The 567,444-nt window shown below is 45.4% G+C and overlaps 21 protein-coding genes and 3 long non-coding RNA genes across 55 annotated transcripts; 12 read left to right on the top strand and 12 right to left on the bottom strand.

Annotated features, from left to right (window-relative positions):
- Nucleotides 1-17,054: 17,054 nt before the first annotated feature.
- On the bottom strand, nt 17,055-22,124 carry LOC119717625 (uncharacterized). The gene is made up of 3 exons (XR_011810943.1): nt 22,018-22,124; nt 20,474-20,591; nt 17,055-20,360 (listed from the first exon to the last, which is right to left on the bottom strand). It is a non-coding gene; the product is annotated as an uncharacterized lncRNA (long non-coding RNA).
- LOC101794092 (fatty-acid amide hydrolase 1) lies at nt 22,047-30,870 on the top strand. Its single transcript, XM_005027367.6, has 15 exons — nt 22,047-22,381; nt 23,595-23,708; nt 24,252-24,395; nt 24,708-24,841; nt 25,565-25,771; nt 26,173-26,213; nt 26,770-26,894; nt 27,097-27,222; nt 28,066-28,163; nt 28,536-28,635; nt 28,916-28,956; nt 29,483-29,522; nt 29,981-30,089; nt 30,292-30,437; nt 30,530-30,870. The coding sequence occupies exons 1-15, from the start codon at nt 22,202-22,204 to the stop codon at nt 30,656-30,658; spliced, it is 1,734 nt and encodes a 577-aa protein (XP_005027424.1). The 5' UTR covers nt 22,047-22,201; the 3' UTR covers nt 30,659-30,870.
- A 2,417-nt stretch (nt 30,871-33,287) lies between these two features.
- Nucleotides 33,288-46,216, top strand: LOC101793730 (vitamin D3 hydroxylase-associated protein). Its single transcript, XM_005027365.6, has 15 exons — nt 33,288-33,708; nt 34,706-34,819; nt 35,139-35,282; nt 35,662-35,795; nt 36,165-36,371; nt 36,932-36,972; nt 37,611-37,735; nt 38,475-38,600; nt 39,608-39,705; nt 40,570-40,669; nt 41,105-41,148; nt 41,799-41,838; nt 44,560-44,668; nt 45,504-45,649; nt 45,942-46,216. Exons 1-15 carry the CDS (start codon nt 33,499-33,501, stop codon nt 46,065-46,067), a joined length of 1,764 nt encoding a protein of 587 aa, XP_005027422.1. The 5' UTR covers nt 33,288-33,498; the 3' UTR covers nt 46,068-46,216.
- Nucleotides 46,217-54,072: 7,856 nt separating this feature from the next.
- LOC101797859 (vitamin D3 hydroxylase-associated protein) lies at nt 54,073-63,201 on the top strand. 2 transcript variants are annotated; one of them, XM_013106763.5, is made up of 15 exons: nt 54,073-54,409; nt 55,813-55,926; nt 56,246-56,389; nt 56,758-56,891; nt 57,269-57,475; nt 58,258-58,298; nt 58,664-58,788; nt 59,036-59,161; nt 59,550-59,647; nt 59,821-59,920; nt 60,800-60,843; nt 61,317-61,356; nt 61,502-61,610; nt 61,896-62,041; nt 62,202-63,201. In XM_013106763.5, the coding sequence occupies exons 1-15, from the start codon at nt 54,200-54,202 to the stop codon at nt 62,325-62,327; spliced, it is 1,764 nt and encodes a 587-aa protein (XP_012962217.2). In that variant the 5' UTR covers nt 54,073-54,199; the 3' UTR covers nt 62,328-63,201. The 2 variants fall into 2 exon arrangements, with proteins under 2 accessions (XP_012962217.2, XP_071897866.1); XM_072041765.1 differs by lacking the exon at nt 54,073-54,409 and adding an exon at nt 55,512-55,632.
- Nucleotides 63,202-63,728: 527 nt separating this feature from the next.
- NSUN4 (NOP2/Sun RNA methyltransferase 4) lies at nt 63,729-66,663 on the bottom strand. 2 transcript variants are annotated; one of them, XM_027463273.3, is made up of 6 exons: nt 66,528-66,663; nt 65,846-66,252; nt 65,392-65,546; nt 65,073-65,227; nt 64,425-64,549; nt 63,729-64,214 (listed from the first exon to the last, which is right to left on the bottom strand). In XM_027463273.3, exons 1-6 carry the CDS (start codon nt 66,627-66,629, stop codon nt 63,941-63,943), a joined length of 1,218 nt encoding a protein of 405 aa, XP_027319074.3. In that variant the 5' UTR covers nt 66,630-66,663; the 3' UTR covers nt 63,729-63,940. The 2 variants fall into 2 exon arrangements, with proteins under 2 accessions (XP_027319074.3, XP_071897867.1); XM_072041766.1 differs by having other exon boundaries at nt 66,532-66,642.
- A 1,205-nt stretch (nt 66,664-67,868) lies between these two features.
- UQCRH (ubiquinol-cytochrome c reductase hinge protein) lies at nt 67,869-69,096 on the bottom strand. Its single transcript, XM_005027362.6, is given in 6 exon segments — nt 67,869-67,919; nt 67,922-68,111; nt 68,114-68,143; nt 68,565-68,726; nt 68,807-68,830; nt 68,917-69,096. Coding segments are annotated over 6 exon segments (597 nt in total). The 5' UTR covers nt 69,082-69,096; the 3' UTR covers nt 67,869-67,893.
- Nucleotides 69,097-69,189: 93 nt separating this feature from the next.
- LRRC41 (leucine rich repeat containing 41) lies at nt 69,190-79,355 on the top strand. Of its 2 annotated transcripts, XM_027462821.3 has the most exons (10): nt 69,190-69,406; nt 69,508-69,594; nt 70,894-70,964; nt 71,742-72,888; nt 74,221-74,466; nt 75,323-75,487; nt 76,058-76,156; nt 76,608-76,730; nt 77,623-77,698; nt 78,388-79,355. In XM_027462821.3, the coding sequence occupies exons 1-10, from the start codon at nt 69,190-69,192 to the stop codon at nt 78,620-78,622; spliced, it is 2,466 nt and encodes an 821-aa protein (XP_027318622.3). In that variant the 3' UTR covers nt 78,623-79,355. The 2 variants fall into 2 exon arrangements, with proteins under 2 accessions (XP_027318622.3, XP_071897626.1); XM_072041525.1 differs by lacking the exon at nt 69,508-69,594.
- On the bottom strand, nt 79,356-97,031 carry RAD54L (RAD54 like). 2 transcript variants are annotated; one of them, XM_038183040.2, is made up of 18 exons: nt 96,910-97,031; nt 96,719-96,811; nt 96,175-96,294; nt 95,439-95,499; nt 93,553-93,688; nt 92,711-92,780; nt 90,570-90,858; nt 89,969-90,093; nt 87,659-87,809; nt 86,331-86,457; nt 84,222-84,296; nt 83,676-83,806; nt 83,453-83,563; nt 83,191-83,314; nt 82,821-82,899; nt 82,538-82,717; nt 81,381-81,544; nt 79,356-80,226 (listed from the first exon to the last, which is right to left on the bottom strand). In XM_038183040.2, the coding sequence occupies exons 1-18, from the start codon at nt 96,910-96,912 to the stop codon at nt 80,025-80,027; spliced, it is 2,241 nt and encodes a 746-aa protein (XP_038038968.2). In that variant the 5' UTR covers nt 96,913-97,031; the 3' UTR covers nt 79,356-80,024. The 2 variants fall into 2 exon arrangements, with proteins under 2 accessions (XP_038038968.2, XP_071897627.1); XM_072041526.1 differs by lacking the exons at nt 93,553-93,688; nt 95,439-95,499; nt 96,175-96,294; nt 96,719-96,811; nt 96,910-97,031 and adding an exon at nt 93,408-93,470.
- A 29,055-nt stretch (nt 97,032-126,086) lies between these two features.
- On the bottom strand, nt 126,087-133,256 carry LOC106019466 (uncharacterized). The gene is made up of 3 exons (XR_001194316.5): nt 133,137-133,256; nt 131,682-131,917; nt 126,087-129,476 (listed from the first exon to the last, which is right to left on the bottom strand). It is a non-coding gene; the product is annotated as an uncharacterized lncRNA (long non-coding RNA).
- Nucleotides 133,257-149,715: 16,459 nt separating this feature from the next.
- LOC113844294 (uncharacterized) lies at nt 149,716-158,540 on the top strand. Its single transcript, XM_027462721.3, has 2 exons — nt 149,716-151,241; nt 157,735-158,540. The coding sequence occupies exons 1-2, from the start codon at nt 150,764-150,766 to the stop codon at nt 157,908-157,910; spliced, it is 654 nt and encodes a 217-aa protein (XP_027318522.1). The 5' UTR covers nt 149,716-150,763; the 3' UTR covers nt 157,911-158,540.
- Nucleotides 158,541-161,386: 2,846 nt separating this feature from the next.
- LURAP1 (leucine rich adaptor protein 1) lies at nt 161,387-165,809 on the bottom strand. Its single transcript, XM_027462717.3, has 2 exons — nt 165,562-165,809; nt 161,387-163,089 (listed from the first exon to the last, which is right to left on the bottom strand). Exons 1-2 carry the CDS (start codon nt 165,760-165,762, stop codon nt 162,442-162,444), a joined length of 849 nt encoding a protein of 282 aa, XP_027318518.3. The 5' UTR covers nt 165,763-165,809; the 3' UTR covers nt 161,387-162,441.
- POMGNT1 (protein O-linked mannose N-acetylglucosaminyltransferase 1 (beta 1,2-)) lies at nt 161,582-178,488 on the top strand. 2 transcript variants are annotated; one of them, XM_027462715.3, is made up of 22 exons: nt 165,965-166,108; nt 166,452-166,645; nt 167,770-167,878; nt 168,188-168,303; nt 168,476-168,541; nt 169,001-169,114; nt 169,746-169,863; nt 170,156-170,254; nt 170,729-170,856; nt 171,106-171,176; nt 171,423-171,498; nt 172,544-172,627; nt 172,775-172,816; nt 173,031-173,089; nt 173,515-173,587; nt 173,883-174,011; nt 174,341-174,466; nt 174,619-174,683; nt 175,294-175,338; nt 175,510-175,645; nt 175,879-175,988; nt 176,124-178,488. In XM_027462715.3, exons 2-22 carry the CDS (start codon nt 166,532-166,534, stop codon nt 176,224-176,226), a joined length of 1,983 nt encoding a protein of 660 aa, XP_027318516.1. In that variant the 5' UTR covers nt 165,965-166,108; nt 166,452-166,531; the 3' UTR covers nt 176,227-178,488. The 2 variants fall into 2 exon arrangements, with proteins under 2 accessions (XP_027318517.1, XP_027318516.1); XM_027462716.3 differs by lacking the exons at nt 165,965-166,108; nt 166,452-166,645 and adding an exon at nt 161,582-161,647.
- Nucleotides 178,489-182,752: 4,264 nt separating this feature from the next.
- Nucleotides 182,753-186,865, bottom strand: TSPAN1 (tetraspanin 1). Its single transcript, XM_038182864.2, has 8 exons — nt 186,773-186,865; nt 186,531-186,595; nt 185,758-185,964; nt 185,367-185,441; nt 184,576-184,674; nt 184,135-184,272; nt 183,601-183,684; nt 182,753-183,383 (listed from the first exon to the last, which is right to left on the bottom strand). The coding sequence occupies exons 2-8, from the start codon at nt 186,585-186,587 to the stop codon at nt 183,330-183,332; spliced, it is 714 nt and encodes a 237-aa protein (XP_038038792.1). The 5' UTR covers nt 186,588-186,595; nt 186,773-186,865; the 3' UTR covers nt 182,753-183,329.
- A 2,415-nt stretch (nt 186,866-189,280) lies between these two features.
- PIK3R3 (phosphoinositide-3-kinase regulatory subunit 3) lies at nt 189,281-247,859 on the top strand. 3 transcript variants are annotated; one of them, XM_027462786.3, is made up of 16 exons: nt 189,281-189,411; nt 190,064-190,632; nt 192,698-192,793; nt 193,043-193,120; nt 198,138-198,269; nt 199,374-199,575; nt 199,752-199,837; nt 231,109-231,220; nt 233,505-233,603; nt 235,062-235,242; nt 236,038-236,163; nt 236,925-237,067; nt 238,237-238,413; nt 238,759-238,833; nt 239,213-239,383; nt 240,806-247,859. In XM_027462786.3, the coding sequence occupies exons 2-16, from the start codon at nt 190,305-190,307 to the stop codon at nt 241,005-241,007; spliced, it is 2,208 nt and encodes a 735-aa protein (XP_027318587.2). In that variant the 5' UTR covers nt 189,281-189,411; nt 190,064-190,304; the 3' UTR covers nt 241,008-247,859. The 3 variants fall into 3 exon arrangements, with proteins under 3 accessions (XP_027318587.2, XP_071898097.1, XP_071898098.1); XM_072041996.1 differs by having other exon boundaries at nt 189,299-189,411; nt 192,695-192,793; XM_072041997.1 differs by lacking the exons at nt 189,281-189,411; nt 190,064-190,632; nt 192,698-192,793; ... (2 more) ...; nt 199,374-199,575; nt 199,752-199,837 and adding an exon at nt 214,498-215,273.
- Nucleotides 244,765-443,697, bottom strand: MAST2 (microtubule associated serine/threonine kinase 2). Of its 11 annotated transcripts, none has more exons than XM_038183260.2 (31): nt 443,272-443,697; nt 423,723-423,870; nt 419,854-419,996; nt 362,191-362,222; nt 352,362-352,568; nt 321,619-321,710; nt 314,562-314,637; nt 312,073-312,093; nt 309,396-309,474; nt 303,564-303,700; nt 295,707-295,782; nt 294,813-295,022; nt 289,132-289,233; nt 285,816-285,948; nt 283,644-283,705; nt 282,908-282,993; nt 280,765-280,973; nt 279,059-279,197; nt 278,484-278,616; nt 276,875-277,040; nt 275,746-275,847; nt 273,880-274,002; nt 272,272-272,381; nt 269,883-270,037; nt 268,540-268,844; nt 265,703-265,918; nt 263,675-263,901; nt 262,052-262,174; nt 260,837-260,973; nt 260,195-260,382; nt 244,765-259,537 (listed from the first exon to the last, which is right to left on the bottom strand). In XM_038183260.2, exons 1-31 carry the CDS (start codon nt 443,443-443,445, stop codon nt 257,451-257,453), a joined length of 6,198 nt encoding a protein of 2,065 aa, XP_038039188.2. In that variant the 5' UTR covers nt 443,446-443,697; the 3' UTR covers nt 244,765-257,450. The 11 variants fall into 11 exon arrangements, with proteins under 11 accessions (XP_038039188.2, XP_027318576.3, XP_038039190.2 ...); XM_027462775.3 differs by having other exon boundaries at nt 303,564-303,718; nt 443,272-443,696; XM_038183262.2 differs by lacking the exon at nt 265,703-265,918 and having other exon boundaries at nt 303,564-303,718.
- Nucleotides 443,698-452,426: 8,729 nt separating this feature from the next.
- On the top strand, nt 452,427-465,601 carry LOC101794114 (riboflavin-binding protein). Of its 4 annotated transcripts, none has more exons than XM_005012519.5 (6): nt 452,427-452,578; nt 453,360-453,574; nt 454,402-454,501; nt 455,630-455,758; nt 461,116-461,227; nt 465,243-465,601. In XM_005012519.5, the coding sequence occupies exons 2-6, from the start codon at nt 453,436-453,438 to the stop codon at nt 465,477-465,479; spliced, it is 717 nt and encodes a 238-aa protein (XP_005012576.1). In that variant the 5' UTR covers nt 452,427-452,578; nt 453,360-453,435; the 3' UTR covers nt 465,480-465,601. The 4 variants fall into 4 exon arrangements, with proteins under 4 accessions (XP_005012576.1, XP_005012577.1, XP_005012578.1 ...); XM_005012520.5 differs by having other exon boundaries at nt 452,428-452,578; nt 453,363-453,574; XM_005012521.5 differs by having other exon boundaries at nt 452,429-452,578; nt 453,418-453,574.
- On the bottom strand, nt 464,351-475,228 carry LOC106014874 (uncharacterized). Its single transcript, XR_011811165.1, has 4 exons — nt 473,549-475,228; nt 472,511-472,625; nt 471,582-471,722; nt 464,351-464,808 (listed from the first exon to the last, which is right to left on the bottom strand). It is a non-coding gene; the product is annotated as an uncharacterized lncRNA (long non-coding RNA).
- A 426-nt stretch (nt 475,229-475,654) lies between these two features.
- On the top strand, nt 475,655-483,369 carry IPP (intracisternal A particle-promoted polypeptide). 2 transcript variants are annotated; one of them, XM_021267529.4, is made up of 8 exons: nt 475,655-475,972; nt 476,082-476,513; nt 476,827-476,982; nt 477,801-477,968; nt 479,269-479,406; nt 479,695-479,817; nt 480,466-480,686; nt 481,580-483,369. In XM_021267529.4, the coding sequence occupies exons 1-8, from the start codon at nt 475,666-475,668 to the stop codon at nt 481,802-481,804; spliced, it is 1,770 nt and encodes a 589-aa protein (XP_021123204.2). In that variant the 5' UTR covers nt 475,655-475,665; the 3' UTR covers nt 481,805-483,369. The 2 variants fall into 2 exon arrangements, with proteins under 2 accessions (XP_021123204.2, XP_027318589.1); XM_027462788.3 differs by having other exon boundaries at nt 476,061-476,513.
- Nucleotides 483,370-483,928: 559 nt separating this feature from the next.
- TMEM69 (transmembrane protein 69) lies at nt 483,929-487,050 on the bottom strand. The gene is made up of 2 exons (XM_005012517.5): nt 486,742-487,050; nt 483,929-486,160 (listed from the first exon to the last, which is right to left on the bottom strand). The coding sequence occupies exons 1-2, from the start codon at nt 486,784-486,786 to the stop codon at nt 485,429-485,431; spliced, it is 777 nt and encodes a 258-aa protein (XP_005012574.3). The 5' UTR covers nt 486,787-487,050; the 3' UTR covers nt 483,929-485,428.
- A 156-nt stretch (nt 487,051-487,206) lies between these two features.
- On the top strand, nt 487,207-519,322 carry GPBP1L1 (GC-rich promoter binding protein 1 like 1). The gene is made up of 12 exons (XM_038183173.2): nt 487,207-487,351; nt 502,780-503,683; nt 504,465-504,579; nt 505,223-505,352; nt 505,708-505,991; nt 508,817-508,889; nt 510,078-510,271; nt 513,650-513,790; nt 516,148-516,306; nt 517,084-517,208; nt 518,066-518,168; nt 518,403-519,322. The coding sequence occupies exons 3-12, from the start codon at nt 504,520-504,522 to the stop codon at nt 518,547-518,549; spliced, it is 1,416 nt and encodes a 471-aa protein (XP_038039101.1). The 5' UTR covers nt 487,207-487,351; nt 502,780-503,683; nt 504,465-504,519; the 3' UTR covers nt 518,550-519,322.
- Nucleotides 519,323-519,865: 543 nt separating this feature from the next.
- LOC110351500 (uncharacterized) lies at nt 519,866-522,865 on the top strand. The gene is made up of 9 exons (XM_072042005.1): nt 519,866-520,490; nt 520,678-520,893; nt 520,978-521,086; nt 521,158-521,260; nt 521,370-521,597; nt 521,683-521,808; nt 521,924-522,069; nt 522,268-522,407; nt 522,717-522,865. Exons 6-9 carry the CDS (start codon nt 521,721-521,723, stop codon nt 522,736-522,738), a joined length of 396 nt encoding a protein of 131 aa, XP_071898106.1. The 5' UTR covers nt 519,866-520,490; nt 520,678-520,893; nt 520,978-521,086; nt 521,158-521,260; nt 521,370-521,597; nt 521,683-521,720; the 3' UTR covers nt 522,739-522,865.
- Nucleotides 522,866-523,448: 583 nt separating this feature from the next.
- On the bottom strand, nt 523,449-534,710 carry NASP (nuclear autoantigenic sperm protein). 4 transcript variants are annotated; one of them, XM_027463195.3, is made up of 15 exons: nt 534,536-534,709; nt 533,415-533,465; nt 532,768-532,878; nt 532,139-532,219; nt 531,480-531,577; nt 529,887-530,768; nt 528,439-528,521; nt 527,607-527,692; nt 527,412-527,485; nt 526,203-526,391; nt 525,790-525,956; nt 525,329-525,382; nt 525,168-525,239; nt 524,103-524,234; nt 523,449-523,615 (listed from the first exon to the last, which is right to left on the bottom strand). In XM_027463195.3, the coding sequence occupies exons 1-15, from the start codon at nt 534,595-534,597 to the stop codon at nt 523,562-523,564; spliced, it is 2,196 nt and encodes a 731-aa protein (XP_027318996.1). In that variant the 5' UTR covers nt 534,598-534,709; the 3' UTR covers nt 523,449-523,561. The 4 variants fall into 4 exon arrangements, with proteins under 4 accessions (XP_027318996.1, XP_071898100.1, XP_027318997.1 ...); XM_072041999.1 differs by lacking the exon at nt 534,536-534,709 and adding an exon at nt 533,884-534,073; XM_027463196.3 differs by lacking the exon at nt 524,103-524,234 and having other exon boundaries at nt 534,536-534,710.
- Nucleotides 534,711-536,299: 1,589 nt separating this feature from the next.
- Nucleotides 536,300-557,428, bottom strand: AKR1A1 (aldo-keto reductase family 1 member A1). Of its 8 annotated transcripts, none has more exons than XM_027463205.3 (11): nt 557,097-557,428; nt 556,603-556,661; nt 555,795-555,902; nt 553,656-553,751; nt 547,387-547,506; nt 545,631-545,782; nt 542,713-542,908; nt 541,894-542,093; nt 541,662-541,734; nt 540,556-540,642; nt 536,300-536,901 (listed from the first exon to the last, which is right to left on the bottom strand). In XM_027463205.3, the coding sequence occupies exons 4-11, from the start codon at nt 553,743-553,745 to the stop codon at nt 536,836-536,838; spliced, it is 984 nt and encodes a 327-aa protein (XP_027319006.1). In that variant the 5' UTR covers nt 553,746-553,751; nt 555,795-555,902; nt 556,603-556,661; nt 557,097-557,428; the 3' UTR covers nt 536,300-536,835. The 8 variants fall into 8 exon arrangements, with proteins under 8 accessions (XP_027319006.1, XP_071898102.1, XP_027319005.1 ...); XM_072042001.1 differs by having other exon boundaries at nt 555,830-555,902; nt 556,603-556,692; nt 557,097-557,427; XM_027463204.3 differs by having other exon boundaries at nt 555,830-555,902; nt 557,097-557,427.
- Nucleotides 557,429-561,219: 3,791 nt separating this feature from the next.
- Nucleotides 561,220-567,223, top strand: PRDX1 (peroxiredoxin 1). The gene is made up of 6 exons (XM_072042004.1): nt 561,220-561,345; nt 563,847-563,961; nt 564,456-564,609; nt 564,864-564,986; nt 565,789-565,919; nt 566,840-567,223. Exons 2-6 carry the CDS (start codon nt 563,856-563,858, stop codon nt 566,923-566,925), a joined length of 600 nt encoding a protein of 199 aa, XP_071898105.1. The 5' UTR covers nt 561,220-561,345; nt 563,847-563,855; the 3' UTR covers nt 566,926-567,223.
- The last annotated feature ends 221 nt before the right edge of the window (nt 567,224-567,444 follow it).

Here is a 567,444-nt window from a genome sequence, read left to right as displayed (position 1 = left end):
ATATAAACATATCAATGCAAATAAATACATATATATTTTTCAAACACTCATCGAAATGCACTCGTTACAAAGATTTGCATCAAGAGTCTCTCACAAGGTCATTACCCGAAGTAACTCATTTTTTTAATGTTGCATCGTTTTTAAAAATAGTTTATGGACCTACAGGCCACTTCTTTGTATTTCATTAACAACCCCACCTCTATCTATCATGTTTCAGCCTTATCTTACCTGATTAGAAAATCATTTTCCTGTTTGCATTAAGGGCAAAAATCTATGCAAAGTCCCCATAATGTTATTCAAGCCCTGGCATAGCAGTGCAGATCCTATTACACACTGGGGCTGTCTCTGTTTTCAGGAGCTGCAAGTCCAGAAGGGGCCATGCTGCTCTTTTATTCCAGCCTGCTGCAAGGCACATGTCAGAGAAACCCATCTCGCCTTTGACAACGCAAATATTAAAAACGCCTAAGCGACTTAAATACCTGCAACTTTTGTCCATATAGCACTCGAGGCTTTCGCATACATTTTTCTTGGTGGCTTCGGGATTTGTAGCCCCTTTCTGATGAAGGCTGGCTTTCTGTGCAGCCCTGGGAGATCCTCCAGCTCCATTCCTCTGGTCACTGGTGCAGCCAGCCCAGTGTCCCCAGGCCAGCATCACCCTCACTGTGCTGGAGCCCAGCCTCCATGCCATCAGGCACAGATGATCCTTTGCCTCTTAATTCCTTAATTCCTTAATTCTTAATTCCTGTAGTGCCAGGATAGCATCCAAGTGAAGGGTCCAAGGTAGGACTGCATCTTGCCTATGCTAGGCTTGCCAGGGTAGGCCCGGAGCCCCAAAGGTATTTAGCTGTCTGGCTGCCACAGGAATCAGAAAAGTCAGTGAAACACCTTTCTCCAAGCCCTGATTCAGCAAGGACTCGTCTGGTAGGTTCAATCAAGGCCTGCTATCTGTCCCAGTCTCACATCAGCACTGCAGGACTGGGAGAAGGATGTCCTTGCAGCCCTAATATTGCTTGTCTTTCACAAACCTTCACCCCAAATAGTTCTCTGCTGGGTGCCAAGTCCCAGCTCCGCTTTTGGAAGCCACCAGGGCAGTGGCTCTGATTGCAGACCTTCAAACCCCTGCTTCCAGCAGCATCAACTCTGCAGGGTCAGCGATGCTGAATTTGCAACATCTCAAGGAGCCCTCAGCAGGGAATGCAGGGACATAAAGCAGCATTAATTCACCAGCAGCCAGAGGCAGAAAGCATGCACCATCCACCAGCAAGGTACGGATTTCCTTCATTTTGGACTTCTTTCAAACACATTCCCTCTGCATTAGTAAAGCGAAATATCAGAGTTGGATTGCACCGTATCCACAAGAAAACACATGGGGGAACTGATAAACAGGGGTGCAAGGTTGTTTCAATAAACACAGCAAAAGGTCCAATAAAAGATGACGTTGGTAAGATTTTTCATCTCCTTGGAGATCAAACTTCCTCCTTATGTTCTTCAGAGGGACCGTAATGGAAAAACACATCATGGGATGACTGGTTCGCTCTAGGACGTGACCGAGAAATCTGGGTATGTTTATAACAGCCAGCATAAGACAATGTAAATGTAAAAAAAGTCTTGTTTCCTAAAGTGCATTGTTAGCCAGGGAACTCATCTGCACAGAGCACTGGGAGGCTAAAAGTCCACGGGATATTGGAGATGGGGAAGTGCGTGGGGAAGGGATGAGGCTGGAGCTATTCCCTATGACAAGATGCCTCCTTCAGCTCAGGGAGCCCTGCAAAGCAGCAGAACCTGGGGACAATATTTTGGGGAGACTGCAGGAGGTCATGCTGCCCCAGGCCGGGTCAGGTGAGAGGATAACCAGCCCCCAACAGAGGCAGTTTCTGCTCTGCTTGGAAATTAAGATCTCTCTGTACTTCCACCCTGCCTTATGCTCACCTTGTCCATGAAGTCTGAGGACCTCTAGGGCTGAAGGATGCTTCTCTGTGACAACCTCTTGTGTTGCAGAATTAGGAGCAGCTATAGCTTTCTCCATCAGTTTGCGCAATGATGCAGCTCAGATGAAGGAAACAGAAGAAAACAGAAAATATTGGGTCTGAAATAAGGTTGTGAAAGGGTTGGGCACCCATGAGGTCGTTTCACCATCAGGAAGCCCTGGTGAGGCACCTGCTCTTCCCAGAATTACTTTGGAGCCAGGATTTTTGCACAACAAACTTAACTATACGCCACCCCTTATTACAAAGGCAGCTGCGAGCACAATTTAATCAAATCACAAGTGCAATATTTATGCTAATTTACCCATTCTTTCTTTTTTATGGAGTCAGTTAATAGGTCACAAGCACCACAAAGGCAGTGTGAGTTAAGCCAAGTGGCCCACCTCCATGGCTTGGGGCCCACAGTCTGGGTGGCTGTCAGGGACAGGAGACCATGTCTCCAAGGACTTCACAAAAAGGAGCAGAAAAAAAACAAAGCAGGTCTGAAAACAGCTTAAAACCTCCACCCGGGTGTTCATATCTGCCCAGGGAAACATGTGGGAAAAAGTGAAATACACCGTGTTACCCTGTGAAAAACATTGCTGATGGATTTCCGTGTGTACAGACTTGTTCTTTAGTTAAAAAATGAACTTTCTCCTATAACAAGATAAATCACTTGCCTGGTGGAAGTGGCTCGGCTCCCTTCAGCTTGTGGTTGTTAAAGGCAAAAAAACACAACCCAAAAGTTATGCTTCAGCTTCAGTTTTGTTTCCTGTCGCCAAAAAAAAAACTCACTTGACACCCCACCCGCCCTAGCCTTCTCCCTTCCCCGAGTGAAATTGGGAACTTTTAAACTCCTTGTGATTGCCCTGTGGAGACCACCAAAGACGAAACCCTTCCCTCGGAGAGATTACCTGCCACCGACGGACCCACTGAGGAATTAAGGACATAGTTATTGAAGGGAGAAGCGTTACGGTTCCTCAACATCCGCCCTGCTCCACCCCAGCCCTCTCCCCCAGCTAAGCCACCTAGCGTGTTTGCCTAACCTCCCCGTAACAGGCACCTTGAAGGAAAAAAAAAAAAAAAAGAAATCCTTCTGATCCGCTCTGAAACATGAGATATCTCTCAGCCCTCAATAACATCTTAATTTCCTCTCCCCGCTCTCCGTGCTGGAGACGATTGCTCGGGCAGGAATGTTTCTGAAGTAAGACAAAAAAATTACATTGGCAGGGAACAACGGAGGGGAGACCTGATGGAGCAGAAGAAGTGAATTAGTTTTGCCTTTGGAGACACCCACAGAGAAAAGAAAGGTGTCTGAGGTGCCTCAAAGTAATTCCTCCTTGCACAGAGCTCCTCTAACTGGCTTAAACAAAGGGAGATAAGTGACATGCTTTTGATTTTGGCCACGCTTCCCCAGGTCTGTTTGTTTGCTTTGCCCCCACCTGTGTTTTCAGGTCCCTCCACCTCCCAGGGTGATTTCGACCTTGGCTTCCCACCAAGAAGAGGGGAAGTGGCCACATTTTTGGTGCTGCCTACAAGAAGATGCTGTGGGCTGTGGGCAGGGTGCTCAGCACCCCCAGGGGACCCAAACCAGCTCACAGGGCTGCAGGGGTAAGCAAAGGGAAATGGGAAAGCAGGGAACAGAGGGGAGGTTTTGTGTAAGGAATGTGGAAGGGTTAACAAGCAACAGCAAGAGTGTTATCTAAATACTTTATAGGTCCAAACAGATTAGCACATATTTTTTCCCCCATTTCAGATCATTTTTAACTGAAAAAGTGTTTCTATCCAAGTGGTTCATTTTAGCATTAAGCAGAGCATTGCTGGTGGACCATTTTTTCAAACAATATCTGAAAAAAATTGCTGTGCTCCTGCCAAATAATAATAATAATAATAATTCACCCTCTATTTGCCTTCACGAAGCAAAATGTTGAAGCTAAGCCCTTGGAGCTTGCTGCTGAATGAGGACCTCTGCTCGGCTGCTCCAGTTGGCACTCAGAGCACCACTTTTTGGCACATCTCGCAGGGGACAAGGGGCTGCTATCTGGTGAACCTTCAGACTGCCAGGGCCAACAAAAGCGAGCACGGCTCTCTTTTCTTAAGGATGAAGTGGAACACACACCAGCCAGGGCGCCTCGCACATTGAAAAATTCCTGTGCTGTCACGCTTAACTAATAAATCGTCGAGCTATGTAAACAGGGCCAGGGATGCTAGTTATTTATTTATTTGCTTGAAAGGAAAAGCAACTTGTCTGCAGGTTGCTTGCCAAGTGCATGTCAAGCAGTGGGGGGAAGAAAAATCAACAACAAAGGAGTTTAAAGACAAAATATTAAGAACCCCAAATTGGGTGAAAATTGCTTTCTGACAGATATCACCTATTGCAAACGAGACAGAAATACAAGTAATCTTGTAAAATGAAAGCCAAGGACAGACTTGTACCTGCCTTAGATGAATAAGTATCCCATTATCTTGAAGAATGAGGGCCTCGGGCTGTGATTATGCCACTATTGTATTCTAAACAGCATGGTTTGTCAAATGGGATAAATCCTAGCAAAATCAAATAAAAAAAAGGGGGATCCAATTTGAAGCTCAGCACACAATTTATTATTTTGTTTAATGCCACCCTCTCGGTGTTACTGATTATTGGGCAAATAGCGCCGTGTTTAAGCATGTGTTTAGAGCCTCCTGTCCCCCTTGCAGGCTCCCAGCTGTCACCCTGACTGTCACCCTGTGCCAGCTGTTGGCTGCTGCCTGTAGCCACCGCCAAGCTCAGCAAACCCAGCCAGGCTGGCCATGGTACAGGCCAGCAACACATGGAAATAATTCGACATTTGGGTTTTGTTCTATTTGGATGAGTCCTGAGGTGACTTTGAGTGATGCAATGGACAGTGCCTTGTAGCACCTTGGCAGCACCAAACCAAACTGAAGCTAGTGGCAGGCACTTTTGTCATTCATGTATGAGGTGGAGGGAAATTTTCCACTGCTCTTGCTCTGTTTTATGGGTCTGGGGTAACAGCCCATATCCCAGTGATCGCTGAAAAATTTTCTCCTCTTTCAAAGCTACCGTCCCTTATTTTATTATGTCATAACCTTGGTTAAAAAAAGGAAAGGAGATGCAAAGGGCCAAGGAGATTACACACATCATTGAGTGTTATAGAATAAATACTTGATAATGCTTTATCTGCTGGAGTCGCTGGGTGGGACTGGACATGAACACTGGAAGAAGTTGCTTAGAGAAGCTGCGGATGCCCCATCCCTGGAAGTGTTCATGGCCAGGTTGGATGGGGCTTTGGGCAACCTGGTCTAGTGGGTGGCACCCCATGGCCTTTAGGGTCCCTGCCAACCCAAACCATTCTGTGATTCTGCAACATGAGGATTGTGAGGAGTAAGTAGCAAAATCCATTCCTGCTTTGGATTCAGTTGGCTTCCAAAAGCTGTGCTGGTCACCTGGAAAACCCCATGGAGAGCTGCCCACCTGTCTTCCCCATTGCTCTTTGGCAGTGGTGTTCAGGAAAAGATGGTACAACTACAGCCAAGCGTGAAATGGAGAGAAGGAGCAGGCTTGGTCGTGGGCACATCCACAGGGAGCAGCTTGCTGGTACAGGTGCATTGATGTGGCTTCTACCCTGACACACCTGGACAGAGCTACTGCAATTTGTTGGCATGGCTTTGAAGATGCTCTGAGTTCCCCAACTGTGAGAGCAACCTAAGGACTCTGCCTTCAGCCTGCAAAATCTGTACATCATGTTTTCATCTGTATAAACCCTTGGGTTACAAAATCAACAAAAAAAAAAAAAAAAAAAAAAAAAAAAAGCGGAATGGGAGAAGGAATATGCAGTGATACACAGGGACACAGAGCATCTTTTGCCCAAATAGCCCTTGAGCTTCTGCCCCTGCTTCCCCCATGTCTTCCCTTCTGTTCCCATAACGCCAACTCCTCATGCTCACCTTCCACAAGGAGTTGTCTTTCATATTCTAATACTTAAAATGACTGAGGATTACTGGAAGTGTGAGTTTTAGGTGTGGAAATACCACAGTTTGTCAGCTCCTTGGGGCAGGAGCTCTTCCAGCACACAAGCAGATCGCGCACACAACAAGGGCTGACCACAGCAGGGAGCGGCGTGATGAAGCTGAGGAGCAGGAGCAAAGAATGATGGATTTAAAGAGTCAAAATAAGAGCGGGCATATTTTATTTAGGCAAAGTTCCAACTGAAATCAATAAGAACTACAGAATGTAGCCTTGTAGTTGGACTTGAAAGCGCTATTTGTTAAGGACTATGAAAAATGGAGGAATTTTTAAAATCTAATTTATTTCACACTATTTTGTGTGGGCTGTTTAACTTCATTGAACCTCATTGCTTTTGGACATGGCAATGTCATTCATTCTCTGTTTCACTTCAGTTTCACAGTATTGCCAGCCATGAGCAACAAAATAGTTACTCTTGAATCCTTAAAATAATTAAAGAGATTTTGTCATATAAAGAACTCCTTGACTTCAGTGTTCAGCTGTCAAATTTCTGGAAACCAAAAGGGAGAAACTCATTTAAAAGCCAAGATGGCCCCATACTCACTGGGCTCCAGGAATTAGGCTTAAGCACCTTTGATTTTCATCCCTCTCACTCCCAAGAAACTGAATTCTGGGGAAGAAATTGTTCCTGCTGGATTTTTAATGCTTCCACTGAGCACTTTTTGGTCAACATGTCTCCTAACAAAGTTTTCCTGAAACTTTAAAACAAGCAAAGGCTGCAGAAAAGGCTCCGTACCTTGTTATAGAATAGCTAGCTACATGTGGTCACGATCCAGAAAGCTAATTTTCTCCTTTTCCCGGCTATTTTGATCAACCCAGAAATGGCATTACCTGCACGTCTTCCAACACAAACCAGGAGCGATGGCAAAGCTTCTGTTTGCTTTGTGCAGAACAAGTGAAAAACATTCCACACCCACACTGTCTAAATACATTAACCAGACAAAACCCAGATTTCCCTAAATGAATCTGAATATCTTACCAGAATCGCTTCTTTTCTACCAGGCTTCTGCTGGAACAAACATGATAGAGAGGACCGATGTGGCACACCCGGTGTGTCACGGTTTGGGGAAGGTGAGCACCCTGACACCTTCAAAATCTTCCCCATTATCAGGTCCTAACCTTTAAAAAGGGTATGAGCAACTTACAGGTGGCAGCAGGAAAATCCTGTGTGCCCCTGGCTTTCTGCAATGAGACAGGAGCGTTTCCCAGGGGAACTTAATCCCAGTTGATCCCACAGTCCATGCAAGCTCAGTGCGTTTGCATTTTTTTTTTGTTTTATGTGAAAGTGTCTTCAAAAGTTGACAAAATTTCTTCTTTTTCAGAAGTATTTTTGCTTCTATCAGCTTGCAAAATACATTTATTGTTTTTGTTGTTGTTTTCATTTTGTTTTGTTTTGTTTTTCCTTCTTATTTCCACAGTCTTCCACTTTGCTGGAACTTCTGTTTCTTCACATCTGGAACAGTAAGAAGCAAGTCCCAAATATTAATAAAATAAATAAAAATAAAATAATAAAATAAAATAAAATAAAATAAAATAAAATAAAATAAAATAAAATAAAATAAAATAAAATAAAATAAAATAATAAAACAAAATAACCCTCAAATGCCTAGTGAAAGCCACGAAATCACATGCAAAATAACAATAATAATAGAACAATAATAATAATAAATTAAAAAATCAAGAAGTTGTGCTCAGCACTTTCCAAAGGGAATACGCTCTCTTTACACAGAATTTTGCACCTTAAAACCTGCCTGCCACCTCACCACTAATCACCACCACCTTTTTTTCTTTCTCCTTCCCCCTGCCTGCAGGGGGGGAAGCTTGCAGCCCCCGGAGCAGGCAGCAGCCCCCCGAGCCCCCTCCCAGCCCAGCGCCCACCTCCCCACTGCGGGCGGTGATTGTGCTCCCACCGCCGCGCTGAGAGCCCCGTGCGGAGGGGAGGGAGGAGAATCCAAAGGGGCTCTGGCACCCTGGCCCGATAAGAAACTTTAGTCCCATTCAGCGGCTGACAGCCGCTTGTAGAATATGATCTTAATCCTGTTTCCAACATTCTTTCGCCGTTCGCCCCCCCCCCCTATTCCAGGCTGTATTCTTCTGCCTGCCGCTTTAGCAAATCCCCCAAATAGAATTACTGGGGGAGATAAACATCAAAGGGAATCCAAGAAATCTACAGTAGGTTCACACAGTGGGGGAAAGAGGGGCAGGTGGGGGCTGGTGGAAAGGGCTGCCTCTCCCCTCGCCCTCCGTCCCTTGCTGGTTGCATTCCTAAGGGCTGCCTCACTATCGCTCTGCAGAGCGGCCCCACAAACCTGCTTGGCAGCGTGATACTTCTAGGGTTTATTTTTATCCTGCTTCAGTTTTGTTTGTTTGTTTGTTTCCTGGAAAACTGGAGATGTCCTCCAAAGATCCCTTCCCACACAAATTATTGCTCTAAATACTCTGATTCAAGAGGAACCGTCTTACAGAACCACCACTTGCAGCTTGGGAGATTTGGACTTAGCGTTAGGAATTTCTGACGTTGATGGTGGAACAGCCCAAGGGCAGGACACCAGGAGTGGTGGCTGTGGTGGGTGTCTCCATGCTTGGAGGCTTTCAAAACTTGGCCAGGCACAGCCGTGGCCAGCCTGGTGTTGGCAACAGCCTTGCTGCTGACAGGTTCTGCGTTTGGAGAGTCCAGAGGAGCCCCAGCACAACCCAAGGATGTCCCTCAGTTACTCGTGGGCCAAATGTTTAAAAAGCAGTTTTATTCTGAAAAATAAATAAATAAATAATAAATAAAATGGTTTGAAGAAAATGCTTCACATTCTTAGTTCTGGTTTTCCTGTTTGTCAAAGGAGGCTGAAAGCCCTGGTATGCTCATTGATGCTCAATGTTCCCAGCTCACCAGATTTACCCCAAGACTCGGGAGTCCAGCCAGATTGCAATATACCGTCACCTGTTATCAGGGTATCAGCCTTGGCAGAGGCTTTCCAACTCTTCTGTCACGCAATTGTATGTCAAAGCTTGTTTTAGTCAACGTACAAAACCTCTGAATCTAGCACACTGATGAAAAGGGCCACCTTACAACAGTTATTTTGCTTCCTCTTAACACATGTTGTGGTTTTGGCATCTCGCCTCTGCAGAGAAAGATGAGGGGGAGGAAGAGGCATTCCTCAATTTCATCACATCCAGCAAGGGGAAAAAAAAATCACAAAAGCCTGTGCCATTTTCAGCTTACACAACTGCTGCCACGAATTTTCAGTGTAACTGCTTGACTTTAGCTGTATGGTAAGCATGAGGCACTTTTACAACCATGAACAACCCTGACAGAGCACGGAGGATGTGGGGATGCGTCTTCTCTTTACTTGTCTCTGGCTAGACCTGAAATGGGAAAGCGTCTCTGATTGTGAGCACCACTTCAAGGAAGACGTGTATTAGGTGGAGAGAGTCCAGAAAAAAATAATGAGAATAAGTGGAAAATATTATCCATTAAGAAAACTAGGAATATTGATGTTGTGGTACCTGGAGAGAAAAAAGCAAACGGAGTTTCAGACAAGCTACATGAGGAACAGGCTGGTAAAGAGCAGGAACTACTTTCTTCACTCTCATCTCCTCAGAAACCAGAGCAAGTCCCAGGCTAAGGAATTTATTGTTTGAATTTTGCAATCAAAATTTGTTTGTCATTTGTTTTTATGCCCTGTGAGAAGTTCTTAGGTCTCATATCTTGTTGGGATATGCTCTCTCTCCCACGTTATTTGATATGTTGGGAATAGCTATTCACTTCTCACACTTTGTGTGGCCTGGAGACTCAGATATTGCCAGACCGTTCCCAAACCTCTGTTTCCAGATTCATAATCTAGTCTGTCACCCTGCACATCACAAGCCAAAGGACTTCACTGAAATAACTCCCCCTTGAAACTGGGAATCATTTCTCCAGCCTGAATTCTGCCAAGAAGGACAGGCTTCCCCCACTTCACCTTCAGCAAACTGTTACTGTGGTTAATTACCCTCCCATGTTAATCTCTCTATGAGATCCTGTCTCATCCTAAGGCTCACACCTCCTTCTCGAGTTCCTTGAGATTTCACCCCTGATTGCTGATGGCATCCATTGTCCTGCTGATTATAAAAAGCTCAGCTAGATCAGTTGCACGGGGAGGCTTAAGTGTTTCCAAGACCATAATGAAAATTCCTTTCCGTAGAAACTGTGACCCAGACATGAAACCCAACCCTCAGTGGGAGACTTCTAATTTCATAGGAGACAAAAGCCAAGCACACTAAAAAGAAAATAAAAATTGTCACTGGCTTGGAGAATGGGGAATTATCATTCAGGTATGAAGTGCTTCATCGCCCTCCACCCATGGCTTTGTTTGGGGCTGAGGTTTTGTTGTTATTCTTAGGATTTATTTTAAATCAACAGAGTGGGTTTGGGAACACTTTGTGTCTGCCCTGTCTGGACAGTGGGACAACTGAGAAGTTGGGCTGTTTTCAGGATCCAAGGCACTTTTCTTGTTTCATCCTGTAAGTGTTTATTAGGACCAGGGGCTTAATTTGGTGAAGATCTGGGAGATTTAGAGGGCCATGTGGGACAAGAAGCGCATTTGTCTCCAGTGACAAGGTCACAGCAGCCTTTCAGACCATGAATCTTTCCGGCTCACCCCATGCAGCTCTGCCTGATCGCTCACCCTGGCTCTGTCCAGGGATGCTGAGCCCTAACGTGCCCATCCTGGTGGCAAACATCCAAGGCTCCTTTTATCCAGAGACATTCCTCATCAAGCATCACTCCTAGGGACTCCACCAAATGGGGTGGCCACCACACATCACCCACGAGATGGTGCCTCTGGGCAGAGACCTACTGTGGGGAGCACATCTTATCCACAGGGACGAGGTGTTCAGCCACCTCAACTGTTAGTCCCATTTGTCATTTTTCAGCACCACAACCTCCATCACACAGAAAAGAGTGAGAATATCCATGTATAACTCATTGTTTGATTTCATCCATGACAGTGTTAGCTCTGATTTACGTTTAAGTAGAAAAACATTCCCACGGGGGCTGAGCCTAGGGGGTAAAATAGCCCCCAGAAATCCTCAGCCCCATGTTCCTGGTGTGTAAGGAGAAGGTATATGTCCATGTTACATGTACTTGTATCTGATCTATTGAGGTAGGTGTGATATCAGGAAGCCAGGAATGTATTAAGAGGATAAAAATCACCATATGGTCTCCATCTAAGCAATGACCAGGCAGAGACAGGGACCCTCAGGGGACATTCACACCCTTCTACCCACAAGTAACCCTACAGCCCATGGGAGAGAAGCAGGGCGTCTGTAGAAGTGAAACCAGTTTAGGAGCTGCATGGGCAAAGTCAGGATTTGTTGTTAGTGCAATTCAGATCAAAGAGCCATGACCTCTAACATCTCCCACCCCCATGGGTTATGATGAGCTTAATAATGACCAGGAGGAACCAGAGAAGCAGCACGGTGGTACGGTCCCTGTACCAACACCATGGTTTCATTTTTAAGAGTCGTGGTGTAGCTTTTTAACATGAAGTTCCCTAATGACCATCCTATTATATCCATTATCAAGTAGGGCAAACGAAACTGTGCCTGTATCAAAGTGCTGTAGAAGTGGGTTACAAATCTGGTCAACCAGCAGGTCCAACACAAGAGATTCCTTGGTATGGCCAAGGTCAGGACTGATTCTGCAAGCTCAGGCTCTGGCTACACCACATCCATGTCTGGATGAGTCCCAGGGTGCCCCAAAATTCCTGCTCCCCTTTTTCCAGAGCCTGGGTTTCCAAATGGCCCAACGGGATGGTTGGGGAGCAGGACTACATGCCATGCAGTGTGCTGAGAGCTGCAAGGATGTCCTTGTGCCTCGCAGCCTTTCTCCATACCAGCCCATTGCAAAATCAGCTTCTGGGAGGACTGCTTCTCATTTATTTCTCTTGGGCCCATCCATGCTTCCCCCATTAATCCTGCCAAATTTAAGTCGGTTCTTAAAACAGTTTCAATTAAATGGCTTTTCAATCAGTTTGATCAAAAGTGCTCCTGCCAGAAGTGCGGCACACCCGTGTAAGCAGGAATTTCCTGCAGGACAGCTACTTTCTGAAAAAAAAAAAAAGTTTGGATTTTCTCTTGGAAAATGATCAGCTCAAAACAGAACTATGTGGCCTCGTAGCCAACATTTTCCTTTTTATTTCTTCCAGAATTTGGAGTAGACGCTCCCCCTCCCCCTAAAATTTCATTCTCATCAAAATATTTCATGGAGAAAAAGCAAACCAAAAGCACTCTGCCCTGGCTCAGAGTTCAAACGCGTGAGGATTTTCACACAGCCCAGACCTGGGGCTTGAAAACACTCTGCCTTCTGGCAGAGCCCATTCAGCAATGTAGCTCAGAGTGCCCACGTTTGTCCAAGGCACACCTCCAACCATCTTAACACCAGGGAAGCTACCCTCATTCTGATAATTTCCAATACGGATCTGCTGAGGCTTTGTTTTCCACTGATTTTTTTTTTCCTTTTATTTTTTTGTTAGCAGTGACTATCTGAGGGACATACTTTCAGGGTTGGCTCTTTCCCCCTTTCCCAGCCTCCAGACGACCACGTCTTGATTCGATGCTCCTCGTGTTTTCCCCTTGCTCGCCACACACCGGCCCAGAGGATCGCTGTGATTTATTCAAGCTACGATGGAGTGCCCGGCGTTTGTTCACCAGACCAGATGGATGCGAGATAGACAAGCCGGGCTGCGCGCCTCCCTGCTCCTAATGCTGGGAGATTAGATGGGGAAGCCAGATAGCCTGGGTTTGGAAGCAAGCAAATGAGCAACCCTAAATACCTTCCTAGACCCGGTGACCGTAAGTCCTTGGCGGTGGCTGGTCCTTGTGGGATAATGCCAGGAATAGGCATATTAAGCACATGAATGTCAAGTCCTAATTCATCTCTTTAATGTTGTACAGTAGCAGGACTGTACCCCCCTGCTGCGGTGTAATTTCACGCTGAGGAGTCTGATGGGGCTTCCTGCAGACTGATCCTTTATGGATCAGAAAACTCACTTTCCCTTTGTGTTAGAGGGCCTGGAGATTATCTTATTAACCTCCTCCCTGCCAGAGCAAACTAAGCACCGGGCTCTGCCTCTTCTGAGGACTCCTAGTTGTGTGTCTTTCCCCCTCCTATCGGTTCACATTGCGGAGGTGAAGAACATTAAAAAGCCAACTCACTGCCAGCAGGTCTAGCACTGATGTGAGCAGATGGGCTGGTTTGCATTTTCTTGGCTCAGATGCGACACTCGCCTTGCTTGAACTCTGCATCACTTTAAGCAGCATGGGGCATCCACATTAGTGTTCCTGAATCCCCCTTCCTGATTCTTCTTCTCTCCTCTCCCTTCCCCAATACAGGTGATGTTTAAAACTCCTTCAGAGTTTTCAGCCTTGAGGCTGCCAAAACCTGCACCAAGCATTGCCACAGCCAAACCAAGCCAGCCCTTAGGCAATTTGCAGGAACATCAGGCAGCCTGGTGGAGGGCTTGGCTCAGGGGATGCCATGGGCCAGCAAGACACGGCAGGGACCGGCCAGGACATCCCTGTTCCTCCAGAGAAGGTCAGGAAGGGCTGCAGGAAGGAGGCAGAAACCCCAACATGTTCTCAGGGACTCCTGAAATGGGAGATTTTCCAATCAGAGGAGACAAAAGCCTTCTGCTTTCACCTCCCCGAATGATGCCAAAGGGCCACCCTGTAGCCACGTCCCGGCGTGTAACAGGGGATGATAGTTTATAATCTCATTTTCTGGGCTGGCTGCCCTTCTGGTGCCCCTCATGCTCCATGTAAATCATCTGGAGTCTGATTTCTTTGGCTCACAGGGCTGTTTTCCCTCGTCTGCTTCTAACAGGCTCCTGGCTGAGAAGGGAAATTGTCAGCAAAGCCGTCCTGGTCCCAGGACAGTCCCACCAGCACACCTGAGGGTCGGCCTTGTGTGGATGCAGCACTGCAGCTGGGGCAGGATTCCCATCCTCACACAGTTTCGGCACAATGGGAGCTTCCTTCCAGCTGCCCTCGGTGAATTTCAATTTTGTTTTTTTTTTTTCAGATATTGTTCATAACTGCTTGTGTAGTGGCGAGCCACAGACCCCATGGCAAGTTTCGCCACCACCACCGGCCTTCTTGTAGCTCATGAAAAATAACCTACTTTTTATCTGCAGAAAATAGCATCCCCTGGGTCTTATCACAGCAAATTCTTTAACAGCTCTCCAAGCATTGAATAGTCCTTACCTGTCTATAAGCCCCCAACTACAGCCACTGCTGCCCCCGTCCCTCCAGCAGGGACAGAGCTACCCCTCGCCTCGCTGCAGGGCATCCTGCATCCATCCCTGGATGCTGCTATGTCAGGGGCTGGTTTTAAGAATTTTATCAATAATAGGGGTGGTTGGGTTTTCTTTTCTAATGCAGAGAGCAGAGTTAAAATCTATTCGTTTAGTTGTGATGCTATTCTCATTCTTGTTTTATTTTTCCATAGGAAGAAAAAAACCTTTCACTTCTTTCTACCCCAGCTTTGGTTAAGGTACAGCAATATGGAAAAAGGACAGCAGCTGAAACCTTCTTCCCTCCTTCCTTCCTTCCTTCCTTCCTTCCTTCCTTCCTTCCTTCCTTCCTTCCTTCCTTCCTGTCTTTTTTTCCTGCAAAAAAACCTGCTTAAGAAGGACCCTGGGGGAAATGTGCAACTCGAACCCTTTATTTCTGCATTTTCTGTCTGACAACTCTCTCCTACGCCCACGTGAGCTGGGTCAGGTTTGGCTTTGGCTTGGGGCCTTTATGCTCTTTCCAGCCAAGGATTTGAAGGTGACAGGGGAGGCTTTTGAAGATGTGTGGGGTCCCCAGGTCCTGCAGGATGGAAAGCACAACCTGCAGCCGAGAGGCGGCACTCCGAGCTGCAGAAGCAGAGCTGAAGCCATTCAATGGCAGAGGTGGGTGCAGGTTACAGCAAAGTAAATGGGAAGGGAGGTGTAAGGGTGGCCCATGTGTGTGCTGAGCTGCTCATTTGCTGCTGGATGCAGATCCTGCCTTGCTGAGCAGCGGGTGTGGAGCTGCAGGTCCCCTGCCCAGGCAGCAGCGGGCAGGAAGAAGGGGACAAGCGGTGAAGGCAGCATCCCTGCAGCATCCCCAGGGAGCTCCAGTGCAGGCTTCACCCCGCAAAGGGGGAGATTTTCAGTGTGAATAGATGCAAAGCCTCCTGTTCTGCCTGGCACGGTGGGTTTCCCTGAGACTCAGCCCCTGGCTCAGGACCCTTTCCAATCCGCCAGCCGCCAGATCCCCGAGCAGCAGGGAGGGCTGTTTGTTCAGACCTCTGTGGGTTAGGCAGCTCAGGCTTTATTCGTGAGCTTGGATAGGTCCCCGAATGAAAATCCAATCATATTTTAAGCAGAACGAGTTCCCATGAAAGTCATTTCCAAACCGCCTGGCTCATCCTACCTGTCGGCTGGATCCTCCATCCCCGCCGGGCTAAGCCTGGTGTAACAGCACTGCTCCTGGTGGTGTTACTCCCCGGAGCAGAGTCCGGCCCGCGGGACAGCACCCACTCCTCCTGCCTTAATGAACACCGAAAGGGACGGGAGGTTTCCGAGCAGCGACCCTCCGGTCGGGAAGTTCTCCAAAGCAGCTCGGAGAAATAAGACTTTATTCCTGGCGGTGCGAAGAACTGATAGGGACTGGCTAAGAAGGGTTCATGCAAATACTCCCGAATTAAGCTCCGTCTGAAGTGAGAAAGGGAAGATGATAAACACACCAGGCATTAAAACTGCAAAATATGCTTTGCAGGCATGAAACCGGAGGAGTAACAAAACTATCTGACATCACATTAAACAGCGAAGCATTTCTTATTCTCAGGGCTGCAGTTACCTAAAACCAGAGTCCCATTAAAGAGTCCTAACTATTATTTACATTTCTAAATCTTAAAACCATTAACAAAAGCCACTTAATTCAATTACTTTCCCTGGGCGCCGATGTTATTACATTATTGTCACGAAGCCGAGTTCGGCTCTGAGTTTCCCCTTTTTTTTTTTTTTAATTCATTCCGCTTTTCTCCGCTCCGAGAGCCTCCCCCACCTCCTCGCCTCCCTCTCCCCCGATGTCATTGTGTAGAACTAATGGGGTAAACTGAAATGGTATCTGTCCTCATTGACAGGTTTATGAGAATTTAATAAAGCGTGGCGCGGATAAAATGAGATATTACAAGGCCACACAAAGCTGATTGACTTCTCCACGTCAGCATTTTTATTTGGTTATTTATTTATTTCTTCCCAATGCAGGGGTGATCTCGCTAGGCCAGGGGAGAGAAGAAGGGAAGGACAAGGCAGGGGGGTCCGCAGGGCTGATCGAATGATCCACGTGCTCCCTGTGAGCATGGGCCTCAGTGCTTTGGGGTTTTCTGCTCCAGGAAGGGGACAAGTGAGGGCCATCCCCACTCAGCATCGGTGCCATGCGAGCCGTGTGTCCGTACAGGTGTGAGATTGGAGATGGTGATAAAACGGGCCCTCTGCACCCACCCCAGACCCAGAGGACACAGGGAGGTTTATGTCAATCGACACAGGGCAATCACAACCCAAAATGGGACTCCGAGGGTCCCTGAGGGGATGCCACCCACCAGCTCCAGCAAGGTGCCTGCTCTGTGCCTCAGTTTCCCCTCCTGCCCCATGCCCATCCTGTCTGTGTAAATGGGAATTGCAGAACGCCCCCAGGTCTGCACAGACCAAACCTTCCCTCCAGGACTTCTGAGGAAATCAGTGTGTGTATTTAAGTGTGTTTGCTTTCATCCCATGGCACACAGAGCTGGAAATTCGGTCGGTGCGGTAACTGGCTGCCTGGCTCCCTCTCCTGGCCTCTTCAGAAGCAAAGCTCAGTAAAAAATAAAATTAAAATAAAATAAAATAAAATAAAATAAAATAAAACAAAATAAAACAAAACAAAATAAAACAAAACAAAATAAAACAAAATAAAATAAAACAAAATAAAATAAAATAAAATAAAATAAAATAAAATAAAATAAAATAAAATAAAATAAAATAAAATAAAATAAAATAAAATAAAATAAAAATAAACCCCACTTAAATTTTGATCCCAAACAGTGGAATAATTTTTGTTTGGAGGAAGGCTGTCAGGATTGAACTTGGGGCTGCTCCTGTTAGACTCAAAACCTGGCTTCACACACAAATAGGTGCAACCGTGTCTGCAACACTCAGTCAGACTGGGTGGCAGAGACGTCTCTGCTGATCCCAAAGCACAGGCAATGTGCTGGATTTGAGGCACGATCCCGGGCACTAGAATAAATCCTCGTGGCAGTGATGCTGTAGGTCTCTGAGCACTGGCAGGTTTCAGGATCAAGCCCTGCTGAGATATCCTGCTTAGCACAAACAGCCAGGTTCAGACGGACAAACAGCAAATCTTCCATCATTGTATAAGAGCACTTAAAATCGCGTGAAATCAGAGTTCCTCCCCCAAAAAGCTTGAGCTGTCCCATCAACAAATGAGCCAGAAAAGAGCCTTCTGCTCCATTCAGTGCCCCTTGCAAATCGAGGGCACGCTGCAGGTTTTTAGGGCACAAAAGCCCCCGGGCACCAGGTTTCCACCAGGACAGCAGCTCAATCCTGCTCTCTGGTGGCTCACACCCGAAAGGCCAAACGCAACCTGCAGCGGTATCTTTCGAGCACCCCTTCCAGTCTGTGCCCCGATTTTTTTCTTTTTTTTTTTTTTTATTAATTTAGCTCATTATACAGCTCAGAAGGCAGCTTTTCAAAAAAAGGTGGAGATCATCAAAAGTGATGATAGTGGGAAGGTCTCACGGTCTCCATAGGGGGGCTGCAACCTACCCCAACTCATTTAAAAGCCTCCTCCAAAATCCTTTGCACCACGGGAAGCATCCTGCTGCTCTGCACAGACTGCTCACAGCCCCTTCAACAGCCTTCCCAGGGCTGAGCCTGCCTACAAGCATCCTCCCAGTGCCGTGTCTCCTTGCTGAAGGGCCACAAGGTGCAGAGCAAGCACTTCTTGCAAAGTTCCTCACCCCATCCCCACCGAGATGTTTATTTTCTGCCAGCCCCACTGATGTGGCAGCACAACACACTCATTCAGAGGGCAGGGCAGGAGCAGGTGTCCCTTTTGGGGGTACCACCTCTGCTGTCCCCACCACCACCATCTCCCAGAGCTGGGCAACAACCGCTTGAGACCCCAGCTCTGGTTTTATCAATCCAACACACCATGAGGCAGCACCCATGAAGCCTGGGCTCCCCCCTGGCTGTTCTGAGAAGCATTTGATCATCTTCTCCTTGCTGGCTTCAACCTGTAAAGTTCTCAGCACAGAGATGACCCCCTGGTCTTTCTTCTATAATGCACATTAACGAAGGGGCCAAACTTGACCGCCCTTCACCAACTTTTCTGCTCTCAGTCCCAAAGCATGAGAGATGCTCAGCGTGAAAATGTTTGCAAATCTTCGACTATCTGCAACAGCCCCATATCTCCTGCTCTCTTTCTGTCTCCGAGCTGCTGGAGTAATTACAGTGTAGCAGTGCCAGCACGAGGCATTTCTGCTGATGAATGCACTCAATCTAAGCACAGTTTTATGTATCATTAATTCCTTTAGCATTCAAAAAAATAACTTTTTTGATGGCAGATAATACTGTAATCACTCACAATTGCCAATACAATTATCTTCATTCAGCTGTGTAAAACAACTACAGGAGTAATTTTAGCCACTAAAATTTTCTCTCATTTTTTTTTTCTTCCTTATTCTTTAATGTTCACATGAAATGCAAAGCTGTTTGGACTTGGGTTGCTGTAACATAGGCACTACAAGAAATTAATCCCCATCCCCCCATTTTTGTAAAGAGGAAGTTTTCAGAGCCTGAGCCCAGTGCTTGCAAGGTGCACTGTTTGCTTAGGGTGTTTTAAACAATCCTAGGGGGCTCTGAAAAGGTTCTTCCCATCCTGGGGACCCCACTGCTAGGACCTGCTCAACTTTTCCTTACTATCCATCAATCAACCATGCAACAGCTGCTCCATATTCAATACAGCACAGCTGATGAAGTGAGAACCACTTACCAAAATCCTGTGCCCTGTTCTAGCTAGAATAATTTGGCACACAAAATGAATGCCCCTGTGCTCATTTATTATTGTGCTTGCCCACCTGAAAGTCACCTGGGCTGGGATTCAGCCCTGAGACAGCAGCACTCCACAAGGCCAGAGGGAATACCTACCACTAAGGATGCTTCTTCTTCCAGCAGTAATCAGCTGCTCTCCTGTAGGAAATATTTCCTGTATTTCAGTGAGATTTTCAGGAATCTCACAGGAGCCTGGCAAGAACCCCAGAGCCGGTCTGAACCCAGCTGGCTGCAGAGGGAGCAGAGCTGCAGAATTTCTGATCAGGGCAGCAAAATTTGCTATCAGGGAAAACCTCTAGTGGGCAGGAGTCCAATGTGAGCTGAGCCCCAGCTGCTCACAGTGTCCCCGGGACACTGGCCAACGCCACAGAGCAACCCTTTCTTCTGGTTTCTGATTTCCTGGCCACGTTGCAGGTAGCTGACACACAATTCACCTTCTGGTTGACTTCCGAGGTGTTGGCCTGGAGGCAGAGAGCAGAGGACAAATGGCAGTCACCTCTCTGGGCCATGCAGGCCACCTTCCTGAGCTTATTTTTTAAGATCATGTTAGCAAAAAGAGAAAACCCACTCCCATCTTCTGGGAGATTCTCTGCAGTTTCCCATTTGACCCCAAAAGTGCTCCACCTCAGGCGTTCCCTCTGCAGGCCCCTTTGAAGAACATGAGGAGCTGAACACTTCTCCTGGAGTGCTGTGGGTGATTCACCAGCCCGAAGCTGATCACTATTGTTTTTAAAAACCTCCCTGAGCTAAACCAAGCGTGGCCATGGTAAATCTTTTGCAAAACACGCCTGAGGTTACCTGGGCAGAGCTCAGCGAGGAACAGGCTTCCTCGTGCTCAGTCCGGGCAATATTCCTGCAACCAACAGCTGGTGTTTGTTCAGTTTTGGATGAACCTCATCCAAGGCCCACAGCAGGACTTTTTTCCTCCCTGGTTAGTGAGCTAAGTGCTGTAAATGAAGCTTGGACCTGCCTGCAGGGGGGCAGGCCCTGGAGGGAGCTGGCAGCTGGTGGCAGGAGCAGGTTGTTAACCGCTGGGAAGCAGCTGAGGAGCACCGGGGTGAAATGGGAGAGTGGGAAGCGTGTCAGTTCTTGGCTGGAGAGAGCAGAGTTGCTTATTCTGACACGAAGGGCAGCAAACGAAGTCAGCCAAGGACAGCAAACAGGAGGTGTTGCTTCCTGCAGCGCGTGGATAAATTGTGGCTCTCCCCGCTGCAGGACACTGAGTGCCAGAAGGGGATTGCTTCACCCGAGAAGTATCTGCACACGCACAGAGCTATTTATTAGTCACTGAAGCCCAACCTCTGCCTTGAGAAGCCAGAGATCTCCAGGCGCCAGGAGATGGCGTAGGAAAAACATTCCTGGGTGTTTACCATGGCCCTGGTGCCTGCTGTCAGAGGGACCGGGGCTCGCTGCTCCTCCAGCCTGCGCTGGGCCTGCCGAGCTCGTGTGATGTGTGACGGCTGGGAGAACAACACCTTTCTGCCCCTCCTGTGGGAAACACGGGGTGATAACATCGCTGGGACACGGCGATACCGCCCGTCTGCATGCTGGGTGCTGGGGGCAATGGGGACAGAGGCTGTGCTTCTCCACCTGCCTTGCCCAAAGGCTCCAGCCCTGCCAGGCAGCAGGGGAGCTGCAGGGGCAGGAGCATGTTAAAATCCCATATTAAAATATTTCAAGTGCACCTGTTTTTGCAGCCTGCAAACATCCTTATTTCAGCACCGTGCTGCCAAGAGGTGAGGCTGGTGCTGCAGAGGAGGGTGTGCCGGCTGCAGCACGAGCAGCAGGGAGGAGCAGAGAGCTGTCAGGGTGTTCGCCTTCATCCTCCCTGCAAGGGCAACCCCACCATGCCTGCTTCCCTCTGAGCAGTCTGCGTGCATGGGACTGCAGTGCCCTTGGAGCTCCCTTTGCTCTGTGATCCTCCGAGCCCCACGGTCTGAAAGAGGGGCAGGGAAATGAAAGGAAAAGAATGAAAGAAAGCAGGGTGGGGAGACCCAAACAGGCTCTGGGAAATAAAGGTTGTTCTTGCATGTAATTTGCTTGACCCAGATAAACAGAGAGCTGCTTGTCCTCGAAACGAGAGCAAGAGGCTGTGAGCGATGAGTTAAGAGAGCTGAGTACTCCCAAGGCTCCTACACCCGTCAGCAAAGCTGGTGCCAGGACTCTGTACACACAGGGCGGCATTGCTCACCACGAGAGGTCCAAAGGCTGAAGTGTAGCAGGTGGCCTGAGCAACAATAGGAGGAAAAATCAGGTTTGGGGCCACGCAGCCCTCCGTGGTGTTTCCTAGCTCGGCACTGCATCTGCCAGGGGTGGCTCAGGCACAGCAGGATCCTGCTGGGAAGCAGCAGGGAGATCCCAAACCCTTCCCAACAGGTTTTCCACGAGAGCGTGAATATTCGGGCATGAACTTTTTTTTTGCAGACGGTGAGGATTTTTAAGGTCAGACCCCACGGACGGCTAGAGAAAAAGCAATTTTAAGGGAGTTTCCCTGAAAAGTGAGCACAGGGCCCCAGCGAGCACTTGTCTGCGGGTGTTTTCCACTTTGCAGGCTGCGGCAAAGCAGAGCACGGCCACACACCCGTGCTGTGCCCGGGATGAAGTGGGCTGGCCGGGAGGTTTCTTCTCCTTTTTTTCTTTTTTCCCTCGCCCAGCTGCCTGGCTGCGGGGAACACGGAGGAGCCAGGCATCGCTCCTCCGATGTGCCCAGCCAAGTTTATTCCCCGAGAGCCGAAAAAATCCCAGCGCAGCACTTAGCCGCAAATCCCAAGCTCGAAGCCACACCGGGAGAAAGACAAACCCCAGCGAGCCTTATCAGAAAGAGCCCACCCACCAGCAGGGAGCGAGGGACGCCTTCTCAGCTCCTTATCCCTTTCTCTCCCAACCCTCCAACCTTTTTCCCTTTTTGCCAAACCTCCTCCTCCCAGCCCGTGCGGTGCCTCGAAGCGGTTAACACCCTCCCGAGCCCCGTCCAACGCTCGGCTGCCGGCCGCTCCTCCCCGGGGCTCTGCCTCCCCGTTCCCCGCCTCCCCGGTGGCCGGAGGCAGCCCCGGGAGCCGGCGGGGAGGGAGCGCGGTGCCCCCGGGGCCGTGCCCAGCATGCGGCCGGCGCCGCGCTCCCTGCCCGCGCTGCTCTGCTGCTGCTCCGCCGGGCTGCTGCTGCTGCTGCTGCGATGGAGGCGCTGGAAAAGGCTCTGGGAGAAAGTGGAGGCGGCCCGGCAGAGGCAGGAGGAAGGCTTGGACAGGATGGACAAGGCTGTGAGAAGCTTTCGGGAGCAGGTGGGTGCCAGGAGCCGCGCTGGGCGGTCCAACGGGGAGGGTGAAGGTGGGCGCTGGGTCGGTGCGCCCCCGAGCTAAATGGGGTGGGGATGGATCCTGGAGGGTGTAAGGGGGGGCAGGTGGGTTGGTATTTCTTCAGGGTATGGGCAGGTGCTGCTGTGCAGCTCGCTGCAGAGGCTGTGTTTTGCCTGGGAGCAAGGCGGGAGCCTGTTTTCTCATCTGAAGTTATCATTTTCTTTTTGACCACGTGTGCCCACACCCCCCGGAAAGGCAGCGATCCCCTGCAGCAGGAGCCCTGCTGGGGAGCACAGCGAGGACGGGAGGAAGCAAGGCGTTATGGGGTCGTGTGCTGGGGGATAACAGGCAGCGGTGCAGGAGTCAGCAAAAAAGAAACGCAGGCAGTGAGAGGAGGAAAATTCCAGCCTGTCATTGAAAAGTGCTATTTCTGCTTCCACCTCTTCCGCCATGGCAAGACAGTCAGCCCGATTGTTAAGGAGGCTGTAGGAAGTGGCAGAGGTGGCGTTTTGTAGCAGAGGCCAAAGTCCAGCAGCACAGCCAGGAGGAGCGGGGAGCTGCTCGTGCCGAGGCAGGCTGCCATAAATCCAGCTCAAGCGTGCCGTTCCCTCTGCGGTCCCACTGAGCTGCCCGGCTTGTGGTTCAAGAGGGCTCGCTCGGGTTCAGCGCCCAGCTTGAGGGATGCGTATGATGCACTTGTGTGCTGTTTAGTAGATGGCAGGGAGATTTCTGCCAGCCCAAAATGAACTCTCTGCTGTCAGCTGAGGCTCTCGCTGGCGTGCGCCTCCCAGTTTGGTCATTTGGTGGTGCCAGGGGAAGAGCTGCCTGTTTTCCTGCCTCGCTGGAGCAATATCGAATAATATAGCCAATTCCCACTGGAGTTCAGCACTGCACCGAGCAGCTCCTCCAGGCCCCGCCGAGACCTGTCTGAACAAGGCTGGAGAAAGGCTTTCTGCAGGGGCTGAGTAATACCGGTCTGGCCGGGAAGACGAGGCTCTAAAACACTTGGGCTTCTGCTGGCCCCGCAGGTTTCCTTCCATGCTCCCCAGCACTGGGGCAGGAGCAGGACTCCAGTCTTGGGGCAAATATTGCATTTGACCCCTAAACAGCAGACGCTTTTAGGCTGGGATACACTGGGCACTACAGGGGGAGGAAGAGCCAGCAGCAGTGCTCATTCCCTGCTCATCATTTCCCTTAGCATCCCTCGGTGAACATGGTGTCCATCCTCTCTCTGTCTCTGCCGGAGCTCTCCAGGAAACTCCGGGATGGCTCCCTCCCTCCAGAGCACGTCTTCTACGCCTACCTGAGCAAGGTGAGGAGCGAGGGCAGCAGGGCAGGGTCTTGCCCAACGTTAGGGCTGGTTCTCCTGGGAGAAGCCCAGCACAAGGTTCGAGCCTGGTTCAGACACTGCTGAGCTGTCACCGCTTGGGGAGGTTGTAGAGTGCTGCTGTTGTCCCCCCATCTTCTCCAAATGGGTTGGCAAACCTCAAACACTCAGTGTGTGCTTTCATTCTCTAGCCAAAATGCCCTGATCACCTCCTGGGTTTGCACCTTGGGGTTATCACTTTATGCCACCCTACAAGCATGATCACGAAAACAGCCTTTTGTGATCTGCTGTGTTGAGTGCCTCTATCCATCATGCCCCAGCTGGTGCTGTGGCCCTCCTGTGTCCAGACAATGGTTTGGGGTTTGGCACAAAAACTTCTTGGAAAAGACCAAAAAGGCCTGCCCTGGTGCCAGCTGCCCATGGGGAGGTGGAGAAGCAGGGAGAGGCAGGTGTGATTTGCAGAACAGAAAGTGCTTGTGCAGCACTGCAGGCTGTGTCTCACCCATGGCTTTGCCTGCTTCCCCTAAGGCCCTCCAGATCACCAGAGAAACCAACTGCATCACGGAGTACATGCAGGAGAGCGAGACCCAGCTCCAGCAAGCCAGGCCACCGGGGAAGCCGGGTTTGCTTTATGGGGTGCCTGTCAGCATCAAGGACTCCATCAACTGCCAGGTACCAGGAGCACAAGACCACGAGTATCCTGAGATCCCTGGGGTTTAAATCTGGTGGTGGGGGGAGGTTTAACCTCAGCGTCTGGCTGGACTTTGTGAAAGCTGATGGCAAGTGATAGGCTTTGCTGCCCATCTCCCACACAAGCCAACGGAGAAGGCTGGTTAGGTTTTATTACCACCACACCATGTGGTGTGTACGTTCTGGATGTGTTGCTGGAGGTGCATGCACGTGTTTCTAGATTTAGATAAAATTACTGGGGGCAGGGAAAGTTGCAGTCCTTGATCTGTGAACCTGGTTGTACTCTGCTCCCAGGGCCATGACTCCACGTTAGGGTTCGTGAAAAACATCAACCAGCCCATGGCCGAGGACAGCGTGCTGGTGCAGGTGCTCAAGAGACAAGGGGCAATTCCCTTTGTGAAAACCAATGTCCCCCAGTCCCTCATCAGGTACGTGAGCGGCCCAGGTGCCCCCTCCCCATTCCTGCAGGAACAGCAGTTCTCCCTCTCTCCTCTCCAGCGAGGGTTTCTATCAAGTCTAATTCTCACTTCCCACCTCTTTTTCAAGAACAACACCCAATCCACATCCCTAGCGTCTTTAAGTTTTAAGGCTACTCAGAACGACCATTCATTCTGGTTTGAAATAAAGAAAGAGAAGAGGAGAATAATTGCTGCCCTTCTGTCTTGTGCTGGCTGGTTTTGAAGCCACCTTTAAAAAAAAAAATCTAGTTAACCCCTTAGTGGCAGTTCTGTCAGCTATACAGTACCAATATAAACATACCCAAAACTTCCTGCCATGTCTGCCAAGACCACCCTCGACACCACTGGCGTGGGGTGAGGTGAGGTGTGCTCCCCTGGGCAGCCGCTCTGCTCGTGTCCCCCTGCCCTGCCAAACGACCTTTGGTAGAGCAGCTCCAAGGACAGCTATTGCCCAAGCCCTATGAAGTGCCTTGCCTTTCTTAACCGTAACAGGGCAACGACTGGACTGACCGTGTTTTTAAAAAGCCACACAGAGGGGTTGCCCCAGGGATTATCAGATTTTGCAAGTCACTTTTTTTTTCACACAGATTTTGCAAGTCAAAAAAACCTTCTCAGGTTTCTTTTTTTGAAGTGAGGGGTCCACATCAGCAGATGTCCGCATTTCCCTCATTTGCACACTCTCTGTCTCTCTAGCTTTGACTGCAAAAACTTAATCTTCGGTCAGACGTTCAACCCCCTGCTCTACACCAGGACCCCTGGAGGCTCCTCGGGTGGAGAAGGGGCACTTATAGGAGGAGGTGGGTCCATCCTGGGCTTTGGGACAGATGTAGGAGGGAGCCTGCGTTTCCCCGCTGCCTTCTGTGGGATCTGTGCGCTCAAACCCACCGGGAACAGACTCAGGTACTTCGAGTAATGCTGCAGCCTCTCTGGGTGAGACCCCACGGTCTGCTCTGTCGGGATGCTCAGGCTGCTGTGGGCGAGGGGAAAGCTGGGAGGTAGCGGGAAGGGCTCACTTCTCCCTCCTGCCCAGGCGTCTTCTGAGGACTGAAGCACCAGTTCCCCCAGAACAAAAACAGAGGAAATCTCCCCACCTGCATGCTGGGGACAGGGGGGAGCAGTTGTTCCTGACTGACCAGACATAAACCATTCTGGCTTAGTTTGGGTCTCCCTTGGGCTTCCCCTTGACCTCTCCTTCTGCCAGCATCTGCGAAAGGAGGGCAGTGGTTTCATGAGCACTTCCTGCTGCTTGAAGCCTTGTCCTTCTCTGAAAACTCAGCTGCTGTCTTTTTGTCTCTTTGCAGCAAAAAAGGAGTCATTTCTGGTATCCCTGGGCAGAAATCAGGTAGGAATTGACGGTTGCCTTCCAGGGAGGGGAGAAAGGCAGGGCTGGGAACGACCTCGAGCTGGCTATGGGGAGCCTTCTCCAGGACATGCAGAGAGGGAAGCAGGTTCCTTTTCAGGGACTCTTTCAGAGAGCTACCCCAATAGCACAGTTCCTGAGAAACGTGCTGATGTGTGCAAGAGCTGAGAGGAGCAGCTTGTGTAAGACATAAACCCAAATCCACCCTGTAACCCTCAGGGTGCTGTGCTGCCTGCCCCAGCCTGGTGGGAGGTGGGGTTAGTGGTCAGGGGGGGATGTTCTCATGTTGTGATTGATAAAGCTTTTTGCTCACTTTGTAAGGCATGCAATGGAGATGTCAGGGTGCATATCAATGGATAACAACCATGGGCCTGTTGGTGGGAAGGGACTTGTAAGCATCCCAGCCCCAGAAGGGAGTTGTTGCTAACACTAGGCTAAGTCAAAGCGATGCCGAGAGGCCCTGCTTTCATACAGGACACGCTCCGTGTAAACCATAATCAACCCTCAGCCATAATCACACTCTCCTGGTCTCCTCCAGTGGTCGCAGCAGTGGGGCCGATGGCCAAAGACGTGGAGAGCCTGGCGCTGTGCATGCGAGCACTCCTGTGTGAGGACATGTTCAACCTGGACAGCACGGTGCCCCCCCTTCCCTTCAACGAAGAGGTAAAGGACCCAAGAGAGGGACTGAAGGGCTGTGAATAAAGCTGCTGTTCCTTTAGCTTGTAACGCTGGTGGCTCCTGGTGGCCCTGTGGGACATGCCAGCCTGCCACATGGCATGTTGGTGAGGCGAGTGCTGCTTTCCAGGCCTGCAGCATGGGTGTACAGCTGACATCCTTCCAGCTGGAGCTTTTCCTTGCTCCGCAGGTGTATTCCAGCACACAGCCCCTCCGCATAGGCTACTACGAAACCGATTTCTTCACCATGCCCAGCCCTGCCATGAGACGTGCCGTTCGGGAGACGAAGAAGCTTTTGGAGGATGCTGGCCACACGGTAGGATACTGCACGAATCCAACTGTCATGCTGAATCTGTGCTTCCCTGGCACCATGTGCATTTACTCACGGCCAGGCCAAGAAGCACACTGTGTTGGGTGCTGTACAAACCAGGTCCTGAGGCTGTCTCCTCAGGGAGCTTTCAGTCATGGTCTGACAGTGCTGGTCTGAGCCTCAGGGAGCACCTCTGTTGGGTGGCTGTGATCAGCTGGTGTCCAAGTATTTCTGTAGTCTCTTCTCAAGCCCTTTTCGTCTCTTCTGTATGATGGCACTAGGCAAGCAGTGCCACAGGTGCACTGCATGCTGCATAGGAAGCCACCTACTGGTTGTGTATCTGGAAACAAGGACCTAGGGAGAAAAAAGGCAGCTGCAGGTGACAGCTCTCCTGTAGCCCACTGGTCAGACCCATTCCTAGCATCTCAGTTTTCTCCTCTCCCCCATTTCAGCAAGTGAGCTGCTGTTTATGAGGCACTGTGGTGGCTGCACACCCTCCCCTGCCCTCACATAAGGATGAGGAGGGAAGCAAGGAGCACAGACTCCTGCTCTCTGTCCTCCCCTGCTGGTTTTGGAGAGATCTTTGTGCCCTGGGGCTGTTCAGGTGATGATGGTGGCAGAGCCCACCTGTATCTTTTGACTCATCAGTTTCTGCTCAGAGGGAAAACTGCATTTTCAGGGAAGGATGAATGGAGGGGGAGAACGTGGTGGCCACGTGCTGGAGAGGGCTCGTGCCAGGACTCCTCAGCCCTTGCAGGAATCAGGAAGGAGCCCAGATGCCCATGATGGCTTCTCCCACGCAGCTTGGTTGTGCTTGCACCACTGACACCTTTTCCATCGTCCTTCCAGCTGGTTCCCTTTGAAATCACGAACGTGGACTACGTGACTTACAACTTCTGCGTCAGAGGAATGTTTGCAGACGGGTGCACCTCCTTCCTCAAGAAGTTGTAAGTGCAGCCCAGGATTGTTTGTGTGATTGGTGCCTCTCTGGGAAAGCCCTTGCCGGGGGGGCTGGCCAGCATCTGGGTACGGGTAGCAGATCCACTGGATACAGACAGTGGCTGATATGCAGAGGGATTTACTGGGGAGCTTACATTCAGTTGAACCTTGGGGCGATTTGGGACTGTTATCAGCCCTGACAGATCAAAGGAAACTGGGTGCTGATAGCCTATAAATACCACGGAAATCTGGGGAGCTGAGAGGAATGGAGAAATCCTTTTTGTCACTTAGGTATGCTGTTCGAGGGGTTGGTCCTCTGCAAGAGATCCACTGTAATTGCTTCCCAACACTGCTCGGCTAAACATCCTCTTCTCTTTCAGTGAAGGGGAGCTCGAGAGGAGCAGCGTGGGGACATTCTTCTGGTTGGCGAAGTTACCAAACTGCCTGAAAACTCTCGTGTCCTGGATTGCCAAACCCTTTGTAAGGCCCACTTCTTCCTACCATAATTGTAGTCAAGCAATAGGTGTCTCCTGTTGCAGTAAGACTTTACAAGAGGGAATTCTTTAAGCTTTGCTTCCTGGCTGTGTTTTGACACATCTCCAAACGAAAGAGATGCTGTTTCTGTTCCCCCTCTTCCCTCTTTGGGGAAAATCCACACGTCCTGCCTCAGCACCGAGCCAACAGCTTGCATTTGTGATAGAGCTGCCTGAGAGAGCAGAGCTGGGATTAATGTAAGGTATTTTCTTTATTACTTCCTCAGGTGCCTCGATTGTCAAATATCATAAGAAGTATGAGAACAAAGTGAGTAAACCTGAGTCTAACCAAACGTGAAGATTTGGGTTTCTCCTCTGGAGTGTGGCAGTGTGTGCTACATTAGGGATACTTCCCTAGCTGCATACATCTGTGAAAATGCAAGGCAGAAAATACAAGGGTGGGAGCAAACTGAGAGCTGTTTATGTCAGCCTCATAACCCTGAAGGGTTTGGCCAACTGTTCTGGTACTGAGGATGGGAATAAGGGTGGGGACTCACAGCCTGTTGCTTATGAACTGGATGAAGCCTGTGGGAAGGAAATATGCTGGCAGCTTTGGTTAATGCATCTTTCATGCAATGACGTAGGGCCCCAGAGGGTAAATGAGAGGTAAATGCACAGGGAAGGAGGCTTGCTCTTCCTTGCTGCAATGCTGATGTTGGGCAGTTAGGGGTGAGAAAGTACTTAAATCCTGTAGTAGAGAGGGTGTGTTTTGTGCTGTGCCGCTACGACACAGTACGTCTGTCTTCATGGTCAAGGATCAGGCTGTCTTTCATTGGCTTTGCTTCCTTTTTCAGCACAGTGGATGAACTCTGGGGTCTTCACCACGAAATTGAGGTAAAGTACTGCAATTTGGGCTTAGATAGTTCTTTTGTTTTATTTCTGGAAAGAAGTTTCAGTGCTCACCAGCATTAGGAGATGACCAAGTCACTGATGTGAAGTAGGAACACGTGTCACACTCCTGAGCAGATCTCTCTTGGCTGTGCAAGTTTTCAGCACACTTAAAGATTAGGAGAACAGCAATTCATTCATTCACAGTCCTTAATCAGGCCTGAATTTTCTTCTTGTACACCTGAAAATGTAGGCCATCAGCTGCAGCACCATTTCTATTCTGTTTTTCTCAGAAAAAAAGCCCTTATCCCAGCTTGCCCCTGCACTCTCCGCCTCCAGTTTTAGCAGGGGACAAGCTGCTTTTTGCTGGGGAAGGGTCAGGAGCCCAGTGGGGAGCCCAAGAAGAGCCTCAGCCCCGGGGCAGCACGTCCACCCCACTGACCACCGGTGTGTTTGCTCCTCAGGAGTCTTGCCACCAGTTCATCGCCCAGTGGAAGAAGCTGAACCTGGATGTCATGCTTTGCCCCATGCTGGGCCCAGCTCTCGGTATCGGCTACCCCGGGAAGCTCTCAGGTAGGAGAAGGAAGCTCTCAGGCATGGCCAGGGGTGGGAAGAGCTCCAGCCTGTGGGGTGCACCCAGGAAAACCACCCTGGTGTCTGCGGGAGCCAAGGGGCCGCTTTCCATCCTGCAGCCGCTGCCTTCCCAGTGCACACAGCCGTTAGCTGGAGGTGGTGTTGGGTGTTTGCCCTGCACTGAGCTCCTTCTCTCCTGCAGTGGCAGTCAGCTACACCATGCTCTATAACTCCCTGGACTTCCCAGCCGGGGTCGTCCCCGTCACGATGGTGACAGACGAGGACGAGAAGGAGCTGAAGGGCTACCAGGGGTACTTCCGAGACCGGTGGGACCGGACCCTGGCAAAAGTAAGTCATGTCACGTCCCTTTGAGGGCACGAGCATCCCCAACCCACCCCAGGATGCTTCCCTGCCCTCTCCCCGCTGTGTTTTTGCCACAGGCTTTTCATGGCAGCGTGGGGCTGCCCGTGGCCGTGCAGTGCGTGGCCTTGCCGTGGCAGGAGGAGCTGTGCCTGCGCTTCATGAAGGAGGTGGAGACGCTCACCCTGAAGAAAAACCAGATCGTCTGAGTCCCCATGCTCGCTGAGAGCAGGATCTGGGCTAGCAGAGGTGCAGGCTGTCCTCTCGTCCAGCCCACCCGCAGGGCAAGCGTTCCTGCCTGTGAGGTGGCACTGATGGCTGGGGTGGCTGCCAGCCATGGGACACACAGGGAAAGCGAGACGAGCTCTGCTTCAGTGGAGCGCTTCCAACAATTGTCCTAATACAGTATTTTTTTTTGTCAGTGGAAAGTCTGTTATTTCAGGTGTGTGTTTATGTGGACGTTTGGGTGGAATTGAGCAATCCTCTGAACACCACCCAGGGAAGTGCAAGAACGTTTTCCTGTTACAAAACGGGGACACTGAGGCACGGGGACTGGTTTTGTCCAACATGCCCAGACTCCTACTGACAGTGCCATAGGGAAAAGGTTTGTCGCCGTAGTTCTCAGCTCCACAGAAGCTTCCTGAGGAAGAAATTAAGTGTTTTCCCTGCCACACACCAGCAATTGGAGGTCTACAGCCTCTGGAAAGCAGGGAGGGAGCTGGACTGCTTCCCACACGGGGGACTGCTGACACCCTGCCAGCATGGGTGAGCACCAAGGGGAAATCTGGAGTGTGTAGCAACTCCCCCGTCCCGTAGGCACCTATGTTGCTTTCCACAGAGCAGAGGTATAAATTGCTTCATCCCAGTGCATTGCACTTACCAAGCAGCATGCCAGCCTCTGCTGCACAGAGGGAGCCAGGGCAGGTTTCCAGCGAGGTTCCCCAGCCGCTGGCAGGCACCCCCCCAGGATCTGCTGCTGCTCCCCGCAGGTTTCCAAGGGTGCCTGAGAAAGGGACTCCACAATGCAAAAGCGTCTTCCCAGAGCAGCAGTTCCCAAAGAGATCATAGCCAAAGCTTTGACAGGAAAAGGTATGGGTGTTTTTGTTTTGTTTTTAAATGTGTTATTGTTTAAACCGGAGTCATGCAAAAAACAGTTTTGTTTTGTTTTGTTTTGTTTTCAAGGGCTGGGCAAAGAGTTTACCCTGGCCTGTCCAGGACCCTGATTCTCTATCCGAAGGCTTTAAAAGAGAGGAAAGGGGTGGGCGGGGGGGGAACTCCAGGCATCCCAGGACTGAGTGCTATGTAACTGGTAGCTCCAGAGGATACTGGACTGAGTTTTTCACCAGTTGTAGGCAATCACTGCCCACACAGAAAAAGCTGGACGGGGATTTTCTGTTTGCATTTTAAAATCCAAGCCTGGCGGAGATTGTCCCAGGAGAGGCAACACCAGGTGCTGGCCTGAGCTTGCTGCCTGCAGCCCACAGCCCCAAACAGACAGAAGCTGCATTGCCTCATTAGTTTAATCAGTCTCTCCTTGGCACAGAGGTGGGCAGGGTACAGGAGTCCAAGCGATGGAGATGGCAGTGGACCTGAACCAGTAAACACTCCTCTGGAAGCCCCGAGCAAAGACCTCCAGCGAGCTGTGCCCACTGCCAAGGATCAGTGCCAAGGAACAGTGCGCAGTACGGGGCTGAGGCTGCTGTGTGGTTTTAGGGGTGTTTTAGGACTTGAGGTGGCCAAAAAGGGAGGTCGTGGCCACCAGAGTGGTCAGAGGGAGGTTGGGGTGGTTGGCGGCACTAAAGCTTAAGGCTGGGATGTGGGAATGAGAATCTCCTCCCCAGTTATTGGGGACAGGTTGGTGACACCCACATTGAGGTTGTTTGTCTCTGTTTGTTCTCCATCATGGACGGCGATAACATGACAGCAGTACGAGCACTGGCTTTCAGCCCTCAAACAAGACCCCTTCATCAGAGAGCACTAATTACCCAGGACACAGCCTCCTTACGAGCTCTGCTGCCCTGCTGCCTGCAGCAGAGGCACGATCCTACACACATGGCAATGCTGCCTTGCATCTTGGCAATGAACTTTCAGAGTCATCCCCAATTCTTTTCCATGGGCTTACAGCCCCTTGCGGTTTGGGAGACATTTGATATTCCGACCCCCTCTTTCCTCATGCACTCTTTGGGAATGATCCTATGGCTGCAGAGTACCTGTGGCAAGGGGCAGCTCCTGGACTGCATGGTCCAGCTCCTTTGCCTCGTGCTGCCTGGAGGATGGCTTAGAAACTGGGGAGTACATGGGATGCTGGGCCCATCAGGGGGAATTTCTATGATATGGGTTGCCAAAAGGTTTTTTGAAGAGGCTTGACTTGGAAATGACACAGAGCAGTCATACTCCTTGAAGACATCTTCAGATAGCTCCATCCAGACTGCCTTTCCAGAGGCACCATGTCCTGCTTGTGCCTAACCTTCACTCTAGCCCCTTCATTCTCCCGAGCTCCCTGCACTCTGAAAGATGTGATTTCACTCCCTGCCCTCTGATCGATGTGATTTCACTCCCTGCACCAGGTCCCCAGGGCTCTGTTGTCCCAGGCTCAGAGGGCTGCACATGCTGCTGCCAGGGGAAGAGTGATGACAGCTGGGCGCTTCTAGCTAATGTGCTTAACTGCTAATGAATTATTAGATGTGGGGAAAGCCCAGACCTGGCTTTTGCAGACGTTCAGCCCCATTAATCAGCTCTGTCTGCTCCGTGTAGCCAGAACAGCAGCAGCCAGTGGCCTGGGGAGCCACAGCCTTGGGGGATGTCCCTCCAAACCCAGAGTGATCCGAGCACACTGCTTGCAGCCCGACCCACAGTGGGCAGGCAGACCCTTTCAAAGTCCATGGTCTAAAAAGTCCATTGCTGGACTTTGTTAATGCAATGCTGTTTCAGAGCTGATCTTGCGCAGGAGGCAACGGAGAGGTCTGCATACATCAGCTCTCCTTAGGAGAAGGGGGGAGAGCCAGGCGCCTGTAGCTGACCCAGAACAGGAAGGACTGGGGGAGAAATTATGACCCAGGAGCGACTGTGGCAGGTCCTAGACCCATCATGGGCAGACCCTCGCATCCTCTCAGCCTTGCTCTGTGGTTCAGCTGCAGCCATTGTGCTGCTGAAACGGCTGGGGCACAGGAGGATCCAGCAGAAGATGGAAGAGGCACGGAGAGCACGGGATCTGGCCCTGGAACAAATGGAGAAGGCAGCTCGCAGGTTTAAACGAGAGGTAATTTGGGGGAGAGTGTGTGTGGAGGGAAAGGAATGTATCTTGGGTAACTGAAGAAAATGGGGAGTCCTAATCAATTCCTCTTTGAATAATGGTGAGGGCAAGAGCAGGGATGTGCATGTTTTGGATCATCACCAACCTTTTCTGATAGTCACCACCCTGTATTGTCACCAAAAAACCCCAACCAGTAAAGGCAGCATAAAGGAGGTATTTCTTAATACTGGCCTGTTGTGGGAATCCTAAGGGCGAATGCAGGATCCAAGCTGGGGACACTCTGAATCATGTCACCAGCTAAGAAAGTGTTCCCAGACCTCCCCATGCCCTTTTCTCCTCTCCCGTTGCTCCTGCCAAGCCTTTCTGCTCCTATCCTCCTCACTCTGCCACTCGATAGGAACCTGTCCACCCCATCACCCTCCAAGTACAGGTCCCTCCAGCTTCTGCACATCAGTGACCAAAAGCCACTTCACTCTGCCCACCTAGATTTTAGGAGGTTCAGTCTTTGGGTTCAGGATTTGCCTTAAACCCCAAATAAACACTAGCTGCTATTCTTTTCTTGGGAAGGGGCAGGGGGAGGTTGCAAAGAGGCCACACACTTTTTTTTTTTCCCCAAGTTAATGATAAATTTTGTAAAACTTTAGCTGGCTTAGCTGCCATCCAAACCATTGTCTATTAGTTAGGGTGGGGCCCTGCAGGAGAGTAAACAAAGACAGGTCAGACCTCTCAAACCTCTTACAGATTCATGCAATTCTCTGGTCAAGAGGCAGCTTTCTGCCTGTTTTGGATCTATTTTTATTAAACAAATTCCCCATCAGCAAATTCCCCGCCCCAGTAGACAGAGTGCTATGCAGCAGGTCTGCATTTCTATGGGGAGTGTCTTTTAAAAAATCTCTGTTCAAGGTCACTGCTGGGCAGATGTTAGAACCGGGGATTCACAACCTCAACACCAGCCTTTTCGGTCCTGTCCATCCCTCTGTGCCGAATTTCTTACCCTTTGCAGAACCCAGGCACCCAGACTGCACACATCCTCTCGCTGCCCATGGTGGAGCTGGCGGAGAAGCTGAAGGAGGGGTCCCTGTCCCCGGAGAGCGTCCTCTACTCCTACATGGGCAAAGTGAGTGAAATGTACAGCGTTCAGGGCTCTTCTGCTGAGGCAGCAGAAGAGGCTTTCAACCTGAAGAACAGCCCATTTTCTGGGAGAAGCAGCAAGGCCGGAGATCACAATTTGTCAATGCTGAGATGGATGAAGAGTGGCTTGTGGGTGAATGAGTAGAACAGGGATCCAGGGCAGAAAATGATCCCAGAAAGAAATATCTAAAGTTTATGTGTAAGGTCTGAATGCTGGAGGTTTGAGGACATTGAATACTCATCTTGAAAACTCAATTTAAATGCTGTTTCCTTCCTTCCACCTACTCACTTGCTTCTCTGGAGAGGCTTTGGAGGTGACTCAGGAGGTGAACTGTGTGATAGACTTCATTCATGGCTGTGAGGATCAGCTCCAGAAAGTGAAGAAGCAGAAGGAGAAGGGGCTGCTCTATGGCATTCCCGTCAGCATCAAGGACCACATTAACTGCAAGGTACATCCCTAATACCTTTATCCTTGGTCTGGAGCTGGGAACAGAGCAGGATGTCCAGTCCTCTGCCCTCATACAAGGAATCCAGCCTGATCCTTTTAATCTCATTGCTACTAGCCAAAAGTTCCCTCAGGCAAGGATGTTCTGGACTATTTATTTGTGGGGTCAGCAAACCTGTCTTCTGACAAAAAATCAGTTTTCTTGGAAAATTCCTAACTTGCTGTGATCTGGTTTCCCTCAGGTAGGAAAGTTCCATTCTGGCTGTGAGAAAAGTTAGGCGGGAGCTTTGTCACAGGAGGTGTCAGGGCTTATGTCTGTAGTTGTTACAGCTCCAAACAGCATCTGTACTGGTAGCTAAAGAACTGTGCTTCCCGTCCCCAAGGGCCACGTCTCCTCTGGTGGGCTGGTGAAGCTTCTGGGCCAAGTGAAGGAAGAAGACAGTGTCATCGTCCGGGTTCTAAAGAGCCAGGGGGCAATCCCCTTCGTGAAAACCAACATCCCTCAGACAATGATAAAGTAATCTTGTGTTTGCCTTTCCGAAAACACTGTGTCATGCAGCTCTTGTGATCTAAGGGTGGGTGGGGCCCACATGCATACGCTCCCACTCTTGTCCAAACTAATCATGTACTGTGAATTAATTGCCTCCTTACTTTAATCTGAGTCATTCTATCCTCGGTCTTCCTGCAAAATACGACAGGGACATTATTTCTCTTATATTTGATGCCTTTCTTCATAAACTAACTGTCCCAACAAATCTACTTCACACTGATCCTACCCTCCCGGATTAATTCCACACTCATCCCTGTGCAGATGCTCTGTGCCTTGCATTTACGGTTTGCAGAGACAGAAGTACCTCACTCACCTGCTGGTTTTCCCTCTCCCCAGCTATGACTGCAGCAATCTGATTTTCGGCCAGACCCTGAACCCCCTCAACCACCAGAAAACCCCCGGAGGCTCCTCAGGAGGGGAGGGAGCTCTGATCGCAGGGGGAGGCTCCATCCTGGGCATCGGCTCAGATGTGGCTGGCAGCATCCGCCTGCCGTCCAGCTTCTGCGGGCTGTGTGGGCTTAAACCCACAGGCAACAGGATCAGGTACAGCCTAACTTCTGTCCCTTTCTCCACTGTGAAGGCTGAAGTGTCCCCCACCATGCATAACCCTACACAACAGATGTCCGTGTTTTCCCTCAGGTTTAAGTTACCACATTAATCTGCCTGCTCCTTTTCATCAGCTAGGACTAAGGACTCTGTTGATGATCTCCATGACACATGATGACCTCCAACTGTTAACGCAATAAAGACTTAATTTATGAGTCACAGTCGGGAAACTGAAGGGAAATGCTGCAGGAACATCTACTTTTTAGATATTTTCCAGCCCTAGCATTGTTTGTAAGAGTTCTGTCTGTATCAGAGCTGGTTTACTCCCATGTGAGGAATTTCATGCACCAGGGAAAGAAGATAATAGCAACTATCTCTAACCCCTAGCAGCTCACAGCCCCTCAAAGTCTTCATTGTCTAGAAAGTGTCAAGTCTTTGTGGGACCTTTCGTTCTCTTGTATGTTGCCTGGGGAGAATTAGGAAGTCTGCAGCCCAGGATGGTGACTTGCCTCACAGCAAGAGCTGTTCCTAATCTGTTTCTCCCATTACGTTCCTAGCAAACTGGGTGTGGTTTCTCCTATCACAGGAATGTACTCAGGTAAGTCCATCCAGATGATACATTACTACTGTCAAACCTTCCCTTGCATCTCCTTCCGTTGCTGTGATGCCAGCTCAGTGTGCTTGCTCAGTTATATGTTTCGCAATCAATTTAGACAGGTAATCTATTAGACCAGAGCCTGCCTCATGCTATTACGTTTTTGCACCATTTATTCTGTTCTGGATTGTGATCGGGGTTAACCTCATCACAGCAGAACTGAAGCAACAGACGTTCAGTTCAGGCAGTGCAGTGCGTAACAGTGAGAAATGGGAGACGTGCATCTCAAAGGCCTGCAATATTTCACTGGATGGTTTGAAGACTCTGCTGGCCTCAGTTGCTGCCAGGCGGTATTGCTGTTAGCAGTATGGCTGCAGTTCGTGCTCCTCTTGAGTGGGACTTGTGCCTGCAGAAGCCTGGCCCAAAAGGTCATCCTCAGTAGGTGGCACTAGGCCTCTGCTCTGAGACTTAGGGACTGTTGCTGCTGGGCTTTCTTGCTCACTTCTTGCACAGACATTGCCTTCATTCCCCGTTCCTCTTCCCTGACCTGAATTAAACTGCTCTCTGCTGGGTCACTACCAGTTACTAGAAGAGAGCTCCAGGCCCATCTGCCTGCAGTGATGGGATCTTTGTGCTTGCAGTGACAGGGACGCTGGGGCCGATGGCGAGAGATGTGGACAGCCTGGCCCTCTGCATGAAGGCACTGCTCTGTGATGAGATGTTCCGGCTGGATCCCACCTTGCCCCCCATCCCCTTTGATGACGAGGTAAAGCTCAGAGGCACTGTGATGCTTCCATTTGCCCATCATGAAAGTGAGATTTTGGGAGATTCACAACTGGTTTAATGTCTCAAGATAGTGAAAGACCAAGAGAGGCAAGTCTGCTTTGGAACAGAGGGGCCCCACATGAGTAACCACAAGAAGCCACACAGCTGGCTTGCCCTGATGAGACCTGCTTGATACTGACCCCTTACCCAGCAATACCCAGGACAAGTTTGCTGGCTCCATCCTGGCCCAGTTTATAAAGGAGCTGTTTTTGTTCTGATCAGAGAAACACCTCTCACTCTTCTAATGAGGGCCTGGTTTAACAGTCACTGACTTAAGAAATCATTGCCCTTTTCTGTTAGCTCTCTATTTCTACCATCTGATTGCTGCTTTCTGGCTCAGGTCCTAGGATCCTAGTGTCCTTCAATTGTCCCTGATATATGGACAATACAGACCAGTCAATTACCCTCAAGGAACACGCTGTAGCCAAGTGAATTGTTCAGATGTTATCACATCTCCTATCTCAAAGTTGGGACAAGTTCACATGGCAGGACGTAGTGTCTTTCTGACCACACCAAGACCATTGCTGAAGCTCTGTCTTCTGGTCAACAGTGCTTTCCACCAGCCCTATTACTCCTGTCATTCCTCCAACTCAGGACACCTCAGATGCTGCCTTCCTGAGCCCTAGAATGGTCTGATCTGGTACATCTCACATGTCAAGAAATGGCTCCTCTCCTCACAGGTTTACACCAGTTCAAAGCCACTCCGGATTGGGTATTATGAAGGAGATGGCTACTTCCAGCCCTCACCCAGCATGAAACGGGCCATCCAGGAGACCAGAAAGCTCCTCCAGGAAGCAGGGCATACGGTGAGTTTTTATGCCTGTGGCTACCAGCAGCTGCTGTCCTGCTTCTTACAGAATTTGGACAAGTCATTTCCCATCTCCTTTTTCACTGCCCATCAAATAAAGCCATCCCTCCCTGTCAAAATGCAATTGTCTGTTTCCCAAACCAAAGTGATCTCTCTTATGTTTCTGGCCTAGCAGACAGGAAATCTTCACCTTCACCTCCAAGTCTGTCTTTTCTAAAGCAGTGTGGGGCATGTTTTTTTTCCCATCATTTTTGGTGTTCCCATAAATATCAAGTTCACAGCAGCCTCCATAATCCCTCAGCTGCTAACTACTGTTTACAGATTTTTTGGTTGGCAAGGGTTTTGGACCGGTTGACCCCCAAAGAGAACCTTTCTAGCCTAAATTATACTGTTATTCCACTGATGACAATTTCTATATGGGTACTGCTCCAGTAATTAGTATAAATTATAAGTACTTGGTGTTTTGAAGCCTCTAGATATTCTTCTCTAAGGAGTGGAGAAGAGGAGCCCATGCCAAGTCACACCATAAATAAGTGCTAATGCCTTGGAGACAGGAGAGGACAGCTGGCAGATGGCACCAGCCCAGGTCCCTCTCAAAATGCAGAGTGGCACAGCCCCTACTGCAAGATCCCCACCTCCATCCTGCTCTGCAGCCCTAGGCACTGGGAGCAGCTGGTGGGTGGCCCATAGTCACGGTGCCCAGCTGTTTCTGGCAAGTTGCTCCACAAATGTGTGAGCCCCAGGGGAACCTGAGGCAAAAGACAGTGGTGTGAGCTGCCCAGAGGTGACCTACCATGTCCCTTGTACTTGAGAAGGCATCACAGTGGTAGGCTGCAACCCAGCATGACCCAGGCAGGGGTGCAAAACTGCTGGCCACACATTCTTGCTGTGTAACACCTTCCCACCACTTCCCACTCATCTCATTGTTGAGTCAGGAAGGTTTAAAGAGGGCTCTGTGAATCATTTGTCTTTCTTGCATCCTGAGCGGGGATGGTTTTCCTGCAGCTTGTTCCCTTTGCACCGCCCAAGATTGACTACGTGGTAGATGAGCTGTTCACCAGAGGGATTTTCTCGGATGGTGCTGCTCACCTGGTGGACTGCTTGTGAGTAAAACCCACTTGCTTTCAGTTCTGGCCCTGGGACTTGGCACTATATGGCCAGTGGATGCATTCAGAGTGTTTTTATTCCTGTGGGTGTGTACTAAAGAGTGGGCAGTACAGGAACTATTTTTGGAAGGGTAAAATTAACATGGGCAGCAGCTAGTTCAGGAGGGTAGGTCATACATGTATGCGTCAGTAACCCTGTGCAGTAATAACATGCCATGTGTCCACAGTGCTCTGGCACTGCGTTTTTATGCAGTTAGCTTTTGGTGCAGGGGAAACACCACACACTGTAGGACACGATGTAGAGCTTAGGGATATGGTTTAGTGGGGACTGTTAGTGTTAGGTTAGAGGTTGGACTCGATGATCTTGAGGTCTCTTCCAACCTAGAAATTCTGTGATTCTGTGACTTCCCCTGGAGGTGGGTTAGACCTGGAGGGCAGCTCACTCCTCCTAAGCAGGAAGAAAATCGGATGAGAAAGATCATGGGTGAGGATAAAGACAGGGAGATCGCCTACTGATCACCATCATGTACTGTGTTTTTGCCCTTTCTCACGTACACGTTCAGAAAAGCACCACCAGTGTTGCTGAGGGGCCCAGCCATGCCCTGAGGTGGGGCTGGTGGAGCTGGCTGGAGCCGGCCATGACCAGCATGGGGCAGCCCAGGCCTCTCCTCACAGAGCACCAGGCAGCTCTCCCTCCACACACCACAGTGGGTGCTGAGGCCACCCCTCTGCTCCGTTTCAAGGATATCTACCACAAACTTCTACCGCTTGGCTCAGGGGTAGCATTGGCCATCCCCAAATCAGGTACCCTCTGGCACAGGCGGCTGTTCCTGACCACCCCTTCACTCTCTGCCCTTCCAGCAAAGGAGACATCGTGGATCCCAACCTCAAATCCCAGTTCAATACTTACAGGCTTCCTGCTCTGGTGAAAAGGATCTTGGCTATCATTTTGAAACCCATAGTAAGTATGAAGACATTTTGTCTGTGTTACAGGAATTGTGCAAGGTTTCCACATGAAGGGTGGTGAGATGCTCCACTCAGAGCTTTGCTGCTTCGTGTCAAAAGTCTGATGGTTTTCAAAGAAAAATACACTGAAGTAAACTTAGTCCCTAAGCAAGGATATAAACAGCATCTCCACATCCAGGAGATGCTCTCCAGGGCTAGCAGTGTTGTCTAGAGCCTTATTTCCATGGGTTGTTGTGATTGAATGTATAAATTAATGTTGGAGTAAAACCACCTCATTGGAAACTACCTGTTCTTCAGAGCCACTTCTGCTAGGACAAGAAGTGTGCTCAAAATAGTGTCATGGTAGCCTATGTCATGCTGGCATGCCAGCAGCATATTTTAGCTGCATTGTTGTTGACTAATCCCAGATTTTTCCTCTTCCCTCTGAAAGTACCCACGAATTGCTCGGGACCTCAACGCTCTCTGTGGAGTGGGGTAAGTGTCATTAGAATAGCTCTAAAGGAAGGGATGTACATAAATATGTCCACTGGGTTCGTGGCATCTATCTAGATGTTAACTTGCTGGACAAATCCCTGTCATGGGGCTGTGCAGCACAGGCTAAGCCTGCAGGACTACATGCTGCCTCAGCACCACCTGGGCTCAGCATGGTGTTATCCAGGGCTATGCAGCCAGAGATTATTTTAAGAGCTCATCTTGGCAGGGCTAGGAAGTCTCAGCACAGGCAGATACAGGCTGTTTTCCTCAGTGTCAGGGGAATTCTGGTACCCAGAGCAGCATGTACCAACATGATGGAGAGGTATCTGCATGTGGATGCAGTATGGTGTGAAATACAGACATCTCTGAGAGAGGCAAGAGAAAAAAAAAAAAAAAAAAAAAAAAACCTGCTGAGAGCAGCTGAATGTAAAAGACCACCATGATTTTTGTCGAGGTGCCAGAACAAGTGGAAGCATGGTGGTAAGCTCTTGTGGTGTACCGGTAAATACTTGTGAATCTGTGCAATCATCTAGGTGATACTATAGCTTCTTCCAAGAACAGTCTTCCATAAAAGTGGGCTAAAAGTGTATTTTTAAAAATGCTTTCTGTTGCTACAGCCCCATTGCTGATTAATTCTGCCACCTTTCCAGGTCTGCCAAAAACCTCTGGGATCAGCATGCAGCAGTAGCGGTAAGATGATTTCTTTTACCTTACTAAGTATAGTGAGATCCCTAAAATTTCTGAGCAGTTGCTTACAGCTCTGTGATTGATTTGGTGTTAGAAATCAATCATGAGGACATAAAATGACTGGGCTGTTCTTTGAAATTCAGTCTTTACAAAAAGCGGTAAGAGCTCAAGACAATAGATAGCCATGTGGACGTCTCTGCTTCCTGGAATATGGGGAAGAAAAATTATCCAGTGCCCTGCATTTTCTAAGCAGAAAGAGCATAAAAACAACCACTAAAGATGAGGCTTCATTTTTAATGCTTTCCATCTCTTGGTGTAAATCCTTCATTTTAGACATTAGGTGCAATTATCACTAGTTAAAACCATGCTTGAACTATCAAGCAGAGATGCTGGGAGTGTGTTATGGTTTAACAGGTCAGGCCGCTAAGCACCACATAACTGCTCACTCACTCCCTGCTGCAGGATGTGGGAAAGAACTGAAAAAGCTATAAGTGAAACAACTCATGGATTGAAATAAAGTTATTTTAATAAGGAAAAAAAATAAAAGTAAAAGCGATGCAAAACATTATTGCTTGCCACCAGCCAACTGGTGCCCAGTTGTTGAGCAACAACAGCAGCCCCCCTGCCAACTCCCCCCTGTATTTGTTGTTCCATATGGCACACACGCTATGGGACACCCCCCTGGCCAGCTTGGGCCAGCTGTCCCAGCTGTGTCCCCTCCCAGCTCCTTGGGCACCCCCAGCCCCTCGCTGGCAGGGCAGTGTGAGAAGCTGGGAAGGCCTTGGCACTGTGCAAGCACTGTTCTGCAACGACTGAAACATCAGTGTGCTGTCAACATTATTTTCATTCTAAATCTAAAACATGGCACAATACCAGCTGCTATGAAGAAAATTAACTCTGGCCCAGCCAAAACCAGGACAGAGTGAAAAAACGCACTTGTGAACAATTTGGCTCAGGTGTATTTTGTATGAACTCGTTCTAGTTCAGGAATAAAGGACAGGAAGCGTTGTCCTGGACAACTGAGTCCAGCACTGCTCACAAACCAATCATATTCCTCTTCAAAGCTAGTTGGATTTTGCACCTGTATTTATTTTATTTGGCCATCTCCTCTCCTCCCTGCTCTGATAATTGTAAAGCTTTGTACTTCCCTTGTTTATTCACTTGCAGTTTATTCTCATTTTATTCCCGTCCTTGAGATTAAATAACACCTCTCCTCTCTGGTATTTTCCACTGCCTCCCTTGTCCTTGATCTATTTATAGAGAGCAGTTGTATCCCCGTTCAGCTGGCGTTTTGCAAGGCTGAAGAAGCCGAGCTGTTTTAGTGTCTCCCCACAAGCCAGGATCCCTGTTCCCTGTTCCTCACAACCCTTCCTGAGAACAAACACAGCCCCAGAGCACACCATGCAGCTTCCATCAATGTCGGTCACGAGATGGAAGTGCATGCTCACTTGCAGCAGGTCTGACAGACCATAGATCATAAGAAAAACTTCTGTAAACCAGCCTGGGCTGATGGGAGTGTTTGGAAGGAAAAGGTTTGATTGTTCAGTGTTGGATTTTTCTTTTTTTTTTTTTTTTTAAGGTGAAAACAGATCATCCTTCCAGCACTCCTATCCCTTTACTGCTTCCCTTCCCTGCCCCCCCCCAAAAAAAAAAAAAAAAAAAAAAAAAAAAAATCAAAAAGCTTTGTCAACCGCAATGATATTTCAGATTGTTTTGCTTTAGCAAAATCATTATTCATAGTTTCTACTGCAAGCAAGAGCTGATCCAAAAATTTTGGCTAGCTACCAGCTTTCCTCTCAGAAAAAAATGAGATTAGCTGTATTGACTGTATTTCCTGGAAACCCTTTCTTTTGTCAAACTTTCAGCAGGAAGGATCTCAGACTGCTGGTGGAATTTGAGGTCAGATAAAAAATAGCCTGGTGGTTAGGGCTTTCATGAACGATACGAGAGACCCTTGTACAGAAAAGTTGGGGTAAGATTGCACAGAACAGGGTCTGGAACATGGGACATATGTGTCCTATAACCAGAGTAGGCTGCAGAAGTAGCCACGCTCTGGTCTGTCTGTATCTGTTTACTAAGAGAAAGTGGAACAGCTCTTTAGAGGATGGATTCATTCATTGCCTGATGTTCAGCAAAGATGTAGAAAACCAAAATACAAATTTAGTTCTCTCTTGGATGTACAGTACAAACCCAAAGCTGTGACTCCTACATCCTAGAGGAGAAGACTACAGGCTTACCTAACCATCTCTTGCTGCTTCTTTTTCTTACCTATAACCCAGTGCAGAATGAAAGCAGGTTTTGTGAAAATATTTGGAATTCATGTCTTCTATCCAAGTTTCTTCTACCAAAATAACAAAGCTTTTAGGAAATGGATTTTTTAGTGAGATGAACATGATTCTTTGTACTACTGTTGATTTCCATTCAATCAAATCTGAAGATAAAACTGTACATAAGAAGGATTTGGTTAATACTCAAAGGAATCAACTCTGAAATGCCCACCTAGCGCCAATGTCTAGGTCTGAGCAGGAAATGGTATTCTGCCAGAAAACCTAGAGCTGGAAGAACAAAACCCACTGGCTCTTTCAAAGCACAGCTCAAATTTGATTTGATTTTTCACTTTTATCCAAGCAGGGTTTTTTTTGTCCTTTTTCCATGCTGTAGGCATTGATCTGCCACTGCTGTCCAACAAACATTGTTCATCATCCGCTCTATCTTTCCCTCTAGGTTTACCGTACTGAATTCATTGCTAAATGGAGAAAGCAAAGACTGGATGTGATTCTCTGTCCTGCACTGGGTCCAGCCTTTAACCATGGCTATGCTGGGAAGCTGTTTGGTAATCTTCACTGAGATGTCTCTAGATGCATCCACAGTGGTGTTTATGGGCACAGCAGGAGCAAGATATTTTGGTCTCATTAACATTCCCCAAGCCATGTGCAGTGCCTGCTCTTCCCTCCAGGGAAGACAGCAAAGGGACGTCTCCTCTGGGTGGGCCTCCCCATGCCCCCACCCCATCTGAGCTGCAGATGTTTGGATTAGTATGGAACAGCATTAAGTGACTCATCTGTCCCAGCCATTACTGGGTGACTTTCCCTTGTATCATCTGTCCTGCAAAGTGCTTGTGAGGATAGTTGTTAGAGTTCTGGCTGACCTTAGCACCAGAGCAGGCTTTTCTGACTGTGGTTATCTATGTTCTCCAAGACTTTAAAAATAGCAGAAAGATTAAGTTGCCTCTGACTTGCAGAAAGAGGCAATCTAATAGCTTCCTGCAGTCAGGGTCCTCCAGCCCTCTGAGATCCAAAATGCCCAAGATGATGGTGTAGTCCCAGACCTGGACATCTGGATTATCTTGAAAAGATAGCCAGGATTTTTCTCTGGGCTATGGATGACATAGATTCAGACTTTTTCACAGACCTAATCTCCACCATGACTGACAGGTGAAGTCATGGGGCTCGCTCTGATTTCAACAGCCATGCAGCCCTCAAACTTCCCCACCAAAAGTCCCTTTAAAAACAGCACGTTCCCTTTTAAAACAGCACGTTTTCATTGTCTCTTTAGGTCCAGCAACTCCAGTTCAAAATCCCTTTAAACCAAATCATCACCTGAAAGTCCTTGCTGTCCCAGCACCCTTAAATTTTGCCATTTTGCATGCTCTGTGTGATCTTTTCCAGCTGCAACCTCCTATACCAACTTATACAATGTCTTAAACTTCCCTGCTGGAGTGGTGCCTGTCAGCACAGTCACAAAAGCTGATGAAGAAGAACTGAAGCATTACCGAGGGCACTACGGGGACCCTTGGGACAAGAGGCTGAAAGAGGTGAGCAAGGAAAGAGCTTAAGTCTTAGCAGAAGGCTATGACTGGCACAGTGGCACATTGTCCCATATCTTCTCTCCATCTCATAATGAGAGTGGAAACTTCTTTAGTGATGTGGTTGCATATAACAGGTTACCACCCTGAATGTGGTACAGATAAGCTGGTGTGCACCAGCCTGCCAACTGTCCCCTTGCATATCTTTCTTCGGCTTTCTTTCTTTACTGTCAAAAGACAGCATTTTCTTCTTGTGCAACACCTTGGGTGCTCTGACTCAACACCACACATTTTTTTACAGGCTGTGGAAGGAGCTGTGGGGCTGCCTGTGGCTGTCCAATGTGTGGCTTTGCCGTGGCAGGAGGAGCTCTGCCTGCGGTTCATGAAGGAGGTGGAGACACTTTCCCGTGGCAGGAGAAATGTGTGATTTATCAGGATCTGCCTCCATGATAACTTTTCATTCCCTGTCCTCCTCTCCAGTCACCTTCTACCTAATGCACAAAGCAAAGTAGATAGCGAGCTGCAGACTCTGAACCACCATTTTAATAAAATGACAATAAATGCTCTTTAAAAACAGTCAGCAAAATCTCATCTCTGTCCAAACTGTCCTTCTTTGTTAAATTGGGACAAAAGTAAAAGAAAGAAATGAGAGTTCACGTTGGACCAAAGGAGTCCAATAACTGTAGTGAAATTATATTTGTTGTATGACATGAGGCTGAAAAGGTGTTTATGTCATTATTTTGCTTCCAATAGTGGGAGTAGCAGATGTTTGTGGAAGAGTGTAACCTACTATGTGTAGGATTCTTTCTTTAGCTGTGCCACAGCTAAAAGCTATCACAGCTATCTTGGCTTAGATACTTTTTGGCAAAAACTTGTAGTCAGCCCATCAGTGTTAATAGCTGCCAAGAAAGCTGTCCTTCATGAAATTGTTGGCTCCCTTTTTAAAGTTGTTACTTCTGTTGGTCTCCACACCATCCAACGGCAGTGGGCTCTATGGTTTAATTGGTCAGTGTGTAGTGAAAAGCTTCATTTTCCTTGTTAAAGCATATGCAATCTGAAGTGGTTACTAATCTTTCTGTGCCCCTTGTTCCTCATTGTTTCTTCCAGTTAAGCAATAGGAAAATGAGGTTGTTTTTTGTTGTTGTTTATTTGTTTTTTTTTTTTTTTAATTTATTTGTTTTGTTTTTAATTGCTTGTAAGCACATAAGGAAACATGAATTCAATATTTTTTGTGGCTATTTTTAGGCCATTTGCACTTTTGGTACTTCCAGCTTTACTGTGAAAACTGTGTGCTGTTTCTTGTTCGTTGCACTCCAGGTGGATGAAGAGGCTGGGAGGGAAGGTGCAGACAATGGAGGGAAGCAAAAAGCTTTGAATAAGCAAGTGTGACTGGAAACAAGACATCAACCTGAGTGATGATCCATGCTTGCTCCAAGCCTGCATGTCTCTCCAGGTTACAGGGGCTGGAGATGGTATTTGCTAACAGGAAGAGAGGCACAAGGCCAAGGGGCAATACAGCTCCTGTTATTTATCTGCCATCAGCCCTAGAGCCTCCCTGGGGCTACACAGGGATGCTGTGGTCGTCCAGCAGCCTCACATGCTCACAAGTGGGAAGATGGGAGCTCACTGCTGAAATGATAACCTGGCTAGGAAGGGCACTGAGCGATCTGGACAAGCACAGACCTTGTTTTGCAAGGAAGGGACGTTGTCCTGTGCTCCTGTATCCCTCCCTGTCAGTGCAAGGCTGAATGAAGCAAAGGGGTGCTGTTCCTAAAACGACTTTCCGCCAATATTTGCTTTTTGCTTTCCAGCTACTCTCCGTGGGTGGCTCTGAAAAGGCCTTACTGTTCCTCCCACTCTCCCCTCTCCAGCTTCCAGCCAGACAGCAGACCCCAGGATCCAGCAGTGTTAGCAGCCGTTCCCAGGACCCATCACCCAAAGGGCAGGGTCACCACCATGCAGCAGCCCTGCCTGAAGCTGAGACAGCCCCAAGGGTGCTCTCAGACATGGTCTGAGGCTCAGTTGGAGCCCTTCTGGTGCTGAAGCAGATGAGGTGAAGACAAGGTCCAGAAGAAGATGGAAGAGGCATGGGGGAGAGAAAAGCTGGGTTTGGACCAGATGCAGAGGGCTACTCAGGAATTTAAGGGGCATAAGGAAAAGCAGAGAGGGTGATGCTGAGAGAAGGCTGGAGAGTTTAGGCACTGAAACTCAAGGAGGAAAAGGCCTTTCGTAGGGCATAACCTTATGTCTGCAGGAGACTTCTTCCTGGGCTGGAGAGAGGATGTCAGCTCCCTCCTGCTCCCATGGGCACAGTCACTGTGCTTCAAACCCTTCTGCAGGCAGCTCAGGCTGTGCTGCCCTCAGAGAGCTGCACTGCCTGTTTGCACTGTGCTTGCCCAGCCTCCTGGCACCAACTAAAGTCCAGACGCTGGTCTGTCTCGGAGAATTAGGTGGAAATGCTGCTTAGGCCAGGACTTTGTTCCCACTAGTTGCCAGTTCTGCTTATCTCCAGCACTGTATCTTGGCTGTAGTCTTTGCTTTGATCATTTTTCCTCCTCCTGATTTTAATAAGGACTTAAGCCTGCTAAATTTTCTCTTCAGTTTGGAGGGTAGACTTTATCTAGTTGCAACATCATGAGCAAATAAACTCTCCCAAAGAACTGATAGGAGCCGAATATACATTGTTTAGACACGTCACTGGTCTCTTATAATACCCAAAGCAGGCAGAACCATCTGTGGTGTAACATAACAGAAAGTGGCATGGGATATTAGAGACATTGAGGCCCCTGGGATCCTAGGATTACTTAACAAACAGGGTTCAAGGGAGGAGGTAGTTGAAGTAACTAAAAGCAAATGTTTGGAAATAGGTGGCATGAAAGCACTTTAATGTAAGGAGGTTCATCCTTGAAACACAAATGGAAAATGTGAGAATTATGACTGGGCCATCCTTCACTCTGAAACAGCTGTTTCATCTTTCCAAGCATGATTTCAATCTGCTCTTTTTTTTTTTTTCTCCCTCTCTTTTTTTTTTTTCTTTTTTTCCACCTGCTTACCCAGGATGAGACAGACCAGTGGAAAGCCAGACTTCTCTGGCATCTCTGTAGCTGGAGAAGTAAGTAGGATCCATAAAACCCACTTTCCTATGAAAAGGCCCAAGGAGAACAGTGGTTTCACCCATAGAAGTGAGAAACCTGTAGGGATGGTCTGGAGAGAAAGCAGGCAGGCCCTATCAGAGGTGTGAGGGTTGGTATGGGACATTTCTCTCCCCATCCTATTGAAGCTTATTCAGGGAGCGCCAACAGGGTCCTGGCTGAGTAACATGACACAGGGACGACAGAGACACCTCTCAGATGATCTTCTCAGTTGTTGGAAAAGTGCAGATTGAATAATGGGAAGTTTCTGATAGGCTGTCTTGTCTGGAATTAAGTTGTCTGTTTTTATGAAAGTCTTATGATTTCAATAAATATTTCAGGGTGAAATGAGTCAGAAACTGGAGAGTGCCCAGAAAGTACTTATTCAGCCCTGAGTCAGTCGGAACAACTTCTGCAGAGGGGACCAGCCCATTTTCCTGTGACTTCAGCGACTTCTGAAGTACCTTTAAAGTTGTTTCCGAACAACATAGTTAACACACTTCATTTTGTAAATTGTTTGAAAAAGCATATCAGAGCACATCAGAGCATTTGGATCCAAAAAAACACGTATATGGGATATAATTCTTGAGGTTCATTCTTTGTCATTTTCATCCAAATGGAGTCAAAGCTGACCTGACTTTAATACTTTAATAATAATAATAATAATAATAATAATAATAATAATAATAATAATAATAATAATAATAATAATAATAATAATAATAATAATAATAATAATAATAATAATAATAATAATAAATATTATCAATTTTGAGGGAAGACAATTTAATTATAGAAAGATTCTAATGGAAACCAGCCTGCTTGAGAACTGAAGGTGTTGTGTGGAGTGTGATAAAAGTGAGACAGTGCGGTTTTGCCTCTGCAAGTTGAGCTTTGCTGGGGACAGGCGTGGACAGACTGGGTTGGTCCAATTGCCTACTTCTGTGGTGGTCCAAAGTGAAGGAGATGTGGATGTCACAGTGAAATCCCAGATCAGCTGCCTCTTCTTGTTAAAGGGTCTTGGCTTTCATTTTAACTCCACTGGTGAACTTGATTAAACGGGGAAGTTGGTTTGTATCCCATCTTAACCACCAAAATGGATTTATCTACATAGGAAGTTAATCTGGATTTGAGGGGAGTGCAGATCTGGAGCAGAACAGCCACTCTCATTCATATGGGTATCAATCCTCTTCTGAAGTTGTCACACCCAGGAATACCAAACCCACATGCATTTTAAAGATAAACCTCTTTTGACAAAGTATTTCATTGGTGCAAATCAGCCAAACTCCATCTGTGTCCACAGAAATAGAAGTAATAATGGTGCCATCTGCCCTAGGGGTCAGATGAGTGCTGAAGGGATGGGGATTCTTTCCTTTCTGTTTTGCCTCCATTCTAAGACACATTTAACTATAATTTCTATTGCTTTCCCTGCATTGCCCAAGATCTGAAAGCCCCATGTGGAGTCAGGTAAGCATTTTTATCTCTCTATACCGGTACAGCAGCAAAAGGAGGAAACTGTGGAAAGGACAGCAAGGGAAATCAGTTAGGTGATTATCTGAAAACCTCTCTCTTCTGTGTCACCAACACGGAGCTTGAGGCAGCAGGTCAGTGATGCAGTAAAAAAAATATAAATGTATCTGGAGACTGTGTGATGGGACGGGATCAACTTTGCCTCCTTTAAGCTGATGCAGCTGGGACAATATCTAGAACAGCATTCAAAACTGAGAGAGGCAGATGCCATTGGAAAGCCAGGATCTAAGATATTCCCCCATTTGGCATCAGGGTGGTATCTCAGTAGTGCTGAGGAGAGTCCTGGGATTTGGGTGTATTTTCTTCATCCAATTTTGAGAACCTAACAGAGGTACAACGAGAATCTGTGGTTCTGAGTTAAAGCGTAAGGAAAGTGCTTGGCAATAAACGAGGCACGATACTGTGGGACTACCTGTGTCCCATCTGAGCACAGCCACAACCACTTTGATGTTGTGACCTTGGACCTAGATGGAGTCAGGTCATAAAAATATTGCGGAAACATTGCACTTGGCCTTGGTTGTTTATCATCGGTGCAGAGTGGAGGAATGAACACAGCACTGTGAGTCAGGCAGGCTGGCTCCCCTGCTAGGGACCTGAGGTTTGAGTTGCGACATTCTGCAGGACATTACCTGCCTCTGTTTCCCCATGAGAAGAGTGGTCTCTCTCAGCAGACTTCTCTCTGAAGCACCCCTTGCTCCCCTTTGCCTAGTCATAGGTCCACACAAAGCCTCCCTCACCCCAACCCAGCCCATTTGCCTTCACGTAGCTGCTCCCTTCATTGTAAGGGGGAAGTGGGGGGGTGTTTTCCACCAACCCTGCCATTCGGGTACCTTCCATGATGTACAGTTCTGCTACACCCCAGACGGGCTGCTGTTCAGCCTGCAGGGTCTGAGATCTGATCAGGCAGGGCCTGCTCATACTCACCCGTTATGCCTGCTGCCCACTGCCAACAAGGGATTGATGTAACATTAGTTAATCTTAAACCATAGCTGAGCCAGGGAAAAAGCTACTCCACTGCAGAGATCAAAGGTTACGCCCCCCCAGCTCCTCCTGGAAAGCTCAGATAGGCTTTTCTCCAGCTGCTGTATTTATAAGATAAAGTGACTGGCAAGTAGTCAAACTCAGCTTCCTTGCCATGTTCTGATGTGGGGTTGCTGAGGTTGAGGAGCAGCAGGTGCCGATCGCTCCCACAACGGTGTGCCAGCAGCAGCACCGCACCAAGCGACTCCCTGATTCCCATCCATGAGCTGAGGAAGTTTTTGAGAAAGGGAAGAAAATATCCAAATCCTCCTGAATGCTGGTTTTGCCGTAAAACAAAATAAAGTCTAAGGACCTGCACAAGAGATCCAGTTTTTATAAATAAAATGGCAAGAGGGACGTCATCAAATCCCAATGGACGTGATCAACAAAATAACAGCTACGTCTCCAGCAGATAACAAACAGGAAACACAAACTTTCCCAGGTGTTTTTCCTACAGGTTTTTGGAGAATGCACATTCCAAACTACAGTCTGTTTGCAAGCCCTCTCTATCGAGAAGCCTTTGAATAAATTAAACAGGAAATAGTTCATACAGAAGCCCTTGGCCCAGTCCAAGCAGGACAAGATATAAAACTGCTCTTTATGCCATAACTGGGGAGAAAGGTCCCACCTGGAGCCTCTGGCAGAAAGCACCAGGAGAGACTCGAGCTCAGCCCCTAGGGTTTTGGAATAGGGGAAAGAGAGGATCTGAGGCCCGCTACATGCAGAGATTGGCAGCAGATGAAGGGGTTTGAGCTGCTTCAGAAGTGGTTGGTGCTGAAGCACAGCTCCTCCTGGCACCCCGATGCTGGGCTGGGTGTTCAAAGGGAAGGTCCCCTCCACACATCACACAGCTGATGCTGCATGGAGTACGTGGGTCACATTGATCCCACAGGGGTTCAGATAGGAAACCCCGGTCACCCGGGAATCTTGGAAGTGATCAGAGCTGCCTGCCAGGTTAAACCACAATGGGACTCTAATTTCACATGGCTTTTGGAGTGCCTCTGCAGCCCAAACTTTACTCGGAAGGTGCAAACCAGGCTTGGATTTTGAAACCACCCCATCCCTCTGGGTGGATTCAGCCCTCACCCCCCTCCAGTGGCTCTTCACTGCCTGTGTCCCCACTGCAGGCTGTGTCGGCACTGTGGGGCTGCCCGTGGCCAGGCAGTGCATGGCCTTGCCGTGACCAGAGGAGCTGTGCCTCTGGCTCATGACGGAGGCAAAAACACCAGTCCATCGATAAGGAAAGGGGCTTCCTCAGCAGCATCCGGACACCTGGAAGCGCAGCTGCACTTGCTAATAAAACCACCTTCTGAAATCCCGAGCTGGTTCAGACACAGCTGGCTTTGTCTCTGTTAAACATTTACAGACTGTCTAAAGGGCAGGAGCAGAGCACGGGACCCGGTGCGCAAGCGGATGTGGGAAGTCCATGCCCCGATGCCTGCCAGCACGGGGAAAAACTCCCACATCAGCTCAGCCCATCGCAGGGTCGTGTTGCTGTCACATACACAAAGAGCTCACCTCTGACTCAGGAAGCCTTTGCATGGGTCCCAAGAGGCTGGGAGAGGATCTGGGTATTGATGTGTGCTGACCCTGTTCGCATGCACCTTCCTGAGGCACCTGCCCTAGCAAGCACCGTGCAGCAGGAGCTGGGGGCACTGCAGACATGTCCCCGTGCTGCTGCTCTCAGAAAAGGAGCAGCTCACTGAGGAGGCATCCTCTGAGCAAGGATGCCACTAAAAGAAAGCACAAAAAGTGGCCTGCTTAATTTGTTACCGCCTAGCTAATTGCCATCAACTCCAGACTATTCCTTAGAGGATGTCAAAGTCAATTTTCTCCACAGCCCCTCATAAATTTCCCCAGTTAAAAACGAAGAGAACTCTCCCTACTGACATCAATTTGAAGAGGAAACAGTGAACTTGTCTTAGAGCTAATGATGGACATGACAGTGGATGGCAACTTAAGCATTAGAGACTGTCCAGCCCTCGTGGGAGAAGGCTCCACCTTCCTTTCCATACCCAGTTCCACACCTTGTTGGAGCAAGATCAGATTCTGAGCTTCTGGCAATCGAGTGCAACCTTATGAAATTTTGTAATGCACAATCCCCAGCAGCCACCTAACAACCTTTTCCAAGATGAGACCTGTAGGAGGACCCACCAGCCAAAACTGGATGACCATGCCTGTGTGCTTGTAGTGAGAGGCGTCTGTGCTGGAAGGACCTCAGCAGTGGCTGTCTCAATACCTGATGGGAATATTTTGCTTCTGGACTGCAATGTTGTGGGATTTTCTACTCCTAAAGCAATAACCACATGCTCTGTCATGGGGTGGACCCACCTCTCCTTCTGGTTCATGCAGGCCTTGTGGCAGAGCTGAGTCCTATCTCACGGGCCTCCTGAAACAGCCTGTGGCTGCTGTGGTGGATGAGTGGGTACCCCACAGCCACACATCCTCTCGTCATATTGTCCTCATTCCTGTGCAAGCAAACCTTGAGAGTTCAAGCTGTTTTTTCCCCTTCTTCCATTGTCCTCCTAGGCTACACAGGAAACAGGAGTGAAGCTATTTCCTTGCTTCTTTTGACCAGCAGATCCCCCAGCCCTTCCTTCCCAGCAGAGAACTTCCCACAGTCCGGAGAGCCCGTATAAACCCAATGCAGCCCAGGGTTCACTGGCTGTGCAAACTTAACCTTTTGCCTTTCTCCATCAATCATTCCCCACTGCATGCCCCCGTGAAGGCATCTCTTGCAGGGGTCAGCTTTGGATTTATAAATTACTTGCTGAGCTGAGACGCTGGTGCTGGAAGGAGCAGACCTGGGGAGGTGGGGAAGCTCTCTGCCTTGCTTCTCTTTCTCCCTCCATCCTCAGAGATCAGAGGGTCGAGCAAAATGATCCAGCAACAGCTGAGACAGCTCCTGCCAGAGCCAGAAGTGGCTCCTGCTGCTGCCCTCGGCCTTCTCTGTGGCTCAGCGGTGGCCGTGGCAGTCTGGAAGTGGCTGGGTGAAAGGCAGATCCAGCAGAAAATGGAAGAGGCTCAGAGGACCCGTGAGGAAGGTGTGAAGAAAATGGCAGAGGCTGTCCGGCAGTTCAGGGAGCAGGTAACCCATCCCTGCGGGTAGGCTGAGTCCCACCGGTGTGTCTTCAGACGTTGTTCTTCAGCTCCTGCTGCTAGCTTTTGTCACAGAGAGCCCAGGGGAGATGTTCCAGCAGCCTTCTCCAAGGGGAAAGGCTGCCTTGGGAGGAAGGGAGATCACTGCTTTTCTCAAGCTGTAAGATGTGGTGGGAGCCTACAGCCAGGGAGATGTGAATTACACACTGGAAGAGGTTTTGGACAACAAAGGTGATGAAGCACTGGATTTTAATCAATTCAGATCTTCTAGATATTTAGGGACCTAGAAATATCTCTCGCCTCTATGGGTAGAAGCAAAAAAGCTTTTTCTCTTCCTAACTCGTAAGTTTATACATCCATCCACACCCCTCTGTCTTTGGCTCTAAAACCTGCCTTCTAGATAGCTCTTGGAGAGTCTTCAAAGGAAGAATTTTCACCAGGATTCCCAGCAAGTGAGGCCTCCCGGCCCACCAATCTGCCCAGAAGAGACTTGGCCTAACTTAACACTAATGAGGCACAGGGCACTTAATGCCTCCTGTGAGCAACCAGGACACAACACGGGGATGAATGAGGCAGGCACCCAACCAGCATGGATGTGGCCCCAATTCCTGCAGTTCAGCAGCACTCATTTCTAACCCCCCTTTCCCCCCTGCTCCGTTTGCTTCTGCGTTTGTGCTGGTTCAGCCAGATCATGTCTACACAGGTAATGCACTTGGAGACAAATCAAAGCAACCACAGTGATATATATCTTTACAATCTTTTTTCTTAAAACTTTAAAAATACATATTTATATATATATAGGTTAGAAAAATGGTGTCTCTGAGAACTGCCAGTTGTCTTCACCTAAGCAGAGTTCACCCACTTGTGAGTCCTTATTGATCTCTTCAGTTTGCTTGGCCTGAGCTATTAGATGTTTATTGCCACCCCAGGCTGATGCCAGGGCTGTCAGCACGGTGCCTGTACCCATACCAAGGGATGAAGGGCCAGCCTGAGACCTGTGTGCAAGGACTTTGGTACCTTTAAGGCACAAGTTGAACTCAGTGATCCTTGTGGGTCCTTTACAACTCAGGGCATTCGTCTAACCAGGTCGCTTTGCTCAGATGAGATTAACTCTGAGTCAATGGATAAGTCCCACAGTGTGGGAAGGGAGGCTCAGATGTGATTGCGAGTGTCCCTCACTGCAATGGATGCATGAAGGTCTTCTACACTCAGGTGAAGCAATCATCAGTTCAGAGTCTGAGCCCCCACATGCATGATCTGCCTTTCTGGCCAGCTCTGTTGTTATTGCTGGCAAAATACAAGGGACTTATCTCCTGTGAGACATGGCACAGACCCCTGCCATGGGTACCTGGAGATGCTGTCCTGCCATTCCTCCTCCTCATCATCTTTCAGGTCCCCAGTGCGCAGACAGATGCCATCCTGTCCCTACCCCTGCTGGAACTTGCTGGGAGACTACAGGAAGGGTCCTTGTCCCCCAAGACCGTCCTCTACACCTACATAGAGAAGGTGAGTGCTGTGTGCAGCATGAAGGTCTGTTCTGCTTGCTTTGGAGTATGGGCTGGTGACTGAGAAGACTTGTTGGAGCTGCTGATTATAGCAAGTCTTTAATCCAGCAGATATCAGAGGAAAGATATGAAAGGACAGGGATACCTCTGACTCCTGGGTCGTGCTCATAATGAGATAGCCCTCTGAGATGGTCTGAGCTAGGATGCTCTGGGAGGGGTTACCACTACTACTTGCTTCAAAGATCCAGATAGTTATTGAATATAGTTATATCATTAAGATGTTCTTAACTAACACCTCTTCCTCTGTGTGTCTGCCAAAGGCCCTGGAAGTGACCCAGCAGACAAACTGTGTGAGACATTTTATCCCAGAGTGTGAGGAGCAGCTCCAGGAGATACAAGGGCAGAAGGAGAAGGGGCTTCTCTACGGCATCCCTGTCAGCATTAAGGACCACATTGGCCACAAGGTACTTCCCTTTGCTCCCCTGAAGCATCCCATCATGAGCCAGGCTGGGTGGCGATGTGGAGGGACACTTCCAAAAACTCACTGGCAACAGGAACCATTAACCTTGAATCCCTGCAGACCTGTAGCTTGTCTGCTGAGCCCTTTAGCAAAACAAGACCAGAGCTAACTGAAAAAGGACCGCAGGTTCCAAAGCAGCCTTAATCCTGTAAGGGCATAGCAGCCCTCTGCTAAGGATGGAAGGAGAGGGAGTGCTTGGCCCTTCATGAAGAGGAATAGATCAGTACTCCCCAAGGGGGACACCAGATCTTCCTTCCAAAACTGCAGGGGAACCGTGCTGACCCTGTCCACTGTCCCTTCTCCTCTCTGCAGGGGCAACTGTCAACTTGTGGGCTTGTGCAATACCTGGGCACTCCAGAGCAGGAGGACAGCGTCCTAGTCAAGGTTTTGAAGAGACAGGGGGCCATCCCATTCGCTAAGACCAACGTGCCGCAATCCCTCTTCAAGTAACATAAATCATTAGAAATCTCTCCTCTGGCTGTGCTCCTGAAACCAAAACCCATCCTGTAGGTCATGGACAGGCCCCTTCCTGTCTCCTAAGATGTTTTGCAGATGAGTCCCTCTTCCATTAGCTGCCACCCATCTCAGTTCAACTGAAAATGGCTTTTCTATAAGGTTAAGGGGAAAAAAACACCGTGACATAAGAAAAACTAAGTGCACTTGTTCATGGGAAGTGGGGTTCACGGGAATGAGCCTTGTCCCAAAGGGTATATGGGGTGGATGGAGGGGTTGGCTATGCTGCATAAGCCCAGTGCAAGAGAGAGATGACAAAGTCAAGGTGCTAGACTCTTCCAGACAGCTTGTTTGCTGGCTTTCTCCTCAGCTATGACTGCAGCAATACTATCTTCGGCCAGACCCTGAACCCCCTCAACCACCAGAAGACCCCCGGAGGCTCCTCAGGAGGAGAGGGAGCTCTGATCGCAGGGGGAGGCTCCATCCTGGGCATCGGCTCGGATGTTGGTGGCAGCATCCGCCTGCCGTCCAGCTTCTGCGGGCTCTGCGGGCTCAAACCCACAGCCAAAAGGCTCAGGTAGGTGCAGAGATCTGCCCTTCCCACTCTGCAAGGAGCCTGCAAACCCACTCTGCTCCTTCCCAAGGCACAACGTGTCCCTCTGAGCTCACATCTACCTCGTGCCCTACCCACCGTGTTCAGGGAGGGCTCAACACATGGATGGGTCTGCTGTCTGGTCACACAGGACAGTGTGTCCTTGGCGAGGAAATGGGAATTCAGACCTGCCTGAGTGTCAGTCCCTCAGTCTCTGAAAGTAAATAAAGGGAAAACCTAACTTATAAATTAGAGACAGAGAGAAAATTCTTTGGACCATACAGTCAAGTTGCCCTCAAGCTGCAGTTTTGGAGGGACGGATGCTAATTGCCAAATTCAGCAGAAGGATGATGTACACAGCAAGTATTTGAGGGAAAAACAGGACAGTTTCATAAATGCTGGCTTGCTTTGCTCAAAACCTTTCCCAAGAGGCAATATTGCTAGGTTCTGCCTGGAAACAGCAGTTCTTTCACTGTAAAACTGACATGGAATTTAAAAAAAAAGAGGGGCTAAGGTGGTTCAATAACTCCAAGATGGAACATTTTTGGTTAAACTACAACTAAGAGTTGTTGTGGTTTAGATTTTTTATTTATTTTTAATTTGACAAAAATTTTCTGTTTTACTCAGCTCAGATCAAATACTTTTAATACTTTATTTCTGGTTCAGGTCCTGAATGGAAGACCACAATGCTCTATTCAGATGTATTGAGAATATCTCCCTCTTACAGGAATTACAATATACTTTTTTTTTTTTTTCTTTTTCCACAGCCTGTCTGGAGTGAATGGCCCAGTCAGTGGGATCCTGTCTGGTATGTGAATTTCAATTTTTTTATATTTATTTTTTTTTTCTATATGCTGTGACAAGCAGGAAGAGTGGAATGTGGCGGCTTTGTAGGGTAGGATGAGACTCTGACCTGGGTTCAACAAGCCCTGGTGCAGACTGCCATGGCTCCTGGGGGTCACCTCAGAGAAGTTATATCACCTCTAAGGTTTTAAGTCATCCTCTAGACCTGAGAAAGGCCTGAGGCAGCCAAGACCTGTGTGGTGGCCACCTAGAACACCCCACCTCATTGCTTGACGGTTCCTTGCAGTCACTGTGGCCATGTGGAGGGACAGACCAGTGCTTGGCACACTCCTTTGCTTATTATGGACATTTCCTCTCGTCCCATACCAGTTCCCTCTGCGCTGGGGCCGATGGCGAGAGATGTGGACAGCCTGGCCCTCTGCATGAAGGCACTGCTCTGCGAGGAGATGTTCCGGCTGGACCCCACCGTGCCCCCCATCCCCTTCAACGAGGAGGTGAGCCTGGTCCTTAACAGTCCTACATGCCTCAAGGATCCAGTTACCTTCATAGTACTGGTTTCTAGTAGCTGGCTAGATCTCTTTGAGGGCACGATTTGTAATTATCAGGGGAAATAAAATGGTGAGCAAAAGCAAGTAGTTATTATTTCCATTCTCTCAACTGGAGTGTGGTTTATCTGACTGAGAAACCTCAGCAAAGGGTGGGGAGGAAGTCAATGTCAGACTGGTGTCTCCTTTGCTCCAGGTGTACTCAAGCTCTGCTCCTCTGCGGGTCGGGTACTATGACACCGACGGCTTCTTCCCGCTGCCTCCTTGCATGCGCAGGGCGGTGCGTGAGACCAGGGAGGCTCTGCAGGCAGCGGGGCACACGGTGAGCACCACCACCCCACACTCGTCCCCACAGGGAGACCCCAGCTTTGCCCCTTCCTGCTGTAATCAACCTTCAGAAGCTGAACAGAGCCCCCAGGCCCAGCTGTGGGATAAATAACAGAGGCGCTATTTTAAATTACCACAGCACTGAGGGGAGGGTGATCGCCTGGAACAGGGGGGAGGAGGAATGGAGAGGTCTCAGACCTGAGCCAAACAGCTGCCAGGGACAAATAATCATATTGAGAGATGGCTAAAGGGCTGAAATGGGCCCCTCCACCAGTGTGTGGAGCCCCAAGAGGCTTCTGCTCTGCCTGTGAATATATCCCCAGTCAGGCCTTGGAAATTATTCACATCCTCAGGCTGCCACATAATTTTGTGTTTTGGTGTAGCTGGTGCCCTTTTCTCCGCTTCGGATCCAGTATGTCATGAATGAACTGTTTCTGAAGACGTTTTTTGCTGATGGAGGCCGTGCTTGGTTGTATGAGTTGTAAGTAGGAGCCCTCTGGTAGGAGTGCTCTAAAACACCCCTATCCCCATGCCCCTGAGCACAACACACAGGCACAACCAGCTCCTCTCACACCCCAAACAGGAGATATTTGGGTTTCTGAGAAAGGGCAAACAGCTTCTCTGGCATGATCCCCTCCTCTTGTCATCTCTCAGCACAGGAAATATTGTAGATCCAAGCTTAAAACCACAGGTGACTTGCTACAAGATCCCAAGGCTGGTGAAGAAGCTGCTGGCTCTGATTCTTAAACCTCTGGTGAGTTCCTGGCCTCCGGCTCAAAGCAGAGAGGTGTCAGCAAGGCCCTGAGATGCTTAGAAGCGTGATGGTGCTGGGAGCCACCTCTAACTGCAAACACGGGGATTTTAGGCCAAGGCACACGCTGTCACTTTGGAAGGTCTTTTCTAGAGCCCTGCTGGGGTTTATCCAGTGCAAAGGGAAATGAGAAGAGGACCAGCAAAGAGCTGTAAAAAATAATGCAGAACCCACAGCAAGTGGTTCTTCAGATGCTGTATCTAGTGGTGCCCAGTTTCCTACAGATTCATGTGTTGGGATTAGTACAGCAGGGGAACTCGTTTGAAGCTCTATCCCTGCTTTGAGGCCTTCCAAAGAGCACACCTTCACAGGGATTCATGGTGATTAATAAGAGCTGATCTGCACTGTGGCCCCATTTGTACAATAAACATCCTCTCATCCTGCATCCTCCGGTTTTCACTGCCCTTCTCTCCAGTTGGGTTGTTCTCGGCTAACAGGATCAAAAATGTAGCAGTGTGTGGGAGGCAACCAAAGTGCTTGCAGGAATCTTGTTTCTATGAGACACCAAGAAAAAAAAAAAAAATTTGATTTATCAGAAATAAGCATCTTGGTTCAGGTCAATGCATTCCTCTGTGAGTAGGAAATAGTGAGCTGTAAGAAAAAGGGAAAAAAAAAAAAAAAAAAAAAAAAAAAAAGGAGAACCAACAACAAGAAGTTGGAAGCCAAGCAAAATGAGAACCATGTGGAGCATTCTTAAGCAATGTCATCGACCCTTAGTGCAGCAGCTCCATAGAGTCAGGGCACAAGCAGAGGTCTCCTGGGATGGCACAAATTACTGCACCCTCACACCATGCCCCTAACGAGAATAATTTGCCTTTCCAGTTTCCCCGCCTGGCTGACTATCTGAATGCCTTGTGTGGAATGAGGTAAGACAGCACTGTCCCAAGGAATGCCCATGGAAATTAACTATGTTTTCTCCTCTAAGTGTCCACGATGGAGTGGGGGGCACCAGGTTCACAACAGGCTTTCTCCAGGAGGTTTCTCTGTCCTGGACAAAGCTTCAGCCTTAGGAACAGGTCTCCCCACTTCCCTAGTGTTACACTGCCCCTAGTGTTACTCTGAAAGGATTAAGGGACTTGGACAAGGTCGTACAGGAAGCTTGTGGCAGAGATAAGCACTCAATCCAGGCTCACAAGAGAAACCTTCTCTCTTCCATTTCCAGACATTTGTTGCTTAACAGCTTGGCTAAATGCCTAAGGAAACTTCAGAGAAATTGAGGAAGATGTATTGTTTCAAGTAATTGCTAAAATCACTGAGGTTTATCAACCTGGAGGATTATTTAAGCAGTTTCCCCTCTTCTTAAAGCTTAAAAAAATGTTACTATGATTTCCGCTTGCAGGTCAGTGAATGAACTGTGGAATCAACAGCATCAAATAGAGGTATGTTTTGAGGGCTTTTTCTCTCAGGCATCATGCTATGAGTTGAGGCATTGTGGTGTCAGTTTGGCAGAGAGGAGTGGGGTCGGTGCCAAGGTGTTCCAGGCGTGGACATGGCCTCAATGTCATCTCCCCTCTCCTCCCACAGGCGTACCGCTCGCAGTTCATCACCCAGTGGAGGGAACTCCAGCTGGACGTCGTGCTGTGCCCTGTCCTAGGGCCTGCCTTCACCGTGGGATTCCCGGGGAAACTCCTCCGTAAGTGAGCCTGGGACCTTCCTGGGAGGGGAGAGGAGCACCGTGGAGCTTCACCACCAAAGCATTTTATGGGCTTTAGGAAGGAAAAGCAACTACCATAAAGCTTGGCAGACACCTGGGTGAGGTGGATCTGGTGGCAGTTGTTTCTTGCAGTAGGACTGGGACTCAGGGATGACCAGCCCTGGGTAGTTTTGCCTCCCAAAAGCAGCTGGTTCTCAGGGCTTCAAGGAACACGTCTGAAATTGAGTCTGTAGCTGCCTGTGTTGTCTGTTTTGCTTCTCTCAGCTGCTGTCTCCTCCACGATGCTGTACAACGTCTTGAACTTCCCCGCTGGGGTCGTGCCCGTCAGCGTGGTGACAGAAGCTGACGAGGAAGAACTGAAGCTTTACCGGGGATGCTGCGATGACTCCTGGGACAGGACATTGAAACAGGTACGTGACGTGGAAAGTGGTGGAGCAGACTTCTGGTGAATATTCAGGGTAAACGTTGCTGAAATCCATGGTTCCTAAATGTCTGTCAATATGGGCACAGTGCAAAAAAAATCACTTCTTGAGCTCCAGCAGGTAACCCCTCGCTGTGTCCCCTCTGCAGGCTGTGGCAGGAGCCGTGGGGCTGCCCGTGGCCGTGCAGTGCGTGGCCTTGCCGTGGCAGGAGGAGCTGTGCCTGCGCTTCATGAAGGAGGTGGAGACCCTCAGCCGCGGGACGGGAGCAGCGTAGCCTCTCCAGTCCCAGCTCTGCAGGGCCAGAGGCAGCCGAGATGCAAACAGGGCGGCTCTGCATCAGTTTCCCCTTTTGCAATCCGAAGGGCATAGATTCCAGCGAGGAGGGAAGGAGGAAAGAGAGCGCATTTCCTGCCCTTCTTCCTGCTGACAAGCACAGATCCTGTAAAGGACACAGCAGTTTCCTCAGTAGCCATTAAAAGGACTGTAAATCTGCCTCACTGTCCTCTGTCTTGGCTGAGACGCTGCTGGATTCACCTCTATAAACAGCTCAGCAGCTGAGGCAGAGACCAAAACATCAGCATAAATCCTCCAGCACTTCATCATACAAACCCTTCACAACACCAAACTCCTTTGTTGAAAGGAAACCCTGCCTTGCCTGCATCACATTCTTCCTTGGAAGAAAAATGAGAATATCTGAAGACTCCAGATGGACAATGCAGCTTCACAAATTACCCTGCCGTCTGTCCCCCACCTCTCCTGCTGCTCATTCTCCTTTCTCCCCGTTTGCCCCAGTAAACTGGTAGGGCTGGAAACAACTAGTTCCTTTTGCTGCATTAGTGACTGTGCAGTGTTCCCCACCAGCACACTCTGCAGCCACACTGGCACTCGTGATGTGATGCAGAGGGCTAGAATGTCTAATGTTGGGTTCAAATGATCAAAAATCTATGAAGTGCACCTCCCTGAAACAATGGGTATGAGTGGGAGCTACCCTCAGCAGTATTTTCTTGCTGGCACTGGATGTAAGCATGGGCTATTCTGCTGAGGCTAACAGCCCTGCTGGGAATACAGCTGTGTCTCTCTACCCTCTCAATCACTATTTACTTGAAAAACATAATAAAATACAGGTATTAAGCAAATGTTATTGTAAACTTGAGTAACCCTCCGCTGACGGATGAGATCATATGAGTGCACAGTTATTGCCCAAAATCATGCAGCTCCCCACTGGACATTAAGTGGTATCTAGCACACGTGGCAGTGCTCACACCTCTCTGTCTGTGGGAGATGGCAACAGTCACTTGCCTCTCCACAGCACTGAGCTGTTTCCACCAGCAGGTATCAAGCACCACAGGTGTATTTTCAAGCCCAGTGAAACAGCATTCTTAAGAACGTCTTCTTTAAGGACCTCAGGCTGCTTTTTCTAACAGCAGAGAGGTGATAAGCAGAGACAGATTATGCAGATGGTGAGATCTGGGGCAGAAAGCCTGAGATCCCCAGATGGTGTTTATTATCCTGAACCTGCTCACGTAGGACAGAAGCAGTCAGATGCAAGGGAGAAAACAACATCTGCACAGCACCATTTATCCTGTTCTGAGACAGATGAACTGCTCCATCTGATTGAGACCTCTCTTTCCTAGATTAAACTCCTCAAACAGACAAATAGGCATCAGACTCCACAGCAGGTCTTTCTCATTTATTCTCTCTGCAGTAAAAAGACTTCCTTAGAGATACTTTAATACAAAAAATAAATATCAAGTAGTTTTTCTTTCCCTGCAAATCTAGGGTATTTCATTACAGCCAGCAGCGGGGAAGCAAGTTCCAGTTGAGATGGCCCAAAGATGTACAATGAGGAAGCTGGAGCTGCCCGAGAGCCAAAATCTGCCACCCCTTCTATGCTCGGTGTAACTTGCAGAAATAGATAGGTCCAAAGTTGGCTGTGAGGTGAGGAAGAACGAGCTCCCCCAGCCGGCAGTCTGAGGAGAAACAAAATGTGTCCTGGAAGAGCGTGCGGAAGTGGCTCAAGTCCTCAGCATGGGTCGTGATGTTGAACTGGGTTTCTGCAATTTCTATCGCTCTCTCGATCACGTATTCATTCTGCAGCGGGGAGAGGGAGCACGTAGAATACACCACGTCTCCTCCTGGCTTGGTAGCAAGGATCCCAGAACTAGGGGATGAAGAACAAACACAACATCACAGGAGGAACTGGACAGTGCAGGACACTGGCACTGAAATCAGGAAGCCAACACACAGCACAGATGAGGTGGGGAGAGCTTTGTACAGGTACACACAAAGTAAGAAGAGGTTTCAGTGCTGACAGTAACGAGAGCTACTGTTGTAACACAGCTAACAACAAAACAGTGTCAAGCTCACTCACATCAGCAGCTGTAGCTGCAGCATTGGCAACATCTGACGCTCCTTGGTTCTCCTTCTGTGGAAGATGTTGTTGTCTGTCTCCATCACAGAGTGCCTGTCTGTCGTGCAGGGCACGTCCACGAGGACCTGCAGCAGTGGAGATCCTGCATCATTTTTGGCCTCAGATTGAGCTCAGAGGTCACCCAGCACCTCACCCAACACCTCCAACCCTGCCATGCTCCAGGTAATAAAGCAAAACTGAGGGGACACCTCCTGGTGTAACAAATCCTCCTCCCCCAAGCAGAACAAACCACTAAGGAGCCAGCATAGCCCACCAGGCTCCTGCCTGACAGGGGAATGGGTACGGGTTAAGAAACAAAAAGCAACCATCTAAGTTTCATATCTAACCCCTTGCAAGTGAAGAATTAGGATGGGATATTTACGGGCAATCATACAGACAGATAAAGGTACAGCTCAGGATGCCCATACTCACCAGATGCTGCAGAAAGGGTATAGCTAGAGGAAATACTACTCTATATGTGGCTTAGTCTCAGCATTTCAGGCTGTGCAAGACTATACAATTATACTGTTGGATGAGCTGCTGTCTTCCTCTGAAACAGGAGGAAACTGAAATAGTTGGGCTTATCTTCACCAGTTTTCAGTCACTTACCTTATGGAAAGTCCCACCTTCCAGCTCTGCCCAGTCCCTTCCGTCGTACGACGTGACACTCACGGCTTCCCTGACATTTTTGGGAACGTAGCTACTGAGAATCTGGTACAATCTCTTTGTGCGGGAAATGGAGACGTCGTTGGCTGCCAGATGCCCTGGGGCGAGAGGAGAAAACAGCATGCTGAGAAATTCACTCTGGAAAAAAACACACACAATTCCCAACTCTTATAACCACAAAAGATTAACATGCAGACAGGCAGCGCCACGTACCGCAGCACGCTTTCCCATCCCAGTTTTACTCAACAGCCCCTTCGCTTACCACAAGCCCCAGTCTGCAGCAGAGCCAGAGTCTTGCCACCTGGAGCTGCACAGAGATCAAGGACGAAGTCATCTGGCTGCACGTTGAGGGCCAAAACGGGCAGGAGGGATGCTGCGTCCATCAGATAGTAGCTGAGGAGCCCCAGAGAGTCTGGCCTGGAAACCACCATTACAGAAAAGCAAGCGTGTGAGGGAACAAAACAACTGGAGGTTAAGAGGGGCACGTAGAAAAGAAGCTGGTGCTAACACCCCGACAGTGGCAATGGCAACTCTGGTTTGTCCTAGGAACGGTCAATGAAATATTATTAAAGGCCTAGCTGGGGATAGTCTGGCACCTCTCAAAGCCAACTAGAACTGTTTTTTTTTTTTCAAAAATGCAACTTCTTTAGCTAGTTGTATCTCATGTGCTACATCTGGTTGATATCAGTGCAAAGAAAACAGGAAAACCACCTCACCAAGCAGGACGAAAGCGCGTGATGTCCCCCCTGGGGAAGGTGTAGCACTTGATGTTGGAGCCGATGGGGGCAGGCGGTGGCGATGTCCCTGCCGGTGTCACCGTCCTGCCTCCACCATGCCCCTCCGGGGACACGCTCTCCCCCTTCTCCGCTCCCACTTCTGAGCCCTGCAGCAAACTCTGCGCCTTCCTGGCAGCTTCGGAAACGAAATCGGTGGCGTTGTGCAGCTCCAGCTCCTGGGCGACGTGTTCGGCAGAGGCGAAGCTGTTGAGCAGGGCACCATACTTCTGCTCGCACAGCAGCGCGGCGCGCACGGCCGGCCAGCGCTCGCCCAGCTGCAGGCCGTAGCTGGTGTCGAAGTGGTGCAGCGCCAGCCGCGTGGCGGGGATGCGGGGCGCCGTGGCAGCCTGGGGAAGAAAATTTTGGGGTGTGTGTGAAGAGACAAAATCTCCAAGAGACAAAATCCCCAACATCACGGTGACCTCCAGCCACTGCGCTTCACTCGGTGGTCTCTCCGCCGCCATGCAAGGAGGGGATGGGCTGCAGGGAAGAGGGCGAGCATGCAGAAGGGTGGGGAGGAAGGAAGATAAAGGGGTGCAGCAGGGATAAAAGGGGGTGCGGGAGGGCTGAGGGGGGGGGAAAGCCAAACTACACGGTGCCCGGGGAGCGGCGGCGCCCTCACCCACTTCTCCTTGTGGCGGTGCCGCCGGGGCGCCGCGCCCAGCCCCGGGGCCCCCAAACCCCATCGCAGCAGCGGCAGTAGCGGCCGCCCCCCCACAGCCATGGCCCCGAGACCCCCCCCACAACCCACGGGCACCTTCCGGGGCGGGCCCGGTACCGGCAGCGGGCGGGCGGAGCCCCGGGAGGCGGCCGCAGCCGCACGGGGGCGGCAATGGGATGGGGGAGCCCCCCCCGCAGCCGGGGGACGGCCACATGTTAGCAAATCTTGCACCACTGGGAAAATGGAGAGGGAATAAAGTTGTGCTAGGGTTGGGGTGGTGCTGGGGTTAAGCTCTGTTTGGGTGCGTTAGGGGCTGAGCTCGGGATCCGTCAGAAAAGGGGTGATGCATTTTGGAGGTGATGTTGTGAGAGCTGCGGAAGCATTTGCTGCACAGCTAAACATTGCTGTTCTTTCCCTGCTCCTAAATATCCTACCCCGAAGGGAAACAGCGTGATTTTATGAGTTGGACTCAGTGATCTTTGCAGGTACCTTCCAGCTCAGGACATCCTGCAATTTATGAACGCGACCCCACTGCCCCTGGCTGGTGCTTACCGCTGATGCCACATCGCAGTGCAGCAGTGCCCAAGTCACCGATGCACCACTCAGGCATCATTCCCTGCTCCTGCACTCAATAATAGGGGGAACCACCACCCTGCCTGTCTGCAGCCCCATGATCAGTTGTACTGGGACAAGACACAGAGCTGACCACAGCAGAGGCTTCTCCAACCTCTGCTAGCAACCTCTGGGGGACACCTGCCAGATATCCCCAAAGTTTCTCATGAAACAGAAGTGGCTTCACCTCACAGCTTTCTAAGGGTAAGAATCGGGTATCAACTTTGGGATTAAATAGCACTAAAAAAAAAAAAAAATCACAAAAAAAGCTGTCTAAAAAAAAAAAGTAAAAAAAAAAAAAAAAAAAAAAAAAAAAAAAACAAGACTTCAAATTTTTAAGTAATTCTATTTAGCTGTTCAAGAATGTTACAAAAATGATGTTTCTTTCCTATAAAAAGTCAACCTTTCATGCTTTTCCTCTGGAAGGCAGCATTTTTGGAAAAACTGGTTTAGTCACAACTTACCAAGTAAACAACACCGGTCTTGTGGGGCTCAGAAATGTCTTTGTGGCTTCAACAAATTCTTACCGATCACAGCAGCCACCGGTCACTGAGGCTGCACAAGGACATTCCCACAAGTGAGGAAAAGTCTCCCCATGGACACACAGGTGGGCTCTGACCCCCACTCATTTTATCTTAACCCAGTACCAGTACAAGTGAGAACCAGAGACTAAGAAATAAACCAAGAGCATTTCCACAGGAACTTTGAATGTTTATTATGGAAAATTACAGAACATCAGCATGGGTTTTCTGTAGCTGCACATCTTCCATGAGAACAGATGCAGTGACATGCTGGCAATTGGTCACTGCCACAAAGCGGCTCTGCTTTTACTTCACATTGACAATAAACAGGCAGGAAGCAGTCTGTGAATCCATGAACCGACGAGAGCTTTCTGTCAGATTATGGAAGCAGATGGACAATCGCTCCAGTGTTCACTTCAGCTTGGTAAAGAGCTTGTGAGCAACCTGAAAGAGAAGACAAAGCACACAGTGACTGACGGTTCCTCTTCAAAAGGGCTGGAAGTCAGCAGGGTTTTACCGCCCATCTCTTGGTTTTCTGGGCCCTCTTGCAAGAAGTCATTCCAGAAAACTAGTGAGATTTCTTACAAAGCTGCACCTCAGATGAAAAGGGGTTAAATTAGGAAAGGCAAATACAACACTGAGATAGCAAAGTGCCACCTGCATGGCAAAAACATTGTTTGACATTGTTGTTTAGTAATCTACAGAATTTAAGCTGGATCTGCTATAGCAAGTAGAAGAAACATTTAATAAGAAAAAGCACCGACATTCACAGCTTTTTGGAGATTTTGGAGTGACTCGAGAGCTACCCAGCATCACACTTTCACGCTCAGGAGCCTGGCTGAGGGCCGGCCTGCTGTGCACTTACGCAGTGGTCCCTGGCGTGCAGGAAATCGAAGAGCTCCTCGGTGCACTGCTCCTCCGTCTGGGACCTGGAGGACACCCTGGCGTCGCACAGCTCCAGCCGCTCCCTCGCCTTGGCGCACTTCTCCGTCTGCTCGCAGTGCTCCCGCAGGGTGGTCAGGGGGTCCTGGGGGGGGACACACAGGGACTGTGCTGAGCACGGGGAGCCCCGCACCGAGCCCCTCACGGCCCTCAGCCCCGACTTACCACCAGCTCCTCCTCCTCCTCCTCCTGCGGGCAGAGCACAGCACAGCCGTTAGCGACACAAACAGGCACCGAGACGTTTTTTGCCCCATCCCCATCCCGTCCCCGCTCACCTCAGGCTCCCCTCCGCGCCCGGCACCTCCGTGCAGCCCCATGGCGGCCCCAAAGGACTCCCCACGGTCACCGCCGCCCGCCCCGGCAGCGGAAACGTCCCTGCAGCGCCCTGCGTCCTCCCCGCCCCTTCTCAGCGCTTCCCCTCCCAAGATGGCAGCCGCCATATCCCCTCTTCACAACATGCCCCTCGCTTTTCTCCTCGCTGCTCCTCGCAGCCGCCGGGAGCGCTCTGACCGCGGGGCTCCCCTCAGGGACCCGATGCCGGGGCCACCATGGCCGCCGTTCCCCTGCTCCCCCTTTCCCGCCTTGACCTCCCCAAGATGGCCGCCCGCCGCCTCCCCTCTCAAAATGGCGGCGGCGCGGCCCGCCCCCGTCCCAAGATGGCGGCGCGGCGCGGGGCGATGGCGGCGGAGGGGCCGAGCAGCCTCCTGGCGCTCAGTGCCGTGGCCGTGAGCCGCAGCATGGCGGCCCTGGAGCCCGATGTCTGGGGTAAGGAGGCGAGGGGAGGTAGCGGCATCAGGCACGGGAGCGGGGCGGAGGGCTGGGGGCCGGTCCTTCAGCTGCCGCCGTCTCCTTCTCGCTCTCCGCAGCGCTGCCCGGGCACCTCCTGAGGGGGCTCCTGCCGCTGCTCTCCGTCTTTCGTCTGGAGAGAGCCGAGGCCGCCGCGCGGAGAGCAGGTGCGGCCGGTGGGGATGGGGGGGGACCGGGGGACCCCCAAAATTAAGGCGGTGGGGAGAGGGTTCATCGCTCCGGCTCGGACGGGGGGACCCCAAACGGCAGGGATCCCCCTCACGGGACCCCGAAGTGTAGGGATCCCCCCCCCGACTGACCCCAAACTGTAGAGATTTCCCTCAAAGAACCCCAAACTCTAGGGACGCCCCTCATGGACCCCAAAGCGGTAGGGACTCCCCTCACAGACCCCGAACTCTAGGGACTCCTCTCAGAGGATCCCAAAGCTGTAGGGATTCCCCTCACCGACCCCACACATTAGGGACCCCCCCCACACACACTGACCCCAGGCTGTAGGGACTCCCTTCACAGGATCTCTTCTATCAGAAACACTGTGACCAGCAGGGCTAGGGAGGTGATCGTCCCCCTGTACTCGGCTCTGGTGAGGCCGCACCTCGAGTACTGTGTTCAGTTTTGGGCCCCTCGCTACAAGAAGGACATGGAGGTGCTTGAGCGGGTCCAAAGAAGGGCGACGAAGCTGGTGAGGGGCCTGGAGAACAAGTCCTACGAGGAGCAGCTGAAGGAGCTGGGCTTGTTCAGCCTGGAGAAGAGGAGGCTCAGGGGCGACCTTATCGCTCTCAACAGATACCTTAAAGGAGGCTGTAGTGAGGTGGGGGTTGGCCTGTTCTCCCACGTGCCTGGTGACAGGACAAGGGGGAACGGGCTAAAGTTGCACCAGGGGAGTTTTAGGTTAGATGTTAGGAAGAACTTCTTTACTGAAAGGGTTGTGAGGCATTGGAACGGGCTGCCCAGGGAGGTGGTGGAGTCACCATCCCTGGAAGTCTTCAAAAGCCGTTTAGATGTAGAGCTTAGGGATATGGTTTAGTGGGGACTGTTCGTGTTAGGTTAGAGGTTGGACTCGATGATCTTGAGGTCTCTTCCAACCTAGAAATTCTGTGATTCTGTGATCTCAAAGCTTTAGGGACTCCCCTCACAGACCCCAATTTGTAGGGAGCTCCCTCTCATGGAACCCCAAACTGTAGGGACAGCTTCACGCTGCCCAACCAGACAGGGATACCCCTGTCAGGAGGCACGATCCCAAGCTGGAGTACCCATAACTTTTAAATCCCACTGTCTTTACCTCCTCACATTCAACCTAAGGACCATTAAACACCTTCCTTGTCCTTGCCCGAACCCCTTTTCCCTCAGCTTCCCCCTCAGATGAGCACTGAGGGGCTGAGCTCTGCAGCAGGACTTGTAGCTGGTGAGAAAGGGTGATATGTTTGTGTTTGTGGGTTTTTTTTTAGGGCTCTCCACGCAGCCCGTCTGGCGCAAGCTGTGGGATGACGTGATGAAAACCAGGCCCCCCAACTCGGAGGTGAGGGAAGCGGCACGGCGCTGATGTCCCGATTCTGCTGTCCGCTGAAGGGTTTCGCTCTGGAGCGTGCCGCTGCTCCTGGTTGCTGCTGGTGTTTACGTATAGGTGTTTGTAGAGCTCAGAGACATGGCCCTGGTACAGAAATCATTTGGGGAAACAGTTTATAATGGGACACGCAGCGTACGCAGCCTTGATTTCACACCAGTGAGTGTGCTGAAGAAATAAACTCTGTCTTTTCAGATGCAATTCTTAGGGAAACAGAAGATAAAAGCCAGTATCTCCTGTCACACTCACACCTACGCTTGCAAAAATGTGCTGATGTATTAGAAGGTGCTGGAATACCCTGACAGAAGAGAGTGAGTTTGAAAGAATTGTTTTGCGTACAAAAACTAAAGCTCTATCAATTCAGGATCACAAAAGGATGGTCAACAACCAACTTGTGTAGCCTATAAATAGACACTTGGGAAGAAAATTCCCAAGTTTTGGTTTCAAAACACTGAAATATATTTAAATTAAGCCAGAAGCAGAATGAAAAGATAGTGACAAGAGCAATTCAGTTTTCGAACAATTAACACAGGGAAAAAAATGGATGGAAAGAAAAGGATGCTGAAAGCTAGGAATACAATCTGAGTAGTTTTGCTGGACACTGTTTACCAGTGTAGCAGACAGCAACAATTTGATTTAAACAGAATAAAAGAAATTATGGCTGAGTTTTTGTTAGCGTGGCGCTGTTCAGGAGTTTTTATCCTGGTTGACTCTGAGGTAATTTCATTGCAGAGTATAACCTGCTGGAGGAAGAAGTTCCTTGAAACGTTCTTCTCAAACGTCCTTCACGGTGTCTTGGATGTTTCCTCTGACTGGCGTCTCAACGACCATCATTTCTCACCGCTGCTGCACAGTTCACCACACGTCACGCAGCTCACCCTGTGCAACATGCTGCAGGGCGCCGTGGAGCTCACTGCTGAGCACAACCAAAAAGTGCTTGAGAACCTGGCCCACTCCCTGCGGATCCTGAAATTCCAGCACCTCCTCTCCTCAGACCAGTCCGTCAGGCATTCACTGGTTTTACTTCTTCACCGGCTGATTCACCACGGCTCGGTCAGCCAGTTGTCCATATATTCCTGGCCTGTTCCTGACACGGTTCTTCTTGTTCTCATTTTGAGCATGAGCGCTGGCTTTTGGCGGTCAGGAAATGCTCTTGCCTATCGCAGCAGCCCGTGTGGCCTTTGCAGAGAGGAGGGCAATGCCCAAAGCCAGAGGTCAACACGAGAGCAACCAGAGAGGGAGTGGAGCAATGGGGAGAACCTGAAGGGATCCTGCGGGGCTCTGAAGGAGGCTGACGTTCAGGGGGACGTGGATGGACGGGGGGCTGGCCCTGGCCAGAACTCCGGCCTCTCTGGACTGAGCTGTCCTCTGCAAAACCAAGTGTGCGAGGAGGCAAGCAGCAAGGTGTCCTGTGACCACGCCAGTGTGCAAGGAGGGTCTTCTTGCTGCTCCGAGCAGCTGTCCCGTCACCCAGTCCTTCGAAAGTCTCGCAGACGGCTGAAATCTGCAGTAGGGAAGAAACGCCGCTGCCTCAGACGCAGCAGGGGACTGTGTGCTGACCCGGATGACCTGTATGATTTTGTTTTTACTGTTGCTAGAGAAGACAGTTCAGGACTACTTGACAAAAGCAGCATCGCAGAGGGAGAAAACGGTGGGAACTGGACTAGTTCCTCCACTGGATCTCCGTGCTCTGGCAGTGCTGGCTGTAAGAAAAGAGGCGGATCTGCTGGGATCTTTCCTCTGAAAGCTGCTCACCACTTCCGAAGTGTGTCCACGCTTGAATTGTGCTCCATCCCTTTGACTGGGGACACGTGTCGGACTCTGAGTAACCTGCTAAGCTCCTGGGTGTCTTTAGAAAACCTGGTTCTGTCTTACAACGGTTAGTGGTGCAGACAGGACGCTTCCTTCCAGCTGCTGTCTAAGGGTCTGACTTACTGCTCAGGCTTACCCTGATCTTATTTGTACTGGAAGGGGCGGTATTGGTTCCTGATCTGGAGAATGGCATTGGCAGAGAAGTTTAATGAGAGGGAGGACTTGCTTGAGGGCAAGAGGAATAAGAGAGGAACCTTTATTTGTCAGAGGAAGTGGTGCTGGGATGAAAGCATAGAACTGCAAAAACATAGCACGTCAGGGCGGAGAAAGGAGAGGTGCAACGTAAGCCCAGTAGGATCACAAGGGCAGATGGGGTGGCCAGGAAACAAAACAGAAGATGAACCAAAGCCTGGTCAGATACCAGCTCCACCTTCCTGGTGGGGAAGTGAGGTGGGCCCTGAGCCTGCCAGTTTTTCCAGGCTGGTGGATTCCCGTGTTCAGAGGAGTCTGTTAAGTTCATGTGGGTGCAAACCCTCCATGGGGGGGATAGGTGACAGGATGGGGGACCGGTAATGGAAGATGGCAACGTGCAGTTAGTGAAGCACAGGAAGCTCTGAGGGTATCAAACAGGGGAGAGCAGAACTGCGATGATTTTGTGTCCACTGGTGGGGACAGGAACCTGTCATTTACTGGGTTTGCATCTACGAGTGTTGCTCTGTGTAAAAGACCAGTGCCAACTGCTTAAAAGCCAAACGCTAACTGCACAATTCTATAGCTTAGAAGTTATTTGGGTCCATTCCTGCAAATAGATTTTCCTCTTTACTTATGACTTAGTAAGACTCCCGGGTTATTTTTTTTCTACCAGCAAGAGGCAACGTTAAGTTTTGGCCTTGCATCCTGCCTTCCTGGTCTGCTTGGGAGAGACAACGGGATGTCCTGCAGCCAAGTGGGACATACACAGTGACCAGCTCCAGGCAAAACACAGAGCCTGAGATCTGAACAGCCCTGGGTTAGTGCGTTAGGCAGTTGTAAAGGCTTTCATGGGCAGTGCCAGGCCCCAGAACTGGAAGTCTGCTGCTTTGTTCCAGCAAACAGCTGTAAAAAGGCAGCAAGAGAGAACAGCCCATGGCCTTGAGCTGAAAGACCATCCAGAGGGGGAGAAGGAAGGACCCAGGCCTCCATCTCCTGTGTGTATGCAGTCAGTGCTGTAACTTACTGTGTGGATAGGGCATACCTAGGAGGAACCCCCTCTGGCAGTTTGTGAGTTTAGCCTTTGACTGCAGTAGCTTGGCTGGACAAACCAAGCAGACAGCTCTACTGTTGGTGGAGCTCCAGCTGAGCGTGCGTGGTGCTTCTGCGCAGGCACATCTAACTCCTCTCTGTACAAACGCTGTTCCAGGCCTGGGTGTGAACATCTTCTGCATCCTCTCGGGGCTCCGGGCCCTCTCCCGACACTCGGACTGCCGCCTCCACGTGCTGCGCGTGAGCGACGTCTTCTCCCACATGCCCTGCATGGAGCTCGTTCGCTGCATCCTCAGCACCCTTCCCCAGCTCCACACACTCTCCGTCAGCTTCGACCTCAAGAACCAGCTGGAGGGGAATGGGCCAGAGGGGAATCCAAGCTGCAGTGATGCAGAAATCCCAGGTAGGAAACAGATCCTGAGCGATGCACAGGATGTGGCAGGCAGATAAGAGTTGTCTTGACATACAAGAATTGAGCTCTGCATTGTCACCATGGCATGTAATTAAGTGATTATGGCCTCACCTTCCTGATTCAGGTGGTGGTGGTGGTGTGCGCCCCGTCATTTCCAGTCTGTGATGCTCTCTGTGGAGCCAGAGTTTTGGACAAAGCACCTTAATGCCACACCAGCCTGCCACAACATCGGCTTTGTACAAGACCAGACCCAACCTGCCCAGCAGCCCACAGGGAGCATATCCCACCAGATTTTTAAATTGTTCAGGAGCTTCTGCTGTGCCCATGCCACTGACTGTGAGGCTCCAAGTCTTAAAACTTTTAAGAGGGAAAGCTTTTCTTGATGGTCACAGCACCAGAGGAGATGGCAGTGCTGTGCAAGCTTCTGAGTAAGTCAGGGAGCTGCAGCAGGGTGTTCTCAGCTCACAGGTCTCGTCACCCTTATTAGCTCCTGAACAAACAGGGTAAAAACTAGTAACTAACCCCTGAGTCAGTATGGAGTGGGGTCAGTGGACATTGTGGTCTGGGAAGAAACTACAGGTTTGTGCATAAAGGGTGGCCTTTACTCAAGGACTGTTTCACTGCCAGAACACAGCAGGAATTGGTGGTCTCGCAGGATTCCTGAAATGAGGGGTTTATATTACCACAGGCCTGAGTTCCCATGCGGTGCCGTGGGGCCAGCACTTCCCACCAACCTAAATGAGACACATCAGGCATACGGATCCTTGGTTGCCCCGGGACCTAGCTGCGTTGAAGACAGGTACTCCAGACCAAGCTCTTTCACTGTTGTTTGTTTTTATTGCCTTAGAGAGCTGCCTGGAGCAGCTGGAGATCCGATTCCCCAGGGAACCTCTGCACACCATGTTCCTGCTGCCAGTGCTTAAGGCTTCAAAGTCCCTCCAGCAGTTGTCCCTTGACAGCGCCACGCTGCCCTCTTCCCAGGAGCTCGGGCTCCTTTTGCAGGCACTTAAAGGTACTCTGCTATCCCGCAGGTAGCTTAACTGTGACACGGAGCGGTTCCTTGCTGTGCTCTTCCATCCTAGGAGTGGCTGCTTGCTTTTTAGTTGGCTCAGACTCTGCCAGAGCCTGTTACAGCTTCCTCTTGCTGGCAGTTCTGTTGGGTGAAGCTTCAGTCTAGAAGCAGTTTGGCTGCATTTGTGGGACTGCTCACAAACTGCTAGGGAACACCTGGCAGCAGTCCTGAGGCGCTCAGGTACCTGAACCTCCTGTATCTAAACTCTGGGTTTTTGCCACATCCATGTCTTGCCAGTCTTTTTAGCATGGAACCAGTTCAGGTGGGTCCATGGCTTCAGTGTGAACATCCTTGGAGTCATGAGAAAAGGAAATGGGCGTCAGCCAGCCCATTTTCTGTGCTGAGCTCATGAATGCTCTGCACAACAGGATGGTTTATTTTTAATTATCCACAATCCAGCATAGTTTATCCACTGCTGAGTAGTTTGTGGGTGTTAGCTGGTAGTTGGGTCAGATTCTTTTTATCCTAAGGCCGTGCAGTACTTGACCTGAGAACTCGTTTTGGTTTCAGAGTGCAATCCAAGCTTGAAGAAGCTGAGCTTTCACGATGTGAACCTGGCTGACCACCAAAAAGAAGTTCTGCTTTTGCTTCAGGATCCCATCTTGCAAGGTACAGCAAGCTCCTGGGCCTTGGTGCCACAGCTGGCTGTTTTGGCTGGCTGGCTGATGTTTGAAAGTAATCTTCAGAAGGTTTAGCTATATGTCAGTGTCCCAGGGGCAGAGCTGTAGATGCTGGCAGAAGGGGAATGTGTTGGGTTCTATGTGCCAGCAGGGCAGAGAGGATCAGCTGCGAAGTTAGTCTGTGCTGCAAAGAGGTCTTAACTGTAAAAAAAGGTTTTTAACCTGCAGAAGACATCAGCCTTTAACTGGGTCAGCTGGCAAAGCCACCTCCCTGGTGCAGTGACTGCTGTCTTCACGTGACAGAACAGCAGTGACGTCGTGTGGTCTGCTGCCAGGGAAGCTTTGTTCTTGCACATGGAGCTATAAGCAGGATGTAATTAAGGAATAATGAAGCACACAGGGAGTTACTAACGTGTGCTGTCAATCCATTTCTTCTGTAGAAATCTCATTCTCTTTCTGCCGGCTGTTTGAAAGCTGCACTGCTGAGTTTCTGATGGAAATCATCAATACAGTGAAGAAAAATACATCTTTGAAGAGCCTCAGACTGCCTGGGAATCGCCTTGGTGCGTATTGTGGATGTTGGTCATGACCTTGGACCAGCTCTCCTGGAGTTAGCTTCAGGGTTGGAGTTAGAACCATTCCTAGCTGGTGCCAAACTTAACAGATGTGTGAGCAGAGTCAGCTTAGTCACCATTAGCTCATAAAATGAGGGGGCTGAGTTAATTTTTTTTTTTTCAGTAGCACTCAGAAATGCACCAGGAGTCTTGGTGCTACAGGGACATTACAGTTATTTTTCTCTGTAGCTAAAGCAAGTATCAGCAGGAGTTCAGATCTGCTGAATGCTGATCTGCTTCAGCCTCTGACAGGAATGGATACAGCAGCAGATTCACTACTTCTCATCCAGAACCACAGATTTTACCCAACTTTGGGCCTTAAAAGCTTTAAAAACTCATTAGGCACTGGAGGGGTAGGAACTAGTAAAGGTTATTTTAAAGAAGTAGAACCAAACTTACAGCAGTAATTGCCTTTATGGATTACAGACCATGTAGAAATGTCTGAGAAATGAATTTCAAGTCCACCCAGAATATTGTTTTCTGATCTTTTAATGAAATAAAACAGGAAAGCTTGGGAGCACCTGAAATGCACTTAATTGCCAAGGTTTGTGTTTAAGCCTCTGCTTTTGTCTGTTTCAAAACAAAGCTGAATTTTAACTTGCAAAACAAAAAGCAGGATTTTTTTCTAGTAAAACAACCTGTCCCATCAGCAAACATTTCTAGCACCTTGAATGCTGTTTGGGGGCTGAACTCACTTTTGAGGACAGACTGAAGATAAGTCCTTCGTGTTGTCAATGCATCCTCAAAGCCACCTTTCTGCACTGCTCCCACCCCCAAAACCCTTTAAATATTGAAGATAATTCACAGTTTGCATCTAACAGTTGCATTTCTCCCCTCTTAGGGAATCACAGGCTGGTTGCCCTGGCAGACATTTTCTCTGAAGATTCCTCCTCTTCTCTTTGCCAGCTGGATGTCAGGTATTCTGCTGCTTTTAACACACTGTACTTATTGTTTCAGGAAGTCCAGGAAAAGCCCAAGCAGTGTTTTGTTCCTTCCTTAAGGGAATGTGCACAAGAAAAGCTTAGAGAATGCTGCACTGTGGCTAGAGAATGGGCACTTACAACCTCAGAGATCTCCAGTGTCTCTGAGGCTAGGCCCTTCTCCCTGAGGGGCTGCTCTGCACATTTATAAATGAATCAGGCTACATCTTCAAAGCAGCTTTCATTTTTTGCCCCCCTGGGAGACTGCTGCATCCCCTCCTTGCTCTGAAGGTTAGAACTGATGGATCTACATTCACAGGCATCAGCATGAACAGCTCTGTTCCCACCACCCCAGCACAGGGAGTGAGCGCTGTCATTGCCCCTCTCAGATCCTATGAATGCCTCTGCATTCCTTTCATCATCTTTGTTTCCAACCTGAACTGCTCTTTTTTTTTTTTGAGCCTGAATGGCCCTAAACAGAGGCAGTAACCTGCACTACTGTGTTTATTTTTTAAACTGACATTAAGGGATCATTCCTACTTTATACTGTAGAAGGAAGCTGTATTTTACACTGAAACATCCTCCCATCCTTGCATGGGTAATTACTAGAGGGGGCAAGTGATTTAAACTGCTCAAATTGCAGCCTAGACTCCTAATGAGTTTTTTGTCCTCCTTTTCCTGGAAAGCTCAAACTGCATTAAACCTGATGGGCTCCTGGAATTCACCAAGAAGCTAGAAGGCCACATCCAGCAGAGAGGGGGACAGATTCAATTCACCCACCTCCGCCTCTTTCAAAATTGGTTGGATCAGGATGCTGAGACAGCTCAAGAAGCACTTCGGCGTCTCAAAGCAGTGTGCAGCGTGGTCAATGACTCATGGGACTCTTCCCAGGCCTTTGCTGACTACATCAGTGTCATGTGATGGACACAAGAAGAGAAGACAGATCAGCTTGAACTTGATCAGTTCTGTCCATGGCCAGTAAGACTTAACACAGGTAGGGTTTTCTTTCCATGGTTCAACCAGGATGCAGCTGTCTTGTCGCTTTTCTGTTCCTTTGAAGAAGAGGTGCCACAGTGAAGCAATAGAGGTGGCCATTTATGTCAACAGCTGTATTTTCCAGTTTGTGTGTCAGCTCCAGTTTTAGACTTTAAATGGGTTAGATGCATCAAATAAGCTTCTGTGACACCCTGCAGATCTCCGGACAAGCAGTTATTTATTTCACTGGAGTTTTGTACAAATTCCATGTTGATTCAGCCAATATCTCATTAATAAGTATCTCAGTCCTTCAAAACAGCAGAAGCTTTCTGGACATGGACCCTGACAACTTGATCTAGGTTACCCTGCTTTTGAGCAGGGGGGTTGGACAGAATGACAGCCTTAGCCAGTGTGATTCCTGAAATAAGAACTCCTCCCTCCATTTCAAATGAGTGATTAAAAAATGCTAAATAAAGCTCTCACATCTGAGCTTTTGTTTGGAAAATTTTACTTCATAAGAAAAGCAGGCTGCTTTGTATATAATTATTTGCAATCATTTATCAAGGTGTCTGGGAAAAGAATTCTTCTTGCCTGTAACTCCATATCTGCACTCATTTTTCAGGAGTTTTGAATAGTTTGTTTTGTAACATTTTTATAATAAAAACAGAATTAAGACCCATCATGTATCATGTGTGTGAATTTTATTACTGGATAGTAATAAATTAAAACACTCTGCTAGATCTGGGGATCCCACCCATAATAAAGCAAGTGGTTTTAGAAATGGATTGACCTTAATTGAGCCTGATTTTCTACTGCCTGCATGTTCTCTCAGGCAAGATGCTCAACATAAAAGCAGAGGGTTTTTACAGACCTTTTTGTTCCTGAGCAATCACCGGGGTTCACATTTCATGACAGAAATGGATCCCACATGTTTTTCCCCCCTGCAGCTTTGAGTAACAGCTATCAGTGGAAAAAATGTGACTGCACTTGGAGTGCTCTAAACCTTCAGGCTTACCACAAAGCTGAAGGTAGATCTTTGAGCAGAAGGCATATACCATCAGCGTGAGCACCAGCACTGAATCCGTGATCAAGTGCACAAGGTTCAGTTACTCCCAGTGTGCTGTTTCTCAGGCATAAAATACAGCAGCAGAGAAAAAGCCCTGAACTCATTGCTGTTGCAGCAGACACTGACCAGTGCTAAGGGCCTTCCAGCCTCTCAGAAACCACGCTGTTCTGCTATCCCACAGCTGTGTAACAAATGTTTGTGCAACAAACCAGCATGTACTGCTATCCACTGTCCCTTTCCTTGAAAGGGATTATCATGCCCCCACAGGGGGACAGTAACCTGTTAGGGAATCCCTCGCTGCTCCTCATGGGAGTGGTGGTGAAAGGTGAAGGTGACGGCAGCATCCCACGCAGCCTTCAGCACGGAGTCCTGCAGCCCCCGCTTGTCAGCGCAGTGCTTCCACTGCGAGAGGTCAGAGGTGCAGTCAGAGCCCTCCGGAGGGGGCCGGACCTGGTGGCCATTCACGCAGCGGCGACACTTGATCCTGGAAGAGGCAGCGCAAGGTCAGTGCAAGGTTCCTCCACTTGTTTGGCTTATGGGTTGTTTAAAAATGCAGCCCAGTAACATCTGGATTGCCTCTCATCTGCAACCCTCCGACTGGATTATCGGACAGCATCAATTACTGCTGTGCTTCATTTAGACTCACAACCAAGCTCTGGCATGGGTGAAAGAGATGGAAACGTTTTGGAAAACCTCTGGTTTTGTTTCTAACAGTGCTGCCCCCTGCGTTTAGCTGTGTAGAAATGAGCAGGGGCCACAGTTAAGTTCGAGATGTGTTTCCCTTGAAACATGAGGAATGTTTAGAGCCAATCTCAAATGAACATCCCTGCTACTAACACATCTTTAGCATCATGTCAAGCACGATGTCAAGCCTCCTGAGCTCAAGAGAGCACGCCCTGCTCCAGACTGCTCCATCCTAGCTCCTGCCACAGCCACTGGGTTGTGCTCAGGCCATCCAAGAGATGCCAGGTTGAACAGCTGCACAAGGGAAAGGAACAGCAGCAGTCCTGCCAGCAAGGCTTGGTGCCACACAGACAAGACACTTACACAGAGCTAAGCTTCGAGTCAGCTTAAAACTAATCCTCTTCACTTCCTGCTTGAATTAAGTCTTATTAACCTTCCCAGTGAAGCATTTTCCTGCACTGTCATCTTTCTGGTAGATGCACCACCACAGGTCTTGGGGGCTCGGGATACAGAAGGAAGGGCAGACAATGGAGCATAGGATTTTTGCCTGCTCACAGCAGCACTTAGGTTGGCCTCCTGAGCTCTTAGCAGACAGAAAGCGCTGGCAGCAGAATTGGGCAAACCTTAGAGAAGGAATGGCAAGGAAGGACCAAGCTGGGCTCCACCAACTTGGAACAGTTCTGATCAATCCCTCTTTCTCAGTATTTCACAGCCTCCAAACAAAGGCAGCTAACAAGATAGCCTGCTCACTCATCAAGCAAACGCAGCTCTTCTAACAGAAAAGTAGGAAGGCAGCAAGGAACTGCTAATCTCCAGGTGGTTAACAACTTCAGAAACAGACACTTCAGGCCCTCTCTCTTTGAGCTTCTTCCTGCTGCCTGTGGCAGCACTGAATCAGTAGAATAAAGTGAGGAGTTCTTTGCTGACCCATCCGTTACTATCCAGTATACTCACTTGTCGTGGGTGTCACTGGTGGTGGTCTCATTCAACGTGAACAGCTCCTTGAGCTCCCCGAGCGAGAAGTGCCTCTCTACATCCTGCTCTTCATCCACCACACAGCTGCTGAGTGCCTTCTTGTGGGTCTGGCGCTGGAATATCTTCTCCTCTATGGTCCCTGTCTACAGAAGAGAAGGTCAGAGTTGAAGCACAGTCGGGATGCTCAGGTAGGGGACAACATTGGCAAGTGTCACAGAGCAAAAGGCATCAAGACATAAGCTGTTGGGACCACTGAGTGCCTTGTCAGACCAGTACGGATGTGAGGCACGTGTTATCAGCAAAAGTTTGCTCCCCAGTTTCTGCCCAGCCTAAAATTCCTGCAAGCAGCTTTCCTTTCTAGCACTTGCTCAGTTCATCACGAACATCCTTGCCAGAGGAGGCTCAGTAGTATGGGAGCTAACCACAGCACTGTTTGGTAGAATGACTTGGTAAGCTACAGGACAAGACATTGGAGAGCCATAAAATGACTAGCATTGCTTGGCATTGCCTGCTTGGACTGGAGCACTCTCAGTCAGGTGCTCCAGGGGCCAGATGACAAAAAACAAAAAGCAGCAAGAGTGGGCCCTGGGTCAGAAGAGCATCAGCAGTGTTTGCTGATTCACCCACACAAAGATCAATCCCACGCTCTGTCTGGAGGGAGATGACTACTTCTAAAGCAGATGTACATGGAAGTCAGTATGTTACATTTTTAAAGCAAAAAATAAGAGGAAAAACATCTGTTTTGCAAGCAAATGTAATACAGAGGTAGGGAGGGGTTAGGTCAGATTTGCAGACACATTTGGTAGTTCTAAAAGCAAAGGAGCTGCCTGCTTCCAGGTGCAACCAGGTCAGAGAAAAAGTAGAACACCATAAGGAAGAAAAGGGCAAAGAACGTCTATTTTGTCAAAGTAAAATAACTATTCATCAAGGAACACAAGTTCACAGAAGAGGTCATCCTGAACAAGATGAAGCGAAGGTGAATGGAGAGGTAAAGGTGAACGAGGGCATAGAGAGGACTTTTCTGAAGAGTAATCACTACTGACACTCCCACACAAATTGTTACAGTAGTGGCATTAAATATAAGTCTGGGCTGGCACCAAGGACCCCACGGGGAGGAGGTGAGAAGATTAACTCACCGAAAGCAGCCGATAGATGTAGCACATCTTCTTCTGGCCGTCCCGCCACACACGAGCCATGGCCTGTTCATCGTTAGCAGGATTCCAGTCTGGGTCAAACATAACCAGCCTGTTAGCCCCAATCAAATTCAAACCGCAGCCGCCTGCTTTGCTGCTTAGCATGAAGATAAACTCAGGGCTCTGGGGAGAAAGGGAGGCTTGGATTAAACAGAGGCAGCTACACCATACTCACAGCTCTAAGAACCGGCAGGAGAGCTGCCCACATCTGGCAGGTTCTACTTACTGAGGGGCTGTTGAATCGCTCCACGATCTTCGCTCTCTTTTTAATGGACATGGTGCCATCCAGCCGGACGTATAAATACCTAGAATATACAATGTTTGCTACCATCTGACTGCTGTGACCTTTAGAGCATCCCACTTAGACAAAAATCTTCCCCAAACTGCCTTCTAACAAGGGCCTAGGCTTTAGAAGTTTTTGCATCAGGCCAGTAGCAAGAGCACAAGCCACATTAGTTCCAATTCCGGAACATCTGAGGTACGTGACAGGTCAAAAGTTCCTGCTGACAGAAGCTTTAAAAATAGGCAGTTTCTTTTACAGTGTAGGCTGCATGTACAATTTTGCAGGATTAGACAAATGAAACCTGAAGACAAACCTTCTGCTCCTGCAGAGTTTTTCAAATAGGTCCAGTGTCTGAGTGTAGTTAGACACTAAAACCACCTTGTCATTACTGGTGCTTTTTGTAACTGCAAGGATGTAGTCCAAAACCAGCATCTTTCCTGGATAAAAAGAAAGAAGAAAGCAAGCTAGAAAAGAAGTTCTAAAATTCCTGACCTTGGAGGGTCACTTGATAGGACACTGCACTCTTCATAGTCGCCTGTTAGGCAGCACATTTGCACTGCTGAGCTCCACAGTACCTGAAAGCTGGGGCTCCACAGATTTGGTGCTGTAGCCAGCAGGGAACAAATCCAAGGCTCCCATAAATCCTTCTTCTTCTTCCACGCACTTATCATAAATAAGAGCAGGGTCTAGAAGACAAACAGAGCTCAGAGTCTGTGGAATGCACGGAGACCCAAAAAACCACCAGTGTAAAAAACAAAACAAAACAAAAAAGCCCATTACACCAGTGGAAGAACTCACGATTGCAGAGCTTCTTCAGGGAAGTGATAGAAGAGAGAGAGGACACGCTGATCTTGCCCTCCTTCAGCTCCTCCACTGGCTTAGCTTGCTTCAGGAAGTTCTTGTAAAGCTCAGCCTGCAGAGGTGTCAGCCTGAAACAGAGTAAGAGCCCTGCAGTCACCCTGTCCCCAAACCAACACCTCTCCTCCTCCATCTACACAGTGGCTTCATTTTAGCTCTAGCACCCCTTTTTAGCTACAGCCCAGACAGCCTAGAACTGCCTCCGATACTGGTGGTGGATTGCTGCTATCTCTGCCCAGAGCTGAGAAAGCAGCTCACAGATACTCAGCGTAGCCCAGGGCTCTGCTCCACACAGCTGCCCAAAGCAGGCCAGTCACCTGGCAAAACCCCCAGCCGTGGGTTGTCCATCCCTGCTTCAGGAATTGCAAATGGTGTCAATCTTATTCCTAGAGGGTAGCAGTCAGCACAAGCACAGAAGTCACTGCTTTTTGCAGCTTTTTAATCCTTCTTGTTGCTCCCCCACTCAGGGCATAAGCTTTCTGGTACCTGCAGCAGACCACCTGCTCTATCTTCACCGGCAGGTATTTGGAGAGAATGTCCGAAGTCCTTCGGATTAAACACCTGCAAAGAAGAAAACAAAGATTGGATACTTAAGTGACAACAAAACCCTGTTTTATCAGTATTATTCCTCATGAGCTCTACACAAAGCTTTGACATCTTATCTCTAGAAGTCTGTGACAATCCAATGCATGGCAGAAGCTGGACACCCACCACCCGCTAAGCGGCTTCATCAGCTCATACTACAGAAGCCAAGACACCCCACTACCTCTGCCAGGCTCCCAGCCTCATGAGATTTGGAGGAATCAAGCATAATCACACCTAACAAAGCCCACTCCCTTTGCAGTGAAGTTCAGCTCTTCCTCAAACTACCAACAGCATTATCAACTCACATGACACCAGATCAGTGGCATGGACAGCAAACAGGGAAAGGATTTAACCATCACACAACAGATAGAGCCCAAAGCAGTCAGCTCCTCCAGTAACTCAGTAGCCATCCTCAGCCAAGACGGATTCATTGTCTGGCCCACAACATGAGCTCACAGCATATCCTCTAGGGCTCTGGAAATGCCCCATGGAATAGTTCTACCGTACTTCAGAAAAGATGGCATGGACTAAAAGAAGTGCTGAACTGAACAACCAGAATTTAAAAAGTGCAGAAACCCAGTTCTGCCAGGAAATATTAAAAATATGATGTTACAAAATCCACAGAAGAAAAGACAGCAGGGATATATCACAGCTCTGAAATCTGTCAAAGGTTGTTAAAGAAAGGAATAATCTGGTCTCCAAACCCATAATCAGTAGGATGAAAAGTCACAGGCTTAAACTGCAGTTAGGAAGATTTAGGTTACACATTAAGAGCATTTTCTAACCGCAAAGACAGTGATGCCCTGGAAAGTGTTGTGAGCAATTTGTGAGGTCTCTGGTGCGGAGTGGAAATTAAGTTATGGGATGCTTTAGGTCTACCACCCTCTGCCTTGGTACAGCAAGATGGATTAGAAGCCTTCTGCAGGGCATTCCAGCCTATGATTCCACGTATCTTTGGATCACTACCTCGTCTGTAAATCCAACCAATTCACCTTGCAATTCACGCATTTCGTTTTCCTTGTTTGTATATTATGATTGTTACACAATAAAGGAAAGGACACAGACCTCAACATAGCCAGGCACAAGCATTCATGAACACACTTTGACATCCCATTTGGATCAGCTAAAGAAAAAATGCACCTCAAGAAAGAATAAGCTCTTCTCCTAGCCTTTTCTTTCTCTCAAGTTTTCTGCAGGCTGACCCGAGTCAAGGCCATGGCTGTCTCTATAGAGAGGCTATACTGTGTGAAATTCAATTTACCATGACTGTGAGCAGCTAGACTGTATTTGTGATGGGTGCAAAACTAAGATTAAGAAAAGAAAAAATGATGATGATAGTACTGCTAAGAATTCAGAAGAGTATCTAGTAAGAGAACTCTGCCAGCAGATGTGGACACACTGGTTGTATTCATCAACATAAAACAAACCAGATTTAAGTACATACTAAAAATCAGACAAGTAAGATTGCATTTTGCTTGACAAAGGTGCTATCTAGGGATCAAAAGGTACGTCTCTGATGCTAGTATTCTAATCCCATTAGCCCTACAGAGCAAACAGCTATGAAAGTACAAGCTGGACTCTTCTGTGACTTGGGCATCACCAGCAAGCAAAGCAACACTGCACATACTGTCTGCTACTCACAGCTGGGTCAGGTGGATCTGCAGTCTGATCCCATCTACACTGTGGTTATGTTAATGCAAATAAAAGGATGCTACCTGACTGTTCAGGCACCAAGAGAAAACCGAAACATAAGAGCCAAATCACGAGTCAGTATCTGAGTACATTTGCTCGGGTGGGACTGCAGCTAACTGTGCCATTTCAGTGTGCTGCTTTTCAGACTAAAGATACATGTCACGTAGATTCTTAGGCAATAAACACTTGCACAATCACTTACTGAATAGACTTAACTGGCAAGGGAATTTGTTACAGCTACAACTTTAATTTGGGAACATATCCATGCACCAAGGGTTTATGCAAAAGCTCTGCAAAGAGAAGAGGGATGAAGTTCACCTGTTCACGATGCTGATCAGCTCTTTAAGCCTCTCTTCTCCTTTTTGTCGCTCAGCATCACTTGCATCTGCATCTCTGCCTTTCAAGATGGGTAATTCAAAATGTCTTTTAAATTCCTGTGCAGTCCCTGCACGAACAGAGATGAAAAGGTGACAACTCCTACCAAGTAACCTTTGATCAGTACCCCCACAGCCCCAGTTATCATACCATAAAGCATGTGGCCCAGCAGATAAAACAAACTCTTGCCCCATCAGTGCGATTTGGTTTTTGTTCTATCCAGGGAAGATTCAAACAAGGCAGGCAAATCTGTACAACAGCAGATTATTTTCTATTGTAACAACACTGCACTGCCAAAGCTAATACAAGTTTAGTTAAACCCAAGTCCCATCAGGCACATACTGATTTGCTCACATTCCAACTACAGTTTTACTCCCAGAGTTTATCCTTGCAAATAACAGTGCAGACATTACGTGTCTGTTTCAAAATTATTTGTCATCAGTTCCTTGTTACTGCTCACAGGCTGAAAGTGGGAAAGTGACCACTGCACGCATATAGCTCTGACAGCACTACTTAGAGTATTAGCCTCATCTCAGACAAAAAGAAGTGCAAGTACAGGGAGACTAGTTTTGCCCAAAGCACAAAGTCAAGGGGCAAAATATTTTATTAAAAAATAAAAAATGAAGCACATGGAAATAACACATGCCACAACATATACTGTATCACCATGCTCTAGTCAATTCAAACTCCTATGCCAGATGGGTACAGGGACAACAGGAGGAAGCTGTCTTCCAGGCCACCTCTGTACTCAATGCAAAGAGCATGTCACGTCAAACCCTGCTCTGGACAGAGCCTCCCCCACAAAGGCATCATTCCTGGCCTCGATTGCTACTTTGCTATCACCTTTGAGTGTTGTGGGGAGTATCGTTACAAGCTGGCTCTTCCAGCTCAGCAACTCCTGCAGTATCTCCAAACACTTATCAGAAACTCCTAGCCTAAGTGGACACTTTGGCTGACCAGCGTAGCTACATAAGATCAGCCATGTAGTACTCAGGGTCACATATCATCTTACCTTAATCATTAATAATCCCTCTCAAACTGTTTGATTCAAATACTTTAAACTGAAACAGAGCTCTAATCACATACAGCCTCTTGACAAGAGGATCTTGACCTAGACTTTTCTAGACTCAAACTGAAGGAGAATTAAGTCTCCAATCTGCAGGTGACCTTTCCTCTCACCAATGTCTTGCTTGCTGCTCTCAGCAGTAATCAGGGGAGGCCTTGTCGGCAACCTCCCCCTTCCTCATGTCTCACACGTTTGTATTTCTTACCTAGGATGCCAGAATTAACGAAGTGCACCAGGCTGAAATATTCAAGCAAGTCATTCTGAATGGGGGTGCCTGAGATGAGGACTCGCCGAGGTGTGTTTAAGCTGTTGAGAGCCTGGTATGTTTGGTTTTCAGAGTTCTTCAGTCTGTGGCCCTTTGAAAAAGAGAACACAAATGCAACTGATAAATCTAGTGGTCATGACGGGAAGCAGCTTAAAGACCCTTATCAGGACTGACATATCATGATTGTTACAATCTACCTCATAGCTTGTCCCATTCCTGTAACAGATTAAGTGTTTTACATGTATTCAGCCGTTGGGACATACATCGTTTAAAGGCAAGAGCCTGGTGGGAAACCTGAAGTCACTGTGATGAAACACAGCATTTCCATTACAATATTCCCAGACAAGGGACATCTGAGTCACCCCCAAGCAAGAGAGCCTGCCATGACAATGCTGACAATTGTGAGCTCCGAGAATTGTTTCCCAATCAAAGCCAAGGACACTTCCAGTTACCAGCATCAGGCACTGAACTCTTGGCCTTGCATCATCCAAGGTCAAGATCATCAAGTCATTCACACCATCTATACTCAAAACTCCCAGGCCTTTGCACCCTAATAAAAGAGGTTCTGCACCAACAGGCAGTAATCCAAATATGGGTCCCATTTCCCAATCTAAAAAGGGGATGAGGTGGAAGACACATCGCTCTACACCAATGGTACACAACCTGTGTTCCATGGCCTGGAAGAACTGGGAGGTAAAATGAAAAATGACTTTCAGGAAAAAGAAAACAAAAAAGGGATTAAGAAAGAAAACACATCTACAAATACATGAGCAAATAAAAAAAAAAAAATCAAACACACAGGAGTGGAACAAATCAAAGCAAGAGAAGAACATTTGAAATCTGCTTCATTTTCCACAAACTGTTACAGTGACACTGTATGTACACACTTGGGGCTGCTGAGGCCCCAAAAGGATGACAAACAAAGGCCCCTAAAGTGTTGCAAAACCCTACAAGACAGCTAGGAAAAGCAGTTCTATTAGCATCTGAGTGTTTTGATGTAGAACAAAGCCTAAGTGGAGAGATCCTTGTTACAGGAGCCAGCCTACTTCAGAGACAAGTATTTTTTGGGAACACTGGGAAGATGCAGAGCCAGGGACCTGCATTCCCAGCAACCCAGCTGCTGGCCTGCCCTAGGGGCATGGAGAGGTGGAGGCAGTCACGGAGTCAGTGCCTAAAAGGCAGATGCAAGTTGTCTTAGTCCTGAGGACACTCTTTACATTCCTCACAGCAGTTCCAGCACATACAGAACCAAACCACCGGGTGGCACCACTTTGTAACAAATCTCTAACAGGCCACAGAGAGAAGAGAGTTGGCTGAGAGCCCCAGCTTTATCATTTCAGGGAGGCAGAGGGCATTTGCTTTTCTTCAGAATCTCGTTGCCCCTCACTAACTGTACGCATAAATATGTAATGATAGAGGAAAAAACAACTCCATTTCAGCCATATGAAAACACAGCTTGAGAACTCAGGCTTGGCAAAGCTGGAGCCAGCAGCCAGCTAGCAGGGAGTCAGGCGATGTCTGCTTGTTCTTGAACAAGCAGCACCTGAGGTACCTCCCAGATCTCCTCCCTCTGCTGCAGGCAGTAGGCTCCACAGAGGAGAAAAGAGTCCTGCCATGGGGGAACCCTTCAAACTCCCCCACAAGCACAGAAACAAGCCTTCTGAGCTTGTGACTCCAAAGAGCAGGGCACTCCTACTCCCTCTATGCCAAGGGAACCTTGGGAAACAGGACTGCTGGTTAACTGGCTCTCCTCAGGTCCTGACCCTAATTCCATGAGCTGTCTGTTGTCCCTGGAAAAGCACTACAGCACTTTATTATTCCATCCTCATCAGAATTCAAGCCTGGACAAAGAGCTGTAGAATATAGAGATTTGGGATGTTACAGCTAGAGCAGCAAAGTGGCCTAGCAGTCAGGGAGTAAGGAAAAGGGTGAATAAAACCTGGATTCAACAACTGACTTGATGCATGGCCCTCAATCTGAGCAAAAGTGACTGCGACAGATACCTTCCTCCACATCACAACTTGAGACTGCCAGACAAGGGGCTGAGAGCAGCCAATATAACACACAAAAGCATGCTGAAACCATTTACCTCAGGAGTCTCCAGCCCAACTTCTTGCTCAAAACATAGCCAAGTTAAAAAATAGTGGGTAGAACATAAGGCTCAATCACCTCCCACCTTTTCAGAAGCAAGATTTGTCCCAATCTCAAGAAAACATCAGGAATGTGTTCTCCTTATAAACTCCCCCATACCTCATCACATATGACCAGCCCAACACTGCCCTTCTGTAGGGCCTCGGCATGAAGTCGAAAAGTCTCATAGGAGATGATCAGGATGGGTGAAGGCACTCGCATACCACGCTGGTTCATAAAGCCAACTGTGAATGGAAAGGGGGAAAAGGAGAAAGGATGAAAACAGTAATAGTAAAAGGGTCCAAACTCTGCAGTCAAAATCAATCCTTTAGCACTAAAAAACTAGGAAAACCTTTGCATTTGTTTCAATGCTGCCGGTCCCTGACAAAGAGCTGGTTCCTCTATAGGCACCTTTTCCACCCACATATAGCAATGATACTTTCCCCAACCCATTCCCACCTCTGCCCAGTCCTGTCCTAGATTCTGTCTGGAGCAAAGACAACACACAGGAACTGCCCTGTCTTAATCACACGGCTGGACTTGGGTTATTACAAAAGAGCAAACATTATCAAACAGGCAGTGACCCTATCTAAACATGGTACAAGGAAATTTTCATCAGTCTCCAGAGCTCTAATGACAGCTCACAGCTGCTATAGGCTTCTTCCAACACAAGATTTTGACCTAAGCTAGCCAACTGCACCATTTGTAAACATTTCTGTACCTAGTTTGTGGTCAATTTCTTCTTTGGAGCCTCCGTCAATGGCCAGTGGCTGGATCCTTCCCCCCAGCCATTTCTCTACTTCATTGTACCAGTTTCTGACCAGGCTGGAGGGAGACACCACCATAGCTTTCTCAATTTCAGGCTTGCAGTCTGGACTTTGCCGGAGAAGCGTCCACATGAGAGTGATGCACTGCAGGGTTTTGCCCAGCCCCATCTCGTCTGCCATGATACAGCCATGACTCCCGGGGATCCGCCGGCTCGTCACACACTCCCAGAGGAATTTCACTCCCTGCCATGAAATTGTTCTGTTAGAGCAGGATGAGGACAGCCACAGAATGACAACTTCATTACAGCTTTATTACTGCATTGCACAAGACTGATATTACAGCAAACAACATATCCGTGTAGCACATCCCAGGGGACGTACAGCACTCTAATGAGAGAGGGAAATCACCCAAGACACAGTTAAAATTCAGCCCCACCTGGTCTGAGGAAACATTACCAGTGCTGACAATTCGTAACATGCACACAATTTCAGTATGTTTTTACTGTGTAGTTATAACTAGCTCCCTAACTTGAATTCCCCAACATTTCTACCTTTGGCCAGGCTAGCTAGGCCCAGGCCATCAGCTAACCTGCATCAATGAATGCAAATATGTGTTAAGCATCTTAACAGCACCCAACGGAGCACCCAATCTTGTTTCTACTCCCTGATTAATTCTCAGAATACCCTCAGCAACCCTCAAGCCTTCTGCCTAGAAGCACGGAACCACTATGACTCACCTGGGGACTCAAAGTCCAAAGCAGATTTAGCTTCAGAGAAGGAACAGAGCTGAGGTTATAGCTCATGTCACGTGGTGAAAGAGCTCAGCCCGTTTGCTCGGCTTTGACACATAACCAGGACAGATAAAAGGGGAAAAAAAAGACTCTGCAAAGTGTTCTATCATGCGATGATAGAGAATTAAAGAAAACCTGGGGCATTGTCCTGGCAATGAGCAAGCTCCCTGAACTGTCAACTGAGCAGGGAGTGACAGACAACTTCTACACACCGACAAATTCACGCCTGTACTTTCCACTGTATGGGACCAGAAGACAGACCACTTGCACTTGCAAGTCATTTTCTTCCTTTCTCAGGCTCTTAAGAGCATTGAAGCTTATTAAGTAATTGTTCAACTGGTTCAAATATACTGCTGACCAAAAAAATGGAAAAAATTAGCTGGGGAACCAGTTCAGTAACCTCCCAGCAACAAAGCAAATTACATGACAAGGAGCAAAGCTGTACCACAGGCTGGGAGCATCAGCTGAAAAAGCAGCACAGGAATCTCAGCAGGCAACAACTGATCAGTCAGACTAGAACAGAGTCTGCTTTTTGAGCAGCTGTCAAAAAACAGACAATGTGCTTAGGACACCAACGTAACTATCATTACCTGACAAAAAAGCCAGCAGGCAGGATCTTACCCAAAACAGAGTGCCTCCAGCTATATAGCCAAAGGCCAGCATTATGATGGGTCATGGGTTCAGCACCAACTCTGAGATAAAAGAACAATCCAGGAGCAGCCTACAGCGCTCTCAGAGCCATCTGAAGATCTCCCATGCAGGGAGACAACAGGCTTGACCTGCTTAGCCTGAAGATCAGCAATAACAGCTTCCACCAGTGCTGCCTCTAGGCTTAAAGGATATTATACTGCATCCGTGATGAATCTCAAACTCTGCAGATATCTACACTAGATATTTGGGGATTAGCTTTAGCTTCAATATTGTGATGTTCCACATTTTATGGCATAAAATGTTTTTAACTCAGGATATTCTATGATTCTATGATAAGCGCTCTCCACCTGTAAATTCCAAGTCTCCCTAGGTCACTGATGGCTCACAAGCACAAAGGACACACAGGACTGTTGTAACACTCCCAGCACAGCCTCTTGCTTAATGCAGGACACAATATTTACACCACACAGGGCTCTAAGATGACGGTTAAAACAAATATTTCACTTTGTTTTTGTAACAGACTAAAGTCTGTTGTCCCACACTGTTAGTTTGTGAGGGCTGTGCAGACCTCACAGTTGGTGAGCAACAATTACAGCTTTCGGAAATGCACCAAGTCCTCCAGCCATACTCTCACGCCCTGGTAGAAAACTTACTTCTCTCTGATGAGGCCGTAAAACACGGCTGAGGACAGGATCCACCACAACATGGACAGGTACTTTGTCCCTGCAGGAGAAAGTCAAGAAAGATGACAGTATGATTATTGCACTCAGCACAGCATGTGTTTAGGTTTTGTTTTTTCTTTAAATCTCAGTGCTATTCTGAGGACTCTTCAGTGACATAAAGGAAACAACTACCAAAGAAAGTGAAAAAAGGATGAATTCAGTTTTGAGAACAGAGTTGCACAGGCCTGATCTACTATCTAAAGTGTAAGTGCCCTAGAACATGGGCAGAACGTTATTCAGAAAGGCATTTAAAAGTCATTTTTTTCTTTGTCTCAATAAGAATACTGTAATTGCATTATAATTGCATTACTGGAGAGACCAAATCAGGGAACACTCCATTCTGTCTATGACTATCCAGCTGACAACCCTTTTAAAGTTACAACAGCACAGAAGGAACTATGGCAGAATAAAAACCATTAGGCAGCCTAACATCTGACTGTCAGCCATCTCCCTTTTGCTGTCTCCATACACTGATGTTTCCTGAGCCACAAGATTTTCTAAACAGTTTCTACATGTGTGCACCTGCATTCCCTGCAACAGGTTTTAATTTTTCATGAGTGGGAGATCAAACAGGCTGTTGGGAAACAACCTGGCATGGGTGTATGCCTTCCTTTGACTGTTGCCATACCTGAAGCAACTCAGAGGGAGAATACTTGGAACCCAGCTTGCCTCGATGTCCAGATCCCAGCTCAGACAAAAACAGGAAGAAAGCACACAAACCTACATGTACAAAGAGGTCAGAGCTGAAGCATTTGCACCAGGTGATGACTCACTTGTCTATTTTCAGCTGTTCGTGGGCACTCAGCGGTGGGGGCTCATACAGAACCAGAGCTCCTTCCTCAAAAGGGTCATGGAGAGGACTCCTCAGCCCTGCCCGTTTGATGCCCAGCGCCCGCAAGCCCGTTGGCCCTGAAAGCAAACAAAGGCACAACTCAAAGAACAACTTCTTCCAGAAGAAAGCAGAGCCTCGCAGAAGTGTCTGATTAAGTCTGGAAACGGTGGATTAACTGGGTGCAGTGCTAAAGTGGAGAAGACAACTGTTGCAGACTGCAAATCCATAAGGGCACTTGTTTGGCAGCGCTCTGCCTGCACACAGCAGGTATCACTGCAAAAACGCAGAGGCGAAGATGGAGCAGCGGCGCTGCCCACACTGGGTGCACCAAAGTGGGAGCAGCTGCGTGCAGCAGATGCCAGCTATGCTGGCATACAATAGGACAAGGTAACTTGCAAGGTGACTGATGCTGTCAGACCAGATCAGAGCCACAAACAGGCACAATGCTTCCCTCCGGGCATCACAGATGCTCCTAGTACTTAAAAGTAGCTGTTGCACTTTTTTTGAAAGACAAGCAGGATTCAAGCTTCAGCAGCTCAAAAAATACGTTTCTATGTACATCGTATGTACCGGGACAGAGCCTCTTTTTGGATCCTCTAATCCAAGCTCAGCAAGAGCTTTATCTTTTGCACAATGTCAAGAAGAAACTTAGACATTAAGAAGTTCTACAGTGTTACAGTTAGAACCATACTGCTGTTACGTAGGCAAGGATATTATTTTACTCTCTGCTGAGCAATAGCAGATGTTTGGCATTGTAGCCAATCTCTCAGAAAAGTTAAAAAAATAAAATAGGAGGAGTCCATTTTCCTAGTGTTATATTTTGATTGTAGTTTTGGAATTGAGATTAACATAGAAAGAATACAGACAAATCACTTCTCCTGTCAAAATTAGCTCAAAGACATCTGAGTCTTGGTAAACAATTATGCTCCTAGGATTAATTTTGCTTGGGAAAGAATCAAGCGGGGTCAATTCCCCTACTGCTTGCAAAATGGGAGCGTATCACAAGTTGAGACAACGATTCCTCCACATCAAGAAAGAGTAAAGAAGCAATCTCCCCTCCCAGTTAAGAGAGGAAGGTAACAGTCACAGAAATCAGCTTTTACAGTTATAGGTCCACTACAGTCTCCTTAGCTTTTCCTACAAACTAAGAACTATGTCAAACAAACTCTTCCAGGGCTGCTCATTTAATATGCAGCCTGGCTGAACATGCCTCCAGACATATTTTATAACTAATGTGTGAGTTAAACTGACTGACCCATCTTTCAAAATTTCAGCTGGATAGCGAAGGGAAAGAAGGGGTCAAGAAAAGCCCCTTTTGTTTCTGAGATCTTCCGCTCCCTGATTCAAAACCAGCTGAGGCTTTCAAGTTCAAAACTACCCTTGCTTTGAAGATCACCTTGAGACTCAGCACACCAAGCAAAGTTGAAAGAACTCTCTTTTTCACCCTGGCCTTCTGTCTGTTTGTACCATCAGGGTATTATTTAGGTGATAAATTTCCATGGATTAGAATTCATCTTGATTTTGTATTTACAATGTGGCATACAACCTCCTGGCACTACATCAAATACATAACCATAAAAATACAAAATCCAGTTCTGAAATGCAGGATTATCCAAACTAAACACAAGTAAGAAATACAAAGACTTTGTTAATACTGGTGTATTTTTCTTTTGGAGTTAACTCAGAATTTTTGGAACACATGCATCATTCCAAACGAAAAAGAAACACCCACACAGTAATCCCCACAGACATATTTGACAGGCCAGAGCATTACCTATTTTACTGGTGTCAGAGAACACAGACAATCCTTATACCTCCTCATCTTACCTTTATAATTTGGAATGGGGATTCTGAAGGGTTTGGATAAAATGCTGCGGATAAAAGCCTCCTAAGAATTCAAAAAGAAAACATGCTTCAGAAGTTTGAAATCAGAGATAGGTCAAGACAGCAAGCCCAAAATGTTTTTTGAGAACTCAGTTTTGCCAAGTGTTGAGAGTCCCTCTACTCAATCTTCGCAAGCTCCAACCCCAACTATTTTCAAAAATATCCAAAAGGAAGAAAGTAACAGAACAGCACAACTTCTCCACCAGCACCTCCACTTCTCAAAGCTATTTTCCTTTGGGTTTTCCAACACATGAAACTGACTTTCTTGACTCTGTCTTCTTAAATCCACTGGCATTACTCATTTCTTTAAATCCTCCCTAACCTCAGTAATGCAGTCAGGCAATTCACACCTGCAAAGGGGCTGTGTTCCATCAGTGGAAGCCCAGAGAGCACAGAGCAAGCAGACGGCACCTGAGACATGCGTGTGGAAAGCCAGACATGTATCTCAGCACAGTCCTTCACCTAGGCCCTACAGAACTCTTATAAAAGTTTTCCACTGTAGAAAGTATCCCCACCACATCTTCAGCACAACGTGACTGGAACAAGCAGAGGTCCTTCCTAAAAGCCATGCAGGGCTTCTGTAACACCTCTGAATGTTACATATAATTGGGTTTGTATGGGTCCATGGAAGCCCCTGGGCTCCCCGTACACAACCCAGGCCGGCAGCACACCCACTCACATGCTGACTGCTATCCATGCAGCGGGGTCCATTCGTCAGCTGTGCCAGGGGCTTACGGAAGGGCGACCTGTAGCATTCCCAGCTCTCCGTCTCGCCGCCAGCCTTCCTTCTCTTCTGAGCCTGAAAAAAAACAAAAACAAGACAGAACTGAGGGCCGTCTGGCAACACAGATGTGCCACTGTCACGCTCAGTAAGCACCCAACCACACAGAAACCCCACAGCTGACTGAGCGGACCCCATCACCACCACCCACCTCAGCTGCCAACGGACAGCACCAGGGCCACCAGACCCTACAGACAGGCTGTGTCCCCTTCCTCATCACAAAACAGCCCCCAGACCCCACAAAACAGCCCCCAGACCCCCCAAAAAGGCAACTTTGCCCATACCAAGCCCCACCCCACAGCCCCCCAAGGCTCCCCCACGACCAGCAGGCGCCCACCCTGACTGAAACCCGCCCCAAATCCGCCCGGTTCTGCCACCTTCTCCTCACACAGCGGGGGGAAGGCGACTCCTGAGGTGGGGGGGGGGGTCGCCCCTCACTCACCGCCGGCGGGGCCGGCTGCCAGCCTTCCTCCTCCTCCTCATCCTCGCCGCCCGCCTTCCTCTTGGCCAGCTGGCTGGGGGCCAGGCTCCTGCGCTGCAAGAGAGGGGCAGGGGGTGAAGCGTGAGGGGGGGCGCCGGGGCTGTGGTGGCCGCGCTCCCCCCCCCCCCCCCCTCCTTCCCCCCCCCACTCACCATCGCCTCACGGACAGGGGGAAGGGGGGGGGGGGGCGCGGAGCGTTGGGCGCGCGCCGGCCCCGAAGCGGGAAAAGCGCGGGAGCGCTGTGGCACCGCCCCCGCCCCCAGCAGGGCGCTAGGCGCGGCCGAGCGAGCGCCGAGCGGTATCGAGCGGCTCGGTGTGCTATGGGGGGGGGGGGGGGGGGCTGACAGACTGACAGACTGACTGACTGACTGACTGACTGACAGACAGACTGGCCAAGGAGGGCTGGGAAGGGGCGGCTGCCCTCCCTTTATAAGCCTGTTGAGAAATAAAGTGCCGATTCCGCGCCGTTTCGTGTATTAGTTGTCCTTCTAGCCACGCAGGAGAGCCCAGGCTCTGTGAAATGAGCCGAATTTTGTTGTTGTTTTGAAGCATAAAGGCAAAAAGCCAAATTTGCTCTGTAATCCAGTTGGTCAGGTCGCTGCCAGCTGTAGACAGGACCACCGTGGCCTTCAGGGCAGTCTAACAAATAAACATTTAAACAGGCAACACACCCTCAGCATAGCTCTTAGAAGAAGTTTGTCTTCCCTTCCTCCTCCTAGGATGAAAAGGAAAACAGGAGGGAGGGATGATTTCCCATTTATTGATTGTTTCACTGGTAAACTTGAGAACTAAATACAAAAAGTTCAGTCATGGTTGCACAGCTGACCTTAAATATCAAGAAACACAAGAAGCCCCTTTGGCAGTATCCCCACTTCACATTGCCTAATAAACTGAATAGAAAAATAGTAAATATCTACATGAATACATTTATTCACCCTTAAGGCATGGACCATAAAGCAAAGCAGATATAAAACAAAGCTAAATTCTTGCAGCTCCAGGACATCTGAGGTGGAGGAGGGCAAGGACTGCCTGCAGCCATTTACACCAGCTGAGGATCTGGTACCTTGACTTAAAAGAAAAAGAAAAAAAAAAAAAAGTTCAAAACCATTTGTCAGTATTTATTCCAGAAGTGCTTTCAGAGCTCAATGACAAATGTTAGATGTTGCAATTATTGTTTCGCTGGGCAGAGAGTGGTTCTATAGGAAGGTAATTGGCTATTTTTCCTGGCATGAATAATATTCACATTCATCACCTTCCTCACTGTGGCTTAGGGAGCAATTCTGCCTTGTGCTTTTTGCCTGCTATGGGAACAGACACATTTTCTGGCCTAGGTAGTATGGATCAATAATAAGAGGAAGGGGAGGCAAAACGCTCTTGCCTGTTCTGTGTAGAGAACTGCTCCAGCAGCAAGAAAGGTCTCAGCCATCCCACATCCAGCACTGAACAGCTGAGTCCTATGATGGCTTTTCTCTGCTAACCATTCACGGAAAGGCCCAGAGGGAAATCTGGGGAGATGCTAACATCTGAGCACAGTGGTAGGCTTGCTCATAAGGGAGCCACACCACAAGCCTGGAGCAAGGCGGGCAGGTGTGGGGGACAAGCCCTTATGCTGGGTACGAACACTCTTCTCCACTCTTCTCTCCAAACTATCACCTTCAGGCAGAGCTTAAGTCACCCTCTCTTCTCCCTGCCTAATTACACAATTTACTCCTTCTCTGGTTGTAATCAGCTCCCATTTATACAGCCCTGAGAGATCACAGGATAATCACCAGGGGGAATAACCCTGCGATTTCCCCTGCTGCTTCTGCATAAGTCCCTCCAGTGAGAGGGGAGGGTGCCAAACACCTTCCCCAGGGACTCTGCAGGGTTAGCCTGGCGTCCCTCTTCTCCCTCCTGGTCCCTATCCCTCCCAGTCCCAGGTGGATGCAGTGACTCTCCAACGACTCCCCCAGCTTGTGGGATCTTCCTTTTTCAATTCTGCATAAACACTTTTCCTTCTTTCCTTCCTTCTTTCCTTCCTTCTTTCCTTCCTTCTTTCCTTCCTTCTTTCTTTCCCTAAGGCTCTTTCGTTTTGCTCTGGAGTTAAGAAATGCCTAGCAGTAATCAGGGTCTCAGATTTTTTTCTCAGCTCTTTGCAGGCACCAGGCAATGAGGACAGGTCCTCCCCAAGAGAGCTGACACCCTCCTCTCCCCTCAGGAGAGCTTGTGAACCCAGGGACAGGCCAAGAACAGCATGAGGGAGAGGTAATGTGACAAAATGTCTCCTGATGGAAGCAAGCCTCAGACCTCATCTAACAGCTTCAGCCATTCTGCAACAAAAAACAGGCAAAAACCTGTCATCATGCTAAGGAGAGCAGAGCTGTAGCTTTAGCAAAATTAAACAGTGCCATGTGGATCTTCTTAGGTGAAGCTCTGAAGGGATCAGGGCTGCAGGATCAGGACCCCAGCCCACCGGTATAGTTTGGACATACTCAGCTGGGAAAGTAATTAGAAAGTAATTAAATATCCCCAGTTAATTCCTGAACAAACCACAAGAGGGAAACAGTACGGTCATACCAAGTTGCTGTCAGCTGGAGTTGTAATCCCATTTCATCACTGTCAGAGGCAGCTCAAATGCCCTTCCACCAAAGCCACTTACTGGGAGAGAGGAAACATTAAGTGCTTTAAAAATATTCACTTCAGGGAGAGAAAAATCCTGTTCCTTTCCTGAGGTCGGATGCCGCTCACCATGCAGCCGGGCTGCACGCTGAGTGCCGGATGGAGGCAGCGGTTCAGCAGCAAGGACCCAGTGCTGCAGCCGCTTTTGGCACATTTGCATGAATATCACCCAAAAGAAAATTGAATATCAAGCCCAGATTGGTTCAGGCTGGGTGGCTGGCATGGTTCACGCCTCGGCTGTCTGCCTGCTGAGCTGCCCCAGCGATGAGCACTGGGCTGGGGCTACATCTGCAGTGCAGCACCCATTGTACAGGTGGGAACAGCCAAGGCACAGCCCTGGTGCCCCCCAGTTTGGGGGCACAGTTGTGCAGCTGCTGCCTGGTTTGATCTCAAATCCCTTTGCCACCACGTATGAGATTTCATGGTGTCTTTCAATTCATTTATGACTGCTGTCCTTTTAGCCCAAGTGGTACCTAATCCTTATTACTGGTAGAGGAGAAAAAAAATAAATCTCTGCTAATCTCATTTATTTACCAGAAAAAAAAAAAAAAAAAAAAAAAAAAAAAAAAAAAAAAAAGCACAACATCCTATTTTCTTAAAGCAGAAAAGGCAGATGGAGCAGGGAGATCTGGGGCTGAGAAATGTCCACAGGCATTTCTCCAGTGAGCTCTGAGCCCCAGAAATGCTGCACTCCCCACTCCCATGGGTTTGGGGCTTCCCTCTCCAAATCCCTCGTTGTCTCTGTGGTGGAAAGCAAGCCGACCACCCCTCCACCGTGCTGAGCCACATGCCATGGCAGGGGAGCCATGAGGTGGAGAGGGAACCAGGCAGCCTCCAGGAAAAGCAACAACCTCCTCCAGGGAGGAGAGCCCAGGGCAAAGCCCTGGGCTTTCTCCTTGCACTTTATTGCTGCATCCAGCACTGCTCGCAGCTCTGGCCCTAATTTGGCAGGCTTGTGGTGCTGGCTCACAAAGCAAGAGACCCCCTCAGAGCCTCCAGGACACTGCTCCACTCCATGGGACCACTTTCAGGAACCAATCCTCCATTCACAAGGAAGGCTGTCCCTACCAGGGACTTCCCCCCACATCACTTTTGCTTCAAGGTTGTTGTTTTTTTCCCCAAGAAATGTTTTTATGTGCGCACAAATCTGACTCAGGTTTTGAATCAGCTCAAAACATTTCATTTGATGCAAAGCAAAACGTTGTATTTTGTTTACAAGCTAATTAGCCAGTCTTATCTCCCTCACCTTTACAAGCACAGGCAAGCCAACAGCACAACCTGCAAACGTTAAGAAGGCTGGATTTAGGAAGCATCATACGCAAGCTGTGTTGGCACTTCCAAAAACACATCCCTCAATTCTCAAAAGGAAGAGGGGAGGCTGAAATGACTTCCTAAATTCAGCTTGATTTTGCAAATTGGCTTAGCCCTGCTGAAGGCCCCTTTTTGCAAGAAATTTACAATCAGTTGCAATTTTCCTTGCCAAGCTCAGACACTTACAGAGCACTCAGAGAGCTGCAGAACAAATCCAAGGGCAAATCTCAGCCTTACGAACCAGATCCTGGTCCCACTGGGTCCCCTGCAACCCCACATCACCGCCACCAGAGATCTTTGGGGCTGTGTTCAGGATGCTGCCCATGGGTACGAATGCACCTCTACGTGAGTCCCAGTGCAGGACCAGGACTGAAATGAGTAGGGTTGCAACCATCTTAACAGCTTCTACCTCCAAAATATCACAAGTGTGAAAGCTGAAAGATGGAATACTCATGAATGTGTATATATATATATATATATATATATATATATATATATATATATACATGCTTACTTTCTAGGTAGGTAATCTGCTAGGTTTTACAGGACAGGCAGAGCATCGTTTTGCTCAGCCAGGTGCTCTGGGGCTGAGAAGGGAAGTGCCACCCTCAGCCACTTGTCACTGCTTTCCCTAGCTGCTGTGCCTTGCTTTGGAGGAGCCCTTCTTCTGTCAGGAGGCAAAACATTATCCTCCCTGTCCCCCTTATTAAATCTCAACAGAATTACAAATAAAAATAAAAATAAAATCTGGCTTCTATAAGTAATGGTGCAGGACAGAGGAAACATCATTTCACTGGGGCAATTAGCACAGGCTAATTAAACCCTAGTCTTCTGATCAGGCTCTGCTGATTAAGTTGGTTGCAGACACTCTGGATTATATTAACAAAATGAATCAGTTAATTACACGACAATCAATAAGAACCAAAAAGTAGGACAAGCAATTTGCCTTTAAATGACCATCTAAATTCATCACCATGATGCGTGTTTGTAAATGTTAAGGAAAGGGGCAGACACGATGGATCTCTTAGGCGCTAAGATAATAATTTCTGATAGCTGCTATTCACAAAAAGCAGGGAACTTACAGCATCTCCCTGGGGAAAAAAAAAAAAAAAAAAAAAAAAAAAAGTCATTATTTTCTATAATAGTTTACAAAGCAAGGAGGGCACAAACAAACACAGCTACTGGGGAAAAAATACAAACAAACAACTCAGCTACTGGGAAAAAAAAAAAAAAAAAAAAAACAAAAAAAAAACACTACCTTCACAAACTTAGTCCTTTAATAAACTGAAAGTCTTCGTTTGGAGTTGTGACCTAAAATGATCAGCATTGCTTTGAAGCAGAGACATTGTGGTCTTGAATGATTATCTGACTTAGAGCTCCCATCCAAATTGAAAACCTTAGTGAAGTGGAAGCTGGAAAATGACATTGTTAAAGAAGCAATTTTGCCCTGAAAAGCTTAAAGCCTGAATGGAAGGACTTAAAAAGTAAAGAGGAAAAAACTATTCTGTGAAAATAAATATATATATATATATATCTGTTGTTCTCATTTGGCAGGGTTCAAAACAGGCAGACCATGAGGGATTCTGAGCATTTGTAATGAGTGCTTTTAATCATTAAAAAAAAAAAAAGCTTGATCAAGATGGCTATTGAGAATTTCTTCTCTCTGAAAGCTGCTTTTCAGTCAAGCTAAAAAGCAGTAACATTTTCAAGAAAAAAAAAAAAAAAGAAAGAAAGAAAAAAAAAAAAAAAACAGTGAAAATGTCATAAAAAATGAAACATCTGACAAGCATGACAATCTCCCCAACCTTGAAAAAAAGGGAATTGGGTATTTTATTTTTGACTCTTTGCTTTATGCTTTTGGCTGCCAGGATAATGCAGAATTAGGAAGGTGACTTTTCCTTCTTCCTGGAGACCTCAGGAGCAGAAAGATGAGCCTCATCCAAAATCGTGCCTGTAATCACAGTCTCATTTGGGTGAGGGGAGACCTCTGGAGGTCTCTGGTCCAAACTCATGCTCAAAGCAGGGCCAACATCAAAAGTTGCTTGCTTTGGGCTCTGAAGACTCCAAGGTTGGGTGCTCCAGCACCTCCCACCACCCCTGATCTCAGGCAGAAGAATTGCACCCAACTTTTCTGCCTCCAGCATCAGTGCCCTGACAGACGCCCCTCGCTGCCCTGAGATGGCCACGACAGAACAAAAGCAGGGGCTGCACGCTTAGTGGCATCTCCAGTCACAAGGGAAAGAGCCTCAAGAGCTTTTTGAAGGCTCTGGTCTGTGGCCTTCAGTAGGACATGAGAAGTGGAGAGCAGGTGCTCTCCAAACCAGCCCCTTCCAACCAGCCGTGCTGTGGACACTCAGCCCCACCACAAGCCGGCCTCCAAGTCGTTCTCCAAAACTGTCCACCTGTTTTCTCATCCTGCTTTGTTTTCTCCCCTTTCAGTCTGCTAGCAGCTGTGTTTCTGAGGGCACAGCGGTCACTTACCAGTCCCTGCAGCGCTAAAACAAAGAGGCAGAGCTGCAAAGCCACGGCCTGGCCTGCCAAGCAGGGAATCTTCCACATTTGTGGGCAATCCCTTGCCACATGCCATTTGGTCTATCTCGCACGGGGAGCGGATCAAGCTACCAGGGGACCTTCAGCTCTAAAACCTGCTGAAAGACTGAAACTGCCCAGGAGGAGAGCGGATGGCAGCGAGAGGGCTCAGCAGCAGCTCTCCAGGCTCCTGCGATTGCTTTCCCAAAGCCTCTCGAGCTGTCTGCTGAGGTGGAGCCTGCAGAGAGTTGAGGCAAATACCTTTCATCTTTTTTAAGCTCCGTTTCTGAAGGAAGCAGAATGATGCTGCTTTTCTCCTTTTTTCTTCCTAATAACTTTTAAATCCTTTGGCTGCTCGCACCAGGTTTTTCACAGGGGGGACTGGAATAAACAGGCAGACAGGGAGAGGAGGGAGAAGCTCTGCTAGTGCAAAGTGCCTCTCGCTGACAGTCACATGAAACATCTCATCCTCTGAGCAGAGCCAGGCCTCCAGGATAACTCCGTGGGCAATGGGCTGCTCTGGCTCAGCCGGCTGAGTCCCAGGCAAGTTGTTCTGCTTCATGGAAGGGCTTTGCAGCTTAAAGAAGCAGGCAGAAAGAGCTGATTTGTAGCATGGAAGGAGGTCGTGCCCAAGGTTTCTTCGGTAAGGAGCTGCTTCAGCCACCCCACGTGCACCTGCTAAAGAGTTGCAGCCCAAGGAGACAGAGGTTAGAAATGAAGGAAGACCTTGACAAGAGGAAAAATAATCCTATCTGGCAGGGAGGGCGTTCCACCTTTGTTAAGAAAAAGTAATACACCCTTCTTTTAGGGCTATGCTTTGGGTGCAGGTGACCCCTACACCTCTCTCCTGACCTATTTTCTAATGTCCAACCTAATTTCTACCTTTCTGTAAGGAAGCCACTGTCCCTGAGAAGACCACCAGCAGGTTTATGCACTGCCTGAAGTAGATGGGCAACAAACAGACCTGAAAAGAGAGAGTGACAGTGTGACAGATTTTAGGGCGTGCATGGTGCTGCACAAAGCCCAAGGACAACCCCTGTCCCATTGCTCCAGACAATAAGGATGCTGCAAATTCCAGGTGGTAATTCATGCCTACATTAATGCCAAAATTGATGTACGTGCTGGACATCTACCAATGCTCCTCTGAACATTGAGAAGAAGGCTTTTCCTCTTCAAAGGCATCCTTGTTCTCCTTGGAGAGTCTGCTTTGAAGGCACAAGGACCCTGAAGTCAGGTGATTGTGCCACACAGTCACATCAGCAAACCTGGCACGTTTGTGTGCAGAAAAGAGAAAAAAAAAAAAAACTTGATCACTACTTGCATTTTACCTTAACTAAATCCGCCTTGATCTCACAAAACCCAGGGTGCTTGAGTACAAAGGCATGAGTTCAAAGAGACAGCAAGAAGATAATCTGAAAGCAAAAGGAAGCTCTTCAGGAAGTTGGGAAGAAGTAATTAGAAAGCACTGCTATTCCAAAGCTTCAAAATAAATGACATCAAGTCAGCCATTATGTACTCACTAACCTAAGAGCATCCTCTGCTCCTGTCAGTCAAGAAAAAACAAGCCTGTAGACCCATGGGATTGCAAAGGCTGGGGCTCCTCGCCACCCTGCTCAAGCAGGCAATGGCAAACACTGCAGGTGAGGCAGGGACCAGAAACTTTTTGGGTTTAATTGTGTTTCCCCGTCCCTGCCACCACCAGTGTCCACTGTGAACTCCGTGAGCTCCATGAGCTTCAGCATTCAGTAGCAAACGTCCTGTTTTCATGTTATCCATCCAAAATGTGCTGGCTTTTCAGTTCAGTATATTAATTATTATTTCATTTCACCTTCAGAAACCATAGCTTGGCCTAGGAAGCCTGGTGACAAATCAGAGGATACCTCTGTATCTTCCAGCCCAGGTTAAAGGTTAAAACCAGGGTCCTATTCAGGGTTCTATTACTTCAAAACTGCAGCAGGTTCCCTGGACTGGTCACACAATTCTTCCCTCTCTAGCCTCCCAGCTGTACCACGCTGCTAATCATTGCACAATTTCTGTCCTCTCAGACTGAAAGCTCCGGGGGCTATCCAAGGACACCACACAGGAGGAGCCCCTCCATCAGACAACCAGGGGCTGACGTGCTTAAGCTGAATGCAGACAAGGCTGGCAGCGAGGGATGGCATCTTTTATCAGGAAAATTGATCCACAGAAGTGAAGAGGAGCAGTTTTGTCTCCAGCAGGCAACATCAATACACACATATGGGTGCAGAGCTAGCATTTCTCCCGCAGCATTTCACCATCCCCCTTCCACATCCCTCCCTACCCCTCACAACTGGTCGGATCCCTGCTCCTACAGCCCCATGTGCTGGTGGTGCAAACCTCAAACCCCTTTCCCATGTCAGGAGGATTGTGGAGGTGCTGAGCAGGCTCCCAAGGTGCTCAGAAGATGCCCACGTGAGCGTATGGTGCCACTCTCTGCTGTCAGCAAAGCTCCACGAGCCTCCCAGGCTGGGGCTGCCGGCAGCAGTAGGAGCTCAGTCCCCTGCCATAAGCACTGATCCCTCCTAAACCCCGAAGTGATTGCATTAATCAGTTTGCTCCGAAGTAGGCCATGCTGAATGTGTTTGAGCCGGGCTGATAAAATGGGGAGAGGAAGAAGCGCAAGGAGATTAGAAAGGAATCGTGCTTAATTTGGGAACGTCTCTGAAGATTTATTCCAAAGCATGAAAGCCACGGGGAACGCTCCCGCCCGGAGATTAAAGATGCTCTGACTCACGTCTCCAAGGCCTGACAAAAGCCTATTCAGGAGCACTGCCTGCAGCCACAAGACAGGGGATACAGTTTTCCCAAAGCATTTCAATTTGTGACAGAAAGAAAAGAGGAGATTTCATTAGTTTCACCACATAACACGAGACACGATGGTGCCCAGCGCTCCCACAGCTGGCTGCAGATCCCTGACCTTCTGTGGGCCTGAGGGGAACCACAGACAGCAGCTGGGCACAGCTTCTGAATCCCCACTTTCTGGTGTTTCCTATCGCTTGTGGCCTCCGAAGAAAAGCAGAGCAGAGCCAGCAGAAGGCAACCAGAGAGGAACAGCGTGAGCATCACCCCCTGCCTGCTGTGCCCCTTCACATCTCCATATTTCACAGAAAATAAATGCATTGGGTATGTGCGTGGTGCTGTGGCCTCAGCATCTCTTCCCCTGCAAGCACACGATGTCTGTGCCAGCTCCAAGGGAAAGAATGTGGCACCTGCAAGAGTGTGGGTGTAGGAACTCGTCTGGCATTTTCTCCTTCTCTTTGAACTTGGGAGCGATGGGATGGCATCCATAGGGACCTGTGGCATTGCTGCTGACAGACTGCCCATGCTGCAGGTTCCTTTGGGGTGCTGGTGTAACCAAGGATGAGCAGCACAGCTCCAGGGCATTGGCATGAAGGAATCAACACTTGACTGACACAGGGACAACTTGAACATCCCCTATTGCAATCACTGTAAGCACAGCCCTGTGTTTTTGCTCACAAGGGCTTTTTGGTGGACAGAATCACAGAATCACAGAATCACAGAATCTCTAGGTTGGAAGAGACCTCAAGATCATCGAGTCCAACCTCTGACCTAACACTAACAGTCCCCACTAAACCATATCCCTAAGTTCTACATCTAAACGTCTTTTGAAGACTTCCAGGGATGGTGACTCAACCACCTCCCTGGGCAGCCTGTTCCAATGTCTAACAATCCTTTCAGTAAAGAAATTCTTCCTAACATCTAACCTAAAACTCCCCTGGCGCAACTTTAGCCCATTCCCCCTCGTCCTGTCACCAGGCACATGGGAGAACAGGCCAACCCCCATCTCGCTAGAGCCTCCTTTAATATACTTATACAGAGTGATAAGGTCACCCCTGAGCCTCCTTTTCTCTAGGCTGAACAAGCCCAGCTCCTTCAGCCGCTCCTCATAGGACTTGCTCTCCAGGCCCCTCACCAGCTTCGTCGCCCTTCTCTGGACCCGCTCAAGCACCTCGATGTCCTTCTTGTAGCGAGGGGCCCAGAACTGAACACAGTACTCGAGGTGCGGCCTCACCAGAGCCGAGTACAGGGGGACGATCACCTCCCTAGCCCTGCTGGTCACAGTGTTCCTGATACAAGCCAGGATGCCGTTGGCCTTCTTGGCCACCTGAGCACACTGCTGGCTCATATTCAGCCGACTGTCCACCATCACTCCCAGGTCCTTCTCTGCCTGGCAGCTCTCCAGCCATTCCTCTCCCAGCCTGTAGCTCTTCTTGGGGTTATTGCGCCCCAGGTGCAGGACCCGGCACTTGGCCTTGTTAAACTTCATACAGTTGACCTCAGCCCATCGGTGCAGCCTATCCAGATCCTCCTGCAGAGCCTTCCTACCCTCAAGCAGATCGACACACGCACCTAGCTTGGTGTCATCTGCAAACTTACTGAGGGTGCACTCAATGCCCTCATCCAGATCATTGATGAAGATGTTAAAGAGGACCGGCCCCAGCACCGAGCCCTGGGGGACGCCACTAGTGACTGGCCTCCAACTGGACTTGGCTCCATTTACCACAACTCTCTGGGCCCGGCTATCCAGCCAGTTTCTAACCCAACGAAGCGTGCGCCAGTCCAAGCCAAGAGCAGCCAGTTTCTTGAGGAGAATGCTGTGGGAAACGGTGTCAAAAGCCTTGCTGAAGTCAAGGTAGACCACATCCACAGCCTTTCCCTCGTCCACCCAGCGCGTCACTTTGTCGTAGAAGGAGATCAGGTTCGTCAAGCAGGATCTGCCTTCCATAAACCCATGCTGACTGGGCCTGATCGCCTGCTTGCCCTTCAAGTGCCGCATGATGACTCCCAAGAGGATCTGCTCCATGAGCTTCCCTGGTACTGAGGTCAAACTGACCGGCCTGTAGTTCCCCGGGTCTGCCCTCCGGCCCTTCTTGTAGATGGGCGTCACGTTTGCTAGCCGCCAGTCAGCTGGGACCTCCCCCGATAGCCAGGACTGCTGATAAATGATGGATAGGGGCTTGGCCAGCTCCTCTGCCAGTTCTCTCAGTACCCTTGGGTGGATCCCATCCGGCCCCATCGACTTGTGCACATCCAAGTGCCGTAGCAGGTCACCAACCAGTTCTTCGTGGATGGTGAGGGCCACATCCTGCTCCCCGTCCCCTTCCACCAGTTCTGGGTACTGGGTATCCAGAGAGCAACCGGTTTTACCACTAAAGACTGAGGCAAAGAAGGCATTGAGCACCTCCGCCTTTTCCTCATCTCTTGTAACTAAGTTTCCCCCCGCATCCAGTAAAGGATGGAGATTCTCCTTAGTCCTCCTTTTTGTGTTGATGTATTTATAAAAGCGTTTTTTGTTATCTTTAACGGCAGTAGCCAGCTTGAGCTCCAGATGAGCTTTGGCCTTCCTAATTTTGTCCCTGCACAGCCTCGCTACATCCTTATAGTCCTCCCTAGTGGCCTGCCCAATTTTCCAAAGATTATAAACCCTCTTTTTCCTCCTAAGCTCAAGCCACAATTCTCTGTTGAGCCAGGCTGGTCGTCTTCCCCGCTGGCTCATCTTTGGGCACATGGGGATAGACCGCTCCTGTGCCATTAGGATTTGCCTCTTGAATAGCACCCAGCCTTCCTGAACCCCTCTGCCCTTCAGAACCGCCTCCCATGGGACTCCACCAACCAGTGTCCTGAGCAGCCTAAAGTCAGCCCTCCGAAAGTCCAATACAGTGGTTTTACTGGTTCCCTTCCTGGCCCCGCCAAGAATAGAGAACTCCACCATTTCGTGGTCACTCTGCCCAAGACTGTTCCCGACAATCACATCCTCCACCAGTCCTTCTCTGTTTGTGAAGAGAAGGTCTAGCAGGGCACCACCCCTGGTAGGTTCACTAATCAGCTGCGTCAGGAAGCTATCTTCCACTTTCTCCAGAAACCTCCTAGACTGCTTCCTCTGGGCTGTGTTGTGCTTCCAGGATATGTCAGGGAAGTTGAAGTCCCCCACGAGTACAAGCGCTGACGATTTCGCAACTTCTGTCAGCTGCCTGTAGAACTCCTCATCCGTCTCCTCATCCTGGTTCGGCGGTCTATAGCAGACCCCGACCAGGACACTAGCCTTGTTGTCCCTGCCGATCCTAACCCAAAGGGACTCGATCTTGTCATTCCTAGCCTCGAGTTCTACAACATCGAAAGACTCTCTAATATAGAGAGCCACACCGCCACCCCTTCTGTGCTGCCTGTCCCTTCTGAAGAGCCTATAGCCAGGCATCGCAGCACTCCAGTCATGAGACTGGTCCCACCACGTTTCCGTGATGGCAACCAAGTCGTAGCCTGCCCGCTGCACGATGGCTTCCAGCTCCTCCTGTTTGTTACCCATGCTGCGTGCATTGGTGTAGATGCACTTCAGCTGGGCCTTTACCTTATCCTCCGGCCTTGCCACTGCTCCCCCTGGTACAGCCCCAACAGTCCTCGCTCCAGCCCCATCCCCCTTCTTACCTAGTTTAAAGCCCTATCAATGAGCCCCGCCAGCTCCTGGCCCAGGATCCTTTTTCCCCTAAAGGATAGGGACCCGTCTACGGCCACCAGACCAGGTGCTGAGTAAACTGCCCCATGGTCGAAAAACCCAAGATTTCTGCGTAGGCACCAGCCCCGGAGCCACGTGTTTAACAGGTGGGCTTTCGTTGTCCTCTCCGTACCCCTCCCTGTCAACGTAGGGACGGACGAAAAAACTACTTGCACTCCTGCTCCGTCCACTAACCGTCCCAGTCCCCTGAAGTCTCTTTTGATAGCCTTCAGGCTTCTGTTGTCAATGTCATCAGTGCCCGCCTGGATTATCAGGAGCGGATAATAATCAGAGGGGCGCACCAGGTTGGGGAGCTTCCTGGCCACGTCCCTGACCCTGGCCCCAGGGAGGCAGCAGACTTCCCTACGGGTAGGGTCAGGCCGACAAATAGGGCCCTCTGTCCCCCTAAGGATAGAGTCTCCCACGACAATCACCCTTCTTTCTTTCTTGGTGGAGGCAGTTCTGATGCGTGGAGTCGACCTCCTCGCCCTAGGCATCCTCCTGGGAACACTTTCTATCTCTTCCTCAGCTACCGGTCTCTCAATCTCCAGGGCCTCAAACCTGTTTTGTAAGGGCACCTGGGAAGGTGGGGCCGGAGGGGGAGGGCATCGCCTGCCACGTTGCACAGGGACCTGTCTCCACTCCTCCTCAGCTCCCAGATCCCCTCCCTCAGCCCGACGGCGACAGGGCAGGGGGTCCACCCCCGTTTGGGGTGTCTCACCCCGGTACCTCTCCTTGATGCCCTGCAGGGAGTTGCTCCAGAAGTCAATCTCCCGCTCACACTCCCTAATGGCCCTCAGCCTCTCCACCTCCTCCTTGAGCTCCGCCACCATATGACAACCCAGTGTAGAGCTTGTGGCTGATCCTATTAGCACCAACACCATCGGTGTGAAGGCTAAGATGGGCTACAGCAGCTTTAGCTGCATTTGGGAGGTGGCAGCTCATGTTTGGGGCTGTGGCTGCCCATGCCTCCATGCACAGGACCACACACCAGGTACTACAGCTCTGGGCATGGGACACCAGCAAGCAGGAGAGCAGACGTGGCACCGTGCTGCCTCCACGTGAGATGTTCCCCTGCATGGCAGTGCGGCAGGTTGTCCTCAGCACAGCATTACAGACGGTCCTTTCTGAGCAGCTGCGATTGCTGCTCCTTGTTCTGTTCTCCAAGACAGCTGGAGCTGAGACAAGTCCGGCACTGTCTGAGCCTCTGCAGAGTTTGTTTTGATCTTGCTGCTGATGGGGAAGGACAGCCAGAGCCTGCTGAACAGAAAAGGCTGTGTACCAGCTCTCGGCGTCCAGGTAATTGTACTCATCTTCCATCCATCACCCTGGGAATGGCAGGCTCTGTTGCAGGACCTAATGCCCTTTATGCCATTTCTTTCATGGAACGAGCTTGAAATTGATTTTGAAACAGAAGCAAGAGCCTGTATCAATTTTCCCTTGGAGGTGTGACAGTGTGTCTGCCTTCTGCCAGGTTACTTTATTTTTGTTCTCTGCTGTGCGTGTGTTCCCCTCCCTTTATTCACCGAGACAGGTAGAAAGGATCCCATTTTTCTGCAGTCAGGCTGCTGGGGGAGAGGAGATGACTGATAACACAGGACAGCAGAACGACAGCCACCCACACACTTCAAGCCATGTCCATCACCATCACCCTCACCAGCTTTGTTTGCCATGGGAAATGTTCAAGGAGGAGGTCTGAGGCAGATCTGTTCTCTGTAGCTCAGTCAGGCCTTTCCAAATCACAAAATCTAGCTGTCAAATCGTGGAAGGAAATCAAGTTTAAAGGCTAATGCACAAGGGGCTTTAAAAGCTGCAAGGGGACCCCATTAAAAGGCACCCACAGGTTTCTAAGCAGTGCAGGGTCGTAGGACTGCTTTTTGGTGTCATTCTTGAGCCTCTGAGGTTCATGCTTCAAAACTTGTCTCTCTAACAAATGAACCTGTAATGATAACATGCAAAGAAGTGACAGGTATGCTCACAGGACTGCTTTTGTGCAGGCGTGGAGCAAGATTATGAACTCGAGATGAAGCCTGAGGTGGAACTTGACCCTACGAATCCCTAACAGGAGAAAAGTGCATCCTCCGATTGTCAACAGGATTGAAAGTCAGAAGGATTTATTTGTGTTTGTCTGTATGTCTGTTTCTTTGTTTATTTTTCTTCCAGATCTATTTCGGATTAAATACTAACAGAGCAATCAAGATTTCCCCCATGCTTAAGCAGAAACCTTATAACACCATCCGATCTTGAAGACTCCTGTTAGCAGCACACTGTCAATCACCAAACACAGCTTCCAGATCTGGTTCAGTGGCAGCTTGAGATACTGCCAGCTGCTATGGACCTGGTATGGTTTTCATGGTCCTTCACTGGACATGCTCGACTTGGTGCCCACCAGGACTCCCAGGCCCTTTTCTGCCAGGCTTCTTTCCAGCTGGGTAGCCCCTGGTGTGTCCTGCTGCCTGGGGTTGTTCCTCCCCAAGTGCAGGCCCTTCTCCTTCTCCTTGTCGAACTTCATACTGTTCCTGGCAGCACATTTTTACAACCTGTCCTGGTCACTCTGGATGGCAGCATGACTGCTGGTGTATCAGCCACTCCTTCCAGTTCTGCAGCATCAGCAAACTTGCTGAGGGTACATCATCCACATAATTTATAATGATGTTGAACATGATTGGGCCCAATATTGACCCCTGGGATATACTGCTAATTGCTAGCCTCCAACTGGACTCATACCAGTGACCACCACCCTCTGGGCATGGCCATTCACCCGGTTTTCAATGCACCTCACTCCCTGCTCATATACAGCAGCGGAGATTTTTTCTTTTTTTCTGCAAAACCATTGCTGTGCTTCACTGTCCTTTTTTTTTTTTTTTTTTCCTGCCTCGCTGCCTTTTGAAGCTGACTTTCAAACAGTCCATATTGGCACCTGGTGAGACCTTGGTACCATGTACAGAGGGGAGCAGGGAGAGGTGTTGCTTTTCATGATTTGCTCCGTCACCGAAGGAAACAGCAGCCTTGTAGCACAGGCTCCTTCATCACCGTTTCATGTCCGTGCATCTGAACTTCTTGTTTTCAGATTGCTCTGGGGCTGGCTTTAACGGTGGTTGATTGAGAGGTCTCAGCATGGCTCTCGTGGAATACCCACGGAGCAGATGGAAATGTTCTCAGTGAGGCATTCATGCATATGCAATTGGTACAGAGGAAAACATCTCAGATCTCACTGCTGCTGCCAGCAGTGCTGCGTGTCAGCTGCTGGATGGACTCGTAATCGGGTACTTATTGGGCAGTGTCAGACAGCAGCACAGGTAGAAATCTCCCCAAGTCACATAAAAATGCAATTGATGGTTCTGGTAGAAAACTGTCAAATGTTGTAAATATTGAGATGGCTTATTTTGTCACCAGGTGTTGAAATCCTGACAAAGTGCTTGAGAAAAAAATAAGTATATCCTTTGATAATCAATATTTTGATCAGCTTTTACAAAAGAGTGTGATTAATAATTGCAAAGGACATCTTCCTACTTGAGCAGGCCTTTATAATTTCTGGAATCATATGGGTAAACAAGACCACCAGCAGTTTCAGAAAGAGCAGGGGTTATATGGCTGAAAATGGACACAAAGCTATGTTATGATTAGGGGGTCATGCTTTTGGTTCCCTCATGTTAGGAGAAATGAGGGAGCAAAGAAACCAAGCAGCAAGTGCTCCCTCACCAGCTGGAAATGGATGCTGTGCCTGGTGTGCCTGCCCAGCATGAACAGTATGGATTTATACTGGGCTGAGAAAAGGGAGGCCCTAAATATTCCTTCTTGTTTGTAACACAATAGACCAGCTGTCCTCTCTCACCTGCTGTTCTTAATTTATCTTTTTTTATTAATTATATTTTAAAAATCGTGTTTGCCATGTCATGTCAATCCTCTAACTCTCATCCTTGATCCAGACCATCCCTCCGTTGACCACAAACATCATACAGCAAAAAGTCTGGTGTTCTCAACAAGACCCCAAAGCCATAAATGTTTTGTTTTGGTAGAAATTGAGTTTTTCTGGACCTTCCACGTGCAGGCACAAGTTTCTGTAACTGCTGTCCTGCAGCCCGTGAAACGCTGAATGGCCAAGCAGAAAGGCAGCGGGCTCAGGCAGCGCTTGCATTGATTAGCTGGGCCCTGATTGATGTGTGGATGCTTTAGGATTTGTTCTCTAATGTACTTTCAGCAGTGCTAATAAAATTTCCTTTGAACAAGTGGGAACAGGTGATCACACAATTATGTGTGTCTTGTCTGTCTGGATGATTCAGCCTCATGTTGTTGTCATAGCAGCGTGTCCCCGCCGCGGGCTCTCGCGCGGAGGCAGGGCACTGTTGTGTATGTGCTGGTTGGTGATTTGCAAATAATAAACAAAACCCAGTCACCTGCTTTGTTAGGAGAGGGTTTGCTTTGTTGTTGGAATTGTAATTGCATATAAAGGTGGGAGGAAAAATGGAGCGGATTGTTAGCGCCCCTAGGATGCCCCTGGAAGGGTTTCCAAAGATAAAAACATAGCCCAGATTTGACTTCAGTTCTGGGAGCAAAAGGAAAGATCTGTTAAATTTGTTTTCAAATCCTCTGGAGTGGGAACCCGGTTCCCTCTCCTTCCAAAGGAGTCGAAGCATGCTCTTCGGTGGTGCTGTGTCATTTCCCACCCAGCATGGCCCAAGGAGCAGGACTTGTTTATCCAGCCAGCTCTGACACCTGGCTGCCTCCAGCCCCGAGTTGCAGACCCACACCTAGAGCTGAGTCTGCAGGGACACCATCGTCCCGGCACCGTGTGCTGGGAGCCGAGGCTGGGTGCTGTGATGGCATCTCACATCAAGTGCTGTCACCTAATGCTGCCCTGGAATTTGGTGGATACCTGAATTTGCTCCTCGCCATCCTGGAGAGCCTCATAGGTTTGAAGGGCACCACAATGCAAAGGCAGCAGGGGTTTCTAGAGATCTGAAACAGCAGTGTGCCAACTCCCCGTGATAAAACATGATGTAAGAACAGAGCCTGCTGAAAAGGCACAAGGTTTCTGGCCTTAGTTATAGAAGTAGCCAAGTCTGAAAACTTTGGTGCTTCCAAAGCATTGTTCCCCATGTATATGTAGGTGAATAGTCTGTGGGGCATTAATTATCTGGAGACCTGTGGACAATAAAGAAGTCATGTCCATGGCTGGGATCCTTGCAAAACTGACCAAAAGGAAGGTCCCACAGTGACCAAGGGGACATCGAAGCCCCAGCTGGGCACAGCACTGGGCTGTGGCAGTGCATGTGGAGGACTCGAGCATGTACCAGAGGCAGGTCCTCACTCAAGGTGGATCTCAGTCGGTGACTAATTCTGCTTGCTCCATACAAAGAAGACCTGAGCAGCTGCAGGTCCATTTCGGATTGATTACCAGCCAGACATGTTTTGGGAATGTGTTACAAAACAGTAAAAGACAACACACCCATGCACACACAAAGCAGCTAAGGAAGAGAGTGGAGATCCTCGAAGATCCCTGAATCTAGGAGCAATCTGAGTGTCACTAATTTCCTTTCTTTCTTTTTTTTTTTTTCCCTGACAGACAGAACCCAATACAATTCAGGTGTCTAAAGAAATTTTGATCATGTTTTTAAAAAAAAAGAAAAAGAAAGAGATTGAGGAAACCAGAAAATGGGATGGGATTGCACTGTGGTGTTGTGACCTCTGTGTGCCCAGAGCTCCACCATAAATTGAAAGAAAAGTGCCAATTAATCTGACGCTGAGGAAGGCACAGGCAACAAAACCATTTCATGTTCGCTCATTTCCCCCCGTGACACGCGGCGCTCTCCACCTTGCTAATTGGAGAAAGCTCGCTAACAGCTCTCTGATGTGGGTTTAATTAAATACCTTTTGAATGCCTCCGAGCTGTGGGAGAAGCTGGTGGAGCCGTTCCAAGTGTGACAGGCTGAGGGACGGCTTCTTCGGCACTGAAAAAGTGCAGATGCTGTGGGAGCAGTGCAGGAGTCTCCAAAACAACAGTGCTAGGAACTGAAGGCTGATAAGATCTGGCTGTGGAAAGGAGGATCTTCCACATCCCAACAGGTCTTGTAATGCTGCGGAGAAGGTGTTTGGTCATCCTGGGAGAGCTGCAGCAAAGGAAGGGCTCAGAGGGAGGGGGGACTCCTCTACCGGGCATATCTGCAAGGCCAAACCCTCAGCCAAAGCCTTGGCCCTAAGACAAGATTCCCTGCTTCTTTAAACACCCACTTTCCCCTCCATCTCTCCCACATCCCAGGCTGAGCACTGCAGGAAAGAATTCACAAATAATCTAAGAGCAAGGGAAAGAGTCTATTTAGCTTATCAGAAAGGAGGTCAAGAGGTGGTTTGATTACAGTGCATAAGAGCCGTCAGCGGAGGAAAACACCAGTTTCTAAAGAGCTTTTTAATCTATCAGAGAAAGCCGGAACAAGAGCCAATGACTGAGAGATGAAGCCAGACAAATGCAAATAAGACGCACAGCACATATCTTGAGCAGAGGGGGAGATAAAGGAGAAGAGCAAACTCAAGGAGAACAGCGCTCAGCATCTCTGGGTGCCTTCAGCTCGGAGCTGGATGGCAGGCCTGAGGCAGGGAGAAGCTGGTTTGGTGCCAAGGAGGTGTTCAGGAGCCTGTGGTACACATCAAAGATATTCTGGAGATATCCCGTAGATATTTCTTCTTTCTCAATAGCAGTCCCTGAATATTCAAGTTCCTTGTTATTGTGAGGGCAGAAAAATGCTTGATGTTCGTGGTTTCTAAGCCAAAGCCATATACTGGGGGCTTGGTGGTCTGGGAGTTTGACATTGCTCCTGCCAACCAACCAGCCACATCCTGGTGAGAAAGTCCAGCGGAGTGGAAGGAGAAGCTCCACCATGGGTAGGAGTTAAAGGATGGCCAATAAAGCACAAAAAGAGATGTACCAGAAGTCCATCTCGTAATGCACCTGGGTCTGGCAGTCGTGTGGGACTCTAGCAGGGATATAGGGAGGAAAAAACCACAACTCTGGAGTGATCCTTTACTCGAATTTCTTCCTCATTTCCAGCAGTTTGTGGCTGCTGGACTCCCAAATTGGAGGTTGACACACAGCAATCAACAGGCCCTGAAGGATGTGTCTCCCACGAAATTCCCAGGCTGCTTTTGGATCTATTTACACTTTTGCCTGGAGCAACAGCGTTCATAATTTAATAACACGATGTGTGAAAAACTACATCTTTCCTCTCATTTCAAGTCATCTGATCTTTTCACTGAGGCTCCAATTTTTTTGTGTGTGTCAGGAACACAGCATTCTTACTAATTGCCATTTTTTTTTGTAGGAGTCAAGATTGTTCAGGCTTCTCGCCCACCCTCTTGGGCAGAGCACCCTGACGGTGTCAGTCCCCTCCGGTGACAAAATGTCACATTGCTCCATCAGGAGGTGTGTTAGAGCCAGCCCTAATGAACAGCCAGCTGGTCACTGCTGCAGACCAGAGGAGACACATCCTGGAGTCATCCTCCAGAGCTGGATTGCAAAGGGCAAGGGGAGTATGCACAAACAGCATGCCAGAAAATAGGGCTTACCTTGGGCTGGCTGTGAAAATTCTGTATTTCTTTTTTTTTTCTCCTACTTCTAACCTCAATGTCTCTGGACATCTGTAGCAGAAATGACACTAAGCCCAAGCAAAAGAATTTCCCAGAACTATTTTTTGTGTTTCCCATCTGAATTCCTCCCATTCAATGATGAAATAAAAGGGAAAAAAGTAAGGGGTTCTAAGCCTGGATCCTCCAGCAATGTCCAGACACCTACTCTTTATTATTGTTGCCACGTTTTCTTCTTTTTCTCTGTAAAGCTGTGTTGAATAAAGGAAAACTTCTAATGCATAATCCAAGCAGGCCCTTTTTGCCTCAGGGGTTATTTGCTGGTGAAACCAGTATTTAAATATTTATCACTTGAATGTGAAGGAATACCCTGGATTGCACTGTCTGGCAAATAAGGCAGCTTATTCAGCACTGAGTTAAAGTCATCATTAAGCCTTGGAAACAATTTCATATCAGCAATGGATGGTTGCTAGCAACTGGGTAAATTGTAGCAAAAATGAACCCATCTTCATCCTCCTGTGCTGTGTGGGCTGTCAAAATGAGGGTTCACAGGTGGGAGAAGTAGGCTGAACGCGGCTCACCCTGCCAAATGTTTGCCAAAGCCTGCTGAAGGCAGATACCTTGACTCAAACAACAGTAACAACAGCAAAAACACATGGAGAAAACAATTTTGATTCAGCCCACATTCTTTTTTTTTTTTTTTAATATGGTTCTAAGAATAAAATAACCCAGCCTCATACATCAATGCTTTTTCTTAAATTAAATGTTTAATCTTTTTAATTTAATTTATTTAATTTATATAATGCGAGTTCAAATAAAGTTTAACGAGTGAAAAAGAAAATAAAACATCACAGTATCTACAGGAAACATATTGCTTGACCCATGCTGGGAGCTAAATAGTTTGGGCGTGCGACAAAAGTCAATGTTTAGATTTCCAATCCCCTTCATGCTAGGAAAGATTTGTCAGCTCTTGAAAGGTATGTTGGCTGTGGCAGCTGCTTCCTGCATTTGTCTGGGTGGCGTGAACAGTCCTGCCTATCCGAGTCAGGAGGGACATGTGGGAACTTTCCTTACTGCTCATTGTAACACTGTGTGTGCGTAGTTCCCATCTGAAAATTCGACCACCAATTCCCAGCCAGACCAACTAGGAGACAGTCTCGAGATGGAAGAGTTCGCAGGTTGAACACACAGACCAAAGACTGTTAGTCCTGTTTTACTGAGTGGATAATAAAGCCCAGAAACTTAAAAAGCGGGAATTAATAATTTCAGAAAGGGCCAGAGAGCGTGAATAGAAATTAAAATCAGTTTTCTAAATCTGCGTGCACCTTGGAGCAGAGAAGGGACGGACACATCGGTTTGGGCCTCCCTGTGCTTGCTGTCCTTGTTGAAACCTGGAAACCTGCAGGGACTTCATCTCAGCGACACGCTGGGGGTGGCAGACGGTGGGCAAAGCACCTGCAGTGGACGCTCTGGCGTTCAGCACCCCAGGAGGGTTTTATCCCAGTCACGGTGAGGTGATGCTTTTGGGGGGTGAGGAGAGGACTTGCTCCCTGCTGAGCTCTGAGAAAGATTGCAGTCTGCGGGCAGAGACAGGATGATTAAATAAACAACATATGGCACTGACGGCCCCAAAACACAGGCTCCGGGTAAAGGAATAGCCCATCTTGAATTTCCTCCCTTTCCTCAACCCAGAGAGGGTTCAAAAAAACCTGTGTCCAGCTTCAAAAGATAAAAATAATTATTATTATTATTATTCCTCTGACTTTCAGGGGCCAGCCCGGTTGGCTTCCATCTGCTTTTAGTCCTTTCCAGAGTTTTAGGGAGCAGCTGGGATTCCCCTGCCAACCAGGGAGCCGGGTGCAGCCCCCAGCCCTGGGCAGTTAACAGCGAGAGGCTTTTTGGGGCTTTTCAGTGAGCACAACATAAAGGGCTGTTGATTTTTTTTTTTTAAAAAGGATGCTATTAGTGTTCTGGGAAGAGCCTGGGCTTATACTCATTAAGTCTGCAGTCTCCAAAGCTTTTACAGAGAGGAAAAGAGCATAACTGGCTGAAATTCTTATTGTCGTAGCAAATGATCAATGCACTTATTCGCAGAGACATCGTGTCTGCGATTAATTCATAGCCAGAAAAAATAGCAGAGCACCTGCTGTGTTGCTATTACCTTATCTCTGCCTCGCTGGTTGGATCTCAGGTACGAGCAAAACCAACCCTTAATTACTTGGTTAAAGACCCATCAGCTGCCAGGGAACAAATGGAGTGACAGAGCTGCGTTTGCTGCAGCGTTTCGCTGCTCACAGCAATAATTGAATGGAAGGAAACATATCACAAAGTCCCACAAAGGCCAGCACATCAGCACGGGCAGTAGATACCAGGCTGTGTCCCAAGAAATGGCCAGGGACTAAGAAAAGGATGGACAGAGGGACTGCCAGCCCTGGGGAGTGAGCTTCACACACTGGTGGGGAGCTGGATTATTTCTATTCTGCTTTCAGGAGGATCTACTCTGGCCTTCCTCAGCATCCCCTTTGGATACTTCTCATCTCTTGCACTGTCATCATCGCTGTTCCCTGTGTTTTAGAGAGGAGTTGATGTCTGGAGACACTCCTGTTGTGTCTGGTACCTTCTTCAGGCATCTGTCTCTGTAACCCTGTGCACGCCGCTCCCCCTCCAGGCAGCATTTCCTAACGCCCAGGCAGCAGATCAGAGGAGGCCACCCAGCACTCATCACATCTCTGGTACAGGCTAGGGACACCACAAGCACCTCACAGCCTCAGCCAAGCAAATTCAATCACAGCCCCGCCATCTGAAGCCTGGAAGTGCAAGGAGCAGGGAGGAGATACTCCAGGGAGACACAGGAAAGCTCCAATCCTCTCTCTGGTAGGACGCATCCACCAGCAAGGCGCTGGGACAAACACCCCTGGGTGTCCTGTGATTGTGCACAACCCTGGCCGTTGATGCCAGGCCCGTATCCCTCAGCCTTGCTGGTGCCATACCCAGGCGTGACTTGTTCACAGGCTCACAAATTGCACAAACTGCACTCCTCCAGGTGGTGAGAGCATCCCCTCAGAGCCCAAGATCTCAGGGCTGGGCAGTGATGGAGGAGACATTGGGATGTCCTTGGCGGGGCAAGCAGTCGGGCTTGTTCGTGCTGCAGGCGGACACGCTGCGGGATGGAAGCGAGGGCTTCCGAGCCGCTCTCGTTAAGGACACGGGCAAATAAAAATGCAGGAGAAAATCAGCCGTGTTACATGGTGATGCTTTTAATTGCCTCGGCTAAATGGGAATTAAATGCCGGGATCTTCAAGTCCTGTTTGATGTTTAGCATCCGTGCTCTAAAAGGATGGGTTCTCCAGGCACGGCTTTGGTGTGCCCAGGGAGCGTGAAATCACTCCAAAATTGCTCAACGTGTCAGGTAATTGTCCTCCACCACCTGAAACACTCTGGCTGCAGGCTGGGGAAGCAGCCAGCACCTCTGTTGAGATGACGGGGGCTGTTTCCACGTGCCTGGCATCGAGGCAGGTACAGGCGCCGTCTCCCACCGCTGCAGAGGAGCTACAGCAAGACAGAGATTTCCTATCCGCCCTGGGCTACACACTTTCCATTTTCTCCTTGATATGCTCAATCGAGACACATTTGAGTTGAGATTAAGGAGGATGTCGGATAGCTATTTGTTCCCTTGCCAGAAAAAGGGAAAAATCACAGGCACGCATTAAAGCGTGTTCCTGCTCACAGTGCACCACGTGCCACAACGGCTGCCCCAAGCTGCGAGTTTTGTTCCCTCAAACGGGGTCCGTGATAACGTCTCACCTGCCAGTTTGGTCTGACTCGTGGCCATTTCCACCTCCTGCAGTGAAAATCTTCTACTTGCCTCCAATTATATCACCACAGACTCTGCACGGCTATCGAGAACGGTGGTCGAAGGGCAGCCAAGATGCAGCCACCGCATGCAGTGAACACTCCCAGATAAAGCAGCCCCATCCCACATGCTCCTTGCATGAATATGTTGCACACCAGCGGCCGTCCTTGCTGCCTCTCCCAGTTCTGCCATGCCTTTGGAGATGAGCACTTTGGGGCTGGGGATGAGAACATATCATCTTCAAGATTTATGGATTTCTACAGTGGCCCAGAGACAACCCCTGCTCTGCTCTTTCGCCCTTTCCTGATAACTTCTTGCTAACAGGAGTGGGGCTGAGATCCAGTTCCAAGCTCAAATCCCCCCGTTCCACCCCAGGACTGCCTCCCCACAGCCCATGCAATCTCCAGAAGCCCAGACCCCCCTCTGGGGACCATGCAGCAGCTCCCATCCTTCACATCTCTCACAGCTGTCTCGTTAGCAGCATTCCTGGCTGCAATCTGCTCCGAGCTGCAGGAAATCCTGGCAGGGTGATGGGATAGCAAGGCTTGGGAATCAGCACAACCACACACCCGGACCCTTTTCACCTACCCCACCCCTACAGTTTGATGCTGTTGGCCTCTCCTTAGCTTTCACTCTCCAAATATTTGCTTAGAGATTAGGAGCAGCAGATCAGAAGGCAGCCTGCAAGACCCAAACGCGGCTTTGGGCAGCAGAAAGGAGCTGACTGCTTCAGGAGGAGGTGTTCTTCACCCAAAGGAAACAGAAAAAGTCATCTTTGCAAGCTTGGTCATTTTGGCACAGAAGGCCAGATTCTCCTCTGGTGCAAATGGCTAGAGCTGCATTAAAACCAGTTTGGAGCTATCAAAAATATCAATTTATCATTTTTGGGGGGTGTTTGTTTGTTTTATGGTAGGAAAACAGGAGAAGAGAGTCCACCAGGCTGAGCAGAGGGGACACCCTCACCCCTTGTGCTCCAGCTGCCTCCCTGCCAGCCCCAACCTGCTTCTTTTTATCACTCCCATGACAAAACGCCCTGATGCCTTATCCCAGCAGCGACAAAGAGCAGCCCATCATCTCCAACAAAAAACTGTGCAATTACTGAGCACCTCTGAGCTCACGTCCTCCACTAGCTCACTTGTTTATTTTGGAGGGGTTGTAGCACACCCCGAGCCAGGGGAGCTGGTGCTAATCCAGCCCACAGGAGGATCTTGGCCAGGAAAGAGAAGCTGTCACCACCACCACATCCTTCCAGACAGACGTTGTGGAGATCGACGGCTCCAATAGCACGCAGGGAAACTCCCAGCTGCATCTCCTGGCACCGCACCCTGCCTGCTGTCACTCGTCCTGCTCCGAGCTCAGCTCCTGCAACCAAACCCCTGCCCTCCAAGAGCAAAAGGAGGGGACCTGCATGTCCCACACAGACACCTGCCCCAGGCTCTGTGGTCCGGCAGGGACGGGGCTGTTTTTGGAGTCAGAGAAATGCAAATAACGTGAGCAGATGTTTATTTATTTCCCTCGCTGCAGCTCAGCCACTGGAACGAGATGCCCAGCAGAGCAGTGAGGTCTCCAGGTTCTGATGGCTTCAGATCACAGGCAGATACTTCTGTGGGTTTTTTTTTTTTTTGGTTGTTTTTTTTTTTTTTCTGGAAGGGATGTTTTGGCTGGGCACAGCACAGGGTAGGTGGGAGAAACGAAACCTCCAGCTTGGATGACCTTCCCAGCCTCACGGGCTTGGCACCTGCCCTGAGCAGGAGGCCAGCACCGCAGCAGGATGGGACCTTCCTGGCCTGAGCTGCCGTGGGGATGTCTGCACAGAGATCTGCTGCACCACCAGCATACACCAGTGAGCGCTGCAGTGAACTCTGCCCCTTTACTGGGCCATGCTGGGAGCTCCTTGGAAGAGATGTCCCAGAGCTGGCTGGGGACATGTCCATCAGGCCTTTCCAAAAGCCCACGGAGTTTTTCTCCTTGCTTTTTTCCTCCTCTCCCCTTTATTTTTTTGCACTCTCAGGTGAGCGTGGGATATTTCAGAGAGATCTCTGCCAAACTCGGGCGCTTTGAAGGCAGCTGGTGGAGCAACCTCCAGAGACGGGGAGAAGGAGCGGGGCCGGCTGGGTGCCTTCCCAGGAGAACCAAATCAAAGCCAGAGGAGACGGCAGCACAAGCTGATCCGACTCAATCCACCAGGGGTTCCTCCCTCACTTTGTTACCGAGCCCAGCCCCGTGGCCCTTCCCGCTTTGAAATTAGTGAAACCTTTGCTAAGCTTCAGATTTGATCCTGGGTTGCCAGTGGAGATGGCCTGCAGCAAAGCCCTGGGTTTTATCTTTAATTACCAGCGGGAGTTTTACATTCTTGCAGAAACCGAGCTGAGAGAAAAAAGCCAGCATCTGTGGTCCCCGCTGTGGAGCTGAGCACCTGCCCAGGGGAAGGCTGGTAATAGGAAGAGAGGGGTCAGCAGAAGATGATCTTCTCAGCCCTCCTGTACAGACTGCATCGCTGGTGTGTTTGCTTAGCCAGAAGGAAATCCCATCCACAAACCCGTGGCACTGCTGAGTAAAAGAAGGCACGGAAAATTAACAAAGTGGGAGCATCAATTCTTTGTCCATCACCAGTAAGAGTCTCCTGAGGACTACGCGGGAGGAGGAAAACGTTCTCTGTCCAATGCCCTGGGAGACAAAGCTGTGCTTCCAGCACCACTATCCAACTCCTGGCCAAGGGTTTCCATCCCCTGCACGTTGTCCTGTGCTGGAAGCGGTGCACGGGATGCTGTACTGGCACGTGTAGGGGCAGGAAGGCAGAGAGGCACGGGCTGAGATGGTCACAGTACAATGGGCTGGGGCAGGGCAGTGTATCTGGAGCTTGTTTCCTACCCGTTTGTTTTTCTTGCTGTTCTTGACAAACCACGCACAGGTCTACGTGTGTTCCTCGGGTTCGAGGTCACCTTGTGTTCAGCCAAGCACAATAAAACCTTAAAGGAATGGGGCGCAGCCAAAGAGCTGGGTGGCTTTGAGCCTGAAGGAGCAACGGGCCTGGAAATATCACAGCTACCAGAGGTCAGAGAGCCCTACAACTGCTGCCTTTGCAGGTGGCTTCCTAAGACACCCCGCTCCTGCAGTGCAGAGATCTTGGGATCGCCTCTGAGCTGCTGGTGACAGCCAAGGAGGGGTGAGAGCCTGTGCGATGCCATTCCCACCCCGGCCAGCATGGTCAATTAAAAAACAAAGGCAGAGGTGCTTGGTCCGGGTCTGCTGGCCCTATTAAACTCATTATCTCCCCCCAACCAACAGAAAGAGGGCAACTGTTCACGTAAGATGCAGCTAATAATATCTGAGTACAGGACATTGCTGCTAAATTATAGGGAGGGCTCGGGAAGGGAAATTAGTGTCATTTGCAAGCCCAATAATAGGGGCTGCGCAGCATGAATGCCGATGCGGGAGGAGGGTGCGTGGCTTATGCAACCGTCCCCGTCCTCCTCCAGCAGGGTACAGCCACCTCCTGCCCCCGGCAGCTCTGCCAGCACCCATGGGACAGAGGTGCCCATGGCCAGGGGGTGCAGGATGCCAGCTCCAACCTCTGAGTTATTCCTTGACCTTGGGGACCCTCCAGCAGGTGATTAGGAAATGCCCCCTTCCCCTGATGCACAGGTGAAGCTGTGATTACACTAATCAGCTGCTCATTAGCGTTACTCAGCTCAGGCTGATCCTACACCCACCATGGGCTGGAGAAGCCCTCAGCTCTGTTGCTGTCCCCACTGATGGGGAAAGGGCTCTGCAGGGCACCACTGGGGTCTGGCAGATCTCAGCATGGGGACACAAAGAGAGCCACTTCATGGCAAGGGCGCTGAGTCTGTGACGGAGTCAGAGCTTCCCCAGGAGCCCCATTCCCAGCTCTAACAGCCAGGCTGCAAGGAGGGACACCAGGGGAAGGTATTTATGGTGATGCGATTGTGTCCCCTCCAGAAGTTGAGCCCAGCACTGCTCCGATGTCACCTTTGATCACTGAGACCAGCCCAGCACACGGATTTGCAGGGATGATTCCTGTCATTTCCTCCCTTTTACCCTCACTCAAGGCCACGGAGGTCACGCAGGTGATGCTGGCATTGACCTGCAGCAGGGCAGGGACCCCTACACCAGCACATCCAAATTAAAGGCACCAAATTTGCCATGGTGGGGGGAAATCATTGCTGAGGGAGGCTGGGCCATCCCCCCCACCTACAAGTCAGACCTGCTCACCCCACCACTTCAGCACCAGCCCAGTTTTAAGCCCCCAGGAGGCGTACAGGTGCTGCTGGATCAGAGCCCTCCTGCTCTCATCAGCTCCCCCCAATCTGACTGCCAGGCACCGAAACCCCAGCTCTCTCCTCCATTGCCTGGCATTCATCAGGTTGCATTTTCTGAGATGAGAGGTTTTTCTTACTTGTCAGCGCCTCCACCCACGCACACGGCTCCCTCCTGAACTCTGTCTCGCTGCCTCCAACCCTCCCTGCTTTTTTTTTTTTTGGAAATGGAGAGCAGATCCACATGCATCCCCCTATCCCCCAGGGAGACGCAAAGCCATTTACAGGGCTCCCTGGGTGGAGAGGCTTCTTCCCCTGGTCCCTAACTCCAGCCTGTTTTGATCTCCAGGAGAGATGTCTCCTCCCTGGGGGTGGAGGGAAGAGTGAGAAGCTGCCCTGCTACAAAACACACCGGTAATTTGCAATTCATCACCAGCCCAGGTGCACTCTCTGCTGCCATTACGGGGTGACACTTCCCTCTAATGCTTGGGAACAGCAGCTGTCACTCCACAACTATGAGTGCTGAGGCTACAGGCTTCTCCATGCCTCTCCAAAGGTCTCGGATTTAGCAGCTTCTGAGGATTTCTGAGCACAGAGCAAATTGGTGTCTCATGTAGGCGACAGCCCCAGGGCCAGGGGCTGGGTCCTGGTGTGACCCTGCCAGGAGGGACCCTCCAGGCTCCATGGGGCTGGATCAGGACCCAGGGGCTCTCCCTATGCATGGGGTCAGGACAGGACCCAGGGAACCATAATCTCAGCAGCAAATCCCTGCCAGCAGCAGCCCCCCCGAGGCTGTCCCTGCCAGCCCCCTGCCCTCCCGCCCCGTGGGAGCAGCTCTCCTCTCTTCCAGGTGTGAGCAGGAAATGGGAGGCTTTCAAAAACCCTGCCATTAACAATAAAAATAATAGAGCAGGAACATATGTCTCTCCGCAGGCCCATCACTTTCTGCTTGCTGGAATTGAAGTGTTTTGCCATCAGTGTGACAGCATGCTGATACATCGCCGGAGCCATAAAGCTGCTGGGTTTATTACTGTTATTAACCAGGTTTTCTAAAGACACAATAGCACGCTGTGTGGGACTGCCTGCATGTCAATTCACACTCAGCTTGGGAGCTGGTCAACCAATTTCAACCCAAATAGCTCCAGAGTTGGAGGCTTGGAGGCTGCCAGTTTGCACATGTGCCACTGGAACAGAGAGATGGGACAATCCCAGTGACAGCCCTGCTGTGATGAGACCTGACATCACTCTGGGAGAGCCCCACTTTATATATTTTTAGACCCCAAAGAAACAGAAAACTAGTATTTTGTTGTAGGATTCAGTTGTTTTTTTTTGTTTGTTTGTGTTTTTTTTTGCTTGTTTTTGGTTTTGTTTTTAAAGTACCAATATCCCTCATCCAGGATGAAGCCAGCACAGAGTTACAGGACAGGGCAGGCTAGGGCTGAGCCCTCTTCCCAATTTGTCCTGTCAAGGTATCAGCATCAAGCACCTCCCAAAGCTCCAGTTCGAGGTAGATGTCATTTGAGATGTCATTTCTCAAAGAGACTCTTGGGGACCTTTACAGGACCTCCAGGCTGGACTGGAGGAAGAGGGATAAGTGGTAACCCTAGCTCGTTTCCTGCCCGGGGACCCAGTCCTGGGCTGAAATACCAAACATTTTCAGCATCTTTCTTCCAACCCCACACAACTGAGCCACACAGCTAACACCCCAGCTCCCAGTTAGACCTGCTTGGATACTGGCTCTGGAAGGCTTTCCACCTCAACCCTCCATATTCTTCAGTTAGTTTCCTCCAATAAATTCTCATTTTCTCATGGGTTGCTCAGAGAAGCAGGGTAGTTTTGCTCTGGGAAGCTCAGGGCCATCCATCTCCTTTGCCAGGGGACCAGAAGGGAGCATGGTCCTTTGCACACAACCAAAGGCAATGCTGCATGCCCAAGGCTACATTTTTCAGGACAGCATCCAAACCATCATCCATCACCCCAGCAGTAACCCAGACAAGCAGCCAGACCGACAAGCACAAGGAAAGCTTCCCATGGAAAGATGAAGTCAGTGCAAGCCATTGCTCCTTGTGCTGAGGAGCCAGGAAATCTCTCCGTTGATCACTTGGAGCTCACATGGTTTAGTCTTCCAGCTCAGACCATTCCCACACAGCTGTGACCAGGCTTGATCCTGCAGGAAGAACATTTACCAATGCGCACACAGGCTTAGCTAAGCATCAGGCCTGGAGCACTTTGTTCTTACTCATTTCTTCTCATTAAAAAGGCAAATATCTGTAAGTAAGCAGGGGGTGTTGCTCTTCCTACTTCACTTGTTTCTTGCTGGAAGCGGGGTTGCCCTGATAAAGGTCTGGGTGAGGCAGATAAGACTTCATAACTGCTCCTCCACTGGTGAAGGCTTATTACTGCCATGAATTAGCCTTTGGCCCCTCACTGGCAGCAGGAAGGGATGATTTCATGCCATACAGCAATTTAATCCCTGGCCCACATCAAAACACTTTGTTGTGGCAAAACAATGATATTCACAGATTGACCAACTTCCTTACAACGGGAAACCCACATGTCCACATCACCCCTGGGATGGAGCATGGCCCAGCACCAGACTGTTTAGACTGGCAATAAGCAACTATTTAAAATAAAAATAGGGGATCTCAAGATTAATCTATGCTAAAGGCTTGAAACTGAGCTCAGCTTCTGGCCAGCAGCATCCCCTCAAAGTACTGCAGCAAAATAAATGAAGCACCACGACAGTCACACTCCCAGCGCCTCCAAGGTCAGGGTTTTCACACCTCGCTCCCCTGTGTATTGGCGTTTGGAGTCCATTTTTCACAGGTACAGACAGTCACAAGCTTGTGAGGAAAAAAAAACAAACTTCATCTGTTGTCATTCCCTGTCTCCAAGCAACAGCTGCATCTCCTCTGCCTTCCACCCTCTCCACAGCTGGCAGAGACCTTCCCACCGAGCAGCTTAGCAAGGGGATGAACTCTTCACCCGCAGCAGTGCTGGTTCCTGGCTTTCTTCTCACCAAGCAACAGGCATTTGAGAGCTGAAAGTCCCCAGTTGCATTTTGCAAGGAAGAGGAGACACTTTTGTAGGGCAGAGTAGCTGGTGGCTTTGTCTGGGCTCACACCCAAGTGTCATAAATGCAGCACTGGGAATAACCCCATAAGGACCCCAGCAGGAAATGAATAGTCATGCAAAGACACCACCACTTCACCCTGTCTAACCAGGGATGCTAACCCCAGGAGGAGTCTCCTGGGTGTTATTAGAGTCACAACTAAGCTGAAGGAAAGCTCTCAAGGGAGTAGATTTTGCTTGGGGAGACCTTTCAGTGCTGTGTCAGGATGGAAATTAGCAGTCTGAGCCTCCCCCAGAGCTTTTTCTTCTGCCAATTAATACATGAATAATCAGCATAATGTTTTGCCAATTGTTTAATGCTCCTACACCAGAGGCTACCCTCCCACAAGCCCTCCAGCCCCATTGAGAGAACCGATTAACTGCTTAAACATCTTCTGAGTCCTCAAAATCACCCACACAGCTCTTCCACAACAGGCATGGGCAGAACCACACCCTCACAAGTCCATCAGCACATTAAAGCCAAGCACAATCAGCAGCTGAGGACTTGCAGGAAAAGTTTGAGGTGAAATAGTGGCTCTGCAATGAGTCCATCAGCCTTCCCTTGTGCTGTGCCTGCTTGCAGAGAGCAGTTTGACACCTGTATAGGTGCTTTCCTGACATTTTCAGCCGTCCTCAATTCAGCTACGAAGAGCTGTTATGGTCTGTGCTGGAAACCTTGTCATCAAACATTTAATTCAGTTTCCAGCTGATTTGGAGTGCCTGTGTGCTGAGGGGGATCACCACCTTGCTAAAGCAGTGCCTGAAATATATTGTGGGTGTCCATCCATTCCTTAGTCATAGTGATAATGAGGGTCCAGAAAGATTTCTTCAGAGCTTTCTTGTGGGCTTTCCTCCATCCCTTTATCCACCCTAAGAATAAGGAAGGAAAGTATTCTTTCTGCAGTGAAATTTCCCCTGGGAAATTTCCCATCAGAATCCACAGACAAGCATAAAAACAATATTCTTGTGTAGCTGAGTCCCACAGAGCCTCTGAGGAGCTTAGAGGCATCAGATGGTACCAGGTACACACTGCTAAAGGGTTCAAGTTTCTGTATTCCCGAAGGCAGACCCATCTCTGACCAGTTGTTCGTATGATCACCAACCTTGCTGCCTGTGTGCACTACCATCACCAAAATAAAGAACAATAAACATTGGTAAATGCACTCAGCATGCACTAGTGGTGCAGTGTCACAGCCAGAGAAAGGACTTCAGGGTCCCTGGGGGACAGCTGTGTTGTTAAGCTGTGTTCAGAGGAATTGTGGCCTGTGCTGAATTTAACCACGAGAGCAGCATTTACAGGCCATCACAAATACAAGGCCATATCTGCGTTCAGTGTTTCTACCCTAACAGTGCATCAGGCTTAGCTTATCTTGCTGAAAAAGCAGTTTGGCCCTGCTGATATATGACACATCCCTTTTAAGCTGACATGAATCCCTCCATTGTCACCCAGGGATGCTGGATCAAGGCCTCCTTGGATGCAAAGCTGCCAGGAGGCCGAGAGCAGTGGGCCAGGGAGGAAACCAGGCCCAGGCCCTGAAGCCAGAGCTGCTTACAGGCTCAGCGGGTCTTCTGGCCCCTCCACTCCAAGTGCAGAACAGCAGAATTGTTATTAAAGCACCAGCTGGGCTGGCAAAAACAAGCCTCTCAAGCCATCCTGCAAAGCCAGAGAGGTACAAGATGACTCCTGACTTCCCATTAGGCGCCCCTCCGGGCACCTGCTGTCTTCCCTGCCACGTGTGTTTGTGGGCATACCCTCAAGCCCTGTTTACAAAGGGATTTCAGGCTCCTTTTAGGATAAGAGGTTGCTATAGAAACAGCATATAAGAGATTGAGCTCACTGGGAGAAGGCCTGGGCTCTATTGGCTTAAACAATAGGAAAGCCCATCGGGGGAATACATCTGGCTGGGGACTGAGCGTGGAGCGCAGTGTTTTAATGAACTCATCCTGGTTTTTAGGAGAAGGCTGAGTGTCTGCAGCACTGGAAAGCTTTTGGTCTTCTGGAGGATTAGGTCCACTAACCAGGGAACAAACATATGTCCACCCACAGGGTCCTGAGCCCAACCACCCATCAGGATGTTTCCAGCTAGAGCCTGGGCTCACAGCTCAGCCCTGCTGCCACCACCTCGTGCCTTTGGCTGGTCTGTGAGCAGGCAGAGGTGTGACTGGTCATAGAAAGTGCAGAGAAACAAAATCGGGATGCAGCTAGGTAAATGAAACTGGTTAAAGACGAGTGAGGATATAGCCTTGAAGAAACGTGTGCCAGGATCATAAAAGAGGTGCTCAGTCCTGATCCAAACCAGAGCCATTTCAAAATGCAAACCAAGACAGCAGTAAGTCAGCTCCAGGGGCACACTGTCCTAAGGGGAGAATGACCAGAGGCACAGGAAAATATCTCCTAGATATTTGGCTGCAGGTGGATGCTTGCATCTTCTCACTCTGTCCTGCAGCCAGCCTCCAACAGGAGAAATACACCTGGAAAAACACTTCCAAAGAGAAACCTCTGTACAAAGCACAGCCAGGGCTCATCAGCGAAAGGCAGTGATTAACTGCTGAAATAGCAGGGCATTTCCATTTCCAAAGGCAGAGCTACCACACAGTCCTGAGAAAACCTCTTCACAATCAGCCTGTGTTGAAACAAACCCAATCAGTTAGACACTGAGAATGAGTGTCCCTCTGCGGATCCCTGCAGGGAGCTGATCTGATTATAGAGTCAGCTGGGGAGGTACTGGAAAGCACCCAGCAGGGGCTCGCAGGGAAGAAAATCACAGAGGAGTCTCAGACCAGACAGCCTGTCAGCAATAAACTGCCTACAAATGTGTGGGGAGTTTGCCTTAAGAGATGCAGGTTCTCCCATAGCTTCCTGAGTGAAGCTGTAGGGTAGGAACAAGTCAGCATAGGAGTGTGCTCTCCAGAGTGGTCTTTGGGACATGAAGCACTAAGGTAGGAAAGCTCCAGCCCTAGGATAGCTTCCTGAACCCACAGGCCACATCACAGGAGTTTCAGAGCTAAGTAGTGTCTCAGTCCCTGGAAGGATGAAGACAGCACAGTCACAGCATGGAGGTGGCATTTCCTTACCTTCACAAGACAGGACAGGGCAAGGCTATCAGCCAGCTCCCAAAGGATTCTGTCCCCAGCAAGGAACCCTGTAACCCCACAGCCCAGCCAGGAGCTGGAACAGGGCTCAGGTACCTCACAAGCAGCTGTAGGGTCAGCTCCAAGGAGAGGCCTTCAGATCATTGCGGAGATGCCATCTTCTCCTCCTGAGCTTCTTGTGGGGCAGCACTGGTGCCAGGGCTTGAATGAGCAGGACCCTGAGATACACCAAAACTGACCCTAAGATTAGCACTCCAAAATCTCTTGTATTCTGTCACGTGTCCCTCTCCCCACAATTATTTCCCGCAAACACTGCCAGCAGTCACAGCCACCCCCAAACAAAATGAAGCTCGTGCACAGGAAGGGTGCTTTGAGGGGGGAGGTCCTGCGTTTGCCCACATCAGAGGGGCAGAAAGCAGCAGCAAGGGCTGGGAGTGGTGACTCAGTGCCCACTGGTCCCTGTCACAGCACGGTGCACAGCCTCTCCTGTCACCCTGCAGCTGGGAGCTACGAAGGACCTTTTGAGACAGGCACCACGGGGAAGCCGTGCAGAATAATCTACAAACCAACGTCTAATAATATTGTCAGATCCCCAAAGGGAATGAGGAAGAGAAGCAACCTGAAATCAACTGCCAAAACAATATGCTCCCTGATGTGGGCAGGGAATGGGTCTCTCACTGGGTAAGAGTCATTAGTTTAACCTTGCTGCTCACCCCCTCTTCTCACTTAAAGTAAATACTTACTTAACAGCAAGAAGAAAGGGAGAGAGAAAAGGCAGCATCCTCTCTGGAAGAGAGATTAAAGGGCACTGGAGGACAGAAATAGACAAGAGAAAGGATGGTGCTTTTTGGAGGAACGCGTGCTCTGCTTCTGGGTCAGGACATCCTCCCCTTGGCCAGATCCTATTACAGGCAGCAGGATCCAGAGATACTCAAAGACACTGATGATAACTGAACAAATCCTGCTGGAATCAGGCAGGAGCTTCCTCCCACCTCCCACAGCTTTCAGGTTCAAAGCCCAGCTCCTGCAGGAGGGGCAGGACAGCACCCATTAAGCTGGGGGAAGGAGCTTAGAGTCATACCAGGCAATGGGACAGGAGGAACCAAAAGAGGAGGTAAAAGAACACTTAATCCCTTCAGTAAATACTCAAGCTGGCACTTGTATTTGTCAATTTGCACATCACTATTCAACCAAAAACAGAGGCTGGGTGTCTGGGAGCAGCAAGAGCTGGGCTGCTCCCCAGGGGACAGCAAGCAGGGGGCAGAGGAGCTCCATGGGCCCTCACAGACCAGGGCACAGCACCCCAGCACCTCAACAAGGCAAGCAGAGCAGGGTGCAGGTGACAGTCCACTGACAGCCCCACATGAGGCAAGGTGATAAATCAGACCCCACACCCACCCAGGGAGCCCCCAGAAGGAAACAGGGCAAGTTACTTACAACACACATCCAGGGTTCATTATGGAAACAGAATCAGAAATGAGAGAGACAAAATTATCCCTCCCTAGCTAAGCCCCAGGACTAGAGAAGAGGTTGGTAGCTATGCCCTGAGCTTAAATGGAGCCCCCAGACCTATGTGCAGAGGGTGCATGGGTGGGTGTCCCAGCTGAAGCTGCTCAGGGCAATTAAAGCCTATTAATGCACAAGGGCGATTTGCTTAGCAGAAAAAAGCAATTCTGACTAGACAGAGGGCCCTTGAGAAGCAGCCGGAGTCCATTAAAGAGACAAGCAAAAATAAATCTAATGTAGCAAGGGGAGTTTCCACATCTCTTTTTGTTAATAGCCTATTGCTAACCAGCAATAAAAGGGAGGAAAGAATTAACTTCCTTACCATATCTTTTCAGAGGTCTTAGGCGGGGTAATGAAATAGAAAATTCATTTCCAAAATACATTCAGCCCTGAAACCTGAGCATGTTTCCCTGGATGTTTGAGAGGGATGCAGAAGGAAATAAAATAAGGCCATGGGCTCCTGAGGTCATGTCAGAAGTTGAAGTGCTCATTTAAAAAAAGGGGGAGCTGGTGTTTCTGGAAGAGATCATCGAGGGGAATCGTCTTGCTGACACTTGCCAGGCAAATTGATTCCATGGGAGGCCAAGGTAATGGGAGTGATAGGAGATTCTTCACAGTTTTATTACTGCTTGAAAAGCAACACTGAATTTGGGGATTCAAGGAACGGGTGATTCCTTCTCTTGGCTGCACTAAAAACCGTATTTTATGCAGCCTATATAGACAAAGCCACAATGCACTGCATATCTACTGAGTTTAGAGCATGGCACAAGCTGCAAATGAAACGTTTCTATGGGGAATAGCTTGGAAACTTTGCCCTCAGAGTCCTGCTGTCTTACAGCTCACTGCTAAGGCTACCGATAAGAGAAGCAGGGAAATTCCCCAGGAGCGATAGCTTGCTGCAGGGACACTGCCCTCCCCGTCCTCCGGGCCAGCTCTTCACCGTTTGGCACTTTTCTCCCCTTTAATGTAACACTGCAGGTTGATTCCCTGCTGAAATGAGTGCTGAAAGGCCCATCTGTTTGCCTGTAGGACAGGCAGCTCCTGGCAGATGAGCTGCCCATGTCCACACTTTTCCATCACTCTCCTGTCTGCCGCTGCCTCTTGGATATTAAAAACCACCTGCAGTGATGTTTCCTCGTTGCTCTGTGCTCCCTCCTCCAGTCTGTCACCTTCAGCCCCTTGGCAGGTGATTAGCTGGTCGGGGAAGCCGGGCTGAAGGAAATTACCAGCTCCCTAAATAAGCACGGAGGCTGACTTAACGAGGGTTTCGTGATGGACAAGCGGGCTATTTCGGGACTGCATCACTAAACCGCATTATGGCTTCGTGGATGCACAAAATCTGCGTAAGAATGAGGCTCAGGCTCAGTGTGCCTGGCCTGCTGGCCTTTTCACCTCGCCTTGCTCCTCCCTTGGAGTGATGAAGCACTGCTGGACCACGGCCATGGTTTCTCCAAACCTTTTTGTACCACGTATAATGGTACAGGCTCAGGGCTCTGGTCCTAACACCATGCCCACTGGGTTTCCCTTCCAGCAGGCTGGCATGGCTCTTCCACACCGTGGATGTCAGGGCTGTGTTCCTGGGCTGGAACCTCACCTGGGACACTTTGTCAGAGCAGATCTGTCCCACTGCCAGGTTCCTGGGTCTCCTCCCTGCACGGCCACCAGCTCAGTGCCTCCCTTCCAGCCCTGGGCAACGATGCTTTGGCTTCTTGTAGGCACTCACGATGAGTCTATAGCACTTAGTGATTTATTGGTTTTCGCAGAGCCAGATCAAAACCCTTAGCACTGAAAGGCCTCAGCCAGTTCGTTCCTTGCCTAATAATTCCTCCAAAGTTAATTTCACTGTGAGACGGGTGCTGTTTGTGCTTCAGCCTCTATAATCCTGCCTGCCCTTGCTCTGGTAAAGCACCCTCTTCATCTCCACCCCTCAGAAAACCCATATAATAGAGAAGAGGCAAGAAAATCATGCTCTGCATGTTTTTCAGGCAGCTTGGCATTTAATAAGTACACTCTACAACTTGAAAGGTCAGCTAGATCCATACTACAGCTGTGGCACCTTGTTATGTATTTAGGAAACTAATTAGGAACATGGGTTCTATGGGGGAATTCTCATCTGTCCCCGTGTTGCTTAATCTGTTGTCCTTTGAGATACAAAGGAAAGAAAAAAAAAAAAAAAAAGAGAGAGAGAGAGAGAGAGAGGGAGAAACAGAGTGGATGGTACTTGAAAGAACAGCAGTACAAGGTCCTATCTGCATCTGCCCATCCCAGAGATAATCATTAAGGAAATGCTGCAGACTTCGGCCTCTGCCAGTCCGTGGCTTGCTGCAGAGGGAGCTGGGCAGTGCTCACAGCACATCAGACACCGCAGGAAGCAGGGACTGAGCAGCCTCCTCCATGGAAGGGGCTTCTGCCTTGGTTTTGTGGTGCAATGAGCCAAAGTGAATTTGGAAAAAAACAAAAATGGTATTCCCAAATGTACTATTTGGAGAAATTTTGAACCATAGGGGGGAAAAAAAAAATCAGTTTCAAAGGAAGACCAGAAACTAAAGAAAAATAGCTGTGGGATATCCTGCAGACCAGAAGTTCTCCTGCTTATGAGCTCTGCAGAGCCACGCTGGTTAAGCAGTGGGATGAAAGTGAAGAGATTACTTCCAAGGCTGTGGACAGGTTTATTGGAACCAAATTAACACCCTCTTTCATGTTCACTTTCTATCCATGCTTTTATTTGCTGTCAGGAGACCTAACCCATGCCTCTCACTCGCTGAGTCTCCCCCTTTCCAGCCTCCCCTTCCCCAGGCCCCCACTCTCCCTCACTCACCCCGTCGCAGCGGCTCCGCGCACCCACTCCCGACGTGACTAATTGTCCCCAGGGCTGGCAGCACTTCCCACGGTCTGGATCCACATCCCTGCTGCCATCTGTCCCTGCTGTAACCTGCTGCCTGCCTGCAGCCCGCTGCTGCACAGTTACTGCAGAGCCTCCCTGCGAGGCACAAGGTCCCCGTGGCACAGCTGTGGCCAGCCATGGAAAGCCCACACTTTCTCTGGGGTGTTATTTTCTTCCTTATTTACACCATCCTGTAAGATTTCCTCAGCCCAAAGGCCAGCCCAGCCCTCTGAAGAAGAATAGTCTCTGTGCTCCATCACAGAGCAACATCTGGACATGCCCTGCAAGCCCCCTTTGACCCCCTGGAGCTGGTGCACCCATATGAGCCACCCAAAGGGAATTTTCTCCGGATGCAGGAGCTGCTCTGGCTGGATTTCCAGCCTGCCTTCAGCTGCCTCTTGCGCAAAGGTGTATTAGAAATGACATGAGTGAGCTTCTGACTTGACAATCCTTTTAATAACGACCCTGCAGTGGGCCACGATTACTGTCACGCACCAGAGCTCAGATCAAACGCGATCAATTTTCAAGTAAAAAAGATGGTTTTCCTGACCGTACTGCTAACAACACTGGTCTCCTGCTTGTTCAGGGCTGTCACCAAGCTCTGCCCACTAGCATGACCCAAAGTCTGCTGGTGTGTAAATGAAGGCAGAGATCAGCTCTGTGTCCCTTACTTCCCAAGCTCTTTTTTTCCACCATGGCCACTTTCAACACCCAGTAGCTTGTCACTCCCCTCCTGCCTGTCAAACTGCTGGCACTCAACCACACCAACATGGAAACGACCCTGTTCTCATTCATCCCTTCTAGAAAATCATCCCTTCAAAAAGATCACCCCTGGCACAAAGATCTTCCCATCCTCAGAGCTATGCACTGACCTCACGCCGGCTGCGGGAGCAATGCTGTGAGCAGGCAGCGGCAGCGTGAGGGCTTGGACATGGGCTGGGCATCAAGGCACGAAGCACAGCAGCAAGTCCTCTGCACACACCCTGTCCTCAGGAGCACAGTACTGTTAGCAGGGGCATTGCTGGAGTCATTGCTGCTGGGTTTGGAAACTTCCCTCTGAGGACCAAGACCCCACTGAGGATGCCAAGGGCTTGAAAGCGCATCCCGGAGCCATGAGGTGTGCCCCGCTCAGAGGAATCCCAAAACTGTGAAGGAAACTGAATGCAACTGATGAAATATAAATCTCTGTTTCTTGGAGAAGTCCCTCTGGCTCGGATCAGGGTCAGGTCTCTTGGATATCCCACTCCCACTGACCAAGCTCCCAGCTCACAAGCCGCAGGCTCACATTGCCACCGCTGCTGGTGAGTGCCAGCTTCTGAGCAGACCTGGAAGAAAAGAGGCACCACAGAAAAGGCAAACAGTGCTAGAGGGGGAGAACATTCAAATGAAGCATTTAGAGCTGCCTCTTGCTGTTGTGTCTTCCCCCACACCATCAGCCCGGACTTTTCTTGCTCTGCGCTGCGGGTGTGACTGGCTCTGACTGATTGCCCCTTATTTCCATATTAAGCGAGGCGATTGGAAATGAACGCCTTCTTCTGCCATGAAATCCTGTCTATAATTTTTATTAAAAGGTCATTAGCATCTTTTTTGTGTTCCCTCCTTCCGACGTCTGTGTTTTTGCATGCCATTAAGAGAACCATAGGAGAGAATTTTAAGAGTTATGAAATGCCAGATTATGTTAAGTAGATTCTGGATGGTCTTAGCACAAATCTGGCACCTCAAAAAACCTGCTGCACTGCCTGGGGTGTGCAATATTAATTCGAAACCCTATATGAATATCCTCCGTGGATGCTGCATGGAGTCCCACCAGGTCAAGGGATGGTCCTACCTAGTCTTACCTGGCAAATACCACTCAGTGAACCAGAAATGCCCTTGTTGTGGTTACCCAGCTCATCTGACATTACAGCACAGGCCATCTTCTGGACCAGGACCAGCTCTACAGACTTGGCTTTCATTAGCCAAGGGTCTATCAAGATGCTGAGGCTGATGGGTTTTCTCTCCAGAATGCCAGGCAGCTCCTCTCCCTGGAAAGGGCTGCTTCTCGTAGCAGATAGGTGCAAGACAACACAGAGTTTGTGTGATTGCTTCAACAGAAGGTCCTTCCATCATGAATGCGTTCTCCTGCTAATTGGAAAGCCCAATGGGAGCTGAGGAAAATAAAGAGCTGCCCCTTAACACGCCCGAGTGCTTTCCTTCGTCAAGGGATGCTCAGCATTCAGATGAGCTGCTTATTTACAGCTGCCGTGCCTGCCTGGAGAGCTGTGCTGCACACACTTGGGTGAGTCCAGCGAAAGGTCAGCTGGTCCTGCTTCACCAGGAGCACTGCTGGTGGGCTCTGAGCTCCAGCACTCTCATGTGTGAGCACCACAGAGAGCTTAGACATGAGAGAGGAGGGGTAGTGCAGCCTTTCATCTCCTTTTCCCACAGAGTGAACAGCACCAACCTTAGAAATCCAGGTTAGGAACCTTTTGGTGAACAGTCCCCACTCACCTGCCTTCTGCTCTGGGTGATGTCCCTCGCCCTGCAAAAGGAGCAGCCAAAAGGGACACGTGCCCGTGCCTCAGCCTCCCCAGCTGACAGCTGCCTGTAGTTGCTTGCAGGAGGATTCCCAACTGAGATCTACAAATCTGATTTAGATGGAGGAGAGGGAGGTTTGGGGAGCCCACCGACACAGAGACAAGCCTTTCTTCCCAGTACCAGCATTACAAGCCAAGTGGGTAAAGGGTTTACTTCACAAAGCTTCTGGAGATTTCTTCTTTTCCCTCCAGTCCCAGCTGATGATGAAAGATAAAATCTCAAGCTTCTGTGAACCGCAAATGAAATGGTATAAAAACAAAACCAACTGGTTTGAACCAATTAAAATGTTTTGTTTCAGTAGCTTCTGACCATGCTGTTAATAATCAGATTAATTTGCGGAACAAGGGTGTTTCAAATTGCAAAACTAAAAATCTCGCTTGTTAAAGTGGCACTTTTCAAGAATTTCAGGGCTGTTTTTTATCTGAGACGTTTGTCAAAGCTGTTCTTTTTTTACCCACCAAAAGTTTCAGCTTCAATACCTCTGCCACACTTCTGACTCAAAGAGAAAAGCGAGGCTGCCCTTGCTGGCTCAGTCACGGCCCAAAGCCAGTGGGGAACCAAGGTCGAACCCAAGGTCACTCCCTAAGTCAGCCTCACATCAAAGGTTTGAAGCTATCGGACAAGTCCTGGATCCCTCATGGGATTTCACTTTCGGTTTTCACCTGGATTTTTTTAATGCCTTAAAATCTCCAGCCCATCTTTCATCTCCAGGCATTACATGCAAACCACATTAACTTCTAAAGAGATTAATGGGGCTGTGTTGTACAAGAGCTGGTGGTTTCCACTTCATTTGCACCGCTGATCCAGGTGACTCCTTCAGCATGCTCCGTGATCGACCTACCTGGGCAGCTTGGATGTGACTGGAATGACAAGCGAGCCTGTGGCAGAAGACAAACCTCCTCGGCACTGCTGTTACTGCTGACATTTCTGCTCTTTCAGACATCAGCTCGGAGGCCTGGGTACTGTTCCAACAAATGATGCTTTGACTATTGCAAGAGGCTCCAGCATATTCAGGTCCCCAAGTGAACAGCCAAGCGGTGTTCATTAGGAAAGGAGTTGGAGAGATGCAGCAGTGGCATAAAGAAACCTGCACAGCTGAGGTCACAGACAGCTCTAGGATTCCTGGAAAGCATCCTAGGAAAATCCTGGGAAGCAGCATGGACAATCCTAGAAAGCAAAAGGGAGATTCCTACAGAAGAGCCTAGGAAATCCTGAGAAAACATCTACAAAATGCATGGTAAGCATGCTAGGACTTCCCTTGAGAGTAATGTGAGAAATTTCTTGGAAGTAACACGGGGCATTTCTAGAAACCAAAGAGGAGATTTCTAGAAAGCGATGTGGAAATTCCTAGGAAGAAACATAAAAAGCCCTGGAAAGTAATATAAGAATTCCGAGAAACATGGTGATCTGTGAGTTGGAAGGAACCTGAGAAATTCCTGGGAAGTACTCCAGGAAAATCCCCTGATAAATAAATAAACAAACCAAAGGAGAAACTCCAGGTAAGCAAAGTGGAGATTCCTAGAAACCAACATGAAAATTCATAGAGAACTCCTTAGCAGATTCCTGGAAAACATCCTGAGATGTTCCTGAAAGCCACATAGGGAATTCCTTGAGAGCACCTGGGGACAACCTTAGAAGACTGGGGGCAAATCCCTGGAAACCTCCTGCCCAAAGCAGGCTCAGCTCTGAGGTCAGACCTGGTTGTGCAAGGCTTTGTCCAGCCAGGTCTTAAAGCCTGGACAGGGATCACAAGGCCCTTCTGGGCCCTGTCCCTCTGCTTGACCGTCCTCATGGGGAAAAACACATGCCACAGAAAGAGTACACATAAAAAGAAAGAGTCTGACCCTCTCCTGTTCCAGCTGGTGTCCATCACTACTCATTCTCCCACTGTGACCCCTGTGAGGAGCTTGACTTGATCTTGGTAACTTCCTCACAGCCTCACAGCCTCCCATCCTCTCCAGCAGGCGCTGAGCCCGCCTGCCTGCCTCCCAACTTGCTTTTTTTTTTTTTCTCCACGCCTTCCTCAGATGCTGCTTCTCAGCCCACTGCTGCTCAGGAAGAAGAAAAGATCACAGAGAAGTTGGTGGCATCACTCTGGTGATGTGCAATTATCTCCAATAGGCCTCACTACATCTGATTGCCTTCCCTTTGCTTTCATGCCTGACACTTCAAACATTGGGGGTGCTAAAGCAGGGAGGCTTTGGTTAATTGAATGAAATGAGGACTCCAAAAAATGGATTTGCCTTATTTGGAAGGTCCTGGTCTGCCTGTCCCCATTGCTGTGCCCGGCTCAGGAGCATGAATACCAGGAGAGAGGATGGATGAATGCAGAACGGTGCCCTCAGTACTAGGTGGACCCCAGTAGTGCTGAAGGCACCTTGCAGGGAACTGGTTTCAGCATCCCCACGCTCAGCCTCCCCCTCACCACCTGCAGAGCACCTCAGCAGGATGGTGGCTGCTCTCCGGGGGAATTCCTGCTCCTGAAGCCTCTGCATTTCAGCCTGCAGGATGACAGCTGCTGCTAGGGCAGAGCCACGCACGCCCACGGGCTGGCTGCATGATGAAAACAAAGACGCCTGGATCCTGCAGGATGTTGTTTTTATCACCTGGCTTGTGGCTGCTGCCGTGGGACTCTCCTTCAGGGAGATGTCCCAGCACTTCTGCTGAAAGAAAAAGAAAAAAAAAAGAAGAAATGATTACAGAGCCCGAGCTGCTGTGCAGTTGGGAAAGCAGATCAATGCATCTTCAGCAGATCAATCACTGTCCCGGGCAAGGGATTTCTAGCTGGAAAAACTCCCCTGCTGGGCCATTAGTAGAGCACCCTGTTCTAAATCAGGGCCTCCAGCTAACAACAGCGCTCTACTTGATTAATGCTGATTAGCCCTGCTTTGCTTGGTATGTTGATTAAAAAGCAAGGTTCATTTCCCAGGTTTCCTTCCCAATCACATTCCCTGATTTCTTTTGGCACCTCCACAGCCTCTTAATTCTTCAGCCCTCCAAGAAGCTCATCAGGCAAGGACAATGCTGAGGCACCAGCAAACAAAGGTCAGATGTGAACCTTGTCCGGAGGGAAGCTCTCTCCCACGCCGTGTTACTCCATATGGCAGGCTGGCTGGTGGCATCTTGACCTTAATCAGTTACTTAGGGACTTCAAATGCAGATAAATAGCCAAGGCTGCTCAAGATCTCCTTACATCCCAGTGGGGCTTTGGGCCTTCCTTGGTTCTCACCAGCCCTGGAAGCAATGGGGACTGTGTTGCCTCTTCTCCAAATTATCTGCTGAATTGCTGTAGGAGGTTGAGACCCATGGTACACACAGCCTGTTCAGTGGCTGCAGCAGATGCATGAAAAGCAGCAGAAACAGGGCACTTACAAAGTGGTCTTGACTCAAACTTCTCAGCTTTGGTGGTGTTTGGTTTGGGGTTTCATTAGCCAGAAACTGCATTCATCTCATGGGGTTTAGCAGCCACGGCTTTGTCTATTCCCTCCCTGAACTCGCGCCAGCCTCCACAGCATCCTGTGGAAATGGGCTGGGCAATTCAATTGCTCTTAATGGAAAAAAAATACTTTCTTGTGTCTGTGTTATGTGTGCTGATTGCTCACTTTCAGAAGCACCTAATTATGAGGAAAAGACAGTGATCTTCCTTCCCTCTGTGATATAATATGATAGGCCTCTGTCATTGCCCCTTTAGGCACCTCTTGTTCTAGCTGGGGACTCCTACCTTCATACAGAAATGATTTTGCAGCTTATTGGAAGTTGTTTTAATAAAACAACCAGTGCTCAGGAAAATGAAGTTCCCATTACCACCTCTGCTTTGCAGTAAGAAAGTGGGAATTCAGAGCATCCTTAAAACACAGCCGAGTAAACAACAAGTCGGCACCGAGAGCAAGGAGTTAATCTGACATCTGAATATTCCCTGCTATCAAATAAGACGAAGACTTGCCTCCTTCAGCTCTTATGTAAATAGAACTCATCTGCGATGCAGATTTTATTAATTAACTGGCAAATCGAGAAAACCCTAATAGGCTGTAATTGAACTCCGCGTTGATGATGGATGAGGAGACACTTACAGGCCAGCCGCTGTGTCTGTGCAGCCACTCCTGGAGGGGCTGCCATCCCCTCTCATCCTCACGGCACAGGCTGCAATGTCCCGAGCAAAATCAAGGAGCTCCGAGGGGCAGACACGTGGCACTAATGGGACACCCGGCGCATTTTCCTCCTAAGCCACCTTTCCCTGCAAGGCAGCACGTGGCAGAGCTCATGGGAAGGAGGCACCGTGGAGGTAGGGGATGAAGGAAGCAACCACCTGCACGGATGCTTTGTGATTCCTGTTGGGGAAATAATTTTGCTTTCATTTTGATAGGGAAATGGTGAGGTGGCAGCAAGGCGCCCGCCCTCGGAGCTGCTGAAGCCTGGGTTTGTCTCTGCAAGGGAAGGGGAAGTGGCATTTGAAACAGTGAGATGTGAGAAGAGTCTCATTATTGCTCTGGATGGCCCCTTCATTAGAGGAAAACATGGTATCTAATGAAGGGGAAAGAAAACAGGAGCTCCCTGCTGGGTCCAGAAAGGCTTCTCTTTTCAGCTCTGGTCTTGCTTTTCCTTATTTGTGGGAGTGAGGGAGGCTGGACAGATCCATCCCCACAGTGCCCGTCCCTGGGTCTTGTGAGGGGTGCTCTAAGGCCACCCCAAACCAAGGTCTCCCTGGAGACAGCAACCCACAAGTGCCATTCCCTCTGCACAACCCAGCTTTGGGGGACCTCCCCATGCCCACACTCAGGTGGTCAGAGACAGGGACGGGGTGCTGAGGGCTACCCCTCTCCACCCATATGCAATGTGGACATAGTGCTTAGGGACATTGAGAGGTAGCAGAGTTGGTACTGTTAGGTTGATGGTTCCACCTGGTGATTTAAAGGTCTTTTCCAACATAAATGATTTTATGATTCTAAGATTCCTTTGTTACCAAGGGGAAACTGAGGCATTGGGGATGTGTTTTCCATGCTCAGCACCAAGCCTGAAGAACACATTTGATTAAAGAGAACATTGCATTTTCCTCTTGGGCTTCCTTGCAAAATGCCCACAGATTACCATGATCTTTCTCATGATTGCCTCAACAAACTCAATATGGGATTCACGCATCAGGCTAATTCCTCCCTGCTAGCGCCAACAATTTGCTCTCTCAGTGACACCCCGCGAAGTTTTCATCATGGGAAGGCAGAATCCCTGCTCTTCCCCTTCCTCCTCTCCCAGTAATTGGATTTTCTAGCAGTGTGTCAACAGACTCCAGGAGAAGAGCCGGCCCACGTTCCCTTTGCTGGGACGAGTCTGGCTCTGCTAGGAATTGAGATGAAAGGAAGCTGGTTTCCATCCCAGCATAAGCAGGCAAGAAGTGGAGCATGAACAGAGAGAAGACAAGCAGAGAAGCAAGCACTGTGATTTCGTCCTGGGTCTCTGCACCCCAAGCTGTCCTTTACCACCACTCATGGCTGATAACCTTCACTCGGGTCTCCAGACGGGGTATTTTAGTTTCAGAGTCTCACAGACATGTGAGGCCTTTTTCCTGCTCTCGCTGCTTTGCCCTGTGAGCCAGTGCCTTCATCCTGGGCCTCCGTGCATTATCACCGGGGCCTTCCAACCGAAGGAGCAAGTTTCCTTAAATTACATTTCCAGCGAGTATCTCTGCTAATTAAAGATTATGAAACGAATTTACCATTGCTTCAATTAAAATCCATTCACAGCTAATACCTTCCTCTTCTCAAACGTTATTTATTTACCGAGGGCGGGGAAGGAAGGAGCTGCGCTCGGAGTCTCCAGAAGTTCTCTGGGTTGGGAACAGGCTCGGCTCTGCCTCGTTATGGGGAACGGGTCCCCGGAGAATGCAGGCTGATTGCAATCTAATTTATGGCATTCATCAACATATGAATTAATGCTGGGGTCTCAGATAGGAGATCTCTCTATTTCTCCCTCCCCTCTTCATGAAGGCTTGGCTCCCGCGTCCATGTTCCCTTCCCTCCTGGCACTGCTCCTCTCCTTCGGTGCAGAAACAGCCTGGATTTGGGTTAGAAAATGGGCACCTCACCTGGATTGCTGCGACTGAATTAAAGCCAACTGAAGCCAAGGAGGGACTAGTCCCTGTTCTGTGTAAGCTTGCGACCTGCTTGGTGGCTGCCTGCCTCAGTTTCCCCATCTGTAACCTGAGGATGCTGCTCCTGGCTCACCTTGGAGAGCCCCAGGGAGAGCAAAACCACACTCGTGCTGCAGAGCCCTGCGTGCATGCTTGCAGAAGACTTTTGTGTGCTTTCCTATGGCTCGTCTGTGTTGTTCTTGGCTTTGACCTTGGGCAGAGCTGGACAAGAGAATAATCCAAGTCACTTGTGTTTTGGGTGCTGTTACACATGTTAAAGAAAACTTAAAACTGCAAAGTCTTCTCCTGGTTGGAGCCACTGACCCCCAGAGTGACTGAAAGCCCTGGAGCTTTTGACAGCAAAATAAATCATCAGCAGCAGTGGATGGAGGGCCACGTGCCTGCTGTCTGCCTGGAGGCAGGCACAGGAAAAACACGACAGCAAAACAAGTCTGAGGCCACAAAGTCAGCCTGCAGCACGCCTTGGGGCGGGAGAGGGAGGGCTGGGAGCACCCGGTACAGGTGACAGAGAAGGGAGCTGTGGTCCAGGATGGGAGCTATCGACCTGAAATTAGGTCTGTCCGAGGTAGGAGCAGTGGGCTTTTAATGCCTTTGCAGGGATAAGGTGCAGGAGCCAAAGGGCCATGTCTGTAAGGTTAACAGCCCATGCAACAAAACCACCCCCTGCTCGTTGTGGATTTCATTTTTGCTCTTAATTCAGCCTTCCTCTGGGTTTTCATCTCCTAGAAGGGAAAATACAACGTGCAGCACTTTAGTCACAACATAATAAGGTGGGTACAGCCACACCTCTGGTTTCAGGTGGGCTCAACGTCACTTCCATACTTGTTAAGTACCATACTTTTGACTTCTGCTAGGTCTGTCCCTCAGTCCCCGTGCTCCCTTCCCTCAGTCTGGAGCTGCTGCAGACCACGAGGAGCTGGCTGATCTTGCCCAACCTGAATGAGGACAATTGCCATCCAGTTTCAGTGTTCGGTCCAGGAGGGCTGTGTCCACACCTCTCGCATATTCCAGGACCCACCTAGCAGTTGGATGCTCCCACCCGTGACCCACCATTTCCACACATCACCTTGGCACGCAAGATGTCCTTTAGGACACTACCCACTAGAAAAGAAGCACAGGGCAAAGTTTCAGCCCCCCTCTGCCATCATCTCCCTTAATGTGAGCGTGCCTGGTGTGAATGGGGCAGTCTGCAGGCACAGGTACAGCCCCGCAGGCAGCAGCGCGAGGATCAGGCAATGCCCTGCATGATGCTGAGCTGAACCAGTGCCTGGGAAACAGCAGGCAAGGGCTAGGGAAGGTGTGAGGATCAGGGCACGGCTGGAGCACGATCTGCAATGCAGAAGAGAGCACTGCAACACCTCCCGATTGCAGCGGCAGATCCATCAGGAGTCACGGAGTGTGTTTGCAACCCGCCTGGCAGCACAGCTGCAGCTCAGATCAACCAGCCCAGCACTTCGCAGGTCTTCCTCCACACCTCAAACACCAGCGTGGTTTGAAGACCCCACATTGGAAGCAGGTCTTGCTCTGGGAGGTGGAAACACAGGAGGAAAGACTGCAGGGGACAGAGGGGAGACACGTGCACTGCTGGGTCTGCAGGGGAATGAGCCTTTGGGGAGCTCTCTATTTCTGTTCCTCCTGCTGTGATGGGGAAGTATTTCGGCAAAGTAGGTTAGTTTTCTATTTGCTTTGCAAAATTTCTGCAGAATTTTCTACCTTCCCTGCTACCCTTGTAAATGTTGACATTTAAAGTTTCCTCCTGGTCCCACATCTTAGAAGCTGGACGCCCGCCCCAGCCCTGCCCTGTGAGACTCCAAAAATTCAAACAGGGTTTGTGTGCCTTCAGCTCCTGCTGCCCTACTCATCCAGCCTGGACCACAGAGGAGGTAGAAGATGTACAGACTGGCAGCTTCTCTCTGCAGGTCCCTTCAAGGGGCTTCGGGAGGTGCTGGACTCCAGCAGCCAGGCTCACCTTTGTGCTGGGTTCGGGACAGCCAAGCTGTGAGTGGAGAGGGCACGGACACAGAAAACCCAATGCTTTCCCACCTGCTGAGATGATGCCTTTCTGTTCTGTTGCCAATAGCTATTAGGTTTACCCATAAATAAGCCCTGTAAATAATATTCAGCTATTTTTATCTGTGCTGTGGCCAAGCAGCTCTTTCTAGGGCTGCAAAAAGAGCACATATTTCCCTCCTCCCACCTCACCTCCACAATTACCCTGTTGCTTTTCACTTGGGAAATTTTCCCCTCTCTCTCATGAACCTTTTCATGCGGGGTATATTTCTGTGCACATCTTCAGCCTCTCAAATCCACTGACATTTGTTAAGGTAGGGAAGCGATGGAGAATAAGCCAAGCTGGCCATGAGATGGTGCCACTTGCAGAGTTAAAATCCCACTTTGTTTACCAGACAGCAGACAGGGAAGCGCCTTCCTAGGCACTGTACTGGCGTGTTCACGGTGGCATTTATTATTACAATCTGGCCTGCTTCAGCTTTGGCTGCATGAATAATACAGCATTAAAAAAAAAAAAAAAAAAAAAAAGGTTTTAAGTAATTTTTATATATAGATAGATAAAGATAGCTCATTCTGATTCATCTGCTAAAAACTGCTGCTGTTCCTTGTTTGTTGTTTTGTTTTGTTTTGTTTTGTGTTTTTTTCAGGCAGAAATTACTGGGCAAAAGGAGAGGACTGGAAATCAAGGGTGAGCCTGTATTTCATGACTTCTTGTCATGCAGAAAGGTGGCTGGCAAAATGTTGGGACCACGAGGATGGGTCTGGAGGTGGTGTGGGGGTGAAGGTGCTGCTCTGGGTGCCCAGAGGTGCAGGGAGAGCATCCGAGCTGTGAGTGTGGACCCCATCCTGCTTAGAGCTAAAACCCGAGTGGTTTGACATTCTCTGAAAAGTCTCCCTCAAAATGCAGGTGGACAGAAAGGAGGTGAAGGTGCTGCAGGAAGGGCTCACCCCGATACCTCTCCACCCCTGCCTTGGGTGCCACAGCCGGCTGCAGGGCTGGGAGCATGGTCAGATCTCCACCAGGCACGTGGCATCTCCACCAGGCATCAAAGTGATCCCAGGGATCAGTTTGCTCCTGCCTGCATGGAAACAAAACACCGGTTCTGTCACTAGAGTTACGCAGAGAGTACGACATCAAATAAAAATACCAGGGAAATAGCCGAAACAAGCACTAAGCATCCATCACGAGGGACAGGACCTTTCCTGACCCACTAAAACATTATTTGTTCTTGTTCCCAGAGGCCAAAACACTGCTCTTCTGCATGAGATATGTGTGTCATTGTCTATGTGTGTATCCCTAAATTCGATTTGTCCAATTGCATTAGGACAAGCAGCTAATTCTGAAATTCATTTTGCTCCCATAATCAACCCCTCTGCCAAACGGCATTTGGGTGGAATTGTAGAGATTGTGATTTTTATTTAAAGTGATTGATCGAAATCATTAGTAATGTTCCCTAAGTGGAATCCATGGCAATCCTTTTAATCTTCCCGCCATCACGGGAAATGCAAACATTTTTTTTAATAACAGAGGGTTTGAAATATAAGGCTATTAAAACCTGCTCTTTTATATTTCTCCCCGCTCTCTCCCTCTGTAATGGGATGGAAATCGTAATCACGGAAATAAAGCCTCCCCTTCAGACAGGAGATGCAGAGGGTGTGTAATGAACAATTAAGCATCTATTTAGTCGTTTTGAACCGGTACGGGCATTAATGGCAATGAAAGAGGCCAACTTTACTTTCACTGCAGGGAAACGCAAGAGGTGGAGGGGTTTTGGTATTATCCTAAGCCCTTTAATGAACACAATGCCTGCAGCAGACCTTGGGGGTCCCCCAAGTGCTTCTCCAGCTCCTTCTGAGCACAGCCCCCAGGGCTCTAACCCCAAATTACCTGGCTTCAACCCAACTTGGGAATAAAAGGGTGGTGGGAACCCACCTGGGACGGTGGCACCCCAAGCCCTGGGTAGCAGCGAGCCACGGGGATGGCTCAGCCCCTCTGGATGCTCTCTTTCCTCGGGCTGATGTGCTGGTGGTGCCATGGCAACTGGTGAAATACAGCTTCAGAGCAGCGTCAAGCCCCGAGGACAGCGGGCAAATCCCATGGGTTGCCCTCTCCCCCTGGGGACCCCAGCCAAAAGATGTGTCTCCAGAGTGGGGAAAAGCCAGGCTGCGCCACGGCACCACTGTGTGGAGCTCAAAACTCCCCTTGCACTGAGGAGCTTCTGTAAATAAATAAATCTTGCCACATTTTCCCTCTTGGACAGATAAAATCTGGCCTGGCAGGTCATTGGGACCTAGCTTGTGTGCGAGGGTGGGGTAGGAAAGCCTTTTCCTCCACATTTCCTTTGCTCCTGGGCTGGACAATCCATCCATCACCTACCTGAGCCCTTGTGATCTCATTGTAAGGGTGGGATGTTTCATTTCATTCTCTGCCCTCCCAACCTTAATGCATCTGGTGGGACTGCAGCTGGTTGGTAGCACAAGATAATCCTTAAACCTTTTGCTATTACTCCTCAGAAGCCCCATTTGGCTGCGTTCAGGCCTGACGTTGTGATTTCCTTGCCCTCACGGCAGCTATTCCTTACACGGTGAAGCTGCACACACACACACACACAAGTAGATGTGAAAAATGGGGCTGTGATTTATTTTCACCTCCAAATACAGACGGACAATGTGCCTTCTCTAAGATTCCCTCTGTTTGAAAAAAAAAACAACAAAACAGTGCCTTCCAATGGAGCCAGCACCCTGGTGAAATCCCATTGCCGAGGTGGATAAAGGAGATCCGTATTCATAGATGATCCGGAGAGGTTTAAAACCAGCACCGAAGCAACCAGCCCGGCTCTTATTGAGCTCACCAGGCAGCGGGACACCCATGGGCTCAGCTCCCTGCGAGCCAGCATCCCCCTGACCCCAAAACTTAGCGGGGCAGGGGCTTGGGGAACAGCACCGGGGCTGGCGCAAGAGCTCGGGGGAGAGCACGGGAGCTGGTGCAAGGGCTCAGCACCCATCCTGCCTTCAGCATCCGTCCTGCCTTCAGCACCCACCCTGCCCCCAGCACCCCCCCTGCCCCCAGCACCCCCCCTGCCCTCCTCCCGGCAGCGCCCCGCCTGCCGGCACCGCAGCTCCCGCACCCCGGCCGCGCTCCGCGCTGGCTCCGGAGCCGCTCTGCAAGCCCCGGGGGGTTTTGTCTCGGCTCGGACAGAGGGGTCGGGGGGTGGCACGACCCCAGGAGGAGCCCCCCGGTGGAGGCGGCTCGGCTGCGGGAAGCAAGGAGGGGGGCGCGGGGAGCCGGGCGCGGAGGAAAGCCAGGCGGAGCATCCGGGAGCCGCTCCCTCGCACAAGTCCCCGAGGGAAAAGCCGAGGCTCGGCTGCCCTCCGGACAGCGCCGGGCTCCCTTTATTCATTACCTGCCCGGGATTTGGGCTCCGAAGGGCTGGGAGCGGGAGATGCTGGCAGAAGTTGCGGCGAGCCCGGCTGGCGAGGACGGGGGCTGAGCGGCTCCGGAGCGCAGCGGGAGCAGCTGAACTTTGGGGTTTTAGAGCCACCCCTTTCCCCTCGGGGGTCTCTCCACGGCTGCTCACGGCACTTCGCAGCACCCCGGCCCGCTGCTCCTCTCCCCGCAAGGACAGGCACCCGCGAGGAGAAGCTGGAGGAGGGCAGCTTGGCGTCTCCTTGCCGGATGACCGAAAACACCTCCCGGAGCCCGTCTCCCCGGCTTTCATCAGCAAACGGAGTCGGGGAGAGGGAGCCGAGGAACAAAAATGATGCTGCTCAAATTCCCTCCAGCACCTGCTGTTTCCCAAGGAACTCCGTGCCCCTAGGGGCTCGCCGTGTGCCTGTCCCGGAGTGAGGACCGATGGACCACGGATGCATCCCGACCGCGTCGGGTAAGAATTTGCTGTTGAGAAACCTTCCCCAGCAAGGCTTCCTCTGCCTGGTTTGCAGTGTATGGTTCGGGGTAAGCACGGCAGTTTTTGCCTGTTTCTTTCCCTTTTAAATCTCTCGGGCTTGGAGATCTCTTTCCTCGCCGCAATTATGATCATTTGCAACATCAGTGCCATCAAAGATTGGAGCGCTTTCCTCTCCCAGATCCTCCCCAGCGTCAACAAGACTCTGAATTTGGTACAGCAAGTGGAAGCCACCACCAGCTCGGTGGTAAGTGTCCTCCAGGACCCCGAGCAGGACAACTACCTGTCCAACAGCCAGTCCATGAACTCCAGCAATTTCACCGCCGGCCTGGACCACTTGTTCCAGTACTCGTACTCGGACAATGACCAGCTTTACAAGGAGTACAAACCCCCTCCTCGTGATGCCATCCCCCTGCCCAAGGCTGTCCTCTACCTTCTCATGGCAGCCCTGGTGGTGGTGGCCGTGGCGTACGCCATCGTCGGGCACCTCATCAAGGACCTCGTTCATGACTTTATAGGTGAGTGTGGGCATCATCACGCCTTTGGGGCAAAAAAAGCCTGGTACAAATGCCTGCCAGATCTTTTCCTTGGATGTGGGTGAGTTTGAGACCCTTGCACATTTATGAGAGTGTGACTTAATCCCGTGTGCTGGGCTCTCCCAGCTGAGCTGCATGTTGACCAGCTTCCCCGAGGAAACCCTTGGACCCCCTTCCTAAAAAAAAAATAGGCTTGTGCATGCGTGTGCATGTGTATAAAGGTGTACCTGAGCGTGTCCGTGCTGCGAATGCTTTCCAGCCCCTTGGCCAGCTTTGCCTGAGCTTGGATTAGAGGTCCCTATGATGAGAAGTTTCATGGCAACAGATAGCTGGGTACGGGATCACAGCCCACCGGTGTGCTGTGCAAGGAAACTGCAATGTGAGCTCAACGCCGTGGTAGGCACAGCGCAGCCACAAACTCCTAGGAAACACGGCTCAGTAGCCTTGCTCCCCTACACAGCGCCTAGCACAGCGATCACAGCCTCTGGGGCTGCTGTGACAGCCCTGTAAAATGATCATGAGAAGAGTGCATTTGGGTGTGTTTTTTTTTTGAAAATTGGCCTCCTGGCTCTTTCGGTTCCTCCTGGTGCTGACGGATGAGGTCCCTCATCATCGGAGATCCGGGCTGGACGTGGGAAGGCAGCAGTGCAAGCCCCCAGTGATGCTCTCGCTGTTTGCCCCATAGCTCTCACGGCTGGTGGCACCAAGCCCTAAAATCCCTGGGGAAGGATGTCCCCCTGCAGGGCATCGGGGATGAAATCCCTTTGCTCCCCCCTTGCCCCCCGCAAACCCCCTGGCTCCTTCTCTGTGGTGGGAGGGAGATGGCACTCAACTAGAGCAAAGTCCCCGTGGTCACTCATGGTTCACCTTTATTTCCCCGTTCCTGGGGCACAGGGGCTGCACCCCCCCAGAACACTGAGCCTGTATGGTGGGCAGCTTCTGCTCCTTGCTGGTGAAGCCCTTCAGGCAGGAGGTCCCGGTGTGGGGACAGATATTTGGGACAGGAGGGGGACAAAGCTCCTGGCAGGGCTTCAGGATCTCGCGTGAGGCTCAGCTCTGGAAAGGGCAGGATGCTGCTCTGGAGAGCGTTCTCCCCCACCCAGCTGGAGGGAACAAAAACAGTCTTCAGGTGTTATATTTAACACTTAATCAGCAGCTTTCTGGGGCTGTAACATCGCCCAGATCTGCCGCTCAGATGACTTAACGTTGCCTCCCCGACGAAGGTAAGCAGCAGTGACAACACCTAAAAATACACGCTCCTGCCCCGAGGCGCTCGGGTCAGAGCAGGTGCCCCCACGCTGCTATCTGCAGCCCCGGTGACCTTGGGCAGAGCACGCTGGGCACCTCTGGCTTCTTCCTCTGCGTGGGACGGGGTGAGAGGGGTGTTCTGCCCCTTGCAAAGCCCTTGGCTGCCTTTGCAGAGGGATTCCCAAAGCCTTTGGCAGCTCCAGGGTTGAGGGAGCGCAGGGACAGAGCTGGGGGCTGCCCAGGCTGTGTCTGGTCAGGAGCAGCCTGTCCCAGGTGGGATGCCTCTGCTTCCCATGCCAGGCTCCATCCCTGCTCCTGCAGAGGTGGCATCTCCCCAAATTGGGGTCAGAAACCCAGCTGAGTGCCTGTCCCAGACGTGGTGTCCGGGGCTGTCCCATTTAGCTCTCTGTGCCCATTTACAACGAGCCAGCCCTCGGAGGGGAGCAGGCGAGGCCGTGTTTGTTCCCACCGCCGAGCCGCAGCCTTTGAGGAGAGCGTTGCTTTTGAATAAGTTTGCTTAAAATGACTTTTGGGGCAGGACAGAAGGACTAGGGGACAGTAAGTCAGAAGGCGGCCTATTAGCTGCTCTAACACGGCGCCCAGATTTATACCCTCGGCAGCAGCTCAGCCCTCTGCGCTCAGCGTTTCTGTGCTAATCATATTGAGAGGGATGCAGAGACAGATGGAAATAAGATGCCAAAGGGCTGGAGCCTGTTTCGGGGAGATTAAAGTGTGAATAGTTAATCACTGCTTTAAGCATCCCCTCAGCAATGTCAGGGATGGTTTTGACTCCTCAGCAGCAGCTCGCAGGGTACAGCTGGCAGTCAGAGCACTGCCCGGCTCCTGGGGACCCCAAAAAGTGCTCGGTTTGGGATGGCAGAGAGGCTCCTTGGTGCCTTTCCCCTGTGAAATCTAAGTGGGCATTTCTTTAAAAAATTCATTGAGAGCTTGGCCTCGTTGGCGGCCCCACAGCCCTGGGGGACAAGTGGTGCTGCGATGCTCAGCGGGCTGGGGAGGAGCTGGAGCTCTTCCCAGAGAGACCTGGCCGAAGATGTGTCCGGAGAGAAAAAGCACTGGGCAAAATCCCTGGGAGAGCTCCAGCAGCAAGGCTTCGGGGAAGAGGCTGTGATGGAATAAAGTGGCCGACCCCAGCTCTGGATTCCCCAAATTCATCGGGTGCCTCCGTGCAGGGATGGAGGCGAACCCCTGTGGCAGGAGGAAGGCTGCTGAGTGCAGATCAGCCCCGGCTAAGACAAATCGGGCTGAAGCCTTCGGAAAGCAGCTTAACTCGGAGCTGCCGGAGACAGCAAGTGCCGGCTTGGCAAATTACAAGGCTGTCGCCAACGCAGGGAGCGCCTAATTACTGCAATCCTCGGGAATCAGCCCGCCCTCCCTCCTCCAGCCCCAGCGGTTCGCTGCAAATCGCCCTTATTGAAACGCAAAATAAAGAAAAGGGAAAAAAATAAATAAATTTTTTAAAAGTTTGACTGGAAACAAAGCAGTTGCCATGGGGACTGCGGCGCGGGTGATGCCCGAGGAAGGCACGGCGCTGTCTGCAAGGGAAGGAGCCGCGGCTGTGCGTGGGAGCCCGTGCTCCGCCGTGTCCCCCGGGTAAACCGAGGTCTCCTCTGCCTTGCTGATCCCTACGGGACACCTTGCACAAATTCCTTTGGGAATGGTCCCAAAGCAGAGGCAGGGCAGGGTCTTGAGGGGACAGAGCTGTTGGTGGCTTTGGGACTGCTCAAAACCCCAAGCTGTCCTTGCAGCAGGGTCTCTCTTTCCTTTGCCCTCTTGCCCAGTAGCTGGATTTTCATTTTCCAGCCTTATCTCCGTCCACCACGTTTTTTGGGCTTCTTTAGGAAGCTGTCTCCTCGAACAAAAGAAATCGTGCATGAACATTGCGTGGCTGCAAATAGCTCCTGGGTGACCCTGCGTGGAGCTGCTGTTCCCCTATATCGGTGCTAACCCACCCCTGGCACTCCCCCCTGCCTCAGTTTCCCCTTTGGGGTGTCTGTCCAGCTGCAGGGATGGACACCCATGACCTGACATCCATCTGTCCGGCTGTGGCCAGCTCCTGCCCCGCTGCAGACCCGTGGGTCAGGACCTGCTGCCAAAAAGGAGGCATTTCTGCTCCTGGCACTGGAACCAGGGCTTTTTTAGCAGCTGTTTTCACACCCAGCTCCATTTAAAGCAAATACAACCTGAGCACGAGGCTGATTGTTCATCTAACACATTTCCCCTTCCTCTGCTGGTTTCCATCTCCGCGGGGAGCGTGAACATCTCACCCGCTGGGTTGCATTTCAATTTCAGCCCTTTCCCTGCTCCCTCTGCTCCTCTCCCGACCCCAATTCTCACCCCGGTGAGAAACCCCTGCTCTATCGAGGTCGCAGCCAGACCCGTTTTCGTGGCACCTATCGTAGAGCACAGCACAGATGTCACAGTGCTAACATCAGAGCGAAAGTGCCTCTAATAGGGTCAAATTCAAACTAATTACAGAGAGAGAACAAGGGCTTTAGCCCTCTGAAACCAGCCCGAGTGGCTGTGCGGGCTCCCCGCAGCATCCCCAGGGTCCCACGGCTGGGATGCTGCCTCGCACCGAGCCAGAGAGCACAGGGCACTTTGTGCCACGTCACTCAGCTATTTAGGGAGCGACGCCGTCCCGCAGCTCCCGATGCAGCAGGGCTGCCCTATCTCCGCTCCCCAGCTGCTCTGGATCAATGGCTCCGCATCGATCCCCCCCCAGCGCCGCGCTTCCACCCTGCCAGGCTCCAGCAGGCGCCGGTGGGAGAGCAGGAAGGGGGCTGAGAGCCAGGTGCTGCTCCCCCAGCCTGGCTGGAAAGTCGCTTTGTCCCTTTCTCTTTTATCTGGGGTGTTCATGGGGGTGTTGGTGCATGCCTGTGTGCCCTGAATTTGCAGCCCGGCCCCTGTTAGGGGGGCTCCTGTGTGTGTGTGCAGGTGCTGCAGCCCGGTTTCCTCCCTTCCTAGCTGGCCCACGTGTAAACGTGAAGGTTGACTTTGCTCCAAAGCAGGATTCTGTTTTCCTCTTGGTGGCAATTGTGTTCATTTTACGTTGCTCATGTGTTAAAAATTTATGTGATGGAGAGAGAAATACCCATCACGATGTTAAGGGCCTTACCTACCTTCAGCCTGTAAGCACCGTCCCTCAGCTCCCGGCTGCTCAGCACCCTTCATTAGCTGGCTACAGACCCTACTGCAGCATTTATCATAGAAGATTTCTAACTCGTGCTTACATATGATGTGAGGCTCAGCACCCCATCCCCATCCCCATCCCCATCCCCATCCCCATCCCCATCCCCATCCTAACCCAATCCCAACCCCATCCCAACCCCATCCCAACTCCATCCCCATCCTCATCCCCATCCCAACACTCCCCCGCCAGCTCCACGCGGGGCCTCGCTGCCCTCCCCGGCTCCCCCCCTCCACACACGGCAGGACGCCGCAGCTACAGGCCGCAAATGGCCACAAATAACGTGTAATTGTGTAATTACTTCACTCCTTACTTACACAGTCAAATCATAAAGGCATCGCAGTAAATACCCTCTAATGACAGCCTAATTACATCTTCCTGCAGATTACCGGGTAATTAGATCCAGCAGGCTCCAGAAATAATTCCCAGGGAAGCGGCGGTTCGGATTAGCGCGCACAATCCTGCCCGCACGCACCCGGGGAGCAGACCGAGCACCAGCCAGCGACGTCCTCTCGGGAGAGGACATGCTGAGAGCCTTTTGCCGAGCCCTCCCGGTGCTCTCCCCAAAAATCCCCTGCATTTCTCCCTTTACCACCGCCGTGTCCTGCTCTTGCATCTCATGCTGCCCACACGCATCCCCGGGGGCTCGCCACCCGGCCACCAGGTGCCACCTCCCCGTGCCCACAGGTGCTCAATAATATTTTATTCTCCTCCCACTGCCTTCACACCCTCTGCATCCTACAGTCCCCGGGATGCTTCGGGACCCCTCACCCAACTCTCTGAACCCTGGGCTGATTCCCCATCCCCAGGTCTTCCCGGCCAGGCCAGCTCCCACCGGAGTTTTAGCGCTGACGTCAAGGAAAGCGTGCCGAGGGCTTTAATAGTATTTGTGGGAGGCAAGCTCGTTACTGCCTGCCAGCTCCTCGTCACGCCAGGCGAGGGCTGCGGCTGGCCCAGGTGCTCACAGGGGCAGGGGACACCCACCCCTCTGCTCCCCCGCGGTGGGCTTTGACCCAGCTGTGTCTTCAGCCCCCATCGCACCTGGGACACTGCCCAGCTCCTCCCTACGTGGCTGTGATTGTGTTGATCCCTTGCCCTTTCCACCCCTGTTTGGTCAGACGAGGAATTGAGGACCAAATATCCATCCCAGAGAGCATCCTGGTCCCCCTTGGAGATGTTTCTACCCCCACTGTGCCCTCCCCAGCCCCAAGGACACCTCTCCCCTCACCTGGGTTTCCCCACCTTTGCTTATCCCATTTCTGGGGCTCTCACCACCCCAGAAATAACAGGTATTTGGGAAGCAGCAGCATCTGCCTCCCCCAAACCACAGCCCCTCGTGCTGCAGGGGACATCCTGGTCACAGCACCATCCAGCAGCGACCTCTGGACTTTGGGGGAATCAGTAACCCCGGGTGCAAGCCACGTCCCCAGGGCAGCCCCACAGCACCCGACAGGGGTCCCAAGCCCTGGTGCGGCCGTGACACCCTCTCGTGGTGCTTGTGTCCCCGGCCACAGCTCCCAGCTGCTGGCTCAGCCCATCTTGCCTTACTTATTTCAGCTGCAGCCACATCTGAATGTCACACGGTTACTTCACCATCCCCTCCGTTTGTGACAGCCAGAAGGCACGGCACAAAGCACCTCGCCTTCCCGTGCCGGGAGCCCAGATGCACGCCCTGCTTCGGAGACGCTTAGTTTTAATTTTCAGGATTAGCAGCGTGATTTCATTTGCCTGGGCCAGGAGGGCTTCCAGAAAGCGGCAGCTTGAGAAATGGCACAGAGCGGAGAAAAGCAAAAAAAAATTAAAAAAAAATAGTGGCAAAAAGCCAATAGAATGGTTTTGGGGTGGTGGGAGGGTGAGGGACCCTCCTGGGTTTTAGCACCCGGAGGTAGAGATGTGATGGAGGATGGGGATGGAGGATGGGGACGGAGGATTTCCTAATGGGCACGCTGGGTTTTGACTCCGGGAACACCCCGAAATAACCAGGGTCTCTTTTCCTGCTTTTCCCTCCTCCATCCCCAGACTGGATCTTCGGCCCCAGCCCGGACGACAACAGCAACAAAAGCGACGTCAACTGCATCAGCAGCAGCCTCCACGAGATGGGCGAGGGGCCCGAGGCGCCGCGGCGCCGGGACCGCCAGCCCCACGACGTGGCCATCGCCATCGGCGAGACCTGCCAGCTGCCACAGCAGACGTGACCGGCGGCACGGGACGCGTGGCACGGATGGGGAAGGACCAAGGGAAACGTCTCCGTGGTCCCCTCTCGCCACCGGCAGGACCGTTGGGGTGGACAGACGGGTGCTGCTGTCCCGCAGAACCCCTCGCAGGGATGCAGGCGGACAAGCAGAGGGGGCGGCTGTCACCGTGCCGGGGGGTGAAGTGCTCCTCGTCCCCGCTGTGCCAAGCCCTAAGGACATTGCTGGGGGGGGCAGGAGGGCTCGGTGGTCTTGCCCCGGTGGCTGCCCGTGGGTCCGTGCCCTCCTTTTCTTCCCTGTGAGTTGCGAAAAGGCAGCTGTAGAAATGCACCGAGGGGACGGAGCTGGAAGAGGGACACGGCAGGGAGGGGACGGGAGGCGCTTTGGCACGCCCTTGTGTCGTGTTATGGGGACGGGGTGGTGAAAAGGGCAAAGGAGCAGGCAGCAGACAAGGAGAAATGGGGGTGTCCACCCAAATCCCCGCTCGCAGCCCCCCACGGCCTCCTCGTCCCCCCTGCCGTGCTGTCTGTCCCCTGAGGTGGACGGATGGACGGACAGGGCCCCACCTGCAGCCACCCCAGCTCTCTGGGGCGCGGGGGGTGGGGGGAGGCCAAAATAAATGAATAAATACGCCTGGGGGCCTGATCCTGGTCAAAGGCAAACGGTCCGGCCTAAGGCAGCCAGAGCATCCCGTAGCAGGGCCAGGGCCTCGTCCAGGACCTCACCAACCCCACAAAAGCACTGCTGGGGCTGTGGTGCCACTACTGGGGGTGCTGGGGGGAGATGGGGGCTGTTCTCTGTGGGCTGGGGGTGTCACTGCTCCCCTAATTCTGTGTGTGTGTGTGTCCCTTCCCTGTGAGGCAGGGATATCCCTGCTGGGCCCACCACACATCCACCGACCCTAAGGAAGGATTTGGGGTCTCGGGAAGGTGCTGGCCCTATTGGGCCCCAGGAATGGGGTGGCAGCAAGTGGGCTGGGGAACATGGGAGGGTCCCAGGGGGACAGGGTCTAGTTTGGGCTGGCTGGTCTCCTCCTTCCCCTGCCTGTTCAGCATCATGGGGCTGGGTATTGGGGTCCCCCAGGTCACTTGTGGCCAGGTCCCTGTGTCACCCGCTGTCCTCGGAGCGGGATGTGAAGGAAGGAGCCAAGCTCCCTCCTGTGGCCGCCAGCTCCTTCCAGGCCTCCTGAAGCCAAGACCCCTACATGCAAGCCTGGCAGAGCAGCAGGATGGGGCTCAGGACCCCAAAAATGTGGCAGAGAAGGAAAAAGGACGAGGTTGCCCTGCGAAGCACGCAGCAGAAACTGTGCTGCGCCCCCGGGGTCCCCACTGCAGGCCCCACACCAGAGCTGCAAGGGCAGGGCTGGCACCTGGGCCTCCTGTGCTGTTCCTTTGGGGACAAAAAACATGAAATGGGGCAGAAGAGGGTCCCCACCCTGGGGACACAGCCAGCTGTCACCACGAGGGGTGGCCGTGCAGCACGGGGACATCTCCAGAGGTCCCCAGCCTGCACCCAGCGTGTTTTAACCCACTGCTGTTCCTGCTTTTGGTGCTCGCAGGGGGTGTCCTTCTATCCAGCAGATGCCCTTCTATCCAGCCCCCAGGAGCGGGGCAGCACAGGAAATCCTGCCAGAGGCCGTGCAGCCCTTGCTCGTGCTGATTTTCCTCCGGTCCTTATCTCCCACGGCCTCTTTGCAGCGTGTTTACTGTGATTTTCCCTTTAAACGTCCCGTGGAAAAAACAACAGAGGCGTGCTTTTAGGTCAGGCTGGGCTAAGACGATAAAAGCAGATTAATTTCTCAGAGGAGCAATGCAGATTTTTCTTCCTCTCCCCTCCCACCGGGGACCTGAGCAGGGTTGGTGGGCAGGAGGTGGTGAGGAGGTGACCCCAAAAGGCCAGGGGGTGCCCGTGGTCACCCAGCCTTTGGTGTCACCCTTGGGGGGGCATTGAGCAGGGTGTCCCCAGCCCCATAAGGGAACAGGGGGGGACATTTCCTAAGTGACAGGTCACAGGGGAGGAGAAGGTGGCACATCTGGAGCATCCTCCCCAGGGGGGCACAAGGCAGGGAACCGAGCCGGGAGCCCAAACCCACAGCCCGTTCTCGTCCCTTCATCCCTGCAGAGCTGAGCCCACGAGAAATTTGGGTACCAGGGCCAAATCCAGACCGGAGCTGGGAACATCCACACGCTGGGGACAGGCTGGGAAGGGGTCCCTGCTCCAAGATGCTGCCAAACCCAGGAATGCAAAGGGGTCCTGAGCATGGAGCGAGGCAGGACCGGGGAGTTTGGATATGGGACTGGTTTCCCCAGGGTTTCACCGCTGTGCTCAGAGCAGCACCAACATTTCAGCCTCCCCAGGACACCAGCCCTGCCGCCGAAACACAGCCGCAGCTCCCCACCAAGGGTTACAGCAGCGGGGAGGGCCGGGAGCTGTGAGGCATGGGCAGAGCATTTGCTGCGGGGGCCAGAAGGGATTTTTGAGATGCCGAGGAGCCTCCGCCGAGGTCCCACGCTGAATGTTTTGCAGCGCAGCCTCACGAGCAGAGGCAGATGGGTTCGGGGAGGAGGGACGGGGATAAGGGAGCGCAGCCGGCACCGCGGGCGCACCCGCTTGCGCTGAGCACAGCGGGGTGCCTGGGTCACCCCACAAAGCACAAAGGCAGCAGAAAGCAGGGCTCTGCCAGCCCGTTCGGACCCATTATGCCGAGACCTTCTTATCTCTCCATCCCCGAGCTGGTGCCGGAGGCAGGGCGGTGGCGGGGAGGTGCAGGGCAAGCTGGTGCTCGCATGCGGCACGGAGCCGGCTCGGGTGCATTTTCCAGCAGCCCCAAATCGCAGCGTTTTCCTCCCGGAAAACGCTGGATGCCACCCCTCAGACCCTGGGACCCGGCCCCAGGCTCTTCCCTCCCTGGGAAAAGGTGATTTCCTCACAAGGGTTGATGTAAGTTATTAAATGGCCACAGCGCTTAGGGGCCAGGCCCTTTTGGGGGGCACGCAGGGAGGGGAAAGCCCAGGGGACTTTTTAACAGCTCTCCTCGCTGGTTATTAAAGCATTTTACTGCCTCGTTAAGGCAGCCTAATCTCTGTGTCTATCTAAAAAGAAAGAATTGGCTGGCTGGTGGTGTTATACCACGAGGTGGGCGTTTTTCTGGCACTGGCTCAGCTCCTGCCTTATCTGCTTGTTTCCCTGCCGGGTCCCAGCACCAAAGCACCCCGTGACGGAGCCTGCCCCCACCCACGGGTGCTCTGCAGCCCCCAAAGCCCCACCTGGCAGCCAGGCAGACATCCCCCGGGAGCTTCTGGGATGTGATGGCTCTCATCAGCCCCCCTCCATCTCCGAGGTCTGGATTTGGGGGATCTCCTATTCCGGGGGCTGTGGGTAGCAGGGACAGGGAGGCTGGCCCCAGGGCATTCCCACCAGGGGTAGGAGCCCCCCCCCCGACACCTCTGTGAGCTCCCCAAAGCACCAACAGTGCGGCCTTGGAGAAATGCAACCATTTATTAAGCCAGCTATTTTTGTCGACAGCGGTTTCAGCAATGCCGGAGGACTTTAGGTTCCCCCCCAGGGACCCCCAGCGGGGTCACAGCATGCAGGGCTCGAGGGAAAGCCGGGGATGCCAACCTCGGGGGACGTGGTGGCTACGCGGGGGGAAGCCACGAGCAAGGTCTTTGCCAGGATTCAGCTCACAGATGGAGGGGAAAACCTGCGCCGAGGCAAGCAGGCGGCTGTCACAGCACCCAGCTGGGGCCAGGAGCTTCCAGGCTCGTTCCCCCACCCCATGAAGCTGTGGGATGCTGAGGTCCTTCCCCACATCACCTGTTGGAGGGAGCAGATCCTGCCCGGGGCAGCACAGCTCTAGCACAAGCCATGCTCTGCAAGCCAGGGGTGCTGGGGGGCACAGCGGGCGGGCACTGAAAGGCACGGGAAGAAGCCAAGGGCACAGAGGGCATCTCCGGGGCAGGGGCACTGCAAATCCACGCTGGTGGAGGAGCCTCAAAACACATCAGGAAACTCCCACTTTGCTCTGCCCTTCTGCAGGCACGCGGGGAGGGGAGATCTGTGCCGAAATCCCTCCTCTGTAGGGCACTGAGAGAGCCCCACGGAGCAGCCGCGGTGCCCACCCCACCACATTGCAGGGCACAGAAACCTCCTGCCCCTCCAGGGAAGGGGATTTTGGCATCGACCACGTGCTGCGGCCCCAAATCCTGCAGGTCAGACCTGAGGGATGCTGGCCTTGGAGAGGGCGATGGAGACAAGCACGCCCAACAGGGGCGCTCAGCTCACCCCAGAGCAAAGGATTAATTTTAGGGGAACCCACCTCATCCTCCCTCCCCACAAACTGCCCACGGGGCGGGCAGCCCGCACCCGGCCCCTCCGAGCTGCGTCCCCACGCGGGGGGCTCGGAGGGACGAGGGGCCACCCCCCAGCCACCCCGACCCCCCTCCCAGCCACACCACGCTCCCGAGCGGGGCCGAAGGAAGCAGAGCAGGCGATGAGGGGAGCGGGGCCGGGGGCGTGAGGACCGGCAGAGGGGCTACAAGAACGTCACGTCGTCCTGGGACTGCAGCCAGCGCCAGTGGGCGTCGTACTCCGCGTGCAGTTTGCTGGTGAGCTTGCAGCTCTCCGAGTCACCCTCGGCTTTCCGAGCCTTCCCCATCCTCTCCCCGGCCCCCGCTGGCATTTTGGGGTCTTTGCCCGGTTCCAAAGGGCCGGGCTGCTTGCCCAAGTACCCGTTGGCCATTTGGGGCTCCTTGGCAAACCGCTGCTGCTCCGGGGCGAGGTCTCCGGGGGGCCACTCGTGCTCCGCTTTGCCCTTTTCCATCTTCCCGAGCGCTTTTTCGGGGTCCATCCTGCCCCAATCCTGCTCGGCTCTCCCCGGGGCTCGGACGGGAGGCTCGGGGGCGTGTTGGGAATACTCGTCCAGGTCGTCAGCCAGCGTGTCCAGGTAGCTGCCGACCGAAATGCTGTCCAGCTTGTCGGGGAGGGGGTCCTGCAGGCTGTCCCAGCTGCCCCGCCGCGAGGCCGCCTGGCTGCCCGCCAGGCTGTACTGACTGCTGGCCAGGCTGCTGCCGCGGCTGGGCAGCGCGCTCCGCTCCTCCAGCAGCCACTTCACCGCCTCGATGCCCTCGTTCACCAGCACCAGCTGCTGCAGGATCTTCACGTCCACCGCCCGCAGGTAAGCCTGGGTTTGGGGTGGGAACAGGGGGAGAGATGGAGAGCACGGCTCAGCAGGGGCACGGCACACTTCGCCCTCCTCCATCCCCGGTCCCTGGAGATCAACAGCCCCAAATTTCAGCCCCGGGGTCCTGTCTGAGACGTGGGGACCCCATTATCAAGGATTAATAACTCGTGGCACCCACGCAGCCAGCCCCATCCACAGGCAGCCCCATGGGGATGGGGGCAAGGAAATAACTGTGGGCACGGGGTGGGTCCAGATCTGAGCCCAGAGCATCCCCTGGATGCCCGAAACCCAAATCCCTCCCCAAAATCCCAGCCAAACATCACCTTTTTTTTGAGATGCAAGAAAAATCAGACCCAAAGCATCCATCCTGCCCCTTCTTTGTGCCCAACCTGGAGCCGTGGGGGGGGTACCATGGGGTTACGGGGTCCCTATCGCTGGTCCCACCCTGCGGGGCCGGGGGAAGTTCTGCGCAGAGCTCCCGCAGCAACATCTGGTTTCCTAACGGGAAGCCCGGCGTGCCAAGACATTCCTGGCCCTACGATACTCGCCGCCGAAAGCCACTGGATTTCCCCTGCGCGGGGAGGAAATATTTTGCCAGGAAAGGGAATAAAAAGGCAAAAAGGGGGGGGGAGAAAGGGAGAGAAACCCAGGTAGGGGCGGCCGGTGCGAGGGGAGCTGCGGGCGCAGCATCTCCAAAAGCAAATCCCAGCTGGAGGTGTGGGAGCTGGTGAGCCCAGCCCAGGGAAAAGCTGCCCCGAGCGTGCCCCGCGGGTCTCCGGGGAGCCCCAGCTCCGCTCCCACGGCTGGCAGCGGGACAAAGCCACCGGGGGAAGGAGCCTGGGAAAGCTCCGGACAGAGATTTCGGCACGCGACGCCTCAGAGGATGCAGAGGAAAAGGGCGAACGCCTATAGGGACCCGACACCAACCCCCTGCCCCTCCCCAGACCCATCGGGCTGGATTTTTTTTTTAAAAATAAATAAATTCTGAAGGGATGAGAGCGCTGCAGCCAGCCCAGGCTGGGGCAGGAGCCAGCTGCGAGCTGCAGAAACTTCCTTTCTAGGCAAGTTATTTCACAAACCGCCTCCGACGGACCTCTCCGCACGCTCCGAAAGCATCTGGCCTTGGCACGGGGGGGGGACGCGCTGGACGAGGCAGCCTGGGAGCTGCTGATGTCCCCCAAAATTGCGTTTTTCTCCATCACATCCAGCTGCAGCAGGTGGGGAGGTGAGGGGGGAGCAGGGCTCTGAGGCCAGAAGCCACCCCAAATTAAGGGATGGGTTGGTGATGAGGGATGCTCCCCAGATTTCATGTCCCTGGCTGGTCTGCTGAGATTTCGGGCCAGCCTGAACCCTGCCGCTGCACCCCTGCAAGCATCCAGGTGAGGGCAGCGTGGAAGGACACCGAGATCCTACAAGATCCTACAAGATCCTACAAGATCCTACAAGATCCTACAAGATCCTACAAGAAGCCAGCTGCCCCATAGGTCCCTGTCCCTGCAAGTGGTGACCGCGGTGCCCGGTGCATGGCACGGGACTGGGGGACACAGGACAACCCATCCCATCCCATCCCATCCTCTTGAAATGTCCCTTCCTAAAAGGGGGCAGCGACCCAGTAGGACCCACGGTGTTGGTGTTTTCTCCCTCCAGGACTGACAGATTTGGGGCAACGGGAGGAAACTGGCCAAAGGCTGTGGGGACGAGGCTGCAATTAGGATTTCCACCCTGCCAAGCGCCACCTCCGTCCCCAAGGGCACCAAAGGGCAGCCCAGCAGCGGGGCAGGATGCGCTCCTCGCCCCTAAACCCTCTCCCCGTCCCTCCCACGGGCGGGATCGTTCCCCTGAGGACAAAACAACCCATTTGGGTCGGGGAAAATGTAGGATTTCGCTGCCTCCTCCCCTCGCCGCCCACGCCGGGCTGCGGCGAGGAGGGGGGGGGGGCAGGCGTGGCGCTGCGCCCACGGGGGGGACATTTCGGGTCCTGCTTGGGGACAGGGGGCTATGGGGACGGGGCGGGGGGGGATGGGGACCCCCGGCATCCCGGCTGCCCCCCGGTTTTGGGGTGCGGGTGGCGGGGCTGTGCGGGGCGGGGATGGGAAGGGAAAGCGCCCGGCTCTTCCTCCTCCTCCTCCTCCTCCTCCTCCTCCTCCTCCTCCTCCTCCTCCTCCTCCTCCTCCTCCTCCTCCTCCTCCTCCTCCTCCTCCTCCTCCTCCTCCTCCTCCTCCTCCTCCTCCTCCTCCTCCTCCTCCTCCTCCTCTTCCTCCTCCTCCTCCTCCTCCTCCTCCCAGCCGCCGGGCTCTGGACCTTCCCCCCCGGCTCACAGTGCAGCCACGCAGCGCGGGGGCACCGGGGCCGCCCGGTTCCACCCCGGAGGCCTCCCCACCGCCCCCCCGCCGCTCCCGGGGGGCTCCCTTTATCCCCCCGTTCCCTACCGAAGCGCCGCTCCCCACCCCCGGCGGGGTGCCCGGCACTCACCAGCTCCACGCGGAGCGCCCGGAGGCGATCGGCGAGCGGCGGGCGGGCTCCGCGAACCGGCACCGGGAGCGGCACCGGGAGCGGCACCGGGAGGGGCGGCTCTGCCCGCAGCCCCCGCAGCAGCCCGGCGGGCGGCCGGCGGCCCAGCTTCCCCGCCAGCTCCCGCAGCTCCGCGGGCAGCGCCTCCCCGCCGAGCTCCATGCGGGCGGCACCGGGCGGCGGCCCCGGGCGGCGCTGTCACCGGGGACACGCCCCCTTTCCTAAGCCACGCCCTCTTCCCATAAACCACGCCCACTTTTCCCTAAACCACGCCCACTTTCCCCACAGACCACGCCCGCTTTGTCTTAAACCACGCCCACTCCTTCACAAGCCACGCCCCCTCCCGCCGCAGCCGTGAAGGGGGCGGGGCTAAGCGAGGCCCCGCCCCCCCGTCTCGCGGCGCTCTGCGGCGCCGGAAGCGGCGCGGCCCCGCCGGTGCTGAGGGGGCGGCGGCGGCGCCCAGCGGGGCGCGGAGCGGAGCGGGCCCGGCCCCGGCCCCCGGCTCGCCGTGAGTAGCTCCGGGACGCGGCCCCGCGCCCTGAAGGGGCTTTGAGGTGTCCTCACGCACCCCACAGCCGACACCGGGGGGGCTGGGCCCGCTGCTGCGCCTCTTGAGGCCTCCTCCCGGCCGCCCCGGCCTAGGCCTCGGGCCTGGGCGCCACAGCGCGGGGGGGTCGGGGCCGTCCCGCAGCACTGGGGGGGCCCTCAGGAGGCCCTGGGGCTCGGGGGTTCTCCTTGCTCCCCGTGCAGGTGGTTTATTAGTGTGAGGAGGGGGTGAGGGGGGCTGCCAGGCTCTGTTTGTGCAGGGGAGGGGGTTTGGGGCTCAGCCTGTGCCCACCCCGTCCCCGCAGGGAGCCCCCATGGACCCGCGTGAGGAGCCCAGCGCCTCCTCCTGACCCTCGTCCCTCTGTCCGCCCCCCCCCCCGTGAGGATGGAGGAGTGGAAGCCCAACGCCGCCGCCGTCAAGCCCCACAAGAAGCGGAGCTGGTACTTGGCCTGGAAGTACAAGCTCATGAACCAGCGGGCGCTGAGGAAGCTGTGCCAGGTGAGCCGCCCGGGGTGGGTGAGGGAGGTGAATCTGTGGGGTTTGGAGGCTCGTGGGGCAGCTGCACGGGTGGAGGGGGGTCTGACAGGAGGCCTGGATGAGCTGACATGCTGGGGAAGCCAAAGCTGCTCCTAGAAAATCCACCCCAGTGGCTTTTTGCTGCTGCATGAAGGGGTCTGCTACATCTAACAGCACCTTCCAGCTGCAAATGGATTATTAAGTGGATAAGGCAGAAGATAAAGCTGTTCAGGCTTCCTTGGGAGACTTAGCAAAAAATCACGCTCAGCTGATGCCTTCCCTCCTGGTTCTGTACGTGTGCTGAGTGCTGCAGGGCTCTGCCCGCAGTGGGAAACCATTCCTGCCAGATGATTTGCAAACCAAGTCTGGTATAAGGCACAACAGGCAGACAGAAAATAGGACTGAGTAACAGGATCTTGTGCCCCAGAGGTAGCTGCTGTCTACAAAAGCCACGGGCCTGCTCACCTGTACCACAAAACTGCTAATCTGTATTTGAGCTGCCATCCCAGGGGACATCTGGGGGTATAAGGACGGGGAGGGTTTGCCCATGGAGCTGCACAAATGGAGCTATTCCCACAGTGAGTGGAGTGTGGTGAAATTTAGCAGTCAGTGACTGAGGGAAGGAGAAGGGGAAGGTTTTGTGTTTGCCTGTGGGGGACAAAGGCTCGTGAGGGCTCCCTGGCGAAGGAGACTGCTCAGGGTCCTTGGGATCAGGCCCAATCTTTCAGGCAGGCGCTGCTGGCAGCTCTGTGGCAGTGTTGGGTGTGAAGGTGTCAGCTGAGGCCTTGCCTTCAAACCCAGGCTGTCCTGTACCCCAGGCAGCGCCGCAACTCTGCGGCCATCCTCTTGGGATCTTGCAGCTTCCACTTGCAGGTTGATGATTTCCCACCACTGGATCTTCGTGGTCCAAGTCTTTCTGTCTTAAAAAAGGTCCTCTGGGTGTGGAATAGTTTCTGCTTTACTCTGTGTCTGAAAAAGAAGGAAGGGGGCAATGGTACTGAAGATCCCTTGGCAGATCATCTTGGGGTGCCCTGCAGGTCTGCCAGGGAGGTGGCCTGAGTTTGGGGTTGCTGCAAGTTGCTAACACAAAGCATCCTGCATTGCAGACAGGAGCTGTCCTCTTCCTGCTTGTAACTGTGATCGTGAACATCAAACTGATCTTGGACACCCGGAGAGCTGCTTATGAGGAGGAAGAGGAGTCTGCACAGGATTACGGTGAGGGGCAGGAAGTAATTCCTTAAGTCTGGGGAAACGTGACCAGCTACAGCATGAAAGACAGGTCTGCGCCTGTGGGTTTAACAAAAAATAGAAAAGGATGTTGATGTTCCTCGTCTGACTACTCAGGGCTTCAACTCTTTTGGCTGCAGAGGTCTGCAAGGGGGCAGACCTGTTGCTCTGTTGGATTTCCTTCACTTGCTTTCCCCTTAGGTTCTGACCCATGGCTTGGGGAGCTGGGGGTTTGGCTGGGCTCAGCCAAGCCAGAGGTGCTTGGGCTGGTTGAGACTGGGCTTTCTTCCCCTGTAGATGATGAGCTGCTGAACATGGAGGTCCCTAGGCACCCTGTGAGCAACAAGAAGGTCTTGGATGTCGAGGTGTACTCCAGCAGGTCAAAGGTCTACGTGGCTGTGGATGGAACGACGGTGAGCGGGAGGATGGGGCTGAACGGGTGACGCTGTGGCCCCAGGCAGTGAGAGCACTTCTGTGGCTGACCAGAAGGCACAGAGACCTGCCTTGGTTTGGGGTCCTGCTGTGCAAAATGGGCAGGGAATAAGGGGAGCTGGCTTCTGGTTCTCATCACTTCTCCACCTGCAGGTCCTGGAAGATGAGGCTCGTGAGCAGGGCAGAGGGATCCACGTCATCGTCTTAAACCAGGCTACGGTAAAGCATCCCTGCGTGGCTGCGTGGGGCTTTTCTCCATGAGCTGGGTTTTCCCTCCCTGTCTCACTGTTGGGAGTGTGAGGAGACGGGCAGCCAGGAGAGAAGACTGAATACCAGTTTGCCTCCAGATGCCAGAGTGCAATGCGGTGTTTCTCTTGTGCTTGCCGAGCTCAGAAAGGCTTTGACTGGTTTCCTGGGCAGTTTAGACTGGGAGAAAGGTGAACCCCAAGAGGAATGTCACTGGGGAGCAGGAAGGAGTCATGGGATTGACTGAAGCTGCCCCTTAGTACCTCGTGTGCTGCAAGAAGGCAGAGCCTGCCTGGGGACTTGCTCCTTGGTGTATCAGAAAATGAACTCATCATTTTGCTCTGGATCTGAGACTTCCAGGGCAGATTGCCATATTCCCGCCTGTCCTGATTATATAAAATTTAAGATGTGTCTGTGTTTGAATGCCAACAGGGTCACGTGATGGCCAAGAGGGTCTTTGACACCTACTCTCCTCATGAAGACGAAGCCATGGTACTCTTCCTCAACATGGTTGCCCGGGGCCGAATCCTGATCTTCACTATTAAGGTAGGTGACATTAAGTGTCAACAGAAGATGTCACCTCGAATCAGGACGCCCTCAAGCTGGACATTTGAATGTCACTGGGCGTTCCCAGAGCGAAATGTCGCATTCCCAGCTGTGCTGTGTCTCCCTGGTTGGGCACCTCCCTCGTCCTCTCACTCTCCCTGGTTGGTTACTGCTGTGTGCCCAGTAAGGCTGGAGGGCAAAAAAAGTGTATCAGAACTTGCAGGTGTAAGCAAGGTGGAGGATGAAATACAAGGATGCAGTGGGACCTTTCCGGGTGGTGTTCTGTGCCAGCTCCAGGCTGTTTATGGGGGTGGGCTGTGCTGGCTCTGGGCCACTCTGTGAACAGCGCCGTGCTCCCAAGGTGGCAGGTTCAGAGGTGTGAAGTATTGGCAGACACTGTCCCTGCTGGAGAACAGCGTGCTCTTAAGGAAACAGGAGTCTGACTCCTCTGACCTGCCCGTAGGTCGTGGTGAAACAACCAGTAGGTTTAGTGGTGTGGAGATCTTGGGAACCTGCTTTGGAATTTCTCTGGCTCAGATGTTTCAAGGGTGGAAATGGGCCCTGTGTCTCGTTGGTATTGATGGCTCTTCTGGTACACGGACCTCAGCTGCAGGGTTGTGTTTCCTTCCAGGATGAAGGCTCCTTTCACCTCAAGGACACAGCCAAGAATGTCCTGAAGAGCCTGGGGAGCCAAGTTGCACCGTTCCTGAGCTGGAGAGACATGTGGACGTTTGTGGGGAAGAAGGGAGGTAAGAGAGGTTAACACTTAGCCAGGAGAGTGTTTGTAGCTCCTTCATAGGTGAAGACAAACCCAGCCCATCCCCAAAATGCTCTATGAGCAGACAACGAGTCACAGAAGAGTGGACAGCCCCATTTCTGGGGGTGAGGGAGGGGACAGAGGCAGAGCATTTCCCTTTAGCAGCTCCCCAACAGCCAAGGGCAGGATGCTAAGTCACCGCCCTGAGCTGCAGCTCTGCTCATGCCTTGACACGATGGGAACTGACTCTTCAAGCCTGTCCTGATGCCGTGTCCCTTCTCCAGGGGAAGTGTACGGGGAGAAGCACGCCAAGTCTCCTGCCCTCTCGACGTGGGGCGACCCTGTGCTGCTGAAGACAGAAGTCCACCTGACATCTGTGGAAGGTAGGGAAATAAAATCTGCTCTGCGGCGCTGGGTGTCTCTGGAGAACGTCTGCCCACGGTTCTTGGTGCTTTCGAGTCAGAGCCGTGGGTGTGTTAGCAACATCACAGAATGGCTTTAGGGCTGTTTGAGATGGGATGATAACTTATAATGGCACCAGCTTCCCTTCTGCCTGCTTCTGTGGCTGTTTCAGGTGTGATCGTAGGGAAAGGTTAGGGTGAGGGACTGGGTGCATGTTGTGGCCACTTGTCAGCTCTCCAAACGAGGCCTGATCCAGCCTTTTCTGACTGTTGGCCTCAAACAAGGCCTGTTGCTGCCTCAGAGAGGCCATGCAGTGGGAGTGTGATGCTTGTTCACAGCAACAAGCACTGGTTTGGTGATAGCTGAGCCCAGGGCGAGCCATCCGAGTGGCAGCCTGGAGTACACGAGGTGAGGCCGTGGGGTGAGGAATCCTTTTTTCTCCATGCTGCCTCCAGATGCTGAGTGCCACTGGCCTGACACGGAGCTGAACCGCCGCCGGAGGAGGTTCTGCAGCAAAGTGGAAGGTTACGGCAGCGTCTGCAGCTGCAAAGACCCCACACCCATTGAATTCAACCCTGATCCTGTGAGTACGGGGCAGAGCAGCAAGAAGGCTCCAGGAGGGAGGGCCAGGCAGGACCACAGGCAGCTCAGAAGTAGAGCCGTGTTCCTGCACAGCAGCTGAGTGGTGATGACTGCCCTTGGGCAAGCCCTTAGCCCCTGGCAGTGTAGGAAGAAGACACTGGGGCGATGGGGAAGGGGCTGTCCTTAATACAGCAATGACAGGTTTGAACAGAAGTCTCCACGCACACTCACACACGTTTTTCTCTTCCAGCTCAAAGACAACAAAGTCTTCGACGTGCCTGTAGCTGTTATTGCAGGGAACCGCCCCAACTACCTGTACAGGTAACCGCTCTGGGGGCATGACTTGGCTGCTCTTTGCCACGAGGTCAGGCTTGGTTCAGCCCTCTTGCTGCTCAGACAACGTGGGTAAAGCTTCTGGGACAGATCCCAGGGTCCTTGGCCATGGGAAAGGGGAGAGCATTTGGATCCTGTGTCCTTTTCCCCACCCCAAGGAATCCATACCCCTGTGCAGAGTGGCCTGGACCCACGGGGACCGTGCTGTGCTCAGGCCCCTCGGTTTCTCCCCAGGATGCTGCGCTCCTTGCTGTCAGCTCAGGGCGTCAATCCTCGCATGATCACGGTCTTCATTGATGGGTACTACGAGGTGAGAACACTCCTGGGGTCCCTGTAAACAGGTCTTTGGTCCCCCAGCTGAGGGAATGTGGTGCTACCCTAGTCCTTAGCAGGCTATGAGCCCCTTCACCCTTCCTCCTGCTATGAGGGTGCTCCTCAACTGCTTCTTTGCAAAGTCTGGAGTCATGAAACCCTAAAAAAGCCTGTTTTCACAAGGCTGTGAAAACAGTGGCTTGGAAAAAAAGCCACTGGAAGCTGTGGCTTGGTAGAGGAGAGCTGTTTCTTGAGAGTTCAAAGACTTTCCCATCAGCTCAACCTTCTAACACACTAGAGAGTCCCACTGCAAGCCTGGCTCTGTGGCAGCAGGATGTGCTCCCAGTTGCCCAGGGCAGTTCTCCCCAAGCTATGGGGCTGGGGCAGCCGGTGTGTTTGTGCAGGCTGTTACTGCAGTGCATCAGAGTGGTTAAAGATAGCAGTAACCATTGCCATGGCAACTGGAGCAGTATCCCTCTGCTGCGAGGGGGCAGCTTGGATGCTCGAGCTGCCGTGGTGGATACTAGGAAGATGGAGAAGGTTTTGGTGGGGCCTTCTAGGAGCGGAGGTAATTCAGCCCAAGTGCAGATTAGTTCTGACCCCAGTGAGAATGTGCTTGGACAGAGAGTCCTTGGCAACCGTGGGAGGAAGTGGAGTTGGTTGTGGTCTTGATTCTAATCAGCTGGAAGATGTTCCTGGACATACCTGTTTTGTATCTGCACTGGCCATGGGGAACTGGAAACTTGAGACCTTTTAGATACTCTTTGGGTGTAAGTTTGGGTATTTAAATTAGTGAGTCTAACAGAAATTTGTGGCAGGGCTTAGTGAAATTTAGGGGCTTAGGGACCAAGATGGTTTGGTGAGCTCCTTGCAGTGGGGTCTTCAGCACAGCAGCAGTTGGAGCCTCATTTGCCCCCAGGAGGACAGCTACACAGAGGAGATTGGCATGCTGCTGTTGTTCCAGGGAGCTGACGCTGTGGCAGAGGGTGGGGAGAATGTGGCTAACCCCACACATGTGAAGCCTCTCTGCATTCCCACTGCAGGAGCCGATGGATGTTGTGGAGCTGTTTGGCCTCTCCGGAATCCAGCACACTCCCATCAGCATTAAAAATGCCAGAGTTTCCCAGGTGAGACCCTTCCCAACCCCCAGGGGAGCTTTTCCTTGGGATGGTATTTGAGGGAGGCAGGCTTAGCCCCACATCCGTGCCAGGCTGCCCCTCCCTGTGGTCCAGGTGCTGATTCTAACACAGGCAATGATGTGTCTGTTCTTGCAGCACTACAAAGCCAGCCTGACTGCAACCTTCAACCTGTTCCCGGTGAGTGGGACCTCTGCCCTCTGTCTATCTGCTTGCCCTGGGAAGTGAGGCAGCACAGAGCTGCCGTGGGAGAGTGGCATCTGTGATAGCCTCTCCCACAGGAGCTGGAATTGGTCCTGTGGGGCAGGGAGCAGCACAACCAGGGGGTGCTGCTTGGTGTCTCTGCTCTTTTCTGGTCCTTTCCATCCTTCTGACATCTTGCCTTGCCCTACAGGATGCCAAATTTGCCGTGGTTCTGGAGGAAGACCTTGACATTTCTGTTGACTTCTTCAGGTAAAGCTGCAGGTCACTGAGATTCTGTTCAGGGGCGTTTCATTGCAGCTCTCTGGCTGCCTCAGGAGAGGCCAGATCCCTGCCACGATGTAGCTCACCTGGCTGGGGCTAGGCAGTCCCTAGCCAACAGCTGTGAGCTCTGCCTGCATGGAGGCTGCTTATTGAATTCACTGTCCCTTGGACTCGGTGCAGGGGCACTTCAGCATCTGGAATTTTGTGAATTTTGTCCTTTTTTGTTTGTTTTTGTTTATTTTTGAGCCACTGACCTGTTTTGCACATGTACGTATGCCGGCATCAGCCATTTTGGCCCAAGAGATGGGTTAAACAGTCCCAGCAGTTGGGGATGGCTCATTCCCTGGTGGAGAATTTGCCTCTGTTTGTCTGCGGGAAGGATCTGACCACGAGCTGGGTGACTCTTTCCTCAGCTTTCTGAGCCAGTCCATATACCTACTGGAGGAGGACGAGAGCCTGTACTGCATCTCGGCGTGGAACGACCAGGTGGGTCGGGGGGAGGTGGTGGAGCAGGGACAGCTGTGCCCTTTGTTGTTCCTAAGTCTGGGGTCTGAGTGCTCTCTGTAAAGTAGGTTTCCCCCAGCACCATCAGCCTGATTGTGTCCCCAGCCCTATACCATTCAGAAGTGCCCCTGCAAATTTCCATCCTGTCCCTGCTCCGTGCTTCCCAGTGTCAGACCGCTTCTTCCAGTGCTGGGTGTTTCCATGGGGCAAGTTTTCTCCTTTTTTTGGAGGGGTAGGGATGCATTCAGGGTGCTGACTGCTCCCCATAACGTCACAGGGCTACGAGCACACAGCTGAGGACCCCTCGCTCCTGTACCGTGTGGAGACCATGCCGGGCCTGGGCTGGGTGCTCCGGAAGAGCCTGTACAAGGATGAGCTGGAGCCCAAGTGGCCAACGCCAGAGAAGGTGAGTATCCTCGAGGGGCTTTGTCTTCTGCACCCACATTTTTGCATATTAGCAGTCCATGATCATCGCTTCATCCCTGTGGGTACAGCTCTTGGAGGGGCCCTGGCTCTTCCTGAGCTTCTCCTGTGAAGGATGCCCAAGCAGGATGGATTTGGGATAGGCACTAACATGAGGACCACGTAACCAGCCACAGAGCTGGCTGGAACAGCCCCAGCAAGCTGGGCTGTGGGGTCTGGAGCTTGTTAGGGCAGCCAGAAGGGTTCCTCTACAGCCATTTTATTGAGTGATGTCCCCAAATGTGAGCATAAGCAGCAGTTTCCCTTCTCCAGCTCTGGGACTGGGACATGTGGATGCGGATGCCGGAGCAGCGGAAGGGCCGGGAGTGCATCATCCCCGACATCTCGCGCTCCTACCACTTCGGCATCGTGGGGCTCAACATGAACGGCTACTTCCACGTGAGTGACCTCTGCCAGGGCCTGTCCTGGTGCTGAGCTCTGAGCCCAGTCAGCTCTCCAGGTAGTAGTGGACATGCTTGAGGTGACGTCCCAGTGCTGCTGTCTCCCGACCAAACCCTGTTTTCTTCCCGTCCTCTCCCTCTTTCTACCAGGAAGCCTATTTCAAAAAGCACAAGTTCAACACGGTTCCGAATGTCCAGCTTAAAAATGTGGAGAGGTGAGTACTGGTCAGAAAAAGGTCTGGATGAAACAGTTGCATGTGCTGAGAACATCTCCCTTGTGGCACAACCACCATCGGTCACCTCCAGTCACAGCACATTGGTGCCTCTGGATGAATCCTTGCAGTGTTTTCTGCGAGGTTGTGTTCAGCTAAGCCATGTTCCGGGGAGCCCAGAAGCAGCCTGGGCATAAGGCACCCCTCCTTCTTGTTTGTGAGACCCCAGCCCCACTGAGGGTCAGCCACCTGTCCCTAATACTTGTCTTCACTGATCAGGTGCCTGATCTTCCAAGCGTGGCTTGAAGCTTAGACCTATCAAGGTGCAAGCAATCAGCCCTGTGTGGGTTTTGGTTTTGTTCTCTATTTATTTTCTCCCAAAGACATGGATGCTTTGGAGGCAGTTCAAAGCTGGCCTGGCAAACACTGAAAGGTCACATTTTTACTGCCACGTCCTGCAAGGATGTGTGGCAGTCCCTGTTCTCCATCCATTGTCTCCAACCTGCATTTTAGTGTTACAATGGGGTAGTTTTTAATTTGGATCACTTGGGGATGGTCCTTGCTTATCAAACCCTCTGACTTTGCCTTGGTCTCTGTGCTCTGTCTTCAACAGCTTGAGAAAAGATGCCTATGAGACTGAAATTCATCGGCTCCTGGGGTAAGTGCCTGCAGGGAGGGTGGGAATCCACAGAGGACCCACTAGGTGGACCAGCTAGGATGGAAAAAAGGGGTGGAGATGGCCCCAGCCACTGCTAGCGTGTGTGAAGCACCCTGCAGCGGAACAGGCAGGAAGCAGGTTGCCTTCTCACTCCCCATTCTGTTTTCACAGTGAGGCTGAAGTCTTGGACCACAGCAAGAACCCCTGTGAGGACTCCTTTGTGCCCGACACGGAGGGCAAGGTGTACGTCATGTTCATCAAGATGGAGCAGGAAGCAGACTTCACCACCTGGACTCAGCTCGCCAAGGTGAGGCCCTGGCACAGGACATCCTCCCCGTGCACTGATCTCAGCATTGCTAGAAAACACCTGGCTGTTTTTCTTGAGGTGGAGGTGTGTTGCCCTGACCAAGCTGCCCTTCCCTCTCTGCTGTGTCCTGGTGAGGGTTGGGGGGTGGCTCTTCCCTCGCTGGGGGACACCGGAGCGTTGCATCTGTCCCCAGGCCCTGATGCTTCTTCTTCCCTCCCTCCCCTCCACCCTAGTGCCTCCACATCTGGGACCTGGACGTCCGCGGGAACCACAAGGGGCTGTGGCGGCTCTTCCGCAAGAAAAACCACTTCCTGGTCGTGGGGGTCCCTGCCTCCCCCTACTCGTGAGTATTGGGGACACAGCAACCTGGGTAACACCCCCTGGCACCGTCCCCTGCCACCTGCTTCTGTTTCAGCTCGCTTTTTGGGAGCTCCTGGCATTGCTGGTGCCAGCTCTCACCCATCCTTCTCACCTGCAGGTCCAAGAAGCCCTCCTCAGTGGTGCCCATCTACATGGAGCCGCCTGCCAAGGAGGAGGGGGCGGCGGCAGTGCCAGCAGTAGCTGCAGCGGAGCAGACGTGAGGCTGGCAGCTGTGGGAAGTGAGGGGGGGCCAGGAGAGGATAGAGACCCCCCCGGTGCAGAGACTGAGTTGGCAGCGGCTCTTGGAGGCTGGTGGCTGGACGTGAACTCCCATTTCAGGCCTCAAAACGAGATCTGGGGCTGCCTCCAGCCCCCTGTCACAATCTCCCTCTCCCTCACGCAGGGGCAGGGTGCTTCCCCGTAGACATGCCACCCCCATCGTCCCAGGAACATTTTTTTTAACACAGACTCTTTACTAATGCTGCTCCCATTGCCCCCTGGCTGGGCAAGGTTTGGAGGAAGGCAGTGCTCAGTGGGGGCTGCGAGAGCCCTTTAGGAACACCTCTGCTCCTATTTTTGCTCCCAGGAAGGCAGCCTGCTCCTGCCCAAGCGCTGCAGCCCACCGGCTGGGTGTTATTTATTAACTCTTGCCCCCGCAGCGAGCACGGTGGTGAAGAAGGGATTTTCCAGCTGCTTTTTCCTGCACCTTGAAGACTGGGTCGGACGTCTCTCTGCTTGGGCCACGACGAATTATGGAGGCAGAAGGGAATGCTGAGGAGGAGCTGGACTTGTGGGCACGCAGGGGGCACCCTGTCCCCAGCACGAGGACGGGTGGGTGCCCCTGTCCTTTCCCTGCAGTTCTGGGAGCCCTAGAGGGCTGCGGAGGGAGGAGGACCCCGCTCTGCGCCGCAGCTCAGCCCACCCTCACCCACCTCCTCCGTGGGGATTGGGGGTGAAAGTGCCTTGCAGAGCGCGATGGGAGCAGCAAGGGGGGGAAACTCCCCCAGCTGCAGAGGCAGGATGGAGCTGGGCTCTCCAGCAGCTGCTCCTGGAGAGAGGAAACGCTGTGGCGTGGCGTGGTCCTTGCCCGTGGTACTGCACCGGGCCTCTCCTCCCTGTCAGGTACCCCAGCTCCCGCTGAGGACGGGGAGGAGATGTTCCCCTGAACCCCCCCTTACTGTGGTACGATGCCAGCAGGGATGCTGCGAGCGGATCCAGGAGGGGCAGCCTGGTTCTCCTGGCTGTGGTACACCCTCTGCTAGAGGGAGAGGGAGGGGGGTCCCTGTCCCCCTTCCTGTGCCTTAGGATGGACCCCAGGCCCCCTCCCCAGCCCCATGGTACTAACACCCCTCCCCTCACTAGGGCCAGCCCTAGTCCCCTGCTCCGTGCACCTCCCTGCTTCATCCGTGAGGCAGGAGATCACTTCTCTGCCCCTTGTGCAGGGCTGCTCTGGCTCGCCTGCTGTGCCAGCAGCTGGGTTTGCTGCTCAGCCCCTTCCCTGCGCTCACAGGGAGGGGGTGCGAGGGCTGGGCCCTGGGGTGCAGCTCCCCGTGGGCCAGGGGCTCGTCCCCTTCCTTTTCTCACTGTGAACCGAGTGCCAGGGCCCCCCGGGAGCACAACCCCAGCGCCTGCTGGGGCCTACACTACAGTAACTTATTTATTTATTGCTTGGGGGAAGGTAGCAGGAACGTAGCGTGGAGAGCCAGCAGCCCTCAGCCTGCCAGGAGGCAGAGCTGGAAGGCTTCTGCCTCGTTCCCCTGGCGCCATCCTCTCTGTTCACCTCCTCCTTCCTTGCCCAGGGTAGGAAAATAATGTTGAACCCAGCAAATCTCTGCCCCAACTGGTCCCTGTGTGGGCACAGGACAGAGGCAGGAGGTGGCACACGTGTCCCCAGGGTGCAGGGTGGCACCCTTGAGACTTCACGGTACCGGCCCCGGGGCTCGGGCTGACCCCTTCCTCGCTCTGCCACCCCCAGCGCTGCCCTTCCCAGGGTGATGGATGTGGCTGGGCTTTTTTTTATTATTTTATTAATTGTGTTTAATAGAAGCAGGTCCGTTACCCGCTCTGGGGAAGGGCCTGAGCTTCCTCAGTGGGAAAGCCACTTGTTCCCCGGCGCTGCTTTGGAGAAACCTCGCTGTCTCTGCTCTGCTGCCCTCCCCTTGGCACCTTGCTTCCCAAGGCCCCTTTTCCCTTCACCCCAACGCCCCCTTCCCTTTTTAGCTGGCAGGGCTCAGCCTGAGGCTGGGAGATGCTGGTCCCAGGGGCAGGGAATGGCTCCAGGTCCGCTCTGTGCTGCTCCCTGTCCTGCAGGGCTCGGGGCACTTCAAGCTCCTCATCCCTTCCCTCTGCGTGTGCCGGGCTGCTGGGTGCTCCCCTTCCTCCTGCGAGGCTCCCCTTTGGCAGCTGTGGTCGGGCTGGGGCCGAGGGCATCCCCAGGGCTTTCTGAATCGAATTATTTTTTCAAGAATAAACATTGCACAGCTGCTGGGCCTCGGGTGTTTTGTTGGAGGGCTGTCCTCAGGGTCACAGCGACTGATGGAGGCACGAGGGAATTCCTGCAGCTCTCTGCCACTGCTGAAAGCCTGAACCTGGGGACTTTTGGCCCAAATCTCCTCCTTTGGGTGTGTTTCTTGAGGAACAGCCTGGCCAAGGAGGGTTGGTGGTTCATGGCTGGTTGTCTTCTGGGTCAGCCTCCAGCAGCCTGCCCTGCAGTGCCGGTGCCAGCAGAGGTCCTCCGAGCCCTGGCAGCTGCCAGGGTTCCCTGTTTCCTCCTCAAGTTTTATCAGCACCATCTGCAGCTCGATAACCGGCAAAAACTCTGACCACGGCCTGGTGCTGGGCGTGATGAGCCCCCCGTGCTCCCCCCGGCACCTTCCCCTGCTGCCCTCCCAGCTCTGTGCCCCTCGCTGTGGGTGGGGGGCGGTGGGCAGCCAGGATTTTGGGGCAAGGCTTCTGGCTCACTTCGCTGGCTTTGGGCTTTTTTCCTCCTGGGGAAAGGGGATTTTGGGATAAAAAAGGGGATCCTGGGGTAAAGGGGGTTGGTTGGATTGTTTTTCACCCACCCCCTGCCCAAGGTCACAGCGCAGGGAAGGCACTGGGGGGCACAGGGGGCTGCCTGAGCTGCCAGGCCGAGTGTTGGTGGCAACAAAACAAAAGCAGGGGGGGGACAGGAGAGGACAGGAGACACCCACCAGGAAAAACAGCTCCTGGTGGTGCTTGTGTTCCCCTCCGCTCCTCCCCGCGGGCTGGGTGCAGGCAGGCGAAGCCAAACCAAGCAGGGCTGTGAGAAATGCCAGCCTCTGGGCCAGCCCCGTGCCAGGAGCTGCTGCAGGAGCCTCCAGAGCCTCCCGGCTCCCATCCCCATGGGGCAGGGAGCCCACAAGGACTGGGGTTTGCCCCGTTTTGGGGAGCAGCGGGGTGAGGAGATGGCTGTAGATGCAGGACCCGAGTGGGATGGGGCTGGGCGGGCAGCAGGCACCAGCACAGACCAGTACAGACCAGCGCCGTGCACCAGCTGCCTCCTGTTCCACCCGTGGCGAGGCCGGGCCTCGTCCCCATCGCCTCCCACCCCTCCTGGGGCAGCTTTTGGGGAACGGGCACCCCCCTGGGCAGAGGATTTCCCCCAGCCCCGTGTCCTTAGGACTTTATTTGGCGGGGTGGCGGAGAGGGGCATCGCCTCCCCAGTTTGCATCCAGCTCTGGTGGAGGCCACAACCTCCTCCGAGACGATGCCACTGCCTGTCTGTGGGGCCAGCAAAACCCACAGTGTTTTGGGGGCTCAGGGCTGGGTACCGGGCTCTTGCCCCCCTCAGGAGCTCTGTCGGTGACCCAGCAAACCCCACAGAGCTGCGGGGGTTCCTCTGGGTGTGCAGGAGACTGCATTTATAGGGGCGAGGCAGGGACGTGTGGGCTCCCACGGCTAGGCCCCCCGCGGCCCCAAATCACCAGTTCCCAGGTCTCGGCCGCCCCCCCCGCAGCCCAGCCCCGCTGCCTTTGTGCAGCCTGACAAAGGAGAACCTGTCCCTGTTGCTCTGTGTCCCGGGAGCTGGCTGATAATTAAACAAAAGCAAAATAGCCTTGGCACGAAACCTGACCTTTCAAGAACTTGCTGGGGGGGGGGAGAGGGAGGGAAGGGGTAATTTTTGCATATTTTCCTTTTTGCATTTGCTTCGTTCAGCAAGGATCGCGGTGCCCGCAGGTGCCAGGGCAGGGTGCAATCACCCCGCTGGGTATCACCGTCCCGGCTGCCCCTGCCCGTGGCCCTCCGTGCCCCGTGAAATGAGGGAAACGTCCTCTTGATGTCCTTGGGGACGCCCGTCCTGGTCCTCCCAGATGGAGGCATCTCCGTGCTGGAGGGACGCCAGCACCTGGGGCGCGTTGAGCCTGTCCCCGTCCCCATCCCTGACCACCCACATCCCAGCTCCCTGCTTTTTGGCACCCTCTGCTACATAAAAAGCCCCAAAACGGAGGTGCCTGACCCAACCTGCTCCCTTTTTTTGGCTTTTTTTTGCTCCCTGTGGCAGGGCTCTGTCCCCAGGCAGGAGTCCCCGAGTGGGGCTGCCACTTCCCGTCCCCACACACAGCAAAGCCCGGCAGCAATTTAATCCCTATCTGTGCACCTCGGATCGTGGCCGTGGTGGTCATTACGCCGTATCCTGCCCAGTGCCTCGTTAACGATTAACTCGCCGGCTCTGCTATCAGCCCCGGCGTGCTACATTTCAATTATCCCTTCCACCTCCACCGCCTCCGATAGCCCGACCGCAATAAATCAGGGCACGGAGCTGCCCGAGAGCACCCGCCCCAGCCCCAGCTTCGGGGGCCCCGGGTGGGAGTCTCGGGGCTGGGGAGGAGGAGAAAGGGGACGGGGAGGAAGGTTGGCAGGTGAAAGCGTGAGCTGCCCCGCTTCCCCCCGGGGAACCCATGCCCTTCGAGGCCGTCCTCTCCTCTCCTCCCCTCTCCTCCCCAGGTTCATCCTGGCCGAGCTGTTGCGGCGCAGCGGGAGGGAACTTCCTTGTGGCAGGCACTCCTGGTGCAGGTGATGCTGGATGGGTTCGCTTTGTTTGCAGTTCACGCCCTTTATCAGCAGGAACCGTAACAGCTGCAATTTAGCCTTCTGGTGACAGTCACTGTCCCCCACAGAACGCAATTAAAAAGAGGGCGAGGAGAGCTCGTTTCCCTGTGGCCAGCCTGGGTTTCACCTTGGCAGCTCCATCCCGGGGCACGTGGGGCTGGTGGGGAACCTCCCAGGATTTTAAGGGTGCTCAGCACCCACCTCAGGGTGCCCTGGGGGTGAAAATAACCCAACCCCAGCCCCGGTGAGCTTTGGCCTCCTTCCCAAGCAGGGAGCAGCCAAGGCACACTTGTTTACCCCACCAGTCGCAGAGACCTCGAGCCCAAGGACACCGAAGCAGGGCAATAAGGAAGTTTCTGCTCCCTGTTACGTGTGCGTGGGGATTTTGGCCTTGGTCACTGATGTCACAGCTGGGTGCTGCTGGTGGAGCTGCTGAGTATTTATGGAAGCAGGCAAATCTCGTGCTGCGGGGACTGCTGGTGGTGCCAGCGGGCAGCAGGGCAAGGGATGCTGGCAGAAATCCCGCACGTTTCCCTGCCCCACATTTTCCAGGAACTTGGGGCAGGATTTAGGGCAGGACACACCTTTGGTGTCCATCCCTGCAACGGCAGTGCCAGGGCTTGCAACCCCAGGCTTCGCTCCGTGCCTCAGTTTCCCTCCATGCAGCAGGGAAAGGCACCAAGTTGTGCCCAGGGTTTTGTCATCCCCCAGCCCTGTTTGCTGGTCTGGCCTCATTCCTGCCAGAAAACCCCAAATTAAGGGGCCCAGACCTCCAGCTGGGGATGGGGTCCCCAAGCTGCCTTGAGGAACAGGCACCCCGAGCACCCCTGTGGGTGCCTGCACGGGATGGACAAAGCTGGTTTAAATGGGTACGGCTGAAAGAGGGGACAAAGCAAAGGGAAACGGGGGCCCTTCTGTTTGTGGGGTGACGTATGCAAAGCTCAAGTGTCTGCAAGAAGCATGACCACACCACCCAGAGCCACCAACACCACCAGCATCGCCCGCAGGAACCCGCGCCGATGGGCGATGCTGGCACCTCTCAAAGGGCTGGGGCAGCGCCAAGGGCTGGGCAGCTCCCACACCTTTGGGAAGGGAAAACAGGGAATAAAAACCCCCTGACGTCACCCCCGGGGTCACTGGTTTGCGGTGAGGCTGGGACCAGCACCCACCTGGCAGCAGCGTGTTCCTGGCAGCCTTTCCCCAGCTGAGTCACCCGGGGTGGGGAGCGGGTCCCGTGCCTGCCCCGCTGCCACGTGCCTGCTCCCACGGCAGGGCTTGTTGATGGCACGCACAGCCCGGGGACGGGGTCAAAGTCCCACGGGATGAAGGTGGAAAATGGAATAAAAACTCAGCTCTGGGGCTTTGCTTTCCTCGCAGCAGCCCCAGGCAGGGCCCTGGTTTGGAAGAGGCAGAGCTGCCCCTCTTTTGGGGTCACCAGAGCCCTTCTCCCCCATGGGCTCTGACGGGAACAGGGCTGGGACACAGAGATGGGTAAAATCCCCCAGCTCCCATCCTGCTTCCCCAGCAAGGTGCTGGTCAGAGCAGGAAAAGGCTCCAGCAAAGGGCAGGGCAAGGTGCAGAGGAGCCACGGAGGGAAGCGAGGTGTGGGCAGCCCCCCATGCACAGCAGGGGCTGCGGGTACACGGCTTTATTGAAGACAGCAGAAAACAGCTTACATCTGAGACAAAAAATAATAATAATTGTATTTTTCTTTACATTAGGGAGAGGGTTCTCACACTGAAATCACAGTGGGGACCTACAGGGCTGAGCTCCACACCAGGGGCAGCGACCCCATGGGACCAGCGCAGGGACCCCAGTTTGGGGGTGCAGCCACCACCGTGCTGGTTGAGGACCCAGCCCAGTCCCCGGCCAGCAAAGTTAGGCCAGGGACGGGGAGGTGGCAGCACGGGAGAGGCACCACAAGGGTTGGTCAGGGCAGGGCCAGTGCCTGCTCGGCAGCCCTGATCTTTGCCTGGGCCATATCTCCTGCTGGCATCAGCAAAACAGACCGGGTGGCTTCCCCCTCCCCTTCCCTGCCTCAAAAAAAAAAAAAATAATATCTCTATGTACAGATGCATTACGCCATATCAGTACAAAAATATACATATAAATTCTACAGATCCCAGCTCAGTAGATCAAAAGAGCTCTAAGGTCACAGTGCACCGGCCGGCATCGGGCCCAGAGAGTGGTGCGGCCGTCAGGAGCACCCCGGCACACGGAGGGGGGGGGCACGGCTTCCCGCTGCTGCCGGGGGTCACTTCTGGTCCAGGCGGCAGTACAGGTACATGGAGACGGCCATGGCTGCGATCTGGGGGGGCAAAAAGAGAGTCAGACCCACGGGTGTCCCCCCCCGGCACAGAGGCAGCCCAGTGACAGCCCCCGCCTGGCACACGCAGGGAGGAAGAGGGGGGTGTGCCTGGGGAGGAAGGCTCATAGCCACCCCGTGGCAGGTGGTGGTCCGTGGGGGCTGCACCAGCCCCTCGGCACCCCAAGTGGACCCCAAACCTGCTGCTTGGGGCACTCACCTCCAAGGCAGCGATGCCGGCAGCCACGCCACCCACCACGTCTGCGTTCGTCTTGATGTCTTCCAAAATCTGGTCAAAACAACCCTGCGGGAGCAGCAAGGCAGGTGAGGACGGGCATGGGGCTGTGATCCCACAGCCAGGGGGCATTTCCCCCAGGAGGAACATCTCCCACCCAGGGGGCATTTCCCCCAGGAGGAACATTGTGGCTCCAGCCCAGAGCTTCACGGTCATGGATATGGTTGGGGAGGGGGGACACAACTCATCCACCCCTCAGGCCAAAGCCCCACATCTCCACGGGGTGGGGAAATGAGGGAATTTGGGACCGGGCAATGGAAGGAGCTTTGTTCCTCCCCAACAGGCCACTGGGGACAAGTCAAAGCCACACAGCCCCCCGGGGACTCAGCACCCAGGGGATTGCTGTGCCAAGAGCTCAGGCTGGGGGTAAAGGCTGGGTCCTCCTCCCCGTGCCAGGATGCACCCCAAAATTGGGCGCACCCCAAAATCGGAAGGCAGGAGCTGTGTGTGTGTTCATACCTGGACTTTACTCGCTGCCGCGAGTGATTCATTGCACGGGAAAAGGCCCTTGCAGCAGGGCGGAGGGAAGGTTTTGTTCTGTTTATAAAACGGGGAGTCTTCAAAGTCTGTGTAGTTATTCAGGCCACAGCAGCGGACCTAAGGGAGAGAAAGGGGTGGTGAGAGCACCCTACAGGTCTCCCTGTGCCCATGTCCCCGACGCTCACTCCCTCCTGGAGGAAACATGGCCTGGAGCCTCCTTGCCCCGTGGAGGAGGTCACCCGGCTCAGCCCAGGAGCTTTCTCACCCCACCTCAGGACCTCTGGATCCCTCTGGAAACCCGTGAGGTGGTCACACACGCCTGGGGCCACATCCCCACCCCACACCCCCACCCGGGTTGGCACCACCAAGCCCTTGCCGAGAGCATCCTGACCCCAAACCAGGGGGGGAAGCCCAGCGCACCTCGTCCATGGTGAGGTTCCATATTTGTGTGAAATCATTGTCAGCCCCGTACTTCTCCTTCAGGACGGGAGTCACCACGGCTGTCAGGAACGTCTCTGCCTGCGGGGAGAGGCCGAGAAAACCCATCAGAGACCATCCCAGGGAGCGTCACGGAGTCGAGGGCCTGCAGTGCCCGTACCGGTCCCAAACCCATGAGGAAGAGGCCACGCAGGCCGAGCAGGGCCAGGAACACGTCACGCTGTGTCCCTTTGACCTGAGGCAGCCTGGCAGCCTCACCGACCGCGGCGTTTTGGCCCCGAGGCCGCTGTTGGTGGTGACTCAGTCGATAAGCAGCCCGGCCGGGGCGGCCAGGAATGGTGCCTGCCCTGTGGTTGACTTCTCCGGCCTCCAACCAGGCGATGTCGCAGCCTTCCTCCCCAGAGGAGCTCCCTGGTGTATAATAAACGCTTCAGTTCTCTCGGGACTGCCTCTCCTGCGTGGCTGCTGCCACCAGAGGTGTCCAGCCTCGGCTGGTTCCTCACTAAGGTGTTCAAGAGCAAGCGGTGGGCAAAACCTGTGTGATTATTCTCGTTTCTTTAGGATAATGGGATCTGTAGGGTAATGGGATCCCCGCCTTGTTGCCTGCACCTCGGGCAGCCCCGCCACCCGGCCAGGCTGTCCCACAGAGCTGGCACCAGTTTGGTGTCCCGTCCTCCCAGCCCACAGGCAGCACCCCCAGGCTCCCCTGTTTTCCTAAAGGGATCCCACGTGTCCCAAAATACCCCAGCCCAGCACCCTGCTAAGCCACTCACAAGACTCGTGTAGACCAGAACCACCACGGCAGCCGCGATTTCGGCGATGAAGATGATCAACACCACGGAGAAGAACTGGGAGGCAGAGAGGGGAGGGAGGTCAAAACGACAGCCAGTGCCACAGCCCCCCAAAACCCACCCACTCCCCAAAGGTCAAGGACCCTCACCCTGCTTCAATCCATGTCTAGTTGCCACCAGCCCTGCTCCAAGGCAGAGGCAGAACAATTTTGGGGTCCCACCATCCCCACATCTGCTTTTCCAAAGCCCACCCAGCCCTCCACAATACAGGGACACCCGAGGAGGACACCTCCACGGAGATACCCATCCCTCAGTCCTCCCCCACCAAAGACCCCACTGGATAAAGCCTGGCTCATCACGGGCCCGTCCTTACCATCATCAGGAGACATTTGCTCTCCTTCTGGGCGCCGTAGCACCCAAGGAAGCCAATGATCAACAAGATGGCACCAATGACGATGAGGAAGTAGCCAACGTTCACGACCTGCAGGACGGTGGACGAAATCCCCCCAAATATCTTCACAAAGGACTGCCCGTCCACCGTCACCCAGATGCCGACGCCCAGGAGGGCTCCGCCACCAAGCTGGGAGGAAAGAGATGGGTAAATGGGGTGCTCGGGGAAGAGCAGGGGTAAAATGACAAAAAAAATGACAAAAAATGGTTTCTGGAGGATCTCAGCATCTTGATTCTCTTCATCCAGGTGTTTTGCAGGCAGCTTCAGCCCTAGCCCACCCCGTGTGCCCTCGAGCTCCCAACCCAACCCCAAAAGGCAGCAAGAGGAGGTGGATGGAGGCCACCAGCCCCTGGGGAAGCTGCCACCATACCACCCCCCACACTCAGCCTCTCCCCCAGCCCCAGAGACCCCCACACCCAAGCCCCAGGTCGCTGCTGTTCCCCTCACAGATGGGGGGAGCCCAGCGGGTGGGACCCTGGGGCACCCAGCACCCCGCCAGGCACAGGCAAGGGACCTGTGGGGTCGATACAACAGCCACTGTCCCCTGTTCCCCCCCCCACCAAGGGCTTTGGGCACACCACAGGAGCAAGAGACCCCACAGCCCCGAGGCTCAGGGTGCACCCCAGCCCCACAGCCCAGCCTGGAGGGACCGCCGAGAGCGGGTGTCCCCGGGTGGGGACAGCCCCAGCACTTACAAATATGGCCAGGTTGAAGAGGATCATCATGACCTTGATGAACGTGAAGAACCCCATCTTGGCACCTGGAGAGAGCAGGGGGAGGCGAGCAGAGAGACGTTACCAGCAGAACCAGCCGCAACTCCCCCTTCCTTCAGGCTTTTTTTTTGGGGGTAGGAAGGACACACACAGAGCCCTCACCGGGCTCCTCCAAGTCCTGGGCCACCTCCCAGCTGTGCTTTCCCCCAAAACACCCAGCCTACCTCTGCAGTGAGCAGCTCCAGCAGCCCCAACCCAACGCCACCGCTCTGCCGCCCCCGTGCCGTCCCCAACACCCTTTAAACGGGAGCAGCCCCGGGGCCGCCCAAGCAGCAGCCCAACCCTTTGGGGCCACCCCCTGGGGGTGGCAGAGCCACCAGGTCCCTTGGGTGCTCGGTGGCTTGCTGCCCTCTGCTGCCCAAGCCACCCCGACCGGAGAGGCAGCAGCCAGAGCCCATCACCGCGGCCTCTGGGCGCTGCTGGGGAGGAGAGGGGGTGGGGAGGGGATTTGGGGTCAGAACACCCCAAAATTGCTTTGTACGGACAAGCATCGCACCCCAAAGTGGCCACTGAGGGTCTGGGGCTCTTCTGCCAATGTCTGGGGCAGGCGGCGGGGCCCCCAGAGGAGCCGGGCGCAGGGATGTGAAAGCCCCAAATCTGCGGTCTCCTGGCCCGAAACAGAAGCAGGGAGAGGAGGGCACCGGGATATGGCCACCGGAGCTGGTCTGTAAATGAAAAGCCAAAATTTGGGGTGTTTCCCACTGTTACAGTGTTTTTTTTGCTGGTGGGGACACGGCAGGAGAGGATGGTGACGACCAGAGTGGGTGCCAGCGCTGGATGTCAGCAGAGACCGGCCGTAGCCCAAAGGCTGCCAAAAAATAATGTTTTGTTTTTTTTTTTGGAATGATGCTTGGAAACAGGGATGGTTTCCCCAGAAAATCCCTTTTGCCCAGAAAGCAGGGAGCCGAGCAGAGCACGGGGGGATTCTGTGTCCCCAGATCTGACCCTTTTGGGGTCCTCCCCAGCAGAGGCACCGGGTGCTCAACACGTCCCTCCCCACGAGGGTACATTTCAGCGGGATGGAGTCATCCCCTTTGGGACGTGTGGCATGTGGGGGAGCCCTAAACCCTCCCAGGGTGTTCACCCGGATCCGGGTGCCCTAACCCGTTCCCCTCGCTGCCTGCAGCCTCAGCCCGTCCCACAGCAGCTGCCCGTCAGCCCTCCTGCCCTCTCCCATCTGGGACCTGCTGCCCCTAAATGCAAAAGAAGACCTCCATCGTATCACCCCTCTCCCCAAAACCTCCCCATCCCCTGTTCGTTGCACACAACCCCCCACCCCACAAATAATTTCGGCAGAACCCATAAATATTTGTGTGGAAGGAGGCTCACCCCCAGCCCCAGGGAAATTGCAGGGCAGCGCTGTGGCTGCACCCCGCTGCCCTAACCACATACTCTGGGGTTTGGGCGCTCCCCGTGTCACCCATCCCAACCCCACTGGGAACTTGGGGCTGGATTTTCTGGCTTGACCTCAGCAGGACGAGCCCGGTGGCATTCCTGTGTCCTTCCCAGCCCGTGGGGCTTGTGGGGCTTGATGCCACCCATGGGGACGGAGCTGGGCATGGGGACACCCCGCTGTGCCTCGGGTTCCCTTCCTGGAAAGCACAGGGTGGAAAACCCCATGCAGGGCCATGAAGGACCAGAGCAGAGGGACTCAGGGTGGTCTTGATGGGTTTTTGGGGTAGCCCCACCCAGGTGAGCCTCAGGACCGACCCCACAGCTCCAGCAGCAGCAGGGTGCCAGCACCAGGGGCAGCAGGACAGAAAAATCCCCCTGTGCCTCAGTTTCCCCATCTTTCCCAGCCCCTAGGGTTGGGAATTCCCATGCCCCCACCCCGTACTGCTCCTGGATCCAGCCGGAGGGGACGTTTTAGGTGCCATCCCAGCTGCTTTTAGGGTGCCCGACCTGCAGCAGAGGCAAGGAGCAGCCGTCGGTTCGGAGAGGTCAGTGAGAGAAGTGAGGATTTAAAAAATAAAAATAAAAATAAAATAAAATAAAATAAAATAAAATAAAATAAAATAAAATAAAATAAAATAAAATAAAATAAAATAAAATAATAAAATAAAATAAAATAAAATAAAATAAAATAAAATAAAATAAAATAAAATAAAATAAAATAAAATAAAATAAAATAAAATAATAAAATAATAAAATAAGAGACAAAGCAGCTGGAAGCAGGCTGAGCCCTGGTGCTCTTGGTGCATGCAACAACAACCATGCCGTGGCCGTGGGGTGGTGATGGGCATGGGGGTGGGTGTCCTGGGGTGGGTGCCCAGGGGGTGGGTGCCCTACAGGTGGGTGCCCAGGGGGTGGGTGCCGGGGGGGGGGGGTGCTCAAGGTCCCCAAAGGACGGGTGTCCTGGGGATGGGTGCTCAAATGAAGGGTCCCCTGGGAATGGGTGCCCAAGAGACGAATTCCCAAGGGATGGACGTCCACGGGATGGGTGCCCAAATGAGGGGCATCCCGGGAATGGGTGCCCAAGGATGGGTGCCAGTGCTTTACCCCCCCCACCCCCCCTACACACCCCCAACACTTCCCACCCCCACACCCCTCAGTGAGCCAGGTAGGGGGGGCACCGCTCCCCCATAACCTGAATCTCCGCGCGTATCTGACACCCCCCTCTCCCCCCAACCCCTCGGGCACCCCGTCCCCTCTCCCTGGGGTGCAGATAGGAGGCAGCCCCCCCTTTCCCATCCCGTTCCCCCCCCCCCGCCCCCGCCGCGCTGCGGTGCCCAGGGGCGGGAGGAGCGAGGCTGACATCACCGCCCCGCTGCTGCCGGGGCCGGCTCCGCTCCGCTCCGCTCCGGTAAGGCTGGGGCGGGGGGGGGCAAGGGGGGGCCGGGGGGGCAGGAGGACGGATGGACAGACGGACAGGAGGGCCGGGAGGGCCGGGAGGCCGTCCCCATCCATCTCCCGACCGGGGGGAGATGGGGGGTTGGAAGGGAGGGGGGGGAAAGGGGGGGGCTTTCCACGCTGTGCTGTCCCCGAGGGGTGTTTAAAAGGCTTGGAAATAAATCGAGAGACCCGTAAATTAAGAAAAAAAGGCGAGATTGAACTAAAATCCTGGACCCGGGGTGTAGGGGGAAAGTGGGAGGGGGGCACACGACACCATTCCCTGCTGTCACCTCTCCTAGGGATATTAAAATAAAATAAATATAAAAAATAAAAATAAAAATAAACCCGAAACCACTAAAATCCTATATTTTCGCTCAGCCCCGTGCCGTTTTGGGGCTGGGGGGAGGCTGCCCAGCCCGGGTGCCTGTGCTGTGAGCTCGGGGCTCCATCCCTCGCCCTACTTTCCCGACTTGCCGGCACTGTCCCGGTGCGCAGCGCCCGGTCCCTGCTGGCTCCCCGGGCTGCCACTGTCCCCGGCCGTGGGTGCCCGGGGTGGGGGACACGGGGCTGGCTGGGGTCCCGGTGGGGGCAGGGGGCTGATGCGCTGCGTTTCGCTCTGACAGAGCCCGGGGAGGCCGGTCCCCAACCCCGGCAGGATGAAGGGCAGAGAGGGAGCGGGCTGAGAAGGGGACGGCGTCTTTTTGGGGCTGGCACGGGGGTCAGCATCACCTGCTCCCCTCCACGACGCCTGAGCGAACCCCAACGGTGAATTTGGGACCGGAGGGGTCAGGAGCCACTTCTCGGAGGCAGAAGGATCTTTTCCTGCCCATCAAGCTTGGGGCAGCATCCCCTGATCCCATCGCCATGGCCTCCCCAGAGGGGCTGCAGTACCGGGCGCTCTACGAGTACCAGAAGGACCGAGAGGAGGACCTGGCGCTGAGCCCCGGGGACGTGCTGACGGTCAGTAGGGCCTCGCTGCTGGCTGCCCCCGACTACAAGGACGGGGACGAGCGCAGCCCCCAGGGCTGGCTGCACGGCCTCAACGAGCGCACCAAGGAGCGCGGAGACTTCCCCGGCACCTACGTGCAGTACCTGGGCCCCGTGCGCATCGCCGCCGCCACCGCCAAGGCCAAGCCACGACCCTTGCCCCCGCCGCCCGCCGGGACCCCCGTGCCTGCCGGACAGCCCTGGGGTGAGTATGGGGACGGGGACACCCCAAGGGTGGCGCAGAGCTCGGGTGGAGTATGGGGACAGGGACACCGCAGAGATGGGTGCGAGCGTTTGGCAAGGTTTGGTGGGGAACCCAAAACGCAGGGGGTTTTATTTCCTTGGGGGCTGTGGCGTGGTGCTGGGGGGGTGTTTTTGGTGAGGTGTCGGGGTGCCTGTGCTCTGCCGGGGGTGCTGAACTCCCTCTGCCCTCATCGTTTATATGGTGGCCAAGCGCGTTTGGGCTTGGGATCGCACTGCGGTTGCATAATGCATCCAAGCGAAAAAGGAAAGGCGAGAAAAACCCCCTTCCAGCTGGGGAGGCAAACACGACCCAGCAGCCCTGCACAAAACCGTGATCTGCTCTTCCTCTGGGATGTGACAGAGGAGAAATCACCGCTGGTGTGGGGCTGGGGAGGCAGCACCCGCTGGAAAGGGGTTCATGCCCCCAAAATGATTCAGGGCAGCAGCAAGGAGGCTGGGATGGTCGCTTCGGGGACACGGCGAGGCTGCCGGGGCTGGGAGGACAGAGACCAGCCAGCCCCAGGGTCGAGCCCCCAGCCCAGAGATCATTTTTTATAGAGGAAACCCCACTAAAAGCAGGGCCTGGGGGGCAGGGGGTGCTGCAACCCGCCGGGCACCCCCTGGTTGTGTCCCTGTGCCCCGGGTGCCCCCCATGGAGTTTCCTTATAACGAAAACCTCCAAAGTTTTTTTGGAAGAGAACCACTTATTTTATTTTTTTTTTTACTTTTTTTAAAAATCTTCCCTTGCTGTTTCCATCTCCAGGCAGAGCTTTTGAGGCTCATGCTTGTTCTGGCTGGCTCAAATCCTTATTTTTCTGCAATACCTGTGTGCTGCCCTGGGTGCCCTCAGTGCCCCCCGAGCCCTGGTGCTGCTCGGGGACCCCAAGGACCCCAAGCAGGGTGGGAGCCCAGAGCAGGGCTCTGCCCACGGTGCCCTGGGCTTTCTCCAGCCAGAGGAAGGGTTTGGCTGGCAGGAGGGAAACGCTGCCTTTCCAAGCCGTGCCCCAGAGCCAGGGCTGGCTCTGCGGGGAGGAATGGTCTTTTTTTAATTAGACGACTTCCTAAAAATGGCTTTGGGATGGAGCCGAGTGCCACTGCTGCACGAGGACTTCCCAGGAGCTCGGTGGCTGCTCAGCCCCTGCCTGGCTGTCCCACAGCATCGCCTCCCTCCAGCACCCCATCGGGACACCCAGCTCCCTGCCCGGGGCCATCTCCAGCGAAGGACTTGCAGTTATTCTCTGCAGCTGCCTCCCTGCTCCCCCAGCTGCCAGCTTCGAGGCCAAAACCCCATTTTCCTTAACCCATCAGTGCGGTGGGAGAGTTTTCCACAGGCTCCCACACGTGTGCTTTGCTTCAAACCCCACTGCAGGGCTCTCATTTCTGGGCCAGCACCATCTCTTCTCACCTCTGTTACCTTCCTGCCCAAAGTCCTTTTTTTTTTCCATTTTTTTTTTCTTTTTCCTTCCTTAAAATTGTTCAGGATTTATTGGCTTCACGGGCGAGCTCCCTGCCCTCTGGCCAGGCAGGAAAAACCGATCGCAGGGAGCGAGCTGGCTGGGCTGCAGCTGGCTTCTGTGGGAAAAAGGCACCCAGACTCATCATCGAATTTACCATTATTATTATTTTTTAATATAATTGCACCAAAACAGATCAGATAGTCACATGAAAGAGGCAGAGCAGCCCTTGACACACCAGCCTTCCCAAATGGGAAGGCTGTACCACCTAAGGACTCAATTCCTCTAGTAGTTACCAAAGAACCAAACCTTGCTGCCCAAAGCATGCTCAGACATCTCCAAAATCTTTTTGTACCAAGTGGAAAAAGTCATGTTAATTGTCTTGAAGGAAGGAAGGAAGGAAGGAAGGAAGGAAGGAAGGAAGGAAGGAAGGAAGGAAGGAAGGAAGGAAGGAAGGAAGGAAGGAAGGAAGGAAGGAAGGAAAATAAATGCTTTGGAGGGAAATACATGCACACAGCAGACCAGGATTTGGGGAATGCACTCCGAGCCCCTCTCCCTGTCTCTCCTCAGCAGGGCTCCCCGGGCAGGCAGAGCACAGCGAGCAGCCAGCACTCCCCGAGCAGGCGCTGACGACTGTGGCCAGGCTCATCGAGGCGCTGGAAAAGCAAGGTAGGGGCAGCCAGGGTGCTTGTAGGGCGCGTGTGCGACCACCCTGCCCTACCCACAGCCACCGATGCCCCTGAGCATCACCAGGGCCAAGCCGTGCACCCCGGTACCCACAGAGCTGGGGTGCACGGGGCGAGGGAACCCCCAGTGTCCATCCCTGCTTGCTTCCATCATTCCCGTGTTGGAAGGGGGATTTGGTGGGAGAGATTTGGGGCTCAGGGACTGACCCCAAATCTCCTGGCTGTTCCTCAGGGCTCGACAGCGAGGTGCTCTACACATCAGCCCCCGGTGCCCTGGGTGATGCTGAGCTGAAGCAGGCCCTGCTGGCGGGTAAGTCCCGTGCCACATCCCCCCCACATCCCCCAGTGCCCGGCTTGGAGGCGATGCTTCCACTGAGTGGGGCTGTGCCAGGGCTGGGTTACAGCTCTGACCTCATTAGGGCACTAATTACAGCTCTGTAGGACACTGCTTGCATGTGAGCCCCCCCTCCAAGCTCATCTGACCCCGCTGGGGTGCTGCTGGATACGGGTGTGGGGTTGGGATGGGTTGTGGGGTGCTGGCACCCGGTGTGGGGTTGGGGCTGCTGTGGGGGGACCCTGAACCTGCCCCGGGTGCTGCTGCCTGCAATGGGGGCAGCTCAGGGGGTGTATGGGGGCTGCAGGGCAGAGGGAGCAGCAGAGGGAAGGAAAAGCCGGTTATTATTTTTGGCTGGAGCCCTTCGCTAGAAGCTGCCTTTTTTTAGGGAGAGGGAAAAAAAAAAATAATCACTTTGCAAACCTCTCACGTCTCCGTTTGAGAAATGGGGCAGGCAGCACGTGGGTGCGATGGGGAAGAAGGAAACGTGGGGAAAAAAAAATCTCCTTTTTGAGGAGAGGGGGAAAAGGGGGGGTGGGGAGGATGCTGCTGGAAGCGGGGTGCCCCGAGGCACCCAGAGCCCGGCGGGCGGCACTACGGCTCCGGGCACGGCCCCGCAGCCCCGCCAGCTCCCGAGCCGTGTTGCTGGGGAGAAGGGCCGTGATGAAATCGCTATATTAAGCACCATGACTTCATCGCTTCCCCGCTGCAGAGTCCCTGCCGGGCGGGGGGAACGGGCTGCGGCGAGCCCCCGGCGCTCCCCGAGAGGCGGCGTTGGCACAGGGGGGGAGGCGCGGGGGTCCCCCAGCCCTGGGGGCCACGCTGTGGGTGCCAGCTCCCAGCTGGGGGGTGATGCTCAGCGGGATGCAGACGTTGCCCCCCTCCTCCCTGCAGCCTCCTGCAGGTTTTTGTAGTGTTTGGGCTGTAAAATAGCCCTGGAAATGAAAAAAAAAATAAAAATAAGGGGGGTGCCCGCAGCCACTCGGGACTGTGCGCAAGGTTGCAGGGGGCACATTTGCCCCGTGCTCCGTCCCCATGAGCTCCTCTCCTCCCACAGCAAAAGCCAAGCTGGATTTTGGGGAACAGGGAAATAGGATCTGGGGCTGGCAGAGGCTGGGAAACAAACCCTGTCTCGGCTGGGGGGGGGGAAGCAGGTCTTTGGGGTCCCTCCGGGGGTGTCGGCTTCCCGGTGAATGCCCCATTTACGCCAGGGTCTGGCAGTCGTGGAGGGAAACTGAGAAAGGGGAAGGGGCTAAAAAAGTTCGCATGTTGGTTTTCAACCCCCCAAATCTTAACGTGCGGGTGGGGGCAGGCACGTGTCCCCCACCCCCGGAGCTGCCCCATTTCTCCAACGCCTTGAAATTTGGGGTGTCCCAGCTTGGCCGGGTGCTGTGCCCACAGGAGCAGGATGGGGACAGGGGGGGTGACTTCTCTTGGGACTCAGCATTTATCTCAGAGCTGCTCCCGGGGTGCTGGAGGGGCTCAGTGCTGCTCGGGGTCCCACGTGCCCCTGTCCCTTGTCCCCCCCCCGGTGACACGCAGCAGGCGGAGGTGGATTGGAGCCGCTGTCTCCAGGCGTGCCGAGCCGTGCCGTGCCGTCTTGCCGTCCTCCCCGCTTTGATCTCCGGCCCTGGCGAGGCGCAGTCTGCCTGGAGACACGCTCACGTGCCCGGGAATTAGGTCAGGGCTCGGTGGGGATTAGCAGGAGGCGGTGGGCTCCGCGAGCTGCTGCTGGGCAGAAAGCACCGGGTCGGAGCGGGGAGCACCCCGGGGTGCCTCGTGTGTGGGTGCCCAGGGAGGGAGCGCTCCGAGTGCAGTGGCTGTGCTCCCCCATCCCCACCCCTAGGATGTCAGGAGGGATTTGGGGTCTCCAAGAGCTCATTTTTCCCCTGGCCAAGCCATAAACTGTGACTTCAGTCCCCAAGGAGAGGCGCCCCGGTGCCTGCTCCACTCTGCGCTTGTACCTGGAAATAAACCTGCGGTGGCTGGGAGGGGGCATGAGCTCATCTGTTATATTTGGTGGGGATGGAGGGAGGGTAAATTAGTGGTCTCCTGTGACTCACGCCGCGGGGCTGGGACCCACGCCTTCCCAAATTCAGCTCCAGGAACCCCTGGGAGGGGTCCCAGCCCCGGGGTGAAACCCAGCTGGGGGGAGATATGGGGCTGCTGGGGCTCAGGGCAGGGCGCAGTCCCCGGCACAGGGTGATCGCTGGGCTGGCACAGGGACATTGCGGCAGTGCTGAGTCAAAGCCAGGGAAATTCCCCAGGGAAATCCCCGCAGCGGGATGTCCAGCAGGCTCCTACACCTAATGGGGTCAGGTCTGGGGGTTGTGCAGGTTCCTGCTCCTGGGGGGCTCTGCCCACGCTGCAACGTAGGGTCTGAGGTCCTGGTCCCCTTTCCATCTCCGGGGTGCTCCAGGCGACCCACGGCCACGGGTGACCACGGTTTTTGGGGTGTTTTCCTTCTTTGTGGTCCCTCTGTCCCTGCCCTGCAGCTGGGGAGGGGACACGGAGACCTCTAGGAAGGGGCAGAAATATTCGGAGAGCCCGGGGGGAGCCGTGACTCATCCTGCAGCATCATTAGCTTCTCGCAGGGGTTATCATCTCCCTCCGGTACCCGAGCGGGGGCAGAGCCCTGCCTCGGGGTTAATTTAACCCTCCCCAGGCCACCGGCCCAGCCTCACGTTGGGGAGCACCCCGGGGAGCACCGAGGAGGGGAGCAGGGCAGGGGGATGTGACCGCATGTCCCGGAGGTTGGGGACAGCAGAGTAGAGGCTGTTTCTGTCCAACAAACCGAGGAGACCTCAGGGGAGCAGCCCCATCCAAAATTAATTGCAACCCCTCTCTGGTCTCCCCATTGCGGCACTCTCGGGGTGCTGCAAGGATGTTTTGGAGCCGTGCTTTGAAATCGGCTGCGCCTTCCCTTTGAACGCGCCTCCGAGCCTATGCAAATGAGCTAATTAGGCCATGTGGAGCCCCGGGCTGATTGCCTGGGGCCAGCACTCATTGGCATCCCCTTCCAGCACCCAACAGGCTGCGGCTGCTCTCCCCAATCCGTGCCGGCACCGTCTGACAGCTCCCCAGTGAGACCCCCGTGGCGGGCAGGGGCTGCGCCGAGCCAGGGCAGGTACAAGAAGATTTTGGGCTCGTCCCTTACCGCCCATCCTAAGGGGAAGCAGGCGTCCTCCTCGCTCATCCCCACGCTTGAAACCTCAAGCACCAGGCTCGGTACGGGGACAGGAGCAACCCCATGGCTCCCCCAGCCCTGTGAGCCCCTCCTGGGCACAAGGACAGCAGGATGTGGCCGTGGGGGCTGCCCCAGGCACCCACCCGGCATCATCCCAGGGTTTTAGCCACATTCTGGGGGTCTTCAGCCAAAACCAGGGGCTGGAGCATCTCCTGGGCCATTGATGGCCAGTTGAGGGGTCCAGCAGCTCAGCTGGGTGCTGGGAACGTGTCAGGCGAACCCTTCCCACGGGCACTTTTCCATTTCTTCTTTTTTTTTTTTTTTTTCGGATTTTTCTTTCTCTTCTCCCAGCCCCGCGGCGCTGCCTTTGCCCCGGGTCGCCTTCGGCCACGCTGGCGGCGCGGTGCCTTTTGTCACGGCGGGTTTGTGGCCGGCCCGGGTGCCTGCTCCTGAGCATGAGGTAGCGTCTCCAGCCGCTGGGTTAAAGGCTTCGCCCCGGGGATTGTTCAATCTGTTTGCTTTCCCGTCAGCCAGCCAAGGGCCGGGCACTGAAGGGAAGGCAGCGAGGTCCTGCCGGTAAGGGAACCGCCACAATTTCTTGTCCCAGAGCAGGGGGAGATGGGCACGGGCCTCGTCTGCCCGGCCACGGTGGGGACATCTTGGGGAGATGCTCTCCAAAAGCCTACCAAGGTCTGGAAGGGGGGACCCAGCTCAGGGTGCCCAAACCCAGCATGCGATGGGAGCCCAGCCTGACCCTAGGAAATGGGGTTTTTCACCACGTTGGGCTCATAACCCCACTGCCAGTCGAAATGGTTGGAGGCTCGGGGCACTTTCTGCTGGAAAATGCTGCTCCTTTGGAGACGGAGCGTGCCCCCGAATGCCCCCGATTTGGGGAAAGCTGCACGTGGGGATAAAAACGCAGAGAGGGGAGAGGCAGCGGGTGCAGAGCTGGGCACAGCCACCGCCTTGCCCCTAGATCACATCATACCCAGCCACATGGGACCTGAAACATCATCCCTCAAACCCTGCAAACTCTGCTCTTTCATTTCAATGTCCTCACTGAGAAATTCAGCTTCTATAAACGAACCGTTTCAACCGGCCTCGAATACCTTGGGATTTCCCCCCCCCAGCACACCCCCTCCGAGATTTCTCCTGCGAGGAAAATTTCAAAACACTCACTTCTGGCTCCAGCTCGCACCAGAGCCAGATTTTGAAACCTCGGGATCTTTGCAAAAGGGGACGTGTGTGTGTGTGTGTGTGTGTGTCCCGGGCTGGGACCTCCAAGACAAACTCATGAGGCAACGCCTCGGCTGAAGTCACGTCCCCATCCCGAGCTGGCCACGGGGCTCGGCAGGACCACAGGACACATTCCTCCGAGTGCTGGCCCCGTTTTGGGATGATCTCAGCCCTCCTCACGTGCTTTGCCCCGTTGCTCAACCCCACAGCATCCTCGCCGCCTGCTGGGCATCTGCGATTTGGGGCTGGGGGAGGCGATGGCGCTTTGGGTACATTCGTGGTGTTTTGGGATCGCTGGGGTGTTGTGTTTGTGGCCTCCTGGTGGGGCGTATTTCTTTGGGGTCGTGGTAGAAGGGAGGATGAGTGCTGGAGGATGAGTGTTGGAGGATGCCAGTGCCAGGTGTTGTCCATACAGTGACCCTGGGCACCCCAACCCCAAAGCTGGTGGCGATGGGACAGGAACGGTGGCACCAGGAGCACGGAGGGCAGCAGGGCACGGGCAGGGAAATCCCCCCACGCCCTGAGGAAGGATGTGCAGCGGGCTCAGGGCTCCCTCTGGGTTTCTTGCAGACCCCTCGGCCGTGGACATGGACCTGCTCGATGCCCAGACGCTGGCCGAGGCCCTGAGGTGGTACCTGCAGGAGCTGCCAGCCCCCCTCATCCCCCCTGCTGTCTGCACCGACCTGCTCCACATGGCTCAAGGTAAGCACGGACGGGGTCTCCCCGTGTTTTGTGGGGTGGAGGAGTTTTGGGAAGCCCCTGCGAGGAAAAATCCCAATATCTCCAGCTCCTGTCCCCATCCCCTGGGGATGCTGCCCTAGGGGTAGCTTTTGGCTTTGTATGGCCAGGGAAAATTCGTTGCTTTTTCAGCTGGAAGTGCCTTTAGGGCCCCGCAAGCTTTTCAGCCTCTCCTGCAGACAGATGGGACTGCCGAGTTCATGGCTTTAGCTGAATTTTGTCGGCGAGGTGGCACACCTGGGGCTCACGGCCAGCAGCAGACGGGGTCCCCGGGTCCAAAAGGAATAAAGCACATTGCCACGAGGTCTCCCACCTGGTCAGACCCTCTCCTTCCTCCCCAATTGCCTTTGAAATCAGATTTCCCCCTCTGACACCAGCTCTCCCTGGCTGCTGTGCCTGCCGTCCCCTTGGAGAGGGCCACGGGGACAGCTCGGGGTGAGGAAGAGGAGGCACCCGCAGCAGAAATCCCCCTGGGCTGGGGGCACCAGGCCGCCGCCTTCCCCTTCCCCGTCGGAGAGGAGAAATCAAAGGCTGCCTCCCTTCCAAGGATAAAAACGCAATTAGGAAGCAATTAGCCGGGTTGCCTCGTTAAGCAGCTTCAAAGGGAAGCGCCTTCCCCCTGCAGCCCAGGCCGCTCGCTGCTGCGATGAACAGAGGCAGAACCACCAGGGCTTTAAAAAAAAATAATAATAATTTTAAAAACACCCCCAAATAAACCCAGATCTTTGGGGAGAGGAGTCCTGGACCCGCCGGGTCCTGAGGAGCGATGCTGGAAGCTCGAGGTGCCCATGGGCACGTCCCTGTGCCTTGCCATATCCCATGTCCCCCCGTGGCAATGGCAGTGCCATGGCACCAAAAAAAAGGGTGACCCCCAAAAAGGGTCTCCCCCATTTCTCCTGGCAAATCCTTTACCTCCCAGCTTGCTTTTTCTGACACAAGACCCCAATCTCTGCATATGGGATGGGGTAAAAAAGAAACAGGGATTTGGGGAGGGGATGTATGGTGGCAAACCAAGGCTCCGTGGGGATCAGAGACCCCCCTCAACCCGATTTCTCCTCTCTTTGGCAGAGACCCCGGGCCTGGAGGAGTGTGGCCAGCGAGCCCGAGCCCTGCTGGCCCCCCCGGCCCTGCCGCAACCCCAGGCGCTGCTGCTGCAGGAGCTGGCCCAACACCTCGGCCGCCTCTGCCAGGGCTCCCGCAAGAACCGGCTGTCAGCTCGGCTCCTCGGGGAGCTTTTTGGGGAGCTGCTCCTCCGCCCCGCTCCCTCCAGGTGAGCCGCCCACATCCCCCCTCGCCCATCCATTTTGCATCATTTTGGGGCTCAGGAGGAGTTTTGTTGTGTGCCACCTCCTTACATCCACTGGGGAGCCTTGGGGTGGTCGGTTTGGGGTCCCCCGGGGACGTCTGGCTGGTGGCACCCTGACGGCCACCCTGTTGTCCCCACAGCACCGAGGCGAGCCCTGAGCTTTGTGCAAAGATCCTCGAGTCCCTCATCGTGGCCAGCGAGGCGGCGGAGCTGCCGGCAGCCCCCGGTAAGGGACACGCGGCCGGAGGGGTGGTGGCGGGGGGCAGAGCTGGTGGCACGGCTCGGGGACGGCCACCGGGGGGGTCTCATCGTGCTGGGGGGTCTCGGCAAGGTGAGGGCTCGGTGAGATCTGGCTGGTTTGGGAGGGAAAAAATAGCAACACAACGATAATATGGTGAGGGATCGTGAATCAGAAGCAAATCTGGGTTTACGATTTGGACTCTGCCCCTCCTGTTTGGTGGCAGTTTGTGCCCCGTCCTTGTCCCCAGCCCCAGGACGTGCCTCTGGTGCCCCCCGGATGGGATGTGGCATATCCCAAAGGACGGACACGGCAGGGAGGAAGGGTGCTGGTGGCACAAACCACAGCCCCCCAGGACCGTGGAGGTCCATCCCTGCGGGATCCCGTCCCCAGCAATGTCCCTGTCCCCGCACCGAGCCACCCGGGAGCTGCAGCAGCTCCCAGACCCCCCACTCGGAGATCTGTTGGCGCTGGCCCCGGGGACTCCAGGCTCCGTGCGCTCCCTCCCTGTAATATATCTGGGTCCCTGTCATCGCCCTGCGGCGCTGGGGGGTGGCCGGGCAGGATTACAACTCCTAATATCCCCCATAAATCAGCCTTTCAGTCCCAGCAGCTGATTTATGGCTCCCGTCCCCGAGACCGGGGCGTCTCTTCCCCTGCCGATCCAGATGTCGGGCAGCTGTGGCCCAGCCGTCCCCAGGCTCTGTGTGACAGTGACATTCTCACCGATGTCCCCAGACCTTATGGTGGCACCGGTCACACCCACCCCAGCAGGGCTGGGCAGGATTTTGGGGGTCCCCATCCCCTTTTTGGGTTCCGATCCCCTCTAGGGGTGCGAGCCAGGACGGCCGCGTGCCCCCAGCCGGGTCCGGCTGCTCCCTTCGCATCCAGAAGCGAGGATGTGATTACTCGGCTGTCATCACGTTCGGATGTCGGGAAGCTTAATTAAATGCCTGTAAAGCACTCGGGGGAGCAGCGGATGAAAGGCGCCCTATATAAAGCGCGAGGAATTATTATTAGGCAGGGGCCGCGCGCCTCCGGCCCGGCCCGGCCCCCCGCGACCTGGCACCGACATTATTTGGGTGTGTGGAGCGGTGGCTCTGTCATTCCCCGTGTCGGGGAGCTATAAATACCCCGCAAGAACACGGCGGGGGTGTGCAAACAGCCCGGGAATAGGATCCAGGAGCTGACACGGAGGAAACCGCGCTGTGACCTCAGGCTGAGTCAGGCACAGACGTACCCGGGGCGCGGGGCACCACGGGGGTATGGACGGGGGGTATGGGGTCGTGTTTGGGATGGTGGCCCCGGGAGGCTCCCATCAGGACCCGAACCATCAGCAGGGACTGCAGCAGGTGCCCAAAAGCACCCCAGGGACACAGGGACATCACGGGGGGCATGGCGGGACGGGGGGCGCACAGAGCCCCCGAGCCCCCGGGGCTGTTTGCGGAGCTGGGCGAGGGGGAGGGAAGGCGAAGGGAAGCAGTGATGTAAATACCGGCTCAGCTGAAGGAAGATGACTTCATCTCCTTTTCCTCTCCTGCTGCTATTTATAGGCACTTTAATTTACTCCCCTTTGCTTTATTATCTCTCCGGCAAGCCGTTAGCCCTCAGACAGCAGGATGCCTTTATTCGCCATGCAGCAAAGTCTGGTGGAAAAAAAAAAATATAATGCCACCACCCAAAAAAAAAAAAAAAAAAAGAAGAAAGTCAAAAGCAGAGGCAGGGAAAGCAAGCAGAGCGCTGAGGGGACGGGAGCATCGCTGTCCTTCGGTGCAGATTTGGGGAGAAAATGCGCAGATTTCAGCTCCGTTTGGGGATGAGCTCCTTCAGAGGAGGGTTTTAGTGGAGAACAGCCTGGCGGTTTCCAAGCCCAGGTCTTCCCCGGGGGTCTGTGCTGCTGGCAGGGGACAGGGCGGGCTGGCAGGGGACAGGGCCAGCTGTCCCTCTGCAGGGCACCCGGCGTGGCAGCCACCCCCGCATCGCCCTCTCCGTCTCCACTCCGCGTCAGTCCCCTCGTCGCGACGGGCCGGTGAGCGTGCCAGGAAGGGGACGGGAGCATGACTAGCAGGAAAAGGGATTTGGAGTTATAAATACCACCACGGCATCTCCTGCTGTCCCCAGAAGCGTGGCGGAGCTAGGCAGGGGGCAGATGGCACCGGGGCACTTTCCTCGCAATTGGGATTTTGGGATGAGGCCACGAGTGGCTCTTGGCTTGGGAAATCGGCCACGGGGAGACACGAAACAGCCCAAGGAGGCCAAAAGGAAAGGGATGAGCCTTGCCAGAGCACCTCCAGGTTGTTTTGTCTCTCAGCCTATGTTTCATCCCATGGGGATGTCAGGGGGGAGCCCCCAGGATGGGTTAAAAAGGAAAAGCCCATCCAAAACCCCTCTGGGTAGAGGGTGAGGAGAGGCGAGCGGTCTGCTGCGAAGATCCCTGGTTCTGGCTGCCCTAACCTGAAGATCACACAGAGCAAATTAATGCTGGGGAGGGAAAAAAAAAAAAAAAAAAAAAGAGAGATCAAGAGCCTAGCTAGTGACGTGAGATGGGGAGAGCGGCTAAAAATAACAGCTCCCCCAAGGCACGGGGAGGAACACGCCGAGATGCGCGCTCTTGCGATCCCAGAAGGAGCCTCGTGCCTCTCCAGCTGCTCCGGCCCGAGCGCAGCCGAGCGGGGTGAAAGCAGTGGGGAAAGCCTCCGGGGTGCCTCCGAGGTGGCTGAACCTCCAGGGAGGCCACGCAGGGCAGCACTGGGGCGAGAGGTGCGGGTCTGTGCCGTGGATCAGGGAGCGATGCTGCCCGCTGGAAACCAGCCCCGTGGTGCAGCAGAGGATGGGGAACCCCCAGCACCCCGGGCACCCAGCTGGGGGGCAGATGCTGCTGCATCCCGCAGGCAGATTTCGGTGGAAGACCCTGGCGGTGCTGCCTTCACAGCTAATTTTAGTCTGTATTTAATTAACGGTGGAGCAGGGAAGGCAGCGGGCACCTCGGAGGAGCAGGGGACCCCGGCAGGGATGCAGGACGGGGCGCACACACGCACACACACACAGCCTGGAGGGATCTGGCCCCGCTCTGGGGACCGTCTGCCGGCGGAAACATCGCTCAGCTCGGATTGAAACCCTTTTCCTCCCCAGCCTGCATGGCCGGGGCTGATAAAGGGCCGCTCGGACCCGCAGCATTGTGCCACCAAACAATGACCGGCCGGGGAGGAAGCGGCTGCCCGGGGGCTGGGGTGAGGATTGAGCCCCTCGGTGCACACCGCGTTTCTGGGCCTTATTCCTTTCTTTTCGGCTGATGTTTTGGGACGGTCTGGGCACCAGAACCAGGAGCATCCTCTCCTGGGTGGCAGCAGAGGGGCAGGAGCACATCGGCTCCATAGGAGACGTCGGGAAGAGGGTGGCTGAGCCTCCGTGATGCCATCGGCACCACCGGGGTGGCAGCGATGGAGCTGGGGACCGGGCAGCTGGTGGCTGCTGGTGAGAGGGCAGCAGAGCTCGCAGCCTGCTGCCTTTACAATCTATTAATGTCATCTCGCCGCTCCAGCCAGGAGCCGCGCGGGCAGCAGAAACGCTCGGGCACAGATCAGATCAGAGCAGGATTTCAATTACAGTAATCAAAGGTGACACAGATAAGAAACCTCTGCTCTGTGAAACCACGGCAGCTGTCCGCTGGCTCCAACCCGCACGCAGCGACAGCGGCTCCATCAAAATCACTGGAGTGGCACTAGGGTAAAATTGGATTGAGAATCCATTTTCAGCTGGCGTGGTGGAAAACACTTTCCCTGCACTCCTTGGGGACAAAATCCACCTTCCCAGGGGAAGGTGCCAGGCATGGAAGTGGAGACGTTGCCCTGGCTGCTATCCCCAGCACAGGGCTGCCCACCCTCAGTGCCATCCCATCAGCATCGCCCCTTCGTCCTGAGCCCACCCTTCGTGCCCTGGGGACGGCTGCGCTTTGGCTCCATCCCAGATCCCCTCCTGGCCGTGCCCCTCGGTGTTTTCTCTGCCATCCAGCTCCTGTTGGTAGCAGGGATGTCAGGGGGGCTCCATGTGCTGACAAGGGAGCCGGCCCTCCCAAACCTGAGTGGAGCTTGTGAAGTATTTCCAAAATCAAAAAATAAAAGCAAGAGGGAGAGAAAGATAAAAAGAGAAAGGAAAGGCAAAAGAAAAAGAAAAGAAAGAGAAAAAGATAAAGAAAGAAAAAGAGAAAGAAAGAAAAAAAATGAGAAAGAAAGGAAAAGAGAAAGAAAAATAAAGAAAATGGGAAAGAGAAAGAAAAAGAAAGAAAGAGAAAGAAAAAGAGAAAGAAAGAAAAAGAGAAAGAAAAAGAAAAAGAGAAAGAAAAAGAAAGAAAGAGAAAGCAAAAGAGAAAGAAAGAAAAAAAAAGAAAGAGGAAGAAAAAGGGAAAGAGAAAGAAAAAGAAAGAAAGAGAAAGAAAAAGAGAAAGAAAGAAAGAGAAAGAGAAAGAGAAAGAGAAAGAGAAAGAGAAAGAAAAAGAGAAAGAGAAAAAGAAAAAGAAAAAGAAAAAGAAAAAGAAAAAGAAAAAGAAAAAGAAAAAGAAAAAGAAAAAGAAAAAGAAAAAGAAAAAGAAAAAGAAAAAGAAAAAGAAAAAGAAAAAGAAAAAGAAAAAGAAAAAGAAAAAGAAAGAAAAGGGGAAAGAGAAAGAAAAAGAAAGAAAGAGAAAGAAAAAGAGAAAGAAAAAGAAAAAGAGAAAGAGAAAAAGAAAATAAGGAAAAGCAAAAGCAAAAGGAAAAGGAAAAGGAAAAGGAAAAGGAAAAGGAAAAAAGAAAAAGAAAAAGAGAGAGAAAGAAAAAGAAAAAAGTGAAAGAAAAAAGAAGTAGGGGAGAAGCTGAACAAAATGCCTTAACCATGCTGTGATGGATCAGCTGGAGACAAATCTGGGCGGATTTTGGATCTCAACCAAAGCTGGAGGTGTGGCTTAGGGCAGCCCCGAGCACCCAAATGTCCCCGTGGCATTTTGGCCCAGTGGAGGCGGCTGCCGCCCGCTGCACTCCCCCCGTCCTGGCCGCTCAGCTCCTGCTCCCCTGGCTCATTGCTTTGGTTTGAAGAAACTTTGCCAAGAAATCTGTTGGGACTGAAGCAGAGGGTTGAGTTTTGGGGTTTTTTGGTAGTGCAGAAAGCAAAAGCAGGCACTGGCCCTACCTGCATGGCCTCGCCCTGCTGTTCTGGCCACTGCGCGCCTATCGGAGGAGCTCTGCTCCTGGCCTCCGACAGCTGTGTAAAAGCACTAAACCGAAACATCTGGAACATTTCAGCCAGAGAAACCCAAGCGTTTTGGGGTCCAGAACGATCCAGATGATCCAAGACAAATTCACGAGCCATCGGGCTTGACCTGAAGCTGTTGCTCCCTGCAAGAAGCCCTCATCCAAGCCGTCCTGTCCCGGCTTGTAGCGGGAGGCGCAGCGCAGCCAGTCCCAAAATCCCTTTGTGTTGCCTACTCCTGATCCCATCCAATTTCAGCTTTTTCCCCACAAAAAATGCTAGGAAATGGTGGTGCATGCACGGCGCTCCCCTTCCTGGGGAGCCCGTCCCTTACCAGCTCAAGGGGACGAGGCTCGGGTTCCTTTTTCCAAGAAGGGTGGATGCGCTTTGCAGACACAGATAAGGGATTTCGCCATCTGGAACAGCTTCGGGTTTCTTTTCAGGTGCCTCCTCCCCTCTCGTGGCCTCCGCTCGGGCTCCCCGCGGCTCCCCGAGAGCGGAGGCCGCCTCCTTTCGGCAATTAATCCGGGCGCGCTTCCTGCTAACGAGGCTCCCCACTTTAAATTATAAATGGCCCTCGGCGTGTGTGCACACAGGCGCACGTGCGCACGCGGAGAATCCTTTAAGGCCATCATTAGCTGTAATTAGCGGGCTCTGTCACTCATCTTTGGCAGTTCGCGACGAGCCCCGAGTCGCAGGAATCCGGCGGCGGATAAAATAAACACGGTTTCAAACAGTTTGGAAATAACAAGCCCTCATTAATCAGACAAGCCCCAAAGGGGGAGCACTGGGGGAAGCGGCAGCCTCTCCGCCATCTCCGTGAGCGGGGCTTTGGGGGCTCGGCTCCCCCCTTCCCACCCCTGACCCGAAATATGGGATGTTCTCACTTCTGGGCTGTTTGAGCCTGAAACTGGGTGAAACCTCCCCAAAAAGGCTCCTGCATGGTTCTTCCCTAGGGGGAAGCAGCCGAGGCAGCGCAGGGCTCAGGATCTGGCCCTGGATGCACATTAAGGGCATGGGGGAGGCAGCGGGAGGATCTGTAGGATCCCCCAGCATGGGGCAGAGAGGGATTTGGGGTCAGGGCTGGTGCGAGGGAAGTTTCCTGGGAAGCAGGGGGAAGCGGGGAGGGTTTTTTTGTGTTTTTTTTTTATTTTTTTCAGCTGTCACAGCTGCAGCTAAATCACCACGAATAGGAGGGGAACGGGACACACGAGGCTGGATTACATTACAAAGGAGCAGTCCATCATGGGGTATTTAAAATAAGCCGCTTAGATGCACAGTAGCAGATTTGGAGTGCTAAGGGAATTGAAGGCGCTGTGGCTTTGCGAGGCTGGATCAGATCTGGTGAAGATGCCACTTAGGACAGCACATCCCGTCCTGCCTCGCCGCCCCGGGGGACACGCACGTGGCCCCGCTGGGGACCAGCCCAAGGTGACCCTGGCTGCGCTGGGGTGGGCGACAACATCCCGTGGCACCTTCCTGGGATGCACAATGGGTTCAGCCCCTCTTTGGGTGGTGCTGAGCCCCGTGGATAGATGTATGGTGAAACAGCTCCAGGCTGGGGATGCCCAAAGGGGAGCTGTAAATGTGCTGCTCCTCCTAGCTCAGCTCCAGGGAAAGGGATTTCAGCCCCATTTCCCCAAAGAGCATCCTTTTGAGAACAGGCATTTCCCACACCTCTGGGCCGCTCCGATCCCAAGGGTTCACCCGTGGTGGCCCCACAGGGACATCCCTCGTGGCATCGCCCCATCACCAGCCGTGCCCCCAGCCATCACGCCGCCCATCCCTTTGCACCCAGCGAGGGCAGGGCGCAGAAACATGCCCACAAAATCCGTGGCCACATGTCCGATTAGGCTGTGGGACCGCCTGCCCCTCTCCTCGCCCTTCGCGGGTGCCCTCTGTCCCCTCCTCACCCCGCTGGGCTCCGCTGCTGCGCTCCTGCGGGTTTACCCGCTGTCCCCAGCTCCCCCCAGCATTAATCCGGGGGGGGATTAAGGTTAACAAGCTCCTGGAGCCGCCCAGCCCTCGTGCCTGCCTGGGCAGACCACTCTGCCCTGCTCCCGAGGAGGGCACGGCGCCCTGCTGTCCCCAGGGAGCCGCCTGATGGCCCCCAAATCCCCCCACCCCGTGCCCCCCAACCTCTCCCCCCCCAGCACACACCTCACACTTGGCATGGCACACGCTCATCTCACCCCATATCCGTTCCCACTGCCATCCCTGGGGGTTAGGGGCTCCAAAACCTCCCTGAGCATCTCCCCCCACCACCTGCAAGCCCAGGGGATGGGGATGGGGATGGAGGGGGGGGGGTCTTGGCCTCTCCACCCTCCTCCCCCCATCCCCTGGCTGCTCAGCCCCAGGTCTCCCGTTCCTAGATAGCTCTGGGCTCCTGGCAGCGGGTTTGCACACACAGAAAATGTCTTAATCCCCTGATCCCTGCCCCATGCTGCCCACCAGAGCCATAATCCCTGTGGGGATGCAGCCAGGGGGCTGGGGACCCTCTCTGGGACCCCCACACGGTGCCGGGACCAGCACTGGGGGACTGCGTGGGTCAGGCTGAGCTGCTGCCCTCCTGTGCCAGCCCCCTTGGGAACAGGGCTTTTAGAAGAGGTGGCATATTTCTAGAGCTATTTTCTTAGCTTTATTTGGGATTCAAATATGCTGAGTGTAGCCCCCATCCCCTGCCCCATATCCCCCCCAGCAGCAGCTCACCCACACAGGGGAGCACGGGAACGGATCCTCCCCGGCGTGCGGGGTGCCAGAGCGCCCCGTCCCCATCCCCAGCCCTATTTCCACTCTGCCTTCACCTGCGCTGACCCGCGAGCTGTAATCCCCCTCCTGCTGCACCTGCAGGACGCGGCCGGGTTATCTCAGCAGCTGGTCCCAGCCGGGTGAGCTGAGGCCACCGCCGGGGCCGGGGCCGGTGGCTGCGGGATGAGGGACGTGCGGTGCCAGCCCCTGCGGGCGAGCAGGGCAGGATGGGCTCTGTCCTGCACCACCACCAACCCCAGTCCCGAGGGAAGAGGGCTTGGGATGGGGGAACCCAAATGGGACCCCATGGGGAGGAGGAGGAGGAGGAGGAAGAGGAGGAGGAGGAGGAGGAGGAGGAGGAGGAGGAGGAGGAGGAGGGTGAGAGGCTCAGCACCACCTCTGGGGGCTGGAAATGGGCACAAGGACCAAAAAAAAGCGCCATTTGCAGCTGCGTCTCCTATATTTATAAGAAGCAAAGAAGATGCTGGGATAGCGGCTGAGCTGAGCTTTTAACCAGGCAGATTACACTTAGCAGGAGCATTTACCTCTGCCTCTAATCCGCCTGCCACAAAGACTTGCTAACTCCTTCCCGTATTTAACCGGGAGGCTTTGGACCCGGTTTTTGCCACCGATGCGCCCGGCGCCCACCCGAGGGGGAAATCCCGCAGGAGCAGCCACTTTGCACGATTTCCCTGTGATTTTGCTCCAGGTTTAGGGGGTGGCAAATGGTTTAGCGATGCTGAGGGTAAATTGTTCCCTCAATTGTTCCCAACGGGTTTGGGGTTGGTGCTGGCACCCTGGAGGTGTCCCCGTGGGCACCAGCCTGGTGATGTCCGTACAGGTGGAGCTGGTTGGGGTGCACCGTGGTGGCAAGGGAGCTGAAACCTGCAGGGTTAGCTGAGCCAAAAGGGAGATAAAAAATGTCTGGGAGGTCAGTGAGGGGGCTCAGGGCCCTGCCTGCCCCAGCTGGTGCTCACTGGGAGGACTGGTCCCCAGTGCCCAGGTGGGTGAGGTCCCCATGACATGGATGCGCTGTGGGTCTGGGCTAGAGGCACAGCAAGCTCCTTGGGGAGCAGCAGCCCGTGCCCACATCCCCATCCCCACCCAAAGGCTCCAAATGCTCGGATCGGGGCAAAAAGCCACATTGGGAGGCTGGGAGGGGGCAAGCACACCGGCACTTTGCTGTTTATTCCCCTCCTGCGGCCTTTCTAACGAGAAAACCATCAAATTGCAACAAATTCCCCCCCAAAAAAGAACTAGCAGGAGCCTCTGGGAAATGATTTTTCCCCAGTGGGGTGAGCAGGGCTGGGGATGGCCGCTGGTTATAGCAAAGCACACCCGGTCCCTTTCCCAGCACGGACACGTCCCGGTGCCGGGACCCCGGCAGCATCGCCCCGCGGCGTGGGCGAGAGCAGCCCCAAGGCGCCGGCACCGGGCGAGTTTCTCTCCTGCCCGACCGCTCGTTCAAGCACCCGTAACTCCCTCTAATGTGTTTTTCTTCTCCTCTCTCCTCTGGGGATGGAATTATTCTGGTTTTGTGCGAAAAAAAAAAAAAAATGGCTCTGAAGTGCTTTGGAAGTGGAAACCTCCCATTACGCTTCTGAAAAATAATATTAATCTGCCCTCTCCCTTTATGAAGCACTCTCTCTCCCAGATGGCTCGGGACTGGAGGTAGGCATTTGATGTGGAAATAACCCCGGCTGGAGGAGCCCTTTTGATGTCTGCTTGTCACGGGGCTGGTGGCAGGCGTCCCTGCCCATGGCACGGGGTTGGGACCGGGTGGCCTTCGGGGTCCCTTCCACCCAAACCATTTTGTGGTTCTGTGAGGTGGGAACCTCACATCTCCAAGGAACCCAGGGTGAGACCCCCGTTTTCCCACTTTTGCCACCGATTTCCCGGCGCAGGCACCGCTGGCGGCGATGAACGCAGGCGCCGCTCGGTGTGTGAAGGAGGAAGAGTTACTGCGGGAAGGGCTCGGGATCATTTCGCTCCTCCGCGAGTAACGTCGCACAGCTCCTCTTAAAATCGGACCTGAGGAATTTACAGAGTGGTTCTTGTGCATTCCTGGGAGAAAAAAAATAAAATCTGAGCGAGTAGTGCCAGTGCACTAAAGCGACGAGCAGAGGAAGTGAAAAATATTTTGAATTCCTATACAGGGTTACATTTCAGAACCGTCCTGCTTTCAGAATTAGGAGGGGGTGGCTTTTTTCTCTCCTTTTTTTTTTTTTTTTTTCCCCTTAATTTCTCTGAACTTGTTACAAGTCTCCTTCCATTTTGCTCACCGTTTCCAAGCGGCTAAAGAAAGGGAGGCCTGGCACGCCGACAGAGATGCGAAGTGCACAAAAGGGAGCCGAGTGTGGGCCGATAATTCTGTAATTGGAGCCGCTCGAGGCGAAATTTTTTTTTTTTTTTTCATTTTTTTTTTTCTTTTTTCGAGCCAGCCTAAATGGGGATCGCTGAAACCCTTCACAATCGCTCCGCCAGGGCTCTTCTTTAATGGATTGCTCCGTTTAACTCTCTCTGTTTGTCACTGGCGAGATGACAAGAGGAATTAGTGTGCTGGAAAATAGAAGGTGAATGGCAGCTCCCCGGCCCGCTTCCACGGCCCCGCCGTCCCCGGGGTGCCGCGGTGCCAGAGCCGGCTTGCAGGCAGCTCTGCGGCCCCGACAGAGGAGGAGGGGAGCTCGCCTGCAAAAAAAAACAGCAGCTCCAGCACTAAAATGAGCCTGTGGGGAAAAATATGGGGTCCGCACATCGGGCTGGGGGGTCCTGGAGCACCACGCGCGGCTCCAGGCTGGGGTCAGGGTGGGGGGGACCTCAGTGTCCCGGCGAGGCCGAGTCCTAAACCTTTCTTGGGCTGCAAAACAGCTTTGTATTTTGCTTTTACAGCCCGGAGGTTTGTTATTTTTTAAAGCACTGTGGGTTAATGTCAGCCTGCCGGGGGCGCGGGGCGTCTGGGTGGGAGCAGTCGCCGGCGCTGCTTTGGAGATGCTCGGACACCTCCATTGTCTGCAGGCAGCCTCGGAAATTTTGGCAGCGCCGATGCCCCGAGGCTAGAGATGTACCTTTCGCTTTTCCCATGAAATTCCACTCCGGTTTGGCTGAGTTATAGCAAAAAAAAAAAAAAAAAAAAAAAAAAGTTTGAAAATCGCCATTTCCCTTCTGCTGCCTGCATTCCTCAGGAAGGCTTTGGCAGCCTGTCAGAACAATAACTGAACGTGAACTTTCTGAAGAGCTGGCCCTGCCAAAGCAGCGAGCCGGCGCGGCGTGGCCTTTCCCTCACCCCCCTTCCCTCCCCGTGCCCACCCCTCGAGCACCCGTCCCGGGCACCCTTGGGTGCAGATGTGCCCGCTCCAGGCAGCAGGAGGCAGAGCCCGGAGGGGCAAAGCAAGGCTCAGGTCCTCTCCCCGTGCAGGAGGGCAGTGCTCAGCACCCATCCTGCCCCGTTACTCCTGGGGCTTTTGGGGCTTTAGGGGCAAAACCCCCCCGGAGCAGCGGGGAAAGGCCGGGTCAGGTTTTGCCCAGGGATGCACGAGGTCCAGCGGCAATAACCGACGTTGTAGAGGTTTATTTAAAAGATCCTATTTTTTTTTTCTTTTAACTGCTATTTCCTATGTGAAAAGAATGTTGTTTACAAGGCAAAGCCAAGTGCTTTTAAGCTAGGAAATGCCTGGTGTATGATTCCTTGCAAGCTCAGCTCCGCGCGCGTGCACCGTGCCGCGACCCCCACGTGCGCCCTCCCTTACTTCGGCCTCGTCCACCCCAACGTGGGCAGCGAGGACAGGAGCTGCTCGGGCAGCCATAAATAAGACACTTCCTAGCACAGAAGCGTTCCGTTTTCAGGTTTTTGCAGACCGCATATTATTCCTTAATGCAGGTTTTTAAGGCACTATGTAATTTCCAAACCAAAGCGCCCTACTCGGGCACGCTCGCCGAGCTTTTCCTCACCACAGAAATGCGGCCACAGCTGGGGTGGAGCAAGGCAACGCTTTCACAGCCTATGAGGACACGAACCGACCCCGTAAATCACAGGGGAGGAAGCCCGGTCCCCGTTATAAGCGGGTGGCTCCCTCCGGTCCCGCTTCCCGCGGAGCTGAGGGGGGACACGGGGAGGGGAACCGCTGTCACCTCACCCCGTCACCTCATTGCAGTGCAGGGGTTGATGCTCTTAATCTGATGGCAAATGCTCCGTGGCCCCTTGGGTATTTTTGGGGCCAGGTTTGTCTAACCCCAGGGGAAGATGGAGCTCGCAGCATCCTCCATCACTTGCTGGAGGAAGGCCATGGGTTAGGGCAGACACTTTCTGATCCCTGGTGCCTGTGCAGTGCAAGCAATGCCATGGGGTGTTTTCTGCCATTTGGGGTCACCCTTTCCAGCTGGAAAATCACCCTGTCTTCTGCCAGCTCCCCACCAGCAGGCCCTGAGCTTGTGCTCTGACAGCAGCGGTCACATTCAGGTCTCGGGAGCAGCCAGGGGTCTCCACGTTGTCCCCAAACCCTCTCATCGCCTTAGCGCGTTTGGCTGGCGGCACTGCGGACTCGGGACACCACCTGTCGGGTCGGGGTACATGGAAGGGGGTCCACTTGGGGCTGTGGGCACCGAGGCAGATGTGTTGGAGGGACAGCACACAAGCAGCGCTCGCCTTTTGGTCTCAATTTGCAGCAGGGCTGGCGGCGAGTTCCCGGTGCCGTTCGTTTGGCGGTGGTGCTGCAACGTGGCTCTGCCACAAGCTGGTGTCCAGCCAGACCCAGACCACCCCCAAGCTCTCGGCGTCCTCCTGGTTTCGTTTCTCATCTCTAAAGAGTTGTGACGTGTTTCTTGCACGCTTTGCACAAGCAGAGGGCTGTGTAAGGCAGTCGGCGTGCTGGGAAAGGGAGAGCCCCGTGCGTGTGTGCTGGGAGCCGAGTAATCCTGGGCACATTATAAGCTCAGTTTTGAGGAATAAAAACACATTAATATTCCGTTCTCTCAAGGCATTATCCTACTGTTTACCATTAGGCGCAATCCTCTGCCTTAAATTGCGTCTTTGATTAAAGCAGCAATGAGAGAAACCAGGGCTAATAACAAAATGCGTTCTGCTTTAAATCACTAAAGTGCAAACATCAATAAGCCGCAGCCATCAGCGCCGCCATGAAAACGAAGGCAACCATCATGGGAAACAGCAAGAGCGAAACCCACTTTGCCAGCATAAAAGCCAAATAATTAGGTCTGATGTGGGTGGAACTTGTAACGAGGTGCAGGAAGGGGGGCAATGAGTCTCAGCCCTAGCCTCCCTCCTCCTCCAGAGCTGCTCGTGAAGTTTTGGGGTGGCGATGGGGCCAGCAGACCCCATTTGTCTCAGCTCAGTGGGGTCCGCGGTGCCTCGGCCCCATCCCCGCTGGCACCCTCGGGCCCCCCTGCACCATCTGCAAGGGCTCGGGCGGGCTGGAGGCGGCGCGGCGTTATTAGCACGAGAAATTTAATTTTAAAAAAATTAAGACAGAGGAACCCTATCTGGCGATCGCGGATTAATCAGGGCTTGTAGATGAGGATATGAAATTAATTTCTCGGCGGCGGGCTGCCTGAGCCTCAGCCCCGTGCCCCAGCGCCAGTCCCTCCAGGAGCTGTTACCGGAGCGGGGCTGGCTGGGGAAGGTCTCTGGGAGGGCTCGGCAGCCCCCAGCCCCACACCCCTTGGAAAAGGGCAGCGTTTGGGTCTCCCCTTTTTGTTTGTGCGAGGAGAGCCCTGCCAGGAGCCCTCCACCATGGGCCAGTGTGTGAGGGATTCCCAATAATGAGCCCTCAGTGCTTTAAAACGTAAAGGTGCCGGGCTTCTGACACAGCCTGCGCCCATCCATGAAGGATCCAAGCATGCCTGGCCTTGCCAAAGGGATTTTTTTTCATTTTTGCCCCTTTGGCCCTCCTCTGGGGCTGCTCTGCAGGGCCCAGGCTCCAGGAATAGACCCAGGACCCCAAGACCCCAAGACCCCAGGGCCTCAGAGCCCAAGACCCCATGACCTCAGGACTCAAGATCCCAAGACCCCAGGACCCCAAGGCTCCCCCCGCAGCCCGGGGGGGGCAGCCCCGGTGCCGGTTCCGCGCCCCCCTCCCGCCGTTGCCGCGGAGCGCAGCCGGGCCCCGTCCTTGCCCCGAGCCCGCCCGCGCCCCCTTTGTCCCCCCGCTCCCCCTCAGCGCCCTTCTCCCTTTGTCCCGCTTAGTAACCGGGGCTGCCGGCCAATCAGCACCGAGCCGGCCGGCTTCTCCGCCAGCCGATTGGCCAGCCGGCCCTGAGCCCTCCGCCAATCGGCGCGCTCGCCGCTCGCTCAGACAAAGGCAGCAGCTCTGGCAACGGGGCCCTGCTCCCCCCCCCCCCCCTCCCCTCCCTCTCCTCCCTTCCCGCCCCTCGCGCGTGCTCCGCGGCAGCGGCCCCTTGGCGCCGGGCCAGCGGGGAGGGGGGGGGGGGAGCGGGCGGTACCACCTCAGAGCATGGGGGGGGGGAAGGGGAGAGAAGAGAGAACAGCGGGGAAAAATGTAAAAGAGGATAAAGGGATGTATATGCAGAGAGATAGATTTAGCGAATGGTGTTTATTTTTAAAGGTGGGTTTCACGCAGAGAGGGAGGAGAGAGAAAAACCCACCCCTCTTTGGCGTAATGGACCCGCCCCGCCCCGCCCCCCTGAGAGCTGTGAGGGGAGGGGGGGGGGCGGGGCATGGCGGCGGCCAAGAGGCGGCAGCGGCGGCCGGGCCCCCTCAGAGCCGCCTTAAAATGACGCCGAGCGGGGCCGGCGGCGGCGCGCACAGCCCGGGGCCGCCGCCCGCGACACCCGCCCGCAGCCGCCGGCCCCGCCAAGGGCTCTGAGGCGAAGCTGCCGCCGTTAGGGGCTCTCCCCCCCACACACACCCACCACACGCTCCGTTTTGGCCGTTTCCTCGTCGTTTTGTGTGGTTTTGGGGGGTTTTTTGGGCTGTTTTTGGCTCGCCGGCCGGCGGTTTTTTGAAAATCCCCCCGAAAAATGGCGAGGGGTGGGGGGCCGGGGAAGTGGCTGCTGTGTGGAAAGGTGGCTTTTTAAAGAGAAAAAAGAGCTTTTTAAACAGAAAAAAGCGTTTTAAACAACAAAAAAGAAGCACTCTATTATATATATATATATCTACCTATATATTATATATATATAGCACTACCTACTTCAGTTCCTGCAGGGCAGCTTCTCTGTGGCAATTTTTTTTTCTGAAGTGAAATTTTACGATTTTTTTTTTCCAAGGGGGTGTGATATCCTCAGAAGACTCCCCCCCTTTCCTTATTTTTTTATTTTATTTTTTATTTTTTTTTTAAATTCTCCGACTCCCCGCGCCAGGCTGCAGCCCCTGGCGCCGCGATGTACAACACGGTGTGGGCTATGGAGCGCGATGACCCGGACTGGAGGGAGGTGATGATGCCCTACTCCACCGAGCTGATATTTTATATAGAGATGGACCCCCCAGGTAGGGAGCCGGGGCTGGCTGTGCGCGTCCCCCCGCCGCTGCCATCCCTTCCCCGTGCCCGGCGGAGGGATGGTCTGCAGGGGGAGAGGACGACCAGGGGGGTTAAGCCATCTGTGAAGCCTGCTTGGGCTCCTGGGTGACCCAAACCTGCTGGTTTTGGAGCAGAAGTGCTTGAATTTAACGCTGGGGTTTCGGGGGGCAGCAGCGGTTGGGGTGGCGGAGGAGCGCAGCAGGAGGAGGGCTGCGCCCAGCTCCTCTCTGAGCATCTTTTTGGCCAAAAAAAAAAAAAAAAGTGCCTTCTGTTTAAAGCGTCTATTCCAGCTGTATTCATCTCTGGAGCAGCGGTTTTATCAGCCTCTCCACCTGCGTGCCTTTATGTGACCATAACGCCTTGATGGCAGTGGTTTGCCTCGCTCCGTTCAGGTTTGCTTTAACAGTTTCTCCAGCTCCTGAGACCCCCTTTTCAGCGTGTGTCGTCTCCGGGTTTTGTTCTTGCTGGGGAAGAGGCTGGGATACTTTCCTCAAGGCAGCGTTACTGCATAGGCTTTTATAACCTCCTCCAAGAGGTTTTGATGCAAGGTTGTTTCTTTTTCCTTGATTGCCGGTGCTGGAAAGGGAGAAATGCATTGTGTGTTGCCTGCCTGAAGTTTTCAGCTGGGATAGAAAGTTTGCTTTGAGTCAGAGCGAGGGGAGGCTCGCGAGTGCAAGGAGAAGAGTTTGATTCTTTCTTTGGTAATGAATTAAAAAATGCCTGTATAAAAGGTGGTGAAAGCGTATCTGTGCCTCTGAGAGTGTAACTGGCTGTGAGCAGTAAGGCAATGAAGGACCTTTATGTGCTCGGGTCTCATCTGTGTATTCAGGGTGTACAGCGAAATATGCACCCAAAATCCCAGCCTGTTGAGAAACTGATAGCAAATGAGCACTTGCAAGTGGTGTCTCCTGCGTAGCGTGTGCTGCTGGAGCTTCAAAAAGCGTTTCAGTCCGTGCTTGAATTGTGGCTTGTGTCTCAAAGTGGGGTTTAGTCTCTTTGTTTCAGCCCGGCGAGCTCTTATGTGGGCACTTTTAATTAAAAAAGGGGAAAGGGGATCGTCATACGATTTTCTTGGATCCAAAGGACCTGTAGTCACTTCCTGCGGTAACTGTGATGCTTTCAGAGTTGGACAGGTCTCTGGGATACTCAGTCCTGGCCACTGCTCGTTAAATTCTTGCATAGCTGACACTGCCTATTTTTAGAAGCTTCTCCTGAAAGCGTGAAGTTCAGTCAAATCTGTTTGCTCGCCTCTCTGAATTTCAAAGAGTATCTTCTCTGTAAATACTTTTGATTTTTTTTACTATTTTTTTTAACTATTTGCACAGTTAATATTTGTTTCGACATGCGTTGAGCAAACAAAACAGAGCTGCACTGTAGGTGACTTTAAACAATTGGCATTGGGCTTTTTCAATTAAAAAAAAAAATTGAAAGCCAGGACTTGGTGTGAGGAGGCTGCTGGAAGGGACTGGCCTAGCTGGGCTGGTCAGGAAACAAATCTCAGTATTTCTGCAGAAAGTGCCCTATAGCTTTTGGAAGTTTACATTAAGGAGCAGTGCTTCTGTCACTAATAATATCAATATTTCCATCGTTGGAGCATTATTGTCAGGGATCAAGGCTCTGCATGTCCCAAACACCAGCTAGTAAAAGGACTTAATGTTGCACACAGATCCCCCAAAGTGTTTGGCAACTTCATCCTTGATTTTCCTAAATGAGAAAAGTCAGAGGTGGAAACGATGCATGGGATGGTCCCCATGTGCATGTCCCGCTTTGGCAGAGCTGTAACTCCTAAACTGCAGGGGCCAAGGTGGGCTTTTTTTCCCTCTTGATAGGGTGGAAGAGCGTTTTCTGGTGTGGGATGATAGGTCATCCCCAAGGGGAGCGTGGAGGAATTTGGAGGGCTCAGACGCCGCATGCCTTGGGATAAACTCACTGCCTTTGCTCCCGGTAACAGGCGCAGCCCTGCCTGGCCTGCTTCCAAGGAAAATTGGTGAAGGTTTTTCAGTTCAGAAATCCCCCGCGTGGGGACTGGAGTTCCTGAGCAGCTGGATGGTGGCGATACGTTCCCGCACTGACTAACAATACGCGGTGAGCATCCCCGCTGCCGGAGGAAGGCAGCGCGCTCTTTTGTTCCCAAGACTTGCGTGGAGAGTTCCCTGCTTGGTCTTGATGCTGCAGCACCGGGCGCTGGGAGCTGAATGGCTCACGCGTGGCTGCTCGTGGTTATTTTAGTGGCTGAACTTCAGGCAGAAGACAAAAGCGAGGTGAGCGTAATGTGCGGTGTCACCTGTAACCTCCAAGGCAAGGGTGCGGGTACTGCTTCTTGTTAGGAGCCAGCAGAGCTTTAATTTGGCTTGGCAGGCTGTCTGAATACACCTTGGTGTTGCACAATAATAACGCAGGAATGAAGCCCCGGGATAGCAGGCAGGCTGGAGTGCTTCCTTCAGGCCTCGCTGCATCTGCAGCAGCTTTTCAGCATGCTCCGGCTCTCGCTCAGATGCTGTCGGTATGAATGGATGCTCAGGGCAGCTCCTGAAGCACACCTGCTAAAAGCTAAACTTGCTCTGAAGTTTAAAGCTAACAATCAAATCGGTGCCTCTCCCACTCGGGAGTTTTCTCCAGCAGATGCAAGGTCAGGCAGCGAGTGATAGCGGTGTGGGCTGGTCCTGGAAGGCAGCTCAGCACCACGCAGCCCCCAGCTCGCTCTCCCCAGGTAGGATGGGGGAGAAAGTCAGGTCAGCAAGAGGGGGGAAGCTCGTGGGTTGAGATCCAGAGGGTTTACCGGGTAATGCAAAAGCTGTGCGTGCAAGCAAAGCAAAATAAAGGATTATTTCACTTTCTCATTGGCAGGCAGATGTTCAGGCATTTCCAGGAAGGCAGGGCTCCATCTCAAGTGACAGCTCCTTGGGAGGACGGCCACCATCACTCCACGTGTCTCAGTTTTATTGCTGGGCATGGTGTCACGTAGTGGGAGACATCCATGGGCTCAGCTGTCCTGGCTGCGTCCCCTCCCAGCCCCATGTGCACCCCCAGCCTACTGGCAGAGCAACACAATAAAAGCAGGAGCCGTTTTGGCTCTGTGCAAGCAGCAGCTACCACATCGGTGTGCTGTTAACACTGTTCTTCAGCACAAATCCCAAGCACAGTACTGCACGAGCTACAGTGAAGAAAATTGACAATCCCAGCCCAAAACAGTGCAGTACCCACCCCTTACTCTGAGCTGTTCACATCATGCATGAGGCCCTTGCTAGCTGCCAGCCTTCCCACCCTCTGACTTATACACAGACTCATTCCCTTGGTCCAAGGGTCACCCACATAAAATACACATTAAAAGTCCCCTGAGTTCCTTTATTCCATGACCTAGGCTCTGTCTGGGACGGTGGCCACCCAGGACAGAAGCAGTGTGTGTGGAGTTCCTGGGTGCCAGAGCCAGCTCACGTTAAGTCACTGCTGCACTTGCACTGCTTCTTGTGAGGCTCAGCCTCTGGTGTGAGTGGTTCCTGCTGTAGCAATTCCTGTAATGTGCATCCTGGGCCGTGGTCACAGACTTTTTGGGATGTTCATGCACCCACAGGGACTTGCCCACAGTCTCTCTGACTAAGGGTCACGCTGGCTTTCCAGCCTGGCCAGCTGTCAGCCCAGGTGCCTGGCCATCGCTGTTATCAAAGCGTTCCCAGCACAGCAGGGGGAGATGATAAAGACTACAGCAGAAGCAGAAAGCAGCTCCTAACAAGCACTGGGCTCTCGGATGCAGTAAGGAAGCGAGCCCTGCGGCAAGCACAAGAGCCTGCCAATTAATAGCTAAACAGAGATAACATCTATAAACTCCGTCTAGCGCACTCCAATTGAACCTGTCATTATCTCAAACCCTTCGAGCCCTACGTTGGGTGCCAAGAAGGATTCGCTCGCGCTCTGCCAGGGTGGGATGGGGGAGCGAATACAGAAGGTTAGGAAACTCGTGGGTTGGGATAAAGGCAGTTTAAAAGGGAAGCAAAAGCCGTGCCTGTGAGCAAAGAAAAATAGGGAGTGTGCACAGTCAGAGAATGCCTTGATTTGGAAAGCACCCGTGAGGATTATCTAACCTAACTCCTGACTGCACGGAGGGCAACCTGAGAGTTAAACCACGCATCTAAGAGCATTGTCTCGTGCTCTGTGAAACCACACGGCTTGGGGCCGTGACCGCTTCCCTGGGGAGCCTGTCCCCGTGCCTGCCCCCTCGGCGATCAGGTCGTGCGTTCAGCCTCAGCTTCCCATCAGCAGGCAGATGTCCGGCCGCTTCCAGGAAGGCAGAGCTGATGGAGCACGAGGAGCAGTTCCCAGGGAAGACGAACACCGTAAGCCAACGTCCCCCAGCTTTATTGCTGAGCACGGCGTCCCGTGGAACATCCCTGTGGTCAGCCAGGGCCAGCTTTCCGCTGCGTCCCCTCCCGGCTTCCTGCACACCCTGGCCTCCTCCCGGCAGGGCGGCGTGAGAAGAGGAAGAGACCTTGACACCATGCGAGGGCTGGTCAGCAGCAGCCAGCACATAGGGGCATTAATCAGCACTGGTTTTCATCACAAGCTCAAAACAGAGCACCAGAGGAGCTACTGGGAAGAAAATTAACTCTGTCCCGGCCAAAAGCTCTGCAGACTGTTAGCTTTCAATCCATCCTAAACACAGCAGCGGGGCAGTTTCCTACAAAGAGGAGTGGGACTGCAGAGCCACGTCTGTCAGCCCTGCAAATGTGCCTTAGTGAGGAGAGCACTGACAACCAGCAGGGGCAATCAGGTGTCCTTAGAAGTGCCTAATACTTCTGCTTGTGCATCTTCTGGTATAATAAAAAGCATCACTGATAGTAGGTAGGATCTACACATAGGTAGCTAAATAATTTCCAGTGTCCACAATAAAAATGAGATCCACAGCTTGCAGGTAGCTAACGTAGCTGCTGAACTTTCTCATCAGGATTCCTTTAAAATATTGTGGCCAGAACAGCATCACAGGCTGGCTTTAGGAAACTGACAGTCAGTGGCTCATTCTCATGTTTGTTCTTGCTGTGGGACTTGTTGTCTGAAAAGACAAGGAAATGGGTTACTGGATTGAGTTTATTTTCTTGTTACAACATCTGTTCAGGTCTGCAAAAAGTTGTTGCTGCCAGAAGTTAAGTTTTGGAGCGGAGAATTGACTGCCAAAGCTACCAGAGTACCTAAAGCAACACTACCTAATTAGCAGGACTAAATCATGCCTTTCCCTTTCCCTCTGTAGATCCGGGGTGTATTATCAGTTGCGTTGATGACAAAATGTGTAATCACTGAATACATTTTGTCACAGTTGGATGAAAATCAGTGCGAGTGTTCCACGGGGATTTCAGATAGAGATGTCGGCAAGGATACTTGGCTCAACTACAAATTAGAGGTTAGTTTCGTTTGTGTGGATTATGGAGAGAACCACAAGTTCAGAGTAGGCTCTCTAATGCCAAATGGGCTCTGTCTGTCTGCGTGTCTGCGAGCAGGTAAGAGAAGAAGTGTTTGTCCTGAAGCTGTACAAGAACTGCCTTGCTGAGGACTCTTGGGCCAAGCGTGGCTGACTGCGTTTATAACTTGACTCAGCTGGCTTTTTCAAGAGTATCACTCTTCCCTGTCTCCTGTTACGGCTGTAACAACGCTGTTATTACAAAATCTTTTAATAATCAAGGTGGGGAGAGGGCAAGAATAATCTCCAGGCTGCTTAGGTTCATCTGCTTTGCAAAAGCAGCACTGCCATTGTATGAGTGAGACGAGTATTCAAGGGAGAGCAAGTATTTATTCCTCATAGTTCCTATTTTCTTCTCCTATGTAATTTGACAACCCTTGTTTTAGGGGCCCGATACTGTAATGGTAATTTGGAAAACACAGGGCTCTGACCTGAGGGGCAGTGTTAGCGTGGCTCTGAGTGGTGCTGTGTCATTATCTATGTCAGAGCAGAAACCAAACGTGGCTTCTCGGCTCGGGCTGGTGGCAGGCAGCAGCCAGCTGCAGGTAATGCAGCACATCTACGCCTCGCTGGTTCTCCAGTGGGAGAACAGATGCAGATTTTAATAGCGTTGTCAGTATTGTCCTTCAGCTTATCCGAGCTGACTCCAGAAGCTTATCAAAGAGAAGTTCTGCTCTCACACGTCTTGAAAATGGGAGTAGTTCTGCGAGGCGTGCCATCAACACCGCAGCGCCCCAGCAGCAGCTGCCTTCGCTGCAAACTGAAGTCCTGCTGAAGGTCAGGCTTCTGAGAGCATGGATGCTGGAGGATGAGTTGCCTTGTTGCAGAAAGGGAGTCTGTGGCGACTGTTTTGGGGTAGCAGAAGGAACAAATAAAGTTCAGTCACATCCTGGAGATGCTGGGAAAGGGTTTGAAAGAGTCTCTGAGCTCCTGTAGGGAAAGTGACATGAAATGCACAGATCCCAGTTTTGTTATACCTAAACTTCTCTGCTGGCCCTTTCATTTTATGACTGCCATAACCATATTTAATTTCTGATTGCATTTTCAGTCTTGCTTTTACATTCTTTACTTTTCATATTGATGGCTCTAACTGTTAAAGAATATCACTCATCAGCTTTCAGTTAAATATAAAAATGCAAAAAATAACGTCATTAATAAAAATGAACTGATTCCTTGCTTGAGATGGTAGAGAACCTGCCTGTAAAGGCTGACATTTTGTTTATCAGTTGGCTTTCAGATGATATAGGAATGGTTGGGGAGGGGAAGGTTACTGAAGGGGGTTGTTTGACTGCGTCTTCTGGAAAGTTGTAGATTGATGCAAACTAAAAAATGGAAGAATGTTCTGAGAAGAAACGAAGCTTTTCACCACTTGTTTGAAAGCCAGACCTGCTCTAGTCCCAGCAAATGTTATTTCTGCATTGTTCTGAACAATCCTGTATCTCATTACGAAGCCTGACAGGAGTTAATCGCCGTGGTGCTGCCTTCGAGCTCACCTGCTTAAAAGGAGAAGGCTCTTCTTGGAGTTTCCTTCGGGGAATATCATTTTCCCAAGCAGCAGAGTCGAATTCTGTCTTCCCATTGCCTGCGTGATATCTTATTCCAGAACGAAGCCATTCAGGCTTGTCTTTGCTCTACAGCTTGGGAAAATGGAGCGGGATAGTTGGTCGTACACATCTGCGCCCTTACTGGAAGCAGTGGGGTGCCTCACAGCACCGCGCGCTGGCTGCTCGCTGAGGCACCTCTTGGGCAGAGCGCTGGGGAGTGCTGGAAGCAGCAGCATAAAGAAAACTTCTCTCGGCATCTCCCCGTAAATGTTAAAGGTTAGGTTTTGTTACTGTCAAAAAGGCCGTGTCTGTGTTGGAACAGGTCGCCCTACAACTCGGGGTCCATGAAGGCAATCAGTGTGCTCCAGCTGCATTTTTTGGAAACTCTTTTCTGTAAAGTAGGTTGCTGAGTAATGTTTAAAGAGCAGGCTCTGCTTGTGTTCTAAGTGCCCCTATGGAAATGAGTCAGATTTTCTTTTTTCTTCTGCTTTTTATCTCATTTCTTCTGACAGGTTAAAATCTGCACAATAGCCAAGTAAGCAAGAACTCTTTTCTCCACATAATCTAAACTACAGCACAGGAGCCGGTGCCAGGTCCCCAAACAATGTGAGCGGATGTTACCTCTTCTAAAGAGACTGTTCCGATTGTCCTTCAGTTTTGCTGTGCCCTCCACCCCACAGCCCAAGGTTTTGCAGTGGTTTAGTGAATATCTTCCAGTGCTTTAAGTTCCTCCAGTGTACTTCTGCCGAGAAGTGGCTGCATACAGGGAGCTTAGAAAAATCCATCCCGTTCAAAAGAAGCAAAGACCAAGCCATTCCTCTTGTAGCCCTTTCCAGGAGGACCCCAGCTGCCCTGCTGGACATCCACCAGCTGCTTGGGCAGTCCTGGTGCCAAAGCCCTGTGTGCTCCCAAGCTTTGCTGTGGCTGATCAGGATCCTGGTTCTTCTCTGGCTTCGAGTCCAGCAGCACACCCGAGCTGGCTACCTTCCATCCAGCGCTCCTTTTGAAAGAGGAGCCGAAATACTTCAAATACTTCAACCTGTGACTGCTTCCAGCGTTCGCCCGGTTTTCATGAACTGGAAAAATGTTATTTTAATGATAGTTCGTGTGTATGTTATTGCTTCTAAAATCAGATACCTCTCTAGCTGACACATGGTTATTTAGGAAAGGCTTGAAAAACGCCGTGTTTCTCAGCACAGAAACTTGTGGGTTTGGACAAATCAAAGCCATCAATCTGTATTCCCTTCGTCTGTTTGTTCTTTTCACTACAGAGTAACTTCAGCTTTGGGTTGGCATCACTTTGGGGCTCTAGTACTTCAGGTCAGGTTTCTCCTTTAAAGCATAAACTTCCTGTTTCCTCCTGCTAGCTACCACTCGCTCTCTGTTACTTTCCACATCTTCCCCATGAAAGGAAAAATCCACAGGAGCCTTTTTTTTTTATTATTATTTTTTTCTTTCCCTAGCCTTACCTCAAGTTTTAGCCTCTGTAGTCCCTAAAATGCAATGTTACATCTGATCATCTTTGCTTTTGGAGGAATTTTTTCCTTCCTTTCATCCAGCCCTTACAAAAAATAAATAAAAAGAGCTGCTGCTCTGGAGAAAATTGTTATAACAAAGAAACACAGGCCTTGAGCGTGGGCAATAAGACTTAGACTCCGTCACCTGCCCCAGGAAAATATTTTAAAGGTGAGATGATGAGAAGTTCATTGACGTACTGTGTATGTAAATTCCGTTGTCTGTTGCATCAGGAATCCATACATTGCAATTAAATTTCCAAGGTTGTCAGTGCTGGTGCTGCATCATCCCGTGGAGTTATAGGCATCTAGATTGTTGGCCCTCTGGGGAACTACTCCCAAGCGTCAAATTAGTAGGCTGCAGGTTGTGTCATCTTCACTGATTCACCTCCTGTCTCCTCAGCAGTCTCTTGAAGGCTTTAAGGAAGTGTGAATCCATGAGATGAATGCTTCAACCTTTCTGTTGAGCAGGGTGTGGTACAGTCTCATTGATCCGTTTGGGGAGAAGGCAAGAAGTCAGACTGCTGCTGTGGAAGGGATTTCATTAAAATATCCTGAAGATCACGGTGCAGTTGTATGAGGTGGTTGAATCAAGTGTGAGCAGTGATGGAGATCTGAGCCCTGCTGGGCAGGGATGGCAGCTCCGTGCCTTCTCTGAGGCTCAGCTTCTGCTGAGGGCCCTGCACAGCACTCCATGGGCTGGGACTTCTGCCTTGATGCAAGTTCCTTAGGGAACAAGGTTCTTGGAAAAAAAAAAAAAAAAAGATGGTGGTGTTGAAACCTCTCTGTTTTGGTAACTATAGAAAATAGTTTGACAGATGGCAAGGACAGGTACTGAATGAGAAACATTTTTACATACTGCTGTCAAAGATCTAAGCTAGTGGTAAAGTGAAAAAAAAGGCTGCTTAGAGCAGCAAGAGTCACATGTATTTACAGCTGTATTATTATTATTTTAAGGAGGCTCATGTGCAGCTAACTTCTCACTAGCACCAAATTATTTCTGTTCTCCAATGAGAACCAATTTCTCCCCTTGGAGCTGCCATCTGGATAGATGGTTGGTCTTTGAAGTCGCTGGGGATAACAGCCCCAGCCTTGTCTTTCATGTGAGGTGACGTTTTCTGTGGGCTTTGGTAGGCCTCCTAGCCGTAGTGTGTCAACATAGGGCAACCTCATTGTCCATCGGCCACCACGAAAGGCTAGGTCTTCGTTCTCTGTCCCTGTAGGTCTATGCTTATGCAAAAATACTCTCCTTTCCTTATTCTTACCCAAAATCTATCTGGATAGAGTGACCAAAGAGTATTTTAATAGCTATTTGAAGGCCCTACCTGTGGAAGGATAGAAAACATGTCGTGGTGTTTCATCTGTGAAGACGGATGAGGAACTGCTTTAGTTCAGAAGCAATGAGGAGGATTTATTTGCTGCCTCATTTTCTATCCACTTTCCTACTGTAGTCTTCTAGATCTGACATTGGATACTATGAAGTACAGTTGTTTCTATCAAACATTGCAGATTTATAGTGCTAACTATGCTTGCTAAGGTAAAGAAGGCTTGTCCTTTTCATCCTCCTCATGTCGACTTTGGGACAGTTGTCTCAGCCCTGTTGGTTGTGGAAGTCCTGCCACTGCTGGAGCTTTGCAGCTGTTACGCAATGGTTTGGGTTGAAAAGCAATCCATTTTTTCATTGAGCAGTGAAAATAATCAGGAAGTTGGGGCTTTTTTGGCAGTGCAACTTCATGCAAAGGGTTGAATGAAAGGGAGATGCTGTGCTACTTTATAATAGAGAAGCCAAAGATCCCAAAGTCATTTATCTGACAGCGAGCATCCTCCATTTCTTCCATGTGAACAAGGATAGGTGCTTATAAAATGCCAGGAGATAATTCTGAGCTTGAGCCAGCCTCCTTTCCTTCACACCCCCTTGGTGTTTGCCATTCTGCAGGTGTCCCGTACCGGGTAATCTTTAACCTGTGCAGTAGCTGCGGATCCTCACGACGAACCAAGAGCACCAGCAGTTTGGCAGGCTGTGTGGAGGAGAAACCGTGGTTGGGAGGTGTGGGAGAGAACTGGATAGCTGGGGAGTTTTCAAACAAAACAGATCTTTATCAAAAAAGCCAATTAATCAAAACTGAAATATTTCTTAAAGGTGTTGGTTTTTATGAAAGTTCACAGAAACACAAGCAAAGCTATAATGGGAGTGTTTTTGTTGGAAACCTGCCTGGCTTTCTGCCAGCTCGTCTGCTGTTTTCTGTAATGAGATATTGAAAGACTTCAGTTCTCTGAATATGTTTTAGTCTCTGGCGTCCTGCCTGTTTTGGGGGAGTAGAGCAAAAAATGCGAGCGTGCATGAGGTTCTGTGGCCAGCAGTAATGTGATCGAGTAGCTTCCTTCTCCATCCCTTGAGGAGTTTCCAGTGCGTGGTAGCTGCCCTTTGGGGAAGGGCAGCTTGGAAGGACACCGGGCTTGGAAAAAAAGGGGTCTTGGCAGGAGAACTGACAGGCGGGGATGTGCAGCTGCCGAGATAAGGTACCTGTCAGCGGTGGAGGCTGAGCTGCTGTCAGCAGGTGCGCACGGTTCTCCTCTTTGTCAGCTGGAAATCTCAACAAAAGCCCAGTGCCGTCCTCTTGCTTGCGCTCAGAGTACACAATTTCACTGAAGTGAGGTGCAAAAAGCACCTTTGTTCAGCGTTTCCTTTTATTCTCGAGTTGTAACTGGCTTGAGGGGACCTTGTGTAACAGTGGTGAGTACAGGACTGCTGGGGGAGAGGAAGATTTTGAGTCTTTGCCTTGGAAGTGTTGGAGAAATTGAGTAAGACTAAAGAGAAAGGTTAAAGATTGGGGGGATTTTTACTTAAAAAATAATAAATGCATTAAAAAGCCGGCCTTCATTTCACTCCAAGTCCTCATCTATCCCTCCAAAGGGAAATCTTTGTCCTTGAGGACTATGTCATTAAAATGTTAGCTGGTCTAACCATGGATTACTTGCACGTTTCCATAGTAATGACACTTTCCAGAGCTTTATATTACGGTCTGTAGGGTATTTACTGTATGTCAGCCTTTCTGAAACCCGGTACCTGTCTTAAAAATCTTCTGATCTGTTACCTGCTTGTCACAATGTGGAGGGAGAGCAGATTGAACACTTCAGAAAGAAGGTTACTAAACAATCTGGTGGAAGTGCTGAGTGACTTAAAATTGACTATATCACAGTGTTTGATGGTTGTGGTTATTTGTAACGCTAAGATGGAGTTAATCCTGCGTTTAAACCTGCTGAGCTTTCACTTATCTGGCCCGCAGCCCTTGGAAAATACTAGAAGAAAAGAGTTAAGTTATGGAGACGTGCTTAGACTAAGTGGCATCTGTCTTAAAACTGCGGATGAGAGTTTAATTAACTGGCAGGTTTATCTCGTACACAAATACTGCCTGACTTGCTGCTGTTTGGGATGTAGCACTTGGAGACCCCAGGCATTCTTGTTTTTCATTCCTCCTGACTTAGTGCCATTGAAAACGTACACACAAGGCTCGGTGGCTCTTCAATCGTGCACACTTGTGAGGTTTTTGATTAACAGCCTAACTGGGAAAAGTCCATATATTGTGGAAGTCACAGTGTACTTCACTGAAGTTAAATTTGGGATCGGTGCAGCCTGTTGGTGTAGCCTTAATTTAAAAAATAAAAATCCACCAGCGCTAAACTTCAGGCGCTTGCCAGCTCCCTTTGTTGCCTCAGTGTTGGAGGTGGTTTACATATCGGGGAGTCTGTTAAACCTTGAGTAGCCTTTTTTTTTTATGACAAAAAGCAATTCTGTGCAGCCAAGAAAACATGACAAACATTCCCTGAGCAAGGCCCAGCGGCTCGGCCTGGCTCCCTGAGGAGCCGCAGGGCCAAAGCTGCCTGAGGAGCGGGCCCTGCCTCCAGCCAGCTTGCTCCTTTCCCCCTTTTCAGTCACGCTGATGTGGGATTGGGATTTAGCTCGAGCTAGGCTGCTCGGGGAAGCTGGAGAGGGCTAAAGAAAGCAAGCCCAGAGGTGGTGGCTCGCACACAGAGGCCCTGTCATGGCACCAGCCCTTGGGATCACCCTGAGGCGCTGCAGGTGTCCCTGTGGCCTTTGGGGTTTGGGAAGGTCCCTGTGGTAAAGCCTTCCCCAAGACATGGGTGAGGGCGGGATGTTTGTGTTTCTGGAGCTCACAGTCAGTTCTTTAATGGAACAAATAGCCCCATTGTGCTGGTAATCACTTCAGGTCAGCCTTCTTTCTCTCCCAAGAGAAAGGAGAACCACCAGGAGAGCTGGCTCTGAGCGCGGCTCCTTTAGAGATGTGTTGGGATTGTGCCTGCGACTAGATCACAGTTGGACCCGGCGACAGGGAAAGGAACAGGGCTGCTCTCAGAAGCATTTCTGTTGACTTCAGGCCAGCCTTCTTTATTGTAGGATTTTTAGCTCTCTGATGTGCATCACGCAAAGTACATCAAACTGCATTTTTTAAATTTAAATCAAAATATGGAAGACTCTTTAAGGCTCTTCGTCATTTCTCACAGAAACATGTTGGGATTTCTCCTAGCAGGGATGTGCACATGTCAGAAACACTGAAACGAATGGGCACGTTAGCTTACTGGGCAAGGCAATAAAGGGCCTGCCTCTGTAGCCAGGAGAGGAAAAAACCTATTGCTATTCTAAGAGCTCAAAGTACTGAAAGTAAAGAATGATATCCACGGCTCTCTGGAAACTGAGTATCCACCTTTTGTATTTTTAAAATGTGCAAGCTATTAAAAGCATTTTTTAAAAGTCTATTGTGAAAAGGAGACTGGCTTCCATGAGTCAGGTTTTACAGGAACTGGTCCAAGCCTTGTTCTTCTCCCTGAAGAATTTCCTTCCAGTTTCCTCTGCAGAATAGGGTTCTGCAGGCAGCTGTGGTATCGAGAACTGATACCCACCTATTCAGGAAAAGAAGACCCGCCTGTAATAAGGACACTTGGTGAAATGTCTAGTGCTCTGTGTCCATACACCAAGCTCTTGTTCCTTACCTTTCTGGTCCTTGTTAGTTTGCTGTTCTGTGCCCGGTGCTTTGGAGCGAGCCCTAACAAAGCTGCTAAATAATTCCACAGTGTATAAAGGAGCAAGACTTAATCTTACAAGAAGGGCTAGAGAAGTATTCAAGTACCTCAGAGAATACTTGAAAGCCTCTTCTGGAAAGCTCCTATTACCAGCGTAAAACAGGCTCTTACACAGTAAAATACCTTGAGATTTTTGGTCCAAGCCTTAATTTGCAAGACCCAGTGAAATCATTGCTGGTGCTGGTATCATTTTAAAGAACTCTCTACATGGTTGTGTGCTTTTTATATATATATATATATATATACAATTTTTCATGTATTTGCTGGTGATTCAGAATCTACAAAAGATTCTGGAGTAAATAAACATCTGAAGGTTTTGTACTCGGATTTATTACTGTTTGCAGATAGTGGTGATACGCAGAACGACTGCTTGTCTTACTGCTTGCTTAGAGAGTGTAGAGCAGCAAACCCCAAAAGCGATGTGGGGAGGAGGGAGGACTTGAAGACCCTTCGGATTCAGGAGCTGTGTGTAGGGGAGATGGAGCAACGCAGGGCTCTGTAAGTAAAATTGCATGTCCAGGCTGAGAGCTTGAAGCAAAGGAGGGTGAGACCCGTCTCCTGCTCTCAATGGCACTTTATCCGAGCGCTTCGTGCTGCACAAACAACTGCAGTGGTTGAGCTGGGAGTAAACGAAGCCTCCCGACCAGGAAGCGACTTCACTGGATCCGAAGGTTTTCACCTTCCTTTTATAACAAGCCCAGTTATTGCCTCACTAGATCTGTGCACACCTGAAAGCTCCCAGCTCGCCCCATAAAAGGAACCTGTATGCTGGGCTGCACTGCCCCGCACCGCAGCATGAATGCTGCTATCTGAATCAGGTGTTTGGTCAGCAGCCCCAGGGTGCAAATGTCTGGGTCAAGGTTCAGATTTAGTTTAGATTGGCTCGATTAAAGTATCTCCTGGTTTGTCTGAGAACAGTGAAGTTACTGTGCTGGATATTCAAGATGAAATGGCATTTGGAGCTGCAGTTGAAGCGGTGTTTTCTCTTCTTTAATGTGGGAGGTGTGGCCGGGAGGTGAGCAGATGGCTGGTGCCAAGCAGCACACCTCTCGGTGCTAAGCACTGGGGCTGGGGATGAAACTCTTCTTTCTGCTCGTTTTATTTGTGTTTCTGCTCGTACGCCGGGGTTGCGTGCACCTGAAGGGTGGCTCTTGTCAGCGCGCATCGGCCCCGCTGGTGGCTGTGGGGCTGGGGCACAGATGCTCAGCATCTCACGTGGAACGTGTTGGCAGATCTCTGAGGAGCTGCTTGCTGCCTCTGAATTCAGATGCTACCTGTCCCTGCAAAACACTCGGCTTGTCCCCTGAAATGCCTCAAAAATGCTTAGTTTCAGTGGCGGCATTGGGAAGAGACCCTCAGCCTCTGCAGAGCAGAGGAGGGCACTCGAGATACCTTCCCTGAAGAAAAGAGCGTAATGCGTTTGTGCTGCCAGACACGTCTCTGCCGACACAGCAGCGTGCCTCTGGCTGTTGAAATAATCCTGCTGCGGGACTTAGGATCGTGATAAAGTTGTTTGCATAGCTGCAAAAATTGACCATGGGTTGCATTGGTCTCAGATAGGGGAATTCCGGGCAGGAATGCACTGGGCCTGTGTAAGGAGGTGCTGCCACTAACAATGGGCTGATGTCCCTTTTCCCATGAGTACCTATCCAGAGAGTCACAGCTTCTGTTCCTAACGGGGAGCCTGAACAAATCCCGCAGGGAATACAAACCTCGGGCCTGAGATGGATGTGCTGCTGCCCAGCCAGCACTTCTCTCGCCAGCAGCATTTTGCCCTCTGATGGAGAGCTCACCTGTTTGCTCTCCCGGGTTGCCATAAGGATTGGTGATGCCTTAGCAACTGCAGCTCTTCCATAGCTGTGCGCCGTGCCCTGCAGGCTGTGGCTGTCAAACACAATACGCCTTTGTGACTTGGTTTTGGAGGTTTAGGCAGGGATTGCACTTGTAGTCATGCCTGAGCCAGCCTTCCTTTTCACAAAAACTCGTGCTTCCCCTTACGCCTTCCCCGTATTCCTCAAGCATGTTTGGTTTGAGTGCTGGGAAATCTCGGATCACACTGCAGCAAATGATTTCAAAACTCCTTAAAAATTAAGAATTCCACTTAATTAAGAATGTGTCACTTTTTCGCTGTCATATTTCCTAATGTTGCAGTGATTGTTTCCCCCTGCTTACCTGTCTTTAATCTGTTCTTCATTTTCAGCTCTTCCTCCAAAGCCCCCCAAGCCAATGACTCCAGTCAATACAAATGGGATAAAGGACAATTCCAGTTTCTCTCTGCAGGAAGCAGAGTGGTACTGGGGGGACATCTCCAGGTAAGCAATATTTACGACTAAAAATAGAATGAACCTGTTAGGCTTCAGGAGAAAAAGAACGTGCCTATTTTAGACAGCGTTTTGCAGGATGAAAGTGCTTCGGGACTATGCTTGGCAGAGCACCTAAATGCTAGAGCATTCAACTGGACTCAAGACTTGCGTTTAAATTACTGTTCTGGTACGGATATTGTCAGTCCTGGTGACAGTTATTTTGGGTTTTTAACTTTCTCCAGATACACAAACTCTTTAAAAAGGAAAAAAAAAAAAAGAAAAAAGTGCTTTAGAGTGTGCTGGCTAATAAGGTTTTCTAAGCCTGTGGTGCTGGGGTGCATGGGGTTCAGCAAACCTTCAGTAGGAGGCTTGTTCAGGATAACAGGACTAGCATTTTTATTTGGGGTTTCTTGAACATTTGGTTAAAATTACATCTGTATTAATTTCTATTACACAGTAGTATAAAAATAGCTCTTCAAAGTGCTAACTGTCACCAGCTAGCCATAGCAGATGGCACAGACACGTACCAAATAAATTAGGTTTTGCCCCTTAAGGAAACACCTTTCTGTGTGCTCGGGAAAATAGATGGCTTGGGTTAGGCTCAGAAAACGAAGTGCAGGTTTTTATGTAATTAATTGCATAAAAGAACTGCAGTATCCAACTCTGTCCCTCTGAAGATGCTTCTGAAAAGTTTAGGATTCGGAACAGTAAGGGAAGACACGAGCAAGCTGGGATTGTGATCAGAAATTGCTCCAACTTGTGCACATAATACTTTGAAACACTGTCGGATAAAGGCCAGAACAGCCTGTTTGCCGCAGTAGTTCAATGAGGTTCTGAGAAGGGAAATAAAGTTTTCATATCTTTATTGTACCACCCTTATCTCTATAAAGCCAACCTGCATAGATCTTGTTTTTGAAGGGCCTGAGCAATGATATTTTTCTGTTAAGATGAAATCAAAGCAGAGTGGCGAAATCTGATCACAAAGCCCACTCGGCAGGGTTTGTTTACAATACCTCAGTACTGGTAATTCATTGACTGTGGGTTTGGTCCTTGTTTACCAGTGCACGTGATGGCAGGAGCGAAGGCAGCACAAATCATTTGCAGTGGCTCTATTAGATTAAAATGTGACACACACGCATAAAGCTGGTATTGTTCGTGGCCTTAAATTGGCAGCCACCAGCTACAGATTGCATTGGGCTGTCAGGTCAGGAACCACGTTCTTTGGTCCAGCACTGCCTTGAAAACCATGCCCTGAGCTCCAGGATGCAAATTGCAGGCATGAGCCCCAAGCCCTTGGACTGTATTTATCTGTTCAAAGAGTCAGGCCTAATCTGCAAAACGTTCAGCAAGAAGGAAGCTGATCCACACACCGATCCTTAGGAGTCAGTCTGACTAACAGAGTAGTTTTCTTCAGGTAGCCAAGTCAAAACTGAGGCTATTTGGTAAGAATACTTTTGTTCCTTAGTATTTGAACAAAAAAGCCACTGTTGGCTTTTCTTTGTGAAATTCCAATAGGCTTCCTACCTCACTTAGATAATGCTGAGGCTACCTGATAAACTCTAGTTTCCAAATGATTGTATTAAAAAGCGCTTAGTGCTCTTAAGAACCTGTGAGGGAGCCGTTACAAAGCGTGATATGTAATCTGGGTGAAATGTTCAAACCTGTCAAGACACTTAACTCTTCAGCTGAAAGCATTTTCTTAGTGCTTGTAGGCACTGGCTTTCACTAACAAGTTTCTGGATTTAGCATAAAGCTCTGGGCTGAGTATTCCTTTTGCTTCAGTTGTAAATAAGTAAAAGTTGCACCGAAGCTAGCGAGGTTGTAGTGGTTTCAAACTGCTGTAAATAAGATCAAGGTTAAGCCAATAATGAGTCTCTTGAGACTGGAACTGTGCTAAACTCTGGGCACCTTTGAGAGATGGTGCTAGAGCCCATTTCTTAAGAGGTCAGGGCTGGCTTCTCAAAGGGCACCTGTTTCCAGTGTGGACTTTAAAACCTGAGCAGATTACAGTGAAAGGTTGTGAACTCTGAGACACAGCTGCTACTGTTGCTTAAAAACAGACTCCTTCCTAAGCTGCAGTTGACTGCAGCTGCTATTTTTTACTGTAACTACCCAAGTTCAAACTTCTTTTAGATGACCTAGAAGACTGGAGAGCCTGAGAGTGAAGAAAGACTGCATGACATTTTGAAGACTGAACTCCTTATGCATGCTGGTGTTACTGGCCCCAGTATTGATAACTGTGGTGAAGATGATCGCGTCCCTAAGGCTTTTTATTTTACTTTCCACTCCCCAGGGAAGAAGTAAATGACAAATTACGAGACATGCCAGACGGAACATTCCTGGTGCGCGATGCATCGACCAAGATGCAGGGAGACTACACTCTGACGTTACGGTAAGCACTGGTCAGTTGTCATCCAGGCAGTAAAACCCTGAGCAACTAACTAGTTACTAGACCAATGACAGCAGTGCCTATATAAAGCTGACATGGCTCAAGTTGAGAGATGTTTGCCTGGTGTTGTAAGCATAGAATGAGCCCATGAACAGCCAGTCTGATAGCCTGTTCTGCTCTGTGCACCGAATCCTGCCTCTCGCTGAGCAGTACTGTAAGGATCTCTCTGTAGATGAAGTAGGACTTGGGGAAGGGAGCCCCTCAGTAAACATTCACAGTTTCAGAACTGTTAAGGCATAAAGTATTTATAAACTGGGGCTTTAGTTTATGGGAGTGAGTTGAATATCTCATCAGCATGCAGCTCTAGAGATCTGAACACAGTGCCTTTGTTAAAAGAGTATCTCGTGCTTTCTGATCTAAAGTTTGGGAAATATTGAATTGGATCCATGCTCCTTTCTTCATTAAACTCGTCTACAGCAGTGAGGCAGCAGACCTCATGTGACCAGCTGCTGGGGCCTTGCCCAGCCGGTACAGCCACTTGCCTTTGCCAGGCTCTCAAGCCTGGCTGTTAGAGGCAAACAATCGAGACACACAAGCTGCTGCTGCTGCAGCACGCCTTGGGGAGTTGCTGTGATATGGCAGATATTTGTTCTTGCCTTGAAATTCAGTTGATTTACGGCAAGTGTGACCCCCTACCAAGGGTGTAGTTTAAATTCTGCTCTGACTTCTGTTTTGACATTCAAGACTTGTATGCTAGGATCTGGCATGAGTTGGTTATTTTGCTGAATGCAGGTGTCTTTGGGAACAAAAACTGAGAGTACAAGGACAGAATATTGTCCAAACAGTCTGTTGGGGAAAAAAAAATGAAGAAATGAGCAGTATTTGTGGGAACTGCTGGGATGTATAAGTCTGGATAATGTAAAGTCCTGAACTTACAACCATGTTGTAATCTTCAGGAGATTTTGTTTAGTTTCATGTATCCTGTACTAACATCCATAACTCAAAAGACTTGTTAATCACCGCATGACTGTGTGCTCAGATGTATACTGTTAGTGACCCCGAATTGCAGGAAATTTTGATTTGGTTTCAATATGGCTCCTTTACTCAACCTTCAGCATCCATCCTTTCCTTTTCAAAAAGTCTGGCTAAGGCATGTCGTAAATATTGCAAGCTGGCTCCAGAGTGAGCACAAAAAAAAAAAAAAAAAAAAAAAAGAGAGAGAGAATTACTTTGGGCTTTGCTCCCGTTCAAATAATAGCTGTTGATAATTCTGTGTGCATTGACTCTTAAAGTGCCTAATACCTGCTAGCATATAGAGAACCATATAAAGGCAGGCATGTTAAACTGTCCAGCTTCAAAGACTTGCCCAGGAGCTTCCCTGGTGTCATTGTTAGCAGCCCCAGTGTTGGAGGGGATGGGACGTTTGCAGTAAAACCTCTAAATGACTGTGCTGCTTTACAGGAAGGGTGGCAACAATAAACTGATAAAGATCTATCATCGGGATGGAAAATACGGCTTTTCTGATCCACTGACGTTTAATTCAGTTGTGGAACTGATTAACCACTACCGCAATGAGTCTCTTGCTCAGTATAACCCGAAGCTTGATGTGAAGTTGATGTATCCAGTGTCCCGGTACCAACAGGTAAGGTCTTTACGGGACACAAGTAACTATTAGAGCAGACAAGAAAAAAAGTGCAACTAGTATGTTATTCTGTTTTCTCTACGTAAACATTTTTTTTTCATACAAGGTTCTTTTTTTGAAAACTTGCAAAAAGTGAGTTTTCATATTTGACCTCACTTTGCTCATACTCATGGTTCTTCCATTTAAGCTGCTGCTTCATTTTATCAAGCAGTCCAACAGTGAAGTGAAACCCAAGCATGCAGCAGACTTCAGTCTCTGAGAAGTTTTTTACTGGGCTTTTTTTGAGCCCTTGTGGACCCAAAGGGTACTGCTCTAGACAGTGTTGCTCTTGAAGCACGTATGAGCACATGCAGCTGCTTGTTCTATGTATGGCCATCTAGATTTTTCAAAAATATTTTCATATATTTTATTCCATAGCCTGAGACATTGTCCTGCTCTAAGGAAAAAGGACTGTGTTTTTAAAGAATTGTAATCCTTAACCTCAGATTCCAAGCAATTCCATTCCTTCTTTCTCTAACAGTGGACAGGAATGCTAGCCAAGCTGTTGTGTATTTTCAGAGGCTTGGTGTTTTGGTATAGTCCTTGGTTTCTCATAGTTCCAGTTGCATTGTCTGTAAACTGTGGAACTTAGTGTGTGGAGAAAGGGATTTACATGTGATGTTTGTGTGTTCTATAGAAACATGATGATAAAAATGCTGCAATAGCTGTAAAATGCAAATACACACAAGTGGACAAATGAAAATTCTTAAGGAAAAGCTGCTTGTTTGAAGACTTAATAGATTTTTGTATGTACAGGATCAGTTGGTGAAAGAAGATAACATAGACGCAGTAGGTAAAAAGCTTCAAGAATACCACGCTCAGTATCAGGAAAAGAGTAAAGAGTACGACAAATTGTATGAAGAATATACCAGAACATCACAGGTTAGTTCCACTTCAGCTATCTGTAGAGTCTGTTTCTTGCTACCTAAAAAGTAAAGAAAATGGCTTTAACCTGCTGTGGCTAGCAAAGTTAATCCAAGGGAAGAAACTTTGTAAATTGTGGAAATTTGAAAGGTGGTTTGAAGGTTGATAGAAGCACAGTGAATATTACTTGTTGCTAATAGCCAGAGAGCTGTGGTGTGGGACAAGGTAGGAATAGGAGCTGAGCTGCCTAAGGTAAGGTAGAGAATGGAGAAAGCCATCACCTACAAGCCTTACACTGCAGACTTCTTCCTTGGCTGCTGAATATTTCCAGCTGCTCCATGCTGCAGTGAGCATTTTAGAAGGGTTTGTCCAGGTTCTGGGAGAAGTCAAGTTTAAATAAGATTCCAGATATTGTGCATTAAGGAAGTGTGAATACAGTATTTGGACTGATTCTTGTAACATAAGATAGTTCATACATCAGGAGGTTTGCTGGCAGTCTTCCTGCATGCTAAGATGGAAAATATGACTAAAATATTTCTGAGGGGTTTGCAGCCTAACAGAGAGCATCATCTGGAGGGAAGGAGGCACTAGACATGCAAGGAGCAAGTCTTCCCTGTACTTCTGTGATGCTGCTCAGGCAATTGTCTAAATTTTAAACTGATTAATCACCTTTTGACTTGGGGCTGACTGGTTCATCCAACCAGTCAGTTTAGGGAACATAATGGAGTCTTGTGTTGTCTGTTTCATGAACAAATGATGAAGGACTTTTCCTCACATAGGAAATCCAGATGAAGAGGACCGCAATTGAGGCGTTTAATGAAACTATTAAGATATTTGAGGAACAGTGCCACTCCCAAGAGCGATACAGCAAAGAATACATTGAGCGATTTCGCAGAGAGGGGAACGACAAAGAAATTGAACGGTAGGCTCTCAAGTCATGTTTGCTTACCACGAAGAGTTAGTGTCCACACTGGCACTCCTATGAAGTTTATCTACATTGCATCATATAAAACTCTTTGTAAACTGAGTATTGTCACTGAGACATTTCCCCAAGGTTTCTGAACCTCCAGTAAAGGTTCCTTCCTCTTCTGCTGGAAATTTCAGGCAGGAGATGTGAGAGATCTCTGGATTATTCTGCCTCTAACTTCACATTAATCAAGATACTGTGATCAGGACCAGAAAATAAGTTCATTTGCTTATCCCAGTTTCATTTGGATATGCTCAGAATATAATTCAGAAAACTCTTTACTTGTAAACTGTGCAGCATTAAAATGAACATAGATCTGGTAAATCTGATAGTCCATAATCGGTTTTAGTCACTTTTGAAGGAGCTCCATATTTAATTGCCATTACTTGAGAGTAGATATTAATCACCTACAAGAAATTCAGTAAGGACCTTGTTTGAATTTGCCGTTCTCTGAAGTTACTAGCAAAAAAAGGTTGTACCTGGACTTTGAAGAAATGCCAAGTATAACACATAACTAGACACAGTGCTTTATGAATCATGGTAGGGTGGCCTTGGGGAGATTTTTAGGCTGAAAACAGTTACCTGTAACAATCGTATTGTGCCACGGTGCTGCTTCATTCTGACTAAGGATCAATTAGCAGGGGAAATATGTTATTTTCCTGAAGTGTAGAAACCTGCAAATTAATCCTGGATGAGGAGACATGCAGCTTTACTTCCTGGTAGCTATTAATCAGTAATTGGAGTCTGCATTTGTAAACTTGCTGGCAGTAATACCTGTGGAGGGATTGCATAACTGATAGACCAGAAAGTAAACCTGAGGGTGGAGAAGAAGGAATCTGTTCTAGCTTACACTTCTTGAGATAATTTGTTCCTGTGGCTCTGCCAAATAGTTGAAAGTAAACTGAAAGCTCAAACTTTGCAAAGGGGTGGTAGGCCTTCTGGCAAGTGGTCTCGCACTTTTCTGGCATTCTCCCAGTAATGTTCGTGCTAAGATGTGGCAGTCAAAGGGAGGAGGTGCTGTTACAGTACGGCTCATGATACTCTTACATGCAGTGTTACTGGTAAGGTTCAGTCCCTTGTAGGCTGGGTTGTCCTCACTGCTCGAATACTACGCTTATTTGCAGGATAATGATGAACTATGAAAAATTAAAATCACGCCTGGGCGAGATCCATGACAGTAAAATGCGTCTGGAACAGGATTTGAAGAAGCAAGCTCTGGACAACAGGGAGACTGATAAGAAAATGAACAGTATCAAGCCTGACCTAATTCAGCTCCGCAAAATCAGAGATCAGTATCTTGTGTAAGTAAGACTGACCTGTACCTCTAAATAGTGTCTCTGAGGAACCTGACTAATCACTGTTTCCATCAGGGTAGTGGGAATTCAATTTTCTTTTCATATCCAAAGTTCTGTCAGTGCTTAAGGTACTTTACTGTGCCAATAAAGGGGTCATCACAGAATAGTATGGAAGGAAGCAGAAGTTCTCTTATAGAATCTGTGGTCTTTCTGTGGCTCTTGCTACTGGAGAACAAACTAAGCTCCAGACTGTTTCTATGTGGGATCTTTTGTCTGAACTTTAGCTTGCTCAATATGAAAACCCCCATGCGTACTCTGAAGTAACATGCTAGTGCTCTCTTCTTCTGGCAGATGGCTCAATCACAAAGGGGTGAGACAGAAGCGAATAAACGACTGGCTGGGGATCAAAAATGAAAACATTGATGAGTAAGTGTCATACATATGATTTCACTGAGCACTGTTCCATTAATAAATGGTATCTTTTGTGGAGGTTGGTAACGTGAAGCACCGATTTCTCAGTAAAGGACTGCAGACAAAGGAGGCATTCTGTAGGGGAACTGCATGTCATGTGAGGCAGCAGCTCTGCTGAAGTGTTTAGGATCACAACTAAGTTGGAACAATGAAGTACTGAGTTGAAGCCTGTAGTATGAAAGGCTGTCAGCAGATACCAAATGATTGTTAGGAGCCTGGACTCCCAGCTTGGGTGGCTTTATATTCCTTTGAATGATTTCCACAGAAATAAATCACTCAGTTTATTAACTCTTTACTATGCACTGGCTAAGTTAACTAATTTTCCCTCTCTCAGCACATACTTTGTGAATGAAGAAGATGAGAACCTGCCACATCATGACGAGAAAACTTGGTTTGTTGGGGATCTCAACCGCATCCAAGCAGAAGACTTGCTCTGTGGGAAACCTGATGGAGCATTTTTAATTCGAGAGAGTAGCAAGAAAGGATGTTATGCTTGTTCTGTGGTGTAAGTCTATTTTCCCTTTTGTTATAACTGTTCAATTCACGAATCTCTACCACAGCTCTTTATTCCAGAGAACAAAAGCAAGGCTTACTGTAGCCCTACCATTGAAATGTGTGGCTTGTTTGCAGGATGTCTAGCGTAGTAGAAATGTTGATGCAGAAATCTGCATTAAAAGTGCAGTACCTGTAGTCCAAGCAGTCTCTTTGGACACCACAATTACCAGTACAAAATTCTGAAGTATCCCCACTTGAAGCTCTACAGTCACAAGCAAATTAAGGCCAAATTCTCCCATGTTCTCTGCCAAAGGAGCACATGGGAAGAATTAAAAAGGGGCTGTAAGCTGTAACGTCTTCTGCTCTCATTTATAGACATGCCAAACTCCAGGTGTTTTCTGTGTTTAAGATAACAGTGATGCTTCAGAGGAGACATAATTTGTGAGCAGTAGTTTTTGACATTCACACAGCCTTGCATTGATTTCTTGCGTTTCGCTTTGTTTTATGCTGCTGTAATGGAGGTCAGAAATACTCTGATTCCATTATCTAAAAATCCTTCAAGCCTGTTCTTGAGTGCAAAATGGCTTTCACTGATGTATTTCACATGAGGTTAATTGCATCTGAAAGCAAGTCTGGGAAAGGAATATGTGAGGGTCTGTCACCTCAAGGTAACTGAAGACTGCAGGATCTGCTGGGGTCAGGATACCTGTTTGTCACAGTCACTGGAGTGACAGGTTCACCAGGCACATTCACCTGGTTGGTATCAGACTACAAGATAGCGAAGGGATGGCATAACGTAACCTGTTCCTACATGTGACTTGGATTGTAAAAGGCTCCAGCACAGGGATTACATAATACTTGATCTTTTTGGCAGATAAGTTATTCTAGCAGCTTTGGAAATACTGTGTTCCAGTAAAGGCTTTGCCAAGTTAGGGACTCAGTCGCTATGACTTCAGATAATGAACCAGCTTGAACCCATGCCATGCTCAACATTAGAAAATGAACACTGAAGGTTAGTGCTGGATTTCACGAAATACTGTGTAGAAGAACGTGTGGGTTTTGGCTTCTGCGCTAAGTGGAAAGGTTTCCAAAGAAGCTGAGCACAAGGTCTGCTGCTGACTTCAGGTGCTTATCTTCACGGTTAAGCTCTTGACTTTTTTTTTTCCAATAAACGTTTGGAGAACAATGCAGCAGGGAATTGTACTGCTGGGATAGAAGAGCCTCCTTATGTGGATTATTATGCAAGAGTGTTTAATCACACGCCCTGAAGCACTGTTTCTTCGCAGACTGTTAATCTCCTCCGCTCACATCTACTGGGTCCTCCATTATGTAATTTAGTGACTGGCAGGTTGCTGCTTTAGTTAATTCTTAATAGACTGTCACTTTGGGTTTGTTCTTTGATGTCAAACTCCCCTGTTTTCTTTCCTTGCAGAGCTGATGGAGAAGTGAAACACTGTGTGATCTACAGCACTCCAAGAGGTTACGGGTTTGCAGAACCATATAACCTGTACAGCACGCTTAAGGATTTGGTTCTTCATTACCAGCAGACGTCCCTCGTCCAACACAACGATTCCCTAAATGTCAGGCTTGCCTACCCTGTCTACGCACAGATGCCCCCCTCTCTTTGCAGATAAATTTTGGGGAGGAGGAAAGTGTTGGCTATCTTGGATTCTTTTCTACAATTTTTATTAGAACTTGGAGGGCATTCTTTCTCCTTAGACTGCTTGTTTTGCACAAGAAGTGATTCTGTGAATGTGAATCAAAAAGAGGCCTAGCAGCAACAAGACGACAACTTGGGTGTAGGTGTCCTGGTGCTACCTTAAAAGCTCAGCTGTGCTTTTACACTGATACTTGTGTTTCCTTATGAGGGGAATAAACTCAACAAAATGCATACAAAAATACTGGAAGCAAAACATTGTTTTCTGGAGATAATTTTTTGCCAGGCACCTTCAGTGGAACTTCTAATTGGATTTTGTTTTCTCTTGTTCTAGCAGAGGCGATTCGAAGCCTCTGCTAGAGGCATCAGTAACGTCTTTCAGTCTTAAACTCCCAAGAAACTAGGGGGGAAACTCTACCACAGCAATTCTTCTCTGTTAATTTTAGCAGCTTCTCTGCGATTCAGCCGAACTTCCAAAAGAGGGCTTGTCTTGAGGTAGCGTGGAATTTGGTGAGAGAAGACCAAAGGAATTACGGGAAAGCTTCAGGTTTTTATTTAAATGGAAAAATGCTTGTAAAGAAAAGTCGCTTTATTTTTTTGCCAACAGTGACAAAGTTTTGGTTTCAATGGCACTACAGGTCTTCACTTAAAGGAAACGTTTATAACCAAATTGAACACACCAAAACTTTGTTTGTTGCTAGATTGAGCACTTACGGGGAAGGTTGCGTTAGCATCCGCACATACTTTCTACACCAAAACTTGAAACAAATAAAAGGAAAAGCTAAAACATTGTGTGGCTTCAAAACACTAAATTTGTCTGATCTGATGTAACTGCTCACTCTCCTCTTTTCCTCCTCCCCTCCCTTCCTCCCGTTCCTCAGCTTGGGATTCTGTTTCCAGTTTTTAAAGATGCTTCAGAATGTAAACTAGAACGAAGCTTGCACTCGTGTTGCTGTTCTCTTGCTGAACAACGACAGACTCTCCTAATGCTTGATTTTGATGTAAAAGAGGTAGGTGCAATCTAATGCTTCTGGATGGCTTACTGTACCAAATTATTTTCTGAGGAGTCGCCACTTTGGCTGTATAGAAGTGTGTGAGCTAATTAGAGATCTCCTCCGATTTGTTCTTTGCAAGCTAGACCCTGAGCTTCCACACCACTGCCACCAAGCAAGATTTTACACCGGTGTAATCTGAATTCCCTTGTAGTTTTGGACGTAGTGCAAAAGGGGAAGGAAGGAGCGCCGTGCTCCTCAGTTACTGGGTGTCGGGTCCCATCCTTTGGCCAGGGCTGCTGTCAGGTACTGGAGCAGGTAGTCCCGGGCTTTGCCGAGCGTAACAATCATCCGAGAAATCCCCTCCCTGGAAAGTATACAGAGCAGCTTATTTCCATTCCTTAAGCTTCTGAAATGAAAAAGAGCTAAGTTTGGCAAACCGAGCCGCTTGGCATCAAAGCGTAACTGGCAAATTAATTGTTCAGTGTGCAACCTTGAAAGTTACTTTTGTTCCCATTACTGGAAGCGGTCCCCTTGAAATGCACCCATTGTACGGGACAGGAAGCAGACAGCCGCGCGGATCTGAGAATGTTCTAGACCTGTTTCTGACCCTGTGGCTCATTTCCTGTTTAAATGTGGCTTTTCTGTAATGCCTAGGGAGGAATGCCAGGCCTGTTGGTGTCGAATGTTTACACGAGAAGTATTATTTAGCCGAATGTCCTGAATTTGCAAGCAGGGAAATGACAAGCCTGGAGCACTGATGGCCATTGCCAGGAGGGGAGTCCAGGTGCCTGGCGTGCCCGTGATATGTTTTATTTTGCACTAATGACCCCGACGCTTCCCAGGCACTTTCTGATCAGCTGGAGTGCGGTCTGCTGGCAAGGAGCTCCGTAAATGCCACTTTCCGTGAAATGAAACACCACAAGATTGAACCAAAGCTTGGAGATAGAGAGAAGGAAGCTCGTGCAAGCTGCCGTGTCAGAGTGACCTGCATCTGCTGGTGTCCCTTCTGTCCCACTTCCCTGAGGAAAGGAAAAAAAACAGAGGTAGCCTTTGCTCATAGTGAAAATCTGGAATGGATTCCTCTGTTGTGTGTAGACGTGGAAATTTTTCTTTTTAACGACCCTTGCCCTACCTCTTGGAGAATTTGCAGTTCTAATCTGGTCGCTGTAAAGCCGTCGCTTTCACACCCACGGGCACCTGGCGTGCCCCTGGTGCTGGGCTCAGCCAAACGCCCATGAGGGAAGGCAGTTCAGAGGCACAAGTGACAGCCAGGAGCCTAATTCCTGTGAAAAAATCTGTGCGAGAGGAGCGCCCTTTTTCTGTGCCTCTGGGATCTCCTCTTGAAGCTGGTGGGACACGAATTTCTGATCCCTGCTCTTGTGAGAGGGACACTGGCTGAAGCACTCCACATCTGCCACGTTTTTAGATAGCGCTCGGCCTCGGGTTTGGTTTAGACAAGCGCAGATCTGCTTCCAAGCTCGTAAATCCCGGCACACCCTCGCAGTACTGACAGCAGCGGGGTAGGGAAGCGGGGCTGGCTGAGGTTTCCCCGCAGAGGAATCCCACTGATCCTGTGAGGTCTCGGTGCAGGCTCCGGCCCCGGCCGTGCCAACGTAAACACCGAGTAATTCCGCTGGCGTCTGGCGGTGCCTCGGCCGTGCAGTGGTGTGAGCGAGCTCAGGCTCTGGCCCCTCTCCCCGAGATCTCTCCCTGATGGCAGGTGATGGATTCGCTGTGAACGACGTGCTCAGAGCCAAAAGCCATCCCGAAGGATTTCTTAGAGGCTGCTCTGCCCAGGCCTCTGAAGCAGGGCAGATGGAGCCCACTCTGCGTGCGCTCGGCTCCTTTGCCCTCCGCTGAGGGTTTGTTTTGCCTCTGCACCTTTCTGCATTTGCTTTTAGGCACCTGAAGTCGCAGCCGCCGGCACTGCTGCCCTCGACCCTCACGTGCCATTGCACAGATTCCTTTCACGTCCGCTTTGCACTCGTATGGCAAGTGAAATGGGCACAAAACCGCCCGGCACGGGCAGCTGCTGTCACCCGCAGGGTGAGGGCTGAGTCCTGCTGCTCCGGCAGCACCAGGATGGGGAGAAAACCCCTCGCGTCCCGCAGCAGGGTGCAGGATTACACCCTAGTGCAAAACCCAGCTGCTAAGCCTAGAACAAATACAGGAAATGTGAACGCAGAGGCAAAACAAAGGGACTCGAGTGCTTTTAGAGCAGGAAGGTGCAAGAACGCTTCGGTTTCAGGAGTCTCAGTGGCGGGAGGAAAGGGGGGGAGAGCCCCGCTGGCGTGGCAGCCGCTTGGTGTTGGGCTGCGGGTCGCCCCTCGTTGTGTTAAATGTATATGTAGACTTAAATAAGTAACTTTTGCACAGTGTTAAAGGGGGGCGGGGGGGTGGGAATGCTGAAACTCTTAATATGCACAGTTTCTTCTAATCTGTTTTGAAGTATATTTGCAGGGATCAGGGGTGAGTCAGTATTTTGTATTCGGATGGATGGGAAATCAGGTCGACTTCCACAGTTGCCATTGGCCCCGTTACATCAGCCAAGAGTGCCATGTTTCTGAAGTTAGTAAGTCACAAATCTTTTCCCACTCGTTTCTTTACTGCGTGAGCTTAGAACGGAAGGAAGCAGCCTGGAAGCAGAGGGGTGTCTCGACAGACACTCGGGCTGCTGCGCGGCACTGTGCGACGCAGTGACTGCCCGACGCAGGGATGCTCCAGATCTGGGGCTTGTAGTTCTTTTTTTTCTTCTTCTTCTTTTTTTTTTTTTTTTTTTTTTTTTTAATAATTCTCAGCTGCTTTGCACCGCTGGTAGTTGCAGTTCAGACCCGGTGCAGCCCTCTGTCTTATGCCAAACCCAAGATGCTCTTCCCACCCATCTCTCGGTGTGGCAGAGCTGCGAGAAGTTTTCCATGTAACGCGCTGGGCCTGAGCCTTTTCTCGCTGACACTCATGCAAGCAAGAGTCTCACAGCAGAAAGCCACGGTCAGGAAAAGCGCTCCTATTTAATCCTACCCAGATTCATCGTAGCTGGGCAAAAAGCAGCCTCTGGCCATTTGCAACGCCAGGCAACTGTAATGGGGACTGTGGCAGGGCTTGGTGACACGGGGTTGCCCTGACACTGGCTCCGCAGCCTCGGGCAGCAGCATCGCTGCAGCAGTGTCACAGCTCAGTTTGGAAAAGCCCCTAATTTGGTACTTGAACAATCTCTTCTGGTTTTGAATGAATGTTTCTTTTTTTGTTTTGTTTTGTTTTTGTTACACTACCAGGGAATAAAGCTCTGAAACGTCAGTGAGTCTTGTACGTTCGCTGCACTATGCAGACACAAACAGGTACTGGTTGTGGGCGGGGAGGCTACGAGGCAGGTTTAAATGCAGCTTTACACAGCATTACGATGCGGCCGGCTTGTTTTGTTTCAAATCAGACTTTTTGTATGCATAGTTCCCTCCTGTTCCTTCACAATATCTGCTTTTGGACCAGCAAAGTGACAAAGCCTTCCCAAGGGCGAGCAGTGCAGGGGGGCAGCGGGTTAGGCTCACCCCCATGCAGCACTCCGAGCACGGGGAGGCTGCCTGAGGCTTCAGGATGCAGTGACATCCCGAATCGCAGAGGTTGAGGCTTCTGCCAAAAGAAAGCGGCGATGCCAGAGCAGATCCGTGTGCAGTGCAGGGCTGGGAGGCACTGGGCGAGCTGATTGTGCTCCTGCGTGTGCAGGAGAAGCAGGCAGGAAATTAATAGAAGGCCGTACGGCCTCGCTCCGGCCTGGAAGGAAACTCACCTCGCCGAGCCCCTGGTTTTCCTTGGCACACCTCGTGCTGCCAGCAGCAGGGCCCCGCGCTGCCTGCCCAGATAAACGCGAGCCTGTTCAGCCCGGCCGGCTCAGCACTGAGCGAAGAGCATGTTTGGATGGGGTGAGAGGAAGTTTGGCCAACATTTTTGTGAATCTTGCGTTCTGCGGGCAGAAATACTTTCCACCGAATGGGAAGGGAAAAAGAAGGAGAAAAAAAAAAAAAAACTCTTTTGAAATCTTTTCAATTCCTTCCTGTTTGTTCACAGGGCAGATAGCAAGCATTAGCCCTGTGCTGGTTTACTCCGTGGGTGACAGCAGTGCTGTGGGTGCTGGGCTTCAGGGCTGGCTCCATCCCATTAACGCGGAATTTGCAGGTTTTATCGCTGTGTTTTGTGACTTGAATCGCCATTTGTTCTAAAATCTGCCTTTACAAAAATGTAATGTGAGCATCAGAGGCAAAAAATAAATAAATAAAATAAAAATACTTCTTATTGATAGGGGAAAAAAACAACCAGTATTTGACAAAACAGCTTTAACTCGCCCCCTCCCCAACCTTCCTCTCGTATCGCTTCCTCAAGGCTGGCAGCCGCTTGCCTCCGGACCCAGCAGTGCTGTACCTGTGCCCGGATTCGGAGCAGTCAGAGCAGGGCCTTAGGGATCACTTGGAAAAAAGGCTGGTGTCCGGAGGCAAGGCTGCCCAGGGGACCTCACCCCAGTATCGCTCTGGTGGCTTCACAGGAGCCGGGCAGTGCTCGGGCCAGCAGCAGGGGCTCAGCTCAGTGGGCCGGGGGGGTTGGGTCCCCCCTTGTTTCCATGAGCCACTTCTGCACCGAGCAAGGAGACGTTGGACTAAACCTGTTAATTTTGTATATCTGGCTGTTTATTGCACCACGGGATTGTAATGGTCTGCATCATCTGTGTGTGTGCGTGTGCGTGCGTGTGTCTCTGTGCTGTGTGTGTAGGTAGGTGTAAGCTGTAGTCACAGGTTAGAGGCGTCAGCTGCAAGTGGCACTGCCCCGTGGGAAGGAACCAAAACTCACCGCTAGCACGGTCGGGCACGCGTTTGGGCAAAGTTGGGCTCCTTTCTGTCAAACGACGAGGGGTTGGTTGTGCTCACCTCGAATCTGTGCTTCTGAAACCCCCTCTGGGGGGCTGCTGGTAACCCGCTCTGCACCTGGGCGTGCCAGGGGTTGGCTCTGGGACAAAGCACTCACAGCCGTTCAAAGCGAAGGGTTAGGTCAGGAAACCTTGTTCCTCCGCGATGCGCTGAGTGCCTGCACGTTCCCCACGAATCGTCCCGGCTCCAGCCGATGTGCGCGGGGTGCTGGTGCTGCTGGTACTGGTGTTACTGGTGGTGGTGGTGCTGGTGCTGGTGGTGTGTGTCCCTTGTGAGCGGGCTGCCCGTACAGGTGCGGTTCGTTGTACAGCCTGAGTGGGCGTGCGGTCTTGTAGCGAGGGCTGGCGTAACAGCGCGCTCTTTGTACAACCTTTGCGTTCACGTTTCTTCTTCTTCTTTTTTTTTTTTTTAACCTTGAATTCTATTTTCTTTAAGGGAAACTGCATCTGTTAGGAACCTGCTTCTCAAGAAGCCGTTGAATTATTTTCTTTCTGTATGAATTCCAGCATGTAACTTTGGTACTCTTGTTTGTTATTTGTGTAAAACCTGTTCTTCTGTCGTTTATGGTGTAGTCAAAAAACAAAAAAAAGAAAAAAAAAAAAAAGAATTCATGTAGTTTAACTTTTAAAAAAGAAACAAACTGCTTCATAAGGAAACCAATTGTATGTTAGTGTTTTCAGACAAGTCATACTGTAGTTTCTAGATCAGTAATGCAACACTGTACTTGTCACCAGATGTGTTACGATTTTGCTGTACTTTCCTTTCATAGATGGTTGGGCTTTTAAATCCCAGACACTAAGCATCCTGGGCCTACTTGCTCTAGATCAAACATGCAATAAAGAGTTGCAATAAAGCACATTGACATGTAATGTTTTAGAAGGATGTACTGACAGCTGTTTCTAATAAATTCAGAAATGCAGCGTGCTCGGGCTCTCGGCGTGTTCGCTGCCTTCGTGCCTGCCGGCCACGGTGCTGCGCCTCGCCCCCAGCAAAGGGAGGGCGTGGGGCTGGGACTGCCTGGGCTGGGGACAGGGGCAGGGACCCCAGGGACAGCAGGGACCCGAGGGCTGGCAGGGACCAACGGGGGTGGCCCCTCGGGGGGGACACGGGGAGCAGGGCCGCAGGGAGGGCTGCAAAGCACCGAGTCAGGTGTTTTCTGCCTGCTGCTGAGTCAGCGTTTTCACAGACTGAGCTGACGGCTCCCCAAAACACCACGTCAGCATTTCCTCAAACTGCTGAGTCAGCCTTCCCGAGCGCTGAGTCAGCGTTTCCCCGCACCCCAACCCCGCTGGCCCTCAGGGAGGGAATTGGGCACCGGAGGCAGTGGGAAGAGGCTGGGGGCGCTCCTGGGGCCTCGCGCTTTTGTTTGTTTCTCTTCTTAAATTTACTTTGTTGTCCTAAAGGCTAATGAGGTAGAGTTACAGGAAAGATGTAAGCCGCTAATTGGCGACTCATTTTGCTCAGGGCTTTGCCAGCCGGGTTGTTTCATTAGGAAAACATCGCAGCCGGGAGCCGGGGTAGGAAATTTCCAAGCGGCCGCGCTGACTGGATGGAAAGAAAAACAGCACCCAGCTTGGGCAGCTTCTCGCGGAAAGGGCAGATCCCGGGATTTTTCCATTCTCAGCTGCACCACGGAGCTTCCTGAAAGGCCCTGGGTTCGCCCCGAGTCCCCGGCAGGAGCTGGGACAGGGGCCCGGTGTCCCCGGGCAGGGCAGGGGTGCAGGATGGACAGACAGACAGACGGGGATGTTGTCATAAGATGTTCCCTTTAGGGCTGCAGCAAGAGATTCCCAGGGACGCGCTTCCCCATGGGGGGTGAAAGCCTGGAAACAAGGCCCTGGCTCGGCCTCGAGCTGCGATTCCTCCTGGCACCTCCCTGCCGGAGCAGCGGGGCCAGGCGCTTTCAAGTAACCGGGTGGATCAGGGTTGGTGCAGACCCAGAATCCCTACTGCACAGGAGAGCTTCTTGTCTCGCTTGCCGGGTTCTGTCCAACTTGGAACAGAAAGTTAAATACAAAATTTGACGCCGGACACTATTTTGTGGGGAAAAAACACAACAATTTGGGTTCAGCTGGGAGGGACTCGCTCCAGCCCCAGCCCTTCCCTACCTCCCCAAGGACAGCACACAGGAAGGTTTGAAGCAAGGCTTCACCCTCACCAAGATAAACCACTTCGTCTGCTGGTATTTTCTCCCTGAATTTCCACCAAAGTCGCCCTTTGTGACTGCCAGGCTCCCTCTTGCTGCCCCCAGCCCCTTTTTCTCTGAGCCCCCCCAGCCTTCTCCCCCTCAGCTCTCCCCTCAGGGCGCTGCAAACCAGGAAAACGCAGGGGAGGGATCCCAGGCGAGGGGTCGGGCAGAAGAGCGCTAACTCCACGGACACCTCAAGGCTGGAGCATCTCCTGCAGAGCAGGACCGGCCCCAGAGAGCTTCCCCACCTTTTCCTTTCCTCCACTTTCAAGTGGATCAGGGACTGGGATGAGCACAGCCCGCCCGACCGCCCCGGGCAGGTGCTGCACACGCTCCTGCAGCCGCTGTGCCAAAGGAAACACAAACATCCTACCCAAAGAAAGCACTTTTCATCGGCAACACAGTTCCCATTTTTGCACAGGGCCGGCCTGTTCTCGGCAGCTTTCCCCGCTGGGCTGAGCCAAAGCCCAGCCGAGATTTCCGGGCTGGGGCTCGGCCAGAGCCACCCAAACCAGCCCCAAACCAGCCCCGTGACCGCCTCGGAGACCTGGGGAGGATTTAAAGCAGCCCGAAGGGAAATGAAGCTCAGCCTGAGAGCCCCTCCGGGAGCTGGGGGCATGGGGCCAAGGGATGTGGGACCAGGGGGATGCAGGACCCAGGAGATTTGGGAACTGGGGATGCAGCAGCTTGGGGCAGTGGCACCTGGGTACTTGGGACCTCGAGGATGCAGGGCCCCAGTTCTCCTCACTTTTGGACAGGGGACTTTTGTCTAAACATGGTTGTCCCCAGCAGGTCCCCCAGAGGCCTCAGGCCCTTGTACCTAGAAGCAGCTGTCAGGGAAATTCCACTTCCACAGAGTGATGCATCTCGTGAAACCGGCCAAGTCAACAAAAATAGCTCTTAAAAAGAAAAAAAAAAAGAAGAAGAAGAAGAAGAAAAAAAAAATAAAGCACGTAACTTTGGCCTTCAGTTTGGGAAGAGATGAGAAGACAGGAATCGGGGCGGAAGAGGGGGCGAGCAGGAACGTCAGGGCACTTGGCCGCACTTCACTCGCGCAGTAAATAGCGCCGGGCGTTTGTACCTGACCTCAGCGGGCGGCAAGGAGCAAAGCGCTGCCAGGGGGCCGGGACCCCCGCCCTGGCACCTGCACCCGATGGCGAAATCGGCCCCCGTGGGGACGGAGCCCGGGGAGGGGAAGGCGAGGACGAGCCCAGGAACAAAGCGGCCGTTCAGTGCCGCCGCTTGGGCAAATAGAGCCGGGCATGTTCCTGTCGGAGCGCTTCCAGACGGCGCGGGGCTTTGATCCCGGGCGCAGGGCACTGGGGTTGGGGTGTTTTTTTCTTCTTTCCCCGTGTCATGCTTGTTTTTTTTTTTTGTTTTTTTTTTTTCTTCCTGTTTCAAGGTATAATTTTCCTTGGTGTTTGTAATTTCTAGAAGGAATTTCTTGCCGCTGGGACAGGAGCTGGAGCCGCTCTGGGGCTGTGGATGCTCAGAGCCTGGGGCGGAGAGGGGGGCACAGCTCCTTCACCCCAAAGGCTCGAGCCACCAGCACCGGGTCCCCCCTAAACCCACGCACGGGGTGTAGGGCGCATGTGGGAACCCCCCGGTGGGGTGAAGCTCGCTGCCCACAGCCCAAATATTTTCCGGCAGGAAGCGAGGCTGCGCCGCCGCCAGCAGGAATGGGAGGAGACGTGGAGAAAGGGAGTCAGCGCTGGAGCCGGCGGCCAAGGGAATAAACCCGCTGCTGCTGCCGCTCCTCCTCCTCCTCCTGGCCTGACGGATGTTGCCTTTGGCTGGGGCCCTCTTGCAGCGCAGCTGCTGAAAAAATGCTCCGGGCTCCGGCGAGCTCCGTGCACCCGCGTCGGCCCCGGCCAGCTGGAGCCCATCGCGGGGTCACAGCCAAGCCCCGGCCCTCCCAGGGGAGCACCTGAGGGGAAACGGGGCCTTTCCCTGAGGGATGGGGACACGCGGGGTGTGGAGGATGCTCCCTGCCTGCAGGTGCTCCCCGGGGAGCGCTGAGCTGCTTGCCCCAAGGTTGGAGGTGCCACAGGTGTGGGATGTGCCATGGAGCATCCAGGAGGAGCATCCCCAGCAGGGAAGTGGCGGGGCTGAGCCCCAAACCCTGCCAGCTCCAGGGGCTGGACAACGTTAAAAGGACTTTTTAATCTTCTCCTTCCCAAAGCCGTCAAAGCGGCTGCGTGTGGAGGAGAGGACGGGGACGGGGAGGAAATGGGCTTTTAATGCAGCCCTGTTTGCAGAAGGCACGCTCTGTTTTTCTTGGGGATGATGGAAGCCGCTCAAATGGCCTCCGAGGGGCCGGCAGCGCCAGCACGACCCACTCCTGCTGCAGGTGTCTGCCCATGGGGCCAAAACTCACAGACGGGACACCACAGCTGATCCTGCTCTGGCCAAGAGAGTCCCAGCACCAATCCTGCTCCCGGCACCAGCCCCGGGACACAGCACGGGCTCAGGGCTTAGAGGCTGGGGGCAGCCTCTGCTAACGGGGGCCGTAACCTCCTGCAGCCGGTGACCCCGGGCTCTCTTTCCCAGAACCCTTCCCCTGTAGGATTAACGAGGTTTGTCAAACCCAGACCTATTCCCAGCCTGGCCGGATGCGTGGCCTCCTCCTTTGAAGGACCCTTGAAGGAAATAAGCCCCCAGATGAGACCCCGGGGACGCGGCCATGGCCGAGCTCCACAGGGGGAGGTTTGGGGCAGCCTCAGCCACCGCGCACCCACGGGATTAGCGGGCAGACGGACGTGACTGCGAGGCCGTCGCCGGGGCTAATTGCAGAGCGGGTATATTTAGGCGCTGGTTATCCTCTGCCTTTTGCTTATTTTTAGCCCTGGGGGGGCAGAACAGCCCCAGCAAGGGGCAGCGGGGACCTGGCTGTAAGCATGGGGCCGGATCCAGCGCTGAAGCAAAGAAAACACCTGGAGACAGCAAGCATCTTCCCTCCTGCTGCACCTCGCCCAGCACCACGAGCTCAGCTGCAGCCTCAAACGATGCAGGCGAGGGGTCAGGCTGTTTCCAGAGGAAGCCAGGTGAAATACACCAAATTTTGTCTTTTTTTTTTTTTTTCCACATCTCTGGCTCTACCGTGCCGGCAGCGGGCAGGGCCCTGGGGCCACGGCTCTGTCACCTCGGCCACCCCCGGTCCCTGCCACCCTGCAGCGTGAGGCAGCCCCTCCAAGCACTTGGTGACTATCACCCCGTAACTGGTTCGCTGACAGCGTGTCAGGCTGAGAAGACTGCCTGAGCCTTCGTTTGCTGAGCGCTAATTAGCTTAACATTCCTAATCCCTCATTAGCGACGATGAAGTAAGCTCTGAAATATGAGGTCAGCCCTAATCAGCGTTTAAAACCCAAAGCCCACTGGCACGGGATGGAGGCGGGGGTGGTTGGGGGCCAGCCCCAAGGGTTTCACCCCAAAACTTGGCTCCTCGGGCCCGCGTCCCCCTCTCCACACTGACACCCTTATGCCTGGCGTGGGTCCTGGCTCCACGCCACCGGTGGGCACAGGGGGTGGAACTCGGGGAGGTGGCACCTGAAGGGCACCCCAGGGCTCTCGGGGATCTCACCATCGGTATCATGGCCCCTCTCTGGGGTCTCTCCAGAGGACAGAAGTGAGATGGGTTTTAATGTGTCCTGGCAGGACGCTGTCGGTGCCACTTGTTGGGGCAGCAGCCGGCTGCTCGCACCCGTACATGCGCCACGTACCTCCTGCCTCTGTGCCACGGCCGATGGCTCCTCTTCCTCCCTGGGGAAGGAAAAAATGCAAAGCAAAATGTATTCACTTTTTTTTTTTCTTGTTGTTTTTAACGCACACAAGGGCAGAGCACTTCGCAGCCCCACTCCCTGCTGCAACCAGTGCCCGGGTTGGGGTGTGACTTGGTGCACGTCGCTCCTCACAGCCCGGCCATGGGGAAATGAGCAGTATCGGGAGCAGGGAGCAAGGCTGAGCCCGATCCTCCCGGCACCAGCACAGCCCCAGCTCCTGATTTCTGAGGATAGGAACAAGCCTTCGAGGGCTTTTCACACAGAGCACACACGTGCTGCTGTCAGAAGCGAAGGGCTGCTTTTGGAAAGGTTTGGGGTGGTGCCTTATCAAGAGAGCCTCAACAGCTGGGGGCACGAGGGAGCTGCAGGGCGAATCCAGGCTAACGCTGGACCTGCCACCACTCCCCTGGGTGAGAAACCAAGAAAGCACCACGAGTTGGAACTTATGTAAAAAAAAATTTATTTTGGAGGAGGATTTGAACATCGACATGCAGGTACAACATGAATAAAAATTATTGCACCGCTATTATGTGGCAATTGTTCAAGTTTCTAAAAACACAGAAATTCCACACGTCCTCTTATCTAGCTAAGTGCTGAGTGACACGGCTTGGCAGAGCCCCGCTTCAGAGGTGCTCTCGCAGCCACCTGGATATGATATCGAACACAACGTAAACACACACTTCTGTCAAATCTTCTACTAGAAGTACAGAATTATCCTTCACATCCAGTAAGAGAAAACCAGAGAAAGACTTTATCCTCCCCTCTTCGGAAGAAAAAAAAATAAAAATAAAAAATACTCCAAATCACACCTTAATGCAAGTGTGGCAACCAAAACCACCGGTCACTCCCACCCTTCCCCAGCAAGCGCTCTGTAGTACATTAGCAGCCAAAGGCCTCTGACATTCGGACCCGGGAGCGGCCGTTACAATGCTAACGTCTAATATTTACAATAAATATCACCCATCTCTCTTAGTCCGCAACAGGAAGAGACAAAGGGAAAAGTAACACTGAAATGAGGCAGCGCGGTAAGGCGCTGGCCGGGGGCTGGAGCAGGGGAGAGCTGCAAGGGGAAATCAATCAGGAAAGCGATGTTTGTTGGCGGTTGTATGCATGGCTCATTCACCAGGGAATTCCTCCCACCTGTCTGACTCGGTGTCATGTATGGAGGCCACGTTCCCGGCTTGCTGCCTGCTCTGCTCGGGGCTGAGGGCCCCGTCCTGCACGGGGAAAGGCTGCACAGTGCAGCGCACCTGTGCGCACAGACAGCATTCCCAACATCTCCTTCCCCTCCCCAGCACACAAATTTTGCAATCTGAGCAGGTATCTGAGTAATTCTTGGCAGAGCAAGGAGTAAGTCCTGGTCTCCACCTGGTTTGTTATCGTAATTTCGCCAAAAAAAAATCTTTCTGCCCAAGCTTTTTGCTACGGTGCCCCAAAAGGAGTTGGACAGGTGGTGGATGGAGAAGGTGGTGCACCTGGCACATGGAGGGGAACTGCGGGGTTAACGAGGAGCAGGGGACCCAGGGTTTCACTAGGATGCTTTCCTGGTAATGCTGTCGGGCTTTGGCTTCCAAAAAAAGCAGGGTTTTGAAATTGCACTGATCGCTTTCTGTACCTTAGCTACAAAAGAGGCGACTGAGCACATACCTCACCTCTTCTTTGGCCAGTTCAGGCAAAAGCAGCAAAAGCTGTGACACGACAGTTTCCACTCCTCCTTCTATGCTCAAGAAAGGATAACTTCCTGATTCAGCACTGGAGGTACCGGCTGCAAAGAGAGGGAGTCAGCAGCTAATGGAGCTGGTACCTTCAGAAGGTCACCTCCCAGCCTGCGTGTCCCACAGGAGGCTCTGTGCCCCCAGCGTACCTGGCACAGACATAACTTAGGCTCCCTTACTGGGCTCGGTCCGACAGGACCCTCAAGTACTCTGCTGGGAAGGGGTTCAGAAGTGCTACAGTACACCACAGATAGGGAAAGCCAGCAGCTGCCTGCTCTCGCCGCTCCCCCTTAAGGCCACTTCAGCTAACGGCCTGGGCTGGCTGCTTCGAATGACCCCGGCTGCAAAGACCCCTTTAGCTAGGGCAGTGGTTTGGTTTCCCTTCAGGTTTTTTAATGTGGACCCCTTCGTGGACGCCCCCGGGAGCACGTCCTCACATAGCCCTGCACTCACTGCTTGATTTATCCGGGGACGTCCATCTCGGCACGGTTAGGTGCTCCCTGGATGTAAACTTGAGCCTTCTCTTCGCAATCGCCATGGAATTATGATGCTGAATCAATTTCTCATCATTCCCAGGAACCTTGCTTTATGCTGCACTGCCAACTGAATGTTGTTGCTTCTCAGCAATTTCTTAGGAGGTTTCAGTAAGGAAAATATTAGCCAGATCAAGCACCGGATCCTGCCAAGCCTGTTCCTTATTTGCTACCGCTCCAAATCAGCACAATGATATCAACACAAGGGCTTTGCGAGGCTGGAGGCACCCAGGCCCCTGACAGGGCAGTGGAAATGGGATTTATAATCGCTGAGTGCACACAGGTAGCCTACGAATTCCAGGAGGAAAGAGCAAAGAGACAGTACAGCGAGGCCCTGCTCTCAATACCGTCACAGCAAGATTTATTCAGGTGTTATCTGGGAGCTTTGAGGCTTTGGCTAGTGTATTAACACCATACATGTTCACACAGACACACAGAGTAAACACTCGTTTAAACATGGTTAAAAAAAAAAAAAAAAAAGCTCAAACCAAACCAAAATTGGTCCAGAACTGAAGAAATGAAATCCAAGCAGCCAAAAATCACATATATGATGGGGGAAAAATGGTTATGCAGAAAGAATCAGGGCAAGATTACAGAGACTTCTGTGACTTGTGGATTAAGCTGAAATCAGGTTGAAAGAGATGAAGAAAATACATTCCTATATAAAAACATATTTACATTTAGGGACAGTGACTCAAAACTTCAAGTTCAGAAAAGGCCAAGACAATGAAAAAGGCAGCAGTAGAATGGAACAGACCAACGGATGCAGGTTTTAGCTTGGAATACTGTTGCACGGTCATTCTGCTTCTAACAGAGAAAGCCGGTGAGCAGGACACTAGATAGCGCGGGTGATCCGCAGGAGGATATACTCAGACAAGACTAGAATAAGAGCTGAGCACAATCTGGGACAAATGACGGGAGTGTTCATTGACAGTAACCTTTAACTGGATGAAGAAATGGCTTACAGTGCTACAGGTATCACCAGTCACAGTTATTGGTGTATTGGTATCTAATCCTCAGCAATGAGCACTGGTACCCGGAGTCGGTCACACCTAAAGCAAAGCAATGTCTAAACCTAAGAGCTGAGAGTAATTTTTAAGGGAACAAGTGACCTCTGCAGTGGAAATGATCTAGCTATCACAGCTGAAACCTTAAAATATCACATGTGTTTTGAAGTCTGCTTGCAGCTTGTCCACAGAACTCAAGGAGTCAGAACTCTTCATAGTTTTCTGGTTGGTTGTTTTTAAAATGGGCAGATTTGGAAAACTCTGCGAGTTTCCCAAGCCCCAGTTCAGAAATGTTAAGGAACACCTTAAAATCCCTACCTATTTAGACTCACCAAGAGAAGGAAAAGTCTCCGAAGGTCATTTATCGTTGAGATATCTTTGCCCAAGACATACTAGAGAACACGTGACTACAAATTTCTCTACTTTAAAATCCACCTACAAGGCGCCCCTCTCCTGGGGTCATTTATTCTGAGGCAAGTTACAAATTGAAGCCAGACAAAGGAAGATAAAACATCATTAAAATTTTAAAAACAGAAGGAGAAGTTGCCACGTGTCCTATAAAGGAGAAATAAAAATAATCCCTCCCAAAAGAAAACAGCTTAGAGATTTCTCTGATTGGGAAAACAAACAAACTAACAAACAAAAAACACTTTTACTTGGTTTAAAGAGAAGACAGGGATCTCTCTCTGTCCAACCTCTCCCATCCAAGTCCCTTCTTCATATCCTCTATGGATGTGTGCAGAACTGTGAGTGCACACAGTGTCAAAGAGGCCTTACTTGCACTGAAGATTTGTTGTTCCCGAATTTGTGGACCAGAGAGTACTTTCTTCTCCTTGTCAAACAAAACTAGATTGTAAATTCAAAGACAATATTCAAGACCTGTGAATTTCAAAGACATTTGAAAGAAGTTTGAAAACCAGAGATTTTGAAGTAAGCTGCCTTTTTTGTGTTGCGAATTTTTGGGATCTTAAATAAATGCAGAATTGGAAGGAAGAGCACAACAAGCCCTAAACTCAGGTAAAACAAAAGGTCAGGAAGGGAAAAATCAGCAAACTGTTTCCTAAGCCCTGTTTTAAAGATACCCTGTTCTAAAGAGACCTCAAACAGCAAGCATTACTGTGTACAAAAATAGAATAGCAAGGATGAAAAAACACAAAAAACAGTATGAAAAAAACCCTCCCAAAAATAGATGTACACAAGTTCTATTTTATATTAGTGTATATTACAAAATTCAAACATGCAGTCTCTATTCCGAATGCAGAATGCTCCAGTCCGTGTGTACCAGGGATGCTGCTATGTTTTCTTTACCGTACCATCGTGTGACAGGGGAAAGTCTTGTATTTTTAACTGACTTCCAACCTCTTTGCTTTTTGCTTGTGTGAGAGTCCCTTCTTTACAGGGCCTCGTGCTGCCATCTGGCAGAGGAGAGGCTCTCAGAGGTGGCTGTCCAAGAGCATGCGACAGCTCCTTCGATGGAGTGATTCTGCAGCTACCTCCTAGTACTTCAGGTGCTTTAGCACTGTAAAAAGTTGCCTCTTTTTTTGCCACCACAGGACACGTTGCTTCCCAAGGTTTTGCTGAGTTTAATGACTCTGTGCAGGATCCACTCCTTGTGGTCAGACTGTCTGTGCTGGGTAGTTTGGCTTTCTCTTGACACGCTCCTGTTTGTGAAGCTTCCTGCCTTTTTTGCTTCAAATCTCTCTCTTCTTTACAGGAAGCACCCAAATGGGGGAAATCCTTTTTCTTTTCCACCTCTCCAGAACCAGGCATGCTGAGCTTCAAAGGGCCCAAGACACTCTGAGCTAGTGGCATTAACTGAGACATGGAGAGTGCCCTTTCGATAGCACTGGGGACGAGCAGTGTGGAGGACACAGTACCTGCTGGGCTGCCCTGGCTCGTTTTGCTTGCCGTTGAGGCACTCTCTGCCTGGGACGAGCTGGGTCGCTTTTCAGCGCTCGGACTTTTTTGGGATGTTTCACTCACACTGGCAGGACAAGGAGATAAGGTGCTGTGCTGTTCTGTGGGCTGAATTGTGCCCTTGTGATCCTTCTCACTGCGATCCACAGGACTCACCAAGCGAGGAGTGCTCACACTTGCTGTGCAACAAGAAGAAAGTGCTAGCAGAGGTTTCGACTCTTGTTTTTTCTGACTGATTTCTGTTAGAGGGGTGTCTTTCAGGTCAAGTTTACCACATGAGGCCCCTGAAGAGTCACTTTTTTCAAGTTCAGGGAGTTTGATAGATGGGCACGGTATACTTTCTGTGAAATCTGTTGGTTTTTGAGTAATAGTAGTTGCCCTATGATCTCTGATTGCTTCAGAAGGCTTGTCTTTTGGACCTAAACACTGAAAGGTTTTGTTTTCTGCCAATTTCTGTTCTTTTGCAGTTGTTCCTGATCTTAGGAATGGCTTTTCTGAATCAGCTAAATTTTCTGGAGAAGTTCTTGGGAGGACCTCTGATGAGGAAGGGTGCACACCAACTTGCAACGGCTCTGAAACAGTCTTGGCTTGTTGAACATTTCCCTTCTGCAAATCTTCTGTACCTTTTGGATCTTCAGGTAGAAAGGCATCATCTTCAATACTATCCTTGCTTTCCAACTTAGAGGAAAACTTACTATCTTCATTAAAAGAATCTGAGCCTTGGTCTCCACTGTCAGGCGGCTTGTCCATCCTCCTCCCATCCTGACTATCCTCTGAACCATCATCTGTCTCATCTTCAGAAGAATCTACCTCTCTGATGGCCTCCTGCTTTTGCAGAGACTCTCTCCTCTCCACCCTGTCTTGTCGAATAGCACCCAACTTCCTGGAACCTGGCTTCTGCAACATTCCTTTTTCCGCTAGCCCAAGTTTGCCACCTGTTGTTTCATTCACAGATTCTTGTAAACTCTGTAGACTTGGGTCCCTCTGGAGCATCTCCTTCTTAAATTCCGAGTGAGAGATATCCAAGCTATGCTTACGTGAGGAAGCCAGCTTCTTCTCAGAAGAGGACAGCGAGGCAGCTAGTTTCTCAGCCGACTGTACTCTCTTTAGCAAAGGAGACCTAGGGGGCTCAGCACTTTTGGGGCGAGAAATTTGTCTCACCAGTGGTGGAGAGGAGTGTAGTTTTACTGGGAAAGATTGAATAATACTGGAGCTGCCAACTGAGTGTCCTGGTAAAGGAGAGGGGGAGCGTTGCGGTGACGTGGACTGTGGGGTTGGTGATGGAGTGTGAGCTAGTGGTGACAGAGGAATATTTCCTGCAGACTTGCGCCTTGGAGATCTGTACTGTCTTTGAAGCTTTGGTGCTAGTCCATGCAGAGAGCTGGGTCGGATGTGTCCAGAGCTGGCTGGAGAATTGGGAACACTGGAACTGGGAGAGCTGCTCTGGGAAGAATTGCCACCAACTTAGAAGAGATGAAAAAAAAAAATACCATGAAGATTATTACACATGTCATCATTAAAACAAATTACTGAAAATAAGACATGCAAACACAAGACAAAATGCCATATTATCACAAAGCACTGCAGTAATATTATGAAATAATAGTCCATGGCTTCTGATTGAGAAATCACACCATTGTCACAACACCAGAATACAGCAAGAAACATTCTGCTATCAGAATGTGTTTGGTTTTTTTTTCAAAAACAACAAAAGCAAGTAAATAAGCCTTGTGTTCCAATGCTATTCTTGTGAGGTGAAGAAGCTGACATCTCTATTGTCAGCTAATTCAATTTTCAAATATGACTTTTCCACACTGTTTTGATTCCTTTTCTCTGACCTAATAGAGAAAATGTCTCAAATGGCTACAAAACTACTGCAACTCACAATGTAATTTTGCATCAAAGTAAAAGGATGCTACTGTTCAGTAACTGCATTTTTAAAAGGATGTATAGATCTTCATTTTTAAATGAATAAATGAATGAGAATACATCCGTCCTTAAGGTAATCAACAGCATAGCTGTCATTTTACTCCAAAAACAGATCTACTACATGCATTTATCAATGCAAAAATCTTTCCCAAGTTTTTCTGCTTGCTTGTTGTTTTGTTTTGTTTTTTTACCTGAGTGTACAGACTCTGGAGTGGATCTGTAACTCTGTGTAGGTGACCGAGGAGACAGGTTATGGGTTGGAGAGCCAGGCACACTTTCTCCAGAAGACAGAGAGCGGTTCAGCGAAGATAAACTACGGCTAGTGTGAAGCAGTGATGCCTGTTTAGTGATCTTCCTCAACAAAGAACTCTTCTTCTTACTGTGGAAAAGTATTAAAAGTTGTTCAGAAGCCCAAATGATTTATTTACCTTTATTGGCATATTTCAGTCAATATTATGACACAATTAAAGAAAAAGAGAAGAGAAGAGAAGAGAAGAGAAGAGAAGAGAAGAGAAGAGAAGAGAAGAGAAGAGAAGAGAAGAGAAGAGAAGAGAAGAGAAGAGAAGAGAAGAGAAGAGAAGAGAAGAGAAGAGAAGAGAAGAGAAGAGAAGAGAAGAGAAGAGAAGAGAAGAGAAGAGAAGAGAAGAGAAGAGAAGAGAAGAGAAGAGAAGAGAAGAGAAGAGAAGAGAAGAGAAGAGAAGAGAAGAGAGAAGAGAGAAAAAACTCAGTATGTGCCTGCTGATACATACATTATCTGCAAATTGCTTTGACAAGATCTCTTTCACATTATCCTGGCTACTACTTAATTTTCACAGAGAAACAACAAAACAAACCTTTCCTGACCATCCTTAGTTTTGCTCTTCTTGTTCCTACGAGCCATCTTGGATTTGTAGCTGGCCTTTCGAGCTGGTCCAACTTTTATGGATGTGTTCTCAAACGGCGTAGTGGAGATAGACACTTTATTTCCACTCTGTCAGAAACAAGACACAGACACTGCTGAAAACATGGCTTTTTGAAGCAAATCTGCAGGCTAAGCAGGTAGGCTGCTAGTTTATTACTGACTGCCATTTTGTAATCCTTTGTCAAACTCCATTTCCCTCTTTGCATTTCCACCTATCATTTATTAAGGAATTGCTGAGAGAGAGCTCTCTTTAGTCAGGCTTTCACAAGTGATTAGATCCCAGCTGGTAGGTAAAGCTTCCCAGAGCAGAGAGAACACAGCATCTGACCTCTCCCATTGAGATCCCAAATGCCTCAGTTTAATACTCATAATACTTGGAAGCTTGAACAAAGCGATATTCTGTCACCAATCCTATTCCCCTTGCTCTGAATGGTGGCAGGTGTGAGCATATCAGGCATCTATCATGATGAATCTGCAACACACAGCATGTCTCATCTCACTCATCTTAAAATATATATATAAGTAAATCTAAAATAACCCTGATTTCTCCTTTGTTTGCAGTCCCAAAGATTTCTGTCTATTGGAACGGTCCAAAACTTTGGGTTTTATTTCCATAAATGGATTCAGCTCAGAAGGAGGTACCAAAACGCAAGTCATTTAACTGGATAATTTTAAGACCAACCATTACAAAGCTGCTTTTAAATACCACTGGGAATAATCCTTGAGAAAGCAGTATTAAGAGATAATAACATTAGCACAGCCTAAAGGCAAAAAATAAAAGTAATTTGGACTTTTTAAGGTATTTTTTTCCAAAAGTGTTATTTGAGGAAAGGTATACTTGAATCTTATTCTTGTACTTGAATCTTATACTTGAATCTTATACTTGAACTTTGTCTCTAATACTGATAAAAATGTATCTGACAAGCCCTTATTTCTCCAACAGAGTATCTGAGTTCAGCTTAAATTACATGCAGACAATTTTGGAGACTTAGGAGTCAAGCTACAGCAATGAGTTTTGGCAAAACAAAGGCCAGGTGCTGTGTACATACTTGTATTTCAGACAACGCCAATTAGATATCTGCAATGTTTTAAACAAGCTGTCTGCATATTACCTATTTTCCAATATCTAACAGTGCCAGGTCCCTACCTTCAGAATTAGCTCCACCACTTCGGTGTGCACCAGCCCGTTGACCGGCTCCCCGTTGACATGGGTTATCAGATCCCCTTCACGCAGACCTGCTTCGTTTGCTGGACCGCCTTCCTCCACGTGCTGCCAATGAGAAGGGGATGACTGATTTGAGAAGAGGAATGTACGAGATAGCTGGCCAGATCAGACACAAAGCCAGTCCAGCTCATCTCTCGCTGCAGCCAGCATTAGCTGCTTCAAAAGAGGGTGAAAGGAACCACTGACTGGCACGGCCAAGCACAAAAATCTGCACTCTTCCACTCCTCCCTCAGCTCCTAACAGTCTTCTCCTGATCCAAGGCAGACAGCCAGGACAGTTAAGCTGATTGAGAGACCAGCTCCTCCCAAAGCCAGGGACTTAATACTCTTCCAAAATTTTTCAGCACTTGGGTGTGTTAACTAGATGCTCTTGATTTCCAGGCAAGACTTTAATCTTTTTCAATTTCTTTGCCATCGCAACTGCAACATCCTACCATGTACATGCTGGTACCCAGAAAGGCCAACAGACTTTTAAATTAGACTGTGCCATGCCTTTAGGTTGCCAATGCTGCATCTAATCCCAAACAGTTTCTTTTTCTATTTTCCATCCTTTATTGACCTATCCAATGTCAGAAATTTTCCCATCACTGTTCAAAAAAGCAACCTCCTTTACAGTGAGGTGACATTCATGCTCAAGAACTCTTCAACTCTCCCTCTAACCAGAAAAAATTACCAAGCAGTATCTTGGTAAATTCAGCATTTCTCAAGGACAGCAGAGAAGTGCAAGGGAAAAATGCAGCTTCAGATTATTTTCCTAAGTAAGAATGAGAATTAAATTACAACCAAAACATATGAAGTCCAAATTGTCTAATGAACATGTAGATACAAGGAAAAGAATAAACCATCTTTACTTTCTGTTCTCTCTAACTACACAATTCAAATTACCCTGCTTCAGGGAATGAATCATTCCTAGAAGTCACACATGTTAAGAAAAAAAGGAACACGGAGATCAAGTACCAGCACTAAAGGGAAGGAATAGATACAGGCAAGGAAACCAGACCTTTTAGCACAGCTCACAACTAAGCCAACAGCTAAATCCCTAGGCAGACAGCATAGCAGCAGTGATGCTTTAAGGTTTGTAATCAATTCCAAGCAACTGCTTGGAAAATCCCAGCAGAATGAAGTGATCCAAAGCAGGCTACAATCACTAACACTGGTCCGAACAAATTAGCTATAACTCGCTCTCCTGCAACAACCCCAATATAGAGAAAGACGGTATGTACACAGAAACATGCTTTAAAGTATGTGATACAGGTGGGAGGAGTGGATTCATGTAAGCAGGGAAGAAAGAAAGAAAGAAGTTTGCTGTGGTTCTGTGATGGGTTTGAAAATTGCTATAGTTAAAACACAAAGTGCTGTTATTTATTTTAAAGGGTTTCCCCCACCCAAAATAAAAGATAGCTTTGGGTCCAAAGAAGGAGAGAGAAAACAGGGTGGCAAATTTATATATTTATATTACAATTTATATAAAGCTAAAATCCCACAATCCCAGCTAAATGCATTCCTGGACCCAAGGGGAACTCTGTTTAGAAAAGTGGAGACATACCCAGACCATGTGATGCACAGTGTAGATATCACTGTCACCCATATAGACGCGAATGGCACGGAGAGTGAAACCGTATTTCTTTCCAGCCCGATGGATGATGATTGGTGGTTTCAGGTTTGCGATAGCAGGAGAAAAGTCACGGCTGGGTGAGGAGTCCCTCGAAGATGGGTTTGAGGATAGAGAATGAGGTGACATTGGACTAGCCAATGGGGAACACGTGTGGTGATCTACAGTGATGACACAAAGGTGAGCAAAAATTAGGAAACCAGGCCTCAAAAGAGAGAAAAATTCTTGTTAGAGAACAGCTAGGAAACCACCCTGCCCAACACTCTTAAAGCTGGTGGTCTTCACCAAAGCAGAGCTCGTCCTGCAGCTTCAAGAATGCAAAGACCAATGGAGTTTCCAGAAAGCACATTTGGTAACGTGCACATTGCTTGCCTAGAATTAGACATGGTTCACACTGTTTATTTCTCCTGTTTCAGGGATTTATAGCCCATCACAGGTATTTGTTCTAGGCACAAGCCAAGAATACTCCATTTCAAGGTTATGATCTACTGCCACCCTTCAGATAGTTTCTAGATCTTGGTGCAAGTTACATAGTGGTGTTGTGAAAAATCAAAATAAGTAATTTTAAAAGAAAAATCAGTTAGCAGTCAGACAGCTACATGTAGATAATTTTAGTAGTGTTTTAAATTCAGAGGGGCAAAAATACTTTAAAAAGCAGCCACTGCAGAAACTTTGGTACTGGAGAACAACATCACAAGTGTATTTTAGAGTGTTTCCCAACCCAACAGCCGAAGACCTAAATTCTCACGTATGTGGCTGTGACTCAGCTGGACTACTGGCTAAAATACCTGACTCTGCTCACAAGTGTAACAACATCTGCTTCTAAAAATACAAAGCAAATACAGAACTCTCATTTTAAAGTGAAGCTGGTTAACATCAGTAAAATAATCCCAAACAGTAGGAATATTAAATGCAGCTTTAAAAGGTAATCCCCTAAGAAACACCTGCTGAATTACCCAGCACATATTTACCTGGAAGATGAGAACAGCTCTGGAAGAACCTTTGCTGGGTGATTAAATACACATTTTAGAGATTTTCATGAGAGTCTTTGTGGTTCAATAAGCAACCAACAGGCAAGGCAGAAGAAATGAAATGTGCATCACCATGACGGTGCCAAGAAGCATTTCCATACGGGCCTCCAGCTCCCCTGCTGAGACGGGCAGACAGGTATGGCTCTGCCAGCAGGTTCTGCTGGGTCGGCAGAGGCCAGATACAATTCCCTGCTCCAGTCTAGGCAGGAATGGGAACAGCCCTGGAAATATAGCAAGGCCTTATCCTCTGGAAAGAGGGACAAAGTCCTCGCAGGGAGAGCCTCCTGCCAAACCGGTCTGTTGTAGCTCTGCCTGGCTGGGCTGTTCACTAGAAGTTAGCCACCTGGCACTAGGAATCATCAGGGTACACCTCTACACAGAGACAGAGCTGGGCCAGCAACGTAAGATGTTCTGCAGTAACTTCTTTTGTTAGCTATTTACTCTACTGAATTCTTGAACTCTCAACCAAGTTATTTGAGTTACTGGAACTTTCTGGTGCACAAACGCACCAGACACAAACAGTTCCCAAACAACACAGTAGTCAGTATGTGTAAAAATAAATGAAATAAAACAAAATAAAATAAAAGCAGCATCTTGAGGGTTAACAAATGTTCTGTGTCGATATACCTCCTTGCTACACCATTGTCTAGAGAGCAGCTTATGCTCCAGGAGCCAATTTAAACAGAACAACTCACGGAAAGCTGCCACTTACAGAAGCTGCAGTCTGACCACACACAATACTCCTGTCCGGGGCAAAGCAATACCATTATCCTGGTGAGCTGTAAACATTCACCAACTGTAAAAGCTACATCGGTCCCTTCCTGTCAGCTAAGGCATTATTCCAGGAGAGCGAAAGGGGGAGGATCTGCCTGCAAATCTTCTGTTTAGTGCTTGCAGATTCTCACAATGCCTAACACAAGGCATTTCTTACCTGAGGGAATCATGAGAGACAAGGCAGTAGCGGATGCTGATTTAATCACTTTATTGACAGGTCTTGAGGTACGTTTCTCCCCCGATTCCCCAGAGAGCAACCTGTGTCGTGCCCGCCGCACTGCCAAATCGCTGATGGCTTTTGGAGTGGTAAAGTCTGGGCCTTCATTGCTATTACTGCGAGCGCGTGGATCAGAGAAATCTGCAGTGCTCCCAGCTACAGTTTAAATTAAAACAGATTAGAACCACAGGGAATTCCTAACAGTCTATTCCCCTACAGGCAAAATACATTAAATCAAAGTCATGTTTACATGAAGTCCAAGAGTAAATTTTCCTAAGAAGAAACCCCAGGGCTTGAATTTTTATTTACAGAAATGGTGTTATTCTGAATACAGAAAATTAGCAGTTTCTATTCTGTTGGAAAAGCTTTCTAATGAAATCACATTGCTCAGTAGCAGAGTTGCACGAATCCTACATCTGTGCTGCAGTTCTGACAGCAAGCAAGCCTTTTCAATGGAATTGTTCATAGAAGTAAACATGTTTATGGAAAGTGCTCCACTTTTACAACCAGCAAGAATCGTCAATCTTTGAGTTAAAACCTGCCAGTAATAGAAGAGCCAGGTTTTATTGGAGTCACACATAAAAAAAGCCACTTTAAGAGAATATTAAGGTACTAAAGTCAGAGAAAGCAAAACTGCAGTTGGAAAGACAACCTTAATTTGCCCCCTTCTGTGCACTATTGCAATTTAGGCTTGAATTACTTAACCTTCTATAATTATATATAAAATGCAAAGTAATCTTGAAAATCAGCCTGGGCATAAAGCATTAGCAGCTGCTGGGGCGTAGGGGGTGTACACAAGCTCTGTGCCTCAGTTCCCCATCAATACCTTACAGGGGCACTGTGAAAATACATTAATTAGAATTTACAAGGTGCTCAGAAATTAAAGGGGTAAGCATCACAGCAAGTCCACATGGGAAATTAATCATTCTGTCTTCAAAAGCAAATTTTGAGCAGCATGCAATAAATAAAGCCTAAGGGCCACGTTTTGAACAATGAGGACAGAACAAAACATTGATCATTGTTATTTAAGTGGGCACCACAGCTCTGCATACTAAGTAAAGCAGGAAGCACCAGGAAAATAAAAATTCAGAGCACCGGTCTCAAAGACTTCATTACCAGATGCCAGTTCAACATTTAACAGCCACAGAGTCGCAAATAAAGCTCCCAGACAATAAGGAACCCAGAATCGGAGGCTGCACATGAAAAGGCTGTGATATGCATTAGAGGAGCACTCTGAGGCATTGAGATGAATGAAAACCTTTTCCTACAGCCCCCGGCCTCTAACTTAACTTCCCAGGTTGAGGACACTGAATCGATCATACCCCTGAATTCCACATACTGTATTAAATCTAATAGATAAAGCCCATTGAGCAGCCTGCTCACTGAAGCTTCATTTTTACATAGTTCAACTTGTAAATGCTCACATTTACAGTGAAAATGTTCTTGCAATTTCACTGGCACATGTCTAAGCTTTAAGTATGAATTCTAGAAGCTGAGATTTCTGTCCCATGGTTTCCCTATGGCACCAATGTCATCCAAGTCCAAATTACTTCCTTCACTCACACACCTTTTAACACGGGTTAGTGGAGCAGTGATAGTTGTACTGGGCCTCTTTTGGGAGGATAACCCTTGGAGGGGAATGGGACAACTTTGGAGTAAATTTCACAGACTGGATTGCAGAAGAGGAATAATGAGACGTGGGAATCTTGGGCTTCACTCCAGTCTGGAGGCAAATTTGCTCTAAGGCCTTTCTTTCCAACTGCAATAAATCCAATATCCCATCTACCCAGTGTCCTTCATCTCGTCCTTGTCCAGCGTCACTGCCACTCTGACTCCTTGCTCATTACCCCTTTCCTTTCCATCCACAACCTCGTTGCCTGCTTACTCTGTTTCCCCCGTCAATGGTTTCTTACTTTCTTACCCCACTAATCCTTATTCTTATTCTACGCTCTAGCTCTTCCACGGCTGTACCTCCCTTCTCAAACATTATTTTGCCAGCCTTCATTTCAACTTCCCTGCTCCCTTCATTGGCTCAAATTTACTTTCTTCCCCAATCCTTCCTCCTCACTACTTTCCACCAATTCCCTGCTCTGGCCAACTCTGTACCCAGAACAGGCAAGCCGGAGCCTCCCCAGCACTGCAGCAGCCCAGGGCTCCACTGCAGGAAAAATTCCGCTCAGCCCAGTGTTGGAAAATGACCCCAGGAAAGACACAGCTTCTGAGATGTCAGACATTGATTTCTAACTCTACTACACCTATGCAAGCTGCATTTTTTAACACTGTAACTTGGCTAAATTTAGGTGTATTTGACTGCGATAGCAAGTAGCGTGTTCTTGAAGCAAACCACACACCCTAGTAAATTTCAAGTCTCTACTCAAAACTAGAGCTTTCAGATAAATAAAATCATAGGAAATGGGTATCTTTTAGTATGGCTGAACACACATATTCTTCAGCCTCACCTCAGCAGTGACCTGCTTTGAACTAATGCTTAAAACATACACACAATGGTTTTAAGTAGACATAGATCAAATGGGTTTTAAGCATGAGAGGACCTTTAGTTTGAAGTGACAGGACTGAAATAAAAGATGTAATTTTGAAGAGATTAAACCACTGATGCTATTTCAAAGGCAAGCACAGCCACAAAACTATACTAGAAAAGCTATTTAGCAAGAGGCATCCACTTCACTTGACATCTAAAACCCAGTTTTACGCAGTTTCTATCTGTAAGCTAACACAGCTTTCTTACAGAGCAAGATGTCATGAGGCTGAGCACATACCTGCCAGCGCTGAGGTGCTGCTGACAGCTGTGGAGGGGGTGGTGGGTCCAGCATCACCTTCCAGCTGCAGCTCCTGCTCCACGGGCTGTTCTGGAATGGGCACCGGCAGCCCCTCCCGGGACTGCACAGTGGATAGGAGCATTCCCTCCGACTGCGGCCTTTTAAGCAGAGTTCCCTCGTCCTCGGTGGAGATGGCAAAACGGGGCATGTCGAGAAGCCCTGAGCAGCGTCGGCGGACTGTCAAGGGTGGACTGGAGTCGCTCTCTGTGTGCGAGGATTCAGACATGGACAAGCGCTTACGCAGTCTGGAAGAGAAAACAAGACACAGCCCCTCAGTTAAGTTAGCAAAATGATGAAGGTTAAAGGACAAAAAGAGTGCACAGACCCAACTTGCACATCTGAAGCCAATTTAAGGTGAAGTTATGAAACCAAGCTACATCATTAGAACCTAAAACAGCAAAGCTTGGGGGTTTCACCTGAGCTTAAAATTTCCAGTATATCCCTTCTAAGAAAGAAATATAACAAAGGAAAGTATAGTGCAATAAATACGATACTAAATATTATAAAAATCACAATTACAAAATGCAAATCACCATCCATGTTCCTTTTGGCATTAATTTTTCTTTCAAAGTGGCTGTAAATTTCAAGCCAGGAAGGCCTGATTCAAGATGAAGTTGAAAGCATAATCTATAAAATGTTTTTTGAATGGAGTCATACAGACTAGATCACAACCACATTTTATGATCTTTCCAATGCCAAATTTTAGTGTAAAAGCTTTACAGGAGTTGCACAAAATGAGAGAGAGTCCTTTTTGAAGACAAGTTTGACAATTATTTCAGTTATGCTGGAAACATGGTGGTTATCCAAATTCTGGTCATTTGTATATTTTCCTGATGTTTTTTATTAGAACAAAAGATTTTGGGGGAATATTCTAAACTTTGGAAACTTTGGACTGTCCTAATGGTTTCTCTAATTTGTGACAAATGGCAAAAAGACCAGACTTTGGATACTCTGATGTTGAAGAAAAAACTGTTCTTGGTACATCTCCAACAGAACTAGCTGTTCCACAAATGGAAAGCTTTACTGAAGGTTAAAATTCCTTTAAATTAGTTTAATGTATTTGCTACACATTTAGGAGAAATTAGTACTTAACTGGATACATTTAAGGACTATACAATTTCTACACATCTGTTTTCAGCTATCTCTTCCACTTGTCAGGTCTCACCTGTGGAAGTACCATATGAAGCATTCCTGACCTAAAAGTGGACGTGGAACGTTTTGGAACAGATCAACCTTTCTCATAAGCCTTGAGAAAACAAAAGATTTAGTTCTACTGAACTTACATTTCAGGAGACCCAATCACCCAGCTACGGTCTCGGCTTTTCAAGCCACCAAGGCTGTCCAGTCGGTCATCTTTTTCTTCACTCAGACTCCGTTTAGTTGGTGGTGGAGTTTTCCTCTCTTCGTGGATGGAAAGACGTTCCATGCTGCTGTATACCTGCATATAGCAAAAGATCCTTCCGTACACAGAAAACAAACCTACATGTCCTCTTCTGACCAAGGGGCACAATCTCTTCTCAGGATGGAAGATATTCCCTGTAAGTATGAACTTGGCAATGCTCTTTGACTAAATAATACAGTGCAGATGTGACATGCCCAAAGCGTACCAGGGAGAAAAGCAAATAGGTAAGCTTCAGAAATATTAAATATGCTTTTCTACAACAGCACCCAACACCTGTCCTCTGAAAACAGCCCAACACAACAGAAATACTAAGATTTTTCTGGAAACTAATTAGTATTTTATGATTATTATTATTATTTTAACAATTCTCATATCTAAGAAGAGATATTGCTAAAGCAGACTCCGCAAGTCTTGAAGGCTGGCATCTGAATCTTGAAATCTTACTATACAAATTCAATTCAGTGATAGGCATCATGCTCATGACCCCATTTCATTATCATCAGTCTATCAGCATTGCCCCAAGCTTATTTCAGAACAAAAAAGTCCTGCCCTCCTCAAGGAATCTACTATAATGCTGACAGCTTAATGAAAGTGCCTTTCTTGGTTTTACAGCCGTCTTTAAATAATTAAATGATTAAGCAAAAAAATCCATCCTTTTAAAACTACACTTGACTATGGACCTAATTTACATAAGAAGAGATTAATGAAAATAATGTTATTAAAAATTCAGAGCATCAACAAGATAACTATTAATAAATCATATGGCTGAATTGTCAGGCAAGAATTTCAAAATATAATGAGCCTTTTATGCCTCCCACATTACAAATGCTGTATAATTTTCCAGATCTTAAAATAAATTCATTAAAAGTGAACTTTTTCTCTTTGTGGCAAAAACATTGAACCCTAAAGAAAAGCTTCAGTCTAACACAAGAATAATACTCATGGTGAGAAAAGACTGAAGAAAAGAAACCCTTACATACTCATGAGAACTTTTTCAAAATCCCAACTAATTGTCAGGTCCAATTTTAAACATACTTTCAGTGATTCAAATCAGGAGCAAATCCATAAAATTCATAGGAACTGTTACTTAAGCTACTGTAGCCCATCTGAGGACAAAGAAGAATGAACTGGTGCTTCAAAACTGACTTCAGTAGTGGAAACCTAGAGGAACTGTCATGAAAAAATTAATCTTTCAGCAGCCCTATATAAAATGCATACTCCCTTCTCAGCAAGAAGTGAGAAATATGCTCTACTGTTCACAGAGAGGGCTGACCTCAAAAGAGCAATTCTTCTCCCTTCTGCCTTTCTTTTCCTTTCTGCGTCTCCCTCAAACATACTTCATTTAATCTAAACTAATAGTGGAGTTGTACAATTTTGAAATGTCTGAAATAGCAGCTTATTTCACCTAAATCAGAATTAGAGACCTGCACAGGCCTGAGTTAAGGCATACTGAATCCAGAAAGTCTGGCTAGAAGGAGCATCCTCAGGGCATCTTGGAATTTTTTTTGCTTTCCTCTCTTTTACTGTTCCATGTTTACTTCCAAGAACATTGCCCAGAACAGGACAGAGTACTTCAGCTAAACCCTACCTACTGCTAAAACAGATGGACGGGATTTCTTCATTTACCTTGCAGAACATATCTTTGCTTGCTCTCTATGATAATTTCCTTTTTGCCTCAATAATCAGGCGTATTTACCTCATGATGCACGATGTGCCCAGATGTGCTATGACCCTTCTCTTCCAAACTGCCATGTCACCCTTTGTTAAAAGCAATGAATAGCAGAGGTGTAGAACTTTGCATTTGCTCTTTCTGCATGGGATCCCCTTGAGTTTAGACCATTTTTCCAAAATGTCAAAATCAATTTTCATCCTAATACCATCTTGTCACTTACTGGAATATCCTTTTCAGAATGACAGTGCTCAGATCAAACAATCTTTGGGCACTCCCTATGCCAGCATCCAAGTCATTAGTAAAAACATCAGGCTATCAGATGCAGGAGAGACCTTGGCAGTAACTTGTGTATTAGTGAAACACTGAGAAATACAAAACGCCATTCTCCTATTAACCTTGTACCCACCTTATAATAGGACATAAACTATCACAGAGCAAACATATGTCCATAGTTCTTTCTTTCCTTAGTCAATAGTAAACATCATGCAATTCCCACATCATCTGCATGAGTAAAATCTACCTCATATGAAGCACTGAAGGCCTCTTAAATGGTATTCCTCTTGACTTTTTTCTTCCAACAAAACTAGCATGCTCCTACCTTGCTGAACCTCGGTGAGCATGAGGAGAACTGACGAATTTCCACATGATCATCATCATTAGTGTCCTCCTCCTCTTCTGAATCCAGGTGTTGGTACCGTTCTGAGCGGGCTGTAAACAACACATAGCAGATTTCACCAGTGCACTGACCATTGATAGCTCTTACACCTCAAGCAGTGCATGCTCACCCCAGAACAGCCTTTATATACCAATTCCTACTTGTCTACCTGCAAAGAACTTGGAGCATTCATACATCATAAGATGTATTTTCTTTAATATTGAAACACATACATCTAGTTTTGTCTGTCCTGTACAATTAGCAGTGAAGAATACCTCCTTCCAACTGAACTTATCTTATATCATCAGCCATACTCTAAATGCTGATACTCAGCACAAATTTTATGTGTGTCTAATCCTGCAGACCCTTTGTAGTAAGAATATTTCTTCCCTACGGCATACCAAGCCAATGGAAGGAAATGAGGAAACAATTCACTGCCCCAATTTCCAATCAACAGCTTTATGATTGTACAAAGTCTGTCCTGCATACATAGATACAAGCCCTCTTTAAAAAATAAAAATATTTACCCCAAAAAATATTTCCTCTTTTCCCTCCCACAACTAGAAAAGGATTAGGTTTTGTGAAAGAAAATGGGCAAGCAGCCAATATGCAAAGCTATTTTTAATGCAAAAAATCTAAACTGCCTCCAAAGAGATTTTGTGCTATGAGATTTGCAGCACTGTAATTCTAAGCCAGCCACATTAGATTTTGCAGAAGGGGATGTTAATAAATTTGGCTACAGAAAGCTGATTGCTACGCTGAGCCAAACTTGCTGCACTGTATCAGCCAGAAAGATACTTTTATAAATTCTAAAATTTTCAGCATTATGTTTATAACAGCAACGCCAACCCTTATCAATGTCTATGTGAGATACTTCTGGATGTGAGAATTCCAGTCCTCACATAGGGTTTGCATTAAAGTCATGCCGATAACGTGCTGAGCATGCCTGGACAACTGGGGAGTTTGTTGACCCCACATGACAGACCCACTGACTGTCAAGACACCCAACAGGATGCACTCAGAGCTGCTGTACTGGGTCTCTCTTATCTGGAAATGCCATGAATCTTGCATAGCACTCATACCATGGCAATTCACGTTTGTCTTCAAGGTTTGGGGGGTGGGATTTATTTTTTTTTTGGGAGGGGGGGTTGGTTTTGTTTTTTTTAGAAAAGAAACATTTACTGGCTGAAAACAGTCACTAGGGAAACATTCCTCCATTCCTCAGAAACTCAAGGAAGTTGGATACACCAAATGCTTTGGAAGACCTGTAATAAACCCAGCATAAAAAATACAGAATCTCTCACTGCAGGGTCGAGGCTGGCAAGTCCACAGGCACCAGTGAAAGGCCAATTGACTTTAACAGACACATTTTTTTCATTTAAAATTCATTTGCTTTCAAAGAAACCTTATTTGGCATTCAACAGAAACTTTTAAAAGGAATTTCCATCAAGCGTTCTATTCAATTTCTAACAATGACTTATCTTTGACAACTTCAGAAATGAAGTACACACAAAAAACACAATGCAGTTTATGCCTAATCTTCAGTCTTACTGTCAAAATAGCTTGTGTCATCCTCAGATTCCAACTGTGGGATGAATTCAGCTTTCTGCCGAAGTAATCCATTCCAGTCCAAATCTTTAAAGAACCGATGCTGTTTCACTTCAAAGGCACTACCTGAAATAAGCATCATTTATTGCAGAGTATTTATTTCAGTGTTTGCATTAACAAGAAAAACAAACCCTAAAAATATCAAGAGTTTATATGAATGTACCCAAGTACATTTAAATCATGCTTTTTCCAGGAATTTTGAAAAACAACTCATCCTTTTACCAAAGTGGTGATATAGGACAAAATCTGAACAAGATTTACTCCTTCCTACCTCTTTTTCATCTTTAATGACAACACGTGACTAAACTGGCTAGAAGACAGCATCTGCTATTATATTCCACAGCAAATTGCAAGATTAAGAACTAATTAACATCTTAATTTAAAATTTCCAAATTCTAAATTCCAATTCTAAATTTAGTTCATAGCTAAATAAAGAGAGCAAACTAAAAAAGGTACTCAGCACGCGAGTGGCTCCACTTTCATGAATAAACTCATCCATTTGTTTAAATCAAGGTAGAGGCTTACATACCTTCCTGAATTAGGATCTTTTAACTAATATCTTATGAGTTAACAACCTCCTGGGTACCCAGAAGGAAAAACTAAGGATTATCTGTCTACTAGCAAGTGGGATTTTTTATTCAGATTAAATTAATATTCATAAAAGATGTTACTGTCATTATAATAATAATAAAAAGAGCGTAGCAGAGGAAAAGAGATAAAAGGTTTGCTGAGTGCCCGTGGCAGTAAGAGACGCCAAGTGGAACAGCAGTCTCAGCATTACAGGTACATAAGGAATCAAAAAATCAGTCCATCAATTCATTTGATAAGGCAAGAAACTCTACCTCTTTTCCATGACAGCAACACCTTTCAAGTACATGGATTTGAGACAGAAAAGAAACGTGAAAATCTGATTATATTATTAATTTATGTTCCATTGATCACCCTCATATGTACATATGCCGTTTGCTAAATACATGTTTTTGGAGATTGTTATAGATTTAGTTTTACTTTTTTCCTTTTTTTTTAATTTTGTCCTTTTTATCCTTTTTTTAAAAATTATTTTTATTTTTATCCTTATCAATTTAAAATCCAAATTTAAATCAGACAAATGATATCTATGAAACAGACAACCAGTCCTGTGAAGCCACACTGTTGGAAAAATTACTTTAAAACAGGAAGGCAGCTAAAGATTATTTCATTGTGTTATTTATTTATTTATTTATTTATTACTATCAGGAAATAAGAAGTGTTGGCTTGTAAAACTCTAAATCTGACATTGTAATACAATAAAAAATGGCATACATATCTGACTTTGCCAAAGAGACTGTATCAAGACTTTGTTGTATGTTTGGAGAATTCTACAGTACAGGTCTCTATGAATGGGAAAGTTTTCATTTATTTTATTATACCAATGAGTTCACTTCATTGTAGGGGACTAAGACCATAGTTGAAGGGAATTGAAAAGAAATCTGATTATACACTTCTCAAATCAAGGCACAACCCTCAAGCCTTAAATAGAATAGCACAAATTTGAGAAGTTGTTGCATACCTGATTGTGTCTCTTTTTTGTTTTCCAAACAAAACAGCAATATCTGTCTGACCCACGTGTAGTCTATACTAATTTTCAGAGCTTCATCAAACCCAGCATAAACATTTTCTCAGATCTAGACCAACATTTTTCAACATGGATTGGTGTGCCTTAAAATAAAGTAGCTTCTTTTACTGCTTCTGGCTAGTACTTTGCCTCATAGGCAAGGTAGCTTCTTTTACTGCTTCTGGCTAGTAGTTTCCTATCCACAAAGGTCCTACCTGTTCCCATTCTTTCCAGAGGATTTTGGCGAAGAAGCTTAGAAATGAGATCCTGGGCATCTGGTGGCAGTGCATCATCACCTTCTGGCCAGGCAATTTCATCTGGGGACAAAAAAAAGACTTGACATTTTCTACCTGCTTCACAACCAATTTGAATAACCATTCACATTCCTACACTGTAAAATGCAGTGCTCAGTTCTTCCCCAGAATTGCAAATACCTTAAATTCAGCAGCTTGCATACTTAATATAATTCAAGCATTGACATTTTCCAAAATGCATAAAATTCAGCCTCAGCTAGAGCTGCTGTCAATCCAAGCACTGCTTGCGGAGGAAAAAAAAAAGCATTAAGAACTCTATTAATAAAGTCTGAAATTGGACTTCCATGAGAATCCATAAACAATGACACTGACAATACTGTGGCTGTATCTTGCGCCCGCACATTCCACGTTATTTATACTTGGAACAACTCACAGGTAAGCATTTCATGCATCGAATTTTGTTCTTCACTGAAATCTGCTTTTTGCTAGGGATATTTGCCAAATGTGTTAAAAATTTACTGTTTCAGAAAGCATTCCCAACAGGAAATGTTTTCACTAGCATATTCATTGAGAGAACACAAAGCAATTGTTCGTCCAGCTCCAAGCAGGAGTTTTAAAAATCCACAAGACATAAAGGTACTGAGTACAATGGCATCAATTTGTTTTGCTCAGAATTTCCTTTTTACTTCATTTCTACAGCAATTACTAATTGGCTGACATTTACACCTACAGAAGAAACAACCAAAATCAGAGTGAATTAGACTAGTTGGCAGCTGCTCCATTCATATTCTCCATCATTTAAGTTAAAAGAGAACAGAAAAAAAATCCTCAAATATTCTTCCCCAGTCCTACAGGGACTTGCATAACTCTCATGCCATGCGTACTGGCAGAACTATCTAGCAAGATAGTACTCAACAACTTTCAATAGCCTGAATCAGATGAATGCTACTTAAATATCTAAAAATTTAGAAAGAAAGAAACATTGCCTTATATCTAGCCTATCTTGAGTAAACTACAGATCCTCAATACTTTTAAAGTTTTACTTCGCTGCACACTTTGAAATCCCTTGAGGACCAGAACAGAAACATACCACTGATCACTTGTCCAAACAGCTCTTCAGGTGTGTCACCAAAGAAAGGCACACAGCCAACTAGAAACTCATACAGGATAACGCCCATGGCCCACCAATCCACGGGCTTCCCATAACCCTGGCGCAGGATCACTTCTGGCGCAATGTATTCTGGAGTCCCACAGACCTGGAGAGAAACACACAAGAAAGCGGTCAGCCTACAGAGTGCCAAATTCACATCAAAGTTGATTTCAGTGCATGTGTTAGGTTGTGGGTTGTTTTTTTTTCTTATTCTTTTTCTTTTTTTTTTCATTTGTTTTAACCTCAGAGTTTTGAAAGAAATTTAATGTTTTGTCACTAATCACTCTAGACTGTAAACTATTTCCATGTAGCAAGAGTCTGTTGAGGGAACACATTACCTGCACAGAAATTATATCATATACTGTGAAATGTTCCTAGTGTGGACATGCCAGCTAAGTCGTTCTCTGGTGCACTAAGGCATATGGGAAAAATGCAGATTCTGTCTGAATATGTCTGTCTGCCTGATGGATTTCTACTGGCACAACTACAGCTATCAGGGACTGAATCTTGACAAAACTCTTACATCTCTGCACTAGCAGAATTAGCAACCTAGTATGATGACACACTTCAGCATTTAAACTTGAGATGTACAGCAGGCACAGACAACAGCTGAGGACGACATGTTGGAAGAATTAAGTTCTCTTGGGCTTGGAAGCAACAACAATAACAAAGTAGCTGTAAAAAATATAATGCTGCAAAATGCAAGACCATGATCTAGTGACCAAGGAGAGTTCCTGCTACAAAAAATGTTATGACTCAGAAGCAAAGGAAGATACAATCCCTTGTGTGTTCTTAGTTTACCATAGAATGATTACAAATTAACACTTGGCACAGCTAAAAAAGAAAATTCAGCTGCAATCCTAAGTATTTTCAGAAGAGATAAGGATTTTATAATCCCATTATACATGGCACTTGTAAGCCTGTATCCAGAATACAGCATATAGTTCCTGTCAACTATGCCCAGGAAAAATCATCTCAAGCTGATACAGGTGCATGAAAGACCTATTAATTCATCAAAGGAAAATTTATCTCATTACCTAAAAGAACATAACTGGTCAAGCCTAGCAAAATGAAGACTAGAGAGGAAAATAACCTTTAGGAAATACCATGGTGAGGAAAATCAATGTTTAAGCCATCATACGAAATTATAAGAAAAATATTGGAACTTGCCATGAACTTTCTAAACACCAGAAGGGGGAGACTGTGGAACAACCTTCCAGAAAAAGCAGTGTTACATCCCTAAAAAAAACTTCCTGCCTGCACTGCGGCCCATGACACCTTTGATATCCTGAACTAAGAGCTCAAGTGCATCACTTTAAAATGAGAAACTGAAAAATAGAAAACAAAACAAAACAAACAAAAACCAACCAAACAAACAAAACAGCAGAAATTTGTGTGCTAGTATGAGAATGGACTCCTATCTTTTCCTCCGATTATAAAGCACACAGCACAGCATCAAGGTAGACAGGGAGTGCTACAAACTGATTCAAACCCAAGACAGAATCCTGCACTGGATCCCACACCAACAGACAAAATTATCCAAGCTTACCTGCTTGTCCAGAAATTCCCTGGTATCCTTCTCAATATGTCCCTCATAAAGATTAGTTGTAAGACTCATTAACCCAATTTTAGACAGTCCAAAGTCTGTAAGTTTAATGTGACCCATGGAAGTTATCAGGAGACTAGAAGGAAGAGGAGAAGCAAAATAATGCAACACTCAATTGTTTCCCAAAAGGAATTAAAAAAAAAAAAAAAAGAATAAAGGAAGAATACAAGATAATGATAAGCACATTCTCAGCATTACAGCTCCATCAAACACCTGGAAGGAACCTCCCATGCAACTGAACCTCACAGAGCTGCTAAGGCTGCCAGAAACCAGGCTGCCTTCTGCCATATTTCACCAATACAGCAATAGCTTCAAGATAATATTTGAAAATGTTCTTCCTACTCTTTCTCAGTGCCTGTCTGGTTCTGTAAATCAGTAGTAAATCCCTAAAACTTCCTGTATGTTAGATGCCATAAAAATCTCTACCATCTCTAACTCATCTACCATCTCCTACCCATGTAGAGAGCCTCCAAAGAACTGTCTCTCTTCCTCTAGCTTCTCAAGAGCTGAAGACTTACTTATCAGGTTTTAGGTCACGGTGAACGATCCCGTAATTGTGTAGGTACTCCAATGCTAGAACAGTCTCAGCAAAATACATCCTTGCCATGTCAACAGGTAGGGCACCAATGTTCTTGAGAAGTGTAGCACAATCACCTCCTAGAAAAAAGTTGCAAATATGGCACAGTGAAATAGCAAATTCCAGTAACAAAGGAGAACAGCTACAGGACTACAATAATAGATGATTAGAGCAAATTTCCTAAACGCTTTGTATCTCAACCGTGTTACCCCAAATTCTAAAACTGTCTCTCAACTCTGTCTTGAGCTTCAAATAAATATTAAAATCTTAGGAAAACTGAGATGCAGGTATGCTTGGTATGCTTTTTCTCTTCCAAAATGGCACAACACAACAAACACCACCAAGTGCTGAACAGCTGAAAAAATAAACAGATTGAAGAGTAGAACTGAGATTCCTCTGGCCTCATCTTTATTATCAGTAAAACTCATCAGGATAAACCTTCTCTCCAGTGCATTTCTGTTAATTTCTGTATGGCTCAGGAAAGCAAGAAATATTTAGCTCAACAATTGTGCAGATGCCATTTCCAAACTGTAAACAAGCCTTGAGGGAAGGACTGTTCATGACCATTTTGCCTCTGTATAAATTTCTTCACTTTCCACCACTGTGACAGTTACTACTTCTGATATACGAGCTTCTTAAAGTAGTAAGCAAATACTAAGAGTACTACCTGGCTCTTCCCACACATGGAGAAGCAGCCACATCATTGGACACAATGGTACCCACAAAAATAAGTTTGTGGGTCCTCAATTCAAGTTTCTGAAGGAATACTGCCCACACATGTCATTCAACCTTCATCTCTACTTGCAAACAGGAATTAACTTTTTTTTAATGTCAACATATCTGTTGTCATTACATTAATTTATTTGAAAGAGCACTAATATGGTAACTATAAGTTTGCTTCCCACAAACATTCAGTCAAGCAAGCCAGGCATAAGAAATTAGTTCTATTCACCAGAGGAAATATATCACTTGCAATAAAAATTAAAAATAAAAATAAAAATTAAAAATAATAAAATAAATCAAAACAAGTCAAATCAGATCAAATAAAATCCAGTGAGTAAGGAAAAAAAGCAAACAACAAAACAGCACAGTATTTTTAAGAGGCTGGTAAGGAACAAAGACTGTGTAGCTTCGTGATGTTTCTTATCTACCTTTCTCTAATGCCAAGCAAGCGTGCAATGAATCTTGCCATGCCATGCCATAGGAGAGCAGGAGGATGTCTTTCCAATGAGGACTGGAAGGTTCATGATGATTTCTGACCCCTCCAACTTTTCTACATGTGGCTTTATGTTTCCTCATCTCCACTGCAATCATGCTGTGTTAGTCACAGGGATTCACAAGAGGAGTATCTCCTTATACAAAGCCATACTAGGGGCAGAATGACTCACATTTCTCCAGCTCAGCCCAAGCAGTCCATATACTCCTCCCTAAAAGGGCATCATGATCTCCCCTGCTGCTGCAGGGCTGACTGACCTCATTTGACACGAAGAAAGAAATAGTGCACACAATATGTTCTTCCTCTCTATTGCATTCACAGCAGCGTGCTGATCAATGTACACATCTTATAAGCCACTTAGAAGCTGCATCCTTTATAATGAGACTCATTACGTGTACGTGCTTTGCAGGTGTAGATGATGACAAACATACCTTCCACGTACTCCATAACCATGCACAGATGGCGCTTGGTCTCAAAGGAGCAGAACATGCTGACTACAAAGGGGTTCTCAGCAAATGTTAAGATATCTCTCTCGACAAAAGCCTGCTGGATCTGGTTTCTCAAAATTAGGTTCTGTTTGTTGATCTTCTTCATGGCAAAACGTTGACGGGTGGTCTTGTGTCGCACCAAATACACCGCTCTAGAAAACCACATACCAAGAGCAAAAGTTCAATTTTCAGTTTGAACTATTTAAAAAGCAAAAAACAAACAGTGGATGGTAACTCCTTTGAATGGATCCTGATAGACATATCGGTGACTATAAAATCCCATCTCATTGCCAAACTCCTCAAAAAGAAGGAGACCTATCATGCTTCCTTCCAAAGCTACTCCGCCTTTTCGAATTCAGGAGCATTTTTGTTGATGTGACTAACAAGGAGATAATTCAGGCACAAATGTCACAAACTTCTTTTGCAAGGCTTGTATTTTTCAATACTACAGTCACTATTTCACTAAAAAACATCCAAAATATATGAAATCAGCATGATTTCTTTCCAAGCTCCATAAAGTTAATTTGATGCAGCACTGTCACGAGGGATTTCCTTCAGTATCTCTTACATTTCTATCATTTGCAGATCATTAGATTCCTGCACATTAGTAACACAGTTTGCAAATGAAATTTTCATCCGGTTTGCCTGCCTTTCTGAATCAATGCTTGCTTCCTTCTCTCTGGAGTATATTGCATTTAACATGGTATTGTGTCTCACAAGCAGCTGACTGTAAAATACACCCAAATATAAAGACAGGAATGAGTAACAGCAGAACTACAATCTCTCCCCACATTTTACAAAGTTATTTTTAAATCATGGGGGCTGTGCAGAAATGTGACTAAAATATAAAAAGCTTCTTGCCTAACAATACAGTGCTTCAACCTGCTCCATTGTGTCTTCACAGACTAAAAAAATACACCTACACTTTTTCCGCAATTTAAAATAAAAAACAAGTTGCTGTTAACTAAGCACTCACTTCTACAAAACACTCAAGCACACGCTTGCTTAGGTTTTAATGTTATGACCTACTGAATCACTATTCATAGTTATGGACTAATCAAAATCACTCGTAATGATTTATGAACTGCAAAGAGTTCAGCAATTGTCTTTAAAATTCAGGATAGGTTTGGATGATCAGTTACAATTTTAACTGACCAGCTTCATTCTGTATTCTTAAATGAATAAAATCTAATAGTACTCTTACTTTATTACTTCTCACATTTGCCCCTATATAATTTTAGCATTTATCTTGGTATTTCAAGTGCTCACAAACAGCCACGTAACATATATAATCTGAACACATGTAAGAATGCAAAATTATAAACAACTTTTTTTCTCAACATTCCTGCTGCTTGAATGAGTCATCAAAAACATTTGCAACTACAGAATTTTACCCTCACTCAGTTAGGTAGCCTTTATACAAACAGAAATCACAGGACTTAAAACACTCCGCATGAAAGGAAATACAGGTAGGGTGCCTTGATATACAATAAAGAAAGGGGTACCAAATAATTTTGTCAGACTCAAAGCAAACTATTGTTTAGGAAATTCCACAATCAACTAAGTGACAATATTTCTTCTAGAAACAATGTTTTGGGAAATCATTTTTGTCATCTCAAGCCAAGGTACTGAAGTGTCTATATTTTACCTACGTACAACAAAAAAGGCTGCAGAAATAATTACTGCAAAAACAGATTTGAGGCCACATCTTGGAAGGGCTTCAGCAAATTTGTGCCACAAAGGGATTAGGAATACAATATTCTGAAAGCTTTAACATGGGGCAATTTATTTTTACAAGCAACCAATAATCTGGAAGCTGGGTGCCAGTTCAGCACAACATTAAGACCTTCACAGTCAGGAAATATTTCCAGGTACAAGGGGTGCTGCCTAAGAAATCCTGAGAACATAAAAGAACTGGCATCTGTCACAAGAATGAAGAAGACAAGTATGCAACAAAGACCTAGGCAAAATTCTTTATACTTTGGACCCAAAAGAAAAGAGTCATTTGTCTAAACTTTGTAATAACCCTTTACTGGGTAGAATGATAATAGTATTTTCTTTTAAAGCAAAGCCTAAAAAGCCTTACCCATAAGCACCATTACTGATCAGTTTAATAGTTTCAAATTCTTCTTCAGATGGAGTTTTCTTTGACTGGACAGAAGCTCCACGGCTCTGGGGAAAGAAGATCCCAAAAAAAGGAAATTGAGAACAGAAGCAACTTCGTTCTATACTTCAACTCTTTTGTCCTTTTCTTCTTTAAGCAGCATTTACCCAAACACAAACGATTTCTAAAGTTCTGGAGTCCTCAGTTTCAGGATAATCATCAGTATCCCTAGCAGCCTTGCAGATTTCCTCTGCAAGTATTAGCACAGAAAATCATTGGAACTATAAGATTCAGACCTTTCCATAACATTACATATTTAAAATACCAATAAACTAAAAAACTAGGGATCTTTGAAACCTACTGAGTTATATAGCTACATTTTTCCAACAGTTGTAACTAAATTCATTTCTTTTCAATTCCCATCATGTTTTACATATGCAAATATGAAGAGTTTCTCCAAACAATTTTTGTTTGCAACTCCAAAGAAACACCAACAAAATTTGATGATAAACGTCTGTTTGCATCTTTTATGCATTTCACCTCCACAGGAGAGATTTGCACATTGTTATGAGTGCATACTTTAGTGCTTTTGAATGTCAGTGCTTTTTTTTTTTTAAATTAAAATTCCACTGCGTTATAATTAATTCTTTATTGTAGACTACTTCTTTCCAGAGGAAAAAAAAATGTGCTAGACAGTATGAGTGTATTACTGCTTTACCTCGACTGAATCATCTGTCTCAGGAGTGTCTGGGCTGTCATAGCTATTCAGCTGGGCCATTTCTGAAAAGAAAGGGGAGAGATTACTCCTAATGATCTCAATCAAACACTATTCTCTTTGTTTGTACAAGACAAACAGGATTTTAAGAGGTGCTTGTAGATTACGAAGGACATAGTTCCCCCCTGTAAAAAGTCACCCCAATTATACAGTGCTAACCTTTAACATCTTGTAAATTGTAAGCAGTATTTTATATAAAGATGAATATAATTAATTGTCCTAATCTCAGCATCACTTATTCTAGATGGTTTCTACAATACATAAAAACAACAAATGTAAGTTTAAGGAAACTGCCAGCTAGTTAATGTTAAAACCTACTCCATGCATAAAGATGGTGGCACCTCTACTCCAGAAAAGAAAAAGAATTGCATTTCAAACAACCTCTCCCCATGAAATGTGTACGATTCTGCAAAATGCTGAGCAGCAGCAAACTGTGAGAAATTCAGTTAGTTTAGGCTACTCAGCTGTCTTAGGAGATGCTATAAACTTTGCAGAACCAAATCCTACATTAACTACTAGTCTCTGAACAGACATCATTGACATTTCTGGGTGCCCTCCTTACAGAAAGGAAATAAGGCACCTTGACATCTCCACACATTTCTAAAGAAAATTTGACTTTAGTAAGGGGAATTAGTGATGGAAAGGTTCTCTCCCATGACAGGGATCAAAGGAAAATTTCCCTTTAATGTCAGATTTCAACAAATGCTATTAAATTGCATTTAGCAATCTTTGGTAGAAATTTTCCCGAAGAGCTCTTCACTTGAAGTCAACCTGTCACTGTCATTCGAGTAAACACCGTAGAAGCTAAACTAGTCCTATCCAGACTACTAATTTATGGTAAAATTATGCTCTCTAGGGAAAACAAAAAGTACAGTTCAATCACTGAAATATTCTGCAGCAATCTCCAATCTCTGTCACACTTTCTATTGTTGCTGAGCAAGCCATGCATGCTTGTAAAACTTGTCATAGGGGAAGAGAGTAAGCTAGCAAAGTGCCAGACAAAAATATTAACTCACAAATTCCAAAGTCAGGATCTTCTGGGGCTCTGTACACTTATAGCATATTCATTTTACTATATATAATTCTGGGACCTAGCAGAAAAGCTGCTACTTTCTTCGAAACATTACTCATAGAGTGTCTAAAAAGCAATGTAATTACATAGACCTTATCAAACTTTCTAACAGGTAGAAAGCAAATGTTTATGACCCCTTAAAAATGTATCAAATGTTTAAGTGCAATATTCAACATTCCTAAAAACCATGAAGTGTAAAATAAATCCTCTTCATCACAAACTAGATTTTCTCTGAGTATAAACTTGTGTTAATTATCATAAACTGTCTGGAAAAATATCTTTTGGGAGCAGAAAAAAAACTTTTATATCCAAGTGAACTACTCATTAACTGACATTATGTTTATAGTGCATCTACTTTAGAAAATTGAAAATATATGCACTCTTCACTGAATCATGCATCAATATTGCTGCTATTTTCACATGAAGTGCTCAGTTATCAGGCAGTACAAGGCACTCCTCCTCCTACTCTGATGACATACTGTGCTGGTTATAATTCACTCTTTTTTGGTTTCACTGCTATGCAAGATGTAAAAATACAAGTATCTCCACTTAAAAGAAAAAATTATACTAGTCCTGGTTTCATGGTCCCGACAATGGAAAGTCACAACTTTTCCCAGTGAGGCCAACAAATGGGATGACCAAATCCTTTCCAACCAACCCACCAGTAGTCGGTCAGGCGGTGGCTGGACAGAAATAACAAGTGAACTTACTTTTACTGCCCAGCAGCACAGAGAAAGCGGTTAAACCATAAAGCCATTTTCTAACATTTTTTCAGCTATAATACAGGGAGACATTATTAACACCATAAGTAAAGAACTGTCACTGTTGATGTGTGATCCTTACCCCAGCAATGCTCCTTTGAGACAAGGGGCTGGAAAAGACAATCTAGAATTTGACAACAAAAAGGAAGATAAGGACAAATGGCTTAAAAATTAAACCAATAAAATAAAAGCTTCCTTTAGCTATGTAGTGGCCAGGAGTTAGTATCTGGAGATTTGGTTATCCTTTCAGTAGTTTGGAGAGTACAAAACACGAGTTCTCACCCTCCAGGGGATCCCTGGTAAGTCCCAGCTGGCTGATAATGTAACGAGGAATGTCGCATTTAATTCCTTGCCCTTCCTTGGCATGGCCTTCTGCAGCTTCTAACAAATGGTAGAACTCCTCAGGATCAAACTCCTGCAGAAAGGTAGAGAGAAAGGGGAGGGGGTGGAGGGTAGGGTGTAAATGATTCAGCTTTACAGATATGAAAGGTTTCTCTGACATATTGGAGAGCAAGAGCATGGGTTGAATCATCTGGATTCCTCAGAAACATCCAAAACTAATTCTGGGTTGAGCAGCAATGCTAAACATTTATAGTACAACAAGCAAGTCAATGCATTCCAACCTGATCTGCAAAAATGCTATGCCTTTACAGCTTGGTGGACATCCACTGGCTTAGATTTGCTATTCAAAACATGACAAGGATTGTAGGAATTTTATGAACCAAAACCAGACTATCATATAATGAGGTCATAAAAATGCAAACATTAACCTGGACCCACCTCCTAATTTTGTCTCCAAGCTGTGCTATGAAAGGTGATGAGGACTGAGGTGCCTTCTGCTGCTGCCTCTGTCTGACAGAGGAGTTAAGCCAATACGAACCTCTCCTGCTTTCAAATATCACTTCTGATCAAACCATTCACCTGTCTACCTCACTTTTAACTGTCCCAACCTTAGAAATAACTAATAGAATTGTTAATAAAATACTAATTATTAGTCTACCAGCAGAGAAGATTTCACTTTCTACTTAAGAAATAATATTAAAGGGTAAAGGGTGGATTAGAACAGCTCAGGTTTGGTGTACTGGATCACTAAGGAAAGCAAAGGTTATAAGCAGGTATAGTTTTTTTTACTACATCAATATATACAGTTGGAAATAAAAGACAATATCAAGGTGCAAGAGCACTGCTGCTTAGAAGCAAGATCACTAAATAACCTTAATTCTGCCCTACAAACTTTATTATTTGCCAGTAATGAGCAAGACTCTTCAAAAATTTTCTAGTGACATGTGAGGGAAAAAAGGGAAGCAGCGAAAGTTATCAGAAAAGAATGGATGTGAGTATGGTCAGTGGTATGAGAGAAAACAGTACAGAACTGTGAACAAGAAAAAAAGTTAGGGAAAATGATGATGTAAAGATATGCAAATGGCTAGAGAAACAGAGAAGATGCTTTTTCTTGATTAGTCTAAGCAATGCTGCTTTGATACATCCATCAACCAAAGACAGTAACAATGCAAGAAACAAAGTTCTCTTCTAACTTGTCTGGAAAAGAATTCGTCAACTATCTGAGAGCTAGCAGACAGCAGGGATCACAGAGGACCATGGGAGAGATGTGATCAACAGGACTGCAATATAATTTAGAGAGCAAGGCGAGAGGGAAGGTGGAGTCAGGGAAGGATTTTTCAAGATACAGCTGTAGGGCATTCATTGGTGAGTAAAGGACAGAAGAAAATAAATGTCTGGTGACAAAAAAAAAATGAAGCGTACAAAAATAAATTCTACTTCTGCCTTCTTTGTGGTAGATTTATTTTATTATCTGTGTACCGTTTTACTTAAAAGGAGAAGAATGGTCCCTACTAAGGGGGGAGAAGTGCTATCAAAAATAATATTGAAAAAAAAAACAACAAATTACATACTTTCCCCAAAAGATGGTTTCAATGATGTAAAAAACACGCAATTTTGTTTAAGCCCCAGAGACTCATTCCATAAACAAACATTTCACTGTCCAACATGTAACACAAAGACTGAAGCCAAGTAACTGAAGTTTTAAATAATTACATGCCTTCAATCCCATCACGACTATCACATCCATCCCAACCACTGCCTATATGAGTCATTTCATTTAAAAGGCTTCTGCCTTCTTCGTAAGAACGAACTGTGTTACTGAAGTTAATGTTAAGAGTAAATCTTAGAACATTTGTCTATAAATTCATAAACAATGAAGTTAAATGTTAGATTATCAAAAGTTATGCTACAAAATAAAAATAAAATGTAGCTCACAAGCTATTTAAATGGTAGACTATCCATTGCTATAGTTGTTGCTCTTTTATAGGATGAAAGGAACACTCATGCTTAAGTCTTCACATCAGCAGAATTACATATATGGAAAAAATTGCTAGAAAGCCAATAAAGCTTAAAAAAATGGAAAAACTAATATATAAAGCCAAACATGATTTTTACACTTTAAAGACCAGCCACTGCATTTTCAAGGTTGTCACTACATGCTTTGGAGTTTATTACTCAAATCTCAATGACTTTACTGCTCTCCTGCACTTTGCAGAACGTGAGGTGCAGAAGATAGCGGATGACCCTGGAGACCTATTGATCTGCAGCTAAAAACTGACTTGATTTTGGAAGTGCTTCCAGGTATAGAGATGAGTTCACAAAACTTACCAAGGTTTCCTGCCTTCCTTGCACTACAGGGTTCCCAGCAAAGCAATCCATCTGATGGCCATGGGTCAGGGCAGAGGAATTCGGGAACTCTCTGAAGTCTACTGGTTCACAGAACCTCAGCAGGTGTTTACAACGACTGGCATCATTGGAAAGGTTGGACCACTCCAGTCCACCTTGCCAAAGAAAGCTCTGCAAAACTCATTTATCTTCTAGTGACTCCAGTGATAAATGGCATCCCCAGCCATGCTGCTGCCCTCAACCTGTTAACTACACATCTATGCCAGCCATAGATTCCTAATTCAGCCACCCTGTGTAATTTCTCAATCAGACGTAGCTTCCCTGTCATTTTTATGTCCAGAAAGAACAACTAGGTTGTGTGCTTGTACCTCTCACATAATGCAGGCCAGGGAATTTCATCCTGATAGTTCACAAATTTCAGCTGGTTTGTGATACCTCCTCCAGCCCTCAAAAAAAAAATTTGTGACTCTTTCCTATACTCTCACCGACTTTTCAACATCACTTTGAAATACAGACACAGAACTGAGCTCTATAATCAATAGCCACCACAATGTTGTATACACAAAACCATGCACTTACACACTCTTCACTGTTCCTACTAACACCCGGAGGAAAATCAGGCGGTGTGATGCTGCATGAAGTGATGCCAAAAGCTGTATCTGGCCCCTCAGACACAACCTTTACACTAAAACCTACCTAGCCACTGTTGCACCTGTCACTCCAACGGGAAGATAATTCCATATTAATGCAAAAGACAGAACTTTTTTTTTTAAAAAAAATACTGATTTATTTTTCATCAATGTTTTCATCGCAATTTAAAGTTTTCTCTTGAAGACCTTGGGTCCCTCATCTCCCCAAAGACACTCCAGACTTCAGATCACACAGGTGCTCTCCTGAGAACCACACTTACCAGGCACTCCAGCAGCCGAGCGGGTCGTGCAATAATAATCATCAGCTTCTTCACAAGTTGGGTAACAAAGGCAACCTCTGAGCTTTCTGATCGCTCGTGGGCCTGTGGAGAGCAAAGGATCCCATTATGGTCCTAGCAGTGAACTCTTCATGTTTATATGTCAAATGCTGATCACAGAGGAATCACCCTCAGTAACTGCAATTCAGCAGTGAAGGCATGGCCGAGTCAGGTCAGGTTGCAATCTTGGCTCATTCAAGAACCCCAAGTTACACATAGCTTTGCCATTACAACTGACTTTTTATCATGCAAGAGAAATTTCAAAGGCTCAATTTGCGTTATATCACCTATCAGTTACATTAGATATAATGTGGTCTTTGTTTTGTTTTTTAAAAATGAAAACAGGAATACTAATTCTTCCAATTTTACCATCCATATGATACCAAAATCTAGAAATGACCAACAGCTACACATTTTTTAGGTTGTGCTTTCAGGCGGAATTTGTATTACTTTCATTCATAATCATGAAAATCCTAAACTTTATTTTCTTTTGATTTAATTTCATAAATTCTGCTAAACAACTACAGCATTGTATTGAATGCTCTGTTGTACCAAGCACACAAGCAAAGCAAAGAACATACAGAAAGCTAGTTCAAAGAATTTATTCTCTCCCACTCTTTAATTTACCAGACTTCAGTACAAATTCAATGCTTAATTTCAAGGTTTGTGTGTGTGCGCATGCACAAAGAAGGGATGTCTTTTTATAGCAATAAATGCATTAAAATGGGTAATGTAAGAAAAACAGGCAAATTTGACCAACAATACCCACCCACCAAACTACTCTTGTTTGCTCAAAAACAATATTGTTACAAGTCCTGAAAAACAAGTAGAATAGTATTTCATTATAGGGTGATAAAAGATGGTTCCAATGAAAAAACCTCTGAAATGAAGTCTAGCTGTTGCTTTCCAATGTAAAAAAAATTAGGCTTTAGCACAGACACAAATATAAAGTCCAGAACTTCACCAATGTGTTTATACTGGCAACAAGCCAGTAGCTGCTGATAGGAATGATATTTTATCAAAACGAATGCAAGCAGCAAGAAACTTAAAGGTTCATTTATCATTGTTCATTAACACCATCTAAGAAAAAGAAATATACTGTTGAGAAACCAAAACACACTGTCAGTCACCTACAAGAACAATAAAAACACAGAAGCCAGAAAAAGGAAGCATTTATAACTATATGCCAATTTTGTTACCAAACCAACAACATTATTATTTCTCATTTTGACAAAGGTCAGAATAAGAAACATTAATTCAGCGGTGATAAGGCAGTGCCAGAATTTTAACCTTGAAGAAAACTACATAACTGCTAGTTCATCATCTACAAACATTACCAGAGATGCTTCCTGGTTATAAAAGCCTTATAAAGAATATTTTGAAAACACTGAAATAAGTTGTGATTTTTTCCTAAACAGTATTTTCTCATTATAAAGTAGAAAATGATGAAAATGAAGGTGATTAGTATTCACTCTGTGCCCCTTAATGCATTACCCAAACTTATGAGCTAAAATACGAATTCTATGAAGAAATTAATGCTTTCATAGCTGAAAAGCCATTCCAGATCACCAGGGGTTAGCTGCTTTGCCATGAATAAATAAAACATCAACAACTTTGTATTATTTGAAATATGAGCCATGCAATTGGAAAGTCCTTTTTCTCCCCCACACAGTATGCAAAAAATAATATTTTTATTTATTGCCTCTGTTTATACTGTTGAAGCAAACTTATTCCTTTAAATCAAGTCCTTTTGTTTTCTCGCTTTCTCATCTTCTGCAATTTAGGCAAATAATTTAAGAATTTAACTAACTTAATCAGGTGTCTATTTTGAAAATGAAAAGCTAGACCATGACTGCCAAATGAGAAAGAAAAGCAAATGGAAAAAAAAAAAAAAGAACAGAGTAGAGGATTACAAAAATCAAACACAACTTGTAACAGCCACTCAGCCATCATCTCTGCACAGCGCTGCTCTTCCAAGATCCTCAGCAACACTGCCTCTTCTTGTTTCCTCCCCTCACAGGATAGTCCAGACATCTCTGCAGACGTCTTGTTTACCATCTGTCCCGCTGACAGTATCTCGAAAGTGGACGGGGTTATATAGCACAGCTCTGCCCACCGCTTCCATGTGCCTTGGGATGATGTGTGCCACCTAATTAGCAGTTCCCAATGACGACATGCTTGTCTGAAGGTTGCTGGTGTCATTTCAGGGTTGTCCCCCCCCTCCTGCCTCCAGAGGGGAGGAGGGAGAAGCGATGGGGTTGTGGGTAGAGGCTGATGCCATTCCTCCACACATTGCCAGTGACACATGTACAGGAGGTAGCAACGGGTAATTTACAAACCGATTCCCATATCTGAAAGACCCATCCGTCACTAACTGGAGCTACTGGGGCATGAAATTAAAATCACTGTCCTCCCCTGGGGTTCAGCAGGACCAATAACTGGGATATGCAAGTCACAACACTGTAATTGAGCTAATATACTGATGGAAACCAAAACAATAGACCTGCAATGCCAAGAACCAATAAATTTACGCTCAGGCTCATATTAAGAAAGCAATTCCAATCAGAATATCAATTTTCCAATGTGCTGTATCAGTCACCATAGTACAATACTAATTCCCTCCTCTTTCCTTTTGTTCCATGCACAGAAACACACCTGTAATTCTTCATTTCCTTACCTCCAACTGGCTAAACCTATGCAAAAGCCATTCAACTTTTGGCTAGTTTTACTTCATCTTTGTCTTTTAGTCAATGGAGCCAAGTAAACAACTGAGTATAACCTTTTACTTCAAAGGAACCTGAGCTCCTGTTCCATCCTCTAACCCAACCCCAAAGGTAACAGATAAAGAACCAAATGCCCTATTCTTTTTCATAAGTATTTTCTGTTATTTTTTAATATCTTTTCTTTAAATGTGAAGTGTAGTATCCAAGTCCACGCTTTCCAAAGTAAAGAAAATCTATTAAATTCATTTTTACTTGAGGATCATTTCAGTGATGCAATAAGCAATAGATTTCTCTAGCTAGAAGACAATATTTCACGCTCCAAACGAGAAAATATCTCATTTGCCAGAATTAATGAGATTTGTTGGCATTTTATTACAAAAGCCAGGATCTAAAAACTTTAAAAGCTCTCTGGTTTGGTATATTTAAACAGCTCATTATTTACATACCCAATTACTCTATTTTATGAATACATTTTTACAACATAAAGTAGCCTCAAACTGCAACATATTAAATAGTTTTTTCTTTCTGTGGTTTGAAATTCCTGTGTGAATTTCACAGTAAAACTGTATGAAAATTCATGGGTATTCCTGCTAGTTCCTGACCCAGTGCTGCTCGTTTCCTTATTGACCAATAATCCATTTTCCCAGTCTCTCTGTATCTTGTAAAAATACAGCATGAAACTGTATATCCTACTGCACAGACCATACTACTGCCCAAGTGAAAGAGGTTTATTTTTGGGGAGGGATTCCAATTGGTCTTATTTATATAAAGTGCTACTCTGCATGATGCCTTAAGAAGGTAATCAGAGCTAAAGATCCTGCCCTAACCTTGGGATGCTCTAATTTCAACTCCAAGAATCTGGTGTTTCATGTGAGTCCTCAAAAAAAATATTAGAAGGTGTATATCGAGGACTTGTTCTGAGGGAGGGGAGAGGAAAAGAAAAAGCATGCTTACCTGACCCACACCTTCTCTGAGATCCTGATCAACCTCTTCAGGCCATAAGACAGGCCTGAGAGGGATGAGTGGAGTGGCCAGACCTAACCTATTGCTCTCTCAATTTCTTAGAGTATAATAAATCACAGTCCACATACAAAGGAGGGAGAAAAGTCTGGAAGCTGGAGAATTTCAAGCTTAAACTATCTGTTACCAGAAGACACTTTAAAAGACACTGTAAAATACTCTGTAGACCCTTTGCACCCCTTGAAGTGTAAGCTGTTTTGTAAAACATACACATCCACTTCTAGTGAAAGCTTTTCAGCTTCCAAATCACCGACCAAAGGTGCCTGCATTCCTTATTTCATAGCTGGTGTGCACACATACCCTGCTTCTAGATGCTGGAGATACAACATGGACCTACTGACACACTCATCTGGCTGCAGGAAACCTCTGCACACTGCTTCCAGCTCCCCCACAGCAGCTCCAAGCCTTCTCAGCAAAATGCAGCAGTGCTCATGTGCCTCTGTGAGTCCCTGCACCAGCCAGCCCTGGATCCAGCAGCAGTGCCTGCGTGCTGCTTATGCTGTCCAAAAAGGCTCTGCTGCCATGCTTTCAGACACTAGAAAGATTTTCCTCCTTTAAAAACCATGAATCCTGAACAATTTCTTTGACTAGATGCAATTTCTCCAGCCCTGTATGCTGGAAGCTATGGTCAAACTCCCGCACCGCATCCAAAGAACTCTACTTTTACCAGGAAACACATTTTTTACTATAGAAATGCATCCGCAGTGGTTACTGATATGCCACAGGCAGACAACCATGCAGGTCCTTGACAAATATTCTCTTCCTCTCTTGATCTGTCAAAATCATTCCTCATTCAGGCTTAGCACCACAGGAACAAACATCAGCAATTTCTTTTTCCCATGCATAACAAATATCGGGGAAGTTGCAGCCACACTCATATAAATGTGGTAGCTAAAAACTTTAGTTAAAACAAAGGAAGATTCTGCAGTTTTCACAAAGCTTTTAAATACAGTAGTAGTATATTAACATAGTATTTTAATCTACCTACCACTTCTAAAGCCTAGAAAGAGTGGCAGAGGTGCACGAACTAGTGCAATTCATACTGGAAAGCTGATCAATGACATGTAAATACATCTTCATTAAAAAGATTAAAAATCATCACAGAAAAATTATTTTAGGGTCTCTGTTTCTTAGTATCTCAGTGATATTTGTTATCTGAGCCTGTGATCTTTATAAATCCTGTACTTTCAACTTGCTATCTCCTTAAATCAAAGCAGAGGATTAGGAAGATGTTCCCAAACAGAGGTCTGGACCCAGCAATAAGTAATAGCACCGACTCTTCGCAACAGCTATAGCATAAATTCTAAGAGATTTTTTGAAGTTAATATTATTTTAAAGGAAAAGAGTGATTTTAATGAGTAGCTGAAGCATACTGAGCATGCATTAAAATTGTGCCCCCTTGTGTATTTTCAAATGCTTTGAACACCACAAAACACATCGAAGTAGCAAAAAAAAAACAACCCCACAACTGGATTAGTTCAGCTCAAGAAAATCTTTTATGAAAAATTTATAGCAACACTACAAACTATGGTGTTTTCACTCCTTGAAGGCACTATTGTAATTAATAAGTCATTCAGAGTCTTGAAGTACATGAAAGAAAAGTTCAGTAATTTCCTTCATCTGTATGAACCCAATTTTCATAAATGGCAAAGACTGCCTTTGACTTCCTCATATGCATATTTAACTTTCATACAGATGAAGTACACAGGTGAAGTGACTTGCTCAAATCCGCCCATGGTAGATCAACGACTCAGGTCTCCTGATACCCCCACCTGCTGCCCTTCCTCTGGAATTCATCCTGCCTCTCCTGAAATCAAAGCTCTGCCTTATTGTTTCAAGTTTCAATCAAAGTAATATATTCTACTTCTAGAGTGCACTTACATCCTGGAGAAGTTTCTCCAAGTTTTCCTGCAGCTCATAAAAGTACCGAGAAGTAATGAGACCTTCACGTGATTTATCTAGGCAATCTCTGGCCAGTTCAATAACTTGATGATGGATGAAACTTAGGACCCCATCTGCTAATTGCAGCACATTCTCTGGAGCATTAGAGGCAATAAACTCAGCCAGCCGTTCTTCCATCTGCGCTGTGGCCTAAGAGTACAGAATAAACAAATTATTCTTAAAATTTTACTATCCCAAAATCTAAACATAAACAAGTAGGGTACTAAAGTAACATATTCTCAATCCCAAAATGCACTGGGCTTAGAAAATAGTCCAAAATGCAATAATGGTGTTTTGCTTAGAATAAAATTATTATACCATAGGCAAGAATTATGTTCACAAGAACAAACAGCAACATTTAATCAGGACACACTTTTTGCAAATGGAAATGACTATAAAAATATCTTGGTTCTGAGGCTGCATTCTTCCCTGGGTCTCCAGAATAAGGATGTAAGATCCAAGGCAGCTCTCAGAACTTGTACGCAAGACCATGAAATCTGAAAATCATTGCCCCGAGCAATAGACAGACGTCATTTCTTTCAGTATAAGCCCCAATATCCTGCCACCAGAGAAACATCTATTTTTACTAGTGGTAAAGCAGAAAGGAATGACTGTATCGACAGCTCTGGGATAAACAAACATCTATGTTCATTGCGGTGAAATGTTAATTCTCAAAACTTGATTCCAAAGATCTTAATATTCAGCTTTAAAACAATAAACAAACAATTGGAAATCAGAGGTAAGACATGAGATCCTTCCCAGTAAGTACCACAAATAAATTCTGAGCTTTCTCACAAGTTCATTGAATGCATTATTCAAAAAGTGATTCCTTACCTTTGGAAACCTTTCTTTGTACACATGATTCATCATTATTATTTCACTGTCAAAGGAAATTGGGGAGCGACCCGGGCTAGAGGAGAAAAGAAAGTACATCATCATTTACAAATATCACATCAAAACCCTCAAAAATCCAGTGCTGGTCACTGCCACACTGACTGTGGCCCTTTGACTTCCCTTCAGTAACGGCTATATGTAGAACTTCAGAGGAAATCTTACCAAGCAATGGCAGTTCATAGCCCTCCAGAAGTGACAGCTAACTCATCTGAAAACTGCTCACCCTCCTGTCTGCACAAGAACTCAGGCAGACAACCCACCTATTCCCACTGAATGCAAGCCCTAACACACAAGCATGTAAAAAAAAAAGTGAATTAGTTAAAGGTACTGTCACTGCCTGTGTTCTCTTACTGCCCTCCATGGTAATGGCAGCAGACCTGCACAGGAAGAAATCCCTATTACCTCCAGAGTCTCTAGTGCTGGAAAGGAGCAGAGAAAAATGCAACAAGGACCTTGAGAAGACTCGCTTTCCTTTGTCTGAAGAACACCATGCTACTGTAGGGATGCACGAACAGTGTTATTCTGCTAAATCTTCTATATAAATACCACAAGCAGTAGGAACAGAATACTTTCATGAGAACTGCACTCCCTTGGGCATGTTACACCATGGATGCATATGCATGGATGCATAGGTTAGCAAGCAACTTCAAGGCACACACACGCACGCACAAAAAGGACAGTAAATCTTGACAAACTGCATTTATATCACTGTTTGGGTTGTTTTTAAAGAAGAGTTGCATCTCATTTCATCACATCTGATGGTATGCAATGCTCTGACTCATTCCACCACTGAGGACAGCCGGAGTGAGGTAATGCAGATAATCCCCAGCTACAGGATCGCCTACAGCATCTCATTTTTCTGGTTACATTGTTTTAACATTCAAGACGAGCAAGAGCTTAAATTATTTGGAGTATTATATGATTATTGTCTTCATGATTTTAAGAGTACCACATATTGTGAAAAATATTTTTTATATATAAAAAATGCAATTTTATTTTGAATCAGTTCAAACATTTTAAACTTTCTTGTGAAAGATGAAATGGATCTCTCTAAATGGAATAAATGCATTTTAAACTCTGAATGCATTACAGTTACTACCTTGCCGCTAACCTATTTAAAGGAAAAGCATTCTTTTGGGAATATATATTTACAATTCAGAGAAAATTTAACTCACTGGCTCACAGAGTATAGCAACACCAATCTCTTTTTCATGCCTGGCGCTGGAATTCCATGAATTAGATTGTGTCTTGTTTTTATTAAGGTTTATCCCTCAGCTTGAGAAAATACACTTCAGCCTAAATGTCTCACTGAACCCACATTACAAGAGAAAAACTGATTTGGATGTTCAGTGGCTACTCATAACAAGTAAAAACACATTTTCATGGTTATTTTTCTCAACAATAATATATCCTCTTTGATCAAGAAAACATTTCTGTACAAAGAAACTTACATTTATATTTGCACAGAATGCATGACATAATGAAAACAAGGGTAGGAGCTTAGAGAGTGATATAAAAAAGTCATGCTTTGAAGCACATTTCCCTACATATCTAGGTAACTATGCTTCTTCTTTTTTCTCTAAGACCAAAACCACCAGTACAAGCATGTGATACCTTTTTACTGGCAGTTCATTGGGAATTAAGGATTTGGTGAACATATTTCTTGAAGAATTTATTTTCTATAATGAAATGATTCTCTGTGTGATACTGACTACAAAACTACGAAGGCACATACATACTTCATTTTCACTCTAAAGCAGTCCTACTAAATTTTGTGCATGTTTAAGTATTTGCTGTCTTAGTGCTACAACAAAACGTTGGTTTTTTTTTTTCCTTTTACTTTCAAAACACTTTATTTGTATGAATATAGGAAGTTAATAGCTGTACAGAAGATATACTTCTTGAGCTGTCCTGCCAGGAGCTGGAGCATTTCCTTAAGAACAGCCGAAATGATTTGATGCTGATGGTGGTTTTTGTTTGTTTGTTTGTTTTGTTTTTTACATTTCTGAAACAAAGCAATTCTTATTTTCTTTGTAGAAGACTCTACTGACTGGCAAGTAAACTCTTATAATTCCTTAGCCTGCTTAGGCGCTGGCAGTTGTTACTCATTTTATTTTTAATTTTCTACCACCTAGAATGAAAGAGCATTCAAGCAACTGAGAATAAAACCCAGGACGAAGGTTCAAATTGTCATTCTAAATAAAATTCACCCAATAGAACATGTCAAATTAAATGACTACAGCAAGGAGTGCACCATAATATAATGCACCATAATTTTTTAAATGTTGAGCTTTAACCTAGGAAACTACAGAAAAATTATGTGGGAAGGTGACTAAGTAACCAAAGGCTGGCTGCCAGGAACTTCTGATTATTGATTGAGTAGCATGTTGGAGACATAACCAGATGAAAAACAAACAAACAAACAAACAAAAAACAGGACTGGGCAGATAACTGCATGCTACCAATGGAGAATGTAAGAGAACTTTTATGGAAGAAAAAAAAAAAAGAGAGATCGAATACATTTTCTTGGCATGACAGCTTTTCAAATGCAAAAGCTTTGCACGTGTACACAGCACAAAAAAAATCATATGTGGTACAAAACCAGTCTAACATTTCAAGCCTCACAAAGGAACAGATTCTTTTCTGTACAACAGGACACACACTGTGAACGTGCATAACATTTCAAGACAAAAAGCAGGCTTCTTCTCTCTTCCTGGTAGATGGGTAGGTCAAAGAAATTATTATTGTCAGTGAGTTTTTCATTTCAGCAGAGCAGACATTAGAAGAATAATATCTGTCCCCTTAAGCTTAACAGCAAAATGAAAAACTACTCTGTTCTTCCCCTTCCCTCCACTTCATGAAATGATGTGGTAGCAGACTTCCAGTGACATCTTTCTCCCACAAAGGCTTCCAGACTTCAGCTTGTCAAAACTCAGGTGTCTTTATCTGATACTAGAAAGTGAAAAGAGCTAATAGCTATCTCAAGAAGTAGTGTATTAATAAATTAAATCTCACAAAAAGCCAGCTTAGCAGTGACTAAATAAAATTGAGCTGTTTATAAATAGGTATTTTTTCCTTCACTGTGGCAGCTGTATTTACTAGAAAAACACCGAGAAGTTAAAAGCTCTGTTCTCTTCTCAGCTTTAACCCCACATGGAGGTTTAATTATGATGAATGTATACCATATTATAGAAGCCAATGTCCACAGGAAAATTAAAATCATAGGCCTTACACTTTTGTCATTTCCAGTGACAAAAAAAAATAGTAATTGTAAAACTAGAGAGCTGAAGTTGCATAAAGTAGAAACTATAAGTGTTTTCCTGAAGCTGAGCAGTGCCAGCCTCCCTCTTCCCCAAAAAATCAAACATATAAATATTTGCCCTCAAAGAAATTACATTAATATTAGATGCCAGAAAAGTCCCCCGGAAAAAAAAAAAAAAAAAAAAAAAAAAGAGAGAGAGAGAGAGAGAGAGAGAGAAGGTAAAGCAGAATCAAATGTGGCCAATCCCCATCTGTTGGTCAGACTTCAGAGCAGAAATATCTGATTCAGCACCTGACACAGACCACAGCAATTAGGCCTTGGGGCTTAGTCCTGTTCCTGGACGAGCCAAGGAGCAAGAGAACTGAACTCAGTAGAGCAGAAAGCATCCACTGGAGCCTGAAGTTAACCAACACACGTGGTAACTGTGAAATACAGTTTTCCTGAGTGAAAATCTATACTGCAGAGGAAGAAACTGCAGAAAGTTAAAGGTGCAACTTTACTTTATTTTTCAGTGTTTTTTTCAAGAATCTTTCTTCCTGCATAACCAAAACTGAACAGCACAGAAAGTCCATGCTGGGCAGTTATTCTAGTGCTGCTAGCAAAAAGGAAAACCAAGGCAAAGTAAAATATATAGCAATCGGTCTTTTTATGGAACAGGAGAGTGATGAAACAGAGCAGTAAGAACCTTTCTCTTTGAGCACTTTGAAAAGTCATTTCTGAGCTTGCAAAAGGGTGAAACTGTTTACACACTTTCTGATTCATTCTTTTTAAATTAATTTTACAAACACTGAGCTTCTAGCTACCTTTGTCTGGGGACGAATGCTATTTGCAGCTGTTTTTGTCCTGCAGAACTGTTTTTCACCAGCCTTTCGTTACACTAGGAGTGCCTTCTGAGTGTAAGGGATGGGTAGGTGAGATTAAAAATTAGGGAAAAGAGAACACATTTCAATCTCAAGCTCTTTGAAAGCAAGGACTAATGATTTTTTTTTTTCTATACTTTTACACAGGAACTGCAACTAGCTCTCTTTCCAACACATATTTTTTTCCAAACCTTTTTTTTATTATTTCTTCTGCGCATGCCAACAAACACTGGAACTGCTTTAGACAGAAAAGACTGTAAAGTAAAAAGCAGTACAGAGGTCAAGTAAAAATACCCACTTTTCCTCATAAGAGGCAGACCATAAAGATACAGAGTGAAAGCCAGTTGAATTTAAAGCTGATCACCACTCTGAACAACTTCAAGTTCACAAAATTCACTGTCTTGAGAGAAAAAACAAATGGGCCAACATCATCTTTAACACAGTTAGAATGCATTTGGGTAAGAAATACATGCCTCAGTCTTAGGAATATAAAACTATTATCTTTCTGTGGTGAATCAGTGGCCGTGAGAACCCCTGCTCTACGTGGAGCATCACCTGCTCCTCTGCAGCTTGAGATGTTGGGCACTTTGTTAAGGCAGCAGCAGCAAGTGCTGAAACCACGCAGATTACTCACGTGGTTCAAGCTGATGCTTGAGGGATGAGAGAACTCCACAACCTACAGGATTGATTCTTAAGACAAAAAATGGACTGTATGGGCCATCAGTGTGGTTTTGCAACACCTATTCTTTGTTCCCATCTTGGATACTTTTTGTCAGAAGCTTCTCCTGGTAACTTACATTTTCTAGGAATTGTCTCTGTATATTCTCAGCAGCAGGATCTAACACACTGAAAGTCAGGTTGGAGGACTGCATTTAAACAGCACTGCCCCGCAAACTGATGAAAGAGCACATTTGATTAAGGGTGATCTCATCAACTATATAAAGATTCACTGCTACAGTCTTCGATCTTTTTTCCCTAGACATCATTACCCTGAAATATGAAATGAGATCAAGGAAAACAGGCAGATTGGGGGGCAGAGTGAATGCACAGAAGCAGCTCTTGAAAGAGTTATTAGTCAGCCCGACTTTTATCTCCAATGTTTCCCACTTGTTAGCAACTGTTGAAGGATGACAAGTAAAAAGAACTGGGAAAAGATGGAGGGCAGCATCTCTCTAAATTAAAAAGAGTAATGATGCCAAGTTTAGCGTGAGAATCTACACTCTCTGTGCATTTTACTCCTGGAAAAAAAAAGTCTCCTTCAGGTAAAGCCCAGGATTGTTTTAAAAGAAGTGAACACAGCCTGGGCATCTCTCTGTTGATCAGTAACTTGAAGGATTTGAAGGCTGCACTACAAAAAAAAAGAAGATATCAAAGATATGGCCTTTCATTTAATAGGTGAGTGCTGAATCTATTGGAGATGGATGGGAGAACTGTCTCCTGGCTTCAGCTAAATACTAGAAAATGTTAAATTCCTACTCAAAAAAGTAGATTTTTTCCAGAAGTTCTATGCAGGCAATAGTCTAGCTAGGACCATAAAAGGATGATTTGATACTTCTAGAAAAAAAATCTGGGGTTACAGAGGCCCTCAAAAACAAAACAAAACAAAACAAAACAAAAAGAACAACAAACGGTCCCAGCATTTGACAGCGGCTACCCCCTGCCAAATAGAGTACTAACTCACAGAAACACTGATACATCAATACAATTAATTGGAGCAATTTTCCTTTGAGGTGCAAGGGCCAGTACAGATGTTTGGTAGCAGTAAAGGTGCTTTGGAGCCACACAGCATCACAGTACTAGCAATAAGCAAAATGAAAAACAAACCAGGAACAGTAAGCTTAAAAAATTTAAATTACTTGACTCTAAAATTTGTAATACCAATAAGGTTGGCCATTATCACACTGAAAACCCAAGAAAGCTAGAGAAAGTGTTCAAGAAATAAATATTAATCACAATACGACATGCTGAATTAATCTTGTCACAATCTGTAAACCTACTCTGATAACTCTGCTTTTAAATCATCTCACAGAGGACAAATTCTCAAAAAGTTAATAATTTATAATAACAAGAAAAAACAGAATTATGTTCTTCATGTCTTTGTTTACATCATTCTTGCATCAGGAATAGTGCTTTATACTTCATTATTCCAACAGCAATATGTCTGTGTTAGGACAATAATTACTTTAGTGATGGGTTGTCTACCTATAGGAGCTGTTTTATCTACAAGGAATTAGTACTACCACAGCTACACTGATCAGCGATAGTCAGCGTTAAGAGTGACAGCAGCAAGACTGAAGTAGGACTACCAGTCAGAGACTTGAACAATTTAGCACAAATCATGTAGCTACTCTTTTACTACATGGCAATTTGTAGAGATCACAGGCTAAGTGTGCTACTACCTACAGTACTTACCTGCTCTTGTAGATTACTGTGTAACTGCACTTAGCAGTTCCATATGCAATTAGCATGCAGCCTGCACTGTAGTTCAGAACATACAAATAATTATGAATAATCATGAGGGGTCAGCTCTGCCGTGACACAATACTCACCAAGCATTTTCTCATGGACTATTTCCCTTCTATTACAAACCCCAGTCTAAGTCCTGAACCGGGCACACTGATTCAGTATTTCCAGCTGACAGCTTCTGGATCATGCGCATTGATTTAAAAGTGATATCCAGCCTTTGATACTCTCAGATGAGGAGCATAAGAGATACTTCACCTCTTTGTCCCCTGCTTGTATAAATCCTTTTTGTTTCATAACAAAAGGTTATGTAGATGCTACGGAAGGTAGGCATCCCTTGAGTTTTCTTTACTTGGTCCAGCACTAAACACATAAAAAACTTATGGCTTGTGGATTTGTTTTTGTATTATTTTTTTTTAATAATTGTTAGAGAATTGGAACAAAACTTGTCCAGAGAGTTTGTGGAATACCCAAAAGCTGCCTGAACATGGTCCTAAGGCAGTCTGCCCGAGCAGGGGTTCGGACAAGAAGACCTCCAGAGGTCCTTTCCAACTTCCATCATTCTTTAATTCTGTGAAAGATTAAGTTCTAGTTGCTTCTATTTTTAAGTATGGAAAAAAGTCAACTGCAGAAATAACCACTGGATAACTATCTTTGAAGAACCAATTCTCTGAAGAAACAGTAAAAATTATTCAACTGCTAATGCAGGAGAAATGTTTTCAGAGCTATAACAAAACTGCTCGTGGGTGCAATTCTGTTTGAGGTTTTGACTTCATCGACTCCAGTTTTCATACCCTTTCAGAATCACTGCTGGAAAAGTTATTAACTGTGACTGTTATAGCTTCCTCATATGACTGCAGCAAAATTCTGAGAAGAAACTTCACTAACGGAAATCTACATCCTACAGGCTTAGTCTATGATGCTTCTGGATCACATTTTCACAGAGTTGTGGTGGAGATACAAAAGCAGACTGCACTAACCATTTTGCGATTGAAATCCTTAGTGTCAAATGTAAAATAAAAATATATATATTTCTTTCTGATTAGGTGAGGAGGAGTCAATGCTCAGCAAAGTAATGTCAAGAATATGTAAAAAAACAAAAAACAAAAAACAACACCTTTTCTTGATCTTCTTAAAGCTGAAAGCACACATGGAAATGCAATACTTGTGTCTAACATCTTAAATATTCAATAAACATAGCCTGAAGCTCACCTGAGACTGCGAGATCGAGGTCTCAAGGCTGGAGAATGGCGCCCTTCTTCATCAGTGATGCTCTCAGTACTGAAATGCTTTGTCAGGAAATGAAGTTCATCTGCCGTGGGCTGAAAGGGCAGCTGGTGCAGCTTCTCCTGAGATGAGCATGATGACTGAGTACAGAAAAAAATACAGAAAAGAAATGCACTAAACGCATGCATAGGGGTCAGCTAATGAATGGAGGAGGAACGAATTCTGCCAGACACTGCACACTCCAGCGGAAAAGAAAGCTACTTATCAGACCAGGTGCCTCTGTTTAATGTTCTCTTTAGGCTAAGCCAAACCATGTGTACAATGACAGAGCTGGTGAGATCAGGACAACTTTGGGAACAGGCTAGGGAAGCAATACATCTGATTCTGGAACTGTTACATTTGATCACGAAGGTAATTTACTCTTAGGAGACAGAAAGGAATATACATGAACAACAGTGCTACTCTGGAAAGGACAAGGAGGTTCCTGGAGTGGTGAGCAACTTTCCTTTTCCCTCATGCTCTCTTAGCTCAGGAGTTTCACTGGCATGCAGAATGCTATGGAGCTGTGTAGACACGGGAGTTTTTACTTATTATTGGCTCTCAATTGAAATTGCTACTGTAAACGGTTTGGATTTTATTTCTCCATGATCTCCATTTTATTTCTCCTTTTCTTTACCCATCAGGCTTCTTTTCTAGCCAGGTAGGAAATAATAAAATGAAAGCAGCTGACTTTGTAGTTGCATGATTAATAGTTTCCTTTTACAAACAGTAAAGCAGCTCATTCATTTTTAAATAAGTCAATAAATTTATATGACATGTCCTATGATAATGATAGACATGAAATAGATTTAATTCTTGAACCTAAAGAAACCTGAGCTCATAAGATTTGTGGGAAGTGTGAATAACATCAAATGTTGGATGTTCCAGGGGAAAACGCTGTAGGTCAACTAAAGAATACACTTTTTTTGTGTGATTATTTTCAATGTCCCTTTCAATTTTTCAAAAATAAGTAAATGTATTATGTAAGGACAAATTTAAAATCCTCTGAAGTGCTAAATAACCAGAGCAGCAATGAATAACACCACTGGGCCTTATGAAAAACACCATACTAACATAAGTTCTGAGGCTTCTTCTCAGTCCGATGAAATCTTTTGTGCACATTTTTCCAATGGAAGAACTTTTGCTACAATGACCCTCACTGTAACTAGTAAGCAGAGCATCCTAATACCAGAAGTAATAAGGAATTATGCATCACATGATATGTATGACCAAAGTTTTAACTCACCTAGTTTGCTTTTCTAGACTTACTTGCTGTTGATGGTTTTTGGAAAAGAAAGCTAACAAGAGTGGCTGAGCAGTGAAAGCCAAACGCTAACAAGGCTGCTCATTGAGTCCTGCATGTTTGTACAGCTGGTAAAGAAAATATTCTGAGATCACCTAAACCAGGTGCATCCAAACTCGCCAACAGAGTTACAGTCACTTTTGAACTGAAGAAAAACTAAGCAGATTGTTGCAGATCCAATCACCTAACACTATCTTATCTGTAGAGAATTCTAGCCAAGACTGAGCTGAACTGAATGTGAGAATGCATAAACCTAAAGATCTTATCCTTTGATAACAGTGTAATTTTTTCAAGAGCCCAGATCCACTCCCTCTTCATCGCACAGAAAAGCACCTGCCTGAAAGCCTTAGGAAATCCCCAAGCACAGCTGGAACAGGGAGCCACAAATTCCAACTTTGGGCAGGTCTAGAAGAACCATGGTGGGAAGTCACATCTAGCAGTGTCTGCCTGGTGACAATTACCCAGATGGGGCATCACCTTACACTTGTCTAATCCACACTGAAGCCAAAACAGAGTCGGAGTAATTGACAGCCCTTTGCCCACAGCAATTCTGCTGCGCACTCTGCTTATGCCTATCTGGCAGGAAAGAATTTCTCGCCGTATTACAGAATTATGCAAGTCCTTCTTGGCTTTCAGAGCTTTCTTTGATCACCTGTCTTACACAACACAAACAGGGGGGAAGAAGCACCTGCTTATGCAAAAACCACAACACTTTTCAAAGAAAAGGTGTGTGTCAGATGACATCCTATTCGTGCTGAATAACACCCATCCTGCAGAAGAGCAGGAAGTACTGAAGACACTGGCTAATGAAGTGCTGCATTAACAGGTACTCGAGCTCTGGCATTACGAGCGCATCTCTTATTCAAAACAAAATTAAACTAAAACTGCAACATTAGGAAAATTAGCACATATCAAGTTATTAGTTACTAGAGTTGGAAGAGAAAAATCAAACCTGAAATTCTAGAAAAACAACACGTTTCCCAACAGCAAAGTCACCGGGGAAGCTGCGTTAGTCAACTCACAGATGACCCACCAAAAACCTCCTTCCGTTTTCTCTCCTTAAAAGCAATTAGATTGTAAAGTTTATAATTCCAAGGAATAATTAAGGACAGCTCTGAAGATAGTTTCAGAAATAAATTATTTGGAAAAAAACAATTTTGGAAGAAAGTCTTTACTTTGGAAGGAGTTCTTTACTCAAAGGGTGGTGAGGAACGGGTTGGGTTGCCCAGAGAAGCTGTAGATGCCCCATCTCTGGAAGTGTTGGCTGGATGGGGCTTTGAGCAACATGGTGTACTGGGAGGTGGCAGGGGGGCTGGAATTGGATGATCTTCAAGGCTCCTTCCAACCCAAAGCATTCTGTGATTCTATAAAGACCATGCTGAGAAACCGACTTCCTTCTATCAAGGGCTTCTCTAGAAACCTTAAGGCATCCAGCTTTTCAGTGAGAAAACACAAGAGCAAAACTAAATACTTCTGAATTATTGATTTTTATGTAATCACATCAGTGTACTCAATATTTACAGCAGCCTAACACTGCTGGTTACAGATGCAGAATTAGCTAACTCTTCTTCAGTAAAAAAAAAAAATAAATAAATAAAAAAAAGATTAAGCTAATAATATAGTATTATATGTTTATTCTGCATCTAGAAAATTAATAGCAAACTAGATGCTTAAAAATAACTGTATATAGTCCCATTCAACTGACTATTCCACATAAATCTTTCACTTGAAATGTCTTCTCCAGCTTTTTCAGTGCTGGCCTGATGTATGTGGTCTTTATGAAGGATAAGTATGTATTTTTTAAGAAGTGTCATCCATCAATTGGAAGCAAAAAATAAAGCAGAATGTATGAGTTTCCACTGACTTTAAAACAAGTAAATGTCTTGGTTTGTTCAGCTGGTTGGTTGGTAGAATAGCTCATTTATGACCACAGAGATGCAACTCAGCTCTAACTGCCAGACCAAAACTCAGGCCAGCAGAATGCAGAAGAAACATTATTCTTCATATTTCATTTCCTACTGATACGTACAGAAAGGTCTACTGCCTTCCTTCTATCTTGCTTGAAAAAGAAACGCGATCTAGAGGACTGATCACAACAAACAGAAGCCCAAATTTCTGTTATGTTCTCACCCATGGCATTAATTCAGTGTGCTTCTGGCAAACCCCTTGCATCTTCTTACTTTAGTTTGAAAGTCTACATAGGAATAATACTGCTTATCAACCTCAGAATTGTTATTAAGATCAATTCAAATTAATTCTAATGTAAGAAATACTATGACAATAAGGAGTATTACATTTCTAAGCCTATCCTAAGTTTAATGCCTCCAACACTGCTTCGGAACTTACTAAACAGCACATTTCAGTGTCTTTCTGAGAGTATAAAACTGGATCAGGAAAAGGAAAAGAGAGTAAAGATTCATACATTTAGAAAAAAAAAAAGTCTTGGAATACAGGTTTGAATCCATTCCCTACAGGAAGGTGAATTCAGCTCCACATTGGACTATCACCACATGTTTCTCATTACTGTCCTGCTTTCTATTTACAGCTTTACAAGACTTACAGAATTTGGAGTGATGTTTTCTATGTGACATGTCTAAGATTTTTTTTTTTCCTGGAAAGGTTCAATCAAAATAATCTCACTGTTTCTGGGAACACGACAAGACAGGAATATTCTATCTTTCCCATGTCAGAAAGCTGAGGACTATCTAAAAGTAGCTTTCATGTTCCCATTTCAAAACAAGGACTGATATTTCCAACAGATTTCTTTTGTTACTTTTGCTCTCTCCATGGACATCTACCCCAAGTCTCATCAAACTATAATTTCTTGAAAAACTTTACACACCAGGAAATAAAGACTTAGACACTGCAGGCAGCTTAGTGTCATCCAAAGGTGTCATCTTCACAGGCATCTGGGAAGCTCTCACAGTGATTATCGATCATCTGACTATTTGGATGCCACCCATTCTGAAAGTAACAATACTTGCTCCATGCTTTAATAGCATGGTGCTTGTACCCAGACGAGGACACAACCATGGCTTATGCTGATAGAGGTTTAACCTAAGACTCTAAAGGCAAAAGCAGAGGTCCAAAAGGTGTTCTCAGGTGCTTGATAAATAATACTGCTTGGCAGTGAAACCAGGGCTGCCATTTTCCTGTGTTGCTATTGAAATTTTCTCCCACATTTTTCTGTTCTCAAACCTACCTATCTGTACACCCTTCTCCTAGGGAGACAGAAATCATGTCACCTGCTTTCTAAGGAGACAAGAAATAAAAAAATTCTGTCCTGAAGGACAAAAGATAACAAGTTGTCAAAATTGTGCAAACTAGAGTCCACAGGAATGTCTGAACATATGAAACAATACAGATGATATCCATGTTGCGAAAAACGGATTTAATCATGTCAATTATACCTAAAAATTTTGAGTCCAATTTCTTCTCCTATCTAGAATGATTTTAACACTCACATCCCAAGGAACTGTGAAGATAAAATTGCATTTGAGGGGCACTAAAAAGTTTATGGATGAATTTAATAGAACATCTCAGAATTAAAATAATGATGCTGCATTCAGAGTGAGATTATTACTCATTTAGATTTATTGCTTAGTAAGATTAATACTCATGGAGTACTGAGTCCTAATTAATGCAGGTATTACAATTATTAGGAACATACTCTAAACAGTAGGTATAAAACAAAATGATCAGTAGAAGCATTATAGAAAGAGGCAATGATATTTGATCACACAGTTGAAGACACTCACCCCGTAACACATAAAAAAGCATGTTAAACTAAGGCTGTAGAGGTAGCCTTGGTGTTTCTAGTCTCTTTTTAAGATTGTTATGTAGATAACTACAACAACTATTTTGCATGAACTAAAGAGTAAGATTCATTGTAAAAAGTATCTGAGATATAAGGGTTAAAATGGTGTTAGTGCCTTCCTGATATTAACTATATTAGCCTTTTCAAAGTACAGAAGAAGTCATGTAAACTGCAGCCAACCTTCCTAATGACAAGTGAGAAATTCAAAGCATCACTGGGAGATTCAAATTATTGAAGTTGAGTAACAGATGTGGATTATCAAATTTTCCTTCTGCTAGCCTGTTAGCAGGTTTTAACACTGAGAACTTGAAAGCAGACAAGAATTTCATTTCCCAGTTACAAAAAAGCTGAGTGCTTGCTAGTAATTATGCACTGTCTCAGAGTCCTGACACATTGTGCCTCTCAACTGATCAGTCGAGCCAAGTGCTGCACTGGGATTTCACCAATGCAAAAGGCAAAGTGCAAGATGATAGGAGCTGGGAAATGGAGGAAAAAGCAGCAGAACCAATAATTAAAATAATTTTAAAATAATTAGTAAATTTAATAATGTTAGCAAAACAATGAAGAAAGATCAGATATTTTAGTAAAGACTCAGAAGCTGATTTGTTAGGGTGTGTTCGTACAAACTGAATTGCTTGGAAAAATCTGGGGCACTTACTGAAACTGTTGAACTGGGAGTGTTTGTTCCATATCCTGATGAGGGAAGGGAGGCCAAGGACCAGCGGCGTCCATCCGTTCTATGGAAAGGAAGCAAAAGAAATTACTGTGATAGATATAGTGTGATCAGTACTTGGGGGAAATAAGCCTTTCCCCCAAATCTCTTAACTGCACATTTTTATTCCAGTCTTAAAATACTCAGGTAAACCAGCTATCCTATTTAGAATGGTCTTTGTGAAAAAGCAGCTAGGGTAAGTTTTAAGAGCAAAATTAAGGGACCTTGGAAAAGACAGAGAAAACAGGCATCAGATTCCTGCATAAAGCATTTGCAAATATATTTGCAAATAAAATATAAAATATTTGCAAATGTTGCCAGTTGAGCAAAAACTGAAGTTTCAGGAACAGACAAATGAAATCAGCTCATTTCAAACTTCTTTGAAAAAGACTTGCCTAAAATTATTATACTTATGCAGTTCCTTGTCTCCCAAATAGTGTTGAAAATTGTGAAAAAAAGTTTTCAGATCATGAATCAAGTGAAAGCAGACTCATTTGTTTACCTAGGTTAGTGCGTTTGGCCCAGCTCAGCCACTGACACAGCTGTGAGTCAAATCCACTACAGCAGATCAGAACAGAGCCGATAGGTGTATTTGAAATACAGAGGAAACAGAAATAACACCCAGGGTCTCTTTCTCCTCCGAACAGTATAATGTTAGCAGATATTTACTTATCACAGCCAAAGAAACATGACTATCAGGGAAAATAGCCAAAACATCCTTGAGATATTGCAGAACAGATCGTGTTTTTACCAACATCAGATGCTTGGTGAAGAACCCATACTGTCCTCCTTGAAGCCCTCTTCTACCCCTAAAACCCACCTCAGTGAGGTTGGAAAGTATACTCAATTCAGCTCTGTCTATTGTACTTTTTCAGCCTCTGATCTCACCTCAATCTTGAATGCATTTTGTTTCCTATAATAAAAAACACGCCCTGTTGCATGTTGGGATGAATGATAAAGAAATCTCCCTCATGTCAGTTTCCCCTTGCTTGCCTGTTTTACTCGGGCAGATTATCAGTAACTGGTCATAAAGTGAAACTGAATTAGAACAGTTCATTGTTCTAACTGGCTTTGGAAAGATTTGGGGGTTTTGTTATAATTTCATCAGTCCATTTACGCAGAGCATTATAAAATAGCATGCTTGGTATAGGTTTGACATAGTGCTTATAAAAAACCTGTTATCATCTTCATAGTAGTATTTCTCATCCTGCTATGAACACACAAAGCCTCAATCTTCAGAAAAAAGTTCACTGCACACCCACAGATCTGTTAATATTTTTTCCAGATCTTGTTCCTTTTATTATCTGGTACTCATGCCTGAAAATACCTATACCCTTCCTCTTTGCCACCTATTTTTGAACAATAGGGAAATAAACCCACTGTTCTACATTACTGAAAGAATATTGTATCAAGAGAGTTGTTAAAAAGATTCATGCTTCATGCATAAAAAATAGCAAGCTGTAATGCAGATTTCTATGCATGCATTCATTATAGCTAAACCCCATTTAGCCACAGGTGATGTTTTCCTTGTTATGACAAATATGTGTAAAAGAACAACCTCAAAAAATTCCAAGAGAAATGAAATTCCTTTCTTAACCCTGAAAAACAACAAAGGCCAGCATTACAAAGTCCCTGTGCCCTGCATTCAGGTACTGAAAACCAGCTGTCAGCTACAGAAGCTTCATTCAGCTTCTTCTAACGCACAGGGGTGCTGGGAAGATCTTCTGGTCAATGATTCGACCTCAGTTTGGACCCTCAGTCCCTAAGCAGGCCAATATGTTCCCATCTTCTCAAAGAGTAGACAGGAATGTACAAATCACTCATTTCTTGCAAAAGGAAAGCCTAACCCCTCTATCACTGAGTAGCCTAAGTTGTGCATTGAAAATACTTCAGTATTTTCATTTTGACAATGTTAAAAATAAATAAATAAATCCTTCTCCCTTAAAAAATTACAGTACACCTCTTCATGCTTGGGCTATTTTCTATTGATGCAATCTAGGCAAGAAATGTGCTAAGCAGTCAGGACAATGGATATCAGCTCTGTATCTAGCAGAAGGAAGTGGGACGAGAGAAGAAATCTTGCAAATCAAAGGCAGGGGGAAAACGACTTGCTTTACAAGAAAATTCCTCCTTCATTTATGCAAAACATTTCAAAGCTACTTCAGTGTTTTGTTAATACAAATTTATTTTTAGAGAGACCTTATGCAATATTGCTTCAGGAAAAGATACTTGGAAATAAAATTTTAGGTCCTTTATTTTTTATTGTAAAATAAACTTAGCTAGAACAACAAAAACATGGGAACAATGAGTTTTGCCTTTAAAATGCCATTTTAATAAGTTAATTAACAAGGTATTTTTATGGCAGCTATAATGCTATTTAATGAACATAAATTAATTTTCAAACAAGGTGATAGAAGAACAAAGCATCTTCTCCCAGAGCACTACCTGTTTAACATTTTAGGTCAAAATGCAAAGATTTTCTGTTTTGATTACCAAAGAATAAAAACTGAATGCCTAAATGGGGTTATAATAGCATGAACTTGTTAGGAACACAAGCTAGTGCTCAGCTGCACAGAAGCTTAGCTCACAAACACACATACACCAGCAACATGATACACGTTACCTGTCTGCTCTGTGTCCGTGGCTGTATGGAAGAAATTGTACAATGACAATGAGGGAGGGAGAAGTAAAAGATGCACGTGTGATTTTGGAAAATAGACACAAACTCATATTCTGTTACTAGTATTTCAATGAGATCGCTTTTACTGAATATGGACAAAATTAGTGATACTTTACCTTAATCACACAAGAAGATTTCTGAACGTGTTAACTTTGTGGAGATGAAATAGTCATTGAAAGGGTATCCAGTAGGAAATTTATGATGAAGCACTAGCTAAACTAAGGACAATCTTGCACAGTCCATAGTAGTGAAATTGGTTTTAAAATAAAATGAGTTTTCCAAACGCGATCCCTACTGCTTCCCAAGAATCAACTCATGACAGGGCTATAATCAAAGAACGAAAATCACAAGAGATATCCAAACAGGATAACAAAAGAAGAAATTGCATCAAATACAAAAGGCTGAAAACCAGCAACAAATCATTTCTTTGATGGCAATGGAAGAAATCAGGTAAGAACTCTATTAAGACCCAAACAATGCTTATCAAAAGGGTACAGCAAAATATTTGTTTGTCTGGGGTAACAGAGCAAAACATTTTAAATTACTTAATACCATACTTGAAACAGAAGTTATTCTGATACTACTGCCTGATAATATAATAGGTATGTATTGTTACTGCTGGCATAGCTATTCAGGGTGTAATACAAGTAGAAAATAGAAAAAAGGTTCTAAAACAAGCTGTGCTTACATGTTCTTTTCAGTGACAGATAAAGTATACAGAGTAGCATGCATGCTGTAAAATGAACCACACCACTTATTAGGACAGGCTTAACCTGTATTTGTCTATTTCTTTAAAAATCAGGTAAGAAAAGTGGAAAAGTAGGAAAGGGCACTCTTCAGAGTTTTACTATTAAAACTATTGTTTTGTTTGGAAATTTAGAATACAGTAATACTGAAGTAGCTGAAACAGCCAACAAATGATGTTAAGCTTTGACAATGGTTTCAGCGGCAATTTTCTTCCTCTAATCCATTGGCCAGAACTCCAGAAACAGAAAACCAGTAAAAATTCAGTTGACTTCAGCAGAACATAAAGAATACACCCAAATCAGGCTCAGATACTTCTTTAAAAATACAAGTGGATGAAGTGAGTCCATTTGAATTATTCTACCACCACCTATAACTGACTTTTTCCCCTCCGAGGCAACATGAAAATACATACCCAGCTCTTCACATTTTACATGATTGTATGAAGTTCTTCTAATAATGTGAAGACCAAAGTGTACTTCAAAGAGTATTCAAGGCTCTAGCAATCACCTAACTTGAGAAACACTCCAGGATTTACCTGCCATCCAGACAAAGTGTATACCTGCAGCTTCTCTCTTCATTTCATAAACCCAGCATGCTTCCAAATCCTAACCCTTCATTATTCTTTAAGGTTTTGAGATCTACCCTCTCTCTAACTAATACTTGAGCTAAATTTGTCTTTCTCAGAAAACTTACTTCCTCTGAGAATGACACGTCCTTGGGTAATCTTAACCCAGGTAAGAAACTACAGCTGAAGGAGAGCTTAACAATTCAAAAATATCTTCCCCACACTTGAATCTAGCAATCCTGCTTCCTGCCCAAATCGTGTTTGGGATCACTTTGTTGTTATTCTTTATTTCTCAACTATATTTAACTTTCTGTATCACTATCCACTACTGCCTACCTGCTAGGATACGAAATTCAATACTCCATTTGTTTGCTTCTCTCAGCTGTCTTTATTCTTTCTATCCTATTCCTTATACTGAATTCGTCACTAACGGTATCAGATTTCTTTCCACCAGTTTGATATACAGCGTGAGCAGCATTTGTCTAGCATTCGCTACTGGACAGATGATAGCTTTCCATTCAGGTCTTTCAATACTGCTCTTCTTTTAGCAGTTCTGGTAGACTTGCAATTTCAATTATCAGCTATTTTCCTCATTAGAGCGGTAATGTACTCTTGACACCAATCCCCAAGACAGCAGAGAAAACTAAGAAGTTGTTACCACTCAGAAAGCAGTGAATGAATGCAGTAGTGCATGCCTAATTTAGGTACTTTTGCTAGGTCTGCACAAAGACAAACAAGATCAGCACACTTACAATACACCTCAGTTACTCAGTGTGAAGAGGATCTAGGATTACCTCTGAGATAGAGTTATTCTAATCATAATTGGCTTTTACATCATTTTGACTAAACTGCTTGTTTATGGCCTGTATGTCATCTTTCTGGAAGAACACTGCCTCTTCCCTAGTAACAGTATTTACTACTTTATATACTTTATCATATTCTATGTCTGAAAAGTACCTAATATGTTCCGAGTGTTGCCAAGACCTAAACAAAAAAGAGTAAAATAGAACTGCAAACATCAGAGAAAGTAAAACACAGCCCCAAAATTTGTAACCCGTAGGCAATTTTTAAGGTACACGCTATTTTCCTGCCAATCCAGACTGAAGATATATTCACTTACCTTCGGGCAGGAACAAAGGAAAAATGAGCAGGTGCATTTGGTGAGAAGTTTCTGGGACTGTCCAAAGGGCTGCTACCTGTTTGAGAAAGCAAACAAAAATTAATTCATACTTGCAATGGAGTAACTTCAGAGTAACCATGCAGAAACACTTTCAATTGCAAGTTGTAGCTATAAATAACTGAAAATGTGCTCCTTGAGCTCTTCATGACTTATGCATTAGTTTGCTAAAAAATATTATTATATGGATGTATCAGTAGTTTCCCTCCTTTTAAAATAATTTAAAGTGTACATTTTCTTACTTGCTTTTAAATAAGTAGTGCATCGTATATACACAAAATACAATATGTATTTTACATATTTTGTAATAATTCCCACATACAATCTTTACCTTACACTTCTCAATGAAAACCCTAGGTTAGAAATGACATCGATGACACTTGCAGGAATAATAATAAGTAATAAGAAAGCATCTTTATGCTTAAAGTGTTTATCACTGCTGAACATAGAATTCACTGAGGAAAAAAGACATACCAAAGGAACTGTATACGATAATAAAAGGACTAAACACTCACGGAAGATAATCAGGCCACAATGTACAGCCTTTACCCTAACCACTGGTTTGTTGAGATAATGCTACTATGAAAATGAAAGTTCTGGTGAATTCATACACTGAGGAAAAATGAATGCTTTATTTTTACTTTGCACAAGAATCTTTTCTCCTGGCTTTGTTCTATGATGTGTAAGCATACAGCTGGTAAGTAGTACAAGCAATGTCTTTTATTTCTAAGTAAAAAGCAACAACCTTATAAAAGCCCTCCTGAAAGCCAGTATCATTTATAGACTAACTACAGAAACCTTTGAAATTTAGAAGATAAATTAGTAGCTTCATGTCAGTGAGTTGACTGCTTCTATCAGGCACATTCTTAAGTGGTTTGCTCTTTCAGATACTAATACAAGCTCAAAAGAGAAACTATCCATAGTAAACATACGCCAACAGCGATTTCTTTGAGTACAGACAATAAAATAACATCAAAACGTGAGCAGGAAAACAAACAGACACTGGACAAACAATGCACTGCATGGTATATAACTGGCCTCATCAGAAGTGTCTTCGGGCTTAGATCCCACATAAAATGCATTTATTCTAAAAGTCATGTTAGACAAGAGCAATAGGTCAAACATCAGTGATGAGTCACCTGCAGAGGACTTGCCTCCACTTCAGGAGAAGCACTAGGTGCCCAGCTCACCCCCTAGCCCAGTCTGTGAGGTTATGTTTCCATCCAGCACTGTGCTCGAGCTTATACCTTTGCATTCATTTCACCACAAGTTATTCAGGTACCTTAACCGCTATGCTGAGCAGAAACTGAAGATAAGCACCGTGCTCATTCGAAGGTTTGCATTCTCTCACACTTCAGCCACAACCGTTGTTCACAAAAAACCTGCAGCAGCATCGCTTCACAACTTCTCATGAGCGAGGTGTGTACAGGTGGGGAAGGGGAGAAGGAGAAGGAGCTGATGCCTTCTCCGGCATGGGGATGGCCACGGCACCAGCCAGCACGCTCCATCTGGCCTCCAAGTGCAGGGGGGAAAAAGAGCAGCTGGTTGAGATTAAAGCAGCCCTGGGCTGATCTAGCACGTGCCAAGGGGCGCTGAGAGAACTGGAGAGGGAAGTGAATCCAGAGCACTGCACAATCTGCTTCAGCAACTAAATTAAAAACAAAGGGTTTGAGCAACAAGTTTGTTTTCCTTTGGGTTGGTTTTGTTTTGTGTTTTAATATGTTGTTATAAATCATTAGTTAAGAACTACCAATAGATGAGTGTAGTAAGACACAACACAGGTCTTCACCCACAAGTGAACACCATCAAACCCATTCCCAATATATCCCAGGTGGCAGGGGGAGAACAGCCATCAGAAATTAATAACAAGGTGATTTTTGGTGCTTCATTTCTCAAGTTTGGACTCACTCTAATTCTTATGGGCACAGTGGAAAACCAGAGGCATACTGCTGCTGAACTGAGAGAAGGCTGAGCAGTTTTCACAGTCTAGATGGCACTGCAAGCTAACAAGAAAGATGGAAAAAAGCTAAGAGAGCAACAAAACAACTCAACAGCGCATAAACACACATCCCAGCAGCAGCACACAGCTAGGGTTAGGGTTGCCACTTACTCGCTAGCAGAGCAGAAAGCTGAAGGAACAATTTAGATCAGAAGGGAGTGCAGTAGTAGCAACATCTTTAAGCAATAAAGCAGATACTCTGACATAGCAAGGAAGTCTGCCAGGCTTGGTAGGACATGGGTGTTTGCATGCACACCAAACCTTTGCTTCCGATGAATCCTGCTGTGTCAAGACAATCTTTCTGAACAAAAAGCTCATTGCCCAATGCCGTTATGAACAGGCAATGAACTGTCATCGCCTTCTTAATGTCTTCATCAATCTTTTGCAAACTTTCCAGATTATGATCAAAATAGGATTTCAGAATAACTGAACAAATTGGGTAATGACAGTTTTTAAGTTTTGAAATTAACTATGTGGGTGTTCGAAGTCTTCTGAGCCTGCACAATCTGGTACAGAGATACTATTAATTTTTAAGCAACAACTTTTTCAGATTTATATAGCATATTTCCTTCCAGACACTGGAATTTTAATTAGATCCCTCGTGATTTGCTTCAAGTTTTAAAATGAAAAGCAATTAGTTTTTCTACTCAATTCAAGTCTGGGTAAAGCTTTTAAAACAACAACAGGGAGAAGGGGAATTACTACTTTCCCTAAAATTTCCCAGTACTGCTGCATCTGCTATAGCTGAAGGAATTTTAATAAGGAAAGCCGTAGTGCAGTGGTCTCATTCACCAAGACTGATCGAAAGACGATTTATTCCGTTAGCAAAGGTAAATTCCCCTGTTGCTCAAGGGTTGTAGCTGGCTACTATTGAACCTGAAACGACTCTGTCTGAAGGGACGTTGTTACACAGAATGATTACCCATTAGGTAAATCAACACTGTTACATGAATGTTAATAATTCAGGCATGAACCTTCCCTTTTCCTGGACACACTGAGAAGGATGCAGCCAAGGCATCTGTACATCCACTACCTGAAAATACAAGAACTGACCTTACAGGCGAGAGATAGGCCAAAGTCTCAGCTGTCATCTACAAACATGATATTCATCAGACAGGTTAATAAGTCCAAAAGCTCAGACTAGTATCTTTTTGTAAAGCCTGCTTCTGAGATTTGTACACATAAATAAATACAAAGCTGTTGTGGTCTTCTACAAACAATACACTAACATTATTTGCTGAATATTAACAGAGGCAGCTAAGGATCTTATTGCATGCTACAGAACTTTCTGCCTTCTAGCGCACACAGATCTTAGAATAACCAAAATTGTTTAAGAAAAGTGTGTACCACCTCTCTCAAGAGAAGTGAATGTCATGGCTCTGTCATAGCATCCGAGCATCACGTACACAAAATGGAAACGAATGACAGCTTTGATAACCAGGGCAGGATCTGGAGTCATACATGACACACTCTGCTCACTCTGTACAAGATTTACCTTCTCTTCACAGCACTGCCTGGTCGCTGCATAGATCCACAGCCTTCAAAACAGACACCCCCAGATGCACACTTGGTTCTGGAAGCAGGAGAATCTTGCCCTTCTGTATAGCACTAAACTTTTCTACTGATACTGGGAAAACAGATACGGAAATGGGACTCTGAAAAATATCTTTTTTTTTTCTTTTTAGCCAGAAGGAGGAACTGAACTTGCAGTGAAAAGAGCAGAATAATTTAATTCAGTACTACAGAGCTGCCTGCAAGCAGCTCCCTCCACATGTTATTATAGATGGGAACAGGGACGAGTATCTGCACTGGAAGTCAGCAGTGTGGAAAGTAAACTTTAAAATAGCCTGACCTTTCTCATCCAGCTTTAAGAATCTCTCTTTCCTACTGAATTACAAAGATTATGTTGCTTGTCTGATTGATTTTAAGCTTCACATTTTAAAATGTAACCTAACAGTAACTTAGTAATCCATCTCACAATGTGTACACTGTAATATGTGTACCATGAACACATCTCTGTAATCTTCAGTTGTTTTTTTTTAACAATTCAAAGAAATACACACAAACATAAGGAAAATACTTGTGCATATATACATACCTTATATGTGTGTGTGTGTATATAATAAATGTCTGTGTACATATAGGGAACCATGGCAGGGGAGTTGGACCCAAAGATCTCTGGAGGTCCCTTCCAACCCCTACAATTCTGTGATATATAATAAATGCATATATATATATATATACACAATAAATTTAAATTTCTAATTTTAAAAGAAAAAAATAAAATAAATGGAAGGTTTGTAAACCTGTATTCCTAAAGTTCTCCCCTTCAATCCACGTCTGAGTGACTAAGTAGGAATGGTGATTTTCCCATGAAGTTAACAAGCTGTGGCTTTCTATACCAAGGTCCCAGGTAATTTTGGAAAACATTTCATACAGCTTGAAAAGTGAATTAGCACACTTCAAATACACTAAGAGTTCTTGAATCAGAAGTGATTCCACACCCAAGTTAAAAATTGTTTTGATTTACTTCCATCTCAAATGCTTAGACTTCTTAAGTATTACTTTTCCTCTCAGTTTTCTAGGATATGAAATTGCTTGACATCCTATCTTGATGCTGCTTCAGATATTAAAATGTGTATTTTTCCCGGATCAGTGTTCATTAGGAGCTAGGTCTGCCTGATGGACTGTCAGTTGTGATTCATCACACCCCCTGACTTTTACATTACATACAGAAGAGTAACTCCTGCAGCAAGTGCCATACGGAACTCCATTTTATAGTGGTTTTTGAACAGGGTTTTTAACTTTTTAGAAAGCCTCCCTTCTATTTCTGCATGCTTGCGGCTCCTTTGATTTGTAGAAGAGGTTCAGAGTGGCCATGAAGAGGAGCATGTTCAAGACACAAGAGGCCAGGAAGAGGCTGCAGCTTTTCTTAGTAACTTATCAGTGTTTGTGTCTGAACAAACAGATTGATCGATTCTGTTCAAATACTAAACAAATATCACAGCCTGTTCTCAAATTCACATCTCACATATGATATTTCTTAAGAAAATATTTGTGATTCTACTCTAAATTTCATCTACTTTTGTCTTTTGAATAAATAATTATTCTCAGGTAAAACTCCTAAATATAGCACTGGCAGAAAATTCAGCTTACAAGTAATTTATCTTCCTGTTCTCCACTTGCAACTCTTGGAGGTCACAAAGGATGTCCTTTTTAATTAATAGTTTTAAATCCCACATGACACATTAGAACAAAAAGTAGAAATATTTGCTGATTTCTGCTAAAGAAAGATGACATACTACTGATTAGCTACTCTAGTTCTCTAGACAGTCACATATTTCTAATAAAAGGTAAGTTTGTAAAGCCTGAGACAGCATCAAAAATGCTAAGACTAATTTTTTATTTTTGAAGCAGAGAGCGGAGAAAAGCAAATCTAAAGAAAATACAGGTGTTTCTATTGTGAACATTTCTGCCTTTGTTTTCTGAGAATGACATCAACATCTTGTTGCAATTTGCCAATCACAGATACTTCTTTCATATTCTGAGGAGCATCTTTCTGTATCATTTTAGTTAAATGTAGAGCTGATTTAGAATTTTCTAAATCCAGCATACGTATCAATTCTAAGAGCAAGTAAAAAGCACAACGTAACTAAGCAGAGAATCCCTACCATGAAAAATGCCTTCTTCGGCCCACATTTTACAAAGTTGTCACTGTCATATTCACACACAACAGAACCAAGGGAGTTTGAAGAGACATGGAATTCCTCTAGCAAATGCAAGCTTTTTGGTCCTGTAAATTCAAACAAGTTACAGCTTTGAGCAAATTTTCATAAAAACTTGAGTGGTTGAGGCTTTCTCAGGTATCCTTGAATAATGACTTTGGTCTTGTTTTTCCTTTCAATGGGCTGGATGTTCCCTCTCAAGACACACTGCGCTGCGAACAGAAGCAGATGGCTCCTTCTTGCTGAGCTACTACCAATTCGCTGTACTTCCTCAGCATTTCCTTAGTTTCAGTCTCCCAAAAGTATTTACAGAACATACTGCCGTGTAGGAGGAGGAAAGTCCGATTCTAATGAAAACAACTGTTAGTTGTCTTAAACACAACTGTGATGTGCTTCCAGACAGGCTCCACTGTGGATGGGTGCCACAACTGTTTAAGCTGTTTCAAGCTATACACTTGTACCCATTAGGGCCATACTTGAAACACAACCGCCCTGTCTTCCCTGTGTTCTGAAATACTGAAAGCAACACAGTCGTGCTTCACCCACCTCCCTCAGCAATAAAAACATCAAGGGCAAGCTGTTAAATCCTCATGCATGACCCTTTCTAAAAAGCTACCACAGGTTGAATACACATTCTTTCTTTTTCTTTCAAAAGAACATCTCCACACACTTCCCCCTGATGACTAACAAGCAGTTGCCCATTTGCTTTGAAATAAGCATTTCATTGCAGCTGACCTGATAAAACCGGCAGAAAAGTATAATTTTGTTTTTTTCAAACATCTCATGTTGCTCTAAGTAGGAGATAAGAGACCATAGATGGCACACTGCACAGCTGATGGTCTGCCAGAGGCATAGAGACACAAATAAGGCTGTTTCTTCTCTTGAGTACTACAGTTAAACTACTGGCACAAACTGTACTAGGAGACTCAAATTAAGATATCTACTTAAAGGTATACATTTAATTTTACTTGACGTTGCTCTCCTTCTGTTTCTTTTGCTGGACATAAGAGGACTGAAATCCTGAGAGAGTGGAGGTCAGATGCAATAGAGGAGAAACACAGCACAGAACAGATGATGAACAGAGTCCCAGATTTTAAGCATGACAAACATTCATTCTGAAACTGTACGAACCCTGTTATGAGTTAGAAACGGTGAAAAGCTGTGTTCAGGTTAAGTTTCAAAGCATACATCTTGAAGTCGATATGTTCAAACTCACTGCAATGAACACTGACATTTTTGCTAAGGATTCCCAAGCAAAGTAGTCCCCAGGAGTTACCTGCATGTCCATGAAGAGGGGAATGTGGTCGCGGGAGAGTTGGAGATGTGCTGGATGTTACAATCAAACTCTTTCTGTTGCTTGTCCGACAGCTGAAAGAAAGAGATATAAATTATAAGGCATAACCAGACAAAGAAAAGCACCTGAAGGCAGGTCCTGGAGAATGGCTTTTAGCTAAAGAGAAATCTCTCATATTTAGGTCGATATTTCCCCACTCACTCTATTTCAGTATTGACTGCTGGGAAGTAAACACACAGGGCCAAAAGGTACTTTGTCAGCAACAAATGTTTTAATATGCTAGAAGCAACATAAAACCTGTATCCCATGGGCCACTCATGGGCCACTAGATATAGCCCACAAAACACTCTTGATTCACAAATATGTGCAACTTGCACTTTACAAATCACGCAAAAAAAAAGAAAACAGTGAAATACTCCAGCACTTCAGATATTCTTACCAACATCCAAGACAGCAAATAAATCTGTTACAACTACTGGCTATCACCATGAGAAACCAGAGCATATTCTTTAGGGCAGAGTTAAAGTTACATAGTAAAGAGTTAGCACAACTCAGTGGATGAGCAAGACTTTATGAATAAAACTTAAACCCTGAGATTGACGAATCTTCACAAACACATGCAGCAATACCTATCGAAAACCATGCAAAGCGAGTTCCCAACAAGCCCTCTGCTGACTTTATCCCACTCACTGCAATTACTTTGCTCCATACTTCTGTATGAGTGAGTTCAGAGGGGTTTTCTGCACTGGCGCTTAATAATTTAGCCAAAAGAAGAGAGCAATGTGTACCTCCATTTGCTTCCCTGCCTGCAATTGTTAGTAGCAAACTGTTTGGTCCAAAGGTGATAAAAGTTAATTGTAATGAGCAAGTGAATTATTTTCAAATCATGAGAGCCATGAACAAGAGCAACTGGATATTTAAATTCCTTTCTCGTCACCCTTTTTCCCAGTTGGAAAAGTGGATATAGAATACAGAATAAGCAGTCCAAATTCCGTAGCAAAATCTCACAACTAAATATTAACACTATTGCCATTTACTCATTGTACTTCTGACTTGCTTTCTAGACTGCAGAAACATTTCTGCTTACTCCAGCAATTGGCAAAACGGGTGCTAAAACCGTGTTGCTCTTGACATGGGGTGGGAGCAGGCAGGAGCAGGACGGCCAAGCAAGGAGCAGCTCTGAGCAGCTCCACGCCGGGTCCCCGCAGTCGCAGACGAGGCGCCTTCGCTCGCACGGCTCCCGGTGCTGACATCTGCCTCCGTCCCTCCTGCACCGCCCGGGCTGGAGCAGCCAAGGATAAATGCACTCGGACTGCCAAGAACTGCAATTTAATGCAAAGCTATTTTGCTGCCACAGGATACTGTGTATCTGACTATTATTATTTGTAAGCCTTTTTATTGTTGTTCTATAGGAAACTGGAGAACTCAAAGCAGAGGAAAAAAAAGCACAACTAAACTGCCAACCATAATAAACAGTAATAAAGTTGAAGCCCCATTAACTGCTATTCAGGCTCTCTGGTGTACTTAAAGCATTCCTCAAAATTATCCAACTGATTCCATACAATCTTCATTTACATTCATGTATTATTCAACAACAGTCCATCCAAAAACTGATTGCCATTGTGTACATCCTATGGCAAAACTAACAGCCTGATGTTAAGAGGCTTAAAATCTCAGTTTATGGATTTCTTTTTTTGTCCTCAGTCAGTCTATTCCAGTAAGTGTTGAAAAAACAGAACACACGATTCCAGGATGGGTAGCAGATAACCGTTATGCTGACATTACTGGACAATCTCACGATACAAAAACGCTGAGTTGTCTAATACCATAGACATGACAATTTCAGAAATTAAAAAATCCTGAGTATTTTGATATAAATTACTATGTAAAAATTTTAGATCTTGTCAATATGAAACAGTAGTACTATGAGAAAAGAGAGCTCCATCCTTTTTGGTCATGTTCTTTTGCTAAAAATTGTTCCCAAAATACACTTTACCACAGCAGTGCCTGGAGCTTGCTATGGAAACTCGGTGTATTTAAATCACGGCATAATGGGGAACACAAACTGTCCCAAACTCAGCTTTTTAACTGCTTGCCTGCATCTGCCAGATTGGACCAAGTTTCCAAAACCCCTTTTCTCTGATATACTTGCAAAGATAAGGAACCAAAAGAGAAAGGGTTAAGTGGCTGGAGAGCAAGCACAGCTGAGGCCCATTAAAATAGGTCAGGCTTACCCAGAAGAGGGAATAGCTTTTGAGTGAAAGCCTAGCCCCAAGTTGGGAATAAAACATTATTCTTTTTACAGCCCCCAAATTTGATACTTTCAATTTCACTGCATCTCTAACCAGGGGAGGAGGAACATCACTGAGGCTCGCTTAGCCATGTACACGATCCATGTGTGCTGGCAGTAAGGCAAAGCTTACACACAGAGGCTAAGCCCAAAATTTCTGATTTCTCAAATCCACGTTACAGATCCAGCCGCACTCTCTACTGGTTGAAGAGAGCTCTCTCGATAGATATATAAAACTTTTTAAGAGACCTTGGAATCACAGAGGAATTACAGAACAGCAGTGATGAAGTCCTGGTAGTGACAAAAATACAAAGAAGAGGAGGGGAAGGGTGAGGTAACGTGCAGATCTCAACTGGGCAGCTAGCCCCAGGAAGCCACTATGACAGTGTTTGAGCACCTCCTCAGGAAAAACAGCTAAATTATGGAAATAGTAAAGCTAGCTTCATCTAGAAATTTGTGCCAAAGAAATCCAAACAAGTTGTATTAAGTGTTGGCACAAAGTTCACACAAAGACAAAATACTTTCCTGGAAGATGCACTTGAGCCAGACGCACGGTACTGGGCTCAGTGCTGAGCCACAAGGCCAATGATGAAGAGGAGATCTTGTTATTCATCTCCTGTACTGTATTATTGCTCGGTACTGTTCGCGAATTCTGCAAACAGTTCTCTAAAAATAATTCCATCTACATAAAAACAGGAGCAGAGGGGGAAAGTAGAAAAGGTTACCTATACTTCTGAGTATTTTAATAAGAAAAAAAGAATCTTAAGCAGTCCAGAGAGATTGCAAGCATTACTATTTGTTTATAAGCCAAAGTTTTGGTATTTTCATTAAACAGAAGGCGAGCCTGACCCTGACCCTCCTTTCCTCTCCCAATTTGGTAAGGGTCTCATTAACATGTTGTTTTTTTCTCAGATCCCATTTCATCATTTTAGAAGAGCAAACCCCCTGTAGGTCCTCCCAGTTTAGGCAAAACCTGATCTCAACCCAGGGGGTCTCAGTTCTGCCCCAGCACTGCAGGGCAGAGCCCCGGGCGTGGGGCTGCAGACACCTCCTGCGCCACCCAGCTCGCCCCCGGCCGCCTGCCAAACCCCAGGCTGCAAACCGGAATCCAGAAATCTAGGAAAGAGTTACAGCAACTTGATTTAATTCTGACCAAGCACGGCAAAACGGATAGTTTATGTTGAAATACTTGAAACAATGCCTTTGCCATCACTACGGAAATAGCGCTTTTACTATCGCTAGAGTTAACTTCTCTCCCGGCAGTAAAAATAACGTTTGTTACGTGTACTGAAGTGTTCCAAGTGCATTCTTGAAACTGAACACTGCAGGACATCGGACGTGGAGCTGGTAACTGGACACTGTTTTTGGACCCACTGAAATGTCCTCTGGAGCCAGCGCCCTTGTCCAGACATATTTACGAGAACATTTGGGAGAATACCTGCGAGCTGCACGCAGCTTCAGCGCTCCTCTTCTCCCTCCTGACAAACCTTCGGCTAGAGACCAACAGACGACCCAGTGCTGAGCCTCTACACAAGTAGTTCACCTTCTTTTGTATTCATGTTCAGTCTGAAAGTGTTTTGGTTCGAGCATAAATCAGTGTTTCATTCTTCATGTTAACAGTTTGCTCACAGAGGTGTCAGTTTGGACATCTCTGACTCTTGCTGCTGCCCGTCTATCAAGCGTTCGTGTAATGAAAGCAAGGGCCACAGGAAAAAAAAAAAAAAAATAACCAACCACCAATCTCTAGTAATATCACAGCACTGCTGGATATTAGAAATGAATGATAAGGAAGTTTCTTGAAATTTATCTAAATTTAATGGCCTAGAGAAAATTCTCATAGCCAAAACCTCTGCATATGCAAGTAAATGAGATGCACAGAAAAATCCTAGCTTAAACCACATTTTTTTAGTAATCATTAACGTATATGATTTTTATTTGTGACTTCTAATAGGATTTTAGTTCTGTAAACTACTCCAAGTTGTCAGTGCCAGATTAACCTTTGCATTAACTAAAAACTCTTTCCAAAACAAAATTTCAGAGGTCCTACATCAGACGCGCTCCAGAGGTGATGTTCAATTCAGTGATCCCTAAGCCATGACCACAAAATGGGTCCCCCACAGCTTAGTGACCACACCTACAAAAGGTATCAGAGATAACTTATTCTCCCAAAATGTCACATCACCTAACCAAATTTAACGAGATTTTCCTCTGATGTTACAGGAGTTTAGTTTCGGTTGATTTGATTTACAAAGACTTCTTTATGAGAAACAGACATTTTGGAAATGAAAATAAGTATTTAAAATTTTTATTCACAATGGCAGAAAATTTAAAAAATCCAAAATCTGCATGTCAATGTATGCACCAGCTGCACAGCAATGTTAACTAGATGTGGAAGTTATCGTCTTAATTATAGTAATTCAAAGATGGAAGCAATTTTGTAAGCTGTAGCACTACCAACAACAGGAATAATTAGTTCTCTAAAATAGATAAGAGTAAGTAAGCATCTGGTTCAACTGATATTTTTTTTCCACATACAGAATAGTTTAAAAGTTATTCATCCTAGAATAACTGGAAAAAATGTATTATTATTCATGGTATAGGTTTGGTAGTTCACACATTCCTGCAATAACCGCTTCTTGTCTCTTAAGGAAACACGATTATGCCGGTTTAACAGATGAAGGATGGGAGCACAGGGCCAACAACACACGTTTAAAATATCACAGGTTCTCCATTACAACAGGAACAGAACTTTTGTCTTCCCAGCATCACCTCCAGCCAGTGAGGCAGCGCGCTGCCTGCCACCGATGTGGATCCCTTCCTGGGTTCCCCTCTCAGCTGCTCCACCATCCTCATCCCTAATTTTCACAAATACAAACATTTATAGTAATCCAAAGTGCTACTACAATTTTTTTAGTGTTCCTTGAAAAAAAGCCTTAGGTGTAACTCCTTCATAGAGCCAAACTCGTGTGACCATGCGTGTTCCCGTGTCTCACGCTGGTACCAGTAAATTAAAGTCACTGCATGGATGATGGGGGAAGACGTGAATTCTGCAGGACAAGGAGCGTGGGGATGACTGCATCTGCAAAGCGTGGGTTGTATTTCTGTACAGGTATCTAGAAGATGCACGGGGAGTAAACATGAAGAATATCTCTTTCCATAACACCACAGGTCTCAGCACACTAACAACCACAGCAGCTGAAGTGAATGAAGTGCAGTGCAATGCACATGGTAACTTGGATGTAGACTGCTTCTGTTGTTTTAAGGAAAATTAACACCTAAATTTGTAGGTGTTATTTTAACCTATTGTGTGAAATAGTTCCATTTCATCTCAGATGAGCTATTTGTTAGATAATCCCTTCTTTATTTACAGCTCAAATTTAAGCAGCAGCATCACCTCAAGTTAAGAAATTGTGAAAGAAATGGCTGAAATTGCCAGTTAACATCTAATTCATGTTTAACTTGCCTAATATTTGTGGCTGTTGCACACCTGCTTATGCCCTGCTGTATAGCCCAGACCTTTTGTATTATTAACAACACAGGACCATGGGAACCACTGCAAAGCCAAACAAAATGAAATGTCACAACGAATTACAATGACTGGCACAGCCATTCCCAACTAAATCAAACCACTTTATTCTGAAACGTTCCTCCCTCCCAAATATGCTCCAAAGCTATTTTCATCCTTATATGAAGAGGGAAAAAAAAAAAAAAAGAAAATGTCTCTGATTAGAGAAGACACTTCCCAGAAGAAAACCAGGCAGTATTTAATGGGAGAAAACATACACGGACTTTCTCAAGCATTACTATCTCCGACTTCAGTTGTGTTATGCATTATACTCCCATGAAGTTACATCACCAAGTGTGAAAGGATGATTTAACGAAAACTAAACATAACTGCATACTTTCATTTTCCATTTCCTCTGACTCCATTATTAAATGCTTCACATAGCATAACTGCTTTTTAAATAGGTGTCTCCGTGGCAGTTGTCACAGAAGATAGATTATCACATTTTTTGCTTGCAAAAATTCAAGCAAACAAATGAAATGAATGAAATGACAAAGTGAATTTATATTGTTTGAAACATTTTTTACCCTGGAACTTCTAGTGATATATAGGTGTGTAGCAAAACAAACCCATTCTAAACATGCTCCCTAAAGATGCATCCTGAAAACTAAGCATACGAGCCAAAAATGAAAAGAAACATTTTCTGAGATTCCAAAGCATTGGGTTTAATGGAAATCTCATGTACCAGAATAGGAAGAGGCACTCAGTTGCTATGTAGCACTCGACTTGAACAGTTCCCTTTGTTTCAGAGCATTTTCTTAATTTAAGTATCGAAAAATGTTCCAAATTATCTCTTTATCAGCTAATTGCAGTTTCAAACCGCAGGGTGACAATAAATTACATATCTAATTTTAAAACCATTCGCACAGTACATTATTTTGGAAATAATCTCCATATCAGACTGTCTCAGTGGAGTTGCCTTTTCTGCAGAGAGCCTAGAGATTCACACAGTTGTATGGTTGTGTTCTGCACACACGAGAACAGGGGGAAAAAAATACAAGTAACTTACGTGGGTGCTGAAGTAGGCTGATAATAGTCCAGTATTAGGACAATAACAAGGCAGAACTTCCAGCACCCCCTCAGGACTAAGCTACCTCAGAAAGGTGCATGCCTTCGCCCATCTCGACCCACTAGGGGACGAACAGAGCTGGTCCTGACCAGACCAGGATGAAGGTGAGATGTGTGTTGGAGCAGGTATTTGAGCCAAAGCATAGAGAAAGACAAGATTCTGCTCCATTTGTTCTCACCCGCTTTGCTAAAGAAATGCCCCCGAAGAGCCTTGCCATCGACACACTCGCATCCAACAGCAGAGAGGGAAACACAGCCAGGTAAGAATTTGCTCCAAGTGTGATAGAAGGTGACAGGCAAGAGCTGGAGCTGTGTGGGCACAAAAAATGCTCCGTGTAGCAAGTAAAAATGGTAAAAACTCACATGCAGAAGTACACCGCGCTGCTGCAAATCAAGTGTTCAGTTATTTTGGCCTTGCTTGTTTACAGGGCAGGTCTGTGGACAAACCTTTGTTTCAGATAAACACAATAAACTTGGAAACACACATTAAATAACTACAGGGCAGCATGTGTAAGACCAAAGAAGCAACCTTCTGTAAATAAAGACAATAAGCCTGCAGAAGCCATTTCACGCTAAGGAAGCCCTGAGGCCATGACAGGAGACCCCAGACCCGCAGCAACGTGAAGTTTCTGCAGCAACCCAGCCTGACTACAAGCACCACACCATTCTGCTGGGTAAAGCTGAGTTGCTGCCTGAGCCAATTGTTCATTATCCAGTTGCTATTAATTTTTTATACGAGGAAGGTTGCTCCGGTTTAATAAATATACAAGCACATGCTACAAATAGACACATGCAAACTGTTTTGAAATTTTCAGAGCTTGCAGCTGAAACAATCTTTCACAAAACTAAGCAGAATAAAATACAAACATTAACAGGCAAGAGCTAAGAATTAAAGCATGCTGCACCGCATGCCAAAGGCAATGCAGTTTGGCCATCGTCCGAGAAGCATCTTTGTTTTAAAAGCTATTCTACCTAAGGATGAAAATTAAAATCAATTCTAGTTACAGTAAGATTATTAAGAGCAGCATGTATGACTAGATGAATGCATCAAAAATAAAGGGATGGTAGCAGTGATGGCAAGAAGGAATCAAAAGAAAATAGGAAAAAAATAAATCCTAGTAAAATCACAGAGACATAATTCACATCATTGTTAAAAACACTGATCTCTAACAAAAATACCTGTTCTAAAATTGGACTGGAATATAAATTCAGAAACCACTAAAAGTTTTTTGAATGCTCAATGTACTTACACATATTTAAAGGAACTAGAAACAGATAAGTATTTACTTTTATTTTTTTAAAAGTGATGTGCAACAAACTTTACTACAAACTCACAAGTGCAGGTACGTATGGCCCAAAGTTTCTCTGAGACAAAGAAAGAGAACATGGGACTGATAAAATTAAATAAAATTAGTCTATCACTGTATGAGTAATAGATTGCAATAAAATCTGCTTCTGGGAATATTTTCTGCCATCTCCCAGCTTTCTTGCCTTCTCAGTTTTGTTCCACCATGAAGCCTGAAACCAACAAGGCCACTATGATAAGAAACAAGACCTGAAAAAATTGCAGGAAGTAAAAAATGAAGACATAGAGGAAGACAAATGCAAATACCTACAAAAGTCAGGTCTTCAAGTTCCATAGCAATCACGCTTAATTTAAATTAAGATTGCTAATTGAAGCTGATAGTAATTTATGATGCAATTAAGACTAGAACAAAACTAAAAGACAGGAAAACATGCAACATCCTGGAAATAAGTCATCTCAAATACCATGTCAGGATTCAAGCTAGATTCCTTAGAGATAAAATATTTAGGGAAAGACCATTCTTATATCTAAATCTTCAGAGGCTCACTTCTCTTTGGGTCCTAGGGGTTCTCCAGTAGTACATGCTCCCAGACATTATCTTATGATAGCAAAAGTAAGTTTTTCAGCATGAAATAAACCATGTGAAGCACCATTTACATCTTCTATTAACTCTGAAGTAGTTTAAAAGATATGCTTAGTATAGCAGGCAGATAAGGGAAGAATAACGTCAGCACCGTATCTCTACAGAGGCGTAACATTTGCTTAGATTTTCAACACATTCTTAAGCTTTGTCTTCATATAAAATATCACAGTGGAAAACCTCTCCAACTTGAGGTATCCTGTGGAAAGTATCACAATGTATTAAGCCTACAGCCCAAGAACACGTCCAATTTACTGGACATAATTGCCAGGAGGCTGGTATCAACAGGCTTGGATTTCACCTCTGCTCTAAGGTCTCCCCTCACAGGACCAGTAAGCTTTGTCCTCCTAAATGCTGCTTCTCTGCATCCTTCTGCCTTCAGTCCATAAAATATCAAGAGGCAGCAAGCCAGCCCAGGCAGAGGGGTGAAGCTAGAACCATGAGTGCTTTCTTTAACATCTTCCCCTAACGATGGAAGGGAAAAAAATAAAAAATAAAAGAGAAGGGATTAAAATGAAAAGAAGCAGAAATAGAAGATGGAAGAGAAAATGACTGAAGTATTCAGACAAAAAGGGCAAAAGGTACCACCTCTCACCCTACTGAACAGCTGGGAGAGTCAGCAGTATATTTCATGCAACATGAGACAAGCTGCAGAATTTAATACAGAAACAATATGTGTATCTTGGAATAAACGTGGAGTTTTCATTACTGAAGTGCTTATTATTTGAACTACAAATCTACTCTAAAGAACATTTAGATAGGTATTACTCTGCAGTCCTGAAAATAATAGCAAAAAGATTAAAAATAGGTCAGGCTATGGACTGGGAAAAACAATTCAGGGAGTATCTGATAATTAGGTACAAGCATAGAATCAAAACACTTCAAAGGTGTTTTCCTTATGCTTTGAAAAAAATGTACACTTTCTTACTCGGATAAATGAGATGGCTGTCAAGACTATTTGTTCAGCACCTGACCAGAAGCTAAGTCATTTGCCTCCAGGAAGGTATAAGGTCACAGAAGATGACAAATCATATACTGTTCCTCACAGTTCTTTAAATAAGGTCTTTTTATACCAACATCTTGCCCTAAGGTGTTTACTGTTCCTTGTTAACATCAGCATTCAGCTGCCACTGCAATACCAGGAATCCCAAGTGCACTGGCGAGCACATCTCATGGTTTGCTCCTTATCCCAGCCCAATGTCTCTTCAGAAAGCAGGCACATGGACGTGCAGGGAGGAACGTCACCGCACAGCTAAAGCTGCCTCACAACTGGATGTATCTGTAAGGTGTGCTGTTTACACCTCAACACATTAAAAGTTCATGCAATGCCTCCCATTCACTGCCACCTCAGCTTCTCCAGCCTGTTAACCCTTCACAAAAGCAAGGCCTGAAGAGCCAACCATGGGGCTGCCCAAATACCCAGCGTGGCCCGGCCTCAAACCATCACTCTCCAGCACTTAATCGCGAGCTATTCCTGAGCTTTAAGCTGACGGCCACTCTGGATTTAACATTCCCTTGTCAGAGACAAACAACAGTTGAAATAAGCAGATGCACAGACGTTGTAAGGATTCCAAAACTCCAATGTGTCTCCTTCAATTAAACCCGAGAACTGCACATTTCCAGGCCAAGCGCATGCCAACGTGTGCCCTGCCGCCTGGCTCTGCGCAGCGCTGCTCTCCCATCGTCCGCTGCCCACCTCAAAGCCTCCCTCCTCTTCCAGTCTCTTCCACAACCAGACTCTTTCCAACAGCCATTTTTCCGCTCTCTTCAAACATCAGTGTAAAATTATGTGACTTTCAGCTGTCTCCTTCACGAGAAGGATCCAAGCGATTCACGAAACCATCCCCGATTTGTGCGTTTCACGGTTTCCGCTCCACAACATTGTGACTTGAAAAACTAGTTTGTTCTGGGCACTAGCCAAGAGGTTGCACAAGAGGTTTCCATCTGGACAAAGGGCTTCCAGGGCTTAAAAAGTTCAGCGTTAACCCTGTAGGAAACATTGGGTTTTAGTCTAACAGAGAAACGAGCAAGTCTATCAGACAGAACCCCAAATAAACTCCAAATTAGGAACAGTACTGGTGCGTTCCCTTAATTGTTACACTTATTTTTTGGATATCAGGAGAACCTTTGTTCTATTCATGGGATCCCAGTCTCTTGAAGTGCACTGAGGCAGCACAACCATCCCGCAGGCTCCCCAGGCCCCGTGAGCACTCACCTTCCCCACCAGCAGCAGGAAGAGCCCAGCTCTCACCCGGTGACCGCAACGCCCGTTATGTCTTCGCCCAATGCAAAACTCGATTCCCAAAGAGCTTTTCAGGAGATAAGGTTGATTTTTTTTTCTCCCCCGAACGCTGTCAGTGCTTTTGTCCCAAAGCCATTCGGAAATACTGGCAGAAGTAATTGAAATGAAATTTCCTCTCCCATTAGGAGTGTCAGTTGGAGGCCGTTTAATACAGTGGGCTAAGTACAAATTGGACCTAAATATTATCAGAAGCATCACATCTCAGGCCTTTCACATCCTTCCCAACACAAGGGAAACGTTTCTGATTTTACACATTTGAGCAAGGAAATTTGTGGCGTGACAGCTGTCACTTAAAGCTAATTATAGCACAGACTCACATTCGTAAGCTTAGCTTTACGTTACCGCAAAAAAGTAAGTATCCTACTAGTGTCAAACTAATTGTTTTTCTTCAGAGTGACAATGTATATACGGAGGAGGTGGCATCCGTGTGACACACACAGCTTTTAATGTCAATCTAGATGAATCAGCATTAAAAAGACACCAAATACAGTTAAAAGGAGCCAGCCTCACAATCCAGCACAACCCTTTAACAACAGCCCTGCAGCTACCCGGAGTACACCAGTGCCTCAAAGCTTGCTCGTGGCCACCCGAGTATTTTCCCCTCAATGGTTCACACCCCAGTGAGAGGTGGTTTCTCTTAGGGTTGTGAATGTTTAAGTAGTTAGGAGCATTTTGTTAGTTACCAAGGAAACATTTACAATGAAATATGATGATATTTAGAGAATCACTGATTTTAGAGGGGTCTTGCTACTTAAGGATTGCTTCACACTCTGATGATGCTTAATTCCTGTGGGTTTAAGCAATTATGAAATCAGTGAGAGCCTTTCATCACAAAGAAGAAATAAATTTAGAGTGTCAGTGGCTATCCTATGAAACATGACATGAAAACAGCACAACTTTCCTAACAGAAATCCACCTTTGTGATCCCCCAAAGTCAGCTTTCAAGACACTTCAATACATCGGCCCGAATACTTCCCTGCCCAAACTCTGTCAAAAAAAGTCACTAAACAAAAGTCAAGTTCCTAAGATCCATACCCACAGTCTGTCTATCCAAAGAGGATTAAACTTTGCTAAAAAAAAAATAATAATAAATTAGAAATCATCATTGTAAGTCAATCTTTCAAAATTAATGCACAGCCCCTTGCACAATGATGCTGTACTGCTGTTGCTACACAGCAAATTTTAAGAGCACATCCAAAAAAAGTTATTCCCAAAGCACAAAGAAACAAAAAGATTTTAAAACAAAGACATTTAATTTTAATATGCCAAAATCACGCTTTATCTTTCCATAATCCATCTTCAATAGGCAATGCTTCAGTGCAGCCGATAGTACAATACCTCCCCACGTGCCCTTTGAACCAAGGAATTCTCGTATTTATTCTGTAGCTTAAAATCATAAATATTCATACCAAACGGGTTTGACGGGTAGATCTGATTTATGTTTATGTCACCCCTCCCATGACAAACTCTTATGTATTTAGTTTGCTCTTGACTTTTTCTATCCTTCCGGGAATTGGCTCAAGCAGAAAGAAGGCAGCTCCTCTGACCACAGGAGCAGATGGCTGGCTTTCGCAGTGCCATTAGCTGCACCGAGAATCCCACCAGCTGCACCAGAGAGCTCGTTTCAACATAATGTACCGCGGAGAAAGAGGAGCCCTTCTCAACGTTTGCCTCCTAATGTAGGGAAAGCCATATGGGAGTGAAGCCCTTTAGGATGTTTAGTACATATCAGAAGGCATCGTTAGAGAGACGTGTCAGAGCACAGTGGCCAGAATACCGCCAGTGGCTCCCTTCTCCCGAACGAGGAGCACACAGGGTGTCATAAACGCAGTGGGACTGTCCCAAAGTTTTACAGACCAATCACAGGAAAATTGTGTCAAGTATTTCATACAGCAAAATATTCTCCGGAAAAAAAATTCAACTCTATAGAAGAAATTTAGATGGCAAAAATAATTCTTAAAAGCAAAAAGTTTACTAAAAAGTGCATGGGTACGATGGGAGGACGACAAAAACGGAAAAATATCAATTCAATAATGATATAATACTTCGCTCAAAGTGCATAGATGCCATGATTTGGGGAACATTAGCACACAGGAATGCCCTGACATGCCCATGATGGCCCCAACACCACACAGACCTAGATGTACTGTGGCTTCTCCCATAGCCCAGATGCTCCTGGGAGCAAAGTCACCACATGTGTACGCATGTTTTCAGGACCGATGCCCTAACAAGAATCACAATCCTACAGCGTGTTGTCGTATGAAGTAGCCGATTTATTACAATCCACACAGCACCGATCCAACCTGCCTCCCCATCTCCCACAAGACGGTAGTCAAAGAGCTGGGCAGGCTGCCAGCAGAGCATGGCAGAAGGTGATATTCCCAGCAAACTGTCACACATGCTCAAATATTTTATTTCTGAGGCTGATTGAAGCCTGTGGTTTCTGTGCTGTGCAAAATAGGCTTTCTACCACATGACTGGATGCAGCACCTCTCTGCTGTGAATTCTCATACAGCCGTTTGATCGTTTTGAAAAATCTAATATTCATTTGAGTGATTAGATCAATAAAAAGTAATCTCTTTTCCATCAAGACGCACAGCAGATTTACAGATCAATTTCTTTCTTTTTGCACTTCAAATACTAACAAATAAATGGAATTGTAAATTTTGAGTGGGAGTTTTCTGACAAAATATTGCACCTGAAACCTTGGTAGTATCTCTGAAATTGTGTCAGTACTTCATGTCTAATTTTAAATTCATAATGGCACACCAACAAGGTATTAAAAAATAAAAATATCTTATCCTTGTTATGCAGAAACACTGTAGACATCTATTCACTATGGAAGTCCACAGTTGCTGAATTTTCACAAAAAAAACGTACCTTTTTGCATGCAGAACACCCTCCAGAACAGAGCAAGCTTTAAAAAAAAAAAGTTTGGAAAGCAGGAGGAAGAAGCAGGTTGCTCCAGAAGCAGCAGGTGTAACAAAAGTTATGTTCCTACAGAGCAGTGTCCTCCTGCACCAATGCCTCCTCTCCCTCACCTGCTCCAACCCAGCTAGGCAGGGCTCACTGCACCTTGCTGCTGACACGCTCACCAGTTGGCCAAACAACATGAAAGCCAAGTCCTACCTACCTTGTCTTTTGGGAAACAGAGGCACAGGATGATCATTTACCTCCCTTTCCTCTGCATAGCTCAAGAAACTCACATGGAAGTCATGAGCACTACCTCAGACACCTCTGTTCCTCCTTCAGGCTACTGGTGCCACTGCTCAGTGAGTTTGAAAGTTACTGCTGGGAGCAAACAGACCAGCAAACAACTTGAGATCTAAATTTTTAAAACGAAATCATTCTTTGGCCCCAGGAAAAAAAAAAAAAATCTAAAAATCACTTAGCACAGAAAACAACTTTAATGAAATTTAAACCACAAAAAAAGGAATCATAGCAGGGTTTATCCTCCCTGCCCCCTGTCCAATACATTTCTATGTAGGAGCTGCAATCTCCTAAAAAAAGATAAATTTCAGTTCTGATGACTCATGAACAAAATTCACCCTAAAATCAAAGTTTATATTCCAAGTCTTACATAGATTTTTAGCTCTATCAGCCAATCAAATGATGAGAAATTCTGATTCTAACTCCAACCATTTACTCATAAAGCCAAATATACTGAATTAGTCAGTCAGGATTACCTACTACCTACCTTACTCACCCAGTCTATTCCTCCAGTAAGTTTTCAAGTTACCTGAGTTAAGCTCCACAGAACACCTGATGAGCAGGAACTATGTTGATATTTCCCGATCTTGAAGGGACATCACTGTACTGCATCAGATCCGATACTGTTTACTAGGTCACAGAATTCAATGTGATTTTATCAAAATCTGAGGAGTGGTGTAAGAACAGCCATCCTGCTAATGACTACAGTAGCATATTTACATCTCCAAAAGAAAAAAATGCTAGAACTATTAAAAACGATTTTAAACGTAAGGTTATGCATATCCCTAAGAAAATCATGTACTATACGTCAAAATATTTGCAAGCCCTGCCCAGTGCTGCCTATATCATCATAATACTGTTTTGCTACTTTGAATACTGAAGCAGCTTGTTCTTAGTAAGGCATCAATCCATCATTTTGTAGAAACAAACCCTTATCACATTCACATTCTATGAGACGGGAGGAACAATGCATTTAAATAAATATCTGTGAAAAGAACGAAGCACGGATCTGCACAGTATGATTTTTACAAGTACTACAGCTACAAACCATTAAAGAATTAAGAAATCATACCTAACATACTAGGAATATGATTCAATCTGTTAATAAAGGAAGAAAGCAAGCCTAAACAGTATTAAAACAAGTAGCTTGGAAAAACATCATAAGAATTACTCGCAAAATCCTTAGATTACCTTTTGGATCGTCTCAACATGCTGGTAGCAGGCAGAGAGAAATTGGACAGCACAGTCCAAAAGGAGTCAGACATGATCTTTAAAAGCTTTCATTGCTGGGAAAATACAGCACAATCAAGCCACTAGCAATAAATAAGGAACTAAATAATACCAGTGACAGAGCCAATGCAAATTCCCTGTAGACCTTGCAAGCTGTTCCATTAATGCGAGACAGGCAGGCAAGCGTACATATTGCTGCTGTTTCCACTGCCTCCGTTTTCTCCTGCCTCCATCCCTGCCTGCCTCTCTCTAGCTTAGGAGGCAGTGCAAAATGAGAAATTTATTCCCTTCCCACCATATACACTTTAAAACGGGAGCTTCTGTGTACATAACAAACACGATTTCTGTACAGCTCTCCACGTTCATCCAACTACAATCAGAAGATTTTCAAGCAAAACCGTAAGCAGGGCTCTATTCATAATCCTGAATAACACGCTGCTTTTAGGCTGTGTCTGCAGAGAACACCACTAACTGCCTAGTTTGTGGTTTTATTTTGAAATGGAGGCCCTTCTGCTTTGTAACCACACAGGGGGCATTTCCTTCATTTTTTACATTAATCTTCAATCTTTAAATGAATCCTACCTTTGTCTTTCAATGTCCCAAGTGGATTTTAAATAAATTTTTAAAAAGAAGCAAGCTTACAATGCCACCTAAGATCAGCTTAAAACCAGATCGTGCCTCATAGACGTCATTCACAGTAAACACAAACTCCTACACTGCACCTGGTGCCCACAAAACAACTCGAGCGGCTGAATTGTGACAACAAAACACAAGTGGGGAATCACGCGTGATGCACATCAGAGGTTTCCCACACACACCCTTGCACATCAGCCACAGGTTCACTCTTTTCCCTTTGTGCCTGTAGAAGCTCCTTGCCATGTTTTTGCTTTTTCCAAGGGCTAAACAAACCCTCGCTGTAGCTGCTTTTTTTTTTTTTTAATTTCAATATGCAATCTATTTTCTTTCTATTGTGGCTTTTTTAAGCACTTCTGCCAGTAGGAAAGCTAATGACGTTCTCATATTTCAGCCTTCTTGAGTGGCTTTTTATCACAGACATGAGAAAGATGACAATCAACAGCTGGCACTGCCTTCCATGCACAATACATAAAAATACTTTAAAATACACAGAAATGTCTGGGAGAAAGAAATCCCAGTAGGTACCCTTTTATTTTCCACAGAATCACATGAAAGAATTAGGTGACCTTCATAACTTCCCATAAAAATGCAGCATTTGTAATACATACATTTATCAAAAATCACAGTATCTGATTCAGCAAAGCATCCCCCTTCCATTTGAGCTTCAAACACAGCAATGTGATTTTGCATGCTGCAGGAACCAGATCTCTGCTCCATACAGCCATCCCTTCCGGCGCTTTTAAACACTTGTATCAAATGAATCTGCATCACATTCTGGTTTGATTTCACAAAGTTAATTTAGAGTGCAACCAGACAAAACTCTGCCACTATCTGCTAACTGATCAGAAACGTTAATTTATGTATCTACATAATAGCATATACCAGTCAAGTCTAGAAGCCAAAGAAAAGCATTGTGGCATTATATTCAGGGTATGCTGTGACCTTCCAATTCCAATAAACCCTGCTTTTGAAAAGGTATAAAAATATTCAGATTTACTCTGTCAACTGAAACATGAATTGAAATTCCCAAGCAATAAAGCAATAGCAGGGACAAAAGTGCTTAGTTAACTATCAAACTAAACCTTACAACAAAAATAAATTCCAGGCTGTCTATTATTAGTAAATAAGCCAAAACCTGCTAAATCCCCCAAATGTGTGGTGCTTGTTTGTTTGGGTTTGTTTGTTTTGTAGTTTTTTGGTTTTGTTTTCCTGAAAGTGACTGAAGAATGAGCAGCTGAAGACAGCCCTCTATATCATCACACTCAACACCATCAGTTTTGCATCTCCAGCAGAAAGGATGCAAAAAGAAGAAGCCATTTTAGGAGCCTATTCTCCAAGGACACCAACGACTGACTGCTCGAGGGCAGTGTTAACCAGATGAAACCCTGTCCATCCTCGGCTGCTCTTGGGGAACACAGGGCACCCCAGCTGCACAAGGGGACTGGACGCTCGTCATCACCTGAAACCCAAAGGCCCATCCTGTTGTTGTTTAGCACGGTTCTGCAGAGCACTTAGGCAAAAATTGTGAAAATGTTTTGGGAATTATGTAACGCTGGTTCACAAATGGAAGGACTTTCTTTAATACTTCATATTCCCGCTTTTCAAAATGCATGTTCCACATGCCAAGAGCAAAAACTAGCCTTGTAGATCATCATCTGCAAAATGTGTATTCTGGGACAGTCCCCAAACATTAAATACAGATAAGTTCAAAGTATTCTGAAAAATACAGGAATGCCGTACTCGAGATGCAGTGTTTTTACAGGAATAGCAAAAGAACACAATGAAGCTATCAAACAAAACACTGTGCAGAGTGAAGTCTAGAAATTCTCACTTGTTCAGAACTATAGCCTTCTGCACATCAGAAAGCGTGTCAACAAAAATACCACATACACAAATGTGTTATAAGAGCAGCTTTCAACTATATTTAGCACACAAATCGGTTAATATGTTTGTGAATTCCCAACCCTGCTGGGATTCCAGCACAAAAGAAACCACCTTCCTTAAAACTCTTCCACTTGCCTTTCAGGGTATTCAGTCTCCATCAATCTCCGTCACTCAGTTCACATCCAGCTTGTCCTGAGAGAAGACCATCTGCAGAAATGTTCTGCACCTCCTGTGATGATGGAGTATTTCTCTGCTGACCATATCTGTAGTTTCCAGGGCCCTCCCAATGACACTGCATCCACTGGGCAGTTATAAATAGCCATGTCAAAGGCTTCCTCAATTTCCCGTATTTACCATTACCTAAGTGGGACATTAATTAAGCCTGACATGAACTGAGAACACAGTTAAGCAAACAGTCCACATGAAATCCATGACTTTCTGGACTTTCTTCCTAGCAGCTACACTTCTCATTTGTAAACAATCAATGAATTCACTGCAAATAAGACCATCTTCTTTTAAATAAAACCTGCCATTTTAAAAGTAAGCTGAACTCCTTATAAAGTTTAAAGTGGTACCATGGAGATCATTGATGTCATTTTGAAAAAGAACATCACAAAGGTCAAAACTCTTGTAACTGACTAGATTTTGACTATTGTTCAAGAAAAGTTCCCACAATATTTTTTTATTATTATTTTTCACTATATTTTTGAGATATTTCAACCAGGATGAAACATGTAGCAGTCCAATAGTTTTCACACAAGAATAACTCTTGAATCATACCACGGTAAAGGAAAGCTGTGTAACAGGAACCAGTTGCAATACTACTTGGGGAAAAAAACTACCTAATTATTCAATCACTTGAATAGTTACATGCTATTAAGTGTCACATAAATAAGTGGTACTTTCAGACTTAACATTTTTGAGTAGTTATATACCTCAAATACACAAATTAGCCACTAGAAATACCTGAAAATTAAAGTTGTTTTACTAGCAAAGCTGAATTGTTCGGAGGAATCACAAACCAGCAGATGCATTCTATTCTCTATAAAGAGAGTATCAATTTTATTTTAAACTTTAAATGACATATTTGACAAGAAAATTACTGCCATATAAATAAAAATAACTTAACGTAAATAAAACTGAAAATGAACTGAAGAAATAACTGCTGTATATCGCCAACAATGTAGTCAAAACTGAGTAACATGAAAACTGCAGTGGAAAACTTCGAACTTTCAACATGAAGAAAGGAATAAAGTTCTTCCTATAAGCTTCTTAAAAAAAAAAAAAGCATGGCACGGTTCCTTTAAAAAGATTAAAAAAAATACATAGATGTGTGGATGTGTGAGCTATTTGGGGCATCATTATTATTTGAACAGTGACCTACGCAAATGCAGAAGAGATGGAGCAGACTGCCATCCCGAGCCATGTAAGTAGCAGTCAGACAGAGGACATGAAGTTGAATATATCTTTAAGGTTCACCTTTCTATCATTCTTCACTTCCTTACACAATCTTACCTTTCTCATTTCTTTTGTTTATTAATTTCCAGAAATCAGCCAAGCTCCATGCACCCCAGCTCCAAGTCAGTACAGAACCAAAGCCCTGCACTCTTCTAACTGCCTTGGCTCGGCCATATTTCAAGTACTGGCTCTGTACAAAAGGACTCCAAAGGACACATTTGCTTAAGATTAAACCAAGAATTGATAGCTGGGTTTTCTGGGGTGAAGAATAACCCAACTTCCCTCTGGTGAGCATTTCCCATGCAGATAACAGCCCAGTGACTGCATTAGTTTAGATAATGATTCAAAGGATCAGCAACATTTACTGAAGTGCAGCAGAATTAGCTATAAGGCATTGTGCACTCCATATACTAGAAGAAGAGCTGCCAACTTCTCATGTAACTTTAATCTGGCACAGTTACTGAACTAACTGGGGTTGTCATCATAGCAAATAGCCTGAAATGCTATCTAATTCACTACAGTATCACAGCACAGGTTAAGCATAAGCAGCTGACCTGATACCTTAGTTCTAAAACAATTCTTACAAAATTGTACTCACTTAGATATTGAGGATGTTGCTCTGTTGTCATAATTTGTATTTTCTATATGAAAACTCTGCTGAAGAGTGATAATAAGCCAACATTGCTAAAACACCAAGTTAGTTGTGCCGCAAATCCTACAAATATTCAATGAAAATCTCTCTTTGGATTTTTATTTATAAAAATACTAATTAGTTTGCTGATATTCTTTACAACATTATTCACAAATAGCACTAGTAAGGTATTGGCAACTTCAATATAACATACATTTAACATGATTTCAAGTTCACAAAATTGATGACTGGGCTCAAATGCCATGGAAAGGTCAATTAGCCTCTTTAAATAAGTTACTCGAACTAGCATTCTTTCCCTGGCCTGTTTTCTTCATATATGATTCAAATGTCAGTTATCTTATTTAATCAAATGTCCCCTTGGTATGTGATTCAAATGCCATACAAATGAGAAGACATTTGAAAAATAAAAATACAGAGCAGTTTTGAAAATCTCACTTCGCATTTATATAAAAACCTTTAATACATTATCCAAAACGTTCTTGATACCACTCAGCAGTGCTTGTGAGAAGACAGCATGAGATGCTATAACCTCGGCAACCTTCTGCCAAGCTCTTCCCTCTCCACCAGCCAAAACTCAGCCAAAGGAAAACATAAATTGAGCCTCCTGTCACCACCATGGCATTTCGTCATCGTAATCATGAATTATTTATCATGCTGCACTTAAAAGATGCACTTAAAAATTTATTCCTAACCTGTAGTACAGTGTTAATGAATTAACTATGCAGCCGTATTTGCAAACAGGAAGACATCTTCATCCCTTTTCCAGCCACTCCACCCTGCATCAGCCTCTCCACCAAGCAGCACAGCTATTGCTAAACCCTCCCGTAATGGGGTTTTTGTATTTTGCACCACATCAAGGACTCAGATGGAGCACTGAGGCTCGGGGCTACCCTTCATAGCCAGCTAGCAGGGATCACACTGCCTGCGTGGCAGGACGGTACCCAGCAGAGCAACTCAGGCCTGAACTCCAAACTAAGCAGTGGCGTCTGACTTGTTCCTAGGGATAATTCCAGCCGTTTGCTCCAACCTGCGTGTTCAGAGCCGGCACTTCCACCCTGCAGCTCATTTCCTCATTGCTTGTTTAACTCATGAAGGATACCATAAAGCCCCTGCATTTACCATGCCTTTTCTGAGACAAAAGGCTTATTTTGTAGGATTGTTGGCTACGAAGTTATTCTGGGAGCAAGGGGAATGCTAATGTAGTGAACAGACTAAGAGGATGAATTTTACATTTTCAAGCATAAATTCTTAATGAAGTTAGAGCATGGGATAAGAATAGACTTTACAAAATAAGCCATGGTACAGACAAGACATGAGAAATCAAAACCATGCTAGGGAACATCATGAGTGCTCATAGTTAAAAAAAAAAAAAAGAAAAAGAAAAAGAAAAAAGGGATAACAAGTTCATCTAGTTCTAAGACGGAATTAAATCCTAATTTGGCCATGAATTTTGACAGAAACTGGTCCCTATTTTAGTTATTCCTCTGGAATAATGTGAATCTTCACAGCACAAGCTTAGCTTTTAATCTTAAAGTCTGGGAAAGCAGTGATAACATATCATCAACCAGCAGGCAAACAAACTACTCAAACTTGTGTGCCTCAGAAATACAAAATGTACAGGACAGAATGAACATGAGAACAAGCCTGGAACACTGATTTTTTAATAATTACAGATTGATACATCTCTATGAACTGTTTTACAGTAATTCTGGGGAACCCATAAAGCTGATACATTACTAAAGCAACATTTCCTACAATTTACATCATGCTTACAAGCTCTTCTGTGTTCTACATATGAGTTCTAACATGCATGTCCCCTTATAAGTGTCTGTATGTATTTCAATGTCTGTATATATATATATATATATAAAAATAAAAGTAAACAGGGACAGACAATTTTGGAACACTGAAGCAGACTGAATAATTTATGACAAATTGTCCCAAACTGAATTCCCTGCTTTGAAATAAAGTACAGAACAGACATGGAACTCTCAACCATTTCTGCAGTCTCCAGTGAAAAATGAATTTCAAAATACTAAAAATGGTATTTAAAATTTTGCACTGCTAAATTGTATTATACTCTACTGTAGCACATTACAAAAGGGCATAAAAAAACTAACCTAATATAACGAGCAGCAAAATTATATAACAACATTGCTCAGCCTTTTAAAAAATAAATATATATAGCCACTTCTAAAATACCTCAGATAGAGAGAAAAAAGAAAATGTAGATAAATAGGAATAGGAATTTAGGAATATTCACCATGTATTTTACTTTCTTGTTTTCTAAATTTTGACTAGCAGAGGCAGCATTATGCAGATGTGGTAGATCAAAAAAAAATGTGAGCACATTTTGGACTTCTGATATTTTCAAATGAAAATAATTTAGGTTTCTGTCCTACCTATAAAAATAAAACTACTAAGAAACACAAGTAATAATTTTCAGCTCTTCACATTATTTTGTACAACACATAAACTACTACACAAACACGCCAAGACAGCACAAATCACACACGCAAATGAACACCACCTGCGTGTCCAAGGAATGTAATTTCTGCAGAGAAAACAGAACCTGCAAAAGTTATTTAATCAAGTACTTCTCACAACTCTGATCACTTACAACAACAGTATGTAAAAAGTAGATTGTGGTGTTCTACGGTGTAGTCTGCATCTGCTCTTATATCTAATTAGAAGAGAGAAGTTGCAGAAGCGACAGGTCCCGGTTTTATGATCCATCTTGGTGTCAGAGGAGGCTGCGCAAATGAAGCCATGGGCTACAGGCTGGAACACGTCCCCTTGGGCTGCTCCTCTGTATCGAAGATAAGTGCAGCTGCAATCATCTCCATTTTGTTCAAACTAATTGCAAGTTCTCTGTGAGTGAAATGCAGGCACTTGTGACTTAAAGGAATGCTTCTGGTAAATATTTGTGTGTTGATTCCCTTGGAAAATTGGGCATTTCATGATTTTGGAACGTTCCAATTTCTCAGAAGCTGAAGGGACAAACAGTTGCGTTTAAGTGAAATGTGGAGGAAAGCTGATGTGGATTTTTGCCACATGTATTTTGGATGAATCTCATTGGTACTAAAAATTTGTTTGGAATTATAACCTGACCTGCTCTGTTATTTTAAATTTCTCATCTATTGTCAAATAAAAATGAGACTCATTTTTAGATTCTCATTTTAGATCTAGAACACAAACTAGAACATCATAGAACAAAAAATATTGTCTACCTTCTCAGACAATACAACCCATTGTATCACTTGTACTTGTGCAGCAGACCTTCTAAAAGAAACAAAGTAGTATTTCCACAAGTTTTGTTTGTTTGTTTGTTTGTTTGTTTTTAATGTAAATAAATACCAGTTCCAGCCCAGAGATGTGCTAATGCGACTGTCACTGCACAGCAAGTCTTTTCCTGACAGTGAGATCAGTAACATACCTACTGTAAAGAGCTGGGGTTTTAAAGAAAGGAAAGGCCAGCGAGGGGAGGAAGGAATACAAAGGCACACAGGGCTCTTTCACCACTGCAAAGATTACGGTTTGAAGACTTTATTTTAGAACGTTAATAATTCATACTGACAGTGTAATGTAAACTAGGTTAGAAGATTGTGCTCTCAAGTACCACACCAGGGATTGAATGACAGAATAATAAACGCTAGCCAAAATAGCAAAATTTTAGTAGAAAAATGAGAGTAAGAGAGAGCTTGGAGGATGAGAACGAGTGCATTTTAGATGAAAAAATAACAAAAGGAAAAGAGATGTTGAAAAAAGGAAGACATAGGTATAGTCTGTAGAAAACAGAGTATGAAAGGATATATTGTAGATGGTGAAGCTGTATTGCAGACCTTCTGGCATGGTTTTCGAACAAGAGCTTAACCTTGACACAGAAGTTCGATGTAGATGAGGGTGGCTAGACACAGCTGAAATGCAATACAATTTCAAAAACTGGTGCAGTATCTCCTTGAAACGTTTTAGAATATAACAAAGGAAAAACTTTCTGTAAGCCTTCAGGTTAGTATTGATCTGCTAAATGGCTCATCTATCTAAATCAGAAATTGCAACTCATGGCTTCAAATGGTAATTTTTGAAAACAAATCCAAGAGGAATCTCCTGATCATGGGCAGGAATAATTCCATGCAAATGCAACCAGCTGTGTCATATAATCTCTGTTTCTCTCTAGCTTGTCTGTTAAATTGACACTGGGTACTTGCTATTAGTACTTGTCTACTGTTAGCTCTTTGGTATGGGATGTAAACAGGTCTGTTTGCACGTTCACAGATTTCCAAGTCAAAACAAAGTAGAACCTGGTTGTCTCACAGTGCAATTAAAAACCAAGTTGTGGAAGATGCATGGAATTGTCTACAGACACTTCGACAGTAATAAACACATGACTGCCTGGTTAAGAATATAATTGTCTTTCTCAGAATGATTCCCTTGCCACGAGTCTTTCCGTGTCCGTGCTGTTTCTGTATCTGCATTCAAGATCAAAAGGAAGAGGCTATACGGAAGGAAGGATCTTGCACAGACTGAGCAAACTACAATTTCTTTGAGGAAATAACTGTCATTTGAGGATAAAAACAGAAAAAGTAAAACCTCAGTTTTTACTACAGCATTTTAAGAACCTTCCGAGCTTGTAGTTTCTCCCTAGAAGTTGCTAGCTTGCTCCCAGCCACATCAAACTCTTTGGATACTTCAGGGGCAGTAAATAAGTCGACTGATATGCCGGCGTGCGAGCAGATCAGAGCCTTCAAATACAATTACATAGAAAAAAGTTATGAACCACCCGGTTTATAGGTGAAAAGGCTAGCAAACATTAAAGCACTCCAACTTCTCAAGTCAGAGCTATGTACTCCCCTCTGGGAGCCTCTGACTCGCCAGGTCAAACCACCAGGTTATGCTTTACAAGTGGTTATGGAGGGCAGCCTGCACAGTGAGCCTGGAACTGGACAAGAATTCACACCTCATTCTCCAAACCCCAGTGTTTAACTCTTCCACTGCTGCAAACCCAACCAGGATGTGGGGATTTTAGCATTTACGTACTAAAAAATTTACATGAAAAAAATTATACAGCCAGACTGGGAAAAAGATCAGCAATGCTTCTCCTGACTGCTGTAAGCGAAGCCACACACCTCCTCCACTGACACCACCAACACAGAGGGGCAACCCTTAGGGCACAAGAAGAGAGAGTTAAGAGAGATGCCAGAAAATCAGAATGTTTCACTGGAGCAATCGGAGGCTATGTCTCGGGTCCTACTACTTTACCAAGATGCAGCCAACGCTACAGACATTGCCATACAACATGATACAACTCACTGAAATTGCCAGTTTCACCGTTCAGCCCTCAGCTGCACATTGGTGTAAGAAGGCTACGGAGCTACAAGCAAGGCAAATGAACTCTGCACACAAACCTCTCTACCACAGGCCACCATGCCTGAATATTTCCAGCCACATGGCAAGCAAACAGTTTCCAATCAGCATTAGAAATTTGAGCCAGGTGAGTTCTAGGCATCACCAATATGTCTCTTCCCTGTAGTCTCCATCTCCTAGCTGTAGCCTCTGTCTCCATCTCCTATTCCCAAGAATAACAACTGATACAGAAGAAAAGGAATAAAGAGAAAAATTTCCATTAAAAAAGAAATGAATTCTGGGAAGCTCATTCATTCAAAGTGAGATGTAGATTACAATGCAGTTGCCAAAAGATTCCCTACTCAAAATTCACCATTTCATATTATGCATAATGACATATTCACAAAGTTGTTCTGTTATTCATTATAAGTGAATTGCTTATCTCCACTGCTTCCAAAAGTGTCATTACACTGTATTGCGGTAAAGGCTGACCAATTATTTAGCACAGTTAAGAAAGGAGAACCTGTACCAAATCAAGCACTAAGGCAGAAAGGTATCACTTGCTACAAAAACAGAACAATTTTCAAATGTCATTCAATCTGAATATAGCTCTTTTCATTAATCCTCTGCCATCTGTCAAATACGATACTAACCAAATACGATACTAACCAAAATAAACTTTTAAAAGCTGTATCAAGTGACTTTAAACTAAGAGGAAGTTTAAGCAGAGAAAGGAAACTATCACCACGTCTTGACATACTTGGAGATATCCCAAAACAAGAATATAAAGAATCTCCTCAAGTTTGAATTCTGAAATGTTTTTCACCTTCTCTAAAAATACGGAACTTCTGTTTACAGGTGCTGCCCTGCTGTTGTAAAATACACGTATGCTTCAAACCAAAAGCTTCACTGTGAATGTTAAATGAATTTTGTTTTCCTATGACATTTTGCAATAAGGGAACTATGGTGCTGAAGGTCTTTTGTGTTGTTATTGTATAATCCAAGCAGCTTCTTTATTCAGGTATCTACATACTCTATACACAGCCACCAGCTCTGTGCTGGTTATGCTAACAGAAGTACTGACACATTTTAACCACCATAGTTTTAGGCAATCTCATTAAGGCAGGTTTATTCAAGTGTTTTGGTGGTTCTGCTGAGGGTATGTGTTACAACTGTGACAGATTAAGTTTATGTACTTAAGATGTTTATTATCAGTTTTTTAGCTAAGCCAGACACGTGGCATTTTAAGCTGATTAGCGAATGCTATTCAGCATACCATTAAATTAACTCTGGTGCAGATTCCCAGTCAAAACCCAGAACACAGGTACTGGAGGCAGGGAGAGGCACAGACACACACCACCAAGAACACATCCTTATACCATGGAAGGGATTTCTACACCTCCCTTTAAGTAAAGGACTGGAGTTACACAACCTTCACCAAGACACACCAGCAATCCCAGCATGTAAAAAGAGAGAAAGAACCAGGCTCACACGAGACCCCTCTCAACCAAGGCAGGTTTCTCCATCCCCACACTCTGGTGAAATTGAGCTGCTGGGCACGCTGCGACGCCTGGGAAGCCCATCTGGTCACAGCAATAGAAGAGACTGGCTGGGACTGCGCTCATACACCCGAACAAGCTGTAGCTCTAAATATAGGTGTCCCCTCATCCACTGCAAGAGCTTATATGAGAAAGGCTTTAAATAAAGGCAGGCAATCCTCCCAGCACATTTGTTAAAAGACTACGTATAATATATTCTTGTTGCTTACCACAGTTATTGATTAAATGTTTCTAAGAATAAAGTTCTTAAGTAAGTAAATTAGTATATTCTTAAATTATATCACAGATGTCCATAAAATCCTAATTATATGAACTCATAACATAGTAATTACACACTGATCAAGTAATTATGTACTGTGCTCAAAGTATTCCGGAGCAACATCAGGTTTAATTCTGTGATTCTGTGATTCTGTGATTCCCATTTTGTTTTACTGAAGACAGCTAGGATCTGATGACCAGATTTCATACAGGCTGGAAAAGAAATCTTTAAAACTATTCTGCAGAGCTATAAAAAAATGTATAGCTATTATCAATAAACTTTATCAAGGCTAGAACCTCCAAGAGAAAACATTCCTATAAATATCATCTCTACCATATATCCCTATATCAATATGTTCCACTATTGGCATGAGTTCACAAAATCAAAATAGCACAAGAAAACGTCACTGAAATAACGCAACTGAACTCAACTGTTCCCTAGATTGGTTAGGATAAAGGAAATTTCTGCTGAGATTTCACCTCACCTGCAGTACCAAAGAGGCCAGAGCTAAGGGACCTGAACACTTTCACCCTTGTTACCACCAAGAAATGAATCCATTTCTAGAAGTATTGAAACTAATTTATCTCTTGCTGAGGGAGTTACAGGGTGTAATAATCTGTGAAACAGGGGGAAAGTTCACGTTGCTTTAGTCTCAAGGCCCCTCACTTCTAGGAGCAACTAATTCATGGCATCTTCTAAGCAACTTAATATCAAGAACTGCGGTAAATCCATGTTTTGATTAAATTAAAGGGCAAATATGGGTGTACAAAGACTCGCCCATATTTACTCAGCTCATAAAGAGGACCAGCTGTGAAACATGGCCTCATATTCTTCAGTAATTTGACTTCCTTGCTACCCCCAGAAGAACACAAGCCAGAACCCAAATATGAGACCCACGCCTTGAGTTTAATTTTGGACATCGTTCTCTTTTCTTCCTAAAGATACATGACTTGAATCATGAATACCCATGGTTGTATCAACTATAGCAATCTTCTTTCACCCACTATCCATTTATTTTTGTTGTAATCATGCCACCTCACATCTTTCATTCTTAGAATGTTTTACATTGTTTTCAATTTTGCAAAGATTAGTATAAAATATTTTTGTTCTCAACTAGATTATTTCTTTCAGAAACCAGAACTTGTATGCTAGCTGTAGAACACACCTGATATCAGATGCACAAACAGCTGTTCATTTGTCCATTTAAAAATGGACACCATGCAAAAGAAGCAAGAAGGAGGAAAACTGTACAGATATTTGAAATGCAACACACTGATGATGAAAAATGAGAAAATTAACTTGAAGCCATACACCTTTTAGTTACATTTCCCATCAGTTCCTAGTATCATTTGCACAGCGATGGAAATGAACCACCGCATGGCTAACCTGAGGGTGTTAAGCTGTGTAGATCAATGACAGCAATAAATTGCCAAGCTGAACCTTTGCTCTAAGCAAGCAGGAATGGCTATCGCTGGTACTGTAACCAAGTAAACACAGCTACAACAAAGAAAGGCAGCATAAACCAGGATCAAGAGCTGCACAGGTGAAAGCAACAAGGACAAAAATAAAAAGTTATTATAGTAGACATAAGCTCTTACAGAGAACCACGTCTCTGTGAATCATCAACCATTCAGCATTTAAAGAGCAGATGGCTGGAAGGTCCCCATATGTGAAAAATATCATCATCAAGAAGAGTCCATAGTAACAGCGAAACATAACTCGATATTATGACTTTTACATGAATTGTTCTTAAAGGTAAAATTATTCAATGACCCGTGTCTAAAGTCTGAAAACTGGAGCAGTCTCAAAGGAAGAAAAAAAAAAAAAAAAAAAAAACTACCAAAAAGGCTTTGGAAAATCAATAATCATTAGATCCCCTCTCAAAAAGAGCTGTTCTCAACCTACTTTAACAGTAATCTAATTCTGATAATTAATTACTACTTACCAGACCATTAATTAGCCCCAGTGCTAAACAGCATTAAACCACATTTAATAACCCTTGTACAGGAACATTACCCAATACCAGCTTTTAAATAACAAAAATTCCTTTTAAATTATATTGGTGGCAATGACATTAAAACATTAAGAGACAGCTCTTTAGTCACTGCCCTTCCCCTCACTGCACGTGCTGCCGAAGTGAGCAGCACACCAAGAATTTTCACCACCTGCTGCCCAGCTTGCAGGGGAGGCAGCAGCAGGCTGGGTGACCACCTCTCTCCGTGGCAATGCACAAGAAGCCAAGTACAGACACACACATTGTCTCTATCCTTTGCTGACAGCCTGATTTCCACTCAACAGATGCAATATACGTTACTCTCCATTAGAGGGAGAGATGCCTAAAATAGCTAAACTTCACAAATTTTCTTGTTCCTCCTACTAGAGCTGGCCAGCAAGAGCACCCTCCCTCTGAAATAACAGCCTGCAATCAGGGGCGATCGCATTACCACCTGATGAGTAACTGAAATTTGACCAGCTACATCCACACTGCAGTATGCCAACTTCAAAACCAGTCCCCTGGCTCAAGTTTTAAGTAGGTACCATTTAGGTCAAGTTTCATAACTGCGCACGCAAAGATCTGTACCTTGGTTAGGCTTTGTGACCATCTCAGTACGTATCACAAGTGAATAAACCAGAGGTTTCCACCAGGGTCTTGCATGTTCCTTAACAGCACAGTGTAGAACAAGAGCTACTCCTGAACATGAAGGATACCCGCCATGCTCTCAAACACCTTAGTACAAACTGAGCTGTTCTGGACTTTTTTTCAGTTTACAAACTCCTGTAGCCCATATCTAAGCACAGTACCAACAAGCTTAAACTTACTCGTTATCCTTTGTGGACCCTGTGTTGCAGACAGCCCTCAGCCTGTTAGCTTCAGTAAGAAACTAACGAGGATTCACAGTGAAAAGAACAGAGTGCAGCAGGTTAGCACAGACCCACAATTCCAGGCAGGGCTTCTCAAGGACCAGACTCCAAGCTGTTTCACTTTAAAGTTGGTTTTCTTGACATCAACAATCCCTGTGAGGCACTACACAAGTTGCACACACACACAGAAGCCAGCAAAAGGTTCAGCCAGGAATGTGCATGCACACTCAGGTAGACAGGACTCCATTCTTCCCTCTGCAGGGCCTTCAACTACAAACGAACTAAAAAATGTGTACAAACGAGCAACATCAACCAACACTACAAGGTTGGAGGTAAATTACACATTACTAGGCTCTCACTTCTGTTACGTATTATTCTCTTGAACTAGAAGGCAGTTAAGTTCATAAACGGTTACACCAACACCAAACTGTTAGAAATTCCTGGTTGATACCTCTCCTTACCTCCACTGAAAAGGATGGCTGTAGCATGGACTAGACGGATTGCTCTGGGCTTGTGAGTTCAGGTAAAATACTAGAGGAGAAGTAACAAGTGCACAGTCAGCACTAAATGGGAATTTAAGGTGCTGCAGACCTGGAGCAGATGTAGGAGAGAACATGTGCGGATGAACATCACTTCCTCGGCAGTGGGAGAACAAAGGAGAGGAGATTCTGACAAGGTACCACGGTAGAAAAAAAAATAAATCAGGGTCAATATCACATCTTCTGTTTATCACTTAAATACAAAGAAAAACAGCTCTCAAAGCACAACTTATATCTTCTTAATAAATGTAGTAAAATAAGTGGACAGAAGTCTCTCAATTATCATCTAAACCACAACACATTTGTCAGTCAATACAGTACCTATTCAACATTATTCTGCCACTATGAAAAATCTTCTGAACTGGAATTATCCAAATCTCTTTTCTTTTCTTTCTTTTTTTTTTTTTTTACAGTGATTCCCAGGCTTTCTGGATCACATGGCATTGTCAAACTTTTGGTTGGGAGAAATTAACAAAGCTGCCAATGGCACCAGTGACTGACATGAGCCATTTGTATCACAGCCTTCACAGATTGCAATTTGGGAGCCATGGTTCCATACCACAGCTACGGCAACAACAAAAATACTTAGTGAAAACATGAACCCTTAACTGGAGAACATTTAGCACTGAGAATGTCTTAAAACAACTAATTAAGCCAGAAAGCAGCACTGCAAAATGGGTTGATTCTAATTTAGCAGTGGGGAAACTGAGGCACAAAGATGTTAAGTGACCCAACCACAGCACATCCATGGTAGCATTAGGATTACAGCTGAGAAAACTGATTTCCAGCTCTGTGCTCAGCTTTGCGAACTATCCTGCTTTTGTAGAGTTAGCAGCCAACAAGTATTCTTACAAGCAGAGAGCACAGAAAATTTCTCTAAGTAGCTGCTTTTCAAGAAGCTGCAAACAGACTTGTATATAAATGTAAAGAAAGTTTTTACACCTACTGTATTGAACTATACACGATGAGATGTCCTTCACTAGAAATAAAGTAAAAGTTAACTTACAAATATTGGTATTATAAAGAAATCATGGGTAACCAAAATAATGTATATTGAAATAAACATACACTATGAAAGCCTTTTGCCCAGATTCTTATACAGGGACAAGAAAACAGGTTTTGAGTTTTCAGATAAGAGATAATCACATACTGAATATACTCCTATGTTGAATCTGTATCAGCTGAACATATCAGCTGTAAGTTCATAACTTCAGGCTGTCACCAAGTTTTAGGGCAGTGTTGCACCACTGATGAGCTCAACCCTTCAAGGGGTTATTTGAAAAAAATTAAACCAAGTGTTTTAGTACAACCATCCCTCTGGAAAAATTATACAGCTTATTACCTGGTTTGCGTGACAAGTGACATTTTCCTTCCTAAGTGGCGATATAACCACTCTTATTTTTTCAGCACAGGGAATCCAAATAGAATAATCAATGTGACCCACAAATACATCATCTCCAGTTGGAGTCCTTTGGGCTTTGCACATAACTATGCTCCAACCATGCAACGTTACAGAAATTGCAAAAGGAAATATATTAAGTATTTAACATCTTACGATTCACCTATGATCAGTACCAGAAAATGCAAAGTTCTTAGATCTAATCCTCAAAACTCAATGCTTAAATGTACCGTGTACATCCCTATATGTAGGGAGTCACAAACTGCACAGGGTATTGTCCACACGTATGCTCTCTGGTATCACTGCACATTCAGCCCTTTCCTTTTTAAAATTTGGACAATGCTTAACAATGCAGTCCCATGCTATGCTTACCGTGCTTATGTTTTAAAATACAATCTAGTGCCACCATATTTTTACAACTATAACTGATTTTGATTGAGGGATGAAAGAAGTTTCTATTTATTGTACTTAAACATAAGCTTTCCCAGCAAAAGGTAAATCTGGGATGTGCTTCAGCTTTTGTTTGGTATTCAGACACGCTATATTGGAAGTCCTGAAGTCAACCATGTTTGTTAATGTTCCCTGCTTTTAATTTCCTTCTGAATCCAAATACTTCTTATCAGTAAGCAACCTTTACATATTGGAAATCCTCCCCACTAGCAACCTCTGCTTAAACAGCTGATGAGCTTTACAGTCTGCAGACACAAAAGGTTAAGCCTGCCTCTTACCCTGCTCCTCCCTTCACTGTGTGACAGATTCATTTAACTTCCCCTACTTCTACATATGGCATTAAATATACAGCTTCCTTCATTTTATCTAGTAGAAATAATAATCAACATCATTACCAACATCATAAATAGCAATTTTCTATAGCAGATTTCAAAGCATTTCTAAAGGCTGCAGTATTAAAAAGGAATTCATTTGTAGGAATATGTGGCAATGTAAATAAAGATTTTTTTTTCTTCAAATTTAAATTAAGAACACATTTGAAAACTTTAAGATGGCAAAGGTAGCAAATGTTTCATTAGAGTGGAGCCCTGTGACAGCTTTCTGGCAGATTATTAGAAGCACTTTATATATTTATAAGAGTGATCTAACTAGAAAGACAGTTACAAACATTTCATTTAACTAAATTAATGCTAGGTATAAAACTTAACCACAATGTACCCCATTTAAAAACATAGAAATATTGCTCTTTTTTGGCTATACTTTATGGTAAATGCTCCACAGAAATAAAAGTTTAAAGTTCTCAAAATGAAATTTTGTGTACAGCCACATGAGCATGACAGATAAAGTTCTAACAAATAAAAGCAACGTTTATTGGCACAGAATATTCTAGCTTGTTTTCTTCATAGTTTGCATTTGAAATGTTTAAATGAAATTTATTTTTCACAACAGTCCTTACTGGATCCGCAGAGATGGGGCTCCAAGCCTCTGTTTCCTCCGTTTCATCATTGTGCTGATGATACACTATGTTCCTTCCCAGAATAAGAGGCTTAAAGCCAGAAAGGAGAGCCCACTCTTATCACTCCAACACAGAGCAGAGAACAATCAGTGCAATCCCAAGCTCTTCGCGTACCCCCAGTGTCACAGAGACCTTAGGAGTTCGGTAATGGTCCAGATTAATCACACGGCTCGTGTCAAAAGCGTCATTATTTATATATTAAAAAAAAAATCTTCTACAAGTCTATTTATAGCATCCAGAGAATGGAAACGAAGCCCACCAGTACGCAACGAAGGAACAGAAAAGTCAGAGAGACAAACCAACAACCTGACCTGCCAGGCAGACAGCAGCGTGTTCCTGCCACGCTCGGGCTTAGCGCTCAGCAAATCAGAGGCAAACTTTTCCTGGGCTTCAAGGAGCAGGAGCAGTCGCTCGCACCAAATCAAAAGGAAAGCGTAAAAGCCAACGGGAGCGATGGCACACTTGAAAGGATTCTGGCAGAAATCTCACATAGCAGCTGGCAACCTCACACTGTGATAGGAATAGAGTCACCGCTTCCACCCAAAGCCCTTGCAGAGTCATCCGCGGCACACAGAGCAGCTGTTCTCGACCGCCGAGCAAACACATGAACCGGCCCTTTTCGGAAATCAATCCACTTAAGAACACGCGCAACTTTATTCTTATAACATCCTCAGGCAGCTACCGGGCAAATTTTCAGCTGCAAATTTCATGGATTCTGGCACTGAAACAAGAGCAGCACAAAAGCAGCAGTCGCTGCGGCCAGGCGCTGGAGGAGGGCAGGGGCAGGGAATCGCCTTCCGTGGGATACAATGTTCCTGGTACAATGCAAGTCTTGCAGTTTTGTTTGCAAATGGTAATTGCAATCACCTCCAAATCAATACCACGCTATTACGGAAACCGCCATAAAGTAATGACAAGTGTTCCTAAAGTGTGTTAGTTGTCCAAAAGTTCACTTTCCAAATAAAATTCCCAAATATGTAACACTTTTAAAGTCTCTCCAAAATACAGCAATTCTCTTAAAGACCCTATTTAGGCATGTGAAGCCTGCTGCTGCTCCGAAGAGCTCGTCAATCAAGCCAGATTGCAGATGACAACCCTTATCTGCAGCCCCTCCCATGATTCACATCGCAGCAGGAGTGCCCCGCACAAGCTCACAACCTCTCGACAGCCACGTCCCACCCGGGAAACAAATTGTCGGTCTCAAAAGTCAACCCCAGGGTGCCCGAGTGACTTTCCTTTCTTGGGTGGTTGTTCCTTCAACAACCAGAGCCACCCCCACACCGCCTCCAAGGTAAGAAAGCGCAGCAAGCAGCCAAAAGTATAAACATGAATTTGATGTTTCTCGTGTATAATTTTATTTTACTTATTAAATGAGAATTTGGATTAAAGAGTGGAAATTTGATAACAAAAGCTGCACAAAAAACTTTTCTCGCTTTTAAATCCTTGGCAAAAACCCTCCATAAACTCATCTCTGAGATTATAACATACGCAGAACACTAAAATCCTCCATATTCACTAATTCACTTCATTTATAAAAACAACACTTCCAAATTATTTTTAAAGCCTAAGGTACAAACAGCAGTGTTCCTGCAGAGTCCTGCAGGAGGAATTCGGCACGTTCCTCCTCCAGAGCCAGCCCCACATATCAGTTTAGGAGCACCGGGTTATTTTTGATCTACTGCCTGTGAGCTGCTCCAGCGCAGCTCAGAGGATGGAGCAGTTGGAATATAGCACCTCTCTCTCTCCTCAACTATAAAGATATCGCAGGCAGAAAGCACTCAGCGAAGACATTATTTCTTACTCTGTTTCCGGAGCCAAGACAGTACAGTGTGCACAAGTAGCATAACTCCTTTCCAGAACCATTTCTTTCCCCATTTCTTGTCCTCACTCGAAGCACAGTGCTTGCTCCTAGCAGGAAATGCCATCGATCCCCAGCAGAAATGCTTACCCTCCAAGATGAACAGAAACTGAATGATATACTCCATTTCTCCCATGGAAATTCCCATGGCACCTGAGCACGGCAGGATAAAGGACATAAACCAGCATTAAAGCTCAGGGTGGGTTTTTTTCCTGCTATCAAATCTGGTGTTGTTTCCAAGGTCCAAGCATTACAGTTTAAAAAGAAACTGATATAAACTGGTATTCAGCACATCCTCCCAAAGCAATGCCTTGGTGTGTTTATGCGTTATTTTACCATCAAGAAGCTGGGTAAATTTAACAAATTATTATGAAGAGTTGTTTAATGAAACTACAAAATGTCTAGAGCCACAGAGACTTGGTACCATCAAAAACGTGGGATTTTTTGGTGAAACAACTATTTTCACTGGATATGTTCTAGATTATAATTATTTTTAATGCTTCTTACGTCATCAAGTTCTTTGTCCCTCAGGCATGCACTTTAAAAGAAAAACTGTATTTAATACAGATGTTTGATGACAGGAAAAAAAAAAATAAAAAGTCTTGCATCTGAAATTAAAACCGGTGTCACAAGTTTACTTTGCTGAGGAAATTACTATTGATGTAGATATAAACTGGGAAAGCGATATTTTCTTTTTATAAAGTGTTATGTTTGGACAGTACAAAGATCACAGCAACCCAATCCAGTAAACCTACCTAAGAGAACACGAGGAGTTCAAACAAACCTGTGCTGTTCATAAGAAACCTTTATTGAGCAGGTCAATAAAGTTCATGTTATATACAAGTGGATTTATTAAAAATGGGATAGTGAACAAGAGACCAGATGGCTCAAATGCATCCCCAACTAGATTTAGTGACTGCTGATTAGCTGGGAGGCAATCAGAAGAAATAGTGAGCTGCACTATTGTGTTGTATATCCTGCAATCACAAAGAAAATCTGCACTTTACAGCCTGCTTTCTTGGAAGTGGCGTTGCTGTTACGCACACGAGCACGAGCGCTTCATCATCAGCCTTGTCTTGCTGAGCGGTCCTCACCTTTGTCTTTCAAGTCTGGAATGTCTCTAGTGCACTTCACGTGCAGGTGCACATCAAAACCATCTGAAATCTGCATCCATCGGTACAAAAACTCATCTCTGTACACACCATGGCACCAAAAAAAAACAGAACAGGGTAATGGCTGCAAGTAATTAAACCGCTTCCGCTAATAGGAAGGAGATCAAAGTTTGGGTCTATCACTTTGCATTCGCTGTTTGATATTAAAGAAAATATTCATAAATGGTAATTATTTTTTGTGAACAAAGCACCAGAAAAACATAGCCAATACATTTATATGCATAATTTATTAAAGGAAAACTTTGAACTCAGATTATTGAGCCACACCAGAGAAAGAATGCAACTACTTGTTCCTCTTCTAACACTTGCATTATTCAACCTCTTTGCAGCCTACAGCTCAGTTGGGCATAATTTCTTTTAGTGTTTTAAACGTGCTTAAAGTCTGTGTGTTTCTGTGGAAGGTTATACTGACAGCAAATTGGTATCTAGATAATCAGGCATTCCTCTTAATGTCATCCTGCGCACAGTTCCCCTATCTTATTCACCCTGTGGTTATTATTTTAAGATTAGACTGCAACACCTCCAAGGGCAAAACCATCTTTTTACGTTGGGTTTGTGTTCCCTTCTGCTCATATGGAAGAAGAACTGCTAATCAAGAGACTTCACAAGCTCCATCCAACCATTCATTTGGTTCTGCTTTTACACATAACCTTCTTTATGTGGGAAAATTCCTCATTCTCTCCTGCCAAAATACTGAGATATCTCACTCCTCTTCTCCTCCTTTGTGCACGCAAGAGTAGGAACATTGTCCACGCCTACAATCAATTCCTGCACAAAACCAGAGTCAACTAATACAGACCCAGAAAAATATGAAGCCACAAGTCAAATAAAGAAAAAGAAGTGTTGTCAGGAAGAGCTCGCTGCTCAGCATTGGTGAGGCCACACCTGGAGTACTGCATCCAGTTCTAGGCCCCCAGTACAAGAGAGAGACAAACATGCACTGGAGAGAATCTGACACAGGGCCACCAAGAGAACAAAAAGACTGAAGCATGTCTCCTGTGACAAGAGGCTGAGCGAGATAGGACTGCTCAGCCTGGAGCAGGCTCAGGGGGATCTTAAATACCTGAAGGGAGGGGGCAAAGAAGACAGAGTCTTCTTTTTTCTGCTCTTGTCCTTAGTGCCCAGTGCCAGGACAAGAGGGAACAAACTGGAACACAGGAGGCTCTGTCTACACATCAGGAAGCACTTCTTAACTGCTTGGGTGAGGGAGCACTGGCACAGGTTGCCCAGAGAGGCTGTGGAGTCTCCATCCTTGGAGATCTTCAAAAGCTACCCAGACATGATCCTGGGCAGCCTGGTCTGAGTCACCCTGCTTGAGCTGGGGGTTGGACCACCCAGCCTCCAGGGTTCCAACATCAACCCTTCTGTGATTCTGTGAATAATCAAGTCTTCCTTCCACTTCTGGTTTTCTGGGAAATAATGACTTCCTCCCCAGATGTGATCTTTTTACAGTAGTTAATGTATCCCAGCCTCCTGACTAGCGCACAGAGAAATGCTGAGTGCCTATATATTTCTGTATAATACAATTAGTCCTGAACTGCTACAAAGGCTGGAGTTTCTGCAGAAAATGGATGCACCTCTTGAGGATTTCTGGCTCTAAGCCAGAGGCTTCATCCATCTGTCAATTTCTGCTTCTCCTCCTGTCAGTGAAGCAAAGTCAATGAACGACAGTCAATGACTCAGGACCTAGCTACATCCATAAATATCCCTACTCATTAGCCACAGTAGAATACCTTTTCAAAATAAATTTTATTTTCAGAATTTATTTTTCATATGATGTTCACTGTTAAGTTGATTCAAGCAGAAGAAAAGCCTCCAAAAGAACTGAGAAATGCTGACAGTATGTATTTTAAGAGCACATTATTAGACCACCCTTTTCGACAGAATGGCTGAATAAATTCATAAATATGTTTATTTTATTTATATATACACACATACACTATAATTATTGCCTTTTTTGATATAATTTTCTCCAATTCCTGATTCAAAGACTAACAGTGGATTTTATTTTTTTAAATCAAATACTCTAATACTGAAATATCTGAATCAACTCCATAGGACCTGCTTCAATGAGCCCATATGCTTATCATCAACACAAATATGCATAAGCCACAATGCACTACTGACTTCTTAAATAGTTATACTTTTCAAACAAAACAAAAAAAAATCATTTGGTAGAATTGACAACAGAATCTATGATTCCAGAAAATACAAATAATCAACTAGATAACAAGTTCAACTAACCGAATACATTTCAATTCTCCCTAGACTTTTAGTCTCACTAGTAGCTGCAACCTTGTTTAAAATTTATAGCCTGGATCTTCCCGACACAGGTTGCTGAATTTCTTCACATAATGATGGCTTAAAAGGCATTAACTTGTGGAAGAAAACTAAAGTAAAGTAATAGAAACTAAAGGTGTTAAATCAGTGTAGAAAGAAAACATTCAGTCATTCAGTTTAGTTACTACTAAATAAAATGTTACACATCTGAAGGATTTCATTTACATCTCAAATATTTCAAAGGTAAGTGTATGTGTAGTTTAGTGTCATACCCACCTCCACACTTGAATGAGGGAAGGGAAAATCTCTGGCATCGTCAATTTCAATTCCAAAACTTTTGTTATAAAAATATCTAAGTTATATTAAATAAACAAACAAAAACCCTGTTGGTAACTCACTACTCCAGCAATTTTTCAAAGCACCTTCACAATCTTAAACTCCTGAACATCACCATTCTTACAAATCTAGCAAATATAGCTAAACCAGCCTTTAAGGCATGCTGATATATATATATATATATATATATATATATATATATATATATATATATATATATATATATATATATATATATACATATATATAAATAAATAAATAAATAAATAAAAGCTATCAGAGTTTCATGTTCTTCTTTACCTAACTCACTGAGTGTTTCACCACTGTCATGTGAACTAAGTAAAAAGGTTTGGTCATACCCCATTTAAAAGAAAAAAAAAAAGCCCTTTTGATCCGTTGTATTGTTCAGCACTGAATTACTGGCACTACACAGCATTTTCCAAATGCTGCCTCTTATACAAAGGAGAGAGCTCACATTAAAAGATTGAAAGTTTTTTCTCATTAAAACCAGAAACCTGAGGAAGAAAGGTTATATGCTTTTGTGAGCTTTGTCTAGTATACAAGCTTTGGGAAGCAATTTTAAATCATAATGCAACAGCAGCCAGTTCAAATGCTTTCTCTTTTATACAATGCAATCAATAATGCAATTTGTTCCACCACAAATCTGTAAGTATGGTAAAGTTCTCCTACTACCACTGAAACATTTGCTAAAATTTTTAAGCACCATGTACTAGAACAGAAATATATATATATATATTTGTTTAAACTTAAGTTTAAAAGCCTACTTTTTCCAACATTTGCTACTTTATTAAAATATCTCTATTATACTGACTGTTTATTACACAAACACCTGACCCAGGAATACGTATGGGGATTTCTGTCCACTTGGACCATTTGAAGAGCAGCGATCGAAGTTGTCCTCATCACATAAATAATAAGTGACTGCCGTGGAGTCACTTGAGGGATGTCAGTGCAAGCAACACTCAACACCACAGCTACTTCCATATGGGGGTCAACTGAAACTGGTAATTACAAGTAAGCTTACACTACTCCTATCTTTCCTACTATACTTAAGGAAATGAACAGGGGTTTAATCTCTGAGAAATGCAAGCTGTTGCCATGTGTATGACTGATTCTGTCAGAGGAAAGAGAGTTAGCTGCCTGTTTATATGACTTCCACAAGGGAACAGCTATATGTGTTCAAAACAAAGAAGCATCAAATAAAGAATAGCTCTACTTACAAGCTTCCTCTTCTAGGTAGACTGAGCTCCTTCTGGAAAACAGAAAGAAAACGGAGAGTTAATTTTACATGCCAATATGTATTACCCACCTACATATCAGCGAATGGACAAGGCCTTGAGAAAACAGCGGTTTGCACCCAAGCAGCAGGATCAGGGAAGCCTTGGGATTTCAAGGCAAGGGTTTCACTTTGTGCTGTGATTCTGTGTAAGGCAGCAGCAAGCCCTGGCAGCCAGCAGCCCGCAGCAGCCCGCGGCCCGGCGCCACCAGGTGGCAGCAGGCGGCCGCGGGCGGCAGGGGGCAGCGGGAGCGCGGCGGGGTCCCGGAGCCCTCCCTCAGCCAAACCCGGGGCGTGGAGAAAATCAGTCCCTTTCCTTGTCAGTCCCCTCGGAAAGCCAGTGCAGGCTGTGCCTGTGCCGTGCCAGCGGTGGGCAGGGGGCAGGACACCTGAATGAGGCCTTAGAAGCGGCCCCTGGCAGGTTCTGGGGCTGCTGAATTTCAGCTTTTCGCACCAAAATGACAAGTATGTGGCCAAGTTCAGTTCCTGGCTTCCAGAGTGCTGACCTAAGTGATGTATTTTTCTTCCCCCAAAGGAAAAAAAAAACAACTAATTTTTTTCGACTGAATATTGAAGACAGTGAATGGAAAAAAAAAATCCATAAAATCTGGTAACCACTTCTCCATGTTTAGATACGGCGTTGATGTAGATTTAAATGATTAATAAGGCTACTGACAAACCATCAGTACTGCTTTGCTAAGTCATATACGGGACACCAGTTCAAGTTTTTCAAAGGTACCAAAAATTCGCAGCTACTAGAACTAAAAAAAAAAAAAAAAAAAAAAAAAAAAGTCCAAAAACCTGCTCCTCTTATTTTCCAGTATGAGTTCTCTAAAGTTGGAGATTTCGTTGCAGCTTAACAGCACCGAGCAAATTTCATGTGTGAATTATCACAAGCCTGACAGCTTACAGCATCAAGAAATAAATTCCTGTCATCAGACAAACTTGTCAAGATCTAATCAAAACATTTCAAGTATGTAAGATAATAAATCATTAGCATCGATAACAGGTTGTATGTTTTATATTCTGAAAGGTACTGCTTCCACTCTCATTTGTTCGAAAGAATTAAAGTTTCCAACTGTGAAGTCTACATGGCGATGACTGCTCCCTGCCACTGCAAATGGAGAAATCCATATCATTATTATGTGCCTTACACTATGCTATGTTTACGTACAATAGACATGCATATATATGTATTATCTCTCCTGCACCATGTGGGCAGATGTTTTTCATTTATCCCCTTTAAAGAAGACCTAGCAGAACAAAGGTGCCTAGCAGGGCGTGCCTCTTAGAGCCAAATGCTGTGCTTCCATTTCTTCCCAAACAACCTGCCCCAGAAATTCTCCAACTGGACGCACTCAGCTCTGAAATTTCACGGTACTGGCTGAAAAAGGAAAACGGCGACCTTTAAGTCTCTGTATCTGCCTTCTAATTTTTGAGCCTTTAGGTTCATGTTTACAAGCTGTGCTCTGGTCATGAGGGCTGAAAGAGATAACACTCCTTTGTAGCAGCGAGGCTCCAGTAATTGGGACTCTGACATATAGACAAAATACCACAGGAATCCTCATCCAGTAATAGGAGTGGACGAGCCTTTTCTTTCCTCTACTGCACATTTGTTTTACTCGCATGATAAAAGCTTTAATACTCCCTCTATTATAGCTGTTTCTGGAATAAATATATACAAGGTTAAAAGAAGGATTTGGGCTATGGTCATGAAATCATCTTTTTGAAATCTGTGATCAACTGAGTTTCCAAATAAAGAAGAAAAAGTACCACCAGATGACATCTCAATGCGGGTGAACTATTATTCTATCCATGTAGCAATCGTTTTCACTCCATACCCCCACCTTGACAAATACAGTGCAGCTGTGGGATCAATAGGCAGTAGTTCAAATTTAATACCTCTGTGCTCTAGACAACAAACAGCACAATCAAAGCAATCAATTTTTATACCTGTTGTTCCACTATGCCTCATCTCACATTAGTCTTAAAATCCCCTTCAAAAGCCCTGCCAGTCATGCACCAAGCTGTGCCCACTGCCCCAGCACTTTCCCTTCCCTCTGGAGAACCACCAAGCCTGCACCCTCCCAGCTCTTCACCTCCTTTTGCTTCTCCAAAGCAGATCTGGTAGCAACACCGCTTATAATCCTCTGAATTAAATTGTGAAATGGTGGAACTGAGGCCAAAGCATCAGAGCTGGAAATTGCATGATAGTGAGCACCAGAATTAACAGCTTTGCTCCTCCTGAATCACCAGTGAGTTGGTGTCTACAAAAGTCACCTCTCAGCAAAGATGACAGACAATGCCTGGAGGTGGCAACAAGGAGGAAGCAGACTGCAGTCAGAACTGATGCCCTGGTTCAGGATGCTTCCTAGGGGCTGCTGCCTCTCAGGAGGGCATCACAGATCTCCAAGGAAGGAGTGGACAATGAAAATGCATACCACGGATGAGGACTTGTTCACATGGGGGAGACTCAGCTGGATCTTGAGATGGCTTAACAGTTTAATGCATGCAATGGGACCAATTGAGTTGAAATCTAAAAATGATGGGGTAATTGCAAATATGTGAAGTAGCTCTACAAAAACGCTGATTAAATAATTACGCAAAATATAAAAGTCCAACCGCATTTCACAACTACCCTATAAAAGCAAAATTCTGCTCAGAAGCAGTTTTATAATACAGACTAACTGTTTTAGATACTAAATGATTAGGGAGGAGGTGTGATTTGACTGGCTTCCACCCACTCCACAGAGGAGTCTGGCATTACATGTCCCTACATCCTTTAAAAATAAATCCTATTTAAAGACGTAAGATAACCAATAAAAGAGAGCTGAGCTGTGATCGCTTGGTCCAAAAAACTATTTACAAGGTGCAGATGTAACCCCTTAAGTAAACATGCTATTTAATCCTAAAGGCATTTCCATACTGGAGCACCCTTCCAGTGAGAATGACACATGAACATTGGGGATTTCGGCTGGCCTTTTCCACCAGCACACCAGCTTCCCTCAGCACTTCATCTGCCTGCCCCTGTACACATCACCAATATTACTCCAGCCTGCCTCCTTGCCACCTGCCCTGTAGGTTAACAAAACAACCCTCTAAGTAGAGCCTCACTTCTTACATTTGACTTACACGCAGTGATATATAGCGTAGGAATATTTTAAAACATTGTTCCACTTTATTCACAAGGAAGTTTTGGAAGTGGGAACAAATAACCACTTTCACAGATCCTACGTCACTAAAAAATAAGAAGCATATTAAATCTTGCAGTGCCCAAACGACAACAACAGGCTGTTCCAAGTTAATCTTTGCATCAGTTCCGTATTTCAAGGCACAGTTATTAAACATGAAACCTGATCTCTACATGACAAAAGAAGCAGAAGATTTTCCAACACCTAGTTAAAAATGAATCTTGGGAAAGAAATAAGGCATCACAGAATTATCAAAAGCTGGGTCTGATACCCTCCTTCAAAAGAGTTCCTTATATTTGTTTCCTCCTATCTTACCATCTCAAATAATGTAGATATAAAATCTGTTAGAGGCTGTAACACACTGCAGTTCAGGTTTCACAATAAATGAATTAGATCCTCATTGGCACTGTTATTTTTCAGGCAGCAAGCCTGAAGCTAAAACAGAAAATATATTCGCCATTTTAAGAGGGGTTTTTTGGTTACATAATATATAGTTTAGTGTATACATCCGAAAATGTATTCTATAGTGACCTCTTGTATACAGAAACTGTTTTAAAACAAAATTGTTTCACAGAACAGAACGAGTGCTGGCTTTTTGCATACATTTATATGCACCATGTAAATGGAACTAAAGTCTGGAAATCTATTTGTTCATTGACCTACGAGACAACCCATATCTTTTAAACAGATATGTTATAAAAGCGTGAAGAAAACAGGAGCCCATCATTCAAAATTGTCACTTTCTCTCAATCTTGTAATTTGTCCTTGAATATGTAACTGCACATATGGCACAGACCCACAGGCAAAGTTGGATGCTGGAGCCTGCACTGATGGCAGCTTAAATGTAGTCCTTTCAAATTACAGCGAGGCCCACCACTACCTTCAGGATGTTCCGTATTTTTGCCAGAGCAGACAGCATGATTCCTGAGATTCCCTTTGACCTTGGCTTTCTTGCCTGGTAGCTCACTATCATACCAGTTGGGACAATAGGCAAATATTTTTACAGCTATAACAGTAAATACATTTCAGTTAATAAGTTAATATTTCACAGATGATGAAATTCCACTGACACTCATTGACCTAGTACCATGCACTCATGTTTTAATTTTTTTTTTTCCTTTGCTGACTATGTTTGCTTTAGGGTATCTACCAACCAGCAGGGGATTAATTAAATCTCTTTCTATACATAACCATTTGCATTACAGAAATGATATAATGAGGGTTAGAATCTCCAGTTCTGATGGAAAATACAACCTGGCCAGGCAAGGACAAACTGTAATCCATCCATCAGATTAGCAGGAAAGAATTTTTCATGGTGATTAAAAATAAACCACCCCACGCTAAGCTTCTCTTTCTCCTATCAGAATCTGTCAAGAAAAATAATTTCCTTCCTTTTACCATATCATTGTAAATGGTTATTGAAACCAGTATTTCTCAGTTTCTCTCTCATGTAATGATTACATCTAAAATTGTTTGCCAAACTCATCAGCAAAGAATTTCAAACAGTAACGCTAAAACCATATCTGTATTGAACATCAGATCAACCTATGAAATACACTGCAGATATTAGTTTCTATCATATATTGTCTTTTAGAAACTAAATTCAGAAACATGTTGTTAAATCATCTGCTTAACTACAGATATTTAAAATACAGAAAATGAATACCCAAACACTTTCTACTATCATTCAAAATATAGGGAGGGCACTGAGTTTAATTCCCAGATTCTTTTCAACCCAGTACAGAATTTATACCTGGAATTGCACGAATCCTGAACTGCCAAGCTGGTGGTACACATCTTCCCATATTCCCAGTACTAGTCAAACCACCTGGAACGGCCCTTTCCTAAGAAATCTCACCTTCATGTCCACAGACGCCAGATCCTTCAGGACAATGTGCACGGCACTAGAACAGTTACTGGTATACCTGTTCACCCAGGGCTATTTTAAAATACCCTACAAATTCAAAGGAAACAAAACATATTCTTTGGATTAGTTCCCTACCTCAACAGAAGTTATCTGTCAGTAGAAATATCATTTACAAAGTACATTAACACATAAAAACAACTGTGGGGGGAAAAAAACACACACAGCTGTGTGGCTGACAGATGACACCCCATTTCTCTAAATAAACACTTTATATCAGTCTTCAGACCAACGGGTCAAGAATCAGCCAATGATGCATTTAATGTTTGTGGCATCTTCTGGCCTTTTCCTCTCTTCAGGTAAAACTCCCTTGCTAGGCAGCAAAAAAAGCCATTGGGTTTATTTCAAATTATACTTAGTGCAGAGGAAAATAAAGATAAAAGCCCCTTTAAACATTAAGCAAAATTCTCAAATACAGTAAATTATTTCGTCGTCCCCATGAGCCCCCCTGCCTGGGTAACACAAAGTTCTTCCTTTGTAGGTAGAGCTAAGGGTCCAGGTCACATCTGTGCATTAACCTCTCGAGAATATATGGCTCCAAAAGTTGCCCACTAACCTTTCAGATCACTTAACCTCAGGGCTTTTCATAAGATTAAGACTATTGGTTACTTGACCTAGAATAATTACAGAATACATCTCAAAACAGACAAGAATTCACACTTTTCTCAGAATATTTTCAGTGTCTCCCCTCCTCCCCTGTGCGGGTGTGTGTATATGTATATAAATAGTTATTTAAGTGAGCTGGAGTGTCTACTCCATCTTATGTACATTACATCATGTTTTGAAGCCCAAAATATAACATCGCACAGTACACCACAGGCCTGACTGAACCCACTCATGGCAACAAACGCATCTGAAACCGCACATCATGGCCTGGATAGGCAGATGACAATAAAAATGATGCATGCAAACCACATTCCCAAGTGGGTGAGCTGCCCAGCCCCAGGAACAGGGCAGCTGCCACAGCTGAGCTCCTGATAATGTGCAGAGTAGGCGTTTTCAGCCAAGGACAGGGTGGTACACATCACTCGCTAAGCAGAACAATGAATGACTTGCAATTCTCCAAGTCTCATTTCCTCCGCAGGATTCATTCCTATCTCTTATTTGGGACTAAGAGCACGGGGTCAGTCTAATTTCATGCTATCAATAAAGCAGCAGCCTTTCTTTCCACTCTAAAGAAAATAGGCAGTTTCATATTTGATCCCAAGCTTTTTAGCTGAGGTTAAACAGTGAATGGTTTCTGAAAATCAAAGACACCTGAGAACCCTGGTCAAATTAAGAAGAGTGGGTACAGTAACTCAGCCGTTCAGCCCTAAAATGTCAGCAAACTAATTTACTATCAACTTCATTGTTTTCCTCAAGGCTAAAAAAAAAACATCAACAAAAAGCTGCTATAACAGCAACTCTCTTCAACTACTTTTGTCAAAGTTACTTTAAAATAATATGTAGCATATAAAAGATGCTGTTTTTAAGAGTAACTTCATTTGCATCAAAAAGTAAATTTAAAGATGTATATTTTGTAGCCCAAAGAATTGTAGATGATGCAGAAGCATAGAATAACAGCAGAGTAGAAGGCGTGTTTGCTGTCACAACAGTCAATACATAAATCTCAACAATAGCTTCGGAAAACCACGACGGTAACTTAATCCTTGAAATAAACAAGCCACCCAAAATGTATGGATGAACTACAGCAAAGGTGAGACACAAGGTAGTCCCATGTAAATAAAAGGCAGGTTATACTTTAAAACCTGAGAAATAATGTATTTCACAAATGGTTTGTTATATACATTTTATTTTTGTACAAATTAGCCTAAGGGAGAGGCAATATTGAGAGGGAATAAAGCACACAGCTCCGACAGCTCATTAATCTTCCTCATTTCTTAATTCTACTTTTCCAAGGCCACGGAGCAGATTACTGATCTACCCGGTGCGTGGAACAGGCTGCCCAGCACTGAACAGATGACCAAAACAAGGGGAGCAACTGTTCAAAATCCTCTTTCTATTTGCCAGACTGCACCAGTTCCAGATATTTAAGTCAAAATGTCATACTCTACAAAATTTTGGAAAATGCAGAAAAGAAGAGTGACATCTCAGAGGCATACAGGACTGCAGTTGTAACGCTATTGTTAGAAACTGCTCTTTAAATTACTCTGTCTTGACTTGCATCAAAAATTCCTTCAAGACTGGGCATGCAATGATCACAAGGAAACAGCCACAGCTGCTAAAAATGCCAAGAGCATTACAAATAAACAAATCCACTTTTATTCTCTCTCTTGTTGGCTCGTACTAATATTAATCCATGATTAAGTCAATTGTCATTTCTACTATACACACATCTACTCCTTAAAAGGTTGCTTCTAAAAGAACCAACAGCTGACATCAAGGCTACTGACCACTAACTTTACTTAAAATCCTTAAGCATCTTTTGTTGATTTTACAACTCAGTATACTCAAGCCCAGCATAATTTTGGTGAGTTGAAGGTTTACCCTCCATAAAAGTTGTATAAAACAATGGGCATCTCATCTGAAAACCGGACCTACTCACCAGCGCATATCAATTCAGTGCACTGGTAATAATATGTGCAGTGAACAAAGACCAAAGGTTACAAAGAAAATTATATTGAAATACGTAGGTTGAGAGAATCTCTGACAGTAGCTGGAAAGAAAAGGCACATTGTCAGCTCCATACCAACGTTATCATCAGGCATCTCATAACAGTCATGAGCCCTGTTTATTCTGTCGGGTTTCTCGCTGACTCCCCAGTCACAGAGTATTTGGGAAGCAGACAGGCAGAAATGAAGTTAGTTCTTTTTTCTTGAGAGGCGTTCTGCACGTCTCCATTTGCTTTGTCAAGTTAAGCTAAGACTTCTGACACATCACCAGGAATTTATCTTTACAACAGCATATTTCTCAACTAGTTTAGACAAAAATGAAATCTGTATTGGACCCCAGCTTAGCAGCCCTTGAAATAAGAGCAAGTTTCTTAATGGCAAACCTCTAGGAAAAAGTCCCTCTAGGGAAGAGAAACTTCATTCCCCAAAAAGCCTCAACAATGGAGGCGTCTCCCATCCTGCCCTAAAGCTGCACCAAGTCTGTTCCATATAGATCATGTGAAAACACTCTCAGAAATTGGAAGCATAAGCAATCAATTTTAAAGATATTTAGTAATCAGCCCTAAAAGGAATTCCAAGCATATAAAGCTCCCTTGCCTTCATCCAGTGTATGACTGATAGCATCTGTAACCTCACGAGGCATCCATTAAGTTTAGTAGTTAATTACATCTGCTCTGAATGGACATTATTTACAGAACAAGCAGATGTAATTTTTCATTGCTTAGCTAGTCTGCACGAGGCACTTCAGCTTACTCCTCTCAAATCACTGCTTCTCAACAGAAGCTGGGAAGGAGAGACAGGCAAAAGGACTTTTGATGGTTTTTGCAAAGGACCGGTTACAGACAATCATCAGCTTTATGAAGAAACCCATGTACTGGGCACCATAGGAAAATTTGGAATAGGCAGGTGCCTGCAAGTATTTATGTCTTTAAGAAGCCAAAAGAAGTCTAACTTCTCTTTTTGCCCTCCTTAGTGAAAGGCACAATACTGCTCATGTCCACTGGGCTTCAAATTGCAGCCAATCTGAAACGTAAATCCTTCACAGGAGCGATGAAAGAAAGGGCTCTATTGCTTCATTCCCAGATAATATTTACAGCAAAACAAATAGCCACAGAAGTTTTGTATTTGGATTATGTATACGGGAAGAGATTAACCCCCTGGAAATATGAGGTGGTTGTATGCTTAGCGTGACTCATTTCAGAGTTAACAACACAAAGCATTGCCACAACGACCTTCTTACAATTCATTCTGGAAAACAATATTTTCAGTGAAAAACACTCATTAAAGTGAAACAGGCTCTCCTATCTGCTTTCACACATACTTTTAAACAGACGTTTTATTTGCTTCAAAACAAAAATTACCATAAAGATTTTTTTAATGGCAATTAAATACTCCTCTTAATTTTGATCAGGTAAATAACTGTAACAACCACCAACTTTATCCTAATTTTAAATGACAATCTTAAACTACCTTAATTTCAAGGGAACAACACTCCCTGTCATGTTCATATGTGACAAGACTCTGAAGGTGAAAGATAAAATGCAAACCTGCAAAGTAGAGCTAGGCCAAACCCAAGATTAATTCACGGATCAAACTGAGCGTGGTGAAAGGTTTGTACTGGTGTAGGCAAGACAATCCTCAGGCTTAGAGGGGGCAAAACATTTCTCAGGAAAGCAACAGCTACTGCTTTCAAAATGAAAGCCAGCAGAGCTGGGAATCATAGGCTCTGGCTGACCTCTTCCCTCAGTGTATTTTTAAATGACCACATCCAGGCCTGTCCTTCAGGAATATCACAAATTGTGCCAATGTCACGTGAATTCAGGTTTTTGGATCTCGGTGATTTTTTGTATGAAAACCCATGTGATCTTTCATAAATTTGTTTCTGAACAACTTTACATTTAATACAGTTGGATATTTCAGACCTACTCAGTGCCAAGAGATCTGTTTCAGAGCAAAGGAAAATTCATCCCCAATTACAGGACTGGTAAAATACAGACACGCGCTCCCAAAGCACAGATTTGAGAAACTGCAGACTGTGCCTAATGACTTTTAGTTCTGATGGGTGATTAGTGGGCTCTGTAATGGACTGACAGAAACAGCTGATTCTATTACGAGGACATGTTCTGGCTAGGATTTTCTCTCTGTTGCATTTAAATTATAAATATGGACTCTCTTGAAAATAAATGAAGACAAAAGATATTAATCAATCCCTAAAACTTCTGTCTTCTGTCCTTTACAATACTTCAAATTAAAACAAACAATGACTTCATCACCGGGAAAAGAGTCTTAGGTATTCTGGATGGTCTGTACTGCCATTACTCTTCTGCACTATGAAGCATACAGGTCTCTTCATCTTTAAGCCTACAAGCCTTTTGGATGAAATTGCAAGGTTTTGGCTCATTCAGATATTGGCATCAAAGGCAGAATTTAAGGAATATTCCAGTTTGTACCTGTGGGTAAGTAGGAAATTTGCAAGACTTGCACATCATCAGAAATTGTCACTGAACAGTTCTTTTCTCCAAACAGGATTGAGAATGGGATTTTGCCTGAAACTGATAGATTATACAATAGGTGATCTCATCAATGTCCCTGTTCATACTTCTGGGTTCAATTCAATAGATGCTTAAAGCATTCAGCTGATAATAGCTTCTGGGTAGCGAGCACACAATGGCTTTATTTCAAAAAGTCTTTAATGCATTGTTTTCAATTCAATGTCTTTAAGGTACTGTGGAAACACTGGAATACCAGAGCCTACGCCCATGCTTCTCTGGTACACACCTCACACAACCTACAAAAAGCGATATGCACTGGAAAGAAAAGCAGCATGCCAAGTGTACGCCACAATACAGGCCAACTTCTACAACATCTAAAAAATGAGGTACCGAAGCGGTGCAAACACCAAAAAAAAAAAACAGACGTGTATCTGTATAAGTTTTCTCGCAGCTGTTTTTCAACAATTTTCTTGTGTTTTTCTTTTGCCTATCCCATTCTGCTAACCATCAGCCCCAATCCAATGGCTTTTCTCAGAGTGGAAGTTACATTTCTGAGCTGCTTAACTTGTATGTTAGAGGATGTTTGGTACAAAGAGTATAGGTCATATATCTTTAAACTCTTAATTTTCATTATCTCCCCATTAACAAGATAAGAACATTCATACAACTTTTTGTACTTTTGATTGAGAGGAACCACACTACACGGAAAAAGCTAAAAAGCTGTAAGTTTAGTGACCCTCTCTGAAGAAATATCCTGAATAGCTTGCAAAGAAAGACTCAAGATTTAACTTTTCAATAGCCACCTTCTACCTATACTCTGTTTGGCATAACACACTTTCTCCATCAAGAAAATTCTTAGCTTATTTGTTTAAACGTTTAACTCCTTAATCCGTATTTAGATATTAATGTTTGCTCTCAGCCACCCTGGCCGCGACACACCTGCAGGCTGTGTGACTCACCCAAGTCTCACAAGAGAAATGCAACTTCAGCAGCCAGAACAAAGGATTACTAAAAGAATTAAAAGCGATCCTGTAAAATCACTCATTGCCTACAAAAGCACACCTGAGTTCAGCTCATTAATTTGCCTCTAAATTTACAAGCCCAAAATAATCCTAGCGCAGCTTCCAGTGTTATTGCGGATTTACATGTGTTAAGTGGTGTTCTGGACTCAATATCTGAGTCTTTCCTCATTTATCTGACCAAAAAAAATCTTATTAATTCTCCACCATCTTCTCAAATAATGAATCAGACCATTTTTTCCTGCCAATCATTTATTTTGATAGAAGTATTCATCTTTAAAACAATTTAAAACATTAGCTTGACATTTAAAAGAAAAACCAAGAGAGCTCACACAGAGCAAAAGTATCAGAGAAAGAACACAATACATATCTTCAGAGAAAAAAGCTGTTTTTCTGATGTAGTGTGTCCTCTGTCTCGCTAGTAGATGAGCTCCTGTGAAAGCGCACTGCTTGGTAAGGGCGGTGTTGGCAGATACTTCAGTGGGAGGTAAAGCACCTCAAATCACTCTCCCCCCCCTCTCCTGAAGCTACCCAGCGTTTATGCCTACTCGGCTTAAATTATAATGGCACAACTTGCTTTAAAAAATCCATAGACATTACGTCTACTTATTTAAAAATCAATAGGTGTAATAGATTAATAAAATATTCCATTAGAGATTAATAAAATATTATTTTAATTTTCCCAGTAATTATAAGCCAATATTTATAGGCCTCTTTCTACTCAAGTTTAACGACAAATGCAGATGTACACAGAGCCTTCAGATGTATTCTGATGCTAGGAAGCAGAAGTTACAGTGTAAAACAAACTATAGAGAATCCAGTTGTAAAACACCTACTGAAGAGTACTAAGCTTCATTTTTCAGTCTAAATACTTCATTTTTTTTCTAATTTTAATATAATTAAATATACTCAAATATGCAATTCCACTGCCTGTTCAGTCTTAGAAAGATAATGAACAGGACATAAAACTGACAAAGCAAATGACTCACAAAAAGAAGACAGTATTTCAAAACAATATAGGGACTTCAATGTCTGCCCTTAATTTCAATGGAGAAAGTGGGAAAACAAGTTCATTGCACTGTCTGAAAATGTCCATCAGTGTTTTTCTTCATGCAAGTAATGATTTTGCCTTGATGGGTTCAGGTATCCCTACCAAGGTAAGTCTGCCTCCGGAGCCTAAGGAATGCAGGAGGCAAGCAAGGGCAGGGGATGAAGGGGAAAAAAAAAAAAAAAAAAAAAAAAAGCACTCCAAAAAAGGGAAAATAAACTAATTAAGAGCAAGACACAGACACAGCAGGTGAGAGTGCCTACAATCCTACAATACCGGTTGGTTGTAACGCCAATGCTGAGCAACAGAGCAAGGCAGAACCTAGAAGTGCTTCCGCATTCATTGTAGAAGCTTGAAAAACAAACCAAGTTACACTTGGCATCAAACAACCACCCTCAACATAACTGGCATCCCAGACACCTGCCCAAAGGAGGACAACTTATGGGAAACAGCACCGTCAGTACGAACTTTCCAGGAATGATGAAGTAAGATGCATGGGCAGAGAAGTGGCTCTGTACACGTTTATCAAGATGAGATTACAGCAGCAAAGTATCGTTGATTCTCTGTGGCTGGTAAAGCCAGAGCGTAATAGTAAAAATGCAGTCTTAGCACTGTTGACAACCCCTTGAGCAGGACAGTGACAGCAATCAAGAAATACTAAATAAAGTTAGGGAAGCTGTGAAATCGTAAGAATGGAAGATTTTAGTTGCCCACACAGCCTGGGCCCACACCTCATTAGGATATGGCAGAGAAAGAATGTTTTGGGCACAATAAATTATTGTTTCCTGCAAGACTCCTCTGAATTCCAAGAATTCTTGTCTGAAAGACTGGATCCATGCTTCTGAGCAGGTCTGCCCTCTTTTTCTGAAATCCACGTCCTCTTCAGCAGCACAACCACAGCTAAGATGTGAGCACCCTATAATGTCCCTATAGGACTCATCTACAAATCTCTCTACTCCTTAAAACACTCCAGCTCAGATACTCTCAGCTTTAATGAGCAAACCTCTGCGTGCTGGAAGCTCCATGAACTGCACGCACACGTGGAAGGCCTACTTCTAGAGTATATAATCCAAAATATTTTGAATTTTCTTTAATAGCTAGAAACCTCCTACTTGGCCACTAGACTTTTTACTTATATCGTGTGCTTAAACTGTGTTAGGTAGGAGAAGCTACTATTAATTAAGCTTCTCATTTTAGGTGACAAGTGACAGAATGAAAGGAAATGGCCTCAAGTTGCAGCAGGGGAGGCTTAGATTGGATATTAGGAATAATTTTTTTGCGGAGAGGGTGGTTGAGCATTTGAACAGGCTGCCCAGGGAAGTAGTGAAGTGCCCATCCCTGGAGTTATTTAAGAGGTGTGGACACAGCACTAAGGGGCTGTGATGCAGCAGGTCAGGGTGATGGTTAGACTTGGTGTTCTTGAAGGTCTTTTCCAACCTAAATGATTCTATGATTAATCTTAATCTCTCCTAACCTATTCTGCTTTTTCAAAGCAAATTAGAAATAGGTGAGATATCCAAAAGCAAGGGTATTGTTTGTGTTGTTTAAAATGCTGACTCCCACTCTCTCTCTCCCCTGTGCCAGCCAGTCTTTTTGCTGTCCCTTGTTCCCTGTACAAATTAGAGAATTCTGCTACTTCAACTCCTGTGTCTCTGAACAGGCTCACCACATCCCATGTGAGAGACACAAAGCTGGGTAACGTTTTAAGCATGTGATACATGTCACACTAACAAGTTTTAAAAAATGCAGAAGATCAGAAGTAAATAATTGATTTTATTACAGTAAAATGCTAGAGAGGAGACTTTAATGTTTTCCATTAATTCCAGCATACTGTACATTAGCATATACTGCACAAGAGCAAACACATAGATTTTCTATACTTCCAGAGCAACTTGAGAAATGTATTAGGTGAGTGGTCAACACAATGCCAGCACCAATATATACACAACTAACTACTCATACACCTATATAAGGCCAAACTACCACTAATTTCAGAAAGAAAGGGAGAGAAACAGTGAACGGTTCGCTGAAGACAACGTACAGCTGGAGCTTGGAAAAAATGCAAGCAAGCTGTTAGGCAGCATCAAGGACAGGATGGAGCATAATATGGAAATTACCATAATGCCATTAGCTCAGTCAGAAACACAGCAGCAGCCATGCCTGGTTCTGGTCATGCCATTCACAAAGATAAATCCCAGGCTTGTAGCTGAGACAGCTTGCTACTATTCTGAAAATTAATTTTGCTGTGTAATATATAATTGAGCCTGAAACTAGAAAAAACAGGACAAAACTATCTTCACTGCTCCAAACGCAGAATTTAAGGAATGACTTTTTAGAAGAGAGTAAATAATTTGTCTTTCTAGACAAAAGAACAAGGGATCTTCGAAGGCCTGCAGTGTGACAGCACAGGCAGTGCTTTCCATAGCCCAGCACCAGAGTTTCTCCAGTACAGCAAAAAGAAATCAACTTCCAAATGTTGGCAGCCCCCATTCCAGCTAGCAGCCTCCAAAAGTAGTCTTTGGCTGCAGTGATGACAGTCTCTTGGATTCATTGAGTAAAATCATATGAAAATTCCCATGGAAGGAAAGCTACTGAGAACAAAGGACAATGCTGGCACGAGAACTGATTCATAAAATGGGCGCATTTAAATGTGCTGGAAATTGAAATTAAAAGTTTCTGATTTTCAGCTGACCACGTTTCTGAAACTATAGCTACAGATTATGAAGTACCGACACTCCCTATGGTCCTAAAGAGACAAAATGATAAAATTGGACAACATATACTTTATTTCATGCACATGTATACACACACAACACACACACAATTTCTATGAATAAATATGCATAGTACAAAGAAATTCCATTTCCTAGGAATATATCCAAAGTTCACACACTTTAATTTGGACACATACAAGCTTCAATGAAACCAGAAGAGCAAATCTTGTTCCAATGCACTGATGCAGCACAGACTGTTGTATCGTTTAAAACATACCTTCTTTTACAGCTGACTTCTTGAAAACAAAAGATTTAAAAGCCACAGGTTTCTGGAATGCGATTTTCAGATATGCAATCTATGGAGGCATTCAAAACTGGCCTACAATATATTTAGCAAATTGTTAAAGCTTAGTACAGAAGGAATTCTTCTAATCTGCTTAAGGACAGGATTTTTTCAGAGGCAACATGGCCGCTGCTTTATGCCTGTGTTTCTCTGCATTAAGCCTGTTTATTTTTTGTTTTCTGTTTAGTTTGATTCTCTGGGGAGGGTTAATTGTTTTTTTCTTTTTTGTCCTCATGGTAGGATCGCTTTATCATCTGATTACACGGCTGCCATTGCCATTTTCTGTCGGGGCACTTTTTTGTTTGTTCTGTGGCTCATCTTCAGTGAATCCTCTCTAGCCAAGTACAACCTTTATGGCTTTTGACTCCACTTAATACACTACAGGATATCTTATGAGAGAGAAGTTGCAAGAGCATCAGCTCCAATTTTCACCAAGTGAAGTCTACAGGAGGATCCGCCTGCTGCTGACACGCTGAGGTCCAGGTGAAATACTTCTTAAGCCACAAATGTGTCATTTGGGATAGATGAAGGTAGATCACCACGTCTTTTTAATCTAGGACTAGAAATCAAACTGTTGGAAAAATCACTGTGGATGGATCAGGATTTTCTTCCAGAAAATCTAGAAATCTAGAGGATTTTTCATCTGACTGATTCCACCAGCTATCAATGATTATTTAGGGTTTTGGGATCTCTAAATAAAAAGGCTTTCATTATTAAAAAAAAAAAAAAAAAGAATTAGCACCTCTATGTTAATTAAAATATTTAATTTTGGCTTGGTTATTAAACTTTGCATTACACTTTTATGATACGGACCTTGGAAGTACACCGGTTGATTAATCTCCACTATTAGAGCTGCAGTAAAAGGAGAGTGGCAGATCTCTCCTCATCAGCTTCCAGACATGAAGATGCAAGCTCCATAAACTGAGAAGGGATTATTTCAGGTCTTCTAATACTGATTGCTGGGTGTATTGTTAATATATCATCATCTCATATTACTCCTAAAAATTACAATTCTGTGTACTTTGGAATAAAAAAAATCCATGTTGCCTACCATCAAGGACAAAGGGAATCTATACAATATGTGGCTGTTCTTTTAGTATCAGGTTATGTCAACTTTGTATCTATGTCTCTAATCTTCCAGACCAAAACAGGCTCTATGAATTTTTACCTGGACTAAAAACAAAAGACTTTATTAACACTAGTAATATTAGCACTTTTCTTCTAATGTTTGCATTAATGCTTGTACTTTTCATCCTGAGCTAATGCTGGCTACTGTCCCCTTGTGATAGCTTTACTTTGTTTATAGTCAATCCTGTGGCATTAGCTGCTTTAAGTATGATGAATGTTCTATTGCTTACTTGAGACTCATATTTTTAGTTTAAAATTTTCATGAGCTGAACTCTGTATTACAATTTTATATTTCTACTCAGATAGCTATTACACAAGTTCTTTAAGGAATTATAATTCACATTCTGATCTCTCTTACACTATTTAACATGTGTCAAAATAAATAGTAGAAAAATCCTTTTGAATTCAAAAGAGTATCTGCATGGATATTGCACAAACCTTTATCAAGTAAAATACTATTTGAAGATTTCCATTCCAAAGCAATTACCACTCCTGCAGAAGAAAGCAGCTGATGAAACAGAGGGGCAGAAAAGATCAGTACTTAATCCATTATCGCATCGCAGTAATGCTAATCTAGGTGTAAGATTAATTTGGACTTCAAACGTATTAGAGCAGCAAAATAAGATTTGCTTCCAGAAATGTTCAAAAGACAGTATATCCATATGATCAGATTCAACATTTATTGCAACCTTTCTTCCATAATATGCATTTCAAACCAATTCATTCAGTTTATAATTTATTTTGGAAGGTAAGTAAGAGATACTACAAATAGATGGTCTTTGGAAGCATTTTGAAGACCCAAACATGGATTGTAAGGTGTGAAACAAAACTATTAACTAGATCTTTTCTGGTGGGACAATTAAAAGACAAGGAACACATTTCCAAAGCAACCCCTTTAAGTGTTTCTCTCATACAAACTTATAAAATGATTATAAATTAAATGAGTTTTCTATTCTTTTTAATTCTCTTCATCATGCCTTCACTGGCTTTGATTTTTGCTCAGTATATAAAGGCAAAAACTGCCTAGCAGGTTCTGACAAATATCTTTCTTAGCTGGGATTTCAAACCGCTCAACTGACCTACCACTGAACCAAGACTGAACTCATTTCAGTGTCTGAAGAATTAACACTGAGTATGAAGATTCAGAGTTGAAGGCACTGTGAGAATCCCATCTTTCACATCCTTCTGAGTTCTTACAGTACCTAGAGCCAGCCCCACAGCTTCCAGTAGTCATCTCCCAGCCTGCTGAAAGTTTCCATCACTTATCAGAGCTCTCATCTCACCTGGCCAACACTGGAACACAGGTTCTGACGTATACGTGTTTGTTTTTATTTTTAAACTCTACACATACTAGAAGTCTTGTTCACTATATTGCTAATGATTTGCTTGAGTTTATTTTAATTTCTGTTCCTTGTGTTTAATAAAAATGCAATTTGCTGATGTTTTCAGGGTTAAGAATGAGTGGCTAGGTGGTCTGCTTTCTTCCTAAAACTAGCTGCTAGCTGCTCTTGGTTTTACATTTCAATGCTCTCATTATTCTATTAACTCATTACCTCATTTTTCATTAAAACAGATTTTCTCTGAATTTCATTTAAAATTTTAAACCTTTAAAAAAGAATATTGATTTTGTGAATGTTTATCTCTGCATTATTGCTCCCTCAGCTATCTTTTATGATTTTTGAGTTACTTCAACTGCCTTGCCTGCATTTTGCAAGTAGTCATTAAGTTACCCCAATTGGAAAATCTTTACTCCAGTCAAGGAATTAAGAAGAATCTTCTGCTTCAACTTAAAATACATTTACGGATACTTCTATAAATTGTCTGCATCGTTTCTCATTTTCTGTTTCTAAGTGGTTTTCAGGCTGCTATGAAGTACACAACAGTTTAGCACGAGACAAATAATCAACAACACATATCCCAAACAGAAGATTCAGAAGGGGGGAGGGGAGAGAAGGAATAAAATTCACCAATAAAGTGGACATTATTTCAAACTGACCAAAAAAATATCTTGTCCAAATTCATGTGTTTGCATGGTTAAAAGACAGTGAGAAAGGGTAGATACAAGAAGATTTGTAAGAGAAAATAAGAGCCTACAGTATTGCTCTGCACTCTTCCAAACTGTTCCAAAATGTTGTGTTTAAAAGCAATTTTTAGCCATAACATCAACTATCAATCACTGTTATGCTAATAAAAGGATTTCATTCTATTTTTCCTTTTTTGAAATTGACAAGCATCCAAGACAAAGTGGCAGAGAATGTGGGATATAGCTGACATTTAGGAAAGAATCCCCATTCATTTCAAGAATTAGAGAAGTTTTTTTCTTGTACTTATGCAGGGTAATACAGCTCCTAAAGCTGCTTGCTACACAAGCATTAAACAGGATTTTTTTTTTTTTTCTCCCTCAAGAGTTCTATTAGAACCAACAACATATCTCGAGCTGTTTGAGCATTTACAGTTTTCACATGCAAGGGACAGGGAAGTAACTGACCCCAAAAAAACCATTTGTTTCATACAAGACAATAAATTTATGCCAGTCTTTTGATCACGCAAAGCATTCACTTTTTTATCTTTTAACAAAATAAAAAAGAGCCCAATCAATTAACTTCATAAAAATACTCAGCAAACACCAAAAAAACCAGCCCACATACAAGGGTAGCCTATTTTTATTTTTAAAGCTAACCATCTTTTATCTGCTTTGGGTTTTTTTGATTGTTTTTGTTTTGTTTTGTTTTTCTTCCACTTCAGGAGAGCAGGGATGCTCTTGAAATACCTAAAGGAATTATTTTAATGCCTTCTCAAATCTGCCTCCCTGAAATGTAGGAGCACCATGAATACTTGGGGAGAAATTGAGTGACTAGCTAAGAAAAAAAATATATGCAACAGTGTCATTTAAAACATCACTTCTCTCAAGTGGTCAGGTTTCATTTGCAAGCTGCACCCTGCTGCCAATAATTTAGCAGCCCTCTAATCAAGCTGTCTTCCTGAAACAGCAGTAACAAATGTTGAAATTATTGTTGTTAAACCCCAAAGTTCTGAAATCTTAGCACATCAGAAAACAGAAAAAAAAAACGCAAGTATGAAGCATCTTTTCAAGTCCATTATATATATAGTTCCCCAACAGGCACTAGTCTGAGATAATGTTCAACCTCACCTGTAGAATGCTGGCATCTGCACATCATGGCCTACGAATAAATGAAAATAAATGAAGGGACACACAGCTCTCATCAAAAGACTCTAGCTTGCCTACAGTGTGAAATTTCTGTAAATTCAAAAATAATAAATGGATACATGGTTCTTGATATACTCACTTTCACCTAATGCCAGTGACCTGCACAAAAGAGACCCAAGAAAACAAGTTTCAAGAACACCAATACTCAAACACTTTGTTTAAAGTGTTGGTGTCTACATTAAGGGTATTTACAAATAATTTTACTTTAGGAAGAAACCAGGTCACTTGAGAATTAAGGAGAGAAATGAGTGAAAGGAACACCAACTTTTTAAATCATTAAGAAAACAAAGCTGTTTCTAGTTGAAAGATGAAGGTAGTAAAAGAGAAATCCAAAAGTTCCATGCCATGTAGTAACTGAACTAACCTCCCAGAAAGTTATTGTGAGTTCTACTTTACCACAAGTGCTCTTTTGTTTGTTTTTAAAGCAGGAAAAAATTGGTCATCTTGTGGTACAAAAATGCTATGCAAAAAGACCAAGTTCTCTGTGTGAGCGATACACGGAAAGTTTTACCCCAAAATTCTCTTATGCCAGTAAATGTCTGCTTCAATTCTAGGCAAGTCACGTGAGGACTAACTTTCAAGAAACTTATCTTTTTAAAAAGTACAAGAAGTTAAGACCATGGAAAATTGGCAGGTCCCAGCAACAGCACATGAAGTATCTCTCAGCTCCCCATTTAGACATCTAACTGGATTTTATTTTATTTTACCTAGCTACAATCATCTTCCCATCTCTATCAAAAAGAAGGAATTTTCTTGCTGTCCCATTTTTAGGTAACTCATTTCACTAAGATTGCTGCAATCCATACAACCAGGCAAGGTAAAAGCTATTTCTCTTGATTCATGGTAAATCAATATTATGTTTCCAGCACCACACAACTAAATTACATCTATTGCATCTGCTGCTGAAAGCTAGATGTAAGGGCATGGTTTTTCTTTAGTATTTCATTTTTATCAGTCCCAATGGTACTACATTGCATTCTATGTTATATTATGCCTTAACAGAAATGATTTTACTACATCACTCCATCATCTGTCTAAACTTAATCAAGCACAACATTGCTTTCTGAAAGTCCACAGGAGTCCCATCTCCCTGAGGGGCTTTCTTCGTGGTAGCCACTTTGGAAGAAAAATATCAGCTCAGCACTGTCAAACTATTAAAATTTACAAGGAAGCAGTCAGAAGCACACAGAAAAGCTGTTCCCTAACATGCAGTTTTTTAAAAAATGAAATCTTTGATATTTGCTGATTTCAGTACAACAAGTTTTGGATGCTATTTCATAAGTACGTGTTTTGAGACACCAAGTGCAATGGAGCTGATGGGTTAAATTTGGCCCTCAGAGTTTTACAGTAGGATCTGCCAAAGCAGTCAACAAGGGGAGAACATGAAGGTGCACAGCATTCACATTTAAGAAATTAAGATAAAAGTGAGAAAAATAAATAGTTAATAGCTGGAAACTGTTGGGGAGAAGAAACTAATAGTCCACACTCCCTGTAATCCTCACACCCACCTGAAATGTAAAACCACTTATCTTCCTGCTTAACTCATGTCCAATCTCTTCCTTGCTCTTAGCTCCCTGCAATTCACTCTTCTGGCCTTCAAACATATCCTGGTTAAGATCCTAATCCCCTCCCAACTGAGACCCAACAACCAGAGGGGCTCTCTTTTCTAGTCAGTGCACTTCAGCCAAGCCATTTGCTATGACTATGAGAAATAAAGCTCAATTACACACATTTTGGCAGAGAAGGAGATCGCTACATACACCTCAAGACAAAAGCTGGTATAACATTGGAAATACTTTCTTATAGGTTTGAGTCCCCCCAGATTTGCTGTGGAGGAGAAGGCCACGGGCTTGGCTTGTTCTATTTCAGACCAACGTAGCCTAGAGTCATTGCCACCATGTGCAAGCCACAGCTCACAGGACAACTGGAGCAGAAAGAACCTCATTCATGGACTACACTAACCTACCTCAATGACATCTGATATCATTTCATTTTTTGGCTGCCAATACAAGTGACATTTACTAGCCTACACTGATATAAAACAAGTGATAAATGTCAAAGTCAATTAATACGTTCATATTTGATGAAAGTACTTTAAAAGTAATTAGATGAGGTTTAAGCTATGCCATACAATAGGCAGTAATTATATTCATTCTCATTCCAAACATGATTTTATCACACTAATATCCAAGAGCATTTTGGAAAGAGAAATCTTCGGCTACAAAAGCATCTGTTGTGCTAAAATGATCTGAATTAAAAGGAGCATTGCCATTAGCAAAATGAGTCATTTATAGATTTGACCAAAGACAGGTAAAAACAAAATTGAACCACTTCCCATCCTCAGAATTCCTTGTCAGTATTCGCAGACAAAGTGTTGCTAGCTCCAAAGCCCCCATTTTAATGACACATCTCACCTCCAAAGAGAAGCAAGAAAAAAAAATGAAATCATTATTAAATAAAAGAAGAATATATTCCTTAGAAGGACAGCAAAGAATATTGCTATAAGTGGCATGAAAGAGGAAGAATTAAGCTACTTATTCACTGTATTATAAAAAGCCTGAAGAAGAACACTCCACTCAAAGGCCCACAGCAGAAAACACATCAGGATATGTGGGAGAATGGACCTTATTATCTTCCAGACATAACTGTTCTACCACATTTATTGGTAAGGACAGTGAGGTTGAATGTTAGACCATCAAATGTTAGAACCATCACATACTAGAACACAGATCATCAAAATCTGAAACAACCTAATACTTTTTATTGGATATTATTCTTGATCATTAAAGCAGAAAAGAGAAACTTCAAAGTTTAATCATATAGAAGCATTTATGTAAAATGTCATTTAATAGATATTTATGATATAGTACAGTAATTGAATTCAAACTGAAATTAGCTTTCTAATATGGAATAAGTAAGACTAACAAATTCAAATGAATAGCTGCATAAACCTACCAGTCTTTTTTTAAGCTCTGAATCACAAAACTACAAGAAGTGATTTGTAGTAAGTTTTCCAAATAGAGATTATGATTTCAAAGCTCATAAGCCAAGTTTAAGGAAGTCTGCGCTGTGTTATTTACAGTATAAATGCAATGTTTTCAGAAAACATGAGTAAAGTGAAAATACGTATTTCTAAAGCATGCCTGGCTCCATTAAACCTGATCAAATAAATCATTTCCCTACCACTTGAATTTCCTGCATTCTTGGTGCTTTTTATTTTTTGTATCAATTTTTTTTCAAATGTGCCACTAACAGACAGACAGAAGGTACACTATTCACCTGCTCAATAAGAAAAACCTCTAACAAGCTGAAACACGACCACTCATAGCTAGCAAGTTCTCAGTAGGTCGACCAAAGCCAACCCCATCTCTTCGATTCCTGAAGGAGTATGTAAACTTTATACAGTTTACTTTTCCTCACAGTTTGTTCCCGTCAGGAAAAAAGCTGCTAAGGTGTATCCACAGGCTTGAAAATTCAGAGTTTATCCAGACAGCTGAACACCAGCTATGAGGAATACCTGAACTGCCCTAGATGTTAAGAGCACAGCAGTTGTACTTCCACAGTGCTCTAGCAGGTAGAAAGACCCTGCTCTTTGCATAGCTGATGAGTAACGTAACCCAGACACCTCCATCTCACAGTTGTGCCAGGCATGCGCGTGAAAAACATCTAGGAGATGCAACTCTTAAAAATAACCCCCATTTGAAGATTCAATATCATATACTTCAGGGACTAACAGAAGAATAGCACAGGGGCATTTTGCAGAGGCTTTTTGGTGTCTACCAATTACTTCATATTTTCTCAGTAATGGCTTCTAGATATAAACATCCTTCAGAAGCCTATTGTGTCTTGATCCCAGAAATGTCAAAATCCCACCAACTTCTAGAACTCCCATAAATACTAATGGCTTCTGTAAAGCAGTTTAATTTAAAGTAAAATAGGAACAACTACTAAATCATACAGGAAATTCTGCCACATGTTTACAACTGACTGTAAATGTCTCTTGCTATTTAAGAGAGTGTTTTCTAGGTGCTATTAAGACACCACAACTGATAATATATTTTGTCATTTATTTGACCAGTAGCCAGAATTTACAAGTATTCAAAATGCAAAGATATTTCATATTTATTCCTTGAAAATAGGAGAAGACTACCTGCCCCCAATCTATACTGATAGCTTTTCAAAATTAGATTTTCACTTGGCATGTTTTAATTAGGTTTCCTTTTAAAACAACCACTGTCTTTCAATGCATTAGAGAAACTGAAGAGGCAACTATAATCAGCAGAACTGACAGGAAAATAAAAAAGTGCTTCAACCAATTTCAATTCCTAGGCTGATGACATAAGCCTAGAAGCAAAATACATGCTGCCTCACTGCAGGACACATCTTCTCATTAAAGAGGTAAGTGGGTCTGTGTAAGCAGCAAAGACTGTTACAGATAAGCAGATTAAACACTAGTCTTGCAGCACAGTAGCAGCATGTTATATAGCTAGGTTGGAGAACGTTTTGTTTTGTTTTGTATTGTGTTTTTGGGTTTGTTTTTAAGATTTGGGATTTATCATAAAGCAAGAACAAAATGAAGTGATATTAACCCAAGTGAGCACACTGAGCGGCTAATGGCTAGGGAAAGAAACAAAAGCAATGGCAATCCCTGCAACTACCAGCAGCAGCAAAAATTTCACGGCCTCCCAGCAACAAACAAGTCCATCAAGAAGACACTTTCAAAACAATGAAATGTATGAAAAGATATCACCATTTATCTTTGGGAAGAACTCCTTAGTCCAACACCTACTTGTACTCAGATGCACACACATAGAACAGTTCTTTCATACAGCCACCTGCTAACGAAACCTTTCTTCCTGAAGCTGTAGAATTAATTACTGGCATTTCACCTTTTCACACAAGCTGAAAATAAAAAGTTTAGTTCAGCTATACAAGCATTCATGAAGTCCTTACTGACAAACTGAAAGCACTCATTTAAGCATAACTATAGCAAATTATCAGAACAATTTAACAATACCCTGAAGACAGCAGCTAAATACTATCTTTTCTGCCTGAGCAAACCATTTAACCTTTTATCCTTGTCCATATCTCAAGGATTTTTTGTTCTGACAAGCTTTCACATTTTTCCCCTTGCTATATTTTCTATGTGTTCAGAGTGAACGCCAGAAGCTTATGCTTCTCAAGCTCAGTACCATTTCCTACTCCACTGCAAAGCAGAACACAAGCACCAGTCCTGAAAAATCAAACCAGTGTGCAAGCTCATGTGCCAGGCAGATAACCACCAAAACTGGTGATGTTTCTTACCTCTCCAACCATGCATCCTCAATTCTGCAATGAGATGCAGTACACTCACACATGTCATAACGATCCATTTTCCTATGGTCTAACATATGGCATCCACGCACAAGATTACAGCAGACCTGCATAACAGAACTTCACAATTCATTTCTGCAGAATGAGTTTAATCAAAACAAGTTGCTTTTGACTAACCTAGCTAATGAATTCCAGTAGACCACGAATATATTGTCAGCGTTCGCCAATCCTCCTCCTCATGCAAGTCTCTTCAGACACTCCACCTGAGCAAAAGGCAGTGCACGCTGTCCAGCTAGTCTGGAAACACCCAGGTAGTGACCAGCCAACTGATGTGTAACAGCAAGTTCATCTGGTCTTACCTGCTGTGCCGACACTAACGTAGGTCTCTGTCCTTTTGTCAGCTGATTTTCACAGAGGTTAAAGACATTAAACTACCTTTTGGACACTTTGTACAGTCCAAATTTTAATTAATTTAACATGTAGAAAATTTACTGAGAGGAGAGTAGGAACTACATCCAAGCAAAAAAGCTTGGTTCTTTTGGGAATCAACCTAAAAATAAGATTTTTTAAAAACATCTTTAAAAAAAAAAAAAAAAAAAAACGCACAGTATGGAATGTCCTGTATCCTAAAATAAGCACATAATTTCAGTATCTACATAAACCATTTTTATTTATCTTCTTGCGTTACCACCTCTTCTTCAGATGTCAATAAAACTCGTGACTGCCTACATCACTGCAGTTGGAAGCCCTTCAGCAGACATCTGACCTGAGGATTCAGTTATGTTCTCGGTAAATCTGTAAGCAGTATAAAATAAATCTTATCAAAGCAAAGAACCTAAATTAAAAAAGGAATGTAATTATGTTCCATAGGACGTTTGTTTATTCTTTCAGTCTTGAATCCTTCAAGTACCTAAAGCTAGTTAACTACAGAAAACCACCCAGAAACGTTCCAGGCTTCAAATGTAGAACTTTACATCTGAGTTTCTAATGTTATCTTTTAGAAGTAACTCACCTAACTCAAAGCAATATCCATGTTTTTTCTAGACATAATTTCAATATTTTTTCTTTTCAAACCTAAGCTTGAGCTTTCAAATCAGAACTGTCAGCTTTGCTTTGATACAAACATAACATTGTCATTCTTCTGTTGTCTTGTGTCAAGAACAAAGCAAAGCCATTACGCCACATATACAAAAAAGCACTACTGGTAAATGCAAGAAGCCAGTATACAGACCAGTATTTGCACCAAATATGAGAACTTCTATCTAATTTATACTGTTACTCAAAGTTTTTAGAAGAATGCTATCTAAAACAATCCCTTCAAAGATAACGAGATGTGCTCAAATTTTTCTCTCTTAATTTATGAGGGTTTTTTTCTTTCTTTTAAACAGATCCTATGTATCCCAAAAGGATATAAATCTCCAGGATGGGGGTGAAACCAATCTCCTTCATAACCAAAACTTCTCTTTAGTTTCAATCTGCATTCCATTGTCTCCCACCAGAAGCACAAAGAAAATGATACAGTCCAGGCCAAACCCCAAAGCAACGTGAACAACCAGTCCAAATTTTGTGCGTGGAATTTAAATGTGAGGACCTGGGGGAGTGGAAGGAGTTTAAAGGAGGGTGCAGAATTACCAAAAGTGGGCAGATGGTTTGCACATCTCAGCATAGCACTAGAAAACATATAAATCAAGAAAAACACACTAGAAGAACCAAAGGAGTAAAGATGAGAGCAATCTATGATTTCAGAAAGCTGCTCAAAGTCTAATTTCTTTTAAATGCTGTAAAAGCAAAGCCAGATTTCTCCTGCAAGTAGGTGCCAGTATTTCCCATGGCAACATACATTGTAGCAGGCAGTTCCAAAACCACAAATCCAATAGACTCAAAATATCTGAAAACGTTCATATGTGCATGTATGCATGGATCTCCACTGTAAATCTGAAGTAAAGCGTTAAGCTTAATTCATGTACTAACTTTTCAGTTAAAATGCATTTTACAAGCTTTAAACAAACAAAAAAAAAATGAATTTGAGTGCCATTTACAGTCTTCCCTCACTGTAAACAGATTCTTTTCCTTTACAGAAACAGTCTCCACTTTTAGATTTTTACAAAAATATTGTAAAAAGCAACATTCTTCTGTCCAAAGACATCCCAGAGAAGGTTTAAACCGTACCAAAAACTGAACGGTAAAATAAGCATTTTCTTGTTAAATATAATGAAGCCTAACACAGAATGAGATCGTGTGACCACTGATTCCCTTTCTCCATGAAACAAAACAAGTGCTAAGGCCTTAGAGTAAAATAAGCAAGCTCAAAATTAAGTCCACCAAATATTCTGAGATGGTATTCTCCATGTCCAATTTTTTTCCCTCACGAAGAAAACAAAATTTATCTTTAGAATGAGAAATATAATTCTGCTGTGTTTTTTGTTTGTTTGTTTACATTTATATAGATTATAGTCAAACGTGCAGTGTGGTAGAAAACACTAACCAAGATAGATACATTCTAGTACTGTGATGCACTTTGTGTTTCACATCTCTACTGAAACCAGGACAAAAAGAATCCAATAAAGTAAATTAACAAGTTGAACTTAACCCAGATTTAAACAAAATACAAGTGGGGACTAGCAGTATGTAGGAAAACAGAAATGCAGAGAACTTTGTTGATGATAACATCCAACCACATCTAAATACCACAAATGCAGAAAATAATCTCCATGACAAGTATGTGAAATTTGCCATATCACTCCCTCCATTACTTTCGTTATTTGTACTAGCAAGGATTTTTAGGATAGAAACTAATTTCTTGCACATATGATAAGAGTAAAAGCATATCTGCAGTAGCTACTGTAATGCAAAAAAATTGCCATTTTCTAGTACAAGATGATGTTGAAGATAAACGCTCATTTTCACTGGGACTCCTGGGATACTACTATTCATCTGTGGAGAACTAACAGGGAAAAACAAATGATACACATACCTGATAACCTCATAGCATCTGTAGTGTATCTACCCTACACATATCACAACATGCATCATGATGTATTTCACATCATGATATATACACCAAATAACAATAATTAAAAAAACAACTCTGCCCAATACAGTAGAAGCAGCTCCACACCTGCATTACCACTTGTCCCTAGGCAGTAAGTTTTGTCAATAGTCCAAGTTCATTAGTCAAAATGAAAGCCTACAAATTAAAAGGATATTTCATTATTAGAAGCACTTTCTCATTCTTCTGTCAATACAATTGCACAACTATGTCAAACTGTGTGCATGTTATGTGTGTGTACATACATATACACACATCTGCATACATACACCAAGAAAATCCGATTTGCCCCTCCTAGACCTTCATTTCCACATTATTTCACTGTTACTAATTAGCAGTTAGCCTTCACTGTTTGAGGCCAAACAGGATGCTACAGAGCAAAGACATGAGGAAGGTGATATAGACAGGTAGCCAGGTCACACCCCAATATATTGATTTAGCCTACAGGAGCAATTCCTGTCTCTTTAGGTCATCTGCTTACACAAAATGTGGCTATTTATTGCATGGATCACAGCAGAAGAGGGTCTCCAGAGAAGGGACAAAGTATACAGCAGTGATCTCAAGTGTATTTCAGGTAATGGAGGTAACAAGAAGCATGAGGGAAAAGTACGTATGCCTTTGTCAGAACTGGATGAGCTAGTGACAGTGAATGGCTCATTTAACAGGGCAAAAAAAGAACAGAATTTGAAAAGAATAAGCTGCCTGTGAGAGATGAGCACAAGGAAACTTGAAAGTCAAGCAACCCAGGCCCTTGAACAGGTAACCACTGAAAATGAGAAAGGAACAGATCAACAGTATTTTCAAAACAGTGAGATGAAGCAAAGTGAAAGAAATGTCAGAAGTATTAGAGAAAAAAAAAAAAAAAAAAAAAGTAAGTCTAATTTAAAATTTCTGTTGATTTGAACAAAGAGCAGGGAGATAGGAAAAGCACCTGGTAATTCAGATTACAGGCTTATGAATAGTGCTCTCAGTAGCGCCAGAAAAAAAGGAAAATAAGAAATCAGTTTGCTTTTGTTAGCCAGCAGGAATAACACACACAAGAGGTATATTCATCATATTTATGCTGAGAACTCAGCTACAGGAAGCAGCGGGGAAGAAGACAGAAGAAAAGGAAGACAAACACCACCAAAAAATAACAAAGAATTCCACCAACTAAGATGTCAAATGAGCAGGAAGAGATGAAAACCAAAAGAAGAACAAAACCCCCAAAACATGGAAGCACCAGGGAAGCCAATTCAGTACAAGCCTGTATCAACTCTGCTAAAAATAGTCAGAAGTTATCAAGGTAAGACAGAAGCACTGGTTAAGATAATTCTGGTGAAGATAATTCATTTGTTCATCTCAAGTCATCTTCAGAAGTTGATTTCTGTACGAAACAGTATCAGCAGGTTGAGGAAAGCATTCTTCTATATCAACTACATATAAAGGAAGCAGTATTTTTCTCAGTGCAAGTGGTTACGTACCAGAACAGGTGCCAAGAAAGGCTGCAAATTCTCCATCCCTAGAAATACTCAAAACCAGTCTGAACAAGACCTTGAGTAACCTGATCTCACTTTGGAATCAGCACTGCTTTGAGTGGGGGCTTGGATTAGAGGGCCCAATTTAGGCTGTGATGGTTATTTTAAAGCCATTGACATCCAGTTTGAAATGGGAAAGCAATTTATTTTCTTCAGTGGCTTTCCAACACCAAAGTATCAGCACGCAGCCCCTCCAAAAGTAATCATCGTGTGTTGCCTTGGCAGTGCCAACATAAACCAACAGGTTTTTATTTTTTCCTAGGGACCATTAAACTAGAAATTTTCCATAAAATGGTCACTTGTCTGAGTCACAATTTCTTCTGAAAAACATCCACTTCAAGACACAGGGGAAAAACAACAAAACCATTACCATCTTTTTGGAGTTACACATCTGCTTTACTCCTCTGTTGTCCTTTTCCTAGTTCCCCAAGCATTTTTGATGTCCCCATCGATAATACCTACATAAATGCACATGGATTTTACACAAAGCTACCAAACTACAAGGACACACTACACCACATATGGATGGAAAACACTGAGGACTACTAAAATTATCAAATTCTACCACACTACACATGTTAAACGAGGGAAATGCATTCCCAGTCTCAGCACATCCTTGCTGCCACTGGTAGACATTTGGACTTTTCCAGCTTCACATCCTTTTTCAGTAATCCCCTGAAGCATCATCATGAAATTCACAAAGGAAGAGCCCTGTCTCTCCAGCTGTCACACTGCCATCTACGTTATCAAGAAGGAAGGATACACTATTTATGTTCGAGGATGCTTCACCTGGAATTCATCATCAGAATTATTTTAAAATCCACTAATACAAGGACTTATTTTTTATTTCCCCTCTCTCTCCCTCCCCTCTTTTTTTTTTTTTTTTTTTTTTTGTTAATGACATAGTGAAGAATTCTTTTGATCACTGTCTTTAGAAGCTTCTCTGCAAAGCTTTTAGGATTATTTTGGAGACTAATTAACACAATCATCAGCATTGTATGAAATCCTTTGCATTGCACTTGCTCCGCATTATTATTATTATGAAGATAACTTTTTGCCAATAAGGTGCTAGCGTGCTAAACCTGTCTAGCACAAGTGAATGTTGAATTAACTTCTACAGTCTCTTCCTTCGCTTTAAGAAGACATTAACCTCAACTTACATTTGAAAGGCTGGTAACAGGAGAAGCTAAACATCACCTGTAGCACTAGACACTCCAGAGAAGCCAAGGGGATCTGAAGTCTAACGTTGTGGTAATCTCCTCTTCCCAGTACCTGCCATATTCACCTCCACCTGAACAGGACACTAACACAATAATCACTCTTCAAGAGCAATAGAGATAAGGGTTTGGGTGAGTCAGATATTAGAAAAGTTGGGGGCCTTTATCTGATTTGTGAGTGGGGCAGAGAAAAAGGACAAGTGGCATGTTAACTCAAATTCTTCATTAGACTTGCAAAATCCATTCAACGCTTACTGCTTATCACAAAAATCCTTATACTGGGACAGTCCACAGGTAGCAACTACATCCAGAAGCATAACAAACTGGCCTAGAAGATGAAAGGAACTACAAAAAGAAAAGTGGTGTTCTCCAAGAGCTTTACAAATATATATTTATTTATTTATTTATTTATATAAAATAAACTACCCAAATCTAATACAAAACTCTATTTGATACTTTAACTAAATAACGTCATACTCTACATTCATGAAACAGCATGACCTATACGAGTTTTTTTCTTTGTTTGTTTGTTTTTTGTTGTTTTGGGGTTTGTTTGTTTCTTTTAAAGTTGCTCTCCACATTTCAAAGTTCTGGTTGTGCTCCAACTACCCTTCCTTAAAAAACATTGGACAAACTTGCTTACTCAACATTAATGTTTTTCTCTCCATATTACAAAAATGAAAGATTTGAGAAAAACCATTACTGTTGCAATTAACACTATTCTACAATTAAACTTCTAGCTACATTGTCGAAATATCCTCTTATTATATAGATATTTCTTCCCAATTCTGTGGTATCATATAGTGAAGTAGAAAAGTGAAGTGAAAACATAATAGACTAAGTCTTTCATATTTCCTGAATTGATCCCATTTCTTAGAGACCATTTATTATTTTGGAAGTTATGAAATGTTTATTTTCAGTAGGAAAAATACCCCCAAAACATGCCCCCACAGGCCACACAATTGCAACATCTCAGTCATTCTAGGCTCAGAAAAGCTCTAAAGACTCAGCATATAGAACTTGAATAAATTTGGATACCTGTGGTCAGAAATAATTTTCTTAGTTACTAAGTTCCAACTAGTTAACGTATCATCACGGAAGACAAGTACCTTAATCCTATATACTTTAGTTAATGAAAAATTAAATATAACTAATTTTATGATGAGCAAACAAACGAGCATATCATACCAGCACCGCGTTAGATGCACACTATGTCAAACTTAATTTCAGAAATATTAATAAGCTGGCACAGAGAAAAATCAAAACATACAATTACTAAAGAGGTGAGACAAAGCATGTTCAGATAATGCAACAGTAATACTCTAATTACCCTAAAGCATCAGTAAGGTATGAACGGTAGTATGTTAAAATGGAAAATTTATTTTCCTCAAAGGAAGTTAAATTAACCATGCCTGTCATCTGGTTTGTTTATTGTTTAATGGGAAAGGTTCATGGTTTATAAACAATTATTTATGCTAGCAAATATGTAATAGGCTATATCACATTACAACGTAAAAAAAGGAATATGATGCTTTCAAGCAAAAAACTATTCAATTTCCAGATAACACAAGATTTGAGAGCTCTCTCACTTCCAGCTGTTTTACTCAGCAAGAATCAGCTCAGTCGTCACACGCCATTGACACTAACACAGATTACCATACTTGTCATACCACTGCAATTTAATAAAACTTCCACAGCACCACTACAAAATAAAACTTCTCTAGTATGTTACACAAAGCTTAGCAAGAAAATGCAGGAGTATCTGTTTCAACTTATCTACAATTGGTGAAAAAATATTTATTTATATTATTTGCATTGTAGAATTTAATTTCTGTTGCATTGCATCTGCTTTTGGATTATTGTGCATTTGAAGTAATAAAAAAGATCTAAAATAAAATACTCTGTTTTCACATTTTCTGTTTTCACATTTATTTTTTAAATAATGCTCAACTAAAATGGCAACTCTAAGGCAAGTCAGAAAAGTCACTTAAAAGATTTTACAAATATCTGTAAAACTGAAGTTTCAAAAATAAGGTAAGCTTTATAGTTTGGACATCACTTCTTTCCATAAGAATATTTTTTAAAGGCTTTCACAAGCCTATTGGATTTAAAGCAGAAACTAACAAGATGCATTTTATTACTTCATACAAAATTCTACTTCTAATTAATAAAATATATATTAGCTGAAAACAAGAAAACTCAAATTCTAGCATCACTGTTACGTACTCAGTCAACTTGAGTTCATTTGAAAGACTGTCATTTTTAAGAGACCGTCGACATTGCGAGCAGTAGGAAAAAAAAAAAGATTGAAGTTACACTTACCTGCAGCCCTCTTCTTCGAAGAATACTTGAATCATCCATATCTTGACTCTGTTGATCACAAATTCCTGCTAAAGCTCACTTGCTTCTGGCTAGCTTTGCTCTCTAACTGTTAAAGAAGTCCATTATTTTCAAACTTTTTCTCCCCCCTTCACCCCTCCTCCATCCACTCTAAAAATAGGACATGGTCTTTCACTTGCCTGTCATGAAGAACTGCAGCCAGGGTTTCTGACTATTTGTACGTAATTTTGCCTGCCTCTTTTGTGACAGATTTAGCAGGTCACATTGGAAAAAATCTGGTCGACTTTCCTAAATCTTTTCAAGGTTGGATGTCTCATTCCCCTCATACACACAACTGTCTAGAAATATAATAATCCACGCCTCCACATAAGACCAAAGGGGGGAATTTAATTCAGATCCCCACACACACACTTATTTTTGCTTTATTTCCATTTACTTCAGCTACATAAGGGATCAGCAAACTACAACAGCTGCCTTCATTTACTGTTCATAATAAGCTCACAAAATCCAGGTCACATTTCCCTTAAAAAACACATGCTCACACTTAACTAAAAATCAATTCTGTAGACAGACAGGGAATGGTACTATTTAAAATTAGAAAAAAAACTCACTATGAAACAACAGAAATTTTATTTCTCCAAATTCTGAAAAATTCCTTTACTTCTCTGTATGACAAAGCAAATGTCAGACTCTTCAGATACTGTCGCACATTCTTTTGTTTCTGCTATCTCTGAGGTATGCTGGTCTCCTCATATGCAGCAGACACGGCACATTCTTTAGTTCATTGCTGAGATCTTGCGACTCATGTGCTGAAGGGTCTGGAACACATGTTGCAAGTTCTGAACATATAAGAAATCATTCATCTATTCATCACTGACAGAGCTAGAGCTGTCTTTAGCAGCCCTTCCCTCTTCGTCATCCATGGCAAAAAGGAAAAAAAAAAAAAAAAAAAAAAAAAAAGCACAGTTCAGCTGAGGCTTTTGCAGTCTGTCCTGCAGTTTCTGTTTGCCAGCTACCACCTTCGCACAGACAACTCCAGCAAGGTCAAAGGAGGCTTTCCCCCTTTATGTATATTATTGCAGTCACATTTTAAAATATGAGCTGTTAGCCTGTGTTGAAAAACAAATGATGATAACACTTCTAGCTATACGAAACACCATTTCAATAAAAACCTAGTTACATTCATCACAGCATTATTTCAATTACTGAGCATCTCACAGAATCTTTGTTCTATGCACGTCCTTTCTATGTTAGAAAGGAAAAAAAGAAATATTGCAAATATAACCAACAACCTACAGCAGCAACAGCCTACAATTTCTTAGCAGAGAGCTAAAGCAACAGATTTCATCTCCTGATAAAAGCTTAGGAAGAACCTATTTATAATTTCTGAATATAAATACTGTACCTAAAAAGAACCTAAGTTCAGCCTCTAAAGGATTTCACTAGATACATAAAAGAAATCAAACTTCATGAAGAGCTGTGTTTATGAGGGGATTTCAGCCAGACATCCTGAGATGTGCAAATGCAACAAGGAGAGCCCAGACCATCGGCTGCCTACCACAGCTTGATGAAATGTTCCTGTTCCCACAGTTATGACAGCTGCAAGCCAAAAGTCTCCATAAAAGCACACAGGTTGACGGTGCTTAGAGGAATAGATATTTACATGGAAATCTTTAGCTGATCTTCACGCTAAGTGACCGAGTCACATGAGCTAAACACATCATTGTAAAGTCAGCTGAAAGCAGATACAACTCAATCCCATTCACCAGGTTTTTTCTGATCCTCTGCAGAGCCAGTGTGGTCTTTTATTGTGAGCAGCTAATAAATCCTCATCTTGCCGATACCTCCTTCCATCTGCCGTTTTAAACAACTGAATGCTGAATTAGGTCTGCAGAGTCTTTGTGAGCTCCCCAACAGGGCAGGCAGCCACACAGCGGCTGAGCAGGCAGCTCATTTGCATGGAGTATACTGTACCATATAAAAAGCAGCGCGCTACCGAAAACAACTCAATGAGCCACTTGATTTTAAAGGCACAGGATCTTCTTTGGCAAATTGAAGGGGGAAACATCAAGCTGCACACAAAACTCCGCGTGCCAACTTGGGAACATGGCACCGGGAAGAAGAGCAGCATAAAAACACAGGTAAAGTTCTGGTTAAAAGCAGACTGAACCATAAGATGATCATATTTCTCCACTGCAGTATTTTTGATGGATTTTGGCGTTACTTCCTGCTCTTTGCCACCAAATAAGCTTCTTCGGAAAAGGAATCCTAACACTGTGACTTCACTTACCAGAAAATAGCATCAAACAAATTCTACTTTTACTAGAAATCCCATAGAAATGAAACATTTTGGCATGCATACCTGTATTATATGCATTTTGCCATTTATATTTAGTCTATAATACATTTTAGGAATATTTATATTAAACCACACACTAGCTGCATCATTGATTTTACCTCTTCTAAGGCCACCAGCATTAAATAACATATACTGTGAGAGGAATCAAGTAATCTTAAGAATTATGCAATACCTTTCACATGCTATTTTCCTCCTATATCAATCGCTACATGAAACGATGTAAGCCTGATAACACAATAGTATACAGTTCCAATTATTACTATAATTGAAAACATTTCCATTAGCACATATAAACCTAACCCTTCATGGATTATTTACCTTAATATTCAGGCATTGGCAATTCTCAAAATGTCTTCACAAGTGACTTATAATTGATTGAGGCTGGCACAAGTCTCAGAATACCACGAGAATCATCTGTTCTCTTCCAAATTTCAAGCTTTCTTGGGGAGAATGCTTTGAAATTGGCTGCCTGCCACACTTACCCGGTTTCTGGGGTTGAGAAGCCAATCAGAGCTACTGAAAAAAACAGGCATGGTTTTTCCTCCAGCTTCCCTCTTTCCTTCCCTTCTTCTGAGCAAACAATCCTTATTGAAATGGCAGATCAAAAACTGTCACCAAAAAAATCCCAAATGTGATGACTACCGTTTTCTTCCCTCCTATTTAACTGTTAACGGTCATCCACTCTCCCTTCTTATTCCTTCAACAAAATCAAAAGCAATCACAAAAATGGGAGAGTACTCAGTATCAAACCAAATCAAGTGAAGGACAAGTGGGATTTAAAAGCCATTCACTGACACTGATTTTTTTTCCTCACAAAACATTACCTTTAAAAATTTATCTGACATTTTGTCAGGAGACTATTCCATCTTTTAGCACTCATTTGAGCACCTTAGGAGATCTGCTGGGTAAGTTTCCAACCAAAGATGAGAATGTATTCATATAAAAGATTTCACTATGAGATATAGTACTGAAGTATATTAAATAAACTGAAGTACATAAAATAGAATTTTATCATTTATATAAGTCATAAAACAGATTTTCCAACCGTTCTCAGATGCAGGCTGTTTATCAAAAGAAAAATTCAAGATAAGGAGTCGTGTAATCTTTGAATCCTTTAAGAATCACAGTATCTACCTTAGCATTCAACCTTGCTAAGGAAAAATGGAATTAGAAAGGGAGATGAAAAGAGGGAGACTGACGTTACCGGTGAACAAACTGATAAGCTCCTAACTCAGTTCGTCTTTCTTCCATCAAACGAAAAGAAACCTGGGGTAGACTCTGTTTTCTCCTCAGCAAGGAGAGAAGAAGAAAAGGGGAAGCATGATAGTGGATCATCTGAACATAATCTAACCAATTCCACAGCAGAGCCTTCCTAGCCTCCCGTTAAAATCCAAACTAAGGCACAGCTTTAAAAAAAAATAAAATAAATAAAAAAGTACAAAGTCCATGTAGGATGATTTACATTCTTTGAGACACTGTATAAAACAGACGTACACTTGCATTCCCCTGTTGTCCTTCAGGAAGGAAAGGCATAGTTGTGCCAAAGGCTTAATTCTCATCATTCTGTATCTTTTCAACTAATTAAGAAAAAAAGTGCTTAAAAAGAAAACAAAACTTACACATATACTTTCTACCACAGTCTGAAATAGCTGTCACGTGTCTTTCTGTATACACAGAAAGTTTTCTCCAGTGACCTTTTACATAGAGCCCCAAATAAAGTATTTGGCTGCAGCACTCTCTGAGAAGCTATTCAATCTTGACTTGAAGGCATCAAAAAATGGAAAGAGTCAGGAACTTCCAGTAAATGTGTTCCTGCAATGGTTAGCTTGATGAGTAGGGAAGGACAGCTTATAAGCTTTCCAATTCCAGAATGAATTACATGGGGCTATCAGCAATTTCCAAACAAACAAAAGGACATACTGCTCTGCACAACAGTCACGTTGTGATATTTGTTACTGTAAAAGGCTAAAAAAGCTTCACATGAACATGGCTAAAAGTTTTGGACAAATTCACTGAAGATTCATGAAGAAATGAAGAAATACAAAGAATTCTCAAAACAGAAAAACATACTGAAGTCAACCCCAAACCACAAATAGCTGCAAATATTCAGGAAAAAGATTCTGCCTTAGGCACCTGCAATGAGCTGCTATCAGAGTGAAGCTAACCCAGTGTAATCATTCTATCTCCTTATTCACGTAGAAAGCAAAAGTAGTCCTTGGTGAAGACTGCATCCTAAAAGATGAACTCTACAAAGTAACTAGGGGTAAAAGAGAGTTGAAGATTGAAAAATAGTTCTAAAAAGTGTGTGATAGATATGACAGTTCATGTAAGCCTTGAACAGACCAAAAGAACTGACATGTCATAAACGAGCGGTATGAGTATCATGGTACCGTCTCTGTACACGACGCTGATGAGACCATTACAGAAAATCATGTCAGGTCCTACATTTCAAGATGAGCATTGATAAAATGGAAAGATCTAAAACAAATGTTTTCAGGGCAGAAAACTAGATCAGAATTGGACTTCGGGAACATTCCTTATCAGGAGCTTTACAGGAAAGTCAACAAGTATGACAAGACGTTCAAAAACATTACGAAGATGTGGAATTTTACTCCATACAGGCTAGGCAGCATCCAACCCTACCCGACATTGAAAAAAGATGAAACATCTCGTTGGACCAACCACTTTCTACTCACGTTCCAAAAGGAAAATCAAATCTATGAAGGATCCTGCATTTACATTTCAGTCAGAACCTTCACTTCACTTTACATAATATGGAGTATACTCCAAGAACCTTTCATTTCTGTTGGTAATAAGAAATCTTTTCTCCGCCATGCTGATTCAGACCTCATCCCACTGACTGCTACCAAACTCTATTACACTTCTGTCTTGTAGAAGAAGAATTTGAAAGGTTAGAACAGTTCCAGTAACTATGTCTGAAGATGACTAGAGTTTTCCGTGTTAACTTCAGTACAATCAAAGCAACAGTTCTTTCAGTTGTTCTGTAAGCCAGTGGTATTTGGGTAGCGTCAGTAAAAGATGACCAAAGGCATACCAATTTCACTGTTAGGAAAGCAGTGACCACAGAAGCTATAAAGTAGTTGCTATGTACAATGCATCTTGCAAGAAAACAATTGAGAAATTGTGAACAAGCTATTATCCTATTACTCACATTTTCTAATCACCAAACGAACTGCAAAGAAGGGAGATAATCAAGAAAGGAGCCTGCATCTCCTATATTGGAGTGTGCATATTCAGATGCACAATGAAGCATCTGTACAGAATCACACAGTTCATCTCTTAGCTGTGTTCAGTTAGTTTGTTGTATTATCTATGCTGAACATAAAGTACCTTCTATGTATCCTAAACTGTAATTGAAAGTGGAGGCAAATTTCAGGAATCACTCAATATTCACTCAAAAAGTTTCATCCAGTTTATTCAAAATGAACTAAAACATGAAGAGCAATTCATTTTGCTTTGTGGTTCTTTCAGGTCACTGCATCCTGCCACCATCTGCAGTGTGTTCCATCGTATCAGAATGGAGAACGGCCCCTACCATAAAAGCAAAACCACTAAAGGCTATCTTGGCAATCAAATCATTACACTGTGGATCAAAGCTTTGTGTACTCTCCAGGGTAGTTTAAGTGAATTCAATAGCTGCACACCTTACACTCGTAATGCTAGAGGTCTAAGTCCATCGACACTGACAGCTCATACAACATATAACGAAGCTGCTTGTGATATTTAGTATTTGCTACAGAAACACCAGAAATCCTCTCAACGCAATTTGGACCCTGCTTATAGGGAGATGTAGTGTGAAGAAAGTTCACGCTACGCAACAGGATGATCCAATGATGAAGATCAATTTATGGATCATTTTCCACACAACAAGAGCACTCATGTTCAAATTCAGTCTGCAACATCCACAGCTTTTCAGTTATCATCAACATGATGTAATGCTTTTATTGAATGTTTTATTATCAAGGAACTTTGAAAAGAACAATACCTTAATCCAGCATATTGAGATTCAAAATTCACTCTTTTCATGAGTCAAAACTCATTATTTTTCTTACTCTATTTAGTAAAAAATAAAAGCAACAGGACATCAGTTTGTGGCAATCTTTAAAGATACAACACTTCCTTACATAACACATCATCTGCTGATCACTTTCCGGAAGATTATTAGATGACAATTTCAATGAAATGTTTTTCTTAAATCTTTGGTAACATTTGTCTGTGTAACCAAATGAGCCAAATGTTTCACTGTCAATCTGAAGCTGAAGTATTTGGGGATTTTTATTTATTTATTTTGATCAAGCAATGTTTATCCAGAGATTTATAAGCGTGTCCCTTTGAGACAAACTGACAGACTACGGAAACAAGGAAGGTTGATGAGGTAACTTCTTTTAAAAACACACACACACACACACAACTTGGCAGTCAACCTAAGGAAACTTGCCTGACAGCTTGTCTGAATTTCTTCTGGATTTCCTGCCTATTTACAGCATTCTATCTGAGAAACTAAGACCTTCAGAGCAAAGCTGTGCATTGACAATGAATTGTAATACGAACTCATTCTGAACCACAACAAATGCTGCTTATGAGGCTTGGTCCTAGGGAGAAGAAACGCAAAGAAAATGCCTAAAATCCTCCAGTTTTCCACAATACTCGAGCTTTCACAGTGAATTCTGTTTCCAGTTTGTTAGGTTTAGATTCCTGTGCAGAACTGCCCCATCCCCCACACCCCATCCACTGCAGAAGGCAGCTCACCCACCCCTCTGCCATACAAATGTAAATTTGCTGTCGACAATGGTGGAGGAAAGGGTTCATTCAACTACAGCCCAACTGTTTTCATACTGTACCATAGAAGGTATATTCAGATGAGACACCAGTTTCCAGGCAGAAAAAAGTTCCTTGGCTCAAGCCACCTAGAAAGCTAACATCTTTGGAAAGGAATCTTCAATTAAACTTTAATATTTACATAAGTTGTTGTATTCACTATGTAAACGTTCTTGTTCTGAAGTTAAAACTGGCATCAGGACAGAATGGAAACTAGCTTCTCTGATGTTACATTTCAAATACAATTCCATTTTTAAAGGAAACACTTGTTCTGATAGGTGTAGAACTTATTGCTGAAAATCTGACGGAACAACTTCTGTTTAGATGACATTGCCAAAATCAGGATTTTGTTACTTGATTCTGGGATAGTTCTCATGCTTTAGAGACATTTGGACGTGAAAATCAGTAATGAATACCTTTAATTGGAACATGAACAAAGCCAAAGCTAATACCAACTCGTGTCCCATCTCCCTAATGAAAGATACTCATATTTACCGAAAAGGTGATAGAAACAATAAAATCTGTAGTTTCAAGAATCCCACAGAAAAGAACACTTTAAAGCCAGTTAGCCTATGACCTATTTAGCCACAGAAACTGGTTCTACAGAACCAAAACCTTGGGATGGATCTCATATCTCACATAGGCACACCGTGAGAAAACTTCACTATGCAGAAGGCCTCCGCAACTGTCCTCTTCAGTTCTTCCACATTCCTGGCTAATAGCACTTTTTCTGCAGCCCCCATCAGCAGCAGCAGTTCTCACATACTTACTTGCCCTTTCTGCAAACTCTTCCCAAACTTCTGCTTCTGATCCATCATTAAAGCCACATTTGACTTTGAAGACCAAGCCAGACAAGTTTTGCATTGAAATGGTGCTTCCCTTGCAGAGCTGAAGAGTTATAAGGACAAGAAATCACAGAGGTATAGGACTATACCAAGCTGTATTTCTGTTAAATTTGTCGTTGTGGATGCTAAATTCTTCAGAACAAAAATGATGCTTGACAAAATAGCCCCTTCTCTTATATTACACTAACTTAACATCTACAAGTAAGGAATTAAACTGTTGACATACCCATTAGGAAAAAAAATCCATTACTGTGAACTTATTTTTCTTTGATCACTCCACTCAGAACAGAGTCTACAGCACTGAGTATATTCTTCCAACTTAATCCACACACAGTTCATTTCAACATACCTTAAATACATGCATGGTTTTACCCTCGTTTCCAGCTGACATTTTAAGTGCTTAGACAGGTCTCCATGCTGTTAAAATCATACCATTTTGTCTGCTTAAGACCAATAACATTGACTCAAACACTGTCTCTGAAAGAAATACTTGAAGATAAACCAACACATTTGGGGCTAGAAGATTTTACTCTCCCCTGCTCTCCTTGTCCACATTGGCCTAAGCGTACATTGATTTGCAGGGAAATGCCTTACAGGCAGGTTCTTGGCTGATGGCTTCTGACAGATTTTTATTCTTCTCTTTTTGCTGCTATAGAAAAATTTCTGCTATACATTTCCCAAAATTTTGTCATCTTCCCTTAAAATGCTAGATGACTTAAAAGTTTGTTCTGTTGTGTTGTTTTTTTTTGTGAATAGAAATCCTTTTTCCCAACATTTATTCAGTACACACACACACACAAAAAAAAAAAAAAAAAAAAAGGTAATGAATTCATTCACAATTTCTAAGGTTTGCAAGTGCAATGACAATTTTTGTCTTCTCTTCCACCAGGATCTCTGTCAGACCTCCTATTTTTAAGAGTGCTTCTGTGTATTTTTCTTTGAAAGCTATTTTTCTCAAAAAATGCTAGATGCATAAAAATTTGGCGCTCTCTCTAATTTTTCTTTATTTTTTACTTTTGTTCAACAGAACCTATTACATTTAGTCAGAGGAGAGGAAACAAAAAGAGATGTTGACTTAGTGCCCCAAAGCATTTTCTCAGAGGAAAAGTGTGACATCCATTATTTTAAAAGGTGTTCAAAGACAATCTCTTTCCGTAAAAGTAGCAGGTAAAAAAAAAAAATGTAGTGCTTCATGTTAAAATGAAAAAAATATTTTACACTTATTGCAAATTACAGTTATATTGTATTCCAAATTCAGTTCAAGCACACAGTCATTGTGCATGACGTTACAATACTGCCATGTCCAGCAACCAGCAGTTGATATAAAACAAACGTGCTTTATTTCAACAGCAACGTATTCACAATATATGATCTTTAAAGTGTTCAGACATCCTATTGAATTAATACAACATTGAGCTTTGTAGTTACAATCTTTCATTCTTTGTTTAAAAAAATAAATAAATCAAAGCTCACCAGTACAAAATTAAAATATGACATTCAGGCATCGTTTGAATTGTCACCTGGGCTTTTGTCTCAAGAACTGACAGGGAATATCAATGTGTTAATTGAAACAAGCAGTATGCAATCCACAGGACATCTTTAGCATATGTTTTCTTCTAAGGGCTGACAAGAGCTTTCTTGAATTTTTCAGCACTAGAGGCTAAGGTTTCCATTTTCAAGCTAAAAATATGAACAAAAATGTTGCGTATTTACATAAATATATATTTTCTTAGCAGTATCTTTTCACAGAAATCACAGACAATATTGTATCTGTTTCAAGATCTCAAAAAAGAAAACAGGAGTATGGCAACAGTTGTGTGAAAGTGTTCAAAAAAATCTTTAAAGCTATATTTCTCTTTGTAATTCAAAAGGCCCAGAAAAATAAATCAAATCAGAAACCTAGCTCCATAATGGAACATTCTTACTGATGAAGGAGAATGAGCTACTGGATGTAACAAGGCAAAGCTCAATACTCAAAGCTATCATAATTTAAAATTAGATATAATTATCCTTAACAAAACCAGGCACTGTGGAAAGGGGCTTTGGAACAGCTGCTCCTCTTCAATTTAAATGCTCATTTGTTTTACATTGACCTAGAAATCAGTATCCTCCTAACCAAAAGCCAATTAGATAATAGTCTCTCTTTGAAGCTTGTAGAATACAATTTTTTTAAATGTCTTTAATACTAAAAAGCAAAGAAATAAAACTGCAGATGATACCACAAGTATGCTCTGCTTCACGATGCACAACCAAAATCTGAGGGTTCCCCTCCTTGTGCTTTCTGAAAGGTCAGATTTACAGCCCAGGAAAGACACTCATCACTTCCTTGCGTTAACCTTTCAGTGCGGTCTCAGTCTGGGACAGTCACAGAATGCTGCAAAGAGGGCACGTGGAAAAGTCTTCCATTTGCTGCATCAGCTTCCCATCATTCCCTCCACAGATAAAAAGTAATACGCCAAACTGACAGCGAGGAAGTATTACGAGAAGTGTTTCAAAAGCTTTCCTTCCAACCTTGTCAGAGTTAGGTCACTAACATCCGTGCTTTTAGAGACAGAAGGATGTCAGGTTCTTTCAGTACTACAATATAAATAAGTTGCTTCTGGAGCAACAGAATTAAAAACACCTGGTTTCCTACAGACTCAATTTTGTCTTTCATTGTCTTGCTACCTCCTGTGTTCTTTAAAAGCAGCTTCAGCTCTCCTATTTTGGCTGCGCCCAAAGGAGACAGGATGTCCCCCAGCTAATCGGCGAGCTGTGCGCTCTGCGATATTTGTGTCAGCCAGTGCTATCAAGCCACAATAAACAATGAACTGCGTCTCTCTCAGAGAGAACTTGTGGGGGTGTCTCCTACTCGGCTCCAATTCTTATGAAATTGCAATTACAATTATTTTTGACATTTCTTCCTCTTTTCAAGCCTGGATAAAATTGGCCTGAGGCTTGGAAGTTGCCAGGAAAGACGGAACAATTGCGCTAACTTTGATTCCCTACCACTGTTCAATGTTTCTTGCAGTCATAATCATTTACGCCATTACTTTCAAATTTGGCTAAAGCCAATGCCAAAAATACATGTGCACCCATAGATCTCTTCCAGCTCTGGAGAGACAAAATGATGTTGAGAGATGGTTTGATTACAGTCAAATACAAAGCCATAATTTCTTGGTCATGATTTCTTGCTGTTCTGAGTCTTGGCACCATCCCTTGAGAAAATTCTTTCCATGAAAAATAAGGAGAGTCTTTTCTATGTGTATCAAAAAAGAAGCTTCTCAGAAAGCTGGTAACATACTGAGTCCAACAAGATCCAGGACAAAACTAATTATGGCAGGAAACTACATTAGAAAATGGGGAATTCAATTCTACCACAACATTAGGACATCAGAGAGGAAGAAAACTGGCAACCACCAGTAGCAATCCACAGTTGCATGCTGAAAAATTATCTGCTAATGTCTTAGTATTGAAAGGAAACTTCCAAAATTGCCAATATCAACTAAAAAAGCTTATATTGGCAGCATGATCTCATACCAGAATGCAAATCGGTACAGTCAAGGTAGAATTCAAGGGAGGGAGACACTTTCCAAAACAGGTGGTGAAGCTGAAGAAACCTCGCTTTCCTAAGGTTTCCTTCTGAAGACACGGAAATGGAAAGCAACTGAACAGAAGTGTGAAGTGGGATTAAAAAAAAAAAAAAAAAAGTGACAATAGCAGCATGATTCTAAATATGCCTCAAAGTTATCTGGCATCAGCATCAGTTTTTTGGAGAAATTTGCTCTGTTCCATGCTACATGGAAGAGCCTTGCTCCTGAACTTCCCACAACAGCAGTCCAGTTTTCTTCTCAGTACTGCCTTTAAAACTCTTTTTGTAACAGAAAGAAGAGTGGAAAAGTCCAAAAAATCCATTCCTGCCCAGCCAAGCAAGAGTTAAGGAGTAAACAGATTACCCAGGAGGTTTCAGTGCAACCAGCACAATGTCAAACCCAGGCAAAATAATTATTTTAATCCTGTATCAACTTTTCCAAGTAAAGTGCAAAAGTAGAAATAACATCAGTTGTTGAGACTGTTATGGAAAATAAGGTTCCAAATAAATCGCTGCCATTTCTGAGAAGAGTTCTTAGGTGCTCTTGGATAGGAGGAGTGAGGGAGGATTAAATTACTGCCTCTTCTGATAAAGTAAACATGTAAACATCAGACTTAGAATTCTTTGGAGCCTTTAACTTGCCAACAAACTACATTTCTAAAAAATGTATCTCTGGGAAGCAGCAAAACTGTCTGGATTAAGAACCAGCCAGCCAATTGAATTTTAAAAAGTAGCTGTCAGAAGAAGAATCAGTACTGAATAGGACCATTTTGTGTCAAGAGAACAGTCATGCATATAAGACTATTCAGCATTTTAATTGATGACCTAGAAATAAATATAAAACCACTGATGAAAAACTTACTGTAAGAGCAGAGTATACACAGTGAGATCAGCACTGTCAGGGTTATCTGAATGACTCGGTAAGGCTGATCTATTCAAATACTGTTTAGATACAACCAAATGGTTAATTGCACTTGTTACAGGCAACTGTAGCACAAAGGGAACACCTGCTTGTCTAACTCCACAGATCTCTTCTGGATCCCTTTTTTTAAAACATTTGTACCACCTTTGCCAGTTTCCAGTCCTCAACTACTGAAACTATTTTAAGCAATAGGTTACACAGCACAATTAATTAGAGGTTCACATGTTTCATTCCTGAGTTGTGTCTAAAGCTGTGTCATTATCTCCTTTTATTCACTGAATTAACAACCTCCTTTATCCTGCTTTTAACCACTCCACTTTCCTTTAAACCATTCTTAACCATCCTTTGCAGGTGGGAAGAGGAAACAGCATTTCTCTGTGCCTCTAACATGAGGTCCTTAACTAGGTTCCCTAGAGACTGTAAAGGAGAAGATCTCTGCTGAGGTTCCTTGCTCTTCCACAAGCTTTCTCCTAAATCAGTTCATCTTCTTGAAACTGTAAGAAATTTTAATAGGTTTTTCTGATTATTTTTAGTTCTGCCTGCATATATTTATTTCAGTTGCTATTAAAGGGTGGCTTTTTGACTTAACATTTTGAACTAGAACTGAGCGCTGCTAAGGATAAAAGTCATACTGCCTGTATCTCTGCTCTACACACAAGTAACTGAAATCTCCTCCCACTAAGATTTCATTCTACAGTGCCCGAGCTTCCTCAGCACACTGCAGTCAGCACCACTTACCCTGGTCATGTAGTGGGTAAAACAGACCCCAGATTACTACTACTTAATCAGATCCAGGTTTCAACCCTGATGCAGTTGGGTGGGAAGTGCCTTTAAAAACACAGCACGGCTCAGCCACAATCCCAATACATTTAATCTTTCCCACTTTTCTTTGGGGACAAAATGCTGGGACACAAGAACTTGACGTAAATGAGACAGACAGACCTCAGCATAAAATGCTCAAATTCTGACATGGTTATGTGATTAATTACCCAAAAAACAGATAGCAAAAGAACATAATTTTACTTGAGGCTAGTGGGCATTATTATACACTTTCTACTCCTCTAGACAGAGGTATTCAGCACAGAGCAGCAGCTCCTAACAAAAAGGTTGAGCTCAATTATGTAGCTTGGGTGGAATCAAGTTAAATCAACTTCCTCCATTTTAGTTAACACAAAACAGAGTTTAATCATCCATTCACTACTTGCTCCAGAACATGAAGCTGTGATTACCTACTTTTAAACTCCCAACCAACCAGAGAAGTTTATCAATTAGCAAAGAAAAACAGAGCTAAAAATTACTTAAGGCTTTCCACTATCATTCTCAGATGGAGATATCATAGAATACAGGCAAAGCTTGATGCTAAAAATCTTTGTTAATAATGGGACAAAAGAAGAAATTAGATAGCAGATGGAAGGTCATGCATCATTAATGTACTTAATTGAAGAAGATATGCACCACAATTCTTTTCTCTTGAAATTACTATAATTTATAGTATGGTAAGACAATCTTGTACCTGTGTTTTAAATTCAAAACACCCCACATTTTAGTTTATTTTGAAAGCCAAGTTATTTGGGTGAATTAAAGTAAAACAACAAAAACTTACCTAAAACAACCAAATGGTTACTTAATTTTATGTTGCAAATGGTCGTTTGAGCAGAATTGAAGAGCTCATGGGTGAAAAGCTCATGATTCAGAACACTTCATTTAGCAAGGAAATACTACAGAAACAAAGGTTGTACAAGAACATATGATTAAAAAAAAAGTTTGGTGCAAATTTTGACCAACAATAGATCTGTAATACATGTATAAGATACAACACTATAGCTTTCACCTTAAGATCTCCAGACCAGTAGCCCACAGCCCAAAGAATGTAGAGTGGAGAGGAATTAAGGAGGTCACAGAAGTATACTTGTACACAAAGCAGTCTAACTCATAACTTTTCTAGCTACTGTCAAATAATGAGAATGAATATTTACTGGGGAAAGTTTTTTTCCTGTTTTCTGGAGGTAGGGGAAGCCACAGAGAAAAATAAATATAGGAGAATATAGTAGGAATGCAAACTTAGGGCCATCAGAATAGTCAGAAGTCTTAAAAAGGATCTGGGTCTCGCTAGAGATAGCATAGCATACAAAGCTGCAAACAGGCAACCAAGGTTGGCAACACTGATGAAATGAAAGCTGTAATGAACACTTTGACCTTTGCCTCCGACCCCTGGATTCTTGACACAGTGATAAAAACACTATGTATTTTCCTTGGCAACACTCATTAAGTAAATTAGTTCAATTATCAATATTCAGAAAATTCAAGACACAAATTTACCAAAAGTATCTCTGCAGAGTTACCTGGTTACATTTGCTTCTACTAGAAGCCTGTGTGAAAACTTCAATGTGTGCAGTGTAACCATATTTGTGTAAACTAACAACAGAGCTGCATACCTTTAACACAAGGAGTACCAAATACTTCCTTCTAATTGTGAGTGTAGACAAATACAGAAACCACCTTAGATTTAAAGTTTCACATTTTATTTAAAATCCAAGGCAGAGAATGTTAATTTCAAGTTTCACACAGTACTTTGTTTTCATGGGCAAATTATGCAACTCTGCAATAGGGGTTCATCACGTAACTATTTTTTATTGTTGCTATACTATATGACCTCATTAAAATAATGAGGTTTGAACATTCGTATCTTCAATTAGAGCTTTGTGGCTTCAAGCAGTTAAAGAACAAATGCTGCCATTAACCTAGAGAATACCTCTCAAATACACACCAAATATATTAACAACATTACTGAATCATGAGGTCATTGTGAAAATGTAAGTCTCAGTGGATTCCATCACAAAGCAAAATCTTGAGGATTTTAATAGGATATTATTTAAGGTATAAAATTAAAATCTCTCATTAAGTTATCTCAACAGCTCATTTAATTTATCAGGCTCAAAAATATTTTAAAGGTTATTTTAGGTTAATTACATTTCACATCCTTTCATGACAGATCTGAAACCCTGTACTTCTTTCAGTCCTGTATTATAAACATTTTCCCCTTGCCAATAACTCAAAGTTCACACTGACACACATTTTTGCATACTTGCACTACAGTTTCAACATGACAGCATTTTATGTTCATGATGTACACAGAATCCATTTTTATTTTTTTCCCAAATGGAAACTTGGTCACTGCAATAAACAACAAAAGCAAGAAGCACCTCAGTCAGTTGTTCCTCACTACTTACTTGAAAAGACACCTTAGGTAGATTGGTTTATTTCAAACACACAACACATTTTGCTTTTACATACTTAGCCAGCCACAGCTGCTTTTCAGTGAACAAAATTTGAAACAATGCAAAATGTTGCAATAATCTTCCTCATATATTCCCAATAATAAATGATGCTTTGAAAAAACAACCTGGTAGTTACTCCTAGTCCTGGTTTGTAAAGGAAAGAACTATAGATACTGACTCAAAATCAAGACTGCAAGTGTAATGGTTATTCTGATTTTATATATTCGTGTTCTCACAGACTTCAGAATCTGAACAATGCCTTGAACAGAATTAGTAATAGTTGAGTGATACAGGTACACTATCTATAAAGTGACTGCAGGAATAAGTTATTTCATAGCCCTGTCCATCTGAGTTTTCCAAACATTAATAAACTGAGCTTCACAGAAAATCTGTGAGGTATGCTTTCCTCCCAGTTCTACTGATGACCAAGTGATTTAACCTCTCTGTATCTCAGTTTATCAAAGTTCAGATATGAGGATTGTTGCGTAAGCCTTAGGCTTTAGTACTGTTTCAGTTACAAGGCTGAACTTATCTCTGCCAAGTGATAACACCTCTCCCCCTCTAGTAATCTCAAGGCAATAAGGACTGTAGATTAACTCTTCAGCAAGATTCTGAGCTACAGCTGTTCAGAGGCGAAGCATATAAACAACTGTATTCCCATTTTCCTCAAAGCAGTAAAATAAGCAATCACCGAGTCTCTAGAGCTGTAACTGTTTCACTGGGAAGATGCACTGCATGGCTTTGATAAACCAAAATAACACAGTAGAGTAAAACACACCAAACAACAAAATAGCTGCCAAACACAGGGGATACGCTACTAATTTCTAGAGCATTTCCAAAGCTTTTGTTAGTCACGGACTTAGGAGGGGTTTTTTATAGGTAACTTAAACCTCAAAGCAGTCTGTATTACTGGAACAAAGTAGCTTGAAACTCAGGCAACCAAAATATCACATGCGTGAAAACTGACCTTCTTATTACCTACCGCATCCTAGGAAATAGTTACCAGATGCAGAAGGCAGCTATATTAAAATACTAAATGTGGACATCTCATGCAGCCTATGGTATCACCTACCAAAAAAATAATATATATATATATATATATATATATATATATATATATAAAAGGAAACTTCTGAATATTTTAGATTTTTAAAGTTTGTTTGCTTTTACTGTCTGCATCAGTATATTATTATATAAAGGCCAAAAGGAATCACAGAACACTCTTATGGAACAAAGTATCGTTCCAGTGACAATGTATATTCAAGGCTGCCTGAATAACTCTTTGTATTGTCTTAAGTTCCTCACACCTCCCCAAGAAAAAAAAAAAAGAAAAAAAAAAGAAAAAAAAAAAGCTAATTTTCCATGCACACTACAGCAGTTTCTCACTTTACACCTACAATAGCACTGCTGTCAGGAGCAGAACTGACTGCGTGTGCCAAAAATCAATTCAACATATTCATAGACAAAAAGTAACACACAGCATCTGAAGATAATGAGAACTGCAATCATTCAAACTGACAGTCTAGTGCCTAACAATTATCACAAGGCAAGTTTTATGAATTCATATTTCCTATGATGACAAGCCTCAGGTTACAAAGAAGGGTGTTCAAATTTTCTTTCCAGTATGAAAACCTCCTTTGAGCCAATGAGTCCACTCCAAAATGAAATTCACTTAACTGGAGTTAAAAAAAATGCTGACCTGAAAAGACTTCATAGCAAGTTGCTGACTGTGTTCAAGTACTATGCACTATATATTAAGTATAACTTTGGTACAGAATTTGTCACAATTATTTGCTATTCTTTATTCAGATACACATTCATTATTTAGAATGAAATTTCATAGTGAAAATCCTAACAGGACTATCAGTTTTGAATGCCGCTGTGAAGCATATGTTCCTGAATTTATCATGAAAATATGCAGGATTATAGCATATGCATTTTACTTTTCCCACCAGAGATGCCTTAAAGCTGTGACAAAGGTAAATCTCTGCAAGCACCCTAGGCATTGCCTAGTGCTCGGAATTTTGCTCAGAATACTCAAATATGTTCAAAGAAGCTCTTCTGCAATTTGCTTATAACGGCATTTACTCCTCTGCAAAAGGCCTGATTCTCCCCTTCTCCACACTATCAGATCCTTGTCCTCACTTTCAAGTCTTATCACTCAGCCCATGCCGGTATGTTCAATCCTCCACCCAGAACTTGCTCCCCATCTCTCCCTCAAATCCAGTCCCTTCAAGAAAACACAAGTCTGGACAGTGCTTTAGCTCTTCAAGCAACACTTACCTTCTATCTCATCTCCTCAGAGCCACATCTTCCAAAATCCATAACTTACCAAAACTCTCAAAGATTTGCTCATAGACTTCACAGCATAAACAAATGTAAATTGTTAATTAGTATGCATAAATTTAGGCTTCACATAATCTTAATCTTAATCTGGAATCCATTTACTTACCATTTCAGGCTATTACTGCTATTTTAAAACACAATTTCCATGACTTCATACAGTAATAGATTTCATTCACATAACCATAGTCCTCTGCTATCTTCTACTTTTCTAACAATATGAGATTTGTACAGTCAAGTATTAAAAGTTCTTTACACCCTAGAACAAGTATATGGTCTTCATGAGCTGTAACTTTAATTATTTTTGATTATTTTTCAGTTAAAAATATTTTCAAATGTCTTCAGCAACATTTAAACAGTCAACACCTTACCTCCTAAAACACAATCAAAAAGTAAGGTTACCTATAACAAAACATTTTGGAAAAAGAGCAGCTTCGTGTTTCAGAACACACAAATGTAAATGAAGTTTTCTCATCAGACTCAAATGTCTGCTCCTGAGATAAGTATGCAATCAATCAGCAGGAGGTAGCTCTACACACAACTGGCATTAATGGCTTGTCCCCCAACTACTGCTATATTTTTCAGTAAAAAGACAGAGATTACATCTAATTCTTTTGCAAGGAGGTAGAAGCCTAAGCTCTGTGCACTCACATCACTGTGAGTATTCATATTAAACAGAAAGCCAGAGAGTGCAGTGGAAGACCAGCTTTGCAAGCTAATGCTTGATTTGCTAATCAGATACCTGCAAGTCACCACAAACTCTGTTCCTTCCAAGGCCTCATCACTGTGAAATTAGTGAATAATACACAGAGAGTCTGTTAAAGCACGGCAAAACAAGGAGGAGACCCAGATACAGAATTTCCTTTTATAACTAATAGGGTTTTGGAAGCAGAATATAAAAAAATTGAACTTCTAACTGCACTGCATTTCAGCTGGATTTTTCAATTGTTAATTTCTGTAGTGAATTTGCAAACAACACGCTGTTAATGTCCCCTTCTAGCTTCGGTGCACAGGAAAAGATCTCGCTCTTCTTTAGGTTGGCCCTGTAGCAATGGTGTCATTTTGTGTTGAAAATGCAATTCACTATGCTGAGATGAAACCTCCAGTACTTCAGCACCACCTAGCAGGTCATCGACCAAAACACAGTTAGGCAACACATCTTTTGACCCCCAAAAAATGCAAAAAACAACGATTGACCTATTTGCCTCAAAAAAAAAAAAAAAAAAAAAAAAAAAAAAAAAAAAAAAAAAAAAACACTAATCTTATTTTATTAACTATCCTAATCACCAGCTTTCTGTTACCAGAAAACCACTGTTGCAAGCCATGGTGCATTAAAATATGAAGCTAATTCACACTCCAGCTAAAAAAGAAGCCAGATTATTAGCAAGTGGTTACTGTAGAACACAATCACACAAATAGTATTCTTGTGCTGCAAAATCACAAAAAATTACCAGGATCTCTGAAAACCTTTTATTAGAAGTTACTTAGGTCTCAGGGTTAAACTATTTCTCTCAATTGCTACATGCCCACCAGCAGATGGCAGAACATCACCGCAAATTCCTCACCAGGCTTTCCAAACATCAGCAATTGGTTTTAGCCTTAAAACGAATATAAAGGGAATTATCTACATGGTGGCTTTAAAAACCCAAACCTGTAGCCGACTAGCCACTCTCCCTGGTAGCCAAGAATGATGCAGAGGTGAGGCACAACCTTTTGTAATAAAGAGCAGAAAGAGCAAACTGCACAGGGGCAATACACTGCCACAGGAGGTTTATATACTGGGTACAACTGATTCTATTCCTAATACAGCTATACTAAATCAAAAGCAAAGGAATGAAAACTCGGAAAATCAACAGTGAATATTCTCTCCTAAAAAGCACACCTCAACTTGAACGTCAAAACTAATATGCCACAGTGTCAAGTCTGTCTCAATTACCAGGTTTCCAGCACAGTCTCCCTCCCTGCCCCAAGGATGACCATTTGCCCCATTCTGCTCAGAATAACCTAATCCTCAAAGCTTTAGGTAACTGAACGGTCAGGATAGATGAGGCTGAATGGGGGCTGTCACCGGCTCAGTATAATTCAACATGGGAAGTTTTTCAGCGTGTTAGTAATTTCAAGTCCTTGCATCTGAGACTTTCTGTCCTCCAGACTGTTATTCAAAATCTGAGAGGTTTTGTTGTGTGGGTTTTTGTTTGTTTGTTTTATCTACTTCTTGTAGAACAAGACCAGGGAAAGGCAAACTTTCTGACATATTCTACAACATGATTGTCTCATTTTAACCATTACCTTGCAAAGTGAATGTAAAACCGTAAGTCATTTGAAATTTCTGAACAGGAGACTGACTCTGGAAGGAAACCTTAGAAGTCTATCATCAGGATTAACAAAGCACCAACAGTGTAGTCACCAGACTTCATCTCTGAAGATGAAAAAATGACCCAGACCATATATTGTGTGGTACAGAACACAAGGAAGAAAGTTTATACCAACAAGAGACCTGCCACTAAAACAGAATCCTCAACCTAATTTTCAAAAATGATGCTCAGTTTTCAGTTCAAGGAGTACAGGGAGCAGTTTAGAAAACTTAAGTTTGTAAGAAGGAAAGGGAAAAAAAAGGTTCAAAATTGCTTTCACAAAAGTATCAAATTTTCCAATGACAGACTTCCTTGAAGTGTTTTCCCATCACCACAGTTGGCAACAGGAACATGCATGGTTTCTTATTCTTGGAACATCTCTAATTTTTCCAGGCACTAGATAGTGAGCAACGCATGAGAGATGTAGCCCAGGAGTTGGGCTGGATCATCCTTGCAGGTCCCTTCCAACTTGGGATACTCTGTGATTCTCATTTATGGGTAGCACACTATCGGATGTTCTTTCACAAAAAGCTGGAGATGGTGCTTGAAATGTGCTATATGCCAAGGGAACACGCACACACACACTCCTCTTTCTCCACAAACGTAAATACGTATTTGGCAATGGTGTGGTACTCCAGTAGAGCAGCCTATCCTTAACAATAAAAATTAAGGGAAAATCATCCCTTGTCCACCCATACACACTCCAACCCTGGAATATTAACACTTTGCGGCATTGAAGTAAATTGCTTTTGGCAATCAAATTCAACTCTTTGAGTTTTGTCAAAATAACTGTTTGCAAGAAGACGCTCCCAATTCACCTCCTCTACAACAATATTCTCTTCTCAAGCTTTTTCCTTTCTAAAATTAACAAGCCCTGATGCTTTTCATGCCTTTTTTCATAAGAGAATGCATCCTTATCCCCAATCATTCTCATCAGTTGTCTTCAAAGCACAATCCACATCCTAACTCCTTTAAGACAGGGAGTCTGCAAGCCAAGTTTTCAGATAAATGAATCCCCAAACTAAGTCATGAGAGATTTTCCACATTATTATCCTTCTGTTCCTTATATACAGTTTTTCTATCCACCACCCCATATTTTTTTTCCTTCATTTTTACTATGTTTGAGTCTTGAGACCAGAAAACATCAGAGATACTCACAACAAAGCCTGTGTCTATTCCCCCCAATTATTTCTTTGGGTATGTTAGGGAATTAAATTCTTAAATATGGAATAAAAATCATAGGACACTCCTCACCAGGATGTCCATCTACTACAATCACAAACGTGTGTCTTAGAGCTCACGATGAACTGAAGGTAGGAAGTCCTCACATATTTAGAAGGCACACCGATCTGATCAACATCACAAGAGCACTTGGCATTCAGGCTATGATGGCTTCCTTTTCAAGTCAAGGATCTAGTAGCAACTGCTATGCAGGCACATTAAATCAGATTATCACACATGCAAAGAGCTAAAAGGTTCTAACAATAAATTATGGTTATGAAGTTTAGCATGTTAGAATATCATTTCCAATTCTTGAGCTGTTGCTAATAAGTAGCCTAGCTATCAGTCTTGTTTCAGAAGTTACAAACTAATTTCTAAGCAGTTGCTACCATTAATTTATTGTTTCACTTTGTAAACAAAGTCGGGAAAAAAAACACACAATTTAAGCACAACAGAAAAAAAAAAAAAAACAACACTACTGAATACCAATACATTGATACCTACAGTACCATAAAGTGGAAGCAGAAATAACGCACGTAGCTCTGAGTATTATGCCTTTCCAGTACCACACTCTCATTTCTCCCTAGCTATGCTTCTATTGTATTAGTAACAAATAATAGGAGAATTAAATGCTCTAACAATCAAGGCTGGCACATTAAAACGACACTCTGCATTACTGAACCTACTCATCTCTTAATAGAGCTATTCTTCTAAGAAGATTAATTATACTGGCAAGAAACCCTTTGCTGTTCTAATTTGTGAAACATATTTCAATACCACAAGCATTATTAGAAGAGCTGCAAACACGTAACTAGCTCCGAGATCCCAGGACTCACTGCATTTAATTAGGTGTTCATCCTGTGACCAGCTCTTTAGTCATTGCTTTAGAAGCCCATTTCATATAAAAAAAAAAAATTAATTTCTGGGCTTAATTAACTGCAACTGCAATTAACATACAGCCCACCATAAACCATACAGAGGTAGGAAAACGGCCATATACTTCAGTACCTAGCAACAACACAAAAGGACTAACACTGGATTTATAGCTAAATTTGTCTGCTTTAATTAGAAAGATTATTATTTTAAAATAAATTATTGACATTGCACTTCATATCAGAGCATTTGATAGACAGCACAAACACTGCCATGACAAACTGAAAATACATCACATTAATATGCAGCACTACCATGCAAACACATCTGCAGCCCACTGAATTGTGCAGAGCTGTTAAACAACAAAGCAGGATTCCAAATTAAATATCTGAGAACTAATGCTTTGGTTTAAAGCACAGCTATTTTCATTAAGCTATAAAACTTCAAGGTATTTGCCTACCACCAGGCAATAAATCTGTATTTTAATGTTTTGCTTTTTCCCTTTTTTCTCTTTTTCTTTTTTTTTTTTTTTTCTCAAGACCCCACCAGATAAGAACTTGGATGCCACTCTCACGTGCCAATTTTTACTTCTATTCATATAGAGAAATTACAACCACTGCTAAGAATAAATATTTAAGACTAAAACTGATAGAAAAGTATCTACTGACAGGCACCAATCTAAGACAATACAATTAAATCAAATCAATGCAGTAGCACATCTAAAAATGCTAAGACCACAAACACTTCATTGTGAAATTAAAACACAAACACATGGATGTTTTAACATCAAAGATTTTAATTTGTTTTCAAATCCTGGTGGTACCAAACTGCCAAGGATTCACAAAAAAAGTCTAACTGGTAGCAATCTAAAGGCTACTACATACAAGGTACACCATTTAACTTAAGGGGCCATTGCTTCTATAAACTAGAAGCATTCAAAGGGGTCATTGCTTTTTAAGAAACATTCACCCAACTCCTTACAGCCCTATATGATGGTGCAGTTAACACACCAAAATTTCCTCATTTCCGTAACACCTGTTACAGGGACAACACCATGAAAACTCGGAAAAAAAATAAGCTTCTAGTTTTGCTTTTAGTTTACCATTTATGAGCAATTTATGTTGTATGTATGACTGCTCGCAAACAGCTGATAGCTGTCTTTGCCTACTCTTAAACTTCTCTTCTCCTTGCACTTCAACAATTTAAAATAGAGGGAATAACGAACGTCTAAAAACAGAAGTTATGCTCCTTTTGGTTTGCAATTCCATCTATAGCCAATTGAATTTCCTTCCCACATATAACATTCTCTTCTTAGAGAATGCTAATTTAACAGATGCAACATTCTTCAAAAATATATTCATTTTTACTAAAGCCATTTGACAGAAACCATGCAGAACAGCAGATGTCAGTTCCAGCTTTTCAATTCCATGGACAGTTATTCCTTTCAGCATCATCCCCCTAGCTGCTCTCTGGGGAAATAGGCCAAGGTAGCTACTCAGAAAGCTGCTTCCCAATTAAACTTGTTTCAAATGGTCAGGTTCCCATGCTCACATCTCTCTAGACTTCCACTGTTATATTTTTCTTTCAGGAATCAGGCAGCTTAAGTAGCATCAAAAAAGAGCTTCCCCAACAAAGAAATAATTATTTGTTTGCACGATTTTTTCCTTTTCATTTTTTTTTTGTCAAAAAACGGGGTGAATACATTCTCCTCTTAGTTCACCTCTAACCCCAAAAAGTGGGCACATGAACAAAATGAGGCTTTCAATGAGAGGGAGGAGAGAAAGCAAGGTAAAAACCATAGCACGGGATCACACCGCTCTTGATTTATAGCATTAAATCATCAAGATTATTGCCAGACTTACTCACCAAGCCAGCAGTAAGTGAAGGAGCAGATTGTCCTAGAGACTGATTTCTCATGCGGACCAGGTTTGAGGTATCTCCAGGTGGCTGCCATACTGTCTGTCCCACTCCACTGTGGACACTATTTGATAACGGAAGTAGCTGTTTTCCTTTAAAAACAAAACCAAAATACTATCAACTTATTTTTAAACAAGTTTGCAAATTCATAATACCATGCTGATAACAAATATTGCATATGTACAAAAAATTGTTCATAAAAAGGCAGTTTAAAAGTTTTGATTGGTTAGAACTTGAACAGTATACTGCTCGTGAATTCATTACCTTTTATAATTAAATATTTTTAAATTATTTACTTTCATTATTATGTAATGGACAAATCCAAAATCTTGTAGAAATGGACTTTTATCACTTCATACCTTTCTATAATTTGCACTGCTTAAAAAGAAAACAGCATTTGCTGCCAATTAAACGATTTATTGCCCTACAGAGAGGAAATGTTCGTGTTACAAAAACCTTCGAGTATAACTTTAAAAATTCTCATGAAAATACACTCATAATTTTACAATATTACCTCTTCTCAGTAACTTAGCCAGTCTGATATCCCTGCTTTCCCAAAAGCTGCAACATTTCCCAAATCTGCTGCAACATTCAGCAGCAGATTTCATTCAGCTCTGGTCAGAAAATAATATATGTTTAACCATTGTTTTGTTTTGAGTCAGGGATCAATATTTTCTCTTTAAGAGAAAATTCACTGGTCAGCAACATCACAGTATCCTAAAAGTAAAACATTTTGTATTTTTTCCAAGCCTCCTTTGCATTTCACTAGTACAGATGCTGATCTCCCATGCCGCACACACAGCGAGAACAGTAGTTCCTATCTCAAAAAGCTCACACCATTGTGCCTTCCTGCAGAAATTATACAATAATCACTTAAGAGGATCTGCTCAATACATTTTTTTTCTAGTCAATATAAAACTGTTTTGAAAATGACAAACTGTAAATTTCCAGAGCAAGAAAGAAACAAAGTAAGTCAGATTTTGACTGTATCAGGCTTGACAATGTCCTTTTACATACAATGTCATTCACAATAAAAAAAGAAGACAGTCTAGCAGTTGAAACACAGGTGAAAAAGCGTTTAAATCCTGATTCCACTATTAGCTTCCAAATGACTTCCTCTGTAACTCCAGTCAGACTCTGTAATTCAATTTTGCCATCTGCAAAGTGGGAGCAAATAATACCTCTTTTCTCTAAATATTGTCAGATTAAATTATTTCAATGTCCAAAACTCAAAAAAGAAGTATGGACTGTTAATAGTACACTATCCTAGACATTACCTCCCATATTAAAACAGTGCAAAGCACTTACTTATATATGGGAAAAGGAAATAATAGTTTTGAAACAGTGTGTGCCCTCCTCTCCTTCCCCTTCCAAGCACAGCGAACATGGTTGCATTCAACTACTACATGCTCAAATTCATAGGAATCACAGGAGACTAAGACATTTGTTGCAATCAGTAGCAGGAAGAAGCCTGCATCTTTCATCACGTATACTGCAGAAAACACTTTTTCTCAGCAGGCTATTCTTTTGCAAATTCTTCAACTTGACCTTAGAATTAAATGTGGTATATTACATTTGTTACATAAAAGCAGCTACAAGATTTAGAAAACTGTCAATGTGATCATCCATGATTTCATGTGGGTGATGGTGTTGTGTTTTATTTTTTTTTGTTTTGGTTTTGTACCTTGGCTATGTTAATTTCCAGTAATAGTTAAAAGTAATGAACTAGTAACTGTACATTAACGGAATGAGGCAAAGTATGAGAGATTAGAAGGCTCAACTTTGGCAAGCAAATAAAGATCCAACGTAGTAGTATCTTTTTCTCAGTCCCATTCTATCTGTGTACAACTATGGACATAATTTTTGTGGTTTGCTCATTTTCAAATTATGTGTAAAAACAATGACTCTGCTTCTCTGCAGAGGTCTAAAACTACAGAAACGTACAATGCTGTATTTATCTCAGCAAAGCACTAGCAAACTATCCTATAATAGCAATTCAAAGCATGTGATTATCTACCCATTCAAAATGCCAGTACTTGGGAGCAAAAATAACATATGATATAGTTATCAATATCTCCTTTTAGTTCCAGAAAAACAGCTCATATTTAAACAAAATAGAACTTCTTTCAGGGAATCAAGAAGCCACCTACTGCGTAATCTGAATCCAGGATGACAGTTTTCAATCAATAGTCAAATCTCAGCCAACCAATTTGCATGCACAACCATCTATTTCATCTATATACAAGTATTACTCAAATTGATTTGCTTCTGTCACTAAAATAAGTTGGAATTATTTTCAGGATGGAGCTTGAAACTAAAGCCTTTCCCTACCATGTCTCGAGTCCTACATACATTCCCAACACCTGCATTTAAAACATATATCTAAATGTCTACATTTCCTTTATCCAACTGAGTTAAAATGATCTGGCTGCGGCTCTTTTCCCCTTCCTGTATCAGGTTATAGCAGACTGAAATTTCACTAAGATGCAGCAACAAATTGTGGAGGACGTTATCATTTCAGACACAAAATTTACAAGGATTTTATATCCAAACAGAAAAAAATATATTTAAAAAAAATATAGAACTTCTCATTTTCCTGCTTCCTCTTGCTTACTTCTTCTTTTATTCTCCTCTAGTGATTAACCTACTTTAAAGAACAACCCTACTTGCGTACAAAATATGAGTGAGTTTCCATTTTTCAAAAACAACCCATTTATTACAAATAAAACATTAAGACAAGGCCAATCCAAAATAAAATGTACATACTTTACTGCTTATTTAATTCCATTACACCCAGCACCTCAAACATTAGTATATTTATCTTTCTCCAGATAAAGGACGGAGGGAACAAAGCTTTTTGTATTTTCACAATCATATAAGTCAAGCCCATGCTACTGCCAAAATGAGCGGTTCCGCTCTCTTCCCCTCCCACCTGAGAATTTCAAGCCCTTCTTGTTCTTGCTCTAACATGCAAATAGTCAAACAGTCAGCCTAATTAGGGAGGAAATGGGCTAAAAGTTAACCCTAGAGAAGAACAGTGGTATTCAGGCAGATCAGCTATTTCATTCTAGACCGATCATGCAGCTAGCTCTATATGATCTAATGCTGATATCACAGACTTTGATACAAGCTCTAAATAATTGTGCAAGCATCCCCTCGCCCACGTATGAAGTCTCCAAAGAAGTGAACTACTGAACTTAGCCCAACATTTTTGACTCATTAGTTGATTATGTTCACTCCATGGTTCTACAGTAGTCATGAAATAAATTTTCTGATAGAGCTGAAAACTGTGGTCAGGAAAAAAAAAAAAACACTAATATAAACTGAAAAATATGTATCTTTTTAAAGCAGCATTTTTACTTTGCATCACGTTTTGAATAAAAAAAATATGAAATAATTTCAACATGATATAAAAGTCAGGTTCCCCATAAGAAACGATATGGCAAAGTAGGCAAGCTTACAGTCAGTGATGGCTTTAGAAGTAGAAGAGGTAAGAATATATCACTGTATTGCCTGAAGTCCCACCACTCCCTTCTTTTAACTTTGCACATCAAATCTTAGCTTTTAACTTTTCACTCTGGCCAATATGCAGAATTTCATGCCAAATCCAGCTCTCTTTTTCACTCTCTTCTATTAATACCTCCTTCTGAATCTTCCTCTTATATAAAAACTTGTATGCCTTCCTGTCAACAAGAGGTCGCGTCTAGTTTTAAAGAAATGTCCTATCGATATCTTTTATCACAACTGTTATGCCAACAAGTAATACAGAGTATTTTAATAATAACGAATTGTCATACGGTCTTTACAAAATGGCATACCTGACAAAGAACTTGCCAAACTACCTCTGCGTAGCTTGCAGTCATCTTGACTTAGCTGACGATGGAGCTTAGTTTTCCCACCAGATGAAAAGATGTCAGGATTGCTGAGCTTTCTGCAGCGCAAGGGAGTGGACTCTATTACTGTTTCCTGTACAAAGAAGAACAAGTAGAAATTTGTAAGTGAAACCTCTTGTATCAATTTCTAAAATATACTATCTCCAAGTATAAATGAGATCTGATTATTTATGTTTTTTTATTATTATTTTTTATTAAGCAGACTATTCAGAAATGTAAATCCCCCTCTTTTGTGCCACTTACCTGTGCTAAAAGCACATCACAAGACCCCAGTCAAATATGCTTCTTGAACATTATTGTTGTAAGGTTTACCATTAATATGAGTCACAAAAAGGCAATTAGGCTACAGAAATTACTAGCAGTTACAGCATGTAGGTAAAAAGGCCAATGAAAAATCATGCTCAGCTTTGATTTAATCTATTTCCTACTAAAGTAAAGAGGATTATCTCTGGATTTCTTGAATATTGAATATTTGAATATTTGTTCCTTCTAGTCTATGAGTTTAAACAGTCTGAACTGTTTCTTAGTCTACAGACAAAGAAACAGTTCCGATGTCTAATTGCAACCTGAATCTCCTAGTATAAGTTACAGTTCAGCAGCTTTACTACAAGAACATACATATCACTATATAATAATTCATTAGGATAGAGATCATTCTTTGTGGAATGTCTTTGTTATTACTACAAACAGAATTAGACATGTATTTGTCAGAAACACTCCCACACATGTAAATTCCTTTCACAGCATACAGCAAACTTTCAATCAAAATGGAAATAGGTAGAAGAACAGCGATGAACACAACCACAGCTTTTCCCTCATGCATTTAATTGTTCTGGAGGTGTCAAAGTAACTCACATTATGTGCCTGAAGAAAAAGTACAAGCACAGCTATCATATGTGGTTTTGAAGAAAATGTAACACTTTCCATTACAGCCTACGTAGATGCACTTGGTCAAGTCTTCCCTTCTCTGCAGCTGTGCAACACATTACACGTGTCTTAATGGATTGCTCCATTTTATTTCAAATGCCTCTCATTAGCTACTTCGGGTCATGCTTATCCTTATAAAATCTCATCTGAGGCAGAAAATAAGCTGCAAAGAACAATATCCTTGCATGATACATCACCACATAGCCTAGCAGTTTTAAATCGTGTCTTTTAAGTCATGCTTAAATCAAAAAAATCATCTACCATTAATGGCTTTTAATTAAGATTTGCAGATTGCAATCACAATCAATTTCTGAAGTCATTAATTCAAACCTGTTCAGTCTACAGAGTTATGCCCCAAACTGTCAAATCCAGAGCAGGGCTGCACACTCTAAAAGCTTCAAGAATTTTTGTGGAGAAAGGGAAAAAAGGCATGAGTAAAGTGGTTTTACATGAAAAAGAAAACTGAATGTGGACTTGAAATTGTATCCTCACTTAGCTCTGACTCACTCATTCTTGACCTTTCTTAAACCCCATCTCTTTTTGGCACCTCATAACAGTAACTTGGCTATTTGTTTGAGGAGCAGGAATGCTTTGCTCTACATTTGCTTCAGTGGTGAACATTTCATAGGTTGAGAAGTACTACTCTAAAACAATCTCTTCCTCCAGTTACAGTTCGCCATTCACAGCTGCCACACCAACTAAACCAAATCAAGAATGAGACCTGGGTAACTTAGAGTAGACCAGCTCACTCATCCAGTTCATCACACAGCTGCAAGCAGTTGTTGTTGGTGCAAGAGGGGGGAGAGAAACAAAAACAAGTGACCTGGGGTAAGCTGCGTGACCTGAAAACTGCTTTAATCGTACCTTCAGGTTCTTCACATCTTGAAGCAGAAATGCTCACATTTTCATCTGCCTCTGAACTTTTCCACAAAGTTACTGAACGCCTTCGTGTGCAGCAGCCTATATTTCTGTTTTTCTGTCATTTGGAGAGCTGAAAAGACACCTACGCTCATGCTACCATGCTTTCTGGTTGTACTTAGGAGTAGGCTAAGTAATTTTAAATTGCAACATTAGCAGTCTGCTAGAACATCTCTGAAAGCTGTGGAGGCCTGGGGAAAAGAGAAAGTCTTTGCTATTTCTATTTGGGATGGCAGAAAATGGTTGCACATACATACATGTCTGTAAATAGAGATATACACAACACTTTTAATATGACATGTCCTAAATGCCTGTAACTTCTAAAAACTGTCATGCTTTTCCCAATGACAACAATCAGAAATGAATGTACACCCACCCCCACAAAAAAAGGGGGGGGGGGAGGGCATTCCAACTTACAAGCAGGTTAGTTAAAATCTCACCCAGCATTCTACAATCATTTCCAGCATTCTATAATATCTAGCTATTTCACTGAACCTAGCCATATCCCCAGTGAAAGGCCCTACTAACAAGATGCCACTGGTCTCCTTCTCAGTCCATGTAATGTGTGCTATTAAATAAATCCTTAGAAGAGACAACTTTTTAAGCACCCTCACCCTGCACAGGCCATTATCCTGCCTTCACCAGCACAGGAAGGGGAAGCACAGTTCTTCTTATAAGGCTGATGCAGCAACTGTTGTTGCTCTTCTGCCAAGTCCAGCTGCGTTGGGATGGTTGGAGGAATTACGCAGCCAGAAGACACACAGCAGCCAGCAACAGGAGCAAGGGACCCTGCCTGTCACCGCCCAAATACTCCCCACACCCAGAATATAGAATACATCCCCTCCTAAACTGGGGCTCCGGGGCACCTCCTTTGCACCCCGTTCCTCCCACCCAGTATAGACACCAGAAAAGAGGATTTGGGGAAAACAACATGGGAAAGAGCACCAGGGATATACAACTACATGGAATTTCCTCAGCTGCTGCTTTTACTTCACTTTCATAAATTTTAATTTTAATGATGGCTTAGTGTGACATCCTTAGTTTGAAAGGTATACCTTATAACATTACTAGAGTTATTGGACATTTGTTAATTTAACTCCAGATCAACTATTAATTTAACATTCAAATCAACAAAAGGAACAAGAATCAGCACCTGCAAGAATAGAGGACTTTCTGAAAGGTTTGTTTCAGGAAGAAAGGCAGGTATTGCTTTGCAAAAGTTTTCATCAGAACAATACTGTACAAAAACAATCTTAGGATTATTGCACTAGCAAGAATACCCATCAGCAGGGCAAATTAAAATTTTCAGATTAACATGAAGAAGTGTGCCCTGACCAGAGATTCTCTGTTCACAGTTTGCCTGGGGTGCACACTCCCACACAACACCCCCATCTTTCTCAGTGAACTGCAACTAAAAAAGAATGATCATTCATTCACAGCACCAAAGTAAGGAAAGGCTGTAAAAACAGAAATTAAAGAACTGTAAGACAAGTCCTTTTAAAAGTAACTTATGTATTTTACATCTTTTTTTCACCCAATATGTAGACAGGCACATACCCACCCCTACAGCTCCAAGGAAGTGCTTACTTCCCTACTCTTCCCCTTCGCCCTCTACACAGAGTCTCTTCTTATTGGTAAAAATAATTACAAGTTCTTATCATTCCTTCTTGAGTTGCAGTACACAAACGTTTTACATTTGATAATATCCAAATCAAAGCGCCCCACTGAAGGAGCGCACAGAGCACCTACTTCTACTACAATACCCGTTGAGCTGCGACATCCTGCCTACGCACACCTTCCAGTCCAAGCTGACCCCAGTGGCACCTGCCACCCCCCAGGATGCCACTCCACACACATTTCTCCAGCAGCCCCCCCAGCTTAAGCAACTCCTCCCCACCAGATGCTCGTACTACAAAGACAGGAAAGGAATAGTGGAAAGGAAGCAGCTTCCCACACTCAGTAATGAATGAACCTAGGCCGTCTTCTGCAGCAGACAGGCTTCGCACATACTACCTACAGCAAATTCTTCATAAGCCCTTTTTTGTTAAGCACATTAAATGCTTGGGCAATATTCAGAAAACTACATAACTGGTGAATGGTTTGAAGAAAGGGATCCCAACTGCACTCCGCGGGTTTATATAGCTGTCAAACTCACTTTTCAAATAATAATAAAAAAATCCAGAGCCCTGCTCTCAGACAGCATATTAATGTTTTAAAAATGCAGAACTACAACATGGCCAGTTAAAAACTTCATTTTCTAAGAGCTATGCATATATTGGGTCAGCAAAACAATGAAGAGGGGAAGTATTAACTTCACAACAATAGAGTTGTCTTTCATAAGACCACAGTTTCTCTTATCCATCAAAATCCAGCCTTGGTATTGCAGTTCATAGATGAAATAGAGAAATACTGGTGTTATGTGAAAAGTCTTAATACAACCAAGGGAAAACCAGAACACCACAGGAAGAGATTTTCCCTTGTCCTTGTCCCAGTGCAAGATGCAATACACATGAAGGACAAAGATTTCAAAGATACACAACATTTCAAATCCATGAGTAAGGAAAACTTTGCAGTGACAGAGCGTAATTTTGCTTACATGCTTTCAAATTACTAGCCAAACCACCAAAGTCAGTGGCTGAAGAATTCATTGCATAGCTCAGGCTGCCAGAATTCTACAGGCTCAACTTCTACTTTTGAAAAGAAAAAAAATCTTGCAGCGTTAGAAATAAAAGCGTTAGCAAGCACCTAAGAGAAACACCACTCACATAGCATGGAAAAGATTGTGAGCATCTCTCCTTTAAATTCTTTTCAATGGTGATTAAAAACAAAAAAAAGAGCATTAACTGGGGCTTCTACTAGAAGCAAAATATCAGGCTTATGCAGCCTGCAGAACTCTTCACAACTTAGAACTTGAGATAAGAGCATCACACAACCAGATCTTGATTTGCTAGGCTGAGATTATTCCTACCAGTCCCTTCAAAGGTATACAAAACATTTGCTCACATAACATGAAACAGGAGGATATGAAGAAGAATGGAAATGGGTGTTCTTCAGCAGCGATGAGCTCTGCATTTTTCAGCTCAGTCACTTAGCACGTTTGCACAGAAAAACAGTTAAAACAGTTGGGGCACTGGGGTTATTGCACTCAGCAAGGAGAATCAGACAGACTGCAGCAGGAGCTATAGACAAAAGACAAGAAACCAAATGTTCTTCCTGGTGGGTAAGATTACACTAACATGCCATGTTAACATTTTGATTTGGTGATTTCAGAATATAACTACAAAGAACCTGCTCCATCATCTTTTCCATTCCATTGCACTGCTTCTCAAACCATTCAAGCAAGAAAAAAACATATACACCACTGCAGTGATTTTCAGCAACCTAATTTAACTGCTTACTTTTTTTTTTTTTTTTTTTTGAAAGGACAGTAGTACAGCCCAGATCCTTAACCTACAAATGGCATGTGAATGCTGCAAGTGTGAATGCATGTCAAGGTAGTGATTTCTTGAACTGCTACATGTACAGAAAATAACCAATGAGAATGCAAATCAATTATAATTTGAAACTTTCTGATTTTTTATTTCTTTTTAAATGTAAGCAATTCTTACTGATCATTTTTTTCTCTATTTTTTAATCCGGTACTGTTTGTCCTTTAAAAGAAAAAAGCCTGTTGTTTCAGGATTGTGAGCATATATCTAAGCATTTCTTTCTCTTCTTAGCCTTTCTTCCCTCTGTAATATGTATACATACCCTTAACAAAAGATAAATCTGATTCTGCCATTATTTACCCTAGTGTACTTTAAAACACACCAGGAAATAAAATTAGAGCCTAGAAAACAGACTGCAAGGCAAATATCTTAGTAGCACTTAAAGCAACGTAAGCATTATATTTATGCTTTAGTATTTAGCACTGAAATTCACTTTAACTTTGTAGCCTTAGTGAGTAGGTACAAAGGGGACCAACAGTTTATCAAGAAGCTGAGGTGAGCCCAAACATGACTAAAAGTGTAGGCTGAATATGAACTTGCAACTAAGACCCTTCTTAACTGCATCTGCTTAACTCACATACTTGCCAGCAACATGCTGAAGTGTCAGAGACAGCAGAACCAAGGAAAATTAAATCAGCATAGCCTCTTAGAGGCTATAATGTATTGGTTTATTACATCAACAAGATAGAAAAGCTTTACAGAATATATTCCATTATATACAAATGTCTGCATTTTAAAGACAAAAGATCTTTACAGTATTTTTCTCTTTAATAATCTGAAGAACCTTGCAATAAATCCCATCATTTCCAAATGTAAACATATAAATTTATATTTACATATAAATTTTATGGTTTGAAATTTCCAAATGACTTAAAAGCTAAGCATTATTGCCACAATGTTTTCGATACAGTTATATACAGTAACACAGTGTAACACATATTTAACATCTTGCAAATAGTACAGCTTCCCATATACACTCATCTGCAGTTATAATGCAGATTACAGAAACTTAACAGGCAAAACAAACTGTAATCCTTCTATTAAAAAAAAAAAAAAAAAAAAAAAAAAAAAAGTAGTTAAAAGAACAAGCAAGTGCTTCTAAAAAGTATCAGAAACTGGCACCAGGAGATACACCCTCCTTATCTTGCTCCTCTGATGGCAAGATTTTTTTTCTTGTTAACTCTTCAGGAAACAACTCCAAGGCATGTTCGATTAGAACTAATGAATTAGAAGCTTCAGTGTTGTTTCACCAGGGAAGTTCAAGTTGTTAACTTTGTAGCCAAGTGTTCCCAGCTGCAGGAATGCATTAAAAACCTTGTTAAAAAGCAGAAGTAAATATTTACAACTATGTACACTATTACACTCTTTTTGAGGCTCATCAAGATGAAGAATCATTTTACTCCTAATGGAACCAACCACAGCCTAGAAGACAGGGTAAATTGGGATTAAATTGTTTCAGCTTGAATATTTGGTCCTTGTATGAAAATAGAAATAGTACCACAATGGTTTACTCAAAGTATTTGATCCTACACATTTGATTTAGGATCTCCCTAACAAGAGGAAAAAGCATAGTGTGATTCTTGAGTTCAGATTGTAAACGCCTAAACCTGAGAAGAATTCCACCTAGGAAAGTAAGAGCAACAGATCCTCTAATTAAGGGCTGTGTCAACCTTCTCAGAACTTAAAGAAACCACTATCAAGAGTGCTTTATATAAAGGCTCAGAACCCCACTACAAGCTCGCTAGATATACTGAAAACAAAACCAGTCTGAACAAAGACAGTGAACATTAAAGGCTTCCTCCTCACCCCAGTCATCCCTTTACCATTAGTATTCAAACATGAATGTTTCAAACATAAAAGGTTCCAGTTGTACAGAGAAAGGAAATTAACTCCCGGCCTGATAAACACATGAACAACTCCGTAGTCCATCATCTCTGCATTATAATCCCATCTGCTCTAAAGATTAAAAGAGTTATGACAAAAAAATGTGATTTGTAATAAAATGTGATGTTATAAGACATCAATTATGTCTTCTTTATGAAGGCTTTCTTCCACTAAATTCAGAAGATGTGCCATGCATGTGATGTGTCCCGACACTACTGACTTGTAAGTTACCTTTATTAATACATTTGATTCTCAACACAAAGCCATCTAGAATTTTCTAAGGCTAAGGTACAAATGAAATATATTTAAAAATACTAGCTGAAATTATGAAGTATGGCAAATGAACAATAACAGTGCACAAAATGTGCATGCTATATAAAAACGGCTTATTTACAAGTGCAGAGTACCAATTTTGTTTTGAAAAATGCACTTTCCAAAGAAAATAAAGATGTTAAAAGCTGTAAGTGTGAAGCCCAGTCTCAAATAGAAGTCTCTGTAGGTCCTATTTGAGATATAGCCCTTAAAAAATATCCCAAGGCCAAGGCGGCCAGAAGAGAAAAATCCATAACCAACCGCTCTTTCAAGACTTGTTTCAAAGGAAGCTGCCTACAAGGAAAATAAAAAGGTCACTCGTGAAACAAATTTTGGCAGGGAACAGGTCAGGTGACAAAGAGACTTTTCTAATTAGACATTCAGTAACTACAGACAAGTGTACAACAATTTTAAGATGTGATCTTAATTCACAAGCTCATTTAAATACTGCGTACTGCACAGGAAAAAATTATGAAAACAAAAAACCACTGCTGGAATCCTCTTTAACCAAACTACATTTCTTGCCCAGGATGCTTTAATATTTTATACTGCAGCTATCACCCAAATAGTAGTAGCAGTGGAACCATTAGATACCGCTAATTTATTATAATTAAATTATTAATGACCACTAATGAGAGTCAGTATTTGCAACAGGAAAAAAAAAATTAAATACTCGCTTTTGTCTGTAAAAATGAGAGTGCCGGTCCCTTGGCAACAATATTTTTTGTCTCCACAAACCATCTGGAATCTTCTCACTTCCTTCCGCAGATGAGGAGCACGCCAATGCACAGCAAAAATAATAAGCACTATGCAGTTTTCCTGAGAATAAATTTTCCCTCAAAATCAACAGCAGATATACACACATAGTATAGGAGAAAAAAAAAAAAAAAAAAAGTTGTCCTTTGTAAGACGGTACATAAAATTACAAAGACCCAAAGGAAATAAGACGCTATAATGGTAGAAATTAAGCTAACCATTGGAAAAAAAAAATGCTTCATCCTTAGCTTTTCTTAACGGAATGCACATAAAATAGCAGACACAAAGATAAACTAATTCACAATTCTATCAATGTCTGCACAAAAAAATGGAGTCTCTATAGATTGACACAAAAGCTTCTCCTCACCAAGCAGCACAATCCAGTTCCATCCTAAAGAAACAACAGCCAAGGTTTGTTTTTGGTTTTTAACGACAAGCCATGTATTTCTTCGCTTCTGCTTGAGAACAAAAACAATGCCCAATTGTCAGGTTTCTGCACATCAACAAGGCTGGAGCACAAACTGGAAGTCTAGAGTCAGCAGACACTTAAGCAGAAGCGTCTGCTAAACTGGCAAAAGAGAGCTGTAAACAGATTCTCCTCTGTCCTAAAAACAAGGATCAATGCAAGGGCCAAAGAACATCCAAATAATTATATATTGTATATTATATATTCAGTTATATATAATAACTGAATGCATAATTTAACTTTAATGGTTACTTATTTCTGCCATCACCGTGACATTGCACTGGTCCAATGTAAGTCATTTGATTAGTTCATCACGCAAACAAAGAGGCTACTTGTAGGTCACTCCCACCAGCTATATCTCAATGGTTAAATTCCTAAATGCCTGCAGTCACTGCATTAACTTTGCAACTCGTTTATAGCTTCTCCTCTAAAATAGTCACCGTCATTTATTTCTTTGGATACTTCACATCAGTTCTGACCACTTGGTTCAAATTTATTCAAATATAAAGTACTCAACTTATTTTGGCTTTGTACTGTTAAAAATGTTTATGGTGCATTACTTGTGACGATGTATAGTAGAAACCATTAGAGAAAAGTGTTCCTATATAGACTGTTCATGAAGATGTGTATGCTGACAGTGGATCAGAAAGCAAGTTTCAAGAACTCTTGAATTTCCCACAGCCCAACATTTATTTCAGCCCTGTAATCTTATCAGTGGTATCTGCTTCTGGACATTTAAACAGCTACATGGAATGTTTTAAAACTTCATCTTGCTCTTACATCTGTGAAAGTCCATACCAACCAATGCCTTCAGAAAATATTTTGTTAGTTTTTTTACTATATGTATAATAATGAATACGTAACTATATATTATAGGTATAGCATAACAAAAAGTAAAAGCATTTACTACACAATTTTAATGGCAGAAGAAAATAATAAAAAGTTTGTTTTGCCTGTTACTTTTCTTTTTCCTGAAAAGAAAAAGAGCATTAGCCTATTTTCCACATAATGAACTCCCACTAATTTCAGAGCAATTCCGAACAGCAAAAAATAAAAACTTACAAGCTAGACAGCTATTTTATTATGCTATTATTATCAGGTTTTCAGCCTTCAGCTCTCTTCCCTCACTGCAATGTAGCATGTATTTATAACAGAGTATTTGAAAATAATTTCTGATTGACTACTAGATTTAGGGTTCACAAAACCTAAGCTTAAGTCAGACAACACACTATCACAAAAACACAGCTTAGAGAAACAGCAAATAAAAAGCAACATGTTTTAAAGCAGGTTTTATAGGCGACGACACAGCCACTTCATTACAAACCAAACAAGGCCTTTGGAGCTTTTTAATACACTGAGATAACACAGAGCATCAATTTCCTATAGCCAAAGAGTGGCACTTAGCAAGACATCAAAAAAAAAAAAAAAAAAAAGATGTTGATTTCTCTCCTCAGCTGAAACAGATTTCTGTACTTCCTCACACACACAAAAAAAAAAAAAAAAAAAAGGCAGGTTTCTGAGTGGCCATGGACTTGATTTCTCCCTCTAAAGATCAGCATTTTGATCAGGCTTCCAGTAGTATTACATCACCACAAAAAGACTAATCACAGCACAACATAATTTGATGTGGAAACCAACTTGTGTAAGACTATATGACTTGTCTACTTAGCTGCTGTGGTTATTGAGGAACAAGCTTTTGATGGGTGATAAAGGTTTTTGGTTTAGTCTCATACAACTCACTAGGCCAGCAGTCTTCAATGCTTCCTGAACTTTGGCTACTCACGTTCCGCAAATAAAAACTTAAGAGTGAAAAAAAACAACTCATACATACATATTTAAATAAGAACCTATCACCATATCATATAATAATTCACTGCATTTCTTAAAAGCACCAAAGCTATCTTGACTGATGGAGCACAAAGGGTAATGTTTATTGCCCGAGCTGCCTATTGGGGAAGAATACAGAACTGCCTCTTCTAGAGACTCTAAGAACTGCCTTGTCAGGCAGGGCAACACTGAAATTGTTTGTGCTGCAAGAAGGCACGTGAGCTTGTGCAACAAACAAGCCAACTTCTAAGCATGTGGTTAATAACACATACCTATCCCTTCAACACAAAACACATGGATGTTGCCTGTTTCTCAAAGCAGGCAGTTATGAGTATTTCCCCAGTCTTTCTGAGGCTTCTGTAGATGCCTAATCCTAGCCTTGGACATCAACTGCTCTGTACCAAATACTAAGTAGCAGCAGTTTTTCCCTTCAAGCTAATAATTGCAAAGACAAGTAGTCCCACAAGAAAACCAGCCACTACTGATAGATGTCTTCTCCTGACTCCTTCACTTGTATACTCTTTTGGACAAGGAATACAAGGAACTGCTGAATTCAGAGGCATATCATCAGCAGTGTGAATAGAGTGTGAACATATATTCATAAGGCTCTCCACTGTCCACTTAGCTATTCTAATATGCAAGATATTAACGTGGATTGTGCACAATATTTGCTCTTATTCTTCATTAGTGACAGGCAATTTAAACCTCACACGGGCAAGCTGAATCATCTGTGCTGATGATGCAATGTCTACCTACTTATCGATTACAGAAACAAATTAGGTTTGTCCATTAATATGCAACTTTGAGGGACATTATGTTTTTATGGCACCAGACCAGAGAGGTGCCATATGCCCTTTGGCTCCATTTTGCTATTATCTAACAAGCCTATTGCAGAACCAGTCCCTTTACAACGTTACCTTTTGCCTCCTTTTAGATGAGTCTTTTCTTCAGTCACTTTGTTTTCCTTGCTTCCAGACATTAGCATGAACATACAAGTGAACTCAGAGTGCTGTGTTGTCAGCAGCTGCTATTGCTGCCTGACCAAAATATAAAAAGGCAAAAAATGGCTAACAAAGACACTGAGCAAGAGTAGCTGTGGCATCAGAAAGAATCTGAAGAAGGTTCAACAAGAATCAGCTGGTGGAAGGTGGTGACATACCTACAGAACACAGCGGGGGTTTGTTTTCTGGCTTTTCTCGCTTCCTCAGAAAACAGGAGAGAAGAAAACAAACAGAATCATACATATTGCAGGAAAGAGCTCTCTCCTCCCCTGCTATGCTCTGGCTTCTTCACTACCTTTATTTTCAGACAGAGAAGGGGATAAATTGAAGAAAATAAACTCTGAGATGAGTAAGAACAGCCGCCAAGCAGCCATACAAAGAAGCTGCAGTCTGGTTCACCATATTAGAAGCTTTATGGGATAGAACTTGGCATCTTCTCAGATCGAAAAACAACAACAACAACAAAAAATGGAAAAAAAAAAAAAAAACTTTTTTGTTCTCCTACTAAAATGAGAAAAAGTTCTGTAAGACAGCAAAGAAAGGAAGATGGGAAGAGGAAGTCTGAGGTCTAGAAAAAACAGCTCTGAGCTTTTAATGGTAAGTCATGTCGACAGCTCATAATTTGGGAGTCTTTACCAATGTCTTCTGAAAGTATTTTCTTTAGCTTCTTTGATGAAACAGAGACAGGACAGAATCGCCCTAAAATCAGCCCTAAGCAGCAGTAACATCCCAAAATTTGCAGCTAGGGGTATTTCTGTGAACAGATGGTTCCTGATCTTCTAGAATTCAGCAAACACCATTCCTCCTTTGATAAGCTGGGGCAATAATGTTCAAGAAACATATCTATTTTTAATCTATATTTGCCTTTATGGTATTTGCAATGTGCATAATAAAAACTGCATTGCTAGTAATATGTCCACTTGATTCTGTTTGCTTGCTTGAATTTTGGAAACAATCTTTCATCTTCTTCACATCAGTTTTACCCCACTTTTACATTTTGATATGAAATTAGAATTTAGCGTGTTGTGAGCTGTTAACCACTGGGTCCATGGCTGACAGAGCAGAACAGCAGCTGCAACCGAGCCCTTAGCAGCAGCCTGGGAGACAGAATACAGAAAGCTTGGAAGCAAAGCACCTACTAAACTCCAAAAGCTTGCTTCTTCACCTAGCAAGCAAAAGGGAAGACCCACAGCAAAAATAACCAAAGAATCCAGAACTGTTATGCAGTCTGAAGGAAAAGAAAAAAAGAGAGCAAAATACTTATGTTTGAAGCACAGTTTCTGATTAGGAGAAGAAAGAAAGATCTCTTCAATTTCCAGGCTTGCCACACAACAGGGAAAGCATGGTAACAGCTTATTTGCAGCTGTGGAGGCAAAACAAATCTGACTAGGACTCTGGGGTTTGGCCAGTTTCTCCCTGCTGGTTACTGACTGCTTTCCAAAGAAATGAACAGGATAAGAAGTCAGTGGAAAAGATCCTTTGCTGTTCCTTATTAAAAAGAAAAAAAGAAAGAGAGACAACATGAAAGGCGGGGGAATAAGTTTTCCAACTCATTGTTTCTAAGTAGTCTTGGACCATTTTGCACAATGTCCTGAATACAGGGAGTAGAAATATCCACATAGGCATAACGTTACAAAACTTTCTCTCCTGTGACACACCCAACTGTGGTAACGCAATCCCTGAACTGCAAAAAGACAAGTATCAAACAGTAGTTGAGAAGTAACCTCGCTTGCGATCGCAGTATTCCAAACTGCTACCAGACTTCCCCTGCTTCTGGTGCACACGCTCCAAGAACAAATAGGGGGAAAGCAAAAGAACTCTTCTTCTGTTCCAACTTAAGCTAGATTTTACATTTCAAATACGTGTACATGGAAAAGATATCAGATAGTAGAGACTTTTTACTGCCTGTGCTAGCACAGGCATATTCCACGGCTGAAAGTTGGATGTTAGACAAAACAAGCCTTGAAATAAGATGTGGTTTAGTTTCCTAACTGCAGGAATAATTAAACATTGGCAGAGCTATCCAGAAGAGGTGACGGACACACCATGATCTAAGCTTAAGATAAGATCAATTTCTAAGAGAGATTTTTAAATTTCTCTCTCAGGAAAGTTCCATGGCCTGGGCATGTAGAGAAATCACACTTGATAGCCACAATAACCCATGCGGCTTTGGGACCTATAAAACTACAAAGTTGCAAAGATGTGGCTATAAAGGAATACTTCTGCTACTCTCAAAAGGGTTGTAGTGTTACAGTTCCAAATGACTGTAACAGTTAAAAGACTTGACCTTGTTCAGAGGTCAAGAAACACTTTCCCTCCAATGCAGAAGTGACAAAATGTGTTGTCTGGGGAACACGCAAGGTCTCAGTTTCTTCGGTCACATCAAAATTTACAGCTGGAGATAGTCTACAGCACGGACTGCCCTATACAAAGGAATCTCAGAACATAAAGCTAACCAGGAGTAAGAAGGTTTTTCATCTTTCTCTATTAAGTATGTAGCTTGCTTGCTGGCATCAACTGAACTTCTCCCATACAACGAATGCAGACACAGCAGAGGAGCCTCAAGCTTCAGCAAAATTTCTGTCTGACTCCTGTTCAGCAGCAGCCAAGTTAAACTGCATCCAAGACCCAGGGTCCATCTAACACAGAAGGCTCTCTCTACAACTTGCAGTCCCTCTATCAGCCCTTTGAATTATTTGTTCCAATTTTGCTACTGTATTCCTCTTCATCTCTTTATTATCCTACCAGGCCACATCAAGTCATGGAATCTACTCATAAATCTGGCCATGGTCATCCAGAGTACTAGAAGGAAGCTCAACAGAAGTGAGGGTGGAGCACTGACAAGCATGGGATCTGCTTCTGTTCCTGTATCCCCCCATATCTCCAAGCCAAGCACCTGCCATCTCCCTGGATACATTTAGACAGCAGCGCACACTCTTCGTGGATACTCAGTACCCAGCATCCTTTATCTTATTCTTCCAGTGCTCAACCTCTATCCTTCTACACTCTCCACAATAGTTCAGCTTTCCTCACATCTGTTTATCCTCCCCCTGCTTTCAGAGGAAGATAGGATTTAGTTTTGTTAGGGACAGGCCAATGCCCACTCCTCATGGAAATAAAACATACAAATAGCAATAGTCATTCCCAAGTAAAAGTCAAGTAAAAGGAGGCATCGTGTGCTTGCTCTGTTCTAAAGTTCTCCCAGAGGCTGGTTAATTTCAGCTCAGTTTTCCTCAGTAGGATGCAGGCTCCCTATTCAGTGATCTTCACTACACCCCTCCTCCAGTGCTTGAACTCTGAATGCTTTTTGCATCCATCATTTCCATTGGCAAACAAAAAATCATATGCCTATTACTGCTTGCATGAAGATCCACCTTTTTTGTTGTTGTTGGGTTTTTTTGTTTGTTTGTTTGTTTTTAAACTCTGACTAGCTTAATGCTACTGGAAGTAGTCAGCTGCTGCATGCTACCTACCCTCTACGTACCAACCATGATCTTGTACACCTTCATCGTAAGCCCCTCAAGTCCTATCTTCTAGGCACCAAAGACTCCTTTATGAGAACTTTGACTTCTACCTGAAGTAGAAAACAACAACAAAAGCAACACTGACAAACACTGACTATAGTTCACAGAGGATCTTTGACAATAAATATCACAGTGTCTCAAAGTAATTACGTAAGCATCATATAGAAACAATTTAATGCTTGAAATATGCCTCTGGATGGGGCGACTGTCATCATTTTTAAAAACAGTAACTTCAACTTTCTATTTTTCTCCTTCAATGTAGTCAGTAAACATATGATGAGTAAGCTGAGACAACCCACTTGCATTTCTAGAGTCTTTGACAAAATGCTTTCACTCAATGAAACAAAACTGTCATTGGATAGGAAGGGCAATTCAACTACGAATTGACTGATTAACAGATAAAAAATAAGAAGTTGGAACAACTAACCTTCTTCACAAAAAAGGATCGCCAGTGGAACTCCACAAGGATCTGTTCCAAGTTCAATACCTTCAGTATTTTAAAGCAAGATCTAGCAAAGAAGTGTAACATTTACATGACAAAGTTTGCTGATAATGCTTAGTTATTCAAGGTTGCAAAAGTGACAGCCAAAGATCTGAAGATGCCCTTAATGATAGTGTTCAAGTAGGTTGTAAAATAGCAGGTAAGACTGAGCGTAGATAAATACAGATAAGCAAATAAAAAAAAAATACACTAAATTTATGTACACAATGAGAAACTCTGAACCAGCTATTACCACTTAAAGGAGTGTTTGTGGAGTTATAGTAATTCCCCGAAAGTGCCTACTCAATAGTCAAAGATTGTCAAAAAAGAGAGAAAAAAAAAAAAAAAAGGACAGACAGAAGATTAAAGAATAAAAATAAAACCCAACAAACTATATAAAAGTACAGGCTGTCATATGCTGAAATACTGTATCAGTCCTGGTTATTGTTCCCCAGCCCTGCTCCTCTGATCTCTGCATCATTGTCTCCACAAAGGAACAGACCTGCAAAAGATGCAGAGTACTCAGGACAATGACAAGGACAGAGTCGCCTCTTTCTAGAACTCCTCTGGAAACAAGGGACTAGTAAATAAGAGTTATCAAGCCATAAGCCACACAGAAGAACATGGATTATTTTTTTTCACTGCCTCTTCCAACACAAGAACTAAACAAGGGATGAAACAAACAGGTAGAAAGTCAGAAAACAAACAAGAAGAGGATGGTTTTTCCCCACACAAGTTGTGCCTAAGCCATACAACACTCGGCCACCGGATGCTGTGGATGCTACAAGTATACATGGCTTCAACTACTGATTGGACAAATTCATAGAAGAAGAAACCCACTGGGGGCACTAAAAACAAATATCACCTCCAGTTCCGGAAATCTGAGAGCCACAAATTACTGGAGGCTGGGAAAGGTATTTCCTCAACATACGCTATACTCTTCACTAAGCATCTGCTTTTGGCAGCTCAGAAAGGCAGGTTACTGGGCTAGCAGGATCGGTAATGTGACCAAGTACGGTCATTTTAATGTTCTTATGTAACACATAAAAAAAGTGAAAATATTAATCGTATGTACATGTCAGATCTATAAGCACAGCACATTAAAGGATCAGATTTTCAAAGGCCCAAAGGTCAGTATGGCGATTAACTACCATGGTCACAGTCTGATAAGTACTTTTTCCAACACTAGAGTAGCTTAGTCTTCCCCAACCACAAACTTGTGAAACTGTATGGCAAACAAAGTGTGAAATCTGAATTTAATCCCCAGCCGTTCCCTGCAGCTGTGCACACTGTTGCATTGGTCCTGGCTCCAGACAAGGGCTGCTTAAAACAGAAGCGGCCCCCAAAGGAAAGATTTGTCAAGCTGCAAGTTGCATCAGTGGAAAGAGTATCGAGCTTTCTTTTGCATCTCCAAAGGCCCTTTCCACCACCCTCTGCACAAGCAGCTCCTGACCTTTAAAGAAATACCGAGTTATCGAGATTAAAGACAGATTCTGTGAGAGGGATCATTTGCCGTGTTTATTGAAGTTGCCCAACACATCTACTTATTTCCAGTTGTTTACTGCATTTACAAAACTTCTACCACTTCAAATGGAAGACCAAAGGGATAGGGGCTGAGACGTTCTCCTTCAAAGTTTGGGGGTTTCTTTCACAGACCTTCAAGTAGAAGGTTTCCAAGTTTTAGCTGCTAATCTCCTCAAAGGCTGCATCCCACCAAACACTTGCCAGCACAGAGATCTTGTTCCTACAAGTCATATCGGTATGAAGGTTTACTCAGAGTACCTGAGCTAAAAGCACACTGCCAGCATCTCCCATTTAAAAGGCTTGTGAATTTTAAATATTGGCGTTTCTGAATTTGTAGCCTTTCCTGTTTTGCAATAATAATGCTGTTCTGATGAAGCTCCTTGAGGTCGATACAACATGATACAGTACATAGCACATTCTGTATCCATGATTTATAACAAGTTTGGTTCACAAGTACCAAGAATAGAAGCAATTTCCTCCAATTTCCATGTCAATATACGGTACACACTGTGTCATAACAGTACAGCAAGCACCTTGCTGGTGCCTGCAAGAGTTCTACCAGCCACTATTTTAATGGGCAGTTTGGAACAGAAACAGTCATCTCTTCTGTTTTTAAGACTTTTTTGACCTGAATAAGCACATTAGCGTTCTTCAGTTGTTTCAGAAAGCGATAAACATCAAAAGCAGCAGCACCTCTGCCCTCATAAGTACCTGGTTTTATAAGGCACTAGAGAATAATACTAAATGGGGGAAAAAATCACTACACTAGAGGTCCCTTTTTCCAGATCCCAGTCCAAGAAGTCTATATTCAAGACACCCACCAGTCAAAACCAAAATGCCAGTCCACTACCACTGAAGGCAGTGTCTGGGTTCCAAGAATCCCAGCAGCATTTTTTCTTCCGGAAGGTTAGGACAGATTCTGAGCTTGGCAAGACTGCATACACCCCTGGGGCTTCTAGAGCAGCCTGCCATTTGCATACCTCTCCCAGCTAGTAGATCCCTGATAATCAGTTATATCCAGTGGAAGACTCACAGTTTAACAACTAAAAAAAATAATTTTTTCCAATGAAACTAAGCAAGTATTCATGGTTCTGACTCAGAAGTCAACAATGGTCATTTCTGTTCTGAAATACAGTTTCTCCGAGTATCTAAATGAAAACACCTTTCCCACCCTTCCCAATTTAAATACACCCAAGTACAACTTTCAGATAGCTAGCAGTGGGAGCACCCATAGCTAGCATCGACAAATGGCCTCTGTAACTCAGAGACCAGTAAGTTAGGAAAGTTGTCCTACACAACGGCTACTAATATATAATCTTCCCAAGTCTTTGCAGTAATTCCAAATGAACCAATGGCAGTTAGTATTATTTCCAGCACTTATGTTTATAGTGCTGTACAGACATGAAGTCACCTTCATGCTCATAATGCAGCTCTTCTGGAATAAGCCAAGAAATTGTTTTAAAAAGCTACAGAATAAAAATGGGCATCTGCAATAACGATGCAAATTTAAGACACCTTTTTGACAGGAAATGTCAAAGAACAGTTCTTCTCTTCGCTCCTAAAAATGGCAAAACAAAGCAATGAATTACTGCATCTTGGGAACCCTTATACTTGTGATACTTCCCTCTCAAAAAAAAAAAAAAAAAAAAAAAAAAAAAAAAAAAAAGCATCAGTTGTCACCTGCATTTTTAAACTGCTAAGTCTCACCTCACATTTTTCTTTCATGTAAAACTAGGAATATCAAAATGTATCCGAAACAAAGCTTAAAATCTGTTGGGTCTCTCATCCCTGCAATCTAAGTAGCAATCAGGAGATCCTTTTCCGCAGGGGTGAAAGACATGAGTGTATGCACTGAACAGAAATGCTCTTTTTAATGAACCTATGTATTCTTAATAGCTACCAAATTTAGACTTCCCAAATAAATCACTTCTTGCGTTAAGAACGAAGACAAAAACGCTGAAATAAGTATCACAAATAGTGTTACGATGAGGAGCGACCTGCGGGAGGTTCCCAGGCAGGATTCTGCACTCAGCAGCAGCCAGCACATAGCACCAGCTAGATGTCACCGCATCCTCCCTCCCGCCACCGGCACGCAGGCAGGACTCCGGCCACGGGAAGCCTGGGGGCAGCCCCCCACCACTTCCTCCGCCTGCCTGACAGCCCCCAGCCAGCCGGCGAGCGCCAGCTTCACCCTTTTTTCCCTTAAAGGGCTGAGGAAACGCGCTCCACGTGGGGAGATGCCGGCAGGACGGCGAGCTCAGCCTCCCCTCAGCCCTCAGCACCTCGCCCCCCGGCCTCACCCCATAGCCCCCCCATGTCCCCCAGCCCCCCCCCCGTTGCCATGCCAACGCCCCCCCCGCCGTTACCCTCTCCGGCGCCCCCGCGGCCTCCGGCTCCTTCCTGCCGCCCCCCAGCAGGGTGGCTCTGCGCTCCGCCGCGCTGGCGGCCACCGCCCGGCCGCCTTCCCTCCGCGGCGGCGGCTGAGGAGGAGGAGGAGGAGGCGCCGCCGCTTTGTCCCCCCGGGAGCGGCCCTTCCTCATCGCGGCGGCGGCGGCGCCTTCTCCTCAGCGGCGGCCGCGGCGCGGCTCGGGCCCCATGGAGAGTCACGGAGAGCCGGGGCGGCGCCGCCGCCACCGCCGCCACCACCGCCGCCGCCACCACCTGCGTGCGGGGCGGAGGGACATGCCCGGCCCCCGGCCGCCTGTCACGGAGCGCGGGCGCAGCGGCTGCCGCGGCGCCGCCTCCCCCCCTCCCCCGGCGGCCGCCTCCTTCTCCTCCTCCTCCTCCTCCTCCTTCTCCTCACAGCCCGCCCGCCGCCGCCTCCTATCGCGAGAGCAGCCGCCTCAGAGCGGGAACAGGCGCGAGAGCTGGGAAAGGGCGGGAAGGGGGTGAGCGCGAGACCGCGCCACAAGGTGCGAGGCGGGAAAGGCGCGCGGGAAGCTGAGGGGAGTCCCCTCAGGGGCGCTGCGCTGGGGCTGGTGCCTGGGGCAATAAAGATGTTTAGAGTCACAGAATCATAAAAGTTGGAAAAGATCTCCAAGATATCTGGTCCAACCATCCCCCTACTGTCACCCACTAACCCACGTCCCTAAGCACCACGTCCAACCTCTCCTTAAACACCCCCAGGGACGGTGATGCCGCCACCTCCTATTTACTTGTAGGCAACGCCATCCCCATCGAGTCCTTCCATGCACTCTTTAGTTGGAATGAGATCCCGTCAAGGAGCAGATGAAGGTGTAATTCACCGTCTCCTCAGTAGAGGAAGGCAAACCTACAGATTCATTACCTCAAGGAGTAATCAGAGCATGTATCATCATCTTGTGTTTCATCTCGGTAATTCACGCCCTTTCTGCATTTTTGCCTTTGCAAATTATTTCCTGAGGGTGTAAGTTACGAGTTTCTGCATCCATTTTTCACAAAATAGCTTCAGAGTTGCCTTCTTCCTGACTACGTAATAAGAGAGAAACTTTGCTACTGCTGCAGGAAAAAAAAAAAAAATCTGTTTGCCAAGATGAAAAAGTTCATACATCCTTCAAGCAGAAAGGCTGATTTTATAAATTATTTATTCATTTTGTACAAACAAAGACAACAAAACTACCCTTTTAAATGATTTATTGATGTACATGAGTGGGAGCATTTTAAAGTAAGTATTAAGAAAATTTAAATTCTTGCTGAAAACCATTTGAGGATGCTGGATTAGTCACAGAGATCTTTTTCGATTATAATTGTATATGAGGGAGATGGACAACCGTGTGGAATTTCCCAGCTGGGAATCCTGCCCTAAGTAAATGTAAATAATGCAAATTTATGGAATCCTGGCATCCGTGATAATGTCAGTCTATTAGGATGGCACCGTGCCTTGTCATAATTTGGCTGGATCTTTTCCCTGTTGCAACATAGATGCCAATTAGTTATGTGTTGGTTGTGGCCTGTGGGCCACCTTGCACTGGCTCACACCTGTTCTCTTCATGTGCCAAAAAAAGAATTCAGAGGAAGAAAAGTCGCAATGAGAATTTGAATAACGCAACCTGCCTTTGAAACGTCTTAAAAGCAAATCTTCACTTGTGAATTTTAGATAGAATTATAAATAATTGCCTTCTGGTCCAGTATTTTTCTCAAAACAATTTTAAAATATTTTTTATCATCCTGGATCAAAAAGCCACTTGGGATTTGATAGGAGGTCTTGCTTGTAAAAGATTTGTGTTCAGTTTGCTTCAGGATTATTTACTTCTCAGTTTAATCCCTGTTTAGTATGTTGGACTCAAGATGTCTTTTCAATATTTTTGAAACAAAAGAACTGAGGTTTCATGTTGAATGTGTAGGAAAAATACTCATTGTACTGATTTTCTCGTATTTTTTCAATTTAAGCTCTTTGCTGAATATGGCCTGAATCTGCAGACCAAGCTGATTGACCTGATGTTTCTTTTCCATATGAGCTTTGTCTGAACTCTCTTTTTCCAACTTTGAGTAAAACTTTGAGGCTTAGCAGGGAAAAAGGGTAAGGATGAATGAGGCAGAGCATGGTGCATACAGTTTTCATCTCCAGAGATACTCCACCACATACAAAAAAAATAGAAGAGTAATTAATGAAAGCTTGTAAAGGAGCTGATTCTTCACATTATCCAGACTGTCTAACATAAAGCAAAAGCAGGGGACCACAGGGAGCCAGCATGGCTTACTTGCAGATACTCACCTAATTAATTCTGTTCCTCTCTGCATTTCCAGATTCTTCCTTGCCCTGGCTTCCACCTTTCTTTTCAACCATACAAAGAATGTCTGAGCAGAATTTTCCAATTCGGAAGGTAGCTGGAACAGTGCTATCCATGAAGAATTCCCTCATGTTCTCCCCTTGCTGGTTTAAAGAGACTTTGGTATGACAGAACACAAAATCTAGTCCAGCTTATTTCCTAATATTTTCGGAAAGGACAGAAATCTATCTGGAGCAATTTTATGACTGCTGAGCACACTGCTCCAGTAATAATTCCTGGAGCTGGAGTAGAAATACACAGTTTGAAGCTGCAAGGTTAAAACCTCTTTATTCCAAACAGAATAGAAAATGCAAAATAGTAGTGTTATTAGGGTGCTGCTGAGCAAGAGAATTTCCTCTGCAAAATGAAATACTTCACCCGATCATTTGGATTCCTATTAAAGTGAATTCCAGTGTTTAGCAAAACCAGTGCAGCACAACAGCCAGCTGATCACCTAATTTCACTGTTCCCAAGGCAGAACTGCACCACTAATGCCACCAAACGAGTATATTGCTATGGCTTGTCATTTGTCATTTTCCTCACGCAATATCCATAATCTTCACTCTCAGTATTTCTGCTCTGTGTGAGATGGAGGAAATGGCTTTAGCTGTTCTGCATGTTAAGCTGTCACGCACCTTCTGTTAGTGACCCAGTTCTAATGGTATTCACAGTGAAGTTTTGGTCTTTACGCTGGAATACTAATGTTAGGCAATTGGCAATATGCTGCCAGCCCTGAAGACAGCACAGTACTGTGGGATATGTTGTACTATACCTGCCTAGAATGTCTTTAATGACAAGTAATTATGCAGGCTGCATGTCGTCAACGTGACTCCTGGCTATTTCCTTAACTTCACCTCTGTGACAACATTCTTTTTTTGAGATTCACTAGAAATACAGCATGATACAACTACATACCAGTTGTGAGCAAACCAAAACAATAAAGATAAAAAATGTAGTTATGTAGACTGCAGGAAGAGTAAGAGTTGCTAGGAAAAGGTTTGACTAAGGCTAATCAGTATTTATAGAATAGTGCCCCACTTGGTTCAGCAAAAAGCAAGACGCCAGCCCCAGCTCTGCCAGGCTAGCCAAGCTCTGCATGCTGCCTGCACAGCTGAGAACTGCAGCCAGAGTACTGCTCCCCACCACCAACCCCAAACTCCATGAAAATGGTGAAAAATATAGGATTTTCCAAAATAATGCAGGAGAATTTTTAAGTATAGGACTTTGACACACTGTAGTCAAAATTATTCATGATGTGGATCTAGTGAGGTCTGCTATTTGAGAAGTTCTGCGTTAGACTTTTGTGTAATTGATAATTCTCATAATTACATACAGACCGTTTTTACAGGAAAGATATAAACACTCATGTTTTAAGGCAGACACTAATCACTGAAGTAAGGAAGAGTTGGAAGGAATTTCTTACAGGCAGGTTATTCCATAAGATTATATAATACATATTCTGTGTCTTTACTGGAAACTAATACTATTATTCTGTCCCTGAGACTGACTAATACAGTAAACCAACTGACAACCTGGTCCAGGATGGCAATTGCTGGATCTATATATAGCAGAAGTCGGGTCATAACACAATATTATTTCCTTTCCAATTGTTATTTTCCTTCTTTATAAACTGTGAGGGACACTTATCCTTGTTTACAGTGATGCAGTATGTCATAGTGACAGCTTTGCACTGCTGTAGCCTTGTTCTAGATATCATTTACATCTGGTAAGGAGGTAGAAGATGCAAATACACAAAACCTGTGAGGTTTAGGGAGAGCTCAGTGCAGTAGCTAAGTTAACAGCACTTCTTAGCAACAAAAACTCAGCAAACACATCTTAGCTTTAAGGAGACAGATAGAGTCCAGCGAATACGCTGCCTTTGCAGTCAGCTTGGACTTGCACAGCAATTGCCACAGTAGAGCTGTTACCCCTAGGGCTAACAGAGTACAAATTCCATATGTGTATAAATATGTATATTTGGGCGTATTTCTAGAAGGTCCAGAAAAGGAAACACGTGGGAACAGAGAGATGCTGGCCAGCAGGAGTAGCATCAGATCCTATCTGTTGTCACCTTCTCTTTAGGCACCCAAACAGAGATGACTTTTAAGGAGGGCTGGCGAAGATGAGACAAGGTGATACGGCTGTTAATGGAAATGCCACCCAAATATGAGGTGACAGGTACAAGAAAGCAAGCCACTGAAATCCAACAAGTGGAGAATGGTGCTGCAACATTTCCAGGGACTTAACCTGTCTGTATTGAAAGAGAGAGAAAGGTTGTAGAGAAACTACAAAGGGATTGGAAATGAAAGAAGTTTTTGACTGATAGAGAGGAGCCATTTGAGAGATGCAGAAAGAGAGGTGACAATGTAAAGAAACAAACTGTGAAAAAAATACCTTTTCTAGGAGTGCTGTGGTTAATTTTCTAACCAGAGATTCACCATGAGGCAATGAATGAGCAAAGCTTTCTAGAACTAATAAGGCATGCATAGGAGTCATTCCTCACAGAAGTCAGCAGAGACACTACAATGACCTCAACTGTGTCCTACTTAAAACTCATCCCTGCACTGATGCTAACAGGAAAAGCTCAGCAATGATTAATCTGGTGGTTTCCTGCCATCGCCTTTAATATGCTGACCAGTATGAGCTCACTGTTACCTTGTGTTTGCATTGTTTTCTTTATAGACCTTGTGTTTGCATTGTTTTCTTTATAGACCTGTCAGCTCTAAATTTTGATTACAAGGTGTTCAATGTACCAATGAAGAAAAAACAGAACACTCACACAATGGGGCTCGGAGGCTGGTGGTTCTGACTTAAAGTACTGCCAGTCCTACCCTCCACCGTTTGTCTCTCTCATTGTGATATACCGCCCTTGTGTTCCACACAGCAACACAACTGTTTCTACAGCTGTGCTATAAACTGGACTGGGAAATTGATTTGGCTAGAAACACTGGAGGCGGGGAATTGCTGGATTTCTTTTTTTTTTTTTTTCTGGATCAGTTCCCCCATCTGCTTGGGAGTACAACCCTATCCGGGTTGTGCCAGCACAGTGAAGGGAATGGGGCGGCACAGGGTGAAGGCACGAAAGGGGGCTGTGGGACATGGCCATCCACCACCCGGTATTGGCACCAAATATTTCCAAACACTACGTCACAACTTCACTCAGGGACATCTATTATTACCTCTTTACACTCATAATTACAAACACTTATAATTAAGTGTAAATTTAAAAAATAGTATTCATACTCTTCTGCAAAGAAATACATCATAAGTAATTGCAGACAATTCAATCAAATAGGAACAGTCTAAACCGGGGACAAGATTGCAATTGGTTAATTCTGGAGTATAGGTCAAGCTGGACCCACATTTTCTTTGTCACTTGTGAAAGCCCACATCACAGCACAGTCAGTCAGTAGCTATCCTAACCAGAGCCTGTTCTTTGTAAAAAGAAAAAAAAAAAAAAAAGGAAAAGAAAAAAAAAGCAATAATTGGTAGTGGTTCAAGGAACCTCACAGTAACAGACTAGCAGAACATGAAAGGCAAATGAAAGACTAGGGCAAGAGAAGAGCATTCAGTAATGCTTTCAAGAGGTTCTCTCAGCTCAGCAATATGGTAAAATAAGAAGGTTTTTGCCCCCTTTAATTTTGAAAAAAACGAACATGGGGCTTAAAGTAACATTTTTGTAATGATAATTTTGTTGTTTGGGTTGTGATTGGTTTTTAAGTCTACTACTCATTAAAATCTCTATTTTTTTTGCCCTTTTTTTCCCCCACTGACTCATTCTCTTGGTTACATAAAATTACTGGTGCGTTTGTCATTTCTGTGCTCTTTTGGAGAACTAGCACAACAACATTTGTGTACTCAAAATAAAACAAAGCAAGTAAGCCTTACTTCATACCATAATATAATTCTTACACAGGCAAAATAAAAGGAGAAATACTGGCCCCACTGAAGTGAAGAAAAACAAGATGCACCTTGAATTCAGCAGTGTTAAGATTTGACCTCAGCTTTTTGTTTCAAGTCAGGAGTGCCAGACTGAGTCCATCTGGAGTGTCTCCTTTGGCATTCAGCTTGACTTGTGACATGATGCGTTCAGCAGAGACTTGTGAATATGAACCCACGGTTCTGAAGCCTAACAAAATAAAAGTCAATAATGTACACTTAACTGGTCAGCAAACAATATGCCACTTATTGCAACTTTAAATGCAGTTCTGCAAAGGAGCTTCAGGAATGACATTAAATTAGATAACAGCCTGTGTTCCTCATTACATTTCTTGTCGCAGTTAATGAGAAAAACACTTCCATCTTCTGAGTGTGCAGGCTCATACTGAGATATGAGGAGCAAGCAGATTCATTTCATTAACACCCACTGCAATCTATAATAAATTTGTAACGGGCCAAATACTCTCATTTATGCTCCTGAAACTTCATCTCACTCCAGTCACAGTGTTGTTGCACTTTCAGGATGCCAAAGAGGGAAACAGATCTGGCAATTGTCACAGGATGGATGTGCAAACAATTTTCCCCTTAACCACATAAACTTTGCAGAGTTAACAAGAATATAAAACCGTAAAAGCTTACTTCAGTCATTAAAGAGATCTGACTCACAAAAAAGGAATCGCTCTGTTGAGTTAGGAGATGTCAGTTGACATAGTTACTAAATTGATAGCCAGAAGCTGGAAAGTTAGCAACTAGCTAGAGTTGCTTTATTTCTTATACTTTTTTAACCTAACGGCCCACGAGGCTCTTGCCAGAAGAAATTTACTCAGGTAGATGGCTCCTGAGCCCTTGCTTAGCAGTGTTGTGATTTTGGAATAGATACATACTTCTACTAGAGTCACAGGCCATTATCAACCAGATCATCAGTTGATAATGTCATAATAATTTAATGTAGTGATGCCAGGATTACTGTCTGTGGCGATATCTTTAACATCATGCATGCTTTAACTCTATATAGAAACTTTGAAAAGATTAATAGAAGTTCACAGGGCAATAATATTAACATTAAAATTAAATGGTAATAGAAATAACTCATTCAAGTGTGGAAGGTGTAAGAAATTTCCTTTAACAAATTTCTTGGTATAATACATCACACAAAACTACCCAGGGAGTACTTTAAGAAAAAAGAATCAAGATTCATTTCTCAGGTGATGGAGATGTATAGCTGAGATCTCTAAAAGCTCCTGAGCCTGAGCCTGCTTACATGAATTGCTAACCAAAGCCAAGTCTGAGAAATCACAAACATATGACAATTTTCCTTCCTGCTGCTAGAAACTCTGCCTAATCTCCCAGCAAGTGGTCCCATTTGGCTCATATTCCAAGCCTGAAAAAGATCCCAGTTTCCTATAGCTTTATATAATTTGTATGTCAATTCTGTAAACAGAGGCATTACAAGAAACCTCTGGCATGCTAACACCTTTACAAGTGTGCATGCATTTCAGGCAAACCAAGAAGAAAGGCACAATACATGTACTATTTCTGTGCCTTTTAGCAGGCTGGTGAGCCCATCCACTCATCCCAGCGTTTAAAGTGAAAGCTTATATTGCACAGCAGCCCTCGGTTTGTACGAAGACACAGAACAAAGTACCAAGAAGTATGCACAAGTCCTTTACGTTACAAATCAGCAAGGAGCTCCTTTAGTTTCAGCCAACACAAGGTCAAGCCACTTGAGGTGAGGGCATAGGTAATAAGGTAGCAGATTTACTTCAGTTTCTTCTATACTTACTTTATGCCTCTTTAAACTTTTCTTAAGCGAATTCATTCTTTAAACTTGTTAATTAATGTTAAATAAACTTTTTAATTAAATTCATTCCAGGGAAAAAAAAAATCAGCTGATCTGAAAATAGCTTTTTTAAGCCAGCAGCACTTTTGCCTCAAGGCTAGAGCCAGAATAGGAATCAATGCTTATAGTTTAATAGAGATTGGTTTATTATCATGCTCAGCAAGTTTGCTCAATGAATACCACACTTCCACTCTGCCAAAGTTTGCTTTTTTCAAGCAAAAAAGGTTTGTAAATACTGACCCCAGAGCATTACCTGACAAACCACTGTTGTGTTTTAAACACAGAAACAAGAGATGCTATTTTCCTTATGTATCTAAATAATTGCAGGGTAGTCAGTGGTGTTGCTTGTTAGAGAACTCAGTGAGATTTGATTCATCAAAGTACAACTGTTTGTAATCACCAGGTCTACCTCCTGTGATGGTTTATGTCCAGATGCAGAATCCTCCCTGCAGAAAGCACACCTCGCAGTGACATCTGGTCAGGGATCACTGTCAATGGGGCAAGCGACAGTTTCTTCCAGTGCTTGTGACACCACCTGGAAGGTTACATATAAGGCATGTAGAGCAAGTGGAGCAAAGAGCAGCAGGTTAAAAACAGAATCTTTTGAACAAAGAGCAAAGACCTGGGAATCAGGAGATACAGGTTCTCTTCCAGGGGCTGCAGTAAAATTACTGTGTAACCCAAAGCAAGCTGCCATATCTATAGTCAAAATTAAGCCAGTCAGGCTGAATTATGAAGTGCTGTTTGCAATGTCTCTAATTCAGTGAAATCTGTGATAAGAGCCTAATGAAACTGGTGTAAAATTAATCTAATAATTAATAACAAATCATTGCAAAATCAGACGGGGGAATAGTTGTATTTGGTATACAGGAAAGCTGTTGTTTTTCTAATTCAAACCTATGTTTGTACTTTCCTGTTTATCATGTCCACATTTGCAAGCAATAAAAGGGCATTATGTGCTGGTCATTCCATCTGCTTTTGAGATAAATCTATGTTAGCATTTCAAAGGGTCAAGGAACTCTCCAGGGCAAACAAATTCTGGAGCACTGATGCCAGATGGTGTGTATATAAAGCGGAAAATGAGAAAAGCAATTTACTCTGGTTCTGTTCCGGGGAGAAGTGTCACCCAGGAGGACAGCAAAAGAGGTGAGAAACTACTGAGGAACTGTACAGGCAATTTCCTTCTTCTGTATCATGATGTTTTCTTTACATCTGAAAAGTTTAGGTACATGGAAGAGCTGTGGTTCTTATTCAGGCAAAACTTCCAAAAAGATACTAGGAATATGTAACTAAAAAATTCAGGGTTAAACTAATAACTTTTATAAAGAATTATGCATTAAACTATGTAGCATGTTCTAGATTTATCTGTATAACTAACTCAATATGTAGTCTTTTAGAGAAATTTTAGTCTCACAGACAAAATGGTTTTTATCTTCCATGTTTGACTGAACTCTACATGAGAGGCAGAAAATAAGTGATCAGATTCTTAAAAATAAGTTAGCATAACCTCACTGAAGGTAAGGTGGAATTTATCCAACTCAGGTGCTGACCACCATCCTATAGTCCACTGTTAGCTCATCTGTGGCTGCATTAAGTGTTTTTATGTCCCAGTGAGCATAAGAACTCTGCAAGTTTTAGGACTAATCACTCTTTTCTTCAAATCTAGTGAAGCAGTGGAATGTCTCTCGGAAGAAAAAATCATCAGTATAAGAAAATTAAAATCATTTTCTTAAATGCTGAAAATAATAATATAGTTTTATTTATTTCCTGAACTAATGCTTTTTTTCATTGGCCACCAAATGTCAAAAATATGTAGCAGAAGTTTTTAGACATGAGCAGAGGAAAGGGAGAATGGGTGACCTAATATTTATATGTGCATCTCTGCTGAGCATATTTTAATTGTTTATATGTGTGGCTTTTCTTAAAGCAGACCTTTGACTTTCCCTAGAAATAAAGGGCACCAGTAAAGACTTCCCTCCACACAGGAAAAGAACTGAAAAACGATGCTGAGGTTTGCTGTCACCATCTTCGCTGTCATAACATCATCTACCTGCCAAAAGTATGGATGTCTGGAAGGGGACACCCACAAACTGAAGCCAAGTCCTGAGCCAGATATGCACGAGTGCACGCTGTATTCTGAATGTAAGAGTGGAAATGGTTTTGCTGCAGCTAGCCTGGAAGTCCTGCTTCGTACACCCTAATTGTTCTGGCCATTCCTGTAGTTTCTTAAAAACATTTAAGATGCAGTATAAATTGCATTTGAAAAACCTCCCTCAATGGCATTTTGCAGCATGCAAATCAAGAGGAAGATTCTGGTTCTTAACAAAGTCAGCTGCAAAACTCCCAGTGGCTTTCTTTATCATCTTTTAAAAAACCTGATGCAGTTTACTTTTTTTATATCTCCATCTGCTTGAAGAGCTTTACAGCAAAGATGGCCCATTGTCATTAAGTGACAAAAAAAATATTAATTTAAATATTAATTTAAATGTATTTCCCTCTTGATTGTACTAGTTAATTAACTACTGTCCCTATTAAATAATTGAAAACAGCAATCTTTAATTAACTGTAGCAGATTACAATTGTGTGTAGTTTTCCACACAAATTGGAAACAGTTAAACTTCCATAGTGAGCAAAGTAAGCATATTTAGTGCATTTCTTCAATTCTCTTTTTCTGTTTGGTAACTTTTAAAATGAGTACCCCTCAGCATATAACATCTGGCAGAATACTCGTAGACTTCGTGGGGCTGACTGGGCACCCCTTTACAAAGCAGTGTTGATGCCAGTCCCTCTCACTTCTCATTTACACTGCTGCTTCCAAAACCAAAAGTGTAAGAGCCTGGCTGCATCTGGTTAGTACCAAGAGACTTTATCATGTTATGGACCAAAAAGATTCATCCTACATTTTTAGTCTTCCAAACATAGTGTTAAAGAAAATCCTTACTGTAAGATCTTTGTTTCATTCCCAACAGCTTCCTGTTGCTATGCAAACTTCACAGAGCAATTGGCTCATTCCCCAGTAATTAAAGTAAACAACAGCTACTGGAACAGATGTGGGCAGCTCAGTAAATCGTAAGTCAGCTTTGATGTTGTCTGTGTCCTGGTTCAACAGAGCTGTGCTGTGGCAGCCACACAACGAACGTTAACTCCCTGCAGACGGACTGTCCCTAGGTTGCCCTGGAGAGAATGCCACCCAGTCCCCTTCCATCACCTCCCCGCTGTATCTGACCAACACCAAGCCCTTCTTTTTCTCCTCTCACAAAGCCCATCAATCCCTAAGTACACACGGTTTGTGCAGAGGAATTTATGCCTCTTTATCAATAAAAGATTACATTTTTTAAAGTTTGCTTTCAGTATAGAACCAGATCTGGCACTGCAAAGCAGACAGAAACGCAACAGGTAGCAAGCACGCTGCACCTCTGCACCTCTACAAAGCAACCGGCACACAGCAGCCAGTGTGAACCCTCCTCAGCACAGGCCAGGTTCCTGTCCTTGTTAGGAAAGCTGATCAACTAGATGATTAACTCTTCCAAACAAAATTCACAAGAGGACAGAAATAAAAACTTCTGAATACTTAGAATAAAAATTCTTGTAGTCCTGTGGGTTTTGTAACCATGAAGAATGTCTTCATAATTAAGATTTTTAGTACCCTGTTAAATGTTAGAGCTGTGAAACATGGCAAGATACAGAAATGAAAGAATGAAAGTACAAAACAATTAAGCAAAAACAGATGTGCAAAAGTCACAGCCATTGCCTGCCACTCCCAGAAGAGCTGTGTTTTTAAGTAACTTCATCTGGCTGTGGGAAAATCTGAAGATTAGTGAAACCATTAGACTACAACTTAGAAAAAAAATATTGTACTATAGTTTTAAAATATTTTATTATTGCCTTGAATCATCTATGCCAGGAAAACTCAAGGCCTTGAAAGTTTATGGAAAGCTTACACAAATAGGGTTGAAATATGCATGGAAACATTTGTGCAGCCTTTAGTTGGCTACGGTAATTGCACGGTCAGAGTCTATACACAATGCCAAAAGAATGAGTTTGGAACCTAGCTACAAACAGGACAAAATGATACTTTTCTGTGTTTTTCTCCTAATCTACAGTATTGTATCCACATCAAAGCAGGTCTAGAAAATAGAAGTTATAGCCCTGATGCTGAGAAACGTGTTTATTTGTGGCATTTCTCACCCACCACAGCTGTGAAGATTTCACAAAGAAAATCGAGTGCTTTTACCGGTGCTCTCCACATGCTGCTCGCTGGATCCATCCCAGCTACACTGCTGCTATCCAGTCTGTTCCGCTGTGTAAAAGCTTCTGCGATGACTGGTAGGTTCACCTTGTTATCAAAGTATCTTTATTTCGTTTTAATATGCCTGTGCTACTCAGGTGTCAGAAAGCACAGGTGCATGAAGCACAGACTTCCTGAGCAAGTAGCAATAACATTTTATAGTGCTGCAACACCTTTGTGGCTTTTCACTTGTTTTTCCTGTTTGTTTCTTGTTTGCCATCTCTACCTTTTCCTCTGCTAAGCTACTGCCTCCAAAACAATAACGTCACAGGCTGAATGCAGGATGGAGTCATTTTTTGTCACAGTTTAGTGACTCAGACAGCACCGCCCTGCTCCCCATGAGGAAGAGTGATGCAGCGGCATCAGAAAAGCATGACATGAGAGAGCATTCCCCACATGTACAGGCACTAACAGCAGTGAGGGCCCGTCCACCCCTTGAAATACCCACATCTGTAAGTTAGCATTTATTCAGTTAGCATTTCTAGTCTAAATACTTGACCATTAAATGACACATTTCTTTTTGTGTGTAGAAATGCACTACAAAATCATAAAAGCAGCCAGGTCATGTATATTTTGATTTTTTAAATATAATTTAATCGTATTTAGCCTTTTCTTTTTCCTACCATAATCCCTGTCTCCAAAGCCACTTCTAAAAGCTTGAATCTCAGAGAAACTTGCAGACAAATAATGCTAATAATAATAACAGTAATGAGCAAGTGTAATAGCATTTAATTTTGCTTCCCAAAATACAGCATCAGGGAATCACATTACTTTTTGAGTGCAAGACATGTATTGGGACAATGCAGCACCCTCCCCCCATCCTGAGTCTTGGAGCAGGAGCATCATATCTAGGTGGAGTAATAAGATTTTTTCAGGGGTCCATATCCAGCATGTATCTCTCCCTCCCTCCCTGAGATGTTCCATTGTAAATAATGTCGTCGTGCCTTATTCAAGTCCCAGCATCACATTCGTGTTGTGCCTGGTAACTACAGTAACTTGTCTGCATGGTTGAATTGGTGTGAAGCATGGTACGAGCAGCACAGGCTGTGATCACACTGTGGGACTGTAACTGCTAGTGTCCCTTGAAGGTAGTGAACTGTGAATGTCTGAACCCCTTAGGCTGCCCTCAAAATCATGGAAAAGTGTTTTCATACTTTAAAAATGTTACCAAAGAGTTCTTCTTGGAAGCACAAAACATACAGAACACATGGTAACATACAGCCACGTTCTCTTTTGTGCAGCTCTGTAGTAAAGCTTATGCAACTTCAATATTATTGATGCATGGATCCATTTACACTGTCATCTCCTCTCCAAGGGGAAAGTCATGCATGCAACGTAGTATTTTGGTACAATTTGTCTTTAAACATGTCTACATCGTCTTCTGCCAAGGAAGGAAACAAGAAGCATGGCTTGTAGTTGTAATGGAAGATAGTGAGAAGGTCTGGTCTATTTCTCAGCTTCCCTAGAATTTCCTCTAGTGATGAATTTCATTTCTGTTAGGAAATTCCATGTGCCTCAGTAACAGATGCGTCATGTGCAGTCTTCCTGCCCACATTTCTGGCAACCTTCTAAACTAAATACGGATTATTGACCTCCTTGAAGATAAAAGACTGACACCCTGAATTTGCCTCAGTGCTCAGAATCTCAAACGTCGGTATTAAATATCACTGAAATGTGAATGCATTTGGATATCAAAGCATCAGAGGTGCCACTGGGCTTTAAAACAGACCTAACAGGCAAAGCGATAGAACACCAGTATCTAAACCAGATGTATCCTAAGATAATTTAAATAGAATCCACATCAGTAGCACACAAAGTCATCAAATTGTTACATTCAGTGAAAATGTAATGATGAAAGAAAATAGACTCTGTAAGTTTAGTTTGCATCCATTCAAAATCCTTTTCACAATGAAGTGGTTTAAGCCAGACTTAGTATAAATGAGATTTATACCCAAAATGTATATGGTGGGTGAGCATTACGTCACAAGATCCTCAGTGTTCCCTGGATATTACCAGAAGATCCAGGCAAACAGCATTTTTAACTTTCATTGTTGAAAAGTGTGTGTGTATGTGATCGGGAGCTGCTGCACAGGGAAAAGCAGTTAATTTGCCAGAATAGGGAGCCTCGTGGTAGAGAGTAGGCTCTGCTCAAAGCAAATACTGAACAATGATCTATTGCCCTTGCTGGCGTCACAGATGCCTGGCCTGAATCAAAAATGTAGAGATGCCCCATTACTGCGCATGCTACTTCGTACGCCTGCCTAATGCCAATGTCAAACCCATTCCCTCACCCTGCTTAAGGCCTGAGGCTAGAGAAGAGCCTGGACAGAATTCCTACCCTTTCCTGTGATTTAAAGTACCATTTTTTTTTCATGTTCTATTCATTGGAGTCCCTTTAGCGTGCCGTAGCACTGTTAGTGATGTGACCTACTTTCTCTACATGCCGCGAGTGTGCCTGCTGCATACTGTATGTCTTTGTGGCCAGAAATGTGCAGAGGACTCTGAATGAGCAGTGACTTCATTTAAAAGAAATTCATCTGACTGGCTTGAGGCCTTCTTTTTCTTCCTATTGTCTTAGAATTCCTTGCTCCCTCTAGTCATAAAACTATTGCTTTTAAAAGAGCCTGAGGTACAAGCCATTTTCTGACCCACCTGTGAAGTGGCCCTGTGCCATTTAACAGAGAAACAGCTGATTATAAAGAAAGAAAAAAAAAAAAAAAGAAAAAAAAGAAAAAAAAAAGAAAAAAAAAAACAGCTTTAATATAAAAATATCCTACCCACTGCACATAGGGTGCTGGTGTGTTTGGAAAGGATCTTTTAAGTATTTATGTCCATGTTTCTCACGGGTTGTAATTAATGTTTGTAGAAGCCACTCATGGATTTCTGGACAGCAGTAATCAGACTTTTCAGAAGTTGTGATTTTTCACAAACTTAGCTTCCTAATTACTTCCATAGGGAAAGAAAAACTGATGAAAATAGAATTATCCCTTGTTACCTACTTATATAACAAACCGCAGAGTCAGGCAATAATCATAATTAGGAAACATCTCATCTGACAATTCTGTAGGTAACAGTGAATAAAAATTCTTTAATAATCATGTTTTATTCAGATTCCCAAGGAAGACAGAGGTATGATATGAATACCCTAGTTCAGTAAAACTCTGAAATACACACTCCTAAGTTTGAAAAGTACAACTGAATGTGACACTAATTAGAAAGAAGAAGAAAAAAAAAAAAAAAAAGAAAGAAGAAGAATAATAAATAAATAAATAAATAAATAAAACTGTTCTGCCCTCCCCTAAACCCCAAGGGCTGCTCATTCTTTTCCCATACACTGTCCTCATCCATGTGCCAGGAGCACTTTTTGAGAGGCCATGAAACATTCCTGGTCAGGGAACCCATGGGGCTGAAAACTACTTAGCTAAATAAAGGAAGGAAACAAAACAAGTAAGTAAGTAAATAAATAAATAAATAACAAAAAGCCCATGGGAAGGGCACAACTACTTTCAGTGGATGTGCTAGTATTAGGCAGCTCGTAGTAGATATCGACCTACTTTGCTGAAAAGCAATGGATTTAAGTGCATGATTAAAGCGAAGGACGTGCCTACATGGCTTGAAGAATCAAGGGCTAATTGTTGAAGCTGATGCTGGTATGTGGAGAGTTCAAAGATGGTGATTAAGTAAAAGTTTGCATTGCTGCTCAGAACTGTGGCGTGCATTCAAGCAGGTGAAGTGACCAGCGCTAGAGAAACAGCTGGCACTGGGGAGTTGCCTCCCTCTGTCTTTCTCAGCCAGGCTACCCAGCAACAAGCCAAAAATTCTAACAGTCCCTAATTGCTCATCCAGCCATGGCACAATCTGGTAGGATCTGCCTATTGGTGTCATATTATATTAATTTATCAAATTGCAGCCTGTATTTCCAGCAGAGCCCCTAGATCTGGCAGCACATTCATGGATAAACACATTTAAGCACACGAGTCTCCTGCCCCAGAAACTTCAATGTGAAAATGAGAAGCAGGAATATTTTAATCCTAATGTATGGTTTCTGTGCGCACTGCAAATATGCTTAAAGTCATTTCAGCCACCAGTGCAATAAAAGTGCTAACAGTTAAGTTCAAATGTGCCTGTACCGGTCTACTCTCTTGTAATTAGTATTTGTACTTGAGCAACACCTGAAGTCCTGGTGCTAGCTGTGACCTAATTTTCGAGGCACTGTGCAGTGAAGGTTCTGCAGATGTACACATCCTCACCTTTCTGCAACTGTAAATGTGCTGCAATGTCTAGTTCCTGTAATTCTGTGACTATGTGACAACCTCATATGTCACTGTAAAATACAAAGCTGCTGTCCTTGTGGTATCAAAATAGTTTTGGAAACATGACCCTGAAGATTAAAAAAGACAATCGGAAAATACGTCCAAAAACATTCATTATAAATGCAATGTTGAACAACTCTTACTTTTTGAAAGATGTGCTTCATGGTTTTGGCACTCTCAATTATTGGTGTGAATAGTCTGCCTGAAGCCATTGAGACTAAATTTAAGTAGATGTTAACTGATCTGCAGGAAGGGATCCTTAGGAAAGGTAAGAGCCAAAAAGTAGAACATAAAAGAAGTGAAAGGAATGAAGGAAATGATGTAGGATAATGGTAAATCATGAGAACTCTCATCACATAGACCAGCCAGAGGCATACGCTACTGGTTCCAGCCTTCTTACCGGCTTTTCTTTACATTACTGCTTACGACTTAAAAATCACTTAAAATTTAAAATTTTAGAACTTCTACCTTACAAGTCTCTTATTTTTCCTCCTGCACTTCAAGTTTAACTTCTTTGAAAATGTTCTTAGTTTATAAGATTTTGTTGTTTCTAGTTTTTCCCTCTGTCGATGAGCAATCCTCATAGCAATCCTATGCCCAGGGATTATCATTCATCCTTTCCCATATTAACTCATAAATAGGAACTTTCCCTACTTCCCTCTCAGGTGACAGTTCACTTTTAGTGTACCTGCACTATGCCATGATGTTGGCAATGAACATTCATAAACTCCTTCCCACGCAGTACTTTCTCACTTGGTAACTTCAGCAAAATTACCCAGGCAGAAAAGAGTGCTGCTCCTCCGAATGTGAGCCCTTTACTTAAATCTGTGAGTGTGAAGTGCAGTGGGTGAAATGTTTAGTTTTCATTGGGATTTAGGTCTTCCTGTCCAGTTCAGAGTTTATGTACATGTCAAGCTAAGGTAATGTGCACATTTAATGTGCAGATCAGTTGCTAAGATGCACTGTGTGACCATATCAGACTGCTAGCATAGCCCTCAGATTTTTTGAGCTGAATCTCCATTCTATAGTCCACTGAAAAACAGTAAGAAAAATAACTCTCTTCCACACTGATCTCCATGAAGGTTTGAAGCCTGCAAAGATGATTCTACATGTGTTCATAACTGGCTGACGGACTGGGAATGGAATGAAAGTGGAGAAAACCGCTGTAAGAATAAATGTATCCCATACAGTGAGGTAAGAAAACGTGGTCGATAGGGGCAGAAGAAAAATGACATTGAGTTCTTTTCCTGAATATGTGGATGTAAAATGAAATATGTAAATTACTTTTACTTCAGGAGTTTCAAGCTATACCTACATCAGATTTTTCAAATCTATACATTTTAAAGCATTTATATTTATGTAGATCTCTCATTAAATATACACACACTTAGTTAATCACCATACATACCACTTGTGATACTAGCATAAATGTTCAAGCAGCACTGATATGTTAACCACAGTGGGGGTTGGACCATAAAAGATAAATGAACCTTGGTCATACAACAGAAAAGACATCGAGATACATTTTATAAGATTCCTTAGATGATGCAGGGCTTTACATGCCCCTGTCTTTTTAAACTGCGATGTAAGTTCCCAAATCACTAGGAATTTTTAAGGCTTTCTTACTTTTTAGACTTCCTTGCCCTTTTCCCTATTTTACATTCTCATGTTCAAGTCCTTCTCCATACTCCAAACCCCTAAGTCCTTGCATTCTTCTAATTGTCTCCTTTTTATTCTCCATAGACCTGTCGTATCTCTGATGAGCATTCTCTTTTGTGTCTGCCAACAGCTAGACAGAGCTAACTTTGTTCTGTTTAACACTGGAAGTTAATAAGCAGCACTGACAAGCTTTCTGGGAGCTCATCCCATCTTTCTGAGAATGTTTGATAGTTAGGATAAATAATTTCATGAAGAAAAATGTATAAAAAGAGAAATTGCAAGATTTATGGGAGCAAAATTGCCTGGAAACTGATCCACAGACGTTCAAGAGTCAAAAAGGATTTTTTTCAAGTGACTCAAGTAAGTTTAGGATCAGGGCAAGATTATACAGCTCAAAACTGCTACATTTTTTGAATATTATTAACAATTGAACTTCACCAAGTATATAAAAACTGTCTAAACTGAAGAAGTGAACAGAACTTATGTGCAGTGCTTAGGGACTGCTAATATGGCTTGCAGAGATCCCACATTAGTTGTTTTGAAATCCGTTCAAGTGCATGTGCTTCCAGAAGTCAGTTCAGTAACTGATATAAGTGGGAAGTCACAGTCCAGTTAGCACAGGATTGGTGTCTGCCCTGTAGAATTGGCACTAAAAAGTAACAGTGACACTAATCAGCAGGCTCAGGAAGGTGGCCAAAAAACAAATGGGCTGCAGAAAGTTACAGCTTAATTTCCCAGATATGCTAAATCATCAGTAGGTTCAGGCGAAGTGAAGGCAAAATGATAATCTCCGTAAATAATCTCCAGTCCCTGTTCAACCTGTCCCTAGTCCAGAGCTAGAAGGGTTCAACCTTAAATTCCCTGGTACTTATTTCTTAAAGAAAATATACCATCTGCTGGGAAAAACATGCAGCCAATCCAGGGGTCTTATCACTTGAAGCCAGACGCAGCTCTTCCTGAAATAAGTGGAACCACACCCCACATTGCCCATGTTTTTTACCAAACATAGGCTTGCATGGTAAGTAAGAATAAAGATGAAACTGCTTCAGATCAATTAAAAAAACACATTTCCCGTATGAAAATGAGATGATATAAAAACACTGGAGTAACGTGGTTTGCACCCAACTCATGGAAAAGAAAGTTACTGTTATCTGGAAGGCACAAAAGGCTCTCCAATGTCAAAGTGTTGTGGACAGACCCTTGCTTTCTTTTGATGCTCTCAGCTCACACGGAGGAGCAATCAGCAGCCCTACATTTGACATATGCATGTGGTTGTAAGGACTATTTGGAACAAATGCTGAATATTAAGAATGTGCAATGGATTGTAGCCAGTTTTAGCCTGGCTAAAGCGAAGCACATTTTATCATAGCTCTCCCGGCGGAGTGCTTCCCAAGTGCTGTTAATGCACAGACTAGAACACTCTTCAAGAAGCTGAAGAATCAGAAGCCTTTGCAGTAAATTAGGGACATGTTTGTTAAATGGGCTGTGAGCACTGTTTGTTTGCCACAGCATTCTGGCTATGCTCTGATCTTTAAACAGTTAGGAGGAAGGCCAACATTAAATGACTAATTTAACAAGTAGAAGAGCATGAATACATGTTACAGAACCTGTGGGAAATAAGAATAGGATGTAGCCATGACTCTTGCGTATGGACCTAAGGAAACTCACATGACAACTTAATATTTTAAGTGTGATTAGGTGAGAGCAGGTAGAAATCCAGAAGCTGGACAGGAACTGGAAGAAAATGTCTCATGCTGCTGAAATGCACAGGAATGGCTGGAAAGAAACAGCTCAGGTCCAGCTGCCCTAAGAACACGAGAGGAGAACTAGATGCAGCAACCTTTCCATTTCTGACCCTGCATTGCTCCCAGCTGGCAGTGCACTAACCAACCTCTGCAGTCCTCCAGCAAATGGAGCATTCACAGAGCAAGCCCTTGCCAGGGCTGGAGTGAACTGAGATGTATTACAGACTAGAGCTTTTGGGGCTTTTTGGAATGGATTCTCCATTATTTGCACAGGATAGATTTCTAAGTCAAAAGCGGTGATTATATTTCATCTCATCTGCCTTCCAGCACAGTCCAAGTCAGCATAGTTTTGCTCATGGGGAGATGAGGAGACATCTCGCAAGGAGAACTTGCAGAAAATCTGTGGAGCAGAAGCTGCAGGACTACAGATGATCGGTCCCACTTCCAGACGATAGATTTAACTGTGTAATCATTAATTGTTTGCACACAGAACCCCTTCCACACAGAAGTCTCCTGACAAAGATAGGGCACCTTCTGCTAGATTCACAGTGTCAGATCTTTGTATGCACTGCTGCTGATGATAAACCAGCACACCGTCCAGAAATAACAGCACAAAGAGAAACGCTGTCACAATACTGAATCAGTGTCATGTGCAAGGACTCCTTGTGCTACCACAGATGAAACATGTCTCCCTGCAGAGAGATCCTGGTGACATGGTCAAGGTGACGAAGTGAATCAGTGACACAGTCCTGCTGCCTCATCCCCTGTTTCAGTCATTAACAGTCTCTCTCCTTAACTTCCAAGGCTTCTACTCCTGCCATCTACATCCTTCCACCCCCAGCTTCGTTCTTAGCTTTGCTTGGGAAGTATCTTAAGCTTCTTTTAGAAACATAAAAGATTGAACTTCAACAACACATGACAGAAAAGCAGGCAAGATAAAGTGCTCGGCCTGCTCTGTGCTTGGACATGGTAACTCCTAAACTAATATTCTTTAGGCAGGCTCAAGCTGGGAGGACAGAAGGTTGTCACAATGGGGGCCTGGCAAACAAGAAATACCTTTTTTGTATGGCTGCATGGGTCCTGTGATGCAGAGGCCTTACAAAATGATATAGCATCAAGAACAGGACAAAATCACTTGCAGAGAGTGCAAGAAGCTGCAGTTTGCAATTTCTTGAGCCAGAAAGCCCTTTGCACCACTGGATAAAGCACTTCAGAGGCAGACTGGGGGCCCACAGTTGTATGTCTTCTTTTCATCAAGTAGTTTATGAGTTATGTCCCTTCTCTTTGTGAGGTTCTGCCTGGTCACGATGTACACTGCAGCAGGCACAGTGTGATCCCACAGAGCTGTGACTCCACTGGGCTGTCTCAAGCCTGTAAATAAAGAGATTCCAGTTTTCAAAACACTCAGTCTGGCACTTTCAGCACTACTCAGAGCCTGAGACATGTCAGAGTGCCCTGACATGCTGCAAGTCATCCAGCCTCTTGTACACAGCTTTAGTCTGTCAGCCCCAGAAAGCTAGCTGGGCCAGCAGCCCCACGATGGAAACAAAGGGCTGGCTCTTCATCACATTGCACTTCGTGTAATCACTCGCTCTCACAACAGGCAAATCTCTTTTGCCAGTGGTGGGACTGGATAATATTTTAAAGTGATGAAGTATGGCACAGAACATGACACTGGATGGCTGTAGACTGCTTTTTTTAATGTTGTACCAAATTTTTAAAAGTGTTGTTTACCAAATTGATACTAATTGATTTAACCCAATTATTTGTAAAAGAAATTGATGCCTTTCTTATTTGACACACAGATGTATGCAAATGGAACCGACATGTGTCAGAATATGTGGGGGGAATCATTCAAGGTGAGCGAATCCTCCTGCCTCTGCTTGCAAATGAACAAGAAGGACATGATGGCAGTCAAGCATCTCCTCTCTGAAAGCTCAGAGGAAAGCTCCAGTATCAGCAGCAGTGAGGAGCAGGCCTGCCAAAAGAAACTCCTGAAGTTTGAGAAAATGCAGGGAGAGGAAAGGGAAGAGGCAAGATGAATGTTGGTGGATGCATGTCAGGAGGAGAGAAATCATCGTGGAGGCTGGGCTCAGGGCATCGTGCCAGCCTGCCTTATCCCTCACTTCCGAGAACATAATAAATCAATGGTTGGTTATATTCATCCTTCTCTGATTTTTTTTGCATCTGCATCACAAAGCTCCCAGGCAAGTTAGCGCAGGTGTGATCTTGTGACTTGAACTGGAAGCCTGAAGGTAACATCAAGGGGTTGATTTTCAAATATGAGAAAGCACAGGCAGCTCCTCAAGACTTAAGGTGGAACAGTAAAAACTGCAGACCTCTGGAAGGCCGTGCTAGTAATGCGCTAAATCTTTAACCTAAGCCCTTCGCTAGTGTAGGGACAATCACTCAATGTCACAAATTCCGGTGTGCCAAACACTGCTCAGACAAAGAAGAAGTGCTGAAGGCAGAAATAGGTCAGTAAGCCTGGATACTGGCAACTGAAAATGTATTTATTTTGTATTTAAAAAGAAAAGAAAAAAAAAAACCTTGCATAATGGGGGATTGTGATGTATTAGATAAATCCCTGGATCCATATATGATATATGGCCAGTATAAAGTGGGTCTGGGCCCTTTACCTGAAACAATAGCAGTACCAAAGTACAATATGAATTTGAGCCATAATTTAGAGTGCAGTTAATCCCATGGAACAACTACAAACAGAATGAGCTCTGACAAACAGAAGCATCGGGGAGGACCCAGTTCAGGTTTTTCCCATCAGTATTTCTGCTTCCCAGCAATACTGCTACCATCAAAGTAAAACTGAGATCTGCACCAGTCCCAGGAGGACTTATCAGGTAAAGATGAATGAAATCCTGCTTTCACTTATGCTTGCATGCCTCCTCTGACATCACTGGAGGGCAAACAGGTTCATGCCATTCTGTACAGCCTTTCACTGGGGTATTACCAGGGCAATCACAAAAGGATTTAATTTGTGGGGTCAGATTATCATCACGTGAAAACCAGAATCCTCTCAGTGCTTGCTGTGGAGCGAGACACCTTACAACATTCAAGGATCTGGCCCACAGTTGAAACAATGACTTGGCACACCCTGTTGAACTAGGAGAATGTTAAAAATCCATCACACTCTTCACTGGGCTGTTTGTTTACTTTAGTGGTTTCACACAGCTGCAATGGTAATGCTAGACCCATGAGGTCACGCTCTGCTCCTAACCAGCTTCTCGGTATATTTAACAATGGAATAATTCCTACCAGTATTGCATTGTTTTCAGAATGATGCTTTGTCACATCTGTATTTTACGCCTACTCGGTTTGTTAGTTCTACAGTCTGAAAAGTAAGAACAAAAATTTAGCCTTCTGTTAAGCTCTGCCAGCCCTTTTTCCCCTTTCACCTTGTTCTTTCCTGCCCTTCTTGATTGCAGAGGCACCTGAGTCAGAGCAGAAACTTTCCTTTCTGTTTTGCTGTGCAAAATTAATTCAATAATTAATCATCCCCTTTCACTAGCATAACAACAGCTTCTGTACCACCACTGCCAAAGATTTCCTTTATATTGTTAAATTTAGCACAATTGTCTCTGCCTGCATCTCTGCTCTATTTTTCCCATCCCCCTTTATTCTTTGCTCTAGCGAGCTAAGTCACCCTTGAAACCACTCTCAACAAAGTTCTTCCATGCTTAGTTTCAGGATGACCCATGAGACTGGCCATGCGTGCTCTTGAACAGCACAGGATCCTACAGCAGCTAAGAGACCAAGACCATTCAGCTCCCATTCATAACTTTCCCACTGACTCACGATGTACCCTGAGCAAGACATTTAACTCTTCTGTGACCCCGGTGATTTTGCAGGGCGACCATATTTCTTGTAAACCATCTCTTTGCTAAGCCAAAAAGTCAACCTATGCAGTTGTCCCTAACACAGAAACTGTCCCCTATGCTTTGGGTACTCTGATTGATTCAGGTATGTTTGGTTCAAATACAAGTTATCTTCCAGAAATAGCTCTAGTCTTGATTTAAAATTTCAAACAATGAAGAGATTGCACTTGACAACTTGTTTCCTCAGTGTTAAAGATTATCACTAATTTAATATTTGTCATGTTTCAGCTTTCAGCCACTGCTTTTTTGCTAAACCCTTCTGAACAGCTCATTCCATTCAGTTTACATATCATTATAAGACATTCCCTCTGCCTTCAGACCATACATACATTTCTTCTCTGTACCTGCTCCAGTCACGAATATACACCCTAAATTGTACACATCAAAACCATACTCTATGGCAGCACTAAGGGTGAGCTACAGAAAGAAGACCACATCCCTGCCTCTTCACACACTTCCCAAATTGCACTGCCTAAGTCTACAAGAGCATCATTCTGATTCTTTGCATGCCTCCAGTGTCTCTGTGTTATGATTTTTTGGCATTATGCTCTTCCAGCTCCCTTATCCCAGAAGTTTGAACTGCGATCCTAATTCTCAGGTGTATTGCTTTGAACCAGGCTGTACTACAAACCCTTTGTGTGAACGGACCAACCTTCCTACGCCACCATTTGCTCTATCTGCTGTGTGCTTTCAGTAACTTACCTCTTAGACAATCTCTGTGTCCCTCAGAAATGTTATCAGTGGTAATTTCAGATTTACAAAAAGATTAGCATGAAGGGAAAAAAATAACACAAACCACTAAAAAACAAACTACAAAAGCATGCAGTGAAGTGCATGCTTTCACACCAGTGAAAAGAAAGATCCAAGCTACTGATGACTGCAGACAACCCCAGCTAATGCTGACTTTATTTGGTGCCTTCTATGCATCACAGCAGAAAAGCACATGCCCTGCTTCCGGACCCACACTAGCCCAGACAACTGAAACATCTCTGTTTTTAGTGACACTACGCTCAACTAAGATCTTTATCAAAATGTCACAATGGAAGATCAAATGCTTTGTGAAACATGTTGTGAAATACGTTTCTACAGTAACCTGTTGGAACAAGCCCTACAAACTTTATCAATAAATTAACTTTCACCATGACAGCGTTGATAACAATAAAAACGAGTGCCAATTATTGACTTACCTGCTACCTGGCCATGCACCACCTTTTGTACAGTGCTGCCTGGTGTCATGTTAACCATAATACAGCTAACTGGGTCACCCTGCTTGTTCCATTTATTTAGTTTTCTTTCCTTAAATGTTAGCACAATACTATGACTCTTCTGGAATTTCACTGAAATGCCAAGAGTTATTACAGATGAGATCTCTCTGGACAAATCCATTAGAGCTCCTTAGTATAGGTTATCTGAGCCTGCTGCTTAAAAATTATTAATGTTACTCATGATGATGAACCTCCTCTTTAACTACTCGGTGACTGGAAAGAACTTCATCATCCTTCTGCAATGCAAATACTTAATCCTACATTTATTTCAGTACTAGGCATTATTAACAAAACCTGCCCTCTGCATCTTGTGCCGGTGGAAGGCTTTCTTCGTCAATTGTTTTCACGTTCAGTTTAGTTGTGCCAGCCACAATTTCCTGTATTGTCTCTAGAGTCCCCGGTCTATTTTAGAGTTCATAATTCTCCATTGATATTGATTGCAATATAGCTTCCCTTTTAAAAAATAATAAGCATCGATAACGATGACATTTTCAACTTCTGTTGCATTTTTCATGTGCAGGTTTCACTAAGAGCATTTTATAAATATTAATTAATCTTCAAAATATACCTGAGAGGAAGATAAGTAGTGAGAAGCAAACTGAGTCACTGAGAGAGAGTCAGTAAGAAACTTATCTGATCACTGCAAGTATTGCAGAACTAGGACTAGCACAAACAAGTTGTTTCAGAGCCTTATTTCACCCTGCAAATGTGCTTTGTAAGGTATTCCTTGGACAAAAGCTTTTATGTAAAAACTATAAAAGGAATTTTATGAAATACAATATCACAAAAAAGCTCACAGTAGAACAAGCTATTAAACAACGTATTTCCATGCAACTTGAATGATAACAAAATGATAAAAAATTATCATTATGAGTTTATTTCAGACAAATAACCTCAAAACAGGCTAATTTCCTTTACTGAGATACAACCAGCCTGCTAAAAAATAAATGGGTGTAGATGAGATATAGCCTTTTAAATGTTTTGATAGCATTTTTATAACATTCAATGTGACATCCTGATAAGGAAACAGAGAAAAACAAAGTGCAAACAAAATCAGCATAACAGAGGCACTCAGCTGGCTACAAATATATTAGAATATTACTGTGAGTATGTTGTCTTTACATTCCTTTGCTAGGAATTCCAAAGGATCTGTTCTGATTCTAGTCAATGCTTTTGTTCATGTGGACAATGAAGCAGACATTTTGCAAGCACTTTGCAGGACAAGATTAGAGTAAAAATGACCAGAGAACTAGTCCAAGCCCCCCAGGGTGAAATTCAGTAAAGGAAAATGAAGAGTGCTTGCACTGAAGAAAGGCAAGTCAAGGAAAAATACAATCAGGGAAATAAATGGCAAGGGAACAGCAGAACGGCCAAGGAGCTGGGATGAGTATCAGCCGCCTTTGCCATTTACAGCTGAAATGTTACACTGTGGAAGTTTTTATCTTTTAAGGCTTCAGTATATGCAGAGCCCTGGATGTCCTGACCCACTGAGCAAGCAGATTCAGGACCTGCAGCCATCCTACTAACAGCTACAGAGTTCGTGACATATCTCACATTCCACGGAGGCACTGCTTCTGGAATGACCCTACTACACGCACAGGCCGTGGAACGTGATGGCTATAGGCAGAGTTTAACTCTATCCATCTTCTCAATGAAATCAGCTCCCAAGCTCTGTCAATACAAGTACAATACTTCCTAGGAGAATGACTATGTGAAATAAAGGGAATAAAACTAGTGGAATTTGTGCACATTTTATGGTTATTTTCCTCCCTTTTTTTTTCTGTTCAAAAGTTTTGCATAACTGGGATTCTATTTAAAATTTGTCACATGCTCTGGACAGCTCAGAGGTCTGTTGTGTGTTTGCTTTACTTTATTATCCTAGGGAACACGGTGATTTAGACAAGAAGAGTTAAGCAAGGAGTCCAAAAAGCATTAGGATTTGGATTACAAATTGAAACATGGCCAAACTTTACTAATGGCAAGACTAAAAGACCCATGTTCCTGAAGACTGACAATTCTCTAGCACAACTCATTTTTCCTTTTGTTAAAAAAAGACTTGCACCTTCAATAAAGTCACCTTAGTGAGAAGGTCAGTGTGAAGCTGCAGGACAACTCTAGACAGACAGTAAAAAAAAAAAGCCAAGCTATGAAATCAATCATCTACTTCAGGTAAGTGTAAGAACACAGTGAGGATCAGACCCCAACATCAAGCACCTTCCAACACCTCCAAGAAAAGGTTGCAGAGATCCTTCCTACTAAGATTTAACATCAGAGAAATGAGAGGAGGAAACTCTCCCTGCTGCACAGTTTTGCTTCCCTTTAGCTACTAAAAACATATCTCTTCTGCCTCTGTTTTGATCACCAACTGCTCTCCAAGTCTTAGTATTCTTTTGGCCTCCTTCCTTAGAAATGTAGCAAGCTCTCTATGGAGTTTGCCTTGGTTCCCCTCTCAGACAGCTGTGATTAATTCAATGTTCAAGCTCTTGAGTTAATTCTCTCATTAGATCACTTTCCTTCTTCATGAAATGATTATTCCCACAGGAGAAATGAGAAAGACTAAAACAATATTGTGCTAGTATCTGACACACTGCATTCAGGATGTTTACTTTAAATCAAGTTGCCTGGAATTGCTCCAGACCAATGGCTTAAACAAGAATCTTTGAATATCTTCTTCTAGTTCAGCGGGGAACTAGAGACACGCATGTTGCACAACATTCCCATTTCACTGGAATTCCTCCAAGCTTCCTGCTAGGTAAGTGTACCCAGAACACAAACCTCTCCACACAAGTAGGTCAGATGACACCATCCTTTCATTGCTAGGGCATACTTTAAGACTGAAAAGGTTTTTCTTTTTTGGGTTATTTTGGGTCACATACCAATCACCTTTCTATCCACACTACTTGTGAAGGTGAACCCTGCAGCACAGCGCTGAAATACTGCCAGTGCTCCTGAAACCACAAGCCATTATCTGCTGTGTGTTACTCACCAGGACTCCCACATTCTCTCTGGAGGCTCTTGCAGCTCAGGTGTGCTCCCCAATTCTGCTGTTTGCCAAGTGGCTCCGCTGGGCATGGCTGGGCATCAAAGGGCATCGCCCCATCCAACTGGACAGCCTGCTACTCCATACCTGTGGTGCAAAGTGGATGCTCGTGAGAGTTTCTCAATAAGCACTTTAAGAATGCTAAATCTGTCTGGACTGACAACCGTGATATCACGCAGTTACTTCAGTGTCACCTTTACCTGAAGCCATGTTGCAGTGAGAGTAAGAAAAGAACTTAATTACTAATTCCAAAAGAGACAAAAGCATTCACAAAGGCTTCTAAAGACGAGCAGGACAGGAAAAGGAAGGCAGTTCAATGAGCTGTACAATTTCTAGTAACTAACTGTTCAGCTGATAAATGGGCAGAGATATCACCACCTTGCTGGTCGTGTGAAAGCTTTGTTTTCACGTAAACAGTGTATCCTGGGGCTACCTGTGCAGAAAGGCTAGCTTTGAAGGCCCCTTCTGCTCTCCATCTTTGATCAGCTCTAGTTCAGATCTCTACCCTACACACACACAAATAATTGTCAGGATTCATTCATTCGCAGGGGAAGAAAGGTAATAGCTCTTGGGTGTGGCCCAAACCTGCCAAGAGAGTCTTCTCATATCTGGCTTAAGTCTGGACAATGCATTATTTCACTGCAAAGCACAACGCCTTTTCCCACTAAGACGGGAAACATCCAGACCCTGAAGGGAAGTTTCTTCAGCCACTAAAGCCTACGTACACCTAAGTAGACAACAGGTTTGTGCAGGTATCTAATTAGAATCTAGTGCCTGTGGCTTATTAGAGGCTTTCGACTGCGAGTAGACAACATGATAACCAGTCCCATGGGGGTGATAAGGGGTTATCCACCACTCTGTCTTTCGAGAAATACCTTGAGAGTAGCCAGGGAGCCTCTTTGCTTGTCCATGTTGCATGAAAGTGAACTCCAGGAGCCTCTCCCATCTTAGCCTGCCAGAGGCAGCAGACTCATGCAGCAGGTAACTCCTCTAAAAAAAAAAAAATAAATAAAAGAAATTGGCAGAGACTGCTGATCTGCATCATTGCCCTGTGCATGCAATGGCATCCAGGGTAAATGTGACACGTGGGCAAATTTAGGCCTTAACAGAGAGAAGATATTTTGGAAGTGTAAGAAGTGTAGCTTAGTGCACTACAGGTATTTCTACTCCTCATAAGCTCTTGATGGTTCTGTACGTCTGCAGCTTCCCTGGGAGAAGTTTGAGTTCAAGTTCTCATGAAATGTAAGGAAGTGGAACAAAAATGGTTGTCGCTTCTGTGGGTTTTGTGACCTGGACACCAAAGCATAGAGTAAGCTTCTTTCCTTTGTAGTGAGGCTGTCCAACACCTCTCATCAGATAGGTCAAGTGCATTAAAATATGGGCAAGAACATTAAAATACAAGTAGTAGCTACAGTGGGTAACAAAAGAACAGCTGAAAAACAGTAACTGAAAAGGCAGATTGCAACTGGCCATACCACTGAAAGATTACAACAGATTAGTGCAGAGGACAAAGTCCAGATATACTCTGCAGTTTGGCACAGGAAGTGAAGAGTTCATTCCCATTGGAAATGGGGGAGGAATCTGACCTGGCAAATTCTGATCGACTTGCATGGAAAGGGATTCCCTATCACAAAACATCCCACAGGGTTTGTCATACCTGCAAATAGCCAAGGTATGAGTTTCCCGTCTCCTCTGCAACAGAGAACTTTAGCAGACAACCCTCATAAGGATCACTTCGGGGATACTGCTTGAATGCTATGTCAAAATGATCCCCAAAGCTATAGGTACAATGGAGAGGCTTTTCACTGGAGGCAGAAAGGCAACATTTCAAATCAATTATTTTTTCTTGTAGTTTTTTGATACTAAAAGCTTTCCATCTTTACAGAGTTCGGAAAAAATAATAATTATCTTACCTAACAAAGACCTTCCTTTGACAGAGAACTGCAACACCCACACAAGTAATACCTTTTAGCCACCCATTTTTGCTGCACGTTCAGAAAGTACCATCCTGTAGAGACAGCACCATCTGCAGGATTTGAGAGAGGGAGCACAGGCACCTTACTCAGCAGAACACTGCCCAGGCATCTGGAAAGGTTTTCCAGAGAAGCCTTCAGCCAGGGAAATCTGAGCAGCCACAGGACTCTGCGGGATAACGTGAGAAGGACTGCAATCCTTCCTGGTGCTCTGGCACAGCACAGGTTTTTTTCAAGAGGAAGCCTGAGTAGCTTGTCTGTCAGATTATCCCACTGAGGGGTCTTGGTACCGTGACGGCAGCATTTCTGTGCAAGCATGGGCAGTGGTGCACACAGAAGAGCAGTGAGCATGCCTTTTGTGTCGCCTGTCCCATATGTCAGTCAGCACTCAGCTGGTTTATTGACAAATATCATGTTAGGGGTCTATTAAATTAAAATAAAAGACATTTTAACTCCTTCACTCTAATAAGTTGTCATTCTTTGGTGTGTGTTAATCAAAAGGCTCCTCGCTACACAGTATAATTTCACACTGTCAAAAGTACTTTCAGATTTATTCCTGAAAATCTACAGCTTGTTTTAGGAGATACATAACAGTATACAGGAGCATTAGCTCCATCTTGTATGGCTTCTGTGCGGTTATAAAAAAAATACGCTGAAGCAGTGCCCTCTTCAGGATGTAGAACCATCCAGCCACATTAATATCGTATAGGACAGGCCTTCGGGGCAAAATCAGCAGTCTCAGCAAAGCTCTTCTGTCTGCAAATTTGGCGCTATGGTGTGAAATCCTAGTGCTGGCTAAGTGTCTAACAGCTGACATCAGCCTGCAACTGAGCCACTGGCATTTAGGAGAATTGTAAGCCTTTTACTCACAGGCCACTTCCGATGAATAAAATGTCAGTGCAAAGAGGGGTCTGGTTTCTTTTACCGATTCATCAATGAAAGAAAAATCTCAAAGTATTTGTTAGCCGAGCTCCAAATTTACGTTGCCTCATACCAGCACACATCCATCTGTGTGTGCTTGCAAAAACCTTATTTTTCTATCTAGGTCTATATTTTCTGTGAGTATTTTTTTAAGACCAGCTTGAAAGGTAATTTTACCATTATAATGTCAAGAATAAAATGCTGATGAATGGAGAAACCAACAGGCCCCAGGGAGTATCACAGTTCAGATTCCTTCTAGAAGCACATTTAAAAGTTATTACAATGAAATGCAGAATCATGAGAAAAGCCTGAGGGGCCATGACCATTGTAACTGTAAGCAGACATGTTTTTCTTTCCCATTCTCACAATAAATAGATATGGAAGTGTTCCAAGAGGCTCTCTGATTGCTTTTTGCTTTGGCTGCATGTCACGTTGCTCGAATGGCTGTGGAAAACTCAGGAGGGATGCTTTTGTCTCTGAATCAGTGCTGGCTTTGCCGGACCCACTGACTGTGCGCGTGTAACTCAGTTTGTGCTGCTCTTCCCTCAGTCAGTGCCCAGGCACGCAGTGACTCAGTGAATTACACAAAGATGGAAGCGTGCCGTGCCTCAGGATCAGCTCTGACCCCTGGGACCATCATGGTACTTACTACGCGGTGCAGTGATGAAGCATCCATGAAGCATGAAGAGGAAGGCCCAAGCACAGCAGGATGCCACACAGAAAGCAGTGTGCAGGCTGGTTGTGCCTTTACTCAGTGAGCTAAGGACAAGCAATTCCGTGGGCAGGTGCCAGCTGTGGTCTCCCCCCAGCACTACCATGTTTTTCCCTCACAAGCACACCTTAAACTGTCTGGGAAAGGCGAGCCTGAGGTAAATATAGCACAAATCTACTGCCCTTCAGCACTACAAGCGGTGAGCAAAGCAGATGAAACCCCACACAAGAAATCTTCTCACAGAGCAGGCAACGAGCCCACGGGGCAACCAGGCTCCGGAGAGCCAAGTGACGGGGACCCACCGAGGGAGCGGGACGCTGAGCAGCGCAGCCCCTGAGGGCGCGGGGGGCGCCGCCGCCATTTTGCGCATGCACCGGGGCCGCCCCTCAGGGCTGCGGGCGGCGGCGCCGCCTCAGCCAGCGCCATGGCGGCCGCCGGGGCGGTGAGGAGCAGCGGGAGCAGCAGCGGCAGCAGCGGCTCCTTCTGCGACCGGCACGCCCGCCTGCTGCTGGCACAGATCAACCGGCTCCGAGCCGGGCAGAGCTTCTGCGATGTGCGGCTGGAGGTGGGTCCGGAGGCGTTCGCCGTGCACCGCCTGGTGCTGGCTGCCAGCAGCCCTTACTTCGCGGCGCTGCTGGCGGGCGGCATGAAGGAGAGCGGCCGCGACGTGGTGCGCATCGCGGGCGTCGAGGCGGACATCTTCGGGACGCTGCTGGACTTCATCTACACGGGTAATGACGGGGACGGGGATGGGGACGGGACGGGGTGGCCTCCCGCCGGGGGTCGTCGCCCCCTTACAAGTCCCACGGCGGGGCTCAGGCGCCCTGTGCCTGCCCGCAGGGGTGGTGAGCATCGGGGAGCACAACGTGCAGGAGCTGATCGTGGCCGCCGACATGCTGCAGCTGAGCGAGGTGGTGGAGCTGTGCTGCGAGTTCCTCAAGGGGCAGGTGGACCCGCTCAACTGCATCGGCCTCTTCCAGTTCGCCGAGCAGATCGCCTGCCACGACCTGCTGGAGTTCACCGAGAGCTACATCCACGCGCACTTCTTGGAGGTGCAGGGCGGCGAGGAGTTCCTGGCGCTCACCAAGGAGCAGCTGGTGAAAATCCTGCGCAGCGAGGACCTGAGCATCGAGGACGAGTACCAGGTGTTCGTAGCTGCCATGCAGTGGATTCTAAAGGATCTGGGAAAAAGAAGGAAGTACGTGGTGGAAGTACTGGAGCCTGTTCGGTTCCCTCTGCTGCCAGCGCAAAGGCTTTTAAAGTACATAGAAGGTAAGTGAGGAAAAGCAAGAAGGAATATCAGATGTTTGATCAGCACATGCCTCGCTTGAATACAGAGCTGCTGTATTGTGATGGGTTTTGTTAGATTAATATCGTGAGAAGTGAAAAGATCGACTTTATACCAGATGAGTTGTGTCTTTTAACAAATGAGCACAGCTCACTTAAAAACATGCTTTTTCAAAAGTCTTACAAAACTATGCAATCTTAATTAGGATGTTGTTTTGAGGAGAATGTGGTAACTTTTCTACCGCTTGCTGTCTGTAACTTTTCACCATGCCTTTTTTAATCTCCTTTTTTCCTCAAGGTATTCCAGATTTCAGCCTTCGTGTGGCTCTACAAACTCTGTTGAAAGAATATTGTGAAGTCTGTAAATCTCCCAAAGAAAACAAGGTCAGCAGTTTTCTGCAAGCTTCTAAAGGTCGTCCCCGGAGGAAAGCCAGGAAGTACCTTTATGCAGTAGGTTAGAATGTGGCTGTTTGAACCTTGTAAAACAAATGATGAAGTAGTATCTCACATTACAGTACTGAAAGAGATACTGGACTATTTTTATGTAATGAGAAGATACAAAAAATAGCAATGTTATAGATTCATAGAATGGTTTGGGTTGGAAGACACCTTAAAGATCATCTAATTCTAACTCCCCTGTCATGGGCAGGGCTTACCTGCTTTCTGTTTAGAATTAGAGCGGGATCATTCACATTTCATGTTATTATGATATGTTATTCAAAGCCTAGATCTGCCTTTAGAAGTTACTTGCCATGGGTGGAAAGCTGTAAATCAGCAGAGGGTTTGTCCATAGTTGGAAGCACATTCTGGCAAATGCAATTTCATTGCACTTCTTGTTCTTCTGAATGTTGAAGTTTTCTCAGTCTAGAACTTCCTGGTTCGTTTGATGGGATACATGTAATTTAGAAATTTTCACCAATGCTATAGTTTTGGGAGGGTGTACTCTTGTGTCACCCTGTGGGAAGTAACACCATCTTAAGATATCAAAGGCGGTTGGCTGCTCTCTGCATTTCACTGAGAATGTGAACAGTCATGTCAGTAGCAATGCAGTGAAGTGTAGTAGCCCAAGTTACGTGACCTACAAGGTGACCATTGTGTGTTGGAGGAGTCACGCAACTTGGAAAAGTCTGATTCCTGCTAAAAGTAGCTAATGGCTGCTGCTGCTGTGCTTTTTGTTTGTGGTTGTTTTGTTTTGTTTATGGTTTAGCTATAGGAGCATGGGATTGAGCAGGAAGCTCTTACTCAGCCATGACCTTTCTATTTGCTTTTTAGGAGGTTACACCCGACTGCAAGGAGGACGCTGGAGTGACAGCAGAGCCCTCAGCTGTGTGGAGCGATTTGACACTTTCAGCCACTACTGGACCACGGTGTCCTCTCTCCATCAGGCCCGGAGTGGGCTGGGTGTGGCTGTTGTCGGAGGAATGGTCTATGCCATTGGAGGTAACAGCTGAAACAAACACGTGGCTTGGGACTTTTCATTATGCTAATAGTAGGCTCTGGCCTACTATGCAAAGCATTTGTCTACTTCTGGAAAGAAGTGACTGCTAAGAGAAACTTGCTGAAGAATTGATATGCATCAGAGGTGCTGTCCTCTGTGCAGTGATTTCAGAAAGCTAAATTGATTGTGCTTATTTTAGTAGTGCATGCTCTGTGGTGGCATACAGTAGATTCCTGTTCCTTAGCTACACTATCACAATGGGATTTTTGTTATCATTCTGATGATGTTTAGGCAAGAAATGTTAAATGCAGAGGTTCGCTTACTCAAAAAGTATCCAGGAAAATTGGTAAGCAGTGTCCCTTACTGACCTACTAACTTAGTAGGGATTAGTGTTGTGTGCTTTGGTTCCAGATGAGTTTATTCTTGGGAATGGGCTTTAAAGAAAAACTCGCAGTATTGCATGGGCCTAACATTATGAAGTCTAAAATCCACTTTTAGATGTTTTCCTGACTGAATTGAGGGTCTTCGGAGACATAGGACCTTGTTTGTTTTGTGGATACTGGAGAAATTGCAGATGGAGTTTTTCAAAACTATTTTTCCTGTAAGTGGTATTGAGGAAGCTGGCAGTATGTAATATAACTTCTACTTTTGATAACAACTGAATTAGGGTTCCTTGGTTCTCCACCATCGCCACTCTGTGTGCGAGTTAGGATTCCTGTTGGCCATTCAGTGAATGTCTTTTCCCTCATGGTATAGCAAGTCACTGGTAAGCATGTGGACATCTTCAGATGGACAAAGAGGTGTTGAGTATTCTGCAGGCTTTGTGTACTACCAGTAATAGCGTCTCTTTCCTCACTTGTAATCTAGTAGAAGCCTACAGCATGGGAAGCAATAGTACAAGACAGTCCACTTGTCTGCTGACCTGGAAAGGCTTGTTATGTATGTTGTTATGTACGTTTGCACAAGGATGTGACGGGTAGCTCTGCCTGGCAATCGTTAAAGAATGCATGTTCTGCACCACAGAACACGTTCTTTGGTCTTGAAAACCCTGCCATTTGTGCTATAGAATGTGTATAGTACTGTGGTTGTTCACTCCTTTGTTTTCAGTAATGTTTCAGAAAACTATTGATGAAGGCTGTTTCTCATGACAGTTCAATTCTGAGTAAAATTAAGTCTTTGCTACTTGGCTAGCTGAAAGAAAAATCGTATTTTAACATTGTCTAAAAAGGAGTTGAATGCTTCTGTGTCTGCAGTGCTAAACATTGTGATTCCCCTGTCTCTGTGCTTTCTCTTCATATGCAGGTGAGAAGGACTCAATGATTTTTGACTGTACTGAATGTTATGATCCCGTCACTAAGCAGTGGACCACTGTGGCTTCCATGAACCATCCTCGTTGTGGACTGGGAGTGTGCACATGCTATGGTGCTATCTATGCTTTAGGTAACTTTTTTTTCTAGGTGAAGTTATTTTAAGTGATAGTTCATGGAACTTGTGCAGCCATTTATGGTGTTGCAAATGTGCAGCTTTAAAGTTTTGAAAAAGAGCTGTTTAAATGAGCGTTAGCACACCAAGTATTTGTGGAATAGTTACTGTTCAGTTATCACTTGTTTCCCTAGTAGAATGCATGCTGGTTTCTGAATTACTGTTGCAGGACACACTATGTCTAAAAATGCAGCTAACATAGCTTCATGCCATTAAATTTTTCCCCGTGTTTATTGTCATTTGCAGGAGGTTGGGTTGGAGCAGAGATTGGCAATACAATTGAAAGATTTGATCCTGAAGAAAATAGTTGGGATGTGGTGGGAAGCATGGCTGTGCCCCGTTACTACTTCGGGTGCTGTGAAATGCAAGGTGAGTACTGTTACCTTGTGTCCAGAAACAGTCCTGAGAGATGTTAGATGTTAAAGCTTTGTGTTTCAGTCAGGAATTTCTTACCCTTGTCTTGTCCTGAGCTGTCAGTTGCACAAGCTTGTGCCTCACTTATTTGTCCTTCTAGTACCTATTTCTACAGAAATTAAAGACTATAAAGTTCTTTCTGTTTTCTGCCATTTACCTCGTGAAAGTAGTTTCCATGTGACTGTCAGTATGGTTATCCAGCTAATCTATTAACAGTTGATTTTCTCCCTGGTATTGCTTTTATTTATTTCCCGTGTTTGTGACAATCGGAAGAATTGCCACAGGTTATCCTAGGACAACCGTGTCTAAATACTTGATCTGTAAATGTGCTTATTAAGCGTTTGATCCAAGCCTAGTCAGCAATTGTAGCCTTCTGAATTCTCCACCCTGCACTTGATTAATGACTGCTTTCATCAGAGCTTCTAGTGCTTGATCCTCCTATCTACTTGTTTGAGGACTTTATGTATGCTCCTTCTGGACAGGTGGAGGGTTTTATTTGGGATTTGTAATGCCAGACTGAAATGGGTGTTGTGAAAAGAATTTTTCTGTCTTTCAAACTGTTTTATTTTGAAACCTAATAGAGGAAAAACTTTGTTTCTGTAGGTTTGATTTATGTTGTTGGCGGTATCAGCAATGAAGGAGTAGAGTTACGTTCTGTTGAAGTCTATGACCCAATATCAAAACGTTGGTCTGAGCTTCCTCCCATGGGCACCCGAAGAGCCTATCTTGGTGTAGTTGCTCTCAACGATTCTATCTACGCTGTGGGAGGCTGGAACGAATCTCAAGACGCTCTTGCTACTGTAGAAAGATACTCCTTTGAAGAGGTATGATAGAGTCCCTTCCTTTCAGAAATGCACATTGAATCAATGCTGTGTAAGATGCTATAGAGAGAGGCTGCTTCCTTTCTTTAAAAAGATAAAAATTTAAATTTTGAGTTTTCCTTTGCACTGCTGGCTGGTAGTACGAGTGAAACAAAGCTTCAGTGACCTCAGGGTTTGTTTGTCCTAACCAGTCTGCAGAATTTTGCTGATCTGACTCAGAGTGGAGTGTTTCTGAAGGTTGTATGCATGCTTTTCAGAAACTGAAAGCTCACCATGTAGATATTTGGTAGCTTGGTAAATACTTGGTATTTATGGTTATGGTAGCTTATGGTAAAGGTAGGGAGATGGATTTCCCCCTAGTAGAACGGTTAGTCCTTTGACTAGAGAGAGAAAAAAAACACTCTGAAAAAGTAAGAGCTGCCCTTTGCTGCAAAACTGTGTCTTCTGCATCAAAATTACAATGGTGTTTCACCGTGTGAAAAATCACTTTGAACACAAAATAAATCCTGGCTGTTACTGCTCATGTTTATACAATGTTCTCTGGAACAGTAGCCAGGGTTAAAAGCAGAACATTATTCTAGTTGGGCTTTTTTTTTTTTTTTTTTTTTTTTTTTTTGAGACAGACTGCATTATGCTGTGACAGAAGAAAAGAAGGGGTGTTGCATGTAGGCAGTAAGCGATTTGTTCTTTAGCAACTAGCATGATGCAGGCTGCTTGCAAAAATGTTGTCATTACAGTATTGATGATCCTCTTTGTGCTGTACACATACTGTATTTGAGCCTGTGATGTGTTTGCGTAGTGTTCTTTGCATATGTTTCAATTGTTTAAGCTTTAAAAGCTACTTTTAGCAGAATCGGGGCTTACTCTAAAACTACTTGTTGACTCTTTCTCATTAGGAAAAGTGGGTTGAAGTTGCACCAATGAAGATACCAAGAGCTGGTGTCTGTGTTGTGGCCGTGAATGGATTTCTATATGCGTCAGGAGGCCGAGCTCCCAGTCACGATTTCGCTGCTCCAGTAACCTCTGACTCTGTTGAAGTTTATAACCCGCATATGGACAGTTGGACTGAAATTGCCAACATGATCACCAGCCGCTGCGAAGGAGGTGTAGCTGTGCTGTAAAGCACAAGGAAGAAAATTCATCCAAGGAATGCGTGAACATGTGTCTCCTCAGACTTCCAGTTTCATGGGCCAGAAACCTTCTGGCAGCAGAAGCTTCAGTGAAGACAGTAGAGAATTAGATGAGAGGGCTTTTCCTAGCCAAAAGGAAATATTAAAAGTCTTGCCCATCAAAGTAAATTGGCTTATCCAAAATCTGTTTCAGGAAGTACTCTGTTAAAGGTAGGAATGTCTCTGATGATTGGATGAAGTTCACTTAAATGGCAAATTTGCCCTGTAAAAAATATGAAGAAATCATTCCAGCATGCTAGAGACATTAATCATATTCATTCCCTAAGATGCACTAAGGTTAGCATCTTTAGCTGGTCGTACAATCCAGAAGAAGGCTGCTATGGTTGGCTAGGAGTTACCTGATGATAGTAGCAGATTGGTTACTTGGTTAGCATTAGTTGTCCTTTTCTGGGAGAAAATGAGGAAAAGATGAGAGGTGGGGAAGACTTGGAAGACTGCTTATGACCTAGATGCATTTGAGCCTCTCTTCTGCTACTAGGCATGGGCATTAAACGTGGGTTAGATGTTTACTTCCCTGCCACCCCACTAACTGATGGTAAGTGGCTGAGGATTTCCTGTTCTGTAGTTTTTCCTTGCAGTTCTAATAATGACATTCTACTTTAGCACAGTTTGTTTTTTTTTTCCTTCAGTGTCAGCAATGAGAGTAGAGCTCCTTTTTTTTTTCTGTAAACTTTGATTTTAAATGGAAATGCTGTTCATTAGATTAGCTGTCCTGCAGTTAGGACTGCTCCGAAACTAAAAATCTAGGGAAAGTCTCTTGCACATTTTTTTTTTCCTTAGTTGTGTTTTACCCTGTATGACTCATGCCAAGATTTGGCATTGGAATACATGCAAGGTGCACGTGTTCATCCTTGCTACATCTTGTGTCCTGCCTCTTCCAAATTTTGAGTGGTTGGAGCTTTCTGTGATAAAATTAGTTGAATTTAGCATTGAAGTGATGCCATCAGCGTGTCTTGTTGTAATGAGTTTGCATTTAGCATGGATGCACCTAGTAGAACAGTTCTTGCAGGAGTTTGGAGTTACTTCTAGATTCATCTAATGAGCATTGTACTTGAAGCTGCTTTTTGCACAACACAATTGCATTGTCTGCACAGCTATAGATGACTGAAATAAGGCTGCTTGAACTTTTGATAGACAGTGTTACTCTAGAACACAAAACCACAACTGGAATGTTACAAAACAGGAAGCCTGCACTATGGAGACAAAGAGGCATTCATGCTGTCTAAGTCAATATCCCGTTTGTGCAATTAACAAATTAATATACGAGCAAAGCCTCCAGAGTGAGTGTTTCAGGTACTTCAAGAATCAATCTGTGTTACATTCTAACACAGAGCTGGGAGCTTGCCAGACTAAAACATGCTAGAGAGAGTATTTGTTTCTCAGATCACTCAATTTTGTATATGTTTTATTTCAAAATGATTTCCTAGGTGTGTCTATTGTCTTTCAAGTTTAAGCTTGTTTTAAACAGTTTTTCGTAATAAAATGCATTTTTGTAACTTAGTGTGGAATGTTCTTGAATAGGGTGCTTTCCTATCACTGTTGTATTGTTGCTACTTCCACCTACTAGGTTATTTTATTTTAACTGGAAATCCCACTGGTTATAAATGCTGACTACTTTAAAGCTGCAAATAACATATTTCTGTAGTTAAACACTCCTGGGTTTTTATTTAAAAAAAAAAAAGAAAAAGATGATGCAGCCATCTCTGGGATCAAATGATAGGTAACACTTCTTAAACTTTTCTTATTTAGGTTTCAGGATCCTTCACAAGCCATTTGAGAAACATTACCTTCAGTGTATTTTATAAGGGAACTACACGTTCACTTCTCATCCCTTTCAGTAAGCTTCCTGGTTTAGAGTAGCTTGAGGGAATCTGCTGTTAGTATGAAGTTACCCTCTCCAGTTTTTATGGTCAATTTTATGATGTTTCTGTGAAGCGTGGAAATCAGTTGATTATGGTCTCTGATATTCATCACATCTTTCCCTGACTCAGGCCAAAGATAGTAAGTACTCTTGTCTGGATCTATTTAAAAAAAAATACTCTAAAAAATAAAAACTGTTTTTAGTCACGAACTCATTTTTACTTTGTTTACATTCAGAGAACACTTAACTGTATTGCCAATTCAGGGCTATGACGCTGTTAACATGTACAAGTCAACAGGGTATGAAAGTTAGATGCTCATGTACCAAGCTGCTCTTTCAGCAATAAGCAGGTATCTCTGTCTTGAGGATAGGCAGGTTTCTTAAACTGTTCTTTTGCAGAATGACAAATTTTAAGTTACGATAGATGATTCATTCTTCATTGAACACCTCTGAAGAAGGGTGTTCTAAGACAGCTATGAGGATTAACTAAATCGGTCCTAAGAGCATGTACAGATGTCACATTTCAGCTTTTTTCTTGTATCTTACACTGTACTTAATATGTAGGATAAAAAAGCTCCAGTAAATAAACTCACAGAGGGTATATTTTTCTTCTTGAGGTAGCTGCGGCTGGAAAAGGAAATGAGCATGACTCCTGCTGTTGATTTTTCCCCTAAATGATGTTAGGAAGAGAATATGCTCCTGCAGTCTTTTTCAATAATCAGTCAATCACAAAGGGTTCACAGGATACAATTCTGTTTGTACCTGCCCAGGTTGTTCAAATAAAACTGGAGTTGAGGAGGGAAGACACGCAAACTTTTGTCAATTTTATCAGCTGATCCCTTAGCGCTAGCAAGAGTCCTTGTGTCGTATCATACCAAGCATCACCTGACAGGAGGAATAAGATGGTTCTTCATGACTGCATGCAGCTTCCTCACTTAAGTAACCCTCAGTCCAAACAAAATCTAGAAACAGAAGGGCCGGCTCTCCTTTAAGTAGTAAGCTCACCTTTCATCTCTTGTGGTGCTTGAAGGTAGTTTTCCCCTCTAGCTGTCCCTACTAAATCACAGCATCTGAATGACATTTTAGGGAAATGCTGACCTTGACTTGCCACTGCAAACAAACCTTGCCTGTGCCTTGCATATCCCTTCTTACCTGACTAGTGCTCAGTCACACAGCATTTAAAACATCTCAGTTGAAATAAGGTAGGGAAGTTTTGTCTCTCTTTTTTCTTGTATTTCCACAAAGTAGGAATTGAAGGTGTATTTCTGCACAATTGCATTTCTTTAAATGCTAAACTTCATTCACCTTGTTTGGAACACATTTACGACTCTATGGTTGTTTTCCCTACCACAGAACATTAGCACATGTTATAGTTAAACCAGGTACTTTAATCATTCAGAATAGAGCACTTCATACCTGTATTACATGAATCTCCATATTAAATTAATATGACAGTGACATCTTACCTCACTGAAGAGCGATGCTTTGTTCTACAGGCAACAGCAGATTCATGCCTGCCTTGGAAATGATCAGTATTTGCAATCCTTCCTTCCTAATTTGCTATGAACTTACTTGCTTCAAAATAAGCATCTCGATTAATGCCATTTTATGACATAAGCATAATTAAGTCTTTACTTTCCCTGGACCTCCATACAAATACCTTATTAGCAGATAAACAGCTTTTTCCTCTCGCTTTATTGTTTTGGGTCCTGCCATCCATTTCTGCTGATGATTAGGTTCTTCTCTGAGTAAGCTTTCAGTGCTACAGTAGCTAACAGTGATAATGCCGCCACCAGCGTTGCCACTATTCTCAATCCTTTAAACCAACTAGGATAAGTAGGAAGAAGGGAAAGGTCATAATGCAGTGCTATCCCTAAGCCCATTACCAGCATTATTGCACCATCAGTGATATCTTTAAAAAGCAAGGCTTGCCAGGCAATTAGAGCAGGCACCATACTGTTAGCCAGGTTCATCCAGTCTGGCTTAGCTGGGCTGTTTTCCGGGACAGCAAACCCCCACCTCATTCCTCCTAGGAAAGAGACAATGACAGCACCATAGGTAAGCTGAGTGAACGCCAGCTCTGGGTAGTAGGTCCCTTGGACGACCATCGACAGCGGCACAGAAACAAATGGAATAAGCCCCGCCAGGCTTAAGTAAAGGGCTGGCTTTGGAGAATCCTTCAGTGATTTCATACTTTGTCGAAACCGGCCCAACTCTTGGGTCTCAGATTCTTGGGGGGGCTTTTTCTTTAGGAGAGGAACAGAGGTGTGAAAAGCCTGGAGCTTGACTGCGTACACTGATGCTCTGCTGAGGCTTGGACATCTGGAGAGAAGACAAGCATCCCTCTGTGGAAAGAGGCTAGAAGAAGAGCGAGTTGTCTTATTCTTCCCATGCAGTAGGAGTCTGAGACCGGTTAACTTCTGGAGCTGCAATTATAAAATTTGTTCTGAACACCTTACAATATACGCAATATACAACTACAGTTAGTATCCAAGAAATACTGTGCTGAGTACTTTTCCTGTTCAGAGCACATCACAGCTGCCCTTCCTCCTGGCTTTCAAACGTTTTTAATTTAACAGTTCAAGCTGCTACAGCTTGCACAAGTAGCTGAAAAAAGAGCAACAAGGCTCTTCACTGTGAGCACACAGACCTTACTCAAAGTGAAAGGTCTGTATATCCACTTATTCTTCCACCTACACAAACGTTCTTTGAGCATTTTTAATTTAACGCATAGCAGGCCTTTTTGGAAAAGAATATGAAGTGGAAGCAGGGCAATGTGACCACAGAGAATTGCTACCACCCCCTCACTACTCTGTAACAAGAACAGGAGACTTTAGACACCAAAATTTTATTTCTAAAAAGTTAGCTTTGGCCAGAGCCATCCTAAAAATTAGGAATTTGCTTGGAAAATGTGACAAACACGTGGATATTTCAACTTATTTTCCCCAGCGGTCCAGCCAGGCGCTTCGTTATTTTCAAGAGAGCACAGCAAGCTTCAGAAACTTACCCCGAAGGGCGTGTGGAAGCAGCACCGCTGCGTGAGGCGAAACATGGCTGTTCTGTGGAGACCCTACAGCAGCAGGGCCCGCTGAAGCTGACGGCTGTTGTGGAAGCCGCCCCTCAGGCGCTGCCCCATCCCTCACGCCCCGCTTCAGCCGCCGGATATCCTGAGGGATCTCCCGCTCCAACGGGGCTCGGCTCCGGCCGGCAACGGGCACGGGGCGCTTGGTTCCGCCGGGCGGGGACGGGCCCGAGCCGTGCGTGGCAGGGAGGGAGGCGGAGGAGGAGGAGGAGGAGGAGGGGGGAGGCCGCCATTTTGTCCACACCCGCGGCGGGCGGGGACTACACCCCCCAGCATGCCGCGCGGCCGCGGTGCATTGTGGGGCTCGTAGTTCCCCGCTGGGAGCGGCGGGAGGCTCTCAAAGCGTGGCCAGCGGAGGAGCCGGGAGGGGAGGGGGGGGGAGTGGGCGTGTCCCTTCCGCCTCGTTGGCCACGCCCCCTCGCTCCATGAAGCCCCGCCCCCTCCGGCCCCCGGCCGGGCAGGGCCGGGCAGCCATTTTGGGCAGAGCTTTGTTATGGTTCTGGGGCCGCAGCAGGCAGCGAGAGGGGCCCGGCCGGTGAGTGCGCCGCCAGCCCGACCCCCCCCTCCTCCCACCGCCCCCACCAACCCCTCACACCCCCGGTTTCTTCCACCAGCCCTTGCCCGACCCCTCCGCGCCCCCCCTCGGAGCGGGCCGGGCTCGGCCTCCCGTGGGCCGGGAGGTGGCGGGGAGCGGGCCTGAGGTGAGGTGAGGCGGGAGGAGGGGGGGGGGGGGGGGGGGGCGGCTCCGGGACCCCTCTGGGCTCCGTCCCCCGGCCCTCAGCGCCCCGCCGGGCAGGGCCGGGGCAGGGCCGAGGCTCCGTGGTTATTGTTTCCTGCTCGGCCGGAAAGTTTGCGGCGCCTGACACGTCCCTGGCCTGTGGCTGCCCCCCCCCCCCCTCCTCACCGGGCCGTGCTGAGGGGGTGGGTCCCGGCTGGCTGTGAGGGGGCTGTGGGGCTCGGGGGGGGAGGTTATGGGGGGGGTAAAGTCCCCGTGGGGCCGGGCTCGGGGCTTGCTGCGGGGCGGAGCGCCCCGGGCTGCGGTGGTGGCGAGTTGGAAACGAAACTGGGCGAGCCGTGCTTGGAGGGGGGAGGGAAAAAAAAACAACATGGGGTCATCGGGCTGTCCACGGCATTCCTGTAGGGTTGGCGGATGGGGTTTGTGTGTCCCTGTCCCCCTCCCGGCTGCGTGCAGCCACCTCGTGCTCCGGGCAGCCCGGGCCGGGTGTCCCCGGCTCGCTGCGGGCTGGGGAAGGCGTCAGGTGCCAGCAACGAGCAGGAGGGGGCTTTGCTTCCCATATTCCGCCCTCAAAGTTATTTCTGGGAGGCTGCTGCGCGCCCAGGTAGCCTGAAGTCCTGGTGGTTTCACGTAAACAGCAGTGTTTAGGCTCGGTTAGACCAGCTGCGCTCTCACCCGGCCTTTCAGACATTTATTTAAGGCTTTAAACTGAGTTCGGTTTAATAACGAACTATATTGGAGCAACTTCAGCAGTTCCGTGCTGTCTGTACGAGCCGGGAGTTCGTAAACGGCTCTTGCCGAGCAGTCGCTGTTGAAATCCTTGTAAGCGATGGCAGAAGCTTTTAAAAGCGCTGCTGCAAAAACGTTTTATATTAACGCGACCAGGTAAGTCAGCGTTTCCTTCCCAGCCCCCAAGGTGCGAGTGACACAAGTGTTAGTAATGCCGATAATATTCGGGAAGGTTGGAAGTGGCTGCGTGAGGTATGTAAACAGCAGAGGGGGCGGGAGGCATGGAGGTGAGAAAACACCTGAGATAATTGGAGAGCCATCACGGATGAGTTTGCCGGGGAGTTACGTTGCTGCTGTAAAGAGCTGAGGTGTTTATGAAAAAGGCTTTGTGCAAATGTTACTTTGTGAATGAATATACGGGTGGTATTTCGAGCGAAAGGTTCCCTGTGCTCGTGCATTTGGAGTCTGGCGTTCCAAACTTCCAGTCTCTGACTCAGGAAAGAAGCAGGTGTGGAGCCCTGGAAAGAGGAAATAAAATTACTGAATTTTGGAAGGGCGGTTTTTCCATTTGCATTAGTTCAGAGCATTTCTAGAGAAAGCTACCATAAAATAACTTTTTAAAGTTTTGTGTTTAGAACAGAAAAGCTTTAGGTGATAGTTTCCTCGTTTGTTTTTTTACAGCTATTTGTAAGGAAGCACAACCTCTGCATATTTTATACATCTGGTTTGTAGTCTTAATCCTATGTGACACAGAAGTTTCCATTGTAGATATTATACTAGGACTTGAAGTGAAAATATGCAGGGAACAGATGGCATTTAAAAAAAAAAAGTCCCTTTTTTTTTCTACAAATGTCTCTGAAATAAGAAAGAGGAGCATGCAGATGTTATAAGTATCACAAGCCAAGTGTAAGTGGACTCTTTGTGAGTTACTAGAAAAAACACGTTACTTTGAGAATGTTTTTGCAGGTTACGGTCACCTCGGCTCACAGATGTGAGTGCTTTGTACTTGGTGTTAGTGCCTCCTGATTTTCATCTTTTAAACCAGGAAATCAAGTCACTAAAGAAAAATAATCTTTGCTAGCATTTTTACAAAATGCTGAAAACATTTCAAGGAGTGTGGATTTTTTTAATAAAGAAAAATACTGTGGTTGGATCTGTGAGTTTTCTCAGTGTGGGATGTCAGTGAAGTTCTTGTCTTCACTAAAGAAAAAAAAACTTTATTGAACAAAAACTATTGAATCAAGAGTTAGAAGTAGCTGTTTTGCTTTAATGTTTTGTTACAGGATGTTTGAAGTTAGCTATGTGGCTGCTGAATTGGTTTGGTTGTGAAGAGTACTTCAGGGCATGCTTTATTCATTTGCCTGAGCAGATTGGAAAAGAGCTGGTTATGTTAAGCAGAGCTAAAACATGAAGCACCTCTCTCCAGCAGAACGCTGCTGCTTCGTGCATGGGTACAGCTTTTTCTTGGCTTTGGAAAAACACAAACACGGGGCGGTTGTTGCTGTAACTTAAACAGAGCAAGGTCACAGTTACTGAGTTCTGCACTTGGTGAGGCAATCTGTGTAGCGGGGAGTTTCTTTGGGATTTTTTTTCGAATTTATTTGGAATTAAAGGCTTTTTTGATGAGGCAGGGGTGGTTTAGGTTTTGCTCTGCAGTGTAAGTAGCTCTGGCAGTGTGGCTTCTGTAGTGACCACGATAGCAGCTCAGCAGTACGGGTCTTTCGTTTCCGTACGGGCAGTGGAAGCGCGGCTTCTTCTCACTTGTCAGATTTGATGCAAGGCAGCGAAGTTGGCAGAAACGTGGTTCTGCTCAGAATCCTTCACGAATGCCAGGGTGTTGTTTAACTTGTGCTCTGCAAGGTGGTGTGTTCCTGTTAAAATGTGCCAAACTGTAATGAGTTATTGTATGGTCAGGAGATAAATTTACATTTTTGGGAGTGGATTTAGATAGAGACTGATAGCAGCTAAGCACCCACCATCCCATGCATGGTGTGCAAACAGTGTGCAGACCTAAAAAATTTCAGTTGAGTCAAGGCCATTAGCACAACAGCAAGCAGGAAGGGAAGTCTGTCGGTTAAATTAATCATATATTTTAGCAATCAGGCTGTGTTACCCTAAATTGGAATTTTTTGATTAAAGCGTGCTTAACTTTTTTCAGTTCCTGCCACCTCTAGCTGGGCTTCAAAAGTGTCTGGCAAAGAGAAGAATTTTAATACTTTATACTTCTTAGACCTTTCTGTAATTAGGCAGCAAAAAGACTTTGTAAAGTGTTGCTGTATGCAGTTCCCTAAAATGACTAATCTGAAATAGTTGCACTCCCAAGGTCTGGCTTAACAAAAATCCTTTGAACCAGTGCATCCAGACATAACTGAGGTTTTATACAGTAAGTGATGATCAAAACCATTTTTTTTTTTGCAGTGTGTGACCTTGTGCCTCCGGGGCTCTTGTACTCTAGGGGGCTCACCCGGAGCTACCGAAGTTCTAGGACTTAGGGTCATTCCAGCAAAAATGCTTGCCTATTTTTCTTCCTTTTTTTTTTTTTCCCTTGGTTCCTTCCTTGAATCTTGTGATCCCTTCAAATTTGGTGGTATTGTAGCCTTATCTTCCACCTTAAAAGCAGCATTTCAGCTTCATGGTGTGATGTTGGTGGCTCTCAGTAAGCAAAGGTACATGCACCTAGTGTGTGTTTATGATGTTGCCTTTAATTCAAGTCTTTGGTTTTAGGAAGAAGTGAAGTATTTTGAATGAACTTCTCATGGAAATCTCTTTCGAACATCTATTCTGTGTTCAGGTAGGCAGTGTTGGGGGATAATGGCATGGCCAAGAAGGACTGACGGGACAGAGGCTTAGCGTGGCACAGGCTGAGTTCCTGGATCGCTGTGGCTCTCAGGCCAGTTGCAGCACAGGGAGCATGTGACAGTGACCATTGTGCTCTGGAACTTGCTCATCACACAAGAAGGATGACAAACTCCCTTGTAAATAAAGGGCTGAGCCTGCCGTGGAGGTGTGTGGTGTTATGATGGGCACGGAGATTATTGTTCTCCACAGAGTTGCTGGTGCACTTATGGCAAAGCTTACTGCAAGTCTCCGGCCTCTCAGCAGAAAGGAGTGCTTTGCCATTGTGTTGCAGTGCCTCATCCGTCATTGAGGGATTAATCAGTATTCACATGAGGTGGTCTGAAAAGGCCTTTGATGCTCCTCTTTAAAAACTCGGTGGGGCAACTCTGTTACCCTGCAAATGTTGAATTTATTATGATCTTCGCTTTCTGTACTGGAAAACCTTCCTCTACTTTGAACTCAGTTTAAGCAGAGAAAAAGCTTACAGATGACTTAAATGTCTTCAGATTGGCTGGGCCTGATGGAGTGTGTCCTACAGCATTTAGGGAACCGAGAGCCTGCAGGGAGGGGAAAAGTTGCAGAGCATTGAAAAGGGGTGGAGCGCGTCCACTCACAACGTTTAGAAACAGGCAGGACGTGGGTATGGTCAACTTCTCCTCGTCATGGAGGGACAAAAGAAGAGCATTCAGAGCAGAGTCTCTCCTGGGTCACAAAGCCTTTGGTGTTTTCACTTGCGTGTGTTGAGATAATGCTCTTACTAAACACATGGATTGTATGCTCGTGACAAATTCAAGTGGTGTGAAATCTATACAATGCATTTTAGTGTAGATGGGATTCAAATTGTGTTTAGGAATATTACTTTACACAGAATTCACAGCTGGCTAGGCAGCAGTTCTGTGAGAGAGTATCTGGGGGTTGTAGTGCTTCCTAAATCGTCATGAATCAGCAGCACCGCTGCTGCGAAAATTCACTTGTCATACTGGAATATGTAAAAGAGTTGTAAATATGGTAATGAAGCAGTTTTCCCATTCTGCTGGGGAATGGTAGGTCTCCAGCTGAATGTGCCTTGTTCAGTTCATGATATTGTCATGCTCTGAGTAAGTTATGGCTAGGTAAAAGGGTCTGTAAAGAAGATGATAAGGTCTGGAAAGATATCCCCTGCGTGAAGGTTGAAAAATGAGATTGTTTAGCTCTGGAATGGTTCTGTACAACTTGTGTTTCATCAGACATCAGGAGGTAACCTATAAAACAGCTTCAAGTTACCTGCAGGTGCAAGTGGGAGCCAGCTCTGACATCCTGGCACTGTCTGCAAGCTGTCAGGCTTGGTAGCTGGGTCACGTTAGTTTTTATCGTCTTCAGTACTTTGAACCTAAAAGCTTATAGCTTCAGCAATAAAACTGGAGCGATTGTGGCATTTTTTGTTTGTTTTTGGAAAATGTGGCTATGTTTGATCCCAGAATGTGCTGTTAACATCCAAAAAATCCGCTGCCAAGCAGTGTTAGGATATGGGGTAGTCTGTGGTCTTCCCAGCTTCCCCTAAAAAAACTATTAGGATCGCCTTTAAGTCAGGGAACAGTGAAGTCCTGATCTGGAGAAAGATGTTTTCAAAGGTAGCTGCAGAGTTTCATCAGCTTGCCCTATCTGTGGTGAGTAGGAGAAGCAGCTGGGGGCTGAAATGGCAACCACAGATATTTAGGTTAGCCACTGGGTGCGGGGACAGGCTTTCAAACCATAGGAATAACCAAAACAGATCGTAGAGATACACTTGGAGGGTGCTGATATGGTAATCGTTCATGATTTACAGCTCCCCAAAATATGCCAGTGGAGGTATGAATACCTGCATAATGGATTCCAGCCCACTGATAACAAACTTGTTTTGCTGATGTTTATTGAGACATTGTAGGATCAATTTTTGGACCTCTGCAGACTGAAGATGACTGTACAAATTCTTTTGGGGGACGTTGCTTAATTTATTTTCAAAGTCATCTGATGGGAGAGGGTAGAACTAAGGTCTTTTAAATCTCAGGAGAAGGGAATGATCTATGAAACCTCTCAAGGTTTTTTTCCAGATGTTTTCCTAGTATTCCCTAGTTTATTGTAGGACACTAGGACAGGAAAATGACATTGTTTAACTCTTAACTTGCACGCTGTACCTGCAGTGTACTGAGACAGGAATTCTCCACATTAAAGACAAAGTTCAAACCCACTGGGCAATGTGTTGTCCATAACTCCTTGATTTATTTTGCTGAATGTCTCTCAGAGCTTCACTGCCTAGATCACAGAGCTCCAGCAAAACAGCCCGAACATCCTAAGAGGATATCTCTGCCAGCTGCAGCAAATCATCTCATCACAAGGTTAGGGATCACTCCTTCTCCTTTTGTGTTTTCGAGGCCAAGACCAAACAAGTGGGATATTTATTCATGCGATTTATTTCAGATGTGTAGGCCTTGTTTTAAACTGGACTGTTTTCAGTGACATTTCTGCATCGATGTTTGGTATTTTCTTTATCAGAGAGGGTGGTGAAAATGTTAAGCCGGTGGAAGGCAAACGATAGCCGAGTGTAAACCCCACAAACTGTAACGCAGGTGTTGTACACATGCTGGGAGGTGCTGAGTGAACGTGTCTTTGTCATGTCGTAGTCACAGATGAATAAATATTGGATTTCTTCATATTGTCCTGGACTTGATGTAAAATAGCTTGGAAGTAATCCAACCGGAGGGAGGGGTGGAGATGGTATGATTAGACCCACAGTGTAGGGCAGGAAGTAACGAGAGCTGGAATGCACTGCCTGGCCCACTTGGTAGTACGGCTCTCCTAGGGCTGGGGTAATGGTATTGAGGGGAAGTAGTCCTACAGTTTTTGAGAGAACGGCCTTTTACTTCTGGATGTCCTTCTGTTTGGTTTGTTGATTCCTTTTTTCTTTTTCAGTTTGCGAGTGACATGCCTTCTTTTCTTATCCTTCATCTGGAATGCAGACTGTGCTTCTCTGTACTAGATCTATAGTCTGTTTTGCCTTGAAACAAATGTTTGGTATAGTCTGGTTGTATTTAATAATCTTTAACAAAGGAAATACGTTTTCCTCAGCTCCGAAATGAATAGATTTCAATGTAAATGTCCTGTAGTAGTAATAACAACGCTGGTAAAATACTGGGTTGTAAAAGTACTGGGTCCCCTTTAGTGGGAAACACTCATCCTATTTTTTTTTTAAGGTACAGGAGAACTTGGTTTCATTTCTGCTTACAGCCTCCATCTCCGGAAGACAGGTAGGCAGGAGGTACGCAGTGTGCAGCTGGGATAAGCCAGTAATTACATACTTGCCATTCTTTCCTTATGATGGGGAACATTATCCTGGTGCACGCTGCTAAGACGTGGAAGTGACTTGGGTCAGGAAGGCTTTGGGCAGGCCACGCAGATGTGCTCTACGTTGGCATTTCACTCGATCTATTGTGAGGTTTTAGAGGGGATGGCCATACCTTTAGAGGCAGCCGTGACAAGGCGTTGTGCTTCAGAAGGTTCAGGGCAGAGCAGAGCCCTGCCTTGACCTCGCATGCTTTCCAAAGCTCTGTAGATCAAAGTGCACTGCAGAACAGATTTCTGATTCTCTTCTCTTGAAGAGCTAAATAGGTCTTTGGAATTGATTAAAACTAGCAGAATGCCTTCTCCAGGTTTTAAAATACCTCACTTCACAAAGTGCTAAAACTGCTGGAAAGTTCAGAACATTGTTCACATTTAAACACTATTTAACGCCCTTTAAATTAAGGGGGGCGGGGTGTTGCTTCTTATCAGTAGTGCCAATGTATACACTTGCTTAATAGAGGCGTGTGCAATACCTGGCATCCTGTTCCTTGCAGTAGGGGACAGCAGCGAGCAGGTTTTAGTATTTCAGGTAAATACAACAGTTCTCATAACTACCAATCCTACATAACTACCACAGACTGCTAAGGGGGCATTGAAAGGCAGTAGACTCAAGTGGCACAGGAGAGGCCTGTAAGGGATGATGGTATTTTCAGTGGCTGTATGGTATCAAAGCTCTGGGAGTAATTGTTTGTGGGCACCGTATCTAGAAAGTCCGTGCTCTCCCATTCTGTGCTTAGAAGATGTTGAGTCTCCTGTTTCTTGCATGTTTAACATAGCACTATCTTTGTGCTCAGAATGAACTCTTCAAAACCCCCTGGAATGATTCAGTTGCAAATGCCAAGTTGCAGGTTCACACTTGCTCTGGGGTTCTGAGCCTTATCTTGCACAGGCTATTGTCAAGGTTCCCCAGAAGCCAGCTCTTCCAAAACATGTGTTGGGCTTTTGTGCAAAATACAACTTGCTTTCACAGATGAGCTTGCAGGCTCTTGTCCGGGAAATCTTTTTCTCTGTGATTTGATTGTGGTACTCCTGTATGTCCTTGTGTCTTCAATTGTTGTTCAGAAAGAAAGAAATCATCTCCTTTCACCAGACCTCACTGTGTTCTAAAGTATCTGTAAGTATTCACGAGACCAGGTCGTTAAAGGCTTTGCAAGGTATGTGGCTGGATGGATGTGTGTATCCGAGGAACTTTGAGGGAGGTAGGATTTGGTCGGTGTGACCTTTGAGAAATGGAAGCAAGCAGGTAAATGGAGGGGGTGTTCGTCAAACAGTACTGCACAGGGCACTGGGGGAGGACTGTCACTACAGCAGAGTTTGAGGGTATATCTATGGCCACGTGGACCTTTCTTAACCTGGTTTCACTTTGCTAAAGTTAGTCATCGGATTTGCGGAAGTGTTCAGACCCATAACAGTTGGTGATTTTCCCCCACCCCTTACCTGTTACTCTGGAAAAACTTTTGCAGGGACAAGCTGCTGGCGTGTTTCCATCTGGGAATGGATGCATCTGCAGTGCTGTTTCTAGAACACAAAACAGTTTTGATGATTCTGCAGGATGGATTAATTTGCTTTAACGTGAAAAATAAGGTGTTAATCTTTCACTAATCGTTTTCACAAAATCCATTAATACCTGTGAGTACTCGGGAAGATTTTTTGATACACAATGAACATTTTAATTCGTCATTTAGTGTTGTAATGGGCTCAGATTTCCATAATCCTATAAAATCCAATGAGAGTGCTGGGCGTTTTTAGATAGTAGATTTTTTCAGCAGCCAGATACATTTCTAACAACACTTTTCACGGTATTTTTAAGTACTCAGATGCAAATGGCAGTTGTATTAAGCTGTTAGGGGTCTAGCTATGATAGGACAGGGACAAGTAAGAGGGGCAGATCGGAGTTGGAGTTCCTCTGGCACACACCACCTCGGGCTTGTGAGCACTACCCGCAGTACGTGTCCTTCTGGATCATCCACATTTGTCCTCTGAAAACACAGCCGGATTTCAGTAGTGAGACAGACCGAAGGTGTGTCTAGACAATTGTATTAATGGATCCTGAAAGCAAAATGAAAGAAAGTTTGTTTTGCAGATACTTTATGTAGGTGAACCTGCCATTATCTGCAGATAAATGATCTCAGCTTGAGAAGACTCAGCTCAACAGTTGTTATGACAACTATTGAACTAGTAATGCTGCAGTTGTCTTTTATAGGAAGGCCTAATAATATGTGCGAGGTTGAATCAAGATTTATAATTACGTTATTCTAAAAGGGCTATGTGCACAAATATGATTATTCTATTAAATGAAATGCTTCTCATAATACCAAGGCATGTTCTGGGGTTGGTTTTTTAGTTTGTTTTGGTTTGTATTTTTTGCGGGGAGAACAGGATAATGAAATGTCATGTTTTTTTGACATCCTTTAGGAAATCAGAAGCATGCTTTGGACTCCTCCTAGGTTGGGCTGCAGGCTGTGACTTGCTCTTTCTGTGCATGTACTGCGTGAATCAAGACCTGTCGTATTCTGGTGAAAACACAGAATTAATTCTTTGCCACAAACCAGCATACACCTGTTAAATGACACTCCACTCTGCAGAGCTGCAAAGTAGAAAGCTCTGTTGTGTCTGTTCAGGCATATCTGCTTGATTTAAAAACGAAAAGAGCTGCACAGAAAGAAAAGTGATGAGGGAAGTAAATTCTGTTCTGCCTTATGCGCCCATTAAATTGTTCACTAATTTTTCTGAATGCTTTTGCAACCCAGCTGACATCTGATCTTTAGGAATATTGCTGAAATCCCAGTTGAGTTTATAAAGATGGCCAGTTAGAAAAACAAATCTTTACTTTTAAGTAAACATGTTCTAGTTAGAGAAATACATAGAAATGCAGCGAAGTGAACTGGGATTGTGGCAGGGATTGACAGATCCTGTCTGTCTGACCTTCTGTAGTGCTGTTTGCTGGATTGATAAATGTATAATGAAGGGTAAACGTTTAATTTTACCCTGTTTTTCAGCAGAGGCTCCAAGGCTTTGATTTGCTGCTGCAAGAGAGGAGAAATGGAATTAGGGGCTGTAATTAATAGGATTCTCTGTAGATAGCAGAGCTGAAGGGGGACCGGAGGAGGTTCACAAGGAACACGGAGGCAGAAAAAAACATCCAGTCAAACTTGTCTGTTTTGGAAATGTGCACTGAAATGTGATGTGTGCTGAAACATGCATTGTGAGCAAAGGTTCAAAGCACTGATTCAGGGCATCCCTGTTCAGAGGGTGCACACTAGGATGGTGTGGTGCAGCAGGAGACCCCGTGTCTGTCCAGCCTTGCTTCCTTTCTTCCCCTTGGGCAATTACAGTTTTGTGGGCCAAGGCAGGAGATGGAAGAGGATGCAGTAGGAACAACACGCTGCTGATCGGGCTGATTTGTGCATTTTCTTAGGGTTTTAGGAACATCTTCATTTCTGATTAGCTCATTTCTCCGGTGTTACGTTCTGGTTGGTGTAGATCATGGTGTAACCTCCTTGGTTCATACTGCCAGGTGTATATGGAAGGCTCAGCTTGAGAAACAAAGCTTCAGAAACTCCCTGGTACCCAGATTAACTCTGGTCACACCTATGTTAGGAGTGAAGTGAAAGTTAACAGAAGGATTAAAACAACTGGACATCTGTAATGAAGGGTAACGCAGCAAGAGCACTTTATGAATGGTGTAGTAGAGGATGTTTTTGACCTTAATGGTGTGTTTCCTTACCATAATGTTTGTGTTGCTTTTAAATGGAATATGCCTGTGTGTTCCTTCCATTTTTGTGTTAAGCTTCTAATATTTAGACAAATACACAGTGAAATTTCATTATATAAAAAGATCTGATAACTTTCACTTTGTTTTGAACTCCAATGGTAGAAGTAGTTTTGTAGCAACAAAAACAAGAAAAGATATTGCTATGAAAAAAAAAACAGATTAAACATTTAAATGCAACAAGCGAAAATTGATCACTTACATTGTTTTCATTTTAAAAAGATTAATTAAAACTATTAGCAAGCAGAAGCCAAGTGCTAATACAGAAGTAAATATTTTATGTATTTATATTACTTGTCAGAAATTTGTCTTATGATCAATGAAAGAATATTTGGGGTGGTTGATAGACAACCTTTTTTCTTCACCAAACCTTATTACAGCAGGTTTAATTGCTCTGAAAAGAGGTATGGCTTTATAAAGTGTCTCATTTAGTGATGCTCTCATTTTCTGCTTTGTATTTCCAGAAATAATTCAAAATTGAACACCAAGAGAATGGATTAAATTTGCATTGACAAGCACCTTTGTTTGATTTCTTTGCTTGGAACTGGGAGTGGCTACCAGGGATGATCTTTGGCCTTGCTGTTTTCCATAGTGAAGCAATTGAAGACCAGATTGGCTGAGCCATAAATGCAGTATGGGAAGGTTTGGGAGCTCAGCCTGCAGAATTTGTTTGTTCCACGCACGTGTTCGTGTGTGTGACCAAAGCGGGGCAGACCCATATGTACTTTGAGGAATCTTTGCTGTATTCATTACTGAGTAGTTGGCAAAGGTCATTTCAGTTCTGCATGTAGTCAGAAAGAGAAACTATGTTAGATATTAGGAAGAAAGGATAAGAAAGGCAAAATTTTGCCACTGTATAAATTTATCATGCTCCCAGATCTTGAACATTTTATGCAGTTTTGGTGACCTGTATCTAAAAGATATGGTAAAGGCTAGTGAGGGTGATCAGAGATGGTCAGAAAGTTTCCACAAGTAGTCTGATTTAGCTTGGAATAGCAATGACTTGTTGTGTACGTATTTTATATATAAAAATCAGAAATATCTTGAAAAAGTGAATATGGTGTGTTCAGGTACGTGGGTAACACGAGAGCATCCAGTGGAACTGAGAGTGACGTTTTTATCACCTCTAACTGAAGTTTGCATAAAGTACTATTAAACGCTGTCCCCTCTCAGTTGGGAGACAAAAACATATAAATGTGTTTTTTAAAAAAAAAAAAATTCAACAAATTGCCACTGACTGATAGTAAACTATAATACAAACTGCCTTAAAACTCTGCAGAACTCAGGAAGTGTGCTGGAACTCCTGTTGCTACTCGTGCTTGTCCTTGCACTTTTTTCTTAAGAATTTACCGCAAGTTGCTATCAAAGCAGATTATTAATAGACTTTGGGTCTTGCCCATTATTATTTTGTGATATAGCTGATGTCGGTTATATGGTAGGTTGTAAAAGTGGTCTGTTGGCCAGGGTTCAGTGTGTAAGGAGGCTGTGAAATCTAGCATATGGGCTAGTCCTGGAGACAAAAACGCTTCAGCAGTAGTATTTACAGCAAGTTTTTGTTTTAACAAACAGAAAATGTTGTGTTTTAATGTCATATACATTATTCTTTTAGTGATGTTACATGGAAAGGAAGATGATGACTGACGAGCAGTTTGTCTGTTGGAATAAGGAGCCATCTACAGGCTGTTATTGGCATACAGCTGTCAGGATATGTATGCCAGAAAATACAATTTTGGAAGGGCTCAAGACACAACTTTGAAACTTCTATCTGAAGCATGTCTTTTGTATACTACTTAAAGAGAAATTGGGTGGAGATTAAGCATCTTGCTTTAATCTGCAGCAACTTCTATGCAGATTTTCTTAAGCCTCCCAGTAACTGCAACATCCATAAGTGGGATTGTTTCAGAGTAAAAGTTATATCAACAGTTATAGAAGTATCAAAACACTTGATAAAAGCTTTGGGAAGATGTGGAGGTTATTCCTTTAACAAGTGTCAAGCTTTCTGATTGAGCAGTGACTGTGGGAGCGGAAGGCGTGAGGTTTGTAAATGTAGACAGCAGCCCAAAGTCCTGTGTCTACACATTGCACCAGGCTGTCTACATGCATGTTGAGTTGTTGCTCCTTAACGAACTGCCCTGGTCACTGATAATCCTAAGGATATCAAAATAGCAGGTTAAGAGGCCTGAATCTTCTACGTTGGTGGTGGGAATTCTTGCATGGAGTTTCACTCTGGTTTTGATTGTGCTGAGATGTAAAAACATAAGTTTTGCTAAGTTCTGACAGGCTTTCGTTTTCTATTTCTGAAAAATAACTGGAAACCTTTTTGTGAAGGGGAACCTTGGTATTGTACTTCTATGGTGGTTTTATTTTTGTTGTGTATTTTGACCTAGTTCTTCAAAATTGCAATTCTGTGGTGTTTGTTTATTTAGGTACCTTTAAGCACAGGAGCCAGTTCTGTGTGAGCTTTGCTCTGTTTTGTTCCCATCTTTCAGTTCAGCACGAATCATTCCTGAGGTTCATTAAATCAACATCTTAATGATATGACTTTCCTCTGTCAGGAGTTTGACAGGGCTTAATTGCTCTGCAGTTTGTTCTGAAAAGCATATTTATTCAGAGGGCACAGTGATTAATCTTATTTAAATATATCCAGCTCTGCATTGCCTGCATCCCTGTTTTCTTCTGCTTACTACTGAAACATTTGGTAGCAGCCTCAGAAGGTCACATCTGAAGGAGCTCTGTACGTGTGCTGAGTTCAGCATGGTAGGAGAATTGGTTTGTCTGCAGCAGGTGTTTCACACAGCTGAAAAATTACCCATTAATGTAATGTCTTGAGAGGTTAGTGCTTTTGTTGTTGGCAGTGTTGTGACACTTCTTACTAGCTTGTGGTATTAGATGCGATGTTCAGAAAGCTTCCAGGTCAGCATTGCGTATGGCCACATATAATCTGTTCTTTCTTCATCTCTGCTGGCGCTCTGTAGGGGTTGTGAGGCTGCTTGTTTCCTTTCTGCTTCCAGAAACGTGATCGTGGCTCACATCTGAAGTGCCAAAATCTTTCCCTTCTCCAAACTCTCCTACACAACAGTAACATCTATTTCCAGAAAGAAGAAATGATATGAGGGTGAGGATAAAAAGGTGATGATTCTTACAGTATCACCTGTGTATGTTTATTTTGAGCTTCTATCGAACCAGTCTTAACTTGCAACAAAAAAAAAAAACAAAAACGTGCTTAGCAGAGTAGAGAATGGCATAATGAGTGCAAGGAAAACCAAAAGTGTTCAAAGAACGGAACCACATCCAAACAAGGGAAACAAGCTCTGACAAATCGAACATAAAGGCACATAAGGCATGCCTGAAGGGATCCTGAGAAACGGCTGATGGCACAAAAACAGCAATGGACCCTCTCAGATGTTTCAGGAGCAGTAAAACCTATCAGTTAGCTGGGTTCAATAAGATAGTTGGAGGATAAAGAGGCTGTAGCAGGAAAAAAACATTTTGTTGGTGGTGGTGATGTTTTTGATGGAGCAACTCAAGGAATTTCCCAATCTGGAGGTTCACCTTACAAAATCAGATTGCCTCCAACTGATGCATAAAGATTCAGAATAAATTATAGTAAAAAATTGCTAGTGCCATGTGGCATTCATTAAAGAATATCAAAGGAACTTGAACACAAAATTTCACTATGATTGAGGTGTCAGCCTTGGTGGAAGAGGAGCGGGAGATGGTGAACGTGCCCCTTGGTTTTGAAAATGGGAAACCAAAGGCAGGAGCTTGAGACAAACTATTTTACTTATGGGCAGGTACTGGGATTTTTGTGGGACCCCGCTAATAAGGAAGGAATAAAGCTTTACTGTTCTGGGGTATTCTGTTAGAAATTTTCAGTCTGCCCGTATCTTGAACCTTGCATAAAAACCTACCATCACAAAAGGATTGAGTTCAGAGGTGTGGAGAAAGATGACAAGGATTAGATTATGGAATAGGATCTGTTCAAGGGAGCAAGAGTAGGCTAGTGTTTCACTTTGGGAAAAGACTGACTGACGGGGCATAACGCTGCGTGTGATGTGGAGAGGATGAGTTGGACCCGAGTATCCGTTCCTTCTGCTATTTAGAAAGAAGCTGAGTGAATCTCTAGTCTTAGCCAATGCATCCGTTCTTCACAGTCCTTGCAGATGTTGGTTTTGGTTCTTCAGACTTTCTGGCAAGGCACTGTTATAAATATTAGGGATTTTATTAAATATGTTGATAGCTTGTGAGACTGACTTTGAGATTGTGGGCCAAGGTTTCCTATCCTGTCTCAGCACTTCAGTGTCCTCTTGAGGAATCCAAGGCAAAGAGTATGGGTAAAGGGATTTAACTTGGAGGTGATTTAGTTTATATGGCTAGATGATTTCGGTTTGGGTTGTGGTTGGAGATCAAGTAGCTTTTACACTAGCACTACAGCTGCTCTGTTTTTCCTTCTGTTTTTCTCTCATCGTACTTTGTCATGTTTCTGTTACTTGTATTGATGGTGTTTTGTTGTGTTTTGTTTTTTTTATAGTGACTACAGTTCCTGTCTTACCTCTTTGATGGAAGAGGACTATGACCCAGAAGTGAACTCTCCTCTGTAGAAGAAGAAGCTCTTGTGGAATAATTTGTTTCCTTTTAAAAGCAGCACCCAGTCTACAAAAAATAGAGTAGAAGAGATTATTTTTAGGCCTGGCATTTTTCTGTTCTTGTGACCTATGTTTCAGCATGTAAATGGTGAAAAACGGGGATATAAACGTTTGTGCCTGCTTTTGAGCTTTACATCAAGTAGTGCTTAGTTCTGTGGAGCATTAACCAAGCTACGTGAAGTGCAGAGTATATCCTAACATTCATTTTTTAAAAAGAAAAATATATACTTTTTTTTTTTTTTTTAGAAAACTTATCTGATAAAAATGAAGATTATCTTTTAAGGGCACTTGGTCAGATACTTCTTGTTTAGATCTCAGCGTTTGGGGCAGACGTTTTTCTGTAACGTGGTCCTTTTTCTAGAGTGTTCAGATTGACCTGCAGACCATGAACTATCCAGCAGAGTTGGGTGTATCTGTTCAGTATTAATGATGGTGTGGTTCTGAATGTTGTCATACAGACCTGGCAAACCTTTTTCTAATGTAAAAGCTGACTTCTGTAGTACCACGACTAGAGGATATTTAATGAGGTGAACGTGGTCGTGGCTTTTTTTAAATACAAATTACCTTCTTAGGTATTTTTTTTGTAGTGAGAGTGCAAAAAGAGGTTAAAATGAGCAGCTGAGGGGGTGAAGGGCACAGTTGGCACGAAGTGCGGCCTCTCGTGCTCTGCTTCGAGACGCACTATTGCCTCAAGGCTGGCCTGACAGTATACTGGAGAAGAAAGGAACCAGAAGGTCAGTGAAGCAGAGAAGGAAGCGAGGACATTGGACTGCAGAGGCCAAACTCTGGGTGAGTGATCATATGTACTTTTTTTTCCTTGCTTATACAGTATTGACTTTTTCAACTTTAATTCAGCCATGAACTAATAAAGCAAAATGGAAAGCTGAAGAACCTTCCACAAAAAGGCAGAATTCCCTTATACAGAGTAGTAATGGAATTCTTATCGCCTGGACTAGTGGAAATTGCTATGACAAGTTGAAAAGAACAGTTCAGCTTCATGTTCCTCAGTGAGACATCTGCTGGTCTTCAGTTGAACTTGCATTAAGATACAGGTCTTTTTTTGTGGTCTTTAAGTTGAGGGGTGCAGGAACTGGCATATGGTTGTCTTCCAGGTCTCTGATCTGCTCTCAGTGTCTCAATATCATTATTGGTTTGGTCATACTTAATTTACAACCTCTGGAATAAAATCAGTGGTCGCTCCTTTGTAGATTATGAAAAAGAGCAATGAAGGAATGTACCCCAAGTTCTGGCACGTCTTAGTTCGGTGCATTGTATGGCTTATGTGTGCTTTTTGTTCTGTTTTGTTGTGGTTTTTTTCCATCTCCAGGCCTATCCTATCACGAACTTCAAAGGTGTGTTTTTAGAAGGGAATTGTGAATGGGGGCTAACTAGGAATGTTTAAGTTATGACCTGTTCTGGTCAGAGGAATAAAGCAGGAAAAAATGTTAGTGTAAACAACAACAGTGCTTTCCCTCCCCCCCCCGTAATATAGACCAGGCTTTGGGAATTAATTTATATGATTACTTCAGTTTTGAACAAATAAGTCAGGGAATGTTGTTTTCATTTACAGATCCTGGCCATGAGGTTTGATGCCTCATTTTATTGAAGGGAGACACTGGACCTAAATGGCGCAGCATGACTTTGTTCCTGCCTGGCTTAACTTCTCAACACCACAGTCAACCAAGGTAACTAATACAGATCCCTTGTTCTTACAGCTATGACAGTTTTAAAAGTGGTCTGAACTTGGGTAGACCTGTGCGGTGTCAAGAGTTGGACTTGATGATCCTTAAGGGTCCCTTCCAACTCAGGATATTCTATGATTCTATGATTCTATGAAAAGTGAAGAGTAATAAATTATCTGGAATTTTAACCCTAGAAGCATTAATGTCTTCTACAGAGTCTTTGTCATTTCAGCACAGAAGTGCTGTAGTTTGAGTATTTTTGAATTTTAGTAAGACTGATAAGATCTTCCATCGCTGTCTGTTCTTCTGACTTCAGGGGGAGTGAGTGAATAAGCACTTCTGTAACATAAAATGTCTTAAATGAACTCTGCAGAAAGTGTGTATTTGCAAGGAGTGCTGGTGAGATTATTGTATTAGGTTCTCTCTGATTCTTTGTAGGCTGTGTGGAGTTGTGCCGTTCTGGTTAGGTTCAGGTGACTGTTGATGTCACTGGCAAGACAACACAGATGTGGATCCTGTATTGAAAGCACAGGAATGTGGGTTTTGGGGTGGCTTTCTTCAACTGATAAAACATCATTGTTGGACACACAGGCTCCTGGATTGCCCTAAGGAGGATTTTATTATATTACTTTTTGTCTTTCTGCAGTCCCCTGCAGCCACCTTTGAGAAACATGGAGAGCATCTTCCACGGGGAGAGGGACGCTTTGGGGTGAGCCGTAGGAGACACAACTCTTCTGATGGATTTTTCAATAACGGGCCCCTCCGAACTGCAGGAGGTGAGTAGAATGGATTGGAATGCAATCTGAGAGCAAACATTCTGGAGTATTCTATGGAAAGAAGAATTCTGCAGAATATAAACATTTTCCCAAAATGCACCTTTTCAAAACATCCTGTAAGAAATTTGTGCTATTCTCTCATGCCATGTGCCCAGGCCTTATGGGGTTTCTGTGGTAGCTGTATATGCCTTGTGTAGTTTGGTTTATTTTTTGAGATAATCACACAGTTTATTAAGCTTGACCTCATAGTTATTTAGTAAACACTGATGTAATGAGAAAAACAGCCTGTTATTTCCAGTATTCTGAATGCAGTGTTGACGTTTTTTTATTTGCGTACTTATCTCCTTTTGTTTAGACTGCTGGCATCAGCCGTCCCTTCTCCGCCATGATTCTGTAGATTCTGGTGTTTCTAAAGGAGCTCATGTTGGGCTTTCTGGCAGTCAGCCTGGCTGGCACGGTCCCTCACGGGGCCATGATGGTGTGAACCAGCGTGGTGGAGGAGGAACTGGAGTTCATCGCCACTGGAATGGCAACTTCCATTCTCGGAAAAGTTCCGCCTTTCAAGAAAAGCTGCCTGTTGAAGCCAGGGAAGAGAAGAAGGAAGACAAAGAGCAGTTACAATTTGAGGAAGAAGACTTTGTAAGTGTGTAGCTTCTCACCAGAAGTGGCAGCTGTGAGAAGTAGCTTTTCAGATCTCATTTTTATTAGCATTGATAAGTGGCAAGGATCTAGAGTTGCATTGCATTCCATGTTTCAGGTCACTACATATTTTAACAATGATCCAGTGCTTGCAGGATGCTAATTGATACCAAGTCCTGGAGACTTGATGACCTTGTTGGATTATGGGTTTTGGCACGTTACTATATTTTGCCAAATGATTATTAACTGAAGACAGCATTGTGTACCTCACAAGTCAGATCTTCAGTGCTCAAAAGGTGACACTTTTATGGTGACACTTTGATCTGCTACAAGAGCAGTAGCTGTATTTCCTTTGTGGCTTTGCTTTCAAAGCTTTTTTTTGCTCCTAAGTACATCTGTTCAGCTTATCTTCAGTCTAACTGCTGTTCCTGTCTTCTGCATTCTGGTACGTGTTGGTGTACATGATAACCACCCCAAGCTTTCATGACATGTGCCCAGACCTTTGCAATCATCTGTCTTGGGTCATCTGGAATAGTATTTTCTTGTCAAATTCTTTTCTTATCTCTCTAAATCTGTAGATCAGTGTTTCTTCACCCATTTCTTCCATTGTTATCTGCAGTTCATCAACCTTCTTTTTCCAGTATTCCAATTTACCTTGTATTGTCAGTTACAATAGTCTCATTTATCCTGGCTCTGCTTTTACTGGGACATCTTTAGTTTTCACAACTTTGCTAAACTGTACTCAGACTTAGGGTTTTATTCTTCTCATGTGCATTTCTTAATATTTATGCTTTAGGATGCAAGCAATGGTTCTACCTTTTTTCAATTTATTTTTTTCTCCATTTTGATGAACATTTGAACATTTTATTGTTAGCAGACCATGCATTTTGTTTTGTGTGTCTTGTTTCTCACTTTCTCCAGGCTGTTCTTGACCACTGTAATAAGGTCGATGTTATCTGTAAAGTTCTAGTAACTCAGTCCCTCCACTTAATGTGATTCCTCTGACTTAATCTTCAGTGCTAAAGCCATTGCTGTCTCCAGTACTGAGAGTTCTGGTGATAGTGTGCACGCTTGTGTGTATCATCGTGAGCTTTTTGCTCTCTTACTCAGCTTTTATTTCTGGAAGGCTGCTTAAAGCTAAAATTATCATGGCATTTTGATGCTACCACTTCAGTTTGGAAGGTTAGGAGTTGGAGTGAAATATGAGTGAAAACATAGCTGCTTCAGGCCAGAATCTAGTGACTTCACTTAAATTGCTACAGAAGCCAGTTTGATTTAAACTGCTGGGTTTTTCAGTGCAGTGCATGGAGAGTAATTGCATGCTCTTGTTCAGCTGCTTCTGTTGTGGGAGTGGTAGCCTGCCTCGGTGGTTGGTTAACACCTGTAGAGCACTGATTAAGCTTACGTGTAGATTACTGTTGATCTGATTTCTCAAGAATACTGTAATTCAGGATTTCTGCAAGCTGGTTCTACACACTGTCAAAAGCCTATTGAAATGTAGAAAGCTATTGTAATGATTGCGACCATGCTGCTGTAGTCTGTCTTAGCCTAAATCGTTCTTATAGGTGGTCCTCCTTTGTTCTTTTATTTAGTGTCTTTATAAATCTATTTTCCCAGCTACATCGCTGTGTCTTCTCTAATGACTTCCCCCATTGCCACACCTTTTTTTAAAGGTGATAATACCATGCACCTACTGCCTGGTAGCAACCTTTGCTAAATAACTCTTTTTTGTCTTTTCCATAGTGGAAAAACTGTTTTCTGTGGTTAAGTATGCAGCTGTTAGGGCTGCATGGCCAATAAAATGGGAACACTTTTCCTTAAAGGTCTGCAAAACAGGCTGCTGCTCTAAGTTCTCCTGTAATGTGAGCACCACTGCTATCAAACTGACCTGTAACTGAAAAATGAAGCACTGAAACGGAGGAATTTCTAGGGTCTGAGGCAGTAATTTATGCTATGGTGTAACATTTTTTTCCTAACTCTTATAGAACAGGAATGCCTACTATTTCAGAAGCTCATTATTAGAGACTTATGTGGTAGTCATAGTAACTAACATATGAAGAATTCATTAAAAAGAGGAAAAAGATGGCTTTATTTTGAACTGAAGTTATTTGGGACGGGGGAAGAGGAATAGCTAATCAGGATCACTCTTCTTTGAATGGTTGGATTTTCTGTATCTGCTTTGAGCTTGGGATGTGTACTTAGTTGTTCCTCTGAGTTCTGGTACTGAATCAAAGGTAAGTCTGCAGAGAACACTGAGCCTGTGTGCAGTATTGCCCTGAAAAATGGACTCTGAAACTTAGCATAGCTTACATTTAGCTTTTTATCCATAGAGATGTGGTTTGTTTTTTTCATTATGCCTTTATGTTAGGAGCCTAGGGTAGTTCTTTTGTTGGCTGAACTGTTAATACAGAGTTATTGTATAAAAATACTTGAGAAATGAGACTAGACATTCCATATACTGATGATGTGGATTCTGTTCTATTTCTTGAGCTGCCGCTGATCAAATACCTAAATCTTTTATGGGTGTGTAAGATTGTGGAATCTGTTTATTGCATAGTAGAAGACTGAAGGGCCTATTGTAAACTTTCTGATAGTTCTGTTGGAAATTAAACAGATGCTAAGGAGAATAAGAACTTGAGATTTTTAGATGTCTTGTGACAGAGCACTCTCTTGTTCTAGTTCAGGTGGTGGTCAGAGAAATCTACCTATACTGTGGTTTCCTAGAAGCATGTTACACTAATACAGAATCTTTTTTGTTATATGTGATATAATGAATGTGCTCAATTGCATTGTTTTTGTTTCTATTTTTTGTTTTGTTTTTCCAGCCATCTTTGAATCCAGAAGCTGGAAGACACAACAGCCAGAACAAACCTTTAGGGACACCGTCTGGAGTATGGGGTAGGTAAAGGTGTACATTGCTGTATGGAATGCTCATGCTGAAGCAGCGAGTTGCAACTATTATTAACTGTAAATACCTACATAGAAACTATTATTAACTGTAAATCATTTTTAAGTGCTAGCTTTTTGCTCAGAGAAGATCTTAAAATCTTAAGCAGACAGTTTGCAGCTTTCTCTCCTTTGTTGTTTTCCTCCCACAGTTGTAACTAATCTCTTGGCCTTTATGTCTGCTTGAAACCTGCACTTATAAAAAAAAAAAAAAATGCTTGTGGCAGCGATGTCAGTTTTCTGCTTCGTGTTGTACTGCAGTTACAATTTCATGCAGGCATTGCTTGAAGGGCAGAGCAGATTTGAGTGAACTAGACATCAGTTCCTGAGTTGAGATCTTCACATTAGAAAAACAACAAAATTGTTATTATTCAGTGGTTTATATTTCCTTTAAAATCAGAACTGGTTTGCTTTTTGTGATACTATGTGGGAATCTATGCCTTAAAAAAAAAAAAAAAAAAAAAAAGGAACTGATAAGTCATTTTCCTTCAACTAAATATAGGTTTGTTAATCTCTAATTAGAATGTAATTAGATCCATGGGGTTAAGCACTGTAAACAATAAAAATACCAGAAAGAAACAAACAAAAAATTACTTGTAAAAGGAATGCAATCTGGTCCTAGAACAAGTTTGTCAGGTACTTACTGTTCTGCTCAAAAAATAACAACTAGCATTTGTGGATTTTCTAGGTGTTTATGCTAATACTTAAATTACTCTGCTCCTGAAAATGTGTTGGTGAGAAATATTGTGATTCTTTGCAAAAGCACTGCATCTTCTAAGGTATAAATTATGCAAAATATTTCTCTGTTAGTGAATTAACAACTGAACCTTGGTTGCTCAAAGAACTGCTCTGATCTGTCCTGATTTCTGCAGTATGGTGGGAAGGCTGTTAGCTGATGTCACTGTAGGTTTTTCCCTTCAGAGTCAAGGGAGTTGTTGTGGTTAAACAGAGGAAAAAAAAAATGGACTTTGACATCCTTATCTTTCTGCTCAAAGCTGAAACAAAAGAACAGCTGATAGCAATCTCAGAATTAGACATGTCGCTTCTAAGGTTCAGAGGGGAGAAGCTGGAGCAGTGCACTGAACCTGTTATGGAACAGAACATTTGTATTTCAGAATCTTTCCTGTTTTGTTTTTACAGAAAACCCCCCTAGTGCCAAGCAACCTACCAAGATGCTGGTCATCAAAAAGGTTTCAAAAGAGGATCCTGCTGCTGCCTTCTCAGCTGCATTTACATCACCTGTTTCTCACCTGGCAAATGGCAACAAAGCCACCACCATTGTTCCAAGTGTCTACAAAAATCTGGTTCCTAAACCTGCAGCTCCTCCTTCCAAGGTATGGGGGTTTCCAACCAAGTTAGTGAAGGAGAGAAAAACCTCTCCCTTCATATCAGAATCAACCACATGAGAAATAACAGTTTGAATATGGTAGTTTCTAGGGTAGCTGCCTTTATAATAGAGACCTGTTTATTACTACAGACGTTTTTCCCTGTTTAAAAGTATCATTTGGTTTTGTCCACATAGAGAACCAATTCTCATTTCTGGCTGTAGTGGTGTCTGGTTTAGTGTGCGGTGTTCTGATACATTAGACGAATCCATAGCTTAATCGGACAAAAATAAGCAACACTAGAGGATAAGAATGCATAATGAGATGTGCTTAAATTGCTCGCATGACTACCTTAAAAATATTTATTGGGTTACAATACTGCGTGTTTAAAACACAATTGAAGTTAAGATCAGATTAGATTGTAGCATTCTGCAGTTTATGAGCCTTAAAGACAAGCTGCAAGTAGTGGATTTTGTGCTTTCTTTCATTGCAAGAGAGTGTTGATAGTCCAGGTATTTTAGAAGTTAAAATTATTAGTGAGTCTGTTCTTTAAAAAGGTGTGCAAATATTCAAGGGTATTTGCACACCTTTTTAAAGAACAATCTCTCCAAAATTTAATTGCTAATGGTGGCTGCTGCATTCCAACAGAAACTTCTGTGATAAGAGCAGAATAGTTTTGCACACTTCAAAGATAAAAGCAAAGTGAGAGTTTAACAGAACTTTTTCTATGAGAAAGCAAGTTTAGAGCTTCTTTCCCTTTTGTAAGTTTTTCTTAATTCAGGCCAAATTCTGCCAACTGCAGGAAAAATTTTAATGATTAAAAAGATTATCCAATAAGCTAATATAAAAGTTTACTTTGAAAACTGGTCCCTTTCTTGATGATATGGGATAAATTGGCCTATTATAAAGGGTTATTAGTAAGAGTTTTCTGTTCACTGAATCAACCATTAAATATTTCAGTCTAGGTATGTACTTGTTTAGAATAGCTAAATAAGATAGAGCTGTAGTGCTGTGAGCCTAATGTGGCTTTTATTTGTGTTTGTACAGCTGGGTTGGTATGTGTAATACAGTCTTACCTATTTTTAGCCTGATGTTTTGAGTCCTCTTTGAAACAAAAAGACAAAGATACGGTTTGTCCAAGCCATCAGACTGTCTCTCTGCTTCAAAGCAAACCGTATTGTAGTGAAAAGGAGCGCATACAGCTTTTCTGTCTTAGCTGCTGTCGTTGTGTACAAAGATAGTCACAGATAGAATAACTTGGGATATCTGCGCTCACGGTTGAAATAAATCTTCCCATTTTTATAGATAACTTGAAAACTATGTTCAGGCTTTTTGAGACAGCCTTGCAACTGTGGTGTGGAAGTTGGGTTTATATCAAAATACAGGGTTGTTTGTTTTGGATGTTTTTTAGCTTGTTTTACATAATTTTCACTTGCATTCTGGATTATGTATCTATATATAAACCAGAATTATGGCAATATGTAGTGGTAGCCTATGTTGCCTTTCAGCGAAGGATATTCTGTACTGAACCAGTTACTAGGCGTGGATTACATCTGGATTCATCCAGGTGTGACAGCACTGATAACACATGAAAAGCTATAGGGCCAGTGGAGAAGATATTGGCTTGCGATATGTGGGAGCTCCCAAGAGATCACAGGCATGTTAAGTCATGATGTAAATGTGCATTTAGTCATTTGTAAGTAGGTTTGTATTGACACGGTGCTGTGATTACAGGGGTAGCATGGTGCGCTTTATTGGTGAGGACTGCAATAATTAAGAATTGTCTCTCATCAGCAGCTCTTTTGCTAATGAATGGTGACCATTAGTAGAGCTAAAGGTGGGAGATCAGCATGCCCTTAGAAAAACTATGTGCATGAATGATGCCTTTTTGAAAGGTGCAAGCATGAAGCAGGGATGGTAGGATGCATTTTTCCGAAGACTCCAGAAAGTTGTGTGGAAACTGTAGTGCATAAAGTGATAGGGGAGTCAAAACACTGCCTTTGGCCATGTCAGCAGTATTGGAAAGCTGCCACAGGCAAGCTGAATGAAATATGTTTTTGTTAGCTGTACCAAAGGAAGAGAACATAGTGGTAGTGAAACAAGTGTATTGTTTCGTTCTTTAGAAAAGGATAATTCCTCGAAGTTGAACAATGCATGAAAGGCATAATCTGCAACGATTCCTTTTGATTCTCATCTGTAACTGTTGTGCTTCAATCTGGTGGTCTCTCTAAGAAAGTAACAGTAGTCTGCCGTTAAATTTGTCTAAGCTGCCACTTTGTGGACAGTGGGAGAATAACAATTAGCAGCCAAGAGTTAGGTGCCTGAACAAATGCAACCATGTGAATATGCAGAGGAAAAGACCTTGTCAAAGTAATTCTCCATTCTAATTGTACTACCAGGCAATATTAAGTTGGAGTAGAAGCCTATTAATGTGAGAGAACATACTGAAATAATGACTTCTGCTTTCATTGTTCACAGAATACAAAATCCACTTACTCTCAGATTTAACTTAAACCCACTGTGCATTAGTTAATTTGCTATGACTTGGATTTGACTTCTGAAATCTATTGGTTCAAAAGAATCAGTACACCTTAATGCTCTGACAGGTGTATTTTTCATGCTACTTGATACAAATCTCTTGTTAGAATCATTGTAGTAAAGACTGTCACTTGAGTGTTTGTCCTTCCTTGGCGAGAGGTCTGCAAATAATATACCAAGTAACAAGTTATCTTGAAGTCTTTGCTTTTCAACAAATCACCACTGTATCTGAAGGGATACTGCCGAGAGTATCCGGACCAAAACGGTAGGTGCTTGTGCACCTACTAGAAGGATGAACTGCCTGCTCTTCTTTTTTCCCCTCAATCAGTACAGTGATGGACACTTTCAGAGCCCTAGGAAGTAAATAATTGGCGTTCTCAGTGTGGACGAAAACATTTCTTGATGTGTTTCTTCCTTGCATGGGAGGAGTTCCTGTCAGATGATGCAAACCCTTTCTTTGTGGCACACAGTGTTCCCATATAAAATGTGAATTTAATTGGGATCTTTTACTTCTCATCTGTTTGTGTAGCTCCAAGATGCATTGCATCACTCAGTGGTGATTCCAACTGATGAAGAGCAACACTCGATTTTCTCCTTGTGCTCTTGAAGTGTTTTATTAGAGGGAGGTGCCTGCGAAGCAGAATTGTGTGTGGCTTGGGCAAAACAGAAGATGACAGGGAAAAACTAATGGATTTAGGAGTAAAATTGTTGAGAAAGTTCTTGTAGAGGGAGGAAAAAAATCCATACAACAGACAACTTCAGTCAATACAGTATTTGTGTTACTGCTTGCAAGCAACTCACTCTAGTGCTTTACCATTTATTGTATATTTTGTGTTCTTTTCAATACAGCCAAGTCCATGGAAAGCCAACAGAAATGAACATAAACCAGGCTCGCTTTCCTCCGGCCGTGACTCTGCCTTTACCAGTCCAGTGTCTGTAACCAAACCAGCGGTACTGGCAAGTGGCTCAGTCCTTACATCTCCCAAAGAGGTAAGCGATTGGTTTGGGGGATATGATGGGAACTTTATCACTGTCACCTACTATAGCTTAAATGTAAGGTCTTTCCTGCATGTGCTACCTAGCTTTGTACCCTTGAATAATGACTTGCCTGTGTGTTCTTAGTACATCCTGCGACATCTCTGATACGCTAAAAGAAAAATGTGGTTTACCTGGACGTGAAGACGGAGCCATTGGTGTTTGTCCAAATGTATTAGGATTCCTCTCAGATTTAAAAAAAGAAATTAAAAAGTAATTTGACAGGTGTTGCATAGCTAAACATGCATAGACTTGGTGTGCTATTGGAGTGCAGATACCAAGAACAGATGTGAAGCAAAAGGTAAACTGATTCCCATATGGGAAAAGAAGGCAGATGAGAAGGATCTGCCTTAACTTCCTGTAGGAGAACAACAGCATATAAGCAGTGAGCTTTCAAAGGATTCAACATGTCTACATGTCTTTATCTAGGTGTCTGTTTTTAACGCTGGTAGGAGGTAATCTGCTGAGGTTAAAGCTGCCTTACCTCCACGTTTGGTATGAAGCGTGGAGAGATTTTCTGAATGTAAATTTCTTAACACTTCAGCAGTAAGTGGGACTTGACGTGTTTTGGCCAGCATTTCTGTGGTTCATTTTTTAGCTTGTATGCAAAATGCTGTTCTGGAGCTTGAAATTCCACGAAACTTCGTAGAAAAATGTCATTGAATAACTTTGGACACTTAGAGTACGTTTTTTTTCTTTGAATCTTTTGGGGATATGCAGTATGGAAGCGTAGGACCATGGCAGTTCTGTACAGTGCTGGTAAAAAGGCTGCTTCTATCAAAAAGCTCCAGTGGTTTTAGCAGAGTATTCCAAATTACCAGAAGACATCCAGTTCTAAGTCTCTTTTGTTGATGGTTACTTTATGTTGCTTACAGTCAAACTAATTACCATGTTTAAAGCTTTAATTTTTAAGTACTACACCAGCTTTTTATCTTAGTATGAAGTCACTTATGCCTTGTACAATTGCTAATTGGTGCATGATGGTGTTGAGTGAGGCAAAATCTGAAAAGGCTAGCTGAGAAGTGTTTACCCTAAGGCATTACTTTCAGCACACACCTCACAGGCATATTGCACACCAGTGTTTCATGTGTATCAGGCGTGAGAAACATAAACAGCAGTTGCTGCCTGGTTTTGCTTTGCTAAATATTTCAGTTCCCTTAATCTTTGCTTAGAGCACTATGTGGTATGATAAAAACACTTTGTAAAGGAGGTTTATTTTGAAGAGCCTGAATTTGCAACTCTCCCACCCCAGTTCTGTTTTTTTTTCTATTTTTTTAATTAAAAAAGGCAGGAGGGGAAGCTACATGCTTTAGGAAATTGAACTCTACTTTTGTATAGAGAAAAAGATAATCAAAGCAAGTGAAGAAAAAGAATGGCTTTGAATGCAAGATTCTGGGTCAGGCAGGTATTTATATAAGTGGCTAAATTCTTCATCTTAGAGTAGCCAGATCAGAAGGTAAAGATACCGAGAACTTTCACGCAGCATTTTCGGAGATTTTTTTCCCATGTCCACTCAAAATGATGAAATATTACATTGAAACTCATCTTGGTTAGCAGTGTTTTAATTTTTAATTTTACTGTCATGGCTGAGGCACTGCATATGTGCAAACTGTTGTACCTTATGCCTGGTTCAAAGATGGAAATTAAGAAAGCAAAGCGCTGTCAAAGAGCTTGGGAGGTTACCTTGGGTTCAGGAATTCAGCTGAGCAGATTTACCACAGGGTCAAGGGCTGTCTGTGACTGGCTAGGCACAGAATTATCTGGGTTGTGAGTGTTCGTAGGCAAGAATTGGCAGCATGCTTACCAGGAGAGGATACAAAGACTGTGACTACTTGTTTCACATCCAGTTGGTTAAAGATGTACCACTCCCTGAAAAGAGATTACCACCCCAAAGCTTAATTTCAGGGTAGAGGCAGACAGGATGGTTTAAGACACAAATGTGAACTGAGTCTAATCTCCCTAATTTTTTAATTTTGTGGGCTGAGTCCTGCATAAAGTTTTCTGCCTCCATATTCTGTTGTAGCCTCCAGCATTACTTGAGAGAGTTACGTTGCCAAGGAACAAAATAAATGTATTCATGGCCACATGAATTGACACCTAGAGGAAGAAAAAATTAGAGTTGGTAGTGATAGGTGGGAGCGTGAGCTGGTAAGAAGTATTCAGTATTTTGATGAGCATTTGAAATTAGATTTCTTAAGGGTTTAAGAGCTAGTCTGGGAACTGATGGGCATTTGAAGGTACAGACCCTGAAGAGGGCCTCATCTTCATAGCAGGACTGTTTAAAGTCTCTGTATTCTGCCTTCTTTGTCTAGAGTCCTTCCAGTACCACCCCTCCCATCGAGATCTGCTCTTCGCGCCTGACAAAACTGATGCGCCGCACCACTGATAAAAAGAGCGAATTCCTGAAGGCACTGAAAGATGATAGGAATGGGGAGATAACAGAGAACAGAGAATGCGACAAGCTGGATGATGTAAGATCACTGTACCCCTTGTCCCGTGTTGTCCATCCATCCTCCCCCTTCTCTCCTCATACATACACGATCATGATGTATTGAAAGAGTTGGGTACTGAAAAAAGCAGTGTGTGTAATTCAGGCTGTGGTTTAGGAAATGACTGACTTCCATCGGGCTGACACACATGCTAGCAGAGGTAGTGCAGAGCACTGAGATGAAAGGAGATGTGTAACGTGCTGAAATGCAAAAGGATAAGTAATAAATGAGGTGGAAGGGAAGGTGACAGCGAACTTAATCTAGAGTCTTGAAAGGATTCTCTCAGGGGTTGAACAATTCCATACTTTAAAGTCTTAGCTTATTTTCAAACTTCCTTGTCAAACTGCATTCACAGGAAAGCTGAACTCATTGCTTGCAAAAAGTGCAGGATAGTGGCTGAAGCCTCAGGCTTGGATCAGAACCCTGAATGTGGAAGTCTGTGGCTTAATGTGTATGTAAAGGACATCTCTAAGAGAGGAGTATTCTTGCTTTTCGTATTCTCTTTCTGAAGCCGCTGATTACAGCTTTGTAATGCCAACACTTACTCCCTTTACATCAAAGTGCAGTCTACCAAAGTGACATATCGTGTTGTCTCATCACAGATAGGTAGAAATTGCTTTTAAGCCACTGTCAGCCCAGGCTGTGTTGAAAGCACTGACTAGAGGTGAAAAGGCTTTGATTTACCCCCAAGAGCAGAAGCTTGAACTTCAAACTGTGCTGTCAGCGTGGTCTGTACACTTTACTTCTTTTTTTCTTTAGATGGAGAGCAACAGCACACCAGAACCAAAGGAAAATTGGGAAGAGAATTGCCATCAAAATGGCCTTTCTCTTCCTTTGCCAGAAGAGGGGGAAAACCTCTCTCACTCATTGGAAGCAGAACACAGGTAAGGAAATGGAAAAACAAGGTGTCTGGAGTAAGGGAGGGTGAGTCCTTGGACTGTGTGAGGAGGAAAATTATTCCAAAGAAAATTCTGGGAAGTGCACAAAGCTGGGCTAGAGGTGTGGGCTTCATTACTAGTGCTGGGCTGGGTGGAGTCTTACTGAAAGTAAAACAAGATGCTGACAGCTGAGCCAAGACTTGGCCATGGTGTGTAATTAGGTTCCTGTACTCCTCTAGTGCCACATCCTTGTGTGTTAACACTGCCTAGATATTTACCTGCCTGCATGGTGGGGCAGCGCAAACCTAGCGTGATCCTGGTTAATATGTAAGTGGATGCCCTGTGTCATGATCTGGAGTATGAAGATACACACTCACACTTCTTTTACTGTCTATACTTAGAATACTCTTGCGCTGCTTTAAATGCTGTAAATGTGGGAGAGAGTTAAGAAAGTATTTGCTTAGCATCTCAGCTTGTATCTTGTGATTAGGCAGTGTGTGAGTATCTGGTACGAGTGGATAGTAACTTTTAGAAGATCCTGAGCTAGGGTGCTGGATTGGTTGCGTCACATCTTCCTTCAGTGTCCTTGGGTAGAATTTCAAATTTCTGCTTTATTTTCTTTCTGCCAGACTAGCTATTTACCCATTGTACAGGACTGCTGGTGATTAAATATTTGTAAAAGACATTGAGTATGAAAAATGTTGGGTAAACACTAAGCGTTGTTGAAGTGGTCTGTGATACAGAAGATTCCCTGGTGAATTTGAAGTAATGTAACACAGAACCTTGTCCTTCATGGAGAAACTGTTCTCTCCTTTGCCTTTGTTCCTTTGCTTTAATTCCTGTGCCCTTTTTCCACAAATTAGGTTATTGAAAGAGATGGGATGGCAGGAATATCCTGAAAATGATGAGAATTATCTTCCCCTCACGGAGGATGAGCTCAAAGAGTTCCAAATTAAATCAGAGCAGGTATGTTTCAAACTCCTACTACTTGTGACTGTTCTTCACTCTTTCCCTTCTTACACATCTCCTGTAGTATAGAAGACAACTAATGAAACTGTAGTCCAGTTAGTTGATGACTCTACATTATCCATACAGAGCATGTGTATATACGATTAAACATATAACTGATGTCCACAGAGGATTAGGGACAGTTACTCTCCATACTCATGCTTATTTTAAAACTTGCTTTCATTTCTACAGCGAAGAAGAAACGGATTTGGGAAGAATGGATTTCTTCAGGGCCGCGGCTCCAGCCTGTTGTTCCACTGGAGAAGCACTTTTAAGACAAAGATTGAGGACTCAGACACAGAAACTAGTAGCAGTGAAACTTCAGATGACGATGCCTGAGACTGGGCACAAGAAAATTGAAATAAATAAAATCAACCCAATAAACTCAGTTCATAGTTCAACATGTGTTTGGGGTTGTATAAACTAAACAGAGTTTATTCTGTCTCCAGTCTGTTCAGTTTTTTCTTCTGTTGTTGATACTTCATGCACAAGGGAAATAATTGTATCCCAAAGAAGAGAGAAATTGGCTTCTTTAGCTTTTTCTTTTGGTTTTGCCCTAATGCTTATAGAAGTTTGTGCAGCTAGCAAATTTTGACAAAAATCCCTTGTGGGGCAGTGCACAAGTTCAGTCTTGTAAGCAGGATACCAGTGACTGACTGATCTTTGCAACAACAAGCTTCTAACAGTGCCGCCTGCATTACATAATGTCGTGCGGTAACAATGTGCTAAAACAATCATTGTCAATGACAAAATGGCTATTGAAGTTCTAATTATGTTAAATTAATGCTAATAACATGAATTTTTTATTTTATTTTTTTTTGGCGGCTCGGGGAGCTTCATCACTTAACCAGGCGTTTGTGGTTTTCTTTTTTGGGTACAGCTGTAAAATATTTGGATATAGGAATTGTTTGTGTTCTTCTTCTTGCAGCCTTGATATTCAGGGTGGATTGTAAAATATAAATTTTTTGTGAGATTTCAAAGATTAAGATTATTTTGATAACATTATTTACAGATTTAAAAAAGTGACTATCACATTGAGTCTGTATGAGGGGGAAAAACTACTGCATCAAAAATAACTAACTTGGAATAAATATTTTGCATCAGTTTGCCAATTCTAATTGTCTTTCTTATGTAAGAAAAGCTTTCCTTTAAAGGGACTTGCAACTTTGGGGTTCTGATAGCACTGGGGTTAAATAGCTGCTTCTCCCACTGTATTTTTTCCACTTGGCAAACATTGCTGTAGTGCTCAGACTGCAGAAGCTAAATTCTTCCTTTAAAAGGGGAGAGGGAAGACAATGGTGAGATGATAGCCCATGTTTGGTTTTGTCTTTTTTAAGAAAAGAAATGAAAATAATCTGAACTATCTTCCACTAAAGCAGTTTGCTTTTTTTTCCGCTTCATACAAAATAGTGAAGCTCGACTGGTCGGTGTCACTTCCTGTTCCTAGTGCAATGCTGCTGTTTCTGTTCACAACATGGCAAGGGTATGTCTGAATCCAAAGCTGTTTTCATTGAAATCTTTTTTAAAAATTCATGAAAACATTTCTATTAGATTAAAAAGGATTTTACAAACAACTCAGTTGTGGCCTAAGCTATTTCACTGTCTGTTTTAAGTTCAGCTTGTACACGAGCATTTTGGATCGGGAAGTATTTGCATGGTTGTCCACTGTTTGCAAGTTGGCTGGATGGAGTTGCACAGCAAATAAGAAATCCTGGGCTCACCGAGCTGAGGGGGAGACGGTCTGCCTTCAGCAGGGGCAGGATTTCACCATGGGTCTTGTTTTTCAATCCACTCCTGTGGATTGAAAGATGTGCAATGAAATTCTGGTGTTTAGCCATCTCTCTGCATCAGTACTCAGGGGAACATTTCTAGCTGATGTTCTCACTGTGCTTTTAGGCTCTGGGAGCTGTTGGTGGGGCCGGCCCCATGCCACTGCCCTCACTGCCAGCCCGGGCAGGGCCTGCCCAGCACCTCGGCACCTCCCTTCCCACCTTGGCAACCAAACACAGCCATAGCTGCCTCATCCTGAGCAGGTTGGTACTCCCTCACTCAGAGAAGGGCCCCAGCCCTGAGCTGGGTTCATGGGGGTGGGATTTGGGTGTTTTTCCTGCAGGGAGCCCGATGCCTGGCGCAGGAGCCTTCACCTGCCCTAGCTGCCGCATGGCGTTCAGCTCCCAGCCACTGCTGCGGGCACACCAGGAGCGGCTCTGCCTGGGGACACCGATGGACGGCGGCTCCAGGGGGGACCCCAGCAGGGCCCGGAGGCTGCAGGACCCCTCGGTACTATGAGATTGGGTCAGGCGCGGGGATGGGGACGTGGGTGAGGAAATGGGGTTCTGCTGGCGTCAGCTGGATATATCCCAGTCTGAGATGGGGCACGCTGCACCCCTCAGTGCTTAGTTTGGGAAAGACAGAAAAGTTTATGGTATTAAGCACTTTTTTTTGCCTTCTTGTTTACCTCCCTGAGGTTGGGATGCCCCAGCATGGAGACCGCGCCGAGCAGCGCCACCTCCTCCTGCTTTCTGGGCTCCCTCCTGCTATATTGGGACCACGGGGGCCGGGGCAAGCCCGGGGGGCACCCCTGGGGGACATCCTCACACCCCGTGAGAGGGCCCTGCTCCGGGCCACCGAGCCCCGTGTCCGCAGCCCCCAGCAACCCCCAGCCAGCAGGCTGAAGAAGGAGGTGAGCTCACCCACACGGGGTGCAGGCTTTGTCCCCAGCTTTGTCCCCAGCCCCGTGGGGCTCCTGACTCCCCCTGTGCCTCAGGGAGAGCCCAGCCAGGGGCACCCGCGGGCACCAGAGCTGCTGGAAGCCCACAAACACCACGTGGCCGAAATCCGGGCCAAGACACAGCAGCTGGAGCAGCAGCGAGCAGGTAGGCACTGGTGGAGGTTTTGGGGTGATGGGGCTGTGGTTCGTGGGGTGACCCGTCCTGCCCCCCCGCAGGGCTGTGCCAGCGCCTGGCGCTGCTGGCGGAGGAGCAGCTGCGGCCAAAGCCAAGGCGAGCCCCAGAGGTGCTGCAGGGTGAGGCCGGGCACCCATACGGAGGGTGAGTCCCAGCTGGGGCGAGCAGGGCTCAGCACCCCTCCAGGGGAAGCACCCAGGCTGCTCCCCAAAAAGGCTCCCAGTTGCTCCCAGTTTCCCCGTTTCCACCCCAGGCCCACCCTCCTGCCGCCCGTGGGGCCGCTCGCTGCTGAGGCCAGGTGAGAGCCGAGGGTGGGCGGGCGCCCAGCGGAGCCCCCACCCCATCTGACAGCGGTGCCGTGGCAGGGCCCTGACGCTGTCCTATCTGCGCAGCGGTGGCCACGACGCGGCCATCCTGGCCCAGCTGCTCGACCTCCAGGTGGAGGCCACGGCGCTGGAGAAAAGGGTCACAAAGAGGACAGGTAAGAGGCAGCCCTGATGCAGATCCCAGCCTGGGGTTGTGACCCCCTTCTGTCCCCACTGAGGCACCCCCGGCCCTGCCAGCAGAGCGCCCCAGGGCCTCAGGCACTCAGGACCTTGACGCGATGCTGCTGGCCGTGGAGCTGGAGAACCAGAGGCTGGAGGATGAGCTCCGGGCACTGAAGGTCCGGCAGGCGAGGCGAGCTGATGCCAGTAGGTGTCTGGGCGATGGGGAACCCCCTGACTGCCTCCCCACAGCACCCCACTGCCTGTGGGCTGGCAGCCAGGTGAGCACCCCGGGCCCACAGTGACGAGCTCCTGTCCCCAGGCTCGCTGGCGGCCCAGCAGCAGGCGGAGGGCCTGGCCCGGCTGCAGGCAGAGGTGGGGATGCTGAGACGCCAGGCAGAGGGGACGGGGCCGCGGGCGATCCCCCCCGTCCTCCCACCAGCCCGGGCTCTGCCGGGGTTTCTCACGGTAAGAGCATCGTCCCTGGGTGCAGAAGATCCCCTCACCTCAGCCGGGCATTTCCCAGGGAACTGATTCAGGATTTGTTCCCTTGGCTGCAGCAGGATGTATTTTCTCCCCCCCAGGTGCTGGACTGTGGGCATGATTTGCTTTGTGCCCACAGCCCCTCTTCCCATTCCCATTAACGCCAGATTTTTCCTTCCCCAGGAGGCTCCGGGACCAGCCCTGGGGCCCGGCAGCCCCTCAGCCCCCAGCCGCCTGCCCGCTGCCCCCATCCTCCCCATCGCAGCCCTGGAGGACCCCCCTCCTCCTCGGGAGCCACCAGCAGAATATGAACCGCCCCCGAGGTGAGAAGGGGACAGGGTGGGGCAGGAAATTGGGGCGTTATTAAACACCAGAGTGATAAAGGGAGGGCAAAAGCTGTTACAGCTGCGGGCTGGGGGTCAGCTGTGGAAGGGCGGTGTTTGGGGGATGTGCATTGGGCCATCCTGGGACCCAGGTGCTGGGAATTTCAGCAGCAGGGAAGGGGTGGGACGCGTTGTCAGTGCCCCCACACAAGGGTGATTTGTCCTGGCCAGCCTGGGGGACAGCAGGAGGGAAAGAGGAGCACAACTTTTCCTCCCCCCACTCCCTTTCCCTGCTGCTCACCCCTTCAGACGCATCCCCAGCCACTTTTAGGAGAAGCTTCACACGCAGTCCTCATGGCTCAAGCCAGGAAGCAGCAAAAACCACAGCAAGATTTCCTCCCGCGTGCTGGAGGCCCCGTGCTGGGTGTTTAATAAATGGCTTCCCTTGCTGCTCGTCACTTCTCAGCCTTTTTTGACAAATGTACCTGTCCCTGAGCCAGGCGCAGGCTGCGCTGTGCCCCCTCCACCACCAGGCCCTCCAAGCACAGCAGGGCAGAGCAGAACCCCTGCCCCAGCCCTGAGGATACAGAAATTCATGCCCAGCACTAAAGCACTGCAGAGTTTTGGGTCTGAGTTGTGGCCACGGCTCTGCTCTGATCCCATCCCAGGATGAACGTAATCAAATGCAGCAGTTTGCCCACAGCAAGCCAGAAGGGATGCAGGGAACACAACCTCCAGCACAAACAGCCCTGGGAAAGGCTTCAGGGCAGGGGAAGCACCACCAAGCGCTTGACCCCTGCTCCCTGTGAACAGAGGCATTGTGGCAGAGCAGAAGGGCACAGGTGCAGGTTGAGCACTGGCTGCAGGGGCCAGACAAGCTCTTATCGCACCTCCCCAACACCCCCAGGGCCAGGGGAGGTGCTACAGCAGCAGGCCAGCTTTGCCCAGGAGCTGCAAGCCCAACAGGGGCTGGGGGGAGATCTGCACCCCCAGGGCAGTGAGGAGCAGAGGGGGGAGCTTTTAAGGGGAAGGGCAAGACAATTTGCTTACAATCTTTATTGAAGTCATACAAAAGTTGCCAAAAAGTGAAAAAATACACTATATACAAAACCATTTTCCTTGTAAGGAGAGGAGTGTCCGAGGTTAAAGAATTATCATACTGTGCTTTCAACTGTAGCCCCTGATTCTGCTTGTGGCCTCTTCTCTGCCTGAAAGAAAAGAGAAGTATTGGATTTAAGAAACAGAACAATTAGTGCATTACAGCATCAATTCATGCAGCATTCACTGTTTTTGCAGTTTGAAAACAAAACTAGGCATGCTTTGCTGGTCTTCAGAGCCCAGAACTACAACAGCCGTTAACAATTGTAGCCCAGGTGAGAAATATTAAAACCCTGGAGCACTCTGCTGCACAAACAGGCCCTGTGCTGTTCAGCCCAACAAGCCCCAGAGCCCCAGCACACACATTCCCGTCCCTCCCATCAGCTGCGCAGCCTGTTATCTGCCCAGCTCACTTGGTGTCAGACACCACAGCACAACGTGCAGCCCAGCAGCTTGGAACACTCCCCCTCGTGCAGGAAACCCTGTGAAGACCAGCAGGCAATAAAACCAGCCAGGCACAAAACCACTCCTTAACAGAACAGGAAACAAACAAAAAGAAACAAACACAAGGCACCATGTCCTGACTCTACTGCCCACCTCCTCTTCCATTTTTTCTGCAACCTCCTTTCCACTGGGGGCAGCAGCAGCACCACCACCATTGACAGCCGGTTCTGGTTTAGATTTCTTAGCTTCATTGTCTCCCTGGTGAGTCTCCTCCTCTGGTTTCCTCTGAGGACAAAATTGTTTAGTCTTCACTATGGACAAATGTAAGTGTTTTTAGAAAGTTAGCATCCAGATGTCATTGCACATTATCTACTCAACCTTCACTTGCCAGATTCAAGACAAATACTTTAGTAGGATTTAACCAAAGCTCTGAAGCTTTGGCACAAAGGTCTCAATCACAAAGTATAACCAGGAGGATATTATTTCATTACTAGCATCTATAATGCTGAATTATCCTGAGTTAGGGTTTGGCAGGGGAACATGTTAACGCTGTGATTGTAAAAATCATTCCATGTAATTCCAGGCTAACATAACTGACAAGGCTGTGCCACAACACCATACAATATAAAGAACAATATCCCATGTGGGATAATTTTAGCAATATCAGAAATTGTTCTGGGGGGGAAAAGAAACAAAAACTATACATTGAGCACTAGGTTCTTTTAAAATATCTTATTTTCTTGTTAAGAGGCAATTTAGCACAGCTATACAGTTGGACTGGCTTTGGTATTTTGCAAGTCCAATTCTCCATTTCCACTTGGAAAGAAGGGAATCCAATTCAGCCTGGTTAATTGCCTTTAATTTTCAAGATCTACACACTGCCCTGCTCTTCTTGCGGGCTCTCAGCAGAGCAGGGCATTTGCTCAGAGAACTCCTCCACAAGCCACACAATTCAGCTCTGGTTAAACCAGTGTGGGTCAGGCAGGGAGCTGAACCATCACCAACTATTCTCCTGGAGGCTGGATGGTTCCCAGACTGATTAGCTCCCAGTGGAAAGGAGTTTCACACACCATCTCTTATTACTTTTAGAGTGTTTTTCTTTTTCCAGGTGTTACAGAACTAAGTTGAGAAAAAGCCTTAAGCTAAGAAATCCAACTAGAGGTTAAGCCAGGGGTACTTTAACCACCTGTTTATTCAACTCGTCATTTCTGAACTCACCTTTTTCCTGACCAGGTGAGAGATGTCTGTAACACACTGAGATGCTCCATCTGCTGCTTTTCTAACTGGAATCTATTACAAAACAATGACACATCACTAACAGCAAACAGCAATCTTTAGAGCAGTCACGAATTCTCAGCATCCATCTTTGCTCGACTTACTGTGGAAACCGAACCACTGTCTTCACTTTGTGCAAAGCCAGACGTAGTTCCAACCTTAAGAAAAGCAGAAGATAACAGCTAAGCAGCACGTTCTGCCATCTCTTCCCACAAGGCCAATGCACTAGTTTAGTAAGTTGCAGAAAACCCAACTCCATGTCTTAACTTTATATTCTGCTTCTACACTTACATACAGGATAGAAGAAAGGTTCACGTAGCGATGTAACACTCATTTAAGTCTCACATTTGACTATCATTTTTAGCCTTTAGGTATTTAATTACTCGAGAAGCCTACCAAAGTCCAGTTCAGTTTGGAGCAATTCATTTCAGCGTTTTTCCTATTAATCTTTTCAGATGTCATCTGTCTTAATTCCCTTCTTGATCTGAACTTTTCCCATCACTGGTTTACTTCAAATCTCACTGAAAGGATGTTTGCTTGAAAGGCAACAGCAGGATGTACTCACCAGAGTCGCTTTCAGTGCCAGCTCAGCTACTCTTGCACTCTTTTGAGACTCCTTTGAATCCTCTATCTTTTCTTTGATTTCAGGGAGAAGTCCTTTTAATTCTTCGATCTCCTTCTCATCTTCAGGGGACCCACTTTCTGACTTCTTTATTCGTTCAGTAAGCATTGCTAGAACGACATAGTTATTAGGGCAAAAACCCCTCCACACCAAGTCCCTGTTCGGTTATCAGTTCCCAGAGGCAAGTGCCCACCAGCAGGTGCTGTTTGGCTGTTCAGACGTTAGGCTGGGCTGTTACCAAACGTTCGAATGACAAGGTAATAAGCAGACGTAATTGCTGGCAGGGCAATTAACAAAGTCAGTTCTGATTTGGGAAAGCTCTCTGTTGGGCTAGGCAATTTCGGACATCCACTCACCCATTCTCTTGTCGATGACTTCTACGGATTTGCCAAACTGCAGCACCGCCTCGTCGAACTGGCTGTTGTAGTGGTAGGCCAGGGCCAGCTGGTAGTGGCTTTCGGCAAGCAGGCGGTCGTGAGCCTCCAGGTACTTCTGCTGCAGGGCCAGACAGGCCTGGAACTCCTCTATAGCCTGCACATAGTTTTCTATAGGAGCAAGCCATACGGTCTTTACAAACAAGATGCATTTATCTAAGCACCATCCACACCCTTATTCAGTTACTACGTATTTTATTCCACTTCTTTAAGTCCAAGAAGAGAAGTAGCAGGGAATGTAAGCTGAGCTCAGCGACAGGCTGCTCTCCTGTTGGCAGGTGACAGCGCTCACAGTCCAACACTGCCATCCCCTCATAAAAAGATCGAGTCCATTTTCTCGAGGTGCTTTGTCTATTTACAATACCACAATAAACTAAACAGGCAAGCTAAAACCTGCCACACTAATCCTGCTGTTTTACCTATCAGTTGAATATAACCAGGCAGAACTGCAGCTGAGCTGGAGGTGAGTGGTCCCCTGCCACCTTCCAGTCCAGCACCCCACTGACACAAAACACAACCCTCACTGTAACCCTTGTCCAGAATCCTGTCACATTATTTCCAATGATGACACATTTTATTTAACAAGATCAAATACAAAACAAACATGTTTTCAAGTGAAGGGCAGACAGACATGTTAGAAGGCACAAACCTGCAGCTTGCTACCTGTTTTCCTGGTGCATCAGGGTCTTTCCCAGCTGCACCACACCATTTTAGGAAGTCTAAAATCATCAGCCATTTATTCGCAGTCTTTACGTTCCAGAAGTGGCTTGGCACGTGACACTTCCCTCTGAGCTCAGTGACTGAGTACTTCCATAAGGAAAGAGTCTTTCCCAATTTCTGAAGCTAACCAAGCCCTGCCTATGAAACAGCCTCGTGCTCTGCTCTAACACCTGCTCTTACTCAACTCTTCCTCCTGCTCTTCTGGAATAGCACGGAATACCTGTTTAAGGAACTCACTTGTTCATCCATTGATTAAAAAGGCTTCTCGTGAGGCTGTACTATTATAATTAGAAAAAATATGTGCCTCTTCGTCTTATCAGACTGCAGTCACCTCTACTCATTCTGAAGTATGAAATAGGAAGTGACAAAATGAAACCCAGCACTTGATAGGTAAGAATTAGCACTGCTTACCAGATTCAATGCTGACTTCTCCTAGCTTTAGATGAGCCTGAGCTGCATGGAGCTGAGCTTCTTTTGTTTCTTTTCTAAATCAAGAAAAAAAAACATTTCCATGAGAACACCTAAATACCTAGCATTATGCTTACACCGCCTCCCAGCTCCCTCCCACTCTCTCACAGACAACCAAATTGCAGATTCAGTTTTTACCTCTTGTAGATGACTTTCGCTAACTCCAGCATGTCCCAGGCTAGCTCAAGATTTCCAATTTCTTCCTCCTCACTTTCCTGTAAAGACTAGAAACGCACGTTTACGTTGTTAGTTGATACGGCCTTTCCCCTCTGCTTCCCAGAAATAACAGGGCACCAAGCACCAATATTATCCTGAGAGTAAGACTGAGGTTTAAGTTGCTATTAAGATAAGCTAATCACTATAGGTTCCTTTTTTTTTCCTCAAATGCTTTTGAGCTCCATTAGAGTAGTCTGAGGCAGAGATATTCTGTTTAAGACAGGTGCCTATCATGCTTCACACCATTCAGATAGGGCTCAGATTTCTTCAACATGAAATGCTCCATCAAGCTAACTCCTCAGATTCAAGCAGCACAACACTTCCCAGTGAATTCCCCATCTTAATCATGACTTATTGGACTGGGTGCACTCGATGCGTACAGTGAGACAACAGCAGAACAAACCAACACAGAACTGTTTCGAGTAAGTAGCTTCAGTGACAAACTAAAGCAGCCCTCCCTGCTGAAGCCCACCCCTGCACCTACCGGGCTGCATCACTGGTCTATAGACTGCAAGAATTTGTTTCAGTGTTAGTTAAATAAGCACAAGTTCACAGAAAAAAAAAATGAACAAGATCCTACAATACAGACTATGCGTAACGATGCTCTTTCCTTCAGCAATGCTGGTTTCTAAACAGAAGTGATTTCCTGCACAGGACTAAATGAAACACAAGTGAGCTTTTACAAACTTAAAAGGGACATTTAGACAGACATCACTCCTTCAAGAGCACCAATATCAGAGCTCAGCAGCCTCACCTTGTCTTCCACTGTCAATTCATTCTCCTTATCATCTTCAGCTTTGTCATTTTCTTTATCTTCTTCCTCAGATTCTTCTGTTTCTAGAAGGAAAGTAGATGAATGAGAACGCTTGCTGTTACGATGCTTCCTTCACATGGAGCCAGGCAGAATATTTTATCCTTCCAGGGAGAGGTTAGAAGTGGGATGTGAGAAGGGCACAGGTACCACTAGATTCCCAGCAGCAGCCATCTTGCTGAATTGTGAGCGCTGTAGGCTAAGGTAGTTCAAGGCAACCTTAGTCCTTGCTTTAAGTTTAACTTCGTACTAGAACGGAAACTCACCTAGAATTCAGTTCTCACCAATTGTGAACCCCCACTGAAGCCGTGGGATCCTGAGCAGCCCCGGAGGCACTGGTCAGTTGCTGGACTTCATGCTACAGATAACAAACAAGCGCTTCCAGCAAGATAGCTGCCAAGCTGCGTACAGATGAGACCATTTCTGAATTCTCACTCCTCGTTTCAGTCCTTTCACAGGACAAGAAAGAGCAGGTCACTCTTCTCTGGGTTTGCATTTCAGTCACTGTGGCCAGACACCTTTCTAGGCACTGCTTCCCCTCTCGGCATTCAGCACGAGCCCTCTCAGCACACAGAACTGTTCGGTCTGAACACTCGCCACTCCTCAGCAAGGCTGAGTTGCTGACAAGCCAAGCTGCAATGATCAGTTTATTGATTAACTTGGCCCACAGAAGGCAGTGGCCTTCTAAGACCACGCATGTCCCACTTTGGCAAAGCGCACACGTTTCTGCCAGGCAACTTAACGTAATCCTGACAACAGCCATAATGCAGCAGGGAAGCAGAATGGCAGAAAAAAATGCTAGGCAGCTGGAAGACTGCACTAGATGCAATAAGCCTTCAAGTCCCAGGGCAAATTAAGTTTAGGTTCACCGGCCAAATTGTCACTTTTAATTACTACCAGAAAGACTCTAATGGAAAGTCCCTTCCCTACCCTCTGAAAAGTAAATTTACCATCTTGTTTTGCATTCAGCTGTTCTCATTTTCCTGCTCCACTGTTTTTAAAATAAAATACGGTTATAACCAGAGGCAATGTGTGCTTCAAGTTATTTGGAGGTTAGTGCAGTAAACCCAGACGCATGCAAGTGAACATCCATTCAGTATTCTCCACCAGCCCAGCCATCACTTACAGATCTCACAGGGCTGTAAGTTTGCTTTAAGGCAAGATTTGCTTTGCAGTTAGTTAAGCGTTAGTCTAGAGAAAACCAAGACTATTCACTGTTCCTTGAAACTTTACCGAAACCAGTTACTTGGATATAAAGTCCCCAGGAGCCCCTTTACAGTGCCTTTTCCTTATTCTAAGGCAAACAGAAAATTCTGAATGGAACACTTTACCCAGTGTTAGCCAAATCCATCAAGTCAGCCACCCACAAGTACTTTTCTCCTCACTGTTACCTTCTCCCTCTTCCATCTGGTCATCTTTCTCTTCTTTCTCTACCTTAGCACCTTCACCCTCTTCCATCAGGTCATCTTTCTTTTCCTCTTTCTCTACCTTAGCTGCTACTTCAGCCTTTTCTTCCACGTCATTAGATGGTTCCTTGCCCTCTGCGGGCACCGGTTCCTTTGAGGACTCTGTCTCTTTAGGTTCAGCTGGTTTCTCTTCTGTAGCTGGCTCTTTCTCCTCCACCTTCTTCTGCTCAGCTGCCTCTGCCTGCCCTTCTGCAGCTTCTTTCTGCTCCACAGTGACGGCTGCCTGCCCTTCTGCTGTCACTTCTTGTGACAACGCATTCTCTTCCACAGCTGCCTCTGCCTGCCCTTCTATAGCCTCTCCCTTTTTGACGGCTGCCTCTTTTTCTGTTGCTTCTGTCATCTGCTCTCCTGCCTCTCCCTTCTCTTCCACAGGTGCTTCTGTAGACTTAGCCTCTTCCACAGCTGCCTTTGGCTCCTTGTCCGACACTTCTGTCGTTCTGTCCTTCTCCTCCGTTGCCTCTGCTACCTCTTCATGCGTTGTGTTCTGCTCTTTTTCCACTGCTTTCTCTTCCACAGCTGCCTCCTCTTTTGTAGTTGTCTTTTCCACAGCCATCTGCTGCCTTTGTTCTTCTGAAGTTAATTCTTTTTCCGCAGAAGCCTCTGTCTTCTCTTTAGTCTCTTCTACCTTTATGTCCATGTCAGTCGCTTCTTCCCTTGGCTTTTCTTCCGTTCCGTCTTCCATTTCCACATCCTCCGTTTTGACTTCCTTCTCAGCTAGTACTGGAGCTCCTTCTGTAGACTTCTTGGCCTCTTCTTTTTCCCCCATGGCGTTATATACCTGTTCTCTCAACTCCTCCCTTGCTTCTTCTACATGATTGAGGAAGCATAAACATTTCTCCGAGTTTAGTGACAGACATTAACGGGCACTGACAACACCACCCTCAGACCCTCAGCCAGCGTGTTGGTTTGTCATCGAGTTAAATGACGCTCCTAAAAACTTCCTTTTCACAACACAAGCTATTAGGATGCAACCAACAAAGTCGGACTAAGCAAACCCCTTCCCCTTCCCCAGACTGAATTATTGCAAGCGGCCGCTCAAGCAGTGTGCAGTTTTGCGCGCTAGCATTTTTAGTCACAGCTAAGCAAGAGATGCCAGTGCTTTAAGAGTCTGGATCGACAGAATCCCTGCATTACCTCCAGCTGCAGGTAGGAAAACATAGTTACCATCCTTGGAGTTCATTTACAGACTGAGCTGTCCTGCTACAGACACTGTACTGCCACAAGGTTACGAAGCAGTTCAAGTTGACTGTGAAGCTCAAGGAAGCCTGAGCGCAGTGCTTCAGGACACAGACATCTGGTGACCCTTCACACACGCTTATGCAGTCAGTTCCTCGTAGAGGTTTGGGAGGTTTTGTTCAATCTTTAAGCAAGATTAGAAGAACAAAAGTCCGTTCTGGCTGCTAGGAGTTTGAACAAAATGCTTCTGACTACCTGGGATGCCAATACTCAGCACGTGGACCATTTAGACAAGAAAATGCAGCTCGGTACCTCCACGGCACGACCAACAGCTTTACATACCATCAGCAGCCGGTAAGGCGGAATCATCTTCAGCTTTCTCTCCTTCCTCTTCAACCTGCACCCCTTCTAAGGCATTTCCCAATACACCGTTTTCCATTCTAAAGGGAATAAGAGGTTGTTATCCCTTGGCTCCTGTTATTACTCCTCTTTAACTGTGGAAGCTACAACACCATGGCCCGTTCCACCCAGCATAACTCTGCACATGAGGCTCTAGCACAACCCTGCCTATACGAGGACAAAGCTTTTACCCCAGCCAGACTCCTGCTCTGGATGCCTGACACGCTGCATGCTTCCATGACAGTAACAGGTGCTTAGAAGATAAGCCTACTAACATCATAAATAACATTTCCCTCCAGAGAAGTATGGATATTTGTCAAATGGTTCCTAAAAAAACGCAGCTACTACAAAGCATTGCTTAAATAACAGCAAACAAGCCACAGCACATAGTACCTATATTACTTTGAAATGTTTTTCTGCCAGAAGCTTTATTTCTGATACCATTTTTCACTCTCAAAATTGAGTTTTACAGCCTCTTAAGACAGTCACTCCTATTTCTTCGGAAAAGATGCACACCCATTACTGTTCAGCTATAAACCACCTGAAGGAAGTGTACCATACATTTAAGGACAGGCACCGTACGTGAGCAACTGGTAGCATACCTTGCCAACTCCAGGAGAGATTTTCCATAATAAAAAAAAGCTTCTGCACACTCATCCGCTGTCTCACCATATTTTTTACCCCTACAAAAGTAATGAAGCATTATTTGCCTCTGCTGGTTTTTGGAGGTTTTGATACTGAACTTTAAAGCTAAGAATTCCTGGACAAGAAGAATCAGTTTCCTAAGCTCATCTTCCATTTTTGAACATTGGATGGATGCCCCTCTCACTTATTTAGAGCTGTATCTCAGAAGCATCCAGCAAAGCAAGTTAATCTAAAAACGCAAGACTTATCACCCTCAGGGACTGATCAAGACTAGCAAAGAACGGGCAAGTTACACGACTCCTTTATTTTCACATTAACAGGCTACGTCAGAACTATGTAAGGCAAAATAAAATATCAAATCCTTTTTCCTTCCTAGAGAACTGCATTATCAATTATTATCATTATAAAAGCTGTCCCAGTTACACGGCAACTACAGTATTGTCCTACACCTAAGCACTCTCCTCAGTTGTGTTATAAATATAGCAACATACATAATGTAAAAACCTAAATCTCGTATGAACCACGTCAGTGTAGTCAACCTGAAAGCCAGCCCTTACAAAAACACACAAAACATTTTACTACTTACAGCAAGCTTGCAGCTTCCTGGAACGCATTAACAGCAGCTGGAATATTTCCCATTACCAAGTGTTTCTGTCCTAAACCCAATAGTTTCTTGGATTCTCCATCCACATCCATACTAGGAGAAAATCAGATGCAGGATTGTTAGTTTCCATAGTAATGAGAAAAGTACACGTCGGATTCATACCCAGCTCTCAAGACCTAGGCAGCTCAGTTTAAGTGAGCTGCAGACATTAACGTGACTGGCAGCACCGTAATTTTATTTTGAAGTCTGGACCACCTTCTGGTTTTGATGGTTAAGGACAAATAGGTTAATTCTAATAAATACTGGAAGAAGTGGCTGTCAGACACAGGCATGGCAAAGGAGGCTCAATACCAGGGGGCTGCACAGCAGTGTAACAGTGCTGCACAGGGCTTTGCCGGCTGCAAGAAGAGAAGAATAAGTGCAGGTTATGGCTTCTGACGATGCACCTGAGGAGACAGATGGATGCGAACCTTGGTTTTGGCTCAGCACCCCTCAAGCAGGGTGCTGCAGAGGGCACCTGTACCTCACGGCGGGACGTGAGGAGATGCCCACAGGGCAGCAGGACAAGGACAGCCACACACCCACGACCTCCCTCTCAAGGTGCCAGCAGCATCCTTAGCCTCACTCACCCGTCTGCTTTGTCGGCGGAGGTGGAGGGGGCGGCCAGTTCCTCTTCCATCCTGCAAGGGACAGGAGGAGCGGGGCGTCAGCATCGCCACAGCGGGGCTGAGGTGTGAGGCCGGGGGCCATAGCGGTGCCCAGACACCGCCGCCACCCCTCAGCGTTTTGGGGAGAGCGACAAGGTGTGGGGGTTAGTTATCGATTTATTTAAGCGTTAAGTCAGAGAGCGAGGGTTATTTATTTGTGTGTGTTATTTATTTAGATAAGAGAATGAGGGTTATTTATTTACGTGTGTTAGGTCAGAGACTGAGGGTTATTTGCATGCGTTAAGTCGAAGATTGAGGGTTATTTACTGATGTATTTATATGCATGAAGTCGAAGACTGAGCGTTATTTACTCATTTATATGCATTAAGTCCCAGACTGAGGGTTGTTTACATATTTACGTGTGTTAAGTCAAAGGCTGAGGGCTGTTTACCCGTTTATTTGTGCTAAATCAAAGACCGAGAGTTGTTTATCCGCGTTAAACCCAAGTCTGGGGGCTGCTCACTCATTTATTTGCGCTAAACCATGCTCTGATCGCTGTTTATTTGTTTATTGCCGCCAGAGCAGGGCCGCTGCCCGTCCCCTCACAGACAATGGCCCCTTCCCGCCTCACCGCCGCCCCGCCCCCGCCCTTGGCGCCAAACCCCGCCGGCGGCTCCTCACGGGCTGCCGGCCCCGCGCCACGTGACCGCTCCCCCCCCCCTTCCCCGACCCTCTCCGGGCAGGCTCAGCGGCGTCGGCTGCCCCCAACAAAGATGGCCGCGGCCGCGCGCGGGTCACGTGGTGCCTCGGCGCGAGCCGAGCGGGCCCAGCTGGCCGCGGCGGAGCGGGCCGGCACGTACCACCGCCCGCGGGGGGGGGGGGGGGGGGCACACAGGGGGAGGTGAGGGGGCACCGGGCCCAGCCAGCACCCCCTAAGCCACACGCTCACCCCCCCCCCCCGCCTCAAGGAAGCTCGCCCGCCGCCCCCAGCCCCCCCGTTGCTCTGTGAGGCGCACGGGAAGCGGCCCCCCTCACCCCCGCCGCCCCCCCCCCCCTCCTCCCGGCGCACCGCACGCGCGCAGCGGGCCCGGGGCCGGCCCTACCTAGTCGGGGAGGCCGACGCGGGCTCGACGCAAGGGGCGGCGGCGACGGCCGAGGATTGCATAGAAGCTGCTGGAGACAGGGGCGGCGGCGGCAGAGTGCAGACCCCTACCCCTCCGGCCGCCTATATACCTCCCAGGACACGCCCCGGCCCGCCTCGCGGCGCGCGCACGCAGCCTCCGGACTACAGCTCCCAGCATGCCGCGCGCCCACCCTCCGCCCGGCACTCAGGGCGCCGGCGCGCGAGGCTCGCTGGGAAATGTAGTCCCGAGAGGCGGCTGCCGCCGCTGCGCCGCGCTGCCCGCTGGGAAGTGTAGTGCGGAGCGAGGCGGGGAGGAGCGAAGGGAACGGGGTTCCGGCTGCCGCGGGGCGTGCTGGGAATTGTAGTCCGGGCCGCGGGGCGGACATCTTGCGAGTGAAATTACCTCAGGAATAAAATCACCTCAGGGAAAGCACAGCACGGACTGCGCTCCCCTCAGGGCGAAAATGGCCCGTCGGGTAGAGGCCTGACCCTGCTGTAACGGCTTTCTGGGCTGAGCAGAACCCAGCAGGGTTAGGAAACAGCAGGCACAGAAACTTTTCACATTTCACATAAAGATCACAGCAAGCAATAAACAAACTTGTTCCATCTGGCTGCACAGCATAAGGCCCAGGAGAGAAAACACTTGCAGAGACATTACACTTGAGGTGGATACACGGTTGTAACACAGACCTAGAGTAAAAGAGGTTATCCAAACTAAAACGATCTCATTCTTTCATTTTTGAGCTATCTGAATACAGAGGATTATTCTTCTGTTTGTTAGTGCTATGGGAAACGTAACAAATAATTGCTCTTTATTTCACTTACGGTCAATTAAGCTTTCTTTGTCCAGCAGCAAAACAGAAGTCATGCCCGCAACCATCTCCAAGTGGCAGCAGATCTGAAAGAGTCCCTTTGTTTTAATTCTGAGAGCCCTTTACAAACCCTTCCCTTGCTGCCATGCCTGCACCAAGGCAGGCGAGCATCCACCCTATTTTACAGGTAGAGAAACCCAAAACAAAGTATTAAATAACGCTGCTAAGGCCACAGATGGTATCGCTGTTGGAGCACCGGTATGTACTAAGACTTCGTGCTCTTGGTGCTCTGATGGCGTAACAATTCATTACAGGACTGAAACAAAATAAAAACTGCTGGTGGTAGAGCTCCAGCCCTGCACAATAGTGTATCAGCACTCTGTAAATTAGTCCTGCCACAGAGTAACACAGAGACTTGGCCAGTAGGAAAGTTGAGGCACAGAAAACGCAAATTCCTTGTCCAGCGTTAGCAGCAGGTCAGCAGTGGGAAGGGAAGCAGGACCAGCTCTCCCATATGCCAGCCCAGACAGCAGTCAACAAGAAGAGACATTAAAAGGGAAGGGGCCCTCTGACACTTTGTTTTGTTTTGTTTTTCTTTTATTGTATTATCAAGAACAAAATCTGTGATGTTCCAGAACTTGAACCGGACATCTTTGGTAAAGACACATTGGAGAAATTTATGGGAAAGGCAGGATGGATTTCTAAAGGACTTGCTAAAAAGTTATTCAGGCTTTTATGAGAGGATAATCAGAGATATTCCAGAGCTAGAACCTATCCATGTGACAAGCAACAGGAATGATTGCCCTGAAGGCCTGCTTCAGGTTACACATTTATTCCCCTCAAATCAACAGAAATTAAAAGAAAAAGAAAATAAAGAGGAGAGAGTTTAAGTCCCATGAGTATTCCAAAGGGGATAAAAAGCACTCAGCATGGATGATAACTTGGGTTTTAATGAACACTTTATAGACACAGTGCAACCGTAGCACATTTCACTTAATTCCCTGTATAAAAGATTAATGAAAATATTGAAGGTGATAACTGGGTAGTTGTTTAGTCTGAAAATGCTTTCATGCCTTCCCCTTTCCCCCCCCCCCCCATCATGGTAATAAAGATTTCAAAACCGTTCAACAGACAGAAAACACAAAGTATTGCCCTAGCCTGATAACGATGTGTGGAATTTCATTTAGAATCTCCCACTCTTTATCTAATGCCAAAAGACGTTATGTTTCCCAAGGCAAGCTGGTGGATTCATTACAATGACTGCAAACTCTGATAGGGAAGCTACAGGACCTTCAGAAGGAAGGTCAATTAAAAGCAGTACATTGTAAGAAAACCTTCCTTCCTGGGCAGGATTAATTTGGACTTTTTTTTGTTGTTGTTTGTTTTACAGTTTTGACAGATTATGGCACTCATTACTTTGTGGAAAAGTATGCAGAGGAGCACATTATTCTAACACCTTATTTTGCAGTTAATAGGGGTCATTGAAGGGGTAATGGGGGTGTCCAGCATCTCTTGGTACTGGCTTCCCATTCACCTGTGAAGTAAACAGACAGATGCATGTCAGAAAGATACAGACCCATTCGTACTCTTTTTCAAGTTTTGCATGGTTTCAACTTGTAAATCTTCATATCCCAAACATCTGGGAGCATCTTCCTGAGTTTAATCAAGAGCTGTTCCCTCCACCCCTAAGTCCTCTTGGTACTTCTTAAAAGATTTTTTTTTTTTTGTAGCCTAAAGCAAGAGTCTTTCTTCCAGCTACTTAGGCTTTTAAGAATTGAATTAAGAATAGTTAAGCCTTTTGCCTTGTAGCCATTACTGAATAAATGTTGCAACATGCACACTTCAAAACACTTCGCAGAAGTAAGCGCTTTTGCCCATCTTTCCATGACAGAGTTGTTGGGCTGCCAATTTTACGGATGGATATAATGAATCAAGTGTAGTAATTTGTTCAGGGCCATACACTGAAGCATTTACAGCATCACTGAAACAAAAAGTGCTACGAAGGAGCTAAGAACAAACTTCTTGTTTAAGAACACTTTCATGGCCAACCAGTTTCCCCAGCTGTAAAATGGGAGTACTGAAACTAACATTCATTGACAATTAAACAAAAGCTCCTGATGGCCCAAAAGCAGATGTAGCCAAGCAGAAGCCTCAGTTCCTACGGCCCACCTCCAGGCATTCACATGCATAAACTGCATTCCTAGATGCATCAAGTCTACTGCAACGCCCCCATTTACTAGGAGCTGGGGTAAAACCTTGTTCTGCAACCTATAATGTTTGAGGAAATTTAGATGCAGCATCAGCAAGAAGAAAAACCTCCCCTGATGGCAAACTAGCATCATTCGGCTAAAACTTTTACTCAGTCATTAAGCGCTTAATATAAGCAAATGTTAAGCGAATCATTGATTTTTATGCATTTAGGATTTTTGTATCACTGTGATGTTAGATATCACTCAAACTGTTATGGGGGCAAAGGGAATCACAGGTACTTTGAAACCAAGTATCCACTAGCAAGTCTATTAGCTTTCAGAATAAATCATGCATTTAAAAGCAACTTTACAACGAGAACTAGGGTAGAGTGAAAACAGTCACTTGGGGGCACTATAGAGCAGAAAACTAAGATGTTAAGGTTTAGTATTTGGTGCTCAGATTAAAATAAAAGCTGAAATTAAGCTGTTATCTGAAGGCAATCCTTAAAACAGTGGACAAAACTATCACAGTATCTTCACATTTCCTCATAGTTTCCTGAAAGCCAACAACTGCAAGTTCCCACAATTCACATTTCTCACCACAACCACCATTTCTTTCCCCTGCATATTTTCCCTACAAAAAACAGTTCTTCAGGTAAGCATTCTTGTTAGCAACATGTCAAAACAGCAGCTGCCAGAAGCAATGTTGCACATAGCTGCTTCCAATCTACCCCAGGAATCTGAAGGAGGAAGGGGGGCAAATCAGCAGTGAACACATTGATAGTTAGCTACTGCTGGTCCGGAAAAAAAAAAAAAAGAAAAGAAAAAAAGAAAGAGATCATGTGTACAACACCATCAGTCCTGTCCTGGCTTGCTAGTCATTCAAGTTTTGCTGCAGTATATTCTTTAAACAATTATGTTTCCAAAAGTTCGAATTTCAGGCTGGTACATGGTACAGTTGAACAATTTCCAGCCTCTACCCAGATAATGATCTGTTAAAAATATAAAGCATCTTAAATCGTCTATATGCAATAGCTTCACCTTGGACTTTGAGCAAAATGACAGCGTGGAGAAGAGTGGCACAACTGTCAAGACCTTCTGGTTATATACAAGCAAGGTAAAGCAAGGAAAATCTGTCTCGTCGGTTATGATAGGAGTGCTGCCACATCACACTTTGAAATCCAGACACTATAAATTAGATTCATAGAGGAGATAGGCATGAAAGGTTAGACAGGAATTTTAATTTACAGATGATGAAAATTCTTTCTGATAAGCCCAGAAGGGACGGGCAGGAGACAAAAGGTTCCACAGAGATATTACAGCTACAGTCGCATTTTAATTCTCCTCATCTTGCTTCTTCCTGCCTTGTTATCTGACAATATGGCAATATCTTTGAAGCCCAGCTGCATCACATTCACACCTTTTTCTAGTTGGACAGGCTAGTGCTTTGAACTGTATTTCATTTCTTTGTGAGTCATTGATCAGAACACATCTCCCGTGTATCAAAAGCGCATGAATTATCCCTGGATAGCCCAAGCCTGGCTACATTCTAAGTGTATTTTGCAGCTTTCCTACCAAAACAACTTTGTTTGCAGCACAAGTGGCAAAACACTTGAAACAGTCAGCAGCAGGTGTGCTTGTCACTACCACGTTCACATGCAAGAGCAGCCAAACTGGCTGTTTGAAGCACAGACTCCTGATGCATAAGCAAAGAGATAATTTTGATGGCAGGGATGTAGGGGTTATATTTACGCACACACTGAAGCAACCTTACAGTTAAAAGCATGGCCTTGAAGCTTTCACAAGACCCAGCACTGGGAACAGAGAAGGCTGTAACAAGTATCTACCTCCCCTTGATACAAAACAATGGTTCACTCAGGCTCACAATTTCTCTTTTCAAATTGTTAGATCACTGATCCGCTCTCAAGTAGTCTAGAAACGTCAACAAGAAATCCTGGAGAAATGCTTTCTCCAAAGAATTCTTAACCAGTAGCACTGGGTAATGAAGAATTTACAGGCAAACTGCTGGAGAGGCAAATTCCAAATTTGCAGAGACCTGTACTACACACTATGCTGTATGATAGAGAAGGGACAAATCGCTTCAAATGCATTATATTGCAAAAATATTGCAAAATACAATATTTTGGTAAGTGACCCACCAGGGAATGTCAACAGCTCTCTGTTGTACAGACAGAAGCAGGAAAATAGATATATAAGAAATGAGAAACACTGTAACAATAGGAGATAATAAGGCTTTTTTATTTTCCTTCAAGTGAGGAGAAAGGAATAAGATTAGGTTATTTAATAAAATGTAAGAAAAAGCCTAAAATGACAACCTTTAAGGCACGAGTTTCTCTAAAAACAGACTAGCATTTAATAGCACACAAGGTAAGGGTTCACGTGACAGAGGAAATTGATGATTCTATAAGATGCTGCAGCTAAGGGATTAGCAAAGAAAAACAACAACCTAAATTCAACTCCTTACAGTGGAGGAAAACTGTTACAACAGATGCTGAAAGGGGACGTCTGGTGGAATGAAGTGGGCAAATTCCCTCACATGGCTTCTGACAGAAGCAGAGAGCTAATAGCGCCTTGAGTTTTCTGTGAACCTAGAGGTTTATGGTAAAAAAGCAGAAGGGAACAGGTGGAACAAGGAGAACTTCTGGAGAGAAATAGCACAGACCTTAGCCTGCTCGTACTCAAGAGGAACAGATCAGCAGGAGTTTGATGAGGTTGGATGCAGGTTGGACTCTGGTTAAAGGCCCATGGGCAGATCCATAATGAGGACCCATGAGAATCAACAGAAGAAAAAAGATTTCAAAAAGCTACCTGTATCCAACTTTTGAAAGATTCTTTCAGCTTAGACACCCTGAAAAGTTGTAGCGCTCTTACTCATAAGTAGTTCTGACAGGGACAGCAAGAGAAAATGAAAACCACAGAAACCCCAAGATGTGGTCACATTCACACAATCAGAACTATTAGAAATATGAGAAATTTACCGTAATCATTGGCACAATGTAACGCCAGTTTTTGTTCAGGCTTCCAATGTGGCTCATCTCCTCCTCTGTGAGGCTGAAATCAAACACCTAGAAACAAAAGCAAGAGCCTTGGTTTAATAACCATAGTTGTGTTTATTATTATTATTATTATTTATTATTTAATTCTGTTGAATTCTGCCTCTTGGCTTTATTTCCTTTATAAGTCAACATCTCCAAGAGGTGTTTTAAAAAACAAGAAAATCTGCGTGCCATATTAGAATTGCTAGATCCTAGCGTTGAAACCCAAATAAAAATAAATGTATTGCTAGTTGCAGTATTTTAAAAATCTTTGTAATCTTCAATTTGGTAAGTCCCAGCCTCAGTGGGGATTTCCATACAACTCTGAACAATGGAAGTTAGGCATCTGTAAAAATCTTGACTTGCAACAGCATTAGTTTGTCTTCTGTTTATAAATATGAAGTTGCAATTAAACCCATTTTACAGGAAACACTGACACAAAGGCTTAAAGCCTGAGGTGTTCATACAATTGCCAGTTCTAAGTCTTCACTGATACTGCTGGGGAAAAAAAAAGCCTGAAAGGTGATTCAGAGACTCATAAAATTATTTCAAGTCAGTTTTCACATAATTTGTGAGGGTAACTGCCTTTACTTTAGGGCAGGTGCAAATCACAGTAATCCTTCAGCATCATTAGGATGGCAGTTTGCTGCAGAAATAGTTACCAGGCCTCACTTACAAGACAAAACAACAGGAGAGCAATCATTCTTTCCTGAATCTGTTATTCATAAATAAGAATTATTAAATATCATTAAAAGACTCACTTGTTCAATAAATTTTCTATTAAATTTCAGTAAAGATTTTTCATATAAACTCCTTTTCACTTAAACTCCTATAAAGAACATTTTTTCCCTTTTGCTAACAAGGCCATACATGTGCACACAGTTGCCAGAAGCTCTTTTGTTTTCCAAAAAATCTTTTCTTTCCTTTCTGAGTGCATGCATACATTGGCAAACAAGCATGAACCAAGCGCCTCAGATCGTTGCAGTGGGACAGCATATTACTCACGTGAAAGGGCATTGCTGAAACTCCTGTCCTCCATCTAAACTTACCTGGACATTCTGCAGAATGCGAGCAGGAGTGACGCTCTTGGGAATGGTAACCACTTTACGCTGCACTTGCCATCTGTTGAAAGGGAAGAGAAAAACTTTCTGTGCTGGCAGCACAAGAATCCCCACTGATGTGGGGAAAAAACACACACCCCAAGTAAATCCCTTCAAACTTGTGTGTTTTGCTTTATTTAAGGCCAGGTCCCAAATGCCACCTCCCTCAGTTGTTCTGTACCTGAGGATGATCTGGGCAGGTGACTTGCTGTATTTTTCTGCCAGTTTCTTGATCCCAGGTTCCTCTAGAAGCACAGGCTCATCTGGATGTTTCCACATGCGATCTGGTGAACCCAGGGGACTGTAGGCAGTAACGACCAGTCCTTTTTTCTGGCAGTGAGCTATCAGCTCATTCTGAGCTAGGTACGGATGACATTCTACCTATTAAAATGACCCACAATGAATGGCCAGAGAAAAAATTATCAAGCACAAAACTCTAAACAAACAGGAGGTCAAAAGCATAATAACAAAAAAGGCAGAATCAAGCACGTCAAGAGAGGTCATTCCAGTTTTTGGAAAACTGTATGAAGCTATAGCGTATAGTGTATGAAGCTATAGCGTATGAATGAAAAACTGGCCGGTAGGCTAAAATTATAGAAAACAATTTGCTTATGTTTAGAGTGCTGGATTTTCTTCATGTGTCCAACAAATCATCCAACAAGCAAGAAAGCTCTTTATAGGAAGGATTTAAGTTAGTCCCTCTTGATATCTTTTTTTTCCCTTGTAAACTAAATTGTGCTTCTCAGGGAAGACAAACTCTATTACAGAAAAGCATTGACTAGGTGTAAGGGGCTGCAAAACATGGATATAGAATTCCCCAATGAATTCATCTGTCCGGAAAGACATCCTGTGTACCCACTCCCATAGACAGGGCTATACTTCTCTCTGTACAGCAGAAGCTAGACTCCTTGTGCTAAACATGTAGCATTGGTTTGCACATTCTTCACTCCTATGGACAAACAGGAAGAGGATTCCTCCTCCTCTCCTTTATTTGTCTTACCTGGAGCACAGCTGGTTTGACAGTAGCCACACTTAATATATCATCAATCTGACGACTGTTGAAGTTTGACAGCCCAATGGCTTTTGCAAGACCTTTTTCCACCAGCTTCTCCATAGCCTTCCAGGTATCCTTGTAATCGGTGTAATCATACCGCATTGTTCCATCAGGATTCTTTGGGAAGAGATTGTCCCCTCGTCTACAGCGTCAAAGAAAGGCAAAGTGTAAGTATATATGTCACATGATTTCTATTACAGCAGTTCTTCAAAGAAAGTTTATTTTAGTGAAGTATTCTTAAAAGCTTATGCATAGTTTGTAAGCTAGAGAACAAACTGAGCTAATTTCCCTGTTGAATTCTATTATGAAGACTTAGGCTACAAGAAATTATTTTACACACAGTCTTTCCTATGTAAACTTGTTAAATAGTGCCTGGAACTTACTTGCCTACAGGGCTATACCTACCTTGAACATGCTACTTACCTACTGCAACTACCTAAAGCTGATCACCCATTGTATATACAACAACAGCACTTTGATCCTAGCAAAACAGTTGATTTAGAGAACAGCAACTCAGAAGGCAGCTTTGGTTTTTCAATTTGTTTCTGAGGGAGGACTGATGGTCTGTTTGGAGCTTTTACCAATGGGACCTTGGTTTAAGAGCTATCTAGCAGGCACAGCATTCAAAGTAGTCTGGGTTTCCCACTCTCTAGCAGAGTCAGCACTGGGTGCAAGCAAAGATTCTCAGAGAAGTCTAAACATGCACATGTTGCTTGTAGGTTGGGTGTGTTTCCAGTTAGTCATACCAACCCATTTAAAAATAAAATAAAATACAAACAAAAGAAACCAACCAAAACCACACAGAGGAAGAACCTGGTTATGTCAGGTGGCACCACCACACTACCCAAGGGCTACGAGCAGTCTCCGAGCAGTCCATGCTTGGAGGGGTTCCAGTGATCTCACTGGATGAGTGCTGCTTCGTAACCACTGCGGGACATGGCTAACCCAGTTCTCTGAGACTGGCTGACATTCCTCTAACTAAGCAGTAAATGCTGTGCAAGATAACAGCAGCTGGGGACATAGCTCTTATGCACGTCATTTTTGGTCCTAGATCTATCAATAACTTCAAAAATGTTATGAGTGAGCTCCCAACTCTGAAAAGCAGCCTCATGTGTCAAGAGCAGAAAATTAATCCCTTGCTTAATATACAAGACTTAGGGTCACTGTGATTTTCATCTGGAAATCTAATTTAATTTCTATTTAAATAACATTCTTCTGATTAGCTTCCCAAAACACTGCAGGCACTGTGGGTAATCAGGCACTAGAACAGTTAAAGGAGAGCTGATAGAACACTAGGAGTGAACTGTTTCCAGTGAGAAAGCATGGAGATTGTAACTTCAGTTTCGTCAACATTTTCCACAACAAGGAGCAGCTTAAATAATAATCATAACTAAATATACATCATTGTTTGTGTTCCGTGTTATTATCAAAGCAATGTTTAAATGTTGTGTTTCCCCCCCACCCTGAACCAACTGAAAAGCAAATCTATTTCAAAACGGGGGATTTTTAACAGAAGTTCTTCCTGCAAACTGGCCCTAGCTGAAAACACTTCCTCATTCTGTTACATTGAGGGACACAGAATTTGACTGACTTTCATACCAGTGTCGTATGCTTTGCAAAATTCAGTTCAGATGACTAGAAGGGAAAAAGTGTTCTCATTTGTAGAATGGGCTGAAGCCCCTCTGAATCTGATGGGCTTTCCCCTGTTTAGTGAAGTGTCCATGCAAACAGCTGGTCAGGAGATTTTTTTTTCCTCCTCTTTTTGCTGATTGCTTAAGCAGGAAAAAGAACTTCCACAGCTATGATAAACTACGTAACTCCGCCTCTGATAGGGAGGTAGGATAAATAAATCTAGCATTTAACTGGAGAACTCTCTCTTCCCATATTTCCTCAAACCTTAGATTTACTGCAACTGAAGTGTCATGAGATCATCATCATTTCCTTTTCATACAGACACCAATGCAATACCGTATGTGCTTGACCACTCCAGCAGCTTTTAACTATTAGTGAAAAGTGTTATCTTTTTTACGAAGCACTTGATTTTCATTTTACAGATAAGTACAACTTATCAAGGCACAAAGTAACAACAGGATTTCTCCAAGATCTTTCTCCAAGATTACCAAGTACTTCTATGGCAGAACGAAGAATAACAGCACATTTTCCCAGTGCTGAGGTGAATAGGCTAAACTTCTTTTAAGCTTCTGATGCATATTGAACTTGACAAAGATTTTACCTCACAGCAAGACAAGTTTTCAGCTACTATACGGTGACAAGCCTCAGTAGAGAAACTCACTCAATAAAGCTTGTTTACTTTCTCCCAGTCACACTACTTTCAGTTACCTAACTTTGGCACCCATGCCAAACTGTCGTGCATTTAGTGATCCTAATTTCATTACCAAATTGTTTTCACTATTAAAAAAAAAAAAAAAATCAGCAGCTATCTAAGGATTTTAAATTAAGACTTCATACCCATTTTTGCAGCCTCATGACTTCTATATAATAACAGTAATTATCCCTTTTCTATTTATAATCTCTGTATAGTACCAGAAATTGTCTCCTCTACTGTTTCCATATCTTCTACGAATCTAAATAAATTCTGAGCCAATTCAAAGAAGAATTAAATGGGAACATCTGTGTCTGTGAATGTATCCACCACATACAAATGGATGTACAGGTTACAAGTAGGGAAGTGTCTATAGCACAGCCTGTAGGACTGTGCTATAAATCACTCTTAAAAATATCTTTCAGGCAGTTTACATGGAAAGAAATTCACAGCTCAAAAAGAAGCTCCTCAGGACACAGAACCAGCCACTGACGTAAAACCGGGGTTTCTGCATTCTGTGCCCTTTCCATATAGCACTTACTCAAAGGCATGAGGCCAGTGCATGAGGTACAGGTCCAAATAATCCAGTTTCAAATCTCCAAGTGTTTTCCTTAATGCTGGCTCTACATCTTCTGGGTGGTGCTTGGTGTTCCAGAGCTTTGATGTTACAAACAGGTCCTCCCTTTTAACAACCTTTAAGAAAAGAAGAAGAGCACAATTTACTGGACCAAGCTCAGAAATAAAACTGCTGCAATTCCCCGTCTAGCTTTAAAACAAAGAAAATTCAAGTTTTTTTTTTTTTTTTTTTTTTTAAAAAGTTAACACACGGAACCTACAAATTAAACCTTCCAAAAACGTGTGGGATGGAGAACTGCAAGATAAATACACACTTGCATTGACCTATCCTAACGCACACCAAAAACTTAGCAAGTCCCTAGAAACTTTGGGGAATAAAAAAATAATAAGCAAAAACCAAAACCCACCACTTTTCCAAACTCTAACGCCAGGATTAAAGCCACTTCTAAGTGTAATAGGGCCAATTAAATTATTACTTTTGCAATTTCTGTCAAGGTACAACCAGCTAACTTACTACACTCATCACATGTTATAAACTAAGAATGTTTCTCATAGAAAGAATGCAGGAAAATAAACCAAAGAAGCTTCACCAAAACTCTGCACTTGAATTTCTAAGTTCTGGGAGGAATGCATTAAGAATTGAGCATCATGCATTGGAAGGGTAAGACCCAGAAAGAGATCATACTTGGCATGCTGAAGCACAGAACAGCATCAGAAGGCAATTCTCATTGTACCTATGCAGTACCAAATTTCACTCAATTCTACAAGCTGGAATGATTAATTTCTCCAGCCATTCAGTTATTTGCGTTTCACATACTAGTTGTTGTGTTCAAAGAGAAAAATGTTCTAAAAAAAATCTTGTTTTAAGTTAGTTAGCCAACACAAGATGAATAAAAATAGTCCTATGCTTCCCCATATTAGTTGCCAGTAGCTAAGCAGTGTGAGAGAATCCCTGGGGCGAGCTGAAAACAGCCTCTCTGGAGCTAATCACATAACAAAGAGATCACCCTACAGCAAAGGGGAGGAGAGCAGAAAAGCAGGAACATGTGATCTTTCTTCCCAGGGGCTCAGAGGCCATACACATAATTCTTCTGGCCCCTTGGGCCAACAAGAACAAGGGGATGAATTTAAGATTACACCTGAGGTCATCCACAGGAATTTTCTGTTATGTTACATTAAGGCCATGAACTGTCAGTGCAAACCCTATAGTCACAGTTACCAAACCTTCAAATTCAATCGCTGTTAAAAAAATAATATACATTTATTCACTCACTCGTACATCTGATCTATCACTGAAAAAAATATACAGTTGCTGATTTTGTTGTGGGTACCCAACACTGCAGACCATTCTAGACTTGCAAACTAGAGTAATTTTTATATAAGTCATAGAATATATTTTCCATTATAACTAGTGACTCTTGCAACCTCTAACTTTTGAAGACCCAAAGTGGTGGGATATTGGCGTATTGGCTGGGGGATTTTTAAGATGGAATTCAAAAAAAAAAAAAAAAAAAAAAAAAAGCATTTTCTGTAGCTTCCACACAAGTGTTCCAGACAATCTTGAGGAGAGAAAGCCCTCTTTCATGCCTGGTCCTGATTAATAGTAAACAGCTGGGATAGATAGAAGGGAAAACCATATGTTAATTTACAGCCCACTTTCAGGTCGCAGTTGTAAATTCTGCTGCAAGATACAGTTCGCATGGCAGTTCTTGTGTTTTTACCTTGTTGGGTCCAACGCTCTCCTGGAAAGCCTCACCGATCTCAGCTTCGTTGCTGTAAGCTGCTGCACAATCCACGTGGCGATAACCCACACTTAGGGCATATTTCACTGCTTCTTTCACCTGTAGTCAGAAACAGATTACACAATGAAATCAGTGGAGACAACTGAGAAAATTGCTACGTGCTTAACGAGGAATACTGCCAAAGTACAGACTTAGATAATACAGACTTAGATAAGGTCAGGATACCCAAGAAGAGTAGAAAACAGTCCTTTGTTGCACGGTCTTAAAGAGCAAAGAGCTAAGTGCTAGCAGATACTCTAAGGTTAACATGAAAACAGACCCTGCACACAGGCCAAGTATGCAAGAACTCACTACACAGAATGGAAATTCCTTTTTAACTACAATTGCTGTGCTTTTCTTAAATATAAGATGAGCTGTAAGAAATAAATCATGTTTTAGGGAGACAAATTTAGTGGAACTGTCCAATCAATCAATGTTAGCCAAGCCTGGAAGACACAACCTCTCCCCCAGTAAAACAAAAGCCAAGTTTCTAATGCCATACTTGCCAGAGTTCATGTTTGGTTCAACTGTTCATGTTACATTTTTATGATAAGGATACTTTATGGCACATTTTTCCTTCACATCTTATTCTCCCTGATTGCACAACAGCAGCGGTATAGTGACAAGGAAGTCATTCCACTGGTGATTATTAACCCACAGCCTGCTGGGGATCTCCTGATGATGCTCACAATTTCGTATTTTGCTTCCCACATTTCAGACAAAGAAGGCACCACCAACAGCAAACATCCCTCACTCCATACTGTTAAACAAGCCAGAACAGCTGGGAACCAAGGCACTATACTTTGCATCTGTTTCTGATTTTGAAAACTCTACTGAAGCACACACACAGCACATACAGCTACATGGTGACATTAGACATGGGGCAAGTCTAGAAACCAATGAGGGAAACACAGAATTCTTAAGTGGCTTTTGAATAAAGATTTAGCGTAACTGACTGTATAAGAACAAAGAAATTGCCAGACTTCAGCATCACCACCTTCCATTAGGTGGTTGGGCATCAAGTAAAATCCATTTCATTTAACTTCCAGTGGTCAGTGGGCACAGTCTTTGTCCATAAGTGCTACAGTCAGAGCACATCTCTGTGCAGTGATTTCTATACATTGCTCTTCACTGACTTGTCTCACGAGACCTCGGGAGATTAAGTTACTCCTTGTCTGAGGTTTGATGCAATAAAGCCCTAATCTATTTGGAGATTATGTCTCTCTTGTTAAGAGATTAAAACATGTCAACAAAGGCCACAGAGTGATTGATTTCTTTCAACTTAAGTACCAGCATTTTCAATTTGAAAGCTGACAAAATGATTAACACCAATTAAAGACATGCACAGTCTTGCTTTCAGATGCGACAGAAAAAAGAGGGAATCAAAAGTGAAAGAGATGTCTCTTCTGCTGCTGAATTTCATTTGTTCTTCCTGTCAAGAGCCACAGCGAAAGCAGACACAGAATATTCTGACTGCATTCTTTGGCATTTTGAAAGGAAAACTGGAACTCAGACCAGTTTCCCTTAGCCAGAATGACAAAGCACTTCTATTACAACAGTGAAATAAGGTCTTCCTTTCAACAGCAGGATGGTATTTACAATCCTCGTTTCACTTTGACAAAAGACATTCCTCAGAAGGTCGCTATGAAGTCAAGGTCATAGTGAGTGTGGAATCACCTGAGACATATTAAACGTTTTTAAGGCTGAATATCCACTCTCCAAAAAGGCGGCAGTTGAGGAGCAGAAGCACGTTCTCCTTTATTTCTAAAGCATAGCCGAAGAAAGGAAAGCAAGCATGGTGTTTGTCTGAACTAATCTCCCATTTCCTCTATCAGTTTTGTGGTGTTCTTTCTAATCCAAACATGCACAAAAATTGCCATAAAATGGAAGTAAGCATCACTTGCAGAAAAATAGGGATAAGGCACTCCAAACACATTTCTGCAAAGTGATAAAATAAGAGTCCATATTTGTTTATCAGGGTGCTTACATATATTTCTAGCACTGAAAAAACAGGACTGATCATTTAAACAAGGTTCAGATTCAGGCAAAATTTTTACTGTGTAAACTACTCTCAGCCTCCTAAGACATTCCAATTTGAACTGAGAGACCCCTGTTCCATGCAAAATGTAAATAACCAAGGGCAAAATGTGCAAATAAGAATTTCTTGGAGGCAAAAAAAAAAACTCTTTATATTTACATCTGCCTGTTAGGGTACTTTGCTTCAAATGAGAGTTGTATTTTTGACATTACGTTCGGACAGGTACATGCATTTTCTGGGGTGAGGAGGGAAGACTCAACACAAGCTGTTGGAGATTCGAATGCCTTGGAATATTTGGTGTTATATAGTAACAACTGCCAAGGGATCCTTCAAATTTTCCATGTATTCTTTAGTTTGGCCTGTCAATGCTGCTGTGGAAGGAGCAATTACTGAGTTAATTTTCCATTGGTCAAGTTGAATCAGACAACTTAAATAATTAACCTAGCATCATATAATTCGAGAAAGTAGGTCTGAAAGAATCTTCAGAAATCATTTAGTCTATTCTCATGCCCCATAGCAAGGCCAATTAAGTCTAAACCACTCCCACACACATTTGTCAAGATCTTTTTTCTATAAGTAACAGGCAGTCTACCCCAATGCTTAGATACCTTTATGTGCAAAGCCTTTTTAGAAGTCTAACCAAGATGCGAGGCCCTGATACCACATCCTATTCCTCAGAGACATGAAATTCAAAAACCCTTTGAAAAGGGTTTTTACACATTCAGTCATCAGCTTCCTGGTTTTGGCTGGGAAAGAGTTAATTTTCTTCACAGTGGCTGGTACGTGCTGTGTTTTGAATTTAGGAGAAAAATAATGCTGATACCAGACTGATGTTTCAGTTGTTGAAGAGCAGTGCTTGTACAGTGCCAAGGCTTTCCCAGCTTCTCACAGCGCCCTGCCAGCGAGGGGCGGGGGGGGCCCAAGGAGCTAGAAGGGGACACAGCTGGGACGGCTGGCCCAGGCTGGCCAGGGGGATGTCCCATAGCGTGTGTGCCACGTAGAACAGTGAAAACGGGGAGGGTTGGCTGGGGATTGGGGCAACTTCTGCTTAGGGACTGTCTGGGCATCAGTCAGCCGGTGGTGAGTAACCGTGTATATATATATACACACAGAAAACCAGTTATTATTATTAGTTTAGCAGGAAAGAAAAGGAAGGGAAAATGATGTCTTTATCTCAATCCCTGAGTTTTTTTTTCCCTCCCTGATTTTCTCCCCCACCCCACTGGGTGGGGTGAGTGAGCAAACAGCTGTGTGGTGCTGAGCTGCCTTCTGGGTTAATGGAGATGCTTCCATCTTTCACCACAAGTCATCTTTACCAGAACTTGCATCATTGTTGCTGCTGTCTCATCAGTTCATGCTTTTTTTGAAATGGTTTGCCCCAAAACAGATAGCATTGCAGCTGAAGCCTTACTCTCCATTATAGTGAAGTCTCAGGAAATACAGTATGACCAGAACACGTGTTGCTGTATCGCAGCTTCTATATAATGCACTAAAATAGTTTGCTGTAGAGGAAGGAACTCAGACCACCATATAAACGGTAACTTGCAGTTAATGTTCCTAAAACAAGAAGCCTGCCTCCTATCCTTCAGGCCTTTAATTCAAGCTCTTCCCATAATATAGGCCAGTAATAGTGAATTTTTGTTCACATTGTTGGACAATCCAGAGAATCCTGGCTAAGTTTTCATGACTTAGTCTCCTCCATAGGAGTCCTATGCAGTCCTAACACAAGGCACACAGTCCGATTGGTTTTCTGAGGTACACATTTCCTTTTCCATCTTTCCTGCATGTTTCATCTGAAGGGGATAAGTCCTCCAGTTTGAAAGCATGACGCACTTGAGAGAAGAGAACAAAGCATTAAAGGATCACAGCTCCAGCACTAAAAGCCCATGCTACTGATACTCTTGATGCTGTTGTCTGAATGGACTTTTGTCTTTGAACCCATTCATGCTACCAGCTCATGAGCTTCTGTACTGTATTCACTCCCACTCAATAGCCCTCCATCATGTTCCTATGGTAACATGCAAACCGAATTCATCTTCTAGCATTTGATCATGTAAGGCAGAAAACATCACGTTATCCTAAATTACCTTCCAACGTGGGTTCGGATTCAGTATTTCTTTTTTCCTCTATCCTTACCTCCCATGAAACTAGAGCTGCAATGGCACCTTTGTGCTGGCCTGCTGAGATCTGGCTACAAGTCAAAGGCTTGTTTAGGATTGGAAATAATAATAATGGCAATAATAAAGAAATTATTCAGAGTAAGGTCAAGACTGAAGAATAGCCTGGCTACAATAACTACAACTTGCAAAGCATTTACCTGAAATTATTTAAAACCAATCTGCTTCTACTCTTGCTTCTAATGTAGCCCTTGTACGGAAGGGCTTTTGATAAATAGCCTGTATTTGGGAAGCAGCTACATTAAACATGCTCAATAATTATTATTCCACTTGTCTAGGTCTTCAGCCCCTGGCTTTTAATTCATAATTACAGTTATTCTCCCTGAACTACATTATGCCCTTTTAAGGGTAAAATATTTGAATGCTCTGCCAAAGTGCTACTATGCCTCTGAATCTGATAAATCTCTATTAAAATATGCAAAAGATGCAACCAATTTTGAAGAGTGATAAATAGGAATTTATTTATTCCATGGGAATAGCAGTAATTTCTGTAAAGCTGGCTGTTTTTCAAGATCAGGTCTTCAAAACACTCAAGGAACATTGTCTTTAAAGAAAGTAAGCGTTCAGCCAAGATTGACTTCTGTGGGACCCCACCTAGATCTGAAATAACAGACCCATGCTGGGTTCAGTTGCTGGAAGTGCTGCTGACGATGGCAAAATCCATCTGAAATAGGTTTCCAGGTTATAAAACTGCACTTTCCTCAGGATGGCTAGTGCACAAAATAAACAATGCATTGATATTTTGTTTGTTCATTTCAAGCATTTTAGTACAACGTACATTAAACTGCCTTGGGTCTGCAGAAATTCATGCATTATGTTCCTGCACATTAATAAATCTAATTCAGCAGGCAGATGAGGTTTCAACTGACAGAGCCAAACATTCACCCCTGTCCTCAGTTACGAGGTTGACTGAGCTCTCACACCAGCTTAGCTTCCCACATTAGTATAGCTTCTGTTCCCAACACATCTACTGTCCTGACAACAAGGAAGTCTAACAAGAAGATAACAATGAATACATTTTATTTGCATAGCTTATTTCCTACCTTTTCTTCCATCTGACAAGAAAGAACAGGGTCATCTTAAGAGGGTTTTTTTAAACTTCCCCTCTCGGTCACAAGCACAATTTCATCTGAATTACTCCCATAACTATCATGAAGCTAACACCAGAATAGCAGCAAGATATACACTTACTGACATGCAGCAATACACAAAGTCCAAAAGGCATTAAAACAAGAACACCAATTAAGAATTCCACCAAAAAGAGGATATTCCTGCTGGTCAATGCATATACCTGCTGTGAAAGGCAATCTCTGCCCTCAGGAATTTATCTTTTAACTAAACAAAAGGGAAAGGAAAAGATAGACAAGGGGGCAAGTATTAAAATAGGAGGCACAGTCCATAGTATGCAAATATTCCCACAGTCTGTAGTAAAATGCAGAATTGTTTCGTAGTCATTTGCCAATGCGTAACATTTATAATCAGAGTGAATCTCCAATGACACATTAGGCATTCCAGTCTAAAAGAAAGGTAAACTCAAGTTCTTAGTTTCTCTGCTAAACACAGGCCAACCAGAGGAACAGGACTTATTACAACTAGAGCTCTTGCCTCCCAAAATAATCCTTTCAGCTAAGTCATCAACTCAAACCAGAAAGATGCCTGGTCAGACTGGCAGCCTGGGGATTACCCAGTGGAAGTCATGTGCAAAATAATAACACCGTTTTCACTGTCTGAGCTCTTCACCTCACTAATTGGCATCTTTATGGATTCCTCTCCCAGAGCACCATTGCCTGAGGCCTGGGTTAACGAGTCCTAGGTGATCTGTGGCTGCTGCTGCTTTTGTCTTAAGCCTCAGTCACGCTTCTGTGGGCCTAAGCCCAAATCCATGCAAGTGGATCCAGACAAATCTTAGATCAAGGATCTTCAGAAAAGGCTTACAAAATGCAAATACTAGGCGAGAGCACCGAAGGTGGAAGGATGGCTTGCTCCTTACTTACCTGGCCAGGTTCACTCTTCCAGGTTCCCAGTCCTATGAGAGGCATCTTCTGCCCAGTGCAGAGTGTAAGAAAGTCACATGCTGCAGACATTTTTGCCTGAAAAAGAAAAAGCAGAGTTTCTGCAACAATTCCATAGATTGGGGGGAAAAAAAGAAAAAAAGAAAAACAAACTTTTTAATGCAAAAATAGACAAGTAATACCATAAAGTTAATGACAATACTTTTGTTGTTACACTGGAATAAAGCTGAAGCAAGGTCTTTGCAACTTTTAGCGGTATGAAGCAGATTTATAGCTTTACAGATATAGAAGATACTAGAAAAAGGAGCTCTTTTTCTTCCTCTTCCTTTTTACTCTCTTCTCCTTCACAATGCATAGGTTTAAGATTTTGCACAGTTGAGAAGTACAAAAAGAAGCACCCGCCAATAACATACAATTAATACAGCAGCTCAGGTGAAAACTTTTTTTTTTTTTTAACCCCCTTCAAATCAGCTGTAAGTGCTGATGAAATGGAAAGAAGCAAGTCCTTTGGACTTCTGCAGTAGCTCTTCCTCTTTTACCAACTTCCTACTAGCTAGCTTAGGAACCAATACTCTAATTACTGCTGCAGGTGGGGATAAACACGTTTTCATCAAAAACAGCTGCTACACATTGCCTGTATCACATCTTCAAACCTCAGACTTTTGATTAGGAGTGAACAGCAAAGGCATTTCTAAGGGCAGTCCAGAGACACAGAAGACACAAAATAATGCTCTAAAGAACTTTACCTCTGGAGGATCAATTCCACCTCTATGTGGTATGTGCTTTGTCACCCTTGAACTCCAATATTCGCTAAGAGTTTAACTACAGCTCATTATCAAGGTTAACTCAGTCTGACACTGTGAAGAAAACTAAGGACTTTCCTGTCTTCCTTTGCAACTAGTATATTTCTTTATTAATTACTATACATCAAAGGGCAAATGCTGCCCAGTGAGACCACCTTTAAAAAAAAAAAAACACTGTGAAGTGGGGGGTAAAGGAAATAACAAAATGGACAACTTATAAAGGTGGACACTACAAAATATACCTCATAATACAGGTCACATAAAACTGTTAAATATATATTTTTTAAATAATTCTGATACAGATCAATAAATAACCATGTGCAAAAAGTGCAAAAAAGAGGTACGGACAACATAATAACTAACATTGCTATCATAGAAGGTGTAATACACCTGATCTTGCACAAATTCACAGAATAGCAGCATTCTTCTGTTACTAAAGGAAGAATGCAGTAAATATTATGCGACTGTCACTTTGAGTCTGGGCTTCTGTCTTATATGCTCTATATAATGCTCTGATATACATGTGTTTTCCATGTGAAATCCAACTGAACAAAGGTCCAGCAGGATCTTCCACTAGCTGTTGCTGGCTTTACAGCTGCTGCAAACAGTAGTCTGCTCACAGTAGCAAAGGAAGGTTTGCCAGAAAAAAAAAAAAATAAAGGAAAGTTTTACAGTGTGTCCCAACATCCTCACAATCTATCTTCCTGGTCAAACTGTTAAAAACAAACCACGTTCAGGATGAGCTCCAAAGCCAGCTAGCTGATTTCAGCAAAAGATGAGGAAGTTACTTCCCAAGCTATGTCCAAACTCATGAGTTATTTTTAAAAAGAAAGAAGAAAGCACACACACACGAACAAGAGTGGAAGCATGCAATGTTGGTTAAATGGCTGAATATGTAGGAGGAATGTACATTTTCAAAGTAGAGCCTTCAGGCAGCATACTGTCACAAAACAGTTCTACTTTCTTCACAACATTGTTATTTTTCTCCTATAAATAAGTGCCTACTGATGGATGTGTTCACACATAAAAGTTAATATTTTTCAGTTTCTCACGTCATATTTTTGTAGATTTACAGCAGACAGCACACTTGTTTTACATAGAGACGTTAACACAGCAGTTGGAGTGCTCCTGGCCAGGCCATTACACGCCAATGAGCCGGAGGTCCCCAAAATAGTTAATGTGAGTGAGCTGGTGCTGTGCTGCACTTCACATACTGCTTTGCCTTCAGGCCTGGGATGTGCACATTGCATGGCTGCAGGATAAGCTCCACAACTAACTGACTAGAGCAGTGAGCATGCAGACAGCTCCCACGTGGTACCTGTGATTAGGCCACCTGCATGTCCTTGCTTTTACCTAAAAGAGCGGGAAGTTCTCATGTGAGCATCCTCTCTGTTTGGCAGTAGAAGTGATGAACACAGTTGTTTTCCTGTAAGAGAGTCCAATAATAGCTCAAGTGCCAAAGTGGAGTAACCCTTTCTAACAGGCCGTGTCTACACAGCACACCACATGTGCAACAGAGCTCTCTTTGATGCTGTACAACTTAGGGTCTATAGCACATGAAGAGATGCGTGATTACCTACACTATTCTCTTTCTTTATAGGGCTAGCTGTAATAAATAACATTCGAGATGATGTTCTACAGACTCTGAGCGTCTTTCTTGCTGGGATTACAATGGTCCTGCACCTCCCAGTACAAAACAGCAGTTAAATAAATCATTCTGGATTTGCACTGAGATACACTAAGTCCGCACGTTGGTGCTGAAGGCAGATTTCAGTGAACTGAACTGTGGGTGTACATCCATTTTGGGGTAGGGTGCTAAGACAGAATATGATCCAGAATATGGTCCTGACAACAGCACTCTCTTCTGAGGTTTTCACAGCAATTTTCTTGCCAGCTACGTGCAAGTGGGTGCAATTTACCTGGACTAAGTCGCCTAAATAAAGGTATCTTCTTACATCACGAGGTGCAACTAAAGAATGAGGGCTTTTTCATTCACCTTGGCCTACACCACCAGCCAGCCGCATGCTTCACACAGCCGTGTTGCACAATAACCTTAACGCGACACTTCGGCCCAGAAGACAAGGTACATGCCATTTAATTGATAACTAGCGTTTGGTAAGAAGTACCTTAGTTTGTATAATCCTGTTGTATATTAACGTCGCAGTGAGCAGAACGACAGACTTTGCTGGAATGGAAACACACGAGAATGAGGGACGCTGGAAGAAAACACACCAATACTTTCCACTCAGATTCTTCCCTTAAGGAGGAGGTGTAAGAGAACTGGTGCCCACTAGCTGTTAGTGTGCTCATTAAACAGCAGCAAGGCTCTTTTTGGAAGGGCAAGAACAAAAGTTAACATCAAAGCACCCTGCTACCGCCACGCTCCCAGGGAAGAGCAGAGCTCGGGGTGGCAGAGGCAGCGTTGGCAGCCCGCTGGGAGGATGCATGAGAGCTCAGAGAAGTGCCCACACACACCACACCCGCCCACCAAGCCACAGCCCACCCTCACCCCTCAGCAACGAGCCGTGCACTCCTAAAACACGCATTAAATTAACGCGGGCGGGCACATCGAAGCCGGGGCAGGGGCAGCGGCTGCTCCCGCCCGCAGCCCCGCACTCACCGCACGCCGCCAGCCGCTGCTGCTCGCCCCGGTGGCTCCGTCCCTCGATGTTTCCGCTTCCGGAGGCGGGCAGCGGGCTCCGGTGGCTCCGTCCCGTGGCCGGTGCCCTGCGGGAAGGACTCGGGGTCGGCGCCGCTCCTCACGGCCCCGCCGAGCGCTGAGGGGGCCGGCGCGGCGGGCGGGCGGGCGAGGAAATGGCGGGCTCGCCTCACGGCTGCCCGGGCTTCCGCGCTCGTGTCAGGGGTTGTCCGTGGAAAGCTGCGTTCCTGTGGGAAGGGAGACGGCGTTTTCTCTACTTTATTCGCAGCCCTAAATAGCAGGAATCAAGGGGAAGTGCAGTTAGGCTTGTCCAGCCTTAGCTTTTGTGTCAAAAGGTGTGTGGAGAGGTGGTGGCTCCTGAGGTGACCGAGTCTCTGCTGGCTCAGGTGTGCAGGAATGCACCTCCTCACTGGCTGTACAATAAAAACTAAGGCTGTACAATAAAAGCAAAAGTGCCGTTAAAGTGCCATTAAAGTGCCATTAAAGCAGTGAGTTTGGCACAGGGATTACCCCTGGGTGCGCCCAGCCAGGCACCGCTTGTGGAGGGAGCAGAACTGCGCCCGTGACTGAGACGAACACTCAAGGCTGGTGGGATCGTGTATCTCATCTTAAACACACCTAAAAAAAGCTATAGCCAGCTTTGTCTTTAACTCCAGGCCTACATTTCTGCCATTTATAAACTATAAAGTATATAAATACAGTGTTGTTTTTTTTTTAATTGTCAGCAATTAGGCAAAATACATATCTGACAAGGCTTTGAAGAGGCTCCTGTTTATATTTCCAGAAAGATCATCCTGCCACAGACTCTTTCATTGCTGTTCCAATTTCAGCTGCTCAGGAGGTTTACAGGCACAAAGGTTAATTAATCTCTTGGGCATTCACATGACCAGATTTTTCTGTGCTGCAGCCTGTTCTGACAAAATGCAGGAACGTGGAAAGAGAGTGCACAGAAAAGACAAGGCAATAAAAATGACAGGAAATACAAAATTGCAAAGAGGAAAGAATAAAGGAGAAGGAAAAACTGCTGGGTTTGATTTATTTTTTGGAGCCCTTGCCAGTCAAAAATCCCTTTGGAAATCAGCAATCTTAAAGAAACAGAAAATGCCTGATTTATATATTAATGTCTCATATGAAAACTTAAACATTAGCTTCCAATGATGTAATGAAGAGTGAAAGGGAAAAGGTAAGGAAGAGTGAAATGTTTTGTCATCAAAAAGTAGTGATTATCCAGGCATATAGTAATGAAGTTTCTTCATAAAAAGGTATGTAAGAAGGAAGAGGTTATGCAGGACATTTTGACCTAGAAACACAGTCTTCACTTGAGCAAAGCAATGAAAACCAAATATGTGCCCTGTATATTTAAATGATATGTAATTGTTTTCATTAAAACTACTGTGCACCAGCTGCTTGTGCATAAATGCCCCAGGGCCTGGGAACACCTCAGTTGTTGACTTTTGAGTTGTCTTTTTGCATATGTTATATTAAAATGTCCTCACGTGGTCAGGACTTTACTTTTACTATGTCCCTGATGGCAACATGTGTATACAATAAATTCAGTATGTTCGGGATTCAGCTGGCTTTCTGCATGTGCAGAGATCAGCTCTACAGAATGTACACGATGATGTCCGAATGTGCTGGCTTTAGGGGGCATTCAGGGATTTTCTCTGCTGCAGAACCAACATTTATCTGCTTGGGGGGCATGCCCAGGGCAGCCACCACCCAAGCCCAGCTCCCACTACTGTTCTGGATAGATTCATCTTGTTCCAGAAGTCCTGGATACACTTACATTTAAAAAAAAAAAAAAAACAAACCCAAATTCTGCCCCAACAAAATAGATGGAAACTCAGATGTAGTTGTGTCCTGAAATAGGACCAATGCCTTTATTTTTACAGTTCTTGGCACACCAAGGTCCAATTGCTGACCAAGATGTCTGGGAGATACTGTGATCAAAAAGATAGACGTAAAATCTGTTGCAGTTATTGATTTGGAAATCTTTGTGTAGTTTCAGTCTTCCAACACTGCTGGGCCAGCCATCTCTGCTTTGCTAATGCATAGACTTCTTATTGTGGCCATAGCTGGCTAGATGGGCGCAAAGTGGCTCCTGATGCTCTCTCTGTGCTAATCAGGTACGGGCTGGTCCTGTCTAGCAGCTATTTTAGCAGAGCACAACATCAGGGCTAATCCAGAGCAGAGCATGGAGAAACAAGGTGTCCTTCCAGCACCTGTTTGGGTAGACATGCCCTTTCTTTCTTGAAAAACTACTTTTTTTTTTTCCTTTTTTTTTTTTTTTTCTAAATAGTATCATGTACATAAATACCAAAACAGGTCACAGAAACCTATCTGCTCACTGAACAAGGAGCAGCCCTGACAGTTTCTCTCTCCAGAACATCCAGAAACTGATCTTTGGAAAGATTAGGTCAGAAACTAATCAAAAAATAATGAGGCCATAGACATATGAATGGAAATGCAATGCTAAAAGCACAAACCCGGAACAAACTGCATTGCAGTAGCTAAGCAAAATGGGTATGTTATGCATCTCAAAGTGTGAGAAATGATCATAGCAAGCACTGAAACCATGAGAAAGTTATTACTGTGTTGTCCACTGGTTAATATGCTAGAGTGGCAGGGAGACTACATTCTTGTAGAGGTATTAATTAGGACAGCCAGAACTTTCAGGGGTTAACCTGTTTGCAGGTACATGGCCTGAATTGATACCAAGGTATATACACATCTCAATGTATAGACCCCAATTGTCCTCAAAACATTGATGTTAAGAAAGTAACAAACATCTTTCTTTAAAAGATTAAGCATGCTGTAATAACAGAAATAGCAGTAGATGTATTATTTGAATTAAAATGATTTTATTTATTTATTACTACATACACATATAAATGTTACGTTGCTTTTATTATTTAAGGGAGTAGCTTCATCTGGTATTGAAACCAGTCATCTCTTGGGTGATTCACAACACAGGTATAGTCACCCAGCAACACGGCACATTGTTGTAGATTGTAAACAATTAAAGTTTGCTAATCCTTTGTGGTTTTCTCCTCATTACAATTTATAATAAAGTTTTAACCGGTATAAGAAACACAACTGAAAAATGGAAGACAGACAAGGAGTAAAAATCGGGTGGTAAACAAGTTTATCACTTTAAACTAAAACAAGCAGTTTTGTCATTGACAGGCCCTTTATAGCCTTTAGCATTCATTATTTAATAAAACTTTTATGTGTACACTCAGGTTTTGGTCCTCAATCAGAAAGTAAGAGGACTGTTTCAGCTCTCTTGGATGCAAACGTGATGCATGTGGGAATTCACTTGGGCTAAATGTCCCTCAGAGAGGCTTCACAGAACTCCCTGAAATGACTAAGAACATCGTCCAAGAGTTTCCATCCTAACCCCAAGGCTTCGAGGTTACAGTTAATGGAGTTTTCAGCTTTTTTCCTGTCTTGTGTGACTTGGATCGGTCTTGCCGTTAACAGGGAAGTATCACTGGAAGCCTTGAGAACTAGAACGAGGTTGAGGAGGCAGTTGATAATAGAGGGAGAAGATGAAAGATTTGACCCCACACCTATACAGTACTGGAAATGTATGTTGCTTTGTTGAAAAGGTCTGATTTTATTGAAGTCAATGGCAAACTCCCATTCAGCTGAATGGCATGCCAGCCACATCTCACTTTTCCTTAACACCCAGTGCATCCTCTGCTTCTGTGATGTCTCCTAACAATTACATCTTGCTTCTATTAAGGTATCAAAAAGCCACTTCATGCAGCGAGCCATCAGAACCCCCTTCTGAATATCCCCACATGGAACATTTCCCCGGCACCTCCCAGAACGCTATCCAACCACCTCAATTTATTCACAAATATATATTTTTCTCCACTTTCATCAGCCGGGGGCCGTGTCCCCGCTCAGATAAGCCTATCAAGCCCAGAGGGGGGGGGCCGGCCATCCAGGCAGCGTTGTGCCGAGTCATGCTGCCCTTGCACGCCGCCCGCCCAGCCCCGGCGGCCCGTGAGGGGCGGGCGGAGGCCGTGAGGGGAGGCCGGGCGGAGGGCGGGAAGGAGGGCGGGAAGGAGGGCGGGAGGGCCTCGCCCGTCTCCTCGCGAGATCGCGGCCGCTATAAAGCGGCGGGGCCGCGGGGGCTGCCGCAGTCGCAGCTTCCTGAGGGGGTCGGGGTCTCATCGAGCTGAGGAGGTTTTTTTTTTGGGTGAGTGTCGGGGGGGCTGCGCTTGGGATGGTCGTGATTTATTATCTTTTTTTTGAGGATTTTTTTTTGAGGATTTTTTTCCTTTTTTTTTTGGTTTGATTTGGTTTTGTTCTCCCCTCCCCCTCTGCGCAGGTGGGGTCTCTTTCTTCATCTTTTCCCTTTTTTTTCTCTCTCCTTTTTTTTTTTCCCTCTCCCTTTTTTTCCCTGTTTTCCTCCTTCCTTTTAACGGAGGGATGTTGAGGACCGCCGCCCCCCTTTCCCCCCCCCTCTCCTTTAACACCGCCTGGCGCTGGGCTCGGCCTCCGCCTCCCGTCCCCACTCCGGAGTCACTCTGGAGTCGCTCCGGAGCCGCTCCGGCTCCGGGCGGTGCGCTGGCAGCCGGCTGCGGCCCGGCGGGTCGCTCGCCTCCGACCGCAGCTCGGAGCCTTTGACCGCAGCGCTGAGGGGAGCGGGGAGGAAGGCTGGGGCGTTGTGCAACGGCCTCGCTGTCCTCAAGGGATGGATTCCGAGCTAGAGCGCGGGCCTGGCTCGGTGTAATTGCAATTCAGAGGTAATTGAGGCTGTGAGCACCTGGATGGTGCCCTGACCCCGTTAAACTGCCCTGTATTTGCAGTGCGTGCTCTCTTTTTTCTCCTCGAAGGAAGGGAGCTGCTGTGGTCTGTGCTGCTGCGGGTTAGGAAACGCTGCGGCTGAAATCCAGGCAGGAGGTGGGGATGCGTGCTGCGGTGGCAGGTTGCAGTGCAGTGTGACTGAGCCTCCTAGCCTGGTGTTAAAGGCCTTCGAGCTGCCTAAAAAGGGGACAATAACCACCTGCTTTAGAAAGGAGAAGCACCAAAGAGCAGGCTGACAGTATTTATTTGACGCTGAGTCCCCAGTAATACACTCCAGGGCCTGTCAGTGGAACAAATATAGCAGGATTGGCATCCTACTGAGTAAAAGGATGACCTTGAGCTTGAGTAATGTAAAATAATGTAATGGAGTCATGCACTCCAGATAAAACAGGTATTCTTCAGGAAGAAAAAAATCATTAGTTAGCAATATCTCAAAGAAATATTGTGCAATGGTTGTCCCTTGTTCCATCTTGCAGAACTGCAGTTTCAGGGTTACATCTGTATTCGTGGCTACATATATAGAGTTCAGTGGGTTTATTAATGTCATCCTACTAGGCTGTTTCGGTACAATTTTATGAATGATGGTGGCCAGAACTACTGGGCATTCATAAGCTCACCTCCTAGCCTGCTGCATTTGAAGACAAACCCCTTGGATTTGTCCCCATCCCCCAACAAGGGGATGAAGAGGAGCTTGCTTGTGGCACGAGGCAGTTAGAAATACTGAGTAAGGTGGCACTCTGCAAACTGAACTGAGGCTGCAGGTTACTGTTTGTGTTCTCAGGGTGTGTAAGAGGAGCCTTTAGATGTAGAACTTACAAGGTTCTAAACTGATAAGTTTAAACTTTACTGAAAAGTAAATGCTGCTTATGGCTACTGGACTAGTTCTTTGGAAAGTATGTGGCAAGGGGGAAGGAGCCAAGAAATGAAGGGCTTCCAACCTGTTCTGGAGTGGACTTTGTGCCTTGCAGGAAGGATTTATAAAGATCTTTGAATCTTTTCTTTAGCAATACAAGACTCATACTAACCTTGCAAAGGTTTGTATCTCCAAGTCAGCTAGTGGCTGTACAGTATGTGGGATGACTTCAGTGAGATCACTAAAAAGAGTGAGCTGAGGAAACAAGGCTCACAAGCTGTCTGTCTGAAAAATTATGCCCTGGAAGTAACTGGAATTCAAAAAGTGATGCACAAATTCTGCATTCCCAGACAGTGCAAAAATACTCTGCAGGACATGTTGCAAATGACTTGGTGTTAGGCCAGGCAGCCAGAAGTTAAGCTGTCTTGTCCTTGTGTACCCTCTTACTCTTTTTTCAGTAGACTGAAATACTCGGGGGGAACAACCTGGCCTTACTGGTTTAAGACTTGGTGGGATTTTACTTGCTAACATAAAATGTAGTTCCCAAGTATACCATGTGTCTTCTGTTTGCAAATAAGACAATGCAGCTTTGTTTGCAAGGCTGAAGTGTAATTATGTAGAGAACATATCCATTGTTATGTTGGAGATGAACAAAACCCTGATTGAATAACCAGGAGAAGGTTTGAGGTTTTAAATTCTCTTGTAAACTTGAACAAGGGTCTCCTCATCAAAAGGTAGTTAGAGATTCTCTAACTCATCTAATTAGTGGAACTGGGAGACTTACTGACTACTGCTAAAACTCAAGAAGGCTAGCTCTTTTTTGTAATAAGCTGTTACTAGTCAAAGACAATGATAACCTTTAATTTGGAGACTACCCAGATGACAAAACTAATCTTATTCTTAAGCCTCGTGTTGCAAGATGAAGTGGTGGAACTGTCTCTGCTCAATGTAAATGGATGAGGTTCTTTGGATAAACAGTTCTGGGTGCAAACATATTGTTACCTAAACTGTACTGTTTGTTTCTTTTTTTCCTAGAGTAAATCAAGATGTCTTCAGGAAAGGCTTTCATTGGAAAACCAGCCCCTGACTTCACTGCCACAGCTGTGATGCCAGATGGGCAATTCAAAGACATCAAACTCTCTGACTACAGAGGTAAGTTTATGTGCCTCTCTAACTACATAAATGAAGTCTGGCCATATGTGGGAGTCAGAGGGCATCTAATTTGCTTTGGTTTCAAAGTAATAGTGAAAACCTGATGGTAGACTGGAGTAGATGTTTTTGTCAGTTGATGGCTGGAGTATGCTTGGGAAGCTGTTGACAGTATGGCTGAATGTTCTGGCTATGATAATTGTTAGTTATCAGCCTAAAATTCCTCTGAAGTGTAATCTGGGGTCAGGCTTATTTGTTCTCTCAGTTTGAGACTGATGTAACATCTCCAGTGCACTACATGGAACAGCAAAATCTTCCCTTGTAGTTTTTTTTTCTGTCAGTGGAAAGTAAACTTTCCTCTAACCAATGAAGTTCCTTTCTCTGGAGTACTAGCAAAACGTTCTCTTCTGTTGATACTTAAATGTTTGATACTGAATATTACAAGTACTATAAAACCTAAGGTAAAAGACTTCTAACTGGTGACACTGCTCTTCTAGGAAAATATGTTGTGTTCTTCTTCTACCCTCTGGACTTCACTTTTGTCTGTCCAACTGAAATTATTGCATACAGTGACAGAGCTGATGAATTCAAGAAAATCAACTGTGAAATAATTGGAGCTTCTGTTGACTCTCACTTCTGTCACCTTGCATGGTAAGAATCTGCCTTTTATTTTAACCAAATGGAATGTTCTGCCTGGCCTCACAGGAACTGGATCCTGAGTATTCAGACTATCTTTACTGAAGAACTAAAGGCACTTAGGAAGTACTGGTAGTGTCAGGTACTTCTGAACAGAATGGGGAATACTGGTCAGTTCCTTTGTTGCTTCATGGTAGACTAAGTGCAATACTACAATTGATCTGTTGAACTGTCCTTTTTTCTTAATATTTCAACTTCCTACTTTCTAGGATCAACACTCCCAAGAAACAAGGTGGTTTGGGATCTATGAAAATTCCACTGGTTTCTGACACAAAACGTGTCATTGCCAAAGACTATGGAGTGCTTAAAGAGGATGAAGGTATTGCGTACAGGTAATGTGCAGTAAGGTGAACTCCTTGTTAAGGTTGTATGTTGCAATACAGATTAACACAGAACTTGTGTGTACTTGAACACTTAACAAACTGAAGTTCTTAGCTATTCCAGATGTAAACTGCTTTAAGCTATCAAACACTCCTACAAGAGGAGATGTTACTTGGTTCTCCTTAGTGTTTAGACTTCTTATGGTTTTGGTGAGCTAGATAAAGGCCTGCTGCTTTCCTTTGATAACTGTACTACTTGGAGTGTTACATATCTACATGATGCAGGAGTCTCATGCAGGTGAGCTTATATAAACATGGCTAATGCAAGTCCTACCTCGTCATGAAAGTGATTACAGGTTATTGGTGATTAAAGTACAGTAGAATTAAAAACTAAGCCTTATCTTTTAGTCATCTGTCCAGTTAAAGCTGCTGAGGGAGCTGAACTTCTGCTAATTCTTAGTTTGGTGTCAGCGGTGGCCAGTTAGTCTGCTGTATTTTTCTCTGAATACAGCAATGTCTCTTCTTAAGTTCCCTTTTTCTTTGTTTCTCTTCCATTTTGTCTTTTGACTAGTGTCTTGTTTAAATCAAAACAAATACAGAAAAGTAACAGTTACCTGTCTCCTAGCTACTGTAGAATGTAAGGATTTCAACTGTTAATGTGTCAGTACTGAGTATACACAAGGTTTTTCCATTTGGGGAAAGGAAAATACTACATTACACAACTTATTGGTGTGATAGAATATTGAACTTGGTTTTGCAACTCACTTCAGACAAATCTTTCAAAACCTGTTTAACCCCAGGTCTGTCTTTGTAGGGGTCTGTTCATAATCGATGAGAAGGGGATCTTGAGACAGATAACAATCAATGATCTTCCTGTTGGCCGTTGTGTTGATGAAACCCTCAGGCTTGTGCAGGCTTTCCAATTTACAGACAAGCATGGAGAAGGTAAGGGTTCTTGTATCTGATCCTAAATAGTTCTCAAGAGAACAGTATTAACTAAACAGGTTTAATAGGTTTACTGAAAGGTACCGATTGCATGTATAGATCTGTTCACAGCAAGTGATTGATTGTGCCTCTTGTAATGAAGCTGGTTCTGTAAAGCTATTTGTCACTGCATAATCCTACTCCAGTTTGTGGTCCATTGAGTACTTGCCAAATGTTGAAGGGGAAGGGTGGAGGTTGCTACTCCTCTGGAGTAGTAAGAAGCTGACAGAAGCTTTTCCTCCAGAACTGGGATTGCAGTCTCATCTAAACCAGGCTAGACCAGAAGTGTATGATGACACTCAGAAGCTGAGATGTCACAGCTTTAATTGCCAGGCTTGCTTTAAGCAAGCATCAAGCCTTCCTTAACTGTATAAAAGGAAGACTCCAAAGAATGCTACTTGAGTGTCACCTCAGTTTTGAGGCTGTGCTACCCCTGCATTGTGGTAGTCTCCTGATGCCCACAAAGTGGGATTAAAGGCAGTTCAACTCTTCCTTCCTCCATTAAACTAGAGGATGGGAGTAGGATTGATTAGGATGGGGGAGAAGTAAGCCTGACTGGCTCCAGGGAAGTAACTACACTGTAGTAGCTGTAAAGATGCCTCCTGACACAGACTGCTGGTGTTGGTGCTCCCTTGCTGTGAAGCTTCCATGAAAGATGGGAAGGTGTGCATGTGTAGAGGGCCTGCTGTTACATGGACAGACATTGGGTTCCTTGGGTGCAACTACCTAGTAAGCAAATTAAAAGGATTAAAAATAACTGATGTGATGAAACTGATTAATATACCTTGCAAAATTGTTACAGGTTTTGAGTTGTTAGTATGCTTTGTATGAAACGCTAACCACTTCTGCGGAATAAGACTTGCATGTTCTTATCATTTCAGTGTGCCCAGCTGGCTGGAAGCCTGGCAGTGACACAATCAAGCCTGATGTTCAGAAAAGCAAAGAATATTTCTCCAAGCAGAAGTAAACTTTCAGTCCGAGTGGAAACTAGTATGCCTTACAGAAAGAGCAAGTATCAGTTACTGAACTTTGACTAAATCATTGCATTTGAGTCAAGGGATCATGCTATAGGTATAAACAGTAACTTTTTTTTACTTGAAGGAAAGTTTGTCCTGTTGATAGTACCTTCATAGAAAACCCTAATGATCAATATCTGTACATCATGCCCTATTGACTTTAGTGACAATGCATTGTATGTGGTTAGCCATGTGTTGCGTATAGAGCAGTGGTATTCTTTTGTAACTATTAAACTTATGGAAAAAGCACTCCGTGTATTGGTCTTATGTAGTCAAAAAGCTGAAAGAGCACTTTGATTTTGCTGGTCAGTAGTGGTCAGATTCATCCACTGGAATGTAAAACCTGAGTTGATCTCTGTAGAGGGGACAATGGGAACGATAACATGAGCTGTGGTGTAGTCCTCTGGTTCAGTAACACAACTTTTAAATAGCAGTAAAGATTGCTAGTTAAAAGCTTGGTTTATTGAGCT

The sequence above is a fragment of the Anas platyrhynchos genome, chromosome 8 (assembly GCF_047663525.1).
Source record: "Anas platyrhynchos isolate ZD024472 breed Pekin duck chromosome 8, IASCAAS_PekinDuck_T2T, whole genome shotgun sequence".
NCBI classification, from domain to species: Eukaryota; Metazoa; Chordata; class Aves; order Anseriformes; family Anatidae; genus Anas; species Anas platyrhynchos.
The sequence above is the reverse complement of the archived record's forward strand: the minus strand, read 5'-3'. Positions and strand labels throughout refer to the sequence as shown.

Excerpts from the sequence above, each read along its gene's own strand:
- LOC101794092 (XM_005027367.6), top strand. The coding sequence starts at position 22,202 with ATGCGGCCGGCGCCGCGCTCCCTGCCCGCGCTGCTCTGCTGCTGCTCC. Across the intron at positions 24,396-24,707 it reads AGGACTCCATCAACTGCCAG|GGCCATGACTCCACGTTAGG; the intron begins GTACCAGGAGCA and ends CTCTGCTCCCAG. Across the intron at positions 27,223-28,065 it reads TGGAGGATGCTGGCCACACG|CTGGTTCCCTTTGAAATCAC; the intron begins GTAGGATACTGC and ends TCGTCCTTCCAG.
- MAST2 (XM_027462775.3), bottom strand. The coding sequence starts at position 443,445 with ATGAGGAAGGGCCGCTCCCGGGGGGACAAAGCGGCGGCGCCTCCTCCT. Across the intron at positions 282,994-283,643 it reads AGACAGATGATTCAGTCGAG|AGCCGTGGAGCTTCTGTCCA; the intron begins GTAAAGCAGTAA and ends TTCTTTCCCCAG. Across the intron at positions 260,383-260,836 it reads ACTAAGGATGGTCAGGAAAG|TAAGAAGAAGAGTTCTTTGT; the intron begins GTTTGTTTTGTT and ends ACTTTTCCACAG.
- LOC101794114 (XM_005012519.5), top strand. The coding sequence starts at position 453,436 with ATGCTGAGGTTTGCTGTCACCATCTTCGCTGTCATAACATCATCTACC. Across the intron at positions 453,575-454,401 it reads GTGCACGCTGTATTCTGAAT|CTTCCTGTTGCTATGCAAAC; the intron begins GTAAGAGTGGAA and ends CATTCCCAACAG. Across the intron at positions 455,759-461,115 it reads AAAAGCTTCTGCGATGACTG|GTTTGAAGCCTGCAAAGATG; the intron begins GTAGGTTCACCT and ends ATCTCCATGAAG.
- PIK3R3 (XM_072041996.1), top strand. The coding sequence starts at position 190,305 with ATGGCCTCCCCAGAGGGGCTGCAGTACCGGGCGCTCTACGAGTACCAG. Across the intron at positions 199,838-231,108 it reads GGAGCTGCCGGCAGCCCCCG|CTCTTCCTCCAAAGCCCCCC; the intron begins GTAAGGGACACG and ends CTTCATTTTCAG. Across the intron at positions 236,164-236,924 it reads AATATACCAGAACATCACAG|GAAATCCAGATGAAGAGGAC; the intron begins GTTAGTTCCACT and ends TTCCTCACATAG.
- GPBP1L1 (XM_038183173.2), top strand. The coding sequence starts at position 504,520 with ATGGCGCAGCATGACTTTGTTCCTGCCTGGCTTAACTTCTCAACACCA. Across the intron at positions 505,353-505,707 it reads GCCCCTCCGAACTGCAGGAG|ACTGCTGGCATCAGCCGTCC; the intron begins GTGAGTAGAATG and ends CCTTTTGTTTAG. Across the intron at positions 505,992-508,816 it reads AATTTGAGGAAGAAGACTTT|CCATCTTTGAATCCAGAAGC; the intron begins GTAAGTGTGTAG and ends TTGTTTTTCCAG.
- RAD54L (XM_038183040.2), bottom strand. Across the intron at positions 92,781-93,552 it reads GAACAGCTGAAAATAGACAA|GGACAAAGTACCTGTCCATG; the intron begins GTGAGTCATCAC and ends TTTCTCCTGCAG. Across the intron at positions 81,545-82,537 it reads ACATCTATCGGCTGCTTTCG|ACAGGGACCATAGAGGAGAA; the intron begins GTGAGTTAATCT and ends TCTCTTCTGTAG.
- AKR1A1 (XM_021273281.4), bottom strand. Across the intron at positions 542,909-545,630 it reads CACTGGCCTCATGCCTTTGA|ACGAGGGGACAATCTCTTCC; the intron begins GTAAGTGCTATA and ends TTGACGCTGTAG. Across the intron at positions 541,735-541,893 it reads CCTGCCCAGATCATCCTCAG|ATGGCAAGTGCAGCGTAAAG; the intron begins GTACAGAACAAC and ends CCCTTTCAACAG.
- LOC113844294 (XM_027462721.3), top strand. The coding sequence starts at position 150,764 with ATGGTTCGGGGTAAGCACGGCAGTTTTTGCCTGTTTCTTTCCCTTTTA. Across the intron at positions 151,242-157,734 it reads CCTCGTTCATGACTTTATAG|ACTGGATCTTCGGCCCCAGC; the intron begins GTGAGTGTGGGC and ends CTCCATCCCCAG.
- LURAP1 (XM_027462717.3), bottom strand. The coding sequence starts at position 165,762 with ATGGAGCTCGGCGGGGAGGCGCTGCCCGCGGAGCTGCGGGAGCTGGCG. Across the intron at positions 163,090-165,561 it reads GGGCGCTCCGCGTGGAGCTG|GCTTACCTGCGGGCGGTGGA; the intron begins GTGAGTGCCGGG and ends CCCCAAACCCAG.
- LOC110351500 (XM_072042005.1), top strand. The coding sequence starts at position 521,721 with ATGCTGCTGGCCGTGGAGCTGGAGAACCAGAGGCTGGAGGATGAGCTC. Across the intron at positions 522,070-522,267 it reads CTCTGCCGGGGTTTCTCACG|GAGGCTCCGGGACCAGCCCT; the intron begins GTAAGAGCATCG and ends TTCCTTCCCCAG. Across the intron at positions 522,408-522,716 it reads GAATATGAACCGCCCCCGAG|ACGCATCCCCAGCCACTTTT; the intron begins GTGAGAAGGGGA and ends TCACCCCTTCAG.
- LOC101793730 (XM_005027365.6), top strand. The coding sequence starts at position 33,499 with ATGACCCAGGAGCGACTGTGGCAGGTCCTAGACCCATCATGGGCAGAC. Across the intron at positions 35,796-36,164 it reads ATCCCTCAGACAATGATAAA|CTATGACTGCAGCAATCTGA; the intron begins GTAATCTTGTGT and ends CCCTCTCCCCAG. Across the intron at positions 37,736-38,474 it reads CCATCCCCTTTGATGACGAG|GTTTACACCAGTTCAAAGCC; the intron begins GTAAAGCTCAGA and ends CTCTCCTCACAG.
- LRRC41 (XM_027462821.3), top strand. The coding sequence starts at position 69,190 with ATGGCCGCCGTTCCCCTGCTCCCCCTTTCCCGCCTTGACCTCCCCAAG. Across the intron at positions 70,965-71,741 it reads CCAGGCCCCCCAACTCGGAG|AGTATAACCTGCTGGAGGAA; the intron begins GTGAGGGAAGCG and ends ATTTCATTGCAG. Across the intron at positions 76,157-76,607 it reads TCAGGATCCCATCTTGCAAG|AAATCTCATTCTCTTTCTGC; the intron begins GTACAGCAAGCT and ends TTTCTTCTGTAG.
- PRDX1 (XM_072042004.1), top strand. The coding sequence starts at position 563,856 with ATGTCTTCAGGAAAGGCTTTCATTGGAAAACCAGCCCCTGACTTCACT. Across the intron at positions 563,962-564,455 it reads CAAACTCTCTGACTACAGAG|GAAAATATGTTGTGTTCTTC; the intron begins GTAAGTTTATGT and ends CTGCTCTTCTAG. Across the intron at positions 564,610-564,863 it reads CACTTCTGTCACCTTGCATG|GATCAACACTCCCAAGAAAC; the intron begins GTAAGAATCTGC and ends CCTACTTTCTAG.
- LOC101797859 (XM_013106763.5), top strand. The coding sequence starts at position 54,200 with ATGATCCAGCAACAGCTGAGACAGCTCCTGCCAGAGCCAGAAGTGGCT. Across the intron at positions 58,789-59,035 it reads CCATCCCCTTCAACGAGGAG|GTGTACTCAAGCTCTGCTCC; the intron begins GTGAGCCTGGTC and ends CCTTTGCTCCAG. Across the intron at positions 61,357-61,501 it reads ATCAACAGCATCAAATAGAG|GCGTACCGCTCGCAGTTCAT; the intron begins GTATGTTTTGAG and ends CTCCTCCCACAG.
- NSUN4 (XM_027463273.3), bottom strand. The coding sequence starts at position 66,629 with ATGGCTGTGGGGGGGCGGCCGCTACTGCCGCTGCTGCGATGGGGTTTG. Across the intron at positions 65,228-65,391 it reads GCTGCAGACTGGGGCTTGTG|GGCATCTGGCAGCCAACGAC; the intron begins GTAAGCGAAGGG and ends CTCTCGCCCCAG. Across the intron at positions 64,215-64,424 it reads CTGCAGCTACAGCTGCTGAT|TTCTGGGATCCTTGCTACCA; the intron begins GTGAGTGAGCTT and ends TTCATCCCCTAG.
- TMEM69 (XM_005012517.5), bottom strand. The coding sequence starts at position 486,786 with ATGTTTCGCCTCACGCAGCGGTGCTGCTTCCACACGCCCTTCGGG. Across the intron at positions 486,161-486,741 it reads GCTTCCACACGCCCTTCGGG|CTCCAGAAGTTAACCGGTCT; the intron begins GTAAGTTTCTGA and ends TTATAATTGCAG.
- POMGNT1 (XM_027462715.3), top strand. The coding sequence starts at position 166,532 with ATGGAGGAGTGGAAGCCCAACGCCGCCGCCGTCAAGCCCCACAAGAAG. Across the intron at positions 173,090-173,514 it reads ATTTCTGTTGACTTCTTCAG|CTTTCTGAGCCAGTCCATAT; the intron begins GTAAAGCTGCAG and ends CTCTTTCCTCAG. Across the intron at positions 175,989-176,123 it reads GTCCCTGCCTCCCCCTACTC|GTCCAAGAAGCCCTCCTCAG; the intron begins GTGAGTATTGGG and ends TCTCACCTGCAG.
- TSPAN1 (XM_038182864.2), bottom strand. The coding sequence starts at position 186,587 with ATGGGGTTCTTCACGTTCATCAAGGTCATGATGATCCTCTTCAACCTG. Across the intron at positions 184,273-184,575 it reads GGAACCTCACCATGGACGAG|GTCCGCTGCTGTGGCCTGAA; the intron begins GTGCGCTGGGCT and ends TCTCTCCCTTAG. Across the intron at positions 183,384-183,600 it reads CCGGCATCGCTGCCTTGGAG|ATCGCAGCCATGGCCGTCTC; the intron begins GTGAGTGCCCCA and ends TTGCCCCCCCAG.
- IPP (XM_027462788.3), top strand. The coding sequence starts at position 475,666 with ATGGCGGCCGCCGGGGCGGTGAGGAGCAGCGGGAGCAGCAGCGGCAGC. Across the intron at positions 475,973-476,060 it reads GCTGGACTTCATCTACACGG|GCGCCCTGTGCCTGCCCGCA; the intron begins GTAATGACGGGG and ends GGCGGGGCTCAG. Across the intron at positions 476,983-477,800 it reads GAAGTACCTTTATGCAGTAG|GAGGTTACACCCGACTGCAA; the intron begins GTTAGAATGTGG and ends TTTGCTTTTTAG.
- NASP (XM_027463195.3), bottom strand. The coding sequence starts at position 534,597 with ATGCAATCCTCGGCCGTCGCCGCCGCCCCTTGCGTCGAGCCCGCGTCG. Across the intron at positions 532,220-532,767 it reads CAGGAAGCTGCAAGCTTGCT|GGGTAAAAAATATGGTGAGA; the intron begins GTAAGTAGTAAA and ends TTACTTTTGTAG. Across the intron at positions 524,235-525,167 it reads CTCACCTGGTCAGGAAAAAG|AGGAAACCAGAGGAGGAGAC; the intron begins GTGAGTTCAGAA and ends TTTTGTCCTCAG.